Raw genomic sequence first — 499,454 nt, 5'->3', positions numbered from 1 at the left:
GCTTAGGGACCGGCAGGACCACCAGTGGTTGACCTGTTCACAACGGGTCCATGGTTGGTGTCATTTTGATCCAGGTGAATGGGGCCCTGGATTAGAGAAAACCAGCTTGTATCTCCCCAGGAAAGTCAACCCGGGGCGTCCAGTGACTGTGGAGTGATCAACTGCCTTCATGGTCTGTCTCCTTCACCATCTCCCAGGTCACCTCTTGACCTCATTTCTCAAGACATGGGGTGGCTGGGTTTTGGCCACACTCCTGATAACCCCATGTCAGAGGACAGTGACCCCGGCAGGACATGCTGACCTTCCTGTCCTCCCAGAAGGGAAGAAACCTCACTTCCCCAGAGACCTTTGACTCAGATCCTCTTTCCTCCTCCCCACCCCCACCCAGCAGTGCCCTGCCCAGAGCCCCAAACCCTGCCTGCTGCCCTTCCTTACCGCCTCATCCACTCCCCTCTCTTCCAGCTCCCCAGTTCTCTCTTCACTCATTCCAAATTTGGGTGGGTCTGTGCCAGCCCTAGAAAGACCTGATTCTCAGGAATGAGAACTCAAAGCCAGCATATGAGTGGAACCATTTTTAAATAATATTATGATATAGAATACAAATGGTATAAATGTTGATTACAGAAAAATTATAGAATTACCCATAATCTCATCACTCAGAATTCTGTTTCTATTTGGTGATGTATCTGTTACTCAATTTTAAATGCATATTTATTTCCTTGCAAAATTACAATGATATTGTAAATATTATTTTATATATATATATGTATGTATTTTAAACTACCTGGTGTTTCCCAAGTCTTTGACTGTGGAACATTCCATCAGATGAATTTATTAAAATATATTTGACCAACAGTTATTAAGCAACTGGCTTGTTTCAAATTTTTGCAATTATAGGCAATACCAGGATGAATAAGTCCTGGAATATAAACTTATTGGTTTTCTTAGGATTAATTCCCAGGTGGCACTAGTGGTAAAGAACCTGCCTGCCAATGCAGGAAACATAAAAGACACGGGTTTGATCTCTTCCCCAGGGCTGGGAAGATGCCCTAGAGGAGGGCGTGGCAACCCACCCCAGCATTCTTGCCTGGAGAATTGCCATGGACAGAGGAGCCTGATGGGCTACAGTCAGTGGGGTCTCAAAAAGTCAGAAACGACTTAGCACACACGCAGGATAAATTCTTAGAAGTAAAAGTCAAAGGATATGAGCCTTCTTGTTATTCAGTTCAGTTCAGTCGTTCAGTCGTGTCCGACTCTTTGCGACCCCATGAATCACAGCACGCAGGCCTCCCTGTCCGTCACCAACTCCCGGAGTTCACTCAAACTCATGTCCATTGAGTTGGTGATGCCATCCAGCCATCTCATTCTCTGTCGACCCCGTCTCCCCCTGCCCCTAATCCCTCCCAGCATCAGAGTCTTTTCCAGTGAATCAACTCATCGCATGAGCTGGCCAAAGTACTGGAATTTCAGCTTTAGCATCAGTCTCTCCAGTGAACACCCAGGACTGATCTCCTTTATTAGCTATTACCAAATTGCTTTCTAAAAGGTTTTATCCCCATACATCCAAATCTTTTTTTAACTGACTTTAGCCCCATGCATGAATGCTTAGTTGAGTCTGACTTTCTGCATCTCCATGGCCTGAAGCCCTCTAGGCTCATCTGTCCATGGGATTTTATCCTGGCAAGAATATTGCAGTGGGTTGCCATTTCCTTCTCCAGGGGATCTTCCCTACCCAGGGATCAAACCCTCATCTCCTGCATTGGCAGGCAGATTTTTTACCACTGAGCCACCTGGGAAGCCCGACTATAGCCCCTGACATCACTAAATATAAACTCACCAAGATCAGCTCATGGTTTTCAAGACAGGGAGCAGCAGTTGGACCAAGCTAGCTCACAGAGACCTTCCATGCTCCAGGCTCATTTGAGCCTGGAAATGAAGGGGCAGCTGATGGGCTCTGATGTGTAATGCCACAAAACACCGTAAGGAATCGAGCAGTTCCTGTGTTTCTAGAAAGGAGTCAGGTACTTCTCGGAGGCTCGAAGAGTGGACTCTGCTCCCTGAGCAGTGGCCAAACCTCAGTCATAGGTTTTTCCTGGCAGCTTCTTCCTTTCCCACCTTGTAAGTTGTTTATTTGTTTGTTTTCTTTTTGAATCACATCATTGCTTTATTTCATGTATTTAGTTCTCTCCTTATTTAAATTTATTTTTTAATTGGAGGAAGATTGCTTTACAGTGTTGTGTGGGTTTCTGCTGTACAGCAACATGAATCAGCTCTAAGTATACATATGCTCCCTTCCTCTCAAGCCCCCCTCCCCCTACCTCACCCCTCTAGGTTGTCACGGAGCGCCAGGCTGGACTGTGAGTGTTACATAGCAGCTTCCCATTAGTTGTCTATTTTACATATGATGTCCACCTGATAAGTTTCCTGTCTTTGTGATTGAAATTTTCATAAGGATTTGCTCAGGCAAAACTTCAGGGCAAAAGTTCAAGTCCTCATCGCTCTGCCCTACCTGCCATAGAAATCTAATTAACGTGAGTGATCATGGTAATAACAGTGGTGGCCGGTGACAGGTGTGTCATGTTTCCAGTTTCTTAATTTGCTAAACAAGATAATTTCTCTACATAAAAATTCTAGCATAATGTCTGCATGCCTTTGTCTGGAAAGTGGAAGTGATAGCGTTAGTCACTCAGTTGTGTCCGATTCTTTGCCATCCCTTTGCCATCCCGTGTAGCCTGCTAGGCTTCTCAGATTGAAATTCTTCAGGCAAGAATACTGGAGTGGGTTGTCATTTCCTTCTCCAAGGAACCCAGGGATCGAACCCAGTTCTCCTGCACTGCAGGCAGATTCTTTGCCATCTGAGCCACCGGGGAAGCCCTTTGTAAGTAAGGCAGAGATAAAGTTGGAATAGCCCTGTAGATCATTATCAGAGTGAGAAATAATTATTCTCTCAGAGTCACAGGCAAGGTCCTGAGATGAATACTATTTACTGAAAATGCTTTTTCTTCCTTTGCTTATAAAGACTTCTCTGACCCCAGAATACAAAGTGTACCTTTCCACTACCAGAAGGTTTTATTCCCCATAAATTTTGAACGTGGGGTTTATTTTGCTCGACACTGAGTCCATGATAAAATGAAATTGGGGAGTTTGGGGCCGGGGGAAAGGCCGGAACTTGCGGTCTTCATGAATGTACATGATGACACAGCACACACTTACTGATTAAGCCATCTCTGGCTCAAAAGGCTTTTGCTAATTAATCAGTAATGAATTTCATACGCAGGGAGCATACATTCCTGGACAGTTACAGTGGAGCTGGGAGTCTGGTGATGTGGCTTGGCATGTGGTCCATTCCCAAGGCAAATCCCCATAGTAATTTACTATTCCTACAGGAAACATGCTTCCTCAGAAATAAAGTATGTATTCTGGGAAATAAATGACTGCATTATCTAGCATTCAACTGCAGTGCTGTCAGCAAAACAAGATCCTTCATGTCATGTTTTTACAGTGTCTTTGCTGAAGAGGAACCCCTGACAGGAAATAAAGTGTCTTGTGGGATTTCAGGGCTGTTTATTGGACCAAAATGTCCAGCTGCTGCTGTGATAGCTCCTGACAGGCCGGGAGCCCAGAGGGTTTGTCTCCTGCTCCAATGTTACCCGTCAACCAACTCGTACCCCTTCCCCTCCAAGAGAACAAAGCCCCTCAGGAAAGCATCCCAAACTTTAGGAAAAACCTTTGCTCTTGGAAGTCACTTGGCTCAGAGCTACTTCTTATTCCCTTGATTTTATAATCTCAGTTGCATTTCAAGCACACACACTTCCTGTCATGTGGTTTTGAATATTCTAGAAGTTCGAGGGACAAAATGTTACGTCTTTTACTTCAGATGTCTTCTCTGAGAGTTAACTGAGATGATGGATGTAAAACTGTTATGAGACTATCATTGTTAATTTTACCACTGTTGAGAACGCTGTAAAACATGGAGCAGAGGTATCCCAAGTTGGATAATTTGTTATGGCTTTAGTTACTCTTGGAAAGGAATTCCAGTGTCCGAAAGTATGAAAGCCGGGGTGCCTCTGAGAAAGCTTTGACCCTGAGTGGGGTGATGGTACCTCACTGCATCCAGACCTCCCTGAAAACCCCATTTCTTGTGCCCCAACTTGGACAACTGTCTCCTGCCTTTAACCTTTACCTTAATCAGCAGGAGTCTCTGTAACAAAACACCACAGACTGGGTGGTTTAAGCAACAGAAATGTATTTTCTTGCAATTCTGGAGGCTAGAATTCCTGAGAGATCTTTCAGGCTTGTACATGGGCGCTTTCTCGCTGTGTCTTCATGTGGCCCTTCCTTGGGGTGTATACGTGATGGGGAAGGCAGAGAGCCTGTTGATGTCTCTTCTTATAAGATTAATCCTCTCCAATCAGGTCAGGAAGCAACAGTCAGAACTGGACATGGAACAAGACTGGTTCCAAATAGGAAAAGGAGTGTGTCAAGGCTGTATATTGTCGCCCTGCTTATTTAACTTATATGCAGAATACATCATGAGGAACACTGGGCTGGAAGAAGCACCAGCTGGAATCAAGATTGCTGGGAGGAATATCAATAACCTCAGATATGCAGATGACACCACCCTTATGGCAGAAAGTGAAGAGGAACTCAAAAGCCTCTTGATGAAAGTGAAAGAGGAGAGTGAAAAGGTTGGCTTGAAGCTCAACATTCAGAAAACAAAGATCATGGCATCTGGTCCCATCACTTCATGGGAAATAGATGGGGAAACAGTGGAAACAGTGTCAGACTTTATCTTTTGGGCTCCAAAATCACTGCGGATGCTGACTGCAGCCATGAAATTAAGAGACGCTTGCTCCTTGGAAGGAAAGTTATGACCAACCTAGATAGCATACTAAAAAGCAGAGACATTACTTTGCCAACCAAGGTCCATCTAGTCAAGGCTATGGTTTTTCCAGTGGTCAGGTATGGATGTGAGAGTTGGACTGTGAAGAAAGCTGCTCGCCGAAGAACTGATGCTTTTGAACTGTGGTGCTGGAGAAGACTCTTGAGAGTCCCTTGGACTGCAAGGAGAGCCAACCAGTCCATTCTAAAGGAGATCAATCCTGGGTGTTCATTGGAAGGACTGACGCTAAAGCTGAAACTCCAATACTTTGGCCACCTCATGCAATGAGTTGACTCACTGGAAAAGACTCTGATGCTGGGAAGGATTGGGGGCAGGAGGAGACGGGGACCACAGATGGCTGGATGACATCACCGACTCGATGGACATGAGTTTGAGTGAACTCCGGGAGTTGGTGATGGACAGGGAGGCCTGGCGTGCTGTGATTCATGGGGTCGCAAAGAGTCAGACACAACTGAGCGACTGAACTGAACTGAACTGAATCAGGGTCCCACTCATTTTTTTAAAAAATCCTTTATTTATTTATTTGCCTGCATTGGGTTGTTGTGGCATGTGGGATCTAGTTCCCTAACCAGAAATTGAACCTGGTCCCTCTTCATTGGGAGTGTGGAGTCTTAGCCACTGGACTACCAGAGAAGTCCCTATTATAAACTCATTAACCCTAATTTGACCTCCCTAAAGGCAGTATTTCCAAATGCAATTATATTGGAGGTTAAACCTCCACCATGTGGATTTTGGCAGCCACACAAAGTTTCAGTCCATAACAACCTTCAATAGATATTTTACCCCTGGTGACTAAGGCCCACGTGGTTTCCCTGTATAGGGACCAAAGAAACCGTTCAAAATCCTCTCTGTTCTTCAAGATATGTCACTTCCTGCCCCCCCCCACCAAATACAAGAGCAATGAGGGGATATCCAAGGTCACATCAAACTCCCAGAGACCTGGAGATCACACTCTTGCTGTGTTCAACCTCTCTTTGAGAGCTAACGACCCCACTCAACCAGATGCCCTGATGCTTGAACCACAGTTACGATCCCATGGCAGCACTGGGATGGGAAAATGTTACCTGGACTCACAGAAACTCACCTCTGCCCTCTGCTCCATGCCTAATGCAAAATGATAATTAATGCGTTTGGAGAAATCCAGTCTTGGGAGAAATGAGAGGTCAAGAGCTCACTCATGGAAATGAGGTATAACAAGTGATTAGTTTTGCCTTGATCTCAGATGTTGCTCAGATGTCCCCACTCTCATTCAGCCAGTACAGCGCTGCTTTTTCAATAGGTAATCAGCAGGTAATATGCTTGGCTAGCCAGTGTTGCTTACCTGGTGGCTCAGACAGTAAAGAATCTGCCTGCCAATGCAGGAGACATGGGTTCGATACCTGCATCGGGAAGTCCATGTCTGACTCTTTTGCCATCTCAGGCTCCTCTGTCCATGAGATTTTCCAGGCAAGGATACTGGAGCGGGTTGCCAATTCCTTCTCCAGGGGATCTTCCCCACCCAGGGATCAAACATGTATCTCCTGCATTGGCAAGCGTGTTCTTTACCACTGAGCCACCAGGGAAGCCCAGACCACCAGTAGCTCTAAGGAACAAAGGCAAAAGACTCCTTGAGGCTCCAGGTACAGCGTCCTTTAGCTGGGTGAAAGTCAAAGCCCTGCCTCGTACAGAAGAGTGTGCATTAGCCTGGACCTCTGTCTGTGCTCTGTACACTGAGAGTCCCACCACAGCCCCAGAGGAGGCTTGGTGAAGTCTGGAGAAGGGAGGCATTCTGACCTCATCTCATTTGGAAACGGCTGACGGTGAGTGCATTCACCCCATCTTGCAGACCTGGAAGGCTCAGAAAGCTTAAGCGATTTGCCACAAGTTCAAAGCCAAGCCCTGGGTTATCTAATGGGGACAAAAAGTGGAAAGACCAAGATGGAGGGTACCTGAAGGGTAGCAGCAGCATGACATCTCTCTGCATCTCTGAACCTGACTGCTGCTGACCTTGGACAGGGAGAAGCAGGGGCTGCAGAGAGAGATGACTGCCTCCAGAGTCAGCTGAGAGGGGAATGTTTCAGATCCTGATTGCTGCTAAGTCATGTCAGTCATGTCCGACTCTGTGTGACCCCATAGACGGAAGCCCATCAGGCTTCCCCATCCCTGGGATTCTCCAGGCAAGGACACTGGAGTGGGTTGCCATTTCCTTCTCCAATGTGTGAAAGTGAAAAGTGAAAGTGAGGTCGCTCAGTCGTGTCCAACCCTTAGCGACCCCATGGACTGCAGCCTACCAGGCTCCTCCATCCATGGGATTTTCTAGGCAACAGTACTGGAGTGGCTTGCCATTGCCTTCTCCTGATTACCCACTGTTATTGCGCTGTCAGTTCTTCCACAAATCCAAGAGCTAACATCTCTTTGCTCTGAAGACACCGCAGAATAATTACAAGCTGGGTGAAGTCCTGAGGTCGAAGGAAAGGAAAATTAAAGCTAATTACTATCCAGGGCAGGCATTCTCTGGCCCCAGACTTTATTTTCTTCTTTTGGTATTTTCATTTACACACTCACAAAAATGGAGATAAATCTAAAATAAAAGCAAAACCTGGTTACATAGTAAGAAAATGAGAGGCATCCTGAAGTTTGTTTGTCCTGTTTCCTTCCAGTAAATTCTTTTATGTAAATTGCTTCCTCCCTGTGCCTCAGGCATAATAAATACTCATTGAAGGAAGGAAAGAAAGAAATAGCACAAATGGGAGATGAACTGCAATGTAGAGATTTCCCAACCTCACTCTCCCTAGCATCGTTTATTTTATAACTAAGGTTAGAGGGAAATCAGTCAATGGAAGACTTTCAGAGATGATTTGGCAGCTCATCTATTTGGTGAATAAACTGAAGGAACCTCTTCCCTGGTGGCTCAGATGGTAAAGAATTCATCTGTAATGCAGGAGACCAGGGTTCAGTCCCTGGGTCAGAAAGAGCCCCTGGAGAAGGAAATGACAACCCACTCCAGTATTCTTGCCTGGAGAATCCCATAGACAGAGGAACCTGGCAGGCTATAGTCCATGGGGTCACAAGAGTCGGACATGACTTAGCAACTAAGCCACTAAATCACCAGTATTCTTGCCTGGAGAGTTTCATGGACAGAGGAGCCTGGCAGGCTATAGTCCATGGTGTCACAGTCAGCTATAACTGAGCACAGCAACAGCAGGTATTATTACTCCATTCAGCAGAGGAGTAAACTGAAATCCAGAGAGTAAGCCCCAAGGTTATGTGTCCAGTCCTCATAGAATGATGATGACCACATTATGTGAACCAGGTGTCTCTGATGACCTCGGGGAGGTGGGGCCTGCTAACCCTGGAGGGGCTGCCTGCTCCCAGAGACAGCTGACTCCTAGACAGAGTGGAGCACTCACCAGTGGTCACGTGCCTGTCGTGTGCTAACAAAACAAGCCAGAGCCCACCACCTCCTCTGTGGCTCTCACACTCAGGCCCACTTTTCCCCTGCCATGATCACCTTGGGGCCATCTACCATACAACTGCAGACAGACCCATGCCCCAGAGTCACTGAAATTATTCAAACTAGCCCATCCTCACCCTGCCTACCCTGCCTCTCCCAATCTTCTGCAGAAACCACAGTGCAGGGAGGGTCCTTGCCCACATTGTTCTCTTCTTCTTCTGCCTCCTGACCGACCCTGAATCTTCCCCGTGTGGCTCCCCAGTGTCATGGGGTGTCCTCTCCTATTGCTATCCGTGAGTATAAATAACAAATTCTGTTTTCAGCAGCAATTATATCCTGCTGGTCTCACCTGCATAATAATACCTACATTTTTTTTGTTTTTGTTTTTTCTACGAAGCAATATTTGAAAGTATAGTTGAATTACAGTGTTGCGTTAATTACTGCTGTACAGCAAAGAGACTCAGTTATACACACACATATATATATATATGTCCTTTTTCATATTCTTTTCCATTATGGTTTATCACAGGATGTTGAATGTAGTTCCCTGTGCTATGTACCAGGACCTTGTTGTTTATCCATCCTATATATACTTGTCTGCATCTGCTAATCCCAAACTCTAAAGGAGATCAGTCCTGGGTGTTCATTGGAAGGACTGATGCTAAAGCTGAAACTCCAATACTTTGGCCACCTCATGCGAAGAGTTAACTCACTGGAAAAGACTCTGATGCTGGGAGGGATTGGAGGCAGGAGGAGAAGGGGACAACAGAGAATGAGATGGCTGGATGGCCTCACCGACTCGATGGACATGAGTTTGAGTGAACTCCGGGAGTTGGTGGTGGACAAGGAGGCCTGGCGTCCTGTGATTCATGGGGTTGCAGAGTCGGACACGACTGAGCGACTGAACTGAACTGAATCCCAAACTCTCAGTCCATTCCTCTCCCACCCACTCCCCCTTGGCAACCACAAGTCTGTTCTACGTCTGTTTCTGCTTCGTAGATATGTTCATTTGTGTCGTAGTTTAGATTTCACATGTAAGTGATATATGGTAGTTGTCTATCTCTTTCTGACTTATTTCACTTGGTATGATAACCTCTATTGCATCCATGTTGCTTATTATTTTGTTCTTTTTTATAGTATTCCATTATATGTATTCACTATATCTCTGCATTCATCTGTCGATGGACATTTAGGTTGTTTCCATGTCTTGGCTATTATAAATAGTGCTGCTGTGAATACAGGGGTGCATATATCTTTTAAAATTGTAGTTCGGTCTGTATATATGCCCAGGAGTGGAATTGCTGGGTCATATGGTAATTCTATTTTCAGTTTTCTGAGGAACCTCCACACTGTTCTCCATAGTGGCTGTACCAGTTTGTCTTCCCATCAACAGTGTAGGAGGGCTCCCTTTTCTCCACACCCTCTCCAGCATTTGTTTTCTGTAAACTTTTTACCAATGGCCATTCTTACCAGTGTGAGGCGGTATCTCCTTGTAGTTTTTATTTGCATTTCTCTAATAATTAGCAATGTTGAGAATCTTTTCATGTGCCACCATATTTCTTCTGTGGATAAATGTCTCTTTAGGTCTTCAGTTCATTTTTTGATTGGATTGTTTGCTTTTTGTTGTTGTGTATGAGCTATTTATGTATTTTGGAAATTAATTCTTTGTCGGTCAGATTATTTGCAAATATTTTTCCCCATCCTGTGGGTTGTCTTTTTTTTTGTTGTTTAGGTTTGTTTTTGTTTATGTTTCGTTTTGTATATGGTATCCTTTGCTGTGCAACAGCTTGTAAGTTTGGTTAGGTACCATTTGTTTATTTTTATTTCTGTTGCCATGGGAGACTGACCAAAGCAAATATTGGTGTATGATTTATGTCAGAGAATGTTTTGCCTGCATTCTTGTCCAGGTGTTTCATGGTGTCATGTCTTACGTTTACGTCTTTAAGCCATTTTGAGTTTATTTTTGTTTATGGTGAGAGGGTATGTTCTAGCTTCACTGATTTACATGGGACTGTCCAGCTTTCCCAACACCATTAGCTGAAGAAAACCTGTGTTTTAATACACACATCCAGGGTTATCCCTGCATTAACTTGCCTCAAATCCTGGGTGTTCATTGGAAGGACTGATGCTAAAGCTGAAACTGCAATACTTTGGCCACCTCATGCGACGAGTTGACTCACTGGAAAAGACTGATGCTGGGAAAGGTTGGGGGCGGGAGGAGAAGGGGACAACAGAGAATGAGATGGATGGATGGCATCACCGACTCTGTGGACATGAGTTTGAGTGAACTCCAGGAGTTGGTGATGGACAGGGAGGCCTGGCGTGCTGTGATTCATGGGGTCGCGGAGAGTCGGACACGACTGAGTGACTGAACTGAACTGAACTGAACTGAAGAACAAGGAAACAACAGGAGGGAAACATTGTATCTTGTGTATGACTAGTAGGTATTGCTGTTCTCAAAGACAAATGATAGCCTTCCACAATATATCCCAGAGGCATGAAGAACCCCTGCTGATTTCACCCACCAGCCCTCTCCAGCCCCAGACAGCAGCCATCCATTTCCTACTGGGTTGGTGATGGGGAAGGGGAGTGTCAGAATATCTGAGGGACCCCGATTTGCACATTCATCCCTGGGGTGGGGGGTATGTAGAAAAGACAGTGAACTCTGCCCTAAAACAGTCATATTTCCCCTTGGGTGATGGGTATCCATCCTTCCTAAAAGGTTTCTTCCAGAAGCTTTTAAATGAGGGGGCTTTCCAGGGGGTTCAGCAATAAAGATTCTGCCTGCCAATTCAGGAGACGTGAGTTCGATCCCTGAGTTGGGAAGATCCCCTGGAGGAGGGCATGGCAACACACTCCAGTATTTCTACCTGGAGAATCCCATGGACAGAGGAGCCTTGTGGGCTCGCATGAGAGTTGGGGTCACAGAGGGGTCCATGGGGTCACAGAGAGCTGGACACAGCTGAATACGCACACAAAGTTAGCTCCCTAGAGACAACTGGCCAAATTAGCATACTGACAACAGATAATTAAGCCAAGACTTCAGATGAAAATAGTAATTAATCATCAGAATAACTCCATTCTGCCTGGTTGCCCCCACACTGTTCTGGGCTGCCACACACGAGTGTGTGCCTCCTGGAGGCCTCCTCACCCAGCACCTCGACTCTGGAAGCAACTGACACCCAGTGATCTTAAGGTTTCTGCACGACTCTGATTCCTCTCACCCTCTCTTCCTTGAAGTGACTTCTATACAGGAATAGAAAAATACCATGTAATGCTCTTAAAACTCAAACAGTCACCACCAGGACCCACATCTTCTTTCAAAGGCATGCTTTTCAGAGGAGGCTTAGTCACCAGAGACAGAGCCAGCTTTTGTGCTGTGAGTCACACCATTAATAGGACCTCACTATCCAGGGTTGACCCCAGGGGTGACAGTCAGTGCGAGCTGGATATGCTGGGGACAGGCCAGAAATTTTGGTGAACATTATTACTATTTTTGGTATCAAACAAGTGTTATTTGTAAATGATGGTGGAGTTACTTCTGCAAATACGGGGGGGGGGGGGGCGCCCTGGGGCCCCACCTGAGTTCCTTCCTCTGTGCAGAAACCCAGACTCACGTCCATCCATCTGCCTACTTTGTGGCTCCACTTGGATGGCAACAAGGCAACTGAAGCTGAATTTTCCTGAATCTGAACTGTTGATTGACCCAAAGCTGTGCACTGAATGTCCCAATTTCAGTAAACAGTCTCACTATCTGCCTCGTGGCTCAAGCCAAAATGCTCTGAGTCCTCTTCAGTCACTTTTGGTTCCTCCAGCCAGTCCTTTCAGTTCTAACTCCTACGTGTGTCTCAAGTCTGTCCACAAGTGTGTTTCCACAGCACATCCCAAATCAGGCTGTCAGTCTTCCTCCTATCATGCATGATAGCATCAGCTTCGGCTCCCTTACAAGTCATCGTTCACGTTGCAGCCAGTGATGATTTTTTTCTTTAATGCATCAGAGAGATCACATCCGTCAAAAGAATTCTTTATTAAGAAATAAATGTTAGAGACATTCCAATGAATATATTAGAATCATTTAATTCAATCAAAATGGAAGGGAGAAAGCCAAAGGCATGATACTTCTTAGGAAAAAGATTAAAAAGAATTCAAGTCCCTTAGGTATTATAACAGAGAGCTGAGTACAATTTTCTGTGCCAGTCAATTCATACGGTGCTTTAGGATTGACGGTTTCATTCTAAAGGAAGTAAGTAGTGTTACTCTTTGAAAGTCCTGATGTCACTAGAATTGTTCTTACAAAGCAGCCAGCACATTTTCCTAAAACCAAATACAAAACAAGTCGGTCTAACCCAGCTGGGCTTTGGGTTCACCCCGCTGAATTAGGATTTATCATCTAGGCTTTCCAAGGCAGATGTCCTGTAAGCATTGCCAGCCTTTCTCCTTAACAATGGGCTATAAAAGGCTTTAAAGCTCAGAGTCTCCTATCCCCCAAACTGAGTCATCAGTCTCCTACCTTTTCAATGTTCTTTGCTGCTGCTGCTGCTAAGTCATTTCAGTCGTGTCCGACTCTGTGTGACCCCATGGACGGAAGCCCACCAGGCTCCCCCATCCCTGGGACTCACCAGGCAAGAACACCGGAGTGGGTGGCCATTTCCTTTTCCAATGTGTGAAAGTGAAAAGTAAAAGTGAAGTCACTCAGTCGTGTCTGACCCTTAGCGACCCCACGGACTGCAGCCCACCAAGAGCACCGGAGTGGCTTGCCATTGCCTTCAACTACTTATTAGTGGCCTTCAGTTTCTGGCTTCAGTCTAATTTTTAATAACTTTTAATCCCCTTATCAGGATTATAGATCTTACGGTTTTGCATTTCAACATCAAAGAGTATGGGATGTACAACCTCCTGTGACCACGCCTTCCTCCCCTGCTTAAAGCCATCAGGTAGCTTCTCTTGGTTTCTGGAAGTCCTCATCCTAAAGTCAAGGCCATGGAAGGGTGCCCTCCAGCCACCTCACTAGTCCTCTGTCCCCTGACCCCAGGTCACTGGCCAGCCTCCCACCCTGCCCTGTCCCTCTGTCACATACTCCACTTCTTCTCTTGCCTGAACGTTCTTCCCTGGCTCGTTTTGTAAGTGATGCTTCCAGCCTCAAATTAAACATCCTTTCTGGATTCCTGCCATCGGCTAAGAGTGTGTTCAGCTACAACTGGACTAGCTGTAGCATTATAAAAAATAGAGAAACAGTAGAGAAACAGTTTCCCATGTGAGCTGACTTGGGAGGTAATTTCTGGCTGTGGCTCAGCTGCTCTGTGATGTCATCAAGGACAGCTCTTGGGGCCTTCTACGCTGTGAGACTTTCATTAATGTTTTCAGCTTTGCTGGTTTGTGATCTCAGGAAGGCCTTTGCCAGTCCAGATGGCTTGTTCATTTTGTCCGAGGCAGGAAAAAGAGGGGAAAGACACAAGGCTTCCTCCTCACCTAGCATCATCAGAGTCCTCACTGACCCGCCAGACACAGGCTGCTTTCCAAATCTTCCCGGCTCCCGGGTCGGCTTCTGTGCCGCTTACTCGCCCAGGGGAGCGAGATTACCGTAACTGATTTAGACCAGCCTTGGTTCACCCCAGGGTTGGCGTGGGGGCTACCCTCCCACAGTCACGGAGACCCTGTATGCCAGCTGAATGCACCAGGCTCTCCTGGAAGGGAAGAGGGCAGTCAGTGTCTGCCATATCTCTGCCCCTTTACTCTCTCATCCTAGTCATGTCCTTTATTGCAGCAACTGTAACCTGTAAGACCATGTGTATTTATTTATTAACTGGTCTGTTGCCTGTGTCCCCATCTGGAAGAGAAGCTCCGTGAGGGCAGGGTCCAGTATTCTTGGCTCCATGAGTAAAGATGCCCACTGCCATTCTATGACCACTCAGTACAAATCAGCTGCTCTGCACACTCATCACTGCTCCAGGGGTTCCGAGTGGCCTCTCCAGCTAACAAATGTGGAAACCAGAGGCCTAGAAAGGCCTCACATTTGTGAAGGCCTCGAAGAGAGTGGCGGAGTCTAGTCTGAGCTTCAGCAGCCACGCTCCAGGCTCCAGTGTTTCTCGGGTCCCTAGATAACCATCATTCCATGATGTGGAAGCTGCCCACTGCCCAGTTCACATCCCCTTCACTGGCTGTCTTCAGGGTCAAGACGCTTCCTTGTAAGTTCTTGTTTGTGCTGAAAGGATCCAGTATGCTCCAAATCCCAACACACCAGAGTCCACTTGCCTCGTCCAGGTACAGCCTGGAGGTGCTTGTATGTGTGCTCAGTCACTTCAGTCATATCTGACTCTGCGACCCTGTGGACTCCTCTGTCTGTGGGATTCTCCAGGCAAGAATACTGGAGTGGGCTGCCATGCCCTCCTCCAGGGGATCTTCCCAACCCAGGGATTGAACCTGCATCTCTTGTGGCTCCTTCATTGCAGGTGGATTTTTTACCCACTGAGCCATGTGGGAAGCCCACAGCCTGGAAGTATAGGTGAGTTATCTCCAGGAGGAACCAGCATCAACAGGGCATGGGAGCTGATAGACAGGTTCTCCAGCCTCTTGCTTCAGGGGGACAGTTGTGACAGTCCATATGCTCCTTGGGGTTCCGAGGGAAAAGAGCCCTCCCCTCACTGTGTAGAACCCACTGCCCCCTCTGACAGAGAGAGACCTCTGAATAGCGACCCTAAGGACGAAACATGTCCAAACCCCAGAACCCATGACTTTTACTTTTATTAGCAAAGGGGACTTGGCATACGGGATTAAATGAAGACCTTGAGTTGGGGAAGACTATCCTGAATTAGGTCGACCCAGTCTCCTCACATGGATCCTTACAGTTAGAGCATCTTTCCCAGCTGTGGTCAGAAAAAGGGTGTGATGAAAGAAAAAGGGTCAGAGAGATGAGATGTTGCTGGCTTTGAAGATGGAGGAAAGGGCTGCAAGCCAAGGCATGCAGGCAACTCTGGGAAAGGGAGGGAAGTGGATGGTCTGCTGGAGCCTCCAGAAAGGAACATAGCCTTGCTGAGACCTTGATTTGAGTCCAGGGAGCCCTGAATTGGACTTCTGCTCTTCAGAACTATAAGATAACACAATTATATTGTGTTGAGTTCTACTACTGTATCTATGGTCGCTTATGTTGCTGATGTTGAGTTGCTAAGTTGGGTCCAACTCCTTGCGAGCCCATGGACTGTAGCCCTCCAGTCTCCTCTGTCCATGGGGATTTCCAGGCAAGAATACTGGAGTGGGTTGCCATTTCCTTCTCCAATGGCCTCTTATAGTTAACCACAAACTACAATGATAACAAATACACTCCATCCCCTTAATAACATGCCTTATATCCATTTTTTCTTCTTCCCTGTCTCTCCCTGCTCCTTAACTCCTACTTGCCAGGATAATTATTACCTACAGCCAAGTCCATGTCTCAGGTATTGTTTAATAGAGCAGCCAAACCAAGACACAAGTAAAAAGGATACACTTTTTACTGACCTTGTAGTTTTCTATTCCCCACTCCAATTCAATGATTCTGGAATTGATTCAGAGGGCAGCTAAGATTCTCAGACTTCTAGGCAAACTTTTAAGTTGTAATAAACCCGCAGTTTTCTCAAATGAATAATTAACATGCTCTTGACATCTGATAATTTAAGAAATGTATAATCATTTCAAATTACATATATAATTGATTACTTCTAAATGTTGTCATCATGATTTGTGCTATGTGGGAGGAATTCATGTCTTAAAGAAACATTATTAAAATGAAGTGGAGCCCAGCTGTTTTAATGAGCTAACGATCTTTTGAAAATGTCCTAGTTTGTATTGCTTAATGATGGAATTGATACTGTGAAGGAAATAATATTACCTGTATCATCACCTGTAATAAATATCACCCATATTGGAAAGCACACTCATCAATAGTGGTCTACATGGAGAGTTTTTTTTATTCATTTTTTAAAAAAATGTATTTATTTTTAATTGAAGGATAATTGCTTTACAGTATTGTGTTGGTTTCTACAAAACATCAAGATGAATCAGCCATGGGTTTACCCATGTCCCACACGGGGATCTTTGCAGGTTCCACTAAATATATGTCTATTTGGTACACAGTTGTTCAATGATACACCTTTCTTCTGTTTTCACAACTTCAAGAGTATGTTCGTGCATCTTTAAAAGGAATTCTAACCCATACGAAGGAGTCGTGTGGTAATTACAAAGCAGCAGGAATCCTGAGATTGAGGTGTAGGGATGGAACAGGAGCCTTAACTACATAACAGAGTCCTTACGCCCTTTACATTTCTTTTCTAGTAACTACTCAGTACCCTGCTCAAGTCTGAAAAGGTGCAGGTCACTTTCTTTAGAAGGATTCATAACATAGGGCGATTGGAAGATGTACATGTCGGGAAACCTGGTTGTGGCTCACAAATCCTCTGGGTACATACATCTGCCATAAGAGAGAGATTTCTAGAAATAGCAGACTGGGCAGTAGCTGGCTGGGCTCTGAGCCAGTGCCTCTGTGATGCAGAACTTGGGTAGTTGACTCCCTGAGCCGCGGCGAGCGGGCAGCTGTCTGCAGGGCTCAGTTGAGCCGACAGCTCGGTGCTGGAGAGGGAAGATGTGGGGACCCCTGACCTGCGGAGCCGCCTCCCTGCAGCCATCCAGGACTGCTCCCAACCTGAGACAGTGCATCTTTGGACAGTGAGGGCTGTAAAAGCAAAGGTGCTCAGAGGAGATTGGGGTCTCCCTGGAACTAGATGACAACTAAGTAAGCATACAAAACGCCCACCCACAGTCACCAGGCAGCTGGCGTCCGTGTCTGTCTCACTGTCAGCTTCAGGAACCTGAAGAACCAAAGCTGGCAGTGGATTCAAGAGCAAGAAGAGAAGCAGGGAGACGGGACATGGCAAGCCTATGAGATGCTCTGCTCCAAGGTGCTGCATAGGTGATGTGACAGTGTGAATCGGTTGGGATTTATTAAGTTTGCGTGCCTAAGGGTAAATCAGGGAAGGAGAATTGGACAGAGGGAGGCAGAGGGAAAGGAGGGAGGCTCTGCTCCAGGATCTACAGTGAGAGTTTTGAAGCACGTGGAACTCATCTTCATGGCCTTCCCATCTCTCTGTGTTGGGTTCTGGAGCCTCCCAGGGCCCACACCTGGGGCAGCCTTAGTCAGATCAGGTCCCATTTCCAACCTTTCCTCCTCACCCAGACCAGCCTCTCCTGCATCCACACAGTGAGATAGCACTGCATGCCTTTTGTGGTGGCTGTTTAGTCACTCAGTCATGTCTGACTCCCTGCGACCCCATGGACAGTAGCCTGCCAGTCTCCTCTGTCCGTGGGATTTCCCAGGCAAGAATACTGGAGTGGATTGCCATCCTTCTCCCAGGAATCTTCCTGACCCAGGGATCAAACCCATGTCTCCTGCATTAACAGGCGGGTTCTTTACCACTGAGCCACCTGGGATTTCCACATACCTTTTAGAGCAACTAAAATTTAAAAGATGAGCTATGCCAAGCGTTAGGTGACGATGGCATTCCCTTATACTACTGTTAGGAGAAGAGAAGGACGCAGACACTTGGGAAGACAGCTGGCAGATCCTGAAAGTTAAACATACCCCTCCCACACAACCATCCATCCAGCTTCTAGCTGTTTAACCAAGAGCAAAGGAAACAGATGTCTGTACAAAGACATGTACGTGAATGCTCACAGCGGCTTTATTTGTAACAGAAAAACTAGGAAGAATCCAAGTTTCCATCCAGATAAATTAATTAACTATGCTGTATCTACACAATAGAATACAACTCAGTAACAAAAAGGGATGAACAGTTAATACATGCTTCAACCTGTATGAACTTCAACATGATTATATTGAGCGAGAGAGGCCAGATACTATAGAGTCTATACTATAAGATTTTCATTTCTGTTAAGTTCTAGAAAGTGCAAAATAATTTTTAATGACAGAAAACAGATAAGTGCTTTCCAGGGATGGGTTAGGGCGTGGAGTGGGCTGGAGCAGGAATAACAAAGTGCCAAGGAGGAAACTCGTTGGAGGAGTGGATATGTTCTTGATCCAAGGATTTGTGGCAAATTTGAATTTCTTCCAAATATACAGGTTTCTCTGGTTTATACATATGTCAGAACTTATCAAAAAGCATATATTTAATGTGTACAGTATATCGTATGTCAATTATACCTCAATTAAGCTTTATTTTTAACTTTAAAAATTATCCACGAATAATGCTTCTAGGCTTTAGCCCTTGACCTTGGCCAAGATGACTTCTGCATAATTTGCAGAGGAGGCAAAGTCTCCTTCACTTCTGATCGTAAGCCAACTGTTGAGCAAACACTGTAATCATAATAATAGCTGTCATTCTAGCCCTTGGCTCATAGGAAGTACTTAACTTGTGTATAGCACTAATCCTTCATGCTTAGTAGTTATATGGATTTAAAAATTCATTAACCAAAGGAATATAAGAATATGATTTTCCAGTAAGTTTTATATGAAGCGACATCTGTGAAACACTGCACATGGCGAGAATGTATATTTCTTCCAAATACACAGAATAAAATGGAGGAACCACTTAGCAAGGCCTCCCCTGCCAAAGGTCCTGGAACCTTCTGATGATTCAGCCAGTGACTCAGAATCTGACTTAATGCAGGGAGTCATCTCCATCAAGATGCTGATCAGGGCAAAACCAAAATGGTTGGAAGATGCCTCCGGGAAGGAGCTGCCTGGACATTGGGTACTAGGAGCAAAGCATTTTAACTCAGGCATACACCACTGAACAAAAAACAGAGCTTAAAGAGAGTGGCTGTAACTCACTACAAGTATTTAGTAGCTGCAGTTTTCATTTTTTTATTGCTGAGTTCAATTCACAAAAACACCAATAAATTTATTTAACATCTGTTCTGTGTCAGCAGTATGGTAGTCATCTTTAAGACTGTTATGTATTAGAATAAATTACAGCAGGCAATGAAATCTTATTGCCAAGACTTCTTTATTATTTGGATATAGAACATGCCCAATCAGAATAAGTGTAGAACTTTCAAGAGACAAAGAAATGGAAACAATTGCCAGCTGGGGTGCTTCCTTGTCTGACTTATTTTTGAAAGTTTAATTTTTTTATTGAAGCATATTTGACTTGCAATATTATATTAGTTTCAGGTATGCAACATACTTATTCAATATTTGTATAGTTTACTCCATTAAAAATGTTTTTAATTGGAGTATAATTGCTTTTTTTTATATGCAAGCTTTTGTGGTTATCGTGCCTTATTACCTGAAACATTAATATCCACAATGTCATTTCCTCCATGTCTGGCCCAATAATTTAACACAAACAACATAGAAGTTATACTGAGTGTCCAGTTAACTTGGTTGAATAAGGTCCCATGAATGAGGAAAATGTGTTTGGAACTTCCTTCCTACAAATGAAACCCTATAGTCATCCATTCCGGAGAAGGCAATGGCACCCCATTCCAGTACTCTTGCCTGGAAAATCCCATGGACAGAGGAGCCTGGTGGGCTGCAGACCATAGGGTCACGAAGAGTCAGACACAACTGAGTGACTTCACTTTCACTTTTCACTTTCATGCACTGGAGAAGGAAATGGGAACCTACTCCAGTGTTCTTGCCTGGAGAATCCCAGGGACAGGAGCCTGGTGGACTGCTGTCTATGGGGTTGCACAGAGTCGGACACGACTGAAGCGACTTAGCAGCAGCAGCAGCAGTCATCCATTCTTTAAACAGTTTTCTGAGTTCCTCCATGGTCCCGGGTATGTGCAGTGGTAAACAATACAGACATATGGTCTTTACCCTGGTGGAGCCTACGGGCAGAGGGTAGACCCAAAACTAAATGTATAATTATACACTGTAATAAATGAAAAGATGTTTGGCCAAGAAAGCTCAATACACTGCCTCCCTGTCCTTTTAATTATTTTCAGAAACACAAAAGTCATTCTCCACAGCTCCCTAATTGTAGCAGATTTTCTGGGTTTTTGAATTAGTTGTAATTATGTGCAGTTGGCATTTTTGTTCTTGGAGTGCAGCAGCCTGCTTGAGAAGCATGGCCTGCTTCTCCCAAGGCTAAGTTCTGAGTATCTGGCAGAAGGCAGACTAGACCAATGTGGCACGCACAGAGATGGAGCCCGCAGCCAATCTCTTCACCACTGTGCTCCGGGGCATGCAGTGCTGAAAAGACACATAGGTTTCCTAATCCAAACATCTAGGTGACATCTAGGTGAACCACAATGACGTAAGCAGGTTCTGAGCAAAACTACAGGTGAGTTCTTTACCACTAGTGCCGTCTTGGAAGCCCAGTGTCAAGTATGTGGCCTGCTTATTGACATTAAATAATTTAGCAGACCCCCACTTGTAGTTCTTGACCCTTGACTTGATTGAGAATATATAGAAAAAGACCTAGAAGTTCACTGTGAATATCGGTTAAAGTTTATATAAGCAGCAAGATGTAGTCCTTCAGCTGTGAGGATTGGAATCTAGTCTTCCACTCTCCTTGAACTATTGTGAGGAAATGGCAGATCAAAGTTCACATTTCATAAATATGTAAATAATATCCCAATGAGCAACATCAATCTGGATAATTAAAGGCCCTACATATTATAAACCAGAAATTCATTTTTTAAAATGGTACACCAGTTCAATTATATGGGAAAACATAATGGAAAAGAAACAATTGGATCTTAGAGGTTTAGGTAGTTCCCAAGGCCATTCTAAAGGAGATCAATCCTGGGTGTTCATTGGAAGGACTGATGCTAAAGCTGAAACTCCAATACTTAGGCCACCTCATGTGACTAGTTGACTCACTGGAAAAGACTCTGATGCTAGGAAAGGTTGGGGGTGGGAGGAGAAGGGGACGACAGAGAATGAGATGGCTGGATGGCATCACCGACTCTGTGGACATGAGTTTGAGTGAACTCCGGGAGTTGGTGATGGACAGGGAGGCCTGGCGTGCTGTGATTCATGGGGTCACGGAGAGTCAGACACGACTGAGCGACTGAACTGAACTGAACTGATGACTTCACTGAGACTCAACCAGAAATCTTCATTTTAATATTAAATGATTGTGTACCACTACTAAAGACCTGAAGCAGCCAAATAAGAAAACAAATCTTAAATGAGACATTACAGTTAACAAAGCTTTCACATCTGAGGTTCAGCTGGAGAAATTCATTTTGGAAAGCATTTAAAACTATTAGGTACACGAATCTGTGGACCCATATGAAGCCGTGGCAATAAAATAGCAAGAAATAAATGGAGGCTAAAATCAAGGGAAAACAATCAGTGCAAAAGATGTCCTATTATTTTCACAAGTCCTTAGATATTCTGGCTGAAGATACAAGAAGAAAAATATGTTTCCCTAAGTAACTGCCAGCTTGTTTCGTGCAATGGTTTTCATTTGTTTATGGTAAGATAATAGAGGAAAAGTTCTGGAGACTGAACCAATTGTAATAGCAAAAGGAAACCGGTTGGTAGCTCTAAAATCTTGTGTGAGTGTCGTTCAGTGTGGTCAGCAGATATTTTATAAACACTTAGGGAATCTCTTGTGCTGTGTGCTTAGTTGCTCAGTTATGTCCGACTCTTTGCCACCCCATGGACTGTAGCCCTCCAGGCTCCTTTGTCCATGGGGGCATTCTCCGGGCAGGAATACTGGAGTTGGTTGCCATGCCCTCCTCCAAGGGATCTTCCCAACCCAGGGATTGAACCTGCATCTCTTATGTCTCCTGAATTGGCAGGCAGGTTCTTTACCACTAGTGCCACCTGGGAAGCCCAGAGTCTTCCTTAACAAGTTCAACACCTCGTGCCTTGCAGCCCCTACCTCACTTCCCATTACCATTGGAACTATTACCAGTTGACCCAATTTCAAGACTTTTAAAAACCTCATCATTATATAAGTCATGCTGGCCCTCACAGCCCTGCTGTACATTGGACAATTGTTTCTATCAAGTACAATACTCAGCAGATGTCAAATTTGTGGCAGCAGAAGCTATGAGGTGCCTTGTTATACTCGACCTCAGCCTTGGCTACACTGGTCATCGCCCGGGAGATCTGCGATGGATATGCTGATGCTTGGACTTGTCCCACCTCATCCATCATCAGAGATTCTGACCTCATTGGTCTGCTGAGCATGCTGGGCATTGGCATTTTTTTCTCTTTTCTTTTTAAAATAATTATAGCTTCACAGGAGGTTGCAAAGTTGTCCCTTATGGTTACATCTTACACAGCTATAGTTATATCAAAACCAGGAAGCTCGCATTGGTAAAATGTGTGTGCATAATTCCATGCCTTGTGTAACCACCACTGCAGTTAAAATACACGAACTTCCTAGGTGGCACAGTGGTAAAGAATCCACTTGCAATGCAGGAGATACAGGAGAAATGGGTTTGATCCCTGGGTTGGGAAGATCCCCTGGAGGAGGAAATGGCAACCCACTCCAGTTTTCTTGCCTGGGAAATTCCATGGACAGAGGAACCTAGCAGGGAACGGTCCATGGAGTTGCAAAGAGGCAGGACACAACTAAGCGACTGAGCCTGCGTGCACAGTTAAGATACAAAACTACTCCATCATCCCCAATATCACCCTTGTGTTACTGTTTATCCTATCACCTACCCACCCTTTCTCCCTACCATTCCGACAAACACTCAGCATCTGCTGTTCTCTTTATTTTTGTCATTTCAGGAATGTTACATTAATGGATTCTACGGTGTGTCATTTTTGAGGTTGGCTTTTTCACTCAGCATAATCTTCCTGAGACCCATCCAAGTTGTGTATATCAATAGTTCATGACTTTTTATTGCTAGTTAGAACTTCATCATATGGATGTAATCTGCTTAATATTTGCCTATTGTGAGACATTTTGGTGGTTTACAGTTTGGGGCTATTACAAATACAACAGCCATGAACATTTGTATATAAGTTTTTGCATGAGCGTAAGTTTTCATTTGTTTGGGGTAAATGCCAGGAGCATGGTAGCTCAGTTGTGTGTTAAGTATATGTTCAGTTTTTTAGAAGCTGCGAAATGTTTTCCAGAGTTGCTGTACCATTTTACTTTCCCACCGGTAATGTATATAGAGATCTATTTTCCCTAGATTCTTGCAGTATTTGGTATTATCTCTGTATTTTATTTTAGCCATGCTGGTTGGTATATAGTAACAAATCATACTGTGGTTTAATTTTCATTTCCTTCATGCAAATGAGGTTGACTATCTTTGCATGTGCTTATTTGCTATCTGTATATCCTCTTCACAAAATGTCTCTTTATGTCTCTTGCCCATTTTTCTGTTGCATTTGGACATGGGGTTGGGAGGCAGATTCAAAAATTCCCCAGATTTTCTAAAATGAGGTTCAGTTTGTGAGGCACTGCCTTCTCCTGTTATCTCTATGTAGTATAAACTCTAAACTTAAGCTGTTACACCTGTGATAACCTTACACTAAGACCTATGTGGTCAGGATTGCCTGATTGAATGTACAAGGGAAGAGAGCTGGAAGTATTCTCCAGGAGCTCAGGTTGTCCGCTCGTCCTCACTACAGGACTGGACGGTTGTCTGAGAGTGTAGAGGAGAATTCTGAAAATGTGGACAGAGTGCCTTCTGCCTCAGCATTGTGGCGTGTGTGTACTGTGTATGTCTGCACATGTCACGTATGTAAAATGGTCATTCTCAGGCCCCAAACCCCAGACCTACAGAATCAGAACTTTTCAGAATGGGGCCTGGGAACCTGCATACCTAGAGCAGGTGGTTTTTGTGCTGTCAATTTGAGACCCACCTTATTCGGGGAAGAATAGGGGCCCCACTTTCTACTTGGTGCTTCAAGTCACAGGTGGCGCCCTTCTATTAAGGAATTGGCTTCCAGAGAAATTCCCTTTAGCCAGTCTGGGCTTAGAAACTCATATTCTCCATCAGAAACCTGAGTCTAGGGAGGGCTGGTCTGGTGTTTGCATGCTTCCGTACCGTATTCCAGAAGCAGTCCTCACATACAATCTCACCTCTGCATTGAGAAGTAATCATTTGTGGTAGTCAAAAATGGTAATAACGATAAAGAACACTTACAGAGCGCTGATTATGTGCTAGACTTCTCCTACACACTGGCTGACTTAGTTCTTATAACAACTTACAGAGAGGTTATTATATTCTCCATTTTGTAGAGGAGGAAACCGAGGTTCAGAGAGGTCTGGTCATTTGTCCAGAGCCATAAAGCTAATAGATGACAGGACTGTCTTTCCTTCTGGAACTCCCTCTCACTTATATTCTTTTGTCCTTGGTTGTCCCAAACACCAGTTTTTATTAATTTTTTTCAGACTACTTGAACCTCACTGAAAACAGAAAGAAGCACTAAAAGTTTATAATTACATCTACAGAGCTCTGAGTAGCCTAACAGGTCACCATTGGTGTAGCAGGAATAAGCGCTTCATGGAGTTTGCATTTCTGGGGATCTCTCTGGTGCAGCGTTGCTGTGCGGACTGTCAGCGTTGATCTGGTTTAAGTGGAGAAAGTGGAGCTCTCGGGAGGACTGAAGTGGGGAGCTACTGTACAGAGGCAGAAATGACTTCTCTCCTGCTCCTCAGGAACCTGCAATTAGGGGCGAAGAAGCCACAGCCTTTTAAGTGCACACGTGTGGCGCTGGCCCCATTTTCACAGCCGCCCGCCCGTGGCTGACTCCGGTGAAAGCTCTTTTGTTTTCCACCGGACGTCCTGCATCATTTGGATGAGCGCCTGGGTTCTCCGAGTGGCTTTGACATAGCTGGTGTTTTCACAGTGTCCCCAGTCTCACTGCTCGTGGTTCCTGGTGGCCTGCCCTCGGGCGCGCCCTGTCTTTGGGCCTCATGTGTGGTCTGGGGCTGTGGACACAGGAGTGTGAAGAAATGGTTTCTCCTGTGCCTTCCCAGCTCTTGAACCAAAGGCTTCTCGCAAGGTTTTTGGGAATCAAAATGGATGGAAAGCAGAGCCCGAGGCAAAGCTTAAAGTGCACAGCTTTGTTCCAGGAGGGCAAGTAAGGGAGAAAGGAAGTGAGTCGAGAAGGCGTGGAAGCAGGTGCAGGTGGCCACACATGCCCCAGAAATCATGCCTGCCCCTCAGCCGGCAGGACTCCATGGGGAGGCCGGAGGGAACCTCCGCATTTGGGGTTGTGGGTCACCGGGAGGAAGGCCCAGGAGTTTATCCTCTGGCTTCTGCCATCTTGACTCTCACCGGTCTAAGCCGGTGCCATGGGATTCAGATCTCCTTCCATTCAGGTTGTCGCCCACCCGCTCAGAGAAGCCGTGGGACAGCCATCTTCTGCACCCCCAAAAGGTGGCAGGGGCATCACGCAAGTCTTCAAGTGATGGGAAGAGCCAGCTCCTTGCAGGATTCTCAGAGGCCTGGGTTGGGCAGCAGAGCTGCCCCCATAGTGGCCCAGAAACAGTGTACCAGCGCCCCACACTCGGGGAAACGGTATCGATGGTGCCAGAAATGAGACTACAGCGGGCAGCGAACAGCAGGGCCCAGCCAGCAGAAGGGGGCCAAGGAGAGCTGGGGAGGGCACAGAACTCAGGCCCCATGCAATACCCTTCCCAATTTCAGTGCAGTGTTTGAGTATCAGGTTTCTTCGTTACAAGCCACAGGAACACACTCCAGCTTTCTTAAGTCGGAGAGGAATTTATTGGGTGTAATTGAAGACCTTTCAGAGATTGGAGAGTGGGTCATAAGGACAGCCTTGGGAGCTGTTGCACTGGTTAGCCTAAACGGTGGCCCCCTGACAGCCCTGTCACCACAGCGTCCCTCTGTCACAGTGTCACCATCATTGCCTCCCCATGAGACTACACACCACCAGACACATCTCCAAAATAGCAGAGAGAAGGCGATGCTGGTTATGGGGTGAACTGTATTCCCCTCCCAAATGCATATGTTCAAGTCCTAACCACCCAGTACCTCAGCATGTGACCTTATTTGGAAATGGGGGGGAGTTTGCATGCACGCATGCTAAGTCACTCAGTTGTGTCCAACTCTTTGCGACCCCATGGACTGTAGCCCACCAGGCTCCTCTGTCCATGGGATTCTCCAGGGAAGAATACTGGAGTGGGTAGCCATTTCCTCCTTCAGGGGATCTTCCCGACCCAGGGATCGAACCCGAGTGTCTTACGTCTCCTGTATTGGCAAGATGGTTCTTTACCACTTGCGCTACACGGTGGTATATTGCAGAGCTCATCAAATTGAAATGAGGTCATTAGTGTGGGCCCTAGTCCAACAATACCAGTGTCCTTATGAAGATGGAAAGCTTGGACACAGACATGCACAGAGGGAAGACAGCCGTCTCCAAGCCAAGGAGAGGGGTCCAGAGCAGAGCCTTTCCTGCCAGCCGTCAGAAGGAACGAACCTGATGGCACCTTGATTTTGGACTTCTGGCTCCCAGACCTGAGAGACAATTAATTTCCTAGTTAGCCCTGTAAAACTAATGTAATGCTGGAGAGTCAAGAACAGAGGGGAAAAAAAGAAAATCCTCACCACTTTGCTGAACTCTTTGTAGACAGCAAAGGCACTCTGATATATTGGGTTGGCCAATATATCATAAGTTATGGAAAAGCCCCAGTGAACTTTTTGACCAACCCAGTACCTTATCCCACCTGGCAGGGCTGGGATCTCTGTAGTCATGCATGGCTCTTCTCTGAGAAGCACCTGGCACTTGGTTTAATGTACTGTGGTTGCCATCTTGAAATTCTCTAGGCTTTGAAAACAAGAAACCCCACATTTTAATTTTTCAGTGGGCCCCACAAGTTACAAGTCATGTAGCTTGGTCCTGGCTCCTGGATATCACCGCAATTGGTGTTTACTTGTGAGACAAACAGGGACTTTGCCATGATTTGTGTTTATCGATGATGAAACTGAAGCTGAAAGAGGTTAAGCAACTTGATCAAGGTCAACAGAAGTACCCAGAGCTGGATCAGGAGCTGAGGTTTCTGATGCAATGACCTCTGTGTTCCATCCAGTTTGATATTCTGTAACTCAGGAACTCATCTAAAAAACAAAGAAATTTGGAGGTAAAACCTTTATATGGTTTCCTTGCCTTCCTTCAGTTATCTTGATTAAAGTTCAGCACACGAAACCAGGCGCTGTGTCCTCCGGGTGACCTTTGATGTCCCTGCCTGCCTAGTTAAGAAGCTCCTCTGCCTCCTTCACCTGGTGACACTGTCTTTTTGGCTGGTCCCCTTTTGTCTCCTCTTATCTGTTTTTCTATCAGATTCTGTGTCTCTGAAAAAGCAGGTTCTTGCCTTCCTGGGGCCCCAGGTCAACCTAAGTTTGGATTTAGATAGAAACTGTTGACCCTGGGCCACTGGATCTGTGCCATGGACGTTGGTCATGTGGTCTGTGATCACGGAGATTGAGAATGCGTTCAGGAATCAATTGACGTCTTCCTTGGTTCTAGATATTCAGCCTGGTGGCTTTCCTGGGATAAACCGACCCTTCTAATCTGGGCGTCGCGGAGTGCCATCATCTCTCCTTGTCTGTCTGCTTTTCTCCTCTCGCTCTCCTATCTCTCCTTGCTTTACTGATGCTCCAGCCAGTGAAGTTCCTTAGACTCTCTTCTGATTTCTTTACCTTTCCTTCAGCCCCCGCTCTACCACTGTTCTCATAGTCCCTCGGTCCTCCACAGCTCTGCCCCCAGCATCACCAACACGTCTTGGAGATTTCCAAGTCAGTTACATCATCAGTGTCCTAAAGAGACATTAAATAAAGTTGTGCTTAATTTACCCTTGGGTTCCACTCAAACAGATCATTTTCCAAATCCATCAATATTTTTGGAAGAGGTTGGAGGAGGTTTTAGGCTTTCAAAATGTTTTCTCTTTCCCCCTTTGTTACAGAATGGAACATTGGAGGGCAAGGTGTGCACTAATTGTGTTGTTTATTCATTCTCTGAGGTAGATACAAGTTGCTCGCCTGCACTCTTCTCTTTGAAAACAACTTCTCTCCATTCTTTATGGGGCTGTTAGCCAGGAGGCCTCTACCCACCCACTGGCTGCCTCCCCACGTGACCAAGGCTGACCAATCAGAATGCTCTACCCTCCAGTGACGGGGATCTGCGTTGCCAGGTGACTCGGGCAGCACTGATCAGAACCATCCTTGACAATGGCTGTATAGAAACTGGAGAGTAAGGTATCTCTTCCTCTGGAAATGGGTGATGCTGACAGAAAAAACTAAAAGTGGGGGGTGGGATCTAGATTTAAAGATTACTTGAGAAAATCTCTTAGGATGGTTACTAGTTCAAAGTCAGTAGAGACTGAATTGACCAGCAGCCATTTAGAGTCACTAAGGCTGGTGATGGGGACTTCCCTGGTGGCTCAGCGGTAAAAAAAAAAAAAAAAAAAAAAAATCCACCTGCCAATGCAGGAAACACACGTTTGATTCCAGATCCAGAAATATCCCACATGCTGCACAGGAACTAAACCCATGCTCCACAACTACTGAGTCTGTGCTTTGAGCCCACGAGCCACAACTGCTGAAGCCCACATGATCTGAGGCCCGTGCTCTGAAACATGAGAAGCCACCACAATGAGAAGCCCTCACACTGAAACTCGAGAGCAGCCCCCGCATGCTGCAACTAGAGAAAAAGCCTGCGCAGCAGCAAAGACCTCAGTTCAGTTCAGTTCAGTCGCTCAGTCGTGTCTGACTCTTTGCGACCCCATGAATCACAGCACACCAGGCCTCCCTGCCATCACCAACTCCCGGAGTTCACTCAAACTCATGTCCATCGAGTCGGTGATGCCATCCAGCCATCTCATTCTCTGTCGTCTCTGTCTCCTCCCACCCCCAATTCTTCCTAGCATCAGACTCTTTTCCAGTGAATCAACTCGACGCATGAGGTGGCCAAAGTACTGGAGTTTCAGCTTTAGCATCAGTCCTTCCAACAGCCTAAATAAATACATAAATAAAATGATGGAATTTAGAAATATGGTAACAATAACCCTGTATGCAAGACAGCAAAAGAGACACAGATGTATAGAACAGTCTTTTGGACTCTGTGGGAGAGGGCGAGGGTGGCATGATCTGGGAGAATGGCATTGAAACATGTGTATTATCGTATGTAAAACAAATCGCCAGTCCAGGTTCGATGCATGATACAGGATGCTCGGGGCAGGTGCATTGGGATGAACCAGAGGGATGGGATGGGGAGGGAGGTGGCAGGGGGGTTCAAGATGGGGAACACATGTACACCCAGGGCAGATTCATGTCAATGTATGGCAAAACCAATACAATATTGCAAAGTTAAAAAAAAAAAAAAAGAAGAGATCAATAAAGATAAAAAAAAAAAAAAAGACTGGTGGGGTTAGGGAAAACCCAAATCTGGCAAACAAGGACGTTGAATTGCTTATACCTCAGAGTAATGATTCAAGGTGGGGAATAGACCACTCTGAGGACTTTTTTTTTTTTTTGGATATATGAAGAATTCCAAGAGGTGGGAAGTGCTTGGGTGGTGCTTTAGGCATTGGGGGCCAGGAGTGCTAGACTTTTGCTGTGTATGGGGCAGCCCTACAGAATGGAGAGTTGCCCTGTTAGCTCCTCTCCCACTGCAGGAGAAGGAGAACTGAGAAGCTCACATACCAGGGAGTAATGAGCGCTCTGGTTTTCTGCAGTTGCCTCTTGTAAGTCCCTAGTCTTCTTCACATTAAAGTGGCCCTTCATATTAAGTCGGGTGATGTCAAATTCCTTACCAGCTCCTCACTGCCCTTACGTTCCTTCTCGAGGCGTAGAAAACCTTCATGTCCTGACTCCTGACCCCTTCCCCAGCCTCATCCCTCGCCCATTCCTGCCTCATCCCACACTCTAGAACAGGAAGACATCTCTAGAAGGGATGTCTGCTGTTTCCCATGGCCATGCTCATGCTGGTCCCTCTGTCTGGGGTACATTTTCTACCCTTCTCAATTACCAATTTCTTCTTTCCTTCATAGGAGGAAGCCTTCATGAACCCCCACAGCACCCTGCATGTACCTCTGTCTTAAGACGATTTTATGTTAAGATTATCTGTTGGTGTGCCTGTCTCAACCACTAGACCAGCAGATTCTCAGATTCGGGGGCATCTTCTTCAAGTTTGTCTTCCAGTACACCAAGCATACAGCGGCTGGCACCTGCTGTTGAACTGAACTGATCCTTGTTTTAAGTAAAATACAGTAATTAGTTCATCTTAGACAACATCTGGGATATGCTGCAATTTATGTAATGCATCCTTCTTGGAGTGAATCACTAGTGGACCTATGACCATTGGTATGACATGTGTGAGAAAGCTCTTCACAGGCGAGTGCTTTTTAGATTTGCTTGAATGACTGCAGAGACAAACAGTAGAATGTTTATCTTAGTCTAGAGGAATGAAAAGTTGTTTTTTTTTTTTAATTTACATAAGGTCGTTTTTGTTCACTAGGCATGTCTAGTAGGGCAGGGATATGGAAACAATGACTTTGCTTTGGGGGCAAAGGTGAAGGGCTGCCCACTAGAGGTGGTTCCCTTTCTGAAAAGTAGAGTGAATAAGACCAATCCCAAGCCCAGAAAGCTGTTGTTCTTTCTGTGGTTTGGGAAATGAAGAAACTAGTCCCTGGGTATCTGGGCATCCAGTTCCTTGTTGGTGGATATAAACTTGTTCTCATGTTGCCTTTTCCATCTCACAGTTACCCCCGTCTTCACTGTTTTTGTCTCAGTGGAGATGGAAGGGTGAAGGAGGTGAGGAGAAGTGAAGAAATGTGTATTTTTAGCGCTGACACAGCTGAATGTTCTGAGTCTTCTTTACAACCACATTTAAAAATAAATGTCAAGAGTTAGGATTTAAGTGATTTCTCGGTGTCCACATCCTCCTTTTCTCCTTAATGAGGGCCTGTCTTCTTCTGTCTGATCACCACTCTCTGTGGAGTGTGTCTTTCAACTCCGGATGTATCAACCACTAATTGATAAAACTCACAGAATTTCTTAAGGTATTACATGACACCCTTTTGTTTTAAAGGTCTAAGGATATCCCTTTATCCTCAGATCAATAACACATCCAAGGACACACAGATGATTTACCATCAGAATCTCACATTAAGCTATACTTTCACTCATTTATTCGTGCAGTATTTCTGAAAGATATCCTATGGGTAAGAAATGTACGAAGATGAGCAGTAGCTGCTCTACTTTCAGGATTGTCACTCAGACAGCTGTTTCTCAGAGGGCTGGTTCCTGATGATAGACTCACCTGGGGTTCTCAGTAGAATTGCAGACACTTGGGCTCCACCCTATTATTAGTGACTCAGATTACATGTGAGATCATACATTTTCCTGTATTCAAATTACATAAATGTATATTACTTTGAGCTTTCCTGGTGGCTCAGATGGTAAAGAATCCACCTGCCATGCGGGAGACCTGGGTTTGATCCCTGGGCCAGGAAGATCCCCTGGAGGAGGGCATGGCAACCTACTCCAATAGTCTTGCCTGGAGAATCTCCATGGACAGAGGAGCCTTGTGGGCTATAGTCCATAGCGTCACAAAGAGATGCACATGACTGAGCGACTAAGCAGAGCATATTACTTGGAGGAAGAGGTGATGAGATGGCCATGTGAAACTCAGAATGATATGTGTGTGCGTGTGTGTGTACCCGTACACCCCCTCAGCAGCTGTGAGTATGTGTGTGTGTGTGTGTATGTACATCCCCTCAGGCCTCCAGGAGGTACTAGGTGTTACTGTAACAACTAAGATTTACACACTCTGTCCAATAAGACCTATGTTTAGACACCACTTGAACCCTTACTGGCTGTGTGGCCTTGTGAAAATTATCCAACTTGTTTGTATATCTGTAAACCTGGGGTAAAGCCCACCTCACAGGGTTCCTTTGAGAATTAAGTGGAGAAAAATGTGTAAAGTCTTAACGTAGCACTGAGTGTGTTGTGATGGCAGCCAATAACTAATACTGATTTGTGGATACTCTTCAAGATGAAATTGTTTTTAGCAATAAACTTTTTTCTGCATCAGATATATGAAATAAAAAAATCAAAAACATAAATTCCCTTCTTCCATCATTTTTCACTCATTTAGAATGATTTAAATTTTATATATAGTACAGTTTTATTGATGTATGAGTTATATACTGTAAGATTCACCATTTACAGTGTACATTTCAATGGTTTTTAGTATATTTGCAGAATCGTGCAGCCATCTTGGAAAAGGGAATGACTACCCACTCCAGTCTTCTTGCCTGGATAATCCGATGGACAGAGGAGCTTATCTAATTATAGAAGATTTTCAAAATAAATTTTTAGTGTGTTTGTGTGTGTGTATACTCTTCATAGGGAAGCAGACTGTTTAATAGAATATTTTAAAACAAATATCCAATGTTACATACGGTAGTAGAGTTTTTTCTCCTTTACATACAAAGCTTTTTGAAAAGATATTTTTCATCTTTCTAATTCCTTTCCTGGAATTGTCTTCAAAATTTTATTCATGTTCTTAAAACTACCTTCAGTTGCGGTAGATTTTCTTTTGAAGATAGATGTGAAAGTAACAAAAAAATAGTGATTAGCCCCCTTTGATAACTAATGGGGGAACTTAAACTGGGTGATACTATTTGGGGGCTCAAAAATCGAGGACTGGTTATAAGTTAATGATAGGTGTTCTGGTGTGGTTCGTATGCCAACTCTGAAAGGGTAAAGAATAAACAAATTAATAGAAAATCAATGAATATCAGTTCAAAAGTTAAATGTCTGTTATAACCATTTCAGGAGTAAATCCAGGAATTAAACAGATCCTGACGAGCTTTGTACTGAGGTCTAAGGATATGTATTTGACTATGTGTTTCATCGCAGTGTTGAGGAGCCTCATAATATTTGTCTAAATATTGGCAGCACTCACCCCTGTTCTGACACAGTGAGAACACTCAGTGAGCACCCTGTGAGACACCAGAATGTCAGGACACTCCGTTCAGTGGCGTCCATTCATTTGCACAAGCAACCCCAGTGAGGGATTACCCACATTATAGAAAACTTTTTCAACTAGTTCCTTAAGGTACTATGGGGAATTCAGTGGTGCCGAATTTTGGATCGGGACACGAGATTGATAACTTAACCCCAGAACAAAGCACCCGTGATGAAATGAATAAGGCACGGTTTGATGTTAGCGGCGTGTCTCTCCTGCAAAGAGGAAGCAACCACGACCGACTGCCAAACGTGTCACACACGCAGGACGTGGGACGCGCATTTCTAACCGTTCATGCTCAGCATCAGCGCTTCTCGGTCCAGTCCTTCAGGCAGGGTCAAAACAGGTACTGATGGGTTATTAAAGCAGAGACTGTTCAGATACAAATGAAGAACTCTAAAACCTAGATATAGTTCAGTTCAGTTCAGTCGCTCAGTCGTGTCCGACTCTTTGCGACCCCATGAATCACAGCACGCCAGGCCTCCCTGTTCATCACCAACTCCCAGAGTTCACTCAAACTCATGTCCATCGAGTCAGTGATGCCATCCAGCCATCTCATTCTCTGTCGTCCCCTTCTCCTCCCATCCCCAACCTTTCCCAGCATCAGAGTCTTTTCCAGTGAGTCAACTCGTCGCATGAGGTGGCCAAAGTATTGGAGTTTCAGCTTTAGCATCAGTCCTTCCAATGAACACCCAGGACTGATCTCCTTTAGAATGGACTGGTTGGATCTCCTTGCAGTATAAGGGACTCTCAAGAGTCTTCTCCAGCACCACAGTTCAAAAGCATCAATTCTTCGGCAATCAGCTTTCTTCACAGTCCAACTCTCACATCCATACATGACCACGGGAAAAACCATAGCCTTGACTAGATGGACCTTTGTTGGCAAAGTAATGTCTCTGCTTTTTAATATACTATCAAGGTTGGTCATAACTTTCCTTCCAAGGAGTAAGCGTCTTTTAATTTCATGGCTGGAATCAGCATCTGCAGTGATTTTGGAGCTCAAAAAAATAAAGTCTGACACTGTTTCCACTGTTTTTCCATCTATTTCCCATGAAGTGATGGGACCAGATGCCATGATCTTTGTTTTCTGAATGTTGAGCTTCAAGCCAACCTTTTCACTCTCCTCTTTCACTTTCATCAAATGGCTTTTGAGTTCCTCTTCACTTTCTGCCATAAGGGTGGTGTCATCTGCATATCTGAGGTTATTGATATTTCTCCCAGCAATCTTGATTGCAGCTTGTGCTTCTTCCAGCCCAGCGTTCCTCATGATGTACTCTGCATATAAGTTAAATAAGCAAGGTGACAATATACAGCCTTGACGTACTCCTTTTCCTATTTGGAACCAGTCTGTTGCTCCATGTCCAGTTCTCACTGTTGCTTCCTGACCTGCATACAGGTTTCTCAAGAGGCAGGTCAGGTGGTCTGGTATTCCTATCTCTTTCAATATTTTCCACAGTTTATTGTGATCCACACAGTCAAAGGCTTTGGCTTAGGCTGCATTAAAATAGCAAACTTATACTGTTTATATTAGAAATGGCTTAATCATTTCCGTATGATACATTTGGTTACTTAATTGCACAGATTTTCTTGTAGCTGGATATTTCAAGATAATGCTGTTGGGAAAAAAGATAATTCTTGACAATATAAGACAAGAAGGATCCACACGCCTTCATTAATATTAGAAAACTAATTGTATAGATTCAGACAATATCTTGCTGCTGTAGCTTATTCATGTGCCTACCCTTTCAGCTACTTGCCTTGAAGGTACTGATTGTCTTCATATCATTAATGGGGGAATTGAAGCTAAAGAGGTGAAGTAAAATTGCCCCAAGTCACAAAGGTAAGGGCTTGCAGAGCCCGAACCCTAGTCTATGATTTAAATGCCTGGCCCAGTCTCATCTCCCTGCAACTTCCAACTCTCCATACACTTGACAAACAGGGGCTGAGCACTTACTCTGTACTCTCAACTGTCTGAGGGAATCTGACAGTCGAGATTAGGAACGTGTTTAGGATCATGATTAGGAAGAAGTCTACCAAGAATCGCTGCTGCTTCCACTTACACAGATTCCCGGAACGGTGCCCCTCCCTCCTTCTATAGTCAGGGGAGAAGCCTGGAGGTTGGAAAGTACCGAGTGGTGCCATGTGTCGTCACCATTGTTGTTGTTTAGTCCCTCAGTCGTGTCCACCTCTTTCCGACCCCATGGGCTGCAGCCCTTCAGGCTCCTCTGTCCATGGGGTTCTCCCAAGCAGGAATACTGAAGTGGGTAGCCATTTCCTTCTCCAGAGGATCTTCCTGACCCAGGGATCGAACTCGCATCTCCTGCATTGTCACATTCCCTGCCACCAGGGAAGCCCTGTGTTGGAAGTTAGTGTAGGAGCAGTTTAATATCTTAGTATAATAAGGCCAGGATTGTTAGCAAGACATGGATAACATTACATGAAGAGAAGGCAAATAATATCCTTGGTAAAAATGGGGATTCCAGACAGAAATTAATCACAGTGGAAGTTGTGCTTGGTTTCAGATACTCCAGGAGAAAACCCACCAGGGCACTCAGTACCTTTTGGCACCTCTCCCCTCCCTCATCCACGGGGACCAGAGCTCCTCTGCCTCCCCCACCACGTGCCCCGCACTGCACCCCAGAACTCAGCAGACCCAGACCTTGAAACCAGAGATACGCTGTCCCTCTCCAGAGGGACAGTCAGGGAACAGAGAAGAGAAGGCTTGGGCATTCCCCAGAGGCTGCAAAATGCACAAGTCAAGAGAGGGGACCAGGGGAGAGGGAGGCTTGATGATTTCTCTGAGGAGGAGGAGGGACGGTAGGTAGATCAGGGAACAGCAAGAATCGGTGCAAGGGAAGGAGAGAGGTTAAAGGGAAGGGAATGAGGAAGAGAGGCGAAAAGAACCAGAGGAGGGAGGGAGACAGGAGGGAGCGACAGGAAGATGGGGAGAAGGAGAGAGAGGGTCTCTGAAGACCAGCAGAGGACCCGGATTTCCACTCAAAGACGCATCCCAATCAGGGGCTTGGGCAGGAGGCCTCACTGCTGGAGCCACCCCGGGGAGGACAATGATCTAAACTCTAGTAAATACCTGTTTAAACACACTGCGGTCCTTTGGGTATTTGGTTTGGGGAAAGACAGATGAGGTTTCTGATCAGAAGGGGATGGCTTCCTGCTCTGTGGTCACTGCTCTTGTTTCCAGGGCAGGATGACTGTCCTGTCAGACATATTTCTCTTTCTGCTGGAGAAACAGCCTGGTGGACCCCCATGGGCGCTCCCCTCCTTAGAGGCCAGCTACTGACCCACCTGTGACCAGAAAAGGACAGCCCCTTCCACAGAGTCTGACATACCAACCCTTGCTTGACCTGACTTGGCTTCTAATTAAAAAGCAGTTAACTAAATCTACCCTACTAAATCTTCAGGAGTGTTCAAGGACTGAGTTGGATGGCAAAGAAAGCATAATATGAAAATATGGTGTGATATTAATTTCTCTGCTCTCCTCCTTTTCAGAGTCCCAGACATTCTGGGGACCTGTATTTATTTCAACTGGTAGTGCAGATTTATAGAGATACATTAAGGCAAGGTGGTTAGCATTACTAAAGAATCTTTTTTAATTGGAGGAAAAATTTTTCTTAATATATATATATTTTGTTGACTTACAATGTTTCCAGTGCACAGCAAGGTGATTCAGTTATACACATACATGTATTATTTTCGATTATTTTCCACTATAGGTATTACAAGATATTGACTATACAGTAATTGGAGGAAATTGCTTTACAATGTTGTGTTGGTTTCTGCCCCATCACTCAACTCAGTCATAATTATATATATATCCTCTCCATCTTGAGCCTCCCTCCCCTCCCCTCATCCTGTCCCTCTGGGTCATTGCAGAGTGCCAGGCTGGGCTCCCTGTGTTATATAGCAGCTTCCCACTAAGTATTTTAATATACTGAAGCATAAGCAAGATTTTCTTAAAGTAGTGTAGTCTCTAAAGGCATTTAAAATATGATTCCAAAATCCAAAACATGTTTAAGAAGACAAGGTTGGGGGAGTTTGTTGGTTGTCTTTCTCACGTCAAGTTTCTACCTCCCTTTTCCAAATAGATATGGAATTTTCCAACCAAGGAGTTTGGGTTGAATTGGTTCCACCTTCCAGGTCTGGGAGAAGACTCTGATGGACTTAATTCAATCACAATAAGCCACCCCTCCCAACCCCCCCACTGCTTTCCCCCTCACACTGACTGGTTAAGAATAAGCACTTGAACACAGGCCAATCAAAGCCAATGTGGCTGAATTAGAAGATTTTTGTTAAGAGCTGAAGCAGTGCTTTCTTACTGGATGTCAAGAGGCATGTGGGCTAGGTTTTTCTGTTACTTGCAACCGAGACATCTTATTAAAAACAAAATCTACTGGGTAAAGGATAATACAGATATCTAAAACTTCTCACTGATCGTTTGAACTTGGAGTTTCATTTTCATAATGAAATCTCACGAGGAACCACAAAATACTGACAATACCCACAAGAGGTCTATGGAAAGGAAATGGGTTCTTCCTTCCCTTTGAGAGCTTTTCTCTCCTCCCCACCCCCTCTTCCATCACCTCCTCTCTCTCCTTCCAAAGGAAACACTTGGGTAAATCTTATTGGGCTGGAGCTGGTGCACTGGAGACTGCATTGGTTCTGCAGGAGGTGCTGAGAATTTCAGTTTCAATTGCCTCATGCCCTAACATGTTAGTAATATAGAATTTTTTTTCCTTTTGTAGGTAATATACACCATAACCCCTTAAATATCTGTCATTAGCTGCCATTATTAGCCAGTGAAGAAGTACAACCAGCCTTAATTCTCCACTTGCTAGGTGAACCCTGAGCAGGTGGCAGTGCCAAACAGCTGCAACAAGTGTAATTACAGGTCCATGTGTTGTCTGCCTTCAGGATCATGGAGCCCACTTTGAATACTCTTTGTGTCCCTCGTCACAGAGCAAATATTTGAAAATGTCTGTTCATGCTGCTGCTGCTAATCTAATTGTTTTTGCTATCTGGTTAAATCCCACTTGGCACACATCTGGTGTATATTACATGGGAGAGTTTCCCTCTATCCATAACGCCCCCTCCCTTGCCTATTATGGGGTGCTGGGAAGTTGCCCTGGATCTTGGTCCAGTCTTTCAGCAGTTCAATTTCACAAAGTCTGCATAGCCAATTGTGCTTGGTGCTTGAGTTGGAACTAGCCCCACAAACATTGCTTTGATTTTGTTCACCGCCCCCCCCCCACCCTCAGCTGCAGTGTCCCCGGAACAACTTGTTAACAACTCCCACGGTGTCATCAGCACCTTCACTTTCACCTCCCCGCCCCCCCCGCCCCCCGCTCCCGAAGTAATAGGGACGTAGAGACCTGTGTGTAGCTGCCTTCTCCAGTTGAGCAGGTACAGGCAATCTGCTGAGTTTGGTGTTGCTCTCCTGGTTTTGCTCCCTTGTTATTGTTGTTTTTAAATATTTATTTATTTGGCTGCATCAGTTCCTAGCTGTGGCATGAAGGCTTAGTTGTCCCGCTGCACGTGGGATCTTAGTTCCCTGACCAGGGATCGAGCTTGTATCCTCTGCATTGGCAGGCAGACTCTCAACCCCTGGACCAGTTGATAAGTCCCTCGCTCCCTTGTTGACTAGATTTTTTCAGAGGTTTGGGGGTGGATGCTTCCAGAGATCCAAAGTTCAGGCAGCTCGTAAACACTGGGCATGTTGTCAGCTCTCATGAGCGCTGGCAGTGTGTTCCAGGCGGGTTCCTTCTGGGACAGAGGCCCATGTGAGCCACGTGGCCACTATAGTACCTGAGATCTGAATTAGAGGACCCTGCTCATCAAAACACACACACACACACAAACACACACACACATTTATCAACACACAGGCACCTCTGTCACTGGAGTTCTGGCACTCAGTGCTGACTCAGTGGAACCTATAACCTGCTGATGCTCGAAAGTAACACTATTTTAAATCCGTGTGTGCTTGGGTTAAAAAAAAATTGGTCAACTTCTCAAATCCTTTTTGGAGCACATTGAAGGCAATGATGCCCTCCATTACAAAGTATTGTTTCCCAAGGCTGGGAATCATGCAGTTTCTTGCTGTTTTTTACTGTTCTAATTTGTGGCCCTAGAGGTACTCAAGAATTAGCCTGATGTTATAACAGTTACACACAGCAGCTGAGAAGTGACAACAATTCACATTACTCTTAAATTTGAGACGAATGTTGGGAATACTGTACTGTACAGGGTGGCACAGACTATAAAATAAGGGATAGCCACTTGCAGTATGAAATTATATTATTTTGGAAAACTTTTTGTGATCATTTATCTTATTGATTCCATTATAATGCTGGACATGATACGTAGAATTCATGGGTTATCTCAAAACCTGAACATTGTTTTAAGTTTTACAAACAATTTCAGTGGTTAAAGTTTGGAGAAACTTGGTCAAAGTTTCTCCAAACTGAATTTGATAAACTACACTTAAAGAATCAGGATGATTTAAGAAAGGTGGTTTAATTATACATTAAGATCATAATCTTGATTGTAACACCATACATAATTGATTTTGCTAAAATAAAAGCTGGAAAAGTTAATTTATGGAAACTCACAAAAACTGATTTATGGATTGACTCCCTAATATTAACCCCCAACACACACCACCAGCCCATCATCAGAATTTAGTTAAGTAATGGCTAAATTCAGTCATCTTCGGCGTTTTACTGACTTTTCGGTCCTTCGGAAATTGCAGCTTTACAGTCATTTTTCTGTTGCGTTGATATGAAAGTGTAATTGTTACGGTTAGTGTAGAACGCAACTGAGCAGCTGAATTTATAACTTAAATATTTAGGTGTGTGCTATCTGAGACCCTATCTGTGCCCCACGGTCGGGAGAGGATTGGCCAGACCCAGGCCCTCGCCCCTCTAGTTCTTCAACTCTGAGCTCCGGGCAGCCTTCGGGCAGGTGCCCGGGGCGCCGCCCCCGCCGCCCACCTCCTCGGGGATTGGCTTCCGCGGCTAGTGGGCGGTCCCAGGGTGCGGATAAAGTTGGGTGGCGCGCGCGCCGCCTGCGTGGGGTTTCGGGCACCCGGGGTAAAGGCTTTGCGCGCTCTCGCCGCGGCCCGGGAGGAGTTCCCAATTCGCTCTTCGAACCCGCTCGCCTTCTCCAGCTTCCCCGCGACTCCTGGGTCCGGTCCTTTTGGAGGAGGGGGTCAAGGGCCGGGCCTCGGAGCCTCGAGCGCGTCCGAGCAGGCTCGACGCGCTGGCTCCGGGCTGCCGGGCGAGGGGCGCGGTGTGAGGGCCGGGGCCCGGGTGGCGCGCGGGGGCTGCAGGAAGCGAGGGCAGCCGGGGCTCGGCCCCCGCTCCGCCCGGGTAGAGACACCCGGAAACGGATTCACCGCTTCGGTGGCCGCGCGAGCCGGGAGCCTCGGAGCGGGGCGGGCGGGCGGCTGCTGAGTAATCCCCGCGGCGGCGGCGGCGGTGGTGGGAGGCGGCGGCCTGGGCGCCCACGTCCCGGCCGCGCGCGCTGCAGCCCAGCCCCGGCTCCTCCCTCCGCGCCCGCCCACCGCGCCCGCGCCCCGCGCAGGTAGAGCCGGGCTCCGGGCGCGCGCGGGGGCCGCAGCGGCTGCCACCCCACCTCGCCTCGGCCCCGCGCAGAGCCTCGCGCGCCCATGGCCGGCTCGGAGCAGCAGCGGCCGCGGCGGCTGGACGACGGAGACGCGGCTGCGGCGCCCCTGCAGGACGCGGAGCTGGCGCTCGCCGGCATCAACATGCTGCTGAACAACGGCTTTCGGGAGTCGGACCAGCTCTTCAAACAATACAGGTGAGCGGCGCGCCCCGCTCCCCCGCCCCTCCCGGCGATCACTACCCCCTGGCGGGTCCTCGCTTCCCCGATTCGCATCCCCCGGCCTCTGCGCCTCGGCCCCGTCTCCCTTCCGCCCCCACCCAGGCTCCGCGGTCCTTTCTCTCCGCGGGACCCGCGGTCTCCCCTGACTTTCTCCCGGTCTCGTCCTGCCGGAGGAGAGCCGGGTGTCCGTCCGCTCCTCTCTCGCGGGTCCCCGCCGCCGGGTCCGGAGCCCGTGGGCTTTGAGATCTGGACCGGACGCGATTGGAGGCGGCAGCGAGCCCCGGACTTGCAGGGCCGTGACTCCGCCGAGGCGCGCCGCCCGCGCTGCCTTTGTGACACGGACCACACCAGCTGCCGCGTGCCTGCTTCGTGCTCCTCGCGTTACTGTGCATCGTTGTGGATTCCAGAGGCTTTCATTGTTTGAAAACATATGCGTAACTGCCTGGCCATGCAGGAATTAAAAAAAAAAATCCAGCCTAACTCTGCTCATTCATCTCTCTCTGCCTTTTTTCTCAAACTCAATCCCCAAAATGAGTTGCTAATGCTTTTCAAGCAAGCGTATGTATTTGATGGATTTCTCTAACTCAGATGTAGAAGAAAATGGAGGGATTTTAAACATACGTGGGAGAGAGAGGAAGCACACATGTGCTCAGTTAATTGTTTTATTCGTCTTTTTAAAAAATTGAAGCGAAAGAACTGAAACCTCGTAGCTTTCTTGTGTGTGGGGGAGGAGCCTTCAATTTCTTTGCGGAGAAGAAGAACCTGCTTTCTGGTTTAGGAAGCAAGTTTGTGATTTGCCCTTTTAGTGTCTACGGGACTAAAGGATGTTGATTGGCAGCTTCCCTGTCAGTGTTTTAAGGGCCAATTGCTGCAGGTCTTTAGGGCCGGTGTTTGGTAGGAATTAGGGAACTCCTGTGCAGCGCCACGGCCTGTAAGCAAATGAGAGGAAAGCCTAGCCCGTGGGATGCAGGCTTCTGAAGTTTTCAGACACAAAACAATGGTGGTTTCTACCGTTGGGAGCTTCCAAAAGCTTAATGGCAAAGCGAGTATCTTACAACTATAAACTTTTTCACCAAGACATTTTACTTTTAAATCAGTTTTGGGGGAAAAAAAAAAAAACCCGCAAATGGAAACTTCTTAGCTCTACTCAGAACATTTTATTTTTAAAGCATACAAATCTGATTTCAAGCCAGAGTTTCTTCAGGGATTTCCAGAGGATAGATTTAAAAGATTTAATTGTTTCACAATCTCTCATGCGGGTTTTCTTTTTCCGAGCCATCTGAGAATATATTTAATGAAAATTTTTATTTACTGTGATTTGACTTTTCCAAAAAGATATACTAATTTATGTTGTATGAGAGGGGATGGAGAAAGTCTTAGAGTCAAGTTTGTTTTCTTTGGTTGTTGATCAAGATGTGGGTACTTGCATATTTCAATACTTATTGCTTTGAAATGTTCTGTTACCTATTTAATGCCCCCCCCCCGCCAATTGCTTTAATATACTTAAATTCCTCTCTCATGGTTCCCAGATACTGAAAGCATGAAATAACTCGCTTTGCCTCATTTAGACAACTCTGTGCTCTGTTGTGTTCAGTCATGTCTGACTGCGGCCCCATGGACTGTAGCGTGCCAGGCTTCTCTGTCTTTGAGATTTCCCAGGCAGGGATAGTGAGATGGGTTGCCATTTCCGCCTCCAGGGGATCTTTTCCTCCCAGGGCAGGGACAGAACCTCTGTCTCCTACATTTCCTGCATTAGCAGGTGGATTCTTTACTGCCGAGCCACCTGGGAAGCCCCTATGCACTATTACTAGAGGGTGAGTTACGAGTGCTAGGGAAGGAGTTTCTCTGCAACTGTTGGGGGTGAAGGGAGGAGGTGTCCAGGCAGGATTTCCACTGCATAGCTAGGAGCTGTGACTGTTTGCTTGTGTTTTGAAATGGGAACCACAGATAAAGGAACACGATGTGGCATCTCTTCTGTGCCAAGCACAATTCCTTATATTTGAGCTATTCTAGTGACGACAGAGGAGTGAGGTATTTCATCCTCACAGTGTTTCTAGTTACGAGGCACTCAGCTTCTCAGTGTTTAGCATGGGCCAGGACATAGGCCCTGTGGCTCTAAGTACAGGGCTTTTTTCATTAAACCATTCTGACTGTCCCCTCTGATTGATTATATTTTGTAATTTTCCCCATGACCTTGTTTGCCAGCAACTTAAACTCTTTTAGGGGTGGATAGTAGTAGTGTCATCCTATCAGCTTCCCAGCAGCCAGGGCTGCTGCCCTAGTTCTGCTACTTTCGTAGCTGCTGACTTTGTTTTCTCAGTTTGCTTACTTGCCTGTAAAATGGGAGTCGCACACACCATAGGGTGGTTAGTATTAGAATCCACGGGAGCTGGCACCATGTAAGCCATCAAACACTAACTTTTGAACTTGATGCCTTCTCCACTATTATTGTACTTTCTACTTGATGACATAGTTTGAGTGGAAGACAAAATGTCCTGAATGCAGGTAGCCTTTGTTTTTAAAGTTAGTTTGGACTGTGCATGCTCAGTCGTGTCCGACTCTTTGCTACCCCACGGGCTATAGCCTGTGAGCTCCTTTGCCCGTGGGACTGCCTCAGCAAGAATACTGGAGTGGTGTGCCATTTCCTTCTCCAGAGGATCTTCCCAACCCAGGGATCGAACCCACGTCACCTGCATTGTACTAGGATTCTTTATTACATTACTGCTGAACCACCAGGGAAGCCCTCACATAATGCATTTCAAAGACTTAGGTCCTGCTATGCCTTGGGACACTTCTCTTCCCTTTCCAGGGTTGAATGGCCTGCTGGAAAACTCAGCAGTAATTTCATACTGTTTGAGGAACACCTCAAACTCAGTTTATTTGCTGAAGAGAGAACAACTTCAGTATCTCATTCCTTAGGATTCTTCTGTCACCACCCTTCCCTTTCCAGTAAACATTCTAGAATTGTATCATTACGGTTTAACAATAGAAACATTTGTGTGTAGTGTAACAGTAACACTGTAAGAAAATTAAGGCAAGAAGGTCACTTTCTCTTGCCACATTACTAGGATGATAAAGTTTCACCAGTAGTTACCTAATGAGAAATGATTACTTCGTAGAAACATTATCGTGAAGGTCATTCTGAATTAGTGGAAAGCTGGGGTTGTATAATTTAGATATTATACAGATAGGAACATGGTCTTCCCAGGTGGCTCAGTGGTAAAGAATCCACCTGCCAGTGCCGGAGACACAGGAGACATGGGTTCGATCCCTGAGTGGGAAAGATCCCCTGGAGGAGGGCGTGGCAGCCCACTCCAGTGTTCTTGCCTGGAGAATCCCATGGACCAGAGGAGCCTGGCGGGCTACAGTCCATGGCAAAGAGTTGGATGTGACTAAAGCAACTTGGCATCCCTGCACATGCACAATAGAGGCTTTCTCTTGAGACATAAGACTACACAGCTGGAATTTCAAAATGTAGCTGTCACTTCTGTTGTAACTATAGTAATAACATAACACGCTGCCCAGGTGTTGATGCTGAGCCCCCGTCATGCACTTGGAGATATTTTCGCAGAGGCTGAGACAGATTGGTGCTGATTTAAGCCCAAGAATATACCTTTGTAAGTGTGTGATCCTGACCCTCTAAAATCACATTGTTTGTGTTGGTCTGGGGGCTCAGTGCTGTAATTCAGCAGTGCTCACTCCCCTTCCTACACACACACTTTTAACTGATGTTCATGTGTCTGACACACACTCAGACCTTTAGGAACTCAGACTTGTGACAAGAGGCTGTGGTTATGTGCATGAGGCAGGCACCGGATTTTTAGGTGTTGAGTTGCAGGTAAACTTGGCTGGTGGGGAGAATCTGGAGATGTAGCCATGGCTGTTGTGGCCTGTAGGACTAGAGAGAAGCAGCGTGTAACCCAGCTTGAAGGAAAATCTTACAGAGGAACTGAGGCTGAGAGCTATGATGGGGTGGAAGTGAGCAAGTTGAAAGAGAGGGAATTGGGGGAGGTGGGGGAGGAGGAGAACGTGAGCGGAGGTGGGTGGACGTGGAACTCCAGGAGAGAGATGTGAGTGGCATCTGGAGAAGGGGGTTGAGACCTGGCAGCTGATCAGTGTTATTAGGTTGTCACGTCGGATGGGTTTTCTACACTTGTTTTCTTCTCAGCTTTGCTGCTTGGTCCACGTTTCCTGTGAGTCAGTGTTGCCTTTCAGGGTGTTCAGTTAACTCATGCTCTCCGTGGCCCTCACCCATCAGTGTGGCTCTCACATGTCACAGTGTGGCCCTCACATCTGTAATTAACACCTGGCTGCTCGAGCCTCAGAGTCCTGATGTCACCATCTCTTTCTCTTTAGGGCTTGAGACGTTACTTTTGTAATCGGCAGACTAGAAGGAGAGGTGAAGCTCTGAACTCCAAGGAGGACAGGAGACATTTGGAGCTCCTGAGCCGAAGAGCTTTGCGGTTCTTATTTCACAGGCCTGGCATTTACTGTCCCTCTGACCCTTGAGGCCACCATCTCCATCTCTTGCTTTAATCCCCAGCATTCTTTCTGACCCTCAGACACCTGCCCTGTTCACCCCTGCCAACACAACTGCCACTTTCTGGCTGTAGAGATTATTAAAACGTCCTGTTTGGTCATTGTCAGGTCAAACAAAAGGCGTATAACAGAATGGATGTTCACGGATGATAAATAGGCATAAATAAGGGCTTGATAGGGAATTAGTGCATAGTCGGGGTTACGAATTGTGATATTTTTCTTTTCTGTCTTAAAGTATAAAAATGGCAAAAATGTATTAAAAACAAAAAACAACAAAAACTCATGTTTAAAATGAATGTCTAGGTCCTAAATTGTTTTCACATAGTTTATGGCATATACAATCAAACTGCATTACTTGTGGCCTTTTTGTGAGCAGGTTGATTATAGAGCCAGTCTCAGTGGAGAGATGGCTCAGTATAATTCGAGATTTCAGACTGGACCCCATGGGCCAAATGTGGTTGGCTGGTTTTGTAAATAAAGGTTTTTTGTTTTTGTTTTTTTAAATGCTTAAAAAAAATTTACTTATTTTTGGCTGTGCTGCGTCTTTGTTGCTACATGGGCTTTCCCCCAGTTGGGGGGAGTGGAGGCCACTCTCTAGCTGCAGGTCTGCAGGACTTTCATTGCACAGGCGCTAGGGTACGCAGGTTTCAGTAACTGTGGCTCGTGGGCTCAGTAGCTGCAGCTCCCAGGCTCTAGAGCACAGGCTCGGTAGTTGTGGTATACGGGCTTAGTTGCTCCATATACATGTGGGATCTTTTTGGATCAGGGACTGAACCTGTGTCTCCTGCATTGGCAGGTGGATTCTTTACCACTGAGCTCCCAGGGAAGCCCAGTAAATAAAGTTATTAGGATACAGCTAGACTCACTTCCCAAAAACTTTTTGGCCAACCCATTATCTTCTTTGGTGGTTCAGTGGTAAAGAATCTGCCTACCAGTGCAGGAGCTGCAGGGGACATGGGTTTGATCCCTGGTGGGGAAAGAACCCCTGGAGGAGGAAATGGTAACCCACTCCAGTATTCTTGCCTGGGAAATCCCATGGACAGAGGAGCCTGGCAGACCACAGTCCATGGAGTTGCAATGAGTGGGACAGGACTGAGTGATTAAACAACAACAAAGTATTATGTGAACAGCAGCAAAGGATCTTCTTCGTGAAGAAACGAATACAGAGCCTACAGCCCACAAAGCTTAGCATAGTTACTCTCTGGACCCTTACAGAAAGAGTTTGATGACGTCTGGTACAAACCAATGTTCTCCCTGGAAAAACTTGAAAGTCTGGTGTAAGAGACCTGAACCCATATGTGTCCGAGCCTCTAGTGTACCCAGCAGTGTGTTGGATGCTCTGGACTCCAAGGGGAGCCTGCAGGTCGTCTGTGGGCTCCACGTGATCTGGCTGCTCCCAGAGCTAGGTGCCTGCACCTTGCTGCCAGAGGCCCCAGGGAGTCCATAGCTGCAGAGATGCAAGAAAGGAGAAGCAACAGGAAGCAGAAATGATGTGGGCAACTGGCGGGAAGGAGGAGGCTCAGCTGCTGCCCTTTTCCACCCTCAGCTCATCGGTGTGTGTATGCGAAGGCTGGGGGATTTTCTCCCCTTCCCAACTATTGCAGTGTCTGAAAAGATGCTAATTAAAGATTCATTTGACTTAATTGGGATGTTTAAAAAAAATGCTGTTGCCTGTAGAATAATGGGAGAATTTACAGGAAATTATTAGGAAAAAGTGACCACCTCTACTGTAGGAGTGGCATGAGGCTTTCTCTTCCTCTAGTTATACCAAACCCACTGTGGACCCTCAGACACATCATCGTGTTTCAGGGGTTAGACCTTTTGTACAGACTCATAAAAAAAGCAAAAACATTTATTTATTTGGCTGTGCCGGGTCTTAGTTGTGGCATGTGGGATCAAGTTCTCTGACCCGGAATTGAACCTGGGCTTCCTGCACTGAGGGCGCAGAGTCTTTACCACTGGACCACCAGGGAAGTCCCTGCACTGACTTTTAAATCCCGCTTTTTACACCCCAGTCTCCTCTGAAGATCAAACCAGTCAGTCCTAAAGGAAATCAGCCCTGAATATTCATTGGAAGGACTGATGCTGAAGCTCCAATACTTTGGCCACCTGATGCAGAGAGCCAGCTCATTGGAAAAGACCCTGATGCTGTGAAAGACTGAGGGCGGGAGGAAAAGGGGAAGACAGAGGACGAGATGGCGTCACGTCACCTCTGTGGATGGCATCACCAGCTCAATGGACATGAGTTTGAGGAAGCTCCAGGAGAGAGTGAAGGACAGGGAAGCCTGGCGTGCTGCAGTTCATGTGGTCACAAAGAGTTGGACATGACTGAGCGACTGAACAATAACAACTCCTCTGCCAGGGTCGCCCTCCTACTTACCCAGCGACAGCAGAGGGAATTTGGAGAGGGAATTGGCTGAGAAGGACTCTCAGAGGAGAGAGAAGATAAGGGAAGCCCAGAGAGTAGGTGGCTGTTATTTCAAAACCTCTCTTAGTGCCAGTCTGCCTCGTGAAAGAGGTTGGGGTGCCCGGGGAGGAACTCCTCTCTGTCTCAGACTTTTTCCATTGCTTCCTTTGTCTTACAAGTTCACGGTATGCTGTTCGGCTGGTAACATAGGTCTAATCTGGGATTGAATAGGTCTTTGGGGGTGAACCTGGGGATCTAGTCCTTCCTTAAAGACTTGGGATTTGGGGAAGCGCATCCCAGTTTCTGGACAGGAGGCTTTGCATGCCTGTTCTTTGAGGTACAGTTGACACGCAGCACCCTCATTTCAGGTGTTAACACAGTGATGGGCTGTTTATACGTGTTGTGCAGTGATCGCCACAGTGAGTCTCGTTAACATTGGTCACCATGCAAAGTTACAAATGCACATCCTAGAAGGCTGTTCGTTAATTGCTGTCTCGATGGTGTAGTGACTTCTGATGTCTGATTTGAAGATGGTACTGGACTCTTCTTCGTGTGTAGAGATGCTTGCTGGTTGGCCGACTCTATCCTTTTCCCTCTAGCTAAGGTTGCTTTCTCCATCTCTTCCTTCTTGCTCAAGAATTTCAGAACATGACAGCTTGATACACAGCAGGGAGTTACTCTTGTCTTACAGGAAAACGGTCAGTCTGTTATGACAGAGAAAGCCCTTTGAGAAGGTCTACTGTGTGCCAGGCTCAAAGGTGAGAAACAGGTCCCTGCTTCAAGCAGCCGTTGCTCACTGAATACCTGTAAACCTGCTGCACAGTCACTTGAGCAGTCTGACTCAAAGCTGGAATGTCTGGGAAATCGCTGGATTAGGTGACTTTTCCTAAGATGCATCAAAATAAATAAGAATCATAAATTATTGGTAACTACTGGAGAAAGCAAGAGAGTTCCAGAAAAACATCTATTTCTGCTTCATTGACTATGCCAAAGCCTTTGACTGTGTGGATCACAATAAACTGTGGAAAATTCTGAAAGAGATGGGACTACCAGACCACCTGACCTGCCTCTTGAGAAACCTATATGCAGGTCAGGAAGCAGCAGTTAGAACTGGACATGGAACAACAGACTGGTTCCAAATAGGAAAAGGAGTACGTCAAGGTTGTATATTGTCACCCTGCTTATTTAACCTATATTCAGAGTACATCATGAGGAACGCGGGGCTGGAAGAAGCACAAGCTGGAATCAAGATTGCCGGGAGAAATATCAATAACCTCAGATATGCAGATGACACCACCCTTATGGCAGAAAGTGAAGAGGAACTCAAAAGCCACTTGATGAAAGTGAAAGAGAAGAGTGAAAAGGTTGGCTTGAAGCTCAACATTCAGAAAACGAAGATCATGGCATCTGGTCCCATCACTTCATGGGAAATAGATGGGGAAACAGTGGAAACAGTATCAGACTTTATATTTTTGGGCTCCAAAATCACTGCAGATGCTGATTGCAGCCATGACATTAAGAGACGCTTACTCCTTGGAAGGAAAGTTATGACCAACCTAGATAGCATATTAAAAAGCAGAGACATTACTTTGCCAACCAAGGTCCGTCTAGTCAAGGCTATTGTTTTTCCAGTGATCATGTATGGATGTGAGAGTTGGACTGTGAAGAAAGCTGATCACTGAAGAATTGATGCTTTTGAACTGTGGTGCTGGAGAAGACTCTTGAGAGTCCCTTGGACTGTAAGGAGATCCATCCAGTCCATTCTAAAGGAGATCTATCCTGGGTGTTCATAGGAAGGACTGATGCTAAAGCTGAAACTCCAATACTTTGGCCACCTCATGTGAAAAGTTGACTCACTGGAAAAGACTCTGATGCTTGGAGGGATTGGGGACGGGAGGAGAAGGGGACGACAGAGAATGAGATGGCTGGATGGCATCACCGACTCGATGGACGTGAGTTTGAGTGAACTCCGGGAGTTGGTGATGGACAGGGAGGCCTGGCGTGCTGTGATTCATGGGGTCACAAAGAGTCGGAGACGACTGAGTGACTGAACTGAGCTTCACTAGGTAGTACTGTCTCTGTGTCAGGTCACAGATGCCCCGTGTGTTCCTCCTCACTTTATTTTCCCCACAGTCCTGTGCAGGATGCTCTTGTCACCTCTCTCTTATGAGGGGGTGGGAGTGTGGTGCACAGTGATATTGGATGAGCTGCCCAAGGTGTCACAGTAAGTGGGTGAGCTGGGTTTGACTCTAGGGTGTCCAGCTGCAGAGCCTGTGTTTTTAACCACTGCACCACACTATCCTGCTTTTGTAATAACCCTTACACTATGAGAAGTTGGCCTGCATGTGGCTCATGTCATTTTGGGGTGAACTCCCCATTCCAAAATCTGCAATGCACACTCCAGCACCCACAGGCAACCCAGTAAACCACCAGAGAGGTCCATCCACAGGGAGTGTGTCACCCAGGTTTCAGATGCCCGGTGGCTCCCAGCTGGCCCTGGGGTGAGGTCCCAGGTCTTGTCCTAGGATGGATGTGCTCTGATCTGGCCGGTCTGCTTCCCTGCCTCCCTCCTGACCCTTCCTTGGTCCCTTCCTCCTTAGCTATGCTGGAGAATTTTGCATTATCTGACTGGTTCTGACTTGTCATTCATGACACAAGCCAGGTTCCCAGGAGGAGGTGGTGCGGCCCCTTGGTTGCTCCTCCATCCTTTCATCCAGCTCTGTGATGTGAGGGTCACATGTTGACATGTCTGGGTGCGAGGGCTGAGATGGGTGGACGTCTCGTTGGGTGTTCCTGAGGCCACCCTTCTGAGGTCACTGCAGTCACCTGGAGTCCACGAGGTTTTGTGGACTTACCAGCACATGCAGCCCAGGGGCACTGCCTGTTAGGAGCCTTGCTTCCTCAAACCCCTCCTGCATCCTGATGTGTAGTGGGCACATCCAGACCCCATGGAGGGACTCTGAGCACCCCTGAACTGATGTTCTGCGTTTCATACATAGGTAGCAGGGCTCCTGTCTGGCCCTTCAGCCTCTTCCCTTTGGGGCATCCAGGCTGCCCAGTGCTTGGTGAGGGGCAGTGCAGAGCAGGGCTGCCAGCCAGCATGTCCTGGTCTTGACAGGTACCATCAAAGGAAAAGTGGAGGCTCTGGTGAAGTCTTCTGCTTCTAAAGTGGCCACGAGTCTCAACTGCATCCAACCCGGGCAGGTGGCTTCTGAGCTGAGCTATCTCCTGCTCCTTGTTGTCTCTGGCAGGCAGACCCACCTTTCACGTCTCCCATCAGCCACCCCTGATACTCTAGGCTGCCCCGGGTGGGGGCGGCATGACGTGTTGGTGTCAATTGCTTCTTTGGCATGAGAAGGTGACAATCTAGCTTCCTGACTCCACAATCCCTGTCCTGAATTTCAGGACAAACTGGTCTCTGGAAAAACTTTGAGGCTGGGAGGAGAAGCTTTCCAGACAGGTGGCTTGCAACTCTTTCAAATCTAACACCCTGTTTTTGAACAGATGTTTTGTAATTCTCCTTCCACGATCCTAAAATGAAATTGATAGATAAAATGACCTAAGAAAAAAATGACCCATGACACGTACACTGTCTAAACGTCAGCAGAATGCCCAAATAGTAGCATAAGGGAGAATAAAAATAATTCATAATACAAAATTACATGTATTCAAAACATAAATGCTCAGCACACCATCAGAAGATAGTCATTAGGTGCTTGCACCTGTGTGTAATGAATCAATCTGGAGTTGAGAGACAATCAGAAGCCGTTCCATAGCAGAAAAATGAGAGTGTAGGTTCACTTGACACAAAAGAAGTAACAGATCACACTGTTCTGTGTACGTTAAGAGAAAGCAGGGAAAGCCTTAATTGAAGTAAGATAATATGCCACAGCAAGCCACGGGCTGTTGACATGGAGAAAATAAGGAAGCATGGCATTTTTGTAACGAGCCTATGTCAGGGTTGTGTCAGCATAATTAATTCCCTGTATTAGGACATGGGATGTGTGCTGACAGAGGGTCTCACAAAACGAACTCCCATCTTTAAATCCCTTGCCAAACCAAGTCCTCTGGAGACCAAAGCCTGTAATAGATTTCTCAGAGGATGAATTGGAAAAAAGTTTATAGGGAAGCTGGGGCAGGAGATGTATGACACACCCCCTGAGGGCAGTGTCAGAGTAAGACAGAAAAATAAGAAACCCCAAGTAAATAATTTCTGTGTGTGATTCTAATGATACAGATTTCAACATGCTACAGATCCTTAATAGTGGATGGCAAAAATGAAGCTTATTCGTGAAAATCCTTAATGAATTAATGAAATACATGAATGAAAATCTGATTTTTCATGGGTCTTTAATAATTTGATTTTAATTGTATTTAAAGGAATTTTCAATATTCCTGTGAAATTCTGGCATGTGACTTTTGCAAACGCGGGCTGGCGTAGCTGTGGTGTGTTGTCAGCTCAAATGCCACAAGCGGTGTTGCTGGCATAATTTTCTAAAATTGTGAACACGTCTTGACAAAGGGTATATTTAGACAAGGAGGGAATGGTCTTGTGCTTCTGTGTTCAGGGAAGTGGATTCTAGAACTAAGCAATGGAAAACGGTGCCATGCTTGTGAATTTCCACACGTTCAGAGGTCGTGCAGGACATGGGGTGATACTCAGGAGTCTGGCACGTTGAGGATGGCCGGGGTCCCGGGCACATTCTGCTACACTTGTTGTGTTGCCCCAAAACGGCCCCCACAGATTTCCCAATCACCTCTATTAAGAGGTACTGGGCTTGGGGGTGTGGCACTCAAGACAAGGTTCATCTCCAGCTGGGATCCCAGGGCTGCTGGGATCAGCAGTAAGGGGACGCAAGCCCTGGCTGGCAGGGCCACCGCAGGGGGCTTGTGTGGGTGGGGGTAGTGCCCCCAGTGAGTCTGTGACCTGGTGCGAGGCAGAGTGCAGGGTAGGGATCCTCCAGGGGTGGCCCCACTGGTTGCTGCTTCTAAACACCAGCTTTTCCAGGTCACACACGGCTGCTTCTAGGGCCCAGACACCTCCAGGAAGGGATGTCAGCACAGGTTCTTTTGTCCCCCTCCAGGTGGAGGGTGAACCCTTGGGTCCCCTTCCCATCTTCTTTCTCATTGCAGAGCCAGCCTGCAGGACCCGTGTCTTTCCAGCCTCAGATGATTTCATTTCAAAGGCCTCCTCTCCCGAGTGTCCCACTCAGGTCTTCCTAACTGTGAATCTCAGGGTGTAAACTCGTCCATGTCCTTCCTAAGAAGTATGATTGTATTAAAAATCTAATCAAAAGGCAAGATTGAAGAGGTGAGCAAGCTTTTTGCTCAGTAGGTTACTCCCACACAAAAGCAGTCAAAACCTCAGAAATCAGGATGCAGTTGTCCCAAAGTTAGAGAGTCAAGGGGACCACAAAAGTGATTCCTCTAGAATGGAAGGAAATATGGCAGGAAGTGTCAGGTTGATTTTCTGAAAGCAGCTAGTAGAACCCTCCCCCCCCCCCACCATGCACACACATACCCACAGTTTAATTTCAGGTAGGGCACCTCCATAAGCAGACTCCCAGAACTTTCCGTGGTCCCACCCTCAGCCATGCCATCACCTGTATCCCACGGTACATGTGGGTGCAACCTGTTCTTTACCTGCTTGATTGCATCATTGTACTCCTGGGTGGGGCTTTTCTAGGGCAAAGTGAATCTGAGAGTGATGCGTCTCTTTCTGGGTTCCCATGCTTAGTAAGCATTATTTGCTGTTCTCACTTTGGCCTCTGATCATCTAGATAGGCGCCTTTTGCTTCACAGTTCACCCTCATTACTATAGCATCCCTCCCTCAAGTTTTACTTCCATGATGTAAATCACTCACTGGATAAATAGATTTTCAGATGTTTGTATCACTTCATCCTTATCATAAGTAAAAAGTGTTAGTACTATTCTAACTGGACAGAAAGGAGGAAGCATGAGTTTTTATATCCGAATCCAAGTTGAAATTACTAAATGACAGAAATTCGGGTCTTGGGAAGCAATTGGTTTAAATGGAAATCCACGCTGCGTGGCTTCTTGGGGACTGCTTCTGGGATAATCAGTCACTGTTAAGGCCTCAAATGCTTTTATGCCCTTCCCACCCTTGTTTGGATAGTGAATTGCAAAATCTCTAGTTTTGTATCGTCAGCCCATCTCTGGAGCAAAAAAGGATGGAATATCGTTGTGTCTTGTCAATCATGCTCACCCTTAACTTTTGTTGCTATTCGGTCACTCAGTCGTGTCTGACTCTTTGTGACCCCATAAGCTGCAGAAAGCAGGGGCTTCTCTGTCCTTCACCATCTCCTGGAATTTGCTGCAAGTCATGTCGATTGAGGGCTTCCCAGGCGGCACTAGTGGTAAAGAGCTCACCTGCCAGTGTGGGAGACATAAGAGATGCGGGTTCGATCCCTGGGTTGAGGAGATCCCCTGGAGGAGGGCATGGCAAACCACTCCAGTATTCTAGGGCTTCCCTGGTGGCTCAGACAGTAAAGAATCTGCTTGCAATGCAGAAGACTCTGGTTCGATTCCTAGTTCAGGAAGCTGCCCTGGAGTAGGGCATGGCAACCCACTCCAGTATTCTTGCCTGGAGAATCCCATGGACAGAGGAGTCTGGCAGTCATAGGGTCATGCAGAGTCGGATGTGACTGAAGTGACTTAGCACGAACATGTCCATTGAGTCGGTGATCCCATTCAACCATCTCATCCTCCGTTGTCCCCTTCTCCTCCTACCTTCAGTCTTTCCCAGCATCAGGGTCTCTTCCAATGAGTCAACTCTTTACATCAAAGTATTGGAGCTTCAGCATCAGTCCTTCCAATGAATATTCAGGGTTGATTTCCTTTCGGATTGACTTGTTAGGATCTCCTTGCTGTCCAGGGTACTCTCAAGTCTTCTCCAGCACTCCAGTTTAAAAGCATCAATTCTTTGGTGCTCAGCCTTCTTTATGGTCCAACTCTCACATCCAGACATGACTAATGGAAAAACCATAGCTTTACCTATACAAACATTTGTTGGCAAAATGATGTCTCTGCTTTTTAATATGCTGTCTGGGTTTGTCATAGATTTTTTTCCAAGGAACAGGAGTCTTTCAGTTTCATGGCTGTAGTCACTGTTGGCAGTGATTTTGGAGTCCGAGAAAATAAATCTGTCACTGTCTTCATTTTTTCCCCATGTATTTGCCATGAAGTGATGGGACTAGATGCCACAATCCCCTTAACTTTATTGGGGTCTAAAATAAAAAAACACATTGGACCCATCAGTTGCATACTGGTCTAATGACACTTGAACCATCCAAGGTGAAATGGGCCTGGCTATTGTAAGCCTGCAGTTGTTGGAGGAATTGGCCATCTCCTGGTCAACAGCAAGATTTGCAGCAACTCAATTGCCCAGAAAAGAACGATTATGAGTTTATAGCAGGAATGCTGTTTGCTTCAGCTCTCAACCATGGGCTTTCACAAGTTTTTTGTTTCTTCTGTATTGATGGTTGATGAGACACTCATTCCCTTGAATTATTAAAATTACAGATTGAGCTGGAAATTACTCCTCTTGAAATACCACAGGGAAAGGAGGAGGGAAGGGCCATGGGTGAGAGGAAACAGCTGTCTAAAATAGTTTAGCCAAGGGTTGGAACCTGTGGTGAAATTCCTCTGGATTCTTGTTCTGGAGATTATCAGTGTAAAAATGGCAAGAAATGACCGAATGGTTTTTTTGTGTCCCTTGTGTGGTATTCTTGGATCAGAGCTGGGCTTATGAGAGACAGTTTTTGTTCAGTCGCCCAGTCGTGTCTGGCTCTTTGCAACCCCATGAACTGCAGCAAGAGAGGGGATAGTTGAGGTTAAGTTGAAACTATGAGCTTTTAGAAGACAGAGTTTTACCTGGAAATAAACCTCATCAAGGATCTATTCTGTTCAAGTCTAAGTTTATAGTTAAAGAAGCTTATAAATAATGAACCAAACCCAAATGGAATTTTCCTGCCCTATGAAAAGAAAGTGAAAGTGTTAGTCGCTTAGTTGTGTCCAGCTGTTTGTGACCCCGTGGACTGTAGCCCACCAGGCTCCTCTCTCCATGGGATTCTCCAGGCAAGAATACTGGAGTGGGTAATCATTCCCTTCTCCTGGGGATCTTCCTGACCTAGGGATTGAACTCAGGTTCCCTACATTGCAGGCAGATTCTTTACCACCTGAGCCACCAGGGAAGCTCTTTCTGCCTTATGGTCTACTGAAAGCTAAAGGAAAATAAGTGTTTTGGTGAGAGAAAAAAAAACTTTCTTATTAAGTTCAGAGTTGTTTACTGAGCACTAGTTTATTAAAAGGTTATTATGAAGAGGACATCTCTATAGTTTCACTTTGAAATGCCTTTTCAACTGAAAAATAGAGATATCTAAAATTTCTAGGTGATTAAGATAATTTAATGTTTGAATTGCTTGTATTGATAGCTGAGAGTACTTAATTCTCATTCAGAGTGTTCACACAGTTTGTGGATTACTGCCACAGATAATAAAGGAGACCCTATGTTAATTTAAAGATGAGAAAATTAATGAAAACATTATCAATTTTGTTTACTTAAAAAATAAGCTTTGAAGGGTTGTTAGAAAGACTTTTTAGCTAGTTGATAGTGTGTGGTTTCGATGACCTCTGTTTAAGTTACTTATCAATACTGGTGCCGTCTGCTGTTAATGGAGATAATTGATTTGATTGTCTATTTGTATGATTTAAGATAGAGAAGGAACTAAATGCTGATGAGTTAGGGAGATATTTGATACACATTAATGACACAATTAGAAAAACTGTAGGAAAAAATTGACTTTATTTAGCCTGGAGAGTTATTTTCAGAGTAGATCAGTAACTCTAAATGAGCATCAGGCTTTAGCAATAAATGAATATGAATTAGCAAAGCTAGAGGGGAATCGGAATAAAGTAAGTGGTATCACAGTCTGGTAATCAGACAGCAGACTCGGTCTTTGCTTGCATTACTGCTCAGGCGAAGAGGCAGTGAGTGGTAATCAATGCTTACCGTTAATACACGCCTTGACAGACGCATTTTGTCCTGAATCCCAGGGCTCTCTGCAGCAGATAAGTATTATCACTGTCACTTGGCTCCTGACACAGTGAAGTCTTAACCCAAGTTTAAAAGACTGAGTGGGACATCTGGCCCCAACCCCAGAGCGTATGCTGTTTTCCCTGCTTCCTCCGGAAAGAACTCTGTTGCTGTGCAGCTTGGCATCACCCAGCAGTCTTGCAGTCTCAGGGTCTCCTGCACATCTGCTCTTCTGATGTCCCCAAGCTCAGTGGGTCGCCCCTCTTGAAACAAGGCTACAGACTCCAGAAGTCTCAAATGTCCTCTTGGCACCTCTCTCATCAGCATTTGCCAGTTTTCCTCCCTAAGTACCTCTTGAGTCCATTCACTTCCGTCCACCGCCACATTATCCAGACCACGTCTCCTTGGGCAGTTGCAGAGCCCAGATGGCTTCCTCTTACCCTCTCTATCCCTCCTCCCCACCCCCCAATGATCTTTCACGTCTTATTGCCTCTGCTGAGAACACTTTCATGACCTCAGTGGTAGGCTGAAAAGTGGTCCTCCAAAAGATACCTGTATCTTATCCTTCAAACCACAGCGTGTTACCTTGCTGCCATTGTTGTTCCGTCGCTAAGTCATGTCCAACTCTTTGTGAACCCATGGACTGTAGCCCGCCAGGCTCCTCTGTCCATGGGATTTCCCAGGCAAGAATACTGGAGTGGGTTGCCATGCCTTTTTCCAGGGATCTTCCCAACCCAGGGATTGAACTTGTGTATCCCGTGCCAGCAGGTGGATTCTTTACCGCTAAGCCACCTGGGAAGCTCCTGGTGTTACCTTAGATGGCCAAAAAAAGGATCTTTACAGACATGATTAAGTTAAAGATTTTGAGATGGGAAGATGATCCTGGATTATCTGGGTGGATAGCCAATCCTCCTGGAGTGAATACATACAATCACACATATTCTTGTAAGAGGGAGGCAAAGTAAGGTTTTATACATGCAGCAGGTAAGACTGTTATGAAAACAGAGCAGAGAGATTTGAAGACATCAGCCTTGAAGATGGCAGTGATTGAAGCCGCAGCCCAGGAATGTGGGCAGTCCCTGGAAGCTGGAGCGGTCCAGGCATGGGTTCTCTGGAGAGCCTGTAGAGGGAGCAGCCCAGACCTGCCCATGTGCTGATCTCAGCCCAGGGAAACTCTGGACTTCTGGCCTCCAGAACTGAGAGAGAGAGAAAAAAAAAAATCCCTACTGTTTTAAGCCACCAAATTTGTGATAACTTATTGCAGTAGTCCCAGGAAACTAAAAGTAACCTCCTCCTGCTCTCAGGATCAGGACCAAAGTTTCTGATAGCTTCGTTGCAGTGTGCCTTGGTTCTGTTTGGTTTGCCCCTAGACCATTTACTGCTTTATCTGGTTTCTTATATTTCAAAATAATTTCATTGTGTTCCTTCTAGGCTGGGGCTGTACAAAGCCAAGGAAACTCATGCTGCAGAATAGGTTCATAGCTCCTATTTTCATATGATGAAGTGAAAGTATTAGTTGCTCAGTCATGTCAGACTCTTGGTGATCCCATGGACTATAGCCCACCAGGCTTCTCTGTTCATGGGATTCTCCAGGCAAGAATACTGGAGTGGGTTGCCATTCCCTCCTACAGGGGATCTTCCTGACCCAGGAATCAAACCTGGGTCTCCTGCATGGCAGGTGGATTCTTTACCGTCTGAACCTCCAGGGAAGCCCCTTCATATGATGGTTTATATAAAAATGGAAAAGTAGCTTTAAGTTGACAGTGATTTTGGTTTCAACAAGCTTAAGAATCTAGATTAACCTTGATTTAAAACATCAGCGCTTTGTCAGTCCTGTCATTCTGTAGCCTTATGTTGCATGTCTGTGCTCTTCCCTTACTCTGACTACTTTCAAATTCTTGAAGATTCTCAAAGAATCGTGTTTCTTTCCTCTGGGCTTCTTACCTCAATTTATAATTATACACAGATAGCACTTGCTTTGCTTGGTTCTAATCTGCATGCATTTCAGTTCCTGGAGGTTATTAGTTAAATAACCAGTCCCCCAGTAACATGGTTCACATTTCAGTTCCACCAGTGTATAAACTGAATAACCATACACAAGCTGCTGCTTCTTCAGCCCACAAACCCCCATAGGTGTAACAAATATATATCATGATCAGTGGCCAATCACATCACTTCTTGCAGTCTGCTTGTCATTGATCACTGCACACCTCTTCGTTCCCACAGACATCGGAGTATATTGTTGCCTCCTTGTCTCATACCGATAAACCCATGTGACATTTTACAAAAATGGCTCTTTGAAAGAGAGATTTAACCAAACAAAGATAAAAGTGCAGCAGAGAAAAAGGAATTCCCTCACTAAAGGAATCAGAAGGACTTTCACAACCTTGAAAGCACAAAGGCTACAATGTTGGAAGCCGACCTAAACTTGGTGAGAAGTATGACGATTGACCAAGGCATAGCAGCAAAAATGCTCACTCTGCATCTTGAGTTCTATGACAAAGAGAAAGCATGTGCTTTTCAAACACTCCTGATACATTAGTTTCTGAGAAGTAAAACCCTTTAATGCTCAGTGTTTCTAATGGTTTCAATTATAGGCTACTAAGTAAATAAATTTTACTATTTTTAATTTTCCTATACATTTGTAGTGGATAGTAAGAATGTTTAAACTTCTCTAAATTGTGAAATTATACAGAGGGATATAATTGCGATTGTAACCATTTTTAGAGTACACTTGAGTGGCATTAAGTCCAATTACGTCGTTATGCAGCTGTCACCACCATCCATCTCCAGAACTTTATGTTTCCAAACTGAAATTCTGTTTCTGATAAACAAAAACTCTTCATTTCTTCCTCCTCTCAGCCGTGGCAGCACCCTTCTACCCTGTCTTTGTGGATTTGATGACTGAGGACCTCGTATAAATGGAATCCTATATTTCATTACTATACTGTAAAATACGTATAGTACTATGTATGTACTCTATGTACAGTACTAATATGTATAAATACATATAGCGTTTGTCTACTTGTGACTGGCTTATTCACTTAGCATGTCTTAAATTTCATCCATGATATAATGTTAGAATTTCCTTCCCTTTTAAGGCAGGATGATATCCATAGTGCATGTGTATCACATTTTGTTTGTTCATGTACCTCTCCATCAAAGGATGTTTGGGTTGCTTCCATGTTTTTGCTATTGCGAATAATGCTGCTATGAACACAAGTATACACATGTGTCTTTGAGATCTGTCTTCAGCTGTGGGAGGAATGTACCCAGAGTGGGATTATGGGATTATGCTTCCCTGGTGGCTCAGACAGTAAGGAATCCGCCTGCAATGGGAGGCCTGGGTTCGATCCCTGGTTGGGAAGATCCCCCAGAGGAGGGCATGGCAACCCCCTCCAGTATTCTTGCCTGGAGAATCCCCATGGACAGAGGAGCCTGGTGGGTTATGGTCAATGGGGTTGCAAAGAGTTGGACGCAACTGAGTAGTGACTAAGCGCAGCCCACATGCATGATAATTCTACTTGTAATTTTTTGAGGAGTTGCCATACTGTGTTCTGTAATCGTGGTACCATTTTGTATTCTCATCAAGAGCGCACAAGGGTTCTCATTTCTCCACATCCTTACCAACACTTACTATTTTCTTTTTTTTCTTTTAGTGTTATTGTGGTTTTGATTTTTATTTTCCTAATGATTAGTGATGTTGAGCATCTTTTCATGTGATTATTGACCATTTGTATATCTTCTTTGGAGCAGTCTCTATTCATGTCTTTTGCCATTTAAAAGCCCTTAAAACTTTTATCCTTTATTGGAGGGTAGTTGATTAGCAGTGCTGTGTTAGTGTCAGGTGTCCAGCAAAGTGATTCAGTTATACACACACATGTACCTGTTCTTTTTCAGATTCTTTCCCCTTATAGATTATTACAGAACACTGAGCAGAGTTCCCTGTGCTATACAGTAGGTCCTTGTTGATTATCTACTGATATTTTAAATATAGACGTGTGTAAATATACTAATGTGTTCATGTTAATCACAAACTCCTAATCTATCCCTCCCGCTACGCTTCCTCCCTGATAACCATAAGTTCATTCTCTTTAGTTAGTCTTTGCTGTTTTGTAAATAAGTTCATTGTACCATTTTCTAAGATTCTGCATATAAGCTGTATCATATGATATTTGTCTTCCTCTGTGTGACTTCACTTAGTATGATAATTTCCAGGTTGTCCATGTTGCTGCAAATGGTGTTATTTTATTCTTTTTTATGACTGAGTAATATTCCATTATATATATGTACCACATATTCTTTATCCATTTATCTGTCGATGGACATTTAGGTTGCTTTTATGTCTTGCTTATTGCAAACAGTGTTTCAGTGAACATGTATCTATGTACATGTATATTTTCAAACCATGATTGATTTGCCAGTATTGAAAACTCCTTGTCTCCCTGGGATAAATCCTACTTGGTCATAGTATTTGATCCTTTTAATGTATTGTTGGATTCAGATTGCTAGTATTTTTTTTTTTTTTGAGGGTATTTTCATCTATGTTCATCATGATACTAGTCTGTAATTTTCTTTTTTGTGGTATCTTTGGTATTGACATTAGGTGGCCTCATAGAATGAGTTTGGTAGTATTCCTTCTCCAATTTTTTGGAATGATTTCAGAAGGATAGGTGTTAACTTTCTCTAAATGTTTGATAGAATTGCTTGTGAAGCTATCTGGTCCTGGACTTCTGTTTTTTTGGGTGTTTTTAAATCACAGTTTCCATTTCAGTACTTGTGATTGGTCTGTTCATATTTTCTGTTTCTTCCTGGCATAGCCCTGGAAGATTGTACCTTTCTAAGAATTGTCCATTCCTTCCAGGTTGTCCATTTTATTGACATATAGTTGCTTGTTGTAGTCTCTTATGCCTGTTTTTTATCTGAGGTGTTCAGTCGCTCAGTCATGTCCGACTCTTTGGGACCCCATGAATCACAGCACGCCAGGCTTTCCTGTCCATCACCAACTCCCGGAGTTCACTCAAACTCATGTCCATCGAGTCGATGATGCCATCCAGCCATCTCATTCTCTGTCGTCCCCTTCTCCTCCTGCCCCCAATCCCTCCCAGCATCCGAGTCTTTTCCAGTGAGTCAACTCATCGCATGAGGTGGCCAAAGTATTGGAGTTTCAGCTTTAGCATCAGTCCTTCCAATGAACACCCAGGATTGATCTCCTTTAGAATGGACTGGTTGGCTCTCCTTGCAGTCCAAGGGACTCTCCAGAGTCTTCTCCATCACCACAGTTCAAAAGCATCAGTTCTTTGGCACTCAGCCTTCTTTATAGTCCAACTCTCACATCCATACATGACCACAGGAAAAACCATAGCCTTGACTAGACGGACCTTTGTTGGCAAAGTAATGTCTCTGCTTTTTAATATGCTGTCTAGGTTGGTCATAACTTTCCTTCCAAGGAGTAAGCGTCTTTTAATTTCATGGCTGCAGCCAGCATCTGCAGTGATTTTGGAGCCCAAAAAAATAAAGTCTGACACTGTTTCCACTGTTTCCCTATCTATTTCCCATGAAGTGATGGGACCAGATGCCATGATCTTAGTTTTCTGAATGTTGAGCTTCAAGCCAACCTTTTCACTCTCCTCTTTCACTTTCATCAGGAGGCTTTTGAGTTCCTCTTCACTTTCTGCCATAAGGGTGATGTCATCTGCATATCTGCTGCGGCTGCTGCTGCTGCTAGGTCACTTCAGTCGTGTCCGACTCTATGCGACCCCATAGATGGCAGCCCACCAGGCTCCACCGTTCCTGGGATTCTCCAGGCAAGAACACTGAAGTGGGGTTATTGATATTTCTCCCGGCAATCTTGATTCCAGCCTGTGCTTCTTCCAGCCCAGCGTTCCTCATGATGTACTCTGCATATAAGTTAAATAAGCAAGGTGACAATATACAGCCTTGACGTACTCCCTTTCCTATTTGGAACCAGTCTGTTCCATGTCCAGTTCTGACTGTTGCTTCCTGACCTTACATATAGGTTTCTCAAGAGGCAGGTCAGGTGGTCTGGTATTCCCATCTCTTTCAGAATGTTCCACAGTTTATTGTGATCCACACAGTCAAAGGCTTTGACATAGTCAATGAAGCAGAAATAGATTTTTTTCTGGAACTCTTGCTTTTTCCATGATCCAGCGGATTTTGGCAATTTGATCTCTGGTTCCTCTGCCTTTTTTAAAACCGGCTTGAACATCTGGAAGTTCACAGTTCACTTTGCTGAAGCCTGGCTTGGAGAATTTTGAGCATGACTTTACTAGCGTGTGAGATGAGTGCAATTGTGCAGTAGTTTGAGCATTCTTTGGCATTGCAGCTTTCCCAAATGTCAGCAGAGTGCCTTTTAGTACTATGTTGAATAGAAGTGGTAAGAGTGGGCTCCCTTGTCTTGTGCCTGATCTTAGAGGAAAAGCTTTTAGTTTTTCACCATCGAGTATGATATTTGTGGTGGGTTTAATGTTTTGTTAAAAAAAAGTTAAAGGTCAAAGGTCAATCATAATTTTTCCCATTTGTCATTAAGGTCATTTTGCATGTTTCAGCGTGCAGCGTCCTTTTGGGGATCCTGAACTGCTGTGTCAAGGGGCATTGCTTGCTTTCCCTAATGTAATACTTTCCTCCACTAGACTATACTCCTTAATCTTAAGAACATCATCTAATTTGTTCACTTTTGTATCCCCAGCACCTTGCCTGATGTCTGGCATGTGGTAGATGCTCAATCAGTAAATGGTGCATGAATAGACCTTCTTCCAAACATGAGTTTTCCTGGGAGTCCTATGTACATGTCATGCATCCCCCATACTTTAAGTGTGCAGATCCCATGGGATAGATTTGTATGGGGTATTGGGAAGTAGCATTGGCTGGTCTCGGATCAACCGTCTCACTGGGAAGATTAGATAAGACCGAGAGATGGTATCTCTCACTTGTTTTAAAGCTTATATATGTTGGACATTCTGTGTAGTGTTCACTGGTCATTGTAACAGTATTCTCCATTTACCACTTAGACACTGAATACAATCCCTTTTAAAATGCAGAATTAAGGTGTTATTTATTAAAATGCAGTTCTGTGTTAAGTAAAATACAGAATTAAGGTACGATGGTGGTAAAGTGAACTTGGTGTCAGCGTTACTGTTGGGAATGCAGTGCTTCAGGGAGCTCGTAAATGGCTGTGGCATTTTGCATTGATGTGCACCTGTGGGGGTCAGGCGCCTGAGATCAGGTCAAGAGAAAAGACATTTTCTCTTTTTTCATTCTTTAGGCTACATAAGGAGACTTCTCTGTAGGTAGGGCCTTAACTTGGGGATCAGTAAAAATGGACCTGAAAAAGCAGCAGTTTCTGTCCTACACGTTCATGTCTCTGAATAGTCAAATGCAAGTCTGGCAATGACATTTAGCTCTCACATCCAGCAGCTTTCTGGAAGGGTGTGTGTCCAGTTCTTTGTGACCCCATGGACTGTAGTCTACCAGGCTCCTCTGTCCATGGGATTCTCCAGGCAAGAATACTGGAGTAGGTTTTCATGCCCTCCTCCAGGGGATCTTTCCTACCCAGGGATCAAACCTGTGTCTCTTATGTCTCCTGCATTGGCAGTTGAGTTCTTTACCACGAGTGTCACCCGAAAGGGTAATGTTTGCTTAAAATTGAACTCTCATTATTTTCATTTATAAATTAAAGATTTATTGATTACCTACTGTGTTCAGATTACTGTGGTAGGTCCTAAGAGGAAAAGACCCTTTCTGTGCTCTCAAGGAAGTACTAATCTGGCGAGGAAGATCACACAGCATCTAATTTAAGTGGAGTCCCAGGAGGGAAACAGGAATACGTATATTAGTCTGCTAGGGCTGCCTAAAAAAACACCATGGATTAGGGGGCTCAAACAACAGAAACTTATTTTCTCACAGTTCTGGAGGCTGGAAGTCCAAGAGTGGAGTGCCAGCATGGTCAGGTTCTGATGAGAGGTTTTATTCCTGGCTTGCAAGTTGCCACTGTGTCCTTGTGTGACCTTTTCTCTGAATACAAGGGGAGAATGAAAGAGAAGAGAAGAACCTCTTCCTCTTCTTATAAGGTCGTCAATCCTTTCATATTTGACACCCATCCTTCTGACCTTGGTTAACCTTAATAACTTCCTAAAAGCCAGTCTCCAAGTCCGGTCACACAGGATGTTGCAACCCCATGGACTATACTGTCCATGGAAATTCTCCAGGCCAGAATACTGAAGTAGGTAGCCTTTCCCTTTTCCAGGGGATCTTTCCAACCCAGGGATCAGACCCAGGTCTCCCACATTGCATTCTTTACCAGCTGAGCCACAGGGAAGCCCCTTTCACTTCTGACCTCAGTTCAGTTCAGTCGCTCAGTCATGTCCGATTCTCCGCGACCCCATGAATCACAGCACGCCAGGCCTCCCTGTCCATCACCAACTCCTGGAGTTCACTCAAACTCATGTCCATCGAGTCGGTGATGCCATCCAGCCATCTCATTCTCCGTCGTCCCCTTCTCCTCCCGCCCCCAACCTTTCCCAGCATCAGAGTCTTTTCCAGTGAGTCAACTCGTCGCATGAGGTGGCCAAAGTATTGGAGTTTCAGCTTTAGCATCAGTCCTTCCAATGAACACCCAGGACTGATCTCCTTTAGAATGGACTGGTTAGATCTCCTTGCAGTATAAGGGACTCTCAAGAGTCTTCTCCAACACCACAGTTCAAAAGCATCAATTCAGTTAACCTTAATAACTTCCTAAAAGCCCAGTCTCCAAGTCCAGTCACACAGGACGTTAGGGCTTCAGCATGTGAATTAGAGGCCCGTGGAGGACAGCACAGTTGAGTCCATAATGATCAGCATTCCAGACCTTGATGAGGACTCACCATGTGCCAGGAACTTGCGGCATGTTCTTACTAAGTCATCCCTATGAGCCTGTGAGATGGGAACTGTCATTTCCTTCCATTTTACAGATGAGGAAACCGAGACTTGGCAGAATTAAATTGTTTTTCAAGACCACTCACTTCAGAGCCAGGTCTTGAACCCAGTGCTCTGGGAGTTGGAGGAGTGTCAGAGGAGGTGCCCTGGGGATAAGTAGGAAGGTGGCATGGGGCACTCGGGCAGGTGGAGCAGCCTCTGACTCTGGGTGTGCTGTATCAGCTCCTCCCTGGCTGCCCAGAGAGCATGCATGAGAAGCGATGGTGGAGGCTGTTGCTAGTGAACTAGATGGGTGTATGTTCTGTGCCACGGGTTGTTAATCTTGCCCTTGGTGGAGCCATTGGTGGTTTTTGAGCAGAGGAGTGACGTAAGGCTTTTGTTTCACAAAGCTAATGCTGAGCACAGTGTACACAGTTAACCTGGAGCTAAAGAAGTTCCACAACAGTTGTTACAACACACACTGGGGCTGTGAGGGAACAGGCAATCCAAGAGAAAGGTTTAAGGAAGTAGAATCAACAGGACTATTTGGTTTTCATTTGATTTTTGTTGTTGGGGGAGGAATTTTAGATATTCTAGGTCACTGACTCGATGTTGCTGCCATTCAGAGAGAGACAAGGAATATAGAAAGAGGAACACATTGGAAGGATTAAGTAATGTAACAATTTCTTCAGCAATTTGTCATCAGTCGGGAAATATTATAGCAAGTGTTTTAACTGTCTTGGGAAAGAAATGTATGTTGTACTCCATATCAGAAAAGGAAGGAGCTAAATGAGTGTATTGGAGGGGCCTCTTATGGACCTGATGAATCACTAGTGATTATTTAAAAAGTCAGTTAAGGACTTCCCTGGTGATCCAGTGGTTAAGAATCTACCTTGCAGTGTAGGGAGCATGGGTTTGATCCCTGGTCAGGGAACTTGGATCTCACATGGCACAGAGCAGCTCAGCCCACACACTGCAACTGAGACCTGCCCGATGCAGTCAAATAAATAATTTTAAGAAAATCAGTTATTGCAAGGGATTATATACTGAAAGAATATCTAGTAGACACTGTGTTCTGACTTTTGATGTCAGGCCAAGGCCTTGCCTTTTATGAGTTTGCTGACGGATTGTCAATTGGGTTCCCTGCATGAGCCTCACCTGTAAAGTATTCCTGTGATTTTGAGCATCAGGGTCTTTAGAGAGGAGTGAGAGGGTGAAGTCGTTGGCAGAGCAGTCTGAGGAGCTTTTAATCTAATCCTAAAGGAGCTTTCAGAGTCATATGCCTTTATCAGTCTTTTCAAAGGATATGATTATTTTTCATATATAACATTTTTTAGAGTCTTGTTTCATCTGTTTACACAGTAAACAATGAGAGTTTAAAATGAAGCCCGTATTATTGGAATTTCTCATTAGATACAGTTGTGAAATGAATCAAATTCAAGAAAAGAAGTGGGGGACCTGAGGGATTGTTACATTCTTAGCGAGAAATGTGTACAGTTATTTCCTTTTGAGACTTAGATTTAGATATGTCCTTTCATAATTTATGACTTCTTAGATTCCTAATGCTGTCAGTGAAAATGATCATTGCTTCAAAATGAGCCCACCCACTTTCTAGAAGTGCTAAAGGCACGGCTAATTGTAGCTTCTAAAACAACCTGCACACTGAGTCCATTATAACAGAAACTGACTTACTTTCCCTTGATGACAGGATTAGCATTGATTAGCTAGCACAGGAGGAGAACACTCACCTCCCCCTGCAGAGAGCCTGCGTTTCTGGAGCGTGGTGAGCAGAGCACCCAGCCAGTGACTCCATGGTGGGTTCACAGTGCAGAGGGTGGCCCTGGAGTGCTATTTGCCAGCTCAGAAGAGACCTAGCAAACATGAGATGCAAAAGTTCTCTGATGCATGGTCCAGTGGTAGTGTTGGTCTTTGTCATTAAGATCGGAATAGCTAGTAACTGGGAACTATCCTAGTGATCTCTTCCCTCTCAGCTGTTTTCCTGGTTTGCTTTAGTCATTTTAACAATGGAGTGACATCAACGCTCTTAATGATTTGAATGGGGTACGATATCATTTTTTATATTATCAAATATTTTGAATATATAAAAAGTACAGTATATTATAAAAAATAGGTGTCCTTCATACCCAGATTTACAGATGTTACCATTTGCCATCTTCACTCCAGATATTTTTAGAGAAATAAGACATTGTCGTTACAGTTAAGATCCCATTTGTGTTCCAGTGCAGTGCCAGTTTCCCTGGTTCCCGTCCCACTGTCCTCAGATTGGCATGTCTTTTCCAACCACATTTACACTTTTATTTCTCTCCATAGACAACACATATGTCTGTGTTTTTAAATGTATATAATAAGGATCCTTTGCAGATTATATTTTCCACCTAGTTTTTCATTTTTGAAGTCTACCCATGTTGATACATGTGAGTCAAGTGTAATCATTTTAACTGTTCAGCACAATGTTTATGTAAGTAGAGGATGTACTCGTTCATTACGAGTAACTATTTAGGTGAGTTCTGTTTCCTTCAGACCCCTAGCAGGACTTAAAGAACATCTTTGTACGTGACGGACATGTGAAAAATGTTTTCTGTGTATATGTCCAGACATGGAATTATTTGTTAGAAGGATCCGTGTTAATATATATTGCCAAATCTCTCTCCCAGGCCACAAAGATTTTTCTTGAAATGCTTGTCCACTTATAGATATATACATATATAATTTTAATTTTAAGATTCAGTGCTCTAATGGCATTTAGGGTTGCAAGAATTTTTCAGGGAGCCAGTTGTATGTTGAGCATACCTGTGCACTGAGGCATTGTGGGAACATCTATAAGCAGTTGGGAGCAGGGACCATGCTTCTCATAAAAATTCCTGGATACAGTGCCTGCAGAGCAGTGCGTGTTGGTGATAAAATAAATGAAATTATATGGGGGAAGTAAGGCATGGTTTCTATCCTCAGGAAATTTTGAATCTAGCCGGGGTTCCACAACATACACGTGTGAAAGGTAGACACTTATGAAGCAAACGAAGAGTGGTAGAAAGTAAAATTTATAGAAATAGCTGAAATTCAGCAGAAGCAGCATAGGTTGAAGAAAGGAGGGAGTCAAAAACTACTTGGTGGTAACCCTTTTTTTCCTTCCTCCTCATCTTAGATCTGAAGGTTGAGAGAAGCAAGTTATGGGGCTTAGCACACTGGAAAATGAAAGCAGAAAAACCAGAGCTTCCTGAGAGTGGACTGGGACAGAGACACCAGGACCTGTGCTGAGTGGCAGGCCAGGCGCTCCGGACGTGTCCCGGACGCCTGCCAGGCTCTGCTGGGCTGCAGCTGCTTTACACGGGGCCCCAGACTTTCCCACAGTGTCCCACATTCAGCGTTTCCATGCACTCTCATGCCATCTCGTTCACAGATGATTTCTGGCCCTGAGCTGTAACCCCTGGTCCCGTAGACATCCCTGAGCAAGGGTATGCAAAGGGGGTGCAGGTGTGGGAGCTCTCGGGATGGGAGGAAAACCTGTGGTGTGTGGCATTAAGGTGATTACAGCAGATGCAGGATTGAAGGTGTTTTGCACCTGCAGAGTGTTTCAAGGAATTCCTCCCAGGCTTATTTACCTCTCACGTCCAGCATCTCACAAGTCAGGACAGCATGTTAATTTCTTGCCAAAGTCTCTTTACCCTCCAGTGGTTGGATTCTTCACCCGTTGGGAATGGAAAGAATAGTTTTGCACGTGTGTGTATGCGCTTCATATCCAAGTTTGCTGGAGCCATGGAGTACACTGGGAATCTGGGTTCTTTCTGTGGACACGCTGTGGGCGCAGGTCACTGAGAGGCACCCTGCAAAAAGTGGGATCATTTTCAGGATTGGAGTCGGATGTGAAAAGGAGGGGGGAGAAATGCAGAGGCTGAGAGGAGGAGACCAGCAGTGAGGGGGTGGAGGGCTTGCAGGGGTGTGGAGCTGAGAAATGAGATGCAGAGGGCCCTGGTGAGGGCCGGACAGCTGGGGGACCGTGGCAGGAGTTTGTTCTTGCCGCGTGATGGACAGAGGCTGCTGGTCAGGGGCAGGGGGCACCTTACGGTGTCCCCAGGGAAGGCTGCTTTTTTGGTGTGGATGGGAGTCTGGGGGAGGCCAGTGTGAGACAGTGAGGCTGAGGTGGAGGCTGGTGTGAAAGGCACAGGGGAGGGGAGGAACAGAAAGACAGGACCCTCAGCTCCCAGAGGCCAGAAGAAGATGAGCTGGCAGTCGCAGTGGAAGGACTGAGAAATACTTTGGGGAAGGGGAGCTTAAATTTGGATGGACAAAGCAGGCCTTAGTAAACACAAGAATTCTTTATTTCTGGGAGGAGATACTAACAGTGTTCAGTTTTTCCTTTCTTCAAGGTTGATGTTAGAATCCAGAGTGTTTTGGTTAGCAGGAGTCTAACTTCAACCGCTTTGTTGGAGCAGAAATTTTAACAATGCCTCTGTGGTTAGTTGCTCAGTCTTTGTAACCCTTGGGACTGTAGCCTGCCGGGCTCCTCTGTCCATGGGGATTCTCCAGGCAAGAACACTAGAGTGGGTTTCCATGCCCTCCTCCAGGGGATCTTCCCATCCTGGGGATCCAACACAGGTCTCCTGCACTGCAGGCACAGTGCCTCTAAGACTTCGATGATCGGGAACCATCAGCATCACTGAGGGGACTGTTAAAATATGAGATCTCAGGCCTCACCCCAGACCACCTGAAGGAGAATCTGCATTAAAAGGCAGGATTTGAATGTGAAGTAAAGCTTGAGAAGCAAAGTTTCAACGTACTGTCTTCTTGTGACTTTTAAAACAAATTTTATAACCTAAAACATTTTTATGACATGTTAAGTTTATTTACTGAAAGGTTGTAATAAATGCCAAAAATACCATTTATAAAGTGCTTATGTGAGGCTTTATTTGAATCTTTGATAAAACTCCTGAAGAAAGAAATCTCACCTACTGTTAATATTTCAAGTCATAGGAGATCATTAGAATATAATGTTGATAGCACTTTAATGGAGACCAGACCCACAGGGGAAGAGAAAGGATATGAAAATGGAACGTCATTTTATTCATTTAACTGTATTTACTTGATACGTTGCCTTTTTTGAGATGTTCATATGATTTTTGTTCTTCAATTTGTCAGTGTGGCATATATACACTTATTTGGGAATATCGAAAAACCCTTGCATCCCTGGAATAAATCCCACTTGATTATGGTGTATGATCCTTTCACTGTTTGGTTAGTTTCAGATTGCTGCTGATTTGTTGAAGATTTTTGTATCTATGTTCGTTAGTCATATTGGTCTATAAATTTATTTATTTTTTGTGTGGTATCTTTGTCTGGTTTTGGTATCAGAGTGATAGTGGCCTCATAGAATGAGTTTGCGAGTGTTCCTTCCTTTGCAATTTTTGGAATAGCTTCAGAAAGATAGGTGTTAACTCTTCTCTAAACGTTTGGTAGGATGTTCACCTGTGAAGCCATCTGGTCCTGGACTTTTGTTTGTTGAGTGTTTTTAAATCACAGTTTCAATTTCAGTACTTGTGGTTGGTCTGTTCATATTTTCTACTTGTTCTTGGTTCAGTCTTGGGAGATTGTACCTTTCTAAGAATTTGTCCATTTCTTCCAGGTTGTCCATTTTATTAGCAGATAGTTGTTTGCAGTAGTCTCTTATGTCTGTTTGTTTTTATCTGAGGTTTCCCAAATATCAGCACAGCATTTTTAAATTGGCAAAAAAAAAAGTTTTCATTCTGATATTGAACAGAATTTCTTATAGACAGATTTAATCTGTTACTTTTTATATGATTTTGTGTTCTGATAGAGCCTTTACTAGAATAGAAATAAAAATACAGCATTATAGTTTAATAATTTGTGTGAGACTAACCAGTGAGTTTGGAAAACAAATACATGTACTTTCTAATATGAAGGTTTGGAGTTTTGATATACTTCGTAAACTGTTAAGACATAGTTGTACAAGTAGTTAAGGGCTTGTGAGAGTGAATTGATTTTGTTAAATTTAATTCAGTGCCCTATTCTTACTTCCTTAAACAAATGAGCTCTTTTTACAGGCTGCCCTTTTTCACTGATGCAAAGCTGCACGCAGCGTGAAGGCAGTCAGGCCAGGGTGAGTAGGAAGTCTAAGGGCTCTGTCATTTTGATTTGAATTACTTGTTGATTTGAAAAGAATGATGGGATAGACATTTGAATTCCACGTGAAGTTTTGGTTGAAAGAGGTAGTCTTTTTTTATATCTGTTCTTCTGGAGCAGCAGTTAGTTTTAGTGTAAGTTCATTTGAGTCAATGGGCTTCCCTCGTGGGTCAGAGGTAAAGAATCCACCTGTAATGCAGGAGATGCAGGTTCGCTCCCTGGGTTGGGATGATCCCCTGGAAGAGGGCGTGGCAACCCACTCCAGTATTCTTGCCTGGAGAATCCCATGGACAGAGGAACCTGGCACGCTACTGTCCATGGGATCACAAAGAGTCGGACACAACTGAGCATGCACACATTTGAGTAAATATTGCTTTCTTTTTGTGTACTATAACTCTGTTTATTAAAAAATCATCACATAAATTTAGGAAGATACTGCTTTCATGGGATGTATCAGTGACTGCTGTTTTGAATTTGGTTTTATCTTCAGTGGGCTTTTCAAAGCAGGAAGTTCTTTTGGGGTTTGGGCTGACTGTAAGAATGAAGGTTAAAAAAACAGATTAGTTATTTCCTATTGTAGACTATACTCTTAGTGAAAACCACAGTGATTGTTTAAATTTCAGATTGTTAAAAATTAAATGCAGTTATAAAATGAACATACCAGTGCGTGATTGTGAAGTTCCTGAGATGTTTGCCAACTCAAGAGAAAATTTATAATTACATAATAAAGCAGTTTTACTTTCAGAATCTGCCTTTATAATATCACCATAAATATTTTTAGAGTTTCTTAGAGGTGAATAAGAAATATGCTTGTAGGGTGAGTGAACAAGGAAGGCAAGAAATCACTTTTAAGTATCTTGTCTATTCTAGAGACTGTACATAGCATCACCCACTCAATGGATGTGAATTTGAGCAAACTCTGGGAGATAGGGAAGGATGGGGATGTCTGGCGTGCTGCAGTCCATGGGGTCACAAAGAGTCTGACACGACTTAGCGACTTAAACTACAACAAGAAATGCAAGAATGAATCCTGTTTTCAGGAGTAGCTTCTTAGGTATGAGAAAGATGCTTTTCTTTATGTAGACCAATCCCTTAATTGTTGCCCTTATTCAATAAATACTCATATTTTACCTTCCCTAAGCCAGCCACAGTGGAAACAGTGTCAGACTATTTTTTGGGCTCCAAAATCACTGTGGATGCTGATTGCAGCCAGGAAATTAAAAGATGCTTACTCTTTGGAAGGAAAGTTATGGCCAACCTAGATAGTATATTAAAAAGCAGAGACGTTACTTTGCCAACCAAGGTCCGTCTAGTCAAGGCTATGGTTTTTCCCGTGGTCATGTATGGATGTTAGAGTTGGACTGTGAAGAAAGCTGATCGCTGAAGAATTGATGCTTTTGAACTGTGGTGCTGGAGAAGACTCTTGAGAGTCCCTTGGATTGCAAGAAGATCGAACCAGTCCATTCTAAAGGAGATCAATCTTGGGTGTTCATTGGAAGGACTGATGCTAAAGCTGAAATCTAATACTTTGGCCACCTCATGCGATGAGTTGACTCACTGGAAAAGACTCTGATGCTCGGAGGGATTGGGGGCAGGAGGAGAAGGGGACGACAGAGAATGAGAAGGCTGGATGGCATCACCGACTCGATGGACGTGAGTTTGAGTGAACTCCGGGAGTTGGTGATGGACAGGGAGGCCTGGTGTGTTGTGATTCATGGGGTCGCAAAGAGTTGGACACGACTGAACTGAACTGAAGCCAGCCACTGTTTAATGAATTTCTCCACCACTTAGATTGGCAACATGAAAGGAGATATACAGTTTCACCCTTGACATAACTCAGCATGCAGTTATCACTTTCTCTGCTTTCTTTTAGTTATTCTTTTGCTTGTTTGCACTGCTTCACTCATTTATTCAATGGATGAATGGCATTCTAGATGGCAGCCCAGGTTGGGCACCATTTGGTGGGAAAAGATACACTAGTGTATGAGTAGTATTCTGAAGGGCAAAGGCTAAGGAAGCAGCGACAGCCCAGAGAAGGGCACTAGCCTTACCAGAGGGACCAGGAAGGGTGGCCTGGAGGATGAACAGAAGCCAGTGAGGAAAGGGAAGGTCAGGGAGTGTGCGAAAGCCCAAGGCAGTAGAGCATGATAGTCCCTTCTCATAGTTTATCTTGATTTGGAAATTTTATAGGTTAAAGTGAAAACTGGGTGGGGGAAGGGGGGATGGAAACATTTAAAAAGTTTCCCTGTTTTTGTCTCAAACACTTTTTATGTAGATGTTTTCCATTCTAAATATCACCATGCTCAATAGTCTGTCATATTCATTAGACCTTTTCAGTGAATTAAGGCTTCCCAGGTGGCACAGTGGTAAATCTGCCCACCAGTGCAAGAGGCATAAGAGACGTGGTTTCGATCCCTGGGTTGGGAAGATTCCCTGGAGAAGGAAATAGCAACCCATTCCAGTATTCTTGCCTGGAGAATTCCGTGGGCAGAGGAGCCAGGTGGACTACAGTCTGTGGGGTCGCAAAGAGGCGGACGTGACTAAGCATTCATCACACCAGTGAATTCTAACTCAAGAGATCATTTGGAGGTTGACAGATGGGAACTTGGGGCCACACTGTTCTCCCTGGCTCTCACTTTGCTTGCAGGGTCACTCCTCATCTCTCTCCTCACAGGCCTCACTGGCTGGGTACTGGGGATACTGGGAGGGTGGCCCTCAGTTCTCCAGGTCTCCGGCTCCCCCACCAGCCACACGCTCTGTGTCTTGCATCCTGCTCACCATTTCTCTTCTGTAATTGGTCCCCAAATCTCCCTTCATCCCAAGTCTAAGACATACACCCCTGAATCTGCTGGCTCTTCTTCGCAGGATACCAGAGACAAGTCTAAAAAGTGGAAGTCCTGTGTTTTGCCACGTAATTGTAGAACCAGTCTGTATTTTAAATTACTATAGTGGCTCTGAGGAGTGTCTTGCCAATGCACGGGGATGCATTCTTCATGTAGGAACATCCTGGAAAAGCATCCATTGGGACAGTTGTGCCTAGGAGATTTTCCTGGGACTGTTGTCTGCAGGAAGTCAGGTCCAAGGGCCCAATTATTTTCTCAGTGCTGCATAGAGGGGCTCATTCATTCTACCTGTAGATAATTACTTCAAGCTGTAGGGAGAGACAGACTGACTGCTGCTGCCCGTATGTGGGGAGAAGCCCCAGAGTCTCGCCCCCAGAAATCCTCCCATGCCCTACTGCAAGCTGATGGCCTCCCTTCACTCTCACTCCAGTGAGTCTTTCATGGTTTCTTGGCACCAGGCAGTGAATTGCAAGGTCATTTTCTGATAAGATGCAAGGCCACATTGCAAGCAGTCGATGTAACAAAAGTAAACAGTCAGCCACCCTAGTGGCTGTGAGTGCAAACGCTGCTGAACACATGGCTCTCTGGGAACTGGTGGCCTTCCTGGACCTGAGTGGGGATCCCCTGGGGCCGGCTGAGGGAGCACTGAAGACTCCCAAATCCCTAAGAAGAGTGGGCAGATGATAAACACAAGTCCGATCAGAAGGTCAGACCTGATCCAAAAAAGTCATCAGCTGAATGATTGTGAGGATCCATGTTTTTAGAGACAGGCTATCCTTTAGCTAAAAAGTCGCCCAAAGATCACACTATGAATTGTATCTGGAAAAGAGTAGAGCCTTTCTATGAAATCCTCCACTGCTGTCTTCTGATCAAGGAAACAAGCATATTTATTTTTTTTTTAGAGCAGAGTTTTTATGGGCTCAAGTTGATAACAGTCTCATTTCTGGGAGTTTGTTAGAACCTGTGGAGGAAGGCCCATCAGATGAAGCATGGACTTCGTGGGAGATGGGTGGTGGGTTTATTAGACAGGAATGGATTGGGGCCAGTGATCTGCTAGGTTCTGTCCTGTAAGCTCAACACAATGTCACTTGGCAGAGATGGGCTTCCAACCTTGGGGAGCTTTCACTTCTTCAAACAAATGAGTGACTAATGAGAGAAATATAAAATAGTAAGCACTCTGCAGAGACTTAAAATGCAGAGATGCAATTAGTCTTATTAATATATCCTCTTAAGAAACGCTAGAGAAATTGACAATCAGGGTTGGCAAGTAGCCTCTGTTAGATTTCATCAAATGTGATATTCAGGGACGCCTCATTCATCCTTGAAAAGGGTGATGACAAAGGATGATTTTGAGTAAAATTAACCATCCACTCGCTTTCTGTCACCATTTGTTCTTGGAATATTTCTAGCAGCCAAACTGGACTGTGTGGGCTCCATGAAGAGGCACGAGCCTTCGTGTTTATCTTGTGTCTCTAGTGCATAGTACAGTATTCTGTATACTTGGTATTAAGAAGTATAGTCTGTATGGAAGAATGACCCAAAGTTTATTAGTGTTTTTCCTCTAACACTGTGTATAAAAGAGGTCATTTTTCGTTTAGTTTTAAATTACAGAATGTTACGACCTGCGTGTATGATTTTAAAATTAAACATCTGTTTGATTTTTTAAGTTAATGTATAGTTTTCACCTAAATAACTTTGTTGATGAAAATGAAGAGCAGCCTGGAAAACCCTCGCTTGTTTCTTTGACTTTGGTAGTAAATTGTTGGCTTTCGTTGGACCTGATTGCTTTTTAAAAAGTTTTTATTTTATTTTTTACTGCGGTTGGGCTATCTCTAGTTGTGGTGTGCAGGAAGCTTCACTTCAGTGTGGTGTGCAGGCTTTTCATTGCAGAGGCTTCTGTTGTTGCAGAGCATGGGCTCTAGGGCATGTGAGCGCACACACAGGCTCAGTTGCCCCGCGGCATGTGGGATCTTCCGGAACCAGGGATTGAACCATGTCTCCTGCATTGGCAGGTGGGTTTTTAACCACTAGGGAAGTCCTGGGCCTGATTTCTTAATGACTCTCCTTATCATTTGGTTTGGATAAACTTGACACTTCAGTCCTTCACTGTGCAGGCTCAGAGGCGGTTGTGTGCTATAGGAAGCTGCTTTAAAGTTGGAAATTTATCAGGGAGAATTAGAAGAAGTGGAGTGATGGGGTCCATGGACCGGCTTCCTAATTCTCAGATCTTTCAAGGGGATGATAGTGAATGGGATAGATCCACTAGGATTCCTATGAAGGTGATTTCTTTCTAGAAAAGCCAGATCATGAATATTATATTCCAGCTTGTAAAAAGTTTCAAAGGGAAATATTCCACTGATGCACTCTGATCCTATATGAGACCTGGAGATGCTGTATATCACATGTAAAGGAAGCATGTACTTTTTAACTAAGGTGCTTTCAGAATAATTTTCCTTTTGAAAAATATCCTTATCTATTGCAAATCATGTCAAGAAAAATCCTTTCACGTTCTGTTTTCCTCGGTCACCATCTGAGGGAACAGGGTGCTTTTCTTGCTAGACCTGTGCTCTAGAGATTTTCCTTCCGTGCTTCTGAGGGCCCTCTTCTGCACCCAGCACATGCTCTCTTGAGCCATGTTTGTTGACTGCATGGTGGTGAATGAGCGGCTGAGGACTTCGCTGCTCTTCCTCGCTTTCGTGGTGTGAGAACAGAGAACACTCCCAGTGTCTTTAGTCGGTGAGAGCAGTTTCATCTGTGACGCGGGAAGGTTAGATGCCCCAGTCTATATTATTGCGACCACGTCCTCAAATTAGGACTGAAACCTCCAAGTAACTCACTGGGAGAATCTCCCATTTCTGAGTAGGGTTTAAAAAAAAAGTACCATCAGTGTATTTGCGAAACATAGTTGATTGCAGAAGAATCAAGTTCGTCTTAGCTGTTGTGCTCACAGTGTACTAAAGCTGGAGAACTTGAAACACAGGACAGTGAAAATTGAGCCAGTTACTTAGGGGCCCACAAGTGCAAAGTAAGTGAGGTCTGCATTCAGCTTGTGGGCATCCCCTGAAATCGAAACGTTTCAAGACTTAATCCGGTTAATACGGACTTCAGTGTGCTTTAGATTTTAACTCAGCTTTCATTAAACTCCTTCCTATTGAGCTTTTTACTGATTATTTTTCTTACAAGTTGTAGGGAGGAGTTAGCTAGGTGAACAATTTCAGTATTAAAAATGAAAAAAATGAGATAATTCAAATGGCAACAAAGAAATTGTGGTTCTATTTGATACCTTTGTTGTTGTTCAGTTGTGTTGTGTCCGACTCTTTGTGACCCCATGGACTGCAGCACGCCAGGCTTCCCTGTCCTCCACTGTCTCCCAGAGTTTGCTCAAACTCATGTGCATTGAGTCGGTGATGCCATCCAACCATCTCATCCTCTACCTCCCCCTTCTTCTCCTGCCCACAATCTTTCCCAGCATCAGGGTCTTTCCCAGTGAGTCAGCTCTTTGCATCAGGTGGCCAAAGTATTGGAGTTTCAGCTTCAGCATCAGTCCTTCTGATGAACTTTCAGGGTTGAATTCCTTTAGAATTGACTGATTTGATCTCCTTGCAGTCCAAGGTACTCCAAGAGTTTTCTTTAGCACCACAGTTCGAAAGCATCAATTCTTCAGTCTCCTTTCTTTATTTTGAAAGGGATGCATTTAAGATCTCACACTGCTTAAGTAGCTAATATGAAAAGCAATATTCAAGTCATTTGCATTTATTTTTGGAAAACAATCCAACTGCTTGGGAGTCCCCTCATATAAGTGTCTCTCCTTTGGGGGAGTGCATTTCTCTATCAGCCTTGTGTTAATGGTGCGCTGGGCTCCAGCTGGGCACAGCTAGCCACTAAGTGAATAACTCACCCCAGTGTAAGCAGGTTTGGGCTGTTTTGCTGTTGAATCACCCCATCATTCTGCTTGGTTGACTGGATGATGTATGTATATATATATTCTTTTGAGAAATTGTATCAAAGCAACAACTGAAACACAGGGAGTACTTAGAACAAGTAAATTGACTTAAATGTTACACTTTTCTCTCTCTAAAAGGTGTCTAAGTATAGAGAGAGTTTGCAGTGATGTAACTGAGGCGCACATGGTGATCAGAGTCTTTAGTTGTGACTGTTTATTCCCGCAGGTACACACGTTAATCAGGCACAGAATCACCTTTCATCTTATTGCCCCTCCCCCGCAACCAGTATTCTTTTTTTTTTTTTTACTGTTTATACATACTGGAACATAATGTGCACAGAACTTTTGTTGTCATGTTAAATTCTGTCAGGCCTTTTTCTAGTGATAATATTCCATCTGGTTATTTCATGACTCATCTTTTCTATTGTAGACTGATTTCCATTTTCAGAAAATGTTTAGTTGTGGTAAAATAACATAAATAACATATGTGGTAAATAACAAAGTTTACCATCTTAACCGTTGTTTAGGAGTACAGTTAAGTGTGCTTAAGTACATTCACATCGGTGTGCAGCCCATCTCTAGAACTCTTTTCATCTTGCAAAACTGAAACTTCATATCCCTTAAACAACAACAGCTCATTCTCTCCAACCCCCAGGCCTTAGCAACCACCCTTCTACTTCCTGTCTCTAAAATTGACTGCTCTAGGTATCTCGTGTGAAATCATACAGTACTTTTCATAGCTGGTTTATTTCGATTAACATAGTGTCCTGAAGGTTCATCCATATTGCAGCGTGTGTCAGAATTTACTTCTTTTTAGGGTCAAATTATATTTCGTTGTTTATAATACACCACGTTTCGTCCATCTCTTCATCCATCAGTGGGCACTCAGGTTGCTTCCACCTTGGGTTGTCGGTGAATAATGCTGCTAGAATGTGGGTATACAAAGATCTGTTTGAGTTCCTGGTTTCCGTTCTCTTGAGTGCATACCCGCAAGTGAAATTGCTGGGTCATGTGGTGATTCTGGTTTGATTTTGCGTGTGTGGAGCTGTGATACTGATTTCTGTAGTGGCTGCCTCATTTTACATTGCCGCTCACAGTACACGGTGGTTCTCATCTCTCCATATCGTTGTCAACACTTGTATCATATATTTCCTGCTATTTTGATAGTGTCCATTTTAATGGGTGTGATGTGGTATCTCGTCGTGGCTTTGACTGGCATTTCCCTAATGATGAGTGATGTTGAGCATCTTTTCATGTGCTTATTAGTCACTTGTATATTATTTTTGGAGAAATATCTATTCATGTCCTTTACTCTTTAATCAGGTTGTTCGCTATTGTTGTTGAGTTGTAGAAAGTTCTTTATTTAGTCTGGACATTAACCCTTTGTCAGGTGTGATTTGCAAATATTTTCTGCCATTCCATAGGTTACCTTTTCACTTTTGTTAATTGTGTCTCTTGGCACAGAAATCATTGCCAAATCCAGTGTCATGAAGCTTTTTCTCTATATAGACAGTTCTTTTTTCCACCCAGGTTTTTTTTTATTCTGGATAATGTTGCAGTGAATGACTTCATGGACTTAGCTTTTTTCTTCTGTTGGCATTATTTTACTTGTAGAAAAACAAATGAAATGCTGAATCATTTTCGTCTCCTGAAAGCCTGCGTTTGAAAATACTGGTCAGAGCAGAGGCCGTCACTGGTCCTGTTAGCAAACATTGTGTCTCTGAAGGATGGTTTGAGGCTTCTAGAGAAGCACTTAATGATGCCTTGATGGGTGATTGTTTGACCCGTATGATCCTCTGGGACTGTGATTTTGAAAACAGCATGGGTCACATGAGCAGCATGGGTCACAGAAAAGGCACAGGCCTTTTAAGAGCAGTTGGGGTAGGGGGTTGAGTTTTGAGAAATAGGTGACTATTTCTTCAGTTTTCAGGTTTGAGGGTGACTGCCATGGGCTGATTAAGTTCAGATGGCCCCAGATTTCCTTGGTAATACACAAAGTCCAGCCTCCCCACTCATTTGAAGGGGAGAAAAGTCATTCTGGAGAATTCTGAGAACGTAACATTACATGAATACAGGACTTCTTCAGAAAAATCAGTCTTAACTGTAGCCATTTGCCACCATGTTTTAGGGGATAAAATTACATTTGAAAAAGCATAGGCGGTTAGTTCTAATTATTTAATGGAAGGATATTCCTTTAAGAATCTAATATGTATATTACCTCCCACTGTATTTTAAGAAACAATCTTTATCAATCCAATTTTTAATCTGTTGGAGAAACTTTGTTGTTTTTAAATTACCATGGCAATGTTCACAAATTTAGAAACAGAATATCCACTGCATCTTTGTGTGTTTAACAATTTTCCCACCTTTGGGAGAGGCTTTGGACAGAAAATTTTAAGTCATTTTATTACTGATGGTTCATATTCAAAAAGCAAACTATACAGTGATTATTAGAATCTTTCTATCAAAGAATTCCAAAAGACATAACTTCTGGGGAGTGTTTTTATGCTTTTTTAAGTTTTTATTTTGAAAAATAGCCTATAGCTGCCAAAGTATATAAAATAGTTTAATCAATTCCCATGTTCCAATCAGACAGCATTAATCATCATCAAGTTATGGGAAATCGTGTTTTATGTATACTTTTAATTCTCCTACCTCAAATTATTTTTGAAACAAACCTCAGCTGTCATTTCATCTGTAAATGCTTTCATATACATCTCTTAAAAAGTCCTTAAAATGTAGGAGTAATACCATTTTCATACCTAAAAAATTAATACTGATTCACTAATAGCATCAAATACATATTAGTGATCATTTATCTGATTTATTTTTTGAATTTTCTCTTTTTCATAAGGAAAAACTTTCCATATAGTAAAGAATATGTAAATATCACAGTGTTAACTACTTACATCCAGATAAAAGATATTTCTAACATCGCAGCATCCTTCCTTGGGCTCTTTCTCAGTCAATACCCCCTCAAAGGTACCACTGTTCTGCAGTCTGTCATCATTGGTGGTCAGAATAGTGATTTTGAACTTCACGTAAGTGGAGTCATTCAGTATATACTCCTGTATGTCTGACTTCCTTCACTCTGCATCTATGAGATTAATTCATGGTTTTACCTTTGCAGTAGTTTGTTTTCACAGCTGTGAACTATTTCGTCCACTGCTGCGATTATTAGATCCATTCTCCTGTTCATGGGCATCTGAATTGTTTCCAGTTTGAGGCTGCTAAGAATAATACTATTAAAAAACCATACATGTCTTTTGGGGGCTTCTGCTGCTGCTGCTGCTAAGTCGCTTCAGTTGTGTCTGACTCTGGCAGCCCACCAGGCTCCTTCATCCGTGGGATTTTCCAGGCAAGAGTAATGGAGTGGGTTGCCATTGCCTTCTCCGAAGAGAAGGTACTATCTCAGCAAATATGAGTCTTCTAATCTGTAAGAATTGGATGTCTCTTGATTTGTATTAGTGTTTCACAACTAGGGTTGATTTTGTCCCAATACTGCATTTGGCAATCTAGAGACATTTTGGTTGTCACAACCTCTGGGGGCGGTGTGTGTCGGGGGAGGCAGTGGCTTGTACTCCTGACGTCTTGTAGGTAGAGGACAGAGATGCTGCTCAGCATTCTACAAGCATAGTACAGCACCAACAAAATTATCTGGCCCCAAATGTTAAGAGTGCCACTGCTGCAAAATGTGGGCTTAAATTTTTCATTTTCCTTATTGTTTTGAGTTTTTGGTGTAGCAGTGTTGCACATCTTGGGTAGAGTTATCCTGAACTATTAATATTCTGGTGCTATTGTGATTGAGAATTTTTTAGGTTTCGTTTTGTAATTGTTGCTAGTGTGTGTGTGGATATAGATGAAAAAGATGTGGGTTCTATCCCTGGGTCAGGAAGATCCCTTGGAGTAGAAAATGGCAACCCATTCCAGTATTCTTGCCTGGAAAATTCCATGGACAGAAGAGCCTGGTGGACTACGGTCCATGGGGTTGCAAAGAGTAAGACACGACTAAGCACACACACTTATTTGTATTTGTTGTTTTATATGTCTCTTATGTCCCAGTTGTTTTATATGTATTTTACAAGCTCCCTCGCAGTTTTCTCCTCCTTACACTTTTTTATTGTTGTTGTAGAAACTAGCATCTTTCCTTCCTTGCCACCAGCATTGGTGTTGAAGTGATGATCCTTGCACTCTTTGAGAACATTTCCAAATCTCCAAATTGAATCAGTTTTATGTAGAAACACATGTGGGGGCCAAGATTGATTTAGAGAAGCTCAATTAATACATGATCACCTGGGTCATGTTGAGTTAAAGAAAATCAGGTGAATGGAACAAGGGACTCTTGTTAGATCAAGTGCTTACAGCACCAGGCTAAGGACAGCAGGAGGATTCCTGCTTCTCCATCAGTTCAGTATCAAGTGGCTAATGCATCTCGGTGCCCTGGGTTTATGGAGACAGTACCTCAAGGAGGGAAAAATGTCTCTCTTGGGCTGATTTGTCACTTAAATGAGAAGAGGGTATGTGAAGTACTAAGGGCTTGGCTATGGCACCATGAATCATTAATAGCCTTGGCTCCCAGAAACCTAATTTTAGTCCAGAACAAGAAGCACATGTAGCAACGCCAGGCTCTTGTAGCGTCTTTCGTTTCTCTCGTGGACAGTGGCTGATGTGTAAGCAGGGAGAGGGCAAGTATGGGGGAAGCCGGGCTGCTCAGCTCCTGATTGAAGTGTGTCTGTTTCTGAAAGGCAGAGCTCTAGCGTTCCATCACTGATTCGTCTTCGTTGGTTGCCCACCATGCGTAAGGCATGATGGTGAGAGGGACAAGGCAGAAAGTAGCATTCTGGAGAGGACCCTGATTACACAGTCCGGATTGTAATACTGCGAGACGGGAGTCTGTCATGACAGCTTAGGGGAGAGCCGTGGAGGGGAAAACTGACCTCTGACCTGGCTGGTACAGAGCTGGGAGGACGGAGCCTGCCTCGCGTGCTCGGGAGGTGTGTGAGAGCTGGTTCATGGCTGTGAGCGCTGGTGTGGGATTCTTCACCCGTCACTAGACCTTCCTAATTCTTGTAGCTCTAAGTGCGTGTGATGCGAGGGTGGATAGGCTATTCTTCACCGTAGAGTTGGAGTAGCTACCAAGTTGATAGAGGATTAACGTTTCAAGTAAGAGTTGCTGATCCCCACCCTTGCCCTCAATAGACACCCCCAGTCCAAGAGGAAATGGATGTGCTTACCATTTGACCCAACAATGCTACCTCGAGCAGTTTATTCCAAGAGGACGTTTAGACTCTCTGCAGACACATGCACAAGGATGTTCCTCTGAGCATTGAGTGTATGTGTGTGTACACATACATATATCCATCTAAGTGGGCACACTTCCCTCCCATGCATACTCCCAAACACACACATGGTTACATAGGACATAGACTGAATTTCCTACAGGGGATTGACTAAATACATTGTTTGTGCCCTTGTTTATAATCATATATTATTTACATAATAACAAAAGCAGGACCATTATTTTTAAGAAGGCTGTTAAAATTTGCTTTCCTTTTTAGCGCTGTTTACAGAGATTTGGATTTTTGTACTAATTGTGAATTTGAAGCAGAACGTTTATCTTTATATTCTTTAAATTGGATTGGTACTAGTTTGATCTGGCTTCATATTTTGGGCTTATGTATAAAATCGGACAATGACTGTGTATTACAGCAGGGTGATGACTGGCTCCATGGAGGCATTCTGAAAGTTCTTTGCATAAGATAAGTGAGTTTGGCTTAAGTTATAAAACCTTTTGATCTACTCCAAAAATAATATTTTATGTGTGCTAACTTTTGAGCATGTTTTGCATTTTAAAAGCAAATATTAATGTCAAATGATATCACTTGTATGTGGAGTCTAAAAAAGCAATACAAATGAGCTTATTTACAAAACAGAAATAGCCTCACAGACATAGTAAACAAATTTATGGTTACCAAAGAGGAAAATGAAGCGGGGGAGGATAAATTACGAATTTGGGATTAACATCAGTCAGTTCAGTTCAGTTCAGTCGCTCAGTCGTGTCCGACTCTCCGCGACCCCATGAATCACAGCACGCCAGGCCTCCCTGTCCATCACCAACTCCCGGAGTACACACAAACTCATGTCCACAGAGTCGGTGATGCCATCCAGCCATCTCATTCTCCGTCGTCCCCTTCTCCTCCCGCCCCCAACCTTTCCCAGCATCAGAGTCTTTTCCAGTGAGTCAACTCGTCTCATGAGGTGGCCAAAGTATTGGAGTTTCAGCTTTAGCATCAGTCCCTCCAATGAACATCCAGGATTGATCTACACACTGCTATATATAGAATAGATAAACAACAAGAATCTACTGTATGGCACAGGGAACTATAGTCAATGCCTTGTGATAACTTACAGTGGAAAAGAATCTGAAAATATATGTAAAACTGAATCACTTTGGTCTGTACCTGAAACATTGTAAATCAATTGTACTTCAGTTTTTAAAATTTATAGAAAAAATTTTTTTAAAAACAGTGTTAATAATCTTCCTTTGGCCACATTTTTCCAGATATCAGATTGATTTACTAAAGCAACACCTATTATAATATGACCTTCTTGTTCTCCTTGCTTTGAAGAGTCAGGTGAGGGGGAGGTTCTGTCCTGATAGATCTGTGAACTTCCTGGCCTTTTTTACTTTATTCTTGCGGTAATTAAATTGACTTAAAGACCTTAACAACTTACATTAAATAATTATTAGGAGTCTGCAGTGATCCTGGTATATCAAATGTTTTTAAAATAAAATTTTACCAGAAAGTAATTTTAATTTTACTTTGTTTTCTTAACAGAAATCATAGCCCGTTAATGAGTTTTGGAGCCAGCTTTGTCAGTTTTTTGGTAAGTTGATGTGGGAAGAGATTGTGGTGGGAAGGAAGCAAACACATAATGTCTGTCTTTTAATGGTTACTGGCTGTACAGATACACTCTTGTGGAAAATCTTTTGCAGTTTAAAACTGGAATATAACTTGTGCCTATACACCAACACATATGAGATATCCTTCCTTAATTTAAAAAATTAAATGCTTATATTTTCTAGAGTATTATATTTTTTCCAAGCAAAATCCTTTTTAAAATAAAAATGTAATTGAAAGATCGGAGGGCTTCCCTGGTGGCTCAGCTGGTAAAGAATCCACCTGCAATGCAGGAGACCTGGGTTCAATCCCTGAGTTGGGAATATCCCCTGGAGAAGGGAACGGCTACCTACTCCAGTATTCTGGCCTGGAAAATCCCATGGATGGAGTAGCCTAGCAGGCTACAGTCCATGGGGTCACAAAGAGTCGGACAGTACTGAGACACTTTCACTTTCCAAAAATTAAAAATGCATTAAAGTTGAAAAGAAAATAGTCAGACTTTGGATAATAAAAGTTTGAACCTAAACTTTTATTAAGTTAATCAAAAGTTTATTATTTATTATTATTATTTATCAAAAGTTTAAAACTATTGAATAAATATGGACTGGAAGACAAGTTAATTTAGCAGACTTAAAGTTTCTCAGTTACTTCTGTGTTTTTGAATGTTAGTATTTAGGAATTGAAGGATTAGGTTGCAGTTAGGTTTTAAAGTAAATTGGGCAACGCAGAATATTGAGTGCTTTTATTTTTCAGAAATACTTATACAAACTACTTTCAAACATAATTTTAAAGAAAGTATCCTGTTATAACTGAAAGGAAAAAAATAAGTCCTGAGTAGAGACTGAGAGAAGTAAAGTGGAGAAAGCATGTAGATTCCAGACAGAAAAAGCTCACTCAGTGGGTGTGTTGTATGCAGCCTTGCAGCACCAGTGACAGGCACCAGACCAGCTTCTGGTGACATGGGTTTTCATTCAGGCTTCTTTGTTCTTATTACCAGGTAATACAACAAATCTTTTTAACAATTCTTAAGGCCTACTGTTTGCAACATAGTTCCAGATCTAAGGAAAGTGGTACTGGGTGGGGGTCATAAATGGTACCCACCCATGTAGCAAGGAAGGGTGCTAGGGAGACATGGCAGAAGACTTGGCTGGGTGGGAGGAGGTGGGTGGGGGAGGGAGCCTGTAGCAGGGAGGGAGGCTGGGGCAAAGGTGGCTGGTGTCTGGCTGGAATGGAAAAGTAGTCTAGGGTCATACAGAGAAGGCCTAGGATACCAGAGTGGGCAGGGTGCATGCGATGGAGGTGCAGAACTAGTCACAGTGGGTTCATCAAGTCCTTCCAAGAACCTGGTATCCTGTCTCTGCCCCTGTAGCCCATTCATCTCAGAAATCTCAATTCTTCTGGGGGAGAGTAGCAGGTTTTCAGCAAAGAGTGATCATTTCTATCCCAATGTGGCCTGAAAAAGTCTACCAGGATTGGGTGCTTGGAAACAAGCTGTTGGTGGGAATTTTTCACTGGGAATAATAAGAAATGAGTTCTTTACAAATGAATCCATTGGAATTGCTGTCCCTGGAAAGACCGATAGTTTTCAAAAAGTACCTGCAGGCTGATGTTTCATTAGCGTTTTGTGCTGTGCTTGATGGGCCCAGGGATCCCATGCATGGGTAGAAAGTCTCTATTCTAGAAGCTGAATTAAATGGGCCAATCAGAAATTGTATACAGTAATTTTTTTTGTTACTGTGTTTAATAACAAAAACTTATAGAACAGTAATTGCAAGGACATGTGTTAAGCCTGTATTTTTTCATGCTGGTGTAATGGAGATATGTTCTTGTTTCATATTGAGATTATATTTTTTTCAATGAATAGTGTATATGGTAGCATTCTGATTCTTTTACTAGGACTAAATCATTTAGATGGTTTTCCCCTCTCCCCGCTAGTTTGGAGTTGTATTGTGATAAATTGGCCTAAATTTTCAGACACTTACAATTCATTCATTCTTTCCTTATTTCTTTCTTTGGAAGAATGCCATGATGACATTTGAGGAAGAAAAAATGCAGTTGGCGTGTGATGACTTAAAAACTACAGAAAAGCTGTGTGAAAGTGAAGAGGCTGGAGTAATTGAAACAATCAAGAATAAAATTAAGAAGAATGTAAGTACTGTGTCTTCAGGTTATAAACCATGTGCCTCTTACTTAGAACATTCTTCATTTACTTGGTTTTTGGTGTTTAGGCTTTGACTGAAGCGCTGGGTGAGTCTCACAGCTTTTGATTATGTAAAGCATATTTCTTTTTTTTTTTTTAATGTGGACAGTTTAAAAAGTCTTCGTTGAATTTGCCACAACATTGCCTTGGTTTTATGCTTTGGTTTCTTGGCCCCAAGGCGTGTGGGATTCTAGCTCTCCAACCAGGGATCGAACCCACAGCCCCTGCATTGGAAGGTGAAATCCCAACCACTGGACCACCAGGGAAATTCCTTAAGCATTCTTAAAGGAGTAGAACCCCCTTTTGTTAGAACTTTTCAGTGCATATTCTCTTGGTATCTTAACATTATCTTCTTCCACAGTGGGCTGTGTGGCAAGGATGTTTGTCATGAGGCTTTCATATATGTATTTCATGTTTTGCATTTTGGCATAATTCAGAAATTTAATTATTACCTCCTTTTCCCCAGGCCTTCCTGGTCTTGGGTGATAAAATAGTCACAATGACATCATAACCCACGTTTCCTGTTTTTTTTTTCTTTCTTTCAATTTTCAGTGCGAAAGCTCTAGACTTTAGAGAAGTGTCCTCCTACCCTTGATGTTTCTGGAGCACCCAGGGGTCTTGCATGTGTCACATGTTTAGCTGACAAACCAGTCTGTTAGTTTCAGACAGCAAAAGCCACTTGTCCTTTCTGCTCCCTTATGTCGCTCAGGTGGCTTCACCTCTGCTTTGGCTTGTGGGGTCTACCATGAGGAAGCCACAGGTGGGCCCAGAGTACTGTTTCCTGAGGCTGCAGAAGGGCCAGGGTTCTCGATTCCTCTCTCTCCAATCCCTGTATCTGTCAGTGACCAAGACCCGTTGCCTCTTTCTTAAATATGCCCTGAGTTCATCTCCTTCCCTTGCCAGTTTCCGAGGCCAGCCACCGTCTCCACTTGCTTAAGACAATGCCTCTGGGCGTTTCTGCCTCCAGTCTCACTCTCCTAATTTGTTCTCCAAAGTGCAGTCACTGAGATGCCAATTACATGTTGCTGATTTCATTTTTAGTGTCCCCGCCCCCTCCCCCGGCCACTGCCATTGCACTAAAACCCAGATTGCTTAACGTGACTGACTTGGCATTGATGTTTCCTCTCCGTAGAATATTTGTATCCCTCTTGACCTGGTTCCTGTCTGTCCTTTAGTTCTTCCTCGATGTCATTTTCTCCAAAGACTCATATATTAGTCCACAAGTCCTGTGAGTGTGTCTCCTACAGGTTCCCGTAGTATCCCTGTGCTTCAAACTTCAGAGCATTTACTACGTTATATGGTCTCAGTGTGCCTTCGTTAGACTGTAAGCTTATTTACATGTCTGTCCTCAGCATCTGGTACCACGCCCAGCACATAGGTTAATAATCAACATTAGTAATGGGTCCCTCCAATTTAAAAAGCATTTTCACATGCAGAGCATCTCATTAGCCCTTCCAACAGCCCTGCAGAGTAGATGTTATTACAAGCAACAAAAACAGAAGCATCAATAGATTGACATTTTCTTGAGCAAACAAAGTAACAGGTGCTGGAAGTAGGACCAGGAACGACAGTGACCATGGGTGAATTCTGCTAATCTAGAAAAGAGAGAAGCCAGCCGTTTTGTCACATATACTCTGCATACTTTTGTCATGTTTGCAAAAAGCCTATCTTTTCTCATACCATCGTGGAAACATACGAAAACTATTTAACCTATTTTGTTCAAGTTTACCTTGTGTTAAGAAGGCACTGTTATATTTCAGAGTGAATTTTCTTCAGTTCAGTTCAGTCGCTCAGTCATGTCCGACTCTTCGCAACCCCATGAATCACAGCACGCCAAGCCTCCCTGTCCATCACCAACTCTCGGAGTTCACTCAAACTCATGTCCATCGAGTCGGTGATGCCATCCAGCCATCTCATTCTCTGTCGTCCCCTTCTCCTCCCACCCCCAATCCCTCCCAGCATCAGAGTCTTTTCCAGTGAGTCAACTCTTCGCATGAGGTGGCCAAAGTATTGGAGTTTCAGCTTTAGCATCAGTCCTTCCAGTGAACACCCAGGATTGATCTCCTTTAGAATGGACTGGTTGGATCTCTTTGCAGTCCAAGGGACTCTCAAGAGTCTTCTCCAAATAATAACCCTGTATACGAGACAGCAAAAGAGACACAGATGTATAGAACAGTCTTTGGGACTCTATGGGAGAGGGTGAGGGTGGGATGATTTGGGAGAATGGCATTGAAACACGTATGTTGTCATATGTGAAACGAATCACTAGTTCAGGGTCAATGCATGTTATAGGATGCTCGGGGCTGGCATGCGGGGATGACCCAGAGGGAGGATAAAGGGAGGAGGGAGGTGGGAGGGCGGTTCAGGAGGGGGAACTTATGTAAACCCGGGGCAAATTCATATCAATGTATGGCAAAACCAGCCAATATAATATTGTAAAATAATTTGCCTCCAATAAAAAATAAATTAATTACCTAAAAAAAAAAAAAAAGAGTCTTCTCCAGCACCACAGTTCAAAAGCATCAATTCTTTGGCGATCAGCTTTCTTCACAGTCCAACTCTCACATCCATACATGACCACTGGAAAAACCATAGCCTTGACTAGACGGACTCTGGTTGGCAAAGTAATGTCTCTGCTTTTTAATATGCAATCTAGGTTGGTCATAACTTTCCTTCCAAGGAGTAAGCGTCTTTTAATTTCATGGCTGCAATCAGCATCCGCAGTGATTTTGGAGCCCCAAAAAATAAAGTCTGACACTGTTTCCACTGTTTCCCCATCTATTTCCCATGAAGTGATGGGACCAGATGCCATGATCTTTGTTTTCTGAATGTTGAGCTTCAAGCCAACTTTTTCACTCTCCTCTTTCACTTTCATCAAGAGGCCTTTGAGTTCCTCTTCACTTTCTGCCTGCCATAAGGGTGGTGTCATCTGCATATCTGAGGTTATTGATATTTCTCCCAGCAATCTTGATTCCAGCTTGTGTTTCCTCCAGCCCAGCGTTCCTCTTGATGTACTCTGCATATAAATTAAATAAGCAGGGTGACAATATACAACCTTGACGTACTCCTTTTCCTATTTGGAACCAGTCTGTTGTTGCATGTCCAGTTCTAACTGTTCCTTCTTGACCTGCATACAGGTTTCTCAAGAGGCAGGTCAGGTGGTCTGGTATTCCCATCTCTTTCAGAATGTCCCACAGTTTCTTGTGATCCACACAGTCAAAGGCTTTGGCATAGTCAATGAAGCAGAAATAGATGTTTTTTCTGGAACTCTCTTGCTTTTTCCCTGATCCAGCAGATGTTGGCAATTTGATCTCTGGTGCCTCTGCCTTTTCTAAAATCAGCTTGAACATCTGGAAGTTCATGGTTCACGTATTGCTGAAACCTGCGCATTCATAAAACCAAAATCTTACTAAAAAGTGGGGCTTTTGGTTTTACTTTTTCATGTTTTATAAGGTAGTCACCTTTAGAGGTTATTGACTAAAATTTCAAGTTCAGTTTGTGATTCATTCAAAGCTAATTTTTAATTGAGGGTGTTTTCTCCTTAACTAACATTGTAATCAGGTTCCAACCTTCACATCTCAGTTGCATGCACCTGAGGAATGAACCCTAAAACGGGTCCTTCCTGAAGGCATGTGGCTGCAGAGTGGCTTTTCACATTGTTCACCTGGGGCAGTGTTTTATACCTTCAGTAATTTTTTTTTTTTTTGATAAATAATTTTGTTGTTTTTGTTCCTGTTGTTTAGTTGCTAAGTCAAGTACACCTCTGCGACCCCATGGACTGTAGCACACCAGGCTCCTCTCTCCTCCAGTATTTCTGGGAAGTTACTCAAATTCAGGTCATTTGAGTTGGTGATGTTATCTAACTATCTCATCCTCTGCTGCACCTTTTTCTTTTTGCCTTCAATCTTTCCCAGCATTAGAGTCTTTTCCAGTCAACTGGCTCTTTGCATCACATAGATAAAGTATTGGAACCTCAGCTTCAGCATCTGTCCTTCCAGTCAATATTCAGGGTTGATTTCCTTTTGGATTGACTGGTTTGATCTCTTTACAGTCCAAGGGACTCTCAAGTGTCTTCTCTAGCACCACAATCCAAAAGCATCAATTCTTAGGCATTAAGCCTTCTTTATGGTCCAGCTTTCACATCTGTACGTGACCTCTAGAAAAACTGTAGCTTTGGCTAGATGAACCTTTTGTCAGCAAAGTGATGTCTCTGCATTTTAATACACTGTCTAGGTTTTTAGCTTATATATATACAACTTACATAATGTAATAAGTTTTAAACTTACATTGTTTTGAAAAAGTTAAAACTCTAAAGTTTTGTATGGGCTTTCATGTTTCCCATGAAGTGTTTCTATTATTGAGAATATTTGTCTTTGAGTTACAAAGCTTTTTGAGTTACAGCATTTTGTTGGTAACAAAATAAAGCTAAACTTAATGGAGGAAGCTAGAACTTCCAGGCTCAGAGTGTAGTATAAGTTTGATCTTGGATTTTAGTGACTACTGTTCCATACTTCCTATGTGAAGTTACTTTGCCCAGTAAAGTAATAGTTTTTTTTGAAAGAATGTTGTTCTTGGGTGTGATTTATCTGTGTGTACTTTCTTCCCACCAAACAGGTTGACGTCCGAAAATCTACCCCCTCTATGGTTGATAGGCTTCAGAGGCAGATAATCATAGCTGACTGTCAAGTTTATCTGGCTGTGCTCTCCTTTGTAAAGCAAGAATTGTCAGGTATGCTAAAGTATTGTTTTTAATAGTTTTTGCTATTCAGTGGACACAATTGGTAATACCCCACACTTTCTTTTAGAATGCCTTGTATTTCAGTCTTTGAAAACATGTGGCACCTGTTTGGGGCATGATTTTGATTACTTGAGAAATTGATACCATTAGTGCTTAATGTGTGTTTAATGGAATAGTTTTAGTTCCAAAGTCTTTTTCATCCTCTTGTCTGCAGATAGTCTGTCATACTTAGAGATATTACCTGTGCCTTAGATAGAGTGATAAATTGATAGGTTTTTTTTTTGTGTGTGTAGGGGGGAATCAAGTTGTGATAATCACCCTTCAAAGTGAAATATAACCAGTTTGTTTCTTAGCAAATTGTTATTAAAAGCCTGAGCATATACTAAAGATTTCCTAACATACTTGAATGACCTACATTTTAACAGCCCTTAATGAGGAGTATAAACTGATTCTTATTTAGTTTCCCCAAGACAAATGTTTCCCATGATTTTGTGTCTTTGATATCTTGAGTGGTGTAGACTGCAATGGAGACTCTCAAGAGTTCACTATAAGATTAACTTTGATACTAGTTCTTCCTCTTATGTGGTTTTATATCTCTGTTGCTGATGGCAGATATCTGCCTCTTTGGTAGCTAGGGTCTACTTGAAAAAATGTCAATAAGGAAATCAACTATAAATCACAATGAGAAAAGCATTTTCTTCCAAATCTGAATTGAAGAAGGGTTTGTTGCTGGTAAGTCATGACATGCACTTTTCTTGATCTGGACTGCTGCTGCTAAGTCACTTCAGTCGTGTCCAACTCTGTGTGACCCCATAGATGGAAGCCCACCAGGCTCCCCTGTCCCTGGGATTCTCCAGGCAAGAACACTGGAGTGGGGTGCCATTGCCTTCTCTGATGATCTGGACTACTGGCAGCCAATTTCCTTTTCTTTCTTCTCTCTCTGTCTTCATCTCATGCTTGAGGATGGTTTGTTTCTCTTTGGCTCAAGTAAAAAGTGGGATTTAACTTTTATTGTGACCTCCTAAATGTGGACTTTCTAGAAATTACCTTTGTGGACTTAAAAAAATATTCAGAACCTAAAAGTTGAGAACTCTTTTACTCAGTAGGAATTTTTTGGCCTTCAAGCCAAGGAGACAGTGTCTCAAGTAACTCTGAGAAAACTGCTCCAAGGAGTTGAAGAAGGAGCCAGGTTATATAGAAGTTTTGCAACAAAGAGCAGGTAGTCTGAACATCAAAAAATGATTGTTAATTAAAGGAAACCAGATAACCCAAATTAAGGAATTTAACGCTTTTCTATATATGGGAAGATGCAAGAGTCTGGGCTCACTGAAATCATCCCGTTGATGTGCACCTCAGCTATCTGGGGCCGGTATCCTGTTTTCAGCTCCTGAGCTTCCTCAGGGCTCACTGTAGTGAGTGGCTGCGGTCTGATGACTGCTAGAGGGCAGGTATTGTTTCCTTCTTGAATTCCCTCAGGGCTCACCAGCTTACCATTTGTGGTAGGGAGCCTGGGGACAGGTTCTTCCATACCACCCGAGGAAGGAATCTGCGCTCTTCCTTGGAGGTGATGCTGCAGGACAGCCAAGTGTCTGAAGTACATGTGTAATAATGTTTACCAAGAGCACTCCAGTGGTATCATAGAGACTGCCAGTGGTAGTTCAGCAATGCAGTAGAGGATTTCACGCTATACGTGGGATAAGTTGGATTCAGATGAGGCTTGCATTCATTTATTCAGCTGATGTAACAGATGCTAATTGGAAAAGACTCTGATACTGGGAAAGACTGAAGGCAAAAGGAGAAGCAGTCAGCAGATGATGAGATGGTTACATAGCATCACTGATTCAATGGACATGAGTTTGAGCAAACTCCAGGAGATAGTGAAGGACAGGGAAGCTTGGGGTGCTGCAGTCCATGGGGTCAGAGTCAGACACAACTGAGTAGCTGAGCGACAGCAAAGATCCTCCACCCTCACTACTGTGTGAATGAATGACTCTCTTTAATGAACAAAATAATACATGGCTCTTGCCATCCAGACTAGTAAAGTGAAAGTGTTAGTCACTCAGTCGTGTCTGACTCTGTGCGACCCCATGGACTATAGTCACCAGGCTCCTCTGTCCATGGAATTCTCCAGGCAAGAATACTGGAGTGGGTAGCCATTCTTCCTGACCCAGGGATTGAACCTGGGGCTCCTGCATTGCAGGCAGATTCTTTACCATCTGAGCTACCCAGGGAGCCCTGAAACAGACCTCAAGTAAGGACTTTAAGCCATGTGAAGAAAAACAAGTTGTCATGGTGGATAATAGTTTGTATTTTTTTTTTAATTTTTTTTTTCAAATCATTCTTCAGTATCTTTATTATTAGTGTAGGAAAAGTATTTCAAATGCTTATTTTTTTTTTTCATACTTTTCTCCCCTTCTCTTTATAGCATATATAAAAGGTGGGTGGATCCTTAGGAAAGCCTGGAAGATTTACAATAAGTGCTATCTGGACATCAACGCCCTTCAAGAGCTCTATCAGAAGAAGCTAACAGAAGAACCTTTGACTTCTGACGCTGCAAATGATAACCACATTGTGGCTGAAGGGGTGTCTGAGGAGTCTCTGAACAGACTGAAAGGTGCTGTGAGCTTTGGATACGGCCTTTTTCACCTTTGCATATCCATGGTGCCCCCAAACCTGCTCAAAATCATCAACCTGCTGGGTTTTCCTGGAGACCGCCTGCAGGGGCTTTCTTCACTGATGTATGCAAGCGAAAGTAAGGACATGAAGGCCCCTTTAGCTACGTGAGTAGCTATATTGCAATGCTTTGGTAGATAATATAGTTGAAAGTAAGTAAGCGACAATCAAAACCTTTATAGGAAACTTCAGGTAAAATCAGTGCTTAGTTGGTTGACATGTTGCCATGCCTTTTAGGTTTCAATGGAATGCCAAGGACCATGTTTTTGGTGATGTTTAGGAGTTAACTTTGGGAAACAGGGAGAAGGAAATGGCAACCCACTCCAGTATTCTTGCCTGGAGAATTCCATGGACAGAGGTGCCTGGCGGGCTACAGTCCATGGGGTCGCAAAGAGTTAGACACGAGTGAATGACTAACTTTCTTTTGGAGAACAGAGCACTGTTCTTAAGTCTCATGAGTTCCACATTTGATTTTTATTTATTCATTTTTATTTTTTTGTGGACAGTCCCTCTTCTTCACCATTTTATTTTTAAAATTTATTTTTATTTTTGATGATTCCTGTATTTTAAACAGGCAAAATGATCATGATTTATAAGCATTTAAAAGCAGTGACCCTGACCAGTCACTGAGATTCGTAATCCTAAGTTTGGACTTCAGAGGATATAAATTTCATAAGACTGTTCTGTGATTCTGAAATTTCTCTTCTTATATCCTCATGTTGGATAAGTTTTCTTGATGACTCTAGTTGGTCCATTGGTATCTTACTGTGGCCTGGACAGTCTGTGCTGTTCAACTAAATTGAGTTATATTGTTCAGACTTAAATGATAATTATTTACACAGAAAAATATGAAGAAGCTGATATAACCATCCAGAGCAAGGATTCATCCATTTCCTCATCAATTAAAAATGATGTGATTTTTTTTTTCAATCTGGTAAATATCACCGACTCTATGGACATGAGTTTGAATAAGCTCCAGGAGTTGGTGATGGACAGGGAGGCCTGGTGTGCTGCAGTCCATGGGGTTGCAGAGAGTCAGGCATGACTGTGTGACTGAACTGCACTGAAGTATCTGCTACCATTTGCAATTTGAATAATTTTATGAAATATTGTTTGTGCTTTGACGTTGCACCACTTATAAGAATTTTTCCAAAAGATGTTGGTATCACAGAGAACCTTATTGAGCTGGGTTTCTACTTATGTCAGTATTGAGGAATTTTCATGTTAACTCTCAATCGTTTGGTAGCGACTATAAAAAGGTCATTAATTTTTCATTGTAAAAATATTCGTGCCTTCCCAAACTCATGATATTATACAAACAGTGGTCCTTCATTAATTTGACTTAGCAGATTTATAACTTGTGATCATGTCTTTTTTAATAACATTTTCTGAGAAAGGAATGAATTGAATTAAAAATAATGTAAATTAGTCTGATCTCCAGAAAAGGATCAAATTTATGCATACTGGAAGCATATATTTACATAAAAATATTTGTTGTGTTGGTTGCACGATTTTTGTCTTTTAAAGCCGATCCCAGTGACTCTGTTTTGTTTATCTAGTTTAACTTGGCCTTTTTCTTGAAAGGGACGAGCTTGAAGTGAGAGAATTTTAAGTAATTTATTTGTTTGGTTTTCAAAGGCTAGAGAAAGGGCCCTTCTTCTATTCCTGTAACTTATTTTAACTTAATTTTGTGTAATTTTGCTTATGGTTCCTGTATTTCAGGATGTAGTTCAGGATGTGAGGCTTACTTACACTCTAACTTTTGTGAACACAAGAGAAAACAAATGCTTTCCTTTTGTAAAAAGTAATGTGGAAAGTAGTTATAAGGGGACAGTAAATTCATGATCACCAGTCACTGTTTCTAATTTATGCATTGATGCGTATGGAGTAGAATGCAGAGATTTATGAAAGTGATGCCCTCAGCAATCCATCTAGAAGCCTCAGAAGAACTACATGCTTCTGTCACCTTATTCCCTCCCCTGGTGGAGTATGCTGATTTATACATTGAGCTCGAAAGTTGTGGCTTTCCAAATATGGACCAAAATAACACGGGCAAAGACACAGATTTTTACTTACTCAGGGACTTCCTAGCGAGTTTTCTGGAAGGAGTGTGTATGGGAGGAGCACAGACTGATTATTTTCAAGATTGGAAACACTGTCAGCAAAGTCCGCGTCTCTCACGGGTTCTGTCCCTCTTCTTCAGATTAGCCCTGCTCTGGTATCATACTGTGGTCCGCCCGTTTTTTGCCTTGGATGGCAGCGATAACAAAGCCGGCCTGGATGAAGCGAAGGAAATTCTTCTCAAAAAAGAAGCTGCTTATCCAAACTCTTCCCTCTTTATGTTTTTCAAGGGACGCATACAACGACTAGAGGTACTGTGCCTTCTCCAGCTTTTATAAAATAAAGCCTCTGTTGCTTGAATCTATAATTCTCATTCAGAAGGGGCTAGTTCATAAGGAGCCCGAATGTCACAGGGCTGACATTCTGTGCCTTGCATTCGTCACTGCCGTGGGAGCCTCTCCAAGGAACCCGGAGTGTTTGTTCAGTTACCTTCTGTTCACAGCTATGGGTAAAGCAGGGCTGGGGTTCCTCAGAGGTGAGACAAGATGCTGTTCCCTAAGCTGAAGACACGGGCACAGCCCTTGCAAATGTCTTAGTTAAAGCAAAATACTAGGCTGGCTAAAACATTTGTTCGGGTTTTCCCGTAAATGTTACATGAAAAACCCGAATGAGCTTTTTGACCAACCCAATATGATGTTTTTCCTTCTCTGGAGTTACCAATAATCTATTTCCAAATGTTCATCCTGGTTGACAGTTGATTCATGCTCATGTTATTGCCTGAAATGTCAAGGACAGCAAAGACTCTGAAACAGTAGTAGCCGGTATTACTTTTTCACACGCTTCATGTGGCTTGGTCCCATGCCAGGGGCTTTCACACACACCATCCCATTTAATCCTCAGAACAAGCCCACGACACAGAGAATGATCCCCTGCATTTTACAGGGAAGGTCTGAACAGGCTTCACGTGACCTCTGAGCTCACCCAGTGAGCGAGGCTAGGCTATCTCATTCCAGAAACACAACATACCCTGGCCTTTGAGGGGGTTCTGCTTCTCTCTGCACCTCTTTTTTTGTGGCTTCCCAGGTGGCTCAGTGATAAAGAATCTGCCTGCCAATGCAGGAGATGTAAGAGACATGAGTACAGTTTCTGGGTTGGGAAGATCCCCTGGAGAAGGAAATGGCAACCCACTGGAGAATCCCATGGACAGAGGAACCTGGCGGGCTCCTGGGGTTGCAAAGAGTCAGACATAACTGAGTATCTCTGAGTACAGTTAGTATGTGCACGTACTTGTACACAATCCTCTACAGGAAGAGCTATACCATCTCAGTGCCTGCCTGCCGATACCCGCACCTCTTTTTATGTCAGTTTGCTTGAGGGCACAAGGATCTGAAGAAAAATGAAAATCTTTTTAAAAGAATGTATTTATTTTTAACTGAAGGATAATTGCTGTACAGTGCTGTGTTGGTCTCTGCCATACCACAACGTGAATCAGCCATAGGTATACACATATCCCCTCCCTCTTGACTCTCCCTCCCACCACATCCCACCTGTCTAGGTCATCACAGAGCACCAAGCTGAACTCCTTGACTCATATAGCAGCTTCCCACCAGCTATCTGTTTTACATACGGTAATGTATGTAGTTCAGTGCCAGTCTCTCTTTGCTGCACTGTGTCCATAAGTCTCTTCTCTATGTCTGAGTCTCTATTTCTGCTCTGCAAATAGGTTCATCAGTATCATTTTTCTGGATTCCATATATATGCATTGATATGATATTTGCTTGTCTGATTTCACTCGGTATAACATCCACCTCACTAGAACTGAATCACATAAATTCCTTTTTATGACTGAGTAATATTCCATTGTATTTATGTATCACAACTTCTTTGTCCATTGGTCTGTCAGTGGACATTTAGGTTGCTTCCACGTCCTGGCTATTGTAAATAGTGCTGCAGTGTACATTGGGGTAGATGTATCTTTTTTAATTATGGTAAAATGAAAATCTGTATAAGAACTGAACCACGCGTTTGAAAGAAGGTGACTGTTAACACAGTGTTCCACCTACATGCTCACTAGCAGCTACTGGTGCATCAGTGTGAGGTGTGACAACCTCTGCCCTTAGTTAACCAGGTGTCCACAACATAATCGATGCTAGAAGTCAGCCCTCTTCCCTGCAAGAAAACCTCACACATGCTTGTGAAGATGTTTGCCTAGGAGTGTTTTCAGAGCACAGGAAGTGATTCTTTCACTAATTTCTTGTTGGCAGGGGAGTGTATGTTACTTCCCCAATAATATCTCTCCTTCATGAAGTGTCTTCTTAAATCCAAGGACACCTTACATTTATACATAGAATCATATTTTAAAGATTATACTAATATTTACAACTGAAACAACACTGAAAGCTCCCCAGGATCAGACCTGTGTTAAACCCATGTCCAATTCATTTTTCTTCTCATTACTTTGAGACCATTTTTCTTTCAAGTCAGGCTTATGAGCCTTCAGTGACATTTCTCTTCTTTTCTCTTGCTTTCTTAAAAATGTAGTTTTGATCAGCCTCCTGTGTGATCCAGTCTGCTGTTAGTGAATTTTTCTTTCAAGCTCAGGGTTAGGGCCATGTATGTGGGGAAGGATGTTCAGGCTATTCAAGTTCCCGTATTCCCTTGGGTTTGTGCAGGGGGAAATAAGCCTGTAGAAGGAAATTTCTAATTGGCTCAGCCTTCTCACTTCAGTGGCCATTTCTGAAATGAAGAAAGCTGGGTACAGGGTAAATGCTTTCATAGATGCATGATGCCTTTCCTTTAAGAAACTGACATTCTGAATAATTCGGAACATGACGATACTAGGTTTAGTGTTCAAAGGAGACTTGCCTAGTGGGGCTGAGAGCCTGACATTTGCAGTTGTGTACAGTGCAGCAGCGAGGCCAGGCATTCGGCATGTCTAGATCTCTCTTGATCAGTGGATGCCCTTCCTTCTCTCCCTTGATCAATGAGTGCTCTAAACTGGGATTTGAAACTGCTAAATAGAAATGCAGAAGTCAGAATTTATGTTTCATTATGCTTTCCATAAGACCGTGATGCTGGGAAAGATTGAAGGCGGGGAGAGAAGGGGGCGACAGAGGATGAGATGGTTGGATGGTATCCCTGAATCAATGGACATGATTTTGAGTAAGCTCCGGGAGTTGGTGATGGACAGGGAGGCCTGGCGTGCTGCAGTCCATGGGGTTGCAAAGAGTTGGACACGACTGAGCGACTGAACTGATGCCTTCCATTTTCATTAATTTTTCAGCTGGTGCTCTGGGACAACCCAGAGGGATAGGGTGGGGAGGGAGATGGGAGGGGGGTTTAAGATGGTGGGACACATGTACACCCGTGGCTGACACATGTTAATGTATGGCAAAACCCACCACAATATTGTCAAGTAATTAGCCTCCAATTAAAATAAGTTAATTTAAAAAAAACAATGCTAATCTTGTAGTGAAAACTAGTGATTTCTTTTTTATTAAAAAAACCTTTTATTATAAAAAAGTTATTTATGTTTATTTGGCTTCCTTGGGTCTTAGTTGTGGCTCTCAGGAAGCAGGGTCTTCGTTGAATCATGTGCCTTCGTCTTTCATTGTAGCTCACGGGCTCCAGAGCATGTGGGCTCAGGAGTTATATGCGTCAGCTTAGTTGCTCCCTGGCATGTGGGATCTTAGTTCCCTGACCAGGGATTGAACCCACATCCTGTGTATTGCATGGCGGGTTCCTAACCACTGGACCACCAAGGAGATCCCTACTAACTTCTTTTCCCCTAAAAAACTCAGTTTAGCATGATTTTTACCTTGTCCACAAATCATCTCTGGTAGGGACTGAGTGAAAACTAACTCTGAGTGCTCACTCATTGTCATTGGGAAGGTTCTAGAAATGAGGAAGCCACAGCATCATCAAAGGGTCTTATAAGCATGATTTGGGAAGGCACATAGTCACCATGAAAGCCCCCAGCAGATGTTCAGTCTCTTTCACAGTAGGTCATTGGGATCTGAGTACCAGTGGTAGACTTTAGAGCTTCTTTTTCAGCAGCAGTTTGCTTATCCAGCTGGTACTTGGTTTTAAGAAAAAAAGACGGAAAGATCCGTTTCTGCTCTTGATTGTTGAGCTGAAGCCTGAGGGTCAAGTGAAATGTGATTGTTTCTGTTTTGGCTCTTCCTGAAGGCTTACAGAATAAGAGAATTTTAGGGCTAACTTGAGATATTATTGGCATTATCTTCATGGCACCCAGACACTGGTGTTTCATTAATCTTCCCAAATGATCATGTAGCTAGGTATCAGATGGTGGCATCCTTCATTTACTGATGAGGAATTGCTCAGAGAGGCTGTGACATAGCTCTTCTCAGACACTTATTGCAAGGCCTTTAAGCTCCTAAGTCAGTTTATGAAAACTCATAGGGTTCAGTTGATGAATTTGCTTGCAGAAAATCTTTTTTTCTTTTCAGTGAGCATTTCGGTTAGAGATAGGGCCTCTTAAAATCTTTTTTGTTTTTTTAGGCTTTTTTTCTTTTAATTGGAGATAGTTGCTTTACAATGTTGTACTGGTTTCTGCCATACAACAACATGAATCATCCACAAATACACATATGTCCCCTCCCTCTGGAACCTCCCTCCCTCCCCCCACCCTCGAGATCTTTTCATCCACGGGCTCCTAGGGAACATGGTCTGGGGGCTCCTAATTTTGGCAAGTGCATCATGTGACCCGGACTTCACTTCTTTGGTGACTTAGAACTTCCAGTTGTTTGAACAGCTGCTTCTGTGCCAGCTTGCTCTCTCGTACAGGACGACCGGCTCAACACCAGCTGATGAGTGTTCGTTTTCCTTTACTTGTTTGCAAATCAAGTGCAGGAACCTACTCTCTAAGTTCATGAACAGCGTTTTACATAGTTTGCCCTTCGTTGTTGGGGACAGTTTGGAATCCATGGGAAGGTGGTCTTGAGCATATCCACCGTGTCCGACCACTTGCAGAGCCCTTGCGGCCGTGTCTTCATTATTCCGTGTTGTCGTGGTCTAACTCGACACAGCAGTGAAGTTCCGCGCCATCAGTGCTTCGTGGGGTCCCTGTGCATCTTCAGGACGCCAAGCTCCTCTGCTCTTTGGGGGTCTGGGCCATGTGGCAAGAAGAGTTTTCTTTTCTTACCACCTTGGCTTCTCCCCACCACATGTCCACAGTACCCCCACCTCCAGCCTCCTCCACCCTCTTGTCTTATCCTCCTTACCTGTCCTGTCTCTAGGCTTCTCCCATGTGACTTAGCATGTAGCCATGAAGAATACATGGGTTCACACAGTACTTGGCATGTGATAAACATTATCCAAGTACTGGAGTGATGATTGTTGTTATTGAGTGTTTGAGCCTGGGAAGTTGTGTTACCAAATTTGCTCTCTTTTTAGGAGAAAGAACTTGTTCTGGTGTTGAGAGCTATCAGTTGAGCTCAGCCTGTGATGGGCAAAATGAGTGTGGAGGATTGAGAGCTACTGCACAGTACCCATGTTTACTTTCCTCTGAATTTCCATAATGCACACAGCTGTTAGGAAATGGACCCAGTAGTTATATAGCAATCTCCATTTTAAAATATGAGCTAATGGTTATAATTTTGAATTTTATATATTTTTCATCCCCTTAAACTATGGTAGTGATAAGTCCATTACCATCCAAGTGATTAATGAATATTTTTCTTGGTTATTTAAAATTATTAGGAACAAGTCTACATTTCAGTAAACTTCCTATTTCTCTCTAGTCCTCTTTATTTTTGTTTAAACAGTACGGATTGGCACAATTCCCCTCTCCTCCCTTTTAGTAATCTTCTTAGTATATAATATACAGATACATGTATTTGGTTTTATGTATATATACATACCTTACATGGTATGACTAGTTATCAAACTTATTTTTTAATATTAGTTTTTCCTCTCATTGCTCAAATATTTGAATGAATGACAGTTGATGGACATATTCTAAAGAAGTTATTTGATGCAGTTTGGAAACTATTTGTGAAACTGTCTTCCAGGCTTGCACCCATACTTTCTGAGTGTCCTGCATGCTGGCATGGAAAAACCGCAGGTTTTGTTCTTCAGGAGCAGAAATGGATCTCCCATGAGGCTGGGCACTCAGTGTGTTTTTATCGACTGGACTGATGAGTCTGTTGGCAGGAAGTCCGTTGATCAGGTTGAGTGATGGTGTTTCTTTAAGAGAGGAAGCTGGTTGTCAAAGGCTGTCACCTTTTCTTGGTGTCCCCTCAGCCTGTTTCTACAGCCAACACAGAAGGTGATGATGCAAGAAGGTCTCAACATTTGGTGTCAGGGTCCCAACTCAGATACTGAAGTCCTGATAGGCTGGCTAAAGAAGCACGACCCTAAATAAATAAATAAATTTACTGGAACTAAAAAAGTAAGCGGGTGTCGATGAGGTCTGTGCTCGTTGCTGGAGGGCTGAGCCTCTGCACTCCCCGAGCTCAGGCGGGTGGGGTCTGTGCTGTGACAGCCCCTCATGGTCACAATGATGACAGCCTTGCTCCATGAGAACCAAGGGGGAGTGTGCACAGGGCCTCAAGGCAACAGCCTGCTCGGGTTTGTACTCCTCCTACCAGCCCTTGCTTCTGACAAGGGTGTGTGATAGGATGTGGTTTCTTTTCCCCATGAGCAGTGCCCACAGGGACGGCTTTGATGGTTGCCCTTGACTTTGTCACCCTGGCGCTCCATCGCCTTACTTTCTGTTACCTGTGAGGTTCCGTCTCTGTGAAAGGCCTTTATGCTCTGTCCCATCATTCTGTCTCTGGACCTTCCTCCTGCTCATTATTTCAGGCTGTAGTTCTTTCTCTCTGTACTTTTATTGATGACAGTTAATTGTTTCACTGGTGCTTCCCACAATAAATGAGAGGTCTGTGTTGCTTTTTTTAGCCCCTCAGCTCATGATTGTGGCGGGGACAGAAAAGTGAAGGTTGATCCCCTTGGTGATTAATTTATCAGACAGAGACAAGAGGCAGAAGGACTGTGGGGGGCGTGGAGCTTAGGGGCCAGCGCAGAAATGGCAAACGCAGGGGGGCCTGTGCCCAGGCACCCGTCTCGGGGGCATATGACTAACCAGAGCTGTCGGGTGGCAGCATTAACGAGCAAGCCTGCCTCTTGTATCTGAACAGCATGCCTTGCCAGCATGAGGTAATGTTGTTATTTATAGGATCAGGAAAAAGGCAATGCAGAAAGAGAAGTGATTCCCCAGGGTTCTATTAATTGTAGTCTTCTCTTGCTAGTAACTATATTGGAGAAGGCTATGGCAAGCCACTCCAGTACTGTTGCCTAGAAAATGCCATGGATGGAGGAGCCTAGTAGGCTGCAGTCCCTGGGGTCACTAAGGGTCGGACACGACTGAGTGACTTCACTCTCACTTTTCACTTTCACACATTGGAGAAAGAAATGGCAGCCCACTCCAGTGTTCTTGCCTGGAGAATCCCAGGGACGGGGGACCCTGGTGGCCTTCTGTCTATGGGGTCAGACAGAGTCAGACAGGACTGAAGTGACGCAGCAGCTTCCGACCTGCGTGGTTCCCTTTATGACTTCGGGCACCAGGAGGTAGGGCAGCCATTTATTCTTAGGACATGGAGTGAGAGATGGGTTTAATCTGGTGTAGGAGAGGTGGAGGATCAATTTGTCTTCACTTTTCAGTGCGATAAATCCACAGGGTGTGGTTTAATGACTGTTCACTGAAATGAGATGATAATAACCCAAATTGCTAATAGGTTAAATGCATTTGCTCTTCTTTTATCTCTACCCTTACAGGCCTTTGGGTTGAAAAGCCAGTAGAAGGTTAACACCGATTTATATCCCCAAGCTCACTAAATGTGCATAAGAGGATGAGCTTTGCCTTGCTTACATGAGCCCTGGTCCTAAGGGCAGGGGTTAAAGGCAGGTCTATTGTTAGGTGTCCTTGACAGCAATACCGCTAAACCGATTCCACTGCTCAGTGGCAATAATGCTGAGTCACATGCAAGTGGGTTGTCACATCATGTCCTAATGCTTGCTATACGTGACAAGGGGGCGCTTCTCTTTTCAAAACACATACATAATAGTTTATTTTAAGATGTTAAGCAACTTCATAAAAATAGCCCAGCAATAATTAAGATGTTTTGCTTCAAGTTGGTTTGTGATGTTTAATGTGTATATATGAAACTTCAGGCAGTTTTGCTTACAAATCTAGTGTTTATGTATTTGAAGATAGTTTTTTATAGATAAGTGCTATGGAAATTATGTAGATTTCCATGGTTACTAATTTGATTTTTCCATTGTTGGGATATTTGACAGTTGTTATATACCTGTGATTTCCCAGCATTTCCCTGTGATAGAAAAGACCACGTTTTATCTTAACATAGTTTTTAGTTTCTTGAATTATTTCCTTTGGTTATAGCTTCAGTGGTGTCATTGTTTGAATCACAGTTCACATGTTGTAACTTTTACTGAATGATGAAAGATGATACTCAAGGAATAGTGAGTCCGAGTTTAATCATTCATTATTTTGTACATGGTATCAGCAGCAGTGGCTCAAATATTACTGATAAGACCTTCCGTTTATATATCAGAAGACTTCATACTGCTGAGATGGCAATACTCCCTTGATTGTTCTAGCTATTTCAGGTTCCTTGAATTTAGTATCAGTTTGTACATTTTTGGGAAAAAGGCACACTGTGATTTTGATAGGGATTGCACTAAATATGTAACACAGTCTTGGAAACAACAACATTGGAAGATGTGTGCTTCATAATCTTAACTGTATTGATAGTTTTTACTATTAAAAATGTACATGAAAGAGTATATGCAAATGACCAATAAGCACTTGAAAAGATGCTCATCATCATTATTCATTATGAAGAAATGCAAATCAAAGCCAAGTGAGATGCTGTCTCACATCCACCAGAGTAGCTACAATAAAGACCACCCAATAAGAAGACAGGCATGTGGGGAAATTGCAGCCGTCATTCATTGCTGGTGGGAATGAAAAATAGTGTAGCCACTTTGGAAAGCAGTTTGGTGGTTTCTCAAAACATTCAAGGTAGATTGATTATATGACCCAGGAGTTCCACTCAAGAGAGATGAAAACATATATCCATATTATTCACAACTTAGCAAAAAAGTGCAAACAGCTCAAATGTCTGTCAGCTCATGAAGGATAAACAAATATGTATCCATATGATGGAATAACTTTCAGCAATTAAAACAAAAACTGAAGTACTGACACATGCTACAGCATGGATGAACCCTGAAGACACCTTTAGTGGAAAAAGCCAAGTCACACAAGAATATGCGTTGTGTGGTTTTATTTAGATGAAGTCCCCAGAGTGTGCAGATAGCTTACTTTGGGGATGGGTGGGGAGAATATAGAGTAACTGTTAATAGGTACAGTATTTCTTTTGGGGTTGATGAAAATATCCTAAACATATGTTGTAGTAATGATTGTGCTACTCTGTGAATATACTAAAAACCACTGAATTGTATATTTTGTGAATTTTGTAATACTCGAATTATATCTCAATAAAAATGTTTCCAAAAAGTGTTACTGAGGGTATTTTCAGTAGGAGTATATTTTCTTTTTTCCTTTGGATAAAATCTGTTGATCTAGTCAACTTTGACTTTTGAGTAAGAAATGTTTTTATTTAATCAAATTCTCATGTCTAATATAATCATAAGTTATGTTTGTCATATATTTCCCCTTTTCTATTACTGTCATTTTGAGACCATTCTTTACATATTATTGTGAAAATTTGAATATTCAAATATACACGCTTTTGTTACAACAGATTTCATTTCTTCAGAAAGAATGTTTGTCTTCTCAAACTGGGACACATAGACTGTTTTTTCTTCAGATTGTAAAATGATATTTTAAAAACTCATATTCCCATACCTCTTTGAGTGTGCATATGGCTATTAATTCTGATGCCTACTCGATTGAGGAATATTAACATTTTAAAAAGTTATTATTATAGTTGATTTACAATGCTGTGTTAGTTTCACGTGTACAGCAAAATGAGTGCGTTATACAGATACCCGCTTTTTTTAGATTCTTTTCCCATATAGGCTTTTACAGAGTACTGAGTAGCATTCCCTGTGCTACCAGTTCCGTTCCGTTCAGTCGCTCAGTCGTGTCCGACTCTCTGCGACCCCGTGGACTGTAGCCTACCAGGCTTCTCCGTCCATGGGATTCTCCAGGCAAGAATACTGGAGTGGGTTACCGTTTCCTTCTCCAGGGGATCTTCCCAACCCAGAGATCGAACCTGAATCTCCTGCATTGGAGGCAGACGCTTAAACCTCTGAGCCACCAGGGAAGGTTCTCATTAGTTACCTGTCTTACATATCCTAGTGTGAATGTCAGTCCCAGTTTATACATCTCTGCCCCCTGGCAGCTCTAAGTTTGTTTTCTATGTCTGTGCCTCTGCTCTTGTTTTGTAAATGAGTTCTTTTGTACCCTTTTAGGCTCCATATATAAACAATATCATACATTTATCTTTCTGTGTATGCCTTGCTTCACTCAGTTGGATAATCTCTAGGTCCATCCAAACATTATTTAAGGTTGTTTGTCTTCTTGTTATTGAACTAAATCCTTAAGATAGGTGGAATCTGTTTTTGATTTATCTTTATTTTCTACCTATTATAGATGTTTTAAAAGGAAAATTAAGTGGCTTTGACAGTTGTGGTTCTGTGTCTTAGGTATAATAAATACATAACTATTGCCTTTAAAAATATATATTATTTAGTATTTTTATACATTTGTTTCTGTACAGTTATCAGTTTGTCAGGTTCTGTGTATTATAAGGAAATTTTGATATTTGTATTTCTTACTCATTTCTGATGGTATCTCTTCATTTACTCATGTCACCCTTTATGTCTCATTACTTTATATTTTTTACATACATCTGTATATAGTAAACAGAGGTTCGAGTGAAATAAGTATGTGTACATGTACATAGTTATTTTGGATTAAGGAAGAACTAGAATTCAGGCCTTCTGTCTTAATCCAATTCTCTTTTAAGCTTTTATTTGCTAATAAGTTATATATATGAGTTATGTATTTTATATATGTTCTAAATGTTATGTATATGTAATAATCGTATATCTTACTAGCAAATAACATATATTTAAATATTATTATAATGTAAATATAAATATCTAAGAGGGCTTATTCTTATTGGGCTTTAGAAATAAACTTACTATTTTTAAAAAATGAGTTGCTTAATAGAATATTTTTTTCTACATTTTGGAGAAGCAAGTCAGTTAAAGTAATTAAACCATCATTAAACATCTGAAGGTATTTTTCAGTTGTTGTTAAGTACTGTTTTGAAATTAATTCTTTAATAACTTATTTCTTCAATAATCTGAAGATGTCCACTTACTGTTATACTCATCTTAGTTTTATATTTTCCTTTTTCTTATTTCCACATATTTTTATACATATGACTATATCCAGGCATGTAAATGTGATATTACTTTTTATTATTAGTGGTATTTTTATAAATTCATGTTTTCCTAATTTTATGACTGGGCTTTCGGGTTTCATATTAGTTTTTATAGAGAGAGAGTTGATTTTTTTTTAATCAATTCATATTTTACTTCCACTTTATTTCTGGTATTCCTTAATTAAGCTTGTTTTATAGTTCATTTTCTTAATACTTTATCATAACATATTTGTCTTATAAGAATAGTGAAATGTTTGTGTTCTTGTTTAGGGATTTGATTGTATCCCTTGAAATTCAGCCTTCATTTCTCTGACTAGCTGTGAGTGTTTGGGAAGTTGTGATACTGTGAGGTAATAAGATACACATTGTAGCTCAGGGCTCAGATCTGGAGGCTGACTGCCCATGCTGTGTCCTGGCTCCTCCACCCTGGGCCAGTGGTCTAGATTTGTTGTTGTTCAATCATTCAGTCGGTTCCAACTCTTTGCAACCCCATGGGCTGCAGCACGCCAGGCTTCCCCATCCTTCACTACCTCCGGGAGTTTGCTCAGATTCATGTCCATTGAGTCAGTGATGCTGTCTTACCATCTCATTCTCTGTTGCCCCCTTCTCCTCCTGCCTTTTATCTTCCCCAGCATTAGGGTCTTTTCCAATGAGTCGGCTCTTCACATCAGGTGGACAAAGTATTGGAGCTTCAGCTTCAGCAACAGTCCTTCCAATGAATATTCAGAATTCATTTCCTTTAGGATTGACTGGTTTGAACAAGACCTTTAATCTCTTTAAGCCTTACTTCTCTCCTTGTTGAGATGAGGTCTATGGTGGGACCCTGGGTGTAGTTTTCTGTTGAGGTTTCAGTTCAGTTCAGTCGCTCAGTCGTGTCTGACTCTTTGCGACCCCATGAATCACAGCACGCCAGGCCTCCCTGTCCATCACCAACTCCTGGAGTTCACTCAAACTCATGTCCACAGAGTCGGTGATGCCATCCAGCCATCTCATTCTCTGTCATCCCCTTCTCCTCCCGCCCCCAACTTTTCCCAGCATCAGAGTCTTTTCCAGTGAGTCAACTCGTCACATGAGGTGGCCAAAGTACTGCAGTTTCAGCTTTAGCATCAGTCCATCTAATAAACACCCAGGATTGATCTCCTTTAGAATGGACTGGTTGGATCTCCTTGCAGTCCAAGGGACTCTCAAGAGTCTTCTCCAACACCACAGTTCAAAAGCATCAATTCTTTGGTGATCAGCTTTCTTCACAGTCCAACTCTCACATCCATACATGACCGCAGGAAAAACCATAGCCTTGACTAGACGGACCTTTGTTGACAAAGTAATGTCTCTGCTTTTTAATATACTCTCAAGGTTGGTCATAACTTTCCTTCCAAGGAGTAAGTGTCTTTTAATTTCATGGCTGCAATCAGCATCTGCAGTGATTTTGGAGCTCAAAAAAATAAAGTCTGACACTGTTTCCACTGTTTTTCCATCTATTTCCCATGAAGTGATGGGACCAGATGCCATGATCTTTGTTTTCTGATTGTTGAGCTTCAAGCCAACCTTTTCACTCTCCTCTTTCACTTTCATCAAGAGGCTTTTGAGTTCCTCTTCACTTTCTGCCATAAGGGTGGTGTCATCTGCATATCTGAGGTTATTGATAATTCTCCCAGCAATCTTGATTCCAGCTTGTGCTTCTTCCAGCCCAGCATTCCTCATGATGTACTCTGCATATAAGTTAAATAAGCAGGATGACAATATACAGCCTTGACGTACTCCTTTTCCTATTTGGAACCATTCTGTTGTTCCATATACAGTTCTGACTGTTGCTTCCTGACCTGCATACAGGTTTCTCAAGAGGCAGGTCAGGTGGTCTGGGATTCCCATCTCTTTCAGAATTTTCCACAGTTTATTGTGATCCACACAGTTCAAGGCTTTGGCATAGTCAATGAAGCAGAAATAGATGTTTTTCTGGAACTCTCTTGCTTTCTCCATGATCCAGCGGATGTTGGCAATTTGATCTCTGGTGCCTCTGCCTTTTCTAAAACCTGCTTGAACATCTGGGAGTTCACGGTTCACATATTGCTGAAGCCTGGCTTGGAGAATTTTGAGCATGACTTTACTAGCGTGTGAGATGAGTGCAATTGTGTGGTAGTTTGAGCATTCTTTGGCATTGGCTTTCTTTGGGATTGGAATGAAGACTGACCTTTTCCAGTCCTGTGGCCACTGCTGAGTTTTCCAAATTTGCTGGCATATTGAGTGTAGCACTTTCACAGCATCATCTTTCAGGATTTGAAATAGCTCAACTGGAATTCCATCATCTCCACTAGCTTTGTTCATAGTGATGCATTCCAAGATGTCTGGCTCTAGGTCAGTGATCACGTTATCGTGAGTATCTTGGTCGTGAAGATCTTTTTTGTACAGTTCTTCTGTGTACTCCTGCCACCTCTTCTTAATATCTTCTGCTTCTGTTAGGTCCATACCATTTCTGTCCTTTATCGAGCCCATCTTTGCATGAAATGTTCTCTTGATATCTCTAATTTTCTTGAAGAGATGTCTTGTTTTTCCTATTCTGTTGTTTTCCTCTATTTCTTTGCATTGATCACTGAGGAAGGCTTTCTTATCTCTCCTTGCTGTTCTTTGGAACTCTGCATTCAGATGCTTATATCTTTCCTTTTCTCCTTTGCTTTTCGCTTCTCTTCTTTTCACAGCTGTTTGTAAGGCCTCCTCAGACAGCCATTTTGCTTTTTTGCATTTCTTTTCCATGGGGATGGTCTTGGTCCCTGTCTCCTGTACAGTGTCACGAACCTCCGTCCAGAGTTCATCAGGCACTCTATCTATCAGATCTAGTCCCTTAAATCTATTTCTCACTTCCACTGTATAATCATAAGGGATTTGATTGAGGTCATATCTGAATGGTCTAGTGGTTTTCCCTACTTTCTTCAATTTAAGTCTGAATTTGGCAATAAGGAGTTCATGATCTGAGCCACAGTCAGCTCCTGGTCTTGTTTTTGCTAACTGTATACAGCTTCTCCATCTTTGGCTGCAAAGAATATAATCAGTCTGATTTCGGTGTTGACCACCTGGTGATGTCCATATGTAGAGTCTTCTCTTGTGTTGTTGGAAGAGGGTGTTTGCTATGACCAGCGCGTTCTCTTGACAAAACTCTATCAGCCTTTGCCCTGCTTCATTCCGTGCTCCAAGGCCAAATTTGCCAGTTACTCCAGGTGTTTCTTGACTTCTTACTTTTGCATTCCAGCCCCCTATAATGAAAAGGACATCTTTTTTGGGTGTTAGTTCTAACAGGTCTTGTAGGTCTTCATAGAACCGTTCAACTTCGGCTTCTTCAGCATTACTGGTTGGGGCATAGGCCTGGATTACTGTAACACTGAATGGTTTGCCTTGGAAACGAACAGAGATCATTCTGTCATTTTTGAGATTGCATCCAAGTACTGCATTTTAGACTCTTTTGTTGACCATGATGGCTACTCCATTTCTTCTAAGGGATTCCTGCCCACAGTAGTAGATATAATGGTCATCTGAGTTAAATTCACCCATTCCAGTCCATTTTAGTTCACTGATTCCTAGAATGTCTATGTTCACTCTTGCCATCTCCTGTTTGACCACTTCCAATTTGCCTGGATTCATGGACCTAACATTCCAGGTTCCTATGCAATATTGCTCTTTACAGCACCGGACCTTGCTTCTATCACCAGTCACATCCACAACTGGGTATTGGTTTTGCTTTTGCTCCATCCCTTCATTCCTTCTAGAGTTATTTCTCCACTGAGCTCCAGTAGCATACTGGGCACCTACCGACCTGGGGAATTCCTCATTCAGTATCCTATCATTTTGCCCTTTGATACTGTTCATGGGGTTCTCAAGGCAAGTATACTGAAGTGGTTTGCCATTCCCTTCTCCAGTGGACCACATTCGGCTGTGGTCCATGTGATCAGATCAACTAGTTTCCTGTGATTATGATTTCAGTGTGTCTGCCCTCTGATGCCCCCTTGCAGTATCTACCGTCTTATTTGGGTTTCTCTTACCTTGGTCGTGTAAAATCTCTTCACAGCCACTCCAGCAAAGTGCAGCTGCTGTACCTTACCTTGGATGAGGGGTATCTCCTCAAGGCCGTCCCTCCTGACCTTGAATGTGGAGTAGGTCCTCTCTGCCCTCCTGCGCCCGCACAGCCACCGCCTGTTGGACGTGGGGCAGCTTCTCTTGGCTGCTGGCACTGGCCTCAGGTGTGGGGTAGCTTCTCTCGGCCGCGCCTCTTTGCCTGGTCGGTTGCGCTGGCGTCTCTGGCGTCTGTGCCGGGAATCTGGGAGGTGTGTGCTGCTTTGGAGCACTGAGTGCAGGTCCTTGTTGGTGTTCATGACATGATGATGGCACTACTATGTCTGCTATGGGGGCTGCAGCACTACCAGCCACTGCAGCAGCACAGCAGGCCTGGGGGAGTTGAGGACCACATGGGAGGGAGGCATGTCAGCAGATGCCGAGGTGGCCAGGCTTTGTTCATTTCAGTTCAGTTACTCGGTCGTGTCCAACTCTGTGACCCCATGGACTGCAGCATGCCAGCCTTCCCTGTCCATCACCAACTCCCGGAGCTTGCTCAAACTCATGTCCATCGAGTCAGTGATGTCATCCAACCATCTCATCCTCTGTCATCCTCTTCTCCTGCCTTCAGTCTTTCCTAGCATCAGGGTCTTTTCCAGTGAGTCAGTTCTTTGCATCAGGTGACCAAAGTATTAGAGTTTCAGCTTCAGCATCAGTCCTTCCAATGAATATTCAGGACTAATTTCCTTTAGGATGGACTGGTTGGATCTCCTTGCAGTCCAAGGGACTCTCAAGAGTCTTCTCCAGCACCACAGTTCAAAAGCATCAATTCTTCAGCAGTCAGCTTTTCTTTATAGTCCAGCTCTCACATCCATACATGACTACTGGAAAAACCATAGCTTTGACTAGATGGACATTTGTCGGCAACATAATGTCTCTGCTTTTGCTATGCTCTCTAGGGTGGTCATAACTTTTCTTCCAAGGAGCAAGTGTCTTTTAATTTCATGGCTGCAGTCACCATCTGCAGTGATTTTGGAGCCCCCCAAAAATAAAGTGTCTCACTGTTTCCATTGCTTCCCCATCTATATGCCATGAAGTGATGAGACCAGATGCCATTATCTTAGTTTTCTGAATGTTGAGCTTTAAGCCAGCTCTTTCACTCTTTCACTTTCATCAAGAGGCTCATTAGTTGTTCTTCACTTTCTGCCATAAGGGTGGTGTCATCTGCATATCTGAGGTTATTGATATTTCTCCCGGCAATCTTGATTCCAGCTTGTGCTTCTAGGCTTTGGGGTAGTCAATAAAGCAGAAGTAGATGTTTTTCTGGAACTCTCTTGCTTTTTTGATCCAGCAGATGTTGGCAATTTGATCTTTGGTTCCTCTCCCTTTTCTAAATCCAGCTTGCACGTCTGGAAGTTCACGGTTCACATACTGTTGAAGTCTGGCTTGGAGAATTTTGAGCATTACTTTGCTAGCTTGTGAGATGAGTGCAATTGTACGGTAGTTTAAATATTCACTGACATGCTTTTCTTTGGGATTGGAGAAAACTGACCTTTTCCAGTCCTGGGCCACTGCTGAGGTTTCCAAATTTGCTGGCATATTGAGTGCAGCACTTTTACAGCATCATCTTTTAGGATTTGAAATAGCTCAACTGGAATTCCGTCACTTCAAGTAGCTTTGTTTGTAGTGTTGCTTCCTAAGGCCTGCTTGACTTCACATTCCAGGAGGTCTGACTCTAAGTGAGTGATCACACCATCGTGATTATCTGGGTCATGAAGATCTTTTTTTGTATAATTGTTCTGTGTATTCTTGCCACCTTTTCTTAATATCTTCTGCTTCTGTTAGGTCCATACCATTTCTGTCCTTTATTGTGCCCATCTTTGCATGAAGTGTTCTGTTGGTATCTCTACTTTTCTTGAAGAGATCTCTAGTCTTTGCCATTCTATTGTTTTCCTCTATTTCTTTGCACTGATTGCTGAGGAAGGCCAGGCTTTGAGAAATATAGAAACAGGCCTGTAGGAAGGGCCAGCAGGGTGTGGGTCACCCATGGTGCAACCCTCATCTTCTGGGGAAGATGACCCAGGAGAGGGAATATTTGGGTTGGCTCGAAGAGTCAGTAGGAGTTTTCAGATAGATATGAGAGAATGGGCATGATCCTGCATTCAAGCCTAGACCCATGAAGAGACCCCATGATGGGGAGGTCCAGGCTCAAGGGGGCTGGAGCATTTGGTGGAGAGAGGCTGGTGGAGTTGGGGTGACCCCAGAAGCAACAGATGATCTGAATTCTTTCTCAATCTCACTGTCTCCTTTTACAGAGGAGTTTCTTATAGATGTTATGTATATGAAGCATGTGTTTTCCTTTGCTCTCAGAGTTGCGTTTATTATTATGTTTGTTTTCATTTCTGCTTACTCTGGGGTGGAGTTTTCCTTCAATTTGGATTGAAAATATGATCACTGTATTTTAATTATTTTTCTGCCATTTTAAAAGCAGGTTTACATATCCATACAGGTGGCATTCCAGGTCTTTGTTCTAAGGCCAGTAAGTGTCCGGCAAACTCCCATTGCTGGGTTGCACAGAGCTAGTTTTAGGAAATAGTGCTCCCCACTTTACCTACCCCTGTCGAGAGCTCCTCTTTGAAATTCTGTATTTTCTCGTAGTACTGTATTGAACGTCTCCATTTTTCTTTATGATTTTGGGCTCTCAGCATGTGGGCACATGGGATTCCTAACTCTGTGCCTTTCTTTCTGTCATGTGTTAGTCCTTACTTTTCTGTGGCTCCGGGAGTTTGTTGTCATTGTTTCAGAGCTTCAGGTTTTGACATGTAGCATTGTTAAAAGATCTTCCCTGGTGGCTCAAACGGTAAAGAGTTTGCCTGCAATGTGGAAGATCCCCTGGAGAAGGACATGGCAGCCCACTCCAGTATTCTTGCCTGGAGAATCCCATGGACAGAGGAGCCAGGAGGGCTGCAGTCCATGGGGTCGCACAGAGTCAGACACGACTGAGCGACTGACATACACGTTGTAGAAAGAGCGCTGGACTAAAAGCCTGAAGGTCTGGTTTTGGCTCTTCCATGAAGAATGAACACCCTCTCTACTTCCACATGGTTGCTCACGTGTCGAACAGTTTTGAAGAACAGTGAGACCTCGGTGAAGCCACTCAGCCTTCTCTGGCTCGAGTCCTTTACCTGGAAAATCAGGAGGGTTGAAATAAGTCAGTGTTTTCCTGAAGCATCTTCCCTGGAGCACTGATTTGATGGGCTGGTTAATAACGTATTTCATGAAAAGAGGTTTCGTATCATTTAAATTAGGATATCCTGGGGCTTTTTGGAGAGTTTAGTGTTGCATCATGAGGGAGATAGTCTGCATATCTGCTGTGTTCACCCACGTTGCATGACCAGGAGGATTCTTGTTCATACTGTAGCCTGTGAGACATGGAAACATTCAGTGTAACACTTGAGAAACACTGATATGGTGCCGTGCTCAGTCGTGTCTGACTCTGCAATTCCATGGACTGTAGCCCACCAGGCTCCTCTGTCCATGGGATTTCCCAGGCAAGAATACTGGAGCAGGTTGACATTTTCTCCTCCACGGGATCTTCCTCACCCAGGGATTGAATTTGTGTCTCCTGCATTGCAGGAGGATTTTTTTTTTTTTTACCACTGAGCCACTAGGAAGTCTTTGAAAAACACTAGGCTACATCATTTTTAAGATTTCTTTCAGCCTACGAGTTGCATGCTTCTGTGAATATACTGATAGCCACTGAATTGTACACTTTAAAAGGAAAGAATTTTCTCCAAGCTGCTACATAAAAATTTTTTTCATGGTTCTTGAATTTTCAGAACTGTGATTACCTGGCATTTCTGCCTTTTACAATTTATTTTTTAATTCCTCTTTGGACAAACCCATATACCAGCTTGTCCATTTGACATCCTTTACAGAGAAGGTCATTAAGTTCTAGGAAAAGTTTTCAAAGTCACTTTCCTAATTGTGGCTTCTATTTGTTCCTCTCATTTAAGTCTCTGTGGATATTAATCCCCTCCATCAGTTTCCCAGGTTTTTCTGTTTATCTTGAATTTCCTGTTTTATTTTGTGTAGGGTGTGACTCTCTGCTCTTGTTTTTATGTATTTCTGTGGTCTTTGTTTTTCTGGGTTAATTCTTTGCATCATCTTCTCCTTCACTAGTGTTGAAAATTCTTTGATAGCACCTTTAAAATAATTATATTTCTTTTAAATTTACTGCCATCTTTCATATGGATTCCTCCTCTGCAATTTTCAAAGGCAGCATAGGGTAGCTGAGCTCAAAACAGATTCTTCCACTTCCTGGCTGGCTGAGCTTTCTGAGCCTGTGTCCTTGTCTGTAAAGAGAGGACAGTGCCTCCGCTGTCAGCCTTAAATAATGTAGCATGGATTCTGCAAAGGACTAATAAGCACACGGTGCTTGGTAAGGACTTTTCCTGTTTATATAGAATTGTGTCTTGGTTGTGAATCCAGTATAAAGCATTTCCCCTCAGAAATTTTGTCAAAGTCATGGTCCTTACTATTGACGGACCAAAAAAATCCTGCAACTGGTACATTATTCAGCTCCTCTACCCTTAATGGTGGATTTGGTTACATAACTCACTTACCAAGGAGGGTGCTGTCCATTTACATGGAGGTGCTGAAAACACTACTACTGTATTCTATTTGTGTGTAATCAGAGATTTGTAGCCTGTAATGGAAAAGACCTTCTGGAGGGGATGCCAAGAGAACTAGAAAAAGCCTGTGTCCCAAAATAAACTTGCAGTTTGATTATGAAGACTGGAATGTGAATGCATGAAAAGGTGATTGTGTAAGACAGTAACAAGGGCTAGATGAATGGGTGGTGGTTGTGGGTGGTGGTGACTGAAGAGGGGCTGGAGGTGACTGGGAGGGGAGTCGGTCTGTAGAATGAGAGGCACGGAGGTGAGGACTGTTGGCTCTGGAGTCTTGCTTCCCATTTCAACAGCTCTCCCTCTAACAGGCACGTGATAAAAGAGTGCCACATATGTTAGCTTTAATGTTGGTGATGAGTAGACCAGAATAAGCTTGTTTCAGCAATGATCTTTAAAGGCAGGGGACTTCCATCATGGTCCAGTGATTACGACTTCAGCTTCTAGTGCAGGGGGTGTGGGTTTGATCCCTGGTCTGGGAGCTAAGATCCCACATGCGTCATGGCCAAAAAAAAACAAAACATAGAACAGAAACAGTATTTGTGTTTCAATTCAATAAAGACTTTAAAATGGTCCACTTAAAAAAATATTTAAAAAAAATTTTTTAATGTAGCACGCTGCTGCTGCTGCTAAGTCACTTCAGTCATGTCCAACTCTGTGCGACCCCAAAGATTGCAGCCCACCAGGCTCCCCCGTCCCTGGGATTCTCCAGGCAAGAACACTGGAGCGGGTTGCCATTTCCTTCCCCAATGCATGAAAGTGAAAAGTGAAAGTGAAGTCGCTCAGCTGTCTCTGATTCTTAGCGACCTCATGGACTGCAGCCTACCAGGCTTCTCCATCCATGGGATTCTCCAGGCTGGAACTGAAGTGGGGTGCCATTGCCTTCTCCAGTGTAGCATGAGAATGTATATTTTCATCTACCTTATTAGATCCCTTGGATAAGGAAATGGCTACCCACTCTAGCATTCTTGCCTGGGAAATCCCATGGACAGAGGAGCCTGGTGGGCTGCAGTCCACGGGGGCTCGAAGAGTCAGACATGACTGAGCAACTGACACACTTTGTTATGTCTAAAAAATGCATATTTGTTTGGAAACATGGTAAAATACAAAAGTACTTCAAGGAACAGATACAAATCTTGTATTCCAGAAATAGCTACTGTTTACCTTTTTCTAGGTTCCAGAGTGTTGACTAGAATTATCAGTTGTAGATGTGTGTCTTCTAAATAGTCAATCACAGTAGGCTCGGAAGTGTGCACAGGCCATGAAGGAGTAAGTGGGGATTCATAGGACACCCCTGTGGTGTGGAAGTCTGGGCATCACCCACTAATCTGTAATCTGTGTCGTTGGCAGGAACACATGGCATTCGTCCAGTGCTTAGGGACTCACTGCATTTGCTAAGAAATGTGCTACAACATCACCATCTTTTCTTGCTGAGTCTTTTTCATTTTCATGTTGTTCACATCAGACAGTCCCTCCCTTATATATGAGGTTTTATTAGGAATTTCAGAGGACTCTTCTTGTAGCCTCTGTACTTGCTCAGCATTCTTATTTTAAACACAGTCCCCATCAACATTTCTGAGGAGGTTGATTTGTATGAACACATCTCAGGAATTCCGCCTGTGTCTAACAAACTCTGCTGACTGATTACTTAAAACGTCTTGAGAGAACGTGCCTGTGTTTCAGACACTTACTTGTTTAACAGAACTGAGAGTTCCCAAAGCAGACACAACGCCATCCACTGGGGCAGTGCCCTTCCCCAGTAGCCAAGTCCACAGGAGAGACTGTATCCTTCGGTCCGCACCATCAGTGTGCTCTCCTCCCTGGGGTCTAACCCACAGAGTTACGTGACACCAGCGTCATTTGAAGGCCAGCGGACTGGTTCTGAGCCGAGACTGCTCTGTCTATGAGTTGGTGCTGTCACTTAATGTTAAACACAGCTTTGAGGTGGGACAGGAGAAAACTGCTCGTTTGGGAAGCAGAGTCTTGACGCTTCAGCTTCAGGGTTGTCTGGAACTTGCTTTCCCTCTGGCACTAGAGTTTGGGCCAGGCCCCTGCAACAGCTTGGCCTTGTTTCCATTTTCGCTTTTTTTTGCAACTCTAGAAATGGGACTTTTTGCTCAGTTGCTGAATCAAGAGAATCCTGTCAGCTTGCTCTTGCTAGTGAAAATCTTTGAGTAAAACAGGATGTGACACTGAGCTTATAGCGCTGACTCTGAAAATTATTCATCCTCACTGTGTCTTCACAGTGTGCTCTGAGAGCCATGCACTCATTCTTTCGTTCATTTATTTGGCTTCGCTGGGTCTTAGTGGCAGCCCATGGGGTCTTTGATCTTTGTTGTGGCACGGGGGGATCTTTTTCAGTTGCAGCCTGTGGTATCTAGTTCCCCGATCAGGAATTGAACCCAGGCCCCCAGCACTGGGAGTGTGGAGTCTTAGCCCCTGGACCACCAAGGAGGTCCTACCATCTCTACTTTCTTAATAGCTTAAAAATGCATTAATGTGGAAATATCAACAGAATAACTTAATTGTTGTAAATTGGGTAGAAAATGTTGCCTATGGTCTGTCTCTCCCTTTGTATTACATGTTTTATTTTCTTTTGTCCCCTTCAGGCAAGAGCACTCACTTGTATATTTATGGTAGACTCTTAACTCAAACAGCTCTTAATTATACCTGCTCGATAAAATAGGAATTTCCCTAGGTTTTTTTTTTTTTAAATCTCTAGGTGACCACAAGCAGAGTTATAAAAACAGTTTACACCATCTAAAGGAATGTAGAGGATGAAGCAAATAAAATAGTTCATATAATAAGAAAAAAGGTAACTGTCAGGGGAACAAAATCAGAAATTAAATTACTACAAAAATATCAGTTGTCTAAATCCATTTATGTTTATCATCAGTTCAGTTCAGTCGCTCAGTCGTGTCTGACTGTCTGTGACTCCATGAATCACAGCACGCCAGGCCTCCCTGTCCATCACCAACTCCTGGAGTTCACTCAAACTCATGTCCATCGAGTCGGAGATGCCATCCAGCCATCTCATTCTCTGTCGTCCCCTTCTCCTCCCACCCCCAATCCCTCCCAGCATCAGAGTCTTTTCCAGTGAGTCAACTCGTCGCATGAGATGGCCAAAGTATTGGAGTTTCAGCTTTAGCATCAGTCCTTCCAATGAACATCCAGGATTGATCTCCTTTAGAATGGACTGGTTGAATCTCCTTGCAGTCCAAGGGACTCTCAAGAGTCTTCTCCAGCACCACAGTTCAAAAGCATCAATTCCTCAGTGCTCAGCTTTCTTCACAGTCCAACTCTCACATCCATACATGACCACGGGAACAACCATAGCCTTGACTAGACGGACCTAGGATGGCAAAGTGATGTCTCTGCTTTTTAATATGCTATCTAGGTTGGTCATAACTTTCCTTCCAAGGAGTAAGTGTCTTTTAATTTCCTGGCTGCAATCAGCATCTGCAGTGATTTTGGAGCCCCAAAAGATAAAGTCTGACACTGTTTCCACTGTTTCCCCATCTATTTCCCATGAAGTGATGGGACCAGATGCCATGATCTTCGTTTTCTGAATGTTGAGCTTCAAGCCAACCTTTTCACTCTCCTCTTTCACTTTCATCAAGAGGCCTTTGAGTTCCTCTTCACTTTCTGCCATAAGGGTAGTGTCATCTGCATATCTGAGGTTATTGATATTTCTCCCGGCAATCTTGATTCCAGCTTGTGCTTCTTCCAGCCCAGCGTTCCTCATGATGTACTCTGCAGATAAGTTAAATAAGCAAGGTGACAATATACAGCCTTGACGTACTCCTTTTCCTATTTGGAACCAGTCTGTTGTTCCATGTCCAATTCTAACTGTTGCTTCCTGACCTGCAAACAGGTTTCTCAAGAGGCAGGTCAGGTGGTCTGGGATTCCCATCTCTTTCAGAATGTTCCACAGTTTATGGTGATCCACACAGTCGAAGGCTTTGACATAGTCAATGAAGCAGAAATAGATGTTTTTCTGGAACTCTCTTGCTTTCTCCATGATCCAGCGGATGTTGGCAATTTGATCTCTGGTGCCTCTGCCTTTTCTAAAACCTGCTTGAACATCTGGAAGTTCACGGTTCACATATTGCTGAAGCCTGGCTTGGAGAATTTTGAGCATGACTTTACTAGCGTGTGAGATGAGTGCAATTGTGCGGTAGTTTGAGCATTCTTTGGCATTGCCTTTCTTTGGGATTGGAATGAAGACTGACCTTTTCCAGTCCTGTGGCCACTGCTGAGTTTTCCAAATGTGCTGGCATATTGAGTGCAGCACTTTCACAGCATCATCTTTCAAGATTTGAAATAGCTCAACTGGAATTCCATCACCTCCACTAGCTTTGTTCGTAGTGATGCTCTCTAAGGCCCACTTGACTTCACATTCCAAGATGTCTGGTTCCAGGTGAGTGATCACGCCATTGTGACTATCTTGGTCGTGAAGATCTTTTTTATACAGTTCTTCTGTGTATTCTTGCCACCTCTTCTTAATATCTTCTGCTTCTGTTAGGTCCATACCATTTCTGTCCTTTATCGAGCCCATCTTTGCATGAAATGTTCCCTTGATATCTCTAATTTTCTTGAAAAGATTTCTTGTTTTTCCTATTCTGTTGTTTTCCTCTATTTCTTTGCATTGATCACTGAGGAAGGCTTTCTTATCTTTCCTAGCTATTCTTTGGAAGTCTGCATTCAGATGGTTATATCTTTCCTTTTCTCCTTTGCTTTTCACTTCTCTTCTTTTCACAGCTATTTGTAAGGCCTCCTCAGATAGCTATTTTGCTTTTTTGCATTTCTTTTCCATGGGGATGGTGTTGGTCCCTGTCTCCTGTACAATGTCACGAACCTCCGTCCAGAGTTCATCAGGCACTCTATCAGATCTAGTCCCCTAAATCTATTTCTTACTTCCACTGTATAATCATAAAGGATTTGATTTAGGTCATATCTGAATGGTCTAGTAGTTTTCCCTACTTTCTTCAATTTCAGTCTGAATTTTGCAATATGGAGTTCATGATCTGAGCCACAGTCAGCTCCTGGTCTTGTTTTTGCTAACTATATGTATAGAGCTTCTCCATCTTTGGCTGCAAAGAATATAATCAATCTGATTTCAGTGTTGACCATCTGGTGATGTCCATGTGTAGAGTCTTCTTTTGATATGTATATCATATCTCTATACAAAAGATTATAACTAAGATTAGGATAATGAAGAAAACAAACTAGATAAATAGCTAACTAAAAATATTTAAATGGTGATAGAAAAGTAAAAGATAAATTGTAGACAGAATAAATCAGGTGTATGTGAATGGAAAAAAAAGACAGTAATGATAATTTCAGAATTGAAGGCAAATATATTAAAGGGAACAAAGCTGGTTTCAAACGTTATGGTACTTGACAACTAAACTGTAGCCATCTTAAAGTTATTTCTTCCTAAGAAATAGCATTTTTTTCTTAAACATAAGAGTCTGGCAGAAATACAATTATGAGAAACTAACAACTCTTTCATTCTTCAGTATATTTTATAATAAAACACTGACTTCTCTGCTCAGTTTTGCTATAATCCTAATACTTCTCTAAATGCAGGAGACCCATTTTGATTTCTGGGTCAGGAAGATCCACCGGAGAAGGGATAGGCTACCCACTCCAGTATTCTTGGGCTTCCCTTGTGACTCAGCTGGTAAAGAATCTGACTTCAATTCGAGAGACCTGGGTTCAATCCCTGGGTTGGGAAGATCCACTGGTGAAGGGAGTGGCTACCCACTCCAGTATTCTGGCCTGAAGAATTCCATGGGCTGTATAGTCCACGGGGTAGCAAAGAGTTGGACACGACTGAGCAACTTTCACACTCTAATACTGCTCTAAAAAAATTAACTTTACTAATTAAAAACAAACCTGGAATGTTTTCCAGTGTTCTGAAATAATTTGTGAGAAGCTGATTGATGTTATTCAGTCACTCAGTCGTGGCCAACTATTTTTGACCATATGGACTGCAGCACACCAGACTTCCCTGTCCTTCACTTATCTCCTGGAGCTTGCTCAAACTCATGTCCATTGAGTCGGTGATGCCATCCAACCATCTCATCCTCTTTTGTCACTTCTCCTCCTGCCTTCAGTCTCTCTGAGCATCAGGGTCTTTTTCAGTGAGTTGACTCTTCACATCAGGTGGCCAAAGTTTTGGAGCTTCAGCACCAGTCCTTCCAATGAATATTTAGGGTTGATTTCCTTTAGGATTGACTAGTTTGATCTCCTTGCAGTCCAAGGGACTGTTCAAGAGTCTTCTCAAGCACCACAGTTCGAAAGCATCATTTTTTCAGCACTCAGCCTTCTTTATGGTCCAGCTCTCACATCCATACGTGACTACTAGGAAAATGACTACATGGACCTTTGTCAGCAGTGTGATATCTCTGCTTTTTTATATGCTGTCTAGATTTGTCATAGCTTTTCTTCCAAGGAGTAAGCGTCTTTTAATTTTGTGGTTGCAGTCAATCTGCAATGATTTTGTAGCCCAAGAAAATGAAATCCAACACTGTTTCCACTTTTTCCCTATCTATTTGCCAGGAAGTGATGGGACCGGATGCCATGATCTTCAATTTTTGAATGTTGAGTTTTAAGCCAACTTTTTCACTCTCCTCTTTCACTTTCATCAAGAGGCTCTTTAGTTCTTCAATTTTTGCCATAATGGTGGTGCCATCTGCATATCTGAGGTTATTGATATTTCTCCCAGCAATCTTGATTCCAGCTTGTGCTTCATCCAGCCCAGCATTTTGCATGATGTACTCTGCATATAAGTTAAATAAACAGGGTGACAATACAGCCTTGACACACTCCTTTCCCTATTTGGAACCAGTCTGTTGTTCCATGTTCAGTTCTAACTGTTGGTTCTTGACCTGCATACAGATTTCTCAGGAAGGCAGGTAAGATGGTCTGGTATTCCCTTCTCCTGAAAAACTTTCCATAGTTTGTTGTGATTTGCACAGTCAAAGGCTTTAGCATAGTCAATGAAGAAGAAGTAGATGTTTTTCTGAAATTCCTTTGCTTTTTCTATGATCCAACGGATGTTGTCAATTTGATCTCTAGTTCCTCTTTTCTTAATCCAACTTGAATATCTGGAATTTCTCAGTTCATGTACTATTGTAGCCTAGTTTGAAGGATTTTGAGCATTACCTTGCTAGCATGTGAAATGAGTGCAATTGTGTGGTAGTTTGAACATTCTTTGGCATTTTCCTTTGGAATTGGAATGAAAACCAGTGTTTTCCTTTAGATTAGAATAAAGCAAATTTGTGTTCGGTGGTTGCTTACTTTCAGTATTTAACTGGTGTGTGTGTGTGTGCACACGTGTGCACACTCGCTCAGTCCCTCAGTCGTGTCCGACCCTTTTGGACCCCATAGACTGTAGCCCACCAGGCTTCTCTGTCCATGGGGCTTTCCAGGCAAGGACACTGGAGTGCGTTGCCATTTCCTCCTCCAGGGGCTCTTCCAACCCAGGGGTCGAACCCCTGTCTCTGTGTCTCCTGCACTGCAGGTGTATCCTTTACCAGTGAGCCACTGGGAAAGCCCTTTGTAACCAGTGGTCCTACCCAATTACAGTTGTCTATTGCAAATGAAGAGACAGCACTGTCGTTATGTGCAAAAGGTTTGAATGTTTCCTTGGAAAATCCAAAAGAAAAAAATTTAAGAATTTTAGGAATTCCTGAGTATAACAGACGTTATACTTGAAAAAAAAGTCCAAAGATTTCCACATACCAGCAATATTCACTTGGAGAATAAAATGGAGCAACAGATCCCTTTTACAGTTCCAACAAAAGGTATGAAATGCCTAAGAAGACACCTCAGGAAGTCCTGTGTAACTGGAAAAACACTGGGAATCTCTGTAATGACAGTGCAGTAGCTGTCAGTCCTGCTGCTTTTAATTTGGCAATAAATATGCTCCATTTAATCTGGCAGAGATTCCTGCTTGTATTCTTCATGGTTTCCTCTGGAGGCAGATTAAAGCTTGCCAATGTTTTTTCCTTCCTTTGTACCAGTAAGGAAACTGAGGCTTGAAGTTGTTTTTGTGACACAGTGTATCGGCACAATTCATGAGACAAAAGCCTGTGTGATACTCTTGATGTCCTAGCTTTTTCATACTAATCTATTTTCTATATTTTCTTCAGGGTACATATATTTCTTTAAAAATTAAGCTGGGAATTGAGTGTCAAATTGAGAATAATTCTCCTTTCTCTGCTGAGCTGTGGATATTTTAATTTGTAACCATAAGGACTCCCATGGATCACTTTTGTTTTAAATTGTTTTGGTGAAAAGAGGGAAATATATTTCTACAATTTTAATGGCTGTTCATCGTAATTCCTTAATGAGTGTTCAGACTAGAAGTGGAATGAATTTTGTAGCTATGCTTGCTCCTGGGATAATGCCGTTAAGCTCCATAAATGGTCTCAGTACTTTCCAGTTCTGTTCGGGTGCTTATAACACAAAGAGCCTGGGACTTTCTTCACAGTTTAATTTTTATTTTATTGATTTACTTATTTAGCGAGCTAGCCATGTCGGCATACTTGCTGCACGTGGCATCTTAGATCCCTGATGAGGGATCGAACCTGGGCCCCCTGCATTGGGAGCTCAGAGTCTTAGCCACTGGACCACTGGGGAAATCCCCACGGTTTAATCTTTAAAGAGGTATACTGCTCTGGTTTCCAAAGACGTTTCTAACAAATTACCACAAACTTCATGGCTTAAAATGACAGAAATTTTCTCTCACAATTCTGGAGGCTTAAAGTCCAAAGTCAGTTTTTCTGGGTGCAAATCAAGGCGGTGGGCAGTGCACCCTTTGGAGGCTGCAGGGAAACTCCATTCCTTGCCTTTTGCCTCTGGTCGTCTCGTAGGTTCCTGGACTGTGGCCATGTCACTGTGATCTCTGCCTCTGTGGTCACAGTGCCACCACCTCTACTTCCATCAGGCTTCCCTGGTGGCTCAGATGGTAAAGAATCTACCTGCAATGCAAGAGACCCAGGTTCAATCCCTGGGTCAGGAAGATCTGCTGGAGAAGGAAACAGCAACCCACTTCAGTGTTCTTGCCTGGGAAATCCCAAGGACAGAGGAGGCTGGTGGTCTCCAGTCCGTGGGGCTGCAAGAGTTGGACACGACTTAGCGACTAAACCACCACCTACTTGCATCAGCTCTCTGTTTCCCTCTTGTAGGGATACTGTTGATTGTATTTAGTGCCCTCTGGATAATCCAGGAACTGGCCCTCTTCTCCAGATCCTTCATTTAATCACACCTTCATCTCTCTCCCTGAAGAATGCATGCTCTGGAGGCATTTGGAGCAGAATTTACATACTAGTCAATTGCTAGCCCCCAGCCTTGGCCAAGCTACTTAACCTCTTTGAACTTCAGTTCCTTTATCTGAAAATGGAACTAATACGCACCTATCTCAGATTCTTTGAAAGGGTTAAGAGAAATAATGTTGATTCAGCTACAGCTATTACTTGGTTTCTTATTGTCTTGAGTTGACACCTTAGTTTTGACTCATCAGTGTATCTCCAGAGCCCATTCCATCCTGGGCACAGTAGTTGTCTGATAAATGTTGACTGAGTAGTTTCCTGCCCTCTGAAGGGCAGTATGGCATTGCACTGCCATCTGCTGGACCCCAGCTGGGGTCAGATTGGTAGTGATGGCCCATCCCTGTGTGAGAGTTGAGAGCCATTAACTTGGGAAATTGGGGAGATCCATGCAAAGCAGAAACCCTAACACTGTGGTTTCTGTGTAAATGGGCTAAGTTGGGTACATGTGTGATGCAAGGGAAGAACTTTTTTTTATTATTTTTGTCTCTGCTGGGTCTTCATTGCTGTGCGGACTTTCTCTATTGCGGCAAGTGGGGGCTACTCTCTAGTTGCCCCGGCTTCTCGTTGCTGTGACTTCTCTTGTTGTGGAGTACAGGCTCGGTAGTTCTGGTGCATAGGTTCAGTTGCTCTGTTCATCTGTGGGATCTTCCCAGACCTGGGATCAAACCTGTGTCTCCTGCATTGGCAGATGGATTCTTTACCACTAGACCACCAGGAAGGTCCAGGAAGGAATGATTGATCCAGAAAGTTATAAATGGGCGTAATGAGTGTCCAGATCTTTCCACACACGTGCTTTTCTTAAGAGATTGATTTTTTACCTTTGGTATCTTGGCTTTGTGGGCTTCCCTAGTGGCTCAGCAGTAAAGAATCTGCCTGCAATGCAGGAGATGCAGGTTCCATCCCTGGATTGGGAAGATCCCCTGGAGGAGGAAATGGCGACCCACTCCAGTATTCTTGCCTGGAGAATCCTAAGGAAAGAGGACCATGGCTGGCTACGATCCTTTGGGTCGCAAAAGAGTCAGATACAACAGAGCAACTAAACACATGCATCACATACATAAACATATCTTGGCTTTGTGCTCACAATCTGTGTAAATGTCTCGAGGTTAGAGAAGGGGGCTTGTTTCATTCCTGTGAGGGTCCCCTCAACTTGGTGTTGAGCTCCTTGAGAATGCAAGTTAGTGAGGCAGTGATGTGTGTGTTCTGTGGCTACCTGCCAAGCACTTGTAGGGGTGACAGGGGATTGAGTGCTCAGTCTGAAGCTTGCTGCCAGCAGAGTGAACTGTTACCACGGGGCACGAGCAGTTACTGGCCCAGCCGTGGCCTTGGTTCATGAGTCATTTGGCTCCTAGTGCTCCTGAGTCACAGGCTGTCCTGCCCATCTCCTTGCTGACTCATCGGTGCCCTGTGTAGGGTCTGGGGGCCTCCTGCAGGGATCAGGCATCACCTCACTGCAGAATGTGGTGGGGGCTGGGCCCAGGGAACCAGCAGCCTGTCTTCTCAGACCCTTCATGCCCCAGTCTGGCTGCTTGCAGGGAGAGGAGGCAGCTGGAGTGTTGGAAAGGGAGTTCCCTGGGAGCCGCAGAGGGAGATGACAGGACGGAGGGCTGAGTGTAGGGTGGAAGGGCATCGCATTGCAGGCACCTGCGGGAGGGAGAAAGGAACACTTTTGAGCATGCATCAGAACTTCGGGACGTTTAGGATTTGTATTTAGGATTTATATCACCATGTCCTTAGTGATACGTGATACTTCACGCCTGTCGTTGAAATATTTAGGGTTTAATCTGCCTCCCTTTCATCCTGATGATGCCTTTTAGGTGCTCTTACCAGTTGCTTATGGCCTCAGATCAGCAGACTTTGAAAGAGATCTTTCGTGGAAGGAAAACTAAATGTATTTAATCAGGAAAGAGCAGGACAGACATTTGAGAGTCTCTCGGGCTCTAGACAGTACTGGACGAATGCAAACGTAGGAAGTAAAATCTGGATCCTCAGTTTCTAGAGTGTCCAGAGAAGAGAGGTGATGACCGGAAGCAATCTGACCACAGCACTGTGTTGTGGGGTCAAGAGTGAGGGGCTCCCAGAAGGGAGAGCCGCTGAGGCTGGCCCCGGGGACTGGCTCCCAACAGTGCTGACTGTGAGTCTCTTTGTACGTCCCTCCCCTGTCGAAGTCACCTGTCCCAAGGATCAGCTCAGCTCATCACTCCACTCCACCAAGTCCTGGTGCACAGAGGGCCCCGGGGGCAGGAGGGGCTGTGGGCCGCCTTCCCGGGGGTCTTTCTAGCTGAGCAGGAGAGGTGCTCTGAGCTCTGTTCAGCTCACAACCACGGACGGGACCGTTTCCCCAGAAGTCTTTAAATTACTCTCTTCTATACTGCTTAATCTGTTTAAAGTAACTAGAAGGGAAGAGACACTTTTGAATTTGGGAAAACAACACTTTTGTTGTTCAGTCGCTCAGCTGCGTTAGACTCTTTTCAACCCCTTGGACTGCCCCACGCCGGGCTTCCCTGTCCTTCACCATCTCCCGGAGCTCGCTCAAACTCATGAGCTTTGAGTTGGCGATGCCCTCCAACCATCTCATCCTCTGTCGCAATGTTAATGATAGATCTTAAGTCAATGACTCTGTTTTCATTTTCTTCCTCAGTGTCAAATCAACAGTGCCTTGACGTCCTTCCATACTGCTCTGGAACTTGCAGTAGACCAGAGAGAAATCCAGCACGTTTGTCTCTATGAAATTGGTAAGTGTTGAATGTCGGGCCAGTCGCCTGTCGTGAAATAGTATATTAACACCGCAGTTTACGTCCAGCTTCTTGTCCTGCAAGTGTTAATGCATTCCTGTGCGCTCTTTCACTGTTAATGCTGTTCAGTGTGTGTCTTTGTGAAATGCTGGCTGCCTTTTGTAATAACAGGACCGTTACCATAGCGCAAGTAGCGATGCTTATCTCAGTGAATTCTCATTACTTCTTTCCAATAATTCGTTCCTTTGATGATTTGACTCTAGGCTAATAGGCACAGTTGAATGAATTGAGTAAGAACCAGTTTTGGGGAAAAAAAAAAAACCAATTTTGACTCTTTTATTGGACTGGATATTAGAATGCAGAACCGTTATCTCTTCTCTCCCACCAATGCGTACCTGAGAAGAGAAGTCGGGCTTGGGAGGGACTGGGTGCACGGACTCCAAGCCCGGTTAGCGCGTCTGCCAACTAACTAGGAGACCTTGCCCTGCAGGAGCCCTTGGAGCAGCTGTGTGGTTTCGATGAAAGTACCCAAATGAGCGTGAGTCAGGGTACTTGGCACACGTGTTAGCCACTTCCTCCTACTTCTCCCCTCTTGGAGATGCATTTACAGACAGACCCGGAGGCATTTGTTTGCCCAAGATTTAGCCACCCTCTCCCCTCCCCCAAAGTTGTTGCTATGATTTTTTTTTTTTTTGGGCTGATTGCACTAAAATACATTAGTGATTCCATAATCCTTGACTTAATTATGCTGAGAAGCATAAACACGACTTTGGACTGGAAACAACAGGAACACGTTTCAGTAAGGGATTCATGCTTTTTAGAGTTTGAGCCAAGACTGCAAGGTCACACTGTATATAGCACACGTACAGGGAATGAAGGGGGGAGCAGAGACGGGAGAAAAGATGAGGTGGTGATGAGAACCAAAAGTGAAATTGAGACGCCAAAGGCTGTCATCAGAGACACAAAAGAAGAGACGGAGGAAGCCTGGGGAGGCAGTTGTCACCTGGCAGCGCGGACCTTTCAGTGCCTGCTGCTTGCTTGCCTGCCTTAGATATATTTGTCTTCCTGAATCTTTTCTTTTTTTTTTTTTTTAAAGAAGAGTGCTAACTGATTAAGAACTGCCCGATAAACAGTATTATGTTTTATACGTCTGCTATAGCTTAGAAAGTGAAGATCAAGTGTGATCCAGTGGGAAATACATTTTTCTGCAGTCTAACCTCTGCTGGGGGGCTTCCCTGATGGCTCAGTGGTAAAGAACCCACCTGCCAATGCAGGTGATTTGAGTTTGATCCCTGGGTCGGGAAGGTCCCCTGGAGAAGGAGATGACAGCCTACTCCAATATTCTTGTCTGGGAAATCTCATGGACAGAAGAGCCTGGCAGACTACAGTCCATGGGGTCACCAAAGAGACATGAGTTAGCAACTGAACAACAACAACCAGCTCTGCTGGAGCTAATGTGGTTTATGGTTTAAACCACATAGCTAATTACGGCTATGGTTTGTAGCCATAATGTGGAATGGAGTATGAGACACGGTAACTGTGATGTTTTGAGGAAGACAAGGCATCTCTAATTTCACAACTGATGAAGTAGTATAGAACTTGAAGAACTAGCTTTGGTGACCTTTCATGTTTCTTGTTTAGGATACTCTTTTCTTCTAGTTTTATGGAGATAGAGTTCACATGTCACATTATAGTGAAGTGTCCAATTGTATATATTGCAAACTGATCATGGTGGCCTTTTCTTGTGTGCGCACCATTTCTGGGTCAGTGGTGGGGCAGAATGTTAGAGCTGAAGAAAGCTTAGAAATCATGGAACCCAGTGCTAGGGACTTAGGAGGGTTAACCTGGGGTGCAGGTATGGGTGGGAACAGCGCAATCAGAACTCAGCCTCCTTATTTTGGTTTGGTGCTACCTCCCACCTCCACTTTTGCACTGAATCCAAATCTTACTCTGAAGTCTATTTTAGGATGGAAATAATTAGCCCCAGGTTTTACTCTAAAATACATCAACTTCATATCATATCCCGTGGAGTCTGATGCTGAATTTCCTGTAAGTGTGGCTTCCCCTCACCCCTGTAGGGTGTAAGGTGATGTGACTACTTCGCGGTGCAGTGGATAACAGAATTTGTTAGGCAGATCTCAGACAGGAGAGCGCGATGGCCTTTGATCCTCAGCCCTTCCCTTTTCTAAGCCGTGTGACCCTGAGCAAGTCACGAAGCCTCTTCATGCCTTAGGCCTCCTCCTTGGTCAGGTGTGGCACCATCAGCCACCTTTCCAAGACTGCACTGGGGTTAGAGAGAGTTACATCAGATGCCTGGCACACACAGGGCTGGCTGTATGATGGAGAGCTGCTGTTACTCACAGCAGAGGATAAAACTCCTTATATCCTTGCTGCTGTTGCTTCTCCCCACCCCTGCCTACCCCCAGGATGCCAGCCTAAGGATGTTTTGCTCCGAGAGAGCTGGGTCCTTTCTCTGCCCCTCGGAGGGAGGGTGGCAAGTACTTAATGTCTCACTGGCTTGCTCTCTACTCCTCTGAGCAGTTTGCTAATTACCAGTGATCATGAACGCACTGGTGAGTGTGTGAGACTTCCGAGGTGGTTACTGTGTTATATAATCTAGTAGCATTGTTCCTTTTTCTCTGCCTGTTCTTGGGAGAGAAGCACTGCTGTGCTTAGGTTTATTGCACAACTGGAGACAAATTAGACCATTTCCTCGAAATCTTTACGCCCCTCCCTTCTATACTGCCTCACCGGTTGTGAAATCAGAGATGCCGTGTCTTCCTCAAAGCATCCCACTGAAAATGTTTAAGAAGAAAAGAGAATTATGAAGTTCTCAGGTGGTTTACGTGGAACACTTGCAGAGGAAGTCAGCAGTATGAGAGATGTGTAACCTACAGATGGGCTGAAAAGCGTGTTATTTTGCTGTTCATTCGCTAAGTCGTGTCTAACTCTTGCAATCCCATGGACTGTAGCTCACCAGGCTCCTCTGTTCATGGGATTTTTGAGGCAAGAACAGTGGAGTATGTCCTTCTCCAAGGGATCTTCCCAATCCAGGTATCAAACCTGTGTCTCCTTCATTGTCAGGTGAATTCTTTACCACTGAGCCACTAGGGAAGCCTGTGTTACTTTAGGATCCTTTTCTAAAAACATCTATTTCACAGGTTGGTGCAGCATGATAGAGCTGAATTTCAAGGACGCGTTCTATTCCTTTGAGAGGCTAAAAAACGAGTCCCGGTGGTCCCAGTGCTATTATGCCTACCTAACCGCAGGTGAGTGGATCCCAGTACACACGGTCACAGCACGCCCTCCTCTGTCTCAGACTAGCTCCCTCTTGTTGGATGGAGAGTGACGGGCAGAAGTGGTGTTCTTGGCAGTTTCCCACAGCATGTGCTGTTGTTTGTTGCTGTCCAGTTGCTAAGTTGTGTCTGACTCTTTGAGACCCCATGGGCTCCAGTACACCAGGCTCCTCTGTCCTCCCCCATCTCCCGGAGCTTGCTCAAACTCATATCCATTGAGTTGGTAACGCCATTCAACCATCTTGTCCTCTGTTGTCCCCTTCTCCTCCTGCCCTCCATCGTTCCTGGCATCAGGATTTTTTTCCAGTGAATCAGATCTTCAGATCAGGTGGCTAAAATACTGTTTTGGACTGTAAGTAAATAGCAGCTGAACACAGCTCCCACCCACCCAGTGGAATGGTGGGAAGTTCGATGCTACATGCCCTGCCCCATCCAGTGTCCTCCCAGGGCCGGGTCTGTTACATGCTGGGTCCTGGACGTGCTTGTTATGACCTTCTCATTTTTGTACACTTTGTCCTAAACAGCCTCAACTTACCCTCACCCCTCTCCTTTTTTCCCTCAAATCTATTTTTCATCTATTATGTGCTTAAAGAATTTTAAAGCATTGAACATGTCTTTTAAATCGTGTCCGTATCTTTGTTTGCATTGTTAGTGCCCTCGTTTTGAGTTGAATAGGTTTTGAGTAGTCTGTTCCAGCCTTGTTTTGCCTTTTATCCCTGTTATAATTAGTGTGATTTTGCGGAGCACAAGGTGTTTCAACACTGCATGTCATTGTGGCAGAAACAACTTATACTTTCTGACAGGAGTATCAGTGTACGTTGCCTTTTTCCCTTACATGAACAGAGAGGTAAAGACATGCTGCCACCTGGTGGACAGAACAGCTGTCTGTGCCCTGAGCCCCATGAATTGCCTGTGTGATGCAGAATGGTTTAGGTGGGGATTGAAGAGACCCAGGGAGTGTACTTCTCCTGCTTCTAACAATCTTTCCTTACACACCCACAGAAAAGATTCTTTTACTTAAAATTTAAAACTGGTCCAAGCATTATTTTAAATATATTCTTATTTCTCTGAAGGTTTGCATTTAACAGAACATCTCCTGTCATTCCATCCCTGTAACTGGTCTCTTTAAAATGGGAAAGAATTAACAGCGACCCGTGTGTATATCCAGAATGTTCTGGAACTGCAGTCCATTAGCAATCAGGATGGTTGCCCTTGAACGCAGGCCTTCCTATAGACCCCAGTTCAGTTCAGTTCAGTTCAGTCGCTCAGTCGTGTCCGATTCTCCGCGACCCCATGAATCACAGCACGCCAGGCCTCCCTGTCCATCACCAACTCCACAGGGTGTTAATCCATTTTCATCTGGCTCTTGTTGATGTTTGAGTAGGATTCCTTTCAGTATGCTGCTGGGATACTTTAAGGGTTGGTTTACGGAACTCAGAGGTGTCTCAGGTGAAAATTGCAGCTGTTTATTGAGTGGGCTTGGTGTGCCCTGCACGATGATGAACCAAAACAGAGAGGCTGCTGTCGTCGTGGTGTAATAGGATCAGGTAGTCAGTGTGGGCAGGTATTTACTTATTTGTTTTATTTTTAATTGGGGGATAATTGCTTTACTATAGTGTGTTGGTTTCTGCCATACATCAGCATGAATCAGCCACGCGTGTACATATGTCCCCTCTCTCTTGAACTTCCCACCCCTTCCCACCTCTCTCGGTTGCCATGCAGCACCTGATTTGAGCTCCCTGCATAATACAGCACTTGTCCCCTGGCTCCCTGTTTGACATATGTTAGTTACATGTTTCCGTGCTCCTCTCAATCCGTCTCACCCTCTGGCATATTGTGTCTGTTCTCTCTGTCTGCCTCTCCATTGCTTGACGAATGGATAAAGCTGTGTTATATTATACAATAGGATCAGTTCAGTTCAGTCGCTCAGTCGTGTCCGACTCTCCGCGACCCCATGAATCACAGCACACCAGGCCTCCCTGTCCATCACCAACTCCCGGAGTTCACTCAAACTCATGTCCACAGAGTCGGTCATGCCATCCAGCCATCTCATTCTCTGTCGTCCCCTTCTCCTCCCGCCCCCAACCTTTCCCAGCATCAGAGTCTTTTCCAGTGAGTCAACTCGTCGCATGAGGTGGCCAAAGAATTGCAGTTTCAGCTTTAGCATCAGTCCTTCCAATGAACACCCAGGATTGATCTCCTTTAGAATAGACTGGTTGGATCTCCTTGCAGTCCAAGGGACTCTCAAGAGTCTTCTCCAACACCACAGTTCAAAAGCATCAATTCTTCAGCACTCAGCTTTCTTCACAGTCCAACTCTCACATCCATACATGACCACGGGAAAAACCATAGCCTTGACTAGACGGACCTTGGTTGGCAAAGTAATGTCTCTGCTTTTTAATATGCTATCTAGGCTGGTCATAACTTTCCTTCCAAGGAATAAGCGTCTTTTAATTTCCTGGCTGCAATCAGCATCTGCAGTGATTTTGGAGCCCCCAAAAATAAAGTCTGACACTGTTTCCACTGTTTCCCCATCTATTTCCCATGAAGTGATGGGACCAGATGCCATGATCTTTGTTTTCTGAATGTTGAGCTTCAAACCAACCTTTTCACTCTCCTCTTTCACTTTCATCAGGAGGCTTTTTAGTTCCTCTTCACTTTCTGCCATAACGGTAGTGTCATCTGCATATCTGAGGTTATTGATATTTCTCCCAGCAATCTTGATTCCAGCTTGTGCTTCTTCCAGCCCAGCGTTCCTCATGATGTACTCTGCATATAAGTTAAATAAGCAAGGTGATAATATACAGCCTTGACGTACTCCTTTTCCTATTTGGAACCAGTCTGTTGTTCCATGTCCAGTTCTGACTGTTGCTTCCTGACCTGCATACAGGTTTCTCAAGAGGCAGGTCAGGTGGTCTGGGATTCCCATCTCTTTCAGAATGTTCCACAGTTTATGGTGATCCACACAGTCAAAGGCTTTGACATAGTCAATGAAGCAGAAATAGATGTTTTTCTGGAACTCTCTTGCTTTCTCCATGATCCAGCGGATGTTGGCAATTTGATCTCTGGTGCCTCTGCCTTTTCTAAAACCTGCTTGAACATCTGGAAGTTCACGGTTCACATATTGCTGAAGCCTGGCTTGGAGAATTTTGAGCATGACTTTACTAGTGTGTGAGATGAGTGCAATTGTGCGGTAGTTTGAGCATTCTTTGGCATTGCCTTTCTTTGGGATTGGAATGAAGACTGACCTTTTCCAGTCCTGTGGCCACTGCTGAGTTTTCCAAATTTTCTGGCATATTGAGTGCAGCACTTTCACAGCATCATCTTTCAGGATTTGAAATAGCTCAACTGGAATTCCATCACCTCCACTAACTTTGTTCGTAGTGATGCTTTCTAAGGCCCACTTGACTTCACATTCCAAGATGTCTGGCTCTAGGTCAGTGATCACGTTATCGTGACTATCTTGGTCGTGAAGATCTTTTTTGTACAGTTCTTCTGTGTATTCTTGCCACCTCTTCTTAATATCTTCTGCTTCTGTTAGGTCCATACCATTTCTGTCCTTTATTGTGCTCATCTTTGCATGAAATGTTCCCTTGGAATCTCTAATTTTCTTGAAGAGATCTCTTGTTTTTCCTATTCTGTTGTTTTCCTCTATTTCTTTGCATTAATAATAATAACAGGATAATAATAATATCCTATTATACAATAGGATATTCCTTAGCCATAAAAATGAACACATTTGAGTCAGTCCTAATGAGGTGGATGAACCTAGAGCCTGTGATACAGAGTGAAGTAAGTCAGAAAGAGAAAAACAGGTATTATACATTAACACATACATACGGAATCTAGAAAGGTGATACTGATGAGCTATGTATTTTTTTAAAGTCTTTGTGGAGCACAGAGCATGAAGAAATAAATGTACAGTGTGGCTCTGTAGAGGAGCATTTATTCTCACTGGAAATCCCACCAGTTGTAGGAGATGATAGAGCATGAAAGACTCCAGTCTTCACCTCTCCACGGGGGTTTCGCGAAGATGATGTGTGAAGAGCTCCACATAAAGAGGGCTCGGGGAGGTGGGGGGGCTCACTGTTGAGCTCTCAGTGCAGGCTGCTTGCAGGAGCTGTTATCTGAGTTGGCTTGAGGGACTGCTATGTGTTACAGGCAGTGCCTGAGAAGATGGGCATTAAGGGGCTGGAAACACTGCCACTGGGGACTTAGTTCCTTGTTGTTTTTTTTATTCATTTTTCTTTCTTTGTCTTTTTTTCTACTCTTGGCAGATTTCAATTATACAGTATTATCATCTGTGTTGCTGCTGCTGCTGCTAAGTCGCTTCAGTCGTGTCCAACTCTGTGCGACCTCATATCATCTGTAGTCACCATGTTATTATACATTAGATCTTCAAACCTTGTTTATCTTATAGCTGAGAGGTTTTCTTAAATTATGGTAAAATATACATAATGTAAAATCTACTTTAACCATTAAAAAAAAAAATCTTTTTTTTTTTTGGCTATGCTGGACGGCTTGCAGAATCTTATTTCCCCAGGCCTCTGAAGGTGAAAGCCCAGAATCCTAACTACTGGACCGCCAGGGAATTCCCTGTTTTAACCATTTTTAAGTGTGTGGTTCAGTGGCATTAAGTTCTTTGATAGCCATCACCACTGTCCAACTTTCATTTTGAAAAGTGAAACTCTATGATCTTTATTTATTGTGTGTGTGTGTTTGTGTAGCAGAGTTTTATTAAAGTGAAAAAGGGACAGAGAAGTTCTGACATACACATCAGAAGGGGGATGGAGAGGACCCCACTGCTAGTCTTCATCAAAGCCTTGTATACTTTTACCAGACCCATTCCCACAACATACATCTTAAATTAACAAGATTAGAACTAACAATTACCAGATCCACTCCCACAACATACTTCTTAAGATAACAAGATTAGTTAGAAGGTTCTTGTTAAGGAGAAACATGTCCTCGAGCAAGATACCTTGTTATATTGACTAAGACAAAGCAATGTAGAAAAAAGCACTTGTCCTTTTCTCCTTGAGAACTCCAGCCCTCTATCCCCTTCTCAAAAGCCCCAAATCCCTTTCTCCTCCTTGGGGACCCGGGACTTCTGATCAACCTACCTAGGAATTGACTCTGTCATTCCCCCCTTTTCTTTTATGAGTGAAACTCTATGATCTGCCCATGCCAACCCCTAATAAACTCTGCTCCTTCTGTCTATATGAATTTGACTATTCTAGGTACCTCGAGTAAGTGGATTCAACAGTATTTGTTGATTGAATCTGGCTTATTTCACTTGTCCTCAAGGTTCATCCATAGTGTAGTATGTGTCAGGATTTCATTCATTTTTAAGGCTGAATAATATTCCATTCTTGCAGATTTTCTATGAGTTTGAAATTACATAAAAATAAGTTACCCCAAAAGATTAGAATATCTTTTTAAGGGCTTCCCTGGTGGCTCACTGGTAAAGAATCCAACTGCCAGTGGGGGAGACATAGGTTTGATCCCTGATTCAGAAAGATCCCCTGGAAAAGGAAATGACAACCCACCCCACTATTCTTGCCTGGAAACCCCGTGGACAGAGGAGCCTGATGGGCTGTAGTCCATAGGGTCGCAAAAGAATCAGACACGACTAAGTGACTAACGACAGCAATAAAGCTTAGTCCTAGTGGACAGGCCAAGCACCCTGAGTCTGTGTAGGTCTCAGACTTCAGATAAATCAGAGAGGCTCATGCTTTCTAATGTCTGCATCCTTTGAGGCAACTGTCTGTAACTTATGAAAAAGAAGTGGTATATATATATTCTTCAGGATCTGAGGTATTAATGTTGTTGACCTGCAAAGGTGATTCAGATCCTGATATTGTTGATGTTTATGACTCTCTTGTGTGCCCACATTTGTCATTCCTTTTTAGAAAATTATGTGACTATATAATAATATTATCAGTTATGTAAGGAAACCTCAAGCTAGGGGCAGCAGAAATTCCTCTTTTTCATTGATTTACTGTGTGACCTCAGGCAAGTCTTTTAACTTTCCTGGGTCTATAATACGATGGAGTTGTTTTACAAAACAATCACCAAACTTCCTTCTGATTTTGAAATGTAACGCAAAAGATGAGGTCATTTTGGAAGGGTTCAGACCCCACATCCAGACCAGTGCTGCTTTCAAAACTGGGAATGGGATTATCTCTCCCTTTTCATATTCAGGCTAATCCCAGTGATTCCCAGTAGAAATCTGCCTTTCCCATCACATTGATGTCCTCAGCTTTCTCGAAGCCTTGCTGCTTGTATTTCTTTGACCTTCCAGTAGCTGCTCATTCTCTGACATGCCACAGCCCTGTGCCCAGCTTGACCAAGCCCCAAAGTGTGAAAATGGGACCATCTAGTTTTAGGATCGCTCAAATAAAGAAGGAAGAACTAGAAAATCAATGGACATTCCAAGTGAGGATTGAAAAACAGTATGTGCCAAAGACAGAATCAACAAGAAATAGAAAGGAATTCAGTGTCATGGGAGTTGCAAAGAGGATGACAAAGAGTGGTTGGTAAAGTCAGATTGAGGAGCTGGGACTGCAGCCTAGTATGAAGTTTGGAGAAGGGAGAGAGCAGGTGAAGCAGAGGCAGTGTGATTTGAATCTTTGCCTGGGGCTTGGGGTAGATGAAGATCAAAATCTTAGTCCCCTCCAAGGCTCAGCTTGACTGCTTGTTCCTCAGAGCTGTCTGATCACTCCAAAGAGAAACCATCCCTTTCCTTGTTGAGCTTTTGAAAGTAACTCTGATGCCAGGACTCCAAAGGCTTTCTTCACTGCATCCATTGTAGCTCTGGAATTGTGGGTGTTCTCTCTCCAGTTGAAATTCAAGTTTCTTCTGGGTGTAAACATGTGTATTTCTTCTTCACATCCTTGATGGTGGCCGTAGGTAGTCGGTGCCCAATGAACACACCCGTGACTACTTCATGACAGTGCACACATACACGGCTACTTCATGACTTTATCCCCAGGCACAGGGATATCCCTCTACCAGTGTGAAGCTTTCACAGTCCCCCCAGCTCCTAATTGTTCTTGCCTAGATTTCATTTTTCTTCCACTTTTCAAGTGTGTGAGCTCTAACTGGACTGTGCTCCGTGACAGTATCTAGGACCATAGTTTTCCTAACATGTTCCTGTAAAGCTCAGGGAACCTCGCAGCAGGGAAATAATGATTGAATCAGTGGAATGATGATCAGCAGGTTGGTGTAGTCCCACATGTAACAGTCTTTAGAAATATTCCCTCCCATTTTCTCCTTTGGTAATAACCTTTTGCAAGCGTCATCAACCTGGGTATCCCTTAGTGGTATTTTCCCCCGAAATACTTTAAAGATTTTGACAATGGTTTCTTACAGTTTGTCAGGGAGCCACCGGTGATGTGGATGGGGCACAGATTGTCTTTAAAGAAGTTCAGAAGCTCTTCAAAAGGAAAAACAATCAGATTGAACAGTTTTCTGTGAAAAAGGTTTGTTGGAACTTGTTGATCTGGTGTGTCGTTTATAATGGATATTTCTAACCATGGTCACCTTAGACAGCAAATGGAAATCCTAGGAAATTAGGAAATCCTGTGCAAAGCTGATCTCCTTGCTGAGCAAGTAGCTCACGATTGTGAGAGAATGTTCTTGCATGTCATCCTGCTTCGAATGCAAAGTACTGGTTGGTTGCAAATAATTAAAGCTATTGTTTCTTTGACCGAATAGAGACATTACCGACCCTGTGGAGCTCATAAGCCCCTGGAGAGGGAGAGCGTCTATCGTAAGGGTGAGGTAGCCTCAGAGGAGTGCAGATCAGCAGAACCTGGGCAAGAGATACAGACTCTGGGTTTTCATCTAGTGAAACCATCACCTTGGGGGATGAAGAAAAAGCAAGAGCATGCATCAAACTGACTGGCAGAAAGGCCCAGGACTGTAGTGAGAAAGGCCCTCATTTATTTCTGTACTTGTTTAAGACTACAGTTAGCTGAATTACTGTAGGTTATAGGACAACTTGTCATATCCTGAATTCTGCATGTTTTTAGTTGGAAGTTTTTATTGAATGAACATTTAATGGCTTAGTGTGAGTATAAACTGGGTCGTAATGGGGAATGCCCCCAAGAGGACTGGGACTAATTAGAAAACTAAAAGTCAATAAAACCGTAACTAAAAGGCCTCTAGTATTACAGCCTCCATATAAACCCATTCAGTTAATATCTGTCACCCAGCTTTTATAAATTCTTTTGACCTAAACCGAAATGAATCTGGTTTCATCCTGCAGTTTTTAAAATATGTCCTGGATCTCGACAGTAGGTTGAATTGAATAATGAGAGAAAGGCATATCTACCAATATAACAAAAATAAGAAAGCAAAATTCAGAGAGAAATTTTCATTTTTAGCTTTGCGGGAGGGGATTGTTCATATCAAATATGAACCATGCATTTTTTTCATGTCTCTGAAGTATTTTTCTTTTTTAGTTTGTGTGTTGTTTTTTTTAATGTAGCCTAATCATTCTAACTGCTTGCAGGCAGAGAGATTTCGGAAACAAACCCCAACCAGAGCACTCTGTGTTCTGGCATCCATCGAAGTGTTGTACTTGTGGAAAGCCCTCCCCAACTGCTCCCCGCCCAACCTACAGAGGATGAGTCAAGGTAAAAATCAGAGTACACACAGCAGCCTGTTCCTTCCGTGTCTCCCTCATCTGCTCTGACTCAGAGAGTACAAATCCATCACTCTCTGGGACAGATGGCCTAGTGGTTAAGAAAATTCCATCACTTAGGTATTGGGGATAGAAAGCACTGGAAGGGACAGATTCAGGAGTTGTGGTGATGCTCTCTGATCATCGGGGTTATTAATCTTTTGGAAATGTCATCTTACTTACATATATGCTGTCCTTCTCCAGAATTGATTTTGTATTAATATTTTGGACTCAAATTTATCGGCTTGTTCTGCAGTGACACTTGTTTGTGATCAAATATAGCATTTTCCATTGAATTCCAATGGAACTCGGTCTTTGTTGCTGCATTTCTCTAGATGGGGCAAGAGTGGGGGCTGCTCTTCATTGCAGGGTGCGGGCTTCTCATAGCAGTGGCTTTTTTTGTTGTTGTTTCAGAGTGCAGGCTCTAGGGTATGTGGGCTTCAGTAGTTGCAGCGCGTGGGCTCAGTAGTTGCAGCTCCCGGGCTCTAGAGCCACAGGCTCAGTAGTTGTGGCAAACGGGCTTAGTTGCTCCATGGCAGGTGGGATCTTCCCAGACTAGGGATCGAACCCATGTCTCCTGCATTGGTAAATGGGTTCTTTACCATTGAGCTACCAGGGAAGCCCCTGAGTCCCATGCTTTTATCATCAGACTTCTCTGCAGATGCCTTTTGCTTATTAAGAAAAAAACAGGTTTTCTCTCAAAGGTCAAAAAGTTTGTCAGTATTGATATTCCAGAGCAGAGTAATACAACTCCAAAAAGTTGTACACAGAGGCCCTGTAATTAGAGTAGGTGTGTAAGCCTCCCAAGGAGATTACTTGAAATAAAATTGTTTTTGGATGTGCAAGTTCTGCTCTGTTGTTTAAAAAGATTCATAATTTAAAACCCATTTCCGGCTGTTGATGCAAGTCTGGAATATCTACCAATGTCTAACTCAAAGGAACAGTGAAGAATCTTAGGGATTATGTTCTTTTGAATGCACAAGTGTAGGCTATATATTTAGAGATAATTCAAACACACATGCAAATATAAAATAGTAATTGGCAGGCACAAGAAAGATTATCACTTTCTTGGACTAAGGAGACTCACTAATGGATGAGGAAGGGGAACCTTCTCAGTTTGAACTCAGTAGGTTGCTAAGCAATGAGATTCTTAACTCTTGATGATATTTAAGTGAATGTATTCCCTTCTTTCTGTCTTTACTTCTCTTTAAGCTTGCCATGGAGTAGATGACTCATCTGTCGTTGGATTAAAGTATTTGCTTCTTGGTGCCATACACAAATGTCTAGGGAACTCAGAAGATGCTGTTCAGGTAAACTGTTCATGTGGTGTCATAGCTAAGGAAACTGAACTATGAAAAACTACATATGGGCTTGTGAATAAGAAAAAGGAAAAAGCATTACACAAAGCCAGTCTCCCATCACAGTGTGAGTTTCATCCACTTTATTAGATGAAGGTCATCCTCTCAGATGCCAGAAGTTGGTGATGGTTCATGTTCGTTTTTAATGTGACTTCAGAGCCTTTGAATATTTCTTCACCCATGGGCTCCTTTTCTGGCACTATCTGTTTATCAAAGATGACAGTCTCAATTGGTGGAGGAGGAAGTGAGGAGGCAGACAATTTTGTTAGTTCATTCCAGTAACATCTGTATTACTTTCAGTTCTTTCAGCGAGCTGTCAAAGATGAGTTGTGTCGTCAGAATAACTTATATGTTCAGCCGTATGCTTGCTATGAACTTGGCTGTCTTCTATTAGACAGACCCGAGGTAAGATCTTACCTATTTTCTTAAATAGTGTTCATCAGCAAAACTGTGGAAGTGAACAAGCACAAAACATCCTTCATTTAAAACAAGTTGTTTTTGTTTTGTTTTCCTTGATTTCACATGGGATGAATCCAAGAAGCTACTAATGCTGTCTTACTGTGTTGAAGGAGGTAATCTATTCCTTGGAGTTACAATGACAAACATAGCTTTTGGAACAAAAATTCATTTGAGGCAAAACCGTTGTCTTTTTTTTAGAGTTCTAATATGATTATAATATATTATAATCATTATAACATGATGTAATGTGGTTTATTCAGATGAATACAGAATTACATTGTGATCCTAGTGCTATCGTTTATTTGATACCAATTAAATTACTTAACCATATACTTGTTCCTAATGTATAAAACAAGATAAAAAACACCTGCCTTTCGAATTTAATAAAGACTGTAGTGAGAATAAATGAGGATGATGAGGATTACTTAAAATTTTTTAGAATACCTTGTAAATTTGATGGATTATTAAGATGTATATTTAAGCACAATGGAGCATTTTTTAAAAAACAATTTTAATAGTGCTGGATTTGCTTAATACCTTCTTTTAGAAGCTCAGTTACATAATATTGGGTATATAAAATTCTAAGTTTCAATAACTTCAAGTCACCTTTCAAATATATGGATTTTTTAAAAAGAGCTAAATCAACAGAAATATTCTGTCGTAATCCTTAAATATGTCACCTATCTTGCCAAAGATAGGCTTTTAATTGATAAGCCTTCTTATTTGAAATTCTAATTTTGCCAAAATAGAAAATGCAGTTTTTATGAATTCTGGTAGAAATTTCTAACACCCTATTCTTTAAGGAAATTTTTACTCTTAATGCAACCTAAAATACATATACATAAAATACAATAAGTATGATATATCTCTTGAAAAATGAAGCTGATTGTTCTGAATTAGTATTGCCTTCAAAAAGAGATCTAGCTTACTGACTTCCAATAAACTTAAATTATCAGTTTTAGATTGTTTAGTAGGGTCTTAAGCTATTTTAACTCTTTTAGTTGTTTATAGAATAATACTTAAAATTATGAAAAATTATCAAGTAATTCCTTGATGTAAGCATCACTATATTAAAGAAAAATTGAGTCATTATGCTTGAATGAGCAGTTGACTCCCCTGTAGGTCACCATGATTGTTGGAATTAACAAATCTTATAACATTTTCTGCTTGAGTATATATAAACATAAGTGTTAAGAGACTATGTGTTTTTCTTATATTCATAGACTGTAGGAAGAGGCAGAACTCTCCTTCTTCAAGCAAAGGTAAAAATGCCTAAAATTCCCCGATCTCTCTCTTTCTGGTGACCCTTGTCCTTTGTGTGTACTCTGGAGCCTGAATTCAGGAGGTTTTGTGAAACAGTTGTCCTGGTTGATAATTCTGGAGGGGGATGTCATAACTGAATCAGTGAACAGTTGATTTTTAAGTAAAATCACACAAAAAATTCCTATGAAATTGCTCATCATGCTTTATAGAAACTCTTCTTGTTTGAGTGGGGAAATAACTGTTGATTTCACAACTGTGTTCTTGAGTTAAGAAATTTAGCAGTAACTTCCACTGAGCCCATCTTCAGACTACTGTCTCAGGAATAACATGAGGGGAAATTTTGCAAAGACAGAATTTAATAACATTCAATTGACATTTTAGAAACAGGCAAGAATTTGAAGTTTGGGGAATTAAAAAAAAATCAAGTGAATGTGAAGCCGTTATTAGGAGCATAGGGAGTTTTACTGTGGGAAGCACACAGTGCGGTGTGATTAATACCATAGTCGTACCGACAGCTTAGCTGATAGTCTCTCTCTCTGGTCTTGCAGGAGGATTTCTCTGGCTACGACTTTGAAAACAGGTTGCATGTCCGCATTCATGCTGCTCTGGCCTCAATGAGGGAACTGGTTCCTCAGTGACAGACCCCAAGTTCCTGCTGCGTCCCTACCCAACACAGGTTCTGCACTTTAAAAGCAGAGCACACCGCTCTTATGAAGATCAGCTTTTCTTCCAAAAACCACCTGGGCCCAGGACACATTTCCTCAGTTAGGCTGATGTATTAAAGATCTCCTCTTTTAAACATATAGCTTAAAAAAGAAATGATGATGATGGTAGTAATAATAACTAACCACCTGGGGAGAGGGTTAAGTGACCTTGTTCAAACATTTTAGTTTTGTGATTTATTATTTTTAAAATAAAAGTAAACTAAATATTCAACCTGCGATCTTGTAGGTATGCCTACCTGAAGCACACATCTGACTGGATAACACAAAGTACCTGTAAAATTATTAACAGTATCACAACATAGCATTTATATTGTGTTTTGAAAAAAATAGCAGTGCTTTCCAGTTTTACTTTATCCTCAAACTATTCCTGTGAATAATAGCACAGATATTCTAATCTCCATTGTCCAGAAAATGAGACTCAGGCAGAAAAAAGCGAATTGACTTATTCCAATTAATTATTCCTCTTATTATAGAGTCTTGAATGCAGGTCTCCTGATCACAGACCAAATAATTCTTTTATTGTAAAAACGAATATGTTAATAACCCAGAATTCCATGTTTTCCTTATTTAAAAAAAATACTTCTCAGCTGAAGTTGTGCCCACGAAATATTTATCTCCAGATTGTCTACAGGAATGTTTCAAAGGGCAAACACTTTTTTCCCTTTGAAAGCCAACAACATGAAAGCAAATAGAAGATAGTTTTACAGCCCAAAGTATAGCTATTTTGCGAATGTATTGGAAGATCTAGACTACAGACAGGATTAATAATACCTACATTGTAGGTGTTTCCCTTCCTTTGTGATTAATTGTCTAATTTCCAAGTTTTGGAACTTTTTCAGCAAATTGCATGAAAAGGCTGTTCTTGAAAGCACACAGATTTTTTTGCCTCAAAGTATTTGCTGGTGAAAGATTTTGCTGGGCTGTCTGTTGCCAGGATTTAATCTTTTCCCCCTTAGCTCAGGTTATTGATATTGTAAATAGACTTCAAAGTTATTTTTTAATCCTTTGTTGCTAATTTTTATTGTCATTGAATTTACCTCTTTGTTCAGTACTGCACAGCTGTGTTTTCGAAGAATCTAAATACCTCAGTCATTTTAGAATTTATGTCATCGTGTGACTAACCTGGATCAATCTTAAGGGTAGTTATTTTTAAAATTTCCAGTGTCCTATAGAATATCCTCTTTGGGTGTCATTTAATTTACATATCCTTTTAGCTGAAGTATGATCTCATAGAACATCAACAGTTTTAATATTTCACTTCAAAACAAACATGGGAGGGGCAGCTAGAGCTTTGGCAGCTTTAATATACTTAATCAGGTTTTGAGGGAATAATAGTTTCTTTAAAAAAAATGCTTTCTCCTCACTGACTGCCTGAACTTGCTTCATGTTTTTTCACTTACAAAGTGCTTATTAATGTTGACTTTCTTTCTAGTGGGACTGCTGCATGGGTTTTAGATGCTGGCCAGAGAGAGAAAAGATGCCTACCCACTTTAATGAACGGGAAGATCCAGGAGCCATGTAGATGCCTTCTGAGGGGAAAAATTTTTGTCTAAAAATTTTCGATACCTGGTTTGAAGAAAAGAATGTTACGAATCTTTAAAATATGGCTCTCGCCATTGTCATGTCTTCTTGGTTATAGTTTATATGGCAAATTTCTCACTCATGATTGTGGAGCGTTCGGAATCATGAAGTTCTTGCTCCAGTATTCATACTTACTTGAATTTTCAGATCAGGTATTGTTCAAACTACTTATTATTCAGTAGTAAAAGATTATATAAGGCTCCATACTTTTCTGCTTTAACTGCTTTAAAGCTTTGTTTTTCCACAGAGATCTCAGGATTTCAAATAAATCTATGTTCAGTTCAGTTCACGCAGTTCACATGATTGCAACACTGTTCAGTGAGTCGTCTTTACTAGTCCATTTATAGATCTGTTTATAAACTGTCTCTGTTCGGTTTGATGCAGGATAGCCCTGGCGGTTTATCTGGGAACCTGGTGGTAGAGCTCTGAGAGGTGGTAGACCGTGGTTCTGAAAATACTAAAATAACAAAACTGCGCTGAGTACACTAAGCCATTAGATTCACTGAAATCTGAGTACATTATTGAGTGGAGTAATTTTATAACAGTCTGGCCTGCGTGCCGTGACTTACCCAACCTTTGAGTTACTGCCTGGAAACCTAGTTTGGTGTAAATTGCTCTTTACCCCTCTCTGATGAAGAAAATAATCAATAATCATGTTTGCATCTGTGTGTGCTTTTTTAATGTTGGCATCATTGCTTCCCCTTTTCCTGTTTTGGAGGCTGTCAAGTGGACCTTCTAACTTATAAGTGTCAGATATATTTTTGTATTAGCTTGTGCCTATGATGAGAGAAATCTCTAATGTATATTTTCTGTACTTGGAACACAATTATAATCTGACACACTTTGAGGCATGATCTAGTAATAATAATATGTACCTCTGTGATTAATGTATTTAAGATTTTACTTTTATTGGGATAGGTATCTATTTGATTTTAGCACATGATAGCTAAGTAAAGAATTATTACTTTCAGATGTCACAGAAAATTAGAATATTTATTGTCCCATGTTGTGTAAGTCAATTATTTAGAGAATTTTGCATTTTTTTCTTTCTGCCAACTAAAATTGAAAGACAATGCATACATGGTTTTTTAAAATACACACACACACACATTCCTTTGCTATGTAAACTTTCCTAGCTGATTGCTTCCTTATGCAGATTGTGGTGGCAAGTATTCAAATATGGATCCTTACCTATGAAGATACATGGTCACACAATCATGTTTTATTTGTTATGTTTTTTTTTTTTTTGGTTTGGATGTTGTTTGTACATTTTATTTACATATTTTTTGGCCCCACCACTTGGCATGTGGGATCTTAGTTCCCCGACCAGGAATTGAACCCATGCCCCATGTAGTGGAAGCTCAGAGTCTACCGCTGGGCGACCAGGGTTTTATTTTTACAGAAAAAGTCTTTTTAGGCCTATATCCTCCCAAGAAAAGACATAGTTGGGGTGGGAGGAGGCTTGAACTTGAACTTAGGAAGAGGAAATACTTAGAAAACTTAGAAAAGGACAAGGAAGGGAGAAGAAGAAAAGGGAAAGTTAGTTCCTAAAAGGTGGGCTCCTTCAGTTAAAGCGAGCACAATTCACCCACTTGGCTAACTTGTGAAAACTAGCAAGGGGGCTGAGTTCCTAGCTGATCAGGATATTCAATAGAAGCAACGTACTTGTAACTTAGATGGACTCTGGAATGGTTCTCAAGTTGTAGTTTTACAACTACCAAGAGATACTAATTCAGTAAGTTCTAAGTAGGGCTTGAGAAATCTATGCAGGTCAGGAAGCAACAGTTAGAACTGGACATGGAACAACAGATTGGTTCCAAATAGGAAAAGGTGTACGTCAAGGCTGTATATTGTCACCCTGCTTATTTAATTTATATGCAGAGTACATCATGAAAAATGCTGGGCTGGAGGAAGCACAAGCTGAAATCAAAATTTCCGGGAGAAATATCAATAACTTCATATGCAGATGACACCACCCTTATGGCAGAAAGTGAAGAAGAAGCCTCTTGATGAAAGTGAAAGAGGAGTGAAAAAGTTGGTTTAAAGCTCAACGTTCAGAAAACTAAGATCATGGCATCCGGTCTCGTCACTTCATGGCAAATAGATGGGGAAACAGTGGCTGACTTTATTTGGGGGGCTCTAAAATCACTGAAGATGGTGATTGCAGCCATGAAATTAAAGGACACTTACTCCTTGGAAGGAAAGTTATGACCAACCTAGACAGCATATTAAAAAGCAGAGATTACTTTGTCCACAAAGGTCCATCTTGTCTATGGTTTTTCCCGTGGTCATGTATGGATGTGAGAGTTGGACTATAAAGAAAGCTGAGTGCTGAAGAATTGATGCTTTTGAACTGTGGTGTTGGAGAAGACTTGAGAGTCCCTTGGACTGCAAGGAGATCCAACCAGTCCATCCTAAAGGAGATCAGTCCTGGGTGTTCATTGGAAGGACTGATGTTGAAGCTGAAGCTTCAGTACTTTGGCCACCTGATGCAGAGAGCTGACTCATTTGAAAAGACCTTGATGCTGGGAAAGATTGAAGGCAGGAGGAGGAGGGGATGACAGAGGATGAGATGGTTGGATGGCATCACCGACTCAATGGACATGGGTTTGGGTAGACTCTGGGAGTTGGTGATGGACAGGGAAGTCTGACGTGCTGCAGTTCATGGGGTCTCAAAGAGTCGGACATGACTGAGTGACTGAACTGAACTGAAGTAGGGCTTAGGAAGACCTTTATAACAAACTCCTAGGATAAGTCTAATGCAGATAGAATACATTAGAGAGAGATGGCCCTAGGTTATCATCTTTTGGTAAGTAGTAAATCTAAAAGAAGAGTCAACTATATGGCAGAGTTATACATATTATGGGACTGTTGGAAAAAATGCTTCTAACCCTTTGGTTTTCTAAAGTAGGAGATTGCTGAGCTGAGTTTTAGAGGAGGAGAAAGATTCAGTCATGTGAAAATGACAGCGGGAAAGATGTCTCAGGCCTTGGACCTGATGAGCAAAGGCACAGAGTGACAAACAGCATGTGTCTTCAGGTCCAGTGGATCAAGTGGAAACCAGATGGTAAGATGAGATAGTTACACAGGTCACAGCAAGAACCGTGGACTTCTGTAGAGTAAGGATTTGAAGCAGGGAGGGATGGGAAGCAATGGAGAACAAAGTAGGTTTGTAGTTTAGTTAGATCCCCAGTGACTGAAAGAGATGAACACAAGGACAAGAAGATTGTAAAGCCATTTCAGATCACTAGGAGTTCTAGAAATCAAGCAGCACATAGAGGTTTTAAAATTTGTTAGGTGCTTTTGCTGTAACAGTTTGCTTTTCAGAGGAACTTGGACAGAACAGTCATTGCAGAAATGTGGAAAAAGTATATAGGCTTGACTTCTGTGTTGCAGATACTCAGCACAGTACATAACACTTAATCAGTGTTCAAGGTGACCGACCAAGTTTGGTTAGGTGACATAAGCATATGTCCCTCATTCCAAAAGTCACCATAAATGAGATATCTAATGTTTGTACTTGGGGTTCTTAGCTCAGTGTCATTACACCTTTGATAATTAAATATATTATAAACTAAACAAGTGGAAAGGAATCGTCTACTTTCATTTCACTTTTACTTACACTACAAAGTCGGGGGGGGGGGGGGGAGGGGGGCGAGGAGACAGCGATGAGGACCAAAAACTGTACCACCTGCAGATCTATCATCACACTCAAAGTCACACTAAAAAAGCATTTCTTCTTTTAAAGTGTAATCTTCATAAGAAGGGGCTTGTCTGCCACATAATAGGCACTCAGTAATAGGTAATGGACGAATTAATATCCTCAGAAAGTGGTGTGTGCAGCATAGATGTAGGCCAGGGTTTTAACGTTGCTTGTTACTGCAACGTGCTCTGGTAGTCTTCATTTTTTTCTCAAGTTAAAGAGAGTTTTGTCAGATACATGTTATTTAATCGTTGATTTACAGTGATTCTTGTTGCTTTTTAAACATGTGGAAATGGACTACAACGAAGGCTGCTTGGAATTTGATCATCATGACTCCAATGGTATTTAAATGCCCAGCACAAATATTAGAGCCCGAATGGGGTAAAAAAGCAGCGAGGGTATTTTGAAGGAGTCAGTTTTACTTGGGTACAGGGGAGCTAAAGTGACACACAGTCCTTATGGACTTGAGGCCTGCAACTGATGGTATGGTTTGCGAAGGATATACCATGCCTGAAGTATTGCACGATTCGGAATTAGGAGAAACAGGGAGATTCAGGATCGACGCCAAATTCTCCTTCAGCAGGCACGTTTCTTGAGAGGACTGCTGTGGGGCATCCTATGGTACCAGTGGGTGTGGTGTACCGCGGCAGAATTTTTCTTCAAAAAGGTGAGTAGAGAGCAACAGAATAAGGGGGACGGGGGGAAAGTAGTGTGCAGTGACAGCAAGACAAAACTGCCGTAAATCTGTTTTCTTCGAAGCTAGACCCAAAACGGAGAGCCTGTTACGGCGTGGAGACGCCCATTTCCTATGCCCCTTTGTATTCTGCTTGAAAAGGCAAAGCACCCCTCCCTGCTCCGTGGAGTTCCGCCCTTTGTCTGTCTCGGCTCCCCATTGGCTGCAGCCGCCAAACTCCCGCCTCCTTCCGCGCCCGGTCAGCGCCTCAGAGGGGGCGGGGCTTTGTGACACAAGCCTGACGTCCCAGGGGTATAAAAGCCCCTGCCGGAGCGCCGTCTCCTCCAGGAGCCGCCGGCAAGGGGGCACAGAGGAAGCTCGGTAGAGCGTAGCCGGAGAGGAGAAGGTGGGGCGAGTCTGGAGGAGAGACCACCCCCCCGCCCCCACCCGCTCGCGGCTTGGCGGCAGTTGGGCCCTCTAGGCCTCTGGAGCGCGGTGTGGTTGCTGGAAGGTTCCTCCAGCGTCGGGAGAGTGGGAGGCCGGCGGGGACGGGCGGGCCCACATCCGCCAGTGAGGCGGTGGGCGGACTTGGGGGTCCGGGGTCCGGGTCGGCGGGTCCGCCGCCGCCGAAGTAGTCGGTGTGGAATCGGGACGCCTGCTCTGCCAGGTCTCTCTGCCCTTTCCACCGAACCAACCAAACGCACACCCAGTGGTGGGTACCCTTGACGTTTCCTGTGGCTCCGAAGCCCCCTACTCGCATCTTCAGCCAAAGGCGCCGTTCCTGCTCAGGCGTTACTCCTCTGGCGGGGGAGTGGCGGGGGGGGGGGTCGGGGTTGTAAAATTTGTTGGTTTTAGACAAGTATTTGTCAAATAGAAGTTTGGGGAAAACTAAAAAGCTGTCATTTTACACAACCCTCAACAGTCGATGTGTGACATTACCCGGTGACGTAGGTACGATCGGTGACACGGTCATTTCTCACCTTCAGGACGATTCTTTGTAAGGCACTGCATTGCAGGACGCACAATGCTTGGTCCTGGGGCACTAAATATCCCCGCACGTTTGAGGGGGCGCTCCTCACAGTTGGTAGCACCAAGTGCTGACTACAGTTAGCTGTCGGGGTTCCTGGTTAGCCACTTTGAAGACATGACCTGTCTACTCGGCTCACACTGGGGTGCACAGGATATACTTTAAAAAATACATACACATGAAATGTACATGTTTCATCCGTTTAATCACTACCTGTGTCCCTTAACATTCAGCATGTGGGCCTGCCAGAGGTGCACTCCTGGTTATTTTAAAGATGGTTTAATTCAGTGAAGTTCCCGTTGGATGAAACTCTTAAAGTTAGTTTTCATTAGGGGCTTGAATACAGTATCCTTAATTATGTTCTCAAAGATTTTGTTTTGGCCAAAACATTTTTTTTTCCCCTGACCTTTAGGAAGAGGTATGTTTAAGTATTCAGCATTTCGCTATGCCACGTTGCTTCCGCTGCTAAGTCACTTCAGTCGTCTCCGACTCTATGTGACCCCATAGACGGCAGCCCACCAGGCTCTGCCATCCTTGGGATTCTCCAGGCAAGAACACTAGAGTGGGTTGCCATTTCCTTCTCCAATATGCCACATTAGTTGCTGTTTATTAGAGGCTGGCCCCTTGTATAATGGCTATAACTGAGCTGTGTCACTTAGCCCTATGAAACTCATTATTCTATTTACTATAGAGATTTGTTGAGGACCTGGTTCATGATTACACTGTTCTCCTTATGAGGACCCATAGGAGAAATTTCTCCTGGGACTCAGTGCCCAGAATAGCTGTGATTCTCCCAAGCATCTGATTTGTTTTTTAATCTCAGGAAACCTGAATCATTTAACTGTTTATTATGTGATGGCTTCTTGGTAATTCAGAAGGCTGATCTGACAGTCCATCTCTAGTGTAGGATCTAAGGTTTGTATTGGGATACTAACTTTCAGTTCAGTTCAGTCGCTCAGTTGTGTCCGACTCTTTGCGACCCCATAAATCACAGCACGCCAGGCCTCCATGTCCATCACCAACTCCCGGAGTTCACTCAAACTCATGTCCATCGAGTTGGTGATGCCATCCAGCCATCTCATTCTCTGTCTTCCCCGTCTCCTCCCACCCCCAATCCCTCCCAGCATCAGAGTCTTTTCCAGTGAGTCAGCTCGTCGCATGAGGTGGCCAAAGTATTGGAGTTACCTGTGGCTTAATCCTTTTTCTCCTACCATAATTTTCCTCTTAACTACTGAACTGAGTTCCTTAAATATTTTATTTTGTTCTTTATGAGTATTTATAAGCCTTAAATGTTTTTAGAATGAAGCAAAACACACACACACACACTGACAGTTTAGGGTAGCAACCTCTGCAGCTTAGAGTTACAGTAAAGGCTATGCAGTGCCCTTGGTACCACTTGAAATCCAGAAAGCCAAGAGAAGGGAGAGAGGAGAACTAGGGTAGAGGTTAAGGGAAGATAGAAAAGAGGTATGGATGGTGGTGGGTGGTATAATACCACAAGTAGCTACTCTAATTTTAAAAACAAAGCTTAAATAAGGATGATCGGTGTGTCTGGGGATATTCTTAGGAAAGGGAGGGGAAAATATTTTCTTGTAGAAATTTACTTTGTAATAACTCTATTTGATGAATGTACAGAAAAGCCAGTTCCCATGTGGTTTGGAAGGATGTTTCTTAGGCACAGATAAATAAGCTTAATTTATCTTTCTTGAAATTCTGCTGCACAAAATACTTACTGAATTTTGTAAAAGCAGGTTTTGTCTGGTTTTTGTTCTTTGTTTTTAGTATCATCCTGGAGTTGCTGCAGGGCTTTTCCCATGGATTTAACAGTACTCGATTGCTCATCTGCACATGACAAGTTGTTTGTAGCATGGTTCTTTGTTTATTTTTCAAACTACCATTAAACATTAGTCAGTTTTCTTTGAATAAATACCTAGAGATCTGCACTAAAACTACTAATTTTAGTAGGTTAATTAATTTAGAATAGATTCTTAGAAACTATAGTTAACTCATAACATTTTCAATAATAAACTTCCATACTATTTATAAGACTGTTTTTCTTCATTGTAGTTGAGATTACAGACATCCTGCCAGCATGATTTCTTCAAAGACCAGACTTGTCGTACCTTATGGCCTCAAGACTCTGCTTGAGGGAGTGAGCAGAGCCATACTCAAAACCAATCCACCAAACATCACCCAGTTCGCAGCAGTTTATTTCAGAGAACTTATTCTCTTTAGAGAAGGTTTGTTACTGCTTTAGATTATACATTTGTTGCTTTGAACAAGAAAGCATTTTAAATTGGGAATTTTATATATCTCATTTCCTGTTATTTCTTCAGGACATTCTTGTCTGGATATAAAAGATCTGGTTAAACAGTTTCATCAGATTAAAGGTAAGTACCATAAGTAGTAATAGTTTCATAAAAACCTAGTTATGAATTACTGTATCATGCCTAACGTGTGCTCAAACTTAAGAATGATACAAATATTACAAATATTATCTGTAATTACACTGATGTTTAGTCACATTGATACTTTATTTTTATTACTGAATCAGTTTTTTTAAATCTGACACTTTGCAGGAAACTCTCAACTTTTGTTGGTACCATGAGATCTAGAAGGAAGGGTGTGTAAACCCTTTCCAATATGCCATCTTTGAACTGAATTTTGTAGTGGTAAAGACTCAAATTATAATGAGACACATTACCTAGGAATGTTATGTATAAACTCTTCTCGGAAGACTATTTTAATAGAAAAGGTTAGTCACCCTTGTTTTTCCCCTCCCCATGATGCCCTGTAGGACAGGGCAGCAATTAGGTGTCATAAACATACTTTTCATAGAAAGTTCAGATACATTTTTCATATTAAGTGGTCTCTGGCCTGTGTCTGCGATGTAAGACTGTATATCTCTGCTTAGGGGAAAGAGTTGTTCTATGTATATGTGTGTAAATGTCTGTCTTATGTGAACATAACAATGAAACTGAGGATGCATGAACAGGGAGGAAGTCAGAAGGGGAAAAGTGTAAAAGGCAAAGTTTACATGATGAACATTTGGAAAGAGCAATATGAGCAAGAGAGTCCCAAGAATCCCAAGAACAGGCACACATGTCTAAAATAATTGTAAGAAAAAGCTTTTGGAAGAATTCTGTGGAGAAAATGGTGACTTACAATAAATGTGAGCAATAACTAAATAATGCTCCGTTGGCTGACCAACATTTTGGAATGACCAAAGAGAAAAAAGGTAGGATCAGTGAGTTACATCCATGTTTATTCTCTGCTACTGATGTTAATAGATAACTTAGCCAAGATAGGGAGAAATTAGGGATAAAACCTAGGAAAATGCAAAAATCTGAGGGCTTGGACCTACAGTGAAAGAGACACCCAAAACAGAAAACAAGATTAGGAATATCAAGAGTCAGCATTTCACAGGGTAGGGGAGTGAGTTGCCACTCAAATAGGAACGTTTTATTGTCTAGTCTGGCTGCTTCCCTGCAGGGTCCTGATGGCATTCTCCTCTTACCATGGGAAATAGGTCTGGGATTTGCTTATAACCTTGGGGCTTCCAGGTGGCACCAGTGGTAAAGAACCTGCCTGCCAATGCAGGCAATGTAAGAGACACAGGTTCGATCCCCCGGTCAGGAAGATCTGGAGGAGGGACAGCAGGTAAAGTTATTGTGGCCTTTGTACTAGTTTATACCAGGAGCTGTTTGAGAGGACTGGCTGTGCAGGCTGGCTATGTTTGAGAATGGTGATAAAGTCAGTGAATCTTTATGGTGGCAGGTAACTAAGTGGTAGCCCTTGAGACTAACTTGTTTACTGAAGAGTTTATCCACCATTCAATTTAGGATGTGGACTAAAGGAATGGATTTTGGTCCAGCAGGGATTAACATCTTTGACTCTCAGGTTCAAAATAAACAGACTGAACTAACGGAGCAGCTGTACTTCTGATGGAGGTAAGGGGTAAGAAACACTGCTCTTTCTCTTCTTGAAACTATAAATATCAAGGAAATTGACAAGAGCACATACAGATAATCCTGAAAGCAAGCTCACAGTATGGCTGTAGAGACAGATTGCTCCTTAGACAGCAGAGCAGAAACAGATGTTTCTTATTCTAGTTTACCAGAGAGCGGGGGAACGTAACACAAAGGTATGACCAGAAAATATAATAAGAGTTCAGTGTTACAGCCCAGGATCGATGTCTGCCTTTTATTGTCATCCCAAATGGCTTCTTAATGGACTTCTTCATTATTATATATAGAATGGATTAACAAGAAGGTCCTATACAGGGAAGTATATTCAGTATTCTGTGATAAGCCATAATGGAAAAGAATATAAAAGTATGTATGTATGTAACTCAATCACTTTGCTGTACAGCAGAAATTAACACCACGTTGTAAATCAACTATACCTCTATTTAAAAAAAGACAGCACCAGTTATTAAGACTTAATGATGTGGGCAAGAGCTAAATTGCCATCCCTAATGCACTGGTGTCCACTTATCTCCCAGATACCAGATGTATCCCCCAAAGTTATTTCCAAACTGGTTAGTTTGCTGCCCAGCAGCATTACTACCAAGCTACTTGTATGCATGGAAAGTATTGAGATAAGTATGTCTTGCACAGACCATTTGATTCAAACACTTCAATCTGGGATTTTTCCTAGAAGGAGCCCCACTGTTGGTAGGCCTTGTCATAGGACCAGTACTGTTTACCTATGGCCCCACCGCCTTCAGAATTTCACGCAGTCAGGTAATGGAGAGAAAAGAACCAGATATGGGAGCAAACTTTTCTCAGTTCTGTCATTTCTCATCTTTTCTCCCATTTTACAGAGCCTGCTTCTATCCAGCCTTCATTCTGGCAAATATTTCAACTATGTGTGCTCATTCCCAAAGCTGCTCATGTAAAACCCTCTTTTGGATCCTCTTGACTTTTCTGCCATTTGATTAAATAGGTCTCATTACTGTATGAAACAGTGAAAGCATTTTTATTTCTCAGTCTTCTCAGGAGAATTTCTTCACTAATCTGCATGAGTCATTGAGGGGACTTAAGAAACTCAGGCACTATTTTAAGGCAAAACAGTTGTGTCAAGTTCTGCCACTTAGTATATCTAGGAAAAAAGGAGAATAGAATTTATTGACTACCTGTTTTGTCCTAGGCAAAACAGTATTTTTGTTAATTAAGACAATTGTATAAAATAGGTGACATACCACAGTTTTACTCAAGAGAAATGTAATGCTTGGGAGTGAGTTGGTAACATGTAAGTTTCTAAAATACTATTTGGTAGAGTTGGGATCTAAACTTAGATCTTCTTAGTAGCATAAAGATTTTCCTAGTAGTATGACTCTCTTTCCACAATAGACAGAGTAACACACCAGTAACATTCCTCTAGAAAAAACTTTAATTTTTGAACTTGGAGCGAAATCTCAGTTCTCTTTTCCCACATTATCTCCCACTTTTCACTTCTTCCTCCTGTCAGCTTCTTGTATGGAGCCTACAGCCCAGATTGTACTAATTCTGACCTTTCCACCACTCCGTGAAGAGGGCAGTGGTCTCTCCATCAGAGTGGCACCTTCCATCCTCCTAAGCCTAATTGAGTCTAGTTTCCGATGTTATTCCTGTCTTGGCTTCCAACAGAGGCAGGAAATAGCCACTGCTTTGGAAGAATCAAGGCCTAGGCCACCAAGGTCCCCAACTAAGTTAGCCTGTTAACTATTCTAACTGATTCTGGTCAGACGTTCTTGGTGTGGCCATAGAGTAGTAATTATAGTCACGAACTGCTGCTGATCACTGAGCCCAATTTCAATTTTTATGTAGCATCACAGTAGTTATGTGTACCCTTAAATATTATCTCATGTATTCATATTAGATATAATAATGTCTCCAGTTTCTTAAGCCCAATTCTATCTTTATGCCTTATAGAATTCATTACACATACTTGTAGCTTATCCACCTTTATTAAACAAAAGAGGAATCTCTATTTCAGGACTGTCCATACCAAATTTTATGAGGCTCTGGTATTCGCTCTACTTTTCTGGGCAAATTTTTCAAGTTAAGGCTATACTGATTTCCTAAACAGGGATGAGTATTGTGTCAGGAGTCTTTAATTTCTTGAAATTGTGTGTTTGCCTAGGCAGGGTGGTAATTTGTACCAAGGTAAGAATTACATTAAGTTAAAAAGCTGGAATGATTATCTGGTGATGTTGTTGGGAGTGGGGCTTAGGTCCTTCATGTTTTAATGCTGTGGTAAGACTAAGTATTTGGGGATCAGTCTATACTAAAGATGGCAAATAAATCACGGGGAAAAAAAGATATAGTCGAGAATTGGGGTCAGATTGTCAAGACTAGGGACAGAAGTACAGGGTCAGGATTAAGAGAGAACGCTGGACTGAGAAACAGATAAGGAAAACCATGCAAGCCAGGACAGCAAACCAGATGAGGTCAGGAACACAAGGAGAGGTCAGTATAAGAAGCAAGACCATCCTGGGCCTTATAAGCTAAGTATCTGACTCTGCTGGCCAGACACTTTGATAGCTTCCCTGTCAGTCCCAACTCTTTAGTTTGTAGGTATATTTCTAAAAGATAAATAAATTAGTATATCCTGGGTTTAGATTACCTCTATTTTTTCCTATTTACTCTGTTGATCTCTACCCATTAAAGCATTAATTTGCTTTAGGGAAAAGGCAGATACAGTCTGCAGCAAAGAATCCATTACTCGGTTCATAATAAAAAAGCTAACACTTTGGAGTTGTACAGGAGCCTGTTTTTGTTGAGAGATTTTCTTGGAATTTTCAAAGGAGTTTTAAGACCTAATGTTAAATCAAGTTTTTACTTTAGATAAACCATAGAGGAGGCAGGAAAAAAAGACAGGCTTGAAGGCCATTTCCTGCTGCATAGGAGAGGAAATAGAAAGTCCTTCTTGACAGTGGGACTGTGGTGTGTGAAAAGTGCTAGCTGAGGCTGAAACTGGTGGTAAGGAAGGTAGGCAGAAGTTCTGAATCCCCTGAGACCCAAGCAGGTGGCGTGTTCTCTGCATTCTTGTGCTGTCTGGAGGAATGATGCTCCTTGGAGCCTCAGTGGGCAGCTCACTGGGAGCCTGGTGCTGCATTTAGCACGCCACATGCCACATTCAGATCCTACACTGTCATGATCAGACCTCAGTAAATATTGGCTGAATAAACTAACTGCATTTGATGTGCTGGATTAGAAATACTGGAGAGTCTTTCTCAGATAGGCCTGGGAGAATATTGTTTCCTATGGTCTCTCTGGCTTTTCGTGGGTCCAAATGTGTTTAGACGTCTCAGAGTCCTGACTAGCAAGTAATCCAGATGGGAAAAGTGAAGTGACTCAACCCCACAGAGAGCTAAGTGCAAAATGTCCAAGCTAGGACTAAAATACTGTCAACTAGTCCTTAATTGCTAAGACAATCAAATTATGAAGAATCTCTCAGTCCTTTAGTGAAATAAGCACACAGGCCACACTTTCCACAAAGAAGCAGCGTGAGTAGTAAGTACAGTGGAGTCAGAGACCAGCACCCAGGTAGCATGTGTTACGCTTCTACCTAAGTAACTAAGAGGCAGCAGGAAAGCACAGTGTGTGCGTCAGAGCCAGAGCTCAGCCACAGAAGTTCACAAAACTCGAGTCCCATATTCACTATGGTAGCATTTTCCAAATTCATGTGCAGGAAAAGAGACTAAGCAGAGACTAGAAGTCACTCCAGGAAGAGAAAACAGAGCAGCAGAGTTTGGAGCTACTGATGGGGCTGGGATCTAGGTGACAGCACCAGAGAGGAGGCATTTGCAGAGAAGCGTTTCCCAAAAATCTGCAAAGATACTCTCTTTGGTTATTTTGCCAACTTCTAAGGTTTGAGAAAGCTTAGCAGAGAAGAGCTGCTGGAAGACTGAAAGCTAAGTAGGATTTTCACAAGTGGTATAGTGTTGTGGGGAGGCTTTGGGGTTTGGACTCAGCCAAAATGAAGAGACTTCTGGAAACTGGCAATTCAGTTGAGACCCCAGGAACATCACAGCCTGGGAATAAGGACAATGTGCTTGAAATAAGAACAAAGTGTAATGTACCTACTTTGACAAAATATAAAGTTAAGTCTCAGGAGGATCATATTTGCCATTATTAGAACAAGATCAACACCATTTAGAAGAAAATAATTAAAAGATAGCATGGATGAAAAGCTGGAGAACTTCAACAGAGTAAGGCTCTAAAAACAACAACAACAACAAATGGTTATTCTGTAACTTCAAATTAAATTTTTATTAAATAGCTTTACTAGCAAAAGACAAAATTAGAAACTAAAAAACAGGGTAGTAGAAAATACTCAAATTGAAGCAAGAAGAAAAACAAGAGGACAGAGTGTAAGATACATGTGGGACATGATCAAAAGGAGGGAAAAATGTGTAATTAGAGTCAAAGGAGGAGAAAAGAAAGTAGATGAAAAAGTGCCCGAGAATTATCTAAGGCTGACTGAAAGACATCAACATACAGATTCAAAAAGTTTGAACCCACAGCAGAATAAGTACAAAGAAAACCACACCTCAGTACATCACAGTCAAGTTGCTGAAAGAGACAAAATCATGAGAACAGGAAGGGTAAAAAGGCATATTACTTTCAGGAGAATAATCGGACAAATAGCTGATTCTTAACAGAAACTATAGAAGCCAAAAGACAATGAAATGACATCTCTAAAGTGCTGAAAGCCAAAAGCTGCCAACCTAGAATGAATATATATATTCAATGAATACATCCTTTAAAAATGAAAGCAGAATACATTCTCAGGCAGACAAAAGCTAAGGTTACAAGTCAGCAATCTTTGGAACTGTTAAACAGACCTTTAAAACATTAGAGAGAAGCTCTTTACCTTTTGTAGTAATAGATAAACAGAAACTCAATATAAATTTAAGTGATATATGTATGATAACTCATATGTATATATTTGTTAACATTCTCTTATGTATTCTAAGCAAAACCCAGTGGTTAATCGAGTGCTTTACATTTCAAAACCATTATTACAGCTTAAGGCATTTGATCTCAATGGGATGAAATATATGACATATATATGTGTGTGTATATATATATAGATATATGGTATAAATGGGGAAAAACACCCTGCATCTTATCACCAGATTAAGAAACAGCCAACTAATTTTAATCAAAGCTGATTTAAAGATAGGTTTATAATTTTTAATTTGATATTTCAAAACTTTTTAACTAGATGTTGATTTATTCTTTCCCCATTTATATGATTTATAGTTTATAGAGTAACTTTTAGGTGAGTGATTCCATTTAATCTCTATAAAGACTCAAGAACCATTGGCTTGGCCATTAAATCTATTCGGTTAGGACTGAGATCCAGTACTTTACTATGAAAAGTTGTAGGGAAGGCAGCAATGTCATAAATGCTCTGATGAGTTGTCATTATTCATAATTATATAATGCTTTACCTTTCTCACTCCAATATTCTTGCCTCAAGCATTCCATGGACAGAGGAGCCCAGTGGGCTACAGTCCATGAGGTCACAAAGAGTCAGACACGACTGTGAGCTACTAACACTTACCTTTCCGGAATGGTGATTGATAGGGGGCTTCCAAAGGCAAAAATACGAAGTGTAAGGATTAGTCTTAGATTTTTCAGGAATGATAAGCTGTTTTAAAAGGGCACATGGCCTTCCCACAGTTGCTGAATTCCTGTGACATTTCAGATGGGTCCCATGCAGGCGATCTATGGACTTCAGTGATCCAATCCCAAAGCTGGTTGTGTTCTTAAGAATGCTCATGGTAAATAAATCACTGCCAGCTTTGGGATGGGAAGTCCCCATGAGGGAAAAGAGAGTTGCTGGCGTACAGTGGGTAGGTGAGTCTAGAGAGGAGTGGGCTTGGGTTTCATGGTGGCTCTCCTACCTTCACTGCACTACAGGCCTCAAGTTCCTTTAGCAGTGGGCGTCCTGACCTTGTCCTAAGGGTGGGCTTGGGTGTCCGGCTGGAAGAGTCTGGGACTCCAGACACAGGAAGTTCACACTCATAGGCCCTTTGTGAAAGATGGAAGCAAGATAGAAGGCTAGAGAGGAGTCCTATGTCAACACCAAATAGAGGGCTCCTTCCTACCACTGGGGGAGAGGCAGAAACACTGGCTCAAGACTGACCACAGATACAAAGCAGAGATCAGCTGCCGTGGATGACCCACAGAACAGTGAGAAAAGACCACCTGGTTAAGCGAGTCCCCCTGGCATCATCGGTGAGAAACAGCAGGCTGCCCCCAGCGGGAGGAGCAAGAGTGTGGGAGAAGGGGCTGAGGGAGAACACTCTCAGGGCCAGGACTTAAACCCCAAGCACCGACTTCTTTACCATGAAGACACGTTTCCAAAGTTTTGACTTGAAGCAAATATATTCTCCTGAGGCAAATTTAACTTTTCTTGCTGATTTCATGACATCAGGGAAATGCTTCCCCAAAGAGGTAATCCTGAGTAAGTAGGCAGATGTGAAAACGTTTGAGTTGTGACTCAGGTGGTTAGACAAACGTGAGTGACAAGCACAGGTTGAGTGCAGAAACTGACATTATAGCAGTTTTCGAGCTCTGGGAGTTTCCGTCTGTCACCAGTTGACTTGACCTTGTGAACCATGGTTATTTTCTTCCCCTCCAAGGACTCGCTGAGGCCCCCTTCCAGAGCTCTTTCTGCTGCTCTCGTCTGGGTCAGTGCTTCGGCTGCATCAGCCCGCCTCGCTAGCAGGTGCTAGCATGTTTAGATAAGAATGCATGACATTTCTACTGTAAAAGTATGCCATAGTAGCCCAGTTTTATAGCTTAGTAAATTGAACTTTATATACCAGTTTCTTAAAGAATGCCTTTTAATTTGACAGCATGTGTTTCATTTAAGTTATGAAATGTTTTTTTCTTTCCCCAGTTTTCTGTGGAAGTTTGGATCAGGAGATTTTTTTCAGGGATGTTTTCAGCTGAGTTTTAGGCAGAGTTATGATCCAGCTGAAGGTGGTATCTGATTATGAGCTTTTGTTGCTGTGCTACTTAAGTACTCCCTTATTTCTAAGGTAATGAACTGAAGTCTCTCTTCAGTAAATAAGGACAGGAGAGTTTCACTGCCCACACTTAAGTTACAGATGTTGGAGAGTGAAACAAAACTTTCAAGGTTGTGTACATGACGACTTTGGTATGCTCAACCTATGCTTCCTTTAAAATTCCTCTTTTGAGGACTATGTACTTTTTAACTCATTTGACCTTCATTTTTAGTGGAGAAATGGTCGGAAGGAATGGCACAAGAGAAGAAAGCAGAATGTGTGAAAGAGCCAGAAAAAACATCTACCATTTCCCTAGAACCTAAAAGGATGGAAAAATCAACGGACACAGAGGAGGATAACATAGCAGCACTGCAGTTCAGCAACAAAACCACTCAGTTCCCATCAGTGCATGCCGACCTGTCCTCAGAGGCTGAGGACACAAGTGAAGCACTCCGGGGTCCATCCAAACCGACCACCCCTAAGAATGCCACCCCACCATCGTCACCATTGCCAGCAGCTGTCACTTCCCAGTTTGCCTATGTCCCTGCGGACCCCGCCCAGTTTGCTGCCCAGATGTTAGGTAATGTTCCATCTGTTCATTCTGATCAATCTGAAATTTTAATGGTGGATGTGGCAACAAGTATGCCTGGTATTTCCGAGGAGATGCTGAGCTCGAAGGCTGCTGAAGAGAACGTGGTGGCCACTCCTAGTGTGTGTTCTGGGAAGATGGTAGCAGAGCAGGTTGTGAGCGAAAAATCTGTCCATGTGCGTGTGGGCAATAAGGCTGAATCAGCAACGGCTTCCTCATTCCCCTTGCAGGGTGAACAAGAACCTCCTGCTTGTGACCGTGCTTCTGAGGTCCCTTTGCAGGCTGACATTGAGGTGACATCCACCATGCACATAGCCTCTATCTATAATGATGAGCCTGTAATCGAAGGAGTTACTTATGTTGAGCAGTTACCAGAACAAATAGTTATCCCCTTCTCTGATCACGTTGCTCGTCTTAAAGGCAAGGAGCAGTCACCACCACACAGTCCCATACTTGTAGTAGGCAAGACAGCCTCAGGTGGGTCTGAAAAATCTGTGGGTTCCGCAAAATTTGTGCAGTTGGAGAGTACAAAGTATGACTCCTCAGTCCATGTGGAGGCAGACGGCTCTACCAAAGCAGTGAGCTCTGAGAAATCTATGCGCCTTGAAGTGGAGATCTTTGCACTGGCCCCTGGCAGTGCTGGGCAGGAGTCTGGGGAAAACCCTGCGTCCCAGGAGACGGAGGTCAAACCCACGCGCTCAGGGTCCGTAAGATCATCTAGTGGCCCCCAACCTCCTGTTCCAGAAGGTCTTTATGAACCAGAGGGACCAGAATGGGAAGCAGCACCTTCCAACGAGGTTTGATGGAGCCAGGTAAGAAAATTACTTACAAAATTAAAAACTATACTTCTGGTGACATCTCTATTTCAGGTGACCATCTAGGTAGGCTCCCTGCAGACTGGTCAGAAGTCTTACCTTTCAATAGTACTGAAAATGCCAAACCTATTTAAATAAAGGCTTTGTTGTATTTGAGATTTTACTCTCATGAGATGAGTGATTTTAAAGTGACATCACCACCGCTTGGCCTCAAAGTTTGGTCATCGAGTGCTCTTCTGTTGTTTGGACATACCATGTCGCGAAAGATGTTAGAGCCTGTTGTCAGGCACAAACGTGTTCATGTGATCTGGATGCTGCTACTGCAAAACTCTAATCATGGGGTGTTGGTTTGAAATTTCTCACTCGTGAACGTAAAAGCGAATTACAACAACTTATTTACCTAGGTGGTGGCATTGGAAACATGGAAGAAATGGTGGTGTGTTTGACTGCTTTCGCGCTGAGGGAAGAGAGCTCTGCAAGCTGGTCTGGGGGGCCGGTTGAGCACTGCCATCTTGCCAGGGGCTTCCTGCAGCAGAGGGAGCACCTTCATAGCTGGATGGAGAGGGGAAAGGTCAAGGTGAAGTTCTGTCCTCCAGGGGAATGGGGTGGTAGCGGCAGCAGGAAGGATGGACATGTCAAGGCTGGCTGGCTGGCTTCCATCATTAACAGGGGCCTAAATCAACCTGCTTGCTTGGCTGCTGAACTATCACTACCGCGCTCCTGTGACACAGATGCACCATCTCGGTCTGGTTAATGGCCTTTGGTCCACCCGCCCGCCTACTTCATCCAGACGAGTGCAGCGACCCTTCTCCCTTTAGGTAGGTGGGATGTGCAGGGACCAACACCCCCCCATTCCTTCTGCAGAAGCTCTCTCAATCACGACTCTTACCAGAGTCAGTGATAAAGAGGTGTTACCACAGCAGGTGTTTAGAGATTAAATTGTCTGGCAGTGTGACAGGGACTCTGCACAGCTGGAAAGGCAGGGGGCAGTGTTGGAGCGTAGCCTGTGGGGGCTGGCATTACACTTGTGGCCTAGGAAGCACTTCATCCCAAGTTACTGTTCTCAAGTGGCTTAACTGCTTCCAAAGCACTAAAGGTATTTCACAGACACCTGATGACTTCGCTTGTGCTTATCTTCCCGATAATTAGCTTCCAGAGGGATCAGTTTCAGGAAAATGTAGCTTAATCACGTGCGTAGAAGGAAGGAAAAAAGCTGCACAAAGGCTTTGTGTTACTCTTCTGTCCCATCTTCTGGGACTCAGTTCTCCACAGCAGCACTGGCTTCAAGAAGGCAACTCTAACCTGACATGATAGCATCCTTGGTGGAAGTGAATGGATGGCACCCCAAGACCTTGTTTTTTTTTTTTTTTTCTGTTAAAGAGCCACTGTGAGAACATGCAGCCTTCTACTGCCACCTAGTACCTATAATTTCAAGTCTCGCCTAAGCCCGAGTAGTGCTTACGCTTAGATTATGTGATGTTTTGTGTGTGGTGACAAACTGGAGGGCGACGACGGTGCCTGAGAAGGGCCCGAGATACCTGATCATGTGATCAAAAGATGCCATCTAGTGCTGAGCGCCGATTTCTTCCGTAAAGAGAAGAATCACTCTGCAGATGCATTAACACTTTTTCCAGTGGCTTCACATGCTCTTCAGTTGATTATTTTGGTGGAGCTGGAAGTGCTGACTCTTCATTTCCTGAGGACCCTGGAGAAGCCAGGCCTAAAGTTCCTGGAAACAGCAGCTTAGAATGAGACTGCTCCTCAGCCACAACCCTAGTGTCCCCGCCACTTGCTATCAAAACACTGTTCTCATTTTCCAACTGTAGAGACTTTCTCTTCTTTCACATTACCAAACACAATTTAGCCCTCTCTATAGCATGCTTTATGGCACATATTACTACAGCTGTTTGTTTATATGTAAAAAAAAAAAAATTTAAGACATTTCTGTGCATAGCGCTTGATACAGAGACCAAACCTTTAACGCCTGCAAATTTTTTTTTTTGTAGCCATAGCAGCAAGCGAAGCAGGACAGCCACCACTATATTCTAACATGTGGACCCTTTACTGTCTAACTGACATGAACCAACAAAGCCGCCCATCGCCGCCACCTGCACCTTTCCCCCATGCAACCCTCTATCTTTCTAATCCTAAGGATCCACAGTTTCTGCAGCATCCACCGAAAGTTACTTCTCCAACTTATGTGATGATGGACGACAGCAAGAAGACCAGTGCCCCGCCTTTTATTTTAGTGGGCTCAAATGTTCAGGAAGCACAGGATTGGAAGCCTGTTCCTGGACATGCTGTTGTCTCCCAGTCAGAGGCCGTGAAGAGATATGCTGCAGTGCAGGTGCCCATTGCTCTTCCTGCAGATCAGAAATTCCAGAAACAAGTCCCCAGCCCCCAGAATGCTAGTCCTCCTACAAGTGGACAAGATGTGCCCAGACCAAAAAGCCCAGTTTTTCTTTCTGTTGCTTTCCCGGTAGAAGATGTAGCCAAAAAAGGTTCAGGATCTGGTGACAAACGTTCTCCCTTTGGAAGTTACGGTATTGCTGGAGAAATAATCGTGACCACTGCCCATGTTCGCAGAGCAGAAACTTAAAACCGGCAGGTAAATTCTCCTCACGCACCCGGGCCTTAACATGTTTGTGTGCGTTCTCAGCAATTTGATTTGTTGACCTGTAGACAAAGGTATTTTAAGACAGTGAGTTGAGTGCATATCTCCCTGACGCCCAGTTACTACTTGGTGCGTGGCAGGCGCACAGCACCAGAGATGCTCACCAAAGCTCTGGTGTCTAAAACATGCACCAACCAACTCATTTACCTGTGAAAACCTAGTCCTGTGTCTAGCCCTGCAGAAGATGCCAAAGGGATGGAGTCACAAAAAGACAGTCTTATGAGACATTTTTAATCTAGTTGGTAGGTTTAAAGGGCGGGGAGGAGCAAGTTGAGCAGTTCTAGAGGGAGCACACTTAGGAGCACTCGGTCCATGTGGTAAGTGTGCTCCCTTGTACACACTCAGAGCAGAACAGAGACGGTGGAGACACATTAGAGAGCTAAAAAAGCAGCGTTAACCGTAGATAGTTTTATCCTCAGAAATCAGTACATTTTTCTTCAACCAGTACTTATTACCACATATAGCATCAGTCTCTCCTCCCCGATGTGAGCACAGAGGTATTGATCCAGGCCCTCGTCTATTAGAGGGGGTGTTCAGGTCCCAGTGTACACGGACGTGTGCCTAGGAGGAGCTGGCCATGCAAGGAGCCCACAGGCAGGAAAGAAGAGACAAGAGACCCTTAAGGTGAAGTCAGATGGGAAGAGGGAACCTGCCTCCCAAATGAAAAGATGGGATTAAGAGTTCAGGGGGGAACCAGAACAAAGACAGCAGCTGAACCCCAGGAGCTCGATGTCAATTAGAGGCACGTTCAAGTGGCATGATGACCATATTTAAGGAGGCACTGTTTTCAGAACACCTTAGGACATTTCCTTCCTCACACCCTTTGCAGCCTTCCAGTAGAACTGTCCCAGTGGCTGTCGTGAGGACGAGGTGCCAGGATATTTTAGTGCACATGCACAGGTAACATCAGTTATGAGCTTAGCAGAGCAGGAGCACAGAACTTGCATTTCTGATCATCCACTCATTTTACATGTTCAGCTGTATGAGTAAACAATTCACTGTTTACATTATTCCTAACAGATGCCGAAAATGACATTGTTTGAGTCGACGTTCAAGGTGGAGTCTGCCACCAAGCGTACTATATCAATAAACTTCATGCAAACATAAAACCTTGTCGTCTTGCTTATTTTGTAACTTAGGGGGTATACAAACAACATAACCAGGTCTTAAGTACACACTGTAAAAAAAAATGTTTCCACTCGAGCAGTTTTCTAGCAAGGTTTTCCAGTTATTCACTCCCTATCTGGCATTCACACCGAGTGAATAGAGTGGCACCTTACTCTTCTACTGTACTTATCCAGAAGACAGTGCGAACTCTGGCACCACAGGGACTTCTTTGTAAGGACACTCTCGACAATTTAGGATCACATGAATTGCAATTATGAGTATATTTGAAATCATAAATGAAACCACACTGTTTAGAACATTCTAAAGCCTTTATTAGCATCAGGTAGATTATTTCATTATAACACTTGTTAACTTTGAGACAGCCATTGAAATAACTTACTGGCAGTTACCTAAGGCCCCTAGGAGCAAAATCTCAGCCTGGGGTTGGGTAGATAAATACCGTATGATTAATGTACCCCAATTAAAGGGGCAAAGCTACTGTACAGTAGGTCTCCGTACATATCTTAAGTACACAGGTGCCTTGAAAACCTGAAATGCACAAGACCTTCTTTTATATAGTTTGATATTTATAATACATGAATACAACTGAGTTTCTCTGATGGCATTTGCCACTGGAAGTTGAAGCATTTAAAAAGGTTTGTCATTATGTAATGATGGTGCCTAAAACCTCTATTTCTATGATATTTTTGTGAATTGCTAGGTTTTATACATATTTTCAAACATACAATCCAAACACCTTTTAATTCTAATGACATTAATTATAGAAAATTGTAAAAGTAAATTCAGAGTACTAAATAAGCAAATGAAATACCTTTTCCAGTTTTGAATTTTCAAATTAGGAATGTCTCTTCCGAACATTCAGGCATTTTTTTTTTCTTTTTAGGGATGGGAGGGGGCAAAATTGAGAGGATTAGTGTAAAGAAAAGTCATCTTTTCAATGTAGTCTTTACAAAATGACATACACCTTCTCTATATTTGAGCATATAAACCTTGTATAGGAGAATTTTAAACATTTCAAAGTTAAATCTAAAACATTCAAGCATGACAGCATAAAAATATTCAAAATAACTTGATTTGGGTTACTATATAATTCCATAAAGCTAAAGTTACATTTAGGTATAAACCTTCGGTAAATATGGCAACAGCAACCATCAAAAGCATATTCGCCAGCAGTTTCCCATACCTCTGTATAAAATAGTATTCCAAAGAAGCACGACCGTATAGCAGAATTACCCATTTTTCCTAAGACTTTCATCACTGGTATCACCCTATACCCCACTTCTGTTGGGTGAAGTGCAAGTTATCATGAGAGGGTGTTTTCTGTTTTTTTTTTAAAAAGATGAGTAGAAACCAAGGAAGAAAATTTTAAAACATAGGTTTAAGACTTATCTGCAGATGAGTCAAAACGCCCCAACTTGTCTACATTTTAATAAATGTCAGGCAAATTGAAGTAGTTTCTGTCCCAGTAGCTGCCTGAATAAAGCCAGTCCTGGGCTCCGCTGTAGGGATTAGGGCCTTGATGGAACCACCTGTTAAGACAAGATTTACAGGGGAAACTGTTTGCAATCACAGGATCCTCACTGCTTCACCAGCTCGCAGACTCCCCTACTGCAGCGATTCACTTCATTCTGTGAGCTAGAGGTTTCCGAGAAGACTTAAGTGTTTTTAGAGAGCACTTATGTAGAACAATGGGCTTCCCGGGTGGCTCAGTGGTAGAGAATCCGCCTGCCAATGCAGAAGACGTGGGTTCAATCCCTGAGTCGGGAAGATTCTCTGGAGGAGGAAATGGCAACCCACTCCCCCACTCCAGGACAGAGAAGCCTGGTGGGCTACATACAGTCCATGGGGGTTGCAAAGAGTCGGACATGACTGAGCACGCACCCGTAAAACAATATTCTGAAATGTGTAATAAGACCGCTTGAAAGATAAGGATTTTCCATGGCATTCAGTAACGGTATTTAATTGTCCACTGCTTACCTTCCAGAATAAAGCAGCTTTTAAGCAATAAGGAATCAGGCTGAGGAGACTTTTAAAGTCTACCTACAGGTAGTAGGAAGGTGCCTGATTCAGAGTAAATACCCCCCACCCCAAAATATTACTTCCATTTCACAAATGAGGAGCTCAATGTCAGAGAAGTTAAATAACTTGCCCAAGCTAGCCACGATATCAAATAAGCCTTTTTAAAGACCATCATTTTCCACATGTACTATGTTACACATAATCCACTGAGATTAATCTGACCCACCTTCCTGGGTCTCTCTTTTCTCCACACTAATGTAGATTTATAGGCTGCGTCTAGCTTCTAACATCCTGACCCGTCTAATCAAACTCTAGACAGAGCTGCCCTAATTTTCTTGCCCTTTGAAAAACAATTCACCCATTTCCTAAATATTCCCAGCTTTCTTGAGGTAATGGAAATGCAAAATTACTTCTTCAAGAGGTTCAAATTTCAATTTGTGTAACATTTTCTAGTAAGATTTAGTTTTTCAGAGTAATATTTATAAAAATAGTTTCATGTCTGTCATTCTTTCCAAATAAATTGCCTCAAAAATATTTAACAATTAGAGTGAGGTTAAATAAATCCCAACTGGTCCCCGTTAACCACTGCAGCAACACTAAAAGCCCTAAGACAGAAACCATGCGTAAGATTAGGCTGATTCCCTGAAGGCTGAGAAAGGAAATGCCCACTGGGCCCAAATTTCTAAGTTATTACAGAAGTTATTTAGCTTTGGGGACTTTTCCCTAATTAAAAAATTTAAAAGTCAAATATCAATATCAAATCTTTATCAAGATATGTGTTTCTCAAGACTTTGGTAACCACGCTGGAAATACTTTAAGGATTTTTCTTTGATCAAAGTCACAGAATTTTTGTCTAAATGAAGCATTCAATTTCACTCCTTTTTGGTCTCAGAAGTCCAAGCAATAAAAGCACTTTTGTAGTCAGGTTTAACAAAATCCAAGCACTTCAGGACTTCCTCCATACAAAGTGGACAATGGGCAAGTCAAGGCAAAGAGACTTCACAGAACAGGAGATTCATTCAATAGCAAAGGACTTTTTTGGGTTCACACATAAGCCACTGAAGGCCATGTCTGCAGGGCCTCCCCATGGGGAGCACTTGTTCTTGGGAGAACTGGAACACAGCACGAAAGACAATCAGGTTTGAGGATCTGATACTAAGGACTAGAGTCTCTCTCAACGTCTGGTCTTCTCATTTCCAGCACTCAGGTCTGGAAACCTCTGCTGCTGTCAGCGTATCCCCTCCACAAACAGAAAAGTCCATACTGTCTTTCCAAAGTCAAACACTTTAGGCAAGCAGGGCAAAAGAAGAGGTGGTAGGGGAGATGTCTTTGCTACCTTATGGTCAATGTTTCTGAGCCTACAGAATCCATGAGTCTATGTCAGTAACGTGTGTTAGTTCATGACTGACGTGTGTGTTAGTCGCTCAGCCGTGTCCAACTCTTTGTGATCCTATGGACTATAGCCCACCAGGCTCCTCTGTCCATGGAATTCTCCAGCCAAGAATACTGGAGTGGGTTGCCATTCCCTTCTGGGTATCTTCCTGACCCAGGGATCAAACTCGGGTCTCCTGCATTACAGGCAGATTCTTTACCATCTGAGCCACCAGGGAAGCCCCATGTCAGTAATACAACATTCTATAATGTAATCAGTAATATAATATTCTACATAATATAACATTCTAGAACGCTATTAATTCTGCATGATGCTCTTACTGGGGGAAGAAATGACCACCACCTTTTGTGGCGTCACCACCCATCTTCACTTCAAAGCCGTGTCTCTCACCAGGCTCACCACTTAACCCCACTTGCTGTCTCTGGGCTTCTCTCAGAAAACAGGGCAGGATCACAAGCAGCCATTTTCATGTGTATGAACTGCAGTTTAAAGCCTGAAAAATCCCAGAGCCTGAACTTTTTTCAAATGACTGAAACTGGTATCAACATGAAAGCCAGCTTTTAGTGTGGATGAGTTTGGGACAGGTTATAAGTTTCTGGGTGTGATTTCCAAGGACTGGTTTCAACTCTCCCCTGCAAAACACATCCCTTTATAAGCTGCACAACCTCTACCCCGACACAAACTGAACCCAGCTGCTCAAAAGCACATTATCAGCCAGGAGAAGACCCAGTCAGTGAACACCACCTCTCACCCCTAATGGAAAAGGGCTCCAAGCACATATTCTTTTGACCAAGGGTCAGCAGAATCGTTTTTAAGGTCTATACATCCATATAAGAACTATGGATGCTAAGAGACAGCGGTGGAAGCAAGCATGTGTAAGGCTCCAAACTGGGGCTCACAAACCTAGCTTCCAGTTTTATTTCCAGGCCACCACAGAGCTGTCCAAAGCTCGCTGATTTCTGAAAGTAAAACTTCACCCAACAGTAAACATGCTTACTGGACTTTCGCTTACTTCATACACTTAAAAATGTGGTCAGAAAAATAAAGGAGTTAATTAGAAATACAGCACAAAGTGGGCTTTCTGCAAAAGAGACTAAAAATAATGATAAAAATGAATCAAGTCTTTTCAGAAGGGACTGCAGTAAAGCAGTGTGGTTTTGGTTTTTGTGGCTCTTTCTAATCATGGTCTGTGGGGTGTACCTGTCCTTGAGCAACTCTCTCAAATCAAATACAACCAGCATCTGTTTCTTCATGTACAAGGGGACTTCTAGACTAATGGCTTTCCAGAGGTTCCCTGGATGCTGCATGTGTGCGGGTGGGAGAAGGTGAACCTTGACGCTCAGCCCTCATCCTACCCCCACAGCTCTGTGGCCACACGCTCTGTATTTGCAAATTCTTCATACATTCATTGGCAAGAAAGATTCTGATGCTAACAAAAAAAAATCCCAAAACTGTTGGACTTGATGATACCTAAGATCAATCCTGGTTCTAATAAAGGTATAAGACACCAAAGGGGCTACCAAGTAATATCTACTAAACTGGTTGTGAAATTATGCCCACACTGGCTCTGAAATTTACTTAACAACTTTGAATAACGGGACAATATTATGTATTACATAATATAAATGTAAAAAATGTTTTTGTTCTATTTCTGTTTACAAGAGATTCTATTACTCAACCCAGGTGACTAAGTAACTCCTGATTCTTTTGAAAAATTTTCAAACCTTGCACATTTTACTGCCCAGTTTCTGTTTCTTAATGGAATCCAAGATGTCACTTTAACAAACTGTATTTTCACGATGTGAGTCATGTGTTTGGAAGAGTAAAGGCATTGTCTAAATATCCTTGATACTTGATATATGTATAAGCAAAGTTCCTATTATTTACTCAAACAAACAACTCTGAACCTATTTCATACCAAAATCTGTAATTCTACTTTCCCTCTTATAGAAGGGACAAGTGTTTTGCTGGATAAGGAAGAGAGTTTGCTTAACTGGCATTGACCTGCGTGAACTGTATAGAAATACTTTAACCTTGATTTCCAAATAGTCCTTTTCCTTTGCACCCGTGCAGCCCTTTCAGCTTGAAATTGGTCAGAGGAAAGTACTTTTCTCTCAGGCCTGGGGACAACTCGCAGGGTGCAGTGAGCCCCGTGCTGTGGTCCACACTTCTGCCAGCCCCCACCTCCACCCACACACCCCAGCCCCTCAGCGCACCTCGTCTTCCAGTCCTCCTCCGACTTGGACCTGTTCTTGCGGGCCGCTCTCTGTTTCTCCTCGAGTCGCTTTTTTTCTTCACTGGCTTGATCTAGAATCAGCATAGCAGTGAAAAAACGGTTACTGCACAAGCAGGGGCCGCCCGGCACAGCACCTGGCACACTCACCCCATGGAGGCAGGTGTTAGCACAGCTGCCCTTTGTCAGAACGCAAGCACCGCAGTCACGTCATGTCAACACTTAACACAGCCCCAAGCCGGCAAGAGGTGATGCTGGCATCCAGGACCTCTCACCTTCTTCCACAGCCTTTGTTTACCCACGGGGCCTGCTTATTCTTATGGCCTCAGAAGTCATGTTAAAATGCTTCCCTGCTGGTCCAGAGGCTCTGCACTCGCAAAGCAGGGGGCCGGGGTTCAGTCCCTGGTCTGGGAACTAGATCCCGTATGCTGCAACTAAAAGATCGCACATGCTGCAACTGAGATCTGGCAAATAAACAAACATGTGCTTAGTCCCTTCGGTCACGCCCAGCTCTGTGCAACCCTATGGGCTGTAGCCCGCCAGGCTCCTCTGTCCATGGGATTCTCCAGGCAAGAATACTGGAGTGGGTTGCCATTCCCTTCTCCAGGGCATCTTCCTGACCCAAAGACTGAACCCAGGTCTCTTGCATTGGCAGGCGAATTCGTTACCATCTGAGCCACCAGGGATGCCTTGTGCTAACACATAAAATGCTAACATGTAAGATGCTTGTGCGAACATGTAAAATGTTAGTTCAGTTCAGTTCAGTCACTCAGTCGTGTCTGACTCTCCGCGACCCCATGAATCACAGCACGCCAGGCCTCCCTGTCCATCACCAACTCCCGGAGTACACTCAAATTCATGTCCACAGAGTCGGAAATGCCATCCAGCCATCTCATTCTCCGTCGTCCCCTTCTCCTCCCGCCCCCAACCTTTCCCAGCATCAGAGTCTTTTCCAGTAAGTTAAGCCCTGTCTAAAACGCAGACAGTTACTGGGAGTAAGGCAAACCATCCTCCCCGAAGAAATCCATCTTCCCTGGAGCTGCCAGGCATGTTACCTATTTCCCCGTTCTCCATGGCTCTGATGTCAGGCCGCAGCCTGCAGTCTGTCTTAGGAATCACGCGCTCCATCTCCTCGTCTACTTCATTCAAAACCATTGCAAAGCTAGTAAAATTGTACATCTAAAAAGCAGAAAACGTCCAAATTAACATGCACTGGGGGTTAATGCAGAATGAAACCCTGAGGCTAGAAGATTTGACAGGGATCCCCCGCTCTGCTCTGGGGTGATGATGGCCAGCCTCTCTGCACCCACACATCTCCATGTTTTCACCTGGGTCCATGCCAGCTGTGGGCGTCTGTCTCAAGGAAACCCCCCAGGCGACATTCACCGCCATCACCTCCAGGGAGAACTACGAGTGTAACCGACAGTCTCCATTCCATGTGAAAAGTCTCACTTGGTAGATCTGGCTGCATCACCACGCACTTAAAGAGAGGCAGTCTTACTCCTCAGTAAGTATAGCAGAAACCCCTCCAAGGCCCACAGCCGTATGTAAGGAGGAACTCCCCCCGAGGCCCACCCCAAGGCATCTCGGCCAGACACCAGGAAGCCTGGGCGGCAGCAGCACCAGGTCCTGGGGGGGAAACCACAGAGGGATGACTGAGGAGCAATTCGATGAACCGCCTCTCACCCCCGCCCTCCTCCTGGTTCCGTCCAGGCCGGGAAAGAGCGCCATCAGATCCAAGTAAACAGGAGGCCTCACCTGGGCTGAGTTCGGAGGCCGCGGGGCTATCCGCCACAGGAGAACGCTCCCGGGGATGACGAACACGCTCTCGGAATCCGGCATTGGCATTTCATCCGACTCCTCAGAAGCGCTCACCTGGAAGAACCAACAGAGGAACAAAACGGAAATGTTTTGAAAAGACTGTGCTTACAACCGTGAATATTCACTGGAAGGGCTGATGCTGAAGTCGAAGCTCCAGTACTTTGGCCACCTGATGCAAAATGCTGACTCGCCAGCAGAGACCCTGATGCTGGGAAAAACGGAGGGCAGAGGAGACGGGGGCGGCAGAGGATGAGATGGCTGGAGGGCATCACCGACTCAATGGACATGAGTTTGAGCAAACTCTGGGAGATACTGAAGGACAGGGAAGCCTGGCGTGCTGCAGTCCATGGGGTCGCAAAGAGTCGAACATGAGTTAGTGACTGACCAACCACAACAACAAATTGTAAAATAAGCAGTTTTCACTGGGCGGCATTAGAATGTAACCCCGTGAGTGCCAGGGCACCGTGCCTTTCTCGTTCTCACATCCGCCCCTTTCCACCCAGGCCAGGGAGCCAATAAATGCGGGTCGAGAGTCCATGCTGTGAGCCTCTGAGCCTGTGTCATTTTTAGGGGCTATGAGCATTTAAGGCATCACCACTGTCGTCATCATGCCTTTACTGTCGTGTTTTAATATTTTTAAAGCTTTTTTTAAAATCCAAAATAACTCATTTAAGTAGTTCGTGGAACATTATGAGGGCAAGAAAAGGTTAAATTCTTGAAGCATTTAACTAAATTTATCAATGACCCAAACCTGCAGGGATCCTGAAAGTATTCAATTGAAAGATGTGAGGCTAAAATAGAAAGCAACATTTCTCCACTGGCTGCCCGCTCCCTCCCCTTCCCCAGCAGAGCTATGCCAGCAGCTCTCTGTATATTTAGTCCTTACGTAACTGGCCCATAAAGTTTTATATATAAAGAATTTAAGCCTTTGGAAAGCGAAGTCATATTCCCAATGTCATCGTTACCAAATCTAGAACTACTGGCTGAGATATGGAATTTTAAAAACAGCAACAAGGAGGGGACGACACTGGCGACAAGCTTCGCCTGGCATCTGAATATCCTCAGGAGCATCAGAAACCCATGATGGCCGAGGCCTTGGGAGGTGAGGGTGCCTTCTCCAAGGGGCAAGGCCCTTCTGTCTACAAAGATTGACCGGGGCTTTATGGGACAAGAGGGAGATTTTCTGGAATTTCCCCAATGCCTTCTGCTGTACTGAACCCCATTTCTGTAAGGGGAGAGTGAGACTCTGCCTCTTGCAAGCAACACAGCGGGGCGAGGAGAGCCGGGAGCAGAGAGCCAGGCCGTGATGTTCAGAGAGGATGGGGCCTGAGCTGTCTTCACCCGGGGCCCCTGACCTCTGTCAACTGCTCTGACACGAGGGTGCTATTACTGTCTCCATTTTACTGATGAGGCGCTAAGGCAGACAGAGGGTAGGGATCTGCCTAAGATCAAACCACTCAGAAGCAGGGAAGGCAGGATTCTAAGCCGAGCTCGTGCTCTGATCCCTGATGCCCGTTACTGGAAAATAACCAGTCCTCCAACGCTTCCTGTCCAAACAGGTGCAACCTCTCTCCAGCTCAGAGTCCACTGAGCAGTCCAGCTTCCCAGGGTCCTGCGACAAGAAGCTGTGGCCTCACAAGGAGAGAGTCTAAGGTTGAACTGTCCTGTTAGGAGGGAGCTTCATAAGAGGAGGATCGTCCAGCAACGATTCCCTTAACTGCAATGCTCTCAGCTCCTGGGATCTCAGACACAGAGAAGGGCAATAACCCTTCTGTCAGCATGAAAACCCACGTGATTATTCTGGGTGTAATTTCAAATATTCAGAAGAGCTCAACTGCTAACGCACATAAACAGAAAGGAGGGTAAGAATATTTGTTTCACTAAGATGAACTCCAACTTTCCAAAGCAATGTGAATTCAACGCCGTGTGTGTAACTGCATAGCACACACCCATACTCCATGGGAGAGTATCCCAAACATTCACTAGCAAGTCAGATCATCTGTTCATTATTGTATAGCACATGGAACTCTGCTCAATGTTATGTGCCAGCCTTGATGGGAGAGGGGTTCAGGGTAGAACAGACACATGTATATGTATGGATGAATCCCTTTGCTGTCCACCTGAAGCTGTCACACCATTGTCAACCGGCTACATGAAAGTCACTCAGTTGTGTCTGACTCTCTGCGACACCATGGACTGGAGCCTGCCAGGCTCCTCTGTCCACAGGGATTCTCCAGGCCAGAATACTGGAGTGGGTAGTTGTTCCCTTCTCCAGAGGGTCTTCCCAACCCAGGGATCGAACCCAGATCTCCCACATTGCAGGCAGATTCTTTACTGTCTGAGCCACAGGAAAGTCCAAGAATACTGGAGTGGGTAGCCTATCCCTTCTCCAGTAGATTTTCCCAACCCAAGGATCCAACCAGGGTCTCCAACTGGCTTTACCCAATACAAAATGTTTTTGGTGTTAAAAACAGTAACAAAAATAAAGTTTAAAAAAAAGGTCAAGGAGAAACATCACACGCATGGGCACCAAGTATAGAAGGTAACACTGTGACCCACTAACAGGCCACCGTCCAGGGATCCCCTCGATACCATCTTCTGGGATTGTTTACCTGTTTGCTGTTCTTCTTCTCTTCAGTATTTTTCTTATCATTTTTTTTGTAAGCCTCAAACGTGGCTGGGTCAACACTGTACAAACATTCTGTCCATTTCCCATAGAGGGCACAGAGCTTCTTTTTGCTGTCAAGAGAAATTGATGTTGAGCCAACAATTAAACCAGTGTCTTGGTGTAATTGAATATTATCATAAACTGAAAGTATTGGTCGTTCAGTCATGTCCAGCTCTTTGCGATCCCATGGACTGTAGGGAATCCTGGAATTCTCCAGGCCAGAGTGGAGTGGGTAGCCATGCCCTTCTCCAGGGGATCTTCCAGACCCAAGGATAGAATCTGAGTCTCCTACATTGCAAGAAGATTCTTTACAGTCTGAGCCATCAAGGAAGCCCCTCTTCTCATAAATAAAGATGCTTACAAATCAGCTTCTTTAAAGAAATAGATATTTCTTACAGAAGAGTTTTTCAATTTACTGAAACGCTGTTTCCTAGATAATGGCAGGAAACCTAGACAGCATGTTATAAAGCAGAGACATTACTTTGCTGACAAAGGTCTGTTTAGTCAAAGCTAAGGTTTTTCCAGTAGTCATGTATGGATGTGAGAGCTGGACTACAAAGTAAGTTGAGCACCGAAGAACCGATGCTTTTTAAGAACTGATGCTTCTCCCAGCTGATGTTGGAGAAGATTCCTGAGAGTCTCTTGGACTGCAAGGAGATCAAACCAGTCAATCCTAAAGGAAATAAGTCTTGAATATTCATTGGAAGGACTGAAGCTGAAACTCCAATACTTTGGCCACCTGATGCAAAGAACTGACACATTGGAAAAGACACTGATGCTGAGAAAGACTGAAGGCAAGAGGAGAAGGGGACGACAGAGGATGAGATGGTTAGATAGCATCACCAACTCGGTAAGTTTGAGCAAGCTCCAGGAATTGGTACTGAACAGGGAAGCCTGGTGTGCTGCAGTCCATGGGGTCACAAAGAGGCAGACATGACTGAGCGACTGAACTGAGATAACAGCAGATTTTCTTTTTCTTCTTTTTAAAAATTTTTGGCCAAACCACGCAACACGTGGGATCTCAAGTTTCCCAACCAAGGATGGAACCTGTGCCCTCTGCAGTGGAAGCATGCAGTATTAACCATTGGACCACCAGGGAATTCCGGTGTTTGCAGATTTTAATAACAACACTTTACTTAGTGAACAACACCTATACTAGTCAACATTTAAAATGGAACTTTACCTTTTATCTTGAATGTAACCTTCAACTTTGTGTAATTCTTTACCAAAAAGGCCGCATGGCTTAAAATTCAACACGCATTTGTCCCCAGTCCTGTAAAGGAGACAGTGAGCTCGGGTTACTGTTCAACACGGAAGCAGCAGCAGAGAACAGTGACTGTCTGGCAGCACCTGCTGTTTACTGATTTTCTAACTCACACCAGCTCCACACAGTGTATCACAATTAATCCATAATCAGTACTGAACCCACCACAAAGAAAAAGTAAGCAAGGTTCATAAAGAATAAGTGACTTGCTGCTATGGAATGAGTGTCTGCCTGCCCCCATCCCAATTCATATGGCGAAGCCTCGCCACCCATGTAAGGCTATTTGGGGGTAATCTGGTCCTACGGGCGGAACTGAACGGATGCATGCTCTTTGAATAAGAGACTTTGGGGAGATGATCCCGCCCTCTGCCACGTGAAGATCTGAGAAGATGGCCAACTTCAAACCAGGAAGTGGGCCTTCACCCAGCACTGAGTTTGCCAGCACCCTGACCTGGGCCTCCCAAGTCTCCAGAAGAATGAGAAATAAATGTCTGCTCTTGAAGCTACCTGGCCCACCGTGTTCTGTCACCACAGCCCAAGCTGACTAGGATACAGGCCTAGGGTCACAGTAGGATTTGAATCCACCTCTTTCAAACTCTCCTGTTCCTCCTGTCGCCTGTCCCCATGTGAATTATTAGCTTGTATTGTTATACAAGCTAAACGGTGTCAGCGAGATGAGCTGAGGGAAGCAGGAATGAAGATTCCCTGAGACTGCTGAAGCTCTGAGTTCACCAGTCTTCCATAATCAGAGACTTAAATATAAACTCTATTCATTAAAGACTTCCCTGGTGGTCCGGTGGTTCAGAATCCAAGGCAGGGGACATGGGTTCGATCCCTGGTCCTGAATATTCCACATGCCATGGGGTAACTTAGCCTGGGAGCCACAACTACTAAATTCTGTTCATTAAACGGATTGGCTTCTATTTACCACAGAGTTAGACTGCCTGGTTCTTAAGTTGTCATTAGACTCTACTAGAATTTTTTAAAAAATTTATCCATATATACAAGAACTTTTAAAAATGCTTTATACGTATATTCTTGGCTGAGCTGCACAGCTTGTGGAATCTAAGTTCCCCAATCAGGGATTGAACCCAGGCCTTCCACAGTGAGAGTGTGGAGTCTTAACCACTGGACTGCCAGGAAACTCCTTGCAATGCAATGCACTTTTTTTTGGCCACACCACATGGCATGTGGGATCTACATTCCCAAACCAGGGATCAAACCCAGGCCCCCTTCAAGGGAAGTGCGAAGTCTTAACCATGGGGCCGCCAGGGATGTCCTCTACTAGAACTTTTACGAAAAGACTACCAGACCCCTCTGATGCAAATGAAGGGGCGGGGACGATGAACCATCTCACTTGTGGTTTGTGATCTCCACACTGCCGTACTGCTCGATCCAGAGCTTTCCCACAATGATGTTGTGCACACAGCACGTAGGATTCGTCCACGTATATGCTTCATTGTGTCTAGAAAACAAAAAGAGAGCCAAAGCCCAGGCAAAGAAGTGAGAAGTGTTCAGTTCAGTTCAGTTCAATCGCTCAGTCGTGTCCGACTCTCTGCGACCCCATGAATCACAGCACGCCAGGCCTCCCTGTCCATCACCAATTCCTGGAGTTCACTCAAACTCATGTCCACAGAGTCGGTCATGCCATCCAGCCATCTCATTCTCCGTCGTCCCCTTCTCCTCCTGCCCCCAATCCCTCCCAGCATCAGAGTCTTTTCCAGTGAGTCAACTCATCGCATGAGGTGGCCAAAGTATTGGAGATTCAGCTTTAGCATCAGTCCTTCCAATGAACACCCAGGATTGATCTCCTTTAGAATGGACTGATTGGATCTCCTTGCAGTCCAAGGGACTCTCAAGAGTCTTCTCCAACACCACAGTTCAAAAGCATCAGTTCTTCGGCGATCAGCTTTCTTTACAGTCCAACTCTTCTGTTTAAAAAGCACAACTGCCTCAAATGCCATGACTCAGGATAACCTATCAGACTGCTGGAGAGCACTCAACTCTAAGACTATAAAAACTGCTGATGTTAATCCCAGTAAAATAGGTATTATCTGGTTAATTCTTATTGTTTCTTAAAAGGACGCAAAAACTTAAAAACAAAACAAAACTATGCTTCAACCAAACTCCAAATTAAACTATGTACATCATCATCTTAAGCCTTCAAAAGTTTGGTGAAAACATAATAAATTAAATTAGAGGTAGAAAAGAAAAATGGTCTATTGGGTACTTTCCAGCTTGCCTAAGGGAAAAACTTGTATATGTGAAGTTCCAATTTTACACATTCCTTGCTTTTGAAAACATTCTTCGTACACTAATGCTTAAGTGTATTTCTAATTCACAAGCAGTAAAATTCACTTTTCTTGGTGTTATCTAGTTCTGTGAGCTTCAGTGCATGTGCAGATCATTGTAACTAGTACCACAACCACAAATTCTATCACACCCTCCACAAATTCACTCATGCTGCCCCTCTATGGTCAAACCTTCCCCCACTTGGAATTCCTAAACAACTCATCTGTTCTCCATTGCAACAGTTTTGCCTTTCCCAGAGTGTCATATAAATGGGGTAATATACCATGTCACCTTTGAGATTAGCTTCATTCGTATAATGCATTTCAAATTCTATGTCAATAATTTGTTCTTATTTCTGAGTAGTATTCTACTATATGAACGTATCACAGTTGAACCATTTACTCCCTGAAGCATGCTGGGTTGCTTTCAGTTCTTGGTGATTATAAGCAACACTCCTATAAAAATCTGCGCACTGGTCTTTGTGAAAATACACCTCTTTATTTCTCCAGAGTATATGCCTACGAGTGGACTGCTGTATCATCTGGTTAACACAAGGTCAACTTTGTAAGAAACAGCCAGACTGTTCTCCACAGTGGCTCTACTATTTAACCAGATCACCCCGTAATATATGAGATTTCTGGGTGCCCTGCATCCTAGTCAGCACTTGATACTGTCGGCTCTAAAAGTTTTGATTTTAGACGTTCTAATAGGTGTGTAGTGGTATCTCACTATGATTTTAATTTTGCATTTCTCTAATGACCGATGCTGTTGAGCATGTCTTTGTGTGCTCATTTGTCATTCATATGTCTCCTTGGTAAAGTCTCTGTTTGTATCTTTTGTCCAATTTCTTACTGGGTTGTCTGTTTTCTTGCTGTTTTGAGAATGCTTTATATATTCTAGATACAAGTCCTTTGTTGATAAATGATTCACAAATAATGTTTATCCGTCTCTAACATCTCTCTTTGTTCTCTTAAGAGTGTTTTTCACCAAGCAACAGATTTTTATAAAATCTAATTTATCAATTTTGTCTCTTCTAGATTGTCCTTTGGTATTATGTCATTGCATAACCCAAAGTCATAAACATTTTCTCCTGTTTCTTCCAAAAGCTTAAAGCTGTACATTAGATTTTAGCCCATGATCTATGTTGGGATCATTTTTGCTTAGGGTGTGAGGTGTAAGTTGAGGTTCATTATTTAACACGTGCATGTCGAACTATTCTCACACTATTTGTGGAAAGGACTGCCCTTCATTACTGAATAGTGCTTTCTTTCCCCTTCATGAAAAATCAATTGCCCATGTTTCTGTGGGTCAGTTTTTGGATGCTATTCTCTGTTCCACTGATGTATGTGTCTGTCCTTCTGTCAATACAACAGTCTTGATGACAACAGCTTCACTGTAAAGTCTTAAAATTAGGAGGTAGAAGTCCATCATTCTGTTCTGCCTTTTCAAAACTATTTTGGCTACAGTGTTTCATTTGTCTTTCAACAAATAGATTTTAGGATCCACTATCTCTTGATCTACCAAAATTCATCCTGGGACTTTTAAATTTGGATTGTGTTAATACACTGTTTATAGATCAATTAAAGGAAAACAAACATATGAATTACATTAAGGATTCCAAGTACAGTGAGACATGGTAGACTCTCCATTACTCAGATAGTCTTTGATTCTTGTAACCAGGGTTTTAGAGCTTTCAGCCTGTGGATCCTGTACATATTTTATGATCTTTATTCTGCTATTGAGTCTATCTCAGCTATTACATTTGTTATTGTATTTTTTCAGTACTAAAATTTCCAGAAATACTTCAGTTTCTTTGCTTCGATGTCTTTCTATTCATCTTAAGAGTGTTCCTCTTTATGTCATGGAGTATAACAGCTGCTTTAAAATCTTTGATACAAATTTCAATGTCTGAGTCACTCTAGGATTAAAGTCTGTTTATTATTTTTTCTCCTTCTTTTTCTCATATAAGGAGATCATAGAGTATTTGTCTTTCTCTGACTTATTTCACTTAGCATAATGTCCTTGAGGTCCAACCATGTTGTTGCAAGTGACAAGATTTCATTCTTTTTTATGGCTGAATAATATTCGTGTATGTGTGTGTACCACAATTTCATTATCCATTCATCTAATGATGGATACTTGGGTTACTTCCATATCTTGGCTGTTGTGTGGAACAGGTATATATATATATTAATATAACACATTATACAGGTATAATATGTATATTAACATCATGGGGGTGCAGATAGCTTTTTGAGATAATGTTTTTGTTTTCTTTGGCTAAGTATTCCAAAGTGGAATTGCTGGATCATGGTAGTTCTACTTTTAATTTTTTGAGGAACCTCCGAATTGTTTTCCCTTGAGACTGAACCAATTCGATCATGCACAAGGGTTCCCTTTCATTGTGGTTTGATTTGTATTTTCTTGATTAATGATGTACAATATCTTTTCATTTACCTGTTGATCATCTGTATGTCTTCTTTGAAAAAATGTCCATTTAGACCTTTGGCCCATTTTTTAATTACTTTTTTTCTTTTGCTATTGAGTGGTATGAGTTCTTTATGTATTTTGGATGTTAGCCTATATGATTTGCAAGTATTTTCTCCGATTCAGTAGGCTGTGTTTTCATTTTGTTGATGGTTTTCTTTACTGTGCAGAAGCTTTTTAATTTTATATAGTCCCACTTGTTTATTTTTCCTTTTATCCTTTTTGGTGTCAGATTCAAAACATCATTACCAAGACCTATGTCAAGGAGTCTACCACCTATGTTTTATTCTAGAAGTTTTATGACTTTCAGTCTTATGTTCAAGTTTGTAATCCATTTTGAGTCAATTTTGTGTATAGTATAAAATAGTGGTCCAGTTTCATTCTTGTACATGTGTCTGTCCAATTTCTCCAACACCATTGAGAAGACTGTCATTCCACTGTATATTCTTGCCTTCTTTGTTTAAATTAATTGACCCTACTTGCATGGACTTATTTTTTGGGCTCTCTACTCTGTTTCATTGATTTATATATCTGTTTTAATGCCAATATCATATATTTTAATTACTATAGCTTTGTAATACAGTTTGAAATCAGGGAGCATGATGCCTCCAGCTTTGTTCTTCTTTCTCAAGACTGCTTTGCCTATTTGGGGTCTTCTGTGATCTCATACAAACTGCAGCATTGTCTGCTTTAATTTGTGCAAAAAATGTTATTGGAATTTTGATAGAGACTGCACTGAATCTGTACACTGCCTTGGATAGTATGACAGTTTAACAACTTTTTCAATCCATGAGCACAGAATAAACAATTTTACTTACAATTGCATCAAAGAAAAAAAAATACCTAGAAATAAATTTAAGCAGGAGGTGAAAGACTTGTATATTGAAAATGCTAAGACGGTAATGAACAAAATTGAAGACGACACAAATAAATGGAGAGATATTTCATGGCAATCTTTTTTCTATCACAAAAGAAGAGAACTTTCAACTTACCTAACGTCTAAGATGTGCCAATGTGATTGTTATTTCAATATTTCTCAACGTGAATTCATTGTAAAAGATGATTAAACAAGGCATTATTACCATGATAATGTCATGGAGTGATTAACTCCATTTAATCTTAAAATAGATCTAAATAAAACCACCATCATATATCAAGTTAAACTGTTTACATATACCTAGGCTGATTAAACATGGCTGTTGCCACATTTCTCAAATTCTTTTACGTGACAGTAGGAAATTTACATCTTATGAAAGCAGCTTCGTTTTCTCCAGCTTTTGAACAACAAGGTCAGGTCTGCATGTAAGTGTACGTGCTAATGAGTAGGTACAGACGAAATGAGTAAAAGGTATGATTCCAACTCACTCAAGAAGCTCCAACGTGATGGTTCCTTTGGGTTCTGCTTCTACGCTCTTCCCCCAGAACTTTAGTTTGGGATAGATTGAGCCGTGAAAGATGAAATCATTGTTCAATCCTTCAGCATGAAATGCACTAATGGGTGGGTGATGGCTGACCTGCTCAGAGATGAGTCTGAAACCAAGGTCATCTCTTAAAAAAAAAAGGCAGTGTTATAATAAACTCATCACAAAATATACACATTATTGTCATTTCAGTCTGAAAGCAATGCTAAGATACATACTACCATGTGTAAAATATACACCAAAAGCTGCTGGAGAGCACAGAGGGCTCAGCCTGGTGCTCTGTGATGAGAGGTGGGAAGGGGGTGCGGGGGTGGGAGGGAGGCTCAAGAGGAAGGGGACATAGGTATAGTGGATTCATGTTGCTGTACAGCAGAAACCAACACAACACTGTAAAGCAACTATGCTCCAATTAAAAATAAATCTTTTTAAAAAGCAATGTTAAAGTATTAAGAAAATGGATTTGACAAACTGAACAATTCTTTGTTGTTATCCTGATGAAAAAGACAATACATGAGAAACTGCAAAAATGTATCCCAAACAACTAAAACCAATGTAATTATACATCGAGCTACTTAAACACATTAAAATAGGGAATACCGGTGAACTGCAGTGATTTTCATGAACTGACAATACTAGCCATGTAAATTTAAAACTTATCATCCCATTTATACTAAGACAGTATTCGTGCCTGGAGAATCCCATGGACGGAGAAGCCTGGTAGGCTTACAGTCCATGGGGTCGCATAGAGTCGGACACGAGTGAGCGATGGAATGGAACGGATACTAAGACAGAAGAACCTAAAGTGTCTCCTTTTCAAACATCTAGGGAATAAATGAGATCAAAACTTGTGGACGGAAGAGAAAGATTCAGAAAAACAAAAGCCAAATGAATTCTCTAACTGTGTTTGTAAAGAAGCAAGCGACTGCAGGCAGACAGTACTGCACCCTCAGACACATTCACTGCCTCTATGCCAACAATCTAAGTTTATGCTAATATATTTTATACAGTTATTTTAAAAAATCTATCCTAATGGGCTACATAACTAGAAAGGATGATAGCTAAACCTGCAAGATCAGGAATACTGAAATTCTTGTATTTACTTTTAATAATGGTCCACTTTATTTATGTTTTCACATTTTTGACAGTCTCTAAACTATCACAGAAACAAACATCAAAGTTGTTACCTTTTCTCCAGTCATACAAAATGTTGGTAAGTGCTCAAAAAATACCCATTTTCATTTGAAGAGCTATAAAAATCATGCAGACTCAACTATCCGCCTGGAATAAGAGTGGAAGATCTTACCGAACTAATTCGTAAGTCTCTCCCAGAAGTGGGTTGAAAGGCTTTCCAGTGCGTTCCCACTGTGAAGCAACAGCGGAGACAGCAAATGCAGCTACACACTGTGGGACAGAGCGTTAGCATAAGTTAAAAATAGCCTCGCTGGCTCCTCATTCTTTCAGGAACTGAAATTTTGCTGAAGACAGTAATTTACAAAATGAATCTGCGGAGTTTAATTATGCTGTATTTTTAAGAAGGCTTAATAAGCAAACTAATAAGCCAATGTGGATATTCAGAATGAAAATGACTCTGAGTCTCTTCCTATAAGTCATCCCAACTTTGGTTTTTATAATATACTCACAGTGGTACAAATACTCTCAAGGATTTTAAAGAAAGACTCTCAAATCTGACATTACTTTTAATTCCTTTAAAATTTCTAAAAAGTACATCACCAGATGGTGAAGAATCTGCCTGCAATGCAGGAGACTCAGGTTTGATCCCTGGATCTAGAAGATCCCCTGGAGAAGGGAATGGCAACCCACTCCAGTATTCTTGTCTGGGAAATCCCATGGACAGAGGAGGCTGGCAGGTTACAGTCCACTGGGTCGCAAAGAGTCAGACATGACTGAGTGACTGACACTTTCATATCTCTTTTAGGACAGGGTGAAGAGATAAAACCAAACAAATTGATATCAAGTCCAATGAGGTTGGGAAAAGCTGCTTTACATACATGAAAGGACACAAGACTCCATTTAGAATGCTATTGCTTTGCTGGAAGGAGAACAATGTATCCACTCTCCCTGTGTCTAGTCCATCCATATACATCACATGAATATTTCCCTTCAAAAAAAATATCAAAAAGTACAATTCCTTCTTGTTCTCTTTTTTAACCTATAGTAGTATGTGTATATTTATATAAACATATAAGCATAAATACACTTATTTATATGTGTCTGTATATACATGTCTTCCTAGAAACACGCTGAGAAGTCTGAAAGGCTGAATTGTCTTCCCCCAACACAATGCCACTTTCTAAAACAATGACTCAGAAACAGCTCACCAAACTCAGGTTTGGTTTTGGACCTTTCTGCATTCTTCCAGTCCTCATTGGTCTGGGGAAGGAACACAGATGACACTCAAAACATGCTATGTATTAATAACATTTCCTAACCTCACATTAAACTTAACATGAATTCTGTGCATGTAGGTTGGGGGTGGAGAGGTAGGGGAGGTAGCAGAGAAGACCCTCCAAGACATCAGTCTTTCCCAGGGCTTGGTGACACGTACCTGCATCCTTTCCACAGGATCAGCAAACGAACTGGCCTTGTGGATGAGGTATGTATGCTCCATATATTCAGTGAGTCGCTGGAGGAAGCTCAAAGGCTCATTAAATATAACTGGCATGGTGATCTTGGAGAGTTCCTAGTGAATAAGAAAATGGAAACTGATGCCCAAAATACACAGTAAACCTACATGCTTCCGTCTTGACATAACATGTTCCTGGAAAGAAAGTCACAGAAAACAGCGACCCATGAAATTTAATTAGTATTAGTTCAATTTCCTAAGTCTTCCCAGATCATCTAACCATGTGGAATATACTGTTCTAGGCCTTGAAGGAAATACAAAGAGTACCCAGACGTTCTTCCTTGGCTTCAAGGAGCTTGCAATCTACTAGTGATCAGTGAGATGATGACTGTTAATAAGTCTGCCTCAGATCAGAATTAGCAAATGACAAATAAAGGTGACAGGGGCACAAAGACCAAACATCTCCACACTGGGCTAAGAAACTACCACACAGACCATATTTGTGGATGATTTTTCAAAAGAACTTCAGACTGCTTTTCACAGACAATATTTAGGTTTTTTGAGCACATCCATATACATTATGAACTAGGGTGCTAGACGGCTAATGTATATTTTACAGAATAGATAGTAAATTCTGTCTGATAGAATGACACAATCACGTAGACTTCCAAGAATAATTTAACGACTGGGAAGGAGTCCTCTAACCTCAATTGCAACCTTTCACCTCTGTTTACCATATTCTGGGGCTTCCCTGGTGGCTAGGATGGTAAAGAATCCGCCTGCAACATAGGAGATCTGGGTTCAATCCCTGGGTCGGGAGATCCCCTAGAGAAGGGAATGGCAACCCACTCCAGTATTCTTGCCTGGAGAACTGCATGGACGGAGGAGCCTGGTGGGCTACAGTTCATGGGGAAGCAAAGAGTCAGATACAACTGAGCAACCAACACTGTCACTTTCACTACCATATCCTGCCAGCAAACAGCAGCACCAGAGGATCTTTCAAAGAAATTCATTAGGTAACAAACTTACCTTGGTTTTCTTTAGATTATTCTGATAATCTTTCCAACCTTCCACCTTTCTCGTGGGAATCAGGTCTTTCATGAAACCTGCTAACTAAAACCACGATCATGTGGAACAACCCCAAGGCACCATCCAGGTTGAATGCCACCTGCTTCCTCCCACCCCTGTAAACATCTACATTCTTACAGATGTGCACAATTAAGAATAAAGTGACCTTCACAAAACTACAGCCAGCATGTGCACACACACACACATGCACACGGACACACACAAAAGAAGCTCATTTATTATCATAAAATACTGCAGAGTACAGACAGATGGAGCAGCTCAATGTAATGAAAAGAAATGACAGGCTTCCACTGCCTCTCTGGGAAGACAAAAGAGAACAGGAATGTATAAGGAGTCAAAGAACAGAAGGCTCTTTACTATGTAACACCCTGAGATCTTGGTAAATGCAGAAACTCACTGGTGGGCCAAGTCAAGAAAGTGGGGACTGCCAAGGCTTGTCTTAACTGAGATGGCTCAGACTCTTTCTCTTTTACTTAAAAATACCTTCATGGGTGTTTTTTTTTTTTTTAAAAAAAGAGGAATATGCAATCCTCAGTAATAGAAGTAAAAACATGAAAATGCCCCTTTCCTTAGAGGCAAAGCATCAACAACAGTTTGGGCTACACTGCTGTGTTTTTACACATATGTGTACATGTTTGTGTACACATATACCTTACTGGATTTTTTTAATGCATGGCATCTGCTCTGTGCATTGGCTCATTTACTTGCCTTTTTTGCTGTCCCTGTGTTTGGAGCTCTTACGCACATATACAGTACATCACTAAGTCTGTCAAGTTCTTTGTAATCCCTATACTATTTTTCAGTGGTTAAGACATCAGAACCAGACTGAGCTCCATGACAGGCTCTCTCATTTAGCAGTCATGCAACTCCAGCCAAGTTAAACTCTGCCAGCTTCCTTATCAATACCATGGCATTAATCTAATGATGTATATAGCATAATCTACTACAAAGCATTCTTCTAAGACCAATAGTTGCAAAACACTTAGACTAGTTCTGGGCACATTAGCAAATGCTACATTTATTCATTAAAAAAAATTTTTAAGTCTATATGTATGCTATACCATGAACAATTTAATCTAATCTTGTAGAACATGAGCAGATATGGTTTTAAAGTAAATTTCTCCAAGTGGGTTTTTTAGTCAAAGGTGTGTACTCATTTAAACTTTTATCATCACTACCATGCTGAATGCCTTCCAAAAAACTGTTATACTATTTGTACTCCTACTAATGCTGCCTGAAAGTCAGATTTTCTTTTAACATCAAAGGGAGGAGCAGTACTTCCAATCTGTATTCAATCATGGTCATTTTCTTTACAGAAAAATTTAACTGAAGGATAGTCAAATATTGAATGGGGCTAAGTAGTTCACTTATAACTCTAGAATGAAGATTAAAAAACAGAATACTAAATGTAAACATTAGGGAGTATCAGACCACCTTACCTTACCTATCTCCTGAGAAAACTGTATGCAAGTCAAGAAGCAGCAGTTAGAACAACATGGAACAAAGGACTGGTTAAAAATTGGGAAAGGAGTACAACAAGGTTGTATATTGTCACCCTGCTTATTTAACTTATATGCAGAGTACATCATATGAAATGTTGGGCTGGATGAATCACAAGGCGGAATCAAGACTGTAGGAAGAAATATCAACAACCTCAGAAATGGATAAATTCCTAGAAACAAACAACCTACCAAAATTGAATCATGTAGAAATAGGAAATCTGAACAGATCAATTACTAGTAAAGAGACTGAAGCAGTAATCAAAGACCTGCCAACAAACAAAAGTCTAAGACCAGATATCTTTACTGGTGAGTTCTGCCAGACATTTAAAGTAAAATTAATACTGATCCTTCTCACACTATTCAAAAACAGAAGAGGAGGGAACATTTCCAGTCATTTTACAAGGTGAACATTATCCTGACACTAAAACCAGAGGACAAAAGCAGACCCAGAAAAGAAAATTATAGGCCAATTTAACCACAATGAACACAGATGTAAAAGAAAACATTACTAAGCTGAACTCAACAATACATTTAAAGAGTCATATACCATGATCAAGCGGGATTTATTTCAGAGAAGCAATCAATCAATATGATATACCACATTAGTAAAATGAAGAATAAAAATATATGATCATCTCAATAGATGCAGAGAAAGCATTTGACAAAATTCATCCTTTCATGGTAAGTTCTAGCCAGAGTACTAATGCAAGGAAAAGAAAAGGCATTCAAATTAGGAAGTAAGAAGTAAAATTATGTGTATTTGCAAATGGTATTATAAATAGAAAACCCTGAAGACTCCACCAAAACACCACTGGAACCAATATGTGAGTTCAGTGAGTTGCAGGGTACAAAACCAACTTACAAAAATCAGTTGTGTTTCAATACACCAAGAATAAGCTAGCAGAAAAATTAAGAAAGCAATCCTACTTACAATATCATCAAAAAGAATAAAATACTTAGGGATAAATTTAACCAAGTAGGTGAAAGATCTATACACTGAAAACTGTAAGATGTTAACAAAAGAAATCACAGAAGACAGGAAAATAAATGGAAAGATATTCTGTACTCATGGATTACAAAAGTTGTTAAAATGTCCAAACTACCCAAAGTGATCTAGTTAATGCAATCCTTATCAAAATTCCAATGGCATTTTCCCACAGATAAAGGAAAAACAATCCTGAAATTTGATTAGGACCACAAAAGACTTTGAATAGCCAAAGCAATCTTGAGAAAGAACAACAAAGCTGGAGGCATCAAGCCCCATGATTCCAAACTATATCACAAATCAAAATAATCACTAATCAAAATAGTACAGCAATGGACAGAATGGAATAGAGAGCCAAGAAATAAATCCATGCATTTATGGTCAATTAATTCTTGCCAAAGGAGCCAAGAATACACAATGGAAACAATCTAAGTGCCTATCAATGGATAAATGGATCAAGAAAATATGGGGGTGTGTGTGTATATCTATATGTGCACATACATGTGAATATTACTTGGCGTCACAAAAGGAAATCTTGCCATTTATGACAACATGGATGAAACTGGAGGTACTGATGCTAAGTGAAATAAACCAGACAGACAAATACGGCATTGTATCACACATAGGCGAACCATAAAAAAAAATATATTGAACCAAAAAAACATAGTAGAAAGTCATTCCCTAAGGGCTTCAGGGTGCGGAAAACAGGCAGAAGTTGGTAAAAGTGTATGAACTTTCAGTTATAATATAAATACGTCCTGAGGATCCACCACATAACATGGTAGGCAACTGGTAATGCTGTTTTGTATAGATGAAAGAAGAGTAGAACTTAAATGCTGTCACCAAACAAAGCGACACATGTGAGGGGCTAGGTGTGTTAATTAGCTTGATGGGGGAATCCTTTCACAATACACACATCCATCCAATCATCTGGATACAGACTTTAAATATTTGTCAACTGTACCTAAAAAAAAAAGTCCACCAAGATCGTCTCTTTTAAAGCAACTTGACCATACAAAGTACACATATAGAAATAAAATTCTTCCAACAAATTTTTCTAAAAACTTTTAACTCAGCACCTACTAGGTGCCAGGCACTGCTTTAGACACCAGATTAAAAGTCTCATGATGGGACTTCCCTGGTGGATCCAGTGGTTAAGACTCCACACTCCCAATACAGGGAGTGTAGATTCCATCCCTGTTCAAGGGAACTAGATCCCACATGCTGCAACTAAAGATCCCACCCAGTCTAATTAATTAATTAATGTTTAAAAACATAAAAGTCTTATTATAGCCAATCCTGACCTGGAATGCCCTCCTCACTTCCCTTAACTCTTATATCTCCTCCCAAGCAGAACTTCAAAGCCCAGTTCAAGGCTCCCTTCCTTGATTTCTCATCTCTCCCAGCTCCTGGAACACGTAATCTGTATTGTACAAGTGAGCATCTGATCACAGGTTGGAAGACCTGCTGCTATGTCAGGGGTACTAACCAGCACAACTTGCTAAGTACCCAGTGATACAATTCCTGAGGGAAGGGATAATAGCTCATACTTGCCTGTGTCCTCATCCCCTCAGAACAGAGCACAACACAGGTGCCCCTTGCCCCATGTGCTCCCATGTATTCCCACTTCCCTGAGTTTACTCCAATTTAGGGCTTTATCACAAAGCAATAGCCTCTCTTGACTCTTTCACTGGAATACAAACTCCCTGAGCTTAGAACCCTCTTGTTGAATGATGCACACTAGTTCACATGGGAAAATGTGCAAAAAAGTAGATTACAATGCAACATGTTTAAAAATATTTTGTAAACTATATGTTAGACAAATATTAGAAGGTAGCGGTGTCAAAAAGTTAACAGCGGCTGTCTCTAGGAGCTGGAAGTCCAGGTAATCTTGATGATCTTTCCTCTTTTCTGTATTTTCTAAATTTCCTAAAAGGGACATGTATTTCTCTTACAATCAGGGGTAAAACAAGAGATAGAATTTAAAAATCTTAACACTTTTAGCCTGGTCAAAGGAAGGGATGGGGAAGCTGACAACCTCGTACCATGGAAAGTGGACCACCTTAGGACACACACGCTGACATTCTGCTAGTCATAAAACAGACAAATGGAATACAGCGTATCTGGCATGACGGAAAAGGAGGAGCAGCTAGATATACCCAGGATGGTGCAGTCCTGGGGTCCAGGGACAGCAGAGTGCTGTGGCTGAAAGAGTGCCTTCTGAACAGAGGGCACAACAGCGGCTGCCAGGGCAGGGTGCGGGGGAGAGTTGCTGATTCAGGGTTGCAGAGCACCAGCCATGTGAGATGAAGAGTTTCGTGGAGAGATGGTGGCGACGGCAGCACAAGGGTAACGTACAAATGTCACTGAACCGCACGCTTACAAACAGTTCAAATGGTAACTTACACTACATGCATCTTGTAACTGAAAAAGAACAAAGAAAAGAATGGGCTGAGAGCACACGCCCCTGCTACCTAATGCCTGTGTCACTTCTCCACCAAGTGGGGACTCTGCTGTCAGGATTAGATTAGTTAGTTCACACAAAACACTCACAACAGTGCCAGGCATACATCAAGCGAGCAATACATGTCAACTATATGATCATTACTATTAACAGTACATGCAAGACTGCCAAGTCCTCCAACACTGTGAGGAGGCAAGGTGGCTTCAAAGGCTGGGATACCTTGTCCTGTCACCTGGCAGCCGAGCTGCAGAAGTGCCACGCTGGGGGCAGTGCGGCTTGAGTTCTGACCTTAAAAGGTGAGGGAGTGAGGGAAGGACACCTGTTTCTCCCCTCCTCCCCGCCCCAGCCAGGAGGCACTGTGTAGTTCTGCCAAGGCTGGCTGTCTGGTCCAATCGCCAAGAAGACAGGGGCTTCACCAGGGTGGCAATGTGCACCCTGGCCCTTGACGGCATGTGACATAAGCGATGCCATTTCTGACTCTGCTCTCTCGTTTCTACATTCTGCTTTGTGGTCACAATAGCAGGGTGAGGTTTAAAGGAATTTTAAAAGGATTTATTCTAAAGGAATGAAGAACTTTACCTGTAAGTCTGAATTTGAACTTTTCCCCTAAAAATACCAGAATGACTATTAAACACTCACTGAGGGAACAAAAGACACGCCAGTGGGTGACATCTGTTGCTTTCATAATGATGGTGGGCTTCCCAGGTGGCGCTACTGGTAAAGAATCCGCCTACCAAACCAGGAAATGCAAGAGATGTGAGTTCGATCCCTGTGTTGGGAAGATCCCCTGGAGTAGGAAATGGCACCCCACTCCAGTATTCTTGCCTGGAAGACTCCATGGGCAGAGGGGCCTGGTGGGCTACTGTCCACGGGGCCACAAAGAGTTGGAAATAACTGAGCACACTCATACACACAATGCACACACACACAATTATGGTGGCTCAGGGCTTCCCTCAAAGCTCAGTTGGTGAAGAATCCACCTCCAGTGCAGGAGACCTGTTCAATTCCTGTGTTAGGAAGATTCCCTGCAAAAGGAAATGGCAACCCACTCCAGTATTCTTGCCTGGTAATCCCACGGACAGAGGAGGCTGGCAGGTTACAGTCCATGGGGTCACAAGAGTCGGACATGACTTAGCGACTAGACAACAACGATGGCGACAGATGGGAATCCAGGCCGAGGGCCTTAAACTTTTATCTCTATAGTATGCATTGCCATACCCTCACATATATATTCCTGAGAAAATATACAAGCAAAAATGGGACAGTCACAAGCCTGCTAGATACTGGCTACTCAGCACCTGTTGGTTAGACTTCATATGAATCAGAAAGTCAATGAAAGAGTGTGGTGTCAACTCTGGAGACTAAGTTACAAAGGACATGGTTTTATCATCCATTCAATGGGCAGATTCCTTTTTAATCATTTAAAAAGCTCCCCAAATTCTAAAAAGGTCTTTAAATCCAATTTTGTAATCAAGAATAATTTAAACACCTTCCTCCTGCTTCTTTCAGTAACTCAGAATGCAAGCATTCAAGGAAATGAAAAGGCAAGCTTGTGGCCCAGGTAACAGGGAGTGGAAGGGACAGAAAAAGCCCTGATGCAGCATACAAATATAGACCCAGACAACCATAAAAACCACCTCGACTGCGTAGAACAGTCTAACAGATTATTTAAAATATAGCAATGAACTTGCAATTTTTTTGCCTCTATTAGCTTGTAATTATTATTAAATTTGGAAAGAAAGTTATAACCAACCTAGACAGCATATTAAAAAGCAGAGACATTACTTTGTCAACAAAGGTCCATCTAGTTAAAGGCTATGGTTTTTCCAGTGGTCATGTATGGATGTGAGAGTTGGACTATAAAAAAGTCTGAGTGCCAAAGAATTGATGCTTTTGAACTATGGTGTTGAAGAAGACTCTTGAGAGTCCCTTGGACTGCAAGGAGATCCAACCAGTCCATCCTAAAGGAGATCAGTCCTGGGTGTTCACTGGAAGGACTAATGTTGAAGCTGAAACTCCAATACTTTGGCTACCTGATGCGAAGAACTGACTCACTGGAAAAGACCCTGATGCTGGGAAAGATTGAGGGCAGGAGGAGAAGGGGACAACAGAGGATGAGAAGGTTGGATGGCATCACCAACTCAATGGACATGGGCTTGGGGGGACTCCGGGAGTTGGTGACGGACAGGGAGGCCTGGCGTGCTGCAGTCCATGGGGTCACAAAGAGTTGGACACGACTTAGCGACTGAACTGAACTGAATCTTACAATTATTTTAATTGTTTAAATTTATATAATGGATATATAATTAAAAACTTAGCAATACAAATTATATTTCGCTCCCTCTTGGAAATTCACAGAGACACCATTTTTACTTATAAGACAATGAAGTTTGGTACTGGATTCTCTAGATGCTGTATACAATCAACAAATATAGTATATATTCCAGTAATAGGAAAAGCAACAATGCATACTTTGAAGGTCAAGTTTCAGGAAGAAACATGAGCTAGAATGCTTTTATCACTGAAAGCTTCAGTCAGCTGGAAAAATTAAATATTTATGCCAGGCAATTCTACCTTGTGACCCAGCTGAAAGCAAAGTTTAAATTTATCCATGCAAATTAATAGCAACCAATGATGAAACCGAAGAAACTCTTAATTGCAGCTGCTCATCAGCTGACAAACTGAGAATTAAAAAAAAAAAAAAAAGCAGGCTGCTTTGTCCCTTAAGCACTATATAAACAACCCACAGGCAAGGCCAAGTCTGAAATGAAAAACAGTTTATAAGTGTTACGCCTAGCATCGTAATGGCCAACCGTGCAAATATTTAAGACCTGGGTTAGAGAGAGCAGCTCAGCTTGGGTCTTAAGCTAAGTCTGCCAGCAGGCAGGATGCTCACCCAGGTGTGTGACCCAAGCACTACATGGGCTTCTAGGTTCTTCACTGACGGGCAGCACTGGCAGCACCCTGGGCTCTGTCCCCTGGGTATGCCAAGGTTGGCATTGGATCCTCTCTCCACAACAGCCCTCCTACCTTGCACAGCTACAAAAGGCATAAAAATGTATCCTCCTTACACAGAAGGGCCTTGGACGGTCAAAGGTCTCTTCCCATCTCATGCTACCCAGTCCCCTCCCCGTCCATAAGAGGTCTATCATCTGTAAGCTGACCATCGCGTGAGGGGTTCTTGCCGTCCTAATACACCAATCACGCCCAAAGTGGCCACATCGAGACCTCGCAGGACAGCCCTTGGGGACCACTCTGGATGCACAGACTGAACAAGCCTGCCACTCTCCTGCCTTTTGCTGTGGTTACACCTCTGCTCCTTGACTCTCACAGACCAGCCCTGGGGAGCACGGCACCCAGAACAAAGGAATTACACACCAGACAGGGGTGTCTGTGTGTGAACTGAATGAACCACACCATGGATAGCTGGATGCAGCCAGTGGTTAAAAAAACAAACCGGGAGGAAAAAGACAAGAAAAGCATTGAGGGGCAATATATTCCTTTCCTATTCTTCCTGTCTCAGAGCTGAACATTTTCAGGGTTGGGAGGCTGCGCGAGTCCTCTTACTAGATCAGCAGCAGGCGGGAACATGGAAGGATGCCGAAAGCACTGGCTGGACCCTTGGACCAGAGCCACAGTCTCCACACTGTAGTCCCCGAAGGTTCCCCATGACTGTGGGCAGGGATGCTGAAGGGGAACTGACCCGCGGGTGCTCACCCTCCACATGCACTCCTACCTAAGAACTGATGGGCCAAGGATGCACCTGCATTGGAAGTCACACTGTGGCCCTTTTCCCACTTCTCCTTTTACAATGCCCTTTGTTTGATAAAGAATCTGCCTGCAATGCAGAAGACCTGGGTTCAATCCCTAGGTCGGGAAGATCCCCTGGAGAAGGGAATGACAACCTATACTGGTAGTCTTGCCTGGATAATTCCATGGACAACCCACAGAGTTGCAAAGTGTCAGACACAACTGAGCAACTAACATTTTCACTTTGCATTTACTTGGTGCAGGGAGAGGTGGGAAATCCCACCCCTTACACCATCCTGAATCCTAGCGTAGCAGTTTTGCCCCAGTGTGTGAAAATCTTCAGGGCACCAAGTAAAGGAAGTTTAGAAATACAGTACTGGCCACACTGCTATATTTTAAATGGATAACCAACAAGGTCCTATTGTACTGCACAGCTAACTCGGCTCAATGTTATGTGGCAGCTTGGACTGGAGGGAGTTTGGGGGAGAATGGATATATGTATATGCATGGCTGAGTGTCTTCGCTGTTCACCTGAAACCATCACAACATTGTGAATTGGCTATAACCCAATGCAAAATAAAAAGTTGAAAACAAAGAAGAAAGAAATATAGTACTGGTTAGTACCAAGGAAATCTCCCTAAGTCAAGGCCCTGTTGTTTTTGATAAGACAAAGACCCAGCATTAGAAGCAGGGTCTTCCAGTCACTTCTCGGATATTTATTTCAGATCACTGCAGAGTAGGGTGGTAGGGATGACACATTTTGTTTAACTACTTTGCCTCCTCTGCCTCCTGTCTCTTAAGTCGGTATTTATGATATAATATACCCGTTTGGGCAATGCTCCAAATCTTATCTAGTGCTTATATTTAGAATTCAAGAATGAGACAGTTGTCACAGTGACACAGACCAACGTGTTTAATCTGAACCCAAAAATAAGATCACAGTCCTGACAGTGACTGACCAGGGATGCGTCTGGGTCTGAGGTCACTTGGCAGGTATTCTGCGTCAAGGGAATGAGATGAGTCTGAGGTTTTCAGGGAAAACATTTAAAGCTCATGGTAAGACAAAAGTATTTCATGAAAAAAAGATTATACAAGGTGTGCTTTAGGGAAAATATGTTCCGTTTTCTCAACCCTTTCTTAGTACTGCAAGGCAGATGTGAGTTATAGGAGTCGAAGTTGAGAGCCCTGGGAAGCGTCTCTGCTGCGTTTCCCAGAGACCGAGATGCCCACGACTCCAGGGAGGGTAACAAGACCTCCTGCAAGTTAAGAGTTTTCAAATGTGGTTTCCAATAACGTTAAAAGAAGTCTTAATTGAGCTGTCAACTCGCGGATCATAAAAAATTATTTTTGATGGATGATATGTTACCATTTGACTCTTGACGTACTGTCAGGAAAAGGCCAAAGAACGGATGATATTGCTAGATATCAAAAAAACACAGAACTCCCACTCCCATCTATTAATATAAGCAAGGCTTCTTAATCTTCAAATCTACTAAAAAATAAGGACATAATTGTTACTGCCCTGTCTCATTCTAGCAGTGCGTGAAATTCATTCTCGGATATCTTAACCCAAATGAAAAAATCCTTTTTAATGAATAACATTTTATCTTTTGTGGTACAGTTTCATAAATTTTGTAATATTTGTTATTTTGATCATTCATGTAAGAAGAAATTGAAACTTTTAGGACTCAAGTCTTATGGCCATAAAATATAAATTCTTAAATTTTAATTTTACTCTATATTTTGGGGATAGCAAAGTATGATAGGGTACTCAATAAAAGACTTACAAAGATGAAAAAAATTAGTTAGGGTAATACTCTATAGTAAATACAGAGTGGAAATAGGAGTTAAAGGAGCAAAAAACAGAAAAAGTTTTCAATTTCTTATGGAATTTGGTTGTACTGGGTAACTTTAAGAATGATAGAATATTTTCACTTTAGTAACTCAGTATTTACAATATAACAGATCTTCCTCACCCTTTTATAATCAAATATTAATATTCTATGACTTCAAGACATTTAGCAGAAGTGCCCTCAGGTGCAGGCACCTAATCAAATTTTGTGTCCGGATGCCTTGGTTGCTCAACCTGGGGCAGGTTCTGGTTTCCAAAGTCGCTAAGCATGGTGCCCCATGACCTAACCACTGGGTGAGTCCTGCTGACAAATCATAAAAGGATTGCAGAGAAGAGGAGAAAGAAAACAGGGGAAACAGAAGACAATGGGATTATGACACCAGAATCCTTTAAAGGATGATGGGAGTAAGGAAATAAGGAACAAAGAATTCAAATGCCTCACCAACACCAGTATTAACGCTCAGATGGGAATCTGTTTGGTAAAAGCTTCAATCACAGAGAGATTTAGGATTGAATTCCAGTTATGTAAAGGATTCATTTTGTGTAGTATATAACCCAACATTGGGTAACATAATCCTGTCCAAAACAGATTGGGAGGAAAAAAAAAAAAAAGGGTGTCATTAGTTTTGGAAATCTAAGTCTCTATACTCTTTTGGGAGAGAAAGCAAAGTAAAATGTGTTCTGTATGTGGCAGTGGAGGATGGAGCACAGTGAGCCCGACTGGAGTAGGTGCTCAGGGGCCCAGGACGTCACATGCCTGAAGACACTGACTTTCTTTCCTGATTGGTGGTGGTTAGGCGCTAAGTCGTGTCCGACTCTTTGTGGACTGTAGCCCGCCAGGCTCCTCTGTCCACGGCATTTTCCAGGCAAGAATACTGGAGTGGGTTGCCATTTCCTCCTCCATTCCTTCCTGATAAAATGAAGTTATACCTAGGCCACACCTGGCAGGCAAGCGCCTACCATGGATTCTTAAAAGCCATGTCTTACTGGCTTCCTGACACTACGCCATAAACTACAACATCATAAATGAGGAGCATTGGTTTCTGAGGAAGCTGGGACCAGACCCCAGATGAACAGGAACTGGGAGGTTTCCAGCAGAATGTCCACACTCCCCACTCTGCTCTCATGTGCTCAAGTCGACAGAGACGTCGTGAAAAGCTGTGGTGCAGATCAAATTTCCTCTGCAACTTTTAAGACCTCTTATCATAAAAAGGTCAGCCAGGGCTTCCCTACTGACTCAGATTGTAAAGAGTCCACCTGCAATGCGGGAGACCAGGTTCAATCCCTGAGTCGGGAAGATCCCCTAGAGAAGCGAATGGCAACCCACTCCGGTATTCTTGCCTGGAGAAAGCCATGGACAGAGGAGCCTGGTGAGCTACAGGCCACGGGGCTGCAGAGAGTCAAACACAACTGAGCGACCAACACTTTCTTTTCATCATGAAAAGAAGAAACTGAATGTGAAGCTATGGGAAGAGCCAGCTGAAGGGTCTGTCCACGGCTTCTGAGATCTACTCACACAGAAGGGACCTGAAGCCAAGTGTCTGGACTGTTAAGTGGAACAGAATCACCGAAGTGCAGTAGGAGAGTTTTCAAATCTACCTTCACTTTAAATAAGAATTCTAGTTGGTTTCACAGCCATCCAGCGCCTTACACAGGCTGCTTCCTGAGGGGTGCTAAGTTGCTTCAGTCGTGTCTGACTCTTTGTAACTCCATGGACTGTAGCCCACCAGGCTCCTCTGTCCATGGGATTTTCCAGGCAAGAATACTGGAGTGGGTTGTCATTTCCTTCTCCAGGGGATCTTCCTGACCCAGGGATTGAACCTGTGTCTCTTATGTCTCCTACACTGGCAGGCAGGCTCTCTACCACTAGCACCACCTGGGACTGACACGTTGTAGTTGAGGTGATAAACTCTATGAATGCGAACGCCTTCTAATTTTTGACCTATTTTCCTTGGGAGGGGGGAGAAGGAGGCAGATATGAGAGGCGTTGATACCGAAAACTACTTTAAAAGTTTATTCTGGGGATGTTACTTGCTTTCTCTCTCAAGACCTGTTGTTCTTTAAATCTCCATTGTGCCCAACGCTGGCCCCTTTCGACTGGTTCTGCTGCCCTTTAGAGGGGAGCCCACAACAGCGCCCAAAGAACAATACTTCCAAATGCCAGATCACGCTAATAAATATTCATCTAGAACGTTACTCTCTTATAAAACCTCACCAGAGAACACTCGCCCCAAATATTACCTCCCCTGCAGCTCTTTCTCTATGATTTTATTCGGAAAGTTCTACAGATACAAGTTTCAAAACATGCCGTGGTCCCCTTTCAGCCCAAACAGCTCTGCTTTTATTTGCTTTATCTATGATTCAGCCTGTCTCTGTACAAACAGTTCTGCACCTAAAAATAAAGGTAAAACCATTCTTCTGAAGAAATAGCGCATCTTTCAAAGTATGCAGGTACAAGCCAACATAACATTATTTACCATCTTTTAAAAGGATGGTTAATTTCCATTTAGACATAATGCTTGTTTGACGCATACACCAGATGATTATCAGTAGCCTGAACAAACTCATGACACTACTGCTAAATCTGACATCCAGTGAGACAGGAGAAGGTAGGTGACAAACTTAAGCAAGAGAAATACAGAAAGCTGTACTTTCCCTGATCACCAAAAAACACCAAACCACATCTGGTTTTCATACGAATTCTGCTGACTCAACAAACGTGATACCAATTCTGCATAACTGTGGATTTCATACACTGTGCTGCACTCTCTCAGTCGTGTCCGACTCTTTGCAATCAAATGGACAGTAGCCTGTCAAGCTCCTCTGTCCCTGGGGATTCTCCAGCCAAGAATACTGGAATGGGCTGTCATGCCCTCCTCCAAGGGATCGCCCTGACCCAGGGAATCAAACCCAGGTCTCAAACACTGTAGGCGGATTCTTTACTGTCTGAGTCACCAGGGAAGCCCTTTCATTAGCTTGTTACAAAATCGATTTAATGAGCCAAAGTCAGCACTGATCTAATAGAAAAATATCACTTGCGTTAATGATGAGCATTTTTTTTTATGAAACTAGCTTTAATTTTAAACACACACATACTTACATACTTACATATTGGATCTCACTGATAATTATGTTTACTAAGGGTTTGAAAATATTAATTCTATAGGATATCATTTTCTGTCCTGAAAATTCCAGTTCTTAAGAGATTAATATGTATACTTAACATTTTATTTAAGCATATAGACATTTGCCTAAATACATTTGCTTTGTCCTGTTGAGTCTTAATGTAAACAAAATGGAGTTAGAGTCCAGGTGTTCTGATTAAATGGGATTGAAAAGTGAAAGTGAAAGTCTCTCAGTTGTGTCCGACTCTTCGGCCTTATGGACTATACAGTCCATGGAACTCTCCAAGCCAGAATACTGGAGTGGGTAGCCTTTCCTTCCTCCAGGGGATCTTCCCAACCCAGGGATTGAACCCAGGCCTCCAGCATTGCAGGCAGGTCCTTTACCAGCTGAGCCACAAGCAAAGCCCAAGAATACCCAAGTGGGTAGCCTATCCCTTCTCCTGGGGAATCTTCCTGACCCAGGAATCGAACTGGGGTCTCCTGCATTGCAGGCAGATTCTTTACCAACTGAGCTATCAGGGAAACCCTAAGTGTCGTTAACTATCGATAATAATGTTGAGCATTAACCTAAACCAGGGTCTGTCCTGACATTTTACATAAGTTATTTTATGTATCTCTCAACACAGCTATACTTTATAGTACTTTACTAATTATTCTTCTAACTTTACTCAGGGAAGCAAGGCAACTTGCCCAGGATAAATCTTGTTATCCAGCTACAGAGAGGTTAGCTGAATTACTCTCCATGCAGTGAAAGTGAAAGTGAGGTCACTCAGTCATGTCCGACTCTTAGCGACCCCATGGACTGCAGCCTACAAGGCTCCTCCAGCCATGGGATTCTCCAGGCAAGAAGAGTACTGGAGTGGGGTGCCAGTGCCTTATCCAGAGTAATTCCATGGGTACATACAAATGTGGTGTGACAATGGCGCAAGAGCATTTTCTTTTCCTATTTCCTTGTAATGAAAAGTCACATGAAAGTCATACTAAATAGCATAATAAATGGTTAAAATTCTGTCAGGAAAACCTAGTGTTAAGACTTTTCCTAATTTCTGGTTCTCAAAAGTTTTCAGAAACGTTGTGAATCACTTATGCCAACATTGAGATTCTCTTCCAAGGATATGCATGAAACACCTATCAGCTTCATGTTGTGGAAATGAGAGTTAACTTACCATTCCGATACATTTTCTGAGGATGCTCCAGATACTGAAGTCATTTCTGGAAAACATAGGGGAGGGCAGGCTTGTTCTGGAAAAAAAGAAAAAAATAATAATTTAATAGCACTGAGACATTAATATGCATATAAAAATCTGCATGTGCAAATGCAACAACATGAAAGATACTAAATATCACTAGTCATTAGGGAAATGCAAATTAAAACCACAATAAGATATCACCTCACACCTGTAATAGCATCACCCAAAAGATAAGGGATTACAAATGCTGACATGAAAGTGGAGAAAAACGAAGGTCGTGCACCGTTGGTGGGACCTTAAGCTGGTACAGCCACTGCAGAAAACAGTATGGAGGGTCCTCAAAAGATTAAAATTGAACTCGCATAATATCTACCAATTCTACTTCTGGCAACACATTAAATACTAACCTGAAAAGATGTCTATATCCCTATGTTCACTGAAGCATTGTTTATGAAAGCCAAGACATGGTAATAACCTGAGGGTCCACTGATGGATGAACAAGAAGATGTGGTAAGTACTTCTCTCTCTGTCTCTCTCACAGACACACATACCCACACACTCACAAAGAGAGGAGTATTATTCAACCATAAAAAATGCGGAGACCTGACCATCCGCAACAAAACTGATGGACCTTGAAGGGATTGTGTTAAGTGAAACAAGTCAGACAAAGAAATACTTTACGATGTCACTTACATGTGGAATCTAACAGTAATGACAACAAAAGCCACTCACGAAAAAAGATCAGATTTGTGGCTGGAGAGAAATGGAGAAAGGTGGTCAACATGCACAAACTTTCAATTATAAGATAAAGAAGTACCATGGATGTAATAGGGAACACTGGAAGATACAATTAAGATACATTGTGAAGATAAGAAAGTAGATTTTAGAGGTCTCATCACCAGGAGAAAAAAAAAAAAAGTTCTCTTTTTATCTATATGAGATGATGGATGACGACTAAATCTACTGTGGTAATCATGTCACAATACTGCGAAATGTAACATACATGTAACTCAAACCACCGTACTGAACACCTTAACCTTAGTGAGGTATATCAGTTATTTCACAACAAAACTGGAGAAAAATGTGCATCATCATAGAAAGGCTAGAACACGGTCATTCTGGGCTTATCTCCCTTCAGTTCAGTTCAGTTCAGTTCAGTCGCTCAGTCGTGTCCGACTCTCCGCGACCCCATGAATCACAGCACGCCAGGCCTCCCTGTCCATCACCAACTCCCGGAGTTCACTCAAACTCATGTCCACAGAATCGGTGATGCCATCCAGCCATCTCATTCTCCGTCGTCCCCTTCTCCTCCCGCCCCCAACCTTTCCCAGCATCAGAGTCTTTTCCAGTGAGTCAACTCGTCGCATGAGGTGGCCAAAGTATTGGAGTTTCAGCTTTAGCATCAGTCCCTCCAATGAACATCCAGGATTGATCTCCTTTAGAATGGACTGGTTGGATCTCCTTGCAGTATAAGGGACTGCTTATCTCCCTAGTCACTGCTATTTTGGGCCCTGAAAAAGTTTCAGATCAACTGAAAAAGTTTCAGAGCAGTTTCGCCCCACATCTTCACAACTGTCCTGATCAGAATTCTCCTAACCCTCCTGTGCTGGTGTCCAGCTATTCAAACCACCCGAGGGACACTGTTCTTTCACAAGCTGGCATATCTGACCTGCTGTCTGGTCTAAGACAGACCTATCACATTCTGATACTCAATTATTTTCTTTTCGCTATTAAATAATGGAAACAAAAATGCCATCAGAGAACCTGGTATCAGGTTGTTTTTAAGAAATTAAATGGGAAAATGCCAACTCCAAACCCAAAGTAAAATTTAGGCTGTGCATCATATATCAGTACTTTCCCGGAGATACTGATACTGAACCAAACTCAACCAATTCTGGATTTACAGGAAAATCCTTCACAAATTAACCTCTAGAGAAGGAACATCCCCAAAGCCTCTGCAGGGGCTGAGAAGTTGCTGAGAGGAGGGTGGCTGTTGCCGGCGAAGGGTCTGCTGTTCCGATGAGCACACACCTGAGCTCAGGCATCCTGAGACCTCAGCACTACCAGGGGCAGGAGCAGGGGGTGCCCGGAACAACTTCCTGAAACACCCTTATAATGATGCTTTCTTTTGCATCATCTTAGGTTATGGTCAAGGGTGCTGGTTTTCCAATGCTGTTTGAAACATACCTGTGTAACTAAAATATTAAAGAAAATTTGAGAGAATAGCATTGAGATATATACATTACCATGTGTAAAACAGATGACCAGTGAAAGTTCGATGTATGAATCAGGGCACCCAAAGTCAGTGCTCTGGGACGACCTAGAGGGATGGGGTGGGGAGGGAGTTGGGAGTGGGGTTCAGGATGAAGGGGAAACACGGACACTGTGGCCGATTCATGTTGATGTATGGCAAAAACCATCACTATATTGTAAAGTAATTATCCTCCAATTAAAATAAATTTAAAAAAGAGAAAATATTAAAAATTTTACCTTCTATAGAATCTATATTCTATAAACTACTTCGAATTATACAAGTTACTAAAATTTTAAGTTTTTAAATAAATAATATTTTAAGATCCTCTGTGGCAGAATCCTTCTGATTCTCCTTTTTTGGAACATACACTGCTCATTTGGCAGATTTGTTATCTGCCCAATCTGCTGGATAAGTGGCCACAGATGGTACTGAAATCACATTCTCTATGCAGTCTAAGACTATCAATCTCGATGACATGAACAATTGAATCAAGGGGTAGAATCTCTGCCATTACTTAGCATTTGCATGTATAATACAGTTTTAGAGATGCATATCAACTACATTTTTCATCTCTTGTCTATTAAAAAACAAAGTCTATGTCTAGGAAGTTATAAGCCTAAAATAAGTTTTGTGAAAACTGAATAAGGGACTGCATTGTCCCTGACAGATGCTTACATTAAATGTACGTGTTTGGGTTACTATTCTAATTAAAGGCAAGAAGAACCAAAAATCAAGACATATTTTGCAAGCAAGAAGGCAGGAGATAAGAGAGATCCAAGCTTTACTTGGAGTAGAGGTTTAAGTATTTGATGAATGAGTTTTGGAAATTTATAAGGCCTTTTGGTATACATTATACCTTTCATAAAGAATCTAGAGGGGTAGGATGATGTGGGAGGGAGGTTCAGGAGGGAGGGGACATGTGTATACCTATGGCTGATACATGCTGATGTATGGCAGAAACCAAAGCAATATTGTAAAGCAATTATCCTTCAATTTAAATTAAAAACTAAATTAAAGAAAAGATTTTGGTTTATGTTGTGCTACTCAAGAGATCAGTACTAGGATCACTGGTGGAAGCTACAGGACAGCTAAGGTAAATATAATATAAACCTAACATTATATAAAGCTAACATAACAGCTATGAGCCTCCTTGGTGGCTCAGTGGTAAAGAATCCACCTGTCAATGCAGGAGACACAGGTTTGATCCCTGGGTCAGAAGATTCCCTGGAGAAGGAAATGGCAACCCACTTCAGTATTCTTGCCTGGAGAATCCCATGGACAGAGGAGCCTGGTGGGCTACAGTCCATGGGGTTGCAAAAGAGTCAGTCATAACTTAGGTACTAAATAACAACATAACAGCTAACATAAAACATAACCTGTCTTATAGTTAATTCCAAATACGGGAGACAAGAGATCTCAACAAGAAAGGGCTTCAAACAGATGCTGGAGGATCCCTTTTGGTCACGGCCCTGATAGGCATTCCTAAGCTAGGTGGGAAGCTGGTCTCCATAAGCTCGTCCAGGGATGTTGCTCAACATCCCACATGGAACAAGACAGGTCACCACACCATAAAATTATACATCTTCTAAAGAGCCTCTTGATGAAGGTGAAAGAGGAGAGTGAAAAAATTGGCTTAAAGCTCAACATTCAGAAAACTAAGATCATGGCATCTGGTCCCATCACTTCCTGGAAAATAGATGGGGAAACAGTGGAAACAGTGGCTAACTATTTTTTGGGGCTCCAAAATCACTGCAGATGGTGACTGCAGCCATGAAATTAAAAGATGCTTGCTCTTTGGGAGGAAAGTTATGACCAACCTAGATAGCATATTAAAAAACAGAGACATTACTTTGACAACAAAGGTCCATCTTGTCAAGGCTACGGTTTGTCCAGTAGTCATGTATGGATGTGAGAGTTGGACCATAAAGAAAGCTGAGTGCCGAAGAATTGATGCTTCTGAACTGTGGTGTTGGAGAAGACTCTTGAGAGTCCCTTGGACTGCAAGGAGATCCAACCAGTCCATCCTAAAGGAGATCAGTCCTGAGTGTTCATTGGAAGGACTGATGCTAAAGCTGAAACTCCGATACTTTGGCCACCTGGTGCAAAGAACTGACTCATTGGAAAAGACCGTGATGGTTAGAAAGATTGAGGGCAGGAGGAGAAGGAGATGATAGAGGATGAGATGGTTGGATGGCATCACCGACTCAGTGGACATGAGCTTGGGTAAACTTCGGGAGTTGGTGATGGACAGGGAGGCCTGGTGTGCTGCGGTCCATGGGGTCACAAAGAGTTGGACACGACTGAGCGACTGAACTGACCTGAACTGAATGTCAGTAGTGCCAAAGTCGAAAGACTTACCATAGAAATGGGACTTCCCCAGTGGCTCAGATGGTAAAAGAATTCGACCGCAATGCAGGAGACCTGGGTTCAATCCCTGGGTCAGGAAGATTCCCTAGAGAAGAGAATGACTACCCACTCCAGTATTCTTGCCTGGAGAAGTCCATGGACAGAGCAACTTGGCGGGCTATGGTCCATGGAGTCGCAAAGAAGCTGGACACGACTGAGCAACTAACACATACCGTACACTATATCACAGAAATATGAGAGTTTCATAGATAATTTTAAACTTTGTAGTGTCCTTTTTTTTAAAAAGCAACAAGATAAATTAATTTTAATAATATAGTTGATTTAACTCAATAGGGTCCAAAATATTAGCACTTCAAATGTAATCAATGTAAAAATATTAGTGAGATATTTTATACTTCTCCTCACACCATGTCTTCAAAATCCAGTGATTTTACACTTAAAGCACATCTCAATTTAGCAACCACATTTTTAACAAAGTGAAATGTAGTCTTATCAAAGCAGTAATGTTATGTTTAATGGCAAAATACTTTGTACTGCTTCACTTTTACAAACTGCATTATGAAATTAACACAATAAAATATATCCTTATTAAAATTAAATAAGATTAAAGACTCAGTTCCTTGGTCACACTAGACACACTTCAAATGCTCAAAAATCACCTGTGTCTACTATTGGACATAATGGATTTCCGTGATTATTTCTGAACACAAAAGGCTAAGATTGCTCTCAGATTGTAGAGAAGAGCACAAAATTACTCACTTACATGAGTCTAAAGTCAATGAGAAGTAAAATAGTCTATAGCCCAATCATTAATAGGATATGAAATCTGCAGTATTTTCTAAAGAAGCAGAGGGAATGGATTTTTTAAAATTAAGCAGATCAAAGTTTTAAAAAAAAATGATTTGTACTTAAAAGGGCATGTTTCTATATTTTAAATGCTCACTCCTTCCACGTGAAGGTAGGGAAGAATAATAAGAATTCCCTACCGATCTTGGATGAGGCAGCGTTACTCCAGGCAGAAATCAGAACCATGGAGAGCGGGCCTCAGAGTTTCCAGGCTGCGCACACAGATCAATCATTCTTTCGCCTTCGAGTTTATCTGAGAGTCATTATCCTGAATTCTATGCTTCCTTTTTCCCTTCACACAGAGAGAAAACACCCTGTACCAGGGACTGAGAGCGATGTGGCCTGGTTCTATTTTCAACCATACAGATGCCACTGTGGACACAAGGGTACAATGACCGGTCTTTAAAGGAAGGTCCCGTCCCAGTTGCTTCATCCCCGTGCTGCCCGGTGCTCAGCCGCTGCCCCGACACCATGTCCTGCATCACAGGGTGTACACAGACCCCCAGCTGAACCGAGTTAACATGAAGCGTGACTCACAAAGGCTGTGCTGGGTTCCCCTTGCTCTGAACACACTGTGCAAATTCAGACCACTGGCCCCCACACCTTTGGGAGATGCTTCTGTGTTCATCAGGTCACTGAGCTCCTCTGGCTCTTGGGAATGGACACGGAAGTGCCCCACGGGAACGCCAGCACATGCCGTGTAGGCCCTCACACAAGGGCAGGAAAAACCCAGGGGAAGGGATCCAGGGCTGCAGCCCATGCCCCTGCCTCCCCGCATGAAAGTGAAAGTGAAAGTCACTCAGTTGACCTTTTGCGACCCCATGGACTATACAGTCCCTGGAATTCTCCAGGTCAGAATACTGCAGTGGGTAAGCTGTTCCCTTAACCTAGGGCTAATCTCAAGCAGGGTGACTTGGCTGGCTGATCTACTTCAGGTGGCAGCTACATTTGCAGTAAGAAAAGGGACATCTGAGATGGACCTAGAGATTGTCCTACTGAGTGAAGTCAGACAGAGAAAGACCTATACAGATGATGTTGCCTATATGTTGAATCTAAAAAACTGGTTCAGGGTTGAGCTCCCTGTGTTATACAGCAACTTCCCATTAGCTAGTTATTTTACATATGGTAATGTATACATTTCAGTGGTATATGGTACTTTTTCAATTCCTTCCTTTCCCCCACTGTGCCCAAAGTTGGTTCTCTATGTATGCATCTATATTCCTGCCCTGCAAATGGGTTCATCAGTACCATTTTTCTAGATTCCATATGGATGCATTAATATATTTGTTTTTATCTTTCTGACTGACTTTACTCTGTATAACAGGCTCCAGGTTCATTCACCTCACTAGAACTGACTCAAATCTGTTCCTTTTTATGCCTGAATAATATCCCACATATACCACAACTTCCTCATCTATTTCATCTGGACATCTAGGTTGCTTCCATGTCCCAGTTATTGTAAAGAGTGCTGCAAAAAACACTGGGGTACACAGGCCAATTTTCAATTATGGTTTTCTTAGGGTATATGCCCAGTAGTGGGATTGCTGGGTCAGATGGTAGTTTTACGCCTAGTGTTTTAAGGAATCTCCATACCATTCTCCCGGCAATCTTGATTCCAGCTTGTGCTTCTTCCAGCCCAGCGTTTCTCATGATGTACTCTGCATATAAGTTAAACAAGCAGGGTGACAATATACAGCCTTGACTTACTCCTTTCCCTGTTTGGAGCCAGTCTGTTGTTCCATGTCCAGTTCTAACTGTTGATTCCTGACCTGCATACAGGTTTCTCAAGAGGCAGGTCAGGTGGTCTGGTATTTCCATCTCTTTCAGAATTTTCCACACTTTATTGTGATCCACACAGTCAAAGGCTTTGGCATAGTTAATAAAGCAGAAATAGATGTTTTTCTGGAATTCTCTTGCTTTTTCCATGATCCAGCAGATGTTGGCAATTTGATCTCTGGTTCCTCTCCCTTTTCTAAAACCAGCTTGAACATCTGGAAGTTCACGGTTCATGTATTGCTGAAGCCTGGCTTGGAGTGAGTGACTGAACTGAACTGATACCGTTCTCCAAAGTGGCTATTATCTATTTACATTCCCACCAACAGTGCAAGAGGGTTCCCTTTCCTTCACACCCTCTCCCTCATTTATTGTTTGTAGATTTTCTGATGATGGCTATTCTGACAGGTAGTGAGGTGATAACTCACTGCAGTTTTGATTTGCATTTCTCTAATAAGATTCGATCCCTGGGTCGGGAAGATCCCCTGGAGAAGGAAATGGCAACCCACTCCAGTATTATTGCCTGGAAAATCCCATGGACAGAGAAGCCTCGTAGGCTACAGTCCACGGGGTCGCAAAGAGTCGGACACGACTGAGCGACTGAACGGAACGGAATAAGGAGAGATGCTCATGTGTCTGCTGGCCATCTCTAAGCAATGCGATTTTAAATGCACTCCAATGTGCTAATTTCAAGAAATGAGGTTGGTTGGTGTTCCAGAGTATGCTTAAATTCCACAATTCTTAATTTCCCCTATCTTCATTCATATCCTCCGTTATTTCTGTACACCTTTGTCACTTACTAGAGACTGTGGTTCCCCCTGAGATCAGGGACTATGTCTTACTCTCTTCTGCATGCCCCACATTGCAGAGTATTTTGCATGTTAACAGGTGCGGTATGTTTTACCTAACACCTCAAGTTAAAATGGGCAACAGAAAGAAAACCAGTGAAAAAAATGAAAGATATGGATAAGTGTCAAGTGAGGCATGAAGAACACAGATAATCAAATTTTCTGCCTTTAAGTCATCTCTTAAGAAAACATTTTCAAAACCAAATTCCTTAACATACATTTTCAGTTCCATTTCTTAACTCTTCTGAAGGAATCACCATTTTTAGCAGAATATTCATTAGGATATTTAGAAAAGCATAAAACAATCTAATTCTAACCTTTGATTCAAGTTCAAAAGAATCCTAAGAACTAAAAATCTAAGAAAATAATTTCGTAGAGAAGCAGACTTTAATCATGTGCAACTGTAACACTGAAAGCTTGTATGTGCACACTTACACATGTGTTATGTGCTTTATACTGATGTGTATCTTCTCGCAATTATTAGGTGCTAATCACCTCTCCTTTTCAACTATCAGAATTCTTCTTCTCTTTTCCCCCAAGTCTTCCCTTCCATAAGTCCCAATTTAAATATAACCCTAACGAACACAGCTTGTATTTGAAATTAACCGTTTGTAATTTTGCTTGCACTACTGATGTTTGCTAAACACCCAAAATGAAAGTCTTCCAAACAAGGAAGCCATTCGGAATAAACTACAAAATAAAATTATATTCAAAAAATTGAAGACCAGATTTCAAAATGATGCTGCATGAGCAAATTATCATAGTAATTAAAAGCCTTATTTTCACAAATTATGTAAAATCTTACATAGTTCATCTGGGGTACAATTCTCAAATCTTTTATAAATGTTTAAAGAAAATATTGGGCAGAAAAGCACTGCTGCTGCTGCTGCTAAGTCACTTCAGTCGTGTGCGACTCTGTGCGACCCCACAGACGGAAGCCCACCAGGCTCCCCCGTCCCTGGGATTCTCCAGGCAAGAACACTGGAGTGGGATGCCATTTCCTTCTCCAATGTGTGAAACTGAAAAATGAAAGTGAAGTCACTCGGTCATGTTTGACTCGTAGCGACCCCAAGGACTGCAGCCTACCAGGCTCCTCTGTCCATGGGATTTTCTAGGCAAGAGTACTGGAGTGGCTTGCCATGGCCTTCTCTGAGAAAAGCACTACTCTCACTTAATTAAAAAGTATCAAGTTCCATTTTTGGAAATGGATCACTCCTCTCTATCCTTTCTTCCTCCTGGTCAGGACAAAGAACTATAGAGAATATAACACTCTTATTAACCCTCCACTCATAACTGAAGAATATGCAAGGCTTCTGTTGAGCATTCACTTAAATTCTTATTACATGAGATTCTAAACTCTGTTGAACCTGTGGTTGGAACACGGCAGGTACTCAGTAAATGTTGTTGAGATTTTATGCCAGTTGGTTTTCTGTTAACTAGGGCTCTAGGTTGAGTCCCATAATCCATTTGTCCTATAATTATTCAGTAGCAATCAAAAAGGTCTATTTATTTACTCCCAAACTGTAATGTCATTCTCATTGAAAGATACTGATGAAGTTAACTTGAAGAACACACATCATTAATGATATCAGAGAGAACCAAGGACAATGGTTAATATCTGGGGGAGGCAGAGGCAAAGATTTCTTAGAGTGGACACAAAAAAGCCCTAACATAAGAGAGAAAAGCTGTAAAATGGATTTCATAAAACTAAAAAATTCTGTTCAAAGAAGGTATTAAGATGTCTATTTATTATTAAGGCAATGGAAAGGTAAGCTATCCACTCAGAGAAAATATACATGCTTTATATGTCCATCCTAAAGGAAATCAGTCCTGAACATTCATTGGAAGGACTGATGGTAAAGCTGAAACTCCAATACTTTGGCTACCTGATGCGAAGAACTGACTCATTGGAAAAGACCCTGATGGGAAAGATTGAAGGCAGGAGGAGAAGGGGACGATGGAGGATAAGATGGTTGGATGGCATCACTGACTTGATGGACATGAGTCTGGGTAGACTCTGAGAGCTGGTGATGGACAGGGAAGCCTGGCGTGCTGCACCCCATGGGGTCGCAGAGTTGGACACGACTGAGTTGAACATATATTTGATAAAGGATTATATCCAACGCTTGCTTCAGCAGCATATATACTAAAATTGGAATGATACAGAGAAGATTAGCATGGACACGGTTCAAGGATGACACACAAAGTCATGAAGTGTTCCACATATTTATAAAGTTGATAATTAATGAGAATCTACTATACAGCACAACCTACTATACCCAAATGGGAAGGAAATCCAAAAGAGAGGGGATATATGTAAACATATAGCTGATTCACTTTGCTGTACAGCAGAAACAGAACACTGTAAAGCAACTATATTCCACTAAAAATTAATTTTAAAAATTAATAAAAATTATATCCAAAATATAGAAAGAGTTCCTAGAAACCAATAATACAAAGACATACAAGAAAACTTTAAAACTGACTCATAGGGGAGGGAGGTGGGCAGGGGTTCAGGATGGGGAACACATGTACACCCGTGGTGGATTCATGTCAATGTATGGCAAAACCAATATAATATTGTAAAGTAATTAGCCTCCAATTAAAATAAATAAATTTCTATTAAAAAATAAACTTTTAAAAGGTGGCAAAAAATTAATAATAATAATAAAAAAACTGACTCATAAATGCATGTGTAAGTGCTGAAAATCATTTACAAAATATAAATTAAAACCAGGATGCGATTCTGTGTTATACCCATAAAGCATCAAATGTTGGTGAGGTTGCAGAGTAAGTGAAATCCTCACATACAGAGAAATGGTACATTGACTCTGGGAAACATCACAGTAACTTTCTATAGCTAAGTACACACACTGTCTAGGACCCCCAAATGCTACTCCTACATAGCAAAGTGAAAAACTGTCCATAAAGAAGACGTGTCCATGAAGATTGTCCATAAAGAATGCTTAAAGCCGCTTTATTCAATAAAACTCCCAAGTGAGAAAAGCCCAAATGTCCATTAACAGGGATACAGAGAAACAAACTGCTGCATATTCAAATGATGGCATTATCGCTCAGCAGTAAAAAAACTGAACGCTGATACACATGACACGGATGGCTCTCAGAAACACGGAGCGATTAAAGCCACGCTAAAAAAATGATTACATGCAACACATTGCCGTATTTCAAATGGATAACCAACAAGGACCTACTGTACAGCACCTGGAATTCTGTTCATTGTTATGCAGCAGCCTGGATGGGACCAAGGTTTGAGGAAGAATGGATACATGTATATGTACGGCTGAGTTCCATCCCTGTTCACCCGAAACTATCACATTGTTAATGGCTATACTCCAATACATGGCAAAAAGTTTAAAAAAAAAAAAAGAGAGCGAGCATGCACATTCCATCCTCAATGCAGTTCAATAAGACAAGAAAATCTATTGTGACAGAAATGAGAACGGAGGGTGGTTATGGGCAGTGGGGGGGTAGTGACCAGAAGGCAGTTACAGGGAACTTTCTGGAGTGATGGAAACAGTCTACATCTTGATGGGGGGAGGATGGGTTTGTTACATGAGTATATTAATTTGCCAAAACTCATCAAATTGTATATTTAAGAGCTTGAATTTCAAAGTATGCTAACTTTACTTCAACAAAGAAACAAAAAGCAACTATGGAATTTGTTGGTGTCCTAAACTTTTTGGTCTTCAGTTCAGTTCAGTCGCTCAGTCATGTCCAACTCTTTGCGACCCCATGAATCACAGCACGCCAGGCCTCCCTGTCCATCACCAACTCCCGGAGGTCACTCAAACTCATGTCCATCGAGTCGGTGATGCCATCCAGCCATCTCATTTTCTGTCATCCCCTTCTCCTCCCACCCCCAATCCCTCCCAGCATCAGTCTTTTCCAGTGAGTCAACTTGTCGCATGAGGTGGCCAAAGTATTGCAGTTTCAGCTTTAGCATCAGTCCTTCCAAAGAACACCCAGGATTGATCTCCCCTAGAATGGACTGGTTGGATCTCCTTGCAGTCCAAGGGACTCTCAAGAGTCTTCTCCAGCACCACAGGTCTTAAGATCTATTTAATTCTTAAAAATTATTTGTGGTCCCAATGAGTTTCCTTTTATTGTGGATTACATCTATCACTACTTACTATATCAGAAGGAAAGAAAAAACACAACAATTTTTACTTATTAATAACAGTAAAATAAATATGTTACCTTAAATGACATTTTGATGAAAAAAAGTAACTGTATTGTCCAAAACAAAAATACCTTAGTAAGAAGAGTGACATTATTAAACACTTTTGCAGTCCCTTTAACGACCGATTTTACAGAAGATAGCTCGTTGCTCATAACTGCTTCTGCACTGAATGAGTGATGTCGCATCATCACATAGTATCTAGAAAACTCCACTGTACTCTTATTAGTGGATACTAATAAAAAAAGCCTAATATCTTAGTAATATTAAGAAACTTATTTTAACCTTGTGGTTCTCCCTAAAATGGTCCTAGGGGACCCCCTCCCCGCAACAATGGTCAAGAGACTATTTCATAGAAGCACTGGCAAAAACAGTCAGCAAAGGGGCCCTCTGCTTTCCACGAGGTATTTTTAGGAAACTTTAGAACAAGTCAATTAAAAAATTTTTGATTCAATAAATATGGACTGAATTTCAACTACCATTACTGATTTTGTGACTAAGAGGAGGCTGGATCACAAAATACTCAAGAATAGTTAGAGTTTAGACACTTCAGTTTCAGAATGTTATTTCATTTCTGGATTCTGTTTCAATACTTTAACATTTAAATCTGGGTATAAAACAAGTTTCTCTGGCCTTGCAACTCAAAGAATTTCAGCTTAAGTTGATGCAATCTGGTTTTTTCATCATGAAAATGATGCATTCATTAAACCAAGGAAAACAATGTTTGCCCTCCAAAGATGATTTATGTCCATAGTCTTAAAAATGCTATCATTCTTCAGTCATGGAAGAGTAAATAAAGTTGTACTTGTAATATATGTGGAGATATAAGATCTTCAAAGGCATTTTATTTATATGAAACATTTCATAAGTGTAATATATTAGTATCAACACAAAATAACTAAAATATACCTATACAATACAATGAAATTACTAAAATCCCTCTATCTCCATTTCAACAGAAGCAAGTTTGGATGAGTCTTAAAAAGAGACCCTATCGCTTACAACTTTTTCTTGCATGACTGATATTGTAATGTACCTTCTACCAACTTCCAGACTTGAATTTGGACAAATAGAGGAGTTGCAAGTTCTCTCTGCATACCCAGAATCAGCACCTAACTTAGGGCTGAGTCAGACATGCAGGTCATGGGGTTAGGTGGACAGCTGGGTATTTAATCTGCTCCTAGACATCCTCAACTAAAATCAGCCTTTAGTCTTAGAAGAAAGTCTGTACAAGTCTAAGATGAGATCCCTAAGACTTGTCCAGTGCCTTTTCAGGGACTATGCCTATTCAAAAAAGCCAACAACTTGGTTTCCTACTTTAAGCTTACTGTCGTAATTTTACGTAATGATCTCATATTGCTATCTGGTTTTGCAGTGTATTTTAAAGATTAGTTTTCATTTTGATCTCTTAAATTATGAAAAGCCTGTAACTGTCACTTAATAAATCTGGCTCTATATAGCAAGGAGATGAAGGTGATTACATGGCCTTGTTTTATAAGAGCTATTACTTATTTTGATTTTAATAAGTTAAAATGCATATTTAAAGTTTAAAACTGCATTCCATACTGGCTTTCTAAAATTTAGAATTCTTTGTCCAACTTCAGTAATGTAGTAAATTGACTTCCTATTCTTGTTAGTTTATTACCTTTACCGGATTAAGAGGAAAGCCTACAGAAACATCACACTGCCAAGCCAACATGGACTGATGAACACATACCCAGGAAGCAGTCCTTCAGTTTAGAGAGAAGTTGGCCCCTTGGGCAACAGGATCACCTCACATCAAGCCTACTGAATGGTATTTGGCACAGTTGGCAAGAAGGCAAGACACATTTAGTTAAGGCAGACCTTACTTAACTTAGGGACAGAGTATGCATTCTCTGCTCACCTTATCTCAAAGAATTAACTTAGACTTCATGCAATGAGGGGGCTGGAACAGATGTAAACTAATCAAAGTATAGAGAGCAGGTCATAAGGTCATCTAAGACCTAAAGGAAATGGTCTTAATGACAGAGAACACAGACAAAATGCGGGCTGCACAGAGTACAAGTCAGAGCCAGTTTCTTCGTCCCTGTCTCCTCTGAAAGGCTGACCTAAGCCCTCTTGCAGTGTGGAGAGCTAAGCAGCACAGAGGCGGTGAGCATGAAATCTTCCACTAACACCTTCCCATATTCCAGAAAGAATCTAAAGCTGTTTTGCTGCCAGTAATTTTGCTGGCAGGAAATGGGAAAGCAGCCTTTCCTGACTATAACAGGAGTTCCTTGGACACTACACTAGGAAAGGTCCCGTCTTAGAACCTGGGTGTGCTCTAGCTGGACTAGGAGTCTGGCAGTAGGCACTGCGAGGTATGGCAAGACCCCAGAGCAGCCCTGAGCGCCTGACGGCAACTGTTGATACCTGAATACAACTCTGGAACAAAGCTGTGTCTAACAGGCTGCGTGTCACCTGGACACTGCAGTCAAGGACTTCAGATCCCCAAAACAAGAGTCTGGGGACTATGCAAACTGTGGTCAACACAAAGAGAAGACACATAGAGGAGCAGATATGCACTGGATAATTAAGTATCCCTCTGAAAACACTACTCTGCCTCTTTCTATGGCTCTGAACTTTTTAATACCATTACTGGATTAAGAGGAAAGCCTACAGAATCATCACATTGCCAAGCCAAGACGGACTGATGAAAACATACCCAGGAACCAGCCCTTCAGTTTACAGAGCAGCTGGCCCTTTAAACCACATGTGTTTTTCTAGAATGAATATAACAGTTTGTGATCTGCTTTAGCCAGTTCAATAGCGTGATTTAACTTCCTTTTAGAGTGACCTGAGATCTTTTTGACTGCTTACCCATCAGAGGGATACAATTTCTAAGGAGAGCTGAATTTCTGGTTCCTTCCTGCTCTGTGACACATAACACCTCCATGGACGTTATTTGACATACATGCCAGTTTCCTTTCTGATTTCTTGAAGCCCAGTAAGATACCTGTACTGCAAAGAACAGTATTCCTCTCTTTCCTAAGAAGGTTTCTTCTGCTAATAAAGATTACATAGTGTCCTAAAACACAACAGTCAGAAGGAAGAAGTCTACCTCACCTTCTGAGATTTTCTTGTTCTTTCCAATAAGATAATGTCAATCATAATCCTGGGAAAAAAGCCAAAAATCTTGGTCTTCACCCGTAATAAGAGAATGCACAGTTATTGAAGAGGAACAATTTCCATGGAACATTACACCTTTAATCATTCCTACATCCTTTGGAATATTCTACTTTGGTAGGAAGTTGGTAGACAATAGAGATTATAGGAAGATAAATTTTTGTATCTGTTTGAAATTGGCAGAATTTTCAATGCGTTCATGTGTTCTTTTGTATACTCATGTTAATACAAGTGCAAATGTACAAAGGCCCAGAAAACACGTTCCATGTCCACTGTAATTAGTAATAGTGCTTAGCTCTGAGCCAACAGCAGATGGGTGATTAATAAACTCTTTGGGACTACGATGTTAATTCTCTGCAAATTATTACATAAAAGAAACAAACAGAAGTGCATTAATTAAAAGCTGGGACAGACTGTTTTACATTTCAGAATATCAATCCAGGAATTTGCCTAGGCATATAAATTTCTGTTGTTCTAAACATCTATGAAGACTCTAAATTTTAAGAAAAGAATGGGGGCTCTGAAGTTAGAATATCTGGCTTGCCTGCAGGTCCTATCACTTATTTGCTAAGTGATCTTGGGCAAGCCAATTAAACTTTCTGTGCTTCAATTTATCCATCTGTAGATTAATAATTGCCCTACCTATGACTCAGAGTTATTTTGTAAAAGTATCTTATATACATCAATTTATAATCCAAATGTACGTTGGGGCCATTAATATTATGCATCTGAAAATGCAGAAGTGCTCTGGGTCTGAAGTTAACACACTACAGCCAGAAGACAGTGGCTCTAGCAAACAGTCGGGCCTAGGTTCTAACATCTTGCTTCTGGACTGTGCTTTTGTGAGGTGTTGCTCAAGTCAGAGATGAAGCATGGACGGGCTAAATGCTAACCAAAGCCCCAAAGCTATGCCATGTCATATAGCCAGAACCAGATGCAGAGGCAAAGTGCTCTATGCTGATAGTTCTCGATTGTTTTTATTATCAAGGTACACTTTCACCTACTAGAATTTTTCACAATCTACTCAAGGGACTCAAAGACCCAAAATATTAAAGCACAAAAGCAAGACAATATTGTGAAGGATCTGTGGTTATAAACAATCTACTTGGTTCACCCAGCCAGTCTTGCTGAAACTGGGCTCTCTCACAGCCCAGAAGCACACTGTTGCACTCCAGCGCTAGTGGGACACCAGGCTCCATCTCTTGCCACTGGCTGTACCGTGCTCTAGCACAAGTCATATTACCTTCCCCATACATCGTCACAGCGTGCAGATCTGATGACAGACATCTAAGCTTTCCATATTTGTCAGATGCAGAGGCAACACTTCCTGCTTGAGAAACAGGATGTGTAATTAATGTGAATCTTTTCCAGAAGAGCAAGGAGTTGGCTCTGAGAATACTCACTGCGGCAGAATGGCAGCTCATGCTTAGACTTCAAATCCTTGCTGAGCATGGTGCTGCATCAACATGACTCAACAACAGGCTGTACCCCAAGACTGAGCGGTTCAACAACAATAACAACTCCTTATTATTATATACGGTACTATTTAAAACAGGAAAATCGTTAACAGAACGATTAAATCGTGTTAACAAGCATAGCAAACAATACAGAAGAACTCCATGTCCCCTGAGGTTGTTTTCTCCTTCAGGCAAAATTCAGGTTGGCACAGCTCCAATGGGAGACACTTCGATGTATTTGTAAAGACCAAATCCCAGAGGTCATCAAAAGCCAAGATGCCCAGTGTATGAATTATTGTAAATAAGAAATGGGCAGAGTAAACAGAATAAGGCAGACCATTAAAAGACTAAGCTACACTGACTATTTCCCAGGCACTCAGAACCTTGTGTTCATGCACATGGAAGAGAAGGGAGGGTGCGTCTTCAAATAGAGTAAGACGCCAGGCAAGGAAATACATTTTATTAAATATTTAATTTCTTCTTTCTTCTGACATTCTGAGGATTAAAGGTGCAAATAAAGCAAACTTGAAATAGAAAATGGATATTTACCTAAGAGATTCAAGAAGCCTAGGGATCGAAAAAAGAAGTAATGAGACCTCTGCATGGGGAAGGTAATATCAAGGGACTAAGGAATGAATAACAGCGCTTCAAGCCTCTAGTCACCTCTTGTTTACACTTCTGACAACATAAGCTTACAACCAGCCACACCTTTGTAATCTTAATGAAGAAAAACTATGTCCAGATGTAACCGTTACTTTAAAATGTCCTTATAAAATAAATGAAAAGCAACCATAAGAGATAGTTTTTCTTATTTCGCATTAAAAAAAATCATATTTCAAAATGAACACTTTTATTTTAGCTACCTGTTTCCCTGAATATTCATTGGAAGGACTGACGCTGAAGCTGAAGTTCCAATATTCTGGCCATCTGATGCAAAGAGCTGACTCACTGGAAAAGACCCTGATGCTGGAAAAGATGCAGGGCAGGAGGAGAAGGGGGCGACAGAGGATGAGATGGTTGGATGGCATCACCGACTCAACGGACATGAGTTTCAGCGAACTCCGGGAGACAGTGAAGGACAGGGAAGCCTGGTGTGCTGCATGCAGTCCATGGGGTCGAAAGAGTCGAAAGTGACTTAGCGACTAAACAACAACAACCTGTTTCCCAAATTTCAAAGGCCAAAGTAAACTTCTAAAACCCATCCAAAGTCCTTTTCTTATGAGCTAAGAGAAAAAAAAAAGTTCCATTTATTTACTTTTGCTTTATCAGGTTTATCAGTTTTCTACTAATAACAGCACCTGAGATTTAATGAGTTACCTTTGCATAGATTATCTCATTTAATTATCACAACAACCCAACAAGGTAGGTCCTATTATTACATTCCTTTTACAGAAGAAGTTGGGTTTCAAAGTGATTACAACTTGCTTACAGTAAGGAATGTGGTAGACATGAGATCAACCCAAGTAGCTCTTAATAGCTACACTTTTCTAGGTCACATTTTTTCAAAGGGCATATAGTGATAAGAATTAAATGGTAATTATCTGCTATGTGGGAGGAATTAGAGATTTTTCTAAGAATTATCCTCCCTTTTGACAAACCTGGAAAAAAATATTTTCAACTCGTATCACAGCTAGTAATAGTATTATAGAGCAGCTAAAAATTAGTAAGTTGAACACGCCTAGAAAAAAATGGGCAAGATGTATTAGCAATTCACAGGAAAAAAGTACAGATAGATCACAGAAAGATTCTCAACCTCCCTCAATTCAGAAATGGGCACTTCAACAGAACAGGGGCTTGGGTTGTTCATTGCTGTAACCTCAGCACTTTGAACAGAATGTGGCATTAATAGTAGCTCGAAATATATTTGTCAAACAATAATTTGGTGCAGATATATTTTTAAAAAGCAAGGGCAAGAACTGTATGCCTGCATTTTCTATCATTAGTGTGAAAAAACAAAATTGTATATATTAATGATCGCAATTGGGAAAAGGCAGAGGAGTGGCTAGTTTAAAAAGTGGAAGTTAAAATTTGCAAAATATACCCTATTACATTTCTGAATTTTGAACCACATGAATCACCAATTAAATATTTTTTAAAGAGAATCATCTCTGTGCGTGTGCACACACACACACACATGCATTTTTAAACAGCTGTTGAAGAAAAACCCAACTGACTAATATCAAAGCAAATGAGACCAAAAGAATTGAAATCTGCTCATGCTGTGTGCTAAGTTGCTCAGTCGTGTCCAACCCTTTGAGACCCCACGGACGGCAGCCCACCAGGCTCCTCTGTCCATGGGATTCTCCGGACAAGAATACTACCACTTCCTCCTCCCGGGGATGTTCCTGACCCAAGATCAAACCCATGTCTCTTGTGTCTCCTGCAAAGGCAGGCATGTTCTCTATCACTAGCACCTGGGAAACCCCAAAATTATGACTTTAATTGTTAAGTATTTCGCTTAGAATTCCTAATCATGACCAAGTGTTACTGGAAAGAGTCTGTGTTTTTCCAACTGTGTTTTATAGATTCCCCAAGCCCCCAAGAGGTGTTTTAGGGGTCAGGGGCAAGATCAGAAGATGGGCCTGTGGGCCTCCAAGCCTCAGTTCTTTCTCTCAACAGAGCAACTCCTTTTAACTAACTTTTTAAAATTGGTTGGGAAGAGGTTGAGTTCTCTAGAAAGAAGCCTTCAGGACTTCCTCAGTGGTCAAGAATCCGCCTTGTAATACAGGGTCACAGGTTCAATCCCTGGTCGGGGAGCTAGGATCCCCCATGCCCTGGCGCAACTAAGCCCAAGTGCCACAACTAGAGGGCTGGTGTACTGCAACGACAGATCCTAAGCGCCACAAACAAGACCTGACACAAACAAATACATAACATTGAAGAAAAGAAAAAGAAACCCTCAGGAAGCCTTAAAAAAAAAAAAAGATGCCTCCATTTTCCTAGAGTCACTCCTGGCAGTAAGTTCAGCAAGTCCACTTTGGTTTGTGAAGATAATTATTATAAATCTTGACTCACGCTGCCTTATTTCCCCTTCCTAAGGTTGTATATTGTCACCCTGCTTATTTAACTTATATGCAGAGTACATCTTGAGGAACGCTGGGCTGGAAGAAGCACAAGCTGGAATCAAGATTGCTGGGAGAAATATCAATAACCTCAGATATGCAGATGACACCACCCTTATGGCAGAAAGTGAAGAGGAACTCAAAAGCCTCTTGATGAAAGTAAAAGAGGAGAGTGAAAAGGTTGGCTTGAAGCTCAACATTCAGAAAACAAAGATCATGGCATCTGGTCTAATCACTTCATGGGAAACAGATGGGGAAACAGTGGAAACAGTGTCAGACTTTATTTTTTTGGGCTCCAAAATCACTGCGGATGCTGATTGCAGCCATGAAATTAAAAGACGCTTACCCCTTGGAAGGAAAATTATGACCAACCTAGATAATATATTAAAACGCTGAGACATTACTTTCCCAACCAAGGTCCGTCTAGTCAAGGCTATGGTTTTACCAGTGGTCATGTATGGTTGTGAGAGTTGGACTGTGAAGAAAGCTGATCACCGAAGAATTGATGCTTTTGAACTGTGGTGTTGGAGAAGACTCTTGAGAGTCCCTTGGACTGCAAGGAGATCCAACCAGTCCATTCTAAAGGAGATCAGTCCTGGGTGTTCATTGGAAGGACTGATGCTAAAGCTGAAACTGCAATACTTTGGCCACCTCATGCGAAGAGTTGACTCACTGGAAAAGACTCTGATGCTGGGAAAGATTGGGGGCGGGAGGAGAAGGGGACGACAGAGAATGAGATGGCTGGATGGCATCACCAACTCGATGGACATGAGTTTGGGTGAACTCCAGGAGTTGGTGATGGACAGGGAGGCCTGGCGTGCTGTGATTCATGGGGTCGCAAAGAGTCAGACACGACTGAAGGACTGAACTGAACATAACCCCAAGTGACCGCAGCCTGCCACCTTCTTATCCTAGATAAAGTTTGGCTTATTGTTTCAGGTTGTCTTTTGAACTCTCTTTGCTGGTTGACTAACCCCCATCTGCCAAGCTGGCAATCCCTTCTCCTGATCAAGGAATCTCCAAATGTGTTTTTGCTGGAGAAACAGGTGTCACGTGTAATTGGAGTGGCCTGCTGGCTCTTACTCCTCAGCGTTAGCCACTGTTATCCAACTTGGCAGTCTCTGTGTCCTCTGATGACAGAGACCCGTGGTTCCAGAGACAGGACGGTGGGTGGTCTGCCCAGGCTGCAGCCCAGCGGGGCCCTGGCCCAGTCTCTCTCTTTAGAGGATCCAGCACCTTCTCTCTCAAATGGTGCTCCCTGAGCTGCTACCTGTTTCCTGGTCCCGAGCACTGTTCCCACTTGGGCTAATGATACAGGCTGGGGTCTGCTTTGTTAATGAGCGAGGCCCCACAGGAGGGCTGCGTGAGCTTCTAGTGACATTTCTTCTTTTTTTTTTAAATTACAGTCCTCTGCTTTCCAGAGCAAACAAGCACTCTGAGTCAGGGAGTAATGTGAGAGCATAGAATATGGTGTCTCTGGAACCTGCATGCTTCAGTCGTGTCTGACTCTTTGTGACCCTATGGACTGTACGCACCAGGCTCCTCTGTCCATGGGATTTCCCAGTCAAGAATACTGGACTAAAGCCCACCAGGTTCCTCTGTCCATGGAGTTTCCCAGGCAAGAATACTGGAGTGGGTCGCCAAGCCCTCTTCCAGGGGATCTTCCCGACCCAGGGATCGAACCTGAGTCTCTGTGTCTCCTGCATTGGCAGGCGAATTCTTTACCATTAGCGCCACCTGGGAAGCCCCAAGCACTACCTCAAATCTGGCTAATTCTGGGCAAGGCTCTTACCCCTAGGTCCTTAGGTGTCTCTAGACCCCTGGTCACTACATGACAATGAGGAGCTACCCCAAATATTTCCTGACAGACAAGGGTGTTTTTCTGCCCAGGGTACCCGAGGGCCTCTGAGTTGGGTGACTTGCTAGTAACTGCATGTGTGTGTGTGTGCTCAGTAATGCCTCGCTCTTTGCAACCCCCTGAACTGTAGCCCACCAGACTCCTCTGTCCATGGGATTTTTCAGGCAAGAATACTGGACTGGGGTGCCATTTCCTTCTCCAGGGGATCTTCCCAATCCAGGGACTGAACCCACGTCTCCTGCTCTGACAGGTGGATTCTTTACTGCTGAGCCACCAGGGAAGTCCAGGTGGGTTTGTACTACTGATAAAATATATCAGAAGCTGAATAATTTTTATTCACAACTAACAACATTTTCTCAGTATAATCCTACTTCTTGGCAGACTGTCTTAGCTTATATTCTCAACCTTTTTGTTTGACTTCAACATGTCAGGATATTCTTCACACACAGAAAACAGCTGTTATTTGGTCACCTAATAATTCTAAAGCAGTCACGAAGGATAAACCAAGGGTAAACTAAGGGATTGTCTAGAGTCTGAATCTACCATTTCAGCAAACTAAACATTTAAGATTCTTGGCCACATTTATGAAAGAATGCAAGGCTTTTATTCAAGTAAATACATCAAGAACAAGTACATTAATCAGAGTCAGATAAAACAGTCTCCCTATCACATTTCTGTTGTAAAAAATCCTTCTGTATTTTAAATCGCAAAGGTATTTTTACAGTTTCTTATGAAAATTTTATTAAGTTCTGGGTTTACACATTTATGTCTGGTTCATCTAGAATTTAATTTATATTTGTGAAATAGAGAACCATTTCCTTTTTTTTCCTGTATTAAATGATTCTCCCAGCAGCACTGACCTAACAGTCCATTTCTTTCCCTCCCCAATCTGCTATGTTGCCTCTGTTACATATACCAGGTTTCCTTGTATGTCTGGGTCTTCGGACCTTTTACTTTCATTCTTCAGGTCAGTCTTGCCTGCAGGACAATTCTGCACTAAAGATTTGTAATCAACTTGGCATTTAGTCAGGCAAATGCCTTCCCTCCCTCAAACCAGGTTCTGGAGCAGTACCTTGGCTCCTCAAAGCCCTCTGAACTTAAAGATACAGCTCAGAATCCATTTTTCAACTTCCAAGGTAAAGTGCAACTTTAATTAAAACCACATTTGAGTCTATAGATCAATTTGGTAAATCAAACTTATGACATTGACTTTTCCTTCTTGATAAGTTTTATATCTTTCAGTATTTATTTCAAGGTAAGTGACTTTTTAATAAATACTCTAAATCAACCTCCATCCCCAGTTTTAACTGCAGTTTCTGTCTGTTGATGGTGCACAGAAATGTATTAATAGTTAGCTGACTTTGTAGCAAAGCAACCTTGCCAAACTTTCATAGTAACTATAATGATTTGTCTGTAGACATCTATGGTTCTGTTTATTTCTAAATCTGGGGGCTGTGTTATGTCTCTAGCTATGGCCTCCAAACAATGTTGAACACAAAGGTGATGGCAGGCATCCTTGTCTTATTCCTGAAATTAGAACTGTTGTTTATAGTTCATTATCAAGTATTTATTTGTTCCAACTTTTAACCAGATTAAAGGAGTTCTCTTCCATTTGTAATTTGCTAATGTTTATTAATCATGAATGACTAATTTCATTAAACGTTTTTTCTTTATTAGGATGATCATAGGTTTCTATCTTTTAATCTAGTAATACTGGGAATACCATTTATAGCATCATAACATGAATCCAACATTTCAGATTCTGACTAACCTGTTCTACATTAGTATCTTTTATATATCTATATTAGTATCTATTATATATATCCAGATTAGATAAATACCAGTATCTTTACCAATTATACCAATTTAGGTCAAGCTCTTAAAACGTTAAAAGAGGAGAGCTCAGAATAAGTGTAATAAATTGGGCCCAAGACTAGAGAACTGATCCCACAGAACACAGACCCCCAAGATGACAAGAAGCCCTATAAACATAAACCTGACCAGTATGGTGAAAGCTAACCTTCCACAAGGCAACTCAATGTACTTTCTGGAAAAAAGTGCCATCAAAACAAAGCATTTATGTTGTATGTTTTCTATCTCCACAGTATTATTGGTTCTAGGTCTTAAATCAATCTCTGATTCTTTCTGTGGATATTTCTCTACAACTAACCTAAAAGCCCAAAGGCACGCACAGAATCACAGTAAACATCAATGGACAGCAGAGTACACAGCCTATCAGTAATTCAGAGTGAATGAAAAAACACAAAATACTTTTTTTCCCCAAGTCTAATCATATCAAAAGACACTACAGAAGTTTCCAAAACTTCAATATGGTAGAAAAACCATGTTTTCAAGATTTCACTTAGCAATCACAAGACTTTCAGAATAAGAGGAGAACTCAGTTCATTTAGTCCAAATTTTATTTAAGAGATGACTTAATTTATCTAGTTAACAGATGAATTATTTTCGTGGTAATCATCATGTAGGATGCATTAAAGATCCATAATACCTCTATTTTAATTATCATAGAAATAAACTCAATGAGTCTGGCATACCATGTTTTACATTAAATAACCACGACATAGGCCTTACAGCTTATGATTCTCTGGGTCAGAGATTTTTTAAGTTGCACTCCATGATGTCATCGTATGATAATGGAGTGGAAAAGGAAACAAGAGGGCAGAGGTTCTCCAGAGTTAAGCAGATCGTTTTTGAGGAGAATGAGTGTAAACAGAGTTAAAACGTCATTTACACGAGTGCCACCTGTGTGGCGGGCACTCTCCTAGGGACTGTATGTTGACACACCAGAGAGGAATAGGAATAGAGTCTGCAGTGGCTTCATATATTTTATTTGTGGAGAACCTGTTGCTTCCATAATCCATACATCTGTTGGCTAAGAACATGAAATAGATAAGGTGATTTCAAGTACAGCAGGAGACAGGGGCAGTGGGGGTGGTTAAGGGGAGAGACTTCCACATCTGTGCCAATCTGGGTTGGGCTAATAAGAGAGAACACAGACTATGTGAATATAGTACTAATATAATAAATTTCTGTCAGATGCAAAATAACTCCTGCTATGATGCATTATGGCACACACACAAACAGGCTCCTGGGCTTTTGAAAAGCCAAGAAATTCCCCCTTCAGCCATAGGCTCTGACAGCATCTAGTAAGCACAGCGTTCCTTCCGATACCTTAACGATTCTATTGACTACTTGTGTACTTCTTTGAACATTCCAAAGATTTCCCCTGTGTTGTCACTGCTGCTGCTAAGTTGCTTCAGTCGTGTCCAACTCTGTGCGACCCCATAGATGGTAGCCCACCAAGCTCCCCTGTCCCTGGACCGTCATGATGTATGTTAAACAGTTAAAGGCTGTCTTCTCTTTAGAGACCAGGAAACTGAGACCTGTTGGGTTTCCACTTAGGTACTTAACGGCCTGCACAGAACTGAGTCCCAGACCACAAAGGAGAGGACAGCAGCTGCAGCACAGAGTCAGGACGGGCCCTCATGGCTCACGACAACATCTGCCATGATAACCTCATCAAAAGATAACCATCAACGAGCATGTGTAGAGGACACCCTCTGACTGCACAGAAGAAAACTCTGGTTTGTTTTCTAAAACCCACTGATTTTTTTCAAATAAGTGCAAAAGAAAAACATTCCTTGTTAACATGGGGCAGATACATATACATCAGAAGTGCTGTGTACCATTTTTCAGTACAACAACAGGTGAGACCAATGGTAGCCAGAATCCTGTACAGAAATGAAGTTAAAGCTATACAAATCTATCAATATTAGACAACAGTAAAAAACTATCTTGTAGAAATTAATAACTACTTATCCCCAAAGTGCTTTTTACAATGACAACAGAATATAGTCTTCACTGACAATATGATTAAATATTGTACCCTATGAATACCAGCATGTACGCAAGGCACTGCGCCTGTAAACTTGTGTGAAACCAGAGAACTAGAGTGTCTGTGACACCTCATTAAACTGGGACAATCTCTAGGACTAAAACGTCAAGGGAATAAAAAACAATACTAATGTTATTAGACAGTATTAAAGGGCTATGTTCAACAAACCCCAGGTCTTAAAAAAGGCTTTGTTTAAATGTAACTAAATTGTTTCAAGAAGCAGGCAATATTACCACCCATTCTTAATAAAACCAACAGGAAGATCAAATGACAAGAAACTAAAATAGCATTGAGAGGTAGAGTCATAAAAGATGCATGCTCAAAAAAAGGAAGCCGGCATCACTTTCAATAGGGAGCTTTGAAGAGCCTTTCTAAATGGCCAGTTGAAGGATTTACGGTCCCCTAAAATCATGGTAGCCAAAACCACGTTTTGTGCTTAGTTCCTGCAATGACAGCTGATGATGTTCTTTCTGTAAATGGACAAAGTATTTAAGCCGAATTCTTTCCTTGAGGTGCTAGAACAATATAAATGTTCAGCAGAGAGAAAAAAGCAAAAAAAAAAAAACGAGGAGACAGCCACACACTTTGGTTTACAAACCCAAATGTGCTTGAGAACAGAGGCGGCAGTGATGGCTGGGAAAGGCCCTCCTACCTGTGTTTTTTGATGCCATTGGAGAGCGCGTCTCCACCACCACAGTCCTTGCCTTCGGACATTCTGTGCTGTCTGCTGCTCGGGGGTTCTGCTTCCTCGTCAAAGGAGTGTGCGGTCACTGCTTCCAGTCTGCTCAGGGACCCTTCGGACTCGGAATCTGTGGCAGAGCAGGTTCACAGTCAATGAACAAGGCTTTGGTGCGAGGCTGCCGTAACAATGGATTCCCTCCCCTCACGCATCTGAAACTTAAGCAGCCTACTTTGTCCTTCAACAATCCAGCCGTTACCTCCTCCTCAGGGATTTCAGAGAACCTGCACCCAGTAAGGCGAAAGGGATTTGGAAAACAGATACAGGATTATATAAACTTACAATTAAATAGATTTCATACATTAAAAGAGACCTTACAAAGATTACCTAATTCTTTAGGAAATTGTATTCAGTGGTGTTCCCCCAAAAGAAGCTGATTTTTTCCTTCCCTTTTCAAAGCACTTTAAACATAACTTTGAAAAAACATTTTTAAAAAATTCATATATAAAGAAAAAGTTACAGTTGGCTGTACTTGGGGAAAGCATACATTTCATATGATACTAGAGGTGCAAAGGTAATTTTTAAATACTTTAAAAAACACTTCTGGTTTTTATATTACTTAAATTCTCAAGAGCAACAGCCTGAAGTAGCCATAGAGAATCTAACTACGAGGCAGGCGTTTTTAGGAATGAAAATGCCACATTCCCAACTGCCTATGTATTGAGCATAAAGCCATCTGCCTGATTGGGAATAGCAGGACAACTTCTTTTCATACAATACGGTATAGTTTTCAGGCACACACAGGTCCTTCCTTTCCTTTCAGCATCTCCAGGGTGCTCTGGGCATGAGGAAGGAGGGCTGTGGGGTTGACGAGTGTGCTGACGGTCTTCTGGTTTGTTAGTTGGGTTTTCTGACTCTTTAACATTCTGCATATATATAAATATAACATATACATATATACATAATGTTCTGCATAACGTTCAAAGTAGCAGCCACTCAATCTCCAAGAGACTTTAAAAGATGCCTACGTTTATATTAATAAGTAAATTCCAGATAATGTGCAACTATCGTTTAGCAGATGACTGTACACACAACTGTCCTCTGCTCTAGGGAAGTCCTCCTACATACATGCAAGCAAACTCCCTATGTAAATAAAAGTTTTACCCATCTGCCTAGTATGTATTATGGTGCTCAGGAAATAGTACTTTATTTTCCCATGACTGCATTCCGCAATTCAGCCCAGATCATGGGCCCTTCTTTATATCACATTAGAATTGATTAGTAACAGCTCCTGGACAGCTGCAGGTTGCACGGCACACCTTGAACCCTGACCCTCTGAATGGTGCAAGTTATCTGCCAAAAAAACTCAGTACTAGGGAAGTTATCTTTATTTTCTGTAAATATAGCTTTGTCCTGACATATACCTTATGGCAATGAAAAATATTTTAATGTTAAGTTTAAGGGGTATTTATTTTTCATTGTCAATTTTGGCAGGTAGTAACATTTTATTGCAAAATACTGAAAACCTGCATAGCGAGTGACAGGAGACAGTCATTCCTTTGATGAAATAAGCAGCTGCTAAAATTATAATAGAAAAATACTTTTAACATAATGCTAAGACAAAAAAAAAATCAGGCAACCATTCTACAACTCTAAAATACAAGCAAAAAAAAATTTAATTTTATTCTGCCTTAAAGAAAAATCAGTCTGGTTCAGGTAAACAGGTTATCTGTCCAAATGAGAACAGTGAAGTGACAGAAGTTTGCCCTGGGCACAGTGAGGCCAAGAGGGGAACAGTCCATTTGCTGGGGCAGGCAAAGGATTCAGGAGAGGTGGAATCTCCCCAAAATTGGGTTCATCTCTCAGTGGGTGTCAAGTAAAGAGAGACAACCAAGCCGGAGAGTGGGAGAAGGAAGACTTTTTAACTGCAGCAAAGAAAGAAAACGCCAGGGATCTTTCTCAAGGCAATGTCTCCCCAACACCAAAACTAGGAAAGTTTGAAGCTAAGTGGCCTGGGCAGTATATGCCTATTTATGAAGGGGTCTTGAGCAGAGGAGAATTTCTGCACAGAACTGGGGCAAAGTTTGACCAGAGCCCAAGCTTCAGCTGACTGAAGTTATGAGGGTCAGAAAAGGTCAAGAGCATCTTTCCTTAGGTTCCAGCTGATCTTGTGGTTGAGGGCTCAAGGCAGAGGGAGGGGTGCTGGAATTCTATAAAAGGGCTCAAAGTGCTTCAGGCTAATGCTTACTTTGAAAACAGAACTGGAAGTCTTTACAACTGATTTATTAACTTTGTTACTATAACTTCTCTTGCCTGATAACAGTTCTGTTTTGTTCCCTTTGATCATTAATTACTGAGACCTGCTCAAGGGCAAGCCCTTCGGCCAGGTTTAGCTCTTCCCCAGGACTTCCCTGGTGGCTCAGATGGTAAAGCATCTGCCCACAATGTGGGAGACCCAGGTTCAATCTCGAGGTTGGGAAGATCTCCTGGAGAAGGAAATGGCAACCCATTCCAGTATTCTTGCCTGGAAAATCCCATGGACGGTAGAACCTGGTAGGCTACACCCCATGGGGTCGCAAAGAGTCGGACATGACTGAGCCAACTTCACTTAGCTCTTCCCCTGGGGCTCAGCTGGTAAAAAATCCACCTGCAATGCGGGAGACTTGGGTCGTGAAGATTCCCTGAAGAAGGGAATGGCTACCCACACCAGCATTCTGGCCTGGAGAATCCCATGGACTGTATAGCCCATGGGGTCGCAAAGAGTCGGACATGACTGAGTGACTTTCACTTTAGATCACAAAACAGCTTAGGCCCAGAATGGCTTCCCTTACATCAAGAAAGCCATGCCCAGTTTGGTTCATTTTCTTTGGGCACCAGCCCCCCTCACCTTGGCTGCCTACAATGGTATGGCAGGTAAGTCTCAAAACAATGAATGTTGTGCTCAGAGAGGAGTTTTCAGAGGAAGCAGCATGAGCACAGCCCAGATCAAAGAGGTGACAGTGGTCTTGGGGGGTAGACCAGGGTGGTTTGTTCACTTCTACATATTCCTATTTGTTTCAGGTGAAAAAAGAATTTCAAGTGCCAAATAAAATAATGTTGCCTTTACTGGTTAGTATTATTCAAGATGCATTGTTACTTTATAATTTAGATGTCAGGAAAACCAAAAGGCACAGAAGCAAAAATTTCAAGCATTTATTGAACATCATTCTGCACAGGATACTGTGTTTGCTATTAAAGGGATACAAATCATAAGAAGGGGACAAACCTACCTCAAAAGAAAATTCTTAACAAAAAGCAGATACACAGTAAACACTAAACAAAAAGTGTAAGGCAGAAAGAGCTGCTGTGAAGTAAAGACTTCACTCAAAGTAAGATTTCACCTTACTGAACACCTTACTTCACCCAAGCATGGGAGCGCTATGCTTGCCCCTAGAGACACACTGTCAGATGGCAGTATAGACTCCGATCATTCCGCTTGACTTCCTCTTTCTGCCCCCTCGCCTAGGCTCTCTCTCTCCCTGTTCCTCCTCCCAACCCTTACTTCTCTCTTCCATGTTCCCAACCTCCTTCTAATAGAATCAGGTTATGCCCACCCTTCCCCTGAAGGGCTCTACCAAAGGTCACCAGCTACCTCCATATTGCAAAGTCAGTCCAGTGATCATTCGTAATTCTTACGGTGACTCATCTACCACATCTGACACTGCTTAATTCATTCTTCTCCTTCTTTTTCTTGTGCAAGGCATGGTAGGATTCAAGGAACAGTAAGATCTGGTCCCTGTCCACGGTTAAGCAGAGGCAGACTATTTTGTGACCACGTGAGTTCAGTGAATTTTTTTCCTGGTGCTGAACAGAAATCCGCGTGGGGGCAATGGGTCACACAGGCAATATCAGCCGACTTCACCCAGTGAGGGACCGGGTGTCTAGAGGAGATTGTGACTGATGGTTGAGCTGAGTAAGCTGACAAGGAGCAGGAGTGGGGGTGGGGGAGAGAGTTACAATAGAGGAACTGTTCTGAGCAAAGGGAACGGATGGTCCACGGCAGGGAGAACAGAACATTTGGGGAGGTGGGAGTGGGCGGCATGAGAAAGGAGTGGTGATGGGGCGGCTGGGTGGAAATGAAGCTGTGACTCAGCCATGAAGCTGACCACTCAAGGGTGAACAAAAGTCAGGGGCAGGCAGTGGGACAAGGAGGGTATAAAATGAAGCAGGAACGGGGTAGTACCCCAGTGCCTGCCATGAGGTTCTTACACTTGCTGGAAGCAAATCGCCAGGTCATCTCTAAGCATTCTAGCTTCAGAGGCAAAGAAGGAAATGAGATCCATGACATGATTCACAGCGTCCTCGAGATAAAAACTTGCTGACTGAGAACAAAAAGCTCAGTTGCTAATAAGAACCTACTATATAGCACAGGGAACTCTATTCAATGCTCTATGGTGACCTAAATGGGAAGAAAATCCAAGTAAGAGGGATACACGTATATGTATAGCCGATTCACTTTGTTGTACAGCTGAAACTAACAATGCTGTAAAACAACTATACTTCAATAAATGTAAAAGTTTAAAAACTCAGTTACTTCTAGTACTATGCATATAGTACAACATGCTTAGACTTACTTTGTTGGCAATAAGGTTGTTGTTTAGTTGTTAAATCGTGTCAAACTCTTTAGCAACCCCATGGACTGTAGTCCGCCAGCCTCCTCTGTCCATGGGATTCTCCGGGCAAGAATACTAGAGTGAGTTGCCATTTCCTTCTACAGGGAATCTTCTGAAACCAAAGATCGAACCCGCATCTCCTGCACTGTCAGGCAGATTCTTTACCACTGAGCCACCTGGGAAGCCCATTGGCAATAGGGAGCCAACCACAACTTCTATGCCTTCATAGTATGAGTCATACCGATCTGCCTCCAGCAAAGGATCATTTCATTTGCAGACCCACGGATTCAGACATATTTAAATTTAAACATGTTTACCTAAGTAGCAAAGAGGTCACAGCCACTGTGGAGGTCTATTGATTAAGAAGGCGAAGCCTGCCTATAAGATTAATTTTCAAGTGACAGATCTTAATGCAACTAAGGTGATAATTCAATCTTAAAACATCAGGTTTTTCAATTTTGCCTGAACACACACATATCAAATAGACCAGACATTATCTACCATTCAGTGTTACTGGGTAACACACTAATGCCTTAGTAAAGTATCAAGTACTGGAAAGATGGTGCTTAATGCGTCATATTGGGGTCATGATAATAATAGAGTACTGTACAGGAGCCTGGTAGGCTGCAGTCCATGGGGTCGCTAAGAGTCAGACAGGACTGAGCGACTTCACTTTCACTTTTCCCTTTCATGCACTGGAGAAGGAAATGGCAACCCACTCCAGTGTTCTTGCCTGGAGAATCCCAGGGATGGGGGAGCCTGGTGGGCTTCCGTCTATGGGGTCGCACAGAGTCAGACACGACTGAAGCGACTTAGCAGCAGCAGCAGCAGTACATGCTTTAAAAACAAACAGGACTAGAGAGGTGGGGAGTTACTGGTTAGTGGGTACAGCTTCACTTGGGGGATGATGGAAAAGTTCTGCCAATGGATGGTAGTGTTGGTTGCACAATAATGTACGTGGTGCAACTGAACTATGTGCTTAAAATGGCTAAAATGGTATATACATTATGTGTATGGAGCTGCTCAGTCGTGTCTGACTCTGCCATCCCATGGACTGTAGCCTACCAGGATCCTTCATCCATGGAATTCTCCAGGCAGGAGTACTGGAGTGGGTTGCCATTTCCTTCTCCAGGGGATCTTTCTGACCTGGGGATCAAACCCAGGTCTCCCGCATTGCAGGCAGACATTTAACTGTCTGAGCTACCAGGGAAGCCATACATTATGTATATTTTACCACAATAAAACCAAAACAAAACTCAAACAAGCAAACAAAAACCTGTCAAGCCAAAGCCACACATCTACCATGCTAGATGTGTGGACTATATTCTTGTTCTGTCATCTCTCACCTCAATGCTAATGACGAAACAAAGCCACAAAGACACAAAGCAATCTTGATGGATTTTTATACAGGTGTATTTTTAAACACAGTAGCAGAAATTTTAACAAAATCCATAGTGAGATTTCTGACAAAATGAGTCTTTCACTCTTCCTTTTATTTCCAGGATAAATGCTCTAGTCTATCTACAAGCATTTAAGGCAGACAAAATCTCTGCCTGATTAACTTCCCAATTAAATCAACAGTCTTAGTAGAAAGCTTGTTTACAAATCTGATTGCCCAGATCTTTAAAGCTCTGTCCAAGTGGGGACTTAAAATTATTTCTAGCACATTTTGGATTGAACACTATCCCCTTTCAACCGAACAGCATGGAAGCCAATGGCTATGATTGGGTTAACTTGGCTTTGAAACGTCGCTCATAAAGTTGTATGAGATGTCCAACTTGTATGTCAATCATATCTCAATAAAGTGGCTTAAAAAAAAAACCTTCAGATTAAGAGGATCATTGTCTCTATGCTACTTTTTTTGAGTTATTCCTATTAAAAGGCTGAAAGAAGAGGTCATAAAGTTAACAATAGAAACAAGCCAACGATTCTTATGTTCTCCTGATAAATTTTTTTTAACATGACCTTTGAAAACTAGCTTGAGAACAAACAGTACAAAGGAGCAAGATGTGGAAGACTGTGGATAGTGTCCAAATAACCCCTCCCCGTTACTTAAGGTAACAGGAAATAGTCAAGAGGCACACGCGCTCAATTTAATACCTTCATTGTTAATGGTTTCCCCAAGAACCAGGCATGTTCTACGAATGTCCAAGGTAACCCAAAGTAACCCAATCTGAAACTAGCAGTGCCAAATTTTTATTCAGCTTTAAAATACAATTTTATAGACTAAAAAATAACATAGTAAATACAAAGGACACAAGGAAAATCAATGAGGCTTACCACATTCAAAATAAACTGTAAACAGAAAAACAGGAATCAGGATGAGTCCAGAAGGGGCTGCCAAGAGATTGCTACAATAACCTACAGAGGAAGTGACAAAAGCTTGAAACAGAATCTTGGCAGCAAACGACAAGAGTCAGAACCATTCTAGACATATCCTCCCCAAATGAGGCACAAGGTCAAAATGAACCAAATGGTATAGTGTTGATTACCACAGAGTTTTTTTAAAAGGACTGCCTTGTCCCCAAGCAACTAAATCTACTACTGTTTTCGGCAACTTGCAAAATCTGCACATGTAATTGCAGATGAGGAATTATTAAAAATGTTGTGTATGGGCTATTGAAAATTTTGTCTGTTTTGGATGACTAAATTTGGAGCTTCCCATTTGTCTTGTTGACATCCTTAAAATCATTTTCAAGGTGACCTATGCATATACTCTACAAAGAAAATAATTCTAGAACTAAGGACCAGTTACAAAGTAATTCATAAAAATGAAAATGAAATATCTTCATGTGACTTCAGTTTAATAAATCAATGCTCACCAAATAGCTACCACATACCAGGTAAAGGGCTTGTTGCTGAAACAGTTTAGAAAGATTAATGAGATATGGGTGGTGCCCTCCAGTTAATCAAAGTCCAATCCAGTGAAAGACACACAAATAAATGTTTACACAAAGTGTTTGTGAGGAGAGTTGAAGAAGTCACTCTGAGGGAAACCAGGGAAAGTGTCCATGCAGAGAGATGGCATTTGAGCTGCCATGATGACCAAGAATTCAACGCAAGGAAAGAGAATACCAGGGGTGACAGGAACAGCAAACAGTCCAGTGGCCGAAAGAACAAGGTGTGTGTCCAGGAGTATCTGGCATGGCTAGAGAGAAGGGCAGCCAGGAGGAAAAGATATGGTCATCAGAGATGCAGCTGAAAAGTGGGTCAGATCACAGAGCTTACACTGACACTGTAATTACGGAGTATGGAGCCACTGGATGCTGTCAGGGAGAGGTTAGGCTTTTAGACTTTACAGATAACTCTGAGCTTCCCTGGTGGCTCAAATGGTAAAGAAACCACCTGCAACGCAGGAAACCTGGGTTTGATCCCTGGGTTGGAAAGATCCCCAGGCAAGAATAACAAGAGTGGATAACTCCAGCATACTTGCCTGGAGAATTCCATGGACAGAGGAGCCTGGCGGGCTACAGTCCATGGCATCTCAGAGTTGGGACACGACTGAGCGACTAACATTTTCACCTTCTGATGCATCAGCATCCCAGGGCCACTGTAACAATGACTGTAACTTCATGGATTCACTGCCCATGAACACTGGGGGAGAAACAGAGAGACAAGAAGACAGCCAGATACTCAGAAATGGGGAGGATGTGAGGAAAGCAGGTAAGAGATGACTTTCACATTTGTAGTTTGCATGGTTGGTAGAGAAGGAGGTCATCAGCCAAGACAGGCCATATATAAGGGGGCAGGTCAGGATGACAAGTCCAGTTTCCATTATTTGGAGTTTGAGATGCTTTGGGCCAAAGTAGGACTTCTCAGTAAACAGATGCAAAGTGTAAGACCATCACTATCCGCCACAACCAATTCATCCTCAAGTTCAATTTAGCCTTTGAAATGTACCCCCAAATTTTTTCACTCAAATATCTGCACTCCTAATCTGTGCCGAAATCTATGCCAGTTGCGAGGGGTGCAAAGCTCTTCAAGGAATGTTCTGTCTGCTTGAGTGACAGGGCAGAAAAAAAAAACAATCATATAAAATGTCAACTAAAGGAACTGCTATGGGACTATGAGGCATGGAAAACTCAGCAGTGGCCACGGGACTGGAAAAGGTCAGTTTTCATTCCAATCCCAAAGAAAGGCAATGCCAAAGAATGCTCAAACTACCCCACTATTCCACTCATCTCACACGCTAGCAAGGTAATGCTCAAAATTCTCCAAGCCAGGCTTCAACAGTACATGAACCATGAACTTGCAGATGTTCAAGCTGGATTTAGTAAAGGCAGAGGAACCAGAAATCAAATTGGCAATACCTGTTGGATCATCAAAAAAGCAAGAGAGTTCCAAAAAAAACATCTGCTTTATTGACTATGCCAAAGCCTTTGACTGTGTGGATCACAACAAACTGTGGAAAATTCTTCAAGAGATGGAAATACCAGACCACTTTACCTGTCTCCTGAGAAATCTGTATGCAGGTCAAGAAGGAACAGTTAGAACTGGACATGGAACAACAGATTGGTTCCAAATCGGGAAAGGAGTGTGTCAAGGCTGTATACTGTTACCCTGCTTATTTAACTTACATGCAGAGTACATCATGAGAAATGCTAGACTGGATGAAGCAGAAGCTGGAATCAAGGTTGTCAGGAGAAATATCAATAACCTCAGATATGCAGATGACACCACCCTTATGGCAGAAAGTGAAGAGGAACTAAAGAGCCTCTTGATGAAAGTGAAAAGGAGAGTGAAAAAGTTGGCTTAAAGCTCAACATTCAGAAAACTAAGCTCATGGCATCCAGTCCCATCAGTTCATGACAAATAGATGGGGAAACAATGGAAACAGTGAGAGACTTTATTTTTTGGGGCTCCAAAATCACTGCAGATGGTGACTGCAGCCATGAAATTAAAAGATGCTTGCTCCTTGGAAGAAAAGCTATGACCAACCTAGACAGGATATTAAAAAGCAGAGATGTTACTTTGCCATCAAAGGCCTGTCTAGTCAAAGCTGTGTTTTTTCCAGTAGTCATATATGGATGTGAGAGTTGGACTATAAAGAAAACTAAGCACCGAGGAACTGATGCTTTTGAACTGTGGTGTTGGAGAAGACTCTTGAGAGTCCCTTGGACTGCAAGGAGATCCAACCAGTCCATCCTAAAGGAGATCAGTCCTCAATATGCATTGAAAGGACTGATGTTGAAGGTGAAACTCCAAAACTTTGGCCACCTGATTCAAAGAACTGACTCATTGGAAAAGCCCCTGATGCTGGGAATGACTGAAGGCGGGAGGAGAAGGGGACGACAGAGGATGAGATGGTTGGAAGGCATCACCGACTCGATGGACATGAGTTTGAGTGAGCTCCGGGAGTTGGTGATGGACAGGGAGGCCTGGCGTGCTGCAGTCCCCGAGGTTGCAAAGAGTCGGACACGACTGAGTGACTAAACTGATGATGATGTGTGGGGCGTCAACAGTGGGGATCTGATCTAGTCCGAAAGTCAAGCAGGCTTCCCTGAGGAACAAAGGTCAGGATACGTGTTAATTAACGCAATAAAGAGAGGAACTGAAACTTCCCATCTCAGTTAAGTTGCTTTCATGCAAACTCTTGTCATCTCTCATCGAGGCCACCCGGACCTCAAATCAATTTTAACTCTCAACATACTCGCTTGCTAACAGACTGTAAACTCCTGAGTAGGGACCATGCCTTATTTGCTCTTAATATCCAATTCTTAGTATAATGCAAGCATATTATAAAAATCCACAATATTTACTTTATAAAATACTAACCTGACTTCATCGGTATACTTGTTTGCTGCTCCCCATCACTTACAGATTAAAAAGCAAATTCTTCAGCAGAACCTTATCATAAGACTCATTACAGGCTGGTCCTGAACTACTTTTGTGGATTCCTCTCATCACCATTTCTCAGCATTTGAAACACTTACCCCTGCTTCGGCCACAGTGCGTTTTCATGATGTCTCGGAGAACAATTCTCTACCTTAATGTGTGTTAGCTTCTTCCACAAAGAATACTCCACCTCCATCTTACCCTGCTGGAGAACTCTCTTCTGACTCTTTACTCAGGCACCAAGAAAAACGCCTCCTTCACGAGGAGCTTACACTCTACTTGTAGAAGTCCAGGAACAAACGAACAATATATGTGAAAGATTGTTTTTTTAAGGCAAGAGAAAATGATACAATGAAGGTCTTTCTGAGCAGAAAAAGGAACGGAGTGGAGGGGTAAGCCCTGCAGATATTTGGGATGAGAGAGCTCCAGGTGAGGGGAAGCGAAGGCCCGGGGGGACACGCCTGGCAGGAGCAGGGACTGCCGCTGAGGTCAGTGATGGAAGGAAGGGTCTGAGGAGGAAAGCGCAGACCTCAGAAGGCAGCAGGCAGCCAGATGGAGGGCTTCTGGCTTTTATTCCAGCCAGAAGCAAAGCCATTACAGGGTTCCGTGCAGGGAACTGACCTGAAGAGACTCAAGTTTGGAAACGGTCACTCTGAACGCTGTGCTTGAAATATTGCTGGAGACGAGGATGCAAGCAGCGAGACCAGTCAGAAAGCCCCTGTCACAATCCAGGCGAGAGATGACAGGGGTCTGGGTGGTGGGAGTGGAATGATAAGGGGTCAGATTCTGCTAAATGTGGTAGGAAGAGCTGACAGAATGTGTTGACAGACTGAATGTGGATACGAGATCTTTCCCCCAACACCCCGAAAACAAAGAAATCAAAGAACAACAATTTAAAAAAACCAAAACAAAACCACCCACAGTCCACGACAGATAATTCAAAGGTTCTCAACCTCAGCTGAAGCAACTGTAAAGATGCATCCTTCATCCACCAAAATATGCAGGAGGGGCAGGCTTATGAACAGTAGTGAAGAATTCTCTCCTGAACATTTTAAGACACTTAGGAGATCTTACTTAAGTGAACGTGTTGAGTAGATAATTAGACAGGAGTCTGAAATTCAGAGACAAGACTGAGTCTACAGAAAAAAACTGACAGATTTATCAGAATTTGGGCAATATTCGCAGGTGTGGGACTAGGTGACATCACGCAAGGCAAGCTGTTCAAGCTTTAATGACTGGACGATCCCTGACAGATTTGAAGAAAACTGCCAATTCTTATTCACTAAATCTGAGTTGGGACCTCTGGTTTTGCAATTCCGACAAGCTCCCATGTGAAGCTAACGCTACTCAGACTACACTCTGAGCACAAGGGCACTAGAGCAGCGGTGCCCAACCTTTCTGGCACCAGGGAGTGGTTTTGTGGAAGAGAATTTTTCCACAGACTGGATGGTGGGGGACGGTTTTGGGACGATTCAAGCACCTTACATTTATCATGCATTTTATTTCTATTATTATTAAACCGGCATATATAATGAAATAATTATACAACTCACCATAACGCAGAATCTGTGGGAGTCCTGAGCTTGTTTTCCTGCAACTAGACGGGGGGTGATGGGAGACAGTGACACCCAAAGTGCACTGCTTATGTTTGGTCTACTGCATGAACTTTTTGATTGCTGTACTGCAGAAAACCTTGCTTCACAAAGAGAGAATGCTGGAAACGGAAGCAGGCCTTTTAGTGCTTTTGTAGCAATCTCAGGATATTCTGCCTTGACTTTAATTCAGAATGCATGGAGATTTGAAGTTGTCGCAAACATATTTTTAAGGCCACCGTCATTTGCAATCTCAAGCAGTAATGCGAGCAATGGGGAGCAGCTGCAAATACAAATGAACCTTCACTCACTAGCCCATCGCTCACCTCCTGCTGTGTGGTCCGGTTCCTAACAGGCCACAGTCTGAGACCTGGTGACTGGGGACCTCTGATCTTGAGGGTAAATGCAGAAAACAAAAGATTAACTGCACTCTAAGACACTCTACTACCAAAAGTGAGAAGGATGCAAGAACACCAGCAAAGGAAACTGAGAAATAAATCAAATGAGAGTGGTATTCTGGAAACCCAGTAAAGAAAGCGTTCTACGAAGGAAGAGGGATCAGCAACTTGAAGTGCTGGCAAAAAGCCGACAAAGACGCAAACTGAGACAGAACCATGCAGCTAGGCAGCCGAGCACGTGACAACGGTGACCTGGTCAAGAGCGGCTGCTGGGAAATCATGAGAACAAACATAAACAGAGGCTGTTCAAGAGAGAATGCTAGAAGAACAAAGTGATGCTGGTCAAAGGTATTTGAGTAAGACACAGCAGTTTTGAAAGATAAGAAAGACAGCTGGTGGGGACCAGGAATAACTGATTATCTGGGAGAGACAAGGAGCTGTACTAATATCCTGATGAAGGTTGAAGTGCTAGGTTCGATCCCCGGCTGGGAAAGATTCTCTGGAGTAGGAAATGGCAACCCACTTCCAGTATTCTTGCCTGGAGAATTCCATGGACAGAGGAGCCTGACAGGCTACAGTCCATAGGGTCACAAAGAGTCAGACACAACTGAGCATGCATGCACACACACAGGATAAATGACATTCACCAGTGTTTTACCTACAACATAAGCACATCATGAGTAAGCTGCTGGATAATTTTTAATGCTATAAGCACAAAGTGAGATTAAAAGCCCCGGGGACTACTTAAGATTTTCCACAGAATGTTGTACCATAGTACATACAAAAGGTTTTTAATAACAGCCATAGTCTGTGGTACTCAATTTGCTGCACATCACACCAATCAATGAACGTGTTCTGTCCTGGGCAACAGAGGAAATACACAAGTTCACACGATAAGGTCTCTGATGGAAATGCAGGCTTGGGTAAAGACAAGAAAGAAAACGCACAAAAAGTTACACAACAAGAAACAGGGCAAGAACAAGGTAGTATGGCTAACCATCCAATAAATAAGGACAAGAGAAAAAAGTGTTAGGAATACAGAAGTGAGTGAGCTCTTCAAGTCCTGGGCAGGTTCAGACCACAGTAAGACTCACAGAAATGGCCCAGGTAGGAAATGCCCAGGTATTTCAGAACTAAACCACTGGACTTCCCTGGTGGTACAATGTCCTATCCTGCCAACGCAGTTAGACATGGGTGTGATCTGTGGTCCGGGAGGATCCCACATGCCACAGAGCTACTGAGCCCATGCCCCACGTGCTGTAAGTACTAAAACCCATGCACCCAGAGCCTGTGCTCTACAACAAGAGAAGCCGGCGCAGCGAAGAGTAGCCCTGGCCAGCCACAACTAGAGAAAGACCACACTCAGCAAGGAAGACCCAGAAGAGCCAAAATAAAAAACTAAATAAGTAAAAATTAATTTTTAAAAAACTAAAATGCAGGAGAGGACAATGGGCTTAGGAACATAAAGAATAGAGCACATGGTATCTCAACAGCCTTCCTGCCAACACTTCTGATCACTTTGATCAAACCCTGCATCGTCTATGTGAAACTCTCAGCAGATGTCATTACTTTTATCAGCTAGTACCAGTTGTAGTTGTTGGATTAAACGTTATTTCACATGGGTCATAACTTCCTATGTTACTCTCCTCCAGACAAAATCAAAGTCATTATATTACCACTTTCCACTCTTAAAGCTCTGATTTAAAAAGACATGAGCACCCACCCCTGCAACTGTTGAGACATGCTAAAGTTGGCTTCGATTTCATAACCTAACTTTCCACTGGTTTTGCCAATCTACACTATAGGATTTGGATGCATTATTCATGTGCATTTTGACCAAAATAGCATTAAGAGAAAAATCAAGCAAGAAAGCCTTTTTTGCACAACTGATCTCAACATGTTTCTAAAAAGGAAAGCGAACAGACAGTAAGAAAAACAATAAATTTTGAGGTTTTAAAATTCAAAAGGCAGAAATTTTTGTGCAACTGCTATCTCAGACCAGTACTAAAGAGCAAGAGCCATGAAGTTATTTAACTGGTTAAGAAACGTTTCAAAAATAATGCCTTAGGAAATCATTAGAGATTCATAAGGTCAAGCACCTTTAATTTTCTCCCCCTTAGCTACTTTTTCATTCACCCCTCTCTCTGAGAGCCAGTCTCTTAGCTCCTGCTGCTGCTAAGTCACTTCAGTCGTGTCCGACTCTGTGTGACCCCATAGACGGAAGCCCACCAGGCTCCCCCATCCCTGGGATTCTCCAGGCAAGAACACCGGAGTGGGTTGCCATTTCCTCCTCCAATGTGTGAAAGTGAAAGTGAAGTCGCTCAGTCGTGTCCGACCCTTAGCGACCCCACAGACTGCAGCCTACCAGGCTCCTCCATCCATGGGATTTTCTAGGCAAGAGTACTGGAGTGGGGTGCCATTGCCTTCTCCTACACGATGGTAAATTCCTGGAGAACAAAGTTTGCCTTTTAAATAACATCTCATCCCAATTCACTCCCTCTGTCACCTACCATCCTGTTCCACACAGTATCCAAAGTGGAGCGTGCAGGCCGCATGAAATTAGCAAGTGTTATGGATTCTTTTGTGCTCTTGATTGAAAACCAATATATTTTTAGGGAGGACAGAAATATCAATGACATTTGTTCAACAACGTGCATTCAATAAACGTTTAGAAAGCAATTTAGTCTATGCTACGTACTTCAGGAATATAAATAGATAGGGTCTCTACCATCAGATGGGCTTCCCAGGTGGTGCTAGTAGTAAAGAACCTGCCTGCCAATGCAGGAGATATCAGAGACTTGGGTTTGATCCCTAGGTTTGGAAGATTCCCTGGAGGAGGGCATGGCAACCCACTCCCGTATTCTTGCCTGGAGAATTCCACGGACAGAGGAGCCTGGCGGGCTCTGGTCCACGGGGTTGCAAAGAGTCAGATACGACTGAAGTGACGGATCACACAGGTACTACCACTGAAAAGAGATAGGCACAATACAACCAAAGGGCCTTGAAAGAAATGTAAATGGAAGAAACATGAAAGATGAAACGACTAACTGTGCCTGAGGGAGTGGGAAAAGCTACCCAGAAGAGGAGATAGTGATCATTTAGAGACATTTGAGAGTTCTGGGAGGAGAAGCGGGTGAAATGGAAAGAGCAGAAAAATGGCAGGAACATGTGGAAGGAGCTGCTTCATTCTTCCCTAAAGTGGAACCTACTACATATTATAATTTCTGTATTTTACTTGCAGAATAGATTTTTTCTACAGAACTAGTTAGTCTCTAGTTTCTCATTAAATCCTTTGTTTTAATACATATGAATGTTTAGCCCTCTTCCCAGGAAGTGTTCACTTACAGGTAGGCAGTAATATCAGAAGTTTCACTCAACATAACCATTTCATTCCTTAAAGACAGACATGCAATGAAGACAGGAAGTGATGCTTCATTATCCACATGAGTGATCCTTCTCATCTGTTACAGAATGGAATTCAACCTAATTTGTGAGAAAGAATGTTTGCCATATGGGATCTGATGAAATTTTAAGTCACTGAGCATACTGGAAAAAAATTTAAATAATTAAAAGACCCACATGGGGTTGGAAAAAATACACTGTAGGCTTATATCAAGGTTTGTCTCACCTACTGTATTACATTTTCACTGACCCTGCTTATCTGAGAAAATTTAAAGGGAAAACAGGAAGTCACATGGATTTAATTTTAAAGGAAGTGACAAGTTGTAACTTTTAAAAAGCAGACTAAGCATTTACTGGAAATTATTTAGAAGTATTTTAAAAGAAGTAGCTTTAAAAGCCTTTTTCTCATTTCTTTTAAACATTAAGGTAGGCTTGATTTACTCTATTATTCTGATTCAGAAATTACATGAAATGCAGGTTTGTATACTTGTTCCTGCTCTCGTTTACCTCCCACCCAACAGCCTCTGTCACGGCTGCATGATGAGGATGGATGATGCCCGGTGTGGCTGGAACGAACAAGGGACGGGCAGGGTGGGGGTCACATCGGGAGCCTGGAAGGCCCATTAGGGAGTTTGGATTTTACAGGTGCAGTGAAGAGCCACTGAAGGATTCTGGGCAGGAGAATGTGATGCCATGACTGTATATAAAGCATCAGCATGGGTGGTATGTATGGAGTGAAAGTCAAGAGGGCAAGGCAGGAAGCACGGACATCAGTTAAGAGGCTGGACAAGAGCAGGTGCAGCGCAGGTGATGATACTGTGCGTGAACGCTGGGCAGCCCCTCAGTGTTCCAGGCACTGCTTACAGTACAAATATGAGTTGTTTATTCCCCCCAATAATCCTATGACCCCCTTGCAGATGAAGAAATGAGGCTCAGGATAGTGAAGTCATTTTCCAAAGGCTACACGAATTGGTAGAACCACCATTTATCAACAGTCTTCCAGCAGCAGCACCTACACCTTTAATGAGCACCTTGCAGTAACAGAACACAGACGGATTCAAGGTATGACTGAAGGGCAGAACGGACGGGCCCTGGTCTGCGTTTCATGGAGGGGGCCCGTGAGTGCCATGAATCGGATTTCCAGCTTTAGGCAATGAAAGAGGCACCATTTACTAAAATCAAGCAAATTCCAGGAGGAAAAGGACCTAGGAGGAAGATTAAGAATCCATCTTTTATTTATCCAGCTAACAACTGAGTATATACATATCTCACAAGAGGTCAGGGCTGGAGAAATAAACTCCGGAACTGTGGCAGTCAGAACAACCGTCCCTCCAAGTCTCTGGAACCTGTGGATGGGTCACCTTCCATTCTAAGAGGACTCTGCAGGTGTGACTGAATTAAGGACCTTGACTTGGGGAGGTTGCCCTGGATTACCTGGATGGGTCTGTTGTGACTGCTATGGTCTTTATAAAAGGAAGGGAGGAAGGTCAGAGAGATCGGAAGAAGTCAACTTGATGGCTTTGAAGATGGGAGGATAGGGCCTCGTGCCAAGGAATGCAAGTGGTCTCTAGAAGCTGGAAATGCAAGGAGGCAGATTCTCTCTACAGCCTCCAGGGGAACACAGACCTGCCCAACACCTTGATTACAGGACTTCTGACCTCCAGAACTGAGAGAATAAATCTGCATTATTCAAGCCACTACATTTATGGTAATTTCTTCCGGCAGCCACATGAAACTATTATATGAATTCTAAATTAGTATTTAAGATAATGGGGTATTGAAAGAAACAGGTGAAGGAGATAAACAGGTACAAACTTTCGCATGTCTAGACTTAAGCTGACCATTAAAAAATGTGCAGAAATATCAAATCACTATGTTGTGTAAGTAAGTGTTAGTCGCTCAGTCATGTCCGACTCTTTGTGACTCCAAGGACAGTAGATTGCCAGGCTCCTCTGTCCATGAGATTTCCCAGGCAAGAATACTGGAGTGGGTTGCCACTCCTTTCTCCAGGGGATCTTCCTAACCCAGGGATCGAACCTGGGTCTCCCACATTGTGGGCATATTCTTTACTGTCAGGGCCACCAGGGAAGGGTGTCACTGGGTGGGCAACAGGAACTAACAGTGTTATAGGTCAATTATACTTCAAGAGCAAATAAGCAAATAAACCCACAGAAAAAGATCAGAGTTTTGGTTACTGAAGGTGCAGAGAAAGGGGAGGGAGAACAGATGAAAACAGGTTCAAGAGGTACAAACTTCCGGTTATAAGATAACTAAGTACTAAGGATCGGACACGACTGAGCGACTGAATTGAACTGAACCGAAGGATGTGACATAGATCAGAAGAAATATAATCAACACTGCTGTATGCTATACATGAAGTTAAGAGTAAATCCTTAAAAGTCTCATCACAAGGAAAAAAATTTTTTTCTAATTTTGTACCTTATGAGATGATGAGTGTTCCCTAAATTTGTGATAATCATTTCATGATTTAAGCCCCATCATTATGCTGTACACCTTAAACTGATAGGGCTGTAGGTCAATTATTTCAATAAAACTTGAAGAAAAAAATACAGGAAAAAAAAAAGAAACTGTAGGTGAAAAAAGTAATAACTAAACCAAAGTTCTGGAGGAGGCACAAGGAGATGGGTACCAGAACGAATCAGGAGGAAATGGCCTTAATTAAGAGGGAACATTTCTTTTGTAACAGACGAGAAAGAGGAAGTGGGAATGAAGGTTAATGTGTAGATTACAGTAAGATGAAGTCATTCCCAAATGATAGCTTTTATGATCTCAGTGAAGTACGTGGCTAGGTCACCAGCAGGGCAAGACTTCAACCCTGGGCAGCCGACTCGTAATTCTAATAGAGTTCTACATTGAACCAAAGGATTCCCAAGATTTGTGGCAGGAAGTAGGAGTGGCCCAAGAAAGGCTACTATGTTCAGGCAAATGTAATAACACTCAGGTGGGTCACTCAGGGCAGGGACCTGTCATTGCTCACCTGCCACTCAGGGCACCAGTCTCTCTCCCTCATCTCCCCCAGCCATGTGGAACGCACTGACTCAGCGGGGCACTGACTCTGCGCCGGATCCTTCTCAACACAGCAACCCATCAAGAGGCAGGTACTGCAAACAGACCTGAACTGTCACTTGCGAGGAAATTCATTTTCCAGTCCTGATCGAGAGACTGTAGTTCTTTTTATCTCCTTCTCCCCAAGGAGACAACTATGGAAATAAATGTTAAAATACACCCGAGAAGCAGCAAGATGAGAGTAGCCCCTAAGTGTCTATCAAGCAGAGAAAGACAGAAAATTCTGCTCAACCATATCACTGACTTTCATGGAACCTTTAAAGAGAATGAGCTAGAGTTGTAGTACTGGTGGGAAATATACTGGTGTATATTTCCAAGATACATTGTGACGTGACAAGCAGACCCAGGACAATTACACAGCTACTTCCACTCATGATTTAAAACCAACAAGAGCATAGATACACAGGCACATATACATGGGATTGCTTTAAAAAGGTCTTCAAGAGAATGTATCAAGCTGTTAACAAGAACCTCTGAGGAAGTGTGCAATTAGGATGAGGGATGAGGGGAAAATTTCACTGGACACTATAAGTACTTCTGTCTTGAACTGTTTAGAACAAGTTTTTTCTTAAAAATTAATTTTTTTTTAAAGACATCAATGACGAATGCAACAAACAACAAAGGTTTACTGTATAGCACAGGGAACTACAGTCAATGTCTTGTAATAACCTGTGGGAAAATAATTTCAAAAATAATATATGTGTATATGGATAACTGAATCACTTTACTGTGCAACTGAAACATTGTAAGTCAACTATATTTCAATAAAATACATAAATATATTTTAAAAAAATATTATCAATGATGAGCAGTTGAAGCAGCCAGGTTCTTTTACATTCACATCTCTTTCTGGATGTCCAAACAGAAGGAATACAGGGAATAACAGGACAGGATGTGGCAGAGGACAGACGGGAAGACATGTCAGCAGCCCTAGTGTCCTCTCCCCACTTCCCCCAATCAGGTTAAAACCCTCCTTTAGCCCCGCCACTCACTCCACTGCTTTCAAATCTGATTTCTACTTTCTCTTCCCAATTTGAATCACTATTTTCACAAATACCCCATCTAATAGCCATCATCGTAGTTGTTACAATCCTTTCTCTAATTATTCCCCAATCTGGTTGTTAGAATTAGCTCTCCCCCATCTTTCGATCATGTCACACTTCTAAAATTAATGCTCCTGTGTGCCCTGCTGATCTTCTGCAATGAATGACTTCTGCCCTGCTGATCTTCTGCAATGAATGACTTCTCTGTTAAGTCCGCCAGCGTCATTTTCCTCGTCCTGTGTCATCACAGCACGTTAACTTCCTTAACCAAACTTTCTGTAGTTCTCATTTCTGTGACTTCTCACTGTGCTTCCTTGAGTTTCCTGTTATGAATGTGACCCTTTAACTCCATATCCATTGAGATCTCCTGCTTCCACCGTCAAGTTCTGTGAGACCCAGCAATTGTACATGTTCATCTACTAAATAAGCACTTAATTTCCTCACATAAAAGACTTGTTCTCAGTCTCAATCAGCTCCAGACATCCCCTTCATGGTTCCTTCCATGACTCCGCCCACATCCACCTCAAATTCTAAAGGAAATTCATAAAAAGTCAAAACTACTCAGCAGTGCCTCCTCTGGTTCAGGATGGGGAACACATGTACACTCATGGTGGATTCAAGTCAATGTATGGCAAAACCAATACAATATTGCAAAGTAAAATTAATTAATTAATTTAAAAAAAAGTCATTTTCACCCCTCCACATACATCGCCCATTTTTTGAATACCTGGTACCTGTCAGGCACTACTGAACATATGAACTCGTTTAGGCCTGACTTGACCCACTGCAATGGAAACTGTAATTACCCCCATTTTAAACATGTAACAGCTGAGAACCAGAGAGGTCATGGGACTTGCCCAAGGTCACACAGCTCACACCAGTGTTGAGGCAGGATTTCCATTCAGAGGATCTGGCTCTGAAGCCCTGCCCGCTGCCAGTGTACTGCTCTGAGGCCGAGCGAAGCTCTTCCTTTCCTCTGTTCCAGGCACATCCTGGCCTCACCTCTCCCTGCGGCACACAGCATACCATCCTGTAACCAATTCTTCCTTATCTGTGTCCTTTACTCTTAGACCTCTCGGAGGATATAAACCATCCACCTCTCTGTCAGGTGATAGCACCTTGTACCAGGAGGTATTTAACAGTCAACGAATCAAACAATAAACCAGATTCACAGCCCTCTGGCCCTAGCAGAGCACAGGCTGTCAAAAAGGCAGACTCAGTGATGACTTCTGTTTCAAACTTTCGGACTCCTGCCTTAAAAACATCACACAAAAAGTAGGTCGTCAGGGAGCTGTAGCAATACATTTCCATCTGTTTACTCCAGGGAATTCAAGGTGACATCTACCCTAACACGACATTTAGGTGGTCAACTGTGAATTACCAGAGACCCAGATGGCGGGGTTCTAGAATTACCTGACAGTGCATCATAGAACTCGTCCTCACTAAAGATGCTCAGAGGCGGGGAACCTTTAACCAGAGACTGCTCTAATTCGTGATGTTCAGTGGCTAGAGTCGCCAGCGCTTCTGATAAAATTTTGTTTTTCTCTTGTTCCTGTTCCAATTTAAAATTCCTCACCTAGAAGAAAACAGATAATACAAAAAAGACTTCAGAGTGACAGGAGAGACAGACTTATTCAAAAGGATGTGAAAATAGCTCGCTTTAGATCCAGTTCAGTTGCAACATCAGGAATGAAAACAGTGGTGCTACATATGCACGGTTGAATGAGCAAAATTACTAAGCTAATTTTGCTCTTCCCATGGGGACTTTTTTCATAACAGCTCCAGCCAATGCAAATAGATTAAGAAAAAGCAAACAAATTCAGCCCAAGTGATCAGGACCCTAGTAGAAGGACATCAGTCAATTTGAAAATCATATAAAAATTTTTTTAAAATAGAGAATATTTCATTCAACATTAATCAAATTAATCTAGCTTTTTTAACAAAATAAAGAATTAAAACTGTTGTAAATATTAAAATGTGAACCACATCAAAGATTAAGACATAATCCTCCAGTTTACTCCCAAAGAGTTGGTATAAAGAGAAACAAGACGCTAGGTGATGACATTTTAATTACCATTTTCCAATCCAGATTTTGATTCTGGTTCCATATTTTACCTTGAGTCTAGTGAACAAAAATAAATAAATAAAAGATTATAGAGAAGGCAAAGTCATACTCTTTTGATGATATAATCTGTTCTTCCTATCTAATCCAAGAGCTTCTGAATTTGAAATTAACTAAAGCCTTCTAAAATTTAAGTAGTCTTACTTCTCACATAAAATAGCAGGTACCAGATTCGGTATGAACAGTTTCATCCACTCTTGTATCAGAACTCTGAAAATCACAGCTCCTCCATCAATTCCCTCAACTTGTAGGGCCCACGCGGGCCTTTAGACAGGAGCTAGGAGAGCCGGGATCCGTTTAATCTCAGATGCCCCTTGTGCCTGTTTCTTCACCTATGAAATCAGGATTCCACCACCATGGGAGAGTCTCAATGGGGACTTCAACTCAGTGGTCTTCAAAAACAGAGAAAAATTCAACAGCACAACCTATTTCTCAAATCTCAATGCATGAAATCCGATGTTTCAGGACACAGCACTGCATAGGAGGACACTGGGTCCGGATTGGGAGCCTCTTGGATTTTTCCCTCCAGGCCCAAAGCCAGGGGCTGTTCCAACAGTTCAAGGAGCATGAGATGGGGTGACCTCCGAAACCCTCTCCAGTCAAAATGTCTGCCCCTGGGTCTTCACCCTGGTGATCTCTCCCCACGGCTCCCAGCTGTGCTCTGCTGAACTCGCCTCCCAATTCCTGGCCTCTCTCTCAGTCTCCTTCCTGTGGTCCCCAAGGACACAGCATCTTCCTCCACAGTCACACGTATAGGGACAGTGTTCCAAGAATCCCGGATATGACTTAAAATACAGCCCTACCAGAAAATGCTAAGCGTGTAATAAAAACAGAATTAAACCCTCATTATTTTGGGAACAGCTCCAGTCCTCGGGTACCTGAGTATTTATTATCATTATAGGAACGTGCTTAATATTAGAATTACAATAATGAAATATAAACAGCAATAAATGGTAAGCAATAAAGTTCAGAGAAGACTCAGAAAGCAGGAAAAAATTAAACAGATATATAATTATAATTTTTAAGAAACTGAAAAATACATGCAAATGTTCCTATAACCTAAAATTTTATATCAAAGGAGGAAATACTCTTGGTATAGCTGAAATCAACCTTTAAAAAAAAGCTGTTTTTCCTCCACTTGACCAGTCAGACAATTCATTTATCTATAAACGAGGACTACAGAATTCATCATAATATCAAAAGGAACCTTTCTTAAGATGGAAAAACATCAGCACTGCTGTAGATTCCAAAAAATGCCATTGCAGATTCAAACTCTTTCACCCCTATCCACTCCTCTTTCATTAAGCTTTGGTCTTTTTTTTTTTAGCTGCTCAAGTATCAAAATGCAAATGTGCTGTTGATACTGTACTGTTCCACACAGTGTTTTAAAAAGTGTTAGTCGCTCAGTTGTGCCTGACTCTTTGCAACCCCATGGACTGCAGCCCACCAGGCTCCTCTGTCTATGAGATTTTCCAGGCAAGGATACTGGAGTGGGTTGCCATTTCCTTCTCCAACTCTTTTACATAAGAATCAACTAAGTTACCTCTTTCGGGTAAAAATATGTAAGCTCTAGCTTATTAATTTTATTGTTAATCTCTTATGGTGCCTACTTTATAAGTTAAACTTAATCATAGGTATATGATTATGTATGTAATCATATGTATAGGAAAAAACAGTATATATACATATTGTTCAATAAATCCATGGTTTCAGGCATAGGGGGAACTACTATAGTTACTGAAAAAAAATTGGTTTTATTGCTTTAAAAAAATATGTTAAGTTTAAATACCTAAACTCAATCCCGAGATTTCAGAAAAGGGGCAAAGTAAATGATTGAGGCTCCAAAATATCAAGTTCTCCCAACAAGACTGTATTCGAAATCCTGATCTTTTATCCATGAAAAGCAAGCATCCCTGTATTCTGCTGCCTCAACATCTGTTCTCAGAGAAGACAGTCTTCAGAGAAGGAGGGAAAGGTGTGAAAACAAAATGGGGAGAAGAGGCTCTGACCACAGCCTGGATCTCACCTCGCTGTTATCTGTCAGCTGACCTGAGGACACGTCTATTGGTTTCAAGTCTAACAGGATCTGCGATACTGAAGGCATGTTACTCTCAAACTTCCTGCTGAATGGCAATACCTCTCCATCCGGAAAAGCGATGCAGCTGAGAGAGCAGCTGTGTGCTGTAAAGAAGCACCTAAGGGCATACTTCAGCGGCACGGATGCTTTTTGGTCAGTCAGATCAACCAACTGCAACAGTCTGCTGGACAACCCAATTCTAAGCCTGCTATCATCTCAGGATTTCAGAAACCCGGGGACACCGGCACTGGAAACAGTGTAAACTACTCATCAAGCTATGCAGAGCGTAACTTCATAAATTCCTCGTCTTACTTTCCAAGTCTGTCTCCAAATTCTCATTTGCTTCATGCAGTCCCTCTCTGCAATTCTAAGTGCTGCTCCTCACCTTCATGTATATCAATATACGCACACGGATGACTCAAAGGATAACTACCCTATTATTGTTCCAAGAACAGATAACTTCACAAAATTAGTAAAACCCAACACGTGCTTATAACTAGACCATTTCCAGCATATGGATGACATTTTCTTTTTCAAATTCACATAAAATTCACGCCCTCAGCCACTTTGCCACAACAGAAATCAACATAAAACCAAGTAAACGTAAACGTCAAACTTTTTATTAGAAAACATTTAAGGACTGAATCATCACACATTTAATAGTTACACATTATTATTATTATTAATAGACACATTGCTCTGTGTCTACAGCCCCTTCAGACTAATGCATTCAAGCCTTTCCAATAATCTCCTCAAATCACTTTAACACAACCCCCCTTTCATCTTACTCCATTTCATGCTGGCAGAAGAAATTCACATGAATACTTTCAAAGTGTTTTTCACTCCATCAGTGAATGGATGCCAACAAAAGAATTCAGACTTTTAAAAAGCCTGGTGTTAGCCAGTGAATATACATTTTATCAACTTTCTCCTTCTATAAAGCACCCTGCTATTTACCTATGTTCCCAAGAGGTTAAGTCAGGCAGAGGCAATAATTAAATCTGACAAAGACACACCACTAAGTGGGAGCAAATGATTAGTATTCAGAGAACACCATGTCCAATTACCCGATTACAGGTTAGGTGACATTCTGGCCCTGATGATCAATCTAGTAAAGATCTTTCAACCAGTTACACTCCAGTCAGTTAACAGCATCAGTCAGTTCAGTCGCTCAGTCGTGTCCGACTCTTTGCAACCCCATGAACCACAGCATGCCAGGCCTCCCTGTCCATCACCAACTCCCAGAGTTCACTCAAACTCATGTCCACTGAGTCAGTGATGCCATCCAGCCATCTCATTCTCTGTCGTTCCCTTCTCCTCCTGCCCTCAATCTTTCCCAGCATCAGGGTCTTTTCCAATGAGTCAGCTCTTTGCATCAGGTGGCCAAAGTGTTGGAGTTTCAGCTTCAGCATCAGTCCTTCCAATGAATACTCAGGACTGATCTCCTCTAGGATGGACTGGATGGATCTCCTTACAGTCCAAGGGACTCTCAAGAGTCTTCTCCAGCACCACAGTTTAAAAGTATCAATTCTTTGGCGATCAGCTTTCTTCACAGTCCAACTCTCACATCCATATATGACTACTGGAAAAACCATAGCCTTGACTGGATGGACCTTTGTTGACAAAGTAATGTCTCTGCTTTTCAATATGCTGTCTAGGTTGGTCATAACTTTTCTTCCAAGGAGTAAGCGTCTTTTAATTTCATGGCTGCAATCACCATCTGCAGTAATTTTGGAGCCCAGAAAAATAATGTCAGCCACTGTTTCCCCATCTATTTGCCATGAAGTGATGGGACCGGATACCATGATCTTAGTTTTCTGAATGCTGAGCTTTAAGCCAACCTTTTCACTCTCCTCTTCCACTTTCATCAAGAGGCTCTTTAGTTCCTCTTCACTTTCTGCCATAAGGGTGGTGTCATCTGCATATCTGAGGTTAATGATATTTCCCCCGGCAATCTTGATTCCAGCTTGTGCTTCCTTCAGCCCAGCGTTTCTCATGATGTACTCTGCATATAAGTTAAATAAGCAGAGTGACAATACACAGCCTTGATGTACTCCTTTCCCGATATGGAACCAGTCTGTTGTTCCATGTCCAGTTCTAACTGTTGATTCCTGACCTGCATACAGGTTTCTCAAAAGGCAGGTCAGGTGGTCTGGTATTCCCATCTCTTTCAGAATTTTCCACAGTTTATTGTGATCCACACAGTCAAAGGCTTTGGCATAGTCAATGAAGCAGAAATAGATGTTTTTCTGGAACTCTCTTGTTTTTTCTATGGTCCAGCGGATGGTGGCAATTTGATCTCTGGTGCCTCTGCCTTTTCTAAAACCAGCTTGAACATCTGGACGTTCATGGTTCACGTATTGCTGAAGCCTGGCTTGGAGAATTTTGAGCATTACTTTACTAGTGTATGAGATGAGTGCAATTGTGTGGTAGTTTGAGCATTCTTTGGCACTGCCCTTCTTTGGGATTGGCATTAAAACTGACCTTTTCCAGTCCTGTGGCCACTGCTAAGTTTTCCAAATTTGCTGGCATATTGAGTGCAGCACTTTAACAGCATCATCTTTCAGGATTTGAAATAGCTCAACTGGAATTCCATCACCTCCACTAGCTTTGTTCGTAGTGATGCTTCCTAAGGCCCATTTGACTTCACATTCCAGGATGTCTGGCTCTAGGTGAGTGATCACACCATCGTGATTATCCGGGTCATGAAGATCCTTTTTGTACAGTTCTTCTGTATATTCTTGCCACCTCTTCTTAATATCTTCTGCTTCTGTTAGGTCCATACCATTTCTGTCCTTTATTGAGCCCTTCTTTTTTCAGAATCAGCCTTTCTCATTTCTTATGCTGGATGTACGGCTATAACAGAACATACTGGCTTCAGACTGAAATACATCTTAAATCCAAAAACATCTAATTTTACCTCTTAGATAAGGAATTATATTAACACTTATTTCTGTGGTTAGAGAACCAATGATATGCTGACTTTTCTCTGCTGTTAGCACATTGCTGTTGAAAAGTGGGTCTGGTCCTTTATAGCTGGGTAAGGGCTCTGCTGGGCTTCCTTGGAAGTTCAGTGGTAAAAAAAAAAAAAAAAAAAAAAATCCACCTGCCAATGCAGAAGACACAGGTTCGATCTCCGGGTCAGGAAGATCCCCTCGAGTTGGAAATGGCTGCTGCTGCTGCTGCTGCTAAGTCACTTCAGTCATGTCCGACTCTGTGTGACCCCGTAGACGGCAGCCCACTAGGCTCCCCCGTCCCTGGGATTCTCCAGGCAAGAACACTGGAGTGGGCTGCCATTGCTCACCCCAATATTCTTGCCTGGGAAATTCCATGGACAGAGGAGCCTGGTGGGCTATAGTCCATGACGTCACAAGTTGGACATGACTTAACCGAACAACAACAACAAAGGCTCTTCTGCTTGTAGAAGATGACAGTATTGCTGGAGGAGGGAGGCATAGCGTTCTCACGTGAACTCAAGCAGAGGTTATTCTAGGTTCATAGCCAGGCTCAATCATGCTCTCAGTCTGGGAAAACTAGGATTTGATTTCATGTCTCAGGCATGATCCTGTATGAAAACACATCTTCAAGACTGGATGGTAGGCATGCACTTTGTTTTATAGATTTACGAAGTGCCCTTGCACACATTAGATTTTAGGGTTTTCATTGACTCTCATGCCCCGCTTCCACTCCATCTCACCAATGCCTCTCCAACTGCACAAATTTTCTTATGTTTCTCAAGCCCTTTCCCCCACCCCACCCCAATTCTCCCTTACTAAGACATTTAAAAATAAAGAAGCCTCAGTGGCCAAGCAGATTTGTCTGCTGGGAGGAAATTCAGAGGAGGGAGGATATGGAAGGAAGGTGTGGGTGGGGAGGGGGACTGCACAGAGCTTGCAGAGCTGTACTTAGTTGCTCAGTTGTGTCTGACTCTTTGCAACCCCGTGGACTGTAGCCCACCAGGCTCCTCTGTCCATGGGGATTCTCCAGGCAAGAATACTGGAGTGGGTAGCCTATCCCTTCTCCAGGGGAACTTCCCAACCCAGGGATTGAACTCAGGTCTCCCACATTGCAGGTGGATTCTTTACCATCTGAGCCAACAGGGAAGCCCAAGAACACTGGAGTGGGTAGCCTATCCCTTCTCCAGTGGATCTTCCCAATCCAGGACTCAATCTGGGGTCTTTTGCATTGCAGGAGGATTTTTTACCAGCTGAGCTATCCAGGAAGCCCACAGACCTTACAGACCAATGTAAGAACTGTGGCTTTGACTCTGACTGACATGAGGAGCCATTGGATGGCTTTGAGCAGAGGAGTAATGTTATTTGATTTACATCTTAATACAATCTTTTTGACTGATAAGCTGAATAAAAGACCTGGAGGGGAGGGCAAGCTTAGAATCAAAAAGATCTCTAAGAGGCTACTGCAACAATCCCAGTAAGAGATGGATAATAGCGATAGAGGTGATGAGAAGCAGTCAGATTCTGCATATATTCTGAAGGCAGGTCTACGGGATGTGAGACAAGAGTCAAGGATGACTCCATAGTTAGAGTCATTGTGACCCAATGCAGGAAGACGACAGTACGGACTTGGAACAAATAAGAACTCATACATGGTAAGTGCGAAGTATCATCAGGCGTTCAAGTGCAGACGTCATGCAGATAATTAGATATCAAATCAGGTCTTCAGGGACAAATTCCAGGCTGGAGATACAATCTGAAAGTCCTTCACACATAGATTATGTTTTAAGCTGTAAGACTAGATAGAATCATAAGGGAGAAAGTGAGACAGGCACAGGAAGAAATCTAAGGACTGAGATTTCCCTCTGATGGGAGAGACGAGAAAGAACCAGCAAAGGAAACAAACAAGAAAAGGTGGAAGGTGGGGGGCTGGCTGAAGAAAACTCAGGAGTTTGTGCTAATTCTAGATGCCTAAACAAAGTACTAGAAGGGGGAACAAGTGATTATGTCGAACACTGATGACAAATCAAATAACACGAGGACTAAGCAAAGCCCTCTGGATTTGATGATGAGGAAGTCAATGGTGACCTTGACAAGGACAGGTCTAGCAGAACAGTGAGAGAACGCTGAAGACAAAGGCTTCACAGGAGTGGGTCAGAAGAAATGAGAGGGGACTTGGAAAGAGCAAGTATGACCCATTCTTTCTGCTAGAAAGGAAAGGAGAGAATTGGGGCAATTGCTGAAAGGGGGTGAGGGTCAATAAAGTTTTATTATGAAATATATGCCAGCATGTTTCTACATCAATGGGAAAGATTCAACAAAGGGGAAATTAATGATATAGGAGTCAAAGGAGAGAACTGCTGGAATAATGTTTCTGAGTTTGCAAAACAGGATGGGATCTAATCCATACAAGTACAACTGGCCTTTGCTAAGACACGACAGCTCATCCTTAGTTGGAGGAGACAAAAGCAGCATGTATGTGTCCAGATGCAGGTTTCCCCAGTGGCTCAGCAGCAAAGAATACACCTGCAATGCAGGAGATGTGGGTTTGACCCCTGGGTTGGGAAGATTCCCTGGAGGAGGAAATGGCAACCTACTCCAGTATCCTGGCCTGGGAAATCCCACAGACAGAGGAGCCTGGTAGGCTATGGTCCACGGGTCGTAAAAGAGTTGGACACGATAAGAGACTAAAGAACACGTGTCCAGATGCAGATGGGTAGCTGTGTGTAACCGAGTGTTCTTTTAGCGGTTCCTTTTGTCTCTTTTGTCTCGGTGCAAGCAAGAACTAGAGAAGAGGAAACACAGAGGGCTCCAACCAGTAGGTCCCGGCACACGCATGACACACAGCATTGAACAGTGCACTCTGAGACTGAAAAGGAGATCAGATCCAGGCCCTCCAAAGCCTCATTCACACTAATCCGGTCAACCCAACACAAAGCAGCTGTTCCAGCATTTTCCCTTTGCTTATAGTAAACCATGGCTTGCTCCTGGCACTGTTACATACTCCGTGTTCTTACTGGCACTGCCATGCTCCTCAATCTGGCTCCAGCCAACAGGAAAGGAAACCCTGCTGGGAACTGCCTCTATACTTCTTTGCCCTTCAGCTCTGTCTTGGGAAAGAAGGAGAGGGTGTTATCTGCTTGTTGACTTACTGATAAAGCTCTAAGTAAAATGACTGCAGTGGAGCCTGGTAATTGCTAATCATCTGTTAAATCCATTACTCACAAATGTATCTTCAGACATTTTAAATCAAGGAGGAATTGTGCAATAACTGTGTAGTCCTACATGTAAGACAGAGCCCAATAAATAGTCACTCAAGCAATGTAGTAAATAGATGAGTTTCAAAAGCAAGGGCTTAAGATACTTGAATCAATATAAACCCAGAATATTTGATAGTTATTTGTGTCAGACTGATTTAAAAATAACCTCTCATAAAAATAAAACCAATGACTTTCTTGAGTTTTACACATTCATAAGTAAATGGTCTGCATCTCGTGCCTTTGTTGGTTTTCTGTGAGCTGTAGTTTCTGGGAAGTGAGCAGCTCTCATTCCTGTAACTCTTGTAATTCAGTCATTCGTGTGCCTCCTTCATGAGGATTCAGTGCGGCTGTGGTGCTGTTATCCCTCTAATAGAAACTCTAACTCTGTGTAAAGCCCCAAAGGTCTGTTACTGATTTTTATTTTATATTGTACTATATTTCATTTACAGTGTTGTGTTTGTTTCAGGTATACAGCAAAGTGATACAGTCATATATATATATATATATATACGAATTAACAAAAGCAGTTTCCGTCTTTTGATGGGGTGCTCATGGTTTATAACATAAATGGCATTATTTTGAGAGAGGGATAACTTAGGTATGGCATTGGGTTGTTTTTTTTCTTTTTGCAGCCTGAAGCAGTTGTAAAATAAAATTTATTTTAAAAAAATAAAATAAAATAAAAACCTCAGAGTTCTGGAATGAAAAAAGAAAAGGGGAGAATAATGTTACAAACAAATGACAATATGTCTAAGCTGAGGTTTTGCATGTTTTTTTTTAAAAAAGAAGCAAAAAAGAAAAATGTCTTCTGAAAGAAAAGTACCATTCACTTCCATGGTATGCCACCAAGAGCAGATTCAATACACATGAACTTCACTCCCCTGCTCAATAGTTCTGGCATTTAAAATAACTCGGTACAAGATCGCATAATAATTTTCTCTTTCGATTGCAGAGCTGAGTCAGTTGATACTGTAACAGGCACATAAGCAACTACAATAACCGGTCGTTTCCATAACTAAGAACACTTTGCATTCCAGAAGTTAGCACTTACAGAATTACATCCTAACAGCACCACATCAACGTGTAATCTCCAAATTATTCTAGATTATAGTGTATTCAAAATTTCAAAAGGGTTTTATGTATCATGTAAATTACAGAACAGGATGTTAAACTGCCATGTAATGGCATGTATTAAAGGCACTGCAAACAAATTTAATGTAATGTCAAAAATTATTTTTGGCCATATGAAAATGGTAAAATTCCAATCAACCTACTCAATAAAAGTTCTGGAATTTTAAAAGGCCTATTCTTTTAACCATGTCTCTTAAATTCTCCATTAAATAGCTGTTCATGACTGTATTCCCTAAGTGCCCAGAATGGGTTGCCTATGACAGGCTCAACAGTTAACTGCTGAAATAGCATTTTAAAATGAAGAAAATTCAGGAGGGCAGTAACAGGAGAAACAGACGGGGACTGACGCAATGCAAAATGACTTTTACCATAAAATCTCTTTAACCAGTATTAACAAGTATATTTTTCACAGTTTATTCCAGAACCAATCATTTAAGTGAGCAAAAATGTCTCTTAAAATCTGTGTATTCTTAACTTCAGTATAAGAGTTCACCTAGCCAAAAAAAGAAAAAAAAATGACTTCATAAGCATTTGTGTAAACAATGGTTCTGCTGACACAGGGCTGTTACTGTGTCTAAAACTGATAAAGTACATGCACAGCATTTTAGTGTTTAAAAGGCACTTTTACACACTGTTAGAGTTCATTAAATCTTTCTAACAACACTATGAGGAATGCATATATGTATAAACTGAAAATCATAAAGTTTAAGTAACTTGCCAAAGGTTAGCAGAAGAATAAAAACCTGAAACCAAGATCTTTTAACTTGGAATCCTGTAAACTTTCCAACCCATGGCATTGCCAATAAGCAAAACACCCAATAACACTGTTGATAGCAATTCATGATCAAGAGTCTTAGAAACAGTTGTTCAGTCGCTCAGTCGTGTCCAATTCTTCGGAACCCCATGGACTGCAGCACGCCAGGCTTCCCTGTCCTTCACTATCTCCCAGAGTTTGCTCAGACTCGTGTCCATTGAGTTGGTGATGTCATCCAACCATCTCATCCTCTGCTGCCCCTTCTCCTAGTGCCTTCTATCTTTCCCAGCATCAAGGTCTTTTCCAATGAGTCAGCTCTTTGCATCAGGAGGCCAAACTATTGGAGCTTCAGCATCAATTCTTCCAATGAATGTACAAGGGTTGATTGCTTTTAGAATTGACTGGTTTGATCTCCTTGCAGTCCAAGGGACTCTTAAGAGTCTTCGAGAGTACCACAGTTTGAAAGCATCAATTCTTCAGCGCTCAGTCCTCTTTATGGTCCAACTCTCACGTCCATGCATGACTGCCAGAGGGTCTCACATTTCTGGGTAGATGGGGTTACTACACTGATGGGCCAGACCGATGAGGGAGGGCAAGCAGAGCTGCCTGGACCATAGCAAAGCACTTGTTATAAAACCATCCCTTGGACTCCTGTCAGGAATGACGTCACTATAAAATGGTGAGATTGTCACATAGACTAGAAACCTGACTGCAACCACACCCTCCGGCAGCAGGGCTTCTTTATTTTTTAAGATCTCTTCTGTTCCTAACCTGGCTTAGAGCTAAGATTCTCCACTGTGAAGAGTGTACCTAGAGTAGCTGTAGAGTTGGCTTGGTTTTTAATCAGAAGGCCCAGTTTCAGCCCCAACCTACTGCCTCAAGACTTAAAAAAGGAACAAGGTCCAAGTACTGTGATTTCTCCCAATATCTAGGGTCCTCTTCTTCCTTAGTAAGAAACCCAACTTGTTAGCTGAACTCACTGCCCTGTATCTTCTTAAAAATTTTTTATTTTATGTTGGTACATGGTTAATTAACAATGTCAGTCAATCCTAAAGGAAATCAGCCCTCAATATTCATCAGAAGGGCTGTTGCTGAAGCTCCAATTCTTTGGCCACCTGCTGCAAAGAGCCAGCTTGTTGGAAAAGACCCTGATGCTGGGAAAGACTGAGGGCAAAAGAAGAGGGCAGCGGAGGATGAGATGGTTGGATGGCATCACCAACTCAGTGGACATGAGTTTGAGCAAACTCCAGGAGATGGTGGAGGACAGGGAAGACTGGCGTGCTGTGGTCCAAGGGGTCACAAAGAATCAGACACGGCTTAGCGACTGAACAAAAATGAACACCATCTTAAACGCTATTGCTCAGTCTTTCTGGCAGCTGTGGCCACATGACTAAGTTCTGGCCAAGATGGAAGTAATTTAAGGAATTCACCAGGTCTCCTTAAAGGGAAGGGCACAGTCCTATTTTCTGCTTGCTTATCTGCTTCCTTCCTCCTAACTAGAATTTGGTATTTGGAACAACCCCCAACACTTGAAACTGCCATGTAGTGTTTTTTCAAAAGCACCACGAAGTATTCTAATGTGGCTTCTGGATAAGAATTGCCAGTTTAGGGGCTTCGCTGGTAGTCCAGTGGTTAAGAACCCGCCCTGCAATGCAGGGGACACGGGTTCAATCCCTGGTCCAGGAAAATTCCACGTTCACGAGGCAACTTTAAGTCCGCGAGCCACAACTACTGAGCCCACATGCTGCAACTACTGGAGCCCATGCACCTAGAGTCCACACTCCAAAACAAGAGAAGCCACCGCAGTGAGAAGCCTGCACACCCCAACTAAAGAGCAGCCCCCGCTCAAGGCAACTAGAGAAAGCCCGTGCACAGCGAGGAAGAGCCAGTACGGCCAAAAAATCAATTAATTTTAAAAGAGGAATTGCCAATTCAGGAGAATTTCAATTTAGTTAAAAAATATTTGCTGGGCACGTACTACTGTATTTCAAGGTAGGGCTAGGGATACAAAGTAGAAGAGATTGGTTAATCCTTGGACAGTTTATAGTCTAGAAGGAGAAAAAGACAGACACTTCACACTGCTGCCTAGTACACCTATTTAAAATGCAAACTCAGCATTACTTTTAAGCTTTCCAATGGTTCTTTGCTTTCCCTTACAGTCTCCAAAGTAGAGTGTGTTTATCCATGAGACATATGGATATTAGAAAGTCTTTTATATCTACTTTTGTAAAAAATGTTAGACCGTATGTTACATATACAGATACGATACAGACAGACAACGGTGCCATCACATGCACCTCCATGGATAACCTGGGTCAAGGGTCAAGTGCAGGATGTCCAGTAACTTCAGGGAAGAGCAATGACCCCACTCAGAGGCTGACCGAAGCGCCTGCTTTCAAGGTTTTGTGACGCACCCTGCACTTCATGAAGAGCGTGGTTACAAGGACTTATGGACTGTATTATCTGGTTTTGGTTAATTCACAAAATACAACCATAGCATCAAGACCATGCCAAAAGAACTCCAGACTGAAGATACTACCACTGATAGTAACAAAGGGAACGAAGAGAACGGAGCAAAGGCTTCTACTGCCAGCGGGAGCCCTTTGTCAGCTCTCCTGGTTAAAAAGAAAACAAAGCACATAGAATTGGATGACAATAAGCCAGTTCTCCAGAAGACCATATGAAATATGGATGCAGATATATATATATATACACACACACACACACACCTAGAAATCTGGATGTGTGCAGGTCACCCTCCATTTATGGGTTATTGGTGGCACTTGTGGTAAAAAGCCTGCCTCCCAATGCAAGAGACCTAGGTTTGATCCCTGGGTCAGGTAAATCCCCTGGAGAAGGAAATGGCAATCCACTCCAGTACTCTTGCCTGGAAAATTCCAAGGATGGAGGGGCTATAGTCCATGGGGCCACAAAGAGTTGGACACAATCGAGCGACTTCACTTTCTTTCTTTCTTTCAATCCCTGGGTCGGGAAGATGCCCTGAAGAAGGGAATGGTAACTCATCTCAGTGTTTTCACCTGGGAAATCCCATGGACAGAGCCGCTTAGTGGGCTACAGTCTATAGGGTCGCAAAGAGTCAGACACGACTGAGCACGTATGCATGATGTCTTGAGATACAAACTAATAAGCACATGAAGTCATGACAATTTTCTCACCACTTAATATCTGAGCATCCAGCAGGTGAAGATATCACTGAAGAAATCTGAGGAGGTTTGTTTACAGTCACAAGACATACAGAAGTTTTAGCCTTCAAATTTCTTCACTAAATGGAATCAAATATTTAGCAAGTCTTTCAATGGTTTTTAATAGAAAAGACAAAAAGCGACATCACTTGAGAAAACACTTATTCTCAAAGTACAAAAAACAGCAGACAGAAAATAATGTGATGAAAAACTCAGATATATTCCTTTGTCAGAAAATACTGCTGTAAGATAGAAGAAACTGATGAAGATATTTAGAAAAACAATGTAGTGTGGGATATTCACTCTATAGAAAATCACAGCTGCTTTGAACATGTCTTAGCTAAACCATGTTAGAGTAATGAACTACAAGAATGAGGTTGTTGTTTTTTTTAATGAACCTCTAAGGGGAAAATGTATCAAAGAAGATATATTTTCAATAATAATTAAATAAAAATGTTTTATGGAAAAACTGTGTATATATATAAATGTAACATCCTGACGAAGCAGTTATTTTGACCAAAGGTTTTTACACAACAACCCAATTTTAAAATGAGCAAAGAACTTGAACAGACTTTTCTCCAAACATATACAAGTGGACAACAAGCTATAAGAAAAGAGGCTCAATATCTTTAGTTATTAGAAGAATGCAAATCATAACAATGAGGTATCATTTTACACCCACCAGGAAAATAAGTGTTAGCAAAGATGTAGAAAAATAATATCCCTGTGCCCTGCTGGTGGGAATGTAAGATGGTGCAGATACTGTGGAAAACAGTGCAGTGGTTCCTTGAAAAAGCTAAACATAGAATTACCATATGACCCAGAAAATTCACGCTTAGGTATATACTCGAAAGAACTGAAATGTGTCCAAACGAATACTTGTGTAAAAATGTTCAGAGTAACACTATTCACAACAGCCAAAAGGTAAAAACAACTCAAATATCCATAAATGGATGAAGGAATAAGATGCGTTACACACATACAATGGAAAACTATTCCACCATAGATGAGGAAGTCCTGTTACACGCTACAGTGCACGCAATGCCCGAGAACAGGCAAAAGAAGCAACACTAAAGGTCACATACCGAATGATTTCATTTATAGGAAATGCCCGGAACTGGCAGATCCACATAGACAAGCAGAGATGAGTCATTTTCACGGGCTGGGGGCAGGACTGGGGATGGGGAGTGACTGCTTAATGGGTGCAGGGCTTTTGTTTTTGTTTTCATTGGAGAATGATTACTTTACAATGTTGTGTTGGTCTCTGCCATACAACAACATGAATCAGCTATACGTATACATATGTCCCCTCCCTCTGGAACCTCTCTCCCACCCTTCTCCCCATCTCATCTCATCCCTGGGGTTCTATTTTGAAGTGATAAAAATGTTTTGAGTACAACACTGAGAATTACCAAATGCCACTGAACCTTATGCTCGAAATAGTTAATTTTATGCTACATAAATGCTGTAATTTTTTAAAAATTAAAAACTCAAAAAAGCCCCCACAAAGATGCATTTCCCATATGATCCAGCTGTTCTACTGGCTCCCAGGTATTCACCTAAGACGTATGAAAGGGTACGTCCACAGAAAGATGTGCAGTAGCCAACAACTGGACACAATTCAAATGTCCATCAAGAGGTGAATAAACTGTGGTACATCCATAAAATGGAGCACTACTCAGCAATAAAAAAGAATGAGCTACTGCCACGAGCAACAACACAGATGGATCTGCAAATAATTAAAGCAGCTGAACCTCTGCCATGACCACAAAGGTATGATTCCACATATGTAAAATTCTAGGAAAGGCCTGCTGAGCACTAATTAATCAGCGACAGAAAGCTAACCAATAACTGCTTGTGAACAGGAAAGAGGGTGAGGTACTACTAAGGCAGGAATAAACTTTGGTAAGTAATAGAATTATTCCTAATTCTGACAGTGACGATGGTTTTCCAAAGTTAACATGCATCAAAGCTCACTAAACCACATTTTAAATGTGTGCAATTTATTGTACATCAATTATATCTCAATACAGCTAAAAAATTGAGCATATTTAGCAAGGGCATAGTGAAAAGACAGCTCACTTAGTGACAATGGGAATTTAAACAATACATTTCGTACATACTGTCAAAGAATATGTATGACAAAGAAAAATACTCTGATACTACTGAAGACAATGAAGGATATTAAACTGCATTGTATACTGTATTTGTGTATTTGCCAATATGAACAGACCAAGACAAATCAAAACCTCCTGCCAGTAGTTGTCAGGTTCTAGTGTTTATATTCTTGCATATACTTTACAGAATTTTTTATGTCTTTTGTGTATCTCATAATTTCACAATAAGCAAAATATCTTTAAATGTGTCTATTTATGAAGTGATGTTTGCAAACTTTTGCATCAGATTCACAAATATGAAAAATCTGTATTTGCATCAAACACAAAATGATGCTTACTTGTAAGGTATTCTCCAATAGTGCAGTGTGCAAGGCTCTCTTAGCCATCTACTACAGGAACCCAATCGGAGATTCTGTTAAGCACACTCTTGCCTCACCATGGCTGCAAAGCTTCTACTTAAAAATAGCTTACTCTTATATAATCACTCACCACAGATTTATATATTTATGTATCCTTGAAATGCATTTCTCTTTTTAGAGATATGCCACCAGAGGTAAACAATCATTTTTAAAAGCAAAGAAGTTAAATCCTAATCTAAACAGATCTTATTGTCAGATCTTATTCCAGGGCTCTGTAGTTGAGTTCTGTTGATGAAAACAGAAAAAGGTATAAAGAGCAGAAGAAACACCCTATTGACTCTTAATTTTTTAAATGAACTTTGAGAGGTTACTTACATGCAATGAAACATCAACTTTAAATGCACAGTTCAGTCAACAGTCACAAACAAATACCCTATGCACCACTATGAAGATACAGACCATTTCTCTTTGCTCCTTCCCTTGGGGTCCCTGCCCCCTTTACAGTCACTCGCCCTGCTCTCCCCAGGTCCAGCGCTGGCAACCACTGCTCTGATTTCTCTAACTCAGGCAATAGAGCTGTCTGCTCTTGAACTTCAAATAAATGAAATTATGCACAGTGTACTCCTTGTGTCTGGCTTCTTTCGCTCAGTAGAATTTCAGATTCATTCATGTTGCTGCAAGTATGAGCAGTTCTGTCCTTTTCACTGCTGAGGACTAATCCGCTGCACAGCCACGCCACCATTGCTGACTCCCTGTTTCTAACGCCTTCAGCTCTGTCTCTTTCTGGATACATGCTGAACACCATTAAGTCCACAGAATTTTGATGGTTTATTCTGTTTTAACGAGTAGTTTTCATGGTTCTCAAACTGGGGGTGGAGGGGATGATACATTGGAATCACAACTAAATAGGTTTTAACTCCATCTGAAGAAAACATTTTAACACACTACTGACCGGAGATGTATTACTTACAATACGTCTTTTGCTACACAGACTTTATTGTCTGGAGACTGTTCAATATTCATTTACAAAACAAATCACCAGCCACTGGGGTCAGTTTCTGCAAAAATCCCCCAGGCAATAATGAGTTAAGTAAAATAGATAGCCAGTGGGAATTTGCTGTATGCTGCAGAGAGCTCAAACCTGTGCTCTATGACAATCTAGAGGAGTGGGATGGGATGGGAAGTTCAAGAGCCAGGGGGCATCTATGGCTGATTTACGCTGATGTATGGCAGAAACGAACACAATATTGTAAAGCAATTATCCTCCAATTACAAATAAACAACTTGATTTTAATGAATCAAGTGTCTTAAAGCAGTGCTTCCCAAATTTTGCAAGTTCTGACACACAGCAGAGACCAAGCACCTGGTGTAGGGTTCCCGCCAGTCGAAGGGTTGAAAAGATCATGACTCTTAAGCCCACCACTTGGAAAGCTCTGTTAAGCTACATTTAAAGAATACATATTCTTGTTTTAATGACCAATATTGACTTTTGCAAAACAAAAACCTTATGACCATTCTTTTACAAGTGGTTGACCAGTTTTTCCAGCACCACTTGTTAAAGAGATTTTTTTTTCTCCATTGAATATTCTTGCCTCGTTTGTCAAAGACAAGGTGTCCATAGGTGCATGGATTTATCTCTGGGCTTTCTATTTTGTTCCACTGATCTATATTTCTGTCTTTATGCCAGTACCATACTGTCTTGATGACTGTGGTTTTGTAGTAGAGCCTGAAGTCTGGCAGGTTGATTCCTCCAGGGAACACCATACACAAAAATAAACTCAAAATGGATTAAAGATATAAACATAAAACCAGAAACTATAAAACTCCTAGAGAAGAACAAAGGCAAAACACTCTCTGACATAAATCACAGCAGGATCCTCCATGACCCACCTCCCAGAACATTGGAAATAAAAGCAAAAATAAACAAATGGGACCTAATTAAAATTAAAAGCTTCTGCACAGCAAAGGAAACTATAAGCAAGGTGAAAAGACAGCCTTCAGAATGGGAGACGGTATTAGCAAATGAAGTGACTGACAAAGAATTAATCTCAAAAATATACAAGCAACTCCTGCAGCTCAATTCCAGAAAAATAAACGACCCAATCAAAAAATGGGCCAAAGAACTAAACAGACATTTTTCCAAAGAAGACATCAAGATGGCTAACAAACACATGAAAAGATGCTCAACATCACTCATTATCAGAGAAATGCAAATCAAAACCACAATGAGGTACCATTTCATGCCAGTCAGAATGGCTGCTATCCAAAAGTCTACAAGCAATAAATGCTGGAGAGGGTGTGGAGAAAAGGGAACCCTCTTATACTGTTGCTGGGAATACAAACTAGCACAGCCTCTGTGGAGAACAGTGTGGAGATTCCTTTAAAAACTGGAAACAGAACTGCCATACAACCCAGCAATCGCACTCCTGGGTGTACACACCGAGTAAACCAGAATTGAAAGAGACACATGTACTCCAATGTTCATCACAGCACTGTTTATAATAGCCAGGACAGGGAAGCAACCCAGACGTCCATCTGCAGATGAATGGATAAGAAAGCTGTGGTACATATACACAATGGAATATTACTCAGCAATTAAAAAGAATACATTTGAACCAGTTCTAATGAGGTGGATGAAACTGGAGCCTATTATACAGAATGAAATAAGCCAGAAAGAAAAACACCAATACAATATACTAATGCATATATGTGGAATTTAGAAAGATGGTAATGATAACCCTGTATACGAGACAGCAAAAGGGACACAGATGTATATAACAGTCTTTTGGACTCTGTGGGAGAGGGAGAGGATGGGATGGTTTTGGAGAATGGCATTGAAACATGTATATTATCATATGTGAAACGAATCGCCAGTCCAGGTTCGATGCATGATACAGGATTCTTGGGGCTGGTGCACTGGGATGACCCAGAGGAATGGGACAGGGAGGGAGGTGGGAGGGGGGGTTCAAGATGGGGAACACATGCACATCCGGGGCGGATTCATGTCAATCTATGGCAAAACCAATACAATATTATAAAGTAAAAATAAAAAAGTTAAATTAAAAAAAAAACCTTATAAGCAAATAAGGTTCTATATAAAATATTGATTAAGCAAAGTGACTGGAAAAAATTTCAAAGTCTTACAACAATGAACATGGATTCTAATTTTTCCTACTTCAAGTGCACTTAAATCTTTTCCTGATTTTTTTTCAAAAGAAAAAAAAATGAGCCATGACTGAACCGGCGGGGCCCAAGCACCCCTTTCCAGCAGAGTACGATCCAGCTTCTAAGGAGAGGGAGGTCGATCCTCACTGGCATTGTGCTGTCAGGCCACAAACATCCATCCACCACCTACACCATGCCTGGCATTCCAGGCTGCGGGCGTCAGCAGGGAGCGCAGCAGACAGAAATACCTGCGCGCACAGGGCTTCTGGTCTACCGCGGGGAGCGAAACAGGCGAAGGCGGGAAACACACGGTGTGTTAAGCGGTGGAAACGCGAAGGACAAAAATAAAGGTGGGAGGGGGAAGGGAGCCAGGGTGGCCAGAGGACTCACCGGGGACATATTTTCAAGACAATACGTGCAGGGGTTCCGTGAAGAGTTAAGAAGGAAGGGTCTGGAAAGGCTGACACAGGATTAACTGTGGAAGGAACTTGGAGATATCTGGCTTGGGGAAAGGAGGAATTTACAGGATGCTCCAAATACCGGAGGAATTGTCAAGAAAAGTAGTTCCTTTTCAGGGCTACCTTCCCTGGTGGTTCAGAGGTAAAAAATCTCTGAGGAGATTGCAGGAGACTAGGGTTCGATCCCTAGGTCAGGAAGATCCCCTTGGAGTAGGAAATGGTAACCAGCTCCAGTATTCTTGCCTAGAAAATTCCATGGACAGAGGAGCCTTGCGGGCTACAGTCCATGGGGTCGCGAAGAGTCAGACAGGATGGAGCGCCTGAACGACAAATAGTTCCTTTTACTTTTCTGTGAAAAAGTTGCAGAGCACAGATTTGAAACCATGAATATAAAAAGGAGAAAAGAAAAACCTCATCTTAATTTTTAAACTTTCTAGTATTTATGATTTTCCTACAATGGAATGGGTGGCCCTAGAAGATTATGCATGTGTAACAGCAGTAGTAGCACCTTGAAGAGCAAGAGCTAACATCTGGGTATGTCTTCCACGTGTCAGATGCTGTGGCAATAAATACTTGGTGCGGCAATAAATACTTGGTGCACCACCTCATGTGATCCTCCCACAATCCCATGAAGTAAGTTTTATTAATCATGAGGCAACTCGAGCTCACTGAGATGACATGACCCGCCAAGGATCGCAGAACCAGTAAATGATGGAACCAGGGCTCAAACCCAGGTCTGTTTGAGGCTCCAAGCCTGTAACCACTGAACCCACCGCTTGTATGCCCATCAATGGCGGTGTTTACATGGCATGTAAAAGTACCATCTCACTGGCAGGAAGTTGGAGATGAGATTCTTGCAAAGGGAGGAAAATTAGAAATCCTCTAAGATCCCTTTTTAGAATTTTGTGGTTACATTTTCCCAAGTTTCCATCTTATTTTTAAATTATTTCTTTGACTTCAGAGTTTATAGAAATTCTGTACTCCTAAATATGGCTAAAGATTAAATAATAATAATTTCACTACAGAATATGTTAAATTCCCAGTCCAATTCTAACACTTGAGAATTATCATGCTCTGGTCTTGAGTAACACATGTTACTTGATTATTTGATTACATTTACTTGATTACTTCCCTTGCACAACTGAAGGTAGGCCTGACTTTTCTCAAGTACAGCTGATCCTTGCACAATGCAGGGCTTAATCCACTGTTACTTATAATTTGCTTTCCATATCCAAGATTCTTTCACATCTGCTGATTCTACCAACAACAGACCATGTAGTACTGTAGTATTTGCTATTAGAAAATAATGGCATGTAAGTGAATCCATGCAATTTAAACCCAGTGTTCAAGGGTCAACTGTGTATCAGTTTCCTTGTCTCATCTTTTGTATCTTCCATGATTCAAACATATCTTTGCTTTCATTTTCCTATGCAGACAAAATTCTTTTCAACTGAGCAATTATCTTTTGAAATACAAATCAATATTTGATATCTAAAGTACAGAAAGATAATATTAAAGTAGAATATACATATGTGGACTTAAACCAAAAGTCTAAAGTCCATGGAAACCTCAAGAATCATCCCTGGTTTGTGTGGCTATTTTTTACTGGCTGGAGGAAAAAGAGGGGACTAAGGAGAATTGAGAGTGTGCACCCTTCACCACACATCAGCCAGGGCAACTTCTGAATGGTTTGACAAGTAAGAGGAAGTCTACTGCTCTGGAGGTCAATTATGAACCAATATAAGAAGAGAGAGTCTGGCAACCATGGGGTTAATGTTTGGATAGTAAACAGGATTAACTCCACTTATAAAAAATTCTTTTTTTTTTTAACCCAATAGGATGGCTACCAGAAGAACAAAAACAAAACTCAGAAAAGAAAAAGTGTCGATGAAGATGAAGAGAAATTAGAACCCTTGCACACTGTTGGTAGGAATGGAAAATGGTACAGCCACTATGGAAATCAGTACGGTAAGTCCTCTAAAACTAAATAATAGAATGACCACATGATTCAGCAATTCCACTTCTGAGTATACACTAAAAAGAATTCAATGCAAAGACACAAAGAGATATTTGTACACTCATGTTCACAGGAGCATTATTCACAACAGCCAAAATGCTGAATCAACCCAAATGCAATACTGATGGATGCGTGATAAACAAAATGTGGTATATATACATATGATGCAATATTATTCAGCCTTTAAAAAAAAAAAGGACATTTTAACACAAGCTGTAACATGGATGGACCTTTAAGGAATTATGCTGAGATAAGCCAGTTAAAAAAAAGACAAATAATGTATGACTCCACTTATATGAGATTCCTAAAGTAGTCAAATTCAGAGAGACAAAAAAGTAGAATAATGATTTCCAAGGGCTGGGAGGAGAGGAGAATGATGAGTTATTGTTTGATGGATATAGATTTCCAGTTTAGGAAGATGAAAAGAGTTTTGGAGATAGATGGTGGTGATGGTTACACCACAATAAGAATGTACTTCAATGCCACTGAACTATACACTTATAAACGGTTAAGATGGTAAATTTGATGCTATGTGAATTTTACAACAAATAATTAATTTTTTTCTGCAAATAAAAAATATGCAACTAGTTTGATTTGCATTAATGTGAAAAAAAAGACTCCCACTGTAACATCCATTATACAGTGTAAGTTGGGTTCTTGCAATGACCTATTACAAAGTCAACTAAATATCAAAATGTGTATGTTCTTCACATAAGATAAAACCACAGTTTTTAAGTACAAATCTATTACGAACATTTTAACAACTATTTACTTAGAACTTACTACTTGCAGAAAAATACTCAAATTACCATCATGGCATCTGAATGCACTCTGAGGCCCAGCCACATCCAGTCAGTTTACAAAAGAATGCTGTAATCCAGTGACTTCTAAACCATGAAAACAGAATGACTCCAGGCGCAGATTAGGGTAGGACCTACAAGCAATGGCGCCTACACAGACACCACGGACAAGTCACAAACCTGGGGCTGAATTCTCTTAAGGCCACAACAGAAAGTGAAATACAATTATGCCCTTTTAATTATCCACAAGGAAAAAACAAAACAAAACTGGTTCTTTAGGGAAAACAAAATCCCTCTTTGCCCCTGGCTCTAATTTCTCATTCAGTGTAATATATAAGGGGATTAAGAGTATTCGCAGGAAAAATAACCAATAATGCCACTTTCAGCTCTTGAAATGCCCCCTCAATAGAAATCAAAGGTGTAATTCCAACTTAAAATTCAGGGAGGGACATTTTTCAGAAAATCAAGAAAATATAACCCAGGCTGTAGCATTCTGATAGTCTCCTTTTTAATTTTAGGATGAAATTTAGAATATATAGAGACATTGGATAAATTCTGTGTATTCCAAAAATGTGATCTCTACACCAAGCAAAATTTTCACAAAAAGATAGACAGTGTTTCCTGTTGAAGACCTGGAATACAGCTATTCTGTGCAAAATGTGAAGACACTGCAATATTCTTGGCCATCTGCTTATTTTTAAAATTGGTATCCTTTTGTCGAGCTGAGAAATTAGCTTATAAATGGCCACTTCAGCTTCGAAACAAGGTGAACTGTCTTCTCTATAACAGATGAATTTTCCTAATTCAAGCTGTGTGTGATATAGTGTACTTGTTCTTCAGCACAGCAATTAGAGGCAGATTCCTGGTTCTGGCTCTAAGAGTAGCCCCTTCTAACTACACAAACTCGGGGGAGGTATTAAGCCCTCTCCCCAGAACCTACTCTCATCTGTAAAAATGAAGGAGAAGAGATCAACCGTATCAGTTATTTCAAACTCTGTTGTTTGGAGGTACCACAGTGGAAGACAAGTCTTTACTTTCCTCTCCGTTGTACACTGCCCATCAACCTTTGTTATTGCTTAGTCGCTAAGTTGTGTCCAACTCTTTGCAACCCCAAGGACAATTGCCCGCCAGGCTCCTCTGTCCATGGGAATTCCCAGGCAAGAATACTGGAGTGGGTTGCCACTTCCTAGTGCAGAGAATCTCCCTGACCCACGGATCGAACCAGAGTCTCCTGCTTGGTAGGTGGATTCTTTACCACTGAGCCACCTGGGAAGCTTGGGATCTACCTTCAGTCAGTTCAGTTGCTCAGTCGTGTCCGACTCTTTGCGACCCCATGAATCACAGCTTAGCCCACAATAAAACCTTAACAGCACCAGAGGAGACACTCTACAATCTCAGACTGAGCCTATAGATTGGTGGTTTTAAACAACTCATCCATAACACAAAATAAAGTAACAAAACTAAGTGAAGAAAATACTGCAAGTTTAAATCATTTCTAAGAAATTTTATTAAGGAGAATTATGTCCCAAACTTAATTTGTAATGTAGTTGTTTAGACCCTGGAACAACAAAATCTCCCTCATATCAACATTTTCAGTGCAGGGTGATTTCTCAAGTGCCTCACAAAGGCACAGTGTCCTGAATGCATCAAATAAAACCACAGGTAAAGGAACAGATGGTATTGATGCAGTTTAGGATCCGGCCGCCACATGTAACAACGTGCCTGTGTCTCCAGCCAGGGAGGCTGTGAGCTCCCTGCCCCAGAGGACGAAGGCCTCTCTATAAATCCTGCTGAATCGTTGAGCACAACTCCTGGGCTCTGGTCATTCCATCTGCTTCTTCCCACCAGGGTTTCTCTGATCCAACACCCCAGGCCACAAACCACTTTTACGCCACTTCTCTGTCCCTGAATTGAGCACAAAATTCTCTTAAGATATTTTTCTGAAAATTAAGCATGAGAAGGCTCTCTTACATACGACCGACAGGTTTATGCTTATCTTATTTGAGTCTCGCACTAACTCATGAAGTAGAGACAAGGGATCTATGTCAATAACCCTGTTACACAGGAGGAATGTGAGGTCCTGAGTCACTAACACTGGAGATGACCTTTCAGGACTCTAAGTAACAGCAGCTCATACTCCACCATCTAGGCCACCTCCCTAGGCCTACCTATCCTCTCCCTAACCTTGCTGTCCGTTGAACTGCCTAAGGAACAATAAAAATCATAAGATACAGAATGATGAACCTTTGAGCATCTAAAGGAAATTAGACCCAAGTTACTGGCACCTTCTTCCTTTGTGCTGCAGCCAAGAGTCTAAGAAGGAAGGAACAAGATGGACTATGTAGAAGCAGGTAATGGAAGAACTCTCCGGGTATGGAGGTGGGGTGGGGGTCACAGGGTAGAAAGCTCGGGAGACAGAAGAAAAAAGTAGGGAAGAGGGAAAGGGAAGACGGTCATCCTTCTTCCATTGTATAAAGTATCTAGGGATAAAAAAGAGAGGGTGAGAGGGAAAGAGAAAGAAAGTGATCAGTGAGGTGGGGAAGAGAAACGGAGAGAAATGCCAAGCGATGAAAACAAGGAAAGCTGGATAGGAGGGAAAAAAAAAGAACTAAGTCACCAAAACCTTCTAGGAGTTTCAGGTATTTGAAATATTAGGAGGGCGTTATTCTACATATAGGCTTCCCTAGTAAAGAATCCACCTGCTAGTGCAGGAGATGTGGTTCGATCCCTGTCAGGAAGATTCCCTGGAGGAGGAAATGGCAACACACTTTAGCATTCTTGCCTGGGAAATCCCAAGGAGAGAAAAGCATGGCAGGCTACAGTCCATGGGGTGACAAAAGAGTCAGCTATGACTCAGCGACTAAACAGCAACTCTACGGACATTAGCAGCCCTTCGTCTGGAATGATGAAGTCTAGGAAATATTTCATTCAAATCCATAAAATAATCAAAATAATGGATAAAGCTAACCAGTCCATTCTAGAGGAGATCAATCCTAGGTGTTCATTGGAAGGACTGACGCTAAAGCTGAAACTCCAATACTTTGGCCACCTCATGCGACAAGTTGACTCACTGGAAAAGAGTCTGATGCTAAGAGGGATTGGGGGTGGGAGGAGACAGGGACAACAGAGAATGAGATGGCTGGATGGCATCACCAACTCGATGGACATGAGTTTGAGTGAACTCCAGGAGTTGGTGATGGACAGGGAGGCCTGGCGTGCTTGTGATTCATGGGGTCGCAAGGAGTCGGACACGACTGAGCGACTGAACTGAACTGAACCATGATATATTCACTAAACTAGAAAACACTAAAATTAAACGTACAACTTGAAATCTGGGAAAGAATTCTGAACACATCCACTTTAAGGAGACAGAGAATAAACGTATAGATATACTCAAGGATAAAAGATAGAGATAACTACAGAAATTTAAAAGAAAAAGATGAACGAGATAAAAGCTAGACATTTCTTTAAAATATAATCAAAGCCTTAATGAGTCTGATCTTACAAAGAGAGCAAAATTCATTTGGAAATGGCCAAATATTAGAAAAACTGGGAAAAGATTAGAAAAAGGAATATATAATTACATAACAAACACAGGTAGAAAAGACAATAAAAGGATATTAAGAACTTCCTTACAATAACACATTTCAAAACCTAAATGGAAAAGGTAAAATTCCTTGAAATATATAACACGTCAAAATTGTCCCAAAGAGAAACAGAAAACTAAAATAGCACTGCTGCTAAGTCGCGTCAGTTGTGTCCAACTCTGTGTGACCCCATAGACGGCAGCCTACCAGGCTCCACCGTCCCCGGAATTCTCCAGGCAAGAATACTGGAGTGGGTTGCCATTTCCTTCTCCAATGCACTATAACCATTAAATATATTTAATTAGCAGTCAAAAAATTCACAAAGTTGGTTTTATGAGAAAATTCCACTAAATTTTTAAAGAATAGACCATTCCAATTTTAAACAACTCTTTCAGAGAACAGCAAAAGGGAACACACCTGAACTCATTATATGAGGCCAGTGTAACCTTGATATGAAACCCTGATGAGGACAGAACAAAAAAGGAAACTACAAACCACTTATAAACAGACACTAAAAACCGAAAGAAACGAACTTGAGGCTAATGTTGAAAATAATAATTATGACCAGATTAAGTTTATTCCAAGTACACAAGGATGGTTCATTGCTTAAAGGAATCTAAAAATATAACTTGCCACCTTAGCAAATAAAAGAAAAATCTCATGATTCTCTTGACAAATGAACATTTGGTAAGTTTAACACCCTTTCATGATTTAAAAAACCCTCCACAATATAAGAATGATAGGGAACTTCATTTATCTTATAAATGGTATGCACCAAATATTTTTAACAGGGAATCATTAGATTCCTTTTAAACACTAGGGACAGGGGCTTCCCTGGTGGTCCAGTGGTAAAGACTCTGTGCTTCCAAAGTAGGAGACACAGGTTCAATCCCACATGCCTTGAGACCAAGAAAACTTACATGCATGAACAAAGATTCCTACCATCTGGGCTTCTATTTCAACATTGTCTAGAAGGCCCTACCAGGACAGGAAGAAGAAAAATAAATAAGAGGTGAAGGGCTGAAAGAAAGGAACAAAAGTATAATTATCCACAGACGGTCTACAGAGACTGAATCCCAGTCTGTCTACATCATTTTTACTTTCTTCTCCCCGCTCAATCCTCTGCTCACTGCAGCCAGGCTTCATGCTTTGAAAACTTCCCTCGTCAAAGACACCTGGGTACAAATCTAACAGATGAGTCTGAGTGGTTTCCTCCCCTCCTGTCCTCTGGGCTCCCTGGTCAAGACTCTGCCTTCTCAGGCTGCTTTTCCTCAGTCCGTTCCGCTGGCTCTCTTCCATAGGTAGAATTCAATCCTTTGATTTCAAAGGACATCTCTCCTAAGTGATGTTTACTCCTTCAGCCTGGGTCACCATGTTGAACCCAGGTGACTCCCAATCTAAAGATTTCCAAGTTTTTACTGGACTAGTCAGGAGGATCTTATTTGCATGTCAGCGTGTTCAGAGGTGAACTCATTCTCCCCTTTACCCTCTATGTCAGACTCCTTCTAACCTATGACTTATGTCATGAGTCTAAGGTAATTTGACTCCACCTGCTTCATTCCTTTTATCCAATCTATGATCAGCTCCTAGTCATCTTGTTTATCTCAAAGTCTCCTCCTTCTCTCTGCTCTGTTTCTTCCTTTCTTGCCACAGCCACCAGCTGGGCTCAGACTCTGATTATCTCTCTCTTGAATTTCTGCACCTGGCCGCCCTGCTTTCAGGCCTGCCCTCTAATCCTTCTCATAAGGAATAAATCTGATTAAATCTCTCCCCTGATTAAAATCTTTCAGTGATTCTAACTGCCCCAAATAATCCAAAGTCTTCAGGTATGTTTTACAAAGTCTTTCAAGAAGACTCTGCTTCTGTTCATCTAGCGTTGACTTCTCTTTACTCATCCCCCCCTGTTGCAGTCTTAATGAACTGTTTGCTGGAATTCATCCCTTTCTCTTCCCTACTGGATATGTTGTGCTTTCTCTAAGAGCCCAGTCATCTGGCTCTTGCAGTAATCTCAAGTTTTATGGAGACAGACTGGTACAGCAGTATCTGATAAGGTAAACATTCTGTAAATACTTACTGAACTAAAGAGAAGATTTTGCATAAAGTAATAGATATCAAGTCCATTGTGGATCATTATAAAGATGTACAGGGATTATATCTTTAACACTCTGAAGTTTAAAGTGAGAGGAAAATTATGTATGCCTATAACTCATTCAAAATTCTTTAGCTAGCATAGAAGTTGGGCACTGCACTCTGATAAGAAAATGGCAGCAAACAACATAAACACAACTGTATGCAGGTTACAAGTGTGAGATACAAAAACATATCAGGCTAAGTCTTGGATCACACCAAGCATCACAAGGCTAATACACACAAACCACACACTTCACGCTAATAGAAATCTCATATATTTCTGTTTGAAAAGTTCACAGAAGTTATCAAAATGAAAACCAGCTTAATTGTACATAAACTTGGCATTTATTTATGTCCCAGCTGCTTCTAAGATTAGTTTGCAGCAGTATACCTCTGGATTATATACACAACAAGCTAAAAATCCAGGAATAATGCAGACTGAATAAAAATTCTAAATTTCTACTTTTAAAAGGAATTAGAAGTTTCCTTACAACCTTTGTGGAGCTGATAAACAATCATAACTATGTAATCACAACTCACAGTCCTTTTTAAGAAAATGTAAATAACAAAGTAAAAAGCTATAGAGTTTAAAATAGGATGCTGCACAATTATCTTACACATTATGTACAATATTTAAAATGTGCTTGAACTGTACTTATATAGTACCTTGATTATCAGTAGATGCATTTGCTTTTAATATGGAAAACCTAATAAACTTTTTAACCACGCCCCCCCCCATTCTGCACAGTAGACAACTAAGGGAAGGGAGATTATGTGGGCCACTTTCACCATCACAGAAATCCCCTGAAATTAATGTTTAAAGAGCCTCTACAGAGGGAAGTCTAGAGTTCTGCCATTATATTCACAGTGATACAAATCCCATTAGGCCCCCAATCTAGTAAAAGAGGCACTGTGACAGAGGCTAAAATAGCTCTCAGGTCTTCAGGAGCAGATTAAATATCTCCTCAATTGAAGGTGAGCTAACTTGCCAAAGTCAACAGCTTCCGGGTCAAAATTAAACATTATTTGGCCCGGAGATTAACTCTGATGTGTCCTCAAACTGAAAAGGAAATTTATATTTAGATCTCAGATTCTAGCCTACACATTACTCCACCAACACGCATTTCAAGCATTTTTCTCTTCTGCAAAAGATTCCTGCTAAGCAATGCTATGTCTTCTAAATGATATGCCTTCGTTCTGTCTTTGAACCCGATTAAAATTAAGAAACTTTTAATAGCTTTAATAACTCTCAAAAGCTGCAGAAGCTCTTCTCTGGCATCTTCCCCAGTACCACCCTCCCTCCAAATCCAGGAAGAAAAAAAAAAAAACCCACACAACAGAAAACACAAAACAACTAGCCACATGCGATGAATGCTGCGGAACGTGACTCTCCACTGGTTTAGGCTACAAAGAACGCCTATGAGTAATCAAAAATCGCTAATCAAAACAAAGTTAAAAGCCACTTCCCCGCTCCCCAACCCCAGTATGATTTCCCTTTCTCTTCTCAATCCACTCCAGCATTTCCCCCTCCTCCGTTTTTTTCGGGGAATTTTAGCAGCCTCTGAACAGCGGACGGTTAAATTCATCTCAATGTCAGTCAGGGCAGAGACAAACGAAAAAAATCACTAACTTGGAAGGTTATTTAGGACAACAATGTCTTTTACTGTCTTACTCCTCCCACTCCGGCCCTACTTGACCTACTACCAATACTGAGCCGAGAAAAATACCCGTTCAAGGGGCTTCCACTACCGTCCCCCCTCCATCCCCGACCCCAGCGACTCTTCCCGCAGGAGCCACTGCAAACCCACCGCGGCCGGGCGGACAGGGTCCCCGGCTCCGCGCACCCCTCCCCAGGCGCCAGCGGCTGCGCTCCGCACGCTCGCGTCCAACTCTCCTCGGACCCACTCACAGCCCCCGATCCCGCCCGGCCGCCCCGCTCCCCGGGGCCCGGGAGAGAGGCCGCCCGGGCGCCGGCACTCGCCCACCCACCTGGGCCGGGGTCGGGGCTCCCCCCGGCGGCGCGCTCCGCCCGGCGCAGCTCGCGGCTCCCGCACGAATGCGCTCGGCCTGTCCCTCCGCCTCCCCTCCAGCCCAGCTGGGAGGCGCGACCCAGGGCGGCACCGCAAGGTCTCTCTAAGTCACCTTCGCGCGGCCCGCCCCCGGCTCCCGGCGAGGTCGAGCGGGGAGAGAGGCGCGGCCCAGGACTAGCGCCCGGGCCGCCCGAGGTCCGCGCTGGCCCCTCGGCCACACCGCCGCCCTCCCGGGCTACAGCCGGCGAATGGCCTGCGGCGGGCGGCTCCGCGGCTGCTGGCGTCGTCCGTCCCTCCTCCCCGCCCCTCCGCCCGCCCGCTCCGCGGCGCAGGTAGGGACCTGCCGGGGGGCGGCGGGAGCGGCCCGGCCGGGGTTCCGGGGAAGGCGGTCCGCTCCCCACGCTCGCTCGCCGAGCATCCACGGAGGCGCCGGCCCGACCCGGCCCGGCCCTGGATCGGGCGCTGTGTCCCCGCCCGTCCTACAGACGCGGCCCTGGCAACTTTTAAATCCGCCCCCAGAAAAGCAGAGGGATCCTCTCTTCTGCAGTCTTCCACTTGAAGGTAACTGACACTCAGGCTCACACTCCAGAGTTAACTGCAAAGCCTGAGCTAGTCTGCACCTATTTTTTTTATGCACTCCTTGGGCTCCCCTTTGAGCAATGAGGAAAACAACAGTAATTAACCCTACTAACGTGAAACGTACTAACATGAAACAAATAGATGGTTTGAGATTCTGGCCACGCTTAAAGGGTGGACGAAGGCGCAGTGGTCAAGCAGACCCGCCACGTAAATGCTACACTTCAGTGGGATGTTCAGGCTAATGAAATTCCGAGTTAATTATGAGGCTCTGTTGAAGAAAAACAAACCTTTTTGTTCCAACGGTAGTTTTAAACCTTTCTATGGTATATAAATGTGTCCTTCACTTTGGGAAGCAGAGGAATACTGAACAAAATTAAATATTTCGTTGACGAGATCCTAGGGCACTATAAGTTCACTCTTCTAGCACTGAACTTGCACGACAGATGGGAAATGTGTAAAAAATAAGACAAGGCCACACTTGCAAAAGGGGGAATTAATGTCAGTGAGGTTTCACAGTGTCTTTGAAAAGTCAGTTTGATTTCTATTTTTTCTTCCCATTCTTAATTGGTCACTAAATATTACCATATTTTGAAAAGTCACATTTGGCACTAAAGAGGAGACCTTATTACAGATTCTTTCTCACTAGGCCCCAAGAACTAGAGAATGAATTTAGTTTACAAAAGTAGTACTAGGCAGCAAGAGGAAACAATGAACAATAATAAAGGCTACTTTGTTTCAGAAGGCAGTTTACAGAGCACCTAAAATGTGCCAGGCACTGTACTGAGGAGCTTCACATAAAACAACTCATTTGTATCCTCATTTTCAGATTTAGAAATGTAATTCCCGAACACATTAATTTGCTCAGAGTCCAGATTTTAGGTCCTGATTGGTCTGACCCAAAAGCCTGTCCTCTCTACTTGTGCATTCATTATTCATTTATTCATGTACATTCATTATGGACTGCAAGGAGATCAAACCAGTCATTCCTAAAGGAAATCAGTCCTGAATGTTCACTGGGAGGACTGAAGATGAAGATCATTGGCCACCTGATGCGAAAACTGACTCATTGGGAAAGACCCTGATGCCGGGAAAGATTGAAGGCAGGAGGAGAAGGGGACAACAGAGGATGAGATGGTTGGATGGCATCACCAACTCAATGGACATGAGTTTGAGCAAACTCCGGGAGATGATGAAGGACAGGGAAGCCTGGCGTGCTGCAGTCCATAGTGTCACAAAGAGTCAGATAAGATTTAGTGATTGAGCAACAACAAAGTAAGCAAGCGCTATGCTAGACACAGATGCTACAAAAACAAGATACTTGAGTTCTAGTTAAGTAAATATATAATCAGACGAGTAAAATATACGCAATGTCATAAGCAGTACAACAGTGTGGAAGCCCTAGAATAGGATGGACTTTAACTCAGTTTTGAAAGGTGGAACCTGGGGTTGGGAAATGGTAGCAGTTCTCCAACAGAGAGGAATCCTGATAACTTTATCTAACAGAATGGTGATGAGGAATCTGTGTGCTGGGTTAGGGGAGCAACTAAGATAACTAAGATACAGAAAGTAAAAATAATCTTTGATTAAAAGGGAAGATCGGAGAAGGCAATGGCAAGCCACTCCAGTACTCTTGCCGAGAAAATCCCATGGATGGAGGAGCCTGGTAGGCTGCAGTCCGTGGGGTCGCTAAGGGTCGGACACGACTGAGCGACTTCACTTTCACTTTCACACATTGGAGAAGGAAATGGCAACCCACTCCAGTGTTCTTGCCTGGAGAATCCCAGAGACGGGGGAGCCTGGTGGGCTTCCGTCTATGGGGTCACACAGAGTCGGACACGACTGAAGTGACTTAGCAGCAGCAGCAGCAGCAAAAGGGAAGATGAGGACGAACAAAGCAAACAGCTCCCGTTTCCAGCTTGAGTTACCCAATAGGTAACTTTGGGTTGATCAACAACTCAGTTTTAGACACTTGGTTTTGAAATGCCTCTGATGTATCCATATGTAAATATCCAAAAGGCATCTGGATATACTGGTTCATAGCCGAGGAGATTCAAGGTGGAGATATCTGAATCATTATGGATTGCTGAGTTGAAGGAGTGGATGAAATCATCCATGGAGAATACTGAGTGAGAAGGTCACCCTGGAAACCTAGGGACTACCAACATGCAAAGCACAGGCAGAAGAAAGATGCTTTAGAAGAAGACTGGGGAGGAGTGGCTATATAGAAAAGAGATGCTGGAAGAGGCAGGCACCATGGACATCACAGAGAAGCATTCCAAAAGGCAAGCAGCAGTCAATGGCAGATCCTTCAAAGGACAAGCAAGATAATTTAAAGGTGTCTCTGATTTAGCAACAAGGAGATACTGGCAAGAACAGGCTTGGTGGACCAGCTGAGCAATAAAAAAAGTAGAAACAGACGGTATCACATTTCTAAAAATGGATCTGGAAAGGGATGCAGGGAGCTAGAAGCTATAAGGGAGAATTCAGAAGAGAGTAGCTGTTTTTGAAGCAAGATGGAGACAGATGCCACCAATAAAAGGAAAGAAGACAGATTAAAAAAACAACAACCTGGAATCAGGGAGTGGTAGGGAGTTGATAGCATAATACAGAGATCACCTAATATTTAACAAAGAATTTTGCTTAGAATAGAGATGAGAGAAGGGTAAAGGCCTGAAAGATGTAAACATTGCAGATGAAAGAGACGGGGATTAAAGGCCTATGAACAGCTCAGAAAGCTAAATGAGTAACATAAATCATGCCTTGACAAAGTTAGGAATCCACATGAGGGCATGAATTCTCTCCAAAGACTTTAGCATCTGGCCCAGAGCAGGAGTTCCTTTGGCTGGTTCCAACTGGGAGTCTGAATCGTTCCATTACACCACAAGCTTGGCATCACTACCGTCCCATACATTTGGGTTGTATCTCTTTATCAGTCAGAAGATTTAATAGGGAAGTATAAAACATAAGCAAGTTTACCTTAAAAACTGATCAGACTAATCATATTGAGGGGAGCTCAATAATACATAAAACCAGAAGGGCACCAATGATGACTTCTGAGTGATCTTTTAACCACTGATAACACTCACTGGTGAGAAAAACTACAGAAACAATGATTCACGAAACCAGTTTCTAGTCTTTTCAGCAGAATTTGCACACGAAGTTAAAGAAAAACCATAGTCATTATATTGTTATGTTTCCCAAGCACATCACTCTAAAAACATATAGTAAGGTTCCCTTTTGGAGAAGAAAATGGCAACCCACTCCAGTATTCTTGCCTGGGAAATCCCGTGGTCAGAGGAGCCTGGTGGGCTACAATTCCATGGGGTCGCAAGAGAGTCAGAGATGACTTAGCAAATTAAACAACAAAGGTTCCCTTTAGTAGATCAATCACAGACTCTACAGCTTGTTTTATATATTGCTGGGTTTTTTTGTTTGTTTTTTTAATAACATAAGCAGTGTTATGTCATGTAAAATATGCCTACATAATGCCTCATTTATAGAGCGGTCACATGGATACTTGGCGTAGCTAGGCCATATCAGAGCATCTCCAAGTAAGCAAAGAACATCACAGGCTAGAATGCTCCAGGTCCAGACTGAGGTCTGTGCTCATTGTCAACTCTCATAAAGAACATCTTATTCTTACCGAGGATGTAATTTTGCCAAGTTTGGTTACTACTGTTTTTCTTTTTAACAAACAGGCAATTAGTATGAGGAAATGAGAAAGAATCAGTATTCCACTGCTAGAGATAGACATCCAGCTGATCTAAAAATCAGGAGAGAAAAAAATTTTAAACCAAAAGAGTATAAAAAGGAATTAAAAAAACAGTAGCAGGATTGGGCCATTTAATCAAAAAAGAGTCCTATAAACATTATCCCCTGAAGGTATCTCTGTATTAAGGCACAGAGTAATTATGAACATACAAAAGGACAATCCTGAGACAGCCAGGAGAGATAAAGGATGAACATTTTAGTTTAAGAAGTGAAATGTGTAACATTTAGAGTAACTGTCCTCAAAAGAGATTAGAGTTGTAATTTTTTTTCTGCTGTTGGAGCTGGGATCACTTACATCTACTGGTCCCTATTCTGTGCTGCGTACTATAGGACGTGTTTGCCAATCTGATCTCATTTACTCCTCAAAACACTCTTTTCTGGTTGGTTACCACTTTAAAAAGGAGATTGTATTTTAAAACTGAGTCAAAGACAGGGATTAAAGAGCAGAGTCAGGAAATGGACTCAGGTCTATGAGTTCAAATCTTATCAATGCTCTTTGAATAGAATTTCTAGATGATGAAAATGTAATTTATGATGCCTGATAAATAAAGCATTATGGTGCATAATTATTCCACTCTGACCTCAATTAAGCTATTAAATTCCTATGTTGTAATCCTTAGCTACTTGATAAGATCAACTTCAGTGATACCATTTATCTTTCAAATATTTTTTAGGCCTTCACATAGTCTAAAATCATATTTCTCAGAAGGAAAGCCATGGATTTCTACTTAGGGACCCATAGAGGTGATATTTCACAGACTTACGGTGGAAAAAAAAACACTTGAAGGTACTCTGAAAGTTTGAAGCAATAAATGTTATTTACTAAATGAATACCTTGTGCCCTTCTGATATGCTGATATACTCTATTATATATTATTCATCAACACACAGTTGATCGCCATACCCAACATTCAAGAGTTCATATATTTTCATTCTTTAGAAACTCATCCAAGGTCCTACAGTCGGTTAGAGAAAGACAGATTTTAAAAAGGTCCATTAGACTTTCACACCACGGCTCTTAATGACTTTCTGCATGTCTCTCTTATTTCAAAGACGACATGATCAAAGTTCAGAGAACTTAAGCAGACTATCATCTCTTAAATTATAAGGATGGAAACACAGCACAGTCATTCCACAAGTGGTCCAGTAAATATTCTTTACACCACACCACCTCCATCCAAAACAAGATAAAACCAATGGTAAAGACATGGAAGCACCAGGCATCAGAGAAAAGGGGTCATAAGTGTTCATTAGACAGCATCCTGCAGTAACAACTGCTGATTTATACTCGAGGCTTACTTAGGAACCATGCTAAGTATTTTGCTCACAATTACCTGATTTAATCCTCATGACAAATTTTAAAGGCTTAAAGAGGTTAATTAGGCTAAACTTTAATATTCTTGTACATGTAAATTTCCACATGGAGGTGATTACCTAAGTTTTTTCTTTTTCTAATCAGTTAAAGATTAGAATAGGTCAGCTTCTTCAAGAATTACATTACTTCTAATCTAGCCTTCAAGAATGGCTCAACAAAAGAGCCATCAAGACATTCTCCTGTACCACACAGGAGACACAAATTTAGTTTTACAATGTAATAAATGTTACCTGAATCATGTAACATCAAAATTTGTTGTGTTTGTTCTGATAAGATGCTATCATCCTATGTGGATTTACTGAAGTCACTGTATCATTCCTCATTTAAACAAGCTAGAATATGAAGTTCAGAAGCCACCAAAAATAGAAATGCTGAGAAGTGATGATTTTAAACATGAGATGACTCAGCCATTTAACATGTTTAATGAACAATTATTTTTTTCCTATGGTATTTAACAGAATTCTATTAATTTCCTGTAAGTCTGTTTAAATGAGTTCAGATTATTATTACTTTTCCTTGTTGGCTGCAACTCACAGCTTATGGCATCTTAGTTCCACATAGGCCCTTAGCAGTGAAAGCACCCAGTGTAGCCACTGAACAACCAGGGACTCCCCACAGAGATTTTCTTATTGCCCAAATAAAATGATTACAGAATTTGTGGTATAGATAACAAACACAGCATTTTTTAAATTTCCTATTAATTCTCAAGGCTTCTATTCTAAAGATGGGAAAACAGAATTTTAGATCCTTATTGGAAGGACTGATGCTAAAGCTGAAACTCCAATACTTTGGCCACCTTATGCGACGAGTTGACTCACTGGAAAAGACTCTGATGCTGGGAAGGATTGGGGGCGGGAGGAGAAGGGGACGACAGAGAATGAGATGGCTGGATGGCATCACCGACTCGATGGACATGAGTTTGAGTGAACTCCGGGAGTTGGTGATGGACAGGGAGGCCTGGCGTGCTGTGATTCATGGGTTCGCAAAGAGTCAGACATGACTGAGTGACTGAACTGAACTGATACATAAGAGAAACATATATATATGTATAACCATTTTAATCTACCTTGTTTTACCAAAACCTCAACTCTAAACAAAAGGCACAAATCAACTGTAACAAGAATAAGAAATTGAGTGTCCTTGAAGGACTGATGCTAAAGCTGAAACTGCAATACTTTGGCCACCTCATGCGACGAGTTGCCTCACTGGAAAAGACTCTGATGCTGGGAAGGGTAGGGGGCGGGAGGAGAAGGGGACGACCGAGAATGAGATGGCTGGATGGTATCACCGACTCTGTGGACATGAGTTTGAGTGAACTCAGAGAGAGAGAGTCGGACACGACTGAGCGACTGAACTGAACTGAACTGAACTGAAGTCACACAGAGGAAAAACATATCCTACGATTTTACATATATGTGGAATCTAAAAAAACAAACAAAACAGAAATTTGGTGTCAATCTAAAAAGCTGAAGATTAAACTTATACCTAGAACTTACATGGAAGAATGCTTATTGCTACTTGGCTTGCATTAAAATCATGAAAATAGGGGAATTCCCTGGGTCCAGTTGTTAGGACTCTGCAGTTTCACCACTAAGGGCACAAGTTCAGTCCTTGGTTGGGGAACTAAGATCCCGTAAGCTGTGCAGCATGGCATGTAAATATACATATGTGCATGCAGAAAATCATGAAAATGGGGGGGGGGGAAGCATACAAAAGAAAAGTCCAAGTTCAGGCAGCCAAAACGCACTTTAATGACTTTTCAGTCCTTAGAAAAACAGTTACTAATGGATAACATACCACTTTTACTCATATCTGGGAGATCAAATGACAAATTTTTAAATGGGAAAGAATAAATGGCAAAGAACACAAAAGAACATTTAATCCATTAAGTTCAGTTCAAATAGGTAAATGTGAGAGCAATAGATTATCTAAACAAAAGCATGTATTTTTCACATAGACCTTCTGTTTTATATTTTTCACACAGACCTTTTGTTTCTAGAATATTTTCATACCCCTCTTATCGAAATGCCACAACAACCCTGAATAGATCAACTATAAACATACTTGTTAAACATGGGTACATAAGCAAATTAGATGATATGAACAGAAGTTATTTCAGAATCAATCTACTTAATCAAGAATAAATAAGTTCTAACTTCTGGTGAAAAATGAAGCTTTCATTTCCTTTACTAACTCTATTTCCTTCTATCTTTGGATAATTTGAAAGCAATGACGTCCTGGATAATCAAGCATGTGACACCCAAACAATGACTGTAAAAATTCAATTCCAAACAACCTACCCCTTCTTGTTTAGTGAAGAGATGAAGGCAGTCACTCAAAGCTACGCAAGTTTCTCTAGAAGCTTCAGCGACAACTTCAACTTTCTGAAGAAACAATGGAAGCATTTCTATAAATAAAATAAATATAATGAGTGGGATTTAAGTAATGGTAAAGTAAACTGAACTGAAAGTAAACCAAGACCATGAACATATTTTCATATCTACTAACCTCATTTTTTCTTCTAGCTGCCTTAAGCATACAATTACTGTTCCTCTGGCATGATTATTAAGCACCTACTGTATGCAGGGCATATAAATTCATACAGAAAAAGAAAAGGAGAAAGCCTTGACCTAGAAAGGCCTATTTCTTAAAAGGAGAAGAGCCAGGACTAAAAACAAACAAAAATTTTATAGATATAAATAATGTTTAAGAAAAATAGCTGTCGAGAAGGACTGATATCATTACTTATAAAACATTAACACTTCCCCTTTCATGATAGTCATTACTAGAGAAGTAATTTTATTCCAAGGCAAAGTGCTAAAAAGAGACAAAAATAATTCTGTAGTTGACATGACAGCTAAGAGATCTGAAGGCGGTATTAACTCAACTTCCTCTACTTCTTATCTGGATAAATGTTCTGTATAAATAGGTCTTTTGCTCTCAAAAACACAGCCTTGTCAAGGTCCAGTATCCTTCTGTATACATGTAAGTTGGGAAATAAATGATAATATCAGTATCTTCCTTGGACCCCTAAAGAAAATCTTAATCCATTTTTCCCATCATTAAATTTTTTTTTTTTTTGGCAAGAGAAAACCACAAAATGCACGTGTCACTTAAAGAAGTGAAACGTCATATTAATGTGAGAAAAGTGTACTTAGTTGAAACAGCCTAGAATTTTATGTTAATTATACATTAAGATCCTTCAAATCTGTCCCTTCCGTCAAAAACAGAAATCATAATAAGAAAGCTTTAAGAAAAAAATAAAGGGAGAAAGACAATTAAATCTGTCGCATCCTCTGTATCTTGTCGTACTTGTCGCATCTTGATGTACTTAAACTGCTATTCTTAAAACATGGTAAACAAAGTCAATAAACAAAAAGAATCAAGAGAATCATATGCCAACAAATCTGAACAAAAATTTTCCAGTGGGAAGAAAATCTATAGGAAATAATATGACAAATTATTCAGCCATTATTTTTAAGTGATAAAGTTATATTAACCTGTTCTCTTTTTAAATTTTCCAAATGTTTTATATGAATGAGATTTATTTTAGCAAAGACAAGTCCTTTTCTTGGAAAAATTACTTCTTAAAACTCATAAGGCAAAAGTATGCAATAAAAGGAAAAGATCATAGTGAATGAAGTAAGAGCAGTCTTTTATTAGTATCTTGATATAAAGACCAAATGACATTTTATCATATTTTTCATCTCATGGGATAGAGTTTCCTAGCAGGTGCTATTATTAATGACACCCAAATAATTGAAAACTACTAAATTCTAAAATAAATTTGACTCTACATACTTATTTTTCAATCTTTGATATACATTGTGAAGATTTATTCTGTACTTAGTTGCTAAATAGCAAAAGAGTACCATATGCTAGATGCCATGTGACTTAAATAGCACCTCAACAGATGTTTTACACAGAGCTGGGGACTGGGGATGTGAGGAGATGCACAAGAAAAAACAGACACAGCCTCTGCCTCCCGTAAATTATCTGGGTAATCTAGTAATCTTCCACCTTCATGGCACAAAGGAAAGAAAAATGGAAAGTCCTTTGAAAAAGGAAAATGAAAAATGAAAAAAATGAAAAAGTCCATTTGTGGATATATTTCTTTTTATTAAATGCCATCATTATCTCCAATTATGTCTATCTTTTAGATATCTCATACTTAAAATACTTATTGATTACCATAAAACATTAAATGTCAAAATAAATTTTATTGTTGTTGTTGCTCAGTCACCAAGTTGTATCCGATACTCTGCGATTGCATCAACTGCAGCACGTTGGGCTTCCCTCTCCTTTACTATCTCCCAGAGTTTGCTCAAACTCATGTCTGTTGAGTCAGTGTTACCATCCAACCATCTCATCCTCTATCACCCCGTTCTCCTCTTGCCCTCAAATCTTTCCCAGCGTCAGGGTCTTTTCCAATGAGTTTTAGGGGCACTTTACAAATTTTTAAACAAGCTTTCAAAAGGTATTCCAAGAAATAAATATATTAAGACAAGTTTTTATAAGAATCTCTTATTGAGTGTCAAATTCTTCCGTCCACAATAGTCAAAAGTTACCTAATTTCTCTGACAATCTAGTGCACAAACAAGATGCTAGAATTAATATCAACCTGCATGGTAGGACAGTGTAAGAATCATGGACTATGGTAAATACGCTGGTTCAGGGCTATGTATCAAGGCCCATTGGTTGACATCAGTATGCCTCTTATGCAATGACGTCTCATGCTGATTACATAAAGGAGAACTGCTAAGCTTCTAGAAAAGTTACCAACTGGGAATCACTGCAAATATGCTTTAGCCAACTAATATTTAGAGACTGAGCTGTAATAAATGCAAAAAGGCAGTATGTTACCATATCTGGCTTACCCTGAGGATTGGACACTTAAATAGTACCAGTTAATTTGAGAGAAAAAGTTATTTTTTGTACTAAAAATATTGTTGAACTCAGGAAAGATGCTGGAAGATTATATGTGAAAAGCTTAACTTTAGAGACATGTATAAAAAGCTCACAATCTGTCGTTTCCATGATTACAATGTACAATTTTTAATTGGGTAAGTTTTAAAACTAGTGGGGAAGTGCTTGTTTCTTGCTGTTAAACTAAACCCTAATACAGAACACCTCCATTGTTCTCCTTATACAGAAAAATTCTACACTCCTTAGATTAACATTTAAATCATTCCATAAATGGTCAGTTTCAGCCAGACTATTTTCCCGGGAATATCTGTTTTCCTAGAAATATGATCCTATTTTACTACTTCTAAACTTTTGTTAAAGATGTTTCCTTTTCTGTGAATACTGGAAATAGTAATTATTCATATTAAGAAGTTTCTCCTCTTAACTAAAAAAAAAAAAAAAAAAAATTTAAGGTCAAGTTCAAATGCCATTCTCCCCATGAAGCCTTCCTTAAAAATCACTGTGGGAGGTGACCCCTTCTACTGGACTCCATACGTAGCCATATCCACTTGCTGAGAACTCAGGCCCTTTGCATATGCTCTGCTACTCTGCTCATATGGACACGGTACATATGCTTACTGTATGCTGCTACTGTCAGTAAGCTCTAAACCTCTTTAACCACCCCCCCAATACTGTACACCAAACCTTGTACAAAGAAAAGACTCAAATATTAAAAGAATAAGGAAGAATAATAAAAAATATTTTATTCCCATTGACTTGCATAAAAAATGCAAATCACTCTGGGTTATTTAATTTTACAACAGAAGAATTATTATATTTTAGCTAAAAATACATAAAGTGTTAGTCACTCAGTTGTGTCCGACTCTTTGCGATCCCATGGACTGTAGCCCACCAGGCTCCTCTGTCCATGGGATTCTCCAGGCAAGAATACTGGAGTGGGTTGCCATTCCCTTCTCCAAGGGATCTTCCCGACCCAGGTATCGAATGTGGGTGTCCCACACTGCAGGCAGATTCTTTACCAATTGAGCCACCAGGGAAGCCCAAGAAATATTTAAGACATAATCATTTTCATTTATATTACTGCTGCTGCTAAGTCACTTCAGTCGTGTCTGACTCTGTGTGACCCCATAGACGGAAGCCCACCAGGCTCCCCCATCCCTGGGATTCTCCAGGCAAGAACACTGGAGTGGGTTGCCATTTCCTTCTCCAATGTGTGAAAGTGAAAAGTGAAAGTGAAGTCGCTCAGTCGTGTCTGACCCTTAGCGACCCCACGGACTGCAGCCTACCAGGCTCCTCCATCCATGGGATTTTCTAGGCAAGAGTACTGGAGTGGCTTGCTACAGGTTGGCTAATTAGCACAGGTGGATAAATGTATTATTTTAAACTACATTTTCTTTTTACTTGAGGCACAAGAAAATCTCTTTTGTCTGTTTTTCAATTTTAACTCAAATATTTCCATCATTGGGGACAAGAGAAAAAAACTGTATGAATGGCATTTCCTCACCCTCTCACCCTAGTCCTTTGGGACACAGTGTTGCCTTAAGTGTTTTTGTTTTTTTTTTTAATAAACACAAACAGATGAGAATAAATAGTCCCAAAGCTATCTAGTGACAAAGCTAAGGTCATAGGAAATAAAGAAAATATCAAAATAAGACAATTTTTCTCTTGTGGTGGAAAACAGAAAATGTAATGTATCTGACTATGTGCATGAGAAAACGTATTTCTGAAATTGATTCATACTCCACTGGAATTATATAAATCCCTCAAGACAATCAATACTCTCTGCCCAAAATGGAGAAAAAGATTTCTGGACATAAAAATCAACTACTCTTCTAAAAAACTTCTACATAAAACCATAACTTGAAAAAAAAAAATCAAGATTGGTGACATCATATAAGATATAAAAATATAAATTTATCTATTTCTTGTTCAAATTAAGATGATTAGCTTGAAATCACCCACCCACTAAAAACGTACCACTGAGCATTTGATCTATGTATCTACATCTGTAAATTTATACTAGTTGCAATGGAAGTATAAGATATATAATTCAAGCAGCAAGTGTTAAATGAGTTAGAAGCATGAGTTAAATAAGAATAAAAAGATCATAACAGGGATGCTACAATATATAAAGAGCAAACAAACTATACACACATAAATGTCACACATTTGGAGAAAAGAGCTACCATTATGGGATGGAATAATAAAGGGGAGTTTGAGAAAAGTAATGGTACTTGGGTCAGATCTTGAAGAATAAGTTTGCTACTGTTAAACACAATGCCCAATAAAACAAATTTATCCAAAATATCTATAACTATTATTTTCAGATAGTCCGAAAATACTGGTTCTGAGAAGAAGAGTCTCAGAATGATGATCAATGAGAACTTGAGAGGGAAGAGGATTTGCATCTACCATTTACTGACTGGCTACCACGTGGCAGGCACTACATTCCAGGTGCTTGAGATAAAGAGGTAAGCAAGTAACTGAGAAACAGTTTCTGTCCTTAACAATACAGTCTAGCAAGGAAAACAGAAAGTAAAACAATTATTGAATGAACAGTATTGATCAGAGGGAGTCTTTAGAATAGTCAGAGGGAAAGCATATATTTGTTAGAAAAACTAAAATGCATTAATTTGACAATTTTAGCAAAGAAAGCACCAGTTGGGAAGACCTTGTCGGGTCAAAATTAGGAAGCCGCCAGCAGAGCTATGAAACGTATTTTGCATTCTTTTACAAACAAGAGTGAATAGAAGAAAGGAGGAAAACTGGATTAAAATCTCCACCAAAGGCTGTAACTGGATTTGCATCACCCCTGACTAAACTGCCCTGGCAGTGGCTCCTCACCTTATGGGAGTAATCTTAAGAGAAAACCCAATCAATGAAACAAATGATACAGAGTCACGTGGGACCCAGGGAGCTCTGCCTCCAGGAAAGTCGGGAGGAAAGTGCTGGTCAGGTCTGTGCCCCAGTGAGTAAGGTGAAGAGATAGAAAGTGATGATGTTTCCTCCTATGGACGAGGCAAAGTAAGCATACTAAATCACTCAGTTTCATAACCACTTTGTCTTCTCTATCTGACTGCTCCACCTGACTGCCTGAAGGGAAGCCTGGACTAGGACCGCAGCCCGCTCTCCACCCAGTGCCCTGTCCCTACTATCAGGGACAGCTCTCAGAGCAGGGTGGTGCTGGTGGTGGTTTAGTCACTAAGTCGTGTCCAACTCTTTTGTGACCCTATGGGCTGCAGCCCGCCAGGCTCCGGTGTCCATGGGATTTCCCAGGCAAGAATACTAGAGTGGGTTGCCATTCCCTTCTCCAAGGGACCTTCCCAACACAGGGATAGAACCTGGGTCTCCTGTATTGCAGGCGGATTCTTTGCCGACTTAGCCATCAGGGAAGCCACCATATTACAGGCCTGGGCAGGTGTAAAGGTAGTGGCCTGAACTTTTGCTTGTTATTCAGTCCCCTTCTGAGACCTGAGGCACCTAGGTCTGCCCAGAGGGGGAAATGGAAACAGAAAGAGGTACAGTGATGCAAATTAGTTGGAGGGTTATTTGGAAACACAAAGAAAGAGCATGTAGGCTAGTCTCAGAGAAGCCAAGAAGTTTCTAGAAGCTACATTTAAAAGATGAGGAAAAGCTAGTATTTCAGGTGGTGAGAACAAGTCCATAACGCATGAGAAAAGTTCAGCATTGCTGAACTCTGAGTAAGAGGAAGGAAGAGGTAAAGAAGATATTGCTCAAGTGAGGAGACACAGGTCAAGGTAGAGTTAGATTACCGCCTAAGGCACCGAGGTCTCAAGACTTACTTGTGTTTAGAGGCACCTCTCAAACCACAATGTGCAACACTCCCTGGAGGCAGCGTGGCCAGATGAGAAGGGCTGCAACCTACGGGCAGGATGGCTGTGGCCTGTGTCAGTGCAGAGAGAATGGGACAAGGAGAGATCCAGGAGACATAGGATGTGCATCGCATCCAGGATGCACTCCAAGGTTAAGATGACTCCAAGGCTCGGGCTTGGGGAAGCGTATCAAATGGAGATGCGTTCTTTGAGATGAAAAATACCAGAAAGAACCTCAGGACAAGAGAAGAGGAAAAAATAACAACCGTAATTGACAGAAAAAATACAAAGGATTTTTTTGTTGTGAGTTGGAGACTTCGGCCCTGCATCAATTCCACTGTCCCCTTGAACTTCTGAACGGGAGACCTTAAGGACTGGAACAGCACCTCAGCTGCAGCAGCCAAGTGACTGTCCTCAATGAGTTCTCCCTTTCACCGCGGATGCAGATCTAGGCATGAAAATCTGTAACCTTTCCTAGCTCACAGATCAAAAGTTGAGAAGGAAATACAGAATGTTTTATTTAGTCCAGGTTCTTAACTGGTGAAGAGCGGTCTCTGCAGCCAGGCTGCCTAGGATCAAACTCTGTCTGGTTTTTACTAACTGTATGACCCAAGACAAGTTACATAAGCTCTCTGTGCCTCCGTTAGCTTATTTATAAAATGGACATAATAGTCATGTACTAACACTGTGTTCTTATAAGGAATAAAAGAGTTAATAAAAGAGTTAATTCCCTGATGGTCCAGTGGCTATGACTCCACGCTTCCAATGCAGGGTGCCCAGGTTCGATCCTTGGTGAGGGAACTAGATTCCATACGCTGCAACTAAGAGTTTCCATGCCACAGCTAAGATCTGGGACAGTCAAATCAATAAATATTTTTTTACAACGAGTAAATATATGAAAAGTACACAAAACAATGCACACACAAAAAGGGCTATGTGTGGCTGTATTCTAGATAATACAATTCGTGCATTACTGACATATTTCACATTAGAAAGTGCATGGGACACTTGTGCTTACCTAGCTGACGACACCGATGAGGAAAACATCCTTCCAACCCAAACCCATAAAGATGCTGACAAATAATAGTAATAATATAATATATATCAGAGTTGGAAAGAACAAAATCCCAGATATGCTGGAAGCCAACAGAAAAGTGGCCAAGCACCTGGGGGTCAAAGGTCAGCTGGACAAAGTGGGGAGCTGAGCTGCTCCTTCACATCCTCGTGAAGGGAGATGCGGCTCTGATCTCACCAAGCAGAGCAAGGCCTTGTAAAGGGCTGGACCCCCAGAGAAAACAGAAACAGGCAGGGCAGCAGTGAAGAAGGGCATTTCCTACCAGTGCTCTGGGTGGGAATCATGAAAAACAGAAATCCCTAGTTTGTACCACATTTAGTATGCAATCTGATTTTAAAATGATTACATCCTCAACAGAAACAAAACTACTGTGAAGGGACACTTCCATAATCCAGGAGGAGGAAAAACATACTCTCAATAAAAAGTTAAAATCCAAAGTGAAGCCAACGATCCATTCCAAGGGACAGTCAGCCAACAAAACCAAAGAACCGGCTCCACCAACAACTTGAGACATAAGAACACACTGAAAAGGGCTTAGTTTTATATATTTAAAATCATTAGCGATAAAGTTAGAAATACATGTACTATGGAAGAGCAGTCCTCTATGGAAAGAAAATAAAAACTTTTAAAACCACCGCCTAGAATTTCTACAATGATGAAATACAGTCCATTAGGATTAAAGTCAAAGGACTAAACAGACCAACTAGATCAAATTGAGAAAGAAACTGAAACTAGAAAGTAGATCTGAGGAAATTACTCAGAATATAACACAGAAAAAATAGAAACAGAACGAGACACTCAGAGATAGGGGATAAAATAAGAAGCCTCCCAACACGACCACAAGAAGTTTCTACGGAAGAGAAGGAACAAAGAAGTAAAGCGTGAAGCGACAACAACATAGAACTTTGCTAGACTGAAGAAGGAATGAACGAGTCTTTGAATTAAAAACAGTCTCAAACAGCAAATGTAAGACAGTTTAAAACTGCAAAATGACAAAGACAAAGGGGAGATCTTTGAAAAGCAATGAGAGAACTTTAAAAAGAAAAAAAAAAAAGCCTACCCAACAATCATCTTTAGAAAAAGCCAGAAGAAACTGGAATTGCATCTTCAAAACACTAATGGAGGGGCTTCCCTGGAGGCTCAGTGATAAAGAATCTGCCCGCCAATTAAGGAAACAGGGGGTTTGATCCCTGATCTGGGAAGATTCCACATGCGGAGGAGCAACTACGCCCAGAGGCCACAACTACTGAAGCCTGTGCACCCCAGAGCCTGTGCCCTGACAAGAGAAGCCACCCCGTGGGAAGTCTGAGACTGTAACTAGAGAGCAGCCCCTGCTTCCCACAACTAGAGGAAAGCCCACTCGGCGACAAAAGACCCAGAGCCAAAAGTAAAAAATAAATAAAATTATATATTAGAAAACAACAACTAATGGACAGTAACTGTAACCCAGCGGAGGCCAAATAAAGATTTAGATTAGAAGGAAAGTTTGCTACTCACAGATCCTCAGTGGAAAGAACTATTCAAAGGTTTGTCTCAGGAAAAACACTGAATCCAGAGAATCCGATATAAAAACCAATGGTATTGACTGCGGAAACCCCATCCGTTAAAGAATGCAAATTGCTCCCAAGGGGAGGGCTGACAGTTTCTTCCCTCTTTAAGTCCCTACAAGATTTCACTGATTTCTTTCACCAGTGTTTTATAGTTTTCTATACATAGGTCTTTTGTTTCTTTAGGTAGATGTATTCCTAAGTATTTTATTCTTTTCGTTGCAATGGTGAATGGAATTGTTTCCTTAATTTCTGTTTTCTCATTGTTAGTGTACAGGAATACAAGGGATTTCTATGTGTTGATTTTATATCCTGCAACTTTACTATATTCATTAATTAGCTCTAGTAATCTTGTGGTGGAGTCTTTAGGGTTTTCTATGTATAGGATCATGTCATCTGCAAACAGTGAGAGTTTTACTTCTTCTTTTTCAATCTAGATTCCTTTTATGTCTTTTTCTGCTCTGATTGCTGAGGCCAAAACTTCCAGAACTATGTTGAATAGTAGTGGTGAGAGTGGGCACCCTTGTCTTGTTCCTGACTTTAGGGGAAATGCTTTCAATTTTTCACCATTGAGGTTAATGTTTGCTGTGGGTTTGTCATATATAGCTTTTATTATGTTGAGGTATGTTCCTTCTATTCCCACTTTCTGGAGGGTTTTTATCATAAATGGATGTTGAATTTTGTCAAAGGCTTTCTCTGCATCTATTGAGATAATCATATGGTTTTTATTTTTCAATTTGTTAATGTGGTGCATTACACTGATTGATTTGCGGATATTGAGGAATCTTTGCATCCCTGGGATAAAGCCCACTTGGTCATGATGTATGATCTTTTTAATATGTGGTTGGATTCTGTTTGCTAGAATTTTGTTAAGGATTTTTCTATCTATGTTCATCAGTGATATTGGCCTGTAGTTTTCTTTTTCTGTGGCATCTTTGTCAGCTTTTGGTATTAGCGTGATGGTGGCCTCATAGAATGAGTTTGAAAGTTTACCTTCCTCTGCAATTTTCTGGAAGAGTTTGAGTAGGATAGATGTTAGCACTTCTCTAAATTTTTGGTAGAATTCAGCTGTGAAGCCGTCTGGACCTGGACTTTGGTTTGCTGGAAGTGGGCTTTTGTTTGCTGGAAAGACAGCCTTCAGAATGGGAGACAATAATAGCAAATGAAGCAACTGACAAAGAATTAATCTAAAAAATATACAGCTCAATTCCAGAAAAATAAATGACCCAATCAAAAAATGGGCCAAAGAACTAAACAGACATTTCTCCAAAGAAGACATATAGATGGCTAACAAACACATGAAAAGATGCTCAACATCACTCATTATCAGAGAAATGCAAATCAAAACCACAATGAGGTACCATTTCACTCCAGTCAGAATGGCTGCTATCCAAAAGTTTATAAGCAATAAATGCTAGAGAGGGTGTGGAGAAAAGGAAACCCTCTTACACTGTTGGTGGGAATGTAAACTAGTACAGCCACTATGGAGAACAATGTGGAAATTCCTTTAAAAACTGGAAACAGAACTGCCATACAACCCAGCAATCGCACTCCTGGGCATACACACTGAGGAAACCAGAATTGAAAGAGACATGTGTACCCTAATGTTCATTGCAGCACTGTTTATAATAGCCAGGACATGGAAACAACCTAGATGTCCATCAGCAGACGAATGGATAAGAAAGCTGTGGTACATATACACAATGGAGTATGACTCAGCAATTTAAAAGAATACATTTGAACCAGTTCTAATGAGGTGGATGAAACTGCTATTATATAGAGTGAAGTAAGCCAGAAAGAAAAACACCAATACAGTATACTAACACATATATATGGAACTTAGAAAGATGGTAACGATAACCCTGTATACGAGACAGCAAAAGAGACACAGATGTATAGAACAGTCTTTTGGACTCTGTGGGAGAGGGCGAGTGTGGGATGGTTTGGAAGAACAGCATTGAAACATGTAAATTATCATATGTGAAACGTATCACCAGTCCAGGTTCGATGCATGAAACAGGATGCTCGGGGCTGGTGCACTGGGATGACCCAGAGGGATGGGATGGGGAGGGAGGTGGGAGGGGTGGTTCAGGATGGGGAACACATGTACACCCGGGGCGGATTCTTCATGTCAATGTATGGCAAAACCACTACAATATTGTAAAGTAATTAGCGTCCAAAAAAATAAATAAGTGAAAAGAAAAAAAAAGACTTCACCAAATTGTATGATCTGTATACTGATTAATTTGACAGAACAAATGTAGTACTTATTTCTCCCCGAATTCAACAGAAATGTTATAAATTTATTAGCTAAATATGTTACTCATTTCATTCACTCAAAATGTGTGTGTGTGTGTGTAAGGGGGAGGGGAGGCTGGACAAGGGCCAAGGGAACACAAGCGCCTACTATGTGCTGTGCACATAGTTTAGGTGCTGAAGACAATCAGTGAATAAAGCAGAGCAAAGTCCCTCCCTTTGTGGAGTTTATATTCCAACAGGAGAGGTAGACAGTCAACTACACACAAATACACACACACACACCCAAGACTGGTAAGTGACAAAGAGAACAAGGCAAGGCCAGAGATGCAGAGAGTCCGAGTCGGACGTTGAGACAGGACTTGGTATCAATAATGTCATGGCAGAAAGAGCCCACAAAGTCAAAGTGTAACTAAGAGAATTCTAAAAGGAGGTGACTCACAAAGATGAGAAGGGTGAATGGACAAACAGGCAGGCAGGCAGGCCCACCCTGGGATAGAGGGCAAAGGGAGAGGACAGTGGGAACTGGAGTCATAGACTAGGGCCCTGGGCCCATCGAGAGGGGAGTCCAGCCACAAGTAGACCACAGCCATGCAGGAGGGAGCGGGGTGACCCCAACCCACCTCTCCTCCCACCCTTCCCCCATCTCGTGACAAGATCTCTGTCAGCTGGAGCCAATCAGAGGGCCAAGGGCAAAGAAGCCCTAAGAATGCTTCTAAAGTTGATAGTGATCAAGGGCCCAGGGCATCAAGCAAGGTTCTCTGGAGCAAGGGGGAGGGGTCAGGGAAAGTCCTGGAGAAAAGCCTTCCAGGCAGAAGGGCCAGCACACCCAGGCAGCTCTGAGGGACAGCAAGGCCAGTGAGACTGCAGAGAGGCAGGCAGGAGATGAGGACAGAGAGGTGAGACGGGACAGGAAGACTCTGTAGATCATTAGAAGGACTTCATCTTTGACTCTTAAGTGAGAAGACCTGGAAGCAAAGGGGTGTTTTAAGCTAAGAGTATCAACCCGCTAATGCTTTAGAAGGATCCCTGGGGCAGGGACGGTAGGGACACGGGTGGGATTTGAGTCAGGAGGCTGTTTTTAATAGCACACAGAGGAGACGAGGGTGGCTTGGACTGGTATGGCAACAGTGAGGGGGTGGTAAGAATTTTTACTCAAAGTCCAGGAGTTTGACTAAAGTTGTAAGTGGGTTGAATAAAAGTGCTTTTCAAGATTTTTTCTTTTTGGTAACTGAAAGCATGATAATGTCTTCAACCAGGGATTTACTATACACATTTAGCAATAAAGTGCATACGTTAAACTTGACATGTAAAGTAATCTATCTTTTTTGGAAAGTTACTTATAAGTATATATCAGTAGGTTCAAAAACATTAATGTATTTTCACCCATTAATCTCATTGCCAAGAATCTTATGGTAATAAAGTGATGTGATCAAAGATAAGTGTACCATACAACATTATTTACAATGGTCAAAACCTGGCTATTACACCTAAGGGTAAATTTAGAGTTGTCGGGTAGAACAGATTGACTACATGGCCTTCAGGAAGTCTTCCAAAAGTTTTATAAGTTTGAGTGATTTTATTCATTTTTGCAACCAGGTTTTTGGTAAAGATAAAATTGTAGCAATTTCAACACTGCATTCTACACCTTGAATGATGTGTTGTCCGTGTCAGATACATAACTTTGGCTTTAATCCAGACAGAAATTAGGCTTAAGGTCCACTCATGAAAACAATAGTGGCTCAGATAGTAAAGAATCTGCCTGCAGTGTGGGAGACCAGGGTTCAAACCCTGGGTTGGGAAGATCCCCTGAAGAAGGAAATGGCTACCCACTCCAGCATTCTTGCCTGGAGCCCATGGACAGAGGAGCCTGATGGGCTAGAGCTCATGGGGGTCACAAAGAGTCAGACACAACTGAATGACTAACACACACATGAAAACAAAAGTATTACTTTAACAGAGGACCAAAAGACACAGTGTTTGGTCAAAAGTGTTCACAGGGATCATGGGGAGAAAAACTGTAAATAAAGCTAAAAAATCAGTTTGTGATCAGGTTAAGAACATACTTAAATGCCAAGATAAAAAGTTTGTATTTTATTCTGCAGTTTCAAGGACACTTAAAAGATTTTCTCAGGCCAAAAAAAAAAAAAATCACATTTATAATCATTTTTAAACGGTAACTTTCTAAAATTAATCTGGCAGCAATAATGCAGTATTTCACAGCAGTTGAGTTGGAAGAGTTCCTGAAAGCCTTCTGACTCAACCCCCTTTAAGCATGGAATGCAGGGGGGTTCCCAGAAGGCAGGGGGAGTAAAGGGCAGGCGCTGCAGTGATCTGGACGCAGGCGGCACAGAGCGGAACGTGTATCATAGAAGATGCAGTAACAGAGAGGGCGCGGAGTCTGCAAGTTCACATTCATACAATTTTGTACCAAAACTTAAACCAACTAACAGTCCCAACCACAAGATCTGGATTCTGTCCATAAACATTTTAGTTTTTCCTCTTGAGATGTCACTGGAAAACTACGTAGGCAGTTTGGAGTAGGATGTGTATCTATCAGCTTCCTTTAATAAACACATGTGCCAGGTTATTCTGTACAATCCATTGGCATTAAGAGCAGACTTGGTTACCTTCAAAACTCTTAACTCCATTCATGAAATTATCTCTACTCTATTTCTGAGTGTGTATTGTTCTATTTATCTACACCAGTCTTTCAGAAAATAATGTCTATAATCATTCATGTATAAACCCACTGACTTTTACTGCAGATACATGAAATAGCGCTGTCAAATCACAAATTTTTTTCAAAGTTTCCCATACATCACTGTGCAAAGTGAACGCACTCTTGGTACTGAATCCCATGTATGTCTCTAAGAGCACAACTGATGCATGCCATTATTATGAGTGACAAGTCATACAGATGACCTGAACCAAGACATCTGTCTCAAGGTTCAAAAGAAAAAAAAACAAACAAACAATTTGGTTGTAGTTCTGATATAATTTCTTACTTTGGTCCAGATAAAAAAAAAAATAATCTTTACATTTCACCTCACTCTGTACAGTTTCTGTATCTCTTAAACGTTGTTAGTATCTCAGCTGAGTTTTCATGATTCTTGGTGAGGATGGTATTTTAAAAGTCCATTGATAGTCACAGTTGCATAAGTCTGTGACTATCCTAAAAGCCACTGACTGATACACCCCACACAGGTGAATTCTAGGCTTATGTGAATATAATGAAGCTGTTATTATTTAAAAGCCTAGTGAGCATAAACAGCACTAAGTAATAAAATATTCCAGCTGGCAGTTAATAATCAAAATGACTGCTATCCTTCCCAAGCTGTCATCATTCATGTAAATAAGTGTTGTTGAACTGAAGCAAAGTGATGCCTGAGGTACATCTGGACAGATACAGAACTTTTATGCTCAGTTTATTCTGATATCAACATTCCTTCACCTTTCCCGGGCACATACAAACTAGATCATGATTAAAATTGATACAGTCATAATCTCATAGACAACTAAGTTGATTAAATTTTAGTGGGGTTATTTACAAACATATCAGAGCTAAAGTCTAAAGCAACTATTAAAAGTCTCAAGTCTAAGGTGATGAAAACTTTAATTTACAAAGTAATCAATTTTTTCTCAAGACCTAATTTGCATATTGGATTTTATATTGGGATTTTTGTTTTTTGCATTGGGTTATATTTTTATTTCTGGAGTACTTATAATTAACTCTTGGTAATTCATAACTAAAGAAGAGTAAAGGTATAAAAATTTACTTTTGAAAAGGAGATTAATAATTAGACAAGTTCATGTATACGTTCACAGAATGGCAAAAGGCCAAGACCTGGGAACTGCCAACCCCTTCATTTTATAGACAGGGAAACTAAACCTCTGAGAAATTAACTGTTCCGCTTAAAAGTAACAACTAATAAGTGGCAGAACAAGGATTCAAATCTAAGACAATTTGACTCCAAAACCCAAGTCCTCTGGGATTCATAAACAGAGCTCTCACTCCACAGCCAAAATGAATTACAGCCCCAGAAGGTTAACTTGTTTTTCAAATACAATTCTGAATTCAAAATCAAAAATTATCTGTAATGTATAACCAACCAAAGTATGAACATCTATGATGACGGGTGTCTTAAAGAGCGGGGTTTTATTTTTTTTTACCTTGAGCCATGTCACACTCCTTCATCATCTTGAGAAAGTTGGAAATTTCTCTATCTAGTCTCTGTTGGCATATCTGTGCTTTCTGGAAAAGAAAACAAAAGAAAAGTTAAATACAGGATTTTTACAGTACATATGCTTTAATTTTGCCATTGAAACTTTTTATCTCACAGGTTGATATACTGTAATCATTGAGAGGTTCCTAACAGAAAAGGGTGAGAGAAAATTGCCTTAGAAACTGAATATAACCATGTACAGATTAATAAAAAAAATTTCTAAATTTTAAATACATTCAACATGTCATCAAGATACTACACAACTGTATCAATTACTTCTAATAACTCATTACACAATATATATCTGACAGATTTCTGATTTATTCACACTTAGTAGGCTTGTTAAATTCATCGAGAAATTATAAAATGCACTCATTAAGAATATCTTTTAGAAATTGTTTTTGTTTGAAAAAATCCAGATGGTACTAACATTTGGAAACCACAACCAGATTTTTGTTCAGCAAATCTAAGTGAGCACAGCCCCCACATAATCAGACCTGTGGATCACAATAAACTGTGGAAAATTCTGAAAGAAATGGGAATACCAGAACACCTGACCTGCCTCTTGAGAAATCTGTATGCAGGTCAGGAAGCAACAGTCAGAACTGTACATGGAACAACAGGCTGGTTCCAAATAGGAAAAGGAGTGCGTCAAGGCTGTATATTGTCACCTTGCTTATTTAACTTATATGCAGAGTACATCATGAGGAACGCTGGGCTGGAAGAAGCACAAGCTGGAATCAAGATTGCCGGGAGAAATATCAATAATCTCAGATATGCTGATGACACTACCCTTATGGCAGAAAGTGAAGAGGAACTCAAAAGCCTCTTGATGAAAGTGAAAGAGGAGAGTGAAAAGGTTGGCTTGAAGCTCAACATTCAGAAAACAAAGATCATGGCATCTGGTCCCATCACTTCATGGGAAATAGATGGACAAACAGTGAAAACAGTGTCAGACTTTATTTTTTTGGGCACCAAAATCACTGCAGATGCTGACTGCAGCCATGAAATTAAAAGACGCTTACTCCTTGGAAAGAAACTTATGACAAACCTTGATAATATATTAAAAAGCAGAGACATTACTTTGCCAACAAAGGTCCATCTAGTCAAGGCTATGGTTTTTCCCGTGGTCATGTATGGATGTGAGAGTTGGACTGTGAAGAAAGCTGATCGCCAAAGAATTGATGCTTTTGAACTGTGGTGTTGGAGAAGGCTCTTGAGAGTCCCTTGTACCGCAAGGAGATCCAACCAGTCCATTCTAAAGGAGATCGATCCTGGGTGTTCATTGGAAGGACTGATGCTAAAGCTGAAACTGCAATACTTTGGCCACCTCATGCGACGAGTTGACTCACTGGAAAAGACTCTGATGCTGGGAAAGGTTGGGGGCGGGAGGAGAAGGGGACGACCGAGAATGAGATGGCTGGATGGCATCACCGACTCTGTGGACATGAGTTTGAGTGAACTCCGGGAGTTGGTGATGGACAGGGAGGCCTGGCATGCTGTGATTCACGGGGTCGCGGAGAGTCGGACACGACTGAGCGGCTGAACTGAACTGAACTGAGGACATTTTTTCAGTCAGTGAAAGCTTATACAAATAAGGTAAAGCAGTCTTCTGTGTAATCTGAAATTTCTACATATTTAGATCCCTAAAAGTAAAACATACAGAGTTTCATGATGTAAACTGCATCCCATCTTAGTATAGATTTGTTAAGTCCAAAAATGAAAACTCAGATAAATCTAACAATGTAATTCTGAAATAAGGTTTTTTTTTAGTTTCCCTTTAAAGGAAACTAAGAAGCAAGAAAATCATCATTGTAAAGTTGGTTGGTTATGGCAATAAGAAAATATTCTGAGAACCTTGACCTTATCAAGATTATCACACTTCTATAGGTTGAGAAATACATTAAGCCTATGAATTCTTCTCTGGTCACTCAATGGTAAAGAATCCATCTGCCAAGCAGGAGACCAGGGTTTGATCCCTGAATTGAGACTATCCCCTGGAGGAGGAAATGGCAATCCATTCCAGTATTCTTGCCTGGAGAATACCATGGACAGAGGAGTCTGGCAGGCTACAGTCCAAGGTGCGGCAGAGAGTCAGACACGACCGCACACGCACGCATGAATCTCCTCTACTTTGTACTCCTAACAACAACTGGCTCATCACCCAACATTTTTACTCCCCCTAAAGCAGACCTATGTGCCAAGGTGATACAGGTACGCATGCTTCCCACCTGATAAATCTTTCAGTGGTTCAACTCAGCTCAACCACAGCGGAATTAATCACGGTACCACATTAGTGACAGGCAATGTTCTCTTTAAAATATACATTACTCCATTTTGAGAGCTCCCACAACATAAAAATGTGGTTCATTTTTTGGGGGGGAGGGGGACAGGAAAAAAACCTACACTGTGCCAATACCTTTCTGTGCCACCAGAGAAACAGAAACGACATGCTGGATAATTCTTTCAGACACAGTCTTTAAATACACATTTAAGGCAAGAAAAAGGTCAATCGGGGCCACTGAAAACATGCACTGCACAAACAAATGTATCACTCATAATTTATTAATAGAAAATTGTCATTTCACTCTATACATATTTCATACCCCTGCCCATGTGCATGTCAATACTACTGTTTTCTGTCTCTCTCTTTTTTTTCTATGGTGAAAAGTTAGCTGGGTGCACAAAAGCAAACACTAGCTTCATTTGCAGACTGTGAAGCTATAATCGTAGCTCCTGTGGTTAGAATTAAAGACAAGAAATACTCCCCTGCATCATCCTCAAATACCTGAATTATATTCATCATCCTTCAGCATCTCTAACAGCAAAAATCTTACCCTGATCCACAATTTACTTAAGAGTTACACAGTAGGTCAGCTGGAGAAGATACCATCTACACCTGCTGTTTCATAGTTGTATACAAACAGGTATCTACTATTCTAAACAACATTGGAAGGACTGATGCTGAATCTGAAACTCCAATACTTTGGCTACCTCATGCAAAGAGTTGACTCACTGGAAAAGACTCTGATGCTGGGAGGGATTGGGGGCGGGAGGAGACGGGGACAACAGAGAATGAGATGGCTGGATGGCATCACCGACTCGATGGACATGAGTTTGAGTGAACTCCGGGAGTTGGTGATGGACAGGGAGGCCTGGCGTGCTGTGATTCATGGGGTCACGGAGAGTCGGACACGACTGAGCGACTGAACTGAACTGAATGTCGTTTAATTGATGCTAAGAAGCAGCAGCAGTTTAAACAGAATTTTAAAAATCCACGTTCTCCAATTTGTTATCAGTTCCTCTTAGTGGCTATTGGTTATTGTACAAAAACCTAAAAATCTAATAGTGTGTGTGCTCAGTCTCTCAATCATGTACGCCTCTTTGCCACCCCCAATAGAGTGTAGCTCGTGTCTGTTCATGGAATTCTCCAGGCAGGAGTACTGGAGTGGGTTGCCATTTCCTTCTCCAGGGGATCTTCCCAACCCAGGGATCGAGCCCGGGTTTCCTGCATTGCAGGCAGATTCTTTACCATTAGAGCCACCAGGGATTTAGGAAGGTTAATGTTCATATGTTCTTCACAGAGCCCAGCATGGTATCTCACTGACTTCCACGCCATGCACCTTATGTCAGGGACTCTCCTTAGGTTTCCATTTTTACTGACCCTACCTAAATGAGCTCTCATGCGAGCAGTGTTCTAATAGCTGAAGTGTGACAGTATTTTATACCCAGGATAGCTGGGCACAGAGCCCAAGAGCAGGAACACACCCACAGACCTCGGCCACAGAGGGTGGCAGATGCCCGGGTGAGCAGCTGGGCCCCACTCAGGACACAACGTCTCCTGCTGCTACTTCCTCCCATCCAGAGTTCTGCTGTTGGTTTTAAGTTGATGTTAAACTACTTTGTCCACCCTGACATAGGATACAGTTCAAAAATGTGTATCAACAAAGTAGGTGTCTACGGAGGAGTAGCTAGGATAGCAGAGGTCATTAATTCCAGCCTACTTGCCACATACAGACAATCCCATAGTTGGTTAATTGAGAGCCGAAACATAAGCAGATATAAATTACTATATATAAAATAAAAAATAAGGTCCTACTGTACAGCACAGGCAACTATATTCAGTATCCTATAATAAACCATAATGGAAAACAGTAAGAAAAAGTATGTATGTACAACTGAATCACTGATGTACACCGGAAACTAACACAACACTGTAAATCAATCACACTTCAATTCTTAAAAAAGGACCAAAGCAGACTGCCTTCTACTCATCAATGAAAAGAAACTACTGATACACCAACATTGTGGGTGAAAGATGACAGCCACCAGAGAGACATATGGTGTGATTCCATGTAGCCGGAATCCCAGAGTGGGCAACGCTGACAAAGCCTGTGATGACAGAGCAGCTCAGGGGCTGCCTGAGATGGAGTGGAGAGCACTGTCTGCAAGGGGAACGGAGATCTTTCTGGGGTGATAAAAACATTCCACGCCTGGACAGGAGTGACGGCTGCACAGGGTATTTGTCAAAACATATCAAACTGAAGACACTCAATGCCCTCATTTTATTACATAAAAATTGTACCTTAATAACATTAAACTTTAAAAATAATGGATTGTAGAACCCAGATAACCTTCCTCTGCAGACAACAGCCAGCATCCTGAGCCCTGGAGCCCCATAATCATCTCCAAACTTTCCAAATTCCAGTCAAATCCACTTCAAGGATAACCCCATACTCCATATATATATACACTCCATACTCCATATATATATACCCCATACTCCATATATATATATATATATATAGAGAGAGAGAGAGAGAGAGAGAGAGAGAGAGAGTGTGTATATGTATTTATATACATATATATGTGCCTGATTTCTTGTATGGGTACCACTCTATCAACTTTGAGTTGATGTACACTCATCTTCCTGCATTCACTTTAATAAGGAATCATTTACTCTTCAGTCAAGAAAGTCTGATATCACTTTCTCATATGTTTAAAATTTAGCATCATCTGCTCATTACTTCTTATAACACATAAATAGTTCAGAGCTTGTAAGAATCAGGAGATCCTCAATGAATAAAACCCCCGCTTTCCTAGTGCTACCCCAAATGTAAGAGACCATCGCAGTTTGATCCAAAAGAACTTTCTATGATGATGGAAAATTTCTATATCTGCATTGTCCAAGGTGACAGCCACATGTGACTATTGAGCATTTGCTCAGTTCAGTCATTCAGTCGTGTCCGACTCTGTGACCCCATGGACTGCAGCATGACAGGCCTCCGTGTCCATCACCAACTCCCGGAGATTGCTCAAGCTCATGTCCATCGAGTCGGTGATGCCATCCAACCATCTCATCCTCTGTCGTCCCCTTCTCCTCCTGCCTCAGTCTTTCCTAGCATCAGGGTTTTTTCAAATGAGTCAGTTCTTTGCATCAGGTGGCCAAAGTATTGGAGTTTCAGCTTCAGCATCAGTCCGTCCAATGAATATTCAGGACTGATTTCCTTTAGGATGGACTGATTGGATCTCCTTGCAGTCCAAGGGACTCTCAAGAGTCTTCTCCAACACCACAGTTCAAAAGCATCAACTCTTCGGCGCTCAGCTTTCTTTATAGTCCAACTCTCACATCCATACATGACTACTGGAAAGACCATAGCCTTGACTATACAGACCTCAGTCGGCAAAGCAATGTCTCTGCTTTTTAATATGCTGTCTAGGTTGGTCATAACTTTTCTTCCAAGGAGCAAGTGTCCTTTAATTTCATGGCCGCAGTCACCATCTGCAGTGATTTTGGAGCCCAGAAAAATAAAGTCTCTCACTGTTTCCATTGTTTCTCTATTTGCCATGAAGTGATGAGACCGGATTCCATGATCTCAGTTTTCTGAACGCTGAGTTTTAAGCCAACTTTTTCACTCTCATCTTTCACTTTCATCAAGAGGCTCTTTAGTTCTTCTTTGTTTTCTACCATAAGGGTGGTGTCATCTGCATATCTGAGGTTACTGATATTTCTCCCTACAGTCTTGATTCCAGCTTATGCTTCCTCCACCCCGGCATTTCACATGATGTACTCTGCATATAAGTTAAATAAGCAGGGTGACAATATACAGCCTTGACATACTCCCTTCCCAATTTGGAACCAGTCTGTTGTTCCATGTCCAGTTCTAACTGGTGCCTCTTGACCTGCATACAGATTTCTCAGGAGACAGGTAAGGTGGTCTGGTATTCCCATCTCTTTAGAATTTTCCACGATTCACTGTGATCCACACAGTCAAAGGCTTTGGCATAGTCAATAAAGCAGAAGTAGATGATTTTTTGGAACTCTCTTGTTTTTTTGATGATCCAACGGATGTTGGCAATTTGATCACTGGATCCTCTGCCTTTTCTAAATCCAGCTTGAACATATGGAAGTTCATGGTTCACATACTGTTGAAGCCTGGTCTGGAAAATTTTGAGCATTGCTTTGCTAATGTGTGAGATGAGTGGAATTGTGCGTAGTCTGGCAATTCTTTGGCACTGCCTTTCTTAGGGATTGGAATGAAAACTGACCTTTTCCAGTCCTGTGGCCACTGCTGAGTTTTCCAAAGTTGTTGGCATATTGAGTGCAGCACTTTCATAGCATCATCTTTTAGGATTTGAAATAGTTCAGCTGAAATTTCATCACCTCCACTAGCTTTGTTCATAGTGATGCTTCCTAAGGCCCACTTGACTTCACATTCCAGGATGTCTGGCTCTAGGTGAGTGATCACACCATAGTGATTATCTGGTCATGAAGATCTCTTTTGTACAGTTCTTCTGTGTATTCTTGCCACCTTTTCTTAATATCTTCTGCTACTGCTAGGTGCATACCATTTCTGTCCTTTATTCTGTCCATCTTTGCATGAAATGTTCCCTTGGTATCTCTAATTTTCTTGAAAAGATCTCTAGTCTTTCCCACTCTATTGTTTTCCTCTATTTCTTTGCGTTGACCACCGAGGAAGGCTTTCTTCTCTCTCCTTGCTATTCTTTGAAGCTCTGCATTCAAATGGGAGTATCTTTCCTTTTCTCCTTTGCCTTTCACTTCTCTTCTTTTCTCAGCTATTTGTAAGGCCTCCTAGGACAACCATTTTTGCTTTTTGCATTTCTTTTTCTTGGGGATGGTCTTGATCCCTGCCTCCTGTACAATGTCACAAACCTCCATCCATAGTTCTTCAGGCACTCTATCAGATCTTATCCCTTGAATCTATTTCTCACTTCTACTGTATAATTATAAGGGATTTGATTTAGGTCATACCTGAATGGTCTAGTGGTTTTCCCTAGTTTCTTCAATTTCAGTCTGAATGTGGCAATAAGGAGTTCATGATCTGAGCCACAGTCAGCTCCTGGTTTTATTTTTGCTGACTGTATAGAGCTTCTCCATCTTTGGCTACAAAGAATATAATCAGCCTGATTTTGGTGTTGACCATCTGGTGATGTCCAGGTGTAGAGTCTTCTCTTGTGTTGTTGGAAGAGGGTGTTTGCTATGACCAGTGTGTTCTCTTGGCAAAACTATTAGCTTTTGCCCTGCTTCTTTCTGTACTCCAAGGCCAAATTTGCCTATTTCTCCAGGTGTTTCTTGACTTCCTACGTTTGCTTTCTAGTCCCCTATTATGAAAAGGACATCTTTTTGGGGTGTTAGTTCTAGAAGGTCTTATAGGTCTTCATAGAACCGTTCAATTTCAGCTTCTTCAGCATTACTGATTGGAGCACAGACTTGGATTACTATGACAATGAATGGTTTGCTTGGAAACAAGAAGAGACCATTCTGTTGTTTTTGAGATTATATCCAAGTACCACATTTAGCTTGCAAGATGGTGGAGAGAAGGACGTGTGCTCATCTTCTCTTGAGAGAACTCCAAAATGACAACTCACTGCTGAACAACCATTGACAGAAGAATGTTGGATCCCAGCAAAAAAAAAGACACCCAAGTCCAAAGGCAAAGGAGAAGCCCCAGCAAGAGAGCAGGAGGAACAAAATCGCATTTAGAATAAAACCCTATACCTGCCAGAGATGCTCGGAAGGCTCAAACAAAACTTTGTGCACACGAGGAGACTCCACAGAGACTGAGCCACTCCTATCTTTGAGTGTTTTGAGTGTCTCCTGTGGAGGTACAGGTCAGCAATGGCCTGCCTCAGGGACAGGAGCTCTGGGTGCAGCAGACCTGGGTACAGCATAAGCCCTCATGGAGGAGGTCACCATTAACCCCACCACAGAGCCGCCAGAACTTACACAGGACTGGGGAAAGACTCCTGAAGGGCACAAACAAAACCTTGTGTGCACTAGGACCCAGGAGAAAGGCACAGGGACTCCACAAGAGACGGACCCAGAATTACCTGTGAGTGTCCAGGAGTCTCTGGCAGAGGCTCGGGCCGGCCTAGATAGCATATTAAAAAGCAGAGACATTACTTTGCCAACAAACGTCTGTCTCGTCAAGGCTATGGTTTTTCCAGTGGTCATGTATGGATTTGAGAGTTGGACTGTGAAGAAAGCTGAGTGCCGAAGAATTGATGCTTTTGAACTGTGGTGTTGGAGAAGACTCTGGAGAATCCCTTGGACTGAAAGGAGATCCAACCAGTTCATCCTAAAGGAGATCAGTCCTGGGTGTTCATTGGAAGGACTTGTGCTGAAGCTGAAGCTCCAATACTTTGGCCACCTCATGCGAAGAGTTGACTCATTGGAAATAGACTCAGATGCTGGGAGAGATTGGGGGCAGGAGGAGAAGGGGACGACAGAGAATGAGATGGCTGGATGGCATCACCAACTCGATGGACATGAGTTTGGGTAAACTCCGGGAGTTGGTGATGGACAGGGAGGCCTGGCATGCTGCGATTCATGGGGTGGCAAAGAGTTGGACAGGACTGAGCAACTGAACTGAACTGACCATTATCTCTATTACCTCCACCACAGTTTGGCCTCAGGTTAAACAACAGAGAGGGAACATAGCCCCACCCATCAATAGAAAATTGGATTAAAGACTTATGGAGCATGGCTGGGCTCATCAGAACAAGACCCAGTTTCCCCCTCAGTCAGTCTCTCCCATCAGGAAGTTTCCATAAACCTCTAATCCTTCTCCATTAGAGGGTAGACAGAAAGAAAACCACAACCACAGAAAACTAATCAAACTGATCACAGGGACCACAGCCTTGTCTAACTGAATGAAACTATGAGCCATGCCATGTAGGGCCACCCAAGAGGGATTGGTTGTGGTGGAAAGTTATGACAAAACGTGGTCCACTGGAGAAGGGAAGGGCAAACCACTTCAGTATTCTTGCCTTGAGAACCCCATGAACCGTATGAAAAGGCAAAAAGATAGGACACTCAAAGACGAACCCCCCAGTTCGGCAGGTGCCTGATATGCTACTGGAAAACAGCGGAGAAATAACTACAGAAAGAATGAAGAGACACAGCCAAAGCAAAAACAACACCCAGCTGTGGATGTGACTGGTGATGGAATTCAAGTCTGATGCTGTAAAGAATACTGCATAGGAACCTGGAATAGTTAGGTCCATCAATCAAAGTAAATTGGAAGTGGTCAATTAGGAGATAACAAGAGTGAACATCAACATTTTAAGAATCAGGGAACTAAAATGGATTGGAATGGGTGAATTTAATTCAGATGACCATTATGTCTACTACTGTGGGCAAGAATAACTTAGAAGAAATGGAGTAGCCCTCATAGTCAACAGAAGAGTCCGAAATGCTGAGCACTTGAAATGTGGCTAGTTAAAATAAGGAACTAGGACTTCTCCGGTGGCTCAGTGGTAAAGAATCCACCTGCCAATGCAGGAGACACAGGTTAGATTCCAGGTCACGGAAGACCCCACATGACATGGAGCAACTAAGCCCAGTGCCACAACTATTGAGCTTGTGCTTTAAAGACCGGGAACTGCAACTACTGAAGCCCATGTGCCCTAGAGCCTGTGCTCTGTCCGCAATGAGAGAAGACACCACAATAAGAAGCTGGCCCTTTGCAACTAGACAGTAGCTCCCACTTGCTACAACTAGAGCAATGATGACCCAGCACAGCTACGAAAATTAAATTAAAAAAAAAAAAGTTACTGGATTTTTCATTTAACTCTAATTCATTTAAATGTAAATAGTCACATGTAACAAGTAGCAATCACATTAGACAGTAAAGTTCTATATCAACACCTGCTTGAATGTCCCTTCCAGTTTTTATTTCTGAAATATTTTCAAGTTGCCATGAGGGCAACAGCTGTAAGGCCAATATTTTTATAATTTGTCTTACACTTTTCCCCTGTAGGCCAAACCTCAAGACGGTGACAGACTGAGGGCTAAGACAAAATGTTTTAAGTTTCTGAAGGCCCCTCATTGAAGAGGTACGATGGGACCAAGAACATCATGTGACATAGTCATTCAGTGTGGACACTCCCCCACCCCACCCCCAATTTCTTGTAAGTCTACTTGCTTGTTAAAAAGCATGTTGAGGAATGAGGTTAATTTTTGTTAATTCAGGTAGTTTCAGAATATTCCAGTCCGAGAGTTCCTCATTTCCTTTAGAAAGTCTATAGACATCTAGAATAGATCTATTTCACAAATTGGTCCCAGTATTTCTCTGCAACCTAAGGACTGAGATGTTCTGGAGCAGGTCTACCACAAGCAACAATTCAGGCTCATGTCAGATTTTACCTTTTCAGACCAACCTCCAGAAATTGAGACAGAGAGAAGCATTCAACTCCTGCTAGAAAGAGATAAGCGTAAACCTGCAAAACCTCAAGTACTTAACACTGGCTGAAACTCTCACTGATTTTTTACGTGCTATAAAATCTAGATGGCAAAAATCTCATGACTTTAAAGTTAACATAAGAACACAATATTCAACTAAGGAATAAAAGGTAGAGTTGGGATTGATAACTCTAAAATTTGAAAATGAAGCTAAAGAAGAAACATTTCCTCAAGGAAGTTTTCTAATGATATGCAACTTAGTATGCTTATATTTTACCTGTAGCTTCCATTAAAAAGGTCTTAAAATTACCATAATCCTGGGAAAGCAGTTGTCATGCCTTATAAGCCCTTCCAGGTTTTATTATTTACCCTTTTGTTGAGGGTACATAAATAGGAAAGGATTTCTTTTCACTTAAGGAACACTGATTAAAAGTTTAAATATTTAGCACAGTTTTATTTTTTACTTGTCTAACATGACTTTGGATATAGATATTTAAACTTTCTTTATTTATTTGAACAGTTTTAATGTTATTTAGATGTTCTGATACACGTTACTTTTGCAAAGTTCACCGATCTGAAAATTATGTTTATGGTTGTCATTTTACATATTCGGCTTTAAAAGAGAAGGGGTGCTGGTAAGGCAACAGTCAACTTCTGGGGAATGTCTTCAACAAATATGGAAGGGCTCAAATTTTTTCATGTTCCATAATAAGATTAGGGACTCAAAATATCTGAATCTCTTATTTTAAGTTGATAGATCCTTAAGTCAATAAAACTCCTTAGATATTAGTAAACTTAAATTCACTAAAGTTTTTGACATAGAAACATTCAAATTCTGCAATAAATTCATTTCATTTAAAAAAAGATTAAATTTAGTAGGCAAATTCACGATATAATTATTTAAATCAAAACTATCCTTTTGTAGTTCTAATTCTTCCAAACTTATTCATTTAAAAGGTAAAGCCACAAAACTGATGTCAAGAAAAAAGATACCTATTTCATTTCAATTACTGATGTTGGTATGTCTCTATGGATGAGGCATTGATGTCACTTCAGCTGAGGGCCTCTCCATTCATCACTGACACTTTAACCTTACCTCTAATCAAGGAAGTTAGAGATTACATGTGCTTTTAAATGAAACTACAGACCAGGGAAGGTATCACTATGGTTGCATTATTTAAACTCTGAAATACACAATGAAGTCATAAAGGGCAGTAAGGCAAGCAATGCATGCCTCCCCTCCTGGCGGCAGCTTTCAAAGAGAATGACAATCTGATCACAGTAAAAACATTTTAACCAAAAAAGATATACGTAGGCACATGCCTATCATTACAGCCTATTTACAGAGATATTCGATAGTTATTACCATAAGAGAGACAGTATAAGTAGCAGAAGAATATTACTAAAAGAGTAATACTATTTGCACTGTGGACAGAATTCTTAATTTCAAAACCTCATATTAGGAAAAATATTCTTAGTAAAACCTGAGTGGTAGAGTTAGCTATACAGGTCAAGTTACACATTCTACTTACCTCTAAGGATTCCTTCAAGTCTACAGCAGAAACTGCATCGTCTTCCTCATCATCAGTCACTTGGTCTTGGGAACAGTAGTGCGTGCTATATGCAGAGTGCTCTTCTATTGCTTCCAGCCAGTCCTGAGATAATCCAAGGATTTAAATAAGTGAAATACACTTTTAACTCGAAACACATATTATGACAACAACCTGAAAAGCATAAAATTTACATGGAGGAAAAAAATATTACGGCTTCAAAAAAACAAAGCAAAATACACCCAACAACGAAGTAATGATTCAGGTCTCTTGTTCATGACGTGTCTGGATAAAAAATTTTCCCAATCCTTTAAAAAACATCATCTGTAAGTTTGCATATTTATTCATATTAATACTGAAACACATTACAAAACAATGGGTGGAGAATTTTTCACTTAAGAATTATAGGTTCTCAACTCTGTTGAATAAGTTATTGCATAATAATACATCTAGCAACAACTTACTAAGCTGCCATAAGCACAAGAAACTCGGATCATTTTAAGAGAGCCAAAAATTGCTGGTATGTTTTAACTTTTACTGTTTTTAAAAAATCAGTGATTTACAAAAAGATGGACTGTTTGTCCTAAAAATACCTACCTAACTTATACCTCACTTCTCACAGCATTTCTCAGGATGAAATCTTACCCTTTTATGAAACATTAGGACAGACATGGTTTGGATTGATTAGTGTTCTCTGCAAGGCAAAAGTTAATCATTCTGAAAAACACATTTTTAGAAAAATTTTTATTTTATATATTTATTTTTGGCCGCACAGGCTTTTTCTCCAGCAGCTGAGAACGGGGGCTACTCTCCAGTTGTGTGAGGGCTTCTCATTGTGGTGGCTTCTCTTGTGCAGAGCACAGGCTCTAGGGCACATGGGCTCAGGAGCTAAGGCTCCTGGGCTCTAGAGCACAGGCTCAGTAGGCGTTACATAGGATCATCCTAGACCAGGAATTGAACCCATGTCCCCTGCATTGGTAAGCAGATTCTTATACACTATATTTCTTAGGGAAAAGTGAAAGTTGCTCAGTCATGTCTGACTCTTTGCAACCCCATGGACTATACAGTCCATGGAATTCTCCAGGCCAGAATACTGGAGTGGGTAGCTGTCCCCTTCTCCAGGAGATATTCCCTACCCAGGGATTGAACCCAGGCCTCCTGCATTGCAGGAGGATTCTTTACCAGCTGAGCCACAAGGGAAGCCCAACAATGCTGGAGTGGGCAGCCTATCCCTTTTCCAGTGGATCTTCCTGGCCCAGGAATCAAACCGGGGTCTCCTGCACTGCAGGCAGATTCTTTACGAACTGAGCCCACTACTTAGGGAAGCCCCTGGAAAACAGATTCTTTTAACCCCTTACATAATTTATAAAAAACAAGGTAAGTTTACAATACTGCCGTGATCTAAAGGAATATGGAGTCTCCATTAAATAACTACACAATGAATTTTTGTCACATCAATCCCAATTTTCTTGCTTGCTGCTATCATTCAAATTACCGCACAGAGAGGCTGAGTCTACAGTGTAATAAATCAGAACACCTGGGCTGGAGCCATGCTCTGTCACTTGCCAGCTGCATGACCGTTAAGAGGGCACTTCAATCTTACCATCTTCAGTTTCCTCACCTATAAATTCAGGGGCAGACTGAATAATCATTTAGGCTTTTTTCTAAAACCACTAAGGGCCCCTTACCTTCACAAAAGCAAAATCTTAAAAGAAGAGAAAATACCTGCAGGTACATGTTGATATGGAATTAATTCATAAGCCAAATTTCAAAAGTTTTGTATCATCACTCCCATTAAAAAGGCATAATCAACAAGAGGGTAGATGTCAATATTGAGCCTATTTGATATTCTTTATGTCCTGAAATGTTGTTTTATGAAAGACAAACAAATCCATAAAATTACCTCTCTTGTCTGCTGAAGGCTGTTCTTGGGAACCCTGAAGCTATGAACAGTGTCATCGAAGCATTTAATAAAGAAGAGGCAGCTATCAGTGGATTTTACCTTGGGTATAAAGAAGTCAGTAAGACAATACCATTCATGCCCATAAAACAGAACCCTCAAATGATCTACACATAAAATCAACACTATTAACATGACAATAATACCCAAGTAAACATTTAAAATACTGAGAAAAAAGTGATAATGTTGGGAGTATCAAATGCATTGTAGCTTATCTACATCAAGTCTGGCTTTCATATACTTCATTACTCAAAGTAAATACTAATAATATACACTAGGTATATAGTTTTTCCCCTCATCCTTTTAAATATTTAACATAGCATGCACTTGGGCTATAAAGTCCTTTAAATACCAGAGCTCCAGTTTCTTATTCATGCCACTCTCCTGAACCTTTTGTTTGATGTGAGTATAGAAAATGAACTGCGTGTAAAAGCATGAGGAGTAGAAAAGGAAGAGCTGGAGTCTGAACAAGGGCTGGCCAACTCGATGGGACAGCACATCACCTTGCGACCAAGTTCAGCTTCCCAAGTGGCTCAGACGGTAAAGAATCCGCCTGCAATGCAGGAGACCCAGGTTCAATCCCTGGGTTGAGAAGATACTCTGGAGAAGGGAATGGCAACCCACTCCAGTATTCTGGCCTGGAGAGTCCCATGGACAGAGGAGTCTAGTGGGCTACAGTCCATAGGGCAGCAAAGAGTCGGACACAGCTGAGCAACTAACGCTTTCAATCCCCAAGACTGTTCACTGAAGTAGCACAGTCCTGAGGGGAGACACAGCAGCAGCGAGGGTGTACTTGGATAACAGTCTGTCTTTGGAAATTAAAAAAGCAAAGCTGGGCAGCCATAAATAGTAGGGGAGTCCTCAGAAAGAAAGAGAGAGATGGGATTCCCCAGCTCTGTTCACATCTCTTACTGATGCACAGAAAACAGATTCCAAGCAGTCACTGAGATACCGCCTAGCTGAGTGCAGACCAGAGCCACTGTGTGAGAAACGGAGTTTACAATCCAAACCTAGCCGCGAGAATGACCTCAAACAATGGAAACAACCTTCAATGGAGAAAAATAACAGGATCCAGGGTCTCTAGAACTTAACATTAGTGATACAATCCAAAAAAGTGGACCACAATCTCAAAAGAAATCCCATTAAAAGGCAAAAAATGTCAGAATGGTTAACAGGGACCCAAACATATACTATCTACAAGAGACAGAAAAAAAATATAAAGATACAGGTAGGTTGAAAGTAGATACAAAAAGAGACATTATATAAACAGGAACCACAAGAAGGGCTGAAAGGTTATATTAATATCAAACAGAATAGATTTCAAAACAAAATACATTATTACAGGAGATAAAGATGGCCACCAGATAATGACAAAAGGGTCAATTAATCAGGAAGACAAAAATCATAAATGTGTGTGATCAACAACAGAAATAAATGATGCCACAAATATATTTGGAGTTTAAACACCATTCTCTCAGCAATTGACACAATGAAAAAAAAAAGTCAGCAAGACACAAAAGATCTAAACAACACTATCAACCATCATGACTGAATGTTTATAGGACATGCCAACAAGAGCCACGTTATTCTCTAGTGCATTCTTTACAATAATCCATATATAGAGTCACCAAGCAAGTCTCAATAAATTTGACAAGATGGAAATCATACAGAAAATGTGCAATGACCAAAATGAAATTATAAATCAAAAACACAATCATGAAAACTCCAATTATTTGGAAATTTAACAACACACTCCTAAACATCCATTGGTTCAAAGAAGAAATCACAACAGGAATTAGAATATATTTTGAATTGTATGGTAATTTGAATAATCTAAGCTACAACCTTAAGAAACTATAAAATAGAGCAAATTAAGCCCAAAACACGGAGAAATTCTTTAAAAAGAACAAAAATCAATGAAATAGCAAAAGGCTGAGAAAAATTTCAATGAAATCAAGAGAATTAAATCATAAGAAAAATTTCAATGAAATCAATCACTTCAAAAATAAAAGTGACAAAGTGCTAGGCAGACTGACCTTTGAAAAACAGAGAAGACATAAATTACCAATATAAAAAGCAAAAGAGTGTACAACATTACCTATCACACAGACATTAAAAACACAAGGGAATATTATTACCCTAAGATTTATAGCCAAAGGAAAATGGACAAATTCCTTGAAAGACAAAAATTACAAACACCAACCCAAGAAGAAATAGAAAATATGAATAGCACTATAGCAACTGAACAAGTCAAATTTGTAATGACAATCCTCTCCCCCATACACACACACACACCCTGGCCCATGTGACTGCACAGGCAAATTCTAGTGAGGAATAAGAAAGCAATAACCTAATACTATACAAACTCTTCTAGAAAACTGAAAAGGAACATTTTTCAGTTCATTATGTGAGACCAGATAATACCACTGGAGAAATACAAACATCACAGGAGAAATATAAACCAATATCTATTATGAACAAAAAAGCAAAAATTCTTAACAAAGTGTTTATGAACAATATATTAAAATGGTAATATATCACAGCCTCCTGAGATTTGTCCCAGAAATGTAACATTGATTTTAATACCCTAAAGTCTATCAATATAATCATATTAACAAAATGAGTAAAACTATATGAGCATTTTGATAATATGGGAAAAGCATTTAATAAAGTTCAACAGATCTTCATAACGAGGACTCTCAGTTAACTAGGAAAGGAAAAAGAACTTACTCAACCAGATTAAGGGCTTTATATGTTGAAGCCCTAATCCCCAGTGAAACTACATCTGGAGATAGGGCTTTTATAAGGTTTCAAACGGGGTAATTAAGGTGAAATGAGATCATAAGCATGAGACCCTAGTCCAGTATGACTGATGTCCTTACAAGGAGAGAAAGAGGATGCAGGGATGCCTGCACACAGAGAAAAAGCCATGTGAGGACACAGCAAGAAGGCTGCCACTTACAAGCCAAGGAGAAATGCCTCAGGAGAAACAGATGCCTCAATGTCCAAGCTAAAACTATAAAACCCTTATAAGAAAACATGGGAAGAAAGTTTCATGACACTGGACTTAGAAGTGGTTTCCTGGATGTGATACCAACAGTCCAAGTGACAAAAGAAAAAAAACATAAATTAGACTACATAAAAAATGAAAACGTCCATGCAAAGAACATTATTAGCAGAGTGAAAAGACAACCTATGAAACTGGAGAAAATATTGCAAATATTTAAATTAAAAAATAAATATTTTTTAAAAATAAAATGTTCCTGATAAGGAGATAATATCTGGAATATACAAAGAACTCCTACAACTCAACACCAACAAGGAAAAAAAAAACCTGATTAAAAAATGGGCAAGAGAATTAAACGGCATTTCTCCAAAGACAATATACAAGTGGTCAATAGGTACATGAAAAGATGGTCAATATCACTAATAATCAAGACAATGAAAATCAAACTATAGTTAGATAACATTTCATACCTATTAGAATGGCAAAGAAACAAACAAAACCCTCTGAAATAAGTGTTGCAGTGAGGATGGGGAGAAAGCGGAGCACTGCTGATACGAATGTAAAATTGCGCAGGTGCTATGGAAAACAGTATGGTAGTTCCTTAAAAAATTAAAAACAGGATCACCATCTGACCCACCAATTCCACACCAAGGTTTACATCCAAAAGAAATGAAAGCAGGAACTTGGTGAGACATTTTCACACGCGTGTTTAGAGCAGCATTATTTGCAACAGCCAAAAGGTGGAAACAATTCAAACATCCATTAATAGAGGAACGGATAAAGATAATGTGGTCTATACGTAACAGTGGAATATCATTCAGCCTTAAGAAAAGAAATCCTGTCGCACGCTATAACGTGGATGACCCTTAAGGACATTACGCTAAGTGAAATAAACCTGACAATTACTGTGTGATTCCACTCAGGTGAGATATCTAAAGTCGTCAAAACATAGAAAGTAGAATGGTGGTTGCCAGGGGGCAGGGGTATGGGAAATAGAGATGTGCTATTACATGTGTGTCAAGCTTCAGTTCTGCAGGATAAGAAAGTTCTAGAGATCTGCTGGACAACAAAGTGAATATGGTTAACACTGCTGCTGCTGCTTAATCGCTCAGTCATGTCCCACTCTTTGCAACCCCATGGACTGTAGCCCACCAGGCTCCTCTGTCCATGGGGATTCTCCAGGCAGTGGGTTGCTACTGGAGTGGGTTGCCATGACCTCCTCCAGGGAATTGTCCCAATCCAGGGATTGAACCCAGGTCCCCCACATTGCAGGAGGATTCTTTATCAGTTGAGCTACCAGGGAAGCCCAGAGTTAACACTACTGAACTTAAAAATGGCTAAGAAGGTAAGCTTTATATTATGTGTATTTTACTATAATTTTTTTGAAAAGAAATTTATAGATGTAAACCTCTATATTAGCAAAGAAAAAAGGTCTCAAATCAATGACCTAAGCATCTACCTTTAGAGTCTAGAATGTAAACAGAGCCTGCCTCATAGGAGTCACTCAACCTAATGCCCATTACCTTCAATGGATCCATATGGGTTCATAAATGCAGGCTTTAAGCAGATGTTTATAGAAGAAGCAAAAACTATAAACAAGGTGAAGCATAACACATCAGGATCTAAGCAATTCTAAAGAAATTAAAGGTCAGGAAATTTGAGAAGGATCAGGGGAACAACTTCTGTAATTTTTTGTTTTAAGGTAGACAGGAATGGGAAAGAACCACCACCAAAGAAAAGGAAGAGGAAGAACCCAACTGAGGAAAAACCTTTGAGTTCATAAGTGAATCAAATGCCAGAACAGAAGAGAATGGCTGGGAGGCACCAACGAAAGAGAGGATCAGATGGCTGAGACCAGACAGCACTTCCCTGGCCCTCTGGCCGAATGCAAGGGCGCAAGAGGAGTGAGGACACTAAGCGACCGGCTGTGTCAGGAGGCTGGACTGCACAGGCAGGTGACCAAGCCTGTGACATCTCAAGGGTGGTGCTGCTGTCCCCCAGGAGTGTTCACATAGAAAGGTGGGTGCTGGGGGTTTTCTTTTTCTTGTTGTTGTTGTTTTTAAATGGTGCTATCAGTTTACTTTTGGCTGTGCAGCACGTGGGACCTTAGTTACCCGACCAGGGATGGAACCCACCCCCTGCGCAGTGGAAGTACGGGAACTGCAGAGTCGTAGCCTCTGGACCGCCTGGGAAGTCCTGAGTCCTATGCTTTAAAAAAAGGGCGCACTGCTGCGGCACGCTGACAACCCTAAAGAAACTGAAGCAGCAAGCTAACAAGTGTGTCCAGGCTCCAGTCTTAGACTCCTCTCCAAGGAGGAAAAACTCTTTTCTCCTGGCTGGTAAAACAGCCAGATGGGATTATGGAGAACCTAAACATCCTGATTTTGATACAGGCTTTAAATTTTACCACCAGAAAAGTTTTCATTATCCAGATGTACCCATGTTCAAAGACACACGTACATGCACATAAATAGAAATCTACACGCACAAACGTGTGTTAATATACACACATGCATATAGACACACACGTACAAAATGGTAAACGTTCTGTATAAATGTTTTTGGATCATGCTTCTCTTATCCCACAATACACAGACTTTTTTAAAAAGTTGATTATAGTTTTTAAATGGAATTCCACAACTTTACTTGTTCTCAAGTAAAAATATATGCAGTCATCCCTCGGTATCTGTGGGTGACAGCTATACGAGTAGAATACCAAAATCCACAGAAGTGCAAGGCCCTTATATAAACTGGCATAGTATCTGCACACAACTCTGGCTTGCTTTAAATCATCTCCAGATTATTTATAATACCTATTACAATGCAAACGCTACGTAAATAGTTGCTGGTGCATGGCAAATTCAAATTTTGCTTTTTGGAACTTTCTGGAATTAAGTCACAAATAGGAAGGGCCAAACTGCACACATGCTTTCCACACCCAAGATTTTACAAAGCGGCTTATTCAAATGACTGAGCGCAATCACTTGCAGGACTGAGTTCACAGTTTAAGCAAAAGATACATGTGTCACCCTACCGTGCATACTGCTTGAGTTAGGTGTTTGCATCCCTGGCGATAAGTATTATGGACTGCATCGGGCCTTCAAAATAAATATAAATTATCAAGGCAAAAGGAAAAGAGATTAGTGAAAAGTTTTAATCATTCAAAACGTAGATGCTGAAACTCAAGAAGTATTGAAGATCATAATACTTACTGTTTCCTATACCATGAGAGGACTCCATGTTCTAACACTACCCAGAATAACCTCCAGCCAAAAAACCTTGAACTCTAAGGGAAAAATAACAAAGATTTTCCCAAGCTGATACATCTAGATTCAAATACTTGACTGATAAAAAGTAATTAAGCTATGATAGTTCTCTCTGAGCCTTTCATCTTGACAGTACCATTGCACACTCAAAAATGATCAAACATTAACTAGAAACTGGGTGCAGAAATGAAAACACACCCTGCAGGGTGACAGCAACAGAAGCAATGCCATGTTGGTAAGATCAACAATGAACACAGTTTACAGTTCTGACAATATTGTGCTAGAATATTTATAGGGAAATGTATCAGTTGTGGGCTTCAAAGACAATTTCCTCAAAGTTCAGAAAGAGCTTCCAAAAAAAGAAAATTATCCTAAATTTTATACACTACAAACCGACATGTACATAAATATATAGAAGGAGTGCTTTCAAATGTGTGCTCCAAAATAGTTAATTCTAGAAAATAACTGAACTCTAAAACACAAAGAAATTTTTATAACCAGAAAGATTTTACATGTGTGGTCCGTGACAATTTAAATATTAAATTCCTCCTGAGTCTTCTACAGATCAATGTTCATAACAAAATGACAGTGTAATCCTATGCTTAAGAAAAAAAGTTCCTCTACTCTGCTCTGGACAAACTTGGCCACCTAAAAGTGTCAGACCAACACAAGAGACAATTAATTGCTACAACCACTGGATGCCTAATGAAGTCCAGCAGAATAACAATGGTTTACATTATAAGATCAAATAATTACTAAATCACATACTTCAGAAAATAATGAAAACAAATTTTAACAAGAGATCACCTAAGAAATCTTTTTTTCCAGTATTATAATTAAAAACTCATTCCAACCTACCTTCCAGAGAGGACCCTCATATCGTTTCAAAGCTTTGTGTACTATCTATTAAAAAAAAACATGTTTTCGTTAAAAGCGCATCTATGTGTTTCAAGAACTCAAATTTTTTTTTTCTACATATACAAATGCAATCCATTACCACATACCTTATTACCAACAAGAACATGTTTCATTTCAGCACCCTGGGCAAGATCAAGAGGCTTCTGATCTATGTAAAAGACAAGAAAGAAAACCATCAAGAGTTTAATTCTACTATAAAACTGATGCTGCTATGACAGCACGTAATGATCTTTCCTATTCCATCAACTACGCCCCAAATCACCTACCTAAAGTTGCCATCTCAATTCTTTACAGCCTCTTTTTCAGTAACTATTAAGCCAGCGAATCAAACTAAATTCTGAACACTCTGGATAAGTTCTGTGATCATTCAGGCTTTCTTGCCGAAAGTCAATCTATCAGTTTCCTATTGCTGTTGTAACAAATTACTCCTGCAATGCAGGAGACCTAAGAGACATGGGTTCAATCCCTGGGTGGGCCTGGAGGAGGGCACAACAACCCACTCCAATATTCTTGCTTGGAGAATCCCATGGACAGAGGAGCCTGGCAGGCTACAGTCCGTAGGGTCGCAGAGTCGGACACAACTCAAGCGATTTAGCACACACATCGTGGGTTAAAACAATACAAATGATTGATTCCCTCACAGCTGGGGAGGTCACGAATCCACACTCAGTTTCACTGGGCCAACAACCAGTTTGCTGGAGGGGCTGCCATCCTCTGGAGACTCTTGGGGAGCATCTCTTTCTTTGCCTTTTCCAGAGGTCGCCTACATCCCCTTGATTCATGGTCCCTCCCCTCCATCCTCAAAGTGCATCATTCCAACCTCTGTTTACATTTTTTCTCTCTCAATATTCTGATCCTCCTGCCTCCTCCCCAAAAGGAAGGACCCTCGTGATGACACTGGGCCCACCTGGAGAATTCAGGATTCTCTCGCTATCTCCGGATACTCAACTAACCACATCAGTGGGGGAGCATTATTCAGCTCATCACAGCTGCTCTTAAGCTATCTCGCTGGAGAACAGGTGGCAGAGACAACTCACAGACTAAGTCTGTGATGGTCCACAACTTAGGACAGAAGGAAAAAGGGATCACAGAGAGTGAAACCAGCAAGGTGTCATGGTAACTTCCTCAAGCTCACATACACGAGCACTCTGCGTTTTGCCAAATGACAAAAACAGAATTTGTGTGTAAATTATTTAATGAGTTCTGAAGGGAGCAGAACACTATGTGAAGGATGCAAACTAAACAATCATCTCATACCCTCAAGAGTTTCCAATTCCTAGAGAAACAAAAGGGAAAGTGTTAGTCCGAACCTTGGCGATCCCACGGACTGTAACTCACCAGGCTGCTCTGTCCATGGAATTCTCCAGGCAAGAATACTGTCAGTTCAGTTCAGTCACTCAGTCGTGTCCGACTCTTTGCGACCCCATGAATCACAGCATGCCAGGCCTCCCTGTCCATCACCAACTCCCGGAGTTCACTCAAACTCATGTCCACAGAGTCGGTGATGCCATCCAGCCATCTCACTCTCTGTTGTCCCCTTCTCCTCCCACCCCCAATCCCTCCCAGCATCAGAGTCTTTTCCAGTGAGTCAACTCGTCGCATGAGGTGGCCAAAGTATTGGAGTTTCAGTTTTAGCATCAGTCCTTCCAATGAACACCCATGATTGATCTCCTCTAGAATGGACTGGTTATTCCCGTCTCCAGAGGATCGTCCCCAACCAGGGATTGAACCCGGGTCTCCTACATTGCAGGCAGATCCTTTACCATCTTAGCCAAAAGGGAAGCCCAGAAAAAACAAAAGATATTTACAAAGACAAAAACAAAAAAACCCAGGTCTTTGAAGAAATAACCTATCAGACTAGAACTCTATTTACACAGGAAGTGACACATTCTATCAAATAAACTTTTTATAAATACCAATCACCTAGTATGTGTAGGACAATTTTTTGTAAAATTGTCTAATGAGTCTATTATGTGACAATATTTCAGGCACTGGGGATTCAGTAGTGAACAGGACAGAAAAAAACTTGGTGTGGGGAGGGGGGTGATATAGAAAAAGGGAAAGACAATAAAACAGGATACAGCAAATAATAACCCAAGCTATGACAAACCCAGACAACATACTAAAAAGCAAAGACATCACTTTGCTGACAAAGGTCTGTAAACTCAAGGCTATGGTTTTTCCAGGCGTCAAGTATGGCTGTGAGAGTTGGACCATAAAGAAGGCTAAGGGTGGAAGAGTTGATGCTTTTGAACTGTGGTGATGGAGAAGACTCTTGAGAGTCCCTTGGACTGCAAGGAGATCAAACCAATCAATCCTAAAGGAAATCCATCCTGAATATTCATTGGAAGGCCTGAGGCTGAAGCTCCAATACGGCTGAGGGCAGGAGGAGGAGGCGGCCACAGAGGATGAGATGGTTGGATGGCATCACTGACTCAATGGACATGAGTTTGAACAAACTCCAGAAGCCAGTGAGGGTTAGAGGAGCCTGGCGTGCTGCAGTTCATTGGGCTGCAAAGAGTCAGACACAACTCAGCAACTCAACAGCAGCCACCCATGCTATGACAACAATTTTAAGTGAATGTTCTGAAAAAGATTGACTGAGATGCCACTTCAGATTGAAGACTAGAAGAGTGATGGGGAAAGTCTTTCTGAGGGAGGATGTTTAAACTGAAAGGGTCCAGCCTCATGAGAATCCAGGGGAAAGGCCCTGAGGTAGGAACAGTTAGGTGGGCGAGATAGAGGCACAGGGAGAGAGAACTCACAGCCTGTAAGGGCTTGTTGGTGGCCAGACCTTTGTGAACCAGTAAAAGGAGTCTGGGTTTTATCATAAATATGATGGAAAGCCATCAAAAGGTTTTAACTAAAAGAATAACGTGATCTGACTTATGTGTCAAACTCTGTCAAAGTGTGTTAAAAGGACTTTTCAAGAATATTTGGGGAAATGTGGACTTGAGCCTTTTGATGATTTTTGAGAAATTATAAAGTTATTAACAGGATAATGCCATTGTGGCTATTTATTTAATAGCTCTATTGAGAGAATTCACACACCATATAATTTACTCATTTAGAGTGTACAATTCAATGGTTTTTAGTATATTCACAGAGTTGTGGAACTATCACATGACTTTTTTTTAAAACGAGACCATATCTTGTAAAAAAGAATTTAAGGATTTATAGACAAAATAATATGACATCTGGCGAGTAGATTATTGATAATGCCTGAGAGAGGATAATTTGTACATCAATTATACTATTTTTTAAGCTCTGAAAATTTCTGTAATAAAAATTAAAAAAAGAAATCACTACAGTGCCTGTGTGGGAAAAGCTTGTAAATGTGGGCAAGAGAAAAGCAAGGATACAAGTTACAAAGCAAAGGTCCAGGTGAAAGATACTAGTCACATACAAACAGTTCACGCAGCTCAACATAAAAAAAATAAATAAAAAATGGGTGGAAGATCTAAACAGAAATTTCTCACAGGCCAAGAGGCACATGAAAAGATGCTCAAAATCAGAGAAATGAAAATGAAAACTACAATAAGATATCATCTCACACTGGTCAGAATGGCCATCATCATCAAAAATCTACAAACAATAAATGCTGGAGAGGGTGTAGAGAAAAAGGAACCATCCTACACTGTTGGTGAGAATATAAGTTTGTGAAGTCACTATGGAGAACAATGTGGAGGTTCCTTAAAAAACTAAAAACAGACCTACCATATGATCCAGCAATCCCACTCCTGGGCATGTATCTGGATAAAACCCGTAACTCAAAATGATACATGCACCCCAATGTTCACTGCAGCCTATTTACAACAGCCAGGACATGGAAGCAACCTAAATGTCCATCAACAGAGGAATGGATAAAGACGTGGTACATAGATACAATGGAATACTGCTCAGCCACAAATAAAGAATGAAATAATGCCATTTGCAGTGACATGGATGGTCCCAGAGATTGTCATGCTGAGTGAAGTAAGTCAAAGAATGACAAAAATCATGTGACATTGCTCATATGTGAAATCTAAAAAAAAAAAAAAGGTACAAATGAACTTATAAAACAGAAATAGAGTCACAGGTATAGAAAACAAATTTATGGTCACCAAGGGGGAAAGCAGGGAGGGATAAACTGGGGGACTGGGATTGCCACACTCACACTGCTATAGATAGATAACTAATAATCTGCTGTAGAGCACAGGGAACTCTACTCAATACTCTAACGACCTATATGAAAAAAGAGTCTAAAAAATGAGTGGCTATACGGGCATGCATACCTGACTCACTTTGCTTGCTGTTCAGTAGAAGCTAAAACATTACAGATCAACCATACTACAATAAAAATTTATTTTAAAAAAGAGATACTGGTGGCTTGAACTAGAGAGTTAGTAGCAAAATGGAGACATCAGTAGGTATGGAGAAAAGTACATGGGTTTGAGATTTATTTTTGAGGTAGATTTATCAGACTGCTGATGGATAAAACTTAAGACTGGCCACAGATAACTTTCTTGGTAGGGAAAAGTCTTAAAATGTTAACTGAGCAACTGATAATCACTTTAGGTTTTCTAGCCATCAAATACGAGGATGTCTTATGAAAAGCTCTGGCAACTTGTTATTTTTATTCTATCTACAGCGCACTTTTGAGAAACTATTCCTTTAGGTAGAGAGAAGGACAATGTGATTTCTTTCACAGAATTCTGTCCTAACACCAAAAATAAATTCTAAACTCCTGCCAACCAGTTGAAATCCCATATAGAGCCCTCATTTCCGGATTCAATGTCCACAGTACCTAGCACATAATGAGAATTTAATAAAATGTTTTTTGAACTCAGTGAAATAGCCTCCTCTCCTGGTTGGGCACCATAACCAGCTATTTCAGAATGGCACCACCTCTTATCGACCACAACAAAATAAAGTAAAAAACAGGAATGATCCTGTTTTTTAAATTTTTGCCTGATACAGACTTGGCCCTTAATGGGAAAACCAAATACAAATGTCAACAGGCCTCAAATTAATCTACAAAGAATGCAATCTCAATCCGGGGCCAGCAGCATTTTTACTAAGAACCTAAGAAAATTAAAGCCATTTGGAAAAACAGTTAAGGAAAGACTGTCCAGGAAAATCCTCAACAAAGAATAGTATGGGAAAAGATTACCAGCTAATAAAACCTTAGAAAAACAAACATTAAAAGTGCACCACTGGTGAAGGCAGGTGAGATGAGGCAATGAGAGAGTACAGAAAACACACAGTTCTTAAGTGGATAAGAAAGGGGCAACAGAGCGGTGGAAGAGATGGATGGACGCTTCGATGAGGGGTGCAGAGGTAAGTGATGAGCAAGCTGAGGGTCTCACATCCTAAGCACACTCTCACATCACCTTTTCTGCTCAAAACCCTCCACACTGGCCACCAGGGCTGAGCCCCTGGCTATTGTCTGGAGTTACCACTCTCCCTGATGAGCACCTTCTAGGCACCCAGGCAACTCTCTTCCTTAAATATGCCAAGTGCCCGCCTACCCCGAGCTTTCACACTGGCCTCTCCTTTGCTTTCACTGCTCTTCTGCTTGAATCCCTCACCAGGCTCCCTCCCGGCCTGGGTCTGGCTCTCTGCCCACGGTCACTTCAGAGCACAGCGACCTTCCCCTCCCTCCCTGCTTCCCAAAACATCAGCCCCACTGACTCACCCTCCATTCCCTTTGGCCTGTTTTATTTTTCCGTACATCACTGCCCGACATTGTACATATTTTTCGCTTTGTCTGTCTCCTCCCACCAGAACACAAGCTCCAAGAGTGTGGAGACAGATTTTGTTCACTTTTGGGTCGCCAGTAACTACCACAGCAGAGGCTCAGCATGTGTTGAATAAACGTGCCACAGACACACTAGGGGAGAATAGAATCGGATATGCCCCAACTGCTACCTAAGCTTAGTGGTTTTAGAAGAAATCAAAGAGGACGACCAACAAGTGTGACTTAAAACATCTTTGTTTCAAAAGACTTGGAAAATTTAGTCATAAAAAATATAGAAATTATCATTGTTCTTATCACTGAAGGTTTGGGGGCATGGAGCACATTATATTATATCCACACAAAATACTACGCAGAAGGCAGGCTATGAAGACCATGCTTCCAAGAACAACATGGAAAACTGCTGATGCTTAATATAAGTAGGATTTTAATATATGTCAACTCTATTTACAAGCCATAAACTAGAAAGAATGGTAGATACTTGCTTAGGGGTTTGCCGGCCCACACTTATCACCATCCGCTGGGCATCTCTGCCCTTTCTACACCCCCAGGGGAAGGCCCCAACCACCATGTTTGTCCCTCCACCCCACCTCCTATTGCCTGCACCAATGGTGGACACCAAACACAAGTGGGCGCTGTCACACTGTCTCCCACTGCAACTTAAAACTGAGGTTAACGGATAATGATCCACTGAATATAACTACCAGGCCGCCATCTTCCCTCACGTACACTGGAAAACAAAAGAGCTCATCTGCTAAGAGACAGAAATGAGGGACCACACAGTGAGGAGACACATGCACTTACAATGAGCGGCAGCCCTCCTGGGGCCTAATAGCATCCTGTTTCCTGATTCCATCCCCTCTGATGGTGAACAGCATTTCCCGTTTTGAAATACAGAGAGATATCTCTGTATTCTTATATTAATAATATATGATCCTTTTTTGCTTGCACTCTCGAGTTGGTATCTATTATTTAAAATTTTTTAAATCTAGTCTACCATAGAACATCAACTAAAACCTAAATCTTTGCATGTTTGGGTAGAGGTGATTATACTTTTTCAGTGCCTTCATTTTCCTCATTTTGGCCACAAAAAAGAAGCATGCTTTGAAACTTTAAAAAATGCTCAAAAACAGGTATGAGAATAAATTTGAATGGTATATAAAATGCCAAAGTACCAGAGGCTGTATTGGAGTAATTTATGTTCTTTCTCTATTTTTAAAACTTCCTAAAATGCAGACACTATTACTCTTATGGTAGTAGAGAAAGAAAAACTCTTATTTTTAAAAAAATTAAAAAAAAATTTTTTTATTATCTTTTCTTATTCTTATGGTAAGAAAAAATACTTTCTCAGAAAGCACCATCTTAACTTTTATCAAGAACACATTAACATCTTTTAACAGGCATGTTGAACTTTCCAAACATCTGTATCTGCCTTCCATTACTTACAGAAGTTTACCCTTCAATCATTCTGTAAACTGCTACTAACTTTCAAAGGTATTCATGATGATTCTTCCCCACTTCCAGCTTTATTATTTTGTTTTCTTTTTTTTGATGACACAAATTGGTAGTATCATCATTCTCAAGCGTGTATTTCCACTTTTATTATATAGGCATGTACCCATAAAGTGCTTTTTAAAATTTTTTTTCTTTTTGTCTATTTATTTGGTTGCACTGGGTCTTAGTTGCAGCATGTGGACTCAGCTGTGGCACACAGGATTTAATTCCCCACCCAGGGATCAAACCTGGGCCCCCTACAATGGGATCACAGACAGTGCTAGCCATCGGACCACCAGGGAAGTCACCCATGAAGTGCTTTTACGTGTTCAGTATGGTGTTGCTGCTGCTAAGTCACTTCAGTCGTGTCCGACTCTGTGTGACCCCATAGACGGAAGCCCACCAGGCTCCCCCATCCCTGGGATTCTCCAGGCAAGAACACTGGAGTGGGTTGCCATTTCCTTCTCCAATGTGTGAAAGTGAAAAGTGAAAGTGAGGTCGCTCAGTCGTGTCCGACCCTTAGTGACCCCACAGACTGCAGCCTACCAGGCTCCTCCATCCATGGGATTTTCTAGGCAAGAGTACTGGAGTGGCTTGCCATTGCCTTCTCCGCAGTATGGTGTTAGTATGGAAATAATGGCACAGCTATTATGATACAACTTCCTTTCTTTGCTCATTGTTTTATTTATCCACATTGACATAAGTAGCCCATGTTCTATCGATTTTAGTATTACTGCAAATATTAAAGCAAACCTCAGGTGATTTGAGCTGTTAGACTTATGTCTACCTTTTAAATATTTTAAATAGAGTTGAAATAAATATCATGGTACATACTCCCTGTATTTATGTGAATGCACTTTTTTCACGGAAATGAATTTTAAGTTCTATACCTCTATATGGATCTTTCAGTAATGTGATTTTTGCCATCTGTGTATCTTTGGTGAAATGGCTGAAACTTTTCAGAATTCAGTTATCTTCCTCTTAGAGTTATAAAGGTTCTGTATATATCCTAGATAGAGGTTCATTGTATATGTTTTGCCAATATTTCCTCCCATAAAATAACTTGCATTTTCATAACAATGCCTATGGAAGAGGAAAATGTTCTAATTTTGACAAAGTTCAATTTATCAATATTTTATCACTCATACTTTTTGTGTCATATTTAAGAAATCTTTGCAAAACCCAAGATAACTAAGATTTTCTCCTGCATTTTGTTCTACAGTTTTATGGTTTTAACTCTTATGTTCATTTCTTTGATCCATCTAGATCTAACTTTTACACATGATCCCCAAATTTGTATCTCCACCCAGACCCCTCCCCGCTAGACTCAAAGTTCTTTTCCCAACTCTATCATGTGGATTACATAATAGTATTTCAAAATTGTAATGTCTTAAAAACCGAGCTCCTAATTCTTAGCAACTGCTCACCTGCCCCTCCTACAGTATTCCCCTTTTCAGGAACTGTAAATTCCAGTCCGCCAGGTCCACAAAAGGGGATGTGGAGCATTCCTACTGGGATGTCCCTCCACTGAATACCCAAGACACACTCTGCAGCTTCTCTTAAGGTCACCCAGCTCTGTCATCGACACTGTCCTGGGTATCTAAGTCTATCCTCCTTATTTGAGAACTCCACATTTACAAACTTGCCTCTTGTTAAAATTTACTTTAATCACCAATCAATACTCACGGCAATTTCCTGGTCATTCACAGACACACACGTCCAGATTAATAAAAAATGCGAGTCTTCTGTCCACCTATCCATGTTTCCACCCATCATGAACACCGTACATCTGCCATTTTACTGCCTTTTTCCATACACAAACCAGGTGCCTTCACAGGCTGATTATAAATAAACTTTTTTTTTTAAGAGAAAAAAATGTGAGTCTTCTGATGCATTAGTTCCCTGAAGTGGAAAGGCTGATGCTCTGTCCTCTTGTCTCAGCTCTCAGACTGTAAACAAGTGTCCTCGTCACAGTCTACCTAGGGCTGCATTTTTCACCTTTCCTGCTTCTTGTTTCTGATGATTTCACTGCTGAAACTGGCCCCCAAGCACGGTGATGAAGTGCTGTCTAGTGCTCATAAGCTCAAGAAGCCTGTGATGTGCCTTCCAGGTAGAATATGTGTTACAGGATCTTAGTTCAGGCTTGAGCTATGATGTTCCTGGTAGTGAGCTCAATGTTAATCATCAATAATATACATTAAATAAGGTGTTTTTACACAGAGGCTCACATAAAACAAGGTTATGTGTGATCTGTGGATGAAATGCTGTGACCAAAGGCTCATAGAAGCCTCACTCTGTATTTCCCTTATGAGCAATGGTTCAGTATCCACTAATTCAGAGGTCCCACCAACACTGTGTTAATAGAACAAAACTACCACAAATAACAAGAACCTATTTTTTTGGACTCCAAAAACACTGCAGCCAGGAAATTAAAAGACACTGCTGGGAAGGAAAGTTATGACCAAGCTAGACAGCACATTAAAAAGCAGAGACATTACTTTGCCAACAAAGGTTCTTCTAGTCAAGGCTATGGTTTTTCCAATGGTCATGTATGGATGTGAGAGTTGGACTGTGAAGAAAGCTGATCGCTGAAGAATTGATGCTTTTGAACTATGATGTTGGACACGACTCTTGAGAGTCCCTTGGACTGCAAGAAGATCCAACCAGTGCATCCTAAAGGAGATCAGTCCTGGGTGTTCATTGGAAGGACTGATGTTGAAGCTGAAACTCCAATACTTTGGCCACCTCATGCAAAGAGTTGACTCATTGGAAAAGACCCTGATGCTGGGAAGGATTGGGGGCAGGAGGAGAAGGGGACGACAGAGGATGAGATGGCTGGATGGCATCACTGACTTAATGGACATGAGTTTGGGTAGGCTCCGGGAGTTGGCTGGATGGCATCACTGACTCAATGGACATGAGTTTGGGTAGGCTCCGGGAGTTGGCTGGATGGCATCACTGACTCAATGGACATGAGTTTGGGTAGGCTCCGGGAGTTGGTGATGGACAAGGAGGCCTGGCGTGCTGTGATTCATAGGGTCGCAAAGAATCGGACACGACTGAGCAACTGAACTGAACTGAACTGTACGTTTCCTCCCCTTGAGGGTAGGATTCAGATTTTAAGTCTTCTTTAGTGCCTCAGGTGAAATAGGCATTATTAAACACTTAGGTCTTAACTGGGAAGTAAATCAATAAATTTTTTCTTTTGTATAAATGCCTTGACTTCAAAATTAAACAGTTTAACACAGGCTGGATACTAAAACGAAATGCTTTTTTTTATAACTTCAAAATGACCAACAATGGCTTTCACCAACATGCTTACCGTTCTTGTTCTTCAGATTAGGGTCTGCTCCACTTTTTAGAAGTTTTAAGGCACATTGTTTATGAGCCCGGTAAGCGGCACAATGCAAGGGTGTGTTGCCCAACTGATCCGAACAGTTAACATCAGGAGGATTCGGCCGGTTGAGCTAACAATTGAAGAAATGCAATGTGAATTATATGCTGAAGACAGGCTTTCTCCCATAATCGAGAAAATTCAGGTGGACCCTCACGCTCCTGAGCCTGGGCACAGCTGGGCTCCTTAGCATCTCGACTGTCAGCGTCTTCCTGCTCAGAAAAGCAGTAAACGCACATCTCCCTCCACGCTCTCCTCAAGCTGCCATGGGGTCTCAGGTCCCACACTTCCCTGACAACAGACACCACACACCAAGCTGAGGCACTGCGATTCCATGAAGATCCACTCCTACCAGTCTTGCAGTTCACACTTGTGACAACAGAATTACAAACTGGTCTACCAAAGACAGCCATTCAGAAGAGTTAAAACCATAACTGTTAAACGTGTAAATGTTAAAGGTCTACTGAATTTGTTGTTCCCGGTTAACTCCTTTAAAAACAATTCTTTACAGTCTCCATTTCAGAAAGTTTAAAAAATGTTTTAGGCCCCCTACTTGGAAACCAGAGAAGCCTTTTCAAACAAACTGAAATAACTTTAAGGCAAACAGCCGTGCTTCAGTCTTGAATTTAGAACACATTCAGAGTTTTGTTTAATGAGACTATTTTCAGGAAATGGAAACTGGAAAGTAGGTCTCCTAAGGAGAAAAAAATAAAATGGGTAAAGTTTTCAGCCTGTTCTAACATGACATAAATATTTCAAAAATAATGTCCCTTGTCTGTATGTTAATTTCTGGAAGTACAGCATACCTTTCAGAAGTAATTACTCATCAAAATTAGAGAAAGATATTCCTTTATAGGATTCTATACATGTCAATTTTAAATTGGCTTAATCATTTAAAAAAAATGATCCTTACATTAAATGTTTACCTTGAAAAACCGGATTCCTAACCATCAGGTTTTCAGTAGAAAGTGCGGAAGTAAACCAGAGAAAAACACCATCATGTAAAATGAATCCTGCTTAAAGTATCACCAGGCTGTGTTTTTAGATATTTAAAGACTTCTGTTCTATTACTCTGATCTCGAGTATTTTGGTCCCACAGTTTGACTATGTTATGAACTAAACATTAGACAGAAAATTTCCCACAGCATAAAGAAATAACACGTTTATTTTTTTACCAGAGCTGTAAGTTCTGCTGTTCTGCCTTCTCTTGCTGCTGCTAAAAGTAATTCTTCAAGCTTTCTTTGTTGAGTCCTTTCTACAGCTGCAAAAGGAAAAGTACATATTACTCTACTTCTAGGCTGGATCCTATTAGCAAATTTATCACAGAGATGTATAAAGAATAAAGGGATCATGGTGAGAAAAGTCACAATGTTTTGAATTGTAATTCAAATGCTGTGATACTTCATTATTATTCTCACTGCCTTAGACTTCAGATTACAGAGCTGAATTTGCCTCACGTTCAGATGAATTTTGTTTTCAATTCAGAGGTCTTTAAGGATGTTACTCACTACAGTACCCATCACAGATAATTATGAATTATTTTTTATGCTGAAATATTATTATTTATGTGCCTTGGAAAGACATATTAAGTGGGGAGAGGGGCTTATATCTTCCAGAACTTTAGAATGTGAAAAGTAATAATAAGAAATAGTGTTACTAGGAAGACATTACTATTGTTGTTCAGTCGCTAAGTCGTGTCCAACTCTTTGCAACCTCATGGACTGCACCAAGCCAAGCTTCCCTGTCCTTCACTGTCTCCTGGAGTTTGCTCATACTCATATCCATTAAGACATACAAACCATATAAGTATATTTAGGTTTATATATAAAGTACATATTTTAAATACTATAGCATTTACTACATGCCAAATACCTTTCAAAACACTTAAAAAATATTAACTCACTAAATCTGTGTAGCTACTCTTTGAAGCATTACCATTTCCCCAATTTTATAGGTGAAGAAACTGAGGCAGAAACTTAACCTAAGGAACTTAACCTAAGTCACAGTCAGGACATGGAGGAGCTGGGACTCAAACTTGGGCAGGTGGGTTTCAGAGTACCTGCTCTTACCATTACTCTGTGCTGCTCATACTTGCAGGGAATGAGAGCAATCTGATTTAAGAGAGTGGAATATGTAATAAGGTCTCATTTCTACTATATCTGAGTTCTGTTTTGGCTTGCAGAAAAGAAGCGATTTCATAGAAAGGGTAGCAATAATCCCCCTTAAATTATGTGTATTATGTCCTGTGCAAAGGCTGCAGGGGAGGAATATAAAAGTTTCCCAGGTCTTCCTGAGAAATAATGAACATTTATTAATAGTTAGTAATTACTATGCACTAACAGTTGTTCAAGACACTGTGCATGCCCTTGCATTTCAACTACAGGAAACACACAGCTTGAATACTGGAAGAGCTGGAACCAGTTTAGCTTTGTCTAAAGAACTAACATTACTATATACCAGCATCTGCTATTCTCACATTTTTATTTCCGCACCCGGATCCCCTCCCTTTCCATCTTGGAAGAAGGCTGCCAAGCCTCCACACAGGCTCCCAGTACTGCCTTCTTTCACTGGAATTCATGTTCTTCAGCCTTTCCTCTCACTGGTTCTATGGCCACCGGTCTGCGAGCTTTTGAGAACAGTCCCTAGCCTTCCCGACATATCCCTGCTACTGCATGTATTTTCCAGAGCTGCACTTTATCCTCACAGTCATTCCTGAAGTCTGGACCTGTTCTTACTCTTCTGTGTATCCTAGGCACTTATGACAGTATCTGACACAGGGCATGTTTAGCCAATAAATAGTCTCTGCATAATCAAACAATGCTTAATAATGATCATTCCAGACTTTAAGGAAGGGTCATTATGTTTCCCTACGATTTCTCTCTAGATTGTCTAGACTGATAAATGAAGGAAAACAGGATCTAGAGTTGAAAACTCTGCTTATGTTCCTGTCCTATGTGCATTCTGGACACTGAAAAAAAGACTGTTGGTCTTGCCAATAAAAACAAGTACTCCAGTTTAAGGGACTTAAAGTTTCTACAGTGCCAGTAATATTCTATTCCTTGGTGTGGGTGCTGTTTATATGGATATGTTCCCTTGTGAAAACAGCAAGCCATACATTATTAATGTGTACTTTTATCTAAATTTTATACCTCAAAAATGTTTTTAAAGCCAATACTCTAGCCCCCAAATAATTTGTCCTTTAAAATTTTAACTGTTATATGACTGTAAACTAGCTCTTTTCAATCAGAATTCAGAGTAAGGGAAGACCACAAAGATCATGAAGCCTAACTCCATCCTGACAAGGCGCTCACATACACGCCCAGGGTAGGTGAAATAGCAGGACACCTGAAATGCAGGTGAGAAACTAGCAAATATACTCCATTAACAACAGAAAATCACCATTTTGCAATTTCTATAGTCATGAGTGATTAGGGCAAGAATTATCAATGAACACTAAAATCACTGATTTGAAGTTTGTTGGTAATCAGGATATTTACCATGGTCTCAATTTTTCTCCCCAAGGATTATTTACTAATTACAAAAGTAGGACTATGTACTAAGTACCTTTACAGTGGACAACTAGTGATCAGAGATAATTTCACCAATAGTAGAACAAAATGACATCAAGTACCTAAAACGATGCATTGGTATAAAGCATACAACCTCATCCTATGCCAACTACAACCTACACCAAGAACAGATAGCCTGAATCTAATTATATGAGAAGAGAAAAGCCCAAATTGAGGGGCACTCTAAAATAGTAATATTATGATATTGATGTTAAATCTTATGAAGTTGATCATTATATAAGGAAATATCCTTGTTCTTAAGACATACATACTGAAGTATTTAGGGCTAAATTATCATGTCTGTAAATTACTCCCTTATAGTGCAGGAAAAAAATTAAAAGTACATAAGTAATATTAAATAATATAAACCAGATGTAGCAAAATGTTAATAACTGGTGACTAAGTGCAAATGTACAAGTGTTTGTTGTAGTATTCTTGAAACCTTCCTATAGGTTAGCTATTTCTCAAAATAAAAAAAGTCAAATGATATGAAGAAGGTACTGGAGTCCTCTCTAGTGCCTGAGAAGTAGTAATCTATCTTTTCCCAGGATTAGAAGTGTTTGGGAAGCTCACTACATCTTTTAAGGCAACCCAGGCCACTATTACAACAGACTGGACCCAAAGATAAACTCCCTGGCACTCCATTAACTGCCAACTGGCCCTGGTCAGCCTCAAATAAGAATATCCATCTTCCAGTATAACAGTTCTTGAAGTACTTGAGTATGACTGTTGTATCTACTAAAGTCTGTCCTCTGGGGTGAAACATTTCTTATCTCTACATGCATTACCCTGTGATAGGGTTTCTGGTCTCCCTGTGTGGTCTTGGTTGTGGATGCACTCCCTGTAGTCTGACCCATTTATCATGTTATCCACAAAAGATATCATACCTGGCTAAGGGAATCAGAGCAAAATCTCTCAATTTCTACTTCCACTTCCCCAGCCAGGATCATACTGCAGCTGATAAATCATAGAGCCCATCAAGTCAACCAAACTCTTGCCCTTAACACAGCTGGATTGTGAGGGTGTGAGGTTGGGTGCTTAGAGCATGTCTTTACAACTAGCCCCATTAAATGTCAACTTATCCCAGTCCATCAGGAGACCATCAGTTCTGGGTTCTCATAACAAAATGACAGAACAGTCATTACAAACAGACAGTACCTCATCCTCCCAATCAGATCATGATTTATTAAATGGCAGGGATCACATCTAGCATGTTCAATCTCCCCCAAAATCACATAATACCAAGCCTTATAGAAGATGTTATGTGTTGATTTCTTTATTAAAAATGAAAGGGTTCATTTTAAATGCAAGAGCGAGTAGAAATACTGATCTAAAAGGTGTCTGACAAGCAGACATTATCTTATAACTAGAGAAACAAGGGAGATTTTAGGTTTCAAGGCCAACTGGAAAGTTATACTACTAATAAATAAGTCAATGCCCTTCAAATGAAACATTTTCATGCCTTCCTCTGAACTGCAAAGGAAAGAAACAAAGGATGTGTGTGAAACTGCAACTTAAAATTCAATACCTTTATTCATAAGGGAGTAAATAAGAAATCTTCCCTTCTCTCCTACAGAAATACTACTCAAAAATAATTACAGCCAAAGCCCTGGATATTTGGGTAATAATCCTAACAAACAAAGCTTCCTGATGTAAGCATTGAAATATTTTTGTCTTAAACTATTTTTAGAGAAATTCTTAAATGTAATTGAATCTTTGAAGTTCATCCAGCAATGAAGCTGATCCAGGAAGAAGTTACCGTGGCTGTTGTGTTACAATGATGCCCTCAGGATAACAGATAACACACACTTGTAGTTTCCCTGTTCTGTGCTTCTGTATTCCTTCATTATCACACTTTTGCAGCCTTTCAGCTGTACTCTCTCATGTCACTAATTTTTACTTTTAATTATGCTGGAGACTGAATTTTTAAAACTTGCCATAATGTTATATAAAGTAAGAATTCAAAAGCTCTGAGGAAGCTCTCATACAGTTTTACACCCAATCGATGACTCTCAAATTACACTATCTTTGGAACACAGGCTCAGTGTCATCTATTTTGGCATCTCAGAAGCCATTTTCTGCTTATATCCTGGGCCATGGCTATAATGAAGATAAATGCTGTCTAAAGTAAGATCCGTAATATTTACCTTCAAGCATGTTTCTGATTTCTTTGTCATGAGTGACCTCCTTTGCTGTCTGTCCATTCCCATTAACAACAGTAGTATCAGCGTTGTGCTCTAAAAGAAGCATTACCAACTCCTAAAACAGCAGAGACATTATTTTTAGCTATTATTAAACTAAAACTTTATCATACTATAGCCCTTTTTCAAATTTCTAATTACTACTTTATATTTACAATAGAAACAGTGACTATGTAGGAATCTTTAAAGTCCTTCAGCTCTGTTTAAATTAAATGACTACTAAGTTTAAGCATCATAATGGAATACTCTACAGTTCAACTAATTTTGATAACTGATGACTGTCTACACAGTTGCCAATCTACAATTAACACAGACAACTACTGTAATTGATTTTTAAAGTAAATTATCTGGTTGTTTTACTAAATTGATTCATGTAGTCACACTAAATATGTGTTAACAAAGCCATTACTTAAAGTAGTAATTTAAATTAGATTGAGGAGACAATACATTCATTTAACATCATTACAAGGTCTGTTGTAAAAGAATAAATTCTTCAGCAGACTTAGATCTTTTAAAAATTAATTTTAATGTTTATAAGAAACAAGACATAATTTTCTGAAGTGACGCAGACTGATGGGATACAACACTAACAAAGGAATGGGTTATAATGAAGCAAATGGCCTCCTGAAGTCAATTTTCAACAACGGAGTATAAACTACATCCTTCATATTTACTCTAAGTGGCTAACAGCTCTCTTAGGAATTTGAACCTAATCAGCCCAGTATCATTGGTTCAGTTATATAACTTAAGACAGTACTGGTGGATGAGAGTGCAAGAGATTTACAGGAAACTATTAGCGATTTGATGTTTAATTTCACTAGGGTGTGCAGCACTCAGGCAGGGCATGTGGTAACACTTGCTCTTTGGTTCTACAAGAAGACAGGATGAAACACAGTTGCCACCCTAACCTCTAGGCTGATAGTACACTGATACCCATAGGAATTGATATTCGTGTCATTACATGCTATGGTTTCCTATGAGTTTCATTTTTCCACTGGGCCATATAATTTTTACCATTCTTTAAAAATAATTTTTTGTAGTTTAAAGTGAAAGCGAAAGTGAAGTCGCTCAGTCGTGTCCAACCTTTAGCGACCCCACGGACTGCAGCCTACCAGGCTCTTCCATCCATGGGATTTTCCAGGCAAGAGTACTGGAGTGGCTTGCCATTGCCTTCTCCGAAAAAAACCCTTAAATATACATCCAAACACAGACAGAAAGAAGAAAACAAAATACTCATTGTCCTCGTCACTCCATGACCACCATAAACATTTTGGCAGGTTTCTTTCTAATCATTTTTCCCATGCATAAGTCTCAGATTTTTCAAAAAAATATAATTTTATTTGTATGACATAATTAAGTTATATTCCACTTGCCTAATATATCATTTTCTAGGCTATTATAGTGTTCATGAACATACTTTTCACTAAATATTATTCTATAAAATGTACTACCACATTTTACAAATAGAAAAATTGCTAAGTCTAATATGTTAGTAAATTCTTATAAAATATCTTAGCATTTCCTATCTTTTTAAAGAAAAGATTTTGGGAGAAGTGTCTTCATGCAAAGAGTTCATATTAGTAAAGAAAGTAGAACACAGAATGATAGAAAATATTTAAAATCATATTTGAAAAGGAAACCACATGTAGAATATATAAAGAACTTTTTACAACTCAACAATAAAAAGATAATCCAATTAAAAATGGGCAAAGATAAAATGAACAATCAGAAAAGGAAATTAAGAAAAAAAATTCCATTTACAACTGGCATAGAAAAGAATAAAAGGCTTTGACGTAAACTTAAGCATGGAGATGAAAGATCTGTACACTAAAACTACGAAATATAGCCGAAAGAACTTAAAGAAGATATAACTGAGAAGACATCTAGCAATCATGAATGGGAAGACAATACTGTTGAGATGTGAACACCACCCAAAGCAATCCACAGATTCAATGCAATCCCTGTCAAATCCCAAAGATGTTTTTTTGTCCAGAAACAGAAAATCCCACCTTAAAATTCACATGGAATCTGAAAACTCCAAATCACCAACACAATACTGAAAAAGAACAAAGTTGGAGATCTTCCACTTCCAGATTTCAAAATTTACCTCCAAGCTGATCAAAGTAATCAAGACAGTGCTATAATGACATAAAGACAGACATACAGACCAATGGAAGAGCACAGAGAGTCCAGAAATAAACTCTCACATACGTGTTCAAATGATTTTTGACAAGGGTGCCAAAACCATTCAAAGGGAAAAGGACAGTCTCTTCAACAAAGGGTGCTGGAAAAACTGGATAAGTCACATGTGAAAAAATAAAACTGGACCTGCACACTTTACACCACATACAAAAATTAACAGAAAATGGATGAAAGACTTGGTGGAAAACTTAAAACAAAAACTCTCAGAAGAAAACATAAAAGGAAGCTACATGACATTAGATTTAGCAATGATTTTTTGGATACAACACCAAAAACATAGCTTAAAAAAAAAAACTGGACTAAGTCAAAATTAAAAATTTTCTACAATGAACAGCACTATCAAGAGTGTGAAAATGCAATCCAGAGTGGGAGAAAATATTTGAAAATCATGTATCTGATCTAGGATTTATATCGAGAATATGTAAATAGCTCTTAAAATTCAACACCAGCCAACCAAACTATCGATTTTAAAAATAAGCAAAGAATCTGAGAAGGTCACATACTGTATGATTCCAACCACATGACATTTGGGAAAAGGCAGAACAATGGAGACAACAGAAAGATCAGTGGTTGCCAGGGGTTGGAGGAGGAGGAGGGATGAACAAGGGGAGCACAGAGGACTTTTAGGGCAGTGAAAACTCTGTAATGATAGACACATTTCATTACATTTTTCTCATTGCACATACAACAAGAGTGAACCCTAAACTACAGACTTTGGGTGGTTGCAGTGTGTTAGTGTAGGGTCATAACTTGCTTTAAGGGAAAAAAGAAAAAGGACCACACTGGTGAGGAATGTTGATAATAGGATCCACGCATGTAAGCATAATATACATAAGAAACCTGTATCTTCCTCTCAATCTTGCTGTGAGCCTGAAACTACTCTACAAATTTGTCTTTAAAATTAAATAAATAAATATATGGGCAATAGATTCAATAGACATTTCTCCAAAGAAAAATGGCCAATAAGTATATGAACAGATGCTCAATAAATTGTTATGGAAATGCAAATCAAAACCAAATGAGATACCATTTCACAACCGTTAGGATGTCTAAAATTAAGACTGACAACAACAAGTGCAATGAGGATGGAGAGAAAATGAAACCTTCACGCAAGGCCAGTGGAAAAGTAAAACAGTGTATAGCTGCTTTGGAAATCAGTTTGGCAGCTCTGCAAAATACTCAACATAGAAATATCATGTGGTGTGGCACTTCCACTCCTCAATACAGACACAAGAGAAATGAAAATATATGTTCATGACAAAAATCTTGCACATGAATGTTCAAAGAATACTCATAATATCCAAAAATCGGAAACAACCCAAATGTCCATCAGCTGAAGGTTGGATAAATAAAATATTGTTCCATACAATGGAAAGCTGTGCTTAGTCACTCAGTCATGTTTGACTCTTTGCCACCCCTGGACTACAGCCCACCGGGCTCCTCTGTCCATGGAGATTCTCCAGGCAAGAATACTGGAGTGGGTTGCCATGCCCTCCTCCAGGGGATCTTCCCAACCCAGGGATCGAACTCAGGTCTCCTACATTGAAGGTGGATTCTTTACCATCTGAGCCACCAGGGAAGCCCAAGAATACTGGAGTGGGTAGCCTGCCCCTTCTTCAGGGGACCTTCCCGACCCAGCAATCAAACCAGGGTCTCCGGCATTGCAGGCAGATTCTTTACCAGCTGAGCTACCAGGGGAGCCCTTACAATGGAATATTATGTGGCAATAAAAAATGAAATACTGATATACATTATAATCATGGATGAGTCTTGAAAACATTATGCTCAATAAAAGAAGCCAGTCACAGAAAATCATGTGTTATATGCTTCCATTAATGTTAAATGTCTAGAATGAGCAAATCTAGAGAGACAGTAAATTAGTGGTTGCCAGAGCCTGGGGAGAAGGGGTAACGGAATAACAGCTCATAAGTACAAGATTTCTTTTTGGGGTAATCCAAATGTTCTAAAACTGATTTGTCTTAATGGTGGCACATGACTGTCAACATACCTGAATCACTGAATTGTATATGGGTGACCTGTAAAATACATGAAATAGATCACAATCAAGTGCCTATAGAAAGAGAGTAGAGATTATTCAAGCTGGGTACCACATGGCACATTCAAGTTAATAAATGTTATTTCTCAATCCAGCTCATCTAATTGTTTCATATGATCTCTGCAACTGCACCAGTGTTCTAGTAAATAATTGTCCCGATTTTCAAGAAAGAACTAATGTGGTGGACTTACTGTTAGGGAAATTAAAATGGAGGAAGTCTTGTTCAGGCTTCAGAAGCAGGAGAGAAGACCTCTGACCTTGCTTTTGACCTTCCTGAGCACTGCCAGTGTTCTGTACCTCCCCAAAGCACAGCTAGTCAGGCAGCACTTTAAATAAGAAAGGTAGTGGGGTCTTGGAATTGAATCCCTAGAGGCCTGCCGACTAGGGTTTAATAAAATCCTGTCATGTCCAACTCTGCGACCCCATAGACTGCAGCACACCAGGCTTCTCTGTCCATCACCAACTCCTGCTGGAGCTTGCTCAAACTCATGTCGATTGAGTTGGTGATGCCATCCAACCATCTCATCCTCTGTCATCCCCTTCTCCTCCTGATGTCAATCTTTCCTAGCACCAGGGTCTTTTCCAATGAGTAGGTTCTTCATATCAGGTGGCCAAAGTATTGAAGTTTCAGCTTCAGCATCAGTCCTTCCAATGAATATTCAGGACTGATTTCCTTTAGGATTGACTGGTTGGATCTCCTTGCAGTCCAAGGGATTCTCAAGAGTCCTCTCCAATACCATAGTTCAAAAGCATCAATTCCTTGGCACTCAGCTTTCTTTCCATTCCAACTCTCACACCCATACATGACTACTGGAAAAACCATAGCCTTGACTAGACAGACCTTTGTCAGCAAAGTAACATCTCTGCTTTTTAATATGCTGTCTAGGTTGGCCATAGCTTTCCTTCCAAGGAGTAAGCGTCTTTTAATTTCATGGCTGCAATCAGCATCCACAGTGATTTTGGAGCCCCCAAAAATAAAGTCTGACACTGTTTCCAGTTTCCCCATCTATTTGCCATGAAGTGATGGGACCAGATGCCATGATCTTAGTTTTCTGAATGTTGAGCTTCAAGCCAAGTTTTTCACTCTCCTCTTTCACTTTCATCAAGAGGCTTTTTAGTTCCTCTTCACTTTCTGCCATAAGGGTGGTGTCATCTGCAAATCTGAGGTTATTGATATTTCTCCCGGCAATTTTGATTCCAGCTTGGACTTCATCCAGCCTGGCATTTCACATGATGTACTCCGCATATAAGTTAAATAAGCAGGGTGACAATATACAGCCTTTACACACTCCTTTCCCAATTTGGAACCAGTTCCATGTCCAGTTCTAACTGTTCCTTCTTGACCTGCATACACATTTCTCAGAAGGCAGGTCAGGTGGTCTGGTATTTCCATCTCTTGAAGAATTTTCCAGTTTGTTGTGATCCACCAAGTCAAAGACTTTGGCATAATCAATAAAGCAGAAGTAGATTGTTTTCTGGAACTCTCTTGCTTTTTCGATGATCCGATGGATGTTGGCAATTCTGGTTCCTCTATCTTTTCTAAAACCAGCTTGAACATCTGGAATTTCACAGTTCACGGACTGTTGAAGCCTGGCTTGGAGAATTTTGAGCATTACTTTGCTAGCGTGTGAGATGACTGCAATTATGCAGTAGCTTGAACATTCTTTGGCATTGCCTTTCCTTGGGATTGGAATGAAAGCTGACCTTTTCCAGTCCTGTGGCTACTGATGAGTTTTCCAAATTTGCTGGTGTATTGAGTGCAGCGAATTAACAGCATCATCTTAACTCACAAGGTAAAACAAACAGCATTGTAAAAAGGTTACAGTAAAACCAGAGCTGCATTTTTGCATGCAAACTGATGATGATATCAGTTTGTGGCCCGGGATTATAAGCAGGAAGCCTGGAAACTGCAATTTGAAGTCTCACCCATGGAGTGGAAACACGGCTCAGGATCTCTTCCCAATTAGGACTCCAGATTGCTGTCTCTCAGGACCCCCCAGCATGCGGTTTAAGCCTGGATGTTGGTCGGCCCAATTTGGTGATGCATGTGCTGTTACTCTTCTCTACTGTCTCTATTTCTCTTTTCTCTTAATGACTGTATATTGAAATTAAAGTATACAATCCTCTATTAAAGACTGAAATTGTTTGTGTGTAATGAATTGTTTGTGAAATTAAAGTATACAATCCTCTATTAAAGACTGAAATTGTTTGTGTGTAGGCAGGAATCAGGGGGACGAGGGACGAGGTGGCAGACTCTTCCTCGTGCAGAAGGCGGCAGCAGCGCCTCTTAAGGTGACTTGGGCTTACACACAGTGTGACATATAAAGTACATCTAATGCTAAATGCCTTCAAGAGCTTAGTAAATCATCTTAAGTGAAGCCAGGCATATAGAACAAAAACCAAGAAGAACCAATTGTATGTATTAGCTGGGTCCCCACCCACGTAACTGAAAACTGTTTTTAAGCAATCCCCACCATACCTTTAAAACAATTTTTATCCTCAAGTGGAAAGTAGCCACATTCAAATGAGTTAAAGGATAAGTAAAAAGAAGTACAACTTTTGTTTCTTTTGTTAATGACTCCTTCAAACCTGAAACAAAAGTAAAACTTTCAGTAATGGAGAAACAGACCTACAGAACAGACCTATTGATGACACGGGGGATGGTGGCGGGTGAGGACAGAGAGGAAGGAGAGGGTGAGATGTATGGAGAGAGTAACATGGAAACTTACATTACCATATGTCAAATAGACAGCCAATGGGAATCTGCTGTATGAATCAGGAAACTCAAACAGGGGCTCTGTGACGATCTAGAGGGGTGGGGTGGGGAGGGAGCTTTGGGAAGGAGGGTACGTGGGTGTACCTATGTCTGATTCTTGTTGACAGAAAACCACAAAAATTTGCAAAGTAATTATCCTTCAATTAAAAAAATAAAGTGAAAAAAGAAAACTACTTCCTTGGTGGTCCAGCAGCTAAAATGCTACACTCCCAATGCAAGGGATCCAGGTTTAATCACTGGTCAGGAAACAAGATCCCACAGGTTACAACTAAGTATCACACACTGTGACGAAGATCCCTCATACCACAACTAAGACCCAGCACAGCCAAATTAATTACTTAATTTTAAAACTTAAAAAAAAAAAAGAATATGGAGCCAGACTGATATACATCCCCAAAGGGCTGGACTATGGAAAATGGGCAGAAGAAATGGTATGCACAGAGATAGACAGGTACCTTTAAGAAAACAGAATATGCTACAATTATGTGAAAACAGGGGGAATCAAGGCAATGCAGAGGGCTGGGGCTGCTTCATACAATCTCGGGGGTTTGGGAAGGGAAGCAACACCTTTGAAAGGATTCAGAGGAATGATATCAGACTGCAAGTTACAAAGAACACCTGACCACCCTGTGAAGAGCAAATGTTCTCCAAGTTGGTCCCCAGACCTGCAGTATCTGCACGAACCATGAAACTGGCAGGAGTGCAAGTTCTTAAGCCCCTCTCAGATCCACTGAAACAGAAATGGGATAAGACCCAGAAACTTGTAGGTTAAGAAGCCCTCCAGGTAAGAAACTCAGGTGCTCAGGCAGAAGTCATCAGAAGAGGTTTTTATTTCAATCACAATTAGAAAAAAGAAGGCAGCTTGGTGGTTGGATTCTACTGCAGGGATGGGAATAAAACACCCCGAACAGAGAGGTCACCAGTGATTTTTAGTATCTCAGTGCGTAGAGGAAGTTTTAACTTTCTTCAAGGGTCTGCTGTAGCATTATTCTTATATTTAAGGAAAAGTGTTGAAGCCAAACTGTGCTTCTCTATGCCAACTAAAGACCATCCTGCCCTCTAACACTGTGTATGCTCAGCTGTGTCTGACTCTCCACGACCCCATGGACTGCAGCCTGCCAGGCTCCTCTGTCCACGGCATTTTCCACCAAGAATACTGGAGTGGGTTGCCATTTCTTCCTGCAAGGGATCTTCCCTACCCAGGAACTGAACCCACATCTCTTTCATCTCCTGCACTGGACCTAACTTTTGTACAGATCCAAAAGATGCAATCTTCATCCCTCAGGATCTAGAATTCCTAATATAGTCCTGAGCAGTCTCTGATGCTTTGTCACAAAATTTCAGCTCCAACCACTGTTCCCTAACAAGTATTCCTTGTGTCAACTGAATATGTGGTTCTCTTCTGCACAGTCTGCCAACTCTCCACACTCATTAATTATTCAGTTAACATACTTAAGCTCTTACATTGTACAAGGCCCTCCACACGTCAGGGAAAACACATTTGGATGATGAATACTGAAGGGAACCAAGAAAGAGAAAGTGCTGACGAAAATCAGAGCTGAGATTAGGATACTGACTAGGGCATTGCTGGACAGGGTGGAATTATGAGATTGGAAAAAAAAAGAAAAGGTACTGCGAAACAGGGCAGTCCAGGTTAAAGGCAATGAGCATGTTCTCAAGCAGTCAGTAAAAAAGAGAATTTAAAGTGACAAGTACTTCAATGACCAATACAAACAATGCATAAAGAACGTGTGTGAAGGAAGAGATATCCCATGTTAGAAACATGAAATTCCAGATCCCTGAGCGGTGAGGAGCCCAAACACACAGAAGACAGAAGACCTGGATGCCTGGAAAGAAGTATGAGGTCAAGATAGATTTCCAAGTAATCGCCCAGGACAAACAATGAAGTAAGTGTAGACGGGTTTCTTAGGGGGACAGATTCAAGAAGAAAGAGAAGAATGATTTTAAAAAATCAGAGGAACACCTAAAACGAAAAGTAAGGAAAATGAGCAAATACAAACAGGTAGGAACCAGAAGAGCAACCAAGGATGTAGCAAGAGAAACGGACTTCGCAGTGCCTTTTTCCAGAAGAGTGATCAGCTTTGTGAGAGCACAGCTCTGGAAAATACGGGATGAAACCTTAAAAACAGTGAGTCACTGAGACTTCCCTAGGGGTCCAGTCGTTAAGACTTCCTTTCCACACAGGAGGATAGGGTTCGATTCCTGATCAGGGAACTAGATCCCACACACCACAACTCAAGAGCTCACATGCTGCAACTAAGACCCAGTACAGCCAAGGAATTAAATTAAAAAAAAAATTTTTTTAAGAGTCAAAGAAAAATGCTGGAAATAAGATAAAGAATGCCTTTAATGACCTCAGCAGACATCAGAGCACAGTTGAGAAAACAATCAGTAAATCTGAAGACAGTTCAACAGAAATTAGGCTTCCCTGGTGGCTCAGAGGTTAAAGCGTCTGCCTCCAATGCGGGAGACCCGGGTTCGATCCCTGGGTCGGGAAGATCCCCTGGAGAAGGAAACGGTAACCCACTCCAGTATTCTTGCCTGGAGAATCCCATGGACGGAGAAGCCTGGTAGGCTACAGTCCACGGGGTCGCAAAGAGTCGGACACGACTGAGCGACGGAACGGAACGGAAGAGGAAAAAAAATGGCGTGGAGGGAGGAAGTGGTAGGAAGAGGGGAAAAGAAAGGAGAGAAAACAGAGAACTGAGCTCCTGTGTCTGTGGACAGTATCCATTTAACAAATGCACAGTAAGTTACTGAAGAATTTGCATGAAGTAGTACTTTCTGAATCTAGCAAATAAGAATAAAAAGGAAAAAAAAGATGAGGAAAGCAGCATCTGCTACCATTTGCCCTGGTAACTCCAGGGCAATCTGCCTTCTGAAATGCCTTATCCTGTTAACCATTTCCATGACTCTCTGCAGGTCAGCCCTCTCGACAGCGACCCTCTGAACCCAACTACAGCCACCTGATTTCTGATGTTTACGTGCCACCTCCAGGCCTCCACTGTTTTGGGAGCTTATCCCCACTGCTACCAGTGAAGCAGATCTGCACAGGCATTTCCTTTTTCTTGGTGGCATGCAGGATTTTAGCACTTCCCCAACCACGGATGGAACCCACGCCCCATGCAGTGGAAGCACGGAGTCTTAACCACTGGATCACCAGGGAAGTTCCTTGCAACTCAATTTCCTAAAGGCAGTCCTGGACCTCGGAGGACATAGGAACAGTTTCTCAGTGGTGCTGGGGCCTTTTCAGCCCACCATTTCTCAGTGTTTTGGTAGATGACGCATCTCCAGGCCCTCCCAGGGCACAAAACTATCTGGTATGATCCATATTCAACTCAGAAAGCCTGCTTATTTAAAACCTTCTTCAGTTATTTGCCATGGCATTTCTGGCATTTTGACCCCTATAATGGGGGCCACTGTTTTGTTCATGCTACTAGGAGCCTTCCAGATACACCTCAACTTGTACCATCAAAAGAAATCAACAGTGGTCAGAAGCCAAAGACAGATGCTCCAATAAAAGTCACGATACCTTGTCCAGTCTCTGGACCTGATTCAATTTCAGACTTAGAACTATGTTATCGAAGGAGAGGCCAGACCCTGGAAGCGAAGATTCTGCAGCCCCAAAGCAAATATTCAGTCATGAATCTCTCAGACCATCCCCAAAGGGACCAGTGACCATTTACTCAAGTAACTGTATGCCAGGGAAATGGGAAAACCCAAGCATTTCACAAGTTACTAAGTATAAGATGCAGGAGATTCGGCATTATCTAGTCCCTCTGTTAGACACAAGGCACACAGAGAAGTGAGATAACAAAAGACACCTGGGCCAGGTCTGCTTCGGAGTGTATGTACTGAGTCCACAAACACATCCAGAGGATACTCTCCCAGTCCCTAAATGTGTAATTGGAGCAGACATGTTAAGTTGTTGGCAAACGCTCACATCCCTTCCTTGGTCTACAGTGTAAAAAAGCCACATGGAAGGCTCTAAGTCTGCTCCACCCCATATCCCGGCCAGGATAAATAAAAGCCAATATCCCACTTGGGGAGGATGACAGAAATTAGTGTCACCCTTAAAAACCCGAGTATGCAGGGCTGACGGTCCCTACAATGCTTCCATTTAACTCACTACTCTGTCACTGTGAAACCAGAAGGAAAGCAGAGGATGGCAGTGGACTTCCACAAACTCAACCAAACAGCCCCAAGTCTAGCCACTCTGCCAGATGCTGCTTCTTTGCTGGAGCTGGTTAACACTACCTAAGTACACAGTACACAGCAACTGACCTGGCAAACATATTCCTCTCTATCCTCATTAAGAAGAAAAGATAGAAGACACTGCATTCACACAGAAAATAGTATACATTTACACTTACAATTCTGCCTCAGAACCATCTGGGCACCTGGTCCACCTCACCAATGATGTCCTGGTAATAAAACCAGATGAGCAAGAAGGAGAATGCTGAAGGTCTTAATAAGGTATATGTGCTATAGAGGGTGGGCATTCTTATGATTCAGGGGCTCTTTTCACATCAGTAAATTCTCAGGGGTTCAGTGGTATGGGTAATGTCAGGACACTGCCCACAAAGTGATGAACTTGCACTTCCACCTTGCACTTCCTGAAACAAAGGAGGAAGCACAACGCCTGGCTGTTTTTTGGGTTCGGGGACAGCATAGTCCACATCTAGCAGAAGTGTTCTGATTCCTGTGCCAGATGAGAAAGAAGACCTGAACATCTGGCTCCTGTGTCAAAAGACCAGGAGGCAAGAAGAGTCACCATCTTAGCAGAGGTAATTAACTTGAACATCAGAAGAAAGGACTATACACAACAGAAACACAGGACCACATTTCATGTGCAGATGATACACTGAAGTGTCTCCTGGTGTTTCCTTGTCCAACTTTGACAGTAAATGGACAAGTGTACAACCCCAGTCTAAGGAGGCATGGTATCCAAGGATTGGGACCTCCAGGCTTGGGGGCCTGAGCCCCACCACCAGGTAAGCCCCAAAGACCAGATCTGCTAGCCGAGGGGAGGGGGAACCTAGAGCAGATAGTACAAGAGGGAGAAGAAGATTCAGTTGTGGCCCCAAAGCCAATTACAGCAACAGGAGCTCCCCATGGTCAGCTGAGGCAGACCTCGTGAGAGCATCAGCTTGACCCCAGCCTCTGCTCACCCCTCCTTCCTCAGGTGTGAGCCTTAGCATTCCAATAAGCCTGTTGCACACTAACCTCCATCTCCGTCTGCCTTCTCAGAAGCTCAATCTACAAGAAATAGCAATGTTTATACCTAAATTTTAGGGATGTCATGTTGTGGTAAATACAACAATACACATCAAGTTGTCTGGACAGTGCTGGACTCAAAGAAGACACTCAATGTATAAGCATGGGAAAGGATATCGTAGGGAACAAGACAGATAAGCTTATGTAAATGCCAGGATTATCTGTATCCTCTAGATTCCAGGTGACAGATACAAAATACCTGAGACACAGAACACAGGAAGCCTTGATTTTGATGTAGTCTCAGCTTCAGTAGAAGATAGTAAGTGGAAACAAAGGTCCATACTACAAGCCAATCGTTAATTTTATTTACTGTATTCCTATATTCAACTGATTATAGAAAATGTAAAAACCGCAGAAATAGAACTGTATTTGAAAAATAAAGGAACAAATGCTAAATACATCTTAAAATCCTGAAATATTAATTTTTATTAAAGAAGAGTTGAGGTCACTAATGGACCAAGAAAAGCCTACGGGTTCCTTATGAAATTTTGGAAGCTGCATTTTATATATTTGAAAGGATAAGAATTTAAAGTGCTGACTGGGGCTTCCTTGCCGCCACCCCAGCTGCATCAGTATTACCACCTGATGGATTCCAGGACTCACTGCCCTCCAGAGCACAGAAGTGATAAATGTGGGGGACGCGGGGGCCTCGCTTCTCCTCACCAGGGTCCGAGAGGTTCTTTCCACAGGCCATCCTCTTTGTGCATTCTGGATCCCAGGAAGAAAAGAGTAGGTTCTTGGTACTTAGGACTTGATCCTGTGGTTGGCCTTTGGCCATGCTGCTGCCTGACTGTCCCCTCCCAGGGACTGAGCCCCAGCCTGAGTTCCCCTGGATAGGTGGGCTTTGGCATAGGGTCCTGCACTTGCTGAGGTCCCCCTTCCCAGAAGTGAGGAAGGGAATGATCACGGCCCCTCCCGTCTGAGGGTACTAGCCTAGCCTTGGGGAATTCCTTGCCGTGATCCCTTCCCCACACCCAGAGAGATAGCTCTTAATTTTTTATTTTTAATTTTTGTTTGAAATAAAGTCCTTACTTAGCCAAAAAAAATAAATAAATAAAGTGCTTTGTAACAAACCACATCCCTTTTCAACACCTCATTCTATTTATTAAATCACCACCCAATCATATTTTAAACTATCTCCATGGTAAAAGAACACATCAGAAGAGGATGATTTGATTCCTTTCATGAGTACAATTAGAAAGTAAACTTTTTCAAAATTTAATCATGCTTAGATATTGAGCACATGAATTTTTAATGTTTCGTCCGTGGCACGACCATTTAGCTTCAGCTCAATCTTATTTTCTAACACAAGTGATAACATCACATGTATGCTAATGTTCAAATCAAACTAAGGCCTAATTTAGCATGGTCTTATGTTCCAAGTTCAAGGAAATAGTCAAATAGGCAAAGAAGAAAGCACAGATCAGTGAACTGATTGGATCTAGGTAATTGCACAGATGGTAATTATGCAGTAAGACTGGCACTTGTGGAGGATACAAATTAAGTGCAATGTATACAATTCTTTGGGAGCAAGATGAATACAATCTAGTGGCAGAATTCAGAGAAGGCAATGGCAAGCCACTCCAGTACTCTCGCCTGGAAAATCCCAGGGATGGAGGAGCCTGGTAGGCAGCAGTCCGTGGGGTCGCCAAGGGTCGGACACGACTGAGCGACCTCACTTTCACTTTTCACTTTCACGCATTGGAGAAGGAAATGGCAACCCAGTCCAGTGTTCTTGCCTTGAAAATCCCAGGGACGGGGGAGCCTGGTGGGCTGCCGTCTATGGGGTCGCACAGAGTCGGACACAACTGAAGCGACTTAGCAGCAGCAGCAGCAGCAGTGGTAGAATTAAGACACAGCAACTAAGATACCATGTAGGTGAATGACAATGCTATAATATTCCCAGGAAATATGGAAAATAACAGCTTCTTGCTCATTGCGGTAAGTCAGGAAAGAACTTAAGGAGACAGCACTTGAGCTACACTTTCAAGAATGGGTACACATGGTTCATGTAGAAATAGATGGCCACGGACTTTCCTAGGTGCACAGAGAAGAATGAGAAGGGCAGGGCTGTGAGGAAAACAGCAAGCAGCTCACATGAGTCAGGAAAATTACACTACCTGCAGCTCATTTTTTTAAACTTCCCCCTCCTTTGACCTCAGAGTCAAGCATAGCAATTAACCCACTACCTTTTAAGTATAATGGGTATTTTTATTCATTAAAGACTCTGCATCTGGTCCACAAATATCAATGTATGAACAAACAGACCAAATAGTGTGGAATGTACTAATTCAAACATGCTGAGCACACACTTACTGGGTTGATTAATAATTTATATGAAAATCAGTTAAGTCTAATCATAATAATGAAAAGTATAAAACCATATAATAAATTTTAACTTGTGATATATGCACATAAATCTTCCAATTATAGGGATTACAAAAACTACCTTTATGGAGTATGTTAGATAACGGTTAATAATCAGAATAAATAAGAAATTCACTCTATGTCATAGTTAATTTACCAGATCATTGAAATAATTTTATAAAGTACCAGGAAAAAGGTGAAGTAAATTTTGGCTATGGTGGCATAGAGATCAGTGAATTATCATCCTGAAAAATAGGGGCAAAATTGGACAAAATTAGAAAACTACTCATTTCATGGGGCAAGGCATCAACTAAAGCAGGGGCCCCCAAACTCTGGGATCTAAAGCCTGATGATCTGAGGTGGCGGTGATAAAATAATAATGGAAGTAAAGTGCACGGTAAACGTAATGCACTTTAATCATCATCAAATCACCCCTCCCCACCCCCAGTCCTTGAAAAATTGTCTTCCACTAAACCGGTCCCTGGTTCCAAAAAGGTTGGGGATCACTGGATTAAAGAAACAAATCGAGAGGCACACTCAACAGGAACTAGAATTTACAGGAGTCTTTAACCTAGCCACAGGCTATGGTCACGCCCCAAACCCTATTCCCCAAGAAATCTAACCAGGCCGGCCAGGGCTGGCAATGAAAATCAGTAGCTCTGCCAGAGGGAAATGATTTGGAGCAATAGGACAAGAGGTCTTGTCAGTAAAAGTAGCAAATTCAGGAGGAAATAAATGGAAAAACCTACATCACAAGGCTTCTTTTCCCATTAAAGTGTATCAGCCTTCTGAGTCTGTTTCTACAAATCCAGCAGCTAAAAACATCATAAATTTATTACTTAACAGTTCTGGATTTCAGAAGTTCAAAATGGGCCTTACCGAGCTAGAATCAAGGCATCAGCAAGGCTACCATCCTTTCAGAAGTTCTAGCAGAGAATTCACTGCCTCACTTTTCTAGCTTCTAGAGGTTGCCCACATTCCTTGGTCCCGCTCCTTCATCTTCCAAGCCAGAATCACTGTCTCTCTCTGCCCATTCTCTCCTCGCCACCTCTCCCTCTCCCTCTGACCCTTCTTCTACTTTTCCTCTCACTTTTAAGGGCCTCTGTGGTTACACTGGGCCCACCAGATAATCCACAACCACTTTCCTATTTTAAGGTCTGCTGATGAGCAACCTCAATTCCATCTGCAGCTTTGACTTCCCCTCGCCATGTAAACCAGCACACCCACAGGCTTCAGGAACTAGGATGAGCACATCTCCGGAAGGCCATATTATGCCTTCCACACAGGGCAAACAGCAAAGCAGCCTGGAAGTGAGAGAACCAACGAAGGATGAGGTAAGCCACCCACACACTCCTGGCTGAGAGTGCAGGGGACCTAGGAGAAGGCCCTGCACAAAGTAAAAGCAGAGGAAGAAGTGAGAAAAGGGATAACGCTGACAGCGCTCTCCAAACACACATGGACCCTGTCAGCAGAGGGTAGAAGCCTCGTGGGACTGAGCATTTGGGTAAAACCTCCACCCGAACACTGGCTGAGCACTAGTTCATGCAGACGCAGGCGGTGAAGCCTAGGAAATTTAGTCCACTGAAGGTGTTACAACAAAACCACCACAGACTGGATGGCTTAAATATGATTTATTTCTCACAGTTTCAGAGGCCAGGAAGACCAAGAGGAAGGCACAAAGAGAGCTGGTGGCTGGTGAAAGCCCATCTGTTGGTTCACAGATGTCCATCTTCTCACTCTGTCCTCATTTGGAAGGGGCACAAGAACCCTCTAAAGTCTCTCCTGTAAGAGAACTAATCCCCTTCACAAAAGGTCTACCATCATGACTTAATCACCTCCCGAAGGCCTCGTCTCCTAATACCATCACACTGGGATTTCTATCTCAGGGGAACACAGACATCCAGTACATAACAGAAACCATGCTCAGACGTTAAGACAGTTTCTTAAAAATCAGCAGAGACCTTCCCTGGTGGTCCAGTGGTTAAGAATTCTGCTTGCAATGCAGGGGATGTAGATTTGACCCCTGGTTGGCTGGATGGCATCACCAACTCGATGGACATGAGTTTGAGTGAACTCCGGGAGTTGGTGATGGAGGCCTGGCGTGCTGTGATTCATGCGGATGCAAAGAGCTGGATATGACTGAGTGACTGAACTGAACTGGGGAACTAAGATCCCGTATGCTGTGAGGCAACTAAAATCATGCCACAACTACGGAACCCGTGAGCCGCAACTAGAGAATTCCTGTGCCACAATCAAAGATCCTGTATGCTGCAACTAAGGCCTGATGCAGCCAAATAAATAAATAAATATTAAAAATGAAAACTACTCTCTCTATATATATGTGTGTGTGTGTGTTTAAAAAGAGAGAGAGAAGAGACATCAACAGGCCAGAAACATTCCAGATTTCACAGATGAAGAGTAGGCAATAAAAAAAAATATATAATAACCTCAAGGGGGAAAAAATCAGAATTCAGAGTTGCTAAAATACATTATATAGAATGTTCAGTTTTAGGTAAAAAGTTGTGAAATACGCAAAAAAATGAAATATGACCCATACTGCAAAAAAAGCAGTAGAAACTGACTTTCAGTGGGTCCATATGTTGAATTTAAGTTCAGTTCTCTGTCCAACTCTTTGAGACTCCCATGGACTGCAACTCGCCAAGCTTCCCTGTCCATCACCAACTCCTGGAGCCTGCTCAAACTCACGCCCATCGAGTCAGTGATGCCATCCAACCATCTCATCCTCTGTCATCACCTTCTCCTCCTGCCTTCAATCTTTCCAAGCATCAACATCTTTTTCAATGAGTCAGTTCTTTGCATCAGGTGGCCAGAGTATTAGAGCTTCAGCGTCAGTCCTTCCAGTGAATATTTAGGACTGATTTCCTTTAGGATTGACTGGTTGGATCTCCTTGCAGTCCAAGGGACTCTCAAGAGTCTTCTCCAACACCACAGTTCAAATGCATCAATTCTTTGGTGCTCAGCTTTCTTTATGGTCCAACTCTTACATCCATACATGACTCCTGGAAAAACCATAGCTTTGACTAGACAGACCTTTGTCGGTAATGTCTCTGCTTTTTAATATGCTGTCTAGGTTTGACACAAGTTTTCTTCCAAGGAGCAAGCGTCTTAATTTCATGGCTGCAGTCACCATCTGCAGTGATTCTGGAGTCCAAGAAAACAAAGTCTGTCACTGTTTCCATTGTTTCCCCATCTATTTGCCATGAAGTGATGGGACCAGATGCCATGATCTTCATTTTTTGATGTTTCCATTGTTTCCCCATCTATTTGCCATGAAGTGATGGGACCAGATGCCATGATCTTCATTTTTTGAATGCTGAGTTTTAAGCCAGCTTTTTCACTCTCCTCTTTAACTTTCATCAAGAGGCTCTTTAGTTCCTCTTTGCTTTCTGCCATAAGGGTGGTGTTATAGGCACATGTTGAATTTAGCAGAGAGAAAGTATAAAGCTGCTGTTTAATATCCAGAGGGATAAAATGATACAGTAAAGAATATTTGTATAAAACAAGAACAGGCAGTAAAGGAGAAACAAAGGAACAAAGAACCTGAGGCATACAGAAAATGAATACAATATAGAAAATGTAAGTCCAAAGTTATAATAATTAAACATGAATAGACTAAACAAACAAAGGTCCATATAGTCAAAGCTATGGTTTTTCCAGTATTCATATACAGATGTAAGAGGTGGACCATAAAGAAGGCTGAGTGCCAAAGAATTGATGCTTTCAAACTGTGGTGCTGGAGAAGGCTCTTAAGAGTCCCTTGGACAGCAAGGATGTCAAACCAGTTAATCCTAAAAGAAATCAATCCTGAATATTCATTACAAGGACTGACGCTGAAGCTCCAATACTTTTTGGCCATCTGATGCAAAGAGCCAACTCACTGGAAAAGATGCTGATGCTGGGAAAGATTGAGGGCAGGTAGAGAAGCAGGCAACAGAGGATGAGATGGTTGGATGGAATCACTGACTCAATGGACATGAGTTTGAGCAAACTCCAGGAGATAGTAAAGGACAGGGAAGCCTGGTGAGTTGCAGTCCATGGGAGTCTCAAAGAGTTGGACAGGACTGAGCGATTGAACAACAGGCTGAACACTACATCAAAAAGGAGAAATTTTCAGATGATAAAAACACACATCTGAGTTATATCCTGCCAACAACAAACATGTTAGATACAAAGATGTTGAAAGTAAAAGAAGGGAGAAAAGACATAACCAGAAACTGTAAGAGCACTAGAGTGGCTACATTAACATAAAACAAAATTTATGGTAAGAAATATTACTGAAGGCAAAGACAGACATAAATAATGATAAAAAGTTTAATACATCAGGAAGACATGCATATCCCATATAACATATCCCACATAATCCCATTGTAACTGGATATGCATCTAACAGAGCCACAAAATTTATGAAGCAAAACCTGACAAAATTAAAAATACACAATTAAAGAATTATAGTTGCAGACATCAACACCTCACTCTCTCAGTATCTGATAAAACAAATCAGTTAAAGATAAGTGATTTGAACAGTCCTACCAGTAATTTCAGATTGCTTTCAAGTACTGCATTTCGGACTCTTTGTTGACCATGATGGCTACTCCATTTCTTTGAAGGGATTCCCGCCCACAGTAGTAGATATAATGGTCATCTGAGTTAAATTCACCTATTCCAGTCCATTTTAGTTCACTGATTCCTAGAATGTCGACGTTCACTCTTGCCATCTCCTGTTTGACCACTTCCAATTTGCCTTGATTCATAGACCTAACATTCCAGGTTCCTATGCAATAATGCTCTTTACAGCATCAGACCGTGCTTCTATCATCAGATCCATCCACAACTGACTGTTGTTTTTGCTTTGGCTCCATCCCTTCATTCTTTCTGGAGTTATTTCTCCACTGATCTCCAGTAGCATACTGGGCACCTACCAACCTGGGGAATTCCTCATTCAGTATCCTATCATTTTGCCTTTTCATATTGTTCATGGGGTTCTCAAGGCAAGAATACTGAAGTGGTTTTCCATTCCCTTCTCCAGTGGGCCACATTCTGTCAGACCTCTCCACCATGACCCATCACGGTAATCCAAGCCTATGCCCCAACCAGTAATGCTGAAGAAGCTGAAGTTGAACGGTTCTATGAAGACCTACAAGACCTTTTAGAACTAACACCCAAAAAAGATGTCCTTTTCATTATAGGGGACTGGAATGCAAAAGTAGGAAGTCAAGAAACACCTGGAGTAACAGGCAAATTTGGCCTTGGAACACAGAATGAAGCAGGGCAAAGGCTAATAGAGTTTTGCCAAGAGAACGCACTGGTCATAGCAAACACCCTCTTCCAACAGTACAAGAGAAGACTCTACACATGGACATCACCAGATGGTCAACACCAAAATCAGATTGATTATATTCTTTGCAGCCAAAGATGGAGAAGCTCTATACAGTCAGCAAAAATAAAACCAGGAGCTGACTGTGGCTCAGATCATGAACTGCTTATTGCCAAATTCAGACTTAAATTGAAGAAAGTAGGGAAAACCACTAGACCATTCAGGTATAACCTAAATCAAATCCCTTATGATTATACAGTGGAAGTGAAAAATAGATTTAAGGGACTAGATCTGATAGACAGGTGCCTGATGAACTATGGACGGAGGTTCGTGACACTGTACAGGAGACAGGGATCAAGACCATCCCCATGGAACAGAAATGCAAAAAAGCAAAATGGCTGTCTGAGGAGGCCTTACAAATAGCTGTGAAAAGAAGAGAAGCAAAAAGCAAAGGAGAAAAAGAAAGATATAAGCATTTGAATGCAGAGTTCCAAAGAATAGCAAGGAGAGATAAGAAAGCCTTCCACAGTGATCAATGCAAAGAAATAGAGGCAAACAGAATTGGAAAGACTAGAGATCTCTTCAAGAAAATTAGAGATACTAAGGGAACATTTCATGCAAAGATGTGCTCCATAAAGGAAAGAAATGGTAGGAACCTAACAGAAGAGAAGATATTAAGAAGAGGTGGCAAGAATACACAGAAGAACTGTACAAAAAAGATCTTCACGACCCAGATAATCACGATGGTGTGATCACTCAACTAGAGCCAGATATCCTGGTCAAGTGGGCCTTAGAAAGCATCACTACGAACAAAGCTAGTGGAGGTGATGGAATTCCAGTTGAGCTATTTCAAATCCTGAAAGATGATGCTGTGAAAGTGCTGCACTCAATATGCCAGCAAATTTGGAAAACTCAGCAGTGGCCACAGGACTGGAAAAGGTCAGTTTTCATTCCAATCCCAAAGAAAGGCAATGCCAAAGAATGCTCAAACTACCACACAATTGCACTCATCTCACACGCTAGTAAAGTCATGCTAAAAATTCTCCAAGCCAAGCTTCAGCAATACGTGAACCGTGAACTTCTGGGAAAAATACAGTTGCCGGGAGAAATATCAATAACCTCAGATATGCAGATGATACCACCCTTATGGCAGAAAGTGAAGAGGAACTAAAAAGCCTCTTGATGAAAGTGAAACAGAAGAGTGAAAAAGTTGGCTTAAAAGCTCAACATTCAGAAAACTAAGATCATGGCATCCGGTCCCATCACTTCATGGTAAATAGATGGGTAAACAGTGGAAACAGTGTCAGACTTGATGATTGCAGCCATGAAATTATAAGATGCTTACTCCTTGGAAGGAAAGTTATGACCAACCTAGACAGCATATTAAAAAGCAGAGACATTACTTTGCCAACAAAGGTCCATCTAGTCCACGCTCTGGTTTTTCCAGTGGTCATGTATGGATGTGACAGTTGGACTGTGAAGAAAGCTGAGCACCGAAGAACTGATGCTTTTGAACTGTGGTGCTCGAGAAGACTCTTGAGAGTCCCTTGGACTGCAAGGAAATCCAACCAGTCCATTCTAAAGGAGATCAATCCTGGGTGTTCATTGGAAGGACTGATGCTAAAGCTGAAACTCCAATACTTTGGCCACTTCATGCGAAGAGTTGACTCATTGGAAAAGACATGACGCTGGGAAGGATTGGGGACAGGAGGAGAAGGGGACGACAGAGGATGAGATGGCTGGATGGCATCACCGACTCGATGGACATGAGTTCGAGTGAACTCCGGGAGTTAGTGATGGACAGGGAGGCCTGGTGTGCTGCGATTCACTGGGTAGCAAAGAGTTGGACACGACTGAGCAACTGAACTTAACTGAACCAGTAATTTAACCTAACGTGCATTTATAGAATCCTCTGCCTCAAAGTAGACATTTTTCCAAGCACTCAAGGAACATTCTCCAGGATAGATCACATGCTATATTGTAAAATAATTCCTAATAAATTTTAAAAGTATTTAAAATACATTCTTCAAAAATTAATTTAAAATAAGTTATCTGATCATAATGGAAGTTAAATTAGAAATTAACAATGGAAATTTGGGAAAACTCCAAACATTTGGCAAACAATATACTTCTATTTAACCTGTGGGTCAAAGAAGAAATCACAAGGAAATTTATAAATTACTATTATTAATAACTTGACACCAACAAATTAGACAACTTGGGTGAAAAGGGAAAATACCTAAAGAGACAAAATGACCAAAACTGACTCAGGAAGAAGAACAAAGGCTGAACAGATCTGTATTAAACGAAATTGATTTGGTAATTTAAGATCTTCTCTCACAGAAAATCTAAGCATAGATGAGTTCACGGTGAATTTTATATTTAAGAAAGAAAATACTAATCCTTCACAAGCTATTTCAGTAAGCAGAGGAGGAAAAACCACCTCTCACCTCATTCTACAAGGCTGATATTACCCTATTACCAAAGCCAGATGAACACATCACAAGAAAACTACAGAGCAGTATCTCTCAGGAATACAGACCCAAAAAATCCTTAAGAAAATATCAGAAAACAGGATCCAGCAACATATTAATCAACATATTAAGCAAAGGCTTAATCAATACCAAGTGGGATTTATATAGGAACACAAGGTTGGCTTAACATCTCCATATTAATGTAATATACCACATTAATGGGCTTCCCAGGTAGCTCAGTTGGTAAAGAATCTGCCTGCCAAAGCAGGAGCAGCAGGAGTCATGCGTTTGATCCCTGGGTTGGAAGATTCCCTAGAGTAGGAAATGGCAACCCACTCCAGTATTCTTGCCAGGATAATCCCAAAGAGGAGCCTGATGTGCTACAGTTCATGGAGTCACAAAGAGCTGGACACAACTGAGCAACTAAGCACACGCTCACCGTATTAACAGAGTAATAAACAAAAACCACATGATCATTTCAAAAGACATGACAGCCATTTCATGATAAAAAGAAAAAACAAACTAGAAACAGAAGAAAGCTTCCTGACCTAATGAAGGGCATCTAAGGGAAATTTACAACTAACATCATTCTTACAGGTTAAAGACTAGATGCTATTCCCCAAAGATAAAATAATCAAGGCAAAGATTTCTCCTCTCACTGTATTCAACACTGAACTAGAATCTAGTTAGTAAAACAAAGAGGGGGAAAAAGGATCTTGCTTTGCAGAGCAAGAAGTACATTTGTCTTTATCTGCAGATGGTATGATCCGGTATATAGAAAATACTAAGGGCTCTGCTAAAACATACTAACAATAAAAGCAAGTTCAGCACGAACACAAGAACAACATAAAAATTGTCTTTCTATACAGCAGCAATAAGAAATCAAAAAAGAAATTAAGAGAAAAACTCCATCTAAGATAGCACCAAAACAAACAAATGCATAGGAATAAATTTAACCAAAGAATACAAGATCTATGTATTGAAAACTTCAAAACATTGCTAAGTGAAATTAAAGATCTAAATAAGTGGAGAGGCATTTGATGTCCTTGGATTGGAAGACAGTGTTTTTAATCTGTCATTTCTTCCCAAATTTATCTATAGGTTCAAGACAACACAATCTCTATCAAAATCCCATCATAAGAATTGACTGAATAATCCTAAAATTTATATAGAAACAAATTTTTGACTGAGAAGAGCCAAATTAATTTAAAAGATCAAAAGGTTGGAGAACTTACATAACTCAATATCAAAACTTAATTACAAAGCTACTGTAATAAGACAGTGTGTTATTGGTGTAAGGATAGAATATAGATCAAAGAGAACGGAAGTCCAGAAATAAACCCATTTATGATCAACTGATTTCCACAAAAGGTGTCAAGGCAATACAGAGGGAAAAGTCTGTCCAATAAACAGAAGACAGACTTAAAAATGTGGTATATGCATACAACAGAATGTTCTTCAGCCCAAAAAAGGAACAAAATTACTGATACGCGGAGGAAATGACAACCCACTCCAGTGTTCTTGCCTGGAGAATCCCAGGGACTGGGGAGCCTGGTGGGCTGCCATCTATGGGGTCACACAGAGTCAGACACGACAGAAGTGATTTAGCAGCAGCAGCAGCATGCCATGGATGAACCTTAACATTATACTAAAGAAGTTAGACACAAATGTTGATATGATTCCATTTACAATAAATGTCTAGAAAAAGCAAACATCTAGAGACAGAAAGTATATCAGTGGTAGTCTGAAGCTTGACAAGAAACAAGAAATGAATAGAAACAGGCAGGAGGAAACTCTCTGTGGCAAATGGAAATGTTCCAAAACTGGACTGTGGTCATGTCTACACAATTGTGTAAATGCACCAAAAAAAATCACTGATCTGTATATTTACAGCAGGTGAGTTTCAGGAAGTGTAAATTATTCCCCAATAAAACTGCTTAAAAAAATGATAAAGAAGGTGCAAGAGTTCCCCAATCCTGGGGACACAAGCAGAGACTGCAAGAACTTCTATCAGGGACACTGGAGTGGAGCCCCATGACCTTCGTAATTGACCTCACTGTCCATCACTAAGAGCCTGGGGTCTTTTTGACCCAAAGTGCTAATATATACATTTTTTGTGGCTTTTCCCTGTTGCTATTCCTAGGACTATAAAGGAGAAGACATTTGCGACTGCTTTTCCAAATATTTCACTTGAAAACATTGAACACAGAATGTTTCTCACCTTTCGTCCTGTAAAGGCAGCCCGATGAAGTGGCGTGTCTCCCATGTCATTTAATACATTTACTTCCGCACCAGCCTAGTGAACATGAAAGCTTTAAACATCTTCCACATATCAAGAAATATACAAAGGTGAAAATAATTCCCTAAGAATATATTAAATGTTTTTAAAAATTAAAATACTTGTTAATAGTGACTGGTTGTCACTAGTAAAAATAACTCAGTTCACATTAATATACTCGGTTGGCCAAAAGGTTTGTTTAGAAAAACCCAAACAAACTTTTTGGCCAACTCAGTAGTAAGCTTCCTGAAAGTAAAAATCTATTTGATAGACAGAAAATAGTTTCTTTTGTTTAAAAATCTATCTGCCCTTCACTCTACTTTAGAAACACAAACGTTGAAAAGAAAAAGGAAAACCGTCTCTGAATAAAACAGCGTATTTTCTCCACCAAGGGAAAAAAAGAAAGAGATATCACAAATTAAATGGTGGAGGAACTGGAGGTTTAGGTGTCACGTTGGCTCCCGGATTTCATATTTGGGGTCAACAGATCAATTTTAAAATGTAATCCAATTTCAGAAATATCAGTATGAGTGAAAAATTATTCATCACAGAACTGAGAAATATGAGTTCTTAAATTACCCAGTGCTCATTAAGAGATTATGACATTATTTTTTAAATACATAAAATGTGCTTTGGCTATTTTTTTTAAACTATGCTCAAAAAAACAATGTAGTATCTTCATTAATTCCTATGTCTATTTTTGCAACTTTAAAAAGACAATACTGTAAAAATCAAACAACTAAAAAGACAATTTTAATTAAGCTAATCAAATTTGTGTATTTACCAAGGAAAAATCAAGTGATAAGCAATTGCTAAGGCTGTTATGCATTATAGCCCAAATGGCCTTTCCTAAGACTTCTATAATTTACACAGTAGCCGTATTTTTTACTTATTGAAAAATCAAAGCCATAAAAATACCTTTAATAGATCCTGGACCACCTGTCTATGTCCAAAATAGCACGCCAGGTGAAGAGGTGTCCAGCCCAAATTAGACTTACTTCTTCCTAAAAAAAAAAATGGAAAGAGGCATTTTTTTATTTTAAAAAACACTAAAGGGCAGATCCAGTAAACTATTAGCAGTTCACAGGGTTATCCTCAAGGTCTAAATAGGTCCTCAATGGATAGGTCATTCATTCAACAAACAGTTCCTGTGCTCCAGCTACTGAGTTAAAAGGCATAGTCACATTCTCTTTTCAGGCCTGTTCAGTCCCTTTCTGGAACCCCAGCGCCCACCCCGAATCATCTGCTAAGCCAACTGGACTACACTTCCCAGTCTCTCTCTTCGCAGAAACTTGTCCTCCACGTGCTTTTCTCGGAGGCTCTCAAGAGGCATTTTTAGATGTTATTAACTTTACAGTAAAATTTCTCCCGGCCAGGGGCTCCCTTTCACCCAGCACAGCTGATGTGTGAGAGGCACGAGCCTTGACACTAAGAAGGGTTTGGACTGAGATGGATTAGGGCCCAGATTCTTGCCACCTTCTAACTCAATGTCCTCTTCTTAAAAGGGGGGCAGGAGACCTGATGGGGGTTATATTCCGACTAGTCTGTGGCTCTAGCGTGCCGAGTATCTAACCATTTTGCCACCATCAAACAAAGATGCGGTTCTCTTGGTTCTCATTTCATGAAAAGCACCTCTTCTTGAACACCTGTCCTGTGTGAGCGGGCTGGAAAGGAAGGGAAACTAAGAACCAGTCTTCCCTGTGTCTGGAAAGCTGTGAGCGCTGCAGATAGGGACTGAAAACGGAGTCCTGACTTCAGATAAAACCTCGGGGAAACGAGGGTAAGGGTTACCAGTGTGGTCAAGTCCAACTAGAGAACAAGAACCAAAATAAAAAGCAATGAAATGTCAGATCCCAGCTGAGGAGAAGTATAAAACAACTGAGTTTGGTGAAAACGAGCAATGTAACTCAGTTTAGGGAAGAAAAAAGAAAGGCGCTATAGTTTAGAGCTGAGAAATTTCAGAAGGTCACCCAACTTCCCAATCAAGCTTGAGAGAATACAGCTTGTCAAGCACCAAAGCCCACCACCCTGGAGGGTCTACTGAAGCCCAGAAGCCACCTGGCCCCCCAAGGAGGAGCTGGAAGTAAATGGCTGCTCTCAGCCCCTGGATTCAGGTTTGGGGGCCAACAGAAAATCCACCATCAGCCTCACTGTGCCCGGAACAGACCTTTAATCGCTCCGAGAGGGACTGCCAGCGCACAGTGTCCTTGCTCCATTCACTGGGCGCCCACCAGAGCCCCTAACTCCAGTGGCAACACATCCATGAGCCACAGTCTATTTCGTGTAACATTTCTCTTTACCCTCTGTCCTTAACTGACAGCTAGCTCTTTCTGATGACAATGACTCTCCTTTATCTCTTGGACAGGGGAGGCCCTCCAGTTTCCACAGCCCCGCTGGTCCTCATGGCACAGAAGCCCCATGAATCTCACCATCGAAAACCAGCTCGATCTTTGGTCGGTGACCTCACTCATGTTACGATCCCTGTTGAGGCTTCTGCCATTAAGCACAGTTACCCCAGCCTCCACCCCCACCCCAGAAGACTTTCTCTGCTGCCATCTACAGCCTCCCAGTGGCTCACCCCTCACCACTTAACTCTGGGCAACATAGTCTCTCTCTGGGGCAAATCCTGCCACCGCCACTGTCTACTGCAATTCAGTAACCTGATGTCTCAGACTCTCAGCTTCCCTCATTTCTCCATAAACCTAGCCTCTGCTCTACTTTGGGTACCTGATCCCAGAGGCTGAGTCCGGATATCACCGGCACGTCTGAACTCAGGAACAGAGTCTCCACTTTCCAGCTTCTTCACACAGGCAAATCCCCAGCTTATTCTTCAATGGAACCAACCATCAAGTTCTTTAAACACTTTGTTTACATGTAAACATCCCCACCATCCTCACTTCCTTCAATCAGTCCAGCGTCTATTTCTTGGTCCTCACATCAACATTTCTCTGTCGATACCCTCCAATATCCTATCTTTGTCACAGCAGCTTAGAAAAACCCCAGAGCCTGATAAATACATTAGCTCAATTTTTCTATAGCCACAGTCAGGTCGCTAACAGCGGTAGAGAAAAATAACAGAACCCTGTGGATTTGTGGCTCCATCCAGTCAGGATCTCACACTTCATTGAAGCCCTTGCCAGGGTCCTCGCCACAGTGCCCTGTTCAGGGGTCTCTCCTATGCTCCACCACAGGTACTTCAATCCCCACTACTCCCCTCAAGCCTCTTTTCCAGACACCTGCTTCTTAGCAAACGATCTCCTCTCGGCTTCAGGGAAAAGAGAAGTTTTCATAGGACTCTCTGGGCTTCCTAGCGACCAAACCACCCCCGCACCTCTGCCCACAGGCACCGTTCCGTCCTTCCTCCTGGGGCCTCTGGATAATCACACTTCCCATATCCCGGATCCCACGCTTTCCTCCTACTTTCTGGGCAGTCCTTTCCCTCCTTATCTTTAACCACTCCCTTTTTCATCGCAAACAGGAAGGAGCAGGTAAGCATTTGCATGTCTTCCATCCAACGAGCAAAAGCACCCAACTCCTCTCCGGTTCTGAACCCCCTTGACCATCGTCCCCTTCATTCTCGCCCTCCTCTTCCCCATCTACACTCTTTCCACCTCGTTCCCTCCAGGAGCTACCCACTGACTCAGGCCAGGTTCACTTCCCACCACATCACTAAAGCTGTCCTCACTTTATCCCAGTAAGTTGTGTCGCCAGATCCTAAAGGCACTTTCCAGCAGGCAGCACGCTGCGTCACCGGACAGTGTCAGCCAGCCCAGTGCGAACCTCCAGAGCCCTGCACCCCGTGGGGCGTCTCCACGGCTCTGCACTTCCTCCGAGGGCTCTGCGCAAACTTCCACTTTCTCTGCTTCCTCTGACTGGGCCGGTCATCACTGGAATCTCCAACAATGACACCTCCTGGCCTTTTCCCACAGCTTTCCTTGCTTGTATGCTCTTGACTTCAAACTCCACATTTCCATCTCTGACTCAGCTCTACCGGTCAACTCTCTACTCTTCACCTCCACCTGGAGGAAACAGGAGTACCTTCTGCTCCCGGGATGCACAAAGCTGAACTCACTTATCTCACGGGCACACTCGCACACAGAAACTCCCTGTCCCCGCTCCCACTCTTCACAATCAGCTGTCCCATTATTCAACTCACTTCTCAATTCAGAAAAAAGCTGCTGATGCTGAAGCTCCAATACTTTGGCCACCTGATGCAAAAACCTGACTCACTGGAAAAGACTCTGATGCTGGGAAAGACTTAGGGCAGGAGGAGGAGGAGGCAACAGAGGATGAGATGGTTGCATGGCATCATCGATTCAATGGACATGAGTTTGAGCAAACTCCGGGAGATACTGAAGGACAGGGAAGCCTGGTGTGCTTCAGTCCATGGTGTCACAAAGAGTCAGACATGACTGAGCAACTGAAGAACAATATTCACTTTTCTATGGCCATTCCGTCCCAAAAGGGCTCCAACTCGTCTGATCTCAGAGGCTAAGCAGAGTTGGCCCTGGTTAGTACTTGGATGGGAGAAATAAGTACCACTCTTGCTGGCTTTCTCCTTTTTACCTCTTCCACAACTCAATCAGTCCAATCAATTCTACCTTCTAAATGTTAACTATATCTAAACACTTTTCACCATTCCCACTGCTTCCAGTCCCACATGACCCACAGCAGTCTTCTTTGAGTTACTCAGCATCTTCCCCACATCTAGTATTTCCACTTGGGATTCTGGATCAAGAAGTTCAAATTTCCAAAATCTTATTCTTAAAATACTCCAAATATCCTTTACACTCTTTACTATTTCTTATGGATATCCAAAATTTTTGATCAGTAAGAAATAATCAAGTTTAGAAATATGTACAGAAAACTGTACCCTACACTGAATAGTAAAACACTGGGAAACACCAGCAGATATTATGGGTGATGGGCTTCCCAGGTGGGGCTAGTGGTAAAGAACCTGCCTGCCAATTCAGGAGACAAAAGAGACATGAGTTTCATCACTGGTAGGAAAGACCCCCTGGAGAAGGAAACGGCAACCTACTCCAGTATTCTTGCCTGGAAATTCCATGGACAGAGGAGCCTGGTGGGCTACCATCCATGGGGTCACGAAGAGTCAGACACAACTGAGCAACTAATCACATACACACATTATGGGTAATACTCAAGTAATTTCTCCTGCAGACCTCTCAACAAAGTGAGAAGACAGCATCATACAGAAGCATCTTTATATTACCAATACAAGCTCTTATTTTGCTTTAAAAACTTATTTCTTGGAATACTACTCACTGAATTTATATAAAGCATGTTATTTAAACATATTAGCATTTATTTGCAAGAATGTCTCACCATTAGCAATAGACATGAACACAGACTTCTAACGTGGCAACAGCTGCAAACAAAACTGCCCAATTAGTCCCTCCTTTGTGCCCCAAGCCTAGAAGTACTGACCTTCACCTACAGAGATTCCCTCTCTCCCTTCAACCTGACATCATATCGGTCGGATTCCTTCCAACTAATAGCATCTCTATGTTGACTGTTGAGCTTTAAATCTTGCAGAAGAATTATACTACACTTTAACATTTTCTCAACTTCTTAGGGTTTGGAAAAACAAGTAAGATAGAAAATCAAGAAATGGCAGGCACCGAGACTCCCACCCGCAAATGCTCACATGCCTGGTCCCAGCTCTCCCCAGTCACTGCTGTGGGTGACCTCACCACCTCACCTGATTATGCTGTTCCTCTGCATAAACCCTTCAAACCACCCTTAAGACAAGCCTGACTGACAAGTATAATGAGGGTGAAATTTTGAAAAAGCATTAACAACTGTCTCTCAGTTTTACATTTCCTAGTAGGTGACTTTGTAAGAACCAGCCCAAGGTAACCATGGTCAGGGTGGAGGCGAGTAGGAAGTAAAGGGTCCCTGATGATGATCCAACAGGCATGTTTCCGGCATTCAGAACGGAACTCCAAGGTAAAGATTAAGAACCAGGATTCCATTCTACATATGGTAATGTGTATGTTTCAGTGCCATGCTTCCCAATCATCCCACCCTCTCCTTCTCCCACTGAGTCTGAAGCCAGTGCTCTGTGACAACCTGGAGGGATGGTGGGCAGGGAGGTGGGAGGGGGGTTCAGGGTGGAGGGACACAAGCATACCTAGGGCCAATTCATATTGATGTATGGCGAAAACCATCACAACACTGTAATTACCTTCCAATTAAAACAAATTTTTCAAAAATAGAACCAGGTTTCTGGTGAAGGATGAGAAGATTTTTAGAATCCCTTTAGCATTCCACCTCAGGCTAATTTCTGGACAACTCAGAGCATGTTTTCTTCCCTGATGCAAAGATAATACTCCGTCCATTGAGGGTGAGGCCATGAGGTCTCTTGCTCGAGCAGAGGAGGAGAACGTGACATGGGAGAACAAAATACCCATCAAGGACTCAGGGCTATGTGAGAGGAAAAGACGTAAGATGGGACACGTGGCTCCTGACCCGAGCCCAGAGAGCAAGGTAGGTCCAGGGAACAATGAGAATGGGTAGTGACAAGTGGGAAGTTAGGAAAAGGGCCCCCAGCAGGCACCAAGCCAAGCACCAACCTGCAGAGCGGCCAAGTCAAAGTAAACTCCGCAGTGCAGGCAGAGGGAAGGTCAAAGGCTGGGCCCCAGAGCTGCTCTGAGCCCCCACGTGTCACTCAAGACCCTGTGGCCACACCCAAGGAGTGTGTCCAAGGTGAACCAGCAAGCCTAGGCCATGTGTCAGATGAAAGATTTGAGAGAGGGTCAGGGTGACAAGAAGCCAGCAAGAGCCAAGGTGAGACTCCTGAGGCAGCCAAGGAGCACATCTGTGCTCATGATCAACTGAAACACCTGCGTGTGACTCCGTGTGCTTTAGCTTAGCTACAAGGATGCGCTGGAAGAGAGGCTGCAGAGGAACCAAAGGCAGTACACACAGAGAAAGGCTCGCCTTCACACGTAAAGGCCACCTTAGTGAGATGGGCTTCCCAGGTTCACGCTAGTGATAAAGAAACCACCTGCCAATGCAGGAGACAAAAGAGACCTGGGTTTAATCCCTGGGTCAGGAAGGTGGTCTGGACAAGGAAATGGCAACCCACTCCAGTGTTCTTGCCTGAGAAATCCCAGGGACAGAGGAGCCTGGCGGGCTACAGTCCACGGGGGTCACAGAGAGATGGGTACAACTAAAGCCACTCAGCACCCACTGAGATGGGAAAGGACACGGGTGAGAGGCCCAGGGAGGCCAATCGTTTTACAAAAAAGCCAGTGACAGAGGGACCCAAAGGCTAACATTTAGTCCTCCAAACTCCCGGGAGGAGAAGGAGTTGTTGAAATATCTGAGCCAATTTAAAAAATAAATTCTATTTCTCTGCACACCTGAGTTTAATATATTTGTAACCATGTTACGCAAGACAGGCTGTGATTTGGCGGCTGCTACTTACTCACCCCTCCCATCTGCAAAATCCCTGCCATCGAGGCTGCTTCTCACTTCAAGACGTTGGCACGTGACCTTTCTTCTGCTTTGAGCCCTTTTCTTCTCTATTTTTACTTGGTTACGTTTATGCACTCTTCATATATCACCTTAGGATGATTTCCTCCAAGAAACGAATCCTTCAAGTTCTAGTTACATACTTCTTATATATTCCATGACACTCCACATGTCATAGCTCCCATACTTTGTACATATTGTGCAATAAAGACTAGTCTGAGCTAGTAATCTACTAATCTCAGTGAGGGAAGGATCCTCTCCGAGAGTATTTTAAGGTTCTTCACATGATCCTGGGCATACAGTAAACACTCAAACCTGCTGCTTCAACTGCAATGTCTTTGAGAAGAAGAAATTGTCATAGCATGTATCCTGTGGGCTCAAGGATTATCCCTGTAGTTCATAAGATTTAGGATCCACGACAATTTTAAGACTGGATCTCAAGTTTGGGAGAGAATGGATACATGTCTATGTATGGCTGAGTCCCTTTGCTGTTCACCTGAAACTATCACAACATTATTAACGGGCTGCTGCTGCTGCTAAGTCGCTTCAGTCGTGTCCGACTCTGTGTGACCCCACAGAGGGCAGCTAACCAGGCTCCCCCATCTCTGGGATTCTCCAGGCAAGAACACTGGAGTGGGCTGCCATTTCCTTCTCCAAGCCATACTCCAATATAAAATAAAAAGTTAAGAAAAGAAAGACTGGCACCCAATTTCTCTTACTTAGAGGAGAGTAGAAGAGTACCCACTCTTCCAGGGCTTCTTCCTAGGATAAGAGATGGAAATTTATGGCACGCAAGTTCAAAAGGATTAGCACTAAATAAATGATAAAGTAGTGTATATGTGTGTGTGAACTTAGTCGCTCAGTCGTGTCCAGCTCTTTGCAATCCCATGGACTATGGCCCACCAGGCTCCTCTGTCCGTGGGATTCCCCAGGCAAGAATACTGCAGTGGGTTGCATTTCCTTCTCCAGAGGATCTGTCCAACCCAGAGACTGAACCCAAATCTTCTCCATTGGCAGGCAGATTCTTTACCACTGAGCCACCTACTGCATACTCACAAGAAAAAGTGAAAAAATACATTCAAGGCTTACCTTTGCAGTTAATGTCAGCAGTTACTTCATTCCTTTCCATGGTTTCTAACAGCTGTCTTACTTCTTCAGCGTTGCCGTTTCTGGCATGATGGAGAAGCTGTTGTTCTGCGTCTGTACTCATTTCTAGATTTAAAAAATAGTAACATTGCTATTAATCTAATAACATATATTAGCTTTTGGATATTCTGCCAACAGATAAAGGGGGAAAAAATCATCTTCATTTTGTAGCTAATAAGACAGACAAAAGGAATAATTAAACGAATCAGCTGCAGGGTCAAAATTTGACCTTGAGATTCTGTGCCCTGTGTATTATTACTGAAGCCTCAGCTTCCTTACCTGCAAAATACAATCAGCTTCATGACCTGTGGTAAGATTGTGTCTATGAAAGCTCACTGTCGAAGTATTTTGTATTTATTAGTACAACATTAACAATCTTATGTCTATAAAGTTAAAATATGGCAATTCATCAGTTCATATAGAATTATCAAAAGACTGAAATGATGTAAATGAACACATTGGAAACTTATGAGAAAATAAATTACAGATAAGGATCCTGGAGCCACCATACTTATCAATAAACTCTCATTTTCTTATCAAGCCTCAAGCCAACTATAGAGGAAAACAACCAAATTTAAAGCATTTATTCCAGAAAAAATACAAATTTCTTTCATACTAATAATCATTTGGGCTTCCCCGATGGCTCAGAAGGTTAAGAATCCACCTGCAGTAAAGAAGACGTGGGTTTGATCCCTGGATCGGGAAGATCCCCTGGGGAAGGGCATGGCAACCCATTCCAGTACTCTTGCCAGGAAAATCCCATGGATAGAGGAGCCTGGCTGGCTACAATCCATGGGGTCACAAAGGGTTGGACACGACTGAAGTGACTGAGCACAATAATCAGTTAAATGCAAATAGATCAAGCACAATGGTATTTTTTGCCTACCTCATTAACACAAATAAAAAAAGTAAACACACCAAATGCTGGCATGAACAGAAACTGTGCAGTCCAGTAAACTGTTAATATTACACATATTATATATAACTTGTACATAAGTTATTATACACATATGTTATACACATATATTATACACATGTTATACACACAAGTTATTGCACACATATGTTGCAGAGGGAGGAAGAGACAACAAACTGTCAAGATGAAATAATTTCAAAATACACAAATACCCAGGGAGGATGCCAGGAGACGGCCAAGTAAGAAACACCAGGACCTGTCTTTCCACCTGCACAAGTGCACTTGCAGAATCTGTCTGATGTAACTACTGTGGAACTCTGGAGCCTACTGAAGACTTGCAACTGCCAGGGAAGACTTGGAAGGTAACTGTGGTGATTTCAGCTCTTAGCAGAGCAGTGGTTCCCTATCCTTCAGACACCAGCAGGCATCTGTACGTACACTCCTAGAGCAGCCTGCTGCAGTCAAGGTTGACAAAAAGGACCCTGTCCTCCAAATACTGGGGAGCTAGGCTCTGAACACCGATTGCTGCTTTTGATCACAGACGTGCAGACAAGCAAGTGGGCAGCCACTGTTGCTGCATCTAGCCCCTTGTGGCAAGTCTTTCCAGTGGGCTGGAATGCCAGGAGATTTAAACAGCTAGCACCCTTTTGCCCCCCCCATTCATTTTTCCATATCCCCCTAAATTTCCCCTTAATTTTCCTCTAGTAAAAACCAGGACATTTACAACCAAATGCGTATGTGGGGGAAATTACAACGTGACTGCTCATTCCCACCCGAAAGCTCAAAAGACATGAGACAACCTTAAGTTTATACCTCAGGCTGGCCTTCAGCAGAGAGGCAGTCTACATCAAAATAAAAAAAAAAATAGCAAACCCTGGGGAAGAGGGTGTATCTGATTTCTAGAGTTATTGCATTAGATGCAAATGTCCAGTTTTCAGCAGTGCTGTTCCCTCCTCAAAAGACACAAATCACACAAAGAAATAGGAAAGCAGGGCCCACTCAAAGGAAAAAAACAACAGAAACTGTCCCTGAAGAAGAATTAATGGCAGATATACCAGACAAAGACTTTAAAACAACTGTCTTAAAAATGATTAAGAACTAAAGGGAGAAGCAGAGAAAATCAAGATATATAAACAAAATGGAAATAAAGATAGAAAACCTAAAATGAAGCCAAAAAGAAATTTTGCAGCTTAAAAGTGCAGTCACTAAAGTGAAAACTTGACTCGAGGGATTCAAAAGCAGATTTGAGCAGGAAGAATCAGTGAACTTGAAGACAGGACAACAGAAATTAATAACTGAGGACCAGAAACAAAAAAGATTGAAGAAAAGTGACCCGAACTTAGGAGATCTGTAGGACACCAACAAGCAGACCAACACAGGAATTACAGGTGTCCCAGAAGAGACAAGTGGGTAGAGCATCTGAAGAAATAAGGGTCAAAAACTTCCCAAATTTGGTCAAAGACATGAACATAAACATTCAAGAAGTCAAGGAACACCAAGATGAAATCGGAGATATATAATCACCCTTTCAAAAAACAGAATTTTGAAAGCAGGCCAAGAGAAAAGCAAAACATCACACAAGGGATCCTCGATAAGATGATCATATTTCTCGTGAGAAACTCTGAAGGCCAGAAGGCAGTGGGTAAAGAGTAAAATACGTAGGAGTTAAGTGTGTGCCTGGCTTGGATCTTAACCATCCTTGGATTGTCTGGGCTTTGTGCTAGTCACACTTCTGCGTGTCTGTGATCTGCTGCCTGATCAGCTGTGGGTACCCATGTCCCTCCTTGCAAGTCTTCTGCGTCCACCCATTCCTGAGAACTAGAGCCGGGCCCCCGTGTGCTCAGAAGAACAGGAAGAGCACCCTGTTTACCTCACAGACTCCTGCCAGCCTGGGGCCCAGAACCTGGTCCCTTCAGAGTGCTACCAGGTAACTCCGTGCTCAGCACTCACTCACATCCTCTTAAAAGGGCTCTTATAAACCCTCAGGGAAGACAAACTCAGACTCTAACCCAGAGACTGATTTCAGAGACTATTTTCCTAGGAGACGTCATCTAGCAGTGACCATAATGTCCTTTCTTCTCAACAGATTGTTGACTGGCATTTATACTGCTGCTGCTGCTAAGTCGCTTCAGTCGTGTCTGGCTCTGTGTGACCCCATAGATGGCAGCCGACCAGGCTCCGCCATCCCTGGGATTCTCCAGGCAAGAACACTGGAGTGGGTTGCCATTTCCGCTAACCACCCTAAATCATTTATAGTGCATGCTTATTAAAACATTCGATTAGCCATTTAAAAAGCTTAACAATACTTATTTTCACTGCAGCCCTATTTATAAAGCAAAAAAGTTAAAGTCCATTAGTAAAGGTTTGTTCACAAAACTGAATACTATGAAATCATCAAGGTTGTAAAAGGAATTTCTAAAACTATGGCACTGTAATGTATCATCAAGTCAGATGGATTTAATGTTACAGTCTTTGTATATGTTTTACATATTCACAGAAAAAGAAAAATACATTAGGATGATAACAGTGGTTACCTCTTACAGTGAAATTATGAACGGCTTTGATTGTCGTTTGACGGTTGTGCTTTCTAAACTCCCTACAATATAACAGCATTTAATCTTTGTAAGAAAAGTTACTGAAGATATAAAACAAAAAATCTTGTCAAATTAAATGGACATTTCATCACAGGTGATTTTATATATTTTAACGAGAAAAGTACATAAGTGACAATCCACTTTTGCTGGCAAAACACACAAAAAAATGTTCATTTAATATCTTTTTCCTGCTTTTCAAGAATGAATCAAAGAACACTTGAAGTATCTTCAGAACATACTAGAAGTTGTTTAATGTTACCTTGGGTTCTTACCACACCGGGTTTATAGAAAAAAATTTGTAGTTCTAAGTTTTTCAACTTCTGTATAATAAATATGAAAAGGGTACAGTCAAACTATTATTTATTTAAACAGTCCACAGTAATATAATATTCATGATATTCATATGAATTTATTTAAAAAGTCTAATATTCATATGATATTCATGTAAATAACATATGATATTCAATAATATCATATTCACCATGACAGTTACTGATAAGCGCTGGAATTGAGATTAAGAATTATTCAAAGGTTTGGGAATTCCCTGGTGGTCCAGTGGTTAGGACTGCTGGGGCCTAGGTTCAATCCCTGGTCAGGGAACGAAGATCCTGAAAGTCGAGCGGCATGGTCAAAAAAAAAATTATTCAAAGGTTGCAAAGTACCCACTAAGGACAGAAACTGCTACAGACACTGGAGGTATCATACAGTCCCTGCCCTCCAGACAGGGCACACATGTGCTCAGTCACACCAACATGCACCAAGTGCAGTAACACACAAGGGATAGTGGCTGTCCAGAGGACAAAGCGGGTGATTAGCCCTATACCTGCATTAGTGAAGGAAGGAACCACAGAGAAAGTGAAATTCAAGCTGGGACCTGAAGACTGAGGAGATCACCACGATCAGCAGGACAAAGGTTTCTGCCCCAGCTGGACAACTGTTACACCAGGAACAGTCTTGGGTGAAGACGTGATTCCATTTGGTCGTGGTGAGCTTGAGATTCCTGTGGGAAAAAGAGAGGGAGACATCCAGTAAACAAGCAGCTTATACCAGCCTGAGCACAAGAAAACAGTTCCAGGGGAGAACTACAATAGTCAGTACATTCAGTTCAGTTCAGTTAGTCGCTCAGTCGTGTCCGAATCTTTGTGACCCCATGAATCACAGCACACCAGGCCTCCCTGTCCATCACCAACTCCCGGAGTTCACTCAAACTCATGTCCATCGAGTCGGTGATGCCATCCAGCCATCTCATTCTCTGCCGTCCCCTTCTCCTCCCACCCCCAAACCTTCCTAGCATCAGACTCTTTTCCAGTGAGTCAACTCGTCGCATGAGGTGGCCAAAGTATTGGAGTTTCAGCTTTAGCATCAGTCCTTCCAATGAACACCCAGGACTGATCTCCTTTAGAATGGACTGGTTGGATCTCCTTGCAGTCCAAGGGACTCTCAAGAGTCTTCTCCAGCACCACAGTTTACATTAGTGTTGATTAAAGCCATGGGGGTAATCAGGACCTCTTACTGAAAGAAAACCAAGAGTGAAGGGAAAGGACGCAGCAGGAAAGATCTAAGCATGAGTGGGGGCGGGGGCGGGGTGGCACCAGAAGAGGGTTGGAGTGCTGAAACCAGGGGTTAGAAGGTGTGAAATGTCAAAGGAAGAGCAGGAACAAGGCCTGAAAACGCAACTGGTTTGGCCAGGAGAAGGTGAATTCAAGAATATTTCAAGTAGAAATGACAGACCCGCAGACAGACATGGGTAAAAGTGGGATGATAGGGAGGGAGTGCGGCAAACTCCTTTAGAGAGACTTTGTTAGGAAGGGCTGGTGATAAGTTCCGTTTTCAGATTTTTAGATACCTGGGCATGTTCATAGCTGCAGGGCTGGAGCCAGGAGAGAGGAAAAGCTTGAAAGACAGGGGAAAGAATGAAGATGAGAAAGATCCTAGAAGAGCCTGAAGTAGGTGGATGAAAAGCCCAAGGGGAGCATTAGCCTTGAAGAGAGTAAGCCCCACACTAAGCCGGCTGGGGGTGGTGGTTAAGGGGCCAGTCGGAGCTGGGTAGATAGAGCTCCTTTCTGATACTGACAACTTCCTGAGACACAGATTCTTAAGTATCTTAATAGGTGAGAGTAGTCTTAGTATCAGACTGGACAGTTGCTGACAGTGGCTTGGCAGGGGACGGAGTCATCTCTTCTTTTCAAAACAATTTACCACCACATCCATTGAAACTAGCTGCTCTGTCTGAAGGCTAAGCAGACTCAAAGGTTTTGCAACTGCTAACACTTGGCTTGGGACATAGTCAAATAAGCAAGACCTTGAGGATAAATTCCAAAATGCAAGAAGTCATTTCAACACCGCTCCTTTCTAAACTTGGGTTACTTTGGAAAGGAATGGCGGGGGGTGGGGGGATAGGAGAGGGGCTGACACTTTTTCCTTCTCCCCTAGTGGCTCTAATACTAAATCAAAGTAGCACAGCTCCAAAAATATCTGTAATTTAAAGACCAAGCAAACTTCTTAAAATGATAACAGTACTATTAGCCCAGTAAAACATTATCGTTATGTTCCTTTCAGCTATGCCACAAAGAAACTAAGATATTCCAAACCAAGACTCCAAACCAAGACATAAAAGCATTTGTACTTTTTCTTAATCCAAGAACTATTATAAGGCAAAGTCTGCTATCTACGCGTACCTGAGGATTCAGAATTCGATACATCTCTAGTAGCTAAAACTTCACTCAGGTTGGCATCTAGGTAGCCAGCATGGGCTAGGAAGGTGTCCACCGTGAAGTCCACAAGGAGCTGCAGTTTGCTCACCACCACTAGGCCAGCATCCCTTTCCCTTTCTCTCCTGTCACTGCATTACCATCAATAAACACTTCCCTGAGGGCTGACGACGGTACAGGCATTGTTCTATTAGGTGGTGATACACTAATGAATAAAACCAGGCCTTGCATTAGGATAACTTTATGTTTTATCTGTATATTTTTAGATTTAGAAATAAAAAAATCCATGTTTTATCTATATATTTTTATGCTATGTTTTATCTATATATTTTTATATTTTATCTATTTATGTACACTTTAATATATAGTACATATTAAATATATATAATATTTATATATATTAGGGGGCGGGCACCACACTGCAAGGCTTGCAGGATCTTAGTTCCCCAACCAGAGATTGAACTTGGGCCATGGCACTGAAAATGCAGAGTCCTAACCACAGGACCACCAGGGAATTCCTGATAACTTATGTTCTAGAAAAGTCAACTGTACAAATAAATTACTATCCACATTTCTCAAGGTCTGACTTGCCATCTCCACTCCCAACTTCAACTAGATCCTCTTAATAAGCCTTCACAGCACCTCACGTTTGCCACAGACATTAGCCTGTAGGTGCTCGCGTGGTCATTTCTTTGTTCTCCCCATACTACACTAGAGATTTAACTAGAAAAAGGGTCTCAAGTCTATTATGTGTCCCCACTATATCCCTAGTATCCAGCAAGGTACCTAGAACACAGCAAGCAACCAAACGTTAAATGGATGGGTGAATGGATGAACGTGGTTTTATGATCTTAGTTTTTCAAGATCAAAGCAATCAAGATAGACTGATAGGAAGGCCTAAAAGTAGCATGTTTATTATAAGTGGTACGCTTTCATCCAGTGATCAAAAAATGACGGTTTTTTCCCCCTTATATGCCACAAGAAATTAAAATCATAGCAAAAAAAAGATCTTTTAAAATATACATTCCAGTATTACTTAGGATGATCACTGCTAATTTGATATTAATACATCTCTAATGAGAGTCCCTTGGACTGCAAGGAGATCCAACCAGTCCATTCTCAAGGAGATGGATCCTGGGTGTTCATTGGAAGGACTGATGCTGAAGGCCAATACTTTGGCCACCTCATGCGAAGAGTTGACTCACTGGAAAAGACTCTGATGCTGGGAAGGATTGGGGGCAGGAGGAGAAGGGGACGACAGAGAATGAGATGGCTGGATGGCATCACTGACTCGATGGACATGTGTTTGAGTGAACTCCGGGAGTTGGTGATGGACAAGGAGGCCTGGCATGCTGTGATTCATGGGGTTGCAAAGAGTCGGTCTTGACTGAGCGACTGAACTGAATTGAACTTATAATCTGTGGTTAAGAGGTAACAAACAGAAGGGGGAAAAGTTCAGGCAGTGACAGATTTTATTTTCTTTGGCTCCAAAATCACTGCGGCCTGTGACTGAAGCCGTGAGATTAAAAGACCTTTGCTCTTTGGAAAGAAAACCATGATAAACCTATTAAAAATCAGAGACATCACTTTGCTGACAAAGATCCGCATAGTCAAAGTTATGGTTTTTGCAATAGTCATATATGGATGTGACAGTTGGACCATCAAGAAGACTGAGTGCAGAAGAACTGATGCTCTCAAGTTCTGGCAGTGAAGAAGACCCTTGAGAGTCCCTGGACTTCAAGGAGATCAAACCAGTCAATCCTGAAGGAAATCAGGCCTGAATATTCACTGGAAGGACTGATACTCTGACCACCTGATGTGAAGAGCCAACTCACGGAAAAGACCCTGATGATGGGAAAAACTGAAGGCAGGAAGAGAAGGGGGTAACAGAGAATGAGATAGTGGGACAGCATCACCATCACTCATGACTCAATGGACGTGAGTTGGACAAAACTCCAGGAGCTAGTAAAGGACAGGGAAGCCTGGGGTACTGCACTCCATGGGGTCACAGCGTCGGACACAACTTAGTGACTGAACAACAACAGTTAACTTTAGAAAAAATTAAAAATCAAAGAATCCAAATTCACATGTTGAACAGATGTTAAAAAATATTCTTTGGACTCATGAGAGTTTATTTCAGAAAAGCGCTGTCTCTGATATTTAAGCCAAAAGAAAGACAAGTAAAGCCTTAATGCATCTTATGAGACTAGATTTTGAACAACATTCTATCAGCACACAGAGTATTAATGTTTTTCAGTATCGTTCTGTGGATGTATTCAGCCATTCTTCTCACATACATGCAGCTCCAAACTCCTGCTTTTAAGATTAATTAATGAGATTTTAAAGGCCAAGAGAATGCTCAAGAAAAATAAGGAGACAAAAACATCTTGAGCTTCAAAAACTGGGAGACTAGAGGCCACTTTGCCTCGACTCCCCTCCTCCAATGTTCACTGGGGAAGGCAAGCTTCTAATTCTGAAATATTTTGAGGAAAGCAAATTTACATTTTGCTGTTGTATAAACACTGTGAGTGAAGTGAAAGTTGCTCAGTTGTGTCTGACTCTTTGCGGCCCCATGGACGATCAGTTCAGTTCAGTTCAGTCGCTCAGTCGTGTCCGACTCTCTGCGACCCCATGAATCACAGCACGCCAGGCCTCCCTGTCCATCACCAACTCCCGGAGTTCACTCAAACTCATGTCCATCGAGTCGGTGATGCCATCCAGCCATCTCATTCTCTGCCATCCCCTTCTCCTCCTGCCCCCAACCTTTCCCAGCATCAGAGTCTTTTTCAGGGAGTCAACTCGTCGCATGAGGTGGCCAAAGTATTGCAGTTTCAGCTTTAGCATCAGTCCTTCCAATGAACACCCAGGATTGATCTCCTTTAGAATGGACTGGTTGGATCTCCTTGCAGTCCAAGGGACTCTCAAGAGTCTCCTCCAGCACCACAGTTCAAAAGCATCAATTCTTCGGCGATCAGCTTTCTTCACAGTCCAACTCTCACATCCATACATGATCATGGGAAAAACCATAGCCTTGACTAGACGGACCTTGGTTGGCAAAGTAATGTCTCTGCTTTTTACTATACTATTTAGGTTGGTCATAACTTTCCTTCCAAGGAGTAAGCGTCTTTTAATTTCATGGCTGCACTTAGCATCTGCAGTGATTTTGGAGCCCAAAAAAATAAAGTCTGACACTGTCTCCACGATTTTTCCATTTGCCATGAAGTGATGGTTACAGATGCCATGATCTTTGTTTACTGAATGTTGAGCTTCAAGCCAACCTTTTCACTCTCCTCTTTCACTTTCATCAAGAGGCTTTTGAGTTCCTCTTCGCTTTCTGCCATAAGGGTGGTGTCATCTGCATATTTCAGGTTATTGATATTTCTCCCAGGAATCTTGATTCCAGTTTGTGCTTCTTCCAGCCCAGGGTTCCTCATGATGTACTCTGCATATAAGTTAAATAAGCAGGGTGACAATATACAGCCTTGATGTACTCCTTTTCCTATTTGGAACCAGTCTGTTGTTCCATGTCCAGTTCTGACTGTTGCTTCCTGACCTGCATACAGGTTTCTCAAGAGGCAGGTCAAGTGGTCTGGTAATCCCACCTCTTTCAGAATTTTTCACAGTTTATTGTGATCCACACAGTCAAAGGCTTTGGCATAGTCAAAGCAGAAATAGACGATACAGTCCATGAAATTCTCCAGGCCTTTCCCTTCTCCAGGGGATCTTCCCAACCCAAGGATCAAACCCAGGTCTCTCGCATTGCAGGTGGATTCTTTACCAGCTGAGTTACAAGGGAAGCCTGTACATAATTAAACTGGTTCCTATACTTGATATAGGCCACTAAATCTCCATTAATTACAGTGGATAAATTCTGTGGCCCAAAAACTCTGAAATCTTGGCAGAGAAACCCTAAAACTGTAACTTAAAGGGCAATCAACTCATTCAATTCAGTCAGAGGCGTCTATTATTTTACAAACTGAATGGCTATTTTTCTTTACTATTCCAGCTGAACTTTTACAGAATCAAAGAAGAAAATTCCTAAAGAAATCAAAGACAGTAAAGTTCAATAATCAGAGCTAATGCACTCAAGTACCAGAAATGCAAAATGTTTAATGATGTGCTTTGGAACTTCCCCGGTAGTCCAGTGGATAAGACTCTGTGCTCCCAGTGCAGAGAGGCTTGTGTTCAATCCCTGGCTGGGGAAACTAAGATCCCACATGCCACATGGTACAATTTTAAAAGACTTCTTAAAGGTGTCTGAAGTTAAAATTCAAAGACATCCATGGCTAACTTTATTAGATCACAAAAACAACAATGTTTAACGGGACATCATAAAATATCAGGAAAGCATGGTGATGCTCAAAAACTTAAACATAAAATTACCAGATGATCCAGCAATTCCACTTCTGAGTGTACGCCCAAAAGAACTGAAGGGACTCTTGAAAGAGATATCTGTTCATGATCACAGAAGTGTTCTTCACAACAGCCAAGAGGTGGAAGTTACCCAAGTGACCCCTGGCAGACAAATGAATAAGCAGAATGTACTACATACGTACAATGGACTACTATTCAGCCTTAAAAGGAATGAAATCCTGAAACGTGCCACAATAACAATGAACCCAGAACATATTATTTGAAGTGAAATAAGCCAGACACCAAAGGACAAATACGTGACTCCACTTATATTTGAAGTAGACAAATTCATGCAGCCAAAAATCAAAATGGTGGTGAATAGAAGCTGGAAGAGAAGAAAATGGGGAGTTAGTGTTTAATGGGTACAGAGCTTCAGTCTGGGATAAGAAAGTTCTAGAGATGGACAGAGACAATGGCTACTGCATAATATATTTTAAAATGGCTAAAAAGATTTTGTTATATGTAATTTACAATTTAAAAAAATGAGGAAGCATCTGAAATTTGAGTCTAACAAGTGCCAAATAGCTTTTGTATTAGTAAAAAGTCAAAGGAAGCCAACTACTCAAAACACCTTATGACTATGTTGTGATTATTTTTAAAATTCTCAGATTTTGATTTTATGCTTGGTAATAACGTTATTAAAATATTTGAAGTATACTGTATACTAGGAATTTGAATAGTGAGAAAAATTAAATATTTATGAATATATTTTACAAACCAAGTCTTTAAAACCGAAAAAAAAAATAACCCAGTGTGCTCAGCACTGTATTCCAAAGTACTCAACTGTTTAATGGTATATTTTTCCCCCGATATTTTTCCAATACTGTATTTTGATACAAGGAAAAGATTAAAAATCAGACTATGTTAAAACATGACGACAGAAATAAAATACCTTTGCTCTCAATCTTATTAGTTCTGAGAAAGTCATCATTAAGTTCTTTTATATTATAAATCCCAGGTTTATGTATGTGTGTATATACCTATTTGTACACAGGCATATACAAATGTATATGTATAAAACTATGACACTTGTGATAACACAAATAATTAAATGCATTTTTGCTTGTTTTAGAAATTTAGCCTTGGTAGACAGATTCATATTTAATCTAACACCGCTTTTAGAGATGAAGAAACTGAGAAGCACAAAGGATACTTGCTAAGGGTATGACTTTGCTAGCCACAACCAGAATTTAGAACTTTTAGTCAAGGGGTGAAATTTTATTAATGCCATATATTTCATAAAATTCAATTCAGCCTCTAAAATTAAAGGTCCCTGATCCTAGTCATTGTTCAAATGTGTGAACACTGAGGAAGCTGAATCTGAATTTTAGCTTAATCCTCTCATTTTAAGAAGCTTTACTCATGGAAATAAGATATCCAAAATATGGCAATTTAAGGAAAATGACAGCAAATTTTAAAGTTCACTCTAGGAAGCACCAGCCTCTTTTTTTAAAAAATATGAATTAAGTTAAAAATCATTTTTAATTCAGTGAAACTTTCTTGCTAACTTCAACAGGACTCTGTGCCCAGATCAACAGCATCATCCTTTTCGCAGGAGAAATGAGAGACACCTGGCTATAATTGTAGTATGTCTTAAGACAGTTTTTAAGCCACTGAAATCAATGTAAAATGCCTATACCAAATTATAGTTGACCTATTTACATTATCTTCTCTTATTCATATTCATTACATACCCATATTGACTTGGATGTCATACAGATATAATAAAAGAATAATTCTTCCTATTTGTTATTTTATCTTCATTCAGTTGCAAATGTTACTGTTTAAAAGAACCAGTAAAAATTAAATAAGCTTCCCTGCTTTATGAAATTGTTTAAACCTTAAATTGCTATACATTTTATCTGCTTTAACAACCAAGAACTAACCCTTACATTCATCCCCGATTTGAACTTCATAGATTCTAAAAACTATTAACTATAGTTTCAAAATAGGTTGGACCCATAGAAGCAAGAGAAGTCCACAAATTAGATGAATATAGTTTTATATATAAATAATAGCTGATCAAATATCACGTTCTAATGATAAACTTCCTTATATGTCAGATAAAGTGTATTTAAATGTTTCCTATTTCCACATTTGAAAATTATCTTCCAAATGTAATGAAATATGTTGCAGTACTGATCAGTTACCCACTATATGACCAGAACTTTTCCTTTAAAGGAAAACTTTAAACAAAGTAAAAATGTGGTTACTTTTCATTGTCACATGATAGGAAACTGTACAGTTAAAGACCACTTTCACTGCATCGCACAGTAATTCCCTATTTGCCGGTTGATGAATATAGTGACTCAGATAAAGTGACCTCCTACATCCTCTTACTTTAAGCATTTAATAGTATTTCTTATACTCACCTACGTTATTAGTGAAAGAGGACACATAGGTGAGAAAATCCTACATTTCTAGGGATCAAGAACATCCGATAATTATATGATATGATCACAAATATATTCAAAATGCGTACAAAATGCACGAAAGTATCTTTTCTGACCCCTCATTAATGACTTCCGGAAAGATTGGTATAAGCTTGTTGCTAACTATACTGCTAACACCTGTCCTTTTTCTAGGAACTGGAAAGAATTTACAAATCAATAAAGTTCTAATTACCACCAGACTTGGCTTATTAACCACTTCAAATTTTTTTACATGCCCTGGCTTTCTCCCCCATATGTTATTAGTTAAGCTGATTTCTACTTTCTCCTGACTACTTTTCTCAGTGAATACACATAATGTACAAAAGCTCAGTTCCTTGTAATGGCAAGAGGTAAGAAACTGTCAAAGCATGAAGACTGATACATTATGATTAAATACAGATGTGTCTAGGTAAAATAAAACCACATGAAGAAAAATTTTATTTTGTTAAATTGACATTGCATCATGTTACCTTGCAAAAGAAACTGGCTGTATTTTTCTACCTAGTTGCTGATTCCAAACAAGCATCATTTCCCTTTGCTTTGGGGTAAGAGTGGAAAAAGCAATATTTTACAGAAATAACATTTAGCTGCTCTGAATTACAGGTGTAAGTGCTGTGCAAATAATACCTGCAAGGCTGAGAGCCTCCAGAGACAAGGATCAGCCACCCCTACAACCTGTTACTAAGAAAAAAGGAGAGATTCAGCAAGTGTCATCTGATAAACAGATCCTGGCAAAACCCTACACTAATACACAACTGCTTCAGATAAATCTATTCAACTTGCAGGAGTTAACTCCTGTTTTGCATATCAGCTGCTCAAGGCTAGAAGAAAAAGATACTTTCTAAAAAGGAACATTATTGACAGTTTTCTCCCCTTTCTCCCTCCACAGATTGTAGTAGGTAGAGTTCCTAGAGTAGAACTAGGGGATGAAAAGAGGGTGGATTTTGTAACTATTCTGTAATTAACACAGAGACCTTTAAAATTTCAGCAGGGGGATCCAGAAATTATACCTACTGCTGCTGCTGCTGCTGCTAAGTCACTTCAGTCGTGTCTGACTCTGTGTGACCCCACAGACGGAAGCCCACCAGGGTCCCCCGTCCCTGGGGTTCTCCAGGCAAGAACACTGGAGTGGGTTGCCATACCTACTGCTCACTGCAAAAAAAATTTCCTTGCATCGGAGTCAGAACAGGAACACTCCTAAGCCATCAAAACAAATCGAAGTATTTTCCAAATTCTGAAATAAGAGGTGAGGACATTCCGAACTCTAAACCCAGAATGCATCAACTACAATATTACCATATGGCTGAGATTGTCAAGAAAAACACATCACTGGTTCTACCCACAAACACCTAATCACTAAATTTGCAATATTTAAACAGTCCAGTTTAACTTAATATCACTTCACTATCTGCATAAAGCTAAGACTTTCACAACTAACATTAACTACATCAAGACAACCCTTTTCAACGCCTCCTGCCAAACAGCAGGGCCACCAGGTAAACCTTTGTTTCAATTCGGTTCAGTCGCTCAGTCGTGTCCGACTCTTTGCGACCCCGTGGACTGCAGCATTGTTTCTATTAGGCAGCTGCAATCTTTCATACTGTTTCTGAACTCCTTTGATGGTCTTTGGTGCTAGTGGGAACTGACCACGAGGGACACAGTGAGAAGGGTCACGTGAACAGCTCGTGACTTCCACCGTGAAGCAACCCTCCTCAGGATAGTAGGAAGCTCAAAGTTAGGATGCACACATCCAAGTACCTAGAAAGCACGCAGCTGATGACTTCCCAGGGAATGCACGAGGCACCGGGATGAAGTCCCAGCACCCAGAGTGGAAATGCAACAAATGCCAACGTCTTACTACTTGCAACAACTTCCCCGCAGCGCCGGAGCAGTCAGGGACTTCGGGGCGGTCGAGGTCTGGGTCGGAGCCCGGTCCCTCCAGACCCAGACCCTGCCGATCCTCGGAGACGCGCCCTCACTCCCCACCACGCGCGGACAGACCTGCCCCAGCACCATGCAGGGGAGAGCCCGCTTGCCCTGAAGCCGGCCTAGGAAACTGACCTACGCGGTCACCCGGGTTCCAGATCTCCTGGCGGGGGAACCACAATCGCAGGCTGCCCGCCTCACGCCCAGGAGGCGGCCGTCACCTGGCTCGCACCCCCGGAAGACTCGCGGCCCCGCGGATAGTCGGTCTCGGGGATCCCGGCGCCCGGCGGAGCGCGAGGTCGCTCGGCACCACTCCGCGAGGTGGCGCCGCCCCTCCGCGCGGCCGGCCCCGCGAGCGCGCGCGCGCTCCGGTTCTCTTTACGCCGTGCCCGGGGGCCACGTGACCGGCGCGCGGGCCGGGTGGCGCGCTCGGCCCCGGCCCCGCCCCCGCCCTGGCACGCCCCGCCCCCAGCACGCTCCAGTCCCGCCAGGATCGCCGAGGCTGGCTCCAGGATTTGCCAGCTGCTGCCAGGAGGGGCGAGGACTTCACGCTCCTCCCACACGCCCCGCCCGAAGAGAAGGACGGACCCCACATCGAGGACACCCAGGAGCAGTGGCACGGAAAGGAAGCCCTCCAAGCCGAAGCAAATATATTTATAAATACTCAATACATTACCCAGCTGCCCGGGTTTTTTCTTTTCTGTTTTGGTTGCGACTTTACTCGTGGGAACTTAATGGGCAGTGTAAATTAGCTGCACCTCTCTTTTCACATGTCAAAGGATGATCTTTAAATGCTATACAGGTGTAAGCATCTAAGATGGATATGAGTAAGGTATGCTTAAAGAGAGATCTTACAAGTTTTCCTTCACTTCGTACCCCCATCACACACCTTTCATAGTCTGTCTCTACGGACTCGCACAGCAGGTCTAACCAGAGTAGTTAACACATACTCTATTATGTGAAGGTACTCACTCTAATGTAATTACACCTTATAAAAATATGCATAGCTGAAAAAGACGAAGTTACGAGCATACGAAAAAATTTTCAACTTTCTTGTATTTTCCAGTGTTTTTAATGAACATGTTCTTTTGTAATGAACATTAATAAACAGGTATCGTATTTAAGGGGCGTAGGTTTTCAGTTAAGTCTAGAAACCTGGTTGAGAACCTATGAAAAGCCAGTTGGTCATTGCACTTGTATGTGATACCTGATGTATCAGATCTCTTAGAATGTTTCTGGAGAACACAGGAAACCTTGCTTATATATCCTAGGCTAGCATCATCTTTTCTTAGTAGAAAAGGCACTTGAAGAGCACAGTCCTTCAAGAGTGATTGTGTGGTAACTAAGGCAGTCATATTTGCCTCACAAGGAAACCTCAGAGCTTATTTTCTAAGAATACTGAATTACCTTCAAAGCCAAAATAAAAATTGACTACCTGAATAATTATCCACATTATTCCACAAAAGCCTTAATTCTCACTAACATGATTTAATTGCCCAAATTCACTACTCATTTCTTTTTTCAGTTCACGAAATTGAGTTTGTAAACATCCTAGCCAATAGGAGGATGAAAATAACAGGAAGTAATCACCATAACTAGCAATAAAAAGTTCTAATCTTGGTAAGATCACTCCTTGTACATATTTTTACAGGCGTCTCTTTGATATCTGTGTAGACAATCTTTAGGAAAAGGTATCTCTTTCGCATTTTTATTTCTGACTAGTACAGATATAAACACATCAAGGGTGTAACAATTCTTAAGCACTACTGTCCAATGCAACTTTCTACAATGATAAAAATGTTCTAGGCCTGGTGTGCTGTGATTCATGGTGTCGCAAAGAGTCGGACACGACTGAGCAACCGAACTGAACCCTGTCCAATACAGTAGCCACCAGCCACATATGCCTGCTGCGCTCTTGAACTTTGGCTAGTGTGATTAAAGAATTGAGTTTTATGTAATTTTAAATAGCCACCATGTGGCTGGTGGTGGTTTAGTTGCTAAATCATGTCCGACTCTTACAATCCCATGGTCTGCCAGGCTCCTCTGTCCATGGGATTTTCCAGGCGAGAATAATAGAGTGAGCTGCCATTTCCTTCTCCAGGGGATCTTCCCAACCCAGGAATCGGACCCAGGTCTTCTGCATTGCAGGCAGATTCTTTACCAACTGAGCTGAGGGAAGCCCACTTCCTCATGTGGCTACCATGTGGCTAGCAGCAACCATAATGGATAGTACTATTCTATAACAACAAAGAATTACTATGTTGCCCCCAACTGTGTCATACTCTATTTTGAGAAGCATTTAGTAGACACAGAACATCTGGAAACAATTAATAAGTTCTTCTGAGCTTGTGAACAGGTAGATATTTTAACTTTGCAGATGGAGCATGTTAAAGTTACTGTCACCCTTTATCTACAATGAATGTAACTAGGACAGAATTGGTAGCTCTGGGTGAATAGAAAAGGGATTTGGGAGAAACTAACTCTTTGCCCTGCCATTCCCAGCCCTGCCTGACTCAACTGGAAGGTTAACATCTTCAGATCACAATGTGTTTCATCAGAATTACCCATGGCCTGGTTCAGACTGGATCCACTTAGGGTTCTTTCGTTTGCTTGTTTCAGATAATTTCGTCATCCTCAGTCACAAAGTCATGTCCATCTCTTTGCGACCCCATGGACTGTAGCCCACTAGGCTTCTCTGTCCATGGGCTTTTCCCGGCAAGAATACTGGAGTGGGTGGCCATTCCCTTCTCCAAGGGATCTTCCAACCCAGGAATTGAACCTGCGTCTTGCATGTTTCTTGCATTGGCAGGTGGATTCTTTTACCACTGAGTCATCTGGGAAGCCCAGGAGCCCACAACTACTACTGTCCACCCAACATCCCAGCGTTTACCACCAGAGTAAGATCTCCTCCAGATTATAGTACCTGATGTTTGTGTCCCTGCAGTTTTGTCTTAAGCCTGAAATGCCCCAGAATGCACTTCGCAAACTGCATGTTTTAAAAACACTCCCCTGGTGCCCATGTGATTTTCAAGTGCTACAGAAGGCGCACTAAAGGCTTATTAAGGCTTATTAAAAGGAGGATTTTATGGACTGAGACTTTGGGGAGGGCTTTGGGTAATTATTGCCTGGAATGCTGAAAAATAGGTCAGATGTCATCAGGCAAATCCACATAAACTGTTGAGTTGGGGGAAATTAACCAACCCTACATCTGCATATTAAGTACTTTGTAGTTATTATTAACCCAATACTATCAAGGCTATGATGTCATTGTTTCTTTATCTCTTTAAAGCTGTCTAAATATTTTTTGTCATTTGTACCATACACTCAGATTTTTTAATAACTGAAATGAGTTGGTACATTTTTAGATATTAAATTATTTTTATTTAAACTCAATTCTGTGCCTGTCCCTCTTTTGCCAGGTATGGGACATACAGATGTCTAATCAACTGCCTCCCACCGATGACTGATTCTGCTGGGTCCCCACACAAAAAGTTTAGGAAGGTCCCCTCTATCTATAGTTCCTTGATTGCTAGCAACAAGCAGTGACACTGGCTAACCTAAGCAAATAGGGAATGTTTTGCACAGTATCAAATAAACAGCTGAAAATCTGGCCCAGCCAGGACAGGACTAGGGCACTTCCAGGGATCTGGGTAGGAGGGACTAGTCTACAGGTTTTCTAGGTTGCTCCCACCAGGAAAGAGTAAGTTCCATTTATTTTTGTTTTCCTATCATTTTGTCTTCCTCTTCAAAAGAGGCAAACTTGAGAGAGCAACAGACAGAGAGACACTGGTATACAGGGCAGGGCACCTTGGCTGACGATCCCATGAAACTACCTTCCATAAGAAAAGTAGTGCCCCAGTGACCCACACCTGCACACGTGTACGTTAGCGAGGTCCAGTGCTGTTACCAGAAGGAGTAATGAATTATCAGCAACCTCAATCACAAAAATGCCCATTACAGTCTCTTTTTTGTTTTTCAATCAAGCCCTTCCCTTCGTAGCTTTTCCCATAAGGCACGGGCTCCTTGGGCGATATTTCGAGCTCCACATTCAGCCCTTTGCTTTCTTCTTCATGAGCATACCCCTGCTTTTCCATCCATAGTTGTCTGATCAAGCAGTGTGCCTAACAATTACACTACCCCTTCCTGGAAACCTCAGAAAGTCTGCCTTGCCCACAGCCCCTCTTTGAGGGCTTCCTTACACAGCCTCTGATTCCTGGCTCAGCGAAAGGCGCAGGGCCAGGACCTAACCAAATGGCACCTTTTTTCAGGCTTACCAAAAGTCTGTAGATGTGCTCTGCCCAACAGAGAAGATCTCTGCTGGGTAGTATTAAACTACTAGTATAAACTGTCTAGTATAAACCATCTAGATTCTCTGTGGGTCCATTTGACTGTGCAGTGTACAAAGTACAGTGTTCAGGGTAGAAGCAGGAAAACACACAGAGGAAAGTGAAGGCAGAGAGAAAGCAGAAACAGTGGGCGGTCAAGAAGGAGAGAAGAGAGGAGACTGGGAATCTCTGAGGCAAGAGCAGAGAGAGGTTGCGACCCCAGGGTGTGGAAACATGCGTGCAGGGCATGAAGGGTGAGGCTCCCTGCTGAGAAGGCGCTCACTGCTGGCTGCAGCTGTGTCTCCACCCACCTGTCAGGGTACCACAGAGGTTTCTCCTTTTTATCTCTCTGTATCATTGCAGTAAATTCCTACACTTTTAAACCTAATATAACTTGTTTCTCTGTTCCTTGAATCCAGAAAGAGCCTCACACCATGATGACCTCTTTCTTGCTCTCAGCTCTCCCGTTCTTGATCTCTAACAAACAACCCTGTCCATATCGCCTTTCAACAGCCACCCTTCACTTCAAAGTCTCAGCAACTCTTTTGAAACTTCTAAAACACATCTCTTTCCAGATCCTCAGTAACTCCCACTGTCCATTCCAGAGTCACCTGTCAACACCTGATGAGTGGCCATAGCATGTCACATTAGCCCACGTGGTGAGATCACAAAGATCAAAGAAAGGGGATTTGATGCGCCAGCCTGGGGCCTGAATTGAAAGTACAGATCAGACTCCTGGATCTTAGATTTGGAAGAGTCAGCAGAAACCTACCAGCCCAACATCACACCTAAAGCCAGATGGTCTTCAACCACATTGCAAAGGGGAATTTATCTGGCTGGAGCCCAGGAATCACTGCCTCACGTGCGTGCTAAGTCACTTCAGTCGTGTCTGACTCTTTGCGGCCCAGCAGATTGTAGCCCTCCAGGATCCTCTGTGCAACTCAAAGCACTCTCCTGGCTGAATTATTACTGGTAAAATTTTCTCCTACAGAGGCAAATGCCCGCTCCATACAGCTCTCACCGCGTATTCAACATAAATATGAACTATATTAGCCTTCAACAGGCTATTATTGTAAAAAGTTAAAGAAGACTAGCATGAACTGCCTTGATTTCTCTTTCCTGTGCTTATATCTCCAGAGGCTCCAGCCTGTGATCAGGCTTCAGCCGGAAGTAGCATTCTAAACCCAGTTTGTACCTTTATCTCTTAAAATTTAGCAAATCACATCTGTTTCTATAAAAATAAAAACAATAATCTTAGTACTATTGTATCCACTTTGTGAAACTAAACTTTGCCTTTTTTCCAACCTTATTTTTGACCTCTCCACTGCCCTCTGGTGGTGGTAAATTTTTTCTCAACTGATAAAATTGGGAGAGAAAAGAGATCAGAGATAGAAGGAAGGTGGCATCTGGTCCCATCACTTAATGGGAAATAGATGGACAAACAGTGGAAACAGTGTCAGACTATTTTGGGGGCTCCAAAATCACTGCGGATGCTGACTGCAGCCATGAAATTAAAAGATGCTTACACCTTGGAAGGAAAGTCATGACCAACCTAGATAGCATATTAAAAAGCAGAGACATTACTCTGCCAACAAAGGTCCGTCTAGTCAAGGCTATGGTTTTTCCAGTGGTCATGTATGGATGTGAGAGTTGGACTATAAAGAAAGCTGAGTGCTGAAGAATTGATGCTTTTGAACTGTGGTGTTGGAGAAGACTCTTGAGAGTCCCTTGGACTGCAAGGAGATCCAACCAGTTCATTCTAAAGTTGAATGGGTGTTCATTGGAAGGACTGATGCTAAAGCTGAAACTCCAATACTTTGGCCATCTCATGCAAAGAGTTGACTCACTGGAAAAGACTCTGATGCTGGGAGGGATTGAGGGCAGGAGGAGAAGGGGACGATAGAGAATGAGATGGCTGGATGGCATCACTGACTTGATGGACATGAGTTTGCATGAACTCCGGGAGTTGGTGATGGACAGGGAGGCCTGGTGTGCTGTGATTCATGGGGTCGCAAAGAGAGGGACACGACTGAGCAACTGAACTGAACTGAACTGAGTGCAGAAAAAAAGAGTGATTACATTCATATATAGATTCGTGACCTCATAAAGTTTATAATCTAATTTTAGAAGCAAAGTATACAATGGAAACTAACAAAAAAAAAAACCCTTAACAACCATTATAACTGATAAAACAAATTCTAAAGAATTTGGGAAGACGAGATCAGTGAGGACTAGGGCAAAGATGTATAGCAGTGGTGGTATATATGCTTAGCTTCAGCTTTAGATCAGAAACAGCAGGAAATGGGAAATGAGTACCTTCAACACAATAAGTTTGAGAGATGCAGCAAGAAACTGAAGATGTGAGAGTATATTTGGGGAAAGAGCTTAGGGGTAGAAACAGATTTGTGAATCATGCACAAATATCCATGACACTGTAGATTACCAACTGAAAGAAGATTAGAGTAATGACATGCATGCAAGGACTTATAAGAGCAGAGAATCTCTCATTCATCATTGATTAATCCGTGTCTTCATTAGTCAGTAAATACATATTAACCTAGTAACTGACATGACTTGTTAGTGGATACATGTGCAAGGCACTGTTTAAGGCTGAGAGAAAAAAAGATAACTCTGATAACAGCCTTGCCTTCAGGAATTTAAGAACCTAGGGACACAGATGAGGCAATGTAAGACTTATAAATCAGCAGGTGAATTAAGAGATAGAAAATAATAAGAACCATAAGAAAACTTCAGATAAAGGAGGAATAAGGGGAAGAAAGTTTTGTTTGTAAGCTGTGGCTATTAGTGAATCAGTTCAGTTCAGTTCAGTTGCTCAGTTGTGTCCAACTGTTTGCGACCCCATGAATCACAACACAGCAGACCTTCCTGTCCATCACCAACTCCCAGAGTTCACTCAAACTCATGTCCATCAAGTCGGTGATGCCATCCAGCCATCTCATTCTCTGTCGTCCCCTTCTCCTCCTGCCCCCAATCCTTCCCAGCATCAGAGTCTTTTCCAGTGAGTCAGCTTGTCGCATGAGGTGGCCAAAGTATTGCAGTTTCAGCTTTAGCATCAGTCCTTCCAATGAACACCCAGGATTGATCTCCTTTAGAATGGACTGGTTGGATCTCCCTGCAGTCCAAGGGACTCTCCAGAGTCTTCTCCAGCACCACAGTTCAAAAGCATCTATTCTTCGGCGATCAGCTTTCTTCACAGTCCAACTCTCACATCCATACATGACCACGGAAAAAACCATAGCCTTGACTAGATGGACCTTGGTTGGCAAAGTAATGTCTCTGCTTTTCAATATACTATCTAGGTTGGTCATAACTTTCCTTCCAAGGAGTAAGCGTCTTTTAATTTCATGGCTGCAATCGGCATCTGCAGTGATTTTGGAGCTCAAAAAAATACAGTCTGACACTGTTTTCCCATCTATTTCCCATGAAGTGATGGGACCAGATGCCATGATCTTTGTTTTCTGAATGTTGAGCTTCAAGCCAACTTTTTCACTCTCCTCTTTCACTTTCATCAAGAGGCTTTTGAGTTCCTCTTCACTTTCTGCCATAAGGGTGGTGTCATCTGCATATCTGAGGTTATTGATATTTCTCCCGGCAATCTTGATTCCAGCTTGTGCTTCTTCCAGCCCAGCGTTCCTCATGATGTACTCTGCATATAAGTTAAATAAGCAAGGTGACAATATACAGCCTTGACATACTCCTTTTCCTATTTGGAACCAGTCTGTTGTTCCATGTCCAGTTCTCACTGTTGCTTCCTGACCTGCATACAGGTTTCTCAAGAAGCAGGTCAGGTGGTCTGGTTTAGAGGAAAGATGACTTTTAAAGTTAAGCCGTCAATTCACCTGAAACTGCCACAACATTGTTAATCAGCTATAACCTGATACAAAATAAAAAGTTTCAAGTTTGAAAAAAAAAGTTCAGTCATTAATGGATAGGATTTGAGCATATGGAAATGCTGGAGAAGACTCTTGAGAGTCCCTTGGATCACAAGGAGATTAAATGAGTCAATTCTAAAGGAAATCAACTCTGAATATTCATTGGAAGGACTGATGCTGAAGCTGAAGCTCCAATACTTTGGCCACCTGATGGGAAAAACCAACTCACTGGAAAAGACTGATGCTGGGGAAGACTGAGGGCAGGAGGAGAAGGGGACGACAGAGGATGAGACGGTTGGATGGCATCACTGATACAATAGACATGAGTTTGAGCTAACTCTGGGAGATAGTGAAGGACTGGGAAGCCTGGTGTGCTGCAGTCCTTGGGGTCACAAAGAGTCAGATATGACTGAGCAACTGAATGACAACAAAATTCAGGAATGTCTGTAACTTTTACATAGGAACTCTTGGAAAAGAGGAGACACAGTGCATGGAGTATTTTTAAATGTACTGTCTCAGCTAAACCTAAAAAATAGGAACAAATGGTTTTTAAGCAGATAAGGCTGTGAGCAAAACTGGCTAAGAGGGGGTGGGCAACATAAAGCTAGCACAGGACCTTACACAGAGCAGACCACAGTGCCGGCTCATGAAGCGGAACGTTGGCTGGATTCTTAGCACTGCCCAACAATCCTTTGTCCTTCCTTCTTAGAAGTTCTGAGTGGAAACTGAAGGGGCAGGTAGTGGAAAGAGCTTGGAGAGGCTCAAATGGAGGTGACAGGTATACTCTGGTTGAGAGCTCAGAGGTGAGCTCTGAACCAGAGAGCTACATCTGTGACCATCTGTGTTGAGGGGATGTGAGCCTTGAGCTTTGCAGGAGATGGCTTAGGGACAAAGAACAGAGTGAGAAGATGAGGGGCCAGGATGAGCTTCTTTTCCTGGTCTTCACTGCACTTTCTTTTCTCCTAAAATCCCTTCCCCACCAGTTCCCCAGGACACCGTCAGCAGGTGCCGCCCACCTTACCACGGACAGCTTCCCTGGCGACTCAGTGGTAAAGAATCCACCTGCTAATGCAGGAGACCCATGTTCGATCCCCTGGATCAGGAAGATCCTCTGGAGAAGGAAATGGCAACCCACTCCAGTATTCTTGCCTGGAGAATTCCATGGACAGAGGAGCCTGGTGGGCTACAGTCCATGGGGTCGCAAAGAGTTGGACACGACTGAGTGACGAACAGGTTCACTTGAACGCTTACCAAGGACACAAAACCATTAGTTGAGAACCCTCCGAACTTCTTACCACCAAACCAACATGCTTACCTGCCGTCACGCCCTTCTTACGTTTCCTTCTGTCAAAGGCCAGAACCCCTCTCAGTGTTGCCGAGCCCTCCTCCTCAGCAACCCTGTCCATCACCCTCTCCTAGATCTCCCAGCTCTCACGATGAACCCACTCCACAAGGGTTCTCTAATCGCTGCCATCTTTTAAAAACCCTCCTCCAGAGAGTGGTACCCCGCCTCCCTCCTCCTTCAGAGTTGTTCAGTCACTCAGTCGTGTCTGACTCTTTGCAACCCCATGAACAGCAGCACACCAGGCTTCCCTGTCCGTCACTATCTCACGGAGCTTGCTCAAACTCATGTCCATTGAGTCAGTGATGCCATCCAACCATCTCATCTTCTGTCATCCCCTTCTCCTCCTGCATCAGGAATCTTTCCCAGCATCAAGGTCTTTTCCAGTGAGTCGGCTTTTCCCATAGGGTGGCCAAAGGATTGGATCTTCAGCTTCAGCATCGATAACGCCTTTGGAGTTAAACTGCTTCAAAGCTCCGTCTCCACTGGCTCTCACCATCTCCTCTGCACTCTATTATCTTCTCTCTGTAGCAGCTTCTGCTTCCGCTACTCCACTGAAACTGCTCCTGTGGGGAACCCCAAAGGCCTCCCTGTTGCAAGAGCCAATGAGCCCCTTAAGAGTCCTAACTTTAACTGACCCTTGGCCGCATCTGACACCAGTGACCACTTCCCGCCTCCTGGGAATGTTCTTCCCTCACTTTCTCTGAGCCCCTTCCCTTCAGTGTCGCAGGATCTGACCTAAACTCCCCTTCTCCTCACACTCTCTGTAGAAGAGTTTCATGTCCACACGGCTTCCTAACCCTCTGTCTGCTCACGTCTCACCAACCTGTAACACGGGTCCCAAAACAACTGCTGAACTTCTGACCATACACCTATGCGTCCAACTCAGCACAACTAAAAGTGCAGCTCCTCTCCCCGTCCCACCGCCGCCCGCTTCCCTCCTGTTCTCATTCCCAGTGGCAAGCACTCTGGTCTCTCTTCCTTATTCTCCCCATCCTACCTTTCCTCCCATACTCAGCCCTAATCTATTCTTCACTCTGTAGTAACAGGCTGTTTCCAAAATTTCAATCCTATCAACTAATTCTCTTGCTTAGAACACTACTCTGCCTTTTCCTTCCTTCCTGCAATGTCACCATTCGGCTCTTGTCATTATCTCTGTGGTAGTCTGCACTTCAAATCAAACTGCCAACATCCGTTGGATCATAGAAAAAGCTAAACAATTCCAGAAAAACATATACTTCTGCTTCACTGACTATGCTAAAGCCTTTGACTATGTCAATCACAACAAACTGTGGAAAATTCTTCAAGAGATGGAAATACCAGACCAGCTAACCTGCCTTCTGCAAAACGTGTATGCAGGTCAGGAATCTACAGTTAGAACTGGACATGGAACAATGGCTCAAAATTGGAAGAGGAGTACATCAAGGGTGTATCTTATCAGCCTGCTTATTTAATTATTTGCACAGTACATCATGCAAAATGCCGGGCTGGATGAAGCACAAGCAGGAATCAAGATTGTGGGGAGAAATATCATTAACCTCAGATATGCAGATGACACGACCCTAATGGCAGAAGGTGAAGAGGAACTAAAGAGTCTCTTGATGAAAGTGGAAGAGAAGAGTAAAAAAGCTGGATTCAGTTCAATTCAGTCGCTCAGTCGAGTCGGACTGTTTGTGACGCCATGAATCGCAGCATGCCAGGCCTCCCTATCCATCACCAACTCCCAGAGTTCACTCAAACTCATGTCCATAAAGTTGGTGATGCCATCCAGCCATCTCATCCTCTGTTGTCCCCTTCTCCTCCTGCCCACAATCCCTTCCAGCATCAGGGTCTTTTCCAATGAGTTAACTCTTCACATGAGGTGGCCAAAGTATTGGAGTTTCAGCTGTAGCATCAGTCCTTCCAATGAACACCCAGGACTGATCTCCTTTAGAATGGACTGGTTGGATCTCCCTGCAGTCCAAGTGACTCTCAAGAGTCTTCTCCAACACCACAGTTCAAAAGCATCAATTCTTTGGCGATCAGCTTTCTTCACTGTCCAACTCTCACATCCATACATGACCACTGGAAAAACCATAGCCTTCACGAGACGAACCTTTGTTGGCAAAGTAATGTTTCTGCTTTCTAATATGCTATCTAGGTTGGTCATAACTTTCCTTCCAAGGAGTAAGCGTCTTTTAATTTCATGGCTGCAATCAGCATCTGCAGTGATTTTGGAGCCCCAAAAGATAAAGTCTGACACTGTTTCCACTGTTTCCCCATCTATTTACCATGAAGTGATGGGACTAGATGCCATGATCTTTGTTTTCTGAATGTTGAGCTTCTAGCCAAGTTTTTCACTCTCCTCTTTCACTTTCATCAAGAGGCTTTTAGTACCTCTTCACTTTCTGCCATAAGGGTGGTGTCATCTGCATATCTGAGGTTATTGATATTTCTCCCGGCAATCTTGATCCCAGCTTGTGCTTCTTCCAGCCCAGCATTTCTCATGATGTACTCTGCATATAAGTTAAATAAGCAGAGTAACAATATACAGCCTTGATGTACTCCTTTTCCTATTTGGAACCAGTCTGTTGTTCCATGTCCAGTTCTAACTGTTGCTTCCTGACCTGCATACAAGTTTCTCAAGAGGCAGGTCAGGTGGTCTGGTATTCCCATCTCTTTCAGAATGTTCCACAGTTTATTGTGATCCACAGAGTCAAAGGCTTTGGCATAGTCAATGAAGCAGAAATAGATGTTTTTCTGGAACTCTCTTGCTTTTTCCATGATCCAGCGGATGTTGGCAATTTGAGCTCTATTCTTCTGCCTTTTCTAAAACCAGCTTGAATATCTGGAAGTTCATGGTTCAGGTATTGCTGAAGCCTGGCTTGGAGAATTTTAGGCATGACTTTACTAGCGTGTGATATGAGTGCAATTGTGTGGTAGTTTGAACATTCTTTGGCATTGCCTTTCTTTGGGATTGGCATGAAAACTGACCTTTACCAGTCCTGTGGCCACTGCTGAAATTTCTAACTTTGCTGGCATATTGAGTGCAGCACTTTCACAGCATCATCTTTCAGGATTTGAAATAGCTCAACTGGAATTCCATCACCTCCACTAGCTTTGTTCGTAGTGATGCTTTCTAAGGCCCACTTGACTTCACATTCCAGGATGTCTGGCTCTAGGTCAGTGATCACACCATCATGATTATCTGGGTCGTGAAGATCTTTTTTGTACAGTTCTTCTGTGTATTCTTGCCACCTCTTCTTAATATCTTCCGCTTCTGTTAGGTCCATACCATTTCTGTCCTTTATTGAGCCCATCTTTGCATGAAATGTTCCCTTGGTATCTCTAATTTTCCTGAAGAGATCTCTTGTCTTTCCTATTCTGTTGTTTTCCTCTATTTCTTTGCATTGATTGCTTAGGAGGCATTTCTTATCTCTCTCCTTGCTATTCTTTGGAACTCTGCATTCAGATGCTTATATCTTTCCTTTTCTCCTTTGTTTTTCACTTCTCTTCTTTTCACAGCTATTTGTAAGGGCTCCCCAGGCAGCCATTTTTCTTTTTTGCATTTCTTTTCCATGGGGATGGTCTTGGTCCCTGTCTCCTGTACAATGTCACGAACCTCCGTCCAGAGTTCATCAGGCACTCTATTTATCAGATCTAGTCCCTTAAATCTATTTCTCACTTCCACTGTATAATCATAAGGGATTTGATTTAGGTTATACCTGAATGGTCTAGTGGTTTTCCCTACTTTCTTCAATTTAAGTAGGAATTTGGAAATAAGGAGTTCATGATCTGAGCCACAGTCAGCTCCTGGTCTTGTTTTTGCTAACTGTATACAGCTTCTCCATCTTTGGCTGCAAAGAATATAATCAATCTGATTTCGGTGTTGACCGTCCGGTGATGTCCATGTGTAGAGTCTTCTCTTGTGTTGTTGAAAGAGGGTGTTTGCTATGACCAGTGTGTTCTCTTGGCCAAACTCTATTAGACTTTGCCCTGCTTTAATCCATGCTCCAAGGCCAAATTTGCCTGTTACCCCAGGTGTTTCTTGACTTTCTACTTTTGCATTCCAGTCCCCTATAATGAAAAGGACATCTTTTTTGGGTGTTAGTTCTTAAAGGTCTTGTAGGTCTTCATAGAACCGTTCAACTTCAGCTTCTTCAGCATTACTGGTTGGGGCATAGGCTTGGATTACTGTGATATTGAATGGTTTGCCTTGGAAACGAACAGAGATCATTCTGTTGTTTTTGAGATTGCATCCAAGTACTGCATTTCGGACCCTTTTGTTGACCATGATGGCTACTCCATTTCTTCTAAGGGATTCCTGCCCACAGTAGTAGATATAATGGTCATCTGAGTTAAATTCACCCTGTCCAGTCCATTTTAGTTCACTGATTCCTAGAATGTCGACGTTCACTCTTGCTATCTCCTGTTTGACCACTTCCAATTTGCCTTTATTCATGGACGTAACATTCCAGGTTCCTATGCAATATTGCTCTTTATAGCATCAGACCTTGCTTCTATCACCAGTCACATCCACAACTGGGTATCGTTTTTGCTTTGGCTCCACCCCTTCATTCTTTCTGGAGTTATTTCTCCACTGATCTCCAGTAGCATATTGCGCACCTACCAACCTGGGGAGTTCCTCTTTCAGTATCCTATCATTTTGCCTTTTCATACTGTTCATGGGGTTCTCAAGGCAAGTATACTGAAGTGGTTTGCCATTCCCTTCTCCAGTGGACTACATTCTGTGAGACTTCTCCACTATGACCCGCCTGCCTTGGGTGGCCCCACACGGCATGGCTTAGTTTCATTGAGTCAGACAAGGCTGTGGTCCACGTGATCAGATCGACTAGCTTTCTGTGATTATGGTTTCAGTGTATCTGCCCTCTGATGCCCTCTCGCAACACCTACCATCTTATTTGGGTTTCTATTACCTTGGACATGGGGGTATCTCTTCACAGCTGCTCCAGCAAAGCACAGCTGCCGCTCCTTACCTTGGACGACGGGTATCTCTTCAAACCCCCCCTCGTGACCTTGAACGTGGAGTAGCTCCTCTTGGCCCTCCTGCGCCCACGCAGCTGCCACTCCTTAGACATGGGGTTGCTCCTCTCTGCTGCCACCCCGACCTCGGGCATAGGGTAGCTCCTCTCATTCATAAAATGAAGGTCATGGCATCTGGTCCCATCGCTTCATGGCAAACAGATGGGAAAACAATGGAAACAGTGACAGACTTTATATTCTTGGGCTCCAAAATCACTGCAGATGGTGACAGCAACCGTGAAATGAAAAGACTCTTGCTCCTTGGAAGAAAGTTATGACAAACCTAAACAGGGTATTAAAAAGCAGGGACATTACCTTATAATGTCTTATAATGTCCTTATAACCAAACCTGTGGTTTTTCCAGTAGTCATGTATGGATATGAGAGCTGGACAATAAAAAAAAGCTGAGTGCTGAAGAATTGATGCCTTCAAATTGTGATGCTGGAGAAGACTAGTGAGAGTCCCTTGGGCAGCAAGGAGATCAAGCCAGTTAATCCTGAAGGAAATCAGTCCTGAATATTCATTGGAAGGACTGATGCTGAAGCTGAAGCTCTAATACTTTGGCCACCTGATTTGAGGAGCAAGATGCTGGGCAAGATCAAAGGCAGGAGGAGAAGGGGACAACAGAGAATGAGATGGTTGGATGGCTTCACTGACTCAATGGACATGAATTTAAGCAAACTCCGAGAGATGGTGAAGAACAGGGAATCCTGGCATGCTGCAGTCCATGGGGTCATAAAGCGTTGGGACACGACTGAGCGACTGAACAATTCTACACTTCAGCAATTGTGAACCCTGATTTGCCATGGTCTATGATGCTTGAAGACCTCTGCTGATGTTGTTCTTTTGTGCCTTGAACTCTCTTCCTCACTTCCTCATCTTCCCGAGGCTCATGCTACGTACTGTCAGAGCTTAAAAATCAATTCTCTCCAAAGGCCTTCCCTGACCGCCTCCTATAGTCTTTCTGGTTTACCTTGTACCTACTCCTATAATATCTGTCACACAGTGATACAAATGTGTCTTCATTCATCTTTATCTTTCATCAGAGCAGAAGTAGACTAAAGCCAAGGAATGCCTTGTTCACCAGTTCACCCCCTTTGTCTAACACAATGCATGGCACGTATTAGGAAATCAAAACATATTTGTTGAATGAATGAATGAACTGGGACTTTTATGTCTAAAATGTTTTATCCCAAGTTGGGAGGCAATGCAGTAAAATGGCAGGTACACAAGACTCAGAAACCTGAATTGAATCCCACCTGTTAGGGGCTTCCCTCGTGGCTCAAATGATAAACAATCTGCCTGCAATGTGGGAGACCCAGGTTTGATCCCTGGGTCAGGAAGATCCCCTGAAGAAGGGAACGGCAACCCACTCCAATATTCTTGCCTGGGAAATGCCATGGACAGAGAAGCCTGGTGGACTACAGTCCATGCGGACACAACTAAGTGACGACTAACACCACTTTCACTTTCTTTACCTGTTTACCAGCTGTATGACCATGAACAATTTAAATTCTCTGAATTCAGAGCCCACCCAATGCCAGGCACTGTACTGGGTGCTTGCAAGGTAAAGATGAAGAGAGACATGGTAATGGCCATCAAGGAAACCGAGTCCAAAACAATGTGTTGGATGTGAGAGGAAAGAACATTCCAGGTAGAGAGAGTAACACTTGAGAAGGGCTGGAGGTGAGCAGTCGAGCAGGCGAGCAATCGATCATATGCCTTCTGAGGGGAAGTGGATCTAGTTCAGTAAATCTAGAAGAGAAGCTGCAGGACAGAGAGCTGGAAGGAAGCAAGGAGACTGGAGACATAAAAGGAGCGATATCACAAAGCATCCTTCACAGTGTCACAGATTTTGAGATTCATCCTCAAAGGGATGGAGTTAAAACCCCAAAGAGTTTTAAGCAGGAGAGTCACAACATGAGAGCTCTACCAGAGAGAGAGCTATGTCAAGCGGCAAGGCAGAGAATGGGCTGAAAGACAGTGAAGTCAGAAGCAGGTTAGGAGGCTGTTGCAGTGGTCCAGTCAAGGGGCCTTGGCTTAGACAAGGACTTTGAGGATGGAGAAAAGTAGGAGACTGATTGGAGAGATATAAGTGACAGAACATAAAGAACTTGGTGACTGATTCCATGAGTGGGGTGAGAAACAAGGAAGAGTAAAGGTGGCGCCCAAGTGTCTGGTACAGGCAGTTGGCATAGAGAGGTGCCATTTACTGAGATGGGGACTTCAGAAGATGGAAAGACTTTTGAACAAAGGACTGACATGATCACGGCGATCCTTCAATGAGAGCGTTCTGTTGGCAGGAAGCAGGATGGGAAAGGGAAATGTCTGGAGTCAGGAAAATGAACTAAGAAGTTACTGCAGTTGTCCAGGGGGAGCTGAGAGGGCCTGGACTAAAGTGAGCAGTGAGCCTGGAAGGGAAGCTGCAGGGTTGGCAATTACAGTGGAGAATCTTGGAGAATAGGATTAAACAGCTGCATTAGGAGAGCTGACCTGAAGGTCTTTGAAAGCCAAGCAGAGGAACTGAGACTTGATGCAACAGGAAAAAATAAAACTTTACACTATTACTGAACAAAGTAGCATTTGAGGATATGTGCTTGCTAAGTCCATCAGTCTTGTCTGACTCATTGCGACCCTAGGGACTGTAGCCCACCAGGCTCCTCTGTCCATGGGATTCTCCAGATGAGAATACTGGAGTGGGTTGCCATGCCCTCCCTCCAGGGGATCTTCCCAGCCCAGGGATCAAAACTTTGTCTCATGTCTCCTGCTTTGGCCCACAGTTTCTTCACCACTAGCGCCACCTGAGAAGCCCCAATATCTTCATCAAACATTTAAAAATTTCACATGATCATCTCCTTTGGACACTTATTTTGGGGTACAGAGGGAGCTGATCCTATTCTCTGTTTCTACTTTCAGTCCGAGGAAAACTTTTAGAGAAAAAGAAAACTGAAGTAGCACATAAGAGGAAAGGAGCTGGAAGAACCCTGGGCTAAGACAGGGTCACTGTGTGTGATGCTGAGGGAGGCTAAGCCCCTGGTTCACTCCTCTCATTCCCGTCCATGATCCTCTTCTCTGTTGGCCATAATTCAATCCGTTCTAAAGTTTTTACAATAGAACTGGTAACTATCCCTTCTAGAACTTTGTTAAGAGTTTTCTTAAAAATTTAAAAAAAAATTTTTTTTTAAAGCCAGAGTTAATATTTTTGGCAAGTGGGGACCCGTTCCGTTCCATTCCATCGCTCAGTTGTGTCCGACTCTTTGCGACCCCGTGGACTGTAGCCTACCAGCCTTCTCTGTCCATGGGATTCTCCAGGCAAGAATACTGGAGTGGGTTACCGTTTCCTTCTCCAGGGGATTTTCCCGACCCAGGGATCGAACCCGGGTCTCCTGCATTGGAGGCAGACGCTTTAACCTCTGAGCCACCAGGGAAACCCAGGTCCTTCTAAATATTGGATCAGAAATAGATACAGTGACCTTGAACGTGTATCACCAGGGGAACATAAGGCATAATGATGCTAAGTGGGGATAGTGTTTATCAAAAAGTGTTCTAGTAATTCTACTGCTCTAAGGTTTTAGGGGGTGGAGAGAGATGGAGATTCCTTAGTTAAATTCTTTCAGAAAAACTGCATACTACCATCCTCTCTTGGAGATTTATACTGTACGTTAAAATATTAAGGGCATTAAGAGTTTTCACACAAAATTATCAGATGAGGTGTGTTTAGCACAGAGATGATAAACTCGATTGACCACGGAACACCTCATTTTACCACCTTCCTCTCTGAGGAATGAATTACTACGGAATACACCTTTGGACACACTGTTACTGAGAAATCAGCCCCTGTCCTTGTGGTCACTGAAGTGGCCGCACACCTTGTTTGGAGATAGCGGTGCCTGTGTCTGAAATGGGGGTGCTGATCAGACCAGTGCTATCAGGGTCTTACCCCATGGTTCCATGGTAAATGAGCTCTAGAAGCAATGCAGCAGCAGCAGCAGTAGTATACATTAGGTGTCACCCTTCCATTCTGTTCAAATCTCCTGAAGTCAGGAAGTGCCTAAAATTATTATTCTTTCTTGCTACTGTTTGTACAATTTCCAGCTAATCTTCTTAGGCTGCTGTGTTATTTATGGTGATACTGAAATACTCAAGGATTTCCTTCCTTCCCCAGTTGCTTGCTAATCTTGGCTCTGATTCCTTGACTATTTTTTTTTTTTTTGAGAGCTTCTCCTTAAAACTTATGTTTTAATATGCATCATGTGAATCCTCCTCTGTGCCTCTGTCACCTTTCTTGGCCATAATTGGTCAAACGGTTGGCCAGAACACAAATGGGACAAAGAGAACCTTTGTTCTTATAGCCCTTATAGAACTTTATAGCCTTATAGAACCTAAAGCCTCAGCATTCACTGGCCTGCGTCTGCCACAGGAGCTTTCATTAGCTGGGAGCATACAATAAACATAGGAAATCGAGGACTCATTAACAGCGTGCCAAGGTGTTTGTATTTTGCTTCTTAAATATTTTAAGGACATATTTCCCTTAGAAAAATATTTCATGAACATATATGACTTCAAGTTAGTACTATGTAGGCAGAATTCACCTGTTTTACAGTGTTTCTTAAAGCAGCCTGTGTTGGGTCCTGAACACGAGGTTAAATGTGCAAGAAACTTGCTGGAGGAAATGCCTGTGAGTAAAAATAGGAAAGAGACTGAAGAGGCTCTGAAAGCCATCAAACTGATGCACATCTGACCTTGAGTGATGTCTGCTTTTTAATATGCTGTCTAGGTTTGTCATCACTTTTCTTCCAAGCAGCAAGCGTCTTTTAATTTCATGGCTGCAGTCACTGTCCGCAGTGACTTTGAAGCAGTCATCTTAAGGAAAGTTCAGCAAGACCTTTGGGAGCCCAGGAGCCCAAGCCTCCCACCAGAGGAGTGTCTTATCCCTCAGGAGTGGGTCTGTATGGGTCACTGCTGTGTGCCTGGCTGAGGGCAGCCCATGGTAAGTCTCAGTACACACACAGTAACAGATCTCAGAGCACAGTAGCGCGGCCCTCAGTCAATTACCTTCCCTGCTCTCCAAGATCTGAGAAGTGCTTTCCCATGGTCATCACACAAGATTCTCAAATTTTAATTTGCATAAGAATCACTCAGGAATCTTACTAAAACGCAGACCCAGTAGGTCTGGCATGGAGGCCTGAGTTTCTGTACTTCTACCAAGCTCTTATATAACATGATGCTGTTGGTCCACAGACCTCACCTTAAGTAGCAAGGTCCTAGAGAATATTTAGAAGAGCCCTATTCAAACCATCGATGTAGGTTGAAATAGGTTTATGGAGAACTGTTCACAGGCCTCTTTCCTCACACCTGATGTGACAGTCATCTCAGTTACAGTCAGATGTATATACTTCTAGGTTAGGTTTTTTCCCCATTCAAATAACTCATTCCTCTTCCTGTTATCACAGCTGTCAACCCCTTTTGTCACATTGCTTATATAACCTGTTAATGATCATTTCCACAACATCTCTCTATCTACATGCACTCATTTTGGTACCTAGAGAGAACTTTGGTCCTTTATGGTCTGCGTAGGACTCCTTCTCCTTCCATGTATTTAGTTTGGACAGTTTATGTTTCTTAATCTTAAGCAAAAAGTTCTAAGCACCTCCTTCCAATCATATTGGGTTCTGAAGTCCACCCTACATAGAAATTCTGGTGCAGGCAGTCATCATATTTCTCCTCTATATGCAAGTTCTGAGGGATCTGGCCACATGCCACCACATCACCTGAAGACTTCTGCAGTTATCATCCTAATACTATGTGGCTGTCCATCTATTGTTAAACAGACGCGTCCTCTTCCTTCACTCCATTCACTGGTCTCTTTGTACATCTTCCCTGGTGGCTCAGATTGTAAAGAATCTGCCTGCAATACAGGAGACCCGGGTTCTGTCCTGGGTCAGGAAAATCCCCTGGAGGAGGAAATGGCAACCCACTCCAGTATTCTTGCCTAGAGAATTCCAGAGATGGGCTAAGTCCATGGGTCTCAAAGAGCTGGACACGACTGAGGGAGTAACGCTTTCACTTTGTATGTCTTAACACCCCACACAATTTCTATGGTGTGAAATAGCAGTTTTCACATTCCCCCACCCCAAATCCATAGAATTTTTTCATCGAAGAAAGCTTCAGTAAAATAGTTGAGGCTGGTCTGGGTGAAACAGCAGGAAATAAAATCAGAGAGGTAGCCAGGAACACATCTTGTGTGTTAGGGTGTTTAAGTCTTACCATGAAAGCTATGAGGAGCAAATAAAGGATTTCCAGGGAGGAAAGACAAACCAGACATGTGAATTTTGAAGGATTCCTCTGGCAGATGTGAGGTGGGTAACTTAAAGAGGGTCCAGATGGAATCAGAAAAACTAGGAGAATGTGAGGAAGGTAAGCGATATTAAGAAATAAGACTCATCAGAACTTGTCTGTGTATGAAGACAGTGAAAATTGTAGAGTATGTCTCCCAGGTTTCAGGCTTGGCCAATTATTGATGCTCAGTTGTGTCCAACTCTTAGTGACCCCCATGAACTGTAGCCTGCCAGGTTCCTCTGTCCATGGGATTTTCCAGGCAAGAATATTGGAGCGGGTTGCCATTTCCTTCTCCAGGGGATCTTCCCAACCCAGGGATCGAAACCGGGTCTCCTGCATTGCAGCCAGATTCCTTACCGGCTGAGCCATGAGGGAAGTCTGATGAAGGGTTCAAGGGTTGCCAATACGGAAATGGGGAAGATAGGCAGAGAAGTAGGTTTAGCGAGAAAGATATTGAGTTCAGTTTTGAACATACTGAGTTTTGAACATACTGAGTTTGGTTACTGAGTTCAGTAACCAGCCATTTAGGTAAATGGATGGGGAAATCAGCAGGATTTGGTGTAGAGACCCTGCATGTATCCAAATCTGTTATTTGCTGTCCATTCTCAGCAACTGCTTAACTGCTCAAAGTTCCTATTAAATAAAGCTTTTTCAACTAAATTGCCTATAAAGTCTTGTTTTCTGCAAATGTAGATTATCTGCCACACTTATTACTACAGTAATTATTTCCCTCCTCTTTTTTCAAAGTGCTCTTCACATATCTGAGTTTAGACAGGGTTCTTTGCAGGGAATGATGTGAAGAGTAAAAAAGAAAAACAGCTTACAGAGGTCCTATTCGCAATATGAAATAGACACAATCTCAGTTTGCAATATCCTTAATCTCATGCCCCTTAAAATACATTTTTAGGTGGGAATAGTTATAATAAGCTCTTCCAATCATGTTAGTATTCATAAGGACATACTTTAACTTCCTCTGTGTGTAGACCCAGAAGGGAACATTTCTAGTGTGATGGGATATTGCATAAAGTAGCTGATGCCTTGAAAATGAATCATTTCATAAAGTGGTGCTGGAAATATTTTTGTTTTGTGCACTTTGGCAGAAAGAGTAACTTCAATTTAGAATCTGAGCTCAAAAGATTTAAAGACTCTAGCTATGAAGAAGTGGGAATCAATAGAAAATCATGGGTGCAGTCTCCAGAAGGTAAAATAGACTGGGTTGATGTATGTGTTAAGAAAAGAGGTGCTATGTGTGAGAAACTAGATATACTAATACTATGCCTTGTTTAGAAGGTTAAATTGTGCTGTGCATTGTTTTCTATTACATTTTAATGCAATAGTTTTAAAATCTGGGTTGACTGTCTTTGCAGGTCCACTGGGAGGGAGGTTGCTAGGTAGTTGGGACTTCAGGCCCAACACCACTATTTCAGGCAGAACAACCTAATCTGTTTTACATAAGCTTTCACTGAAGAAAGGATTCTATGGCTTTTTTTCTTTTTTAAGGGTGACAGTTACTATTTTTTTGCAACAGAAGTTGTAAGATGTTAAGAAGAGATCAGTAGAGTTCAGAGTAAGGAAGAAAAACAGTTGTTTAACAATAGATGGTCATCTAGGTAGTATTAGGATGGTAACTGCAGAAAGCTTCAGGTGACCTGGAGATGCACAGTGGCCAAACCTCACAGTGTGTGTGTGCATGCTACATTGCTTCAGTCGTGTCCAACTCTTTGCCATCCTATGGATGACAGCCTGCCAGGTTCCTCTATCCATGGGATTCTCCAGGTAAGAATACTGGAGTGGGTTCCTTGCCCTCTTCCAAGGGATCTTCCTGACCCAAGGATCATCTATGTCTCCTGCACTGGCAGATGGGTTCTTTGCCACTAGTGCCACCTGGGAAGCCCAAACCTCAGGGAACTTTCAGGCAAATCCTTACCAAGAAGAAAAATACCATGATGGACTGGTCATACATGAACTCTGGGGTCCTACTTGATTGGAAGGAGGGGTTTAAAACTGCTTCTATTGAAGGCGAAGGAAAACATACTATCCAAACCAAATAATTGGAGGAAGGGGGTGTGACTGACACGACAGAGGGCTAAGTCCTTCAGGCCTTCTCTTGGAACCAAAATGAGTGCACATGTGCAGATTTATGGAGACAATCATAAAGGGATTATGCAAATCATATAACAAGAAGAGGTTGACAGCTGTGATGTCAGAGGCAATGAAATGCATGACATTCCCTAAATGGGCCACGATTTTTCTGCCAATATTTTTTTCTCCATCGGAAACAATTTCCTTCCTTTTTCAATTAGCTAATCTCTACCTCTTCTGTAATTCACTTCAAGCATCCCCTGGAAGGAGAAGCCCAACAAAATTAGAATAGATGGCCCTTCCTTTAAAAAAAAAAAAACTTCTTAAAATTTCTATTAAATCATAGCTGATTAACAATGTGATTTCAAGAGAACAGCAAAAGCATTCAGTAGAGGCCCTTCCGTATGCTACTAACAGGATGTAATTCTCATTGAATAACCCATTGAAATACTAATTTATTTTTGTTCTCCCTCATTTTAGCTCCTTAAAGGCAATGTACAACATCTAAATCTGCATTTCCAAAGTTTACACAGTAAGACCCTAATAAATGTTTGTTGAATTAATAAATCCACAAGACTTACACTAAGATTCCGTCAAAATTAATTTGGGTGGAATTCTTTGTGTAATTCTCCTGATTCAGATAATTGTTTTAAAGGGGAAATAAAACATGCCCGTGATTAGGGAAGACAGGAGAGAAGAAAGATGCAGTATTTTGAGTTTGTGTGCGTGAAGAAAGTGAAGCAAAAGGGGATAAACTGTGTTTCGAATAAGACATTAACGTACTTGATTAAGGTGTCTCATGTAAGGTGACAAATGTTAGCCACAACCAATATACTGGAATGCACGTGTTGGGGACGGGGGAGAAACGACACAAACAGAGTCAAATTTTTGGACAGTGAAACAACGACCTTTATGTTAACTGGTAAAACCTAGTGTCTTGAGCGAAAGCTCTCACGGAAAAATAGTCCAAGGACACACAAGAAAATTATCATAAGACAACAGCGAGTACTAAGGTTTTCAGCAGGGTTTCAAAATTGCCTTCTGCCCTCTCCTGCGCTATAGTTTTGGGGAAATTAAACTTATCCTTGCTCAAATCACAAAAACATCTTAAAACACGTAAAACAAAACCACCCTGCTTAAAATGCCAAGATGAGTCTTGGGCTGTGGACTGCGGTGAGTCCCTTCCGGGGACGCTGCGGTGAACCCGACTCCCCAGTCTCCGGGTGGGTTGGATGGCACCGACGGCGCCATGGACGAGCAGAAGCCCCCAGCCCCGGCGAGTTTCAGGAGCAAATTCCAAGCGCACTCCTGCCGCTGCTTGGGAGGGACTGCGTCCCTGAGGCCCGGCGGAAGAGGTGGGGAGAGGCTGGCGCGACGAGGCCCCAGCGCCGGCAGCCCCCAGCCCCACCTGGCCCGCAACCCGGAAGCAGAGGCGAGCCGCGCGGCGTGGCGGGGTTGCGCTTCCGGGTCGGGGCTCGCTGCGGCCCGCGCTCCGCTCACTGCCGCAGCGCCCCGCCCCCGCGCTCCGGACCTGGGCAGGCTGTGGCCGCCCGGCAGCTCCCGGGGCCCCATGGCTGAGGGGGACGCAGGCAGCGACCAGAGGCAGGTGAGGCCCCGGCGGGGCGCCGACCTCCAGGCTCGGCTTGGCCTCGTCTCGCCGCCCCGGGCCTCCTCGGCCGAGGGGGCTTCTGCCCCTGGCCACCCCCTGTTACGCCCGCACCGCCAGGGGCTGAGGCTGCGCCGTTCGCTCAGCCGCGTCCCGTTTTCCCGGCTTGATCTCAGCCCATCTCTCGCGCCGGCGGCTCCCGGGCGTCGGCGCGCAGGGCCTGCCTCGGACGGTGCCATCGTCAACCATCAGCACGCGACTCAGCAGCCCCGGGCGGGAGGCAGAAACCAGGGTTCTGCTCCCCGGCCTGTCTCTGCCGGGTGACCTTGGACTGGCCACTTAAGACCCCAGTTTTCTGCGTTTGCAAAAGGGGCAATAATAACACGGACCCTGGAGTCCCCTGAGGACCCGTGGATCTTTTGCTCTTGGGCTTGAGCTTACCCCCAGCGCGTGGCTCACGTGGGCGCTATTGAAGCTTTTCCTAATGGGCCCTAAGAACAAAATGAGATCATACAAAGTTGATGTATACGTTGCTCCCCGTTTTTACCTTTAGATCCGGTTTTATTCTTAACCTGAAACCAAAAGAGGAATTTCTGAAACGTTTCGAGGATTTGATTACCAAAATCCCCAACAACCACCCAGCCTCGTGGTCAAATTCAAAACAAAACAAAGCAGGAGATAGGCAGTAGTACTATAAAGGCAAACATAATAGGTAGCAGTGGTCCAGGGGTTGGGGGGCGGGTGGACGGGGTTACCTGTTAAAAAGAGAAGGTGGAGCAGAGAAGATACGTTTATCCTTTCACTTGTGAATCTCATGCAGAATATAGGAGTGCATATATATTTTGGCTCAGTAGTGCTCAAAAGCACAGGGATGTAGTAGCAAGGCTGGTGCCCATCATAGCTGTAGAGTCTGGTACCCAGGGATTAGGACATTTTGACCCGCTGCTGAGAACGTTTGGTGTCGTTCCTCTAGGTCACCTTCACCCAAGATGGTTATGTTAAATGCAAATACCTTATAAAGCAGTAAGGAAGACTCAGATTTTTTAGGGTAGTCAAAAAATTTTTTACTTTTTCGCCTCATCAACCTCTTTCAGAATGAGGAAATTGAAGCAATGGCTGCTATATATGGGGAGGAGTGGTGTGTCGTTGATGACTGCGCCAAAATATTTAGTATTCGAATTAGCGACGATATAGATGACCCCAAGTGGACACTTTCCTTACAGGTATTTTCCCTCTTCATCTACAGCCGTTTTCCAGTTACAGTATTAACTTTGTATTATTGACTACTGTTGTATTCCTTTAATGATTCTTGTGTGACTTGTTCTGATTTGTCGTTTTGTTGCTGACTTGTTAACGATTGATGATCTAAATGTATGGGTAGTTATATCACTCTCCAGTAATGCTTTCATTGATAATATCGGTCTTTCCTAAGCCAGTTATTTAATTGTTCTTCATGTACCTTTGACAGACTGGAGTTTCACTTCCTTTATCTTCTCCATTTAATAGAAGAGGGTATAAACCTGGGAAGGTGGCTAACATTTTCCGAGAAAGAATAGTAATTTAGATGGTTCATAGAGTAGATAACTCATTTCTTTGTTAATTGGGAATCAGTTGTGGATAGGATACATACATGAAACGATCAGTTGTGGCTTTGTGTTTAATGCTTATTCTTTGGTTGACTGTCTGTACTTCCAACATGAAGAAGTGAAGTGAAGTTGCTCAGTTGTGTCCGACTCTTTGTGACTCGGACTGTAGCCTACCAGGCTCCTCCCATGGGATTTTCCAGGCAAAAGAGTACTGGAGTGGGTTGCCATTTCCTTCTTCAGAGGATCTTCCCCACCCAGGGATCGAACCCAGGTCTCTCACGTTGTAGGCAGACACTTTACCGTCTGAGCCACCAGGGAAGTCCAACATAAAAGATGCCAAATTGAGTTTTTATCAGTATTCATCTTTATAGTAATACTGATTTCAAAAGAAACATGCATGGTTTTCTAATAAGTGTTAGCTATTTAATAGTATTTGGTAGGATTTTCTTTTTTTAAATTTCTTAAAAAAAAATATTATAATGCCATCCTCATCATCCAGGGTTGGGGTATAACGACTCTATTTCAGTTTCCCTTTTGTCTTTGTCCACCCCACTTTTTCTAATTTTAATTGCTTTTACACTTTTTCTGCAAATAATCTCCTTGAAAGAATTGGCATCATCTTAACAGCATATTTACCCTAGAGAAGGGAATGGCAACCCACTCCATTATTCTTGCCTGGAGAATGCCATGGACAGAGGAGCCTGGTGGGCTACAGTCCTTGGGGTCTCAAAGAGTCGGATACGACTGAGCAACTAACTCTAACAACATATTTAAGGTGGAAGCATAAATGTGAGGAGGTAATTCCCTTCTGAAATTTGATAAAACAGTGGTTTTGTCTTAGTTTGGCAAGTTAGAAATCTGGTGACTGGCTTTGTGAATGTTGTTTTTGAACCAAGATAAAGTATAAGTAGGTTTGTTTTTAAACTGCTTTGTAGGTGATGCTACCAAATGAATACCCAGGTACAGCTCCACCTATTTATCAACTGAAGTAAGCTATATTTCTACATTTATATTTTTATAAAAAGTTGTACTTTGCAAAGATTGTTTGTACTGTACCTTGTGTTTATATAGACTACCTTGTCAAAATGTATGTAGAAATTAAAAACATGTTGGACTTTTAATGTAGAGTATTTACATTTAAAAATTAAATTATGTAAAAAACACACTGACATTTGCCACTTAGTATAAAAGAATTAAGGGATTCATAGGGGATAAAATAGCTCCAGAATGTTGTTAGAGATGGGGAGGGAAATCTTCCTTGTTAGACAATCTGCTAATCTAGAAACCTTCGTCTGTAGAGTTGTTCCTAATCTGTTTCCCTGAGTGTTTTAAAACCACAGCAGTAAAGTTTGCTATCACTCATGGTTCTGTAATTTTTTATTTTTATTCATTGAGAATGAAAGATATGACTATAGAAAACTTGTAAACATAAGTGCTCTTTTCAGAAAAAGTTGATTTACAGTCATGTGGCAATTGACTTATTTGTTAGAGTTGTTTTTTGGGACATCAGAAAAAATTGGGAACTCTGGTTGTGTGGCAAATACTGTGAATTTGGAAATTTAGATTCTGGAACATATTCTGCCACTTAGGTAAACTTAGGCAGATTTTATGATATCTTATGCACTCCCCCATTTTTTAAACTATTTTAATTGAATAATAATGGTGTTGGTGTCATCATGGTTTCCTGAGAGGACTAAATGAGTTAATGCAAATGAAAGCATTTTGGAACGGTATAGATTTATACAACATAAAATAATATTTTGATCAAAGTAGAAAAATTTTTAAACTTAAAATCAGTTTGTGATTAATCAGTATTTTTCTTTGTGATATAAACACAGTCTTTGAGTAATCATCTTTATCTTGTTTTATTTAATCTTAGTGCTCCTTGGCTTAAAGGGCAAGAACTGGCAGATTTATCGAATAGCCTTGAGGAGATATACATGTAAGTAATGGATGATTAAAAACAATGCTATTAGTGACTCTGTTATGGGCTTTGTTGGAACTGTGATATATTAGGCCCTTTTGTAAATTTTTTGTTAAGCTGTTTTTCCATTAACAAAAAGAATACAGTTGAAGAATCCTTGAAAGATTAGTTATATAGTTTTATATGTAAATTTGATATAAATTGTATTTGGAAACAACAATAAAAGTATTATTTAGAACTAATAGCTATAAAAACACTTAGCTAGCTGTGAAAGTAAATTCAGAGACGCTGTTCTTATTTTGATATTTTCATAGGCTATGTTGAATGAAACTGGTAACAGCAGAATCCTAAGCATAATTATTCTTTAAACTACCATGTACTGTTAATGGTAATGTTCTTGTATTAGGCCATAGGACTGAGAGTCTATTGATAGTATACTATATTTTTCACTCATTCATTCAGCAGATACTACATAGCAGGTATTATACTAGATCCTGGATATATATAATTAGTAAAAACAGAAATGGTTCCGGTTTTCATAGCATTTAGAATTTGCTGGTAGGGGAGATATTACTGATAACTCTGTAAAAATGAATGTCAAACTGCAGCTGTGATAAGTTCTATGAAAGAAGGATAGTACTAACTGAGTTTGAAATAAGACCTGACCTAGTAGGAGGTGAGGGATGGCTTGTTTGACTTAAGAGCTGAGTTACTTAAATGAAAAGAACTCCAGTGAAAGGCCACAGCATGTGCAGAGGCTGTGTCAAGGAGGTTGGAACATATGAAGACACAAAATACTGGTGGTATAATGAGTGGGTGTTGGGGGAAAAGGGAGCATGGTGGGAAAGGAACCTGGTGAGTTAAGGAGGGGAAGTTACAGAGTTCTGTAGGCCATGTTGAGTGTCTGTCTTTGTCCTGAGACCCATGGGAAGCCAAGAAGAGCCGAGAAGTGGTATGATGCTGTGGTGAGATTTTCATTTTGAAAACCCCGTTCTGTGTCTGGGTGGAGAAATGACTGGAAGGGAGCAACTAGATTTGGGATATCAATTAGGCTAGTACAGTAGTCCAGAGAAGATATTTCTGTGATTCGGGTGAATTGTATTGAGATATATTAATTTAGTACAACAAATAATGTTCTGAAATACCAGTTTTACTGTAATCCAGGAACTGATAAGGATTGTCTTACATGTTCTAGGAGGCCTCCCCATCTGGCACAGTGAGAAAACCCACTTTTTGTCTATACCAGGTTTCTTTTCCTCACAGAATATTAAATTTTAAAATGTTAAGTCTTCATGGAATTGATTCTGTTGGTTCCTACCAAGAGGAAGTGTGGTCTTCCTTGAGTCCCTAGGTTTCCATTTGACTCAAGAAGTAACCTATAACTGGAGATATCAATGGGAGATGCTCCCATTTAGTGGTTCCATCATTCTCAGAATATAGATATTACATGTTTTCTCAATGAAATGTTTTCTGTCCATGATCTTACTGGCCATTCCAACTTTTGTGCACCCAACAAACTTCTTTCTGTAATCTTTTATTTATGCCTATTTACCAGTGTACCCCCTAAAGTAGAATAAGATAAATAACACTGCAGATTTGCTCACCAAGGATGTTGTAATTGTACATCTTATGGTCATTTTTCAGTTCTTATCTTATTTGACCTCTGTAACTTTTGATGGTGTTGAATACTTCCTCTTCTTGGAAAATCTTCCCATAGTTGCCTTCCATCCTGTTAGTCATATTCATCAGTGAGGTTTTTCTCCTACTTTGCACAGTGTCATGCACTCTGAAATGGCTTCCCATCTGCCTTTTTTCTACCCCAAAGTGCCCCCTTTATTAAGAGATACCCTCCTATAGGGCACAACTTGCTGTTCTCCTTAGCTAGTTCTCTTGAGCTATTAGAAAATTAGGAAGGATCAGAAATAACAAAGCAGTTTGTTCTGAAGATGGGATATGGTTCATCCCATCTTGTTTATTAAAAGCTCCTGAAAATAACCCCAGTCCAATAGTATTCTTTTCACACATGTGGTCTAGGTAGAAATGTAGATTCTGTTTTTAAAAGTTTTGTGTGACAACTTTTAATGGGATTTCCATAAAATCCCAGCAGGGGGCAGCAAGTGAAATGTTATTGGTCATTGAAAAGTAAACATTTAAAATGTATAAATATAGCTCTTAATGTTTATAGTTTCATTATGTTCTAAATATTGTAACATTATCAAGATTTTCATTTTTATTTAGCATCATTTTAACTGCTGAAATATTTTTTTTGCCTAGATAAGAAGGTGAACTGTTTTCTTTTATGCAAGGAGGGAAGACGTCTGAAAGATAACAGTCTTGTCCAGTAAACATTTTATAAGTATTTTCTTTATGCTTGCACTCTGTTAGGAGTTTGGAATATAAAAATTAAGATAGATGTGTACCAGTACACTATAGTGACATAATTGCTGAGTGGTTTGGACCAAGTGCTGTTCCTTTTAGAGGTCTCTGGGAATGTGGTCAGGTTGTAAAGGAGGGTTCCATTGTGAAGGTGACCTTTGGGTGTGGTGCTTGGCGGATAATCAGAAAGGAAGAGATTTTCAGATAGAAGGAACTGCAGAGTTCAGCAAGTAGTCTGATATGCTGGGGATAGGAATTGATATAGGTCTAAGAAGAAAGAACCTGTTACCTGGGGTAAGGAGCTTGGCCATTATCTTGTAGACTCCAGGCATTTTAGGCAGGGGAGTGATGTGTGGCAGTGTGGAGGGTGGGCAGTGAAGAGTCTGAAGGAAGGGACTCCATCGGAGCAGCAGTCAGTAACTAGGAGGGAGACAGGGGAGATCTTCATTGAGGTAACAAGAATGTGGGGGAGAAGAATGGTCAGTTAGAGGGATACTTAAGAGCATAAACTAGGATTTGATGATTGGGTAGATGTAGATGCTTATCATACCTTATTTTTGTTTAAACATTTTGCATTTTAAACATGGATGTTTTGAATGTATGAAAATAATGATTTTTATAAAACAGAAGGTAAATGACAGATTTAAAAAATATTTCAAACATTATATCCCTTGGTATTAAGAGAAAAGTGGAAAAGATTAAGCTTTTTTAAAATTTGAATTTATGATAGTTCATTTCAATAATATTTACTTTTAAATCCAAGAATATGATTAATTTCCCACAGCTCTTCACAGTTCGATGTATCACATGAAGTCTTAGATTTGAAACTTAGAGAATGAGGCTTGTCAAAGCAGCAGGCGCACCAGACCAAGTTAAGCAGGCGAGGAATACTGTCTTCAAGACTGTTGTAACAGGGGAGAGAGGCAGAACTCAGTCTGAACTCAACTGTCTGAAACAAAAGGCAGCACGGTTTTTGAGGGCTGGGATAAGCTGTGATAAGCTGTAGAAAAGTACGGGGGAATGCTGGGGGGAGGTTGATCAGAGAGTGTCCAGCACATGAAGTTACTTCCTGAGCTTGTAAGAGTGTTTCTCCGTGGTCAGGCCATCTGTGTGTGCAGACTGTGGCTCATCAGTAGTTAGATGCTCCTTCCAGCGGAGATTGGGCAACAGGGCGCTCTCTTCCTTGATGACTGCATTTCAGAAGAATGGCTCCCAGGTCCTTGAGAAAGACACTCCTGGGTTCTAAAGCTGACATAGCTTCTAAAAAGATACCCATATTCCCAAAGGAGCAAAAGAAGAATTCATAATGACAAATTCTCTAAAGAAAATGCTCTAAGAACAGAGAGGTCAGGGCCTAGAGTCAGGAAGCTCTGCCTGTCTGAAGTTTAATCAAGCGGATGTTAAGGGTGTCTTGGGCAGGCTTCTGGGGTCAGTGTTTGAAATAATGCGACCTCTTTCTCATCTGTAAAATGAGGATAATAGAACAGTATCATTGTGAGGATTGAGTGACATGATCCATGTGATATATTTAAGCACTGTCTAATAGCAGCTCTCATTTTTGTTGTTCTTTTCAGAAGAGTCATCTCATCCAGTTCTGTCATTTTGAAAATGAGATGATGGAAACTCAGATCAAGTGATTTGTCTGAGGTTACGCAACTTTGTAGTACATTTTAGTGAATATCTTTACCCTTAAAAAACAAATGTAAATATTGGGGAATTAAAGGAAATAACAAATATAAATACTGGAGGATTAAAGGTATGAAAATTAGAGTCACAGGTCAAATGAGAGTCACAGGTGACTTGACTTTGTTTTGATCGTTCTGAATTGGATTATAGTTACTTAAGTATATTTATAATCACAGTTAACGTCTCAACTAAATATCAGTTTTTAATCCAAGTTGATCTTTTATTCAATTTGAGACGAATTTGTTCTAGACTTTTTATATTTAGCTGCTATACCATAACAATTTCATAAATTAAAAGCTTAGCATCTCACCATATAATGAGTATTCTCAGATTTTGCACCGATTTTTAGGATTCAGCAAACCTCCTCCAGGACCACTGGGGTGTGGAAAAGAAGGGCACAGGAGGGAGGACTCGAGCTTTTGTCTGTTCTAATTTGTTTTTGGTTCTGTGAGAGGTTTCATTACAGTGAAGGCAAAAGTTTGAAAGCCACCAAATCCTAGGCTGCAGTTAAAAGATATGAGTAATCAACTCTTCTTTAAAAAATGGGGGGGTTACAAACAATGACACCACCCAAACCACCATCAGTGATAGAATTTGGAGGTCTAAGGGAAAGAATCTTCATTTTCTTCAGGAAACCTTTCACATCTACTACAACTTGCTTAAACTGGATTTCAGTAAATCTAGTTAAATACTGGGGAAAAAGGAAGTAGTCAATAAATGATGTTAGATGGAGTGCTATTGAATATTTTTCTTCAGGAAGCCATGGGCTAGAGGAGAGGAAATTTGGAGTTAAGCTTTAATGTCTTCTTCTTAGGAAAAATTAGTTATTAACTGCAGAAATTCTTCCAAGACGTTTTCCACTACCCCTTCCCCCAAAGTCCCCTAATGAAAATAACAAATCTGAATGTGAATATATATTCACAGAGGGGTGATTTTCCTGTCTCACAGGAGGCAGTAAAGATTAAGTGAAGTAACCAAGCATTTTCTACATCTTATATATGGTAGGTGTTCAATAAACACTAGATATTACTTTGGGTGATGATGATGTGATGAATTCACTAGAATGGGGTTAGGAGATGGAGAGAATTACATATAAAAGCACACATTTTTAAGAACAATGATTGCGAGCACTGAGAGTGGGGACCCAGTTTTCTCATTCACTGCTCTACCCTCAGGGTTGCACATAGTGCTTGGTGTGTAGGCAAGGCCCTTACAGATCTGTTGAGTGAATTAAGACAGGGCCACTTGAAGAGAGACTGCTTTTGTAAAGTAAGACAAGATGCTGTAAATCTGTTTTGTAGGTGGGGAAACTGAGGCAGTTCAAGTGTCTTACTTGCCTAAGGGCACAGCTGCTTGCTAGGAGAGCAAAGTGATGTGGGCGACCTGAGCTCTGGAGTAAGTCTGCATTCACATTCTCGCTCTGGACTTCTTACTGCTTATAAGACTGTCTTAGACAAGTTAATTGATCTCTCCAGGTCTGCTTTCTCATCTGTACAATAGGAAGCCTACTCTGTTAGAAAATTATGAGCATTAAATGTGTTGCTATATCAATATATAATGCACTTTGGGCTTAGTATATATTCAATACATTTTACCTTTCTTTGTCTCTGTACTTTTGAATCTTTTATGGAGGAGAGAGGAAGGGAGTAGGAATTGTTTAAAAGAAACTCAACCAGCGTTCTTAATTTTAAAAACTTTTCCAGTTGACTTTTGCCCTCTCTAAATAAGACAGGTTGCCAAAGAGCACAGAGGGTTGTTTGAGTGCTCAGGAATTATGGGTGGGATGGGAGTGTTTGAGGGTACAGAATTATTTGAAAACAGTGTTGTTTTCTTCTGTATGCTTGTTTTGAAAACTTCCTTTGGGTGCTGATGAGTGGTGATAAAGAGAGATAATGGTTTCAAGAGCAACTGATAAGAGGAAGGGGTAAGGTGTTATGAAGTAGTTTGGTGAGTTCCTTAAACACGCATATTAACACATCTAAAATTAGTATCATTCCCTAAAAAATAGACACTTGGGCCTTTATTTTATTGCTGTTGCCATCATTTAACATAACTCTGTGGAAATGGACTATGACTTCTTTTTCTCAGTGAGCCTTTGAGATGGATTTAATTATCTGATGCAGCCAGACAGCTCTTTGGAACCGAAATGACTTTGGGCAATAGAATATTATGTCGAAAACAAAATAAGAATCCAAAGCTTTGCATTGCTTGTCTTTTAGTCTTGTAAATTGGCTTTCTTGGAGAGTTTCTCAAATGCTTTGTATTCTTAATTGTTAAAATAAGTATACAAAATAAGTGGTTTGAAATTGTTTAAAAAGTTTAGGAAAGCAAGCAATGAGTGGGCATCAGTACTATAGTTATATTCACTGACAGAAACAAAGTCATATTTATATCTATGTTAATTCCATTCAAGTTCAGAAATTCTCTTTCCCCTCTTTGGTTGTAGCTCTTCTACTTATTTTAATAAGTAAGCAATGTTAATTTGGGAGCCAGTTGGGATTTTTAATATTGATGTATTAAATATTCATCTACAAATGTTAGTAAATCTCATGTTTTTATTAATTTCTTTTTAAAAGGCATGACTAGGGAATTCCCTGGCGGTCCAGTGGTTAAGATTTGGAGTTTTCACCACAAGGGCCTGGGTTCAGTCCCTGGTTGGGGAACTAAGATCCCACAAACTGTGCCGCAAGGCGAAAAAAGAAAACACATGGCTAGATATAATTTAATTTCTTAGATTATAAATATGTCTATATTATCTTGAATTTGAGAAGGAATTTTTTTAATAACAATTTTCCCCCTGAATTTTGTTTAGCCAGAATATTGGTGAAAGTATTCTTTACCTGTGGGTGGAGAAAATAAGAGATGTCCTAATACAGAAATCTCAGATGACAGAACCAGGTAGGTTTGAAAAATGTTATCATTGCTCTTTTCATTTACAGTAATTAAATTTTCATGTATATATTCTCATTGAAACTTTTAATAAAGATCTATATGATGTTTTATGGTTTTACATGATAAAATATATTCTCTGAAAAGTTCTTTACTCATGTAAATATGGTTATTTCTTTCAAAAAGGTGTAGCCTCTTGGTTTCAGATTACTATAAGCTCTTACAAAGATAGAATTTTATGGTTAAAGAACTTTGCTCAAAAAGCTTTGCTTTCTATGGCAGTATTAACCACGTAACATTCTTCATGTATTATTGATATGAGTTAGACATTAACTTCAAATGAGTGTAATGTTTATAGAAAAAGAACTTTGGAATACACATTGACCAATATTTAGGGTATAAAAAATGACTTTGAAAATTGATTTTTAGATCGAGATAGAATTCATATACTATGATCATTCACCTTTTAAAATGTATATTCAGTGGTTTTTAGTAGATTCCAAAGTTGTGCAGCCATCACCACTATCTAATTTGAGAACATTTGAAAATTAATATTTTGCTTTATTATTATTATTCTTTCATTGAATCATAAGTATATAACAACATAGAAGTTCCTTGTTTTCTGTTTACTTTGCTAGTTTTTGCTCCAGTTACTACAAAAGCCTTTTAGAGAGGAAAATTATTTCCAAATAGACTTTTATTGTTATCACTGATAGAATTATTTTCAGTTTGGGGAGAAGAAGGATTAAAGAACAACAATTCAATAGTCTGTTTACTAATTTTTAGAAGGTTATTTACAGGAAACCAATTATTGAGGATCCCCTTACCAAAATAAGTATACATTTAAAGTTGATAGAAGTATATATTTTTTGGAGCATTTTACAATTTTTCTATAGAAGCAAGTATTTTTACTGCTTCCACTAAAATCAAAGGGATAAATGGTCTGAAGATATTCTGATCATGGGATAGTAGTTTTTGAAGTTTTTCTTTGACTTTTTATGATTCATGTTCTGATTTTGTGGCGTTTCAGGGCATCTGAGAAGAGTGGTCTCAAAATCAGTTTTTGCCAGTCCGCCATGCTAGAGTGTGGGATAATTGCAAAAGTGTTATGTATACCAGTAGAAATTTAGAACTCCAAAACTTTGGAATCACTCATCTCTTCGGAAGCTTTTTAAATTGTTGATTTTAATATGGTATTTTCCCTTTCCCACCTATATCTATAATTTAGTTTCGCCACACTTCAGTTTTTTGAGTTACTAATTTAGGTTGTATAATTTACAATTTTTAAAAATTTTCTTCAGAATTTTTTAATAAAAAATTTTCTAGACTTCATATTAAAATGGAAGTGATCAGGATATCTCATGAGAATTTTCTTCTCCAGGGCACCCACTTGACAAGTAATTCATTTTTATTTTACTACTAATCTTCAGTATGTATTTATTCTTTATTATTTTATTTTTTCTACTATAGAAATATTAAATCTTGAAGTAGTTATTTACAACTATCTATACTTTAAAAAATTCTGAACTAATTTTAGACTTACAGAAAAGTTGCAAAAATAATAGAAATAACTGCTGTATCCCTCACTCTGCTTCCCTGAGTAACATCTTACATAACCATAGTATAATTATCAAGAGCAGAAAGCAAACAGTGGTAAATATAATATAATAATATTTTCACTAGTGTTCTTTCTGCTGTTCTAGGATCTGGTCCAGGATTCTTTGTTGCATTTTTTCTCCTTACTCCCCTTTAGTCTATAAGTAGTTCCCCATTATTTCTTTGACTTTTATGACCTTTCATGACCTTGAGTTTGTCCATTGTTTTCTCATGATTGGAGTAAGATTAAGCATTTTGGCAAAAATATCACAGAAATGATATAGTGTCCTCCATAGTGTATGTACTGTATCAAGGAGCTAATAATACCAATGTGCTTTATTATTGGTGATATTTACCTTGATCCCTTGGTTAAGGGGGTACCTGCTAAATGACTCCACTGTAAAGTTACTATATTAATCAAGTTTTCCAGAGAAACACACCAATAAAGTGTGTGTGTCTTATGTATGTATGTATGTGTGTGTGTGTGTATCTATGTATTGGGTTAGTCAAAAAGTTTGTTTGGGGTTTCCATAAGATGTGATAGAAAAACCTGGATGAACTTTTTGGCCAACTCAACATTTATAGAGAGAGGTAGGGGGAAGGAAAGGTTGGGGACAGGGAGAGGTTGATTGATTTATTTTAAGGAATTGGCTCACAAAATTATGGAGACTTGAAAGTCCAAAATCTGCAAGGTAGGCTGACAGCCTGGAGACATAGAGAAGAAATGATATTGAAACTCAAGGCTGCGAAAGCTGTATGTTGGCAGAATTCCCTCCTTGTCTGGGGAGGTCAGTCCTTTTTCTTTTAAGACCTTACCTGGAAAAAAAAAAAAAAAGACCTTAACTGGATGAGTCTCACTTGCATTGTGGAGGGCAGTCTGCTTTACCAAAGTCAACTGATTTGAATGTGGATTCCATTTAAGAAATGCCTTTGCAGAAATATGTAGAATAGTGTTTGACCAAGTATCTGTGTACCGTGGTCTATCTAGGTTGTCATATATCACAGTTGATAAGTCTCTTGGGGGAGATACTTTGAGGCTGTGCTAATACCTTATTTGTCTTCAAACTTTCATCTCCCCACCCCCTGATTTTAGTATCTATTAGTGTATCTAGTGTTCTTGCCTGGAGAATCCCAGGGACGGGGGAGCCTGGTGGGCTTCCGTCTATGGGGTCACACAGAGTCGGACACGACTGAAGTGACTTAGCAGCAGCAGCAGCAGTAGCAGTGTATCTTACGGTGTTCTTGCCTGGAGAATCCCAGGACGGCGGAGCCTGGTGGGCTGCCGTCTATGGGGTCGCACAGAGTCGGACACGACTGAAGCGACTTAGCAGCAGCAGCAGCAGTGTATCTTACCAACAATATTTATAAACCATATGGTATTGTAATAGTATAGTGATTCTCACTTCTTTCTTTCCTTCTTGGTATGGTTAATTGGAATTATATTGTGAGAACAAGATGTCTCTTCTCCACATTTATTTGATTATTTACATTCGAATGAACTCATTTTATTTAGTGAGCTAAAATTCCATACAGTCATTATTTTGTTGCTCAAATTATTTCAGGTTTGGCCTTTCAGAGTGCTCGCAGGTGGGCTCCTGTGTTCTTTTTATAAGCTCCCATCTTTTTCTGAACATTCCTTTACTCTCGGCAGTCACAAGATGTCCCAACTCATCTTACATTTTCCTTGTCCCAACCCTGGAGACAACCACTTGTAGGAACACTGGTTCCTTCTGTTGAAGACTGATGTTTAGAGATTGAGACTCAAAAGTTTTTTAAGTGTCATTTCTTACTGTTGTATGATCACTCATAATGTCTCATATCCACGTAGGCCCAGACGTAAAGAAGAAAACTGAAGAGGAAGATGTTGAATATGAAGATGTTGAATATGAAGATGATCTTGTTTTAGCATGTCAATCAGAAAATCAAGTTAAAACTTTGGATTTTGATGTCAGTGAAAATCAAACAGGTATAGTGAATGTTACTAGTTTCTTTTGAGGACAGTAGTGATGTGGCTTCCCTGGTAGCTCAACTGGTAAAGGATCCACCTTCAATGCAGGAGTCCTCGGTTCGATTCCTGGGTTGGGAACATATCCTGGAGAAAGGATAGGGTACCCACTCCAGTATCCTTGGGCTTCCCTGGTGGCCCAGGCGGTAAAGAATCCACCTGCAATGCATGAGACCTGGATTCAATCCCTGGGTTGGGAAGATCGCCTGGAGGAGGGCATGGCAACACACCCTCATATTCTTACCTAGAAAATTCCCATGTACAGAGGAGCCTGGCGTGCTTACAGTCCATGGAGTCACAAAGAGTCAGACACAGCTGAGTGACTCAGCATAGCACAGGGTGGTAGCACTATGATTTGTTTTTGGAATGGTATAGAAATGTAGTAAACTGTCACATTTTAAGGAATTCTTATTAATTTACAGAGAACTGGGTTATATTTTTCCTGCCTCTTGGTCATTTTGGTATTTTCTATCAGAATAGTGAGGACAAAAATAGAAATTTAGTTTGTCTTTTTTTTTTTTGCTTTTAGAGTTTTGAATTAGTGGTGGGAGAAATTGAAACTAAGAAAGCTATGCTAATGTTTTTAAATCATATTCTGTTTTTATATTTTTAAAATCTTAGATCTACTGATGGCTCAGAGTTAAATTTTAGTCTGTGCTAACAAATATAAATGCAGTAATTGAAGGTGCAACCACTGAATTAAAGCTAATGAAATGCCTTCAAGATTTTAGTTTTTGCTCAAACAATCGAGTAGTATTCAACTTATGAATAGGTTGCTGTGATAAATTAGCTCTGTGTTTCTATCAGAAAGTATGTTCCATTTTAGTATTTTAAAATTTTGAATGATATCGTTAGTTCCCCAGGGGTCTTACAAAAACATGATAGACCAGAGAGAATGTTCATTTTCTTTGAAGATGGGGAGTTTCCTCTGCTATCATAGAGTACCTTTTAAACAGCGAATGAAAATTTAAAGTTCTTGCATAGTGTCTCAAAATTAGTGGAAGCGAGAGGACAAAGAAGTGAATGAGTAGGGGAGAGGACCCAGGATACCTGGCCCTGCTTCACTCTGAGTAGCTCCCATTTTATTCACTTCCATATTTGTGGATTTGGCCTAGGATTTCTTTAGAGAAAGAAGATTCACTATGAAAAAGAGTGAAAATCAAAGTCATAATAAATCACATCCAGTTCGTATTGACCTTAGTAGTGTACCAGTACAGTGGTCACAATCTTTTCAAAAAGAGAACACAACTGGGGGGAAGGTAAAACATCCTTCATAAACCTGGCTTCTTATCCTAGTCCTGCCATAAGCCAGAGCAGTGATTTGAGGCAAGTTATTTAAATGCTCCAGAAATATTTTTATGTGAATTAGTTGAAGTATTTCATCACTTGTAAGGTAAACTGACTTGTAGAAATAGAAAAAATTAATTGTCCTTAAGCTTGTTTAAAGGGCAGAGTAACTGGAAATCAGGTACTCAATGGAATACCAATATGGTGTACTATTGATATGTTTAATTCAATTCTATGAGGTAGGAATGGTTTTATTAGCAGAATACATTATATTACAGCTACACAAAGTATAGTCCTAGGTTTCCCAACCCAGAGGTCCATCAACAGTAAAATAAATAAATACTCCGTATTAGCTGATCTTTTTGGTCTCAGGACTCCTTTATACTCTTAAAAGTTAGATATTATGCCAACTTATACTATTGAAACAGTCCAGAATTTGCGTGCCAACCCGCCATTTTCACTGGGTGACCCCTTAGCAGGTGAAAAACATTTATAAGTCAAGTAGTTTTATCTTAATGTAGGATATATTGGGAGAACATTTTACTTAAAATTGTAATTTAATAGACAACCAGTATTGGTTATTTGAGTTGATTGGCCATGTAATTTACATCTCTTTCTTAACTCCCTCCACTATACCATTTGCCAGTTTTTCATTGTTTGTATAAGAATTTTAAAAAGTAACATAATTCTTTACATTTATAGAAATAGAAGAATTACCTCCAATTGATCATGGCATTCCTATTACAGACCGAAGAAGTACTTTTCAGGCACACTTGGCTCCAGTAGTTTGTCCCAAACAGGTAAATTTACTGTGTCCAGTTCACGTTGATGTTGTTTTACCAAAGTAATTCAAGCAGATGGTTTTGCAATAATATATTTGTTTTTGCTTTTAATTTTCATTCAAGATAAAAATTATTTGCTGATTTTTCTACCCCTAAATTATTGAGAATCATGGAACATTTATTTCTGTTGATGACTGCTTTCAAAATTATACGCAGACTCTGATTAGGGCTTAACGGATTTTCAAAGAAGAAAAACCCATTGTGGTGGTATAGAAAATTATGATGCTTACTAACTTGTTAAAAAATCATTTGTCCTATCACATGGGAGTTCTGTAAAACCTAGCCTGACTTGTTGTTATCCAAGTAGCGGGACAGTAGACAGACTGGCTGAGCCCAGTCTTTTCAACCTTAATTCCTTTACCTTTCAGCTTTCTGATTTTAGGTGACCTAGTAACCACCAAAGGATATCATCAGGGAAACTTTTCCGTCAAAAATGGTGTTCATAGGTCTTTGTCTTTCTCAGTCTCTTCAGCAGAATTGTTTTCTTCTTCCTTGCTGCTATAATCTACCCTAAACTTTATGAATGTCAGAGACAATTTCAGTAGCTTTCCCTGGGGGCTCAGACGGTAAAGCATCTGCCTGCAATGCCGGAGACCCGGGTTTGATCCCTGGGTTGGGAAGATCTCCTGGAGAAGGAAATGGCAACCCACTCCAGTACTCTTGCCTGGAGAATCCCACAGACGGAGGAGCCTGGTAGGCTATAGTCCATGGGGTCACAAAAGAGTTGGACACGACTTCACTTTCACTTTCACTTTCATGAAGTTAAATTAACCAGAGAAGTCTTAGAGTAAGCATCGGTCTTCTTCCCTTTGGTCTCTCCAAGTTCTTCTAAAGCCCTATATATAGGAATATAATTTTGTGCACCAGGTTGCCTTTTCATTCTCTGTTAGACTCCGGCAGAGGAAGTTCTTTTCTTCATTAATTTGTGGTCGGGATAAGAGCTTCTGGCGCAAGCTTCTGAGCTTTTCTCTCAGAAACCCTGTTTTGCCCTTGGCCATTACTTATAATCTTGTTGCCAGAGTCCTTAGACATCCTGTTCGGAATCTCTTCATCCTGGCTCCCTTTTCCATTTCTCATGATAGTCACTTAGACTTACAGGATCATAATTTGTGAGAGCTGAAATAAGTCTTAGAGGTCAGTGTCTGCTTATTTTACTAGTCAGGAATCTGAGTCTGAGAAACAGAAGATTGCATCATTTCTGATCCAGGCCGGTCTCCTCGTCTCTGACTCAGTCTCCCTGCCTCCAGTTTCATCCGCGCCCCTTGCCAGCTACTGGACAATCTGACCATGTGCCACTCTTCCCCTACATACTCCATAATCTTTGCTGATTTCCTTTGGCTGCAAGGCGAAATTCAGACACATTATACAAGTCACTTTGTGATATGACCCTGCTTTAATCATCCTGATACATCTGTCATTACATTCATACTCTTAAGGCAGAGCTACATAAAACTGTTGATCACTTTCTGAACCTTTCTCTTTTATGTCCCTGCTGAGGCTGGATGGCATCACCGACTCTGTGGACGTGAGTTTGAGTGAACTCCAGGAGTTGGTGATGGACAGGGAGGCCTGGCGTGCTGTGATTCATGGGGTCGTGGAGAGTCGGACACGACTGAGCGACTGAACTGAACTGAAGGTTGCCAGGATACCTACCTAAATTGGAATTTCAGATAAACATTATTGCATAGGTCATACTTACAATAAAAATATTGTGGTTTGTTTGAAGTTCCATTTCAACTAAGTATGAATCACTCAGTCATGTCTGACTCTTTGTGACCCCATGGACTATGTAGTCCATGGATTTCTCCAGGCCAAAATACTGGAGTGGGTAGCCTTTCCCTTCTTCAGGGGATCTTCCCAACCCAGGAGTTGAACCCAGGTCTCCTGCATTGCAGGTGAATTCTTTACCAGCTGAGCCACAGGGAAACCCAAGGATACTGGAGTGGGTAGCCTATCCTTTCTCCAGCAGATCTTCCCGACCCAGGAATCAAACCCGGTCTCCTGCATTGCAGGCGGATTCTTTACCAACTGAGCTATTAGGGAAGCCCAAAGTGAAAGTTGCTCAGTCATGTCCGCCCGCCTCTTTGTGACCTCATGGACTGTACAGTCCGTGGAATTCTCCAGGCTAGAATACTGGAGTAGGTAGCCTTTCCCTTCTCCAAGGGATTTTCCCAATCCAGGGATTGAATCCAGATTGCCTGCATTGCAGGCAGATTCTTTGCCAGCTGAGCCACAGGGGAAGCCCAGGAATACTGGAGTGGGTAGCCTATCCCTTCTCCAGTGGATCTTCCCTACCCAGGGATCGAACCAGGGTCTCCTGCATTGCAAGCAAATTCTTTACCAACTGAGCTATCAGGGAAGCCCCCAGTTAAACTTAAGCATTGTTTATTTCTTCCTACTAAATCTGGTCCATTTGTACGTGCTCTTTCCTCTGAAGGAATGACTTCTTCTTGCCCCACCCTGCTTTTCCATTTTGATGCAGAATTGTCACATATCTTTCAAGTTCTGGCTCGTGTTACGTCCTCTCTGAACCATATTTCTTCCAGGGAGAGTTTTGGTTTCATAATTTTTGAGACATACCTTTACTCTGCACTTCTCATGCTGGTAAATTTTCAGAGCCATTTCTAGAAATTCTCATATTCTCATTTAACTTTCTCTCTGCAGTATGGGAAAAATTTTTTATATGCAAGTACCTTGGACATGGTTACTGCTCAGATATTTGTTGAAAACTGGTGCTCAAAAATTCTAGGACTGTTTTTTTGTACCAATTAGAGTAATTCAGTTTTTGCCCCTAAAATGAGGAGAAAACTTTGGAAATGGCTTTTTCAAAATGTAGTTGATTCTTTAAATAACTGTTAATTTCAGTTCAACAGTGTATATCAATATGCTTTAAGTTTTTTTTTTAGCATTTACAGAGCAAATAAAAAATATATATCAGTTTATTTATATTGTTCCTGCTTTTAAGGTGAAAATGGTTCTTGCCAAATTGTATGAGAATAAGAAAATTGCTAGTGCCACCCACAACATCTATGCATACCGGTAAGTGATCATCACAACTTTAGGAATGTGCAGTTTGTTTAAAAAAAGCGGGGGAGGGCAGGGGGGAAACAGATGCATGATTTAAAACAAACAATTATGTGTTTTTTTTTCCATTGTAAAAGTAAAAATAATGTGTTAAACATTTGGAAATGGCAGAAAAAAAAGGAAAAGTTAACCATTCTCTGCCATTTAGTGTAACTGATATTGTGAAATGTTTTCTCTTTTCTATGCAAAGTTTATTTTTTAATGCTTCATTCTAGTATCCAGATTTTTCCTTAATATAACAAAAGCATTTTTCCATGTTGTTATATTGCTTTATAAACATTATTTTAATGGCTTTATAATATTTGTTTGAGGCTCCATACTACAATTTATTTAACCATTTCCTTTTTGTTTTAGTTTTTCATTTTTTAAAACTATTACGAAGAATAGTCCTGTGAACATCTTTGTATACTTTTTAGATTATTTCCTCAGGATAGGTTCTGGTTATTTCATATTCTTTTTTGAAATGAAACAGAAGTATAGTTAAAAAAGAAAAAATGAATAGATTCCTGGAAGTAGAATTATCCAAAAATGTGAACGTTTTTGAAATTCTTAATCCATATTACCAAATTTTTTTCTGAACTTTTTTAAAAACCAATTTATGCTCCCGTTAGCAGTGAATTTAGAGTGCTTCTTTCACTACACGTCTTTGAGTATGAAGGTTTTATACAAATCTCTGCAAAATTTGTTGTAAAGAGATGAAGGGTGTATTTTTGTCAATATTCAAATTTATACAGACTTAACAGAACACAGTTTAGGACTAAAATAGATCAGAATATAGACATAGGAATTCGGTGTAAACTTAAAATGTGATTGAGACTATTTATAAAATCTAGGCTATCTAAAATTCAGAAAACTAAAAAAAAATTATCACTTTTGACTGGTGAGTTTTTAATATTACTAAGTCACATCCCATTAAATGCCAAATCTTCCAAAAACCTATTTGTTACCTAATTCCCTACTTATTAGAGTATCGGGGTATAGAGTTTTGGTGTTTCAGTGCGTTAGGGTCATCAGTATAAAAGGAGAGATTAGACTGTGCTTGCTCTCCGTGGTTAGAATGTGACGTCAAAGTGTTAATAGGCACCAGTCATTTAGTTTGCATCTTTATTGAGTGCCTGCTCTGTGCACTCATTTTACATGAGTGAATTCTAATTATTTAAGTGACGGTGCCACTGTAAAAAGGTGAACTTTTTCATGATCACATCGTTGTTAAGTGGTAGAGCTGAATTTGAGAATTTAATGTTATTTATCTCTATCTTATTCCTATTAATACATGGCTGTGGCTGCCCCTTCAACAGTCACTGGACATGATATTGATTTTAAGTTATCCAAAAGTTAAATAATGTGCCAGATACTATATTTCAAGCCCCAGGTTTAATTACTTGAGTATTTTTGCATATTGATGGTGATCAGCTATCACTTCTCACAGATGTCAGCTGACTGCATGTAGCAGCCCCTCCAAATCACCCCCTTATATAATTGATATTTGGGAATGAAGGAGCTTAGCTTGTCAGAATTGTGTGTCATAGAAGACTAAAAAGGCACAAAGTGGAGGCTTAAAGGACTCCACTGGGAGTTAAAGAAATAACTTGTATGTGGTCCATGGACTTTGTGTTGTGTGTTTTGAATGCTTAGGGTCCTTTTAAGGTTACTTCCTGGTTCTGGGGCTGTGTTCCTGCTTTGGAGTTATGGGGCACTCTTCAGGCCATTGGTCCACACAGGTATCGGATGCTGCATCATTGTCTTCCTGGCATGTGAGGAAAGGGTTAGTGAAAATGTCCATGGTACTTTTTTAAAAAACAAAAACCTAACAGTACTGATTTATATAGTTAAATTTCTTCTTTTGTTCCTTAAAGTCAATCCCTGACTTCTTTTTACCTTAAATTTGCCATATAAAATTTTGTTTAATAGTACTAACTTTGTCTTCTTGAAATCAGGCCAACTCTAAATAATAGTAGGGCTTGGTTCAGTGTGTGTGTGTGTGTGTGTGTATGCATGTGCGTGTGCTCAATGGCTTCATTCTTAGCCGACGCTTTGTGACCCCATGGACTGTAGCCTACCAGGCTCCTCTGTCCATGGGATTTTCCAGGCAAGAACCCTGGAGTGGGTTGCCATTTCCTCCTCCAGGGGATCTTCTCAACCCAGGAATCGAACTGGGCAGTAAATATTTACTGAGTGAATGAATGGATAAATGGGTTGGTGGATGGAAAGATGGATGAATGAATGAATATGATTGGTATAATGAAACTAATAAAGTTGACTTAGGTGTATAGATAAGGCTTTTTCTCACAATAGCTGGAAAGATATCTTTGCTATATTTGCCTAGTCCTAGATAGAATATTACCATTTGTTCAGTTCAGTTCAGTTCAGTCGCTCAGTCGTGTCCGACTCTCCGCGACCCCATGAATCACAGCATGCCAGGCCTCCCTGTCCATCACCAACTCCCGGAGTACACTCAAACTCATGTCCACAGAGTCAGTGATGCCATCCAGCCATCTCATTCTCCGTCGTCCCCTTCTCCTCCCGTCCCCAACCTTTCCCAGCATCAGAGTCTTTTCCAGTGAGTCAACTCGTCTCATGAGGTGGCCAAAGTATTGGAGTTTCAGCTTTAGCATCAGTCCCTCCAATGAACATCCAGGATTGATCTCCTTTAGAATGGACTGGTTGGATCTCCTTGCAGTATAAGGGACTCTCAAGAGTCTTCTCCAACACCACAGTTCAAAAGCATCGATTCTTCGGCGATCAGCTTTCTTCACAGTCCAACTCTCACATCCATACATGACCACGTAGGGGCCTAAAAAATCCACTAGATGGCATATCTTAACTGGCACTGTCTTCTTTTTATACCTCTTACTTAGTTGCCAAGCTTATTCAACAGATGCTAACTTTCTAGATAACTTAAATGGGTAAAAACACTGTGATTTATTTCTGATACTGAAAACTATCCAGGGGGAAATTATGGAGAAAAATAAATCTTATAATTCTTATAGTGGGGAAGATAAATGCTTCGTGGCTAGAATCAGACGTTAGAAAAGTATAAAGTATTGACTTAGGTTGGTTTTATCACCTCCATCTTTTTTAATGTACTTTTTGTCTCCCTCACTAGAGCTTAGGCTCTTTGATGACAGTATACCACCTGTTTCCTTTATACAGTTTGTTAGTGCCTCTTATCGGAGAAGGCAATGGCACCCCACTCCAGTACTCTTGCCTGGAGGAGCCAGGTGGGCTGCAGTCCATGGGGTCGCTAAGAGTCTGACATGACTGAGCGACTTCCCTTTCACTTTTTCATGCATTGGAGAAGGAAATGGCAACCCACTCCAGTGTTCTTGCCTAGAGAATCCCAGGGATGGTGGGCTGCCGTCTGTGGGGTCGCACAGAGTCGGACATGACTGAAGCGACTTAGCAGCAGTGCCTCTTATGTGTAATGTTCAGACAGCTGACTCTCAGTAAAAGTTTTTTAGTGACTACTCTCTCTAATCTCAGCTTCAAGATTAAATGAAGCAGAGTAAGTGTCATATGTGTAAGCTCAGCTTCTGAAATTGTCGCATTTTGGATTCAAAGGAAGTACCTTTGATTTTAGCTTGCCAGAATATAAAAAGGGAAGCATATTTGATAGTAAATCATCAGTGAAAATATAACCAATATATATCAAGAAATATTTTTTAAAATAACTATGCTAATTTTGGAAGTAAATTGATGGTAACAAGTATGAAGGGGTATAACTTTTATTACAGTATTTCAAGGTTTCAAAGTGTAACACTGTTATATGGATTTCTAGAATATACTGTGAGGATAAGCAGACCTTCTTACAGGACTGTGAGGATGACGGGGAAACAGCAGCTGGTGGGCGTCTTCTCCATCTCATGGAGGTAAGTGTGAGTTAAACCCTGTCAGTCCTGTTCTGTGAGCCATAAAATTTCTCAACCAAACAGAGCTCCATTTAGGAATAAGTCAAACAGTTATATGATATATAATGAGCCATATTTGGTTTTATTAGTAGATAATTTTTAAACATTGATTGAGAGATAATTTTAACCACTGGATATGGGGCAGAAAGCAAAAGGTTAATAACTTGTGCTGTACTTTCAGTCTCTTCCAGTGATAGACAATAGATTATCTTCAGCTCTGGAAAAACTTATCCTTTTTTCTTCATGACAATTTCCTCCTCTGTTTTCTCTGTTCTGTCTTTGTAAAACTCATGTTGGTTGGATATTGGACTTCTGGGTAGATCCAGAATGTTTCTTTTTTTATTAAGTTGTCCATTTCATTGCTTTATGTTCTGAGACATTTTCTTGACTGCCTTCCAAAATTTCTGTTGAAAAATAATTTTTTTTTTTTTAGCAACCATATTTAATTTTCAGGAGTTCTTTCTTGTTCTCTATTTTTCCCTTTTCATGGTATGCTTGCTGTTCTGCTTTTATGAATGCAGTGTCTTCTAAAATTTTTCTGAGTATACTAATTAGAGTTTCTTTTTTCAGATGTTTTCTTCCTTAAATTTCTCCTTGTCCATTTTAGTTTATTTATCTTGTCCTTTCTCTTTCATGCTGCTGGATTTTCTTCATCTGTCTGGTGATCATTGATTGTTCATTAATTTTAAGAATGGATTGGTTTTTTTCCCTAAGGTAGCTGCTATAGTTTCTTCTGCCATTGTATGTAGAGGTTTGTTTTCTAACCAGGCCCTTCCCTTGATAGGAACTTTGAGGGGGTCAGGCCTGTAGACTGGTGGGCTTCATGTTAAGGGCAGCATTTGACAAATGTCAAACTGTGGAAGACCTTACTGGTCGGCACCAGCGATTACTCATACAGCCTCAGTTCTATCTAGGAGTTTGTTCAGAAGCAGGTTTTATGTTGCTGTTTGACGTAGGAGTAGAAAACTGCCTAAGCTCAGCTGTTCTGGTTGAAGTTACCGAGAACTGGAACCTACTGCATGACTTCCCGTTCACTCTGACTGGTGGCCCCCAGGTTTGGAATTTGAGGACACTGTGGAGCACAGTGTTTGTTCTCCAAATTCCCTTCTCATTCTAGCGTCTGTCCCCTCAGTTGTTAGTAATCACTCATGGTTATGCCATTAAAGTCAGGGGGAAATTTTATGTGCAATTTTATATGTGTATATATATTTTTTTTTTTCATTTTTCTTTAAAACTCACATTTGTACTTGTCCATATCTGTACATAATTATGCCTTTGAAAATAACAGATTTTGAATGTGAGAAATGTCATGGTGGTAGTATCACGCTGGTATGGAGGGATTCTGCTAGGACCAGATCGCTTCAAACATATCAACAACTGTGCCAGAAACATTCTAGTGGAGAAGAACTACACAAATTCACCGGTAAGTGGTTACTGATATTATGTCTAAAGAGTTTCTCACTACTGCCTGTGAAATTGAAAGAAAAACATGAAAAAGAAAAGAGTGAATTAGAATGAGTGACGTATATTGGAAGAACCTTTGAACTAGGAAACTAGAGGCTTAAGTTTTGGTCAGAACAATGTGATTGACTAGTTGTGTGATCTTGGGCAGATTGGTTCATCTCTTCAGACCTTAATTTCATAGATTCATCGGGTTTTATAAAAACCTCAAGACCAGTCAGTTTACACTCCCTAAAGTTGAGGCCTGTAGTTGTAGCTAATGCTACAGTGAATTGGATGGTCTTTAAAAATACGTAAAATTCTAATATTCTGTTAGTGTCAAAGTATATCCTCTTTTCCCTGGCATGCCTTTAGATGCCTTCTTCCTTTATACTTTGAGGGTTTTGTCTCATATTTCAGATACGTTCATATCTAATTCATGTAAATTTTTCTGCCTTACTTTGGAAGAGGAACAATAGGTTAAAAAACATTAAGGGGAATTCCCTAGGGGTCCTGTGGTTAGGATTGTAGGCTTCCACTGCAGGGACATGGGTTCAGCCCCTTAAGCTGTGCAGCATGGCCAAAATATATATATTCACAGAAAATAATAAAATTCTCCAGGCAAGAATACTGGAATGGATAGCCATTCCCTCTCTAGGTCATCTTCCTGACCTAGGGTCTCCTGCACTGCAGGCAAATTCTTCACTGTCTGAGCCACCAGGGAAGCCCAATAAAAAAATAAACTTACATATAATATTGAAATTACTCAAATATAAATCTGTTAGATAACTGAGATAAATGTTTTATTTGATTATCTTGATTGTTTTGGAAATATTAAAGTAGACTGTGATAAGTGAAAGAGCCCTGTAAAACGGAAAGATGATACATATGGAAGTAATTATACTTTCACTATTCTGCATATTCTGTATGACTAGATTTAAGATTCCTAAGTGTAGGAAGATACTACATTAATTTATGTCTTTTTCAGGAGGAATCATCTAAGGCTTTGGGAAAGAACAAAAAAGTAAGAAAAGACAAGAAGAGGAGTGAACATTAACATCTGAAACTATATGAAAGGTTAATTTGCCTATAACTATATACAAATTCCACAGTCATCCAAGAATATATTGTGCAGAGAGAGAATCCTGGACTGTTCAAGTCAGCCAATTCATTGTGAACACCAGCATATCTTTTGTTCTTTGGTTATATCATCGGCCAAAATAGAGAACTTGTGATATTTTCATGTGTGTTTCAGGCTGATTCAGAAGGATTAATTTGAAGTTAATCACCACTGCATCTAATTTTAGAAAGGTAACAGTTGCCCAGGGCAGTACCTGAGTTAACTGTCCATTTCATTACATGTCAAGTGCCTTTGTTAGGTGGGGAAGAAGTGTCTCTAGAGGAATATAAATACCTGATTTCTCGTCATTGGGATTCTCATTTTGTTAAGTGAGTATTACCTTTTACTGCTCTTTATGGTTTATTGGAGTAGGGGCTCATTGAAGATTGATCTTCAAGAGTTTCTTCTTTGATTTTAGTTCATAAGTCTGTCACCTTTCATTTTATAGTGTTCATCATGGAGTAATGGATTAAGTGAAAATCCAAGAGTATACACCTGCAGTTAATGTGCTGAAGTGATAATTCATCTAACAGATTTGTTAGCATAAGTGTTATGCCTCAATTTTCTGTTGCAAATTGGTGTTTGTGAATTTTCAAAGTGATTTTCTAGTCTCTGCTTTTTTGTTTAATTCTTGTACTGTGAAGCAATAAATATGGTGTGCCAGTAGTCTCCTCCCACCGCTGAAATGTACTGGTGTAATAGTCTGGTTTCTTCTAACAGCCTGGAAGTACTTTTCTTGTGATCTTCATTGAGGAATTAGAACTGTGCCACAACTGTGCTTGGTTAATGGGACACTTATGGAATGGCATAGAGGTGGCAGAACACCACTGGGGCAGAGTGACAGTGTGTTGTGTAGTTCTGTAATGTGGTGCACTTTTCCTGTTTATACTCCAGCTATCTTTCTCAACTCCATGATTTGTGGAGAGAAGGAACGAATCTTTGATGGGAAAAACAGAGAAAATCCCTCTTCCCCCCCAACCCCCATTCTCATAAAATCTTCCTTTCATCAGTTTTTTGTAAAAGTTGCTTTTTTCATTTTCAAGTTGTACAATTTACCAATAGACATTTAGAAAATAAATTTATCTGTGAGGTTTTATAAGTCATTAACTATTCCCTTTCAGATAATAATTATAAGCAACTATTAAAAATTATTAATTAGTCACAGATTTGCCTGAAATTGTCTTCCAAAGAGAGGGAACAGAAATAAGGAAGCAGTTTGGAATGGTGCTGGAGCATGGAAAACATCGAAGAAAAGTGGACACATTTTTTTCCCCCTATTCTCTAATGTTTTACTTTTAGGAGATCCAACATCTTGACTTGGTATTTTTAATTAGAATTTAGTAAACTGCTTTATCCTAGAATGGATTGTGAGCAGTAAAATCTAAATTACATTTGTTGTCAGTGTGTTTAATTGTTGTAACCCATATTTATTTAAAACATTTACCTCAAATTCCATGAAAAAGTATGTTTTATGTATTAACTGTTATAAAGAACTTAAAGGCTATTAATTAACATTAAAATGATTTAACAGTTTTGGCATGTAAAAACCTGTCAAAGAAGATAAAAAACAGTAAGAACTGGTGCTACAGAAAAATGTGAGTTAATTTTTCTGCAACACCAAATTTGAATTTCTTTTTAGCTGTTTTATCTAACATTTATTTAGGTCTTTATAGAAAACCTTTTAATCTCTGATCCCATTCTCCCTTACTAAAAAAAAACGACAACAACTTATTTTTGCTTCTTTTATTAATCACATTTTCCAGACTAAAAAACCCTCATATCCTTTGCCCAAAGTCAGCTAGTAAAAAGGAGAGATCCAAACGTCTCTAATTTTGGAACCTGAGTTATTTCACACTCTTCATTATGGACCCCTAACTAGTTACAGTATCCTTTTGTCTATTTAAAATTTCTCTCGATTAGAAGGTTTTCAAATTCTCCAAATAATGATTTTCTATAGCCAGATCTATGCTGTGGCATATTTTATAGTATATTGTCTTCGTTAAAAATATTCTCCATATGCCAGTATGAAAGAGCAAGTAGCATCTACTTTTTAAATGGGAATAGCAGTATGATTTGGAGGTATATATCATGATATAGAGCCTATTTGAAGAGAAATTATATCAAATTGATCACAACCAAGAAAGAATAGCATGAAGCAGATACTGTTTGGAAGGCAGGTAAAATTTATTGTGAAAATTGTATGCTGCTGCTGCTGCTAAGTCACTTTAGTCGTGTCCGACTCTGTGTGACCCCATAGACGGAAGCCCACCAGGCTCCCCCATCCCTGGGATTCTCTAGGCAAGAACACTGGAGTGGGTTGCCATTTCCTTCTCCAATGTGTAAAAGTGAAAAGTGAAAGTGAAGTTGCTCAGTCGTGTCTGACCCTTAGCGACCCCATGGACTGCAGCCTACCAGGCTCCTCTATCCATGGGATTTTCCAGGCAAGAGTACTGGAGTGGCTTGCCTTTGCCTTGTAATTTCACTGTCTAGAGATAACGTTATTAACATTTGGTATGCTTCTATTTTTTTTCCTATGCATGATTTTGTATATATGGCTATTTTTCTTTCCATAAAAATCGTATTAAACTGTATATACTGTTTTGTATCTTGCATATTTCATATAGAGGTATATTATTAACATTTTCCCATGTCAATAAATATTCTTCTATGGCTTAATTTCTTATGGCTTCGTCATATTCTATATTCTGGGTATATCAAAATTTACTCACCATATAGTATAAACTAGTTTCCAATATTTAAGTTTTTTTCCAATTTTTCACTATTATAAACTATTAAGAGTTCTGTGCCAGAGATGGGGATGAAGACCAGATACATATTTCTAACTATAAATACCACAACATGTAAAAACTATTCTTAACTCAGGAGGCAAACTATGGTTTGTGATCCATACTTTGCCAACCCTTCGTGTAGAACAAATAGAAAGAGAAACAAGCAGGTCAAAAGTATAATGCTAACAGATGGGATTTGGGTCTCTGGACCTAGAAAAAATTTTGTTTTTTCCATTTAGCCCAGATTTTGAGTTGTATACTGTTTAGGGGCATGATAAAGTTAATTCATATTATCAGGATGCACAAAATGGAGGCTGCCCCAGTGGTCTGTCCCATGTCACAAATCTAAAGCTAAGTCAGCCTGAACTGTCCAGAAAACCTAACTTACACCAATCACAATGCTCCAACTCAGTTTAGCTAGCTTACCTTGCCTGAGAAAATAGGACCTTCTTACCTTAGAAGGTAATTCCTGACCTCCTAGCCAATCATGCCATTCCTGCCTTGCCTCTTCTAATCCCTATAAAAAATAGCACTTGCCCAAAATCTCTCAGGATGGGTGCTCTGCTGCTTGCCAGGCACTGTGCTCCACCAATCCATGGACTGTTCTTCCTTGAATAAAGAACATCAAACTCATTACCAAGTTGTATTATTTTTGTCATTTGACAGCAAGACATACATCACATGTTTCTAATCAAGTAGATTTGGAAGTCAGAGCTTGATTTAAATTTTGTTTCCACTGGGCATGGAACCATCTTAGGTTACTTCTTAGAGCCTTATTTTCCTCATCTGTAAAGTGGGACTGATAATCCTTCCTCATAGGATTTTTGGAGGGTTGAATAAAATGAGATAATGTGCAAATTGTCACTAGTGTAAAGCTTCACACAAAGTGGGAGCTCAGTAGGTAGGTTAGTATATTATTGTAAAAGAAGTGAAATCAGATTTGTCTGTAATCAGTAAGATCTCTGTACTGACACCTGAATATGCCACCCTAATATATCTCTGGCATATTGAGTTACTTTGAGCTGATTTTTTTTTTTTTTTGAAAACTGCAAACACAGCAGAAGCTCTGAAAACAAAGTTACCTTTTTGTAAGGGAAATCTACATTCATAAAGAAAATTTACATTAGAAGGGGGGCATCTACCCAGAAGAGAGCTTTACCAGATAAAACTTTAACCTGAGACTTATCTGCCAGCAGGGCAATTTTTGCTGATGAAAACATTTCTTTCTCTCACCTTCCTGTAAATTGCCTTTTCCCCACCTCCTACTCCCCAAATCTTTGTATGTAGCTGAGGATGGTATTTAAAGTAGTGGCTTGGTCCATCTCAGAAAGTTTTACCCTTTTTATTCCTGGTTATCTTCAGTGTATACATGCAGCACAGTGTTAATAAACTGTTTTTCTCTTGTTAATCTGTTTTTAGCTAAGAACTCAGAATGGTAGAGGGAAAATCTGTTTTCCTCTCCTACACTGCCAAAGGGCATGAAAAGAAAAGTCTAATCATTAGAGAGATGGCCTGAATTGAGTTACTAATAGGGGAAATGGATGGAAATAAATGGATTTAAGGAGTATTGAGGAGGTAAATAGCTTTTTTTGGGTTCCAAAATCACTGCAGATGGTGACTGTAGCCATGAAATTAAAAGATACTTCTTGGAAGAAAAGTTATGACCAACCTAGACAGCATATTAAAAAGCAGAGATGTTACTTTGCCAACAAAGGTCTGTCTAGTCAAAGCTATGGTTTTTTCCAGGAGTCATGTATGGATGTGAGAGTTGGACTATAAAGGAAGCTGAGCGCCAAAGAATTGATGCTTTTGAACTGTGGTGTTGGAGAAGACTCTTGAGAGTCCCTTGGATTGCAAGGAGATCCAACCAGTCCATCCTAAAGGAAATCAGTCCTGAATATTCATTGAAAGGAATGATGTTGAAGCTGAATACTTCGGCCACCTGATGCAAAGAGCTGACTCTGTGGAAAAGACCCTGATTGAAGGTGGGAGAAGAAGGGGACGACAGAGGATAATAAGGTTGGATGGCATCACCAACTCGATGGACATGAGTTTGGGTAGACTCTGGGAGTTGGTGATGGACAGGGAGGCCTGGTGTGCTGCAGTCCATGGGGTGGTAAAGAGTCGGACACGACTGAGTGACTGAACTAAACTGAGGAGGTAAAGTTGAGAGAACTTGGCACTAGATTTGAGGGCTGCGGGGAAGAAAGGAGTTAAGATGGTATTCAGGTCCTGACCTGGGAAAGTGGGTAGCTGGAGGTGCCATTTAAGTCTAACCTGTTTTTCTGATTGGGAAGCCATTTCACTGCCACTTAGATGCCCCTTCGTTGCTGTTGCTCTACCACCTTATCTCCCCCTCAGGTTGTTGCCTATTGAATGCTGCCAGTTTGGGTGTGATGCTTTGGTTCTGTCTGGCCCAGATGCATTAGGTTGGATGAAGGAGAAGACAGACATCAGAGAAATTGGATTACCTGATGAGAGAACCCACAGAAAGTTTCTTAAAAAGAAAAAGGGAAGGACTTCCCTGGTGGTCCAGGGGCTAAAACTCTGAGCTACCACTGCAAGGGGCCCAGGTTCAATCCCTTATTAAGGAACCAGATCCCACATGCCGCAACTAAGAGTTCATATGCCACAACTAAAGATCCTGCATGCTGCAACTGCCACAACTAAAAAAGATTCTGTACGCTGCAACTAAGACTGACGCAGCCAAATAAATATTAAGGAAAAAAAGACAGAAAAAAGGGAATGATCAAATCAGCATTATGGGCTGATCTCCAATCAACATGGAGAATCTCTTTGGAGCCCAGACAGGAAAGTGAGTCGTGAGACCAGCAGTGGCGTGCAGGAAGAAAGGCTGTCGGCTCCTGTACAGCTGTGATTCTCACCTGGTGGGCTGTGTGGAAAGGTGTGCATGAGAAATCCCAGAGGAGTCTTCTCCTTTCAGTAAGAAATACCACCATAGAGACAAGCACTGCAGCACAGCAGAAGCCAAGGGGTAATTCAGATTTAAAATTGGCAGAAATATTGTGAAAGAAGGAATGTTGGCAGGATTGAATATTTTGTCAGAGCTAAGACTCAACAATATATAGAAAGAAAATGCCTATAGGTTTGAACTAGATGTTTATATTGCATCATGGAAAAAAAGCAGAAAGAGGATAGAGCTCCAAGAAAAATAAGACTGTATAGTTATGGATAAAGTAGGCATCAATGTTGACTCTATGTGGAAATTTTTTATTATTTTAAACTCAATATTTCCCATTTCTTGTTTTATCTATATCTGATTCCAGTATAAAAATATAAACTAGTAAAACACATTGGAAATGACACCAACAGCACAGGTGAAGAAAGTAAAGATAGATAAATTGGATAACATCAAAATAAAAACTTTGCATCAAAAGACAAAAGAGTGAAAAGGTAACCTATGGAATCTGAGAAAATATTTATGAATCATGTTGCTGATAAGTACTCAGAATGATATCCAGAATATATGGATAACTCTTTAAACTCAACAACAAAAACCCTGCAATCTGAAAATAAGTAAAGGACTTGAGTAGATATTTATTCAAAGAACATAAGCAAATGGCCAATGAGCACACAAACAGCTGCTCTACACCATTAATCATTCAGTTCAGTTCAGTTTAGTTCAGTCGCTCAGTCGTGTCCGACTCTTTGCAACCCCATGAATCACAGCACGCCAGGCCTCCCTGTCCATCACTAACACCCGGAGTTCACTCAAACTCATGTCCATCAAGTCGGTGATGCCATCCAGCCATCTCATTCTCTGTCATCCCCTTCTCCTCCTGCCCCCAATCCTTCCCAGCATCAGAGTCTTTGCCAGTGAGTCAGCTTGTCGCATGAGATGGCCAAAGTATTGGAGTTTCAGCTTTAGCATCAGTCCTTCCAATGAATACCTAGGAATGATCTCCTTTAGAATGGACTGGTTGGATCTCCTTGCAGTCCAAGGGACTCTCAAGAGTCTTCTCCAGCACCACAGTTCAAAAGCATCAATTCTTTGGCGATCAGCTTTCTTCACAGTCCAACTCTCACATCCATACATGACCACTGGAAAAACCATAGCTTTGACTAGATGGACCTTGGTTGGCAAAGTAATGTCTCTGCTTTTTAATATACTATCTAGGTTGGTCATAACTTTCCTTCCAGGGAGTAACCGTCTTTTAATTTCATGGCTGCAATCAGCATCTGCAGTGATATTGGAGCCCCCCAAAATAAAGTCTGACGCTGTTTCCACTGTTTTCCCATCTATTTCCCATGAAGTGATGGGACCAGATGCCATGATCTTAATTTTCTGAACGTTGAGCTTCAAGCCAAACTTTTCACTCTCCTCTTTCACTTTCATCAAGAGGCTTTTTAGTTCCTCTTCATTTTCTGCCATAAGGGTGGTGTCATCTGCATATCTGAGGTTATTGATATTTCTCCCATCAGTCTTGACTCCAGCTTGTGCTTCTTCCAGCCCAGCGTTCCTCATGATGTACTCTGCATATAAGTTAAATAAGCAGGGTGACAATATACAACCTTGACGTACTCCTTTTCCTATTTGGAACCAGTCCGTCGTTCCATGTCCAGTTCCAACTGTTGCTTCCTGACCTGCATACAGGTTTCTCAAGAGGCAGGTCAGGTGGTCTGGTATTCCCATCTCTTGCAGAATTTTCCACAGTTTATTGTGATCCACACAGTCAAAGGCATTGGCATAGTCAATGAAGCAGAAATAGATGTTTTTCTGGAACTCTCTTGCTTTCTCCATGATCCAGCAGATGTTGGCAATTTGATATCTGGTGCCTCTGCCTTCCCTAAAACCTGCTTGAACATCTGGAATATCACAGTTCACATACTGCTGAAGCCTGGCTTGGAGAATTTTGAGCATGACTTTACTAGCGTGTGAGATGAGTGCAATTGTGTGGTATGGACGGAGGTTCATGACATTGCACAGGAGACAGGGACCAAGACCATCCCCATGGAAAAGAAATGCAAAAAAGCAAAATGGCTGTCTGAGGAGGCCTTACAAATAGCTGTGAAAAGATGAGAAGTGAAAAGCAAAGGAGAAAAGGAGAGATATAAGCATCTGAATGCAGAGTTCCAAAGAATAGCAAGGAGAGATAAGAAAGCCTTCCTCAGCGATCAATGCAAAGAAATAGAGGAAACAACAGAACAGGAAAAACAAGAGATCTCTTCAAGAAAATTAGAGATACCAAGGGAATATTTCATGCAAAGATGGGCTCAATAAAGGACAGAAATGGTAGTGACCTAACAGAAGCAGAAGATATTAAGAAGAGGTGGCAAGAATACACAGAAGAACTGTACAAAAAAGGTCTTCATGACCAAGATAATCACGATGGCGTGATCACTGACCTAGAGCCAGACATCTTGGAATGTGAAGTCAAGTGGGCCTTAGAAAGCATCACCACGAACAAACCTAGTGAAGGTGATGGAATTCCAGTTGAGCTATTTCAAATCCTGAAAGATGATGCTGTGAAAGTGCTGAACTCAATGTGCCAGCAAATTTGAAAAACTCAGCAGTGGCCACAGGACTGGAAAAGGTCAGTCTTCATTCCAATCCCAAAGAAAGGCAATGCCAAAGAATGCTCAAACTACCATTAATCATTCAGTTCAGTTCAGTTCATTTCAGTCGCTCAGTCGTGTCCGACTCTTTGCGACCCCATGAATCACAGCACGCCAGGCCTCCCTGTCCATCACCAACTCCCGGAGTTCACTCAAACTCATGTCCATTGAGTCGGTGATGCCATCCAGCCATCTCATTCTCTGTCGTCCCCTTCTCCTCCCGCCCCCAATCCTTCCCAGCATCAGACTCTTTTCCAGTGAGTCAACTCATCACATGAGGTGGCCAAAGTATTGGAGTTTCAGCTTTAGCATCAGTCCTTCCAATGAACACCCAGGAATGATCTCCTGTAGAAGGGATTGGTTGGATCTCCTTGCAGTCCAATGGACTCTCAAGAGTCTTCTCCAGCACCACAGTTCAAAAGCATAAATTCTTTGGCGATCAGCTTTCTTCACAGTCCAACTCTCACATCCATACATGACCACTGGAAAAACCATAGCCTTGACTAGACGGACCTTGGTTGGCAAAGTAATGTCTCTGCTTTTTAATATACTATCTAGGTTGGTCATAACTTTCCTTCCAAGGAGTAAGCATCTTTTAATCTCATGGCTGCAATCAGCATCCACAGTGATTTTGGAGCCCCCAGAAATAAAGTCTGACGCTGTTTCCACTGTTTTCCCATCTATTTCCCATGAAGTGATGGGACCAGATGCCATGATCTTTAGGGAAACGCAAATCAAAACCACAGTGAGATAACACGCTGCACCCATTAAAATGGTTAGTAATACAAGAACAGAACAAATGTTGGCAAGAGTGTGGAGACATTGGAACTCCTGTTCCCTATTGGTGGGAATATAAAATCAAGAAGTCACTATGGAAAAGAGTATGGTGATTCCTCAAGAAACTAAATAGAAAATTACCATACGATCCAGCAATTCCATTTCTGGGTTTAAACACAAAAAATTTGAAAGCATGGTTTGAAGAGATATTTTACATCTATGTTTATAGCAGCACTACTCACAATAGCCAAAAGGTAGAAGCCACCCAAGTGTCCATCAACAGATGAAAAGAGATACAAAATGTGTTATATACACAATAGTATATTTTTCAGCTGTGAAAAGGAAGGAGATTCTAACATATGCTTCAATATGGATAAACTTTGGGGACATAAGTAAATAAGCTAATCACAAAAGGACAGATACTGTACAATTCTACTTACATGAGATAACTAGTCAAATTCATATAGGCAGTAAGTAAAATAGTAACTGAGAGGATTAGAGAATGGGAAGTTGGAAACAGGTACACAGTTTGGGGTTTGCAAGTTGAAAGAATTCTGGAGATTGGTTGCACAACAATGTTAATATACTAACACTACTGAATGGTACACTTAAAATGATTAAGATAACGTAATTTTATTTCATGTATGTTTTGTCACAATTTGAAGAAATAGTGACAGGACCCTAAGTGGTCTAGAGTGGCAGTGGTTTTGTTCTAACTGTGGTGAAGTAACAAAGCAGGAGGGAGGAAAGCTGAAAGAAAACTCCAGTGAGAGGATTATAGCTGATGGAAACTGTCCAAAGGCATGTGGCTGATGAATTTGAGAAAAAAATTCCCAACTGAAATACAGGATCTGGGGAATTTCATTGGTGGAGGAGCATACCTAACAGTTCATTTTTCTGTTATAAATGTATTGAGAACTTCTACTTATAGGAAAAGAAGGGTTGATGTCACTAAAGTGCATGGGCCTAGAGAATCTTGTGAGATCAACGAGAAAAGGGAGGTGATGAATCAGTCAAGCAGAATCTTGTAGACCTTGATAAGATCTTAAAAAGAGTAACAACTGAAAGATTTTAAGCAGAAGAAGGGAACAATCAGATTTGTCTTTTAGAAACATAGCTCTGCTTGCTTGGCAAAAAATACATTGAAACATAACAAAAGTGAATCATGGGAAGCATTTAAGAGGTTATTGCAGTAATAAAGAGATTGTGATAGTTTGGACTAGGATAATGGCAATAGAGATGAAAAAGATGGATTTCAAAGATATTTAGGAAGCAAAATTATAATCCAGTGATGTACTAGATAATAGGATGAACCATTGGCATGGATCCATATTCTGATACTCTCATAAACAAACCAGTTGAACTTTCTTTTCTTGGAGTTTCTTTGGTACTCCTATCCCTAGGACTTTGTGAGTTGCCAATGACACACGTTTGCCTTCCCTCAACACAATATGCCACCAAATATGGAAAACTCAACACTGGCCACAGGACTGGAAAAGGTCAGTTTTCATTCCAATCCCAAAGAAAGGCAATGCCAAAGAATGTACAAACTACCACACAATTGCATTCATCTCACGTGCTAGCAAAGTAATGCTCAAAATTCTCCAAGCCAGGCTTCAGCAATATGTGAACCATGAACTTCCAGACATTCAAGCTGGATTTAGAAATGGCAGAGGAACTAGACATCAAATTTCCAACATCCAATGGATCATCAAAAACGCAAGAGAGCTCCAGAAAAACATCTACTTTTGCTTTACTGACTACACCAAAGCCTTTGACTGTGTGGATCACAACAAACTGTGGAAAATTCGGAAAGAGATGGGAATACCAGACCACCTGACCTGCCTCCTAAGAAATCTGTGTGAAATGCCAGGCTGGATGAAGCACAAGCTGGAGTCAAGACTGATGGGAGAAATATCAATAACCTCAGATATGCAGATGACACCACCCCTTTGACAGAAAGCGAAGAAGAACTAAAGAGCCTGTTGATGAAAGTGAAAGAGGAGAGTGAAAAAGTTGGCTTAAAACTCAACATTCAGAAAACTAAGTTCTTGACATCCAGTCCCCATCACTTCATGGCAAATAGATGGGGAAATAATGGAAATAGTGATAGACTTTATTTCTCTGGGCTTCAAAATCACTGCAGATGGTGACTGCAGCCATGAAATTAAAAGATGCTTGCTCCTTGGAAGAAAAGTTATGAACAATCTAGGCAGCATATTAAAAAGCTGAGACATTACTTTGCTGACAAAGGTCTGTCTAGTCAAAGCTATGGTTTTTCCAGTAGTCATGTATGGATGTGAGAGTTGGACTATAAAGAAAGTTGAGCACTGAAGAATTAATGCTTTTGAACTGTGGTGTTGGAAAAGACTCTTGAGAGTCCCTTGGACTGCAGGAGAGCCAACCAGTCCATTCTAAAGGAAATCAACCCTGAATATTCATTGGAAGGACTGATGTTGAAGCTGAAACTCCAATACTTTGGCCACCTGATGCAAAGAGCTGACTCATTGGAAAAGACCTTGATGCTGGGAATGATTGAAGGCGGGAGGAGAAGGGGACGACAGAGGATGAGATGGTTGGATGGCATCACTGATGCAATGGACATGAGTTTGAGTAGGCTCCAGGACTTGCATGCATCTATTTTTTCCAGTTAATGTTTGCCCTTTTGTTCTTGCCCATACTGCCTACATTTTCTGACTAGAACCATTAGTATATTCATGATAGTTGTTTTACATTTCTGGCCTGATAATTCTAACATTCCTGCACGTTTGGCTTGGATTATTGCTCTCTCTTCAAATTCAGTTCAGTTCAGTTCAGTTCAGTCGCTCAGTCGTGTCCGACTCTCCACGACCCCATGAATCACAGCACGCCAGGCCTCCCTGTCCATCACCAACTCCCGGAGTACACTCAAACTCATGTCCATTGAGTCGTTGATGCCATCCAGCCATCTCATTCTCCGTCGTCCCCTTCTCCTCCCGCCCCCAACCTTTCCCAGCATCAGAGTCTTTTCCAGTGAGTCAACTCGTCGCATGAGGTGGCCAAAGTATTGCAGTTTCAGCTTTAGCATCAGTCCCTCCAGTGAACATCCAGGATTGATCTCCTCTAGAATGGACTGGTTGGATCTCCTTGCAGTATAAGAGACTCTCAAGAGTCTTCTCCAACACCACAGTTCAAAAGCATCGATTCTTCAGCGATCAGCTTTCTTCACAGTCCAAGTCTCACATCCATACATGACCACGGGAAAAACCATTGCCTTGACTAGACGGACCTTGGTTGGCAAAGTAATGTCTCTGCTTTTTAATATACTATCAAGGCTGGTCATAAATTTCCTTCCAAGGAGCAAGCGTCTTTTAATTTCATGGCTGCAATCACCATCTGCAGTGATTTTGGAGCCCAAAAAAATAAAGTCTGACACTGTTTCCACTGTTTGTCCATCTATTTGCCATGAAGTGATGGGACCAGATGCCATGATCTTTGTTTTCTGAATGTTGAGCTTCAAGCCAACCTTTTCACTCTCCTCTTTCACTTTCATCAAGAGGCTTTTGAGTTCCTCTTCACTTTCTGCCATAAGGGTAGTGTCATCTGCATATCTGAGGTGATTGATATTTCTCCCAGCAATCTTGATTCCAGGTTGTGCTTCTTCCAGCCCAGAGTTCCTCATGATGTACTCTGCATATAAGTTAAATAAGCAGGGTGACAATATACAACCTTGGCGTACACCTTTTCCTATTTGGAACCAGTCTGTTGTTCCATGTCCAGTTCTAACTGTTGCTTCCTGACCTGCATACAGGTTTCTCAAGAGGCAGGTCAGGTGGTCTGGGATTCCCATCTCTTTCTCGACATTCTAGGAATCAGTGAATTAAAATGGACTGGAATGGGTGAATCTCGGATGACCATTATATCTACTACTGTGGGCAGGAATCCCTTAGAAGAAATGGAGTAGCCATCATGGTCAACAAAAGGGTCCGAAATGCAGTACTTGGATGCAATCTTAAAAATGACAGAATGATTTCTGTTCGTTTCCAAGGCAAACCATTCAATATTACAGTAATCCAGGCCTATGCCCCAACCAGTAATGCTGAAGAAGCCGAAGTTGAACGGTTCTATGAAGACCTACAAGACCTTTTAGAACTAACGCCCAAAAAAGATGTCCTTTTCATTATAGGGGACTGGAATGCAAAAGTAGGAAGTCAAGAAACACCTGGAGTAACAGGCAAATTTGGCCTTGGAGCACGGAATGAAGCAGGGCAAAGGCTAATAGAGTTTTGTCAAGAGAATGCACTGGTCATAGCAAACACCCTCTTCCAACAACACAAGAGAAGACTCTACACGTGGACATCACCAGATGGTCAACACCGAAATCAGATTGATTATATTCTTTGCAGCCAAAGATTGAGAAGCTGTGTACAGTTAGCGAAAACAAGACCAGGAGCTGACTGTGGCTCAGATCATGAACTCATTGCCAAATTCAGACTTAAATTGAAGAAAGTAGGGAAAACCACTAGACCATTCAGATATGACCTCAATCAAATCCCTTATGATTATACAGTGGAAGTGAGGAATAGATTCAAGGGACTAGATCTGATTGATAGAGTGCCTGATGAACTCTTCAAATTATCTTTTGCCTATTAGTAAACCTTGTGATATTTTTTTTCCTTTTCCTTGAAAGGCCAGCCATGATGTACTGTGTAAAAAAACTGCTGTAAACAGGACTTTAGTAATGTGCTGGTGAGGTGTGTATGGAGGAGAGGAAGTGTTCAGTGTTCTGTGATTATTAGTAGATCTCAGTCTCTCAGCGAGCCTATGCCTCTGGACTATGAGCTTTGCAAATGTTTCTCGTTTTCTTTTTTTTCTTTTTTCTGCCTCCCCTCTTAGATAGGACAGGATAGCTTCAGTGGGCTGGAGTTGGGTACTTCCCTTTCCCCGTATCTGTTAGGGTTTGATAAAACCCTGGCAGATCAGGCTCCAGTTAACTAGTTTCCACTGGGTAGGCCTAGTTAAGAAGGACAGAGTGCTTGGTCATATTTCAAAGTGTTTCCTTTTCCCCTTCCCCTGCATGAGTAGGTTTTTCTGCTATTTCTGTGGGAACCTGGTCAAGCTCCTGGAGATAAATCTCACAGTATTGTGGGTACTTCCCTGTGAGTGGACCCCCCCGGAGTTGTTTTTCTTAATTAAAAAAAGTTTTTGTTTGGCTGTGCCACATGCCATGAAGGACCAGGGATGGAACCTGAGTCTCCTGAAGTGGAAGCACAGAGTCTAATTACTGGACCACCAGGGAAGACTCCTTCCTGGAGTTTTTAATTCTCAGAGTTGTTGACACTGCTGCTGCTGCTGCTAAGTCGCTTCAGTCGTGTTCGACTCTGTGCAACCCCATAGACGGCAGCCCACCAGGCTCTCCCATCCCTGGGATTCTCCAGGCAAGAACACTGGAGTGGGTTGCCATTTCCTTCTCCAATGCATGAAAGTGAAAAGTGAAAGTGAAGTTGCCCAGTCGTGTCTGACTCTTCGCGACCCCATGGACTGCAACCCACCAGGCTCCTCCATCCATGGGATTTTCCAAGCAAGAGTACTAGAGTGGGGTGCCATTATGACACTGATCCTCCAACAAATCAATGATAGTTCAGGCTTTCTCCCCTGGTGCTAGTTCCCGTGGCATTTCCTGTTTTCAAACTCTGTTCTGCTCTAGTAACTCAGGACTCATGTCTATCTCCGGTTTTGGGGACAGTGGTTTGTGCTAAGTCTTTCTTCTTTTATGAATTCTAAAAGAGTTTATTTTTTAGTTCATTCATTCTTTTACTTGGCAGAAGGGAGTGGCAACTTCCAAGTTCCTTACATGCAAAACCAGAAGTTTTATGACCATGTTGCATATATTTTTGTTGTTCAGTCACTCGGTAGTGTCTGACTCTTTGCAACCCCAAGGACTGCAACACGCCAGGCTTCCCTGTCCTTCACTGTCTCCTGGAGTTTGCTCAAACTCATGTCCATTGAGTTGATGATGCCAACAATCTCATCCTCTGTCTCCCCCTTTTCCTGCCCTCAATCTTTCCCAGAATCAGGTCTTTTCCAATGAGTTGCCTCTCTGCATGAGGTAGCCAAATTATTGGAGCTTCATCTTCAGCATCAGTCCTTCCAATGAATATTCAGGATTGATTTCCTTTAGGATTGACTGGTTCGATCTCCTTGGAGTCCAAGAGACTCTTATGAGTCTTCTCCAGCACTGCAATTAGAAAACATCAATTCTTCGGTGCTCAGTCTTATGGTCCAACTCTCACATCTGTACATGATTACAGGAAAAACCATAGCTTTGACTAAATGGATGTTTGTTGGCAAAGTGAGGTCTTTGCTTTTTAATACACTGTCTAGGTTTGTCATAGCTTTTCTTCCAAGGGGCAAGTGACTTTTAATTTCATGTCTCCAGTCACTGTCCACAGTGATTTTGGAGCCCAAGAAAATAAATCTGACTTGTTTAAATGTAGTCATAATGACTAGATTTGGAAATAAATTCTCTGCTTGAGACTGGAAAAATCACACTCTTCAGTCCCTGTGTTTGTCCACTGTACTGCTGTGCTATTTTGTTTGTGTTTTGTAAGGGTTTGGGAGAAGCTACATTGAAGAAAACATAATAGTAAATCTTCATGACCTTGGATTATATAATAGATTCTTAGATATGACACCAAAAGCACAAGCAACTAAAGAAAAACAGATGAATTGGAATACATCAAAATTAAAACCTCTGTGTTTCAGAGGACACTATTAAGAAAGTGAAAAGACAGCACAGAGAATGGGAGAAAAATATTTGTAAACTGTAGCTTTGGTAAAGGTGAGTATTCAGAATATGTACAGAAATCTTACAACTCAACAACAAAGTAGCAAACAACCCAACTGAAAAGCAAGCAAAATACTTAAATACATGTCACCAAAGACAAAATGCAAATGGCCAAGAAGCACGTGAAAAGATGTTGACACTATTAGATATCAGGGAAATGTAAATCAAATTCACAATGAGAAATCACTTCATATCCACTAAGATAATATAATAATTTTTTAAATGGAAAATAGTATTGGCAATAATGTGGAGAAACTGAAATCCTTGTGTATTACTGATTAGAATGCAAAATGATGTAGCTGCCTTAGAAAACAATTTGGCTGTTCATCAAAAAGTTAAAAATAGAGTTACCATTTCACCAGCAGTTCTGTTCCTAGGTATAAACTCCAGAGAATTGGAAACATATGTCCACACAGAAACTTAGAAACAAATGTTAACAGCAACATTATTCATAATAGCCCAGAAGTGGAAACAACCCAAATGCCCATCAATAAACAAATAGATAAACAAATGTGGTCTATCCACATAATGAAATGTTATTCAGTCATTTAAAAAGAATGAAATCAGATTCATGCTACAACATGGATGAATCTTAAAAACATTATTCTGTGTAAAAGAAGCCAGTCACAAAAGAGTATGTAGTATATGATTCTATTTATATGAAATGCCCAGAAAAGGCAGAACTATGGATACAGGACTTCTCTGGTGGTACAGTGGATAAAAATTCGCCTTGCCAATGAAGCATTCATTTTATGTAATTTCTTAATTCCAATCTCTAAACTGGAGAGGCTAGAGAGCATTCATTGTGAAGGGGGAAGGAAAGCAAGGTTGATAAATACACTGCTGACTTTGTAGTATTAGATAAGGTGCAAAAGTAAGCAAGATGACTGTAACTGCTGTAGATAAGATGGTGATGGGATACTCAGTAGGTTGGCCCAGAACGTAAACAGGGATTTATTTTATGGATTGTGCAGATAATCTGCACTGTTTTTGTTTTTTGGTAATTCTATGTGGAAAGAGAAAGTAATTCTACAGCCCTGGGGACCTAGCCTTAGGTTGTGTTGAACTGTTTTCACAGATATGGGCTGCCAAGTAGAGAACATTCAGGAAATAGAATAATGATGAAATCACATTGGCTACATTCCATTCTCTCACCTGTGTGAACATACAGTTGGTAGGAATAAAGCTCAGAATTTTGTTCTTGGTACTGTTTGAATTTATTTAAATTTACTGAAGTGTCAAGTCTTTTTGTAACTTGTGTACCAATTCCCTTCCTTCTCTATCACATCTGATGTATCTTATTTCTTTAAGTATCTATAATACTTTAAAAATTCAAGTTCTGTAAACAAAAATATACATAAATTCTGCCAGCATTAGCAATTTGCTATTAAACAATGAAGTAAAATAATTTTCTTTTAGTGGATTGTGACTAGTGGTCCAAGATCTATTGACATTGTTTAGATCCTTTGACTTAATTCATTAACATTTCTAATATAGCTAAGAACAGAAACAAACATTACCTTGCTTTATCCAGTCACTGTGGAAAATAAGGGAATAGAAGGCAATTGAACACAGACTTAAAGATTCATCTTGCTTTTGTCAAGAGGGACAGAGTAAGGAGAGGGTGCGGAGAAAAGGGAACCCTCCGACACCATTGGTGGAAATGTAAGTTGATATAGCCACCTTGGAGAACAGTATGTTGATGTTGTTTTAATTACTAAGTTGTGTTCAACTCTTTGATTATCCCATTTCCTATAGCCTGCCAGGCTCTTCTGTCTATGGGATTTCCCAGGCAAAAATAATGGAGTGGGTTGCCATTTCCTTCTCCAGGGGATCTTCCCAACCCTGGGATTGAACCTGCATCTCCTGCATTTCAGGCAGATTCTTTGCCACTGAGCCACCAGGGAAGTCTGGAGGTCAGTATGGAGGTTCCTTAAAAAACTATAAATAGAGCTACCTTATGATCCAGCAATCCCACTCCTGGGCATATATCTGGAGAAAACCATAATTCAAAAAGGTACACGTACCCCAGTGTTCTTCCTTGGTGGCTCAGAGGGTAAGGAGCCTGTCTGCAATATGGGAGACCCAGGTTTGATCCCTGGGTCAGGAAGATCCCCTGGAGAAAGAAATGGCAACCCACTCCAGTGTTCTTGCCTGGAGAATCCCAGGGACGGGGGAGCCTGGTGGACTTCCGTCTATGGGGTCACACAGAGTCGGACACGACTGAAGTGACTTAGCAGCAGCAAAGACTGTCATACTGAGTAAAGTAAGTCAGACATAAAAAGATAAATAACATATGATGTTGATGATTAGAATCTAAAAAATATTACAAATTAATCTATTTACAAAACAGAAATAGAGTCACAAATGTAGAAAACAAACTTATGGTTACCAGGGGCAAAGAGAATTGGGCGTGGGAGAACAAATTGGGAGATTGGGATTGACGTATATGCACAGTTGTATATAAAATATATAATTAATAAGAACCTACTGTATAGTATCCGTTCCGTTCCGTCGCTCAGTTGTGTCCGACTCTCTGCGGCCCCGTGGACTGTAGCCTACCAGGCTTCTCCGTCCATGGGATTCTCCAGGCAAGAATACTGGAGTGGGTTACCATTTCCTTCTCCAGGGGATCTTCCCAACCCAGGGATCGAACCGGGGTCTCCCGCATTGGAGGCAGACGCTTTAACCTCTGAGCCACCGGGGAAGCCCGCTGTATAGTATACGGAACTCTATTCAATACTCTGTGACTATGTGGGAATAGAACCTAAAAAAGAGTAGATATATGTATATATATAACTGTTTCATTTTGCTGTAGAGCAGAAACTAACACAACATTGTAAATCCACGATGCTCCAACAAAAATTAAACAAAGAAAAGAGGGACAAAGCAAGAGACTTAATCTTACCCAGTAGATGATGGACTCTGTATTGTAGTCTTGATGCCAAAAACTCGGCCTCTATACATAACTACCTAATTGAATCTCAGAGTTTTGGGTGAAGTAGAAAAGTATAGTTTCAACGTTTTGCCAGACAAAGAGGGATACAGTGGGCCCATGCCATCAGAATTGTGTGTCCCAATCGGGGGAGATTTGGTGAAAAGTTTTACAGCAGTGGTTAAAGGTGGGGTTGCTGATAAGGATCAGGGTGTGTACAGGCCTGCTTTCCTTTAATCTGGCCTCAGGTGGTCTTCTGATGAGCTTCTTTGGTTCCTGAGGTTATGAAACTGTGACTTTCTCAGATGAAGAAGGCTTCATCTAGTAGTTGACATACATCTTCATTTAGATACTGTTATATGTATCCTCATATATGTATACGATCATGGCATCTGGTCCTATCACTTCATGGGAAATAGATGTGGAAACGGTGTCAGACTTTATTTTTGGGGACTCCACAATCACCGCAGATGGTGATTGCAGCCATGAAATTAAAAGACGCTTACTCCTTGGAAGGAAAGTTATGACCAACCTAGACAGCATATTGAAAAGCAGAGACATTACTTTGCTGACAAAGGTCCATCTAGTCAAGGCTATGGTTTTTCCAGTGGTCATGTATGGATGTAAGAGTTGGATGGTGAAGAAAGCTGAGCACTGAAAAATTGACGCTTTTGAACTGTGGTGTTGGAGAAGACTCTTGAGAGTCCCCTGGACTGCAAGAAGATCCAACCAGTCCATCCTAAAGGAGATCAGTCCTAGGCATTTATTGGAAGGACTGATGTTGAAGCTGAAACTCCAATACTTTGGCCACCTCATGCGAAGAGCTGACTCATTGGAAAAGACCCTAATGTTGGGAAGGATTGGGCGCAGGAGGAGAATGGGACGACAGAGGATGAGATGGCTGGATGTCATCACCAACTCTATGGTCATGGGCTTGGGTGGACTCCGGGAGTTGGTGATGGACAGGGAGGCCTGGCATGCTGCGATTCATGGGGTCACAAAGAGTTGGACACAACTGAGCGACTGAACTGAACTGAACTGAACTGAATATGTATCCCTTGAGGCAGAACCAGGACCCTGCCTGCAAGGTTGTATTATTGTTTCTTGACTGCTCCTCCCTTGTCTCTTCATGGCCTCCCTTCTCTGATTACCACCCTGCCCTTTGGAACTCAGCAAGCTCATAGAGGCTGAAGCCTAATCCCTACAAAGAAGAAATGAGGAACACAAAAAGGTTTCCATGCCCAGGAACCCTACAGGTCTTGCTCGGTTTGAGTCTCCAATGTCTTCCATTTCCTTCAGCCAACAAGAGACTAGGGCTTTCCTCATGCTCAGTTGGTAAAGAATCTGCCTGCAATGCAGGAGATCTGGGTTTCGTTCCTGGCTTGGGGAGATCATCTGGAGAAGGAGATGGCAACCCATTCCAGTATTCTTGCCTGGAGAATCCCAGGGACAGAGGAACCTGGCAGGCTACAGTCCATGGGGTCACAAGAGTTGGACATGAGTTAGCAACTAAACCAACAACAAGAGACTAAAACCATCACCATGCAGGGACTGTCTCAGTTCAGTTCAGTTCAGTTCAGTTCAGTCGCTCAGTTGTGTCCGACTCTCCGCGACCCCATGAATCACAGCACGCCAGGCCTCCCTGTCCATCACCAACTCCCAGAGTTCACTCAAACTCATGTCCACAGAGTCGGTGATGCCATCCAGACATCTCATTCTTGGTCATCCCCTTATCCTCCCGCCCCCAACCTTTCCCAGCATCAGAGTCTTTTCCAGTGAGTCAACTTGTCGCATGAGGTGGCCAAAGTATTGCAGTTTCAGCTTTAGCATCATCCCCTCCAATGAACACCCAGGATCGATCTCCCTTAGAATGGACTGGTTGGACCTCCTGGCGGTACAAGGGACTCTCAAGAGTCTTCTCCAGCACCACAGTTCAAAAGCATCGATTCTTCGGCGATCAGCTTTCTTCACAGTCCAACTCTCACACCCATACATGACCACGGGAAAAACCATAGCCTTGACTAGACGGACCTTGGTTGGTAAAGTAATGTCTCTACTTTTTAATATACTATCAAGGTTGGTCATAACTTTCCTTCTAAGGAGTAAGCGTCTTTTAATTTCATGGCTGCAATCAGCATCTGCAGTGATTTTGGAGCCCAAAAAAATAAAGTCTGACACTGTTTCCACTGTTTTTCCATCTATTTCCCATGAAGTGATGGGACCAGATGCCATGATCTTTGTTTTCTGAATGTTGAGCTTCAAGCCATCCTTTTCACTCTCCTCTTTCACTTTCATCAGGAGGCTTTTGAGTTCCTCTTCACTTTCTGCCATAAGGGTAGTGTCATCTGCATATCTGAGATTATTGATATTTCTCCCAGCAATCTTGATTCCAGCTTGTGCTTCTTCCAGCCCAGCGTTCCTCATGATGTACTTTGCAGATAAATTAAATAAGCAAGGTGACAATATACAGCCTTGACGTACTCCATTTCCTATTTGGAACCAGTCCGTTGTTCCTTGTACAGTTCTGACTGTTGCTTCCTGACCTGCATACAGGTTTCTCAAGAGGCAGGTCAGGTGGTCTTGTATTCCCATCTCTTGAAGAATGTTCCACAGTTTATTGTGATCCACACAGTCAAAGGCTTTGGCATAGTCAATGAAGCAGAAATAGATGTTTTTCTGGAACTCTCTTGCTTTCTCCATGATCCAGTGGATGTTGGCAATTTGATCTCTGATGCCTCTATCTTTTCTAAAACCTGCTTGAATATCTGGGAGTTCACGGTTCACATATTGCTGAAGCCTGGCTTGGAGAATTTTGAGCATGACTTTACTAGCGTGTGAGATGAGTGCAATTGTGCGGTAGTTTGAGCATTCTTTGGCATTGCCTTTCTTTGGGATTGGAATGAAGACTGACCTTTTCCAGTCCTGTGGCCACTGCTGAGTTTTCCAAATTTGCTGGCATATTGAGTGCAGCACTTTCACAGCATCATCTTTCAAGATTTGAAATAGCTCAACTGGAATTCTATCACCACCACTAGCTTTGTTCGTAGTGATGCTTTCTAAGGCCCACTTGACTTCACATTCCAAGATGTCTGGCTCTAGGTCAGTGATCACGTTATCGTGATTATCTTGGTCGTGAAGATCTTTTTTGTACAGTTCTTCTGTGTATTCTTGCCACCTCTTCTTAATATCTTCTGCTTCTGTTAGGTTACTACCATTTCTGTCCTTTATCGAGCCCATCTTTGCATGAAATGTTCCCTTGGAATCTCTAATTTTCTTGAAGAGATCTCTTGTTTTTCCTATTCTGTTGTTTTCCTCTATCTCTTTGCATTGATCACTGAGGAAGGCTTTCTTATCTCTCCTTGCTATTCTTTGGAACTCTGCATTCAGATGCTTATATCTTTCCTTTTCTCCTTTGCTTTTCGCCTCTCTTCTTTTCACAGCTATTTGTAAGGCCTCCTCAGACAGCCATTTTGCTTTTTTGCATTTCTTTTCCATGGGGATGGTCTTGGTCCCTGTCTCCTGTACAATGTCACGAACCTCCGTCCAGAGTTCATCAGGCACTCTATCAATCAGATCTAGTCCCTTAAATCTATTCCTCACTTCCACTGTATAATCATAAGGGATTTGATTTAGGTCATACCTGAATGGTCTAGTGGTTTTCCCTACTTTCTTCAATTTAAGTCTGAATTTGGCAATAAGGAGTTCATGATCTGAGCCACAGTCAGCTCCTGGTCTTGTTTTCGCTAACTGTACACAGCTTCTCCATCTTTGGCTGCAAAGAATATAATCAGTCTGATTTCAGTGTTGACCATTTGGTGATGTCCATGTGTAAAGTCTTCTCTTGTGTTGTTGGAAGAAGGTGTTTGCTATGACCAGTGCGTTCTCTTGACAAAACTCTATTAGCCTTTGCCCTGCTTCATTCCGTGCTCCAAGACTAAATTTGCCTGTTACTCCAGGTGTTTCTTGACTTCCTACTTTTGCATTCCAGTCCCCTATAATGAAAAGGACATCTTTTTTGGGTATTAGTTCTAAAAGGTCTTGTAGGTCTTCATAGAACCATTCAACTTCGGCTTCTTCAGCGTTACTGGTTGGGGCATAGGCCTGGATTACTGTAATATTGAATGGTTTGCCTTGGAAACGAACAGAAATCATTCTGTCATTTTTAAGATTGCATCCAAGTACTGCATTTCGGACTCTTTTGTTGGCCATGATGGCTACTCCATTTCTTCTAAGGGATTCCTGTCCACAGTAGTAGATATAATGGTCATCTGAGTTGAATTCACCCTGTCCAGTCCATTTTAATTCACTGATTCCTAGAATGTCAATGTTCACTCTTGCCATCTCCTGTTTGACCACTTCCAATTTGCCTTGATTCATGGACCTAACATTCCAGGTTCCTATGCAATATTGCTCTTTACAGCACCGGATCTTGCTTCTATCATTGGTCACATCCACAACTGGGTATTGGTTTTGCTTTAGCTCCATCCCTTTATTCCTTCTAGAGTTACTTCTCCACTGATCTCCAGTAGCATACTGGGCACCTACCGACCTGGGGAATTCCTCATTCAGTAGCCTATCATTTTGCCCTTTGATACTGTTCATGGGGTTCTCAAGGCAAGTATACTGAAGTGGTTTGCCATTCCCTTCTCCAGTGGACCACATTCGGCTGTGGTCCATGTGATCAGATCAACTAGTTTCCTGTGATTATGATTTCAGTGTGTCTGCCCTCTGATGCCCCCTCGCAATACCTACCGTCTTATTTGGGTTTCTCTTACCTTGGTCTTGGAAAATCTCTTCACAGCCGCTCCAGCAAAGTGCAGCTGCTGTACCTTACCTTGGATGAGGGGTATCTCCTCAAGGCCGCCACTCCTGACCTTGAACGTGGAGTAGCTCCTTTCGGCCCTCCTGTGCCCGCGCAGCCACCCCCAGGCTTACATTTAGGGATGAAGAGAATGTACAAAAACCAAGTTCTTTCCTTCGTGAGACTATTTTGCATTTTCTTTATAGCTTTTTCCTTCTTTTATTCTTTTACACATATTAATTTTTTTTTGTCTTTTTTTCTTAAGTTAAACTGCTGCCGTAAGTTTTCTGTATGCTTCTCAGTTTGTGTATTTAATTCCCTTTGCATTTCTAAAGGAGTAGTTGCTAAGGTTTTTCCCGTGGTCATGTATGGATGTGAGAATTGGACTGTGAAGAAAGCTGATCGCCGAAGAATTGATGCTTTTGAACTGTGGTGTTGGAGAAGACTCTTGAGAGTCCCTTGGACTGCAAGGAGATCCAACCAGTCCATTCTACAGGAGATCAATCCTGGGTGTTCATTGGAAGGACTGATGCTAAAGCTGAATACTTTGGCCACCTCATGCAACGAGTTGACTCACTGGAAAAGACTCTGATGCTACGAAAGGTTGTGGGCGGGAGGAGAAGGGAACGACAGAGAATGAGATGGCTGGATGGCATCACCGACTCTGTGGACATGAGTTTGAGTGAACTCTGGGAGTTGGTAATGGACAGGGAGGCCTGGCGTGCTGTGATTCATGGGGTAGCGGAGAGTCGGACACGACTGAGCGACTGAACTGATCTGAACTGAGTTGCTAAAACTTTCTTATTGTTTAATGATACCAAGTTTTATAGCTCCCACAGCTCTGTCTAATTACCTCATGTCCCTCAACTTGGTGGAAAGCTTTTGAAAGATCAGCAGAGACCACAACAACCGAAAACATTCACCATCCATGAGTATCCAGGAAGGAGCCCACTGTGAGGTGAAGGGAACACAGCTCCTCATTCTTCAGGAGGCCTCTGAGGCCTCTCCCCAGGCTGTTCTCCATCCAGCTTCTTGATATGTTTTCCTGAGCTACTTCTTTATTTCTCCATCGTTCATCCAGTTCTGGGAAAACAGATTAACTTCGCAGGCCTGGATTGTCCAAACGCTTCCTCTTTCAAAGAAAATTTGGTCACTGATCAGATCCTAGGAAATAACCTCTAAGGTCTTGGAATGTCTTAGCCGTTTAAGTGTTTTTGTTTACTTGGGGCCTTGGCAAAGCCAGATAGTCTATGTAAACAATGTGATTCATGGTGTGAATCTTGGGCCAGGTGGCATCAGTGTGATCACTGGAAGGACTGGAGACTGAGCAATGAAGGTCAACCATGTGGATGCTAAATGCCCATATGATCAATCCCCCAGAAAACCCGGGACAACAAAGCCCAGGTGAGTTTCTCTAGTTGGCAACACTTTATGCGTGTTGCTACTCATCATTGCTAGAATTATGCACTATCCATATGACTTCACTGGGAGAGGACAACTGGAAGTTTGTGCCTGGTCTTTCCTGGACTCTCCCCTTTGCTGATATTACTCTGTATCCTGTTGCTGAATTAAACTGTAACTGTGAGTATAGCACCTTTACTGCATTGTGAGCCCTTCTAGCAAATCATAGAACATGAAGGTGGTCTTGGTGAGCCCCAAGAACAGAAAGGCAGACCAGTCAATCCTTCTGGTTCTTCCTTGAGATCTCCTCTCCTGGGGTGAGGTATTGAGAGCCTGACTAGGGTCGGGGGACTCACTTGTGGCTTAGTGGGTTAACACTGAAAAAGGATCAGATGGTAAATATTTCAGGCTTTGCATGTCATTTGGTCTCTTGCAAAAGGGTAAAAACCTGCATAATATATTTTCTTAATACAATTTTATCTACCCTTTGGAAAATCCACTCACTAACTACATCATCAACTCTAGCACTCTAGTAGCATCAACTCATATATCCTACTCACTCTGTGAGGGTATTCTGAGCACCCTTACATCTTTAGTTAGGCCAATTTTCTCCTTTGGTGTCTATCCAAAGCAGGTTTGTGTCCATGGTGGTACTGGGTAAGGGCTGGCATATATCTTCTGGGTGGCTCAGTTCCAGGATATGAATCTAAAGTATGATATAGCTGGACACAGCACTCAAGTTCAAACACCCTACGTGGGAGCCCCTAATGTAACCAATGAGACAGAACCCATTCCTTCTTGTCTACAAAATGAGTCCTTAGCTGCCATCTAAGAAAGGTAAAAGTTGGAAAGATGGTTGCTACTGCTCTTTGCTGGAGAAAAGCTCTTGGGATTATAACTATGTTGTCAGTGCCCAGCCTGTTATCTCCTTTGACCTCACTGCTGTAGCTCATACCTGCTGACCTCCCACCTGCCAGCATCTGCATTTCCTTGCTCATGGCCTTTTCTGGTGGCCTAATACTGCTCTGCATATGCACCTCACGCTGGAAATACCAGAGAATTGATGCCACCCTCAAACTCTAGCAATCTTTATCCAGTGATTTCTGGCTCCCTTACAACTATGGGAATAACTCTGAGGAGCACATTCTACACTGGCTTCCAGAGTGTCCCAGGAGGATTAAGAGTTCGTTAGTCAAAGTGTAATTTCAATGCACACTTCTTGGCTTGCTTCCTTTTCCCACTCTTCTCCTAGTACTCCTGGAATCAGCTCTCAAACTTCTTGTATAGATCTTTGTCTCAGGATCTGTTTCTGGGATTACATAAATTAAGACACCTGTCAGCTTGTCTGTTGTTGCTTATTTGCCTTGGGCTTCTCTTGTGTTTTGTTCATTCTGAATACACACTGATCCTTGATGCAGGTTTAGGTAGCTATTTACTGCAAACTTTCAGTCGAGTCTGACCAGTACTGTGGATGGAGACTTTTATGGATGGGTCCTGAGACATAGCTTTTTTGGGCCCACAGTAAGTGATGACATAAGGCTTTAGCAGTGTTCCAAGTGAATGCTCTCTCAGACTTACTTTACATTTTTCTTTTAGCTCATTCTTCATGTCTTTCTTCTTTAATCACCCCCATTTCTTACCAAAGCCCTTTTCCCACTGTTTCCTGGGATTTCCCCGCACCCCACAGATAAGATCAAGTCCCAGTAGTTTCCTGTATCTTGCAGTTTTTGACAGACTCAAGTTTCCACTGTGTATCATTTCGGCGGTCTGCTTTCTCCTGGGTGAGAGATGTGAGCTGCCAGCCTAGGAGAGAGTGTGTACGTGTGTATGTATGTGGCGTGGGGGTGGGGAGGTGAAGGGGAGATGAGGGTGAGAAATTATGGCTGTTACACCTTTTTTTTCCCAAAACATCTGGAATCCAACTGCATTAATGGTGACAGCTAGACAGGGTTCAATCACTAAAGAAGACTCACAGAACCAAAATGAAAATGCTTACAAATCCGTGGTTTATTGCCGGAAGGGGATCTGAAACAGCATCAGCATAGAGGAAAGATAAACATCACCGCCCAAGGCTGCTTTACAAAGAGTGTCTGGAGAAGTCAGGCTGAGCTCCAGATGTCCTCTTTTTGTAAGGGCCACACGTGTGCTTCTTCCCTAGGACCAACTGACCTGGAGCACCTTGAAATTAGGGAGCCAGAATGGGAGTCTCAGCCAGGGTTTCTTATTCCCTGCTGGTTACATAGGCATATTCTTGCTACATAATCAGCCAAACAGCACAGCTCCCTGAGACATGAAGAGCAGTTGCAAATCATCAGTTTCACTGTTCAGTTCAGTTCAGATGCAAATCATCAGTTTCACTGTTACCAATCAACAATGCTGAAAGCTGGAACAGACTGGCTGGAAACTCCTCAAACTTATGGTTCCAAAGCAATTCCATTAACTGGCACATTTCATGTCTTGATCTGGCTAATTCCAGGTCTTCCAGAACTGGAACTTCCCCTCAAAGCATGGTCTAGCTCCCTGACCTATGAGCAAGCCCTTTTTAGACCTAACGATAACTCTCGGTTGGACAGTAATTACTTGCCTTAAAGCATGACATAATCACAGAGACAACCAAAATTCACCAAATTGCAAACATCTGTAATAACGAACAAGGGCTTGGTATGGATTTAAACAGATGAACAAGTCAGACACGACTGAAGTGACTTAGCAGCAGCAGCAGCAGCAGCAGCAGCACAAACCTCCTCATATTTTGAACTAACTTTATAATACTTTTATCTTCCTGACTTACAGTTATCAGCACTTAATGTACATATCCATTAGGTGAGAGAGATTAAGCCATTTCTCCTCCATAGGAAGAACATCATGAGGGGGTTTTAATACAATCTCATAATACATTTGGAGAAGGCAAAGGCAAGCCACTCCAGTACTCTTGCCTAGAAAATCCCATGGACGGAGGAGCCTGGTAGGCTGCAGTCCATGGGGTCGCTACAAGTCAGACATGACTGAGCGACTTCCCTTTCACTTTTCACTTTCACACATCGGAGAAGGAAATGGCAACCTACTCCAGTGTTCTTGCCTGGAGAATCCCAGGGACGGGGGAGCCTGGTGGGCTGCCGTCTATGGGGTCACACAGAGTTGGACACGACTGAAGTGACTTAGCAGCAGCATAATACATTAGATCAACCTTGGTAATGCCATAAATTGTATTAGCTTCTACAATATTAAATTTATCTATGATTTGTGTATTATACCACACAGTAGTGTCAAGGATACACAGTACAATATAAATCAGATATAATCACATATCATTATTTTGTCCATTCCAACAAAATCTACCTTTTCTCAGAGAGATGTATGTTAGAGACCATGTGTGTCTCTGTTATTTCAGGACTCCAAACCTCTTGAAAACACAGTCAAATTCCTTTTCTTTGTCTGAGAGACAGTGGTTCTTAGTGAGATGTTCCACAAATGGGAATAACTCTTCTCTGTGGTGAGCCCTCTAGTCCTGTTTAAAGTTTTGTCCAATACCTGCTAGTAATGTTACAGGAAAGGAACAATTCGCCATTAGTCATGACACTAAAGCTGCTAAAGAGCACTTTGAGAGGTAACATTCTCCAGTTAAAAATTTCCACAAACTGGAGAGCCCACAGGTCTCCCATGCAGTGAGAATCTCTGGTTATTGGGCCTCAGGCAGCTCAGACTCCATTTGAGTTACAACAGGGAAGAGCCCAGATGTGGTGATATACAAGCCTGTTTCCACTGCTGAGTTTAGGCAGATTATCACAGTGTCCGTGCTGGTTGAAAAGCCCATTTTCCCAGTGCTGTGTTGCCATCCAGTTGCCATCCTTATCTTTCCTCCTGGAGGAAATGCCTTGGAGGTTCCCCATTTGTTCCAGAAGTAATTTTTTTTTTCCTTCAAAGTAGCTTTCCTCATTAAAAGTGAATCCCTCGTCATCAATTACTTCTAGACCAGCCCATAATTCTCCTAAGAGTCTTTTTTCAAGCAGGCAAAAGCTGTTTGATCCACCAGACCTGCTATTAACATTTAGAGTATTAGCTTCTCACAATTAGGGCTTCTCTGATGGCTCAGCAGTAAAGAATCTGCCTGCAGTGCAGACAGACAAAGGGACTTGGGTTCAATCCCTGGGTCGGGAGATCTCCTGGAGGAGGAAATGGCAACCTACTCCAGTATTCTTGTCTGAACAATCCCATGGACAGAGGAACTTGGTGAGCTACAGCCCAAAGGGTTGCAAAGAGTTGGACATGACCGAAGAAAAGTTTTCTTACAATTAGGAAATACACCTGGCACCTGATCACATTGACCCCCTTAGGCTATAAGATACTGCAAGTACTTGTGACTGCTAAATGGACTTTGGTTTGGATATGACATAGAGCTTCCCACAGCCATCGACACAGACTTTCAGGCTTTTCATTCTCAGGAGGGTGGGCCTACCAAGTTATACTAAGTTCTTCTCCTTTCTCAGTGATCCAAGCGTCTCAATCGTTCCTCTACCTCTTCATGGCTTTTTACCCACAGTGTTGGGCAAGGAGCTATTTTCACACACAATGTTTTGATAGATGGAACATTGAGAAGATGAACTTCTACACCTGTATTCCAGCAGATGAACGTCTATTCTCATATTCCTTAAATCTTCACCATCAAAATTAATGGCCATGCAATTCTTCACCTAGATTATTATTAATTAGTGTGGATATATATTCCCTTTATTTTCTTCCTAATTCAGATCTTCCATAATAGCTCTATCCCATGAAATTGGAACCAAAAGGCATAGCCACCTTCGTATTATTCATGTGGTTATGGTCAGACCTTTCACTCATTCATCCATCACGAGGGCACAGACCACTCTCACACGTGTATATACTTATTCACTGGGTTGGCTATTCTGCTTACTTCTTGATTAATCAAAAGAGAAGATTTTGATAAACGAGTCCTTCACCCAAAGGGCATCTGAGTTGAAACTAAGAGAATGATATTCTCTTGCTTTATGCTTCTCTTAAGGCACCAAAATTTATTAGACTTTGCCTTTTGTAACACCTATTGATTAGCTAACTTCCCCTTAGCAATAATTTCAATTTCTTCCACTTGTCATTACTTTAATCCAAATATTTCTCCCTAATGAAGGTCCCTCTGGTTAAGTCACTGGGTTGGTCTATATGGCTGGCACAAGATTTGATAATCCTAAACAATAAGGTCCTACAGTAAAGCATAGCGAACTACATTCAATACCCTGTGATAAACCACAATGGAAAAGATATAACTTTATATATATATATGTATATTTTTGTATATTTCTGTATCTTTTTGTATCTGTATATATATCTGTATCTGTAATTTTTATACATATATCTGTGTATGACAGTCATATTGCTATACAGAAGAAATTAAACATAACACTAAATCAACTATATGTGCATGCCAAGTCACTTCAGTTATGTCCAACTCTTGGGATTCTTAATGGCAGCTCTAGTTTTAGGGATTAACCACCACTGAGAAAGAAAATTTTGATGAAGCAGGGAGGACTTGTTTGTAAATTCCTGTAAAAGATAAACCCTTTCTCCTTAATTTCACCACAAAAGTGTAATCATCTATCTCACAGAAGCCTATTTTTAATTCCCCTCACCTTATGTTGCAAAACACAGTGCTGGAGGTTTGTATATCAGTCCTTTGGTTCTTTGTCATGGCCATCTTCTTAAGCAAGTGTGTTTGTTATCCATGCCAATTTTCTATTAACCTGTGCTTAGTCCTTCAGTCATGTCTCATTCTCTGAGACCCCATGGACTGTAGCTTGCCGGGTTCCTCTGTCCATGGGATTCTTCAGGCAAGAATACTGGAGTGGGTAGCCAGTCCCTTCTCCAGGGGATCTTCCAGACCCAAGGATCGAACCTGGTCTCCTTCACTGCAGGTGGATTCTTCACCATTGAAGCCACCAGAGAACCCCTCTATTAACCTACCACTTTTGGATTGATAAGTGAAATAAGTCAACGGTATGTGATATTATTTTCCTTATTGTTGCCTGCAAGGGCAGTGAACAAAGGACCTTGATATCAAGAGAGGTAGCTGGAAGGCTAAATTCATTCTAATTTTCTACCAAGTGTGAGGTAAGGGGAATGGGATGGAATGGGAAGAATATGTTTGCTTCTTCCTTCATCAGTCTCTTTCCTTTGGAAAACTATATATATTCGAAAGACATGTAGGTTCTGAGGTATATATCCTTTTTTATTACCCAGATCCTACTCTAGGTTTTTGAAGTGGTTACCTAATGAATACATATGAAGTAGAATTGTCCAATAAGGAAGCTCCAGGCTCAGCTTACGGTTACCAAGTGAGAAAAAATAGTTTTTTTCCCTTCCATTGAAATTATAAGAAAAGGGGAAATGTAGTCAATTCCTTTTCTCTTCACTTTAGTAAATTTAGAAGCATTGCAAATGAAATTTACAAATTTACATGATAAATTTGCATGATACAGGGCTGGTGCACGGGGATGACCCAGAGGGAAGATAAAGGGAGGAGGGAGGTGTGAGGGGGAGTTCAGGAAGGGGAACTCATGTACACCCAGGGCAGAGTCATGTCAATGTATGGCAAAACCAACCAATATAATATTGTAAAATAATTAGCCTCCAATAGAAAATAAATAAAAAAAAAACCAAATTACACTGGGGTAGAACATATTAATACAAGTTTCTTTATAATTTAATCATGTCATATAGAACATATGAAGTATTTTAATGTGAATTTTGAACATACAGTTTCATTTATAAAATATAAAAATGGGCATAATTAATTTATGATTATAAATGTCAAGACAGATTTACCCATAAGGTTGACTGACTAGGTAAGGGAATTTTTGAGGTGCTTGTTTCTTTTTAAAAAATTTCTCCTCTATTTATTTAGGTCATGCCATGTGGGATCTTTGTTCCCTGACCAGGGGTGGAATCCAAGCCCCCTGCATTGGAAGTGTGTAGTCTCAACCATTGGACCACCCAGTCTCAACCACCAGGGAAGTTCCCAAGGTGCTTTGTTTCCTGCCTGGGGTAGTAGTTCCAGGGGTATGTTCAATTTGTAAAGATTAATCAGTTACACATCTATACTTTATACAGCCGTGATTTATGTACTTTTGTTGTATATATCATACTTAGACAAAAAATAATGAGACAAAGTGAAACAAAATGCAGCCTTAGCCCTTAGCGCCTTACTTCTATTTAGGGGAAACAAGCAAGAAAACTTCCATTTCTGCCCTTCTTCATTCCTTTGCATACATTCCTATTTCCATTTGGATCTATTTTCCTCTGCCTGAAGAGCTTCCTTTCACATTTCTTGTAGTGCTAGTTTCCTGATGGTGAATCCTTTCAGCTTTTATACATCTGAAAAATTCTTTATTTCAACTTTTTTTTGGAAAGTTATTTTTATTAGGTACAGAAATCTAAGTTGATTTTTTTTTCAGCCCTTGAAAGATTTTGACTAGTATCTTCTTGCTTACATTGTTTCTGATGAGAAATCTGCTGCCATCTATATATTTTTTATTTTGTATGCAATTTTCCTCCTCTGGCTGCTCTTAAGACTTTTTCTTAAAACACTAGTTTTTAAGGGTTTGATCTGATGTGCTTTGTGCAGTCTTCACCAAGTTTCTTGTGTTAAAATTTCACTGCACTTCTTGGCTTATGCTGCTGCTGCTGCTAAGTCGCGTCAGTCGTGTCTGACTCTGTGCAACCCCATAGACAGCAGCCCATCAGGCTCCGCCGTCCCTGGGATTCTCCAGACAAGAACACTGGAGTGGCTTGCCATTTCCTTCTCCGATGCATGAAAGTGAAAAGTGAAAGTGAAGTCGCTCAGTCGTGTCCGACTCTTCGCGCCCCCATGGACTGCAGCCTACCAGGCCCCTCCATGGGATTTTCCAGGCAAGAGTACTGGAGTGGGGTGCCATTGCCTTCTCCATCTTGGCTGATAGTTTTCATCAAATGATGAAAGCTTTTGGCCATGATTTCTGCAGTTCTTCCCCTTATGTTCCCTCCTCTCTACTTTCCTGCAGGGACTTATGTAGGTATACATTAAGTCACTTGAAGTTGTTCTACAGTGTAGTAAAGCTCTGTTAAATTTAAAAAAATTCTCTTTTACATCTGTTTTTCACTTTGAGTAGTTTATATTGCTCTGTGTTCATGTTCACGATCCTTTCTTCTACAATTTCTGATCTGTCATTAACTTTTTCTAATGTATTTTTAGTTCATACGTTTCAGTTTTCATTTCTAGAAGTTTCATTTGGGTCTTTTAAAAATATCTTTTTTATCAATGTGTTTAGTCACTCAGTCGTGTCTGACTCATTGCAACCCCATGGACTGTAGCCCGCCAGACTCCTCTGTCCATGGGGATTCTCCAGGCAAGAATACTGGAGTGGGTTGCCATGCCCTCCTCCAGGGGACCTTCCCAACCCAGGAATTGAAGTGGGGTCTCCTGCGTTGCAGATTCTTTCCAGGAGAGCTACCAAGGATGCCCTTTATATCTGTTATCAGTTCAGATGCTCAATTGTGTCCGACTCTTTATGACCCCATAGACTGCAGGACACCAGACTTCCCTGTCTATCACCAACTCCTGGAGCTTGCTCAAACTCATGTCCATTGAGTTGGTGATGACATCCAACCATCTCATCCTCTGTCACCCCCTTCTCCTCCTGCCTTCAATCTTTCCCAGCATCAGGGTCTTTTCCAATGAGTCAGTTCTTCACATCAGATGACCAAGGTATTGGAGTTGCAGCATCAGTCCTTCCAATGAATATTCAGGGTTGATTTCCTATAGGATGGACTGGTTTTATTTCCTTGCAGTCCAAATGACTCTCAAGAGTCTTCTCCAACAGCACAGTTCAAAAGCATCAATTCTTTGGCACTTAGCTTTCTTTACAGTCCAACTCTCACATCCATACATGACTACTGGAAAAACCATAGCTTTGACTAGACGGACCTTTGTTGGCAAAGTAATGTCTCTGCTTTTTAATATGCTGTCTAGATTGGTCATAGCTTTTCTTCCAAGGAGCAAGCATCTTTTAATTTCATGGCTTCATTCACCATCTGCAGTGATTCTGGAGGCCAAGAAAATAAAGTCTGCCACTGTTCCATTGTTTCCCCATCTATTTGCCATGAAGTGATGGGACCATATGCCGTGATCTTAGTTTTCTGAATGTTGAGCTTTAAGCCAAGTTTTTCACTCTCCTCTTTCACTTTCATCAAGAGGCTCTTTAGTTCCTTTCCACTTTCTGCCATAGGGGTGGTGTCATCTGCATGTCTGAGGTTATTGATATTTTCTCCCAGCAATCTTGATTCCAGCTTGTGCTTCATCCAGCTTGGCATTTCGCATGATGTACTCTGCATATAAGTTAAATAAGCAAGGTGACAACATATAGCCTTGATAGACTCCTTTCCCAATTTGGAACCAGTCTGTTGTTCCATATCTGGTTCTAACTGTTGCTTCTTGACCTGCATACAGATTCCTCTGGAGGCAAATAAGGTGGTCTGGTATTCCCATCTCTTGAAGAATTTTCCACAGTTTGTTGTGATCCACACAGTCAAAAGTTTAGCATAGTCAATGAAGCAGAAATAGATGTTTTTCTGGAATTCTCTTGCTTTTTCTATGATCTAGTGGATGTTGGCAATTTGATCTCTGGTTGCTGTGCCTTTTCTAAATCCAGCTTGAACATCTGGAAGTTCTTGGTTCACGTACTATTGAAGCCTGGCTTAGAGAATTTTCAGCATTACTTTGCTAGTGAGATGAGTGTAATTCTGCAATAGTCTGAACATTCTTTGACATTGCCTTTCTTTGAGAATGGAATGAAAACTGACCTTTTACAGTCCTGTGGCCGCTGCTGAGTTTGCCAAGTTTGCTGGCGTGTTAAGTGCAGCCCTTTCACAGCATCATCTTTTAAGATATGAAATAGCTCAACTGGAATTCCGTCACCTCTACTAGCTTTGTTCTTAGTGATGTTTCCTAAGGCCCACTTGACTTCACTCTCCAGGCTGTTTGGCACTAGGTGAGTGATCACACCATTGTGGTTATCTGGGTCACAAAGATCTTTTTTGTATAGTTCTTTGTGTATTCTTGCCACCTCTTCTTAATATCTTCTGCTTCTGTTAGGTCCATACCATTTCTGTTCTTTATTGTACCCATCTTTGCATGAAATATTCCCTTGGTATTTCTAATTTTCTTGAAGAGATATCTGTGGGGTTTGATTCTAAACGTGATTTCGCCCCTCCTACTGTCTGGTTGGGGCTTCTCCTTTGCCCTTGGAAGTGGGATATCTTTTTTTTTTGGTGGGATCCAACATTCTCCTGTCAATGGTTGTTCAGAGCTTAGCTGCAATTTTGGAGATTTCACAGCAGAAGATGAGTGCACATCCTTCTACTCTGCCATCTTGCTTTTTAAAAATTGTATCTGTATATATCTGTTTAAAAATATGGTATATAGCTAGAATAACTGCTTTAATGTCTTTATATTTGTGTCAGTCATGGGTTTCAGTGATTGATTTTTCTCTGCATTATGGGTGTTATTTGCTTGCTTCTTGGCATGTTTGATTATTCTTAATTGGATTTCAGAAGGTATAAATTTTACCTTGTTGGGGACTGGATATTTTTATGTTCTACAAATATTCTGGAGCTGCTGTTAAGTCACTTGAAACTAGTTTGATCCTTTCAGGTCTTGCTTTTACTATTTGTGAGGCAGGATCCTAGCAGTATTCAGTAAGGGGCTACCTATTTCTGACTACCGAGGCAAGACCTTTCTAAATATGTAATTTTACTCAGTGTCTCATGAATTGAGATTTTGTGTCTGTCTAGTGGGAACAAAGTTTGTAATGGGAACCTGTGACTCCTGGGTATTCTTAATCTTTTTGAGTGATTCTTCTTCCTGTCTGAGAACATTTCCCCACACACTGTGCTGGTCAGTATCTTGGTGAATGCTTGAGGAGGGCCCTCTGCTGCTCCCCAGCAGAGTTCTGTCTGGCACTGCCCAACTCTCAGCTTAACCTCCCTATCTCAGAGAATTTGCTGGGTTTCCGCTGGATACCCTTCTCTGCTCTGTGCCCTGGAAGATCTCTCAAGACAATGAGATGGGGCAACTGCAGGGCCCTCCTCATTTTCCCCTCTTCTCTCAGGGATCAGTGTTCTTCATTCCTGATGTCCAGTGCCTCAAAAACTACAGTTTCATATATTTTGTCCATTCTTTTTCACTGTTTCAGCTGCGATGGGGAATTCAGCCCCTGATATTATATCTTGGTCAGAAGGGGACATTTAACTGGATCTATATCTTCTCATTTGAGCCCAATTCCTTACCTATAGAGTGTATCAATTATATTTTATATAATATTGCTCTATTAATGGGAAATAGATGAGTTACATCAACATGATTAAGACAAAACCTTTCACTGTCTTTGGAAACACTTCTTCAGTATCAGTTAAGAGGAAACTGTTACCACAAGTTTGCTTTTATCAAGAATCAGGAAGTACTATGAGATCAGCTTTAGACTTTTTAAAAATGTTGTTATGTGCAGGAGACTACATATTTTAGGTATTCGACTGGAAAGGACACTGTCAGAATTCTCTTGCTGGCTTAGTTTGCTTAGTTAAGTTTGATGTCATGTCTGCTAATGGCACAAATTCTTCTCATGTGATGCCATTTACTAATGACACAAATTCTTCTGGTGTGATGCCAGCTACTAATGACATAAATTCTTTTTCAAACATTGCTTTAGCATTTTTAATGAGCTTACTAGCTTTTGCTATAATGCTAGGAAATGCTGTGGTCATTTTAGCTTTTGTGGTGGACAAAAAACTCAGACATCGAAGTAATTACTTTTTCCTTAACTTGGCCATTTCGGACTTCTTTGTTGGTAAGTTACATATCTTTATTTAAGATAATCTTTCTCGATTATAGTTTATTTCTAAAAACCTAAAATAAGCTTTTATTATTTCAAGGGACTATATAAAATTGGGTACTATTGGAAATAAAAAGTTTAAGTACTGAAATTCAGGGGAGGCTATATGGCATTATATGGGAATGATATATATATATATGTAAATAAGGTTTGTATGGGAATTTTCCTCTAAAAACAATTTCTTTTTATTGGATAAAAATAAGTCCATTATTGTTTTAATCTAAGAGTTATTTTTGTTTCTGGAGCTATTTTGCTTGCATGTTTAGGTTTATAAGTATTCCTTTTTAAGTAAGCATAGTTTCTTTAATATCACAGTGTTGGGGTTATAGGAAATGATGCATATACTGGTAACTGGCACAATCAGAAAATAGGATGTTCAGGTCAAATAGTATAGCTGATATTATTTTATGGTATGCTATATCATAGCATGTTGTAAAGTACACCCAACACTAACCTACTTTGCGTATGATATAGTATCATAGTGTTAAATAACTGTAAGATCATAGAAGTCAAAGTAATCTTTCTTTGAAAATGTGCACTTGATAATTTCTTACTGCCTGATGATCATTTTTCACAATCCTTATAATAGTGAGTGTATAGTGAAAGTCACTCTGTTGTGTCCGACTTTTTGTGACTCCATGGACTGTACAGTCCATGGACTTCTCCAGGCCAGAATACTGGAGTGGGTAGCCTTTCCCTTCTCCAGGGGATCTTTCCGCACTCAGAGGCAGGGGGCGGGGAACACATTTTGTTAGGGGGTATTGGCCTCCAAATGAACTTTAGGGGATGGGAAGAATTTCCATAGGCAGAGATGGAGAGGGCAGAGAATTCCAAGAATCAACAGAGATAAACTGATTGAAAATCATTGCATGTACCTTCCTAAATGTGAGCTCCAGGCTGGCTTGTGTGCAAATGGGCTATATGGGAACAGCAGAGGGTAAAGATGGAATAGTTGGAATCTATACAGTGAAGGCCCCTGAATACTAGTGAGAGTCTGGATTGGAGCTTATTCAGAAGGCAATGTGACATTTAACTGAGTGACTGGGTTGAAGCTTCACATTAGAGGCATCAGAAGAGATGTAGGAGGTGGCAGAACCTGGAGCAGGTGGCTTGGTTTCTGAGTTCTGCAGTGACTTTGGCAGAAATCAGCAGTGAAGCTCTGAGTGAGGGTCAGTTCAGTCACTTCAGTTCAGTTCAGTTCAGTCACTCAGTAGTGTCCGAGTCTTTGCGACCCCATGAACCGCAGCATGCCAGGCCTTCCTGTTCATCAGAAACTCCTGGAGTCCACCCAAACTGATGTCCATTGAGTCAGTGACGCCATCCAACCATCTCATCCTCTGCAGTCCCCTTCTCCTGCCCTCAGTCTTTCCCAGCATCAGGGTCTTTTCCAATGAGTCAGCTCTTTGCATCAGGTGGTCAAAGTATTGGAGTTTCAGCTTCAATATCTGTCCTTCCAATGAACACCCAGGACTGATCTCCTTTAGGATGGACTGGTTGGATCTTCTTGCAGTCCAAGGGACAGTCTTCTCCAGCACTACAGTTCAAAAGCATCAATTCTTCGGCGCTCAGCTTCCTTTATAGTCTAACTCTCACATCCATACATGACCACGGGAAAAACCATAGCCTTGACTAGACGGACCTTTGTTGGCAAAGTAATGTCTCTGCTTTTTAATATGCTATCTAGGTTGGTCATAACTTTCCTTCCAAGGAGTAATCGCCTTTAATTTCATGGTTGCAATCACTGTCTGCAGTGATTTTGGAGCCCAGAAAAATAAAGTCAGCCACTGTTTCCACTGTTTCCTGATCTATTTGCCATGAAGTAATGGGACCAGATGCCATGATCTTAGTTTTCTGAATGTTGAGCTTTAAGCCAACTTTTTTACTGTCTTCTTTCACTTTCATCAAGAGGCTCTTTAGTTCTTCTTCACTTTCTGCTATAAGGGTGGTGTCATCTGCATATCTGAGGTTATTGATATTTCTCCCGGCAATCTTGATTCCAGCTTGTGTTTCTTCCAGTCTAGCGTTTCTCATGATGTACTCTGCATAGAAGTTAAATAAGCAGGGTGACAATATACAGCCTTGACGTTCTCCTTTTCCTATTTGAAACCAGGCTGTTGTTCCATGTCCAGTTCTAATGGTTGCTTCCTAACCTGCATATAGGTTTCTCAAGAGGCAGGTCAGGTGGTCTGGGATTCCCATCTCTTTCAGAATGTTCCACAGTTTATTGTGATCCACACAGTCAAAGGCTTTGGCATAGTCAATGGAGCAGAAATAGATGTTTTTCTGGAACTCTCTTGCTTTCTCCACGATCCAGCGGATGTTGGCAATTTGATCTCTGGTGCCTCTGCCTTTTCTAAAACCAGCTTGAACATCTGGAAGTTCACGGTTCATGTATTGCTGGAGCCTGGCTTGGAGAATTTTGAGCATGACTTTACTAGTGTGCGAGATGAGTGCAATGGTGCAGTAGTTTGAGCATTCTTTGGCATTGCCTTTTGTTGGGACTGGAATGAAAACTGACCTTTTCCAGTCCTGTGGCCACTGCTGAGTTTTCCAAATTTGCTGACATATTGCATGCATTGCTTTCACAGCATCATATTTCAGGATTTGAAATAGCTCAACTGGAGTTCCATCACCTCCACTAGCTTTGTTCGTAGTGATGCTTAGTCATGTCCAACTCTCTGTGACCCCATGGACTGCAGCATGCCAGGCTTTTCTGTCCATCACCAACTCCTGGAGCTTGCTCAAATACATATATATCGAGTCAGTGATGCCATCCAACCATGTCATCCTCTGTTGTCCCCTTCTCCTCCTGCCTTCAGTCTTTCCCAGCATCAGGGTCTTTTCCAAGGAGTCAGTTCTTCGCATCAGGTGGCCAAAGTATTGGAGTTTCAGCATCAGTCCTTCCAATGAATATTCAGGGTTGATTTCCTTTAGGATTGACTGGTTTGATCTCCTTGCAGTCGAAGAGACTCACAAGAGCTTTCTCCAACATCGCAGTTCAAAAGTATCAATTCTTCAGTTTTCTTTATAGTCCAACTCTCACATCCATACATGACTACTGGAAAAAGCATAGCCTTGACTAGATGGAAATTTGTCGGCAAAGTAATATCTCTGCTTTTTAAAGGATAAGCGGATAAGAGTGGAAATAAGTTTAGGAGGCAGAGATGCAATGGGAGGGGTTGTCAGGCAGGAGAAAGACGTGTTAAAGACTGAGTTCTGGAAACAAGAGAAGTATGACATTCCTCAGAGAAATAGGGAGCATTCGGGAAAGCAGTTTTTGCTTCTGATATTGCAATGATAAAAGTTCTGGAGGAAACCTCTAGTTGGAAAGATTGGCTTAGGAATCCAGGTATAGAAATGACAGGATCACAGAAAAAAGTGGAGAACTAATATAGAAGCATTAAAAACATGCAGCAATCTCGTTTTTCTCCTCAGTTCTGCCCCTCCAGGTAACCAACACTAACGACTTGATACAGAGCCTTCCACATCACTCTCTCTGCTCACGTGTGCATGGGTGTGTGCTCAGCTGCTCAGCCACATCCGACTCTTTGTGACCCCATGGACTGTAGCCTGCTAGACTCCTCTGTTCCACGGGATTTTTCTAGGCAAGAATACTGGAGTGGGTTTCCATTTTCTTCTCCAGGGGTTCTTCCTGACTCAGGGATTTAACCCAAGTCTCTTGCATTGACAGGCGGGTTCTTCACTGCTGAGCCACCAGGGAAGCCCTTTAAGTGCACATAAACAGACAATATACAGATACGCACACGAGTATATTTATGTGAACAGAGAATATTCTATTATAAATATATGTATCCCTCTTCTTCTTCACAGAGCTGTACAACTTTTAGATGATACTAAAACATTTAAAATGGATGATGTATTTTGACTATTCCAAAGGAAGTAAGGACTTGTATATCTCATGGTCAGAAGGGATGGGGTAAAAATATATCCAATGGAGACAGCCTGAGGCCTGAAGCTTTTGAATAAAGATGGTTCCAGACAAGAACAGCGGAGAAGGCAATGGCAAGCCACTCCAGTACTCTTGCCTAGAAAATCCCACGGATGGAGGAGCCTGGTAGGCTGCAGTCCGTGGGGTCGCTAAGGGTCGGACACAACTGAGCAACTTCACTTTCACACATTGGAGAAGGAAATGGCAACCCACTCCAGTGTTCTTGCCTGGAGAATCCCAGGGACGGGGGAGCCTGATAGGCTTCTGTCTATGGGGTCACACAGAGTCGGACACGACTGAAGTGACTTAGCAGCAACAGCAGCAGCAGCAGACAAGAACAGAGTGTCTCTGTGTAAGGCCCAGGGGCAGCATCATGGCAGGCCCACCATCGTGGTCTTGAGCATCACAATCTGTGGTTCCTCTTTGAGAAATGTCCCTGCAGATGTGATGACTCAGCAGTCCTGGTGGTCCTCCTCTATCGTCAGGGGGATGGGAAAAGAAATGGCTTTGCTCCCGATGAGAGCAGCTGGACCAGAATCTCTCTTAATCAGCCAGTCTCATCCTTCACATTTTCCCTGTCACCTGCCAGCTTCATCCAGATGTCTACTGATCTAATGCCATATTCACCATGACAGCACAGGGCTTGGCAGAGTCTTCGAGAGCATTTCATCACTAGATTTGAGTTTTGTGTCACTGCTCTTCTTTCTCCTTTGCCGTGCTTGGAAGTGTGTCTTTTTAGCTCTGAGCCTACAGGACCTCATGGTGGTGGTTGGGGGTGCCAAGATGGGGCCTTGTGAGAGATTTTCTGTAGCTGTAAGATAGCAATTCTTAATATTTAAGGTCATGAGATCCAGAGCTCCACAGCCATGTGGTGACGCCAGTTAGAGCATCATGTGCTTCGTATGGTGGGCTTTCTGGCTGAATGTCCTCTTGTGACAGGTTTTTGAACTGGCCTCCTGTGTAAGCAATTTCTTAAAATTTGTGTCACCTGAGCAACTTCCGAGGCTGAATTTAGTTGAAAAGGGAAGATTTAGTGAGGAAAAATTCCAGTATCAGGTGCATTAACATATCTCATTTATATATTATTCCAGAAAAATATTATTTATATCTATACTGATACCTATAAAATTGGTATCACATGACCAATGCTTCCATCTATGGGTACCTTTTTCATATCTACATTTGTGTAGGTATGTATGGCCTACATAAGCACATGATGGATGATCCAGACAGGATCTTCAAGGGCAAAAGGTTGTTGTTGATGACAGAGTCTGAACCACAGTTTCAGGATGGCAAAGTGTATCTTTAGTACAAGTATAACTCAGAAGTATTGTGGGTTCAGTTCCAGACTGCTGCAATAAAGCAAAAATCAAAATAAGAATCACATGAATTTTTTGGTTTCTCAGTGCATATAAAAGGTACAGCTGCAGTCTACTAAGTGTACAATAACATTATGTCTAAAAAAACAATGTACACACCTTAATTTAAAAATATTCTATGGTAAAAAATGCTAACCATTTTCCAAGCCTTAACAAAGTCATAATCTTTTTGCTCATGGGAAGGTCTTGCCTTGATACTGATGGATGCTGACTGATCAGTGTGGTGGATGCTGAAAGCTGGGATTCCTGTGGCAATTTCCTAAAATGAGACAACACTGCTTCCTTTCACTTGAATACTTACAGGTCATTCTAGGATTATTAATCGGCTCAATCACAATGTTGTTATGTCTCATGGAATAGGGAAACCCGAGGAGACAAGGAAATGGCAGGCTGGTGGAGCAGTCAGAACACACACAACATTTATGAGGTTCACTGAATTATTTGGGCAAAGTTCATGGAGCTCAAAAACAATTAAAACAGTAACATCAAAGATCACCACAACAAATATAATAATAAAAAAATAGAAATATTGTGAGAAGTAGCAAATGTGACATAGAGATGCAAAGGAAGCAAATGCTATTGGAAGAAATACCGCTGACAGACTTTGCTTGATGCAGGGTGGCCATGAACCTTCCCTTCATAATAAATGCAGTATCCGTGAAGTGCAATGAAGCAAAGCACAATAGAGTGAAGTGTGCTGGTACCTTGAGGCCTCAGATCCGGACTCTTCTCTTTCCTTCTGTGTTAGCCAGCTCGGGCTGCCCCAGCAGAATAACCACAGTCTGAGTGACTTTACAACAGTTTACTTTCTCAGAGCTCTGGAGGCTAGGACATCCCAGGTGCCAGCTGATTTGGTGCCTGGTGAGGGCTCTCCTCCTGGCCTCTAGATGACTGCCATCTTGCTTCATCCTCATCTGGCCTTGAAAGACAGTGAGCAAGCAAGCTTCCTGGTGTTTCTTCTTCTAAGGACACTAAGCCTGTTGGATTAGGGCTCTACCCTTACAACCTAATTTAACTTTAATTACCTCATTATAGGCCCTATCACTCTGGGGATTCGGGCTTCAACATGTGAATTTTGGGGGAGGGTGACACAAATATTCAATCCATAATACCCTCAATACGATCACTCTTATCCACACATTGCTCTGTTGGTCCAAAGAATTCACTAGGGCTTTTAGCTTTCCCTCTACCTTTTAACTGCATTTTCTCATGGAATATGCAGGTTTTTTTTTTTTTAAGTTTCTTTTTAATTGGAGGATAACTGCTTTACAATATTGTGTTGGAGACCCAGGTTCAATCCCTGGGTCAGGAAGATCCTCTGGAGAAGGAAATGGCAACCCACTCTGGTACTCTTGCCTGGAAAATCCCATGGATGGAGGAGTGTGGTAGGCTACAGTTCATGGGGTCGCAAAGTGTCGGACAAGACTGAGTGACTTCACTTTCACTTTTCTGCCATATATCAATATGAATCAGTCATAGTTATACATATGTCCCCTCCTCTTGAATCTCCCTTCCACTTCCCACAAGATAGAGCTTCTTAACTGGCTTCAGAAAGAAGGGGCTATTCAGGATTGATAGCAATTTTTAATGAAACTAGACTTCCCCATTTTCATCTGTTCATTCACCCAATACTGATTGATTTTGAACCAGGTGCTGGTTAGCACCTGGTTTTAGGTGCTATCCACCTAAAGGTGCTGGGGATATATCAGGGAAAATACAGTAAAAAAAAAACACCCAAAAAACCCCAAAACAATCCCTTCCCTCATGGTGCTTGTATTTTTTCTGGGAACATGGGTGGGGAGACAGACAATAAACAATATAAATAAATAAATAAAATTACACAACATTTTAGAGGTTGATCATTTACTACTGAGAAAAACATAGGGAGGAGGAAGTATGTCAGCAGCAGAGGTTACAATGCAAACTTCAGGGTTAGGGCTCACTGAGGAAGATCCATCTGAGTAAACAGAAGGAGCCTTCTTTGAGGGAAGTGTGGTGCATGCCAGGATACCCATGCAAGGATCTGAGAGAGTGGGTGTGGGTGTGGGTGTGGTGTATTTGAGGTCAGATAGGAGAAGGCAATGGCACCCCACTCCAGTACTCTTGCCTGGAAAAGCCCATGGACGGAGGAGCCTTATGGCTGCAGTCCATGGGGTCGCTAAGAGTGGGACACGACTGAGTGACTTCACTTTCACTTTTCACTTTCATTCATTGGAGAAGGAAATGGCAACCCACTCCAGTGTTCTTGCCTGGAGAATCCCAGGGACAGGGGAGCCTGGTGGGCTGCCATCTATGGGACTGCACAGAGTCGGACACGACTGAAGCGACTTAGCAGTAGCAGTAGCAGGGTGAAGAGATATCACTGCCAACAAAGGTCCATACAGTCAAAGCTATGGTTTTTCTAATAGTCACGTATGGATGTGAGAGTCGGACCATGAACTGAGTGCCAAAGAATTGATGCTTTTGAATTGTGTTGTTGGGAAGACTTTTGAGAGTCTCTGGGACCGCAAGAAGATCAAACCACTCAATACTAAAGAAAATCAACCCTGAATATTCACTGGAAGGGCTGATACTGAAGCCGAAGCACCAATACTTTGGCCACCTGAAGTGAAGAGCCAACTCTTTGAAACGACCCTGATGCTGGGAAAGATGGAAGGCAAAAGGAGAAGGGGGCAGCAGAGGATCAGCTAGATAGCATCACTGACTCAATGGACATGAATTTAAGCAAACTCTGGGAGATAGTGGAGGACACAGGAGCATGACTTGATGCAGTTAACGGGATTGCAAAGAGTCAGACATGACTTAGTGACAGAACCGCAACGAGGGTGAAGAGGAGTGAGCCAGGAGTGGAGGGAGTAGCAGAGGGATTTTTCTCTCACACTGTCCCGACCTTACAGAGTTTCTATGACAGTCAGATGAGATGATATATGTAATGCGCACAGGACAGTGTCTGGCATATGGGAACTGTACAATACCTATTAGCTGTTATTAACTTATTTGAGTTAAATGTGTGAGCCATTAGTCACAACTCTAGATGTTGTGAAAAATACAAAGATCAATTTCCAACATGGTCCCAATCCTAAAAGGTGACAATGTTATAAAGTAGGATGTGTTTGGACATGAGAGAGGGAGAGATGACTTAGGTGCCAGGAGAGGGCAGGTGACAAAGGGTCACTTCTACCTAGAAAGTTCCAATAAAGATGACAAGAAAGATATCATTTTTTTTTTACAGTGAAGAATGAGAAGGAGTTAAATAGACTTCTCTGTAAAAGAGAGATATTCTAGGAAGAAGAACGTTCTTGGCAAAAGCAAAGGGATGTGGCAATATGAGATGTGTTTAGGGGAAGGGTGGCCCATCCTGTCTGGGTCGGATCATGAGCACAGAAGATGATGTGTGGTGTATATGGCTGGAAATACATGTTGGAACCTGAACTTAATTTGGAAAATAATAAGGAGCCATTGAAGGTACGACGTTTGTGACAGCTATTTTTAAAATGGTATTTAAAGAATGTGTAGGAGAACAGTACTGAATTTGTTGATGAAATACCATGAATTTCTAAATTATAATCAAGCAGTTTTTGGTCAGTTCAGATAGTTCATTGTATTGTGTTTGTGTCCCTTTGTATTCATTGATATGTGCTATATTTTTTAACCTTCATTTTTATCCCCCCATGCAGGTGTGATCTCCATTCCTTTGTTCATCCCTCACAAGCTCTTCAACTGGAAGTTTGAAAATAACATTTGTGCCTTTTGGCTCACTACTGACTATCTTTTGTGCACAGCATCTGTGTATAACATTGTACTCATCAGCTTTGATCGATACCAGTCAGTCTCGAATGCTGTAAGTCAAAACACTAATTTATCCTCCTTAGAAGATTACGTATTTGTAAATTTTATAAATTCTGGGTCCCTAGGCAAAAATTTTTGTTTGTTTGTTTAATTGACCAACCTTAGAGAAGCCTGATTACCCCTTTGTTGGCACTAAGTTCTCATTGGCTGTTAGTGAACACTTTCTGTGTGTTTGATTAAGTCACTCCCCTGCGTCCAATAAAAATGAGAAAATGTCCAACGGAATCCAAGGCAGGTTGTGAGAAGTGGTGAACTGAGTCTGTAGTAGGTTGGATATGCATGAGTCTCACAGTAGGTTTGTCTGTTCAACTCCTTAGAAAACGTGAGAGCTGAATGTTTTCTTCAGGATTGAACTTGGTGGGCAGGTAGAAAGACTCCCAGACTTCTGAAAGTCATGAGACAATTAATTTTTAATGACCAAAGGAAAAAACAGTGTACAGGGAAGCCACAGGTTGTAACAGTGGAACTAACCAGTGCCAGTTTAGGACCCATGCCAAGCAAGTCTGAACTAACCAAGATCTGCAATAGTCTCATCAATTAGTTCATGACAGCTCTTAAGCAAGCTAAATTTATCAGAAACAAAGGAGAGAGTGAGATTGATGTTAGTAAGGATGAGGGATGGGAGGAGGCCACAGAAATAATGGGACAGTGATTTGAAGAGTCTGAGGCCTTCACTCCTGAGTTCCAGGGACCTAAATGTATGGGGAATGATTGTGTGACAGGGATTTTGTTAAGGACTGGGATACAGAACTGAATCTGCAGAGTCTTTTTTTTTTTTGAGGAACATAACAGTCTAATGTGGAATCAGATCCATAAACAAAGGGACTAAGTGTGGTGCTGGAGGCATTGAGAGGCCAGGGACAGCTCTGTCCTGGGAGAGCTGTGCACCTTGGAGGCAGACAGGACTGGGAGGGTGCATTGGATAAGGATAGGATAAAATGCCATTACAAAGAGATTCCAAAATGCTGAGACTCAGACTGTAAGGCAGAAGTTAATTTTTCTCTCATAGAACAGTTCAGGACGACTAGTAGGCTCTGCTCCAGGAACTCACCCAGGGACCCAGGCTCTGTACTCTCTAGAGCAGGCACTTATGGCATCTGTTGCAACTGCTCAAATAAAACTTTATCATCCAAATAGTTGGTGGGCCACATGTGCTCCATGATCAGTGGTTTGCTGACCCCCCTCATAAGTCATTAACCTCCCTGGCATGCTCAAAGTCAAGTTGTTGTCACTTCAGGTTTCAGAAAAGAAGGGCAGAAGGCAGAAGTCCAGGACAAAGGATTTTCTTTTAACCAAGTAGTGCAGAATCACACAATCATTTCCACTCACCTTTCACTGGTGAAATGTAGTCACGTGGTCTTACCTTATTGTAAGGGAAGCCGGGAAGTGTGTTCTCTAGCTGAGCTGCCATATGGCAAGGAAGAAGTAGAGAATGGGATGTGGTGGGACAGCCAGACACTTGACATTGAGTACTTCACTGGCACCAGAGTCCACTGCAGTTTGTACTGGATGGACTCTGGAGAGAGTACAGATCAGCAATCCAGAAGCCTATAACTCACATTTTTCAAACTGCAGGTAGTAACTCATTATTGAGTCATGAAGTCAGTTCAGTGGCCTGTTACATCACTTTTTCTTAGAATGAAAAAACATGAAAAGAAGTAGAACAGAACTTACAAATCAGAGTAAATCAGAGTACCCTGTGTATAATAAGGTAAGAACTATTTTATACACACTTCTGTCAGTATCCTTGATTAGGGTTTAAAATGCATTTCTTACTTTAGGTTACATTCAAAATGTTTGAAAAGCAGTGCTCTAGTTAATTAACTTCCCCATTTGTACTTTAAACATTTCCTTTCCTTCTGGGTTTTCTTTTTAATCTCAACTGAGTGTTCCTAGTTAGTGTTCACTGGGACATTTCTTTGCTGCAGGCTCAAGCTCTTGAGTGAACCTCAGGTTTGTGTAAAGGAAAGGGGTGGCTTTCCCAGTTAGAAAAAAGCCTTAGACATTACAGAGACTTGAGGAGTGATGTCCAGAGAGGAAAATGGATGTGTTTATTTCTTGGTCTTACCCTGAGAAATTTCCTGACAATGTGGGTTGTAAACTTGGTGAGGGCCAGGTCAGCTGGACCTGGGTCCCTAGCACGCGGCAGAGGCAAGCGTAACAGGTGCTAAAGGCAGCGGCGTGTGAGTGTGCATGGGGGCGTGCAGGCAGCACCAGTACCTCTGTTGACTGAGCTCCAGCACAGCTGTAGGAAGGAAACCTTCAAAGACCACAGGAGCTCATAGAAAGTGATCATGGGGAACAGAGCCCTGGCTGTAGCTAAAAGTCGAGAAGACAGTGTAACAGGTCAGGGTGACAGGCGGGGCTTGAGAAATGGAAATCTGACAATAACTGGGGAAAGGAAGGCTCGATGCAAACGGCCATGCCTGACAAGCACTCAGAATGGCCCTGCAATCCCGTCTCATTAACACCAGCATGTTCCAGGGGCTGCTCTGCCTCATAAAAGAAACCTGACTGACAGAATGTTTGGATGTCTTATGGAAGTGGGGAAGGAAGCAGGGTAAGAGGAGACATCCTGAATAATGGACATATTCTGTAAAAGGTGAGAAGTGGGCCACAGATAAATTTCAGGGAGGCATGGGCCTGGATTCAAGCAATTTTGAACTGTCATCTGTCTAAAATGCTACCCAGAGATGAAGGAAGAGATTGGCATCATCATCTCAATTCTCGTGGATGTCTGTTATCCCATTTGACCTTATACATAACGGAAAAGAGATCACTTTCCAGCATATTGTACCGTATCATTATAAAGGCTGAACAAAGCAATTAAAAAACTAAATGCAGTTTTATGACCATCTGGGTATTGTTACTATCTTCATAATCATTAGACTTAAGTGCAAGTATTCATTAGTGGTATGAGAAGCAGAAAGGAAAAAGATGTACTGTACATGAGAGCTTGTTGTTAGCACCATATACATTTTAGGTTAGCCTCAGAAATACCAGTAATTTGGAAAAAGGGTTAAAAAAAAAAGAGAAAAAAACACTTCCCTGATTTTTTTTAAAAAAGTAACTTAAAAAATTTAAACAAGTCTCCTTTTACCTCTAGCCTGTTGGTGAGCCCTCCTCACCACGTACAAGCCATTAAAGAAAGACAGTGCTTGGCACTGTTACACCCTTTTAATAAAAATGAGAACATACTTCAGAACAAGACTTAAAAACTCAGAGAAAATGGTACTTGAAAGATGGTGAGAAGGGAAGTGTATTCCCACTTCATGGGTAAATCATTTCCTTTTCCTTGAATATAAGCAGAGAAACATGGAACATGATTGGAAGAAATCTTACTAATCTGAAAGGGGTTTGGAGAGATTGTCTGCTCCAAGTCCCCTTAGAAAAGTCTTGGGTCACACGGTTACCCTTAATACTGGTGAAAGTGAAGTCGCCCAGTCGTGTCCAACTCTTTGCGACCCCATGGACTATAGTCTAACAGGCTCCTCTGTCCATGGGATTTTCCAAGCAAGAATACTGGAGTGGGTTGCCATAGTTGGCATCTTAGATTTCTTATAGAAGATATTCTTCAAGATTTTAGGATCTATCAAAGGTCTTGATATCTGAGAGCAATCCTCCCCCACAGAATCTCATTTTTCCTTATAGAAGCCTGTCCCTGTGCTCAAGTGGGCTTAGAATATTCTTCACTCCTAGAAAAGACCGTGGCACTCACCACAGCCACGTCTCCCCAAGTTTCTGGCCACCATTGCTTCAGTACCATTTTTGCTGGGTGGATAGAAATGTTAGGTTCTGCTCAGTAACACTGTAGTCTCTCCCTACAGCTGATTTAACTCTCTTTTTGCACATCACCTTGTGGGAGTAATGTAAGAGTTCTTTCCTTTTTGACCCCACCTTGAAGGCTCAGCATAAACTGCAGAATAGATTCTGTCTTTCAAACTTTTTTTACTGTGACTTCACTGATAAATGTATTTTACACTGTGATTTGGTATGCACATTTCTCTCTCATGAATATCTATTAATGTTTTCCCAAAGCAAAAGTTTCATCAAACAATACGTATCCTTATGATGTGTGATGCATTCTGACATTGATTATCCCAATTTGTTAAAAATGCTGCTCACGACCCAGCTGGCAGGTTAAAAACACCGTGAACATGTTCACTCAAGTTTCAGTTAACAGTTCAGATTAGTGTCTGTGGACTGGGAAAAATTGTGTTCTTCTTTTAGATATTAACCTTGACATTTTCCACAGTGTCAGACGTTTAAACTGTTAAGAAGGTCTACATCTCGGCCCAGGGTTCACCAAAATTGAACCCTCTGCCCCAGCCCAATCACATTACCCAGATTCAGTGACCAGCTCCACTGTGCACATCGCGGAAACTCCTGAGGGCTGATGGTATGCTTTGTGCAATCAACATGTGCTCGTTGTATTAAAAATTATTTATTTGGTTTCTTTTAGGTGTCTTACAGAGCTCAACATACTGGGACCTTGAAGACTGTGACTCTGATGGTGGCCGTCTGGGTGGTGGCCTTCTTAGTGCATGGGCCAATACTAGTTTCAGAGGTTAGGAAGGAATTGGAGGGGGATTGCAAACCTGAATTCCTTAAAAAAAGGCATATCCTTGTCCTCACGTTACTCTTCGAATTCCTGATCCCAGTCTTGCTAGTGGCTTATTTCAACATGTATATTTACTGGAGCCTATGGAAGCGCAGTCATCTCAGTAAGGGGCATTCTGGATTCATTTCTGTCCCTTCCAGTAGCAGTGGACTCTCATTCAGGAATGGACTGTTTTTGAGGCCATCTCTTTCCAACCTGGAGGAATCAGCAGCATCCCTTCGTTCTGAGAAATCAGGAAGGAAGCGCAGCCTCTTGTCTTCCTTAAGAGCCCAGATGAATAGTTTCACTGCTTCCAAAACGAGCTCTCTCTCCCATTCAGATTCCCTAGCTCTTCATCAAAGGGAACATCTTGAGCTGTGCAGAGGCAAGAAACTAGCCAAGTCACTGGCCATTCTCTTGGGTGTTTTTGCTGTTTGCTGGGCTCCCTACTCTCTCTTCTCAATTATTCGTTCATGTCATGTCACACACTCAGATCTCTCAAACACTGTGTACGAGATCACATTTTGGCTTCAGTGGTTCAATTCCTTTGTCAATCCTTTTTTGTATCCCCTGTGTCACAAGCGTTTTCAGAAGGCCTTCTTGAAATTATTTTGTGTGAAAAAGCAGTCCATACCATCACACAATCGGTCAGCATCTTCTTAAAGATAATCATTTTGCTTATGTAAATTCCAGTCTTTCTCTCACTTAAATGAGTCTGGCCTTCATCTTGCCCTTTCCACTCTACTGAAAAAGTCCATAAAATTGTAACACTTGAAAACTTAAACAAACAAATAAAAAACCCCTGGAACCTAGAAGTCAGTGGAAAATTATTCTGGTGAATAAACAACAGCATCATTAGAAACTGACAGTAATATTTTTGTAAACTCAGAGCCACAAAAGCATTATATTTTTCTTAGTCATCTCCTCTTCTTTGTCTTTTAGATCTTAAGATAATTTTGATTATGAAATTCAAAAATTTTGGTTTTCTTTCTATATGTTCAGTGTTGCTACAGTCTTAAGTGAATTTCCATTTTTATTTTACAGTGATGAAAACTCATTAAGTTTTAAGATCATTCTCTAAAGCATACAGTAGGAAAAAGAGCTCTTTAGCCCTTTTTCCTGGGGGTGGGTAACTCTGTTATGGTCACTGGGCAGGTGAATTAGGGTTTGAGTTGGCAGAACAGGAGGTGAGGGTGGTCAGATGAAAGAGCAGAGGGCATGTATACTTCCAGACTCTACTTTCCTGATCCGAGAAAAGAAGGAAGTGTGGGATGATGGGGGAAAGAGGAGGTCACTGCAGCTCTTGAAGGTTCTCAATGAAGTTATCTTGGAGTCCCTGGCAATCATAGGATGACAGGGTGAGGGATAGGTAAATGGGTTGAAAGGATGGCTTTCCCGTTTCCTCCCTGCCCCCTTCTCCTAACTTGCACATCAGCTAAAACTTCTCCATGAGAAAATATGAAAGAATGAGAAAAGGCTGAGAGATGCAAAAGGACTATAAGATTAAACCTGATGTATCTGGTATAACATTCACAGATCCGGTATGTGTCAATAATTATGAATCAAATATATTTCTGTCTTCGATGTTTTAACTCATGTGCTCAATATTTTATATTGCAGTGCTCACAGTGACTCCTTTACTATGCAGTTAACGTAGGTTATACCTAACTGATGAGTTGCATTTTGTTAGTCCGGTGACATTTTGTTCTTTCTGTCATTATTAATTTTTTTATAGTGTTCTTTACCTGTCTTTGTCATAACATTTCATTGTGATTTCATAGTTAATCTCTTCAGTAAGATTTTACCAGTGTTTCTTCTATAATTTCTTAGAATTCTTATAATACAGAATAGTCATTTTCATATTTAGATCTTTTAAACTTTTGATTCATCTAAAACATTGAAATATGAAAATCTTTGAAGTATATCATAAATGCTTAGAAATGCACATGGTTTTTTATACACTGCTGCTGCTGCTGCTAAGTCGCTTCAGTCGTGTCCAACTCTGTGCGACCCCATAGATGGAAGCCCACCAGGCTCTCTCGTCCCTGAGATTCTCCAGGCAAGAACACTGGAGTGGGTGGCCATTTCCTTCTCCAATTTTTTTTTTTTTACACTTACACATTAACATTAATTTCAAAACAGGAAATACATGTTCAATATTCAATCATAATTGAAAAATTTGAGAAATAAACCCTTATAAACACACAAGTTTTTACAATGCTGTAGCTTGTTAGTTTTAACATTTATAAATCAGTAGTTGTGGATTTCATCTCATTACTGGAGGTTTGAATGATCATTGAATGGAGTGGCCCCTTGAAAATTTTTTCCAGTTGAACCTTGGAGGAAACATATCTAAATAGTCATATGTATTTTCTAAAGTCAGAAAATGTAATATGTATTGTATTTCATTCAATCCAAGATGCTGTCCATCTGAGACACACCATCTTACATCATACAAGAGAAAATGCTGCAGATTGTCTATGAAATAAGGTTTAAAAGAATCACACTTATAAGTAAGTCCTATTCTAATTTCAGAATTGTTGAAAAGTAAGAAGTGTATGTTTCAGAAGTGATAAAATGTGAGCCAGGTATGAGAAATGAACAGAACAGGGCTAATCTTCTATGAAATGAGACTCTGAATAAAATACTTTTGATGGTACATTCAGGTATTCATGAAACAAATGTGTATTAGGAGTCTATCACATATTAGCTACTTTTTATAAAGATGACTGTGAACCTTGACAATAAGATTTAGATTCCCTGGGGCAGAAATATTATTGGGTTGGCCAAAAAGTTTGAGTTTTATCATAAGATCTTACAGAAAAGCCCAAATAATTTTTTTTGCCAACCCAATACATTGGGGTTCTCTTAGTACAGTGCACTTCATAGCTATTTATTGAAAAGGCACTAGGCATTTTCCTTAAAAAGGGAATGTCAGTATCAGTCTTTTAAATCTGCACTGTAAGAACTTTGAAAATGTTTTTCATTATAATGAAAATACATGTACTTATTATAAAAAGACAACAGTTAAACAATTTCTTTACCCAAGAACCAGCCACAATTATTAGTTTGATGTAGATGTTTCTAAAGAAAAGAACGATATAATCCTTTTCTAGAAACACATCTGTATATCTAAACTTTGATCTAACCGCCTCAAGATATCCTCAGGTGAGACTTTTCATAAAATGAAACTTCCTACTCTAGTATGAGTAATTACCAACCTCCAGTTCCCAGTATAGCTGGTTTATAAGTACTTACTAAAATTTTAAATTAAAGATATTTATTTTACAATTATTTAAAAATACATATTAAAAAAATGAATACTTACTAGCTCATGTTAAATCCAGACCCAACTCCACTGGCATAATGGGCAGAACATTCCTAAGAATGGTGATTCCTAGGTACTGACTTCAGTTGGTCTGTATAGAAACAGATTCAAGAAGAGTGAAGGCAGACTGGGGGATGTGTCAATTATGGATGACACTTGAGCTGCAGTCTTTTTTATGAGTCATGAAGGCTTTAAATATAAACAACTGAACAATCATAATAACTATTTTATAGAACTGCTTTTTGTGGCTTTTTGGTTGGTACTTTCCTGTAGCAAAGATCTTGAGATTTGGAGAAACTTCTTCACGCTGTGATTTCAGAAAAAGAAATTCTTGTATGCAAAATAAACTTTTTGTTCTAGTAATTGTTATCAGTCACAGTTGAGTCAAGTTATTTCAAAGAGAAGGAATTTAATCAATGCAGGATATCAGAAGCCTGAAAAAGCAAGAAGTGGATGTTTATGTAACCCAGAGGTTAATACTTTAAGAAAATGACTACCATCTTTAAGACTAGAGAGAGTAAAAGAGAAGTGAAGTTATCAGAACCTAGGATCTTGGAGAAATCATTAGAAGGTTAATGTTTGAAGGCCTGATTAATTCCTGATGCCAATGGTAGAGCTTGCTCAACCAAAGGGATGGGGCCAGCTGTGCTCAGGCTGCCCTCGGGGGTGGGGTGGGAAAATGTAGTTAGGCTTCTGCTAGTACCTCTGATGGGAGCCAACAAGGCAGAAACATTGGTCTTTAATGTCTGGTCCTGGCTACTGGTAGGTGTGTTCAGTTTAGTTCAGTCACTCAGTCATGTCCGACTCTTTGCAACCCCATGAATCACAGCATGCCAGGCCTCCCTGTCCATCACCAACTCCCGGAGTTCACTCAAACTCATGTCCATTGAGTCGGTGATGCCATCCAGCCATCTCATTCTCTGTCGTCCCTGTCTCCTCCCACCCCCAATCCCTCCCAGCATCAGAGTCTTTTCCAGTGAGTCAACTCGTCGCATGAGGTGGCCAAAGTATTGGAGTTTCAGCTTTAGCATCAGTCCTTCCAATGAACACCCAGGACTGATCTCCTTTAGAATGGACTGGTTGGATCTCCTTGCAGTCCAAGGGACTCTCAAGAGTCTTCTCTAACACCACAGTTCGAAAGCATCAGTTCGAAGGTGTGTTACTAGTATGCTAATGTAGTAAAATCAAGATATGATGAGATTTAGTTTGTTAGAGGTCAGATTTGTTGCCATCTTGATTCTATCTGGGTTTTCTCTTTGCATGTGTGTAGCTTCCTTTCTTATCTCTAGATTTCTTTAAAGATTTATGTTCATTCCTGCTAAAGGTGCAGGGTTGGCAGGTTTTGAGCAAGGACACTCCTGCTTATTGTGGGGGATGGAGGGTTTTGAGCAAAAACCTGGAGCAGCTCTAGCAACACTAAGCCCAGCACCCTCATTCCAACAAAATTTACTTCCTCTTGGTTCTTATCACGTGGACTTTAGTGCTTAAGAAGTGTTCAACATCTTAATGTTGATGATGCAAGTGACGGAGGAATGAAGTCCAGGAAAGCATGGAACTCAGCAGTGGGTATCATCGGTGGGTTCCCTACAGAGGTACCAAACTGGTGGTTCATGAAAGTGTCTGA

General features: G+C 41.9%; 5 protein-coding genes, 1 non-coding gene and 1 pseudogene across 18 annotated transcripts; 5 read left to right on the top strand and 2 right to left on the bottom strand.

Annotated features, from left to right (window-relative positions):
- The first annotated feature begins 40,344 nt into the window (after positions 1–40,344).
- TTC39C (tetratricopeptide repeat domain 39C) lies at positions 40,345–145,811 on the top strand. Of its 2 annotated transcripts, none has more exons than XM_055417086.2 (14): positions 40,345–41,088; positions 85,809–85,857; positions 87,891–88,019; positions 92,686–92,800; positions 95,235–95,589; positions 97,686–97,854; positions 129,717–129,810; positions 132,972–133,079; positions 140,481–140,590; positions 141,625–141,748; positions 143,008–143,105; positions 143,454–143,558; positions 144,836–144,874; positions 145,424–145,811. In XM_055417086.2, exons 1-14 carry the CDS (start codon positions 40,937–40,939, stop codon positions 145,511–145,513), a joined length of 1,737 nt encoding a protein of 578 aa, XP_055273061.1. In that variant the 5' UTR covers positions 40,345–40,936; the 3' UTR covers positions 145,514–145,811. The 2 variants fall into 2 exon arrangements, with proteins under 2 accessions (XP_055273061.1, XP_088689531.1); XM_088833405.1 differs by lacking the exon at positions 40,345–41,088 and adding an exon at positions 72,123–72,160.
- Positions 145,812–151,563: 5,752 nt separating this feature from the next.
- Positions 151,564–152,530, bottom strand: LOC148773553 (uncharacterized; annotated as a pseudogene).
- On the top strand, positions 152,087–168,767 carry CABYR (calcium binding tyrosine phosphorylation regulated). Its single transcript, XM_088833404.1, is given in 6 exon segments — positions 152,087–152,269; positions 154,652–154,824; positions 154,921–154,974; positions 163,828–164,972; positions 164,975–164,996; positions 167,006–168,767. Coding segments are annotated over 5 exon segments (1,962 nt in total). The 5' UTR covers positions 152,087–152,269; positions 154,652–154,676; the 3' UTR covers positions 167,599–168,767.
- A 1,350-nt stretch (positions 168,768–170,117) lies between these two features.
- Positions 170,118–393,671, bottom strand: OSBPL1A (oxysterol binding protein like 1A). 10 transcript variants are annotated; one of them, XM_055417076.2, is made up of 31 exons: positions 393,467–393,671; positions 382,673–382,849; positions 378,283–378,405; positions 370,612–370,697; positions 369,637–369,711; positions 357,822–357,947; positions 344,854–344,965; positions 340,313–340,398; positions 339,066–339,210; positions 328,599–328,660; positions 328,453–328,497; positions 327,541–327,614; positions 327,363–327,426; positions 321,265–321,363; positions 319,344–319,466; positions 307,054–307,135; positions 291,544–291,650; positions 253,429–253,476; positions 252,768–252,930; positions 231,319–231,475; positions 204,917–204,992; positions 188,966–189,100; positions 187,703–187,800; positions 186,344–186,526; positions 181,557–181,664; positions 180,119–180,208; positions 178,880–179,006; positions 176,205–176,321; positions 175,502–175,625; positions 174,430–174,520; positions 170,118–170,330 (listed from the first exon to the last, which is right to left on the bottom strand). In XM_055417076.2, exons 3-31 carry the CDS (start codon positions 378,401–378,403, stop codon positions 170,228–170,230), a joined length of 3,027 nt encoding a protein of 1,008 aa, XP_055273051.2. In that variant the 5' UTR covers positions 378,404–378,405; positions 382,673–382,849; positions 393,467–393,671; the 3' UTR covers positions 170,118–170,227. The 10 variants fall into 10 exon arrangements, with proteins under 10 accessions (XP_055273051.2, XP_055273052.2, XP_055273053.2 ...); XM_055417077.2 differs by having other exon boundaries at positions 382,724–382,849; XM_055417078.2 differs by lacking the exon at positions 253,429–253,476.
- Positions 215,151–215,257, top strand: LOC129549929 (U6 spliceosomal RNA). Its single transcript, XR_008684734.2, has one exon. It is a non-coding gene; the product is annotated as a U6 spliceosomal RNA (small nuclear RNA).
- Positions 393,672–417,802: 24,131 nt separating the features above from the next.
- IMPACT (impact RWD domain protein) lies at positions 417,803–445,713 on the top strand. Of its 3 annotated transcripts, XM_055417074.2 has the most exons (12): positions 417,803–417,940; positions 419,035–419,163; positions 420,462–420,514; positions 421,406–421,468; positions 428,325–428,410; positions 431,826–431,963; positions 433,992–434,089; positions 437,097–437,170; positions 440,994–441,084; positions 442,412–442,546; positions 443,552–443,640; positions 443,819–445,713. In XM_055417074.2, the coding sequence occupies exons 1-11, from the start codon at positions 417,905–417,907 to the stop codon at positions 443,618–443,620; spliced, it is 972 nt and encodes a 323-aa protein (XP_055273049.2). In that variant the 5' UTR covers positions 417,803–417,904; the 3' UTR covers positions 443,621–443,640; positions 443,819–445,713. The 3 variants fall into 3 exon arrangements, with proteins under 3 accessions (XP_055273049.2, XP_055273048.2, XP_055273050.2); XM_055417073.2 differs by having other exon boundaries at positions 443,552–445,713; XM_055417075.2 differs by lacking the exon at positions 420,462–420,514 and having other exon boundaries at positions 417,806–417,940; positions 443,552–445,713.
- Positions 445,714–480,321: 34,608 nt separating this feature from the next.
- HRH4 (histamine receptor H4) lies at positions 480,322–498,197 on the top strand. The gene is made up of 3 exons (XM_055416807.2): positions 480,322–480,680; positions 489,731–489,894; positions 494,365–498,197. The coding sequence occupies exons 1-3, from the start codon at positions 480,428–480,430 to the stop codon at positions 495,163–495,165; spliced, it is 1,218 nt and encodes a 405-aa protein (XP_055272782.1). The 5' UTR covers positions 480,322–480,427; the 3' UTR covers positions 495,166–498,197.
- The last annotated feature ends 1,257 nt before the right edge of the window (positions 498,198–499,454 follow it).

Source organism: Moschus berezovskii, chromosome 28 (genome assembly GCF_049115385.1).
Source record: "Moschus berezovskii isolate FMDL1 chromosome 28, NW_MosBer_1.0, whole genome shotgun sequence".
Lineage (NCBI taxonomy): Eukaryota > Metazoa > Chordata > Mammalia > Artiodactyla > Moschidae > Moschus > Moschus berezovskii.
This window is presented reverse-complemented; position numbering and strand designations above follow the sequence as displayed.

Bases quoted from the DNA above. Each gene is read 5' to 3' on its own strand.
- OSBPL1A (XM_055417076.2), bottom strand. From the start codon at position 378,403: ATGAGTACAGACGCAGAACAACAGCTTCTCCATCATGCCAGAAACGGC. The intron at 204,993-231,318 runs GTAGGAGGGCCT...CTTTTTTTCCAG, and splicing joins AATGGCATCAAAAAACACAG to AACAAGCCTGCCCTCCCCTA. The intron at 189,101-204,916 runs GTAAGTTAACTC...CTTATTCACTAG, and splicing joins TCAGAAAATGTATCGGAATG to GAACTCTCCAAGATCACCAT.
- IMPACT (XM_055417074.2), top strand. From the start codon at position 417,905: ATGGCTGAGGGGGACGCAGGCAGCGACCAGAGGCAG. The intron at 417,941-419,034 runs GTGAGGCCCCGG...AACCTCTTTCAG, and splicing joins CAGGCAGCGACCAGAGGCAG to AATGAGGAAATTGAAGCAAT. The intron at 441,085-442,411 runs GTAAGTGTGAGT...TGAAAATAACAG, and splicing joins GTCTTCTCCATCTCATGGAG to ATTTTGAATGTGAGAAATGT.
- TTC39C (XM_055417086.2), top strand. From the start codon at position 40,937: ATGGCCGGCTCGGAGCAGCAGCGGCCGCGGCGGCTGGACGACGGAGAC. The intron at 97,855-129,716 runs GTACTGTGCCTT...TTTCTTCCTCAG, and splicing joins GACGCATACAACGACTAGAG to TGTCAAATCAACAGTGCCTT. The intron at 129,811-132,971 runs GTAAGTGTTGAA...TCTATTTCACAG, and splicing joins CGTTTGTCTCTATGAAATTG to GTTGGTGCAGCATGATAGAG.
- HRH4 (XM_055416807.2), top strand. From the start codon at position 480,428: ATGTCTGCTAATGGCACAAATTCTTCTCATGTGATGCCATTTACTAAT. The intron at 480,681-489,730 runs GTAAGTTACATA...CCCCCCATGCAG, and splicing joins CATTTCGGACTTCTTTGTTG to GTGTGATCTCCATTCCTTTG. The intron at 489,895-494,364 runs GTAAGTCAAAAC...GGTTTCTTTTAG, and splicing joins ACCAGTCAGTCTCGAATGCT to GTGTCTTACAGAGCTCAACA.